This window comes from Lepisosteus platostomus, chromosome 9 (assembly GCF_059453375.1).
Source record: "Lepisosteus platostomus isolate fLepPlt1 chromosome 9, fLepPlt1.hap1, whole genome shotgun sequence".
NCBI lineage: Eukaryota > Metazoa > Chordata > Actinopteri > Semionotiformes > Lepisosteidae > Lepisosteus > Lepisosteus platostomus.
The window spans coordinates 52513963-52928180 of record NC_142619.1 but is presented as its reverse complement, the minus strand read 5'-3'; the positions used below and the strand labels follow the sequence as shown (position 1 = coordinate 52928180).

General features: G+C 36.3%; 4 protein-coding genes across 5 annotated transcripts; 2 read left to right on the top strand and 2 right to left on the bottom strand.

Moving 5' to 3' along the window:
• Window positions 1-23902: 23902 nt before the first annotated feature.
• LOC148655214 (hepatocyte growth factor-like) lies at window positions 23903-56832 on the top strand. 2 transcript variants are annotated; one of them, XM_088645524.1, is made up of 18 exons: window positions 23903-24075; window positions 27525-27687; window positions 28213-28325; window positions 28734-28848; window positions 30775-30902; window positions 31996-32116; window positions 34426-34544; window positions 36899-37064; window positions 37777-37910; window positions 39594-39690; window positions 41810-41940; window positions 43446-43478; window positions 44186-44291; window positions 44533-44607; window positions 46397-46546; window positions 47286-47392; window positions 48737-48879; window positions 52985-56832. In XM_088645524.1, exons 1-18 carry the CDS (start codon window positions 24027-24029, stop codon window positions 53153-53155), a joined length of 2121 nt encoding a protein of 706 aa, XP_088501650.1. In that variant the 5' UTR covers window positions 23903-24026; the 3' UTR covers window positions 53156-56832. The 2 variants fall into 2 exon arrangements, with proteins under 2 accessions (XP_088501650.1, XP_088501649.1); XM_088645523.1 differs by having other exon boundaries at window positions 30760-30902.
• Window positions 56833-61896: 5064 nt separating this feature from the next.
• Window positions 61897-74044, bottom strand: pax4 (paired box 4). The gene is made up of 10 exons (XM_088646607.1): window positions 73988-74044; window positions 71788-71918; window positions 68769-68984; window positions 68123-68213; window positions 67775-67915; window positions 66106-66188; window positions 65739-65811; window positions 65160-65254; window positions 63665-63779; window positions 61897-63469 (listed from the first exon to the last, which is right to left on the bottom strand). Exons 1-10 carry the CDS (start codon window positions 74004-74006, stop codon window positions 63330-63332), a joined length of 1104 nt encoding a protein of 367 aa, XP_088502733.1. The 5' UTR covers window positions 74007-74044; the 3' UTR covers window positions 61897-63329.
• A 10938-nt stretch (window positions 74045-84982) lies between these two features.
• snd1 (staphylococcal nuclease and tudor domain containing 1) lies at window positions 84983-389660 on the top strand. The gene is made up of 24 exons (XM_088645522.1): window positions 84983-85240; window positions 88495-88644; window positions 90533-90653; window positions 91434-91515; window positions 94946-95106; window positions 95820-95911; window positions 96175-96333; window positions 98781-98887; window positions 99428-99518; window positions 103664-103780; window positions 132896-132997; window positions 144578-144690; window positions 157830-157940; window positions 161973-162045; window positions 171768-171909; window positions 193637-193746; window positions 288227-288415; window positions 325643-325784; window positions 349588-349711; window positions 355988-356057; window positions 359054-359167; window positions 360607-360810; window positions 386516-386560; window positions 388942-389660. Exons 1-24 carry the CDS (start codon window positions 85163-85165, stop codon window positions 389005-389007), a joined length of 2763 nt encoding a protein of 920 aa, XP_088501648.1. The 5' UTR covers window positions 84983-85162; the 3' UTR covers window positions 389008-389660.
• LOC148655212 (leucine-rich repeat-containing protein 4-like) lies at window positions 234051-237976 on the bottom strand. Its single transcript, XM_088645521.1, has one exon. The coding sequence runs from the start codon at window positions 236423-236425 to the stop codon at window positions 234503-234505; it is 1923 nt and encodes a 640-aa protein (XP_088501647.1). The 5' UTR covers window positions 236426-237976; the 3' UTR covers window positions 234051-234502.
• Window positions 389661-414218: the final 24558 nt, after the last annotated feature.

Here is a 414218-nt window from a genome sequence, read left to right as displayed (position 1 = left end):
GTTAGAGAATGGGTGGATATATAAGAAATATATGTAAATGTACACAGAAAATGTTTATTGACCCACATTTAAAATTAGTTTTAATAATAATAATAAACTTCATTTTATATAGCGTCTTTCAAGGTGGCTTCTCAAAGCGCTTTACAGGATGACAACATAAATAAATAAAAAGTATACACAAGATAAAACACAATTACAATATATAGAGGAGACCATGGATGGTGGTGCTAAGAAAAGCAGAGGGGTGAAGAATGGAACCAGTTAAGTTAAGCTTTTCTGATAAATAATTTTAATGTTTTTAATTACAGTGCAAGACTTGCACACTTGTCCAGACTAGAAATGCTCGCAGTTGCACTCTGAAAGTTTCTAATAACACAATGCAACTTTTGGTTTGACCCCTCTTCGAAAAACATCTGAAAACGATGAAAACCCTGTAGTTTTGTAATGCATATCAGAGAATATCTTAGCATTTTTATAGAATTAGGCAATTTAGCAAAGGGAACCTGTACTTGAAACTAGCAATTAGTAAATAGGTATAGTTACCTGTTCAAAAATATAATGGCATCATTTGAAGTAAGAACTTTAACCCACAAACTTCAGCTTTGATTCTTCAAGGCTTTGCTACAACTGTGTTGCCCCAAGGCAACAGGTCAACAACACAAACAACAGGTCAGACTTTCACAGTCATGATATAAACATGCTTAATTACAAGCCAGAATTTGGGTGACCTTGTCTCTTAAATATAAACTGAAACAAAACAGCTTAAATCGTGCATGCAGAAGGGACTAGGTTAGCCTGAATTGTTTTGTTCAGCTAAGCCTCTTTGACTGATATCTACATTTGAAATATCTTTCTGATATAACTTCTTTTCATTTAAGCGCAACATTATGATTGCATTTCAGAGCATAATGTTTCTGGACACTAATAAACTAATGCAAATACTGGATAAAAATACAATTTTACAGCATTTTATTTTATACAGCAACTTATTTCTTAAATTTCAATTGATTTCAGATGTGTACTGCATGTAATAATTTAAACATAAACACTGGATTAAATGAGATTTGAACTTATATTATCAGTGAAATGCAGTTTTTCAAGCCTCTAAACTGAAACTCTACTGGGGGATATTTCTACTTGGCATATTAAACAGCAGTGTGCGTCTCCAGGAGTTCACTTGCGGGTGAAACAATTTTTTGATGTTAGCAACTTCTGCCTGTTCCCAGGAGGACATTCTCCATTAATGACAATTATACAGTATGTGTTACTGGAAGCTCAGACAAGAACTCTTACCATGCCCCTGCAATCAACAGACTTTAGGTTCCAGCCCTTGAAGGTTATGTTTCTGTTCACTGTCACCTTCGAGAAATACTTCACAGGAATCTGGTCTTTCTTTCTTTAGGCACACTTCCACTTACTGTAGGCAGTCAGCAGAATTGCAATGTACAAAACAGAGTATCGGCAGTACGTTTCACAGTGGTTAGCATTAGTGCCTCACAGTGCTGTTGCTCTGTGCTAAATTCTCAGGGAGCTATATGCATGGTGTTTGTATGCTCTCCTTGTGTTCAGATGGGTTTCCTCCAGCTGCTCCAGTTTCTTCCCCCTGAACTGGTACTGTAGGTGAATTGGCTTCTGGGAAATTCTGATTCTGGGTGTGAGTGTATAAGTGCTTGTATCTGTGTGTGCCCTGCAATGGATTGGCATCATGTCCTGGGTGTATCCTCCCTTGTGCCCATTGCTTTCCAGATAAGGTTCCAGCTTTTCCCGTGACCCTGTAGTGGGTAAGGTGGGATAGAAAGTGGATGGATGGAAAATAGAGGATATTGGACTCTCCATTAGGTTTCATCACTAGACGACTACAGTTAAGCGGGTGAAAGTAAAAGAAAAACTGTAACTAGAGGAAGTAGGGTTCAAATGCCGAATTCAGCAAATGTTTTCCATTAATAAAGTGATAATATCCAAGGCAAAAGTGAAAAATGATTTTAGTTTCATTTGCCAGAGACTGTTTGATTGCCAATTTAGTTGTTAGTCTGTCAGAAACAACTGAAAATACATGATTTCACAGCAAGCAACAGGTACAGTTTATGACATCTGGCTTACCATATCTTTTTTTCTGTAAGCGTAAATTTTATCATGGTATATGAGATAACAAATCCAAGAGAACAGGCAAGCAAATGAGGGCCTAGATATTTATTTTTACATTTATATTTACTTCATTTTTTATTTAGCTGGCCCGTGCTCCAAAGATCACTAATTAGCTATCAATAAACTTTTCTGGTCAACATTACGGACAACAACTTCCCATAAGGCATTATGACTGCTAGGAAACAGATATGTTCTTGTCATTAAGATAGATTTCCAACATCCTTTGTTTATTCAGGCCTACAGGAACATTGAGTTCATGTCAAAGGCAAACTTTTTTTTCAGGAACTGAAGAATGCCCAAAAAAGTACTGGTTCTGATCCATTTCTTTCAAGTACAATCATGTATTGAGAGCTAAAAGGAATCTATTTCTTACATAATGCAGTTACATAGAGCAAAGTGATTAATCTGTAACAATGCTGAAGCCAGATCTTGCAGATCTGATGTGTACTATAAATTCTATGCAGTTGAAAAATAGAGGGTACTGTATAGGAGCTCAACATTACACTGTAGACAATGTTTCTGATCACACACCCCAGTAATACACCTTTAATAATAATGTACTTTTTAATTAATGCTTTCATAATTTATGTAATAAAAAATATGGCAATACATTTCTAGGAGGTATATGCTGTAGATATAGCACATAAAGTGACATTACAGCAGCTCTGGATATTTTTCCATTGAAAAAATCAGCTTCAGACAAACTGGTATTTTCAGAGAAGATCATTCCTTCAGGACAAGATACCAATTCATGCTTACAGTAATTGTGCATTATTTATTTTAAACAAATCAAACAGATTGTGTGCCCCGTGATGGCACACAACGCACACAGACTCACCCTTTAAAAAAGCTGTTTATGCTTTCAGAGTCTTTTGCATGTCATATTTTCTTTGGGTCAGTAAATAAGGTTTGTGGGGGTCGGTAACAAGCTATGCAGCAATGTTGCCGAAGCTGTTACCCTGGCTTCTTACAGGAAACTGCTGGCTGAGATCCTGGATCTATTAACTACAAACTACTAAATGGGCTAGATGAGTCAAATGACCTCCTTCATTTTTAATCTTTCTTATATTATGTTCTTATTCCTAAAATTATTCCGTAAGAGCATAAATTATATCAAATATATGATTTATCTGAAAACAATCCTATTGGAATATGTTTTTATGATGTAATGACCAACATAAGTCACAAGTAACAATGTTGCACAGGGATCCTCTCTGATTTCCACATAGTTCAGTTTCCATGCCTGGATCACTCTTGTTCTTCTGCCTCAAAACTCTGTAGGTTCCATTTTTTGTCTCGTTCTTCATTATTTTCATTTTTTTTCTAACATCAAAAGCTGATCATATTTCTCAAAGCTTTAAATTATACAATATTTCTCTGAAACCTATCCACAAACATCATTTCCTATAGCTACTGTACATAAACTGCATTTCCTCACATTCAGCCTGCAAAATTTCCAGGATCTCTGCAATAAATTAACTAGATATACAATTTATCTACAGTTTTCTTATACTTTAACAGAGAAATCTTTCAACATGAGCTGTTTCTTTACTCTATAGAACTAACTGATTTATTTAAAAATACCCTTTTTATGCAGATAATATCTGCTTATAATATACTGTCTATTTTGTCTTGTATAAAGTCAATCTAGTGTTGAATTTTGTCATTCAGCACTAGTTTGTATATTATCAGTGCAAAAAAGTCTTCAAGTAAAAGATATCATAATAAACTTAATAACCACTTTCTTTATTAAATTTAAAACCATAATCTCATAGACAAGCGACAAAGAAAACCTCATGTTTCAGTCATTTTTAGGGCACAGTTCCTATCATTCTTAAGTACAAAGTACAAATATAAGTACATATAAGTATAAGTATAAGTCCTTATACAGTACAAAGGATTAAATACTCTGTTATCAATTCTGTGAACAATTAACTTCAAGTCCTGTATATCTTCAAGTTCTGTATACTGTATGTCTTGGATGAAAATGATGTACTGTATACAGGAGCAAGCTCTCACTCCATCAGAGAAATCAAAACTCCCTAAATAAAGGTTTAAGGATATTTTTCATGTTAAGTATACAAAAAAACTTACTATGAATATAAGAAAACTTCATTCAAGCCACACCTTTCGTACTTTTCATAATGACAGTATGGCACATTTGAATAAACACAGTCGAATTTCTATTTTGGGAGGGACTATACCATGTGGAGAAAAAGCTACAGGCCAATAAAAGTAACAGTTCACTTGGCAAAGAGTGTTGTCACAGACTTTCTCTACAGTTTTCTCTACACCCTGAAGGTAAAAAACCACAGAAGCCCCAACACAATCTCTATCCTCAAAAACAAATTAAATAAATGCTTCTTTCAAGTACTTAATTCTTACCCACAATCACATACAGTACAGGTGTTTAAACAGGAGTCATTGTTTCTGAACACAAACTTTAGCATGCAAACTGCAGCTGCACAGAAAATAGATTTTTTTAGCTGTGTATTTAGTCCCTTGCTTCTGAAGTTATGATTAATCTTTTGGTCATTTAATGCAGTTCACAATCATCACATCAACCTGGTAGCAGCAATTTTCATTTTTTCTTTCAAGTGAATGATTTGCTTTTTTTTTACCCTTTCAAGTTATCCATCAGAAAAGTGAATCACTCGGAAATGGTCATGGAAAACTTTCACAGATGTCCAATGTCCTGGTTCTTGAGAAGGAATCATGTGAACACATTGCCAGAAATGGATGTGGTTTCAATTATAAAAACAAAACGCAAATCTGACTGATGCAGTCGCACACAATCTCTGAGGTCTGGAAAATGAGCAGGGGGGCTCGTCAATTTATACCTCATCAAAGTGCAAGTCAGTTAAATCAAAGTTAAAGTACTAATGTATGTTTTCCTGTTCAATAAGACTTTACATTTAGTAGTTGTGCTCAGCAGCAATTGGCAGATGTTTAGTGCAACACAAAATGTTACACATTTAATGGCCTAATTACCCATTTTAATACTCAAAAAGATTAGAGATACCATAGCTGCAATGGTAAGTGGTGGTAGGGTAAATTAGCAGGTTCTGTACACAACAGAAAACAACTGCCAACAATCGTTTCAGACAGAAACCAGAAATGTTTTCTGTTTTCTAAAACATTTTTGAAACTGTCTGGTGATTTCTGCATAGTTTTCTATGTCCCAAGTGTTGCTCTTCATGAGTGAGAGTAGTGAGATTGTGAGATATGAAATTAAAACAGAAATTGCTACACCACACTCTTCTCTTTGTTTTACAGAGAAAACAAAAGGTAACAGTTTGTGTGTATATAGATATACAGTATACTGTACATTTAATGGAGGATAGGTGGTTGTATTTAACTTGTTTTTAAAAGCACAATCCTGCACATTTAGGGTCAAATGTACTGTGCATATCCTCTCATAAATTTTTAACAAGAAAAATCTTTAAGAGCAAGCTGAAGAGGAAACAGTAGTAAATGTTTGAAATGGAGTGAAGAAACTCTCTATTCAATAATATGACCATTCTTTAACTGATGAAACTAAATCTGTGACACAGCTGGTGACCAGTTTCACAACACTGGTATTTTTTTTTTCTCTCTGACGTATTGTAAGTACACTTACAAATATGCATGATGTAAACAAATTTAGACTGATAAACACATTAACAATGAGAACAGGCGGATCGTAACCTTTATTTCAGATATGTTTGACCCTGACAAATTCTTACGTCAACATATAAGGAAGATAATTATTTTTAGCCATGTAATATTATGTGAATAATTCCTGTTGAAATTATTTGGAATATCATGGCTTCCAGATGTGTATATGACCTTTCTAAAAATGTGCAGAGCTCAGGAACAACAGCCCTGCAGTGTTTTCATAATACACAATTCATTCTGTTAAGGTAGCCTTTATCCATCCATCCATTTCCTAACCACTTTATCCAGTACAGGGCCACAAGGAAACCTGGAACCTAATCTGGAAAACGAAGGGCACAAGGGACCTGGAGGAAACCCATGCAAACACGGGAAGAACATGCAAACTCCACAAGAAAGTAGTGCAATTTGTTGTTAAACACTCAGTAGTGTGTGAATACACCACTCTTACAAGGTGGATCTGCTCTAACAGTACTTACAGCAGATCTGTTGATGTGGAGTTTTACTTTAAATATCTCATAATTCATAGTATTCTTATATTAATTGTATATTTAACGATGATACGATTTGTAAAATTAGGGGTCCTTACTGAGAGTGACTTCTTGAAAACAAGTTTGCAACAAAGAAACCGGTGCTCCTGACTTATATTAACTATTTCTACAGGCTCTGAATAAGGAAAACATCAGTTAATCTTGACTGAAATCATATTCCTTTTGAAAAGCAATTAGATTAATAAAGATTTTCAGTCTGCTATTTTGTTTTGAAATATTCTAGACATTTCAAATTATTGAATCAGGTTGCTTGCATATCTAGTTAAGATCAGAACAGCTCTTGACTTAATCTCCTCTTTTTATAAGGTAAGCAGTTATCCAGACACAAAGGGATGCACATAATGCATGTACTGTAGTTTAGAAAATGTTTCTGTATGCTGATGATATATTATTTCCTTCAGTCTTTAATTGTCCTGCTCAAAGTACTTATCTCAGCTTTAATTTTTATTGCAATAAGGTACAGGCTATGACACTGAGTGATTTTGGCATCCCAGCTGCTTTAATCAAAATGCATTTTGATCCAGGTGTCAGAGGAGTGAAGGATAAGTTAGACTGATGCATGGATCTTTCGGATACGGGAGAAAAACTGTTATCAAAATGAATGTACTTTCAATATATTGTTTCATACAGATTGTTCCCTTATTTTTTCACAGGAAAGGTGGTGACAGATTTAAAGAGCCACTTTTCCAAATGTATTTGGCACAGAAGGAAACGCAGACTTAAATCCAAAAGCTGGAGCTGCCATTTGAAAGTGTTAGGTTGGCCCTAGTAAATCTAAACTTTTATAACTGGGCTTTCCATGGCCACATTATTTGAAAGTAGATCCATAACGATGCAGAGTAACACATGGGTTGGGTTATACACATGGTGCTGCTCATCATTGTCAGGGCTTAGTTTCCTAACTTGTACTGGGGACCTAATCATGCCTGAAATCCTCTAGTACATAACATACTGTAGCTAAAGTCTGAAGGTGCACAAGCAAATCTATTGGTAGAAAAAGCTTCCCCTCAGTACTGGTACCTCTAATAAAAAACAGGTCTTTCCCCTAGATGTAAGACATAGTACGTTCCGCTACTAGCATAATAAGGGTAATGAGCTGATTTCTGACCTTTATGACAGTGTAAACATTAATCTTTCTAACAGATTAAATCAAAATTTGACAGTTCAAATAAACACGGTTTGGATTCCTGAGAATAGGGCATTTCATCCAGTCTAATGTTTCATTCCCTGCTAATCTTGGATTGATAATGTTGTGAGTTCTGGTCTTTTAAAAACAGCTATAATAATTGGCTAAACAATGTTTAAGAAAGGAGCCTCCACCAGCCCAAGAATCCAAGTTTGTCAGGGGTCACTGGATGGGCATTGAGCTACGGACACTGGGCAAGTGGTAGGTGGCTGGGAAAAAAGCATAGATACTGTAGGTGGGATTGCATGTCAGATGACATTTGGATTGCAATATACCCTGTAAGAATGGAAAACTCCAGAAAGATCTAGCAAAGACTAATCCATACTTTAACCATGTACTTAGGATGTCGCAATACAGTATGAGTAACAGGAAAGGATCAAAAGGAATTGGTGAACTAGATGGCAGGAGACAGGACCAAGAGATCTATAGCCAAACATCCAAGGTTCTCCCTTGATGGTTAACCTAAACCTGTGAGCTACAGTACATACTGTAGCACTGAAGAGACTTCTAAATTTAGGGAAAGGAGCTTTCAGATCTGTGGAGCTATTCCTGTTTTCATTCGTAATTCAAGGCAGATTTTGGCATATTTTGATAGTCTTGTTTATTTGAATTTAATTTTGGTTAGGAGCCAAAGGTTATCTCTTTGTTTAGTATCTCCTTGTATTCATTTAGAACACAGTCTCACTTGTGACAAATCATTTAGTTTGTGGAATCAGGTCTGTTTACTAAACTGAAGATTTATATCTACTTCAGAGTGCATTAGCACAACCTAGGATAATGATTTATTGGTTAAAGCTGGATATGTGATATGCTGGACTCAGTCCTGTTGTATTGTTACAATTATTGTAAATAGTTCTAAATGGTAGTTGTTTTTTTATTCTTGTTTTGTGTGTAATAAATATTTGTTTTCAAATTAGCTCCTGTTCATTTCTCCACCACCAGATTATCTACTCTTGTTGTTACCTGACAAGTGGGATGTGTTATTGTTTAAATTTAGATTTGCTTGTACTCAAGCTGGTCTTAATTACTACAACATTAAATACATTCTTACACCAACAATACAACTATTGTTTTTCAATTACTTTCTATTACAGACTAGGATTTAAAAATAATTTATAACAGCTTTTTTCTCTAGTTTACTCAAAAATTACAAGCAATATTAACACTGTCCTGAAATAATCTAGGGAGAGTGACCTGTAGATATCTCCTGGGAAGAACTCATGTCTCATTGTCTGGGAAGACCCAATATAACATTTTCTTCATAAAATGAATAAAGAGATCTCATCTACCTGTTCTGCAAATAAAAAAATGGAACATACCGTATGTCCACTTATTTTTGACGTGCCCTTCTATAACAGATTTCTCAATTATGATAAAACAGGAACTGCAAAGAATGAAAAAATGTAGACTAAATGTGACCGTCACAGTTCCGCGCGGGCTTGTGCTCTCCGCCACCCGTTCCATCCTGCAGCACCTGGGGGGCGAACCCGGGTCACCAGCATAACGCAACAGAGAACCAGCCGCATGAGCTAAAGGAGACCTCCCTCAGCCCAGGCAGCTGAGGTCCCTGCTACGTGCAGTGAGGGCGCTGAGGTCACCATATCTGAACTAGCTATAAACAAGACTATAACAAAGTTACAAATAAGATTAGGCCATCTGGCCACATGACAACACTAGTTCTCAATATATTGTACCCTCACCTCATGAGACTCACACTAGTCATGTCACATTACTTTTCTGCATTTTTAGTGGTCTGGAACTACAAAACTATTATGCTTGGACCCCACCTCTGGTATTTTAAATCTAAAACCAGACTTAAATACAATTTCAAATTCAAATTATTTTTTGTTTGTTTTTCTTGTCTCATATCCATAACACTTTCAACTCATCACACTCTCTTGTTGCTTTGGTTTTCTCACAAACCATATTTCATGCTAGGCCCAAGAGTTTTCATTTCGTGTTGTGGCACACAGCTCTTTCTCAATTTCTCTTCTCTAAAAATAGTCATAAAGTATTCCTCATGGTTCACTCCCTGAGGCCTACACTTTTTTTTCGCAGCTCTTCTCTCGTACTTTTTTCTCCAGGTTTTCCAACCTCCCTCTCTCTGCTCTTTCATTCACAGTCTTCCTCTGCCTCACTCAGGCCGCCCATCATTTTGCTCATTGTGTTCATTGTGACATAATCTGTGGTGTCTCTCTCTATCGCTCTTGGTCTAAACCATTTATTGCTCTGTTGTATGTACAGTAGTAAGAAGGTTCTGCCTTAGGAGTTGAAATAGGTAGATGTGTCAGCATGCGTAAGCTGCAAAGGAACAAGTAAAGGTTTATTCCATGCTGAAAAGAGGAGAAAAGTAACAATGTTTCAGCTGTAGAGCCTTCCTCGGGTGTCAAACCTCTACTGATGTCTCCTGTCTCCCTGATACAACAAGTTTCTTCTCTTCCTCGGCAGTGTATATTCTATATTGGACTTGGCAAATGAGCTACAACACAACACCTCTGTCCAGTACTTCTGGCATCCCTCTTTAGCTATATCTTCCTGTCAGGCTGACTTGTAGCACATTGAGGCCCACAGACCTATTAGCCAGGCCAATCCAGCGCTAGCAAGAATCAAAGTATTTGGAGGGTTCACTGCCTCTCCTTCCTAGCTAATCCTGTTTGGTCTAGGTCACTCCTTCATAATCATCACTAATGTCCCTGACACAGCAGTCATCAGCTGATGTCCATACCCTGCTTGTAACGATCGGCGGCCAAGATTTAAGTAGTCCCTAAGCGGTATTCGATCAGTAGTGTAACACAAGTTATAGAAAAAGTCGATTGTACTTAGCCAAAATGCTGAATTCAAAATCCTAGTAAAAACAAAATGAGAGTCAGAAAGCCAGTGTTTTGGAGAACTGTAGATAGAATGCAAGCGAGGAGTTTCGAAGAACGGAGCTGCAGTGGGAAACCCAATACTGAGCATTGGAATAGGATAATGAATTTAAGCACCGTTGTCTGCGGGATTTGGAAGACGCTTGACTGAGATTACTGGGAGGTGTATCGATCTGACGCCGGCGTTTGTTTTGATTACCGCAGACCGTGACACTGCGGGAGTCAGACCAAGCACGTCTGAGTCCCTTTTTTCAGACTGCTGTCTTAGAAGCCACTTGATCGACAACCGACATGTGGCTAATTCCCCAGAGTGACTATACCAATCTCTCCATCCTCTCCTTTTTATCCCGCCCATGTGTGTCTTATTCTGCAGTTTTTCTTCAATTACTCACCAGATGTCTCTCTTCAAGACCACCCCAGTCACATGCAGCCACCTCTCATTCCATCACCGGCTGTCTAGCTTGCTTAATTGCTATTAACTAATTGATCTGAGATTCTCATAGAATTTCTTCATAGAAGCCTGAGTATCGGCTTCACCATGATAGTGGTCTGTAGCATTTACAACCATACTGGGAGAACACAATCATTTTCTTTTTTTTTTTCATTTTCATTGCTATTTTTGTAGTGTTTCTGCAAGAGGGCTGCCTCAGAAGCCTGAGGACTTGGCCCCAGCCCACCAATTCCAGCAGACTCACTTCCCATTTTCCCCCTTCTGTCATAAATGGGGGACCCTTTTCCCCCTCTTGCTAGTCTCATGCCAATCAAGAGCAGTTGGCTCTGTACGATTTCCTGCTTTTGCGACCTACCTTTCTGTTCCAAGAGAGTAGCACACCTCTATAGTATTATGGGCAATAATTTAGTGACCTCCAGTTCCAGTCTCCTGCCTCTCTTTTTTCCCTGCTGTCCACTGCGCAGAGGAAAATTTAGGGAGGACCACAACATTTTCCCTCATTGATTTTTCATCGTTTTCATTTTCATCATTTACATTACCACATCATTTATAAGCTTTGGTACTTAAAAAAACATGCAGTAAATGTATGTTTCATTATTACTATCCAGGCACATTATTTCTACTGTAGCATGCTTGCTTATGGATGAGTTTAAAACATACTCTGTCTGTGTGGCATTATGCTTTGTTAGGAGTGTTTGAAGATATTTTTAAGTACTAGTATTTTCTGTTGGCAGCATTGACTAATAAAACAGAGGATGTAAGTAGGAAGCTCAATACTTATTTTCTCAAAGATTTCTTTACACGATAGCTTTGTTTATGATGTCTGAAACCATTACCACAGAACAACCAACAGCTGTTTGTTTTAGCATTGAAAATGTTCCCGTTTCTTGTCACTTACTGACTCATCTTGATTTGATCTTCTTTCTTCTTTCAATTGCTCCCTAAACGTAAGCTTTCTTGGCTTTCCCTCCAGACGCTCTCCGGGGGGAGGTCAGACTGAGGTCCAGGTAATTTGCTAAAGAAGAAACCTAACACCGCTTTGAGGACTTGCATGACAAATCCCTTCAAAGCAGCAGGAAATCTATTAGCGCCCCGAGGGCTTCCCTCTCCTGACATTAGACTTAACAACACCGAAAAAAAGTGAATTACAGTGCTACCCTGCTGCGACTTTACTCTAGGGAGGGAACAACAATTTACTCGCTGTATTCTGTCACAGATGTTGTGAGTTAATAAGCTATAAGGGTGTCAAGTCGGACTACAGCCGTGACACTAAAACTATTGTCGGGGGTTTATTATACACACACCGTCTACATCTTGGAAAGACTGACAAATTCTTGACAGGCCAATATCCAATACAAAGTTTTGTACTGCAATGTATAGGAATGCAGTCCTGATCTTGTCTCATTAAATTACCCCTACCTTTTGTCAAAATGTAGACTAATGCAGACGTACAGTGCAGTATAGTGTTAATATTTTCAACCTTGTAATTCCTGAGAATGCTGACCTTACTAACTTGAAACCAGACTTAACACATAGAAAAACAAACTTTGAAATAATATGGAATGATTTAATGGAAAATACCAATGTGTATCAGTTAGAGCAAGCGTGCATCTGGTTTTATAAACTCCGCATGTAATGATTCCCGTTAAATTAGTCATTATTTCAATGTAAACTTTACTATAGTATTCACACTTATGTGTAGCACCATTTTGAAATTAAGCTTTGAAATGCTGCAACATCTGTTTTCCATTATTCATTGAATAATATCTGACACAAAGTGAGGCTGGCATTATTTTCACTTATTCTTCTCATTTTGAATTGGGAACAATCTACTGCTGCAGCTGGACAATTTATATCTCATTAATATGTGTGTATGCCCAGTATATTCATATTGGTTTCATTATTTTCATTGCATCACTTGAACATTTTCACACTTGAATAAATGTATAAAGTGCCCTGCAGATTTATTCATGACCCTATGAAATAGCGAATAAAAATATATCATATAAAAGAATGGGTTACAGATCAGATAATATAATATGTCACGCTTAAAACAATCTCAACATGATCCACTGTAATAGTAGCATTGCACAAAGAAATATGTTTTTCAAAAAGAAGAATTCCATCCATCCTGTAACTACTTCATCCAATAGATGCAAGTCGGGATACACAATGGACAGGACACAAGTCCTTCACAGGGTACACACAGACATACACTCACTCACTGGGCCACTTTTCCTAACAGTATGTTTTTGTATTGTGGAAGGAAACCAGAAACACCTAGTGGAAACCCAGAAATCAGGAAGATCACATGTATTCACAATTCTACTGCAAGTATTCTTTTAAAAACAATCCAATAAATACAAATCTACAATGGCATTCTGCTGTTTGGTAGGGCACTGGGAGCCTCTTAAACTATATGTGCCTCCAAAGTTTTCCTCTCTCGCTGAGGTTTAAAAGTAGGTAACTCAAGGAAGAAATGAGGTAGAAACGTATTATCATGGTTAAGCTCTCTGAAGACTGCAATGTACAGGTGAGTCCACATTGACCTCCACAAGTTAGGTATGGCTATAATAATACACACATGCTGAATCTTCCACTTTGCTAGTCAGTCCAGTGCCAATTATTAAGGCATGTAAGACTACTGTTTGGTTGCAACTGTGCCAGGAAGAGTACACAAGTGTAACTCAACACCATTGGCTGTGAGACAAATAGTTCACAAGACGGCTCTAAATCCAAAGGCCACAGTTGCATCTGTCATCTTCCTGATATTAAAGTGTTGACAATCGTTCAGTCACCTGCCTGGATGTGGTATGTGGCAAAGATGAGGCTTCTTCCGTAACAGGCAAAAATAACAGGCTCCTTGAATTTTCTGAACTCCATCTGAATGACAACTGGAACATTGGATCTTATGGTCAGGTGCAATGAACAAGAGTAACATGCTCATGGCATTGACTCAGCCATCAGCATTATGTTTGGCATAAAGAGGTGAATTTGAGTGAGAAAACACTCACGGGCACTGTGAAATAAATCTTGAGTCTGTTATGATTTGGAGTTGTTTTACATTTATGGGTCTTGGAGCCCTTGTAAAGATAGGTCTCAAAGTCTCATATTGAATGTCTTTTTCTTCGTAACAGAACTGCAAGAGCCTTATTTTTGCAAGTTAGGCAAATATGACCTAACAGAAGATCAACCCCTGGGGCCGTATTCTACATGGATGCGCCCTTTATGTTTAATTGAGAAGTCTGTAGGAAACATTTACACAGTCAGAGAGAATAGGACTAGGTAAGAAAAACAGGAAACTGTGTTTTATTGTTGTATTGCTGCCTGAATGTCACATGTCTCCTGGCTCATCTTTGTACTTCTGAGCAAATTATGAATCGTGGTGGAGGTAATGTCATGGCCCGGACATGCACGATTGCCTCTGGAACTGGCTCTCCTGTCTATATTGATGATTTTAGTAGGGATAGCAGCAGCAGAATGATTTCTGAAGCCTGCAGGAACATTTTGTCCGCTCATTTAGAGGAAAATGCTTCCATACTTAGTGATGTAGCATCACAGTGACCAAAAACATATGACCAATGCAACTGAGGAAATTGCGTAAAAAGTGGAAAACTTCCACTCCACATTTAATCCAATCGAGCACATGTTTTGAATTGTGAACAACAAACAGCAATCTCAAACCCTTACAAATAGAACAACCTCAAAGAAGTTTCATTATTTGTTGAGCTTTATGTGCTGCTGACTCAATTTATTTATGGCCTTAAGGGGATGAAACTACAGTAAATACTGACATTTACACAAATATACAGCACTTAAAGTCCCAGTACTTATGGTCACTTGAAATCAAAGTACTGTGTGCTTTTGTGCTAATAAGATCCATTGTGTATACCAATTGGAATTACCAAAAATGAAAACTTAATTGCAATAATCATTTTTATTAATAAAAGCAAATTGTTTGACTGTAAAGCAAAACCATGAATTTTAACTTTGTTGTCCCCATACTTATGAATAGCACTAGTTAAAAAGTGTATACAGTATATGATATAGAAATATTATAGATAATAAACATTGTGGAGTGGCATGGTGAAACAGTGGTGAGCACTGTTGCTTAGCAGGCTCAAATCTTAGAGCGCTATCTAGGATATCTTAGGGAAGGGGACTTTGTGTGTTTGCTTCTCCAGTTTCCCCCCTACAGTCCAAAGACATGCAAGTAGGTTAATTGGCTTCTAAAAACTTTGGTCACATTGTGAATGTGTGTCTATGTGTCCCTATGATGGATGTGATGCACTCATTACTTACCAGGTTAGGCTCTGGCTATCCTACAATCCTCAATTGGATGAAGTGGTTAGAAAGTGGATGGATGAAGTTAGTGGTACAGTGGATCTAACCAGTGGTGTCAAATGAAAGACTTTTGAGAACTGGGTACAAAAGTAAAGCATGGAGTTGGGCTGTCAAGAGTAATTTAGAAAGCCTGTGTAAAATTTAGAAATCTTCCCCTTGTGTTTTCTTCAAACAAATAACATATAGCCACAAATACACAAAAGGACTAAGGATCAACTGTTAATGTACATACAAAATGGCAACTAAATCCAGTAATGACTATATGTTAGTTATGTGCACTTTAACTTATATTTAAAATAATTGTTAGTGTGCACATTTTAGCCATACAAAACATCAAACCTTTTCAGATTGCACAAAAAAGCACTGACAAATATACTGTACAGTTCAAGAAGTTTAAGAATAAATGCTTAATTTCCGCATCATTCTATTTTATTGATTTTGAAAATGTTAGAATGGTGCACAGTCTTTTAAAGAGGTTGAATGCAGAATCACTATCCAATGTTAACCTACAATAGAATGATTTTGTCTGATTCCTCATGAATTTATTGTGCATCCAAGCAGTTTTACATACACAGACACTTACAAAAACATATAAACAGTACCTAGAAACATTTAATTAAAAATAAATATATTAATACATTGTGTAATATGCATTACACAAAAGACATCAACCCATATATAGTCTTTACACACTACTCCTACACATACATGTACTGGAATCCACACAGCTTAGCCCACAATCATCCTAAACCTCTATAATTACCCCTTCATTTTTGCACATAACTACTTATTGCACTTACCCATAAATCAATACTCCTTTTTTGTGAACTCATTTATTGAGTAGTTTGATGGAATGTAGGATAAAGTAATTTATCATTTTGTGACATCTGCATTGAGGTACTCTAAAATGTCTGTTTGAAGGTGCCAGTTGGTATTCTTCTTGCAGAACATGTAAGGGATCGGAGGAAATACTTACAGCTAGTGTCAACACACTCTTAGAACATCCTCAAGAGTCTGGACATTGCATTTCCATATTTTACCATAAAATGCACTAGAGATGAAAGCACTGTAGAAACAAAAAGTATTGTTAGTATATTTTTAGTAACTGGGCTGACTAAGGGAACAGAAACCTTGCCATATGGACACTTTCGTGAGGAATAAGCCAGGGAGCTGCTTCACAAGTAGAAGGGGTAGAAGGATGGATGCAACAAAAATGAGCAAAAAGGTTACCAGGAGGTGAGATTTGTATACACAGGAGAAGACAAATGGGCGAGATCAGAATTTGACATTCTCCCCAACTTCTGTTTTAAAAACCACCATCCACCATTTCAGTAGTTCAGGAAATGTGACCTAGAGACTAAATGTGTTAGGTGTTTGTTTGGCCCAACTCAACTGGCTGAGGGAACAACGGTCTGGCTCTATGGACTGGGCTGACAGAACCCCCAAAAGAGAAAAGAAACGTCAGTCAGTTCAGAGAGGCAGGCTCTTTGAAGACTACCAGCTTAGTGTTTTGATAGTAGGATTGGTATTCAACATTGGCTTGTGGAAAACACTGTGCCGATTCTGAAGGTGTGGCTGGAATAGTGATCAATGCTGAAGCTGGCTTTGGTTAGGAGGAGGTGTACAGTAGGTACCAGTGGCAAGTAACACCCTTCATTTCCTTGCTCCAGAATGGCAATCACTGTCCTCTTGTCGACTTGACCCTGAAAGCATTATTTCTTTTGGTCATGTTCAGATTTCACTGAAGCACTGAATTTCCAGACTTACTTTTCACCCTCATCTTCCTCCTTGTTTGTCAGGCCTTTGCATTTTTTCTGTAATGATACAATCACTTTCCACCTCAAAAGGAAGCAAAACTGACCAGTCAGGTTGAGGCATTTCCATGCATTACGCCAAGCTCAATTCTGCTATCAGCACTTACAAGTCTCCAATAAGTTTGCCTCTTACTCCTTTTGCTAATTCCAATTGATCACCGATGAGGATCAGCAAGGATTTTGATGACAATAGACAGACATTTAGGTGATAAAAGTAAATCCACTTTTATGGAGTCCTTTAAGGAGGAAAATGTATATGGTTTATCGTAGAACAATCCAGTTAGGAGTCTGGAAGAACTGAAGACCAGATAAGAATATAATTTTGGTTAAGAGGGCGGCATGGTAGCACAGTGGTTAACATTGCTGCATCACAGTTCTGGGTTTCTTTCAGGTGCTCCAGTTTCCTCCCAAAGTCCAAAGACATGCTGGTAGGTTAATTGCCTTCTGGTAAAATTGGCTCTGGGATTGGTGTGTGTTTATGCAATGAACTGGTGTCCCCCCAGGGTGTGCCCTGCCTTGTGATTGCCAGGATATGCTCTGTCTTGGTTTTGGATAAATTGGAAATGAATGGAAAACTTTTGGTATAATGAGGAAAGGATATATAAAGGTGCAACATATTGGAGGTTGACCTTGGGAAAGGGAATATTAAAAGTGCAGGCAGCTATACTCTGGAGAATAATATTCTGATATATTGAGATGAAGGGGTACAAAGGATGATTCATGGGACTATGGTCTCTGAATAGGGGTGAATCAGGATTGGTGTTATGTCTTCATCTGGAGTTAAGGTCCTGAATTTCTTAAATCAAAAATATTGATCAATATTGATCAAAAGTATGGTTTGAGCATCCAGCATGAATTATGAACTGGTGCTGTAAAGATACCCAGGTGAGATACTTTACTGAGCCCATGATATGGAGGAGGGAGAGAGTCTTTATTATCCCTGAGGGGGCAATTTGTTATTTTAATTTTGAGCACCCTTTATTTATGAGGTAAACCACGGACAGGGCTCCAAGTGGAACTTCCAAAAGGGCACCTAAAATGATGGGATACAATTCATAAAGTACAACACAGGAGTCCGAAATACAAAGCTGAGAGATTTCACGGGGCCAAGGACGTGCTAACCATTTTCCCATATAATAGACCCCGAAAGCCTGAAGACCAAGTAATGTCAGTAAAAAACTGAAGATCTTTTAAAGAGTGCATTATATTATTTTGTGACAAAGAACCATGGTATTGCCCTTGTCACACCACCTCTGTGGCCTTGTGTTTTGTATTTTAATTGTTTATTGATGTGTTTTGTGTTTAAACGGGGACAGGGACACTATACTGTAAACAGGCGCCTTCTTTCGGATGAGACGTAAAACCGAGGTCCTGACTCTCTGTGGTCATTAAAAATCCCAGGGCGTTTCTTGAAAAGAGTAGGGGTATAACACCGGCATCCTGACCAAATTTCCCATTGGCCCTTACCAATCATGGCCTCTTAATAATCCCCATCTATGAATTGGCTTCATTACTCTGCTCTCCTCCCCACTGAGAGCTGGTGTGTGGTGAGCATTCTGGTGCACTATGGCTGCCGTCGCATCATCCAGGTGGGGCTGCACATTGGTGGTGGTGGAGGAGAGTCCCCATTACCTGTAAAATGCTTTGAGTGGAGTGTCCAGAAAAGCGCTATATAAGTGTAAGCAATTATTATTATTATTATTATTATTATTATTATTATTATTATTAAATATGACCTATTTTGGATCCACAGTGGATCCACTTATCTTGTGTTGTCTGTTCCACCATCTTGAAACAGTTACACTGCGCCTGGGAGAGGCTCACATCCCGGCATGGCCATTGACAACCAGCGCATTCGCATGAGATCTCACTTAAGATCTGAACCCATGTAAATGCACTCGGGATGCATTTCCAGGCCGCCATCATTTTTTTAAATCAGATGACCAATAATTCCATTGTTAGCTCCAGGAGCAAACATTTTAAGGCTTTCTCTTTGGTCATCTAACTTCTCCAACTCTGAAAGAGTAGGCATTTTTCTTTTCACCTGCAGCTTTTTTATGCTAAACTCTTTTCCTCTCTAGTATATAAGCTCGACCTCTTGAGACCACCTAATCAGTATCCGCTCAACAGCTCCCTCTGCTGCCTCCAGCGAGACAGTTATTCTCCACTGGGCAAACCATTTAACTTTCTTTTAAGTGCTGTCTTCAGACCACTTTTCTACCCACCCTGCCCACTGCTAAAAATCATTTTTGGTTACCTGTTTACTTCTATAGTCCTTATTAGAACTATACCTGTTTACTTCTATAGTCCTTATTAGAACTATACCTGTTTACTTCTATAGTCCACCTAACCTGAACATATTCTCTCATTTGCCTTATTAACCCTTGCTGCTTTCGAGGTTCCCGATTCAGCTCAGAGACACAGAGCCTGGAGCTCAGCTAGCTTGCCACGACACTGATTCTTTGGGACAGGTTACAGAACCTGCAGCCTTACTTAAGATCTGAACCCGTGTAAATGCATTCAATCAGACGGCCAATAATTCCATTGTTAGCTCCAGGAGCAAACATTTTAAGGCATTTTAAGGTGGGGCGGTGGCTCTGTGGCTAAGGATCTGTGCCTGTGGCTAGAAGGTTGCTGGTTCAAATCCTGCAGCCAGCAGGAATCCTACTCCGGTGGGCCCCTAAGCAAGGCCCTTAACCCCAACTGCTCCGGGGGTGCTGTACAATGGCCGACCCTGTGCTCTGACCCCAAGCTTCTCTCCCTGTCTGTGTGTCTCATGGAGAGCAAGCTGGGGTATGTGAAAAGATGAATTCCTAATGCAAGAAATTGTATAGGGCTAATAAATCAACATTACTGTTAAATGGTTTTCACCTGTCAGTCAAATAGGACCTGGGTTGGGGCTTTGAGTATTTACTCTTTTCTAAGCTGTAGGAGAAAGAGTATTTTTTGTTTTTCTTGTTTGATGTATCATTTGAATCACCCTGCTGCACTGTATTGTTTTGGTTAAAAAAGTTTTACACTAGTTTAACCTTGTCCTTGGCATTCCATTATCTGATTGGCCACCCTTGTTGGTGGTCAAGTCACAGATTTTAACAGAACATCCTTTGTTGTAAATTCCGCACTTTTTCACGCATACTGCAGCCTCATTTTATGTCTACAGTGTCAGGGTCGCAGAGCACCGACTGGAGGTTATTCCAAAAGGCTGGGGATGAGGGAAGGGAGGCAATCTGAAGAGGAGGCCGTCTGAGAGGAAATGAACAAAGGAGGGGTTACAATGCAGAGAGAATTCGGAAGCTAGAGCTGAAGTGGTTATGGGTGTGTAGAGGAAATGTAATAGTCATGTTATTGAAGAAAATGTTTTATCTTTTTGTCTTTGCATTGGTTGCTGTGTAAAAGACAGGAGTGTTTGCTTGTTAATAAACAATCTTTTACAGCAATAGGAAACTCTGAAAGAGGCAAAGAGTTACTGCAGAAGGCTGTAGAGAGCACAGAGTATATACTGTACAGTACATGGCAACAGTGTAATGCCATACATTACCAACAGTTTGATACACTGTTGTCAATTGTTTCCTTTCGCTGAGTTTATCTGGCCCATTCACAAAACGTAGAATACAACTGTAGCTATGTATCCTTCTTTCTTCTGTAATTCAGAGTTGGACAGTTACCAGGTTTGATAATCGCAGAGTAAAGCTTGTGGGATGAAATCCAGCTGAGCAGCCTCTACAACAGCTGCAGTAAATAAAAGATATAATTTTTCCGTATTTCCGCGTCATGGGTGACTTTCACCAGAACAGCCTCAAAGCCTCCACTATGCATGATATAAAACAGCAAACCCCACTCTTGGTCCAGACCATCTCAGCTGGTTCCCCTCTACCCAGGGAAGTTGTTACTCTACTCTGAAGATTTCTCTTGCGGATAATCTCCTCATCCTGGTGTGGAAAGTAGGCCCAGTTACTTTATGAAGGAATGTCATTCCTTCCATTAGTATCCAGGGATCTTGTCCTTTTGGTTATTACCCCAAGTTCATGACCCTAGGTGGGAAAAGGAATGTAGACAAACCTGTAAAATGAGAATTTCACCCAAAATTCAGCTTTCACTGGAATGCCATGAAACTGCACACCCAGAATACTGCTAATGCATCACTAGTCTAAAAAAGACTAATCAAAGACTATCATTCTTCAACAAGACCCAGAGGTGCTTGTAGTCCTCATACTGTAAATATATATATATAATATTCATAAAAAGAGCAGCTCCACTGAGCACTCAGTTTCACTCCTACAAAAACATTTCCTCCTTCTCTGTGAACTTACAGACTTGGAAGCCTGCTTGTGACTGAAGATACTAAACTAAATCAAGTGTCTGGGATTTATCTCAGCCTATGGTTTCTCAGCTGCCCAAGGGAACATTTATAAATCTTCCTAATAGCAAAAGTGTGTGTAGATTCCTGCAAAATAATCATCCAATTCACTGTCCCAGGGGTCCTTGTATAACCTCAAGAACACTTAGTAAAACAAAGGCCACAGGCTTGTACCTAAATTGGATTGAATCCAACACATTTAGCACGAATTCTGTGATTTCTTATTTCATTCAACTACCACACTAAATGAAATCATATTGAGAGGGGAAAAACACTGAATTGTCACATAATACCTCTTGGTATCAACCCAAAAACCACAACAAGAATAGTTTTACTAATCTTTAAGCCTATATGAATGTGTGGTTTTTAGATATAACAATATACATTTTGCCAGCAATTCTGATACTATAAGACTTCTTAAATAAATACTGTTCAAAATTTGTATAGTGTACTGTACTCTTTATAACGCATAATAACTTTATGTTGTCTTTGGTGAAAAAGCTAGATTTATATTAAGTGTTAAGTACTGTATCACTGACTAACATTATATAAACATCAAGTCATAAGAACATAAGAAAGTTTACAAGTCAAATAAGGCTATTAGGCCCATCTGTTCCATTTAGTAGTTAGTAGTTAATTTATCCAGGGATTTAATCCTTCATTTTAAAATTCTTTGTTTTTTGAAAGAAGCCAGGATATAAGCTTCAACAACATGGCTGTGTAGCTTGTTCCATAGTTTCACAATTCTTTGGTAAAGAAGTGAATTAAATTAATTAACTTTTATTTCCCATAAAATAATTTGTTTTGCACATCAAGAGCATATAAACATATAACATATACAACAATAATACAATACAACAACAGTACAATACCATGATACAAAACAAGAGTCAACCACATCACTCAATCAGAACTCCTCCAGTACCATAAGATTAAAAAATAGGCAATGCGCTTGAAAAGACACTAAAAATTACAATAATAATAATTTCAGATTTGACGTGAGGCATGTTATTGAATCCAATGATGTGCCAGTAATCTAAACCAGTCCTGATTACTTTGTAATAAATAAAACTCTTGTCAGCATTGTGCTTCCTCTTGTAGTCTTTTCGGTTCAAGACCACAAAGTTAATTTCCTTCAAACTTTCTGTCAGAACATTCCCTTAAGCTCCAGATTGCATCTGCTTATTCTTCTTTGCTCTGATTCCAGAGCACCGATATCTTTTCCATAAAGCGGTGACCAAAATTGTACACAATAGGCTAAATGAGGACTTAATAGTGCATTATACCATTTTAAAATAATGACCTTGGCTGAAACTAAGATTTTTTGTATATATAGCCTAAGATTTTCCTTTCCTTTTCTGTTGCTTCCCCGCATTTTCGACAAATTTCTAACTCAGCATTTCCCGATTTGTATCTATACTTTTTGCATTTTTACTATCTGCAGTAAAACATGCACATCATCTGTCAGATATTTGCCCAGTCTCTAAATCTATCTACATCTTTTTTTTCTTTTTTACTATCTAAAACTTTTTGTTCAACTTCATCTGCTACTTTAACATACAAGCACTGGGCACAAGGTAAGACTGTACCATGGACAGTATGCCAGTCTGTCACAGAGAACACATATAGTGAAGGGGGTCAAATTTAGAGGTGCCATGCTGGACAGTGTGTCTTTGGGTTTTGGTGGAGAAACCACATCAAAAAAGAACACCCACTTAGACATCGTGAGAACTTTACAAATTCCATACACAAGCCCTGAATTTGATGTAGGAATCAAGAGATGTGAGCTAATCACTGTGTCACTGTGATGCACTGTGTATTTACCAATATGCTCTATCATTGTACCTATAATATTTCACATAACTCGAATTAATACTACTTTTAGAAATGTATCATTTGTCAACCCAGATTACTGCTGGTTTTGTCTTGAGTAAATGTTGAGCTGCGCATCTCTTAAACTTTCAAAAAAGACCTTTCCTTTCACATACTGTATACCTATTCTCCTGAAGGGCAATTACAAAGGCAAAATCATGATTTACCACCTTCACTCACATATAATCCACTCCTCTGTCGCTGCCTTTAAAACTTGTCGACGTATTGTACAGCCCCGTTTGAGAACGATCTGAAAGATGCATTCGGCCATCTGACTGACGAAAGTGGATTCCAACATTGGAGCAAAGATTTCCTGGAGAAAAAAAAAAGATGAGGTAAAAAACGTAACCACTTTATTTTATTTTCAAATGGATATTACATATTTGCATGAACTGGTATCTTAACCGAGGAATACTGTAGAAATGTACATTAATTAGCGTACTTATATTTAGGCATAATACATCTGTTGCAGTGTATCACACAACGTTACCACGGACACAGTGGTAAATTTAAGGTTTGGCGATGGAAGAATTCTTGGGGTAGAGTTCCCTTTAAATGTTTCTCACAGAGGGGGAGGGGTAACGGTGTGATACTGTCATGATGGGGGTTGAACAGAGGACGGATCCCTTCCAGTAAGAGGGTATCTTTGCCTTGGTAAGGATTTTCCTGTTAATCATACAGGCTGATTGTGAGATCAGACAATAAAAACAGGCAGCACGCTGCTGTAACCTCAGTCATTAGTAAACCGCGGAATTACTCTCCCGGTAACAGATACTGCGAGAATCATGTGGGCACAGTGGGTTCTGCTCTGCGCGGTGCTCGTAGTTAACTCAGGTAAGTTTGCAGAAGAAGTGGTGTTTGATGTACCGTCACTGGGGGGGGGAACAAAACGCCAGCTCAACTTTGTTAGAGTTTAAGACTGTTTGAATACAGATGCCTTTACTGGACTAAGAAACTAATTGCAATACCGGAAACTAATTAATTACATACATTAATTGTTGTATGATGTACTGTACCTTAACAGCAGTCACTAAAAATAATGCTAAACTGCTCGTGTGTGATGAGATATTTCTAGTGAAAAGTACAGTCTCCGAAACAATGTATCCTAACGCCTTTGATGAGGAAATATAAAGTTAAGGAATTTTAACCATTGCATTTTATTGGTTAGCCAAGAAGTTATTGCGCAATTCACTATCAAGGTTGAGTATCTTAAATACAAAATTCCCTCGCGATTCACGAGTTAACTGCTCTTAACTAGATTCAGGTGTTTTACATCCTAACGTAGAAAAGTTGCAGTTCTCTAAATAGAAAATATTTTTTATTTTAAATTACCTGACGAAATGTCCAAAAATTCGTTGTTTTTACATTTTCTTGTAGAATGGTATAATTCTTTGGAACATTGTGACAGCAAATATAGACTTCACAAGTGGTGTAGTTCCTTATCATGATAAAGATTTTTTAAATAAATGTGTATAGTGCTAATGGTACAGCAAAATAACGATAGTCCTTGAAGAGGCTGAAACATTCCTTTAACATTTCTTTATCAATTAAAGTGTAAATTCCTGTTTCTGACCCTGTCCTCCCCTTGGGTTTTTAGTCTTAATATGAAACCGTTTATGAAGTTAGGATCCAATAAACTTCTGTAGAAACGTAAGGGGACTCAGATGGAATTGTGTAAACATAGACTCAGTATTGCTCATGAGAACCGAACAGATGTACGTTGATGTGTTTGAAATGAATCCCGTATTATATGCGTATCAATAAGCCATACTTTTGTTAAGAACTGCAACCTTTTAAACAAAAATACAAAAAACTATAATGGATTGAATTCTAATATTTTTTGGCTTGTGTACATACGTTTATGTTAATACAAAAATAATTTTACTAGGTTACTTACAAAAGTGCTTCCAATGCTTGTATAAATTGATTCAATGTATCATTGTGTTGTTTTGTTTACTTTTAAAATAATTATAAAGTGTCTCAACCAATATTATATGCATATTAAAGTCACAGGTATTTGTGAGTAGAAAAAAAAGGAAAGCATGATAAATTCAGTTAAGAGCAATATTAGAGGACAAAGTGTATTTTCTGCATGTGCGATGATGAAGATGACTGGTCTTGTTGCTTGTTCACAAGGCCATTGTCAATCACTGAACCTATGCTGTGTCGACGTTGCAAGATCTCAAGATGTGATATCACAATTTATAGAGGAACAAGTAATAGGTTTATTCCATGCTGAAAAGAGAAAGAAAACGCAACGTTTCGGCTGTGGAGGCTTTGGGTGTGAGCAAGAAGAACCATCACTTTTCAACATGGAATAAACCTACAGTATTACTTGTTCCTTTGCAGCCTACGCATGCTGACGCGCTACCCACCTAAACAATTTATAGAGCCGAACTCAACCTGAAATTTCAGTAAAATATGTAGTAGGTCTGGTCACTAGGGGTCGCTGTGACTTGAAGACACAATTTAGCGGTAGCTGAATGACCAAGTAAGACTTCAATAGAAATTTCCTAGGGTTATGCTAGTTGAACCACCAGGCTTAGTGCAGTCTGGTTTGTGAAGACATTTTCAATGCTGCCTTCTTTAATATACGGAGTTAATGCACATAGAGTGTTATAGAGTTGTAATTTAATCGTATTTATTTGAATTTTGGAGCACTTCAAACCAGTCATGTTGGCAAGTTTAGTGCTTTTTACCATAAATTTGGTGCATAAATTAAAATTAGACCCAAGCATAGTAATGGTTGCATAAAGAAGTGATTTTACTCAAGAAAGGAAGCTTAATCTGGACAAAAATAGGAAAACTTGCAATGAATACTGCCAGAAGTAAGCCAGTTTACCCTTGATTTAGAGGAATAATGTGAATGGGCAATATAAGTAAGATTGAGGAAGTAGAACATTGCCTTCCCAAGCAATATAATAATAAGACAATAAAAAATGTGTGATCATCCCTGTAATTAAAAAAGGCTGGATAATAAAACACAGAGGAGAGTCTGTGAAGCCTCACAGAAAGTAGCTGTTCAAATTTTTGGATGTGTTACAGTGACAACTTTAAGCAAAAAAAGCAGGAGTGAGGCAGAAGACATTCAATTTTGAAAACATGAGATTTCTAAATTGATTGCACTGTTATATGGATTAAAAAGTCCTGCTGATGCTGACAAAAGTCTTCCTCAGAGCTGTGTAAATCTCTGCTTGGAGATTAGAGCAGAAGATAAAAGTGCTGTATGAGTCAATAGGTCCTGGGTTCTAATCCCTCTGCAGTTGCTGACTCACTGTGTTGCTGGAAAATGAAATGTTCTACCTTGTTGCCTTTAAGATGTCTATAGTAATGAGGTCAGAACCCCAGTGGAACTTTTGCCTCAATGTACTGTTTTGGGTGAATCACTCATGAATACTAATGCATTGATGGATGCAGTTAATTGCATTTCTAATTAAATACACCTCAGACTTCCCTGCTTGTGTTATGCTGTTGCATTTCAAGTAGCTCACTAGCTGTTCTGAGAAGTGTTCTGTGATATGCTAAAGTATCTTTTCCATTCTGTTTCCTTTAAAAGGTGTATTTAGGTTTTGTAGAATAGTATTATGTTTGCAGATACTGTCAAAAGAAGTATAATGCATTAGCACAAATATATTCTTTAGAATAAAATGAACTTGTGATTTTTACATTTAAGCCTCAGCCAAGGCTAACAGGTTTGACTTATTGGAATATAGACAATATGTCAATATGTTGTGCCGTGTCCACTACAGATAACGTACCCAAATGTATAAAGGTTTTTGATTACTTAGGCACAATCAGGACTAGCACTATATGTTATGAGCATCAATATTTGACTTAAGCCTGCAGTACTACAATTTAACAACTCTTTAAAAATATTCATAGATACCTTGGGTTTTTGTGATCAAAATCTTCAGCTTGACCACAACAACCAAGAAAACTATACATAAGCAGCCAAAATGAAGTGTACAGTAGTAGTACCTCATACCATACATTTACCAGTCAAATCTGAGTAATTAATTCCTCATTTTTTACATTTGTCCTCTCTCTCTACACTTTTAAAGCTACAAGGCTACTTTTACAGATCATTCACGATTAAGTTCAATTTACTAAAAGTTCAGTAGAAGATTACCACAGAACTGTTTCTGCATAAAATAAGATTGAAACAGTCAGTGAAAAGACCAATGTAAAACCCATTTGCCCAGTTGTGTATCCTGTATATAGTATGAGGCATAGTGTGTGTGTCCCATACGATGCTCACTGAGTAAGACCTGAACATTTTACAGAAAGCAAGCATCCAAGGAGAAACAGTCTTCATGACTATCGGAAGAGTGATGGAATCCACTTGTTCAAAACTGACAGCTCCCTCCTGACCAAAAGTAAATCTCTTAGCGAAGTGAAGTGTGCCAGAAGATGCAGTAGAAATAAGGGATTATCTTTTATTTGCAGGTAAGATCCACTAAAGGATAATAATTCTCTTGTTGTGTCTTTTATTTTTCCCAGTTTTGCAGACGATACATGCAGAGTTTCTAAAATCTAATAACAATCCGATAATTATGTGCATGTGTATTACAGCAATTTTGTTTTGCGTGTGTGTTAGCTTGGTATATTTACTTTCCAATGTGAAATTATTTCAGTCTCTTTATTAGGATTACTTTATGTGGAGTCAAATGCATGACTTGTTGTCTTTTTCCAAGCAGTGTTAGGGCTTTGTTCTTTTGTTGGTTGTCGGGAATTTCTGGCTGTAAGATTCAGAGGTCTGGATCAGATTTTCCTTCCCCTGTTAAGGAAACTCTCATGTTTACTTTAAAATGTGTTAGTTTAGCTGTAAAACAGACCCCTCTTCGTAATAGTTTGTATCTCCACCCATGCTGGCAGATAGAGTTAAGGATGACCTTGTGCCGATTTATATTATATTGAAAATCACATGTACAGTACAGTACCTGCATCTGTGTGTTATTTGTGCCTTTACAGGGCTTTCCACTTTGACCAGAAAACAAGGAAATGCCATTGGCTGTCATTTGACAGCAATACTCCAGGTGTTAAAAAAGAGCAAGATTTTAGCTTTGATCTTTACGAGAAAAAAGGTAAATCTGTCTTATGCTGAACCTTGGCTGAACCTATTATGTTTTCTTACAGTTGTTTTCTCCTTCCTAATTAGTTACATGATAACAGTCTGATTAAAAAAAACTGTATTTCTGTTTTTAGTACGGTTGAACTATTATTAATAATCTTTGACTAAGTATACTGCTGCACTGATTGGCCTACTCTGGCCTAAACACAAGATGTAAGAATCCCAATGGAATCCTTTAGCAGCTTGATGGATTTACAACTGATTGATGATCTATATATTTAAGCATTAACAGAGTTTAAAAATCAATCTTAATGTAATTTGTTCATTGTTTTTTTTTAAAGATGTGTTCCACATTTTGTGTGTCTATCTGCAATTTACTGTGCTTGGTGCTGAACAGCTTTCTGTAATCACTTACTTATAGATTATACAAGAGAATGTATCATTGGCGAAGGATCAAGTTATAAAGGAATGAAATCTGTTACAAAAACTGGCCTGAAGTGTCAAGCCTGGGCTTCATCTGTGCCACATGATCACAAGTAAGGGAAGAATGTGTGTGTGTTTATGTTTTGTTGCACCTGAAGATTTTACTATGTGTTCACCTTCAGAAATCTAGACCAGAGCAGACATGTAGCATAAGCAAGTAAAAAAAAATACACTTACTAATTTCTCACCAAGATAAAATGTTTTTGCAGTGAATGTCTGTATCATGGGTGCCTGTTGGTTTAAATAACAAGTCTTCAGATTGCTTAAAACATTATTCTTATTTCCTCCCTGTGAGTACCTTGTCGGTTTCCCTGAACTTGTCCTCCTCTTTGAAGTGATTTAGGACCTTGTTAAAAACAAGTCATGTTTGTGTTCTTCCTCTGTGTAGTCGCGTTTTAAAACAGCAAAATCATTTGAATAAAGAAAATGAATTTGCTCCAGATAAACCATTCTTTGTACCAGTCTTTTGGTAGTGAAAATGTTGACTTCAGATTTTCATTATGGACTATGTGTACATTTTTCAGACATTGTCTCTTTGCACACTATTTCAGAAATGTGAAATTTTTAAGTTCCTAGGCAAGTACAGTAGGTTAGCTCACAAAATGTTACTTTGATATGCCAGCAGGTAGTTAGGGAAGGGGCTACATAGTTTAGGAGTAGTTTGGATGGAGAACAGTCTATAAAACTCTCATGGTTTATAAGTGTGTGGGTTGAGGTTAGCGATCTTTTATTTGTCAGGTTTCTGGGAATGCTTTTGTTCTTGACAGGTTATATCTTTGGTCTTAAAGTTAACGTATAACAGTCATCGTGAGTGTTTGTTTTTGCTTGACATTAAGCATTTGTTTGACAGCTTTTTTAAATACATGCACAATGCCAAAAAAGTACAAAGTAAACATTTAGTGAGTAAATTGTCTATGCTAAAAAATGAAATGGGGTGTCTCCTTTTCCTAGTTCCACCACGCAAACAAAAATAGTTTAAAAAATGTGAATGGATCTGTTGTAAAATTACAGACGTCTTCAGTCCATAGGTTCAGCTGAAACAAGATGTTGTTACAAACATCTGTTAGGACTTTATAATATTAACATGACTTCATCAAAAAGCTGGGGAAGGCATGCTAGGGGGTGTGTTTTCCAGAGTTTCCCAGATTAATACTAAGAGGAAGTTTCTTTATTATTGTTCTCTATTAAAAATAAAAACAGTGTTTTAATGGCTGTTATGTGTATACACCAGCAAACTACAGCACAGTTTTCTTCTGTAAAGGAAAAAGCTTCAATGTGTCAATTTTAAGAGAAAACCTTTTCAATTGTTCATCTTCCATGTTTGTTTTGATTTTCAACCTAATTTTGTATGAAGTAAAAGATATAAACTGAATTATGCTCAGGGGTTGCAGCTCTGTTTCTGGCTTTGGTTAGCAGAGATGGTGAAAAACCTGAAAAACCCGAATGGAGTGTTCACAAAACTATGAAGTGGAACAGGAATAATGGCAGTTAACTCACAACAAAGGCACAAAGAGGTTTATGCAAATAACTTGTAAACGCTTTGTTCTCCCAACATTGCGACTAGGCTAATGAAAACTCCGGTTTTGGAAACACAGTTGTAACAGGAAGTGAACATTTAAGTGTTTGGATTATTATTATTATATTACAAAATGTACAATAATACATAAAAATGCAAAAAGGAAACCACTCAAGTACAGTTAAATACATGAAAATGTCAAGGACAAAAAAAAAAACAAACTGGGTCGTGAACATTTTTGAAAGAGCAATGTCTGTGCAATTCAAACAATGTCCATTGAACAGTAAAGGGTGTATACATCAGGAAACCTTGATAATAGTATAGAAAGAATGCCATTGAACAGTGCAGTCTGAGCTGGGGGTAGAAGCTCACAGCAGTGTGAAAGAGTTCACAGGTGCTGACTGGCATGCATGGTCTTACACTAAACTGATTGTCATTTTAAAACTAGCTTTTTGCCTTCGAGATTCAAGAGAAAGGACCTAAAGGAGAATTACTGCAGGAATCCAAATAATGAGACGTCAGGACCATGGTGTTATACCACAGACCCTGATATCCGCCATCAGTCTTGTGAAATCCCGCAGTGTTCAGAAGGTAGTTTTATTTTTTTATTTGATTCACACATAACAGACACAAAAGCGCCTCAGTGGACAAACAGGTTAATATTGCAACCCCCTGAAAACAATAACACATTTTTATGAAGCCATACAGAGTGTACTAAACAGGTGTGTGATGGAAGTGTATTACAGATTTGCCGCTTGAGCTACATAGCTCTGCACATAAGAAATATAAAAAAAAGAATCTGGCCTAAGATGAAAAAACAATAAGGCACTGAACAATACATGAAAATAGCGAGGACATCAAAGTGCCCTGACTTTTCTCATTCAGCTTTCCCTTAAAAAAACTAACTTCACTTGGCAAGTGTGATCATAAATTGTCTTAATCAGAAACATAAGCTGAAGTAAATCATGAGAAAAGTTGGCTTTATAAACATCTGTTTTCAATTTTTGGGGGGTTTGCATTATTCTATTATTCTAGAGGTCAGGTTTGGTTGTAAAATGGAAAGCTATACAGAATAGAGCCTGGTGTACAGTTACTGTACATTTTTTAGGAACATGTCTTTTAGAAAACTGTCAGCAATTAGAAACAGTAGTATCATTTGTGGTATCTGCTCTATTTTGTGATGAATTAAAAATGTCTTAGTCAATTCCAAAACTTTTTTTCATTTACTTGTAAACATGAGTAACCTCCTGTTACTGTCACATAGTGTATCATAAAGTTAATTTCCATTGTGGTTTGTGTAGAAATATAATGTATGCCTGGAATTAATGTGCATACAGTAGTATTCTAAATCCACTCAATTGTATTTGTATAATGCAGTAAATACTTTCACATGACAATCATCTACTCTAACTTTTAGTCTGGATTTGATTAAAATACTATAATACTAAAATAATATCTACTGTATGCTGCTGTCTGAACATAGTTTAAGATAATGTGGTAAAAGTGGTCAAGATTGTGGTCATGATTAAAGTACAGTATATAGGGCATGAGACAGAACTGTAGATGTGAAGTCCTGACATTAAAGAATAAATTATTTTTAAATAGAGTATGTAAGTAGAGTATGCATATTTTAGTATTTTGTCTTTTATTTAACTTTATTTTCACCATTATCCTTTATTTCCAGTTGAGTGTATGACATGCAATGGAGAAAATTACAGGGGTCCTATGGATCACACAGAAACTGGGAAAGAATGTCAGCGCTGGGATTTGACAAGGCCTCACAAACACACATTCCATCCAAAAAGGTAAGAAAAACTGTGAAGGTTGAAGTTATTAAAATATGGGTACCGGACTTCCAAATTCCTTAATGAAGGAGTGTCAAATTCCAGTCCATTAGCAATGTATGGTATTCTGATTTTGTCCTACTGTGCATGGGTTATCAGTGATCTAATTCAACTAGTCCTTGCTAAGCTGAGCATATGAACATTTTCAGACCTTGCCCTGTGATCTGTCCATTTCTGCCTAATTGTTTTAGTTGTGCACCTTCTATCCCTTGTTAAAAAGGTTAAACTTTTTCTTTTCAGTGTTCAGTGAGGAACTAACTAACCTCTTCATGTTCAGTTGCAGATACTGTACCCTGGTAACGTGGTTCCATACTCTAACCTCTTCAAAGTATTTAAACTTTATTCACAGGTCCTGTGCAGCTTTTTTCACTTTTCCAATTTTAAAGCTAAGTGTTTTATTGGAGAAATATTTAAAGATAATGTTCAGTATGGAGTCGCAGCACAAGAAAGTCATATACTGTATATGAAGACTGCAGTCTGTTGCTCTGAAGAGGACAGAAGGTTGATACCTTCTTGTTGATGTATTCATGCACTGCCCAGTTGGGAAGCAGGTTCTGTATATCACCATGCCTGGTATTGCAGTATAACAAACAGTACAAAACTCAATAAGCCACTTTGGGGTACATACAGTAATAGTTTATTGAGTAGTTTATTGACGCCATTAACAGATGTACGTAATGACGCATCAGCAGCACTATTCCCAAGAGTATGCTGTCAGAGTTCCATGAAGTTGCTGTGTCACTGAGATTTCAAAAGAGAACCCTGTTTGACTAATTCCACTGTAATGACCCAGGCTCGAATCCTTGATCATAGAGCACAACCAGTGCTTGTGTGAGCACTTGTACTCGTTAGGCCTCTCGGGGGGCCCTAAATTACGTCATAATGGAAGTACAAAAAAATATCATTGTCAGCTGCGTGTGCTTTGAAGTACTACTTGCGCACAGCTCTCAGCTTGGTTAGAGTACACTCTTTATGCAGCTTCTGTGTTAATACTGTTTCTTCTAGGCTTCTGGTTCTTTTCTTCTCAGTCCCGAGTAGTATTTGTTGGGATAATCAGTGCTTAGGTGAATGGTGTAGCCAGATTCTGGGCTTATTTATTAATAGAAAATATCATCTGTCTCTTCTGATGATGCTTAGTAGATGGACTTAATCATTTGTAACTCTTTGCAATGATTTGTCTTTGACTTAATTGAAAATGATTTTTGTTTACATAACATCACGACTGCAGTCGCATATTACATGTGCTGTGAATTGATTGTTATATGCCCCCATGCAGTGTTTGCTTTTTAATTTAGAAATGCAGGCTTTCACTGGGATTCAGATGCTTCCCTGTAATTGACATCCAACACTGTCAACTTTATTTTCCTTTTGCCCCAAGGATGCTGATGCTTGGTTACATAGTAAATTACAGTGGTCTTTAATAGTTTGGTTAAAAGTGATTCTCTGTGAAACCCATTTGTAAGCTTATATTATAATATTGTTTACTGAGCTTACTTAGTTTACTGACTTAACTCGAAACAGACTCATTAAATAAATTAAACAGACTTTTTAATAAATAAATCAATTCATTTTTTTCTTCTGATAGCTCATTTTAAGATGGATTTACATTTTCCTGTATTGAGCAAAGAAGGTTATTCAAGCAAATTTCTCAAGTTAAGGATTTTATTTTCAAGACTTTGTTCCATCTTCAGATAGTTTTCTGATTGTTGTCTCTTGGAGCAAAACATTTTTTTTTACACAAAGTTGTCAAAAGTACTTTAGAAAAATGAATTTTTCTAACATTTCCAAAAATATACAGCAAGATAAAATATTGCTACTTGTTTCAAAGCATGTAAAACAAAAAGCTGATGTTTTCTACTCATGACTTTCGGTAGATTCCAGTCTGTTCTCCTTGTTGGCCTGTTTAGATAAGCTTGTCCATAACATACATGCACAGGTGGAAACAGTGACAGTGCATTTAAAACTAAGTACAGGAGACACTTCACTACCCCAAGTGTTGTGGGAGTATGGAACAAGTTACCCAGTCATGTGGTTAACGTCTGATAGCCTGGATCCTTTCAAGCAACAGCTGGATGAGATCCTTAGATCAGTTCACTTCTAACTACCAAATGGGTTGGATGCGCTAAATAGCCTTCTCTCTGTAGCTGTTAATAATGACTTTATTTCCAGATTAAAACCAATTTTAGCACTTTTCCTGCTTTGACAGAAGCTGTTCATTTTTAAGTTTTTTTTATTTATTTATTAATGGAATACACTGTAAACCATTGCAGGTATCCTGATAAGGGACTCAATGATAATTATTGCCGCAATCCCGACAACCGTCTTCGTCCATGGTGCTTCACTCTGGACCCCCAAGCCCCCTGGGAGTACTGCAACATTAAAGTCTGTGGTGAGTCCATGTTAAATTTACTGCTTCCATTTCCTGTCCTGGAAGACCTTCCAATTACTCCTGTATTTTATTAGCAAACCACTGAGGAATGTTGTTTGTAGAATCAGTGTTTGTGACTTTATATGATATCATACTTTTAATAAAAATTAATAAATTCAGATTTTCTAAAATTCTGAACTAAAAATGGTGAATCTTCTCTTGCATATAACTGTGCAAATTAACTCTTGATGCTTTGCAAAGACAAAACGCTCATAAGTTTGGAACTGTTTTTAAAGCAATTATAGACCTTGTATTAGCATTAGTTTGTGCATGGTTTTATTTCAGGCAGGTTAAAGGCTGTAAGATCTGTTACTACAATGCCATAAAGAACAAACTCAACTCAAACCAAGTGTGAAAAACCCGTCTTTCCCAAATAGTATATACTTTGTAGAACAAAACTTCTTTTACCAAACACTTGAATGTTAAAGACTAATTAGTTACTTTTATTATTTTATGCCCTAAGTACCGTTGAATTTCAACACAGTTAGTGGACCTTATCAAACAACACAACCTTATTGAGGACATGAGGATGTGTTGTACTTTGCGAGGGCAAAGAATCTTTTTGTTTAAACTTCATAGTTTAATAGACGTGTTGGCGTCTAAAGCCATATCTCTACTTGCACTAAGGGCACTGAAACGCGCCTCATGCAGCTCTCGTACATAAAAGACGCATGGGGCCTCCCCGCCTGAGCCTCCAGTGTGGGGCTGTGTTGCCTGGGATGTGTTAAAAGATGAATGGCTTAAAGGTGGGCGAGTCGCAGGAGTCCTCCTACACACCTCCTTCTTCTCTGTGTGAGGTTGTGGGATTCATTGCAGTGTGCAGAGATGTGAAAATACCCACATGATTTGGAACAGGAAACTGTGTATGAACAAATCCTTGACAAAATTAAAAACATGCACAGTTAATAGTGCACTTGATTGAGTGAACTGTTAATTGTAGTTGCTTTATCTTTGCTCTCGTACTGTATGTTTGAACTTAGATTAAATTCACAGTTGTTTTCTCCTTGTATCTTTTACGCATCACAAAAATGCCCGTGTTTTGACAATGGAAAACACGGTCAGAAACAAAAAGGAATTTAAGTATTGTACATAAACTGACAACTATATGTGGAGAATTATGGATAGACATAAGTGTACTTAACTGAACTGATTGAGGTTATTGTTGGGATTCAGATGTCTGGGAGAGGTTAAAACAGTGCTGCTTTTTAATGCTGGTATAAATAGAATATAGGGTGCAATAGGCTGTATTATATTATATTATATTATATTATCTAATATATTGACAACAGCTATATCATCCTGTAACTTATAAATGGTAACCCACTGGAGCTCAACAGGTGTGAGTCTGGCCAGTACATAGCTGGCAGACCTCCTGGGAAAGCTGATGTTGCTGCTGGAAGAAGTGTTATTGGGACCAGTAGGGAGAACTCATCCTGCGGTCTGTGTGGGTCCTAATAGATGAGAAAGTAAACTCAAGATCTGCCTCTCTGTGGTCATTAAAACTCACAGGGTGTTTCTCAAAAAGATTAGAGGTGTAATCCCAGTGTCCTGGCCAAATTTTCCTCTGGCCTCTACCAGTTGTGGCTTCCTAATAATCCCCATCTATGAACTGGCTTCATCACTCTGTTCTCCTCCCCACTATTGGCTGGTGAGTGGTGAGCGTTAAGGCACGTTCTGGCTGCTGGTGCATCATCCAGGTGGGGCTTCACACTGGTGGTGGTGGAGGGGAGTCCCTATTACCTGAAAAGAGCTTTGAGTGGAGTGTCCAGAAAGCGCTATAAATTATTATAAAATATTATATATATTATGCTTTAATGTTTTGGTTCTTCATCTTAATGGAATGATGAACTCCTTGCCTGCAAGAAATTTAGATTTACAAAATGTTTTTATTTTCCCTGTAAACATAGTCACAAGGATCAAATTTGTAGATTTTCTCATCTAAATCTCCTTTTAATGCTTTATCAGTCTCTTCAGTGCATTACTTTTAAAGAACACAGTATTTGTAAATCTTGTTTGGATCTGTGGGCACTTTTTGTTCTTGAAACAATTTATAGTGAACCAGGTCGCTCATACCTAATAGATGAGTCCTGTGAGAGGTGACATCTTATTTTAGAGGGTGATGGTTTGATTACAGTATGTTCTTATCGGATATATCATGATATGATATGTGTTATAAGATATCAGAACTGGAAGAGCAATAGTTAGTAAGGAGAAATGCATAGCAGTGAAACATGAATATGTTATATGAGTTTCCATTCTGGCCAGTATGTTGCAGTAGCAGTTTAAATGCACTGTTCTTTTCTTTTTCCTGTTAGATGTGAATGCCAAAACTGATATAGACACGACTACAAAATGTTTCAGAGGCCAGGGGGAACAATATAGAGGGACAGTTGCCGTTACACCGGATGGAGTGCAGTGCCAACGCTGGGACTCGCAGTTTCCCCACAACCATTCTTACACTCCCGAGAACTACAAATGCCAGTGAGTGCGTCACGACTGATACATCCTATATGCCACAAGTTAGAATTTGATTTCAAAAATAACTTAAAACTGTGGTAACAACAAGTGTTTTCTGCCTAAACATTTAGACGTTATTTTAATGGTGTCATGCTGACAATGAGTTATTTTTAAATTATTATTTTCAGTACTTACTGTCATACTTCTAGTACAAAATCTTCACTCAATCAAATTCAGCCTGAAAGGAAAAATACCGGAGACCTAGATCAGCTTTTAGATTATTCAATTACAGTGTGGCATAGTATGAGTTAGATATTCATGTTAACAGAAACGTATAAATACTGTATAAGTTTGAAGGACACAGTTCCTTGCTTACGTATTCCCTCCTTTTCAAAGATATCTCATCGAGTTGAGTTACCAGTGATGCTAACCCATTTTTCTAAAGTGAATGTTATTTTTTTATCCAACCTTGAAAGCCTTTATGGGTTAAAGAAATTAAATGTCATCACAAACTGCTTTATTTTCTTTATTGGGACCTACCTCTATATACAGTAGATTACCAAATCCATTAAACATGCAAGACACTTTCAGAGAGTATTTTCATGTACAGTATTTAATTCCTAGTTTAATTAAAATACAGCTTTGTGTTTTTTTTTCAATGAAAATAGTCGGCCGCCATTCAGTAAGTAATGATTTCTGTGACTTAACAGTTTGTGCTGTATGTTTCTCATACCAGAGATCTGAGAGAAAATTACTGCAGGAATCCGGATGGGGCTGAGCTGCCATGGTGTTTCACAGTGGACACCAAAGTGCGAACTGCCTTTTGTACCAATATTCCCAGGTGTGATACAGAGCCGCCTGCTACAGAAGGTACAGATCTTTCACTCCTATCAAAACAAATCTTCATTGACCATTAAGCATAATATAATCATTGACCACAGAGCAAAGTCTAATTTTTTTTTTTTAAGTAAGTTTTCAGAAATGGGACTAGTGTCACGAAGGACTCCTCTGGCTTCCAGCAGTAACACAGTTGAGTGACTTGCCACTAGTGGTTATTTGGGCCACTAAGCTTTGTAAATAGGTTCACGTGTGGCGTGTTGAAGAATTGGGTAGATGATGAAGGGCCGAGAGTCTTATGTAGGGGGATCCCTTTGCTATGTAAAGAGATTCACAGTGATCCCTGGTGTTGGGTTGTTAGAGGGGGTGTTTCTTGTGTTTATACACTCATGAGCTGCCTGAGGAGAGGTGGGTCTGTCACACTTGGGGACTTGGCCAGGATCACTCTTGGGATTTGTTTTGATGACTAAAAATCAAAGAAACACCACCTGTCACTGTGAATCCCTTTATATACCTAACATAGGCTAAAATAAACCAATGTGAGAATGTGACTCTCGCACTTTACAAACTATCTAAATTGATTAACTAATTTACTACATGTAAAACCATTTAGGCACCAAATGACCTGTTGTGGCAAGTCAGCTGAAATCACTGGGCGATATTACTGCTGGCCACAACTGCATTGTGTTTTGAACTTTTAACAAATATTATAATGTATTCTTCAACACCTATAAAATAAGGGGAGTTTTTGTATTTTGTCTACTTCAAGAAAAGCAGTATGCAATTATGTATGTGTGAGCAGTTGTACTCAGTATTGTGGTGAAACACAAGCAGCCTGTCGCCCTATTTTTGTGTGTGGTTTTGTTTGTGTCATAGGAAAAAATGAAGCTAGGTGCTTATTAAAATCAATGAAAGTGAACGAAAACTAAGATAATTTGTTGTTCAATTTCAGCCATTGAATTGGTCTTAAAATGTATACATTAGAGTTCTGATTTTTGCTGGTTCTGTTTTCAGAACTTTCTTGAAATGGAGCTCGGATGTCAGAATTGTTTACAGCAACTTTTTGAGGGGTTTGCCACACTCCTCTACCATATAATAAAGTGTTTGTAGTTGTCTTTAAAACATGCTTCTTATCATAAACATATGTAATCAGTATATAACAGTGTTCACTCTGTTTTCCCTCTCTAAGGAAAATATTATTCAATATTGCAGGGAAAATTATAATTTTATTTTGCAGGTTCAATCTGTATTCATCTGAGAATTATTCCTGCAGAGTCGTTAAGTTAAGCTGTCAGCAACATCCTTGATGTTTTGGGGAGTAATATAATTTTATTCCTGTTCTGCTGAAGTAGTTGAAATCTTCATGGATTTAGAAAGCTGGAATTTCCTCTCTGCTCCAGAAGCTTCTTTGGGAAATACCAACCAGCTTTAGTCCCCTAAGGAAATTTTATCATACCAAGCATTATTTCTGTGTACTTCAGTCAGTTTGCTTAGAGTCTTATTTATTTTAGGAATAGATTGATATGGGAATTACATTCACAGCCTCAAAATCTTATTCTTCACAGAATGTTTCATTGTTTTGCTTCAGGTTCCAACCCAAAGGGTTTGTGTTTGGCAAAAAAAATGTAATTTTTTTAAATAATTGTTTTCGGTGGCAGTAATCACATAATGTATACTGTGTTTTGAGATCCAGTTTCCCTTTATTTTGTGTTCTAGAGTGCTTTGAAGGCAATGGTGAAGAATATAGAGGACATTTGTCAAAGACCAGGTCTGGTGTTCCCTGTGCCATGTGGGAAGACAATCTTGACAGAAGGTGCATTACCAATTCAGCTTTATGAATTTTTTTTTGCCACTTTGGATGTACAAAACCCTTAAACCCTTGTTTTGGGAATTAAAAAAAGCTATACATTTACATACATCTAATCAGTTTCCATGGAAACATGGCCAGATCCAGCAGTTACTACCTCTGCAATGCAGCCTTCTTTTGAAGGTTTTCAAGGACAAACCGGTATTCAAAGTTACAAAAACAGCTTTCTTTTTTTATAGCAGTGAGCATTCAAAAGGAAATGTCAAGGTTATTGTTTTGTCAGTCAGAGCTGGCATGCTGTATTAACCTATACCTAATTTCAGTTTCTCTTTATTTTCAGATGTCACATACCTTGCCAAATACTTCTAAGGTTGATCATGATTGATGATACTTAAGACCTCTGCCATTTCTCCTTTCCCTTCTCCTTTATCTGTCTGTCTCAAAATTTACATTTTAGATAAGCTAATTAAAATTACAAAGGCAGCTCAGAATGGGCCTGGATGACACATCACAAAAATGCCCAGTTCACTTACTGGTATATCATGGAGGGTTATGTTAAAAAAAACGGAAAAGCCTTCAAGTAGTATAAGCCTCATCGACACCACAGGAAAACTGTTTTGTATTATATTTTGTAATATTAAGTTGAAAATCATAATGTCTACATGTAAGCCACGGTAATACAGAGGAACATATGTGTGATACAGTTAAATTTGTGGTTTTCAACAATTGAAAAATAGAAGACAAGAAAAATATAGCTACAGAAAAATGTACTTTTGGGTCAGACGCTTTAGCATGAGTAAAAGAAGTGCCACAGTTTCCTCCAGACATGGTGTGACAGCATATTATATTGTTCTTATCATTCATATGCTTCACACGTGAATGATATGTAATAACATGAGCAATGTTATACACTTCCATGCATGCATTATACCATCAATAAAAATGAGTGAGTGAGCTGCAGAGGTAACCCTGCAAGCCCAGGCTATGACATTACCTCCACCTTTCAGAATTTGCTAGGAAGTGCAGAGATGAGTCGGGAGACATGTGACTTTCTGTCAGCCAAGCAACAATAAAACACAGATTCCTGTGTCTTTAACTAGAGCAGTTCTCTCTGACTGTGTAAATGTTTCCTACAGACTCTTCAATTAAGCTTCAAGGGCACGTGGATGTAGAATAGAGCCCCAAGGGTTGATCTTCTGTTAGGTCATATTTGCCTAACTTGCAAGAATAACGCTCCAAGCAGTTCTGATACAAAGAAAAAAACATTCAATCTGGGACATTTTGAGACCTTTAATAGACATCCAAACGTGAACTGGTTTACAAAGAAATTGAAGGCGGTGATAACACACCAGGACGTGTATATTAAAGAAGTCACCTTTAACCCATGGAAGTTGCTGTGCAGTCCCTCTGTAAAGTGGGATCAGAGTCAATCAGCCCCTTTATTTGGCTTAGGTCCAGCATCTGAGCCTTTAGAGGACAAAGTTCAATGCAGAAATACTTCAGGCAACTGGTTTGTATTCGCAAGAGACTTCCAATTCTGACTGATTCGCATTGACCTAGGGGCTCGCCCTAAGGTTCTAAGGCAGTAATTGAGCTATTTTAGACTTCTTTTTTTAACAAAGTTTGTTCTTACCTCAATAATTCTTTTGGCAAAAAATGACATTTTACAGGATTAAAATGTGGGAGTTATGAATCATGGTGGGCATACGATGGGAAACATGCATAAGTACATAGTTTTGTATTCCCCTGAGCTGGAATCACGCAGAAAATTTGTCTAGGCCATTTATGGAATTTTGTACAGTAACTACAAAATCACTGTAGAAATATTATATGGCTTTAACTTCAGATTAAGCCACATTTTCACAAATTGACAGAGATTATCACATAATCACATCACTTTCAATAACCGCTTATGTAATTCTGTAGTTTCAGGCTCTAACACAGTTAGAACATGCAAACTCCTCACAGATTGACCTCAAAGAATTGAGCAGCACCTAGCTGCTCTCCAAAGATGATCATTTTCCTTGTATATAAACTATAAACCTTTACAACTTTTAAAGCATACTAGAGTAAACTATATTTTTTTATGTTAGTTAACTTTATATTGTTCATGTTTTTTTCTTAGCTCGGCTACAAATTCAGAAATTGCAAGCCTGAAAACCAATTTCTGTCGGAACCCTGATAAAGACAAACACGGTCCCTGGTGCTACACAAACAACTCTTCAGTTCCTTGGGATTACTGTATGATTAAGCCTTGTAAGTACCCTTTTTGAACAAGCTGTTCCTGACATGTACCAAGAAGGACATTTCAATGATTTCCAGGACCATTTTGTCTTTCTTTTTAAAGCTCTAGTAGGCTGTAGAAACATATTTCCTGTTCATTGAGAACTTCAAAGGGTTACCGATCACTGTAGCCTTGCAACTCTAGTGTGTATGAAGAAAACATGTTATTTGGTTATTATGTTTCTGTGTTTGCAAATTCCTAATGATGCAGACAACTGAAAGTTCTTATATAATGTGCAGTTTGGGTTTGAAGACAAGTCTGTAGTTGTAAAATTAAACATTTTTAAAAAGGCATAACCAATTACATCAATTCATTGTGGCCAAACAGCTTTGTAAGTTGATTAACCACAAATGATCTTTTAAATGTTTCCATGTGACAGTGACACTTGTGGAGTGTAGATTTCAAGTCTGTTTAAAGTCTGCTTTGTGTTAATACTACATTAATGACTGCAGTGTGGCCTGAGTTTTACATAGCTGCTAATAGTGAACAGCACATAACTGTTTAGAATCTCACAACTGTAATTTCTCAAGGGGTTTACAGGCATTGCTGGGAACGTCCTTGTTCTATTGGTGCTGCTTCCTCAATTTCTCTTTGTGTTTTAAATTCTAAAAATGCAGTTTTGTATAAGTAACATCAGGCTCCTATTTGATTAATGAGCAACAGTTGTGCTGTACAAGCTGTACATTTTGTAGCTAGTTTGCCAGCATTTACATCCCATATTCATTCCATCTCTTACTCTAATTACATTCGTCTTCCAGTAACTACAGCTATGTAACTAACATACATACAAACCATAAGTGACGTAAAGTTTGTATCTTTTAAAGTAATGAAATATAAAGGTGTTTGTATTTCAAATAGTGGAATAGCATTTAAAACTGAGAACAGGAGGTAATTGTTTACCCAGTGGGTTAACCTGGCAGGTTTGAATAGGTAGAGTACTGAGAACACCATCACCTGTTTGGCCAGGAGACCACATGACAGTGGTGATACCCAACACTAGTTTAAAGATTGTGTGAAGAGCACAAGACTACATTCAGAACCATCTTATGGTAATGGTATTCTGTCACCTGCCTGACCAGATGATTTCAATCTCTTTGGTCCCTTAAAGAAGCACCTTTTTAATCAGTTGACAGAACTGTTGCCCAGTACCTCACAACCAATAGCGCTGTGAACATATAAGGGTGTGATTGCTAAAGTATAGTATATGAACGTCTGCATCGTATCCTGTCAGAAGCTCCTGTGTGCTTCTTTAAGGGAACCAAGGTGCACATGGGCGACCAAATTGCACAGCAGTTTTTAATGGAGAAAATGACTATTTAATAGTCTCTATTTACTCTATTTAAAAAAAAGAATAACCAAAAGTTATTCTCTTGGGGCTTTTTTTAGATGTTTAAATTACTGTTGGAGAGATTATTTGTTTATTTGCTAACTGTCTTGAACTGTCTTCACTCAAGTGCTTCTTTGTCTTTTTATATAGGTAAGCCTTTATCCAATGTGATCCCTACAAAGAGTAAGTTGACAACTATGAAAGCTTTGGAGCTTCTGTCCCCTCTGGATTTAAACACTAATTGTGAAGCAGAGTTTAATCTTATTATAACCAGCAAATCCTAAATACTCTGTAATGTGTCAATTTCCCTGATAAAAAAGAAAACTTGAATAACAGGATTCAGCTTTTACCTAAAATCCTTAATGTATTATATAGCATATTTTAAACTGATTTGTATGAGCTATAAATACAATTCCTGTTCTAATCCCATTCCAAGCATAAGTGGTTTAAAGAAATGAACATTTTAAGAGTATAAAATCAAAATGACAGTAATAATACTAAAACTTAATTCCATTCTTTATGAACATTAACAAATAAGAACATCTTGAATTATTGTGATATTTTAGATGTGCTTATAGGAAAAAACCTTTGCTTTTACAGGTTGTATTGGAATTTAATTATTGTTTGTCTGGAATGTTCCTGTTTGAGTGGGGAATAGGGAAAAAGCAGTATTACACACTGAAATAAAACTTTGATGCTATAATATATTCTATTAAGTTAAATAATCTGGTTGATGGATTAACCTGTCTAGCTTAATTACTGTTTCCTAAATATTGGACTGCGTCTGTTTGGTAATAAATGGTCCTGTTGATTTTTTAGTTATTAACTAAATTCTTGTTTTTTTTTCCCCGACTGTTTATATTAAACCATGCATATTGCTTTTGTTCAAGGTGATCCATCACAGATTTCCTGTTTTCGTCATAAAAGAATTAGAATTGTTGGAGGAGCACCAGTAAAGATTAAGGAAGCAAGCTGGATGGTTAGCATACAGAAAGGGTAATTTACAGATTGTTTTCATCTGCTTCATATAGTTTAGAGATTGTGTGTGCTGGCTGCTACTCTAACTGTACTTGTTGAGGAGAAATACAGTCACTACCAGATTGGTAGGCCAATATTTTTTTTAAATTAAATTCCACAAACGTTTTTGTTTTTCAAGTTTTCGTGTTTTGTGAATGTTTAAAAATGTGTAACAAATTCTGAAAGGTGGAGGTAACATGGATTTTTGTTTTGTCAACAGCAATTCTCACTGGTGTGGTGGATCATTGGTGAGAGAGGATTGGGTCCTTACAGATAAGCAGTGTTTCTCTTCCTGGTAAGTTTAATTTCTGTTCGTTCGGAAATTCCGCAAAAGGAGGATATAGATAAATAAACCTGGATATCAAAAAGATACCCATTAAGAAAACTGCTTATTCCGGATGCCTGGTAATTTTAAAAAACATAATTTAGACAAATGCTCATTTATGAAGTAGTGTAAAAATTTAGGTTTAATTTTTCAAGTTACAGAATTTCCCTTTGACATATTTGTTAACTAGCTTATTTGTCTAGTAGCTAGAATAACTACTGTATTTCGGAAGGTTATATGCAAAGAGTACAGTATGATTACAGCAGAGTATGAGTTGGCAAGCAGGTTTCCTTGTTTTTCATGGCATCGCTCATCTTAATTATTTTATTAAACTATTTTATTAAACTTCATCAATTTCCCTACGGGATCAATCAAGTCCTATCTATCTTAACAATTTCCTAAGATAAAAAGAAGCCAATTATTTTTATGTCTTGAACTTATGCCAAGTTCACTCTCATATCAGCTTAGTTGTAATAATTCCTGATATCCGCTATATCACCTTGCAACTCACACCTGGCAGCCGACTGAAGCTTAATGGGAGTGAGCCTGGCCAGTACCAGGATGGGAGACCTTCTGGGAAAGCTAAGGTTGCTGCTGGAAGAGATGTTAGTGGGGCCAGTAGGGGGCACTCATCTCACGGTTTGTTTGGGCCCTAATGCCCCAGTACAGTGATGCGGCATCATACTGTGAAAAGGCACCGTTCTTTGGATGAGATGTGAAACCGAGCTCCTGAGTAGGAGTGTCACTCCAGCGTCCTGGCCAAATTTCCTATTGGCCTTTACCAGTCTTGGCCTCCTAATAATCCCCATCTACAGTATAAACTGGCTTCATCACTCTGTTCTCCTCCCCACTGAGAGCTGATGTGTGGGGAGCGTACTGGTGCACTATAGCTGCCGTCGCATCATCCAGGCGGATGCTGCACATTGGTTGTGGTGGAGGGGAGTCCCAATTACCTGTGAAACTTTAGTGGAGTTTTCATAAAAGGGCTATGTAAGTGTAAGGAATGTATTATTATTATTATTATTATTATTATTATTATTATTATTAAATATTTAAAAAATGCATGCAAAAACTATAAATGTCAAGACTAAGACCGTTCTCCTTTACACCCCTCCTCGACACCATCTGTACCTTTTCAGCTGTCTCTCGGTTCACTCCTCACTCTGCAGGAGGTCCTGTCTTCCTTGTCCTACAGCATGGGGAGCTGGCCCCTAGCCACGTGGGTTAAGCCAGATCTTGCTGTAACTAAGCACTCAATAAACATTTTCAATGCGCTTAATTATCGGGTGTCGTTATTCTTTGGGACCAATCAGTTGCTGTAACTGTATATCCTGCTGGATCCTGGCTGTTTAAGACTGGAGTTGCCCATCTGTGCTTTAGAGACAAGCAGTTAAGGAGCAGCTAGAAAAATAAAACTACACTTCTTGGTTTACTTATTTATTCTGTGTGGGTGTGTATGTCTGTCTTTATCCTTGCAAATAGTGTGCAATCTGTTGTTGGTGCCGTTATAATGTTTAATACCAGTCGTCTCATTAAATTATGTTTGGACTCACAGAAAATATCAATGCAATGTCTGTGAGTTTTACATCTACGGATTCATTTTATAAGTTTAGACGATACTGTAAGGGGTCCAAGTTTGCAAAAGTGAAATTTGCAGCAGGTGTTAATGACTGCATTTGCTTTGTGCAGTGTTTCTCTTCTAAAGATCCCACAGAAGTTTTGAATTGCCACGATAATTCACTAAAGCTGTTCTTTACAGTGTGCCTGATTTGGCAGAATACAGTGTCTGGATGGGTTTCCTCCACCTCAACGATACAGGACGGGAAGAGTCAGAAAAACAGGTTCTGAAGATCTCCCATGTGGTCTGTGGACCTGAAGGCTCAAATCTCGCTTTGCTGAAATTATCTGGGTAAATTTTAAAAACCGTTTCACCAAAGACATGCTGAAAGAGCATGATTAATTTCTTAGACTGGTGTGGTCAGACATGCCAGACAAGTTACAATTGCTAAGCAGTGGCTGTACTGGCAATATTAAAGGGTAAAGACTGTCTTTGACTTCTGCTTTTTTAGAACAAAACTGTGCCTTGATATATTAAGTTAATTATTCTGGGCATTGAATAAAATGTATCAGGAAATATTTGTCTCTCCTTCATGGAGGCTCTCTTTGAATGTCAATGGTTTTGGATAGCACTCCATAATAATATAATAATGTCTTTCTGTAATTTGTTTATTACTGACCCTGAGACATCTCAGTACTGCTTTTAACTAAGTTCATCCGCTGGGTAGCTCTTAGTTTATAGGCTCATATTTCATGTCTAAGTGAACACGTACTGTAACTGCTGATAAGGTTGCATGCTCTACTGCTCTTTTTCTCTTCCAAGTGTCTGAATTAAGTTTTTTCATCTTCCAGAAAAATCATTGTACAGTTTACTTCTGTGTTAAACAGATGGAAAGTGCTTGTAGATAAAACAACAGTGCCAGATTACAGAAGTGATAAAAAGTGGGAAGTTAAACGTTTTGGACACCATTGGTTTTTTTTGGGAGCAGTAGACATTAGCTGTATACGCTGCTTGATGTTTATGAGAAGTTAAAAGAAACTCAATATCAGGTTGTCACAGAATGTTTGATATTTTATTCTTTTACAAATAGGGCTGCTTTGCAAACTGAAAACGTTCGTACAATTCCGCTCCCCGTCACAGGATGTGCTATTCCGGAACACACCAATTGCACTATGTATGGATGGGGAGAGACCAAAGGTACTATTTTTTCTTCTCTATTTTTGCAAATTTTCTTAATTAATCCTTTGTTTAACCAGAACAATAAACTGAGCACAATTTCTCTGTTACAATGATGATCTGCGACGTTCCCATTTCAACAACGGGGGTTTTCAGTACAGAGAATTCCTTTGCTCAATGGTACAATAGCAGTGTCCCACAACCTTCCATTAAAATTCCAGAACCCCTCATGTCCAGTCCACACTGCTGTCTCAAAGTTTCCACAGAACTGCGCACATGTTCTTACTCCTGACTTATGGACATATATAGTTTATGTTGAGTGGTTTATAGAAATTATTTTCATAGGTTAATATCCATTCAGTCCTGGACTGTGTTAGTAGAATTGCTACCGTGGTAGGGCAGTGTTGAGCTAGCTAGGGGTACAGCATCGTCGCATCCAGTGAGTGCTAATTCTGCCTTTGGGCAGTCTCAAGCTCACAGCAGGTAAAACAACAAGGAGTTTGACCATCCTCATGTTGGAAGAGAGCATTCACTATCCTTGTTTCCCCATTTCTGGAAAAGGGGTTGTAGCAGTTCACAGGAGTTGGAGAATGGCATATTAGGAAGGCATCAAAAAGAGCAATAATTGTAAATTTAAAAGAGAAATTTGAATTCGGCAGCTACCGTACATAGAGATGCAACTACAAAAGGTCAGTTCTGTGTATACAGTACTACTGATTTAGGTAAACTTTTCTAAGAAGTGTTAAAATAAAATGCAACACAGGACAAGCCTCAAAGGCATTGTAGAGCTTGATCTGTGCAAGGTTTAGTTCTAAACCGTGTACATGCTGAGAACCAATGATAGACACCAGTTGTGGGGAGTGTTTGCAGAGAGTGTATGTGACATTTCAGATCAACTGAAGGCGCAGATAAGTGTTGTCCAAAATACTGTTGTGCTATGTATGGCAATCTTTATATGGGTTAGAATCTTTCTCTTTTGTAAACTACAGTAAAACAAGAGCTTATCTAGGGCTGTACTCAAGATGATAAAAACCCTCTGTGAATGATTGAATGCAGTGCAGCATACACTTTTGAGTGTTCCTTTGATTGTTCTCCAGAAGTTGCCTTTTTGTAAAGGATAAAAGCCCCTTTTATGTCTTCACTGAACTGCACTGCGACTTATTTCAGCCTTACGGCATATTACTGGGAAACCCACACTCAGCAGTACATAGCCATCTTATATATTCATCTTCAGTACTCATTTTCTCTTCCATGTCAGGCTCATACATTACCCTTTCTGTATGGTCAAGGCAGGAGTGTACTTTGAAGATTTTTTTTTTTTAGAGTCGTTTAGATTTGGCTCATTTTCCCTTTTTCTTCTTTCAGGAACTGGACATGATGGCATCATGAAAGTAGTGCAGTTGCCAATTGTTAGCAATGAAAGGTGCAATGCATACCATAGAGGGAGTCTCCCAATTACCGAGTCTAGACTTTGTGCTGGAGGAAAGAGGGATGAAGGAGTTTGTGAGGTGAGTGCCCATTGGTGATCATTCTGAAGATTTCATTGAGACAGAAGAAGGTTACAGATGACAGGGGGCCATTTGGCCTATCTTGCCCATTAAGTAGTTTTGTAGTTACTTGATCCAAGGATCTCATCCAGCCTTTTCTTGAAGGATACCACGGTTTCCAGTGGAAAGCATGTTCCATACACCCACAACTCCTTGGGTAATGAAGTGCCTCCTGTTCTCAGTTTTAAATGTGTTTCCACAGAGTTGATTCAGAAGAAGTCTGCTGGGTGGACTTTGTCGGTGCCTTTGAGAAATCCGAGCACTTGTATCAGTTCCTCCAACCTGTCAGGATAGGATCAGACTTGATAAATTACTTAATAAGCACGATTCATTTTATTTTTACCACCCTGTTTATTACAGTCTTCTGTAGACGCATCACACTTGAAGGGTTTTTAAAATGTTGAGTTTTTTTGCTTTAAGTTTATTTTTTGAGTGCTTGCTTCTTAAAAAAATCAGTGTTCCTCAATTCTCCTTTCAGAAAAAAAATGTGAATTGGCTAGAAAACATAATTTAGCTGTTTCTTGAAAAAGTCTTTTAACTTCTACAGTATTTTGGGATAGCCTATTCTATACACTCATGACAATTTTTGTAAAGAATCTTTCAGTCATAAATGTACATTCATCATTTCCACTTGTGTCCCTGGTCCTTGTGTCTACTGTTATGTTTGATTGGTGAGGACCATGTTTTTAGTGTGACAAAAAAATTCTATTTGTTCAGATTTGAACCTTTGCTTGTCCAGTTTCTCACAATAACTGATGTAATAAAAAACAAATTCACCTTCTTCAAATTTGTCATTATGAAGCACGTCATGGTTTTTGTTATCTTTTATAAAAAGCAGTCAAGCATCAAGAAGATCTGTTGTAATAGCCCTTCATTTTGCAACATGAAAATAAACCACCCCACTCACCAAGTCACTCTTACAGTAAAACTAATTTTCAGTCACTTCTGAAACATTTCTCTTAATAAAATGAGTTAAAGTAAGTTTAGAAAGACAATGCATTCCTCTGCATAATTACAAAATTATCATTTCAATTGTAACAAATAAGAGGACCAAAAAAGAGTTGTTGATGCCAATTCTGTGGGGTCTTTTAAGAAATGCTTGAATGAAATCTTTGGATCATCAGGCTTCGTATGTCCCTTTATTAATTTTGCTCTTATTTAGCAATCGGGTGTCATTTAATTAATCCTGTTTTTTTTAATCTTGTGTTTCCCCACTTACTCAGGGTGTTCCACATGGCTATGTGCTGGGAACTCTCCTAATGAAGATTTACAATTTCCCTGTTGGGCTTTGGTTAACAAATTCAAAACACTCTGGCTTACAGACAAACCAGATTATATACAGTACTACTACTCTCTGCAATTTACAGTTGTCTGTCTGATATTAAGATTTGAATGCAACAGAAATTAAAATATTGTTGTCAACACTAGAGAAATCAAGCTCTTGATGGATGTAAGAAACTTTGATGCTAAGGTTTGCCCCGTGTTATCTGAAACGTGTGTTAAGAATGTCATAAGTACCTTTTTTCTGTTTGTTTTTAATTGCACAGTTGACAATTGCCATTACTCTCTGCTGAAATATAAGACTGCTGTAACACCATATACAGTCATATGAAAAAGAAAGTACATCCTCTTTCAATTCTATGGTTTTGCATATCAGGACATAAATAATAGTCGTCTGGTCCTCACCAACTTCTATAATCTCACTGTCATTATTTATTCAACAAAACTTAAGCCAAAATGCAGAAACCATGTGGGAAAAATTAAGTACACCCTTACTTGCTACCACAGGAAGAGGGTAATTAGCTGCCAGGTGCCGCTGATCAGATGCACTTGATTAGCTGATCATCCGGAAGTGTGACCAGCTCTAAAAGCCAACCTTTTGGCAGCTTGGTGGTCTGGAGCATTCAGGTGTGTGTTAACACCATGAAAGGAGAAAAGACATCAGCAATTAACTCAGAGAAGCAATTGTTGCTGCTCATCTGGGAAGGGTTATAAGGCCATTTCCAAACAGTTTGAAATCCATTATTCTGCATTGAGAAGGATTATTTACAAATGGAGAACATTCAAGACGGTTGCCAATCTTCCCAGGAGTGGGTGTCCCAGCAAATTCACCCCAAGGTCAGACCGTACAGTATAATGCTCAGAGAAATCGCAAAGAACCCAAGAGCTACATCTAGGGATCTACAGTACAGGCCTTGGTTAACATGTTAAATGTTAAAGTTCATGACGGTACGATCAGACAAAAGACTGGACAAGTATGGCTTTCATGGAAGGGTAGCCAGGAGAAAGCCCTCTTCTCTCCAAAACGAACATGGCAGCACAGCTTAGGTTTGCAAAATTACATCTGAATAAACCACAAGATTTGTGGAACAGTGTCCTTTTGACAGGCGAGACCAAAGTAGAGATGTTTGATCATTATGCACAACGGCATGTTTGGTAAAAAGCAAACTCAGCGTATCACCACAAACACCTCATACCAACCATCCAGCATGGTGGTGGAGGGTTGACGGTTTGGGCTTGTTTTGCAGCCACGGGACCTGGGCACCTTGCAGTCATTGAGTTGAACATGAACACCTCTTTATACCAAAGTATTCTAGAGACAAATGTGAGACCATCTGTCCAACGGCTAAAGCTTGGCTGAAATTGGGTCATGCAACATAACAATGATCCCAAGCACACCAGCAAATCTGTAACTGAATAGCTGAAAAAAAAAGAATCAAGGTGTTGGAATGGCCAAGTCAAAGTCCAGACTTCAACCCCATTGAGATGCTGTGGCAGGACCTTAAGAGAGCTGTGCATGAACGAATGTCCTCAAACATCAATGAACTGAAACAATGTTGTAAAGAAGAGTGGGCCAAAATTCCTCCAAAACATTATGAGATGTGTTCAAGTTATCGCTGCTAAAAGTGGCTCTAAAAGCTACTGAATCATGGGGTGTACTTAGTTTTTCCACACAGGGCTTCTGCATGTCGGCTTTATTTTTGTTCAATAATGACATCGTGGAATCTGTTGTGTGTTTCAGGTGGGTAGCTGCGTCAGGCTGCAAAGGAACAAGTAATAGGTTTATTCCATGCTGAAAAGAGAAGAAAGAAAATGCAACGTTTGGGCCATGGAGCCAACCTGAAGAAGGCCGAAATGTTTTCTTTCTTCTCTTTACAGCATGGAATAATTACTTGTTCCTCTGTTATGCGTTTATCGCCTGAGATAGATTTCCTAATTTTAGGAACTGGTAAGGACCAGATTATTTTTTTAAATCCTGGTATATAAAATTGTATAATTGAAAGAGGGTGTACTTTCTTTTTCACATGACTGTGTGCTTGGGTATCTTCTAAGGTACCAAATAGGCTTGAGTATGTCCAGGATTCTGTGGTTCATGTGCTAACTAAACTCATCTGGACATAACCTCTGTCTTTTGGAAATTGCACTGATGTCCTGTGTTATTTACAATAAACATCCACATTTAAGGCAATGAATGATGTAGCTCCAGGTTATATATTGGACTTATTGCAGGTGTATAGTCCAATGCTGTGTTGTATTCTGTGTTGAGCTACAGTATTTTAGCTCCCTGGAAAGTACTCTGTAGTTTCTTTATGTTAGAGGGGCCAGCATAAATTTGTTAATATGATGGTTATTCACTCATCTGTAAAAGTGAATATAATATTTTATAGCTCTACAGTGAGAATGACGAGTTTAGCATTTATGAAAATAAGGCTATTAATTGTGCTCATAAATTAAAAAAATATTTACATGTCTTTCACTAGAGAGTATAAATCTCCAGCTGCCAAGTTAATATCTATAAATAATGCTTGCTGGCACCTCTGGGGCAAAATGAAACCTTTAAAATGTGGCAGAAACTAACAGTAATGTATGAATTAAATGAATAATTCATCAATCCATTATGAAAATATTAAATGCCGGAACATGAATTTACTGGAGTTTCGGGATATCCTGGTGTTAGGCTGATTGATCCTGCGAGCTGTCAATAATTTGCCGTTCTCCCGGTACCGGGGATTACTGCCAAGGAAATGACTCGTTAGTTTACCTGCCTTCTGCTTCCCTTTTACAGAAAGACTATGGAGGCTCGTTGGTGTGTGAAGAAGGAGATTTCAAAGTAGTAGTTGGCGTGAGTGTTCACGGCAGAGGATGCGCTCGTTCCAACCGCCCTGCAATCTTCGTCAATGTTCCGTACTACGCCGAGTGGATACATAAAGTCTTCAAATATTATTCGAACCTCTAAAATAATCCACGAGATTTTGAGCCTTTTCATAGGCGTTGCTTTAAATTATAAATTTAAATGACATCTGTGATGTTTTGAGTCTGTTTTAATGTGTTGTAGTGGTGACAAAATCCTAATTTGGGGTTTTATTACCATTTATTCCTTATTTTGTTTTCCAGTGGAGCAGAATCAGTATTAGAACACCAGGGATGTCTTGAGGGGTTAATTCTGAATTGCAAGACAATAAAGCAGTAAAATATTGTTTCTAAAGGCAGGAGGAAAACAAGTGTATGTAGCCAGTGTTCTGGCTACCGATGCCTGTAGGTCTTTTGATAAAATGTTTTTTTTATTCATGGTCTATATTCTAGAATTGACTGTTGCTTCACAAATCATAGCACTCAACCTGCAAGTTATGAAAAAGTGACATAAAGATCAACATTCAAAACTGTGTAGTGAGTCTGAAACTGGTCATGTGTTTTTAATAATTCTAAATGATAATAGTGATAGTAGTGTTTTTGTTTGTAATGGCAGTATTATCTCCTGAAAGTACTTGAATATATGCAAGACCAAAAATCTGACATTTTCCTTCTTTTGGAATTTCATGTGATATTTTAATTTACTTTGCAATTAGTAGTATCAACTGTACTGTTAATACTAGAAAGTAAATTATGCTTAAACAGGATGTAAATAATGTGCTTGTAATTTGGTTTGTCACAGACAATGCATTGTAGGTCTTATAGATCTCAAGATGTATTTAGGAAAATGTTGATCATTTACAAGTATTTTACAATTTAATTTTTTCTTTTTCTACTCCTATTTTTAAGATAACATGTAACATTATGATAATATACTTCCCTACATAAGGAGTTTTTTGAAGTAACTGGTTTACAGTTCATTTTTTAATGCACTGAATTTTGCAGGAGCTTTATTTAATGTGTGATACCTTTTCTTCTGGCCAAATAAAGTAGTGTCAAAATCCTGGTAGCATTTATGTGTTAAAGATTAACATACCTAATTTTAAAGATGGAACATTTGATTTAACACTGATTTAATACCTTTTCATGATTGTACTAAATACTACTACAGTACTACTTTAGATAATGCTTTCAATGTTTTGATTCCAGCTTCTTCTGGAGATGGTAAAAGTAGCTGGACAGGGGACAGCTGAGTGCATTGGAGAGCAGCACCAGATTAAATGCTTTAGCTGGTCTGTGACAAGAATGCCCTCCTTGCACTGGTGATGGTGGGGTATATACTGTGCACTGTGTGGGTTATATACTGTCCATAATACCAAGGGTTGGTGTGTTGCATCCAAGGGAGAGTAATGGTGACAATAGGCAGCCCTGCACTGTGCAGTGGATCCCGGTCATGCTCCAGAAGAGGCATTCTTTCATCCGTTTTTTGTCCCAGACATTCTTACAGTAAATCACGGACCAATTGAATTCAGTTTTCAGTTTGGGCCATAATTGTAGATTTTCAACTTTCAACTCCTAAGATGCCCAGTGGGTTTTGTAATTGGTATAAACCCTGTGCCAGTTCTGTGTTTTAGTCACGTCCTCTTTCAGGTGTGTTGCCTGCAATGTAGCCAATTGGACCTCTGGAGAAGGAACCAGATGCTCATTACGGGAGTATCTGATACAGTGTCATTCCCAATAGTGTCTCTGCATCATCAGTTGATCAACGAGTAATAGCTATTTTGTCAGAACTAATAGCCAGAAAGTCGAGGAGATTCTGTGTGCTGAAATTGTTGGAAACTGTACTCTTGAAGTAGGGTATTTTTGACACTAGGGACTGCGTAACTGAAGAAACAAGTAAAATAAACATCTAAACAACAAAGCTGGGATAAAATTGTATAAACCATTCTTGTTCCTCTGTAACCTGGATGTTCCTGTGTCTCCACTATATTAGTATTTAACTGACAGTGATTATAAATTGAATTTAATGCACTTGTCTGTATGCTTAGATGGCTTCAAACCAGAACAAAAGTCCCTTGAATCTGTATGGTGTTTGAGAGGTATTTTGTGTATTCCCTAAAAATAAATATTGAAAAGCAACAAGCCATGATACTACCATTAAGAATGTTTTTTTCTGAATGTACCTGCAATGAAAGTACTTGTGTGCTTGCTCAGACATGTAGTGTAGCTGCTAGAATTAGACTACGCTACTAAGGATTAATAAAGCTTTTGATGATGTTTTCTGCTGGACAGAATATAGAGTGTTTGTGCATAATACCTGTTCTAATTGTTCCTAACAGGCAGAGCCTAGGATTTGCAGTGACATTGTGGTGAAAAGTTAGTGGTCATTTATTATTAGTATAGAAGAGGTTTTTTGTAAGATTTTTTTTCAGTGGTGTTCTGTTGTGCTTTCAATTTCTGCATTCTTTATGCTTAGACCTCAGCGTTGGCAGCCTCCCAACAAGATCTGCTTGGGAACTCCATCATTAAACCACTGTCAATTTAAATATAACAAAGCAAATATGAGTAGAATGACTTTTAAAATGTATTTGAATTAGAAGTGACCCTTCTCTGATGGTACAGTATATACCTACTGTGTGGGAAAAAGTTATGTTTTAAAGCTTTCCTTTTAATTTCTAATTTTGTTTTATATAATCCTGTACCTATACACTGTAGATTACTGTTGCATTTGGAGTATGAATAAAAAGACAAAGTAGTCTGTTGTTCAAAGTGTGCTGTTGTTCATGGTGGACAGTGCTCTGAATAAATTATCACAGCTTGAACTTAAATATAAAAAAACTGAGGAAATGTGACGTGCAAATTTAAGGAAAGGAGCAAAATGTGCTGGGAGTTTCATTAAAATATGAAATGTGAACACATGTAAGATGCATAGTAGGCTTATATTCAAAATACACTTTCCATCATGCTGAATTAAAGATGCTTTTGTTCCTTGTAAGGGGAAAAAAAAACAAAAGCAAGCTTGGAAAGTAATGCATATCTTTCAGGACAGTAATTTAAAAAAACATGATGCTTTATAATATTAAGAATTTGTGTTTTCTATTTAGCAAAACTGGGTGTTTTGAAAGTTAATGTGTTATGAATATGCCCATGGACATGTCCACTTGGAAGGTAACCTAAAATGTTACCTGACACACTAAAGATTTTATACTTTTGAATCATTTTAAGTCACTGGCAAATGGGTCATCCAATATGTAGTAAAGGAAATGTGCATAAAATAATGTTTAGTCCTGTTATGTGTTGATTGCAATACACAAACCTTTTAAGATTATATGTGACCAGCAATGATCCTGGGTGGTTGCAAACTATCCTGAATTTGCTGCATATGAAGTCGAATTTAATTAACAACTGGCCGGCTTACACAGTCGAGCAATCCATGATGAACAGTGATCTCAGAAAACCGGCTGGATGTTTTCCCTAGGTTAAGTCATGCTTGCAGTAACTTTAGGCATGATCTCTAGTCCTTGTTCCAGAAAGCAATATTGTTCTTTATTTTATGATTGTTCTTCCAGATGAACTCTTGTTACTTCATTAGACCTATAATTGTTCGAAATGTCATGTAGAATTTGTAGGACTCGGCCTGTTCAGAACCAGGGTTTGAGATCACTGCCAAACAATGTCTGGGAGAACTCTTTGTATGATCATATATTTTGTAAATTGTCTTGGCTTGTAATGTAATCTTTGAAGAACAAAAATCAAAATTAAAGATATATTTTACACAATAAAGGATTTTCAACTTACTGCTTAGTGTTTGGGTTTTTATCTCATGTACTGTATTTGTAAAAGCTGCTACTTAAAGATTTTTGTCAAGTTTATGGTGTCCAGAAGCCTTTGAGTTATGTTGTTTTTACTTCATCACAATGATTTCTTTTTGTCTGTATTATTTAGATTGGCATTCTGATCTAAATAATTTGTAAAATAAGAAAAAGTATCTGCATTCTTTAGTTAATCAGGTGGGTAGCTGCGTCAGCATGCGTAGGCTGCAAAGGAACAAGTAATAGGTTTATTCCATGCTGAAAAAAGAAGAAAGAAAACACATTTCGGCCGTGGAGCCTTCTTCAGGTGTAAAATAGAAAAATAATAATAATTGCTTACACTTATGTAGCGCTTTTCTGGACACTCCACTCAAAGCACTTTACAGGTAATGGGGACTCCCCTCCACCACCACCAATGTGCAGCCCCACCTGGATGATGTGACGGCAGCCATAGTGCGCCAGAATGCTCACCAAAGATACAATAGAAATGATCTTTCTATTGTAGCTATGATGCTCCACTTTGCTGTAAGTTTTTGAAAGAGCATAATTGGCAATGACATGCTCATCACAGGATAGTGCAATTCAGCTAACTGTAAAAACAAACATAAAGCCAGTGACCCAACATGTTTCATCTGAAAGGCTAGATGTCTAAACTATACAACGTATACAATTTATTTTGCAGCCTGGTTGCTCAAGTGTCATGAAAGGACAGCAGGCTCACGTGGTCATCTTTCATTTCTCTTCCACCCCTGATACAACTCTGGTACACCTTTAATTTGAATCCTCACAGACTTTAGATTGTCTCCAAGGACACACAGTCATTTGTATATATGAATGTGAATGAGGGCTTTGTCAGGAAGCAGAGGGACCCTACTTGTGTGGTAAACACATTTTGAAGAGCATTTCACCAGGAGAAACCTCATGAAATGATCACACTGTTCAAATATCACAAATGTGTCTTTAAAACCAAATATCTTTAATCGTTTAAATTAAAAACCAGTTCCAGCAACGTGTGGCGATGAGTGAGTATCACTGTGCTTTTCAGGACTTTGCTACTTGTTTTAGAACATTTAAGCTCAGCTGGAAAGCAAACTTCCTATGCTTCTAAAGGAGTGGAGCTGGCAATCTCTATATTTCACGTGCCAAAAGGAATGTATTTTGCTGAACTTTAATTATTTTAATGACTTTTTATTTCCAGTGTCTGATTTGGGAGTGATCTGGCAGGGCACTACAGTGAAACTTAAATGAACTAAAGGCACAGCTGTTGATCTCAGTTCTCTGCACAATTAGGAACTGGAAAGGGGTATAACTTTTTCTTTTTTGATGAATAGATCACATTTTCAGACCTCTATTTTGCATCTGGTTTTAATTTGCTTTAGAAAAAAACAAATTCACTATTGTAAGAATGACTGGAACGGAAAGACTTAAGCTTTGTATGTCTAAGGGTTCGGTGTTAGCTATGGGAGCAGCAGTTAAGAGAATGGGTTTGTGGTGAGTGAGCCCCAAAAGGTTCCCACAAAGCTGGCAAAGAGAGGCCAAACAAAGGAAAGATGCTAGTCTTCTACATAGCTAAATGAGAGCCATTTTTACACTTGTTGCGCTATACGTTTTAATTGAAATATGAATATTTTAAAAGTATGAAAGCATACAGTACATGACCAAAGTGACTAGTGAAAATTAAATTTTTGTTTACAGATCAGTATCACAGATGAAACTATCAATTGTTTCTTTGTATATTTCTTTACAGTCCATGGTCAGATACCTACACTACATTTTATTATTTTACTGTTGGAGTTTGTAACAAAGTTGAATCGTCTCTAGTGCTGCCAGGCAGCTTTGCTACAGTATGTATACTACAGGAATAATGGGACCTGTAAATGATTTGGGGTTTTGGAGCAAGAACACCACATCTTGAAAAAATACATGTAATATTATAATATAATATTCTCTAAGTACTGTATGGATAGAGAAGGTTTTTAGATACCAGAGGAGCTAATGGGCGAAGTGTTTTACAGGGAATGAGAGTGCCAGTTTGTCTGTCTTTGAGAACCTTTGGAAAAGCCTTTTTTACATACTGCAAGTCACGGACATTTTTTAGTATTGTAAACTTCAGGACGCTTTCCTTCCCAGCATGCTCCCTGTAACAGCCCCTTCACTCGTCCCCTTTGGGGGCTGGACCACCTCATCTAAATGGACCCGCACTCTAGCCAAGTGGGTTAAAGCCAGACCAGATTAATGAACAGTTGCTAACAAATCCATCCAGCCATCTATTTTCCAGCCACTTTATCACTCACACCAGAGCCAATTAAGCCAGCAGTATATCTTTGGACTGTGGGAGGAAACCAGAGAACCCAGAAAAAAATCCACACAAACACTGAGGGGAACATAGAAAGTCCACACAGACAGCACCCCAGGTCCAGAATTGAACCCAGGGTCCCCACACTGCAAGGCAGCAATGTTAACCACTGTTCCGCCATGCTGCCCTTGTTGGCAAACCTTCCACCAGAAATTTAAAACCTGTTGTAGTTACAATTAAAATTGTCTAATTGCTCATTTTCAAATTGAAAGTAACATCTGGGGTTCAATTTAAAAAACAAATGTCAGCAAAGTGGGGACCTACAGTGAACTAGGTGAGCTCACCTAATTCCTGATGGCTAGCTACAGTACAAGTCATAACTCTGTTTAAAATACCAGTTAGTTCTTCTGAATTGAATTTCTGTGAATCAAGTTTAATGCTGTATCTCCTGAATAATTTTTTTATTATAAAAATGGATGTTTGCCCGTTATACCTTCCAGCATATAGGGCAGGAACATCCTGTTGCTGTTTCCATAATATTCGTTTTTTAAGGGACAGTATTTAGCCTTGTGTCCAACCTCCAACATGGAGGACCTGACACCCGACATGGGACACGAACCCACTCTCCTGAGATTATGTCTCACATGCTTTATCAACAGAGCTAGTCGGGGCTGTTATGAAAAAAAAAGCTATGATTAAAATTGAAAAGTTCTGATATTTGGGCATTGATTCAGAGTGATTTTGGACTTTCCTGTTACTTGTCAGTTTACTTAGGGGTTCTGTATTTTATGCAAAATTGTAAATAAGATAGGTCTTAATATATGCCAGTTTTTAAAATACCAGCCTTTCATTTTCTTGAAAAGTCAGATTCTGAAACTTAAAACAACAGTTTCAAGAAACAATTTCAAAATTTAAAAAACAGGCATATAATGCAAACTTGTGTGACATTAGTCATAAACATAATAAAAAATATTGTTACTGAATACTGAACTTATACAGTGCAGAAGATAATCTGTGCAGTCAGTACTTTGTTGGGTGTTAGGCTTTACTGCATATCACCTCCATAAATATAATCAAGGCATTACCACAATTGATGTCCATTTGTTTACTGTATATTGCACTGCTGCTGAATTAAGCTATGCATGGCATTTGCAAAAACTACACTAAATTGTCAGAAAAGCCATTTTCAATGTTTAAGCAGTCAATTGGGAGCTATATAGCTCTTTAACTGGTGAATTATTCATAACCTAGATGAAATAGGAGCAAAACACATAACAAAGATTTATGGATTGGATAATGTGCCCTGATTAAAAAATTATAAAGACATTAAACTGTAATCTTAATAGCATCGCACCGAACATAGACATATTTCTCATTAAAAAAATGAAATCCAGAAAGTACAAGGATCACATGTATTCACATCCCTGCAGATAGTACTTTGTAAATATTCCTCTGGCATGGATTACACTGTCAAGAAGTTTAGTGCAGCTTTTTATGACGTTCTGGTACTTTCGTGTGGGGATTTTTGACCATTCCTCCAGGCATAAATACTGTATTCTATGTCATTCAGGCCCTGTAGTTTCCACTGGTGAACTGTTTCTCAAGTTTGAACCATAACTGTTTAATTGGATTGAGGTCTGGAGATGCCAGTTGAGAACATTTCTTTCGTGTGCAGTTAATCACTTCTTTGTTGATCCAGATGTACAGTATGCTTTGGATGTCATGATGGAGTCTGTTTTCAGCCAAGCTTGACAGGGGGAATGAAGTGTTTGGCCAAAATGCCCTGGTACGTGTTGTTCATTCCCCTTTATCAGGGGCTCCATAGATGCAAAACATAACAGACCCCCTCACGATAATTTACAGGGGGCATAGGTTTTCTCAACACAAGCTTCACCTCTCTTACATCAAATGTAAAATGTACAAGCACTTTAAAAGAGTTAGAATGTTATTGTAACTCCTTCTCCATGTAGATCATATCCAGCTCCTCTAGGCTGACAGGCAGAGGTTGTGATCTGCTTTCTTCAGTTCATTTTTTAAACATTCTGTTGGAGACTGCAACTGCCAATCACAAGTTATATGCTCCCTTAACATTTTGGTTTTAGAATTTAATTTGTGTATCAGATCATTCAATGTCCATCTGGACAGCTCATTTTGCAGCCAAGCTTGAGCACCTTGACAGAAATCACCACTTATTTTGTTTTGACATATATTTCCTAGTGAACAGGCATGCCAGGACTGTAGGGAGCAAAACAGTCATAAATCCAAACAGATCCATCTCCATGACACTCAGAGGTGATGACACTCTTCTCAGAGTAGCACTATATAGTCTCTGGATCTAAAACCCATCAGACAATGTGCAACATGTCAGAATGAATGCATTAAGGTGTAGAAGAAAAAGGATTTGCTTTGTCTGTTGTAAATGCAATATTATAAAAGCTTTAACATTTGAGTATTAGAAATCATATGAACCCCCCTTATGCAACACAATGTATCACCTGGCATATATTGTATATGTAAAGGGTTTTGCTGCCCTCTACTGACAGGCATCTCAAATTAAAACTGGGGCAAATAGAGCTCATATTGAGCAATGAATCCCGGACACTGTATATACACATAAAATACAGCGGGATAATATCATGATGCTTTAATGATCTTGCTATACAAAGGACATCAACCCCAAAAAAGAAAACTGTGGCAAACCATTTAATGACATTTCTGGGACAGAATATGCTGTATTTGAAGAGTACAGACCCATGAACTCAATCAAGAAAGTTTGCTCAGGCTCAGCCTCATGGTTCGTAGCAAACCTGATGTTCACCACTCTGCCACATGTTATGTCTCTAAACAACAAATTATAAAAAAGCAAGCCTGCAAAGCTATGGTATACAAACATTATACTTATAATAACATATATAATGGAACATCTTCATAATGCTTTGCACTATTGATATGTTAAATCATTTTCAAAAGCTAAGTTTAAAATATTTAAAAATGAACAAAATGAAAGCTTGAATGAAAGCTTTTAGCCTGTTAGCTTTTTTTTTTTAGCTTTCACCAAGAAACACATATGGGTTATGATGTTTGTAATACGATAAATTGAAGAGTGTGTTCTAAGGCCCAGAATTTTCAGGAAATATTCATATTTGGCCAGGATACTAAATTAAAAGTACCCCACCCTTGTGCTGTGATATTCATAGATTAAAAAGAAGTATAAAAATACAAGGCAATGATGAAATTAGGAACAAAAGGGAACTCACTCAAACTTGTAAAAGAAAGAATATGAATCTGAAGATATTGCAATTAGGTTTGTAGTTCAGTAGAAGTGCTATCTGCTAAACAGTAATCTGCTGGGCTGTGTAAAATGAGTTCTATTATTCTGTAGGAAGGCTTCTGATTCCTCCACAGCCACTTGTATTGTGCTCTTCATTCTTCACAAATACAATAGTAGGGCATCTCTGCTTGCATATACAGATGCAGCATTTCAAAATGCACGGTACAAACCCGTACCGCACGCAATTATCCACAGGTCACTGCGTTGCACCGCAGTACGTGATTGGCTGGCCAAAAAGACCGACAGGGGCACTCGTGGTGCATTGGTCGTGAGTGAAAAGATTTAATCATTTAATCTCTTTACTGTGCATGTTTTAATCCATTTAGTATTGAATATTTACTGTATATGGAATTTTACAACTAAAGGGTGACAACTAAACTACAGATTAAGGATTGGTAACTAAAGATGACCAATTAAAAGATTGGTACCAACTAAAGATTGGTACATGGTTCCCCAGGTAGGTATGTAAGTATATTTTGTATATGCTGTAAAGGTGTAACGTAAGTTTAAACCCTCTGATCTGTGTTAAATAGAGCTATAGTGTTGCATTTTCTCCTTTTACCTTGACATAAGGTGAAGAACAGAAACAACTGTTATCAGCAGAGTTCTCACACAGTCTGAGCATACAGTGACTGAAAAGACCATACAAGACCAGGACCTTTAGGGCATATTGAGAAGTAGCGTAGTTAATGCATTCCTTTACACAGCACTTGGCATTAAAGGCACTTAGAATTTATTTGATAACACTTGATACAACTTTCTTTTGTGAACATGGTTATTGTTACCTGTGGTATGGATTGCTGATTTTATCTTTCATATTTTGCTGTAGGAGGTTTTGACGTTATGAATTAGGAAAAAGCAATGGTGCATATGGCCCAGGAAGGACTGGTACTGATCCTCTGTCTGCAGTGGAGTATGACAGCAGAGGCCACTGTGAGCCAGAAAATGATGAACCACTTCCTGCAGTGCTGTGCAACACACCTGAAATAAAGGCCACATAATCTGTAGAAAATACCTTTTACATTTTCTTCCATTCTTACCTGTGAGCAGTTATCCCACATGGTTTTGAGTGAATTTGTTTATTTCTATGATAATAGGAACATAATCATTATTTAATACATAAAAATAAAATTTCCAAATGATATGAGACCCGAACTAAAACAATTGCAGTCTTACCTTGATTAAAATTTTCAGCCATCAAAAGAGAACTGATATTTTCATAAGCATTTGCAGCACTATTTGGGTTGTACTCCTGAGCTCGATTTAGCATCGATGCATTTGTACTGGGGTCCTAATGTGAGAAAAAAAAAATCACAGTCTGTTAATTTTACATTTTAAATAGCAAATTTGACAGAAAAAAGAATTGTCCAGTGTGATGTACATCTGATAAAGTTTTTCACCAAAATGTAAAATCTCAATACTTCTAAAATTCACCAGTATATCTTTGTTACGAACAATACGGTAGTTAACAACAGGATACTTACTGGAAACACACACCACCTACTGGATATTTGAAGCAATGCAAATATTTCTTTGCATAAATCCATCCATTCATTATCTGAAAACTGCTGAACACTCTGAGTGTCAGAGCAAGTTTGAGTCTATCTCAGCCGGTCCATGCGATTATCAGAGCATGTCTGAGTAATTCATACCAGTAGAGGGCGCAAGAGGGTAATGAGAACACAAACCTCTGCCGCTCAAAGCAACTCAAAAGGACCCAGAGAAAGGTACATTTCAGAGTGGCTAACCCACACCAAAGAACTCAGTGCAAGCCTACATGAACACCTGAGCCCTGAGTCTTAAATCATAGCTGTGAGGTAACAGTGCTTGCCACCTTTCTGTGACACATACTGAAAATATGTATGAATCCTAGAAAACATAAAAGATAAATTATTGTGCAGTACTAGTATCATATTTTAAAATACTCAACTGGTATTTAATACATATGCAATATATCCTTGCTTGAACAGATTTCACTTTAATGGACTGCAGATATAATAGACAAATATTAATTGCAATTAACAATATCTTTATTTGAGTATCAAAATAATTTTGATTTTGCTAAGGAGCATGAATAACACTGCAGTACAGTAAAGTATTTAGAGTCTGCGCTTTATGAAATTGTGAATGTACACAGTACAAGTATATTGTTAAATACAGTATGTTATTTTCCATACTGTATTTATTTTATATAATACAATGTAATACACAACACTATATCATTTTTATATACAGCACATACATATACATACAGTATATATTCAGTAAGCAAATATACAGTATATACAATTTTCATATACCAGATAACCCTTTCTTCCTATAAATCCAGTAAAGTGAGGAAATAGTGTATTTTAATATTAATTTACTGAACTGTTGCTTTTATACAAAGCAAGTTACTTTATGCACCCATTAAGCATCCTGAGATACCATTCTACCCAAATAGAAAAGCAGCTCCACACTTGGGATTTAAACCTTCCACCTAACAGCCCAGAGTCCTCACAGCTGTGTGTCTTATGCAGGAAGGAAAGCAAAGTGTCAGTATTTCTAGACCCTCTGTAGATTGGTTTGAAATGTGACTACATGCTCTCCTACAAAATGACATGTGGAAAAGAACTATTTGTATTAGACTTAATGTAAAGGATATTTGCAATACCATTTTAGTATACAGCACCTGTAGAATATGTCTGTCAGTCTTAGTTGAATGCCATGCTGCAAACCCTTGTGCTGTTGTTCTTAAGAAGTTTGGATTTCCTGTGCATAGGCTATCTGTGGAAAAAGTAAAAGAAATATTTAGACAATTGCTTATGCTAAGAATTCTAAGAAAGATACATGTAGCTAAATTATATATTTTTTCAAAACTGTTGAAAATTGTATGTTTTAATAGACACTATTTCTTCATAAACTCAATTATTACATAATGAACATAATGTCAAAGACAGAAAGAGGCCATTGAGCTGATTTAACTCATTTGGATTCTGCATTAACATTGCTGAATGAACTAAATAGTTTTGGTCTTTACATTTTGGATTCAAACCAAATGTTTAATTCAAAATCATGTCTTGATGACCACAGCAGGGCCTTGCTTTTTCAATTGAAGCAAAGACCTAGGGTCATTTTAAATGAGATTGTGTTCCATCCCATGACATAGACAGCAACCAGAGCAACACTTTCTTACAGCTAACATCCATCAGAATCAAACTGAGTTTTATTTTTGTTCTGAAAAGCGCGTACACAGAACAACACAACTCACTCTCCGTACGATAGATTCCGCATTTCAACTTTTCCTCTCGCCTCCATTTTGCTCTTCTATTTGAAAACCAGACCTTTGGGAGGAAACTTAGATTAACATCAAGACAATTCAAAATCCGAGCACTTACGTATAGCACCTCTTAAACGCCTTTACAAGCCAGAAATATATTCTATCAAGTCTTATCTTACTATTGTCCAGCATGACTGTGGAATAAAAATAAATTGTGTGAACTGTGCCTTAGTGTAACAAAAAAAACTGTAAAGGATGCACTGGGAATATTAAGTTGGTTACAACAAAAAAGGAACTTTACATCACAGTAAAGTGCAAACTTTTACCTACAATAGCTTGCAAAATATAGATTCTTTACCCTTATTGTTCCTTCAGGAAGGTTGATTTCTGCAGCTAATTTCTCTCGAGTGAAGATATCTGGATACTGAGTCCTTATGAATTCTGTATCCAGAACAAAAACAACAAGAGGGAAGAGCAAACATTTTAAAAAGCTATATTTGTGGATTCTGATATTTGTTTAGTTGGGCACTCCACATCCTCACCTGCATATAGGAACAGACTGTAAAAGAACATACAAGGATATAAGATGATACAAATAAGAGGACGCCTAATTTTAGTACAATAGCTAAGAGAAAGTACAATTTCATCCCACTGTCTCTCAGAGTTTGGGACCAACCACTTGGCTAGGAAGCCTGTGCAAGACATCCTCAATTCCTTGTGTAAAGAAGCATTCATGAAGCTCTTCTCCATCCTAAATGAATTTTCTTTTAGTTTCCAGTTCTCTTTTAGTTTGAGGATCCTTTGTCCTTCTTTTGATTTTGAGTGTGAAATAGTTCCCTGGGTTCTCCCTATCTCTGCCCTTAAGGATTTTGTATACTTTAACCAATTTTTTATTTTCTTTCAATCTCTGTTGTTCTAGACTGAAAACATTTACCTCCCATAATGTATACAGGGAGTCTAATTTACTGTGCATCTGATACGTTTAGATTTAACATACAGTGCTTAAGCTTTACTTGTAAGAGACATAAAAGTGATCTATAGTTTCCTGTTTCAGAAGAAGAAGGATGATGCTGGAGCTGGTGGTGAGGTTGTACATTTGCATAATAAACTCATACAAACGTAATGATCCAACGTCGTGTTTCAAAACATCTTCCATTGTTAGGTTTTCAGCTTTCTATGGCTTTAGCTTCATAATTTGAACTGAACACAGTATCTAGTTGCTACCAATATCTCCTGACCATAACAATCACATTCTATTGACAAGAACTTTACTTTAGATTAGTCATTTACTCAAAATCCCCAAACTTTATTCTATGTTGCATGGTTTCTTATGGACATTTCCAATCCCAAGACTCATCAGGTTTTCTTGACGTATAACATACCCTATTGGTAAAGACAGCAGGCACACCCCACAACACAGAGCATTTCAAATCAGGTGATTTCTCCACAAGTACCACGACTCATCAGATTGTCATATGTCTATCTTGAGAGTCCTTACAAGGATTTTTCATTCTTTTTTCTCTTTGTTCAGGAAGGTTAATCCCAGGATCATATTTCCTCCCAGGCAAGTACATGATGAGGATGATAATGAATCTCAGTTTTCAGGTAGAATGACAGAGAGGAGTTTTCTTGGCATTCTGTGTGATATTCAGAAATTGCTCTGAAGAACAAAGTAGAGTACAAGTGCTGTCAACTCTACTGTTATCTCTAGGTGCTATTTTTCCTGTTTTCAAGAAGGATGGCTACTTTTAGCTGACTTTCTCTTTATTTCTAAGGTACAAATAGCCAAGTAATCATGAAGTAGGCAAGAGGAATCCATTTGAAAGGGTTTGAAGTCCTTTTAGTTTTTACTTTCTGCTTTAAGACTAAATAGTTTAATTGAACTATGTGTACAGTAATTAGCAAAATCACCTGTTTTCTTAGATGTTAATGTGTTTCCTGTTGGGAAAGTACTTCTAAAACCCACAGGAGCCCAGCACTCGCAGTAATCAAGAGCTGGGATTGCCCACACCTGCCATGCAGCGTACCTTGCTCTAAAGCCACCGATTGCTCTTGAGTGAAAACTGTCCTGTTCCGGTGCTGGCTGCTTTTGACCAAGATCTTCTGCAAATCACACTCATTTCCCCTTACAGCATTCATTCCATCTGTTGCTTTCTTTTTGATTGTTTCTATAATACAAAAATAAAGAAAGATATTTAAAAAGATCTTCAATTGCACTAGGGCACTAAAGCACTTAGAAGAACTACAGAAAAACAAGTAATGGAACTATGAATATATACTTGGGTGGCATTAAAATATCTACAATATTACAAAGTACATTACACTTTGATACATCATCTAATAGTTTCCTTTATTTAGACACATTAAATTCTGACCTGAGCTCCATTGGTATGGCACAGATTCCTCAAACTGCAGATGACCTGGGTCCAGCTGTATATTCCTTAAAATCCGATTTACAGAGGAAACCTAGGTTTGAAAGAAAAGAATGCCATTGGCGTTGTTTACTCAAAAGAAGAGTTTTGTGTTTTCTGCAAAATAAATGTTCCACACACAAGGAACTCTCTCATTTACAAGCAGCCTTAAGGCATATCTTTCTGTATTATTGACTAGTATTTTTCAATAATGTAAAACGTGCTTTGAGCACACATTATAGGTATTTTGTCATTTCAAAAGTTAATATCATTATTAAACACTCTTTTAACTTTTCTTTAGATAGATAGATTGACCAGTCATTTGTTTCTGGACAAATATGGACAAAAGTCTCAACTTTTAAACAGCTGAAGAAGTATTTTTGTCCAATACAGTATGTCATCATTTAAATTTTGTGTACAACTTAAGACTTCCATTTTCAGCCATTTATTCATGGACTGTAGTTCAACCTACACTAAAACCTACATAGAAAGAAAATTATATATTCCCTTTTCTTTTCTCTTGTTAAAATGCTGCAACACTCAGCATTACTTTTTTTTTTAATTGTTAAAAAGTTAGGATATGTGTTATGTAATTTTGTAATTCACCTACACTTGGGATTTTGTCTGGTTTACAGACCCTTGCTGCCAAAAGCTTCCCCTGAATTTCCCAGGCAAAAAGCGATGGGTTTTCCCATTTATACTGGATGATTTTACCAATCACTTCAGGTGTAAGGAGACGAGGCTTGCTCCCTCCGATTGTTTTTGGGCACAAAAGACCAGTCTGCTGGTATCTGTACAATATCTTACTGACGCAGCCATTTGATACCTGGAAAAATTAAACATTCCACTACGTTAAAATTTCAATATAATATGAAGCAGCATTTATACTATATATAGTATACATATATATCCCATACTGTATATGGGAACACAATGTGGGTGCATGGAACAAGCTACCCAGCCATGATGTTGAAGTCAATACCCTGATTTCTTTCAAGTAATGGCTAAATGAGACTCTTGTGTCAATGAGCTACTAACTACCAAACAGGCTTGATGCACTGAATGGCTTCCTCCCACTTGTAAAACTTCTTAGCTTCTTAGGTGTATCACTCCATGTGGGATACAAAGCATAACATTTCACATCGCAGCCACATGAAAACAATTAGAGCTGATGGGAAATCACCGGCAGGCAAATACCAGATCTCATTTGAATGCCAGGTTTTGTTTTTTACACTTTGTTTTTTACAACGAGCAATCACAACATTCAGAGTGAGGGGACAGCAGTGTAATGTGTTCCACTGGCTGGATGCTTCTCTTCCTATATGTGTCATTACTGCTTGATGGGATTTGTGTCAATGTGCACGCTGAAAAAGCACAAGTGCAGGTCAACGCCATGCTGTGAAGCAGAAATAAAAACACAGCATTCAGTTGTTGAGGCTTCTCTATGAAAAGGGAGTTTTTCAAATGCTGCTTCAAAAGGAGTGAATTGTCATTTGTGTTATTCCATGTTCAAGAAATATAATTGTTTACACATCTTGGATTTGTATCCTGGCATGCTGCCTATTATTGTACAGGAATGACTGGTTTTCTTTCCTTTATTAGCACATTAATTATTCACCTGACTAAGCATGTACTGAACTATCCACTTCTTTTTTTCAATGATCTGTTTTTTATGTCAGTCACAGCATATATGGCTGTGATGTTTTAAATTTGTCGGTTTAGAATTATTTTCTTATGGAAAACATTTTTGTGTAACAAAAAAACCCTGGAAGGTTTCCAAAATACAAAGTAAAAACATCTCACACTTTGTGAAAACACTTTCTTTTTTGCTCTCTAGTTTTCCTGGAAATAATGTACAGTAGACATACAGCTCTGTTAAAAAGTTTGGAAACACTGTATTTTGAGAGACGAGGGGAGAGAAAAATATTGATCATTCTTCTTTACAGTAATCTGCTAATACGTTTGGTGTCCTCTCATGATGTGCTGCACAGACACATGCACATTGTACACGTGGCTGTCCACTAGATATTTATTTTCTGAGAAAGATTGTATAGAGTGTGTTTTTCTGTCTCACAGGAAGCTTTGTCAGAGAGGTCTTAAATACATTTTTAAGTTTTCTCTGGATTTTCTCCAGATGCTCCAGTTTCCTCCGACAATGCACATATACTGGTAGGTTAATTGGCTTGTGGGAGAATTGGTGTGAGTGTGTGTCTGTGTCTCTGTCTGTGTGTGCCACTGGCATCCTGTCCAGGGTGTATCCTGTCCTGAACTGGATGAAGCGATTAGAAAATGGATCGATGGACAATAAATTGTCAAATGAATGGGATGATGCCGTATTAGAAATTCAGGGATCAGAGTGAACAAGAGACACTGATAACATCTGTTAATCAGAACCAGGAAGCAACCATTCTTCAGGGAATATAATCCATACATCATACGAGAGAAGCTGAAACTGATTGTTTCAGGAAACAGACATACATTTCCAGATGTACTGCTATCCTTATAAATGGAGAACACGCTGAGCCATCATATGAGTATCTCCCAGAGATTATAGTGAAGAAGAATGGTAACTAATCACCCTCACCCCCATTTTCTTGTACATGGCCTTTATAGCTTTTAAATGGTACTACATATACACATACAGAGGCTCAACAAAGAAAAATAGCCATTCCGATCACAAGATATAAACATGACAGAACATGTGCATTTATTATGAATATGACAGATAGAAACACAGCAGAACATGTGCAATTATTCTTTGAACTGGAGATCAAATAACCCCTTTGACCAAGGGGTTCATAGTGACTGAGTTGAAATGGGACTAGCAAACGGATAAGGAGTTTTTGATAGAAATGTTAAAAAGCGCACTGAGCAGGTCATGATCAAAGTGATCTTTTTAGAACAATATAAAAGCACAACTGCTTTGGTGTATCCTAAATGGCCACATTTAACAGATTGAATACTGTCTCGTAAAAATACAAGTCCATCTGACTCTGATAATCGGTTGCACATACAGCAGAATACCTGTGAGTGTCTATGGATAAAAAACAGAAAAAATAAAAAAGTAGAGCAAAAGGGTGCAAAGAAAGCACAGTGTGAGTTTGAGCCTCAATAGGCAACACAGGCATGGTTCTGTTTATGTGTGCAACAGCATCCAAAACATGTACTTTGAATCACCTTAATGCTGAAAAAACAATTCTGACATGGAGTGGAGAGCTGTCAATTAACAATGACGTCTCCCTTGCATATCAAGTGTTCAAAATGAACAGCCTTTCTTTCTATGCCGATTTTTCTCTCTTTCTGAAGAAGATGGCACCCTACCTCAATCAGAAGCACACATGGGCTACGCTTAACCATTTTCTTCAAAGCATCTAAGTAAACAGACTTCTTTTGGAGGCTACAGTGACTCTACCCAAACTGGTCTGGGATCCCTTAAGCAGGGTTTGTTGAGTTTTTTCACACAATACCCCAGTACAGTATTGCCTTGCATACAGTAAGACTACTTACACAATGCTACACATGCTTGTTACTTCGCACTTATTACCTTTTCAGAATCACAGGAGATAGACTATATATATAATGCAATATATAAAGTCATGTTTAACATAAAAACCAGTTATTTTAAGTACCTGTAAAATCCTGGAAATTTCACACGGTCTCATTCCACCCGATGCCAGTTCAATTATTCTTTTTCTTGTGCACGTGGGAAGGGGTCGTCCATTTACAAACACCCCCCCAAGTTGATTTACACAAACAATTCCTTAAAACAAAATATATATATATAACAATTAAGCAATGTCATGTACAAAACTGAGAAAAAAATTACATTTGGCATCCCACATGGCAGCTTCGGTTTCAAAATCAGGTAATGATGATGTGTATGCAAATCAAAGATTAAAATGCCATGTCATGTCATTTACCAAACCCCTTTATACCATACGGTGTCACAGAGTCTCCCCGGCAACAACGAGCGCAAGGCAGAGTACACCCTGGACGGGACACCAGTCCATCGCAGGGCAAGTGCAAGCCAATCATATATGGGGACAATTTGGAGGCCATGGTAAAGGCTAAGGGGAAATTTGGCCTGGACACTCCCTACTCTTATTGAGAAATGCCCAAGATCTCAAATGGCCAATGAGAGTCAGGACCTCGGTTTAACGTCTCATCCGAAAGACAGCGCCCAGTATAGTGTCCCCGCCACTTTACTGGGGCATTAGGACCCACACAGATCACAGGGTGGGCGACCCCCGCTGGTCCCACTAACACCACTTCCAGCAGCGACCATAGCTTCCCAGGAGGTCTCCCTTCCAGGTACTGACCAGGCTCAACCCTACTTAGCTGCAGGGTGATATAGCTGCTGGCCAAAGTTAAAATATTATGTCAATATTCATTGTTTTAGAAGAAAGGAGGCATTGTAATAATTATAATCACTGGTATTTCTATAGTATTTTTATCTCAAGGATCCTAAAACACTTTGCATATAGAAGGAGCCCCACTTTATACTCCATTGAATTGGCTGATGCATATTAGTCAGATAAAGTGTACTCATATTCGGAAAATAAATCGTGCCAAATGGCATTATTTATGTACCTGTATAAAAAGTTATTATATCACTTTAAGAAACAGAAATGAACAACTCAGTAAAATGTCCTTTGCTTTGTGTTCTGAGAAAGTTTGGGAATGTTTTTATAAATTGAGCATTATTTTTTAATGATCCTTAGCTCTTTTTTCATTATATTTCTTCCCCAGTGCTTAAGTGCTGGTGCGTACAACAGCACAGAGAGAATCCAGACAAACATTACAACATCCACAAGCCTGGCCTTTTGTTCCATCCTGCACTCATGCATAAAGAGGATATTTATTTCTAGGGTGTTATGGGAATAACAGGCATTTACAGAATGGTTTGGCTATTTTAATATGGAATGGATGTGTGCACTATTAAACATTTAGTGCTACTTTACCTATTTTCCTGTTGCTCTCTGTCTTTTCTAGTCCTTCTGTGGTAGAACCAGCTACTGTACCTGTAGTGTACCATAGTGTACCAGGATGACCCCATCTCAACTCACGTTTTCACACTGCTCCTGGGATTCCTATGCCCTATCCACCCTGTTATCATCAGCACTGCCTTGCTTAATCAATATCTAAAACACAGGCACCTTCATGTTTTCACCATGGGAGTTTTAAGCCATGGATAAGGTTAGTGTTTCTCTTTTCACTTTATCATTTCAATTTGCTGTTTATCGGTTTTAGTACTTGTTGTCTGCCTTGCATGGTACTGTACTGTATGTCGTATTTCATGTTGTAGCTTCAGAAGATTACTATTTTAACATTACAAGGTTTACAATGAAGGCTAGAGCCTAGGAAGGTAGATCTAATTTCTTGTAAATTGAGCATCAAGTTTCATTGAAAGAAGTCTTCAGTATCTATTTGATTTCTATTATAATACATCATACATTATAGTTCAGGACTTCCCAAATCCAATTAATCAGGTTGATATTCCAGATGGCTTGCTAGGCCTCTTTTGATGATTGTCAACTTAAGACCTGTAGAAGAAGGTTAATGTATTATAGTTAAGTCTTGATGGATTAAATCCATTTAACTTCTCTTGAGGAGTAACTTTGTTTATACCTTAAAACTTATGTGGAAAAGCTACTTGATTTCTCTTTTATAAAAACAAACCAATCAGAACAAAAATGTTATATTTGGTCATTTGAATTACTTATTTATAATAACTAATGTATAACTGCACCCACTCCACACATAAATACAATGAGAACGGATGGAATAAAATGTCACAATTGTAAGTTTCAGTAAATGAATCTGACTAACCCTCATTTGCCATTTGCATCCTGTATTACAGCATCTTCCTTCTGAAATTCTTCATGGATCCTTTATTCAAAATAATTTTTAAAAAATAATTACAGGTACACAAAAGCAGGTGTTTAAAGCAACTCATTTAAGCAGATTTTTAAGTATTGATCTGGAAAGTTGAAATTGTTGATTGTTCGATTAAAGTCTACTTTCTTATCGTAGAATCTAGGAGAGATACGGTACTTTTCTCCTCCTAAATAGCAATAACAATACTGGAAAACCAGTATAGGAAGTTTACAAATACACAAAGATTTAGTGCCTGGTTAAAAACATTCTGTCTTCAAAAAAAATAATTCAGTTTTTTTTTCTCCTACGGAGAAAGCCTTTTCTCCGATTTAATTAGTTGCGTCTGAAAAGACTATTTTATGACAACACAAGAATGACATCTTAAAGCTGTAAAAACAAGACAAAGATTAGGTGTAGGCAATACGTTATAAACTGATTTTGCCGGTCACTTACCTGAGAAATAATCAATTGAGCGTTTTAGTACTGCTGAGTTTCAGGGTAGGGTAAGAGTAAAGTATGTTGCGAATATCGATTGAACTCCTGCGCAGATTTATCACTCTGCATTCGCTTTGCAGCATAGACTGACTTCAGACATGATAGCACTGATATATACAGACCTATCCGGATTACGTCATGATCAATGATGGGGAATTTGAATATTGCAGCCCATTGTAAAAAAGAATTATGTGACCAATTCCCTCCCCTTCTACAGTAGCTAACATCCACGCAAACTATATGCATTCCACACGCAACAAACGCGTGATATCTCTTTGAAAGTTACCCTTATTCATTTGTAATTTGGGTACCTAATGTTAAAACCATACATACTCACGTTTTAGAAACAGAACGGAATGAACGTAACATTGATGTCATTGATGTTTTATCATTAAGATCCATTAGTTAATATTAGCCTTCACACCGTAAATTAACCACCATAATATAATGTTAAGATACCCCACTTATTAAGATAAACATAAATAAGCTTAATTTCAACCTCAGAGAGAAATAACCGAATAAAATAATATTGATGCTTTAATATTATTATTTCAGTACTTAAAACAGTAGTGACTACCATCATAGAATGGAAATACGAAAATATATTTTCCATACCTCTTGACGTCTCTTTAAAATGTCGGTTTAAGTATTAATCCTTTCTCAAATATCCAGATATTTGAATGCCCACGTTTGACTAATATCAAACCTTTGTGTCGTGTTGTGTAAAATTGAATGTGCTATGTAGTTTCATGCAGATACAGAAACGCAAATAGAAATAATACGCACACTTTCCCATGCTTCATTGGCTCTAATTTTGATCACAAATATAATCACACCCATCGAGGTATTTAGTGGGTACAATACAAAACCATTTTGTTTTACTGATATGTAAACTATATAAACTAGATGAGCTTATTGCTTATGTGAAGCCAAATCCCAAAGCAAGGAAATTGATATTGAAGGATCTTGAAGCTGGCTTTTGAATGGAAAGCAGATTTCAGCACCAAAACTAACTGGACAGCATCCGTGCTATACCGGTTACAAAAACACAATGAAAAACAATAACTCCTGTATGAGAGGAAATTTGATTTAGATGTTACCTACTGGTTTCTTCATCTTATACTATCCCGTTTATAAATTATGTTTTACCTAAATGTGTTGAACCTACTGCACACAGAAAGGCCTTCTCCAGTCACGTGACTTGAGCATCCTCACTTTTAACATAAGTGTAACCCGTAAGCCTGAGTACTGTTTTTTAAAACAAACATAAAAACTGTTTCAAACCCGCCTGCCATATGGTAAAGTGCATTTGATAAATCATAAATCCATCCTATATACTGTTTTATTATATTTTTTTCAGTCATGAACAAATAGAGTTAGATATGGTAAATGTGGATGACCAATTGAGGTTTGTATTTATAAAATACGGAGCAGAAGAACTTTCACAGATGTCTCTCGTCTGGCCTACAGATAAAATATGTTGTAAACGTTTCAAAGGAAATATTTGAAGAGCAAATATTAGCGAATGAAAATCTATACAAGCCTCGTCGTTTGGTCTGTTTAATGACTAATTGGGCATCATTAGCAAAACCCACACAGATCTTAACACTCCAGAAAAAAGGATAGCATTTTAAAATACCATATGTTCCAAATTATACATTAACCACACGTTACCTTACAATAATATTTTCGGGACTGGAAGAATCACCTGTTTAGATTTTTTTTTAAGTCTTTGCACACCAATATCACCTTGTGAACAGAAGAAAGTGCAAATCAAATTACATTCAACGATCAGACATCAAACTACATTTGCTTTTATTAACTGAATTTTCCACTCTCTTATAAAAGCAAAGCAAACTAATAGATACTAAAGATCTGAACGTAACAAAAAAGATAAACACCACATGCGTAATTTTGTCCAACGCACAAAGATGTCCACTATAAAACCAGGTGGCTCTTACAAGTTATTGTATTTATTGACAATGTCTCAGATAAAATGCTATCACATACTAAATGGGATTCACATTCACCATTATTGTCTATTTATTGCGTTTAACACAGCGCCCAATGAGACAAATCCCTGTGATCTAACTCCTTTTTTAAAGGTAAGGAGGTCAAAGCCTTTCCAAAGCGCACACTGTTGCACGTGTAGATATATTAAGCGCCGAAGCTTGTGATAAGCACCCAGGTCGTCCACAGGCAAATTATGTTAACATGTAATTTCAAACAGTTAATATGTGTCACAGTCGCTGTCGTAGATGTACTGTATCCCCTATGCAGACAACCAGCTTTGACTTTGCTGTTTTAGATTTTTTCCAGTGTACCTTAATTGGCTGACGTGAGATGTTTGGATAAATCTTGGAATATTTTGGATGAATCGCGTATCCCCGTGTAACTGTATTTATGGCACTCATTTAAATTAAGATTTTATATACGTCAAGCATTGATTTATATGAAGACATGAGTTATAGTATGATGCCCCAGTGAATGAGGGGTAATGGAATCATTTTACAAAATTACAGGAAAGCCAACCTTGACTGACGTTTGGAAAACTGCGCTTTGTGTCCAACGTCTTTTACGCGTTGTATTTCCTCACTCTGTAAAATGTTATGCTAAGGCAAACGCCAACTGGTTGTAATCGGATTTGAAATGCGACATAAAACCACAATAAGTGGATATTTCTGTACAAACAAAAAGGAAATTGTTTTTAGTTATCACAATTACATAGATGCCCCGGTCCCGAGTCGAAAGTGCGAAATAAATTGTACATCTTTTACAATTGGAAAAATAACGTTTCACACAGATCCTTCAAATACAGTGAATAAAAGCAAATTCCAACTAACTCCTTGTTATACTGGAACCTGACACTCATAATGTGAGGTGTCGCCCAATTCTGTTTGTAATTCGCCTTTACATTTTGGGGGGGGGGATTTTGGGAAGCATCTAAGTTTCCAGGTGCTTCTTATTGCACCCTAGCATCTCCTGCAGAATCATTACGAAGGGATCCTGTATTTCTTTCGGAAGGATTGCTTAAGGGTAGTCAGCTTGTTCCCAGTGAAGATAATGTCAGGAGACGTCTCAGACAAGTCATGCGGATTTTCCATAATATGTCATTCTTTCTTTCTTTCTTTTATTGGCGCAGAGTGATCTAAGGAAATATTGCAACATCTGTCCGTTACATTAAAGTCCTACATTTGGCATCTCTAAACATCAGAACCAATGGTTATACAGCATGTTCAAATACACATTTCTTTCGGTGGAATATTGTCTCCTAGAATAGAGTACCATGGAAAGAAAATTATAGTAGAAAACATAAGTCTGTCGTGAATGACTGGTAATCAGATACTAATAACATTATAATAGTCTCTTTGCATTCCAAGTTCTCAAGAATTCACTTAAAAAAGATCTTATTTCAGACACTAAAATAAGTAAAGGGTAATGGAACACCACTCATCAGAGTTATAGATCTGGCTCAAAATGTGTAAGTGTTTTGCTCTGTTAAATGGTAATACACCATAATTAAATTCAAATATATTTTCCCAGAGCAATGTGTGATTAACTAAGTAATGCACAGTTTCTGCAGTTAAGAATTCGTATTACTGAATGAAGACTTGTAAATATCTACACATTTCAGTTGTCTTCAAGCATGCTGCAAGCAGCTTACACTGAAATAGAAAATCATAAATGTGATAAAAAAAATATAAAGCTAAAAACTGTAGGCATATGTATCATAGGTAAACCCCAAGCAGGTAATCTGTAAAATGGATTGAAACATCTAAAATTAATTAAAAATTAATTTATTCTCAATACACGTGTGATGAATTCAGCCATCGAAATATGGGATATCAATTGAAGAAAAATATTTTATTAAAAATGCAGACATCTATAAATAATACACTGATGAGAATGATTATAACTTGCTCATGAAAACAGTCTACAAAGTTAAATTAACCATTTTGTCTGTATATTTTTTTATTTTAGAAAAGCCCTGGGCACACCAATACCTTATTGTGATATAATCCTGAGGGCAATGTAATTCTGAAAACCTCAACTATATTGTTTGGGCAAGTGGCATTGGACAGTAGAGTATGACAAGCTATTCCACACTGCATAAGTATACGAAAAAATCTAGTCTTCTCTCAGCTGCCTTCAGGGTGCAATTTGGAGCTGCTGGTAGAGAATATGTAAGTGAAGTTGGAGATCTGAAGACAGTATCTGGAGAGGAACTGGGGGCTGGTTGCCGCAGACACCTTGTACATTGTCCTGGTGTCACAGTCGACATCCCCTCCTCCAGAGGGCGCTCTAATCATCTTTAGACAGTCCTTTTAATTATTAGTTCCTTGTGTGACTAGTTAAGTCGCTTATTTCAGTTTTCTTCCCCCTGCCTTCAGGGCTTAGCTTTGGAAAATGGTTGCCTCATGGCTCGCCTACCACCAGGCTTCACGTAGTGAGGGCATAGGCCAGTAGTAGTCACCCTGACCTTCTGGGCCCGGGGCCTGGGACGAAGCCCCATATTCCTGGTTCTTTTTTTTCTTGTGTCTATTCCTGTTTTGTCTCCAGAAATATCTTAATAATGGACATGTGGACTGTTTCCTGATTCTCCTGTGGACCTCCCTGGATTTGTTGCAATGGATACCTACTGTACCCTTCTCTTCTGCACAGACGTCCCTATCATCACTGAGAGCACCAACATACCTTGTGTGTCTTCCCTCAACTCTGTTCCCTATTCCTTTCCAGATTTGCCGCCTTGCATAGGTTCTTAAAATACTCTTTCAATGGGAGCCTATGCAGATCTTGCATTCCAAGCATTCTGATGCCTGCTTACCTCTGAGGAGCTCTGGTGCCATATCTGTGTCCCAGAAACAAGCCCTCTTAGTGATGAGGACAGAGCCTATGTCACTGACCTGAGCAGAAGCCTTACAAGATGACTTGTGCAGTCCATCACAGTATAATTATTAATAATTATTATTTACACTTATATGGCACTTTTCTGGACACTCCACTCAAAGCATTTTACAGGTAATGGGGACTGCCCTCCACCACCACCACCACCAATGTGCAGCCCCCATCTGGATGATGCAATTGCAGCCATAGTGCACCAGTACACTCACCATACATCAGCTATCAGTGGGGAGAACAGAGTGATGAAATGCGATACTCTGAATTTTGGAATTTCAGTTCTGTGATATGCTGGTCTGGCCCCTGTCCTGATTCCTGTCTAATCTGGACCCCAACTCATTTTGTGTACAGATACCAGCAATATTGAATGCAGTGCAATGTCTGGAGTGTCTGCAGAGAAGGAGCAGATATTGTCTTCAGCTGACCTCTCAGCAGTGCAGAACAGAACCACTGTGCAACATGGCAGAAGCTCCAGGTTATCCCCCACTGTTGAATCTACCTCTGTGTTGTGCCTGGTTTCTTCAGCAGCCAGACCACACCTCACTCTCCTGAGTCCACAGGACACCAGGGGGACCCTGGACCCTATTGAACCAGGGGGACAGATGGCATACTTACCAGAGGTCCTACAGTGTTACAACTTCCACAAGAAGCACCAGGCAGGGAAGAGATGCATGAATGTAGACATTCTGTCATGTTATCCTTGCTATTTGAAGGATTGCAGTGCTGCAGGACCTTATCCAGGATGAAGAAAAGAGTACTATGTGTTGCATGGACTAATAGGAAAGCTTGTACAGCATGGTGGGACTGTTGGAGGAGGACCTGGGGAAACTGACTTGCAAAGACACAAAGAACTGAGAGATTGGGCTGCTCTTTCACTTGAGGGTCAAAGACCTCAGGGGATTTTCATTCCCCGATCTGTAAGTCAACAATGCACTCTGCACTGCAGGACAGGTCCATTTCAGACAATTCTACTGTCCCCAGAGGCATCACAGGTTCATGTCAATGTGGAACACTAGATCTGGACCTAAGGACTTGTACCTGGCCAAAAAGGGCCCCCTGGATCACCCCTGGTCCTGACTTTAGTGGCATAAGATGAGTGCAGAGTCAAGAACTGAGCAGGGGAAAGCTGATATGACTCCACATTAAAGCGGAGCCAGCAACAATATGTCCTGGTGACCATAGAATATTTCACCAGGTGGCTCAAAACATATGTCCTGGCGGACTAGAGCTGCACCACAATTTCCAATGTCCTAGTAGCTTTTCACTTTTTGAAATGATTTGTCAGAATTGCCAGTACCTTGCATTGCCTTGTACAGATGAAATGTGCCAGGGGTTTTGTCTGGTTGAAGATATGTGGCAATATATGGTGGTGCTCTGCAAGGACCAGTCGACAGCATACCAGTTCAGAGAAAATCACAAATTAGGTACTGTAACTGGGAACTGAATCCGTGAAGCGGGACTGTCTGTCCCTCAACAGAGGGGTGACCACAGATAGGGGGTTCCAGTGTGTAACATTCATCCCAGTCATTGAGGACCACATGACAACAGAGGTCACCTCCACAGCTGGAGGACTTTGAAAGCAAGTGTAATGCTCTACTTTACACTCGTTCTGCATCACATTCTGTGTTTTAACGCCATTTCAAGCAGATGCAATACCATGTGTTTGAATGAACACAACGTTTGCTCTTTGTAGCTTCCAGCTACTGTAGTTCTTGCAAGCACCCTGCAACAGTCTGAGCAGACTGTCATGATTATGTTGGTGAAACCCTTTACACTGTTGTTTGTTACATCTCAGAAGGCTAAACTGCAGAAGAAAACGAGCACATTGCTCCACTCTTTTAAAAAGATTACTGTCATGGAAGCCGGAAAGAGACCGGCGAGACGGGAAAACCCTATGCGAAGCGGCAGGAACGGAGCAAACAAGGGGGTTCGCTCCGGGCTCAAGGTATCGGGTGGAGTCGGGGACGAGACATAAGCCTTCAGGTAGCAGAGCAAACTGGTAAGGCAAACCTCTCGACAACCAATCCCAATACCGAGCGAGGAGGAAAGGACAATAAATAGTAAACCTCCACCAGACGCACCTGACGCACCGGAAGCACATAAATAGGCGCAGGGAAGCAAGGAACCGGACAGAAAGGTGGAGCGCCCTCTAGGGCTAGGAAGAGGTGCGTGACAATTACCTTGCCCCAGGAAATTTGAAGTTTGTTAAACGATGCATCTATGTGTCGTTATCTCAATTGGCTTGTTAAACATTGCATGAACCATGGTTAAATATATACAAGTAATGGACTACCGTGTAGCGCCATTTCGAAATTAATAATTATTTTTTTTTAAACCATAAAAACTGTTACAGGTGAGAGGAGAACATTTGGCTCAACTAGTTGAGTTGACTTTAAGGATTTTGAAAATTTGTATCAGGTGTTTTGTTTTTAAACTACAAAATATTTATGGGACTCTCTCATTGTTTTCAGTGAAATAATTTACTTCATTTTCATAAAAACAATAGTAGACCACAACAGTTCCTTGTTCAAATGACTGGCTTTAAGCTATGAATTGTCCTTGTATCCGTTACAGCTGATCTCCATGTAAACGTATTGGGGTCCACCGAATTAGAAGATTAGAGACTAAAAATCTATGCTGCTCCGGGGTGGTAACAAGCAAATAAAGGACTTTGCAAGAGGAGGAACATAATGGAGGTCCCAATTATTTAAGACGGCTTTGGCACGTGTCAGTAGCATGAAGACTTGATTTAAGTTGCACCTTACACATCTTTACAACAAAATTGGTGAGCTGGGTGTCTGCAGAGACTCTGAGTGCAAAGAAGGTGGCACCTATCATTTCAACAGTCTACAGAGAATGTTTTGGCAGCTTTTGCTGCTGTTTTTCCAAGTATGACAATTGATTACCTAGAAATTCAAATTAGGTTTCTTCTATTCTTAAAAAAATGGATCTATGCAATGGATCTATAATGTCACACTGCCAATTACAGAACTGTGTTTCCTATCATTTACCTCTGGAAACCTCAGGAGGAATAGAATCTCTTCCTCCACATTGGTTTGTAATTTAATTTTTATTTTGAAAATACACATATATCTTAGAGTCCACGACTCTGCCAGACTTTTTACAGAATTCAAAGCTCACTCCAATTAGAATTTCCCATGACTTAATTCAGGGGTGATGTTTTATGTACAGTACAGACACCTTAAATTTAATTTAGAATTAAACCGCTTCTCTCAGTGACCTCTGATGGAGTGGTGTTGCATCCTGTCTTGTATCTGTTGTTAGCTGGAATAGTTTCTGGTTCTGTTGAAACCCTGTATTAGATAATGGATGTTTGCCCGTTATGCCTTCTGGCATGTACAGAAGGGGCACCAAAATCCTGTTGCTGTTTCCATGACATTAGTTTTTAATGGGACAGGGTTGTTAGCCTTGTGCCCAACCTTCAATATGGAGAACCTGGCACCTGACATGGGACACGAACCCACTACCCTGAGATCAGGGGGGCTCATGCTCTACCAACAGAGGTAGTCGGGGCCACCGAATTGGATAAGGCAGTTAGAAAATGGATGGATGTTTTTCTTGGAAAACTAGTTGTTTGAAAGCTGTAGGTTTTGTTTGATCCTAAATCCAAAATTAACACGTATATTTGTTTGTTGAGCATTACCATTTTTGGCTTATGTAAAGCAAGAAATAAACTTGATGGCTTGTACACATAAAGCTTTATTTCATTATTTGGTCTTACAATAAATAGTGTATTTTGTTGCCCAGGGTTGAATTGGAATCCTGTGATTTTACAGGTATGTTTTAAAGAGTGACTGTGATAAAAAGGTAATTTGACTTTTAGCCAAAAAATTTGCTCAGTTAAAAGGTCAGAAGTGACTTGAAAAATAATAGATTAACCTGCAGCCTGAAATGACCCTTTCATGCCTTGGATCCACCATTTCAAATACAGTATTATAGTATAATGTATTGAATATATATGTACTATATATTCACATACATTTACTATATACTTTACTATACAGGAATCTAGGTTGTATCCCAGTTTATTTTAACAATGTACATATAAAAAGAAAGGAACTTTTTACCATTCATAGAGTGAACTTACAACAGGATATTTTAAGTTTATTAAATCCACTACTTCAAAAAGCAATGGAACAAATCTTACAACAATTGCTCAAGATAAGGGTAGTACTCATGGGCTGGAAAATTGCTAATTCAGTGTCCATCCATAAAAAGGGTGACAGTATTGAACCATGTTCAGTAATTATAAAATTAGTCATTGTGACTAATTTTACATATAACATTAACTAAATAGTAGTTAGATTTAAGCTACATGATCATCAATATGGAAATAAGATGGGTAGAGGGTACTCAATATAGATATAGAAAAAGTAAAGCATACTTAATTATCTTGTTCTTTGAGCAAGCAAATATAATTTGGATATAATTTGGTATACTTAGTGGTAAATTCTCTTTGAAAAAAGATTAACTGTTCAGATAAAATTCAAGAGTGGGGAAATAAATGGTAGATGATGTTTCATGCAGACAAGTGCATTTGTAGTGTAGACAAATATCTATGTTCAAAATTGGAAATGCTTAGCTTAGAGGCTTCATATAAAACACATGTTTTTTGACAATTTCGATCTTCTAGGAAATGTTGAGAAATGTTCGATATACATAGCAATAAATAACTGCTCTGGAATCAATAAGCTGATATCAACCAGGAGGGTTAGATGGTCAAATGGCCACCTCAGATCTCAGATTTGTAAATATTCTCGTTTTTATATCTATCTTTTATACCTGCATTCCACGTTAAGGTATTTTTTAAGTTTCTCTTTTTAGTTTTGCAATGGGCCGTGAGAGCACAATACACAATACACAATATTAAGTTACTTGTCTGCAAAGATGTCTTTACAGTTACTCGATGCAAGGGAAAGGATAGGATTTGTGAGTCGAGACGCACGGATAAACGGAGCGCATTTAAACACACACCCTTAAACATACGCGCACCCAACAACAAATCGATAAAAAAGTATGAACATTAAGATGTTACGTCCCTGGTGCGAGAGTGTTGCTTTTTTTTGTTAATTATACACTTCGGTATCCGGAAACATCATTTTCGAAACCTGAATCGGCACTAACACGCATGCACATACACACGCAATAGCCTACTGTGTATGAATGAAATTTTCAGATAGCCAAGACGAGCCTATCAATAAACGTAATTCGAATCAAAACGTTAGTAAACATTTTCAGTTATAATGAAAGTAAAATGAAACTGTTTTACAATTGATTTAAAAAAATACATAGATCTAGGCAGGGAAACATGCCTCTTGAACACCATAATACAACAGCCGCGCGAAAACCCAGCATTATGAACATCCAGGCAGCTGTAAACTCCAGTATAGCGGAGATTGATGCTGACGTGTCGTTCCCCCTCGGAACCCGGAAGCTGTCTTCTTTTCAGAATGACGTAGCTCTGGAATTGGCCTATTGCTACAATGTCTTGCCTTGACTGGTAGCCCGGAAAAGGTAACAATTTGACGTGTATATCCCATGCATGCTGGGGTTGCATGGCTCCGTGTGTTTCCGGTGTAGTGAATGTGTAGAGTAGCATTCAAGTCTGTCTCTCTTCTTGGGCTGCAGGTCTCGGCAGAACAGTTACTCAGACTCTCGCTTCTTCTTATCCTGAATCCCACGGACTGTGCGTGAGACTTTAAACCAACGAGCATGGCATCTTCGTCGTCCTCCCAGGCTCAGGCTAACACTGCTCCGAGTTTGCCGCTGCAGAGGGGAATAGTAAAGATGGTAAGAACAAAATACCCAGCAGTAGGAAGCTCGGGATTGAAGTTCTTCCGAACTGATCCAGGAGACTTCTTTAAGGTTCATAAATTGCATGCAGTGATAATGCCATGATTGTTAGCGGACTTAGGCGTATGGTAGCATTTTACAGTCAGCACAGGTGGAACTTCAAAGTAGAGCTGCAACAAAGGTGGCTGTTTCAGGTATAGTTTCTTGCCTGGAAAAAAAAAGTGTGTTCGAAAGTATGTAAATGTATAATTAGAAAGCGTGTAGTTACTTTTAATGGTCACATGAACGATGTTCTTGATCAGCTTAAAAGGTTTGTTTGCACAGGCTTCGATTGTTTTGAAGAAATAAATATTTTTTACTCTTTATCATTCAACTACACGTGTAACGGGGAAGACCATCGTCAGGAATGTATTGACGCCTTGGAAGGCATGTTAAGCCGTGCATTGACTGAGATATACTGTGTAATTAGTATTGAACGAGTCATCTCTCTGATTTACCCAATATCCACGCTTTTAAGCTCTGTAGTAGTAGAGAGTGAAACGTATGTCGTGGCTTGTTTGGGGGGAGGGGGAGATCAGATAAAATAGTTTTGGGAAAGGTCAGGTCATTCTTTAAACTAGATCAACCTTTAACCTAAAATCACGCTTACTTTAACCTATATTTGGAGGGCACCATGGCGGGAACAAGTGTTTATAATGCTCTCTGTAAAAAAGAAAAGATTGCCCAAGCTTATCAAGACCGGTAAACTTCAGCATGATATAGGTGACCAAAACTTGGGGAAGTCTGAATAGTTATCTGTCACGCGGAGATAAAAGTTTAATAACTCCTGGATATTTGTAAAAGCAAGGACTGTGTCCAGTTGTATGTGGAGAAACTGACACGTAGCTCTGAAAGTCTCCCAAGTGTGCTACGCTTTCGCTGCAGCGGAAACTGAATTGGCTTGCGTTTTCGGAAATGTAGGGTATTTTGTTTTTTTCGTGAAAAGTTAAGCAAGCTGCAATGATTTTGTCACTGGTTACCGTAAGCAGTTGGGCCCGTTGGTTTTAAATCCAAAAACTGCATGTGTTCGGCTGGAATGGCGGTCGGACCCAAAGCACATTTGTTTAAAAATCGATGTTGGCAGAGACTTGGAATAACGTGCTCTTTTTGCGAAACGGCTTTTCCCCCTGTGATTTTATAATGACTGATTTCCTCTTTTTTGAGGAATTAAGCGTTTTGATTCTATAGTTTCATTTTTAAAGAAAAGCTTGTTAAATAACCTCTTTGGAGGTATTAAAATGTTTGCTAATGCGTCTGCAACGTTTTCGCGTAGTGATATTTTTTTTCTTTCGGTGGTTTAGAAAATATGAAGTATTTAACTTCATTTATTTTGACTTAAAATGTAATATAAACAATAACCCATACAGGCGACTAATAAAACAACTCAACGTGGCTCCATTGAAACCCAATGACAATTGCATTGGATATATGTGTATTTTAATCATGGGGTTTTAATTTAACCTTTTATTTGCCTCTAAGATTTATTTTTATTGGGTTTATGAATGTAAATAATTGATCAACTGTACAGCTTTTCTGCTCCCTAAAATTGTTTTGTGGTAAAATGGGTAGAGCTTCAGATGCATTGAAATGACAATAAATAAGAGTGGAGAAGGGAAAATGATTATTCTTCACAAATGCATGCTTGATCCTAGGCCAAACAGCTCCTTGTCACAAACAGCCTATCTTCTAAGTGTAATGTAAATGAAAATTTAAGCCTCGAGGCCACTGCCGCTTGTTGTCCTTTGAAAAGTTTACACTTTGGATAAGTTCAGTTGAAAGTTTAACTGGTATCAGTTGTGAAATGATATAATGGTTAAAAGACTTCCAAGGGCGTTTCACTCCCTTTAATGTTCACGATTTAAAAACATGCAAACAAAAAGTTAGGAAATTGCTTGTCATATTAAGTAAGAAGTAAATAACGAGTCTCTCTTGGACTTTTTAATGGTTTGTCCACAACCATTTTATTTGTCCATGTGTTAGTGACAGTATTCTGTTTTACTGGCAGGAGTTATTAGGCATGGTGGTTTATACTTAAATTATCCGCATCCATATTTAGGGTCAGCTATTCCAAATGTCTTCTAGTGCTCCTTAATGTTTCGGCTGTGAAGCCTTCTTCAGGTGTCACACCTGAAGAAGACTACATAGTCGTAACGTTGTCTCTTCTCTTTTTCTTTCAGCATGGAATAAACCTTTACCTGTTCCTTTGCAGCCTATGCATGCTGACACAGATACTTACTAGAGCTTCATTAATTGTTTTTCCGTGCTATAAACTAGTCCTTCAGTTGAGGAATCTTCTTTGAATGGGAGCATTTTTTCAGAAAAAGTTTTAAATGATTCCCTGGAAATGTTTCTGTGGAATTTTGTTTTTCCCATACATCTTGAAAGGCTTTTACCATAAATGAAAAAAGGTGCTATAATTGTCTTTTCAGTGATTTATTGAATTTTCACAACAGTCACCTACAAATGTGAAAAATAAGGTTAAGAGTGAAGGCTGTTGGGAGTCTTCACATCAAGCTGCTGCTGGTCATTTCCTCCTGGAAAACTGCTTTGCTAACTTAAAAGTTTGTTAAAATATTGCAAATACGTATGGAAATAACCACCTTTACAGTTATAGCAGTTTTCTTAATTGTAGGGTAAATGTGTACTTACATTTAAAATGCTGAGCTCTGGTGAAAGCTGTAGGCTGTTGAGCAAAGTAGGTGCTAATCAATGCTAAACAGCATTATCCTTCAGGTGTTATTCAGAATGTGCTTAAAAGTAACTGCACTGAGGTTAAAGTGCGAGGATGCTGATATACTTCTCTTAGGAAATGCACAACAAATTTATCACTTCTTAATTAAAACATGAGCCAATGTAGCAAATTCTTCACAATTTGATGTATTCATTCCAAGTATTGGAAGTATTCATTGGTAACACTATAAATTGCCATTAATTGCATGCATTCTCTTTAATATACTGTCAGTATGGTTTCTAAATGTGGTTGCTCTGCACCGTCATTTAATGTGTTTTAATTTAATAAGGTAAATGTTTTGTTAATTATTTTTCTGCTTTGGCAACACTGTAATTTGGAATTAAAGCTCTTTGAATCTGAATTAAAACCACAGACCTACCCACCCCAACTTAAGGTGAATTTAAGTTGGCTGTCGTGTGTTTCCGCGACCTGCTCACACAATTGCAGGCCTCTCAGACGCGGGTTGATTTTCTCGTGCCAGGTGCTGTCGGGATGTGCCATCATCGTCCGGGGACAGCCACGAGGCGGCCCCCCCCCGGAGAGACAGATCAACCTGAGCAACATCCGTGCTGGCGCTCTGGCCCGAAGAGCTGCTCAAAACCAGCCCGACACAAAGGACACCCCTGATGAGGTGAGAGCACAAGTGGCAAAGTCCACTTAAGTCATACTGCTGTTGTCTGCCATTTTTCTTCCCTGTGTTGAAATAGTGTCTTCTGTGAATATGGTTTGATACAATCATACAACTATATCACTCCAAAGCTATGAACACATTTTTAATCCTACTGATCCTGTGGCATTCGGTTTAGTTTCTGGAAGGCCCTGATCCAGGAACTGATCTGGCAGGTTTCCCTAAAATACCTATTAAGTTCAGCAAAAATCAATGTATACTATGTATATTGAGGATGATAAATTAATGGTTATCTATAAATACTGTTGGTTCTTCTGGACAAGGAGAACTAAGCCAATAGAAACCCAAGCACCTTAGCTTATTTCATTAGCTAAGAAAGATTTGTGCAGGCGCGTACTGATATGTTTTATGCTTGATCTAAAATACGCTCTTTTTTCTGGGAAATATTTACATAATCAACAGTTGATGCACCTGGAAATTAAATTTAATGACAGTAGACCTATAAACGTGCCACATAAAAGATATGTAGGGCAGACATGATCTAATAGTTTTAAGATTTACAGTCTTATTGTAAGATCTTCTTATTGAGACAATCTTATTGTCAATGTAATTTTTAATTATTTTTTACAAGAAGTAAAGATGCACTTAAAATACAGCAACTGTAGAATGGTCATGATTGCTAAATAGTATTGAGAGAGATATTGTGATTATCTAGTCTTGTTTTCTGTACTCCAATTTCACAAGAACTTAACTGTTCATGATATGGGGCTATAGCTCCTTTACAGCCAGATGAGAGAGAGTTTGATAAACCTGTAGATAGTGTAATTTGATCATTGCACACCTTGGTGGAAATTGAAGAATTGCAGGATTGTCCAGTTGCATCAAATAATTCTTAAATCTTTCTTGGTCAGCTGTACAATAAATATTTGTACAGAAGTGTCTCAACATTTTCTGCTCTGAACCCTTGTGAATATGCTAATTTGGCTATAACTTAGTCCACCCCAGAGACATAGGTAACATTCCCTTATATGATAGTTTAAGTAATAATGCATCGCTTTAAAGTTAACTTAAGTAACATTGATCAACGAAAAGAAACAACAGTAATCACACATCTTTAGTAATCAACTAAAACAAACATAAATCCCTGGTCTGTATTCAGTCTGCACTTTCTCCCTCTGCCTCTGTGATTATCATGCCGCACTGCAACGAAATGGGCAATAATATTGTCAGAGATCCTGTAAAGTCGTCTCCAGTCTATCATTCCCCACACCGTTGAAACGGAACTTGGAGTTTTTGTTACAAGATGAAAACCAGACCAGGTTGAGATGTAGTGGGTACCTGGGCAGGTGGCAGGGGGGAGCTCACTTGTTAGGTAGATTCAACCCATGATCCTAGTGTTTTGCCACTACTTTGAAAGGTGTTGTGAGCAACCTTCAACTTATGAAGGCTGAAAATCTGGCTGAAAACGCCTGTTTTTTTTCCCCATCTAAGACCCTGTCGGCCAGACTGAATTGCGAGTTGGTGAATTTACGAATCTTAAATTTGCAGATGTAAAGACTCTACTATACCGCAAGCATGTTGGTAAATATCCAACGTGAGTGAACTGACATGAAGATATCCGTGCCTTTTCTTTATATTGAATTAAGATGCACAGTTTGGAAGCATTAAAGCTATGTTAATAAAGCTGTCGAGTTATAATTTAGGTGCTTTATCAAAAGCAGTGGGATTAAAATCTCAAACCTCAGCTGTGTCCCAAAGAGTTGATCCAAGCTGGTTGATGGTAACGGCGCTTGTATGGTGTGCTCCAAAAAATGAATGAGTTAAAAGAATGTGTTGTGTTACTTATGTGTGAGATGCCAGAATAATCAAATTGTCAATGCCTTCATTGTAGCCATGGGCCTGGCCAGCCCGCGAGTTCCTTCGTAAGAAGATGATTGGGAAGGAGGTCTGCTTTACTGTGGAAAACAAGACTCCTCAAGGAAGAGAGTATGGAATGGTGTACCTCGGTAAAGGTATGGCTGTTTTTACAGAAAGAAGCCTTGAAATACAGATACCTGTTTTGAAATGTAATTTTTTTTTCTGAAAGCCTTGTTATCCTTTTTTTTAGCACTGTTAATGACATTACTAAGAATAATATGAGACTTTTAAGTGTTGTCCGTCTGGTGAAAATGGACAAGTCCCCCTCCTGGGAATCGTCTTATCTTTTTAATACAGCAGCTTAGTTACAAATCAAATTAGAAAAATCAGACTTGTCATTGATTAAATAACCAAATGTGTAGATAGCTACTGATGTAAATTAACAGCTGCAGCATTGGTTTACTTTGTGCTTCTAAAGATCAAGTATTAATTTTCTTGTCATCTTGTCTGGTTCTGTAATTTTACTATTCCTCTACTATGTTTTGCTGTTGTTGGTCATTTTAATTCAGAGCCACATGAAATGATATGCTGTATCTAAAACAGCCTAATTAAAAGATTTTATACATTCAGTTTGTTTTGGTGACAGTTAACCATTATCTTAGAGAAGCTGAATTATTTGGTTTTGCATTGCTTTATCCCATCAGGCAGACTAGAGATGTACAACACGGGGAAAGTGCTTATGACTGTTAAAACATAGGGGAATGAAAATATATAGCTCTACCTTTCCCCTTCAGTGCAGTGTGTAGTTAACCTCACCCCCAAAATCAGTTTTTCTTATAGTACAATGCAGCACTGAGCCTCACAAGTATCTCATTGACATCTTGAGACTGTGTGATTAACAGATTAACATTCAGGTAATTTCTCTCTGTTCACAGATACTTCTGGAGAGAACATTGCAGAGTCTCTTGTATCAGAGGGTCTGGCCACAGTCCGACGAGAAGGGATAAGAGGAAACAAGTAAGCATTCTAGCCAAGCCTTCTGATTTTTGTATTTAATCAATAAATATATTAAATACGTCCTGTGTAGGGAGAAAGAAAAATATTTTTTCCCAGTCAACGCTGAGAAAAATGATCAGAAAGGATTATTTTTTAGTGCTGTTCCTTTTCCAGTGCACTTTTGAAGGTGACTGTTCTGGTGGCACAATTGGTAGCATTGCTGCGTTGCAGTGTTGGGCCCCTGGGTTCAATTCCTGGGGTGCTGTGTGTGTGGAGTTTGTATGTTCTCTCAGTGTCCATGTGGGTTTCGTCAGGGTGCTCCGGTTTCCTCCCACCTACAGTCTAAAGTCATGCCGCTAGGCTAATTGGGTTCAGGGAAAGTTGATCCCGGTGTTATAGTATGGTTGTGTTCATGTGTGCCCCGTAATGGACTGGCGTCCTGTACACAGCGTATCCCGCCTTGTCGCCCGTGGCCTGCTGGGATAGGCCCTTACTTCCTTGCGATCTTGAATCGGATAAAGCAGTTAGAAAGTGGATGTAAGTTCTTGATCTCCCTGCCTGTGTGGAGTATATTTAACTGGTTCCCAGAAGCTCTGATCTTTTAATTTTTAAACATTACAAAGCTCTTAATAAAGTGGCCAAAATGTCTACAAACTCTCCTCAAAACAACCATTGAATTGAGAATACATTTTTAGAATTTAATCATATTAGTCACGCATGCCCTAAACATTTGTAATTTTTTTTAGCATTCTGTTTGAATTGTGAAAAGTTCATGTGGTCCAGACTCTTGCGTGAAATAGAATGAGCTAAACAAATATCAATGAACTGCTGGGACAATATTAATGTCATCCAATATCATATTTTATTTTCATTTTATTTAAACATAAGACTGCTCTTTTTAAATGAGCTTGAACAGAGTCAAGCTTGTATAGAAGTAATAAGGGCAGAAAATATCTCCGTTCCTGTCTAGTGGGGATTTTTTTTTTTAGGTGAAAGTGGGCACAAGATTACAAGTAACCCTGTAATAATCATGGTCCAATTGTTAGGTGTGAGTAGGGTGTAACTTGTAACATGTACAAGTTGTTGGTCAAAGCTGTCCTTTTCAGGGGATGAGTGGCCCAACTAACTGTTGTAATGCACAGGCTCCATGATGGTCCCTTTATTAAGGTGATGGGTTCCAGTCCCCAGTGAAACAAGAACAAGAAGAAACCTAGCTCATCTTGGGCATAACTGAACTGTATGATAAGAACGTGCTTGTGCTGTGTCGACAGCCGAGCTGTATCAGCTCAGGTCCCTGGGGGACTGTAATGGAGAAAGTAAAGGGCAGAGCGTGAACTTTACCAGGAAACCTGACTGTTGAGGACAGGTGGGCAGGAACAGTGCTAGAAACCCCCATATATGTGAGGGCAGACAGGAGAAGTGAGGGTTCCACCATGTGAAGTACTTTGGGGAGAACTAGAAGAATGGGAAGATGAGAGAAGCAGCACGTGTTGAGTGAGAGTCTGTAACATGAGACATTTGAGATAAATATACAGAGGGAAAGCTACATCGGATAGGCTCACACTCGGTTTGCTGTGGGAATGCTACTGCTGACACAAGTTTTGAAACCTCCTCAAAGTAACTTTTCTTTCCGATTATGTCCGTGTAGTTTTGATGTTATTTGATAGGTACTTGACTCATTACCGGACTAGGTTCAGTAGTCTAGTCCATAGTTACAGGTATTTGCTTATGTTTATGCCATTTGATGTGTTCATGAGGGATTCCATATTGCTCATTTTACTATTGCTCGACTTGTATCTGGAGTATAAATGTTGAATGGCATCTGTGGAGAATGAGCAGTGCTGGATAGTCAAGATTTAAATGGTATCACATTACTATTATGGATTATGTTCCACACAACCATACATAAGATGAAATTTCCATAGGTTAGAATGCACTCTTAAGCTGCACATTCACACTTAGAACGTATTACAATACCTTAATATAAATTTACATTGTTACTATATTACTGTACTTTAATAAAACTAACTCAAGCATAGAACATCGCAAACGCTTAAGTAACAGAATTTCACTTACCTCCTGATGCTGGCTTGCTTTTCAGACTTAAAGGGTAACACTGCAAACGTGGTAGAAATTATTCCACTCCATTATTCCATGAGACACTGCACTCATAAGAGTAGATACAAGGCAATGTGCGACAAGACTCAGGCTGCATGTAGAATGTTGGATTGTCTAAATATAGGTAAAATATATAGATGAATATATAGATAAAACTAGGCAAAGATGATACACAAGGTCTGCGCTGTGCTTATTTTTATAGTAATTGAGTACACCTAAAGCCTGGAGCTGGTAGGCCGGACTATACAAGCCTGAACTGGTTTTAGCCAGGACACTAGGTTACCACCCTTGTGCTCTTACAAATAGTGCACCAGTTCCTGTATGCTAAGGTCCTTACTACTTGGTTCTTAGTCTCCTCCAAATGACATCTCCCAACATCACAATATTGCATCGTTGGTTGAGAAGTTCTGGACTAGAGGGAAATGTGCCATCTACTGGTCAAACACTCTCATATACAGCAGCAAACTGGTTTTTCAACCTTGGAGGCTGCCCATCCCCGTACTAACCAGTTCCAGCCTGGTTTAGCTTCTGATTTAATGATGATGATACTTTTATCTTCTATAGAATTACGTTTATCTTCCCAAAGAGGAAAATAAGGTTAAAAGAAAATAGTAACATAGAGAGGAGATGACAAAATTAGCACAAAGAAATGCAAGGGATTAGAACTGTACTAAAAGTGCCTGAGCAGTCACAGCTGCCAATTAAATAAAACGCCTTACAACGTAGCCTGCTGGATAGCCCACTTCTCTAACAAAAGTCAGCTTATGATGTTGAACTTATCAAAACTGAAGGTTTGACACATTACTTGTGAAATTGATTTAATACTAATAACTTGCATGAGAAATATTTCAAGCTAAAGTGTTCAAGTTTATTTCTGAGAAAGAATAGTCTTAGTATTAATACACCAGTGAGGCATGTCATGTTTTTAAGAACATGTGCTGTAGACTACCACTTGCTGAGTTTTTCCTTTCCGATTTGACACGTGAAAGGAGAGGTGTGTGTAGTGTCTTTTCAGAAATATCCCATAAATTGAAAAAGCCACAGTTGGACTGCAGCAAAGCAATAGCTTTTAGATCTATTGGTTCTTATGCCAAATTGTCTGAACAGATCTCCACTGGAACAAAAAAGTTTTGTAGAAGATAATGTAGGCCAAAAATATTTCAGTTTTGTTCTTAAAATGTCCTCTTTTTGCATACGGGTATTTATTTTTCGGTGTGGGATCAAAAATCTGTAGCGAACACATCTGTGTCGCATTAATTCTGCAATGCATCTAATTTAGCTATACACTTTTCCTGTTAATGTGTTTAACCAATGCAATTCTGATTTATCCTAGTCCTGATCAAGTCAGGCTCTGTGATCTTGAGGATCAAGCAAAAGGTGCAAAGAAAGGGATCTGGAGCGATGGCAGTGGGTCCCACTCCATCCGTGACTTGAAGTACACCATCGAGAACCCTCGGCACTTTGTCGACTCCCTGCATCAGAAACCTGTAAATGGTAAGCGCTGGTCAAGTTGGAACCTTTTTTCTGTATTAATTCTTGTTAAGACTTATCCCCAGTGCCGGGTTCGGGGGCTGACTCGGTCCAGGGATTGACAACGCTGCCGCAGTTTCATGGCACTCACCCGTGAAATATGGTTTCTTAACTACAAAATGGTAGCAGAGACTCGTGTCTCTCTCTCTTGGGCCTTACGATAAGTTATGCGCTTTTCCTCTTTTGTTGTAGCTCAGTGTTTGGTGAGCTGCTTAACAAAAGTAGCTGCACGGTGATTAGCTATTACCAACTGAATGTGCTCGATGGGCTGAATGACTTCCTGTCAGTTGTAAACTGTCTTATCCACTTTAAGCATCTGAAATATATTTAACAAGCCTAATCTTCCCCCTTTGTTAAATGCTTGCCTAATCTTACCGCCTTAGTTTGTTTTCTCCCCCTCTTGCTTTTAATTCCATGCGTGTTGTGTTCAGACACTAGAGGTTAACACCAAGTTCGTTTGTGGAGTTAATTGAATACAAATTTCTTGAATCTTGAAAGCCACGGAGGCATGCAAGACATTCAAATTGGATATGTTCCAGTTTAAGCTCTTATTGTACACTCTCTTTAGTTTTCAGTGTAGCATCAATTGAGTATCAGTTTATCAGAGGATCAGTTTAGCTGTGGATTCAGAAACGTGTTCTCTGTTCTGGTGATTCTTTTGTGTCCTTTTCCTTCAGCCATCATTGAGCACGTGCGTGATGGGAGCGTGGTCCGTGCTCTCCTTCTTCCAGACTATTACCTGGTTACGGTGATGCTGTCAGGTGTCAAGGTATGTTCATGTTTTACGCTACATGTCGTCAGGCCCTGCAAATTTCTCGCTCATCCGCCCATCCAAGCAGAATATTTTGTGGTGAAATTTTTTATTATTATTATTATTATTAGATATTCATTAAACAATGTAGTAATGGTTGAAAGCAGGCAATCCCTCTTCAGAATTCTGTTTTGGGAGCTTGAAAAGAAAGCCTTTGGTCAAAAGGTCATGTGGCCTCTAGAGATTTTAGGAAACCTCATTCCTTCCAAAATTCGTTTCAGTGCCCAACTTTTAAACGGGAGCCAGATGGCACGGAAACGCCTGAGTCTTTTGCTGCGGAAGCCAAGTTTTTCACAGAGTCCCGCTTGCTGCAGAGAGATGTGCAAATCATCCTGGAGAGCTGTCCAAACCAGGTCATTCTCGGGACCATCCTTCACCCGGTAAGCGGCCGAGAAATGGAACACATGGGCTCAGTCCAATATTTGTTTTCTGTGCTTGCCAGCCTGCATGGCAGGTGGCACCAATTCCAGCAGTTTTTGTGGTTAATTTTGGGGTTCCTTAATATTGCCTGGGGGCTGCACAATAAATAAGGGCGAAACATGCACAAGTTGAATGTAAAGTGATACATTTTCATGAAATCGATTTGAATTATTCTGGGAATGTGTTCATGTACCTCATTAGCTGCAAAGGTTGCTTTACTTAAAATAACGTGTTTAATAAACTAAAATTAACCTTGGCCATTATTAGTTTAATCCGAAACAACAAATCTGTGCATTTGCTACAGACGGTCCTTCAGAAGGAGACATTAAACCAGTGTTCTCAAACTCTGTTCCTCGAGTCAATTTAACAGTTAAGCTAATTGTTTTTAGACATAGGATTTTCTTCTCTGGTTGATTATAGAAAACTAATTTTTTTAAGGCATAGTTAACTGTAAAACACCTTTTGTCCTGGTTAAAAGTATTACAGATGGAGGGGGGAAGCAGAAAACAGTAGGTCCACCATGAATTGTTTGAGATCTCTGCCTCCTGATTACCTGGTCTGTAAAGATTCCGTGGCACTGTTTGTACGAATGTTGGTGTGAAACTCGGTGTCTGGGCTACATTCCTTTCTGGTTCTGTACAGTCTGATCTCCCTAAAGATACACCTTAATTCAACTGGTAACAAAATTTCTCACTCCTACACCTGCTGTGTGTCTAGATCAAGGTGATACGTAATGGCTGTAACATGTTATCCAGGTGGGTTCTGCACTTCATTGTAGGTTTAAGCGGGTCCCCTCAAATACAATGCCTTGCACAAGTACTCGCCTCTAGTTGTGCTGAATTATAAATGATGTATTAACATTTAAGGTGAATATTTTTAATCAATTTGAATGTTCAGACTGAATCCTTTAATGGGTGAAAAATGTAAAAGGTAAAATAAATCCATAAAAAGAAAAAATACAAACTAAAATATGTTGATTGCATAAGTATACATAGTGGAAGCACTTTTTCCTCTAGTATTTGCCTGGTCTTTACTCTATCCTCTTTCTTCTCATTTTTGACAAGCTTGTCAGGTCCCTGCTGATAAATAGCAGGCCCATAATGCTGAGAGCACAATTTTTCACAGTAGGTGTTGACTGGGTTATGTGCTGTGTTTTAGTTTGGCACACAGATGTAGTGCTTTGCATTTAGGCCAAAAAGTTCCAATCTCAAGCCCTTTTACCACCTGTTTGCAGTATCGCTTATGTGCTTGGTTGCAAACTTAAAGCAGGATCTGAGATGTTTTTCTTCCAGTAATGCTTTCCTTACTGCCACTCAGCCATGTAGGCCTTATGATCTCATAGTGGCTCTCTACGTTCCCCGTTTTGCTGTTGGTTGGGACAGCCTGATCTACGCAGTGTCTGGGCGGTACACTGCATCTTCCACTTCTTAATGATTGACTGCTCAGAGGAAGCCTCTATGCCTTTCTCTGGCTCTGTGCCTTTCTACAACTCAGTTGATTTGAAAACTAGGTCTTTTTGGTTGAATTAAATAAAATGTGTTAAGAGCTACCTCAGCTTCCTGCAGAAGGATCTGGTGAGCTGTTTGTGAAATTGCATAAGGTATTAGAAAATTAAAAATTGTTTTAGTTCTATGGTTTATTTTTCTTTACAATGTTTGCTAACATTTATTTTCTTGCACCCATAAAAAAATTTAGTTTTAAAAAACTAAATTGAAAAATATTCACTTCAATCGTGTATGCATCATTTGTAATTCCAAAAAGAGAAATCATTGGAAGGGGTGGATACTTTTCCAAGGCATTGCATGTAAACATTTGTGGGATCCTGGGATCTGAGCTATATATATAGGGACGGTGTAGTGGCTCTGTGTCTCAGGATCTGCGCCCATGGCTGGAAGGTTGCTGGTCCGTATCCTGCGTCCGGCAGAGGAATCCTACTCCACTGGGCCCCTGAGCAAGGCCCTTAACCCCCATCTGCTCCAGGGGTGCCGTATAAATGGCTGACTCTGTGCTCTGACCCCAAGTTTGCTCTCCATGAGAGCCACAGACAAGGAGAGAAGTTGGGGTATGCGAAAAGACTAATTCCTAATACAAGAAATTGTATATGGCCGATAAAGTGATCTAATCTTATATTCAATTAATTCCACCTATAGCTCTTTCATTGGTAAAGTGCATCACCCCCACCTACAGTGTAATAAAATGTAGTTGGCCAAATATTTTGTAGAAAATAAGTTTGGAAGACGAGATTTGAAGTTTAATTTTTTTGTTTAACGTTACTTGATTAACATTAGAGCAGTCTGAAAAAATCAACGTAACGTGCTTAAAAAGCATTTAGTTCTAGAGTTGGCTTCTAGTGTTCATTTCTCATAAGAATGTTTCATTACACAGTGGGTGATTTTGTTTTCTCCAGAACGGCAACATTACTGAACTGCTTCTGAAAGAAGGCTTCGCCCGTTGTGTAGACTGGTCAATGGCAGTGTATACCCAGGGAGGTGAAAAACTGAGAGCTGCAGAAAGGTGAGAAGATGATTTCTTGATGAAGCTGTACAGTGTCTTCCTTTTGGAAAATATTGAATGTAATGGTGACTAAAGTGGAATATTCCACTTTTTTATAGTTCCATTGTGATTTTGGTGACATTTCAAACTGGATTAAAGCAAAACATTATGCAAGTTTAAAGTACAGATTCAAGTGGGGAGCTGTGAGTTAACTGCAAAATAAGAGTAAACCATTTCAGTTGTGGAGCTCCCACTGTTACATTTTAAATCAATTTAAATAAGTTTTGGGTGGCTGTGTCTTTTAAATTAAAGGGCTGAATTTGTGGAAAAATTAATTGTAACTGATTAATTGTTAAAATGTGATGCTCAATTTTGAAAACCTTATGTTATTATAACATACAAAAGTTCTTGCTGAGTGCACATGCTTGGGGCTGAGCTCCGTTTGCCATTTTAATCTTAAACTTGAGTGTTCTGATTTCAATCCCAAAATATGTAGTGAGAATTCTTTGCTGCGGAAGTTTCCTCTCCTGAAGTGTTATTTCATTATTTGTTTTTGGACAGGTCAGCCAAAGAACGGAAAGTAAGAATCTGGAAGGATTATGTGGCTCCCACTGCTAACCTTGATCAGAAAGATAAACAGTTTGTAGCAAAGGTAAGCTTTATTAGAAATTCTCAAATGCCTTGTGAAAAATGTGTGGACAGCATGGCCTGCGTTGTGCTGCAGTAAATGACTTAGTAAATGCTCTTGGCGTGTAAAGGAGATGTGCAGCTTAATCATTATACAGATCATTTACATTCTTACTGGGGAATAAGCCTACCCACTTAGGAGTATAAACCTAACTGTGAATTAGCCTTTTGAGGTTGAGTGTCATTTATTTAATCCTGGCTTGGGTTCAATATGCTTAATGTTGGACAGTCCCTTGCTAGATATTTGGGATAGCTTGCATTGCTGCTGGGTGAGTTTTAATGGATAGTTTGAAATTTCTAATAGTATTTTAAGTTATTTTGTACTCTAGTTCATTAATGTCAGCGGTTGAGGGGAGGGAGACTTACAAATATTTTTGATAGTGAAGGTGACATTAAATTGTGCAGTGTCCATGTAGCTGTCATATTTTGAGGATGAAGGGATATTTACACCTAGAAGGAGCTTTTAACAAGCTGTGTGTATGTGACAAAAGCCTTATCGCCTAAAAAAGTGTTTCAGTAGCTGGATCTTTGTTTTGCTGATTGGCTAAAAGCAAGACATTATAGGAAAGCAATGTTCAAATTGTTGCTTTGGGACAGTGTCACTACAACAGTGTGGTGATTCTAAAAGTAACTTTTGCTCCTGTTAATTGTATACTGAGAAAGCAGGCTATAATAAAGTGTTTATGCCAAAAATATGGTCCTTTTAATTTGTTGTATTTTTATATGCACCCAGTTTTTTTCCCCATTTTGTAATGGAAACTCTTGTAATCATATTTTTTCTGTAACTTAAAATTTAACTCAACTAGAGGTGTTCTACTAACTTCCATTTTCATATAAAGCTTAAATGTCTATTTTGCTTTTCATTTTCTGTTCCACTTGAGCAATTAAAATGTTTCTTAACTGTAGAATAAAGTGTATGTGCAAGAGTGGTTTTGTCACACAGTTTTCTATACTTGTTAGTCTTTTTATGCTTGCATTTTGCTGACATCTCAGGTTTTTTAGCAACCTAAATGAGCAAATCAAATATTATTTGGGTTTTTGCCCTTTTTCATGGTTCATAAAATTTATATCTAATGGTTCCTTAATGATAAAAATACAAGGTTCAGTACATACATATTTTCTGTATTGCATGCTGTAAATTGCATTGTTTTGAATCCTTAAGATGGCATCATGCTTTTCTTGGAATAACAAAGCAATAGACATTTAATGGCCCATGAAATCAGTTTGGTAAATTTTATTATACTGTATACACAGTACTCAAGTATGGTAATGAGTGTTTTATTTTATTTTGGAAATAGCTATTAAAGAGCTGAAGAGTTTTAATAGCTAATTGTGGGAATGATATAAATTCTACAATGTCTTAAGATTCAGTGTTTGCTCAATCAAATTTTACTATTGGAGACCATTGTGTTTCTGTAATAAGCTTTGCATGCTAATGATTTGTAATCCTAGTGACTTCTCATTCAAATACTGACAGGATTCTTGAAAAACACTCCCTTCATAAGCTCATACTGTGTAGCATATAATTAATCTTTCATGACCTTTTTAATAGAGATTGTTTTTTATTTCATTGGTAGATGCTTATAATAGAATATTAGTTTAGTTTAACCTTTATGGGGATAAAAAAAATCACAGTACCTTTTCACCATGTTCTTTAAAATGAAATCGCGATATGGTTAGAGGCTTTAAAGGATGGAGAGCTGGTGGGTAAATACACACTAGGTGGTGCAATTGTTGTTCTTCTGCTCTTCTCTGGAAAATCAGGTTATAAAAATGCTTTGCATTAATTTCTTGGCTGGATTCATCAAAATGTTCTGCATATACAGCTGTTCATTAGCTGGGAATTTACATCCTTAGTATCACAGATATGCATTTGTGGTATATTTTTGCATCAAGAAAATATTGTGAAAGAATAGTTATTATGAATGTAAATAGTAAAATGAGAAGCAAATTCATGAAAGGCTTTTAAGAGGAATTTTGGACAGTTAATTCATCATTCTATTTTTTTTTCACTGTAAATATTCTTAATTAGGCAGATATCATAGGCTTCATATGAAATGTTATGGCCATAGGCAGCTTATGGAATATCATTTGTGCCATAGAATACCAGAGATATTAATATGCCAAATGATTATGACAAAGATTGGGGCTTTCAGTTAAACATAAAAGTGAGAACCAGTATTATGCATTTGCTAGAGCTTCCATCTTTTTGTTTTACTTGGGTTCACTGTAACTTTAAATCCTGTTCTAAAAATTTACTTGCACCATCATTTGAAGTGACTTTGAGTTTAATTGAACTGAGTAAAGGTGCTTGTATAAGACAAAAATTGTAGTGAGGGCTTTTAAGAGTTTTCATAAGGCTTACTGTTAAAACATTTTACAAATACTAAGGAAGCTGTGTCATACTGAAGATAATATAGTAAGCAAATTGTTGTGGTATTCTCCATTTGTCTTTGTTTTAGTACCTGCTGGTTATTTCAAATCGATGCTTGATGTTTCCAGCCTACGTAATGACAGCAGTACAACCTTTCATGAATGAAAGGCGGTGTAACTTATTTTGTAGACGAGTGACGAACATAAATTTTGATTGAGAATTATCAGATCCAATTGAAGTGGAACCCTTTCCTTATTTCACACTTATGTTTTCGCAATTAAGACAGAAGGCAGGGATATCTAAAATGAGATTAGACATTGCTGATCTAGTTAGGGTTTAGCTCGTTCTAAAAGCTTTTTAATGTTAGACTATTAAGAGGTGTTATTGGGCTGCAGCATGTATAAACCTTCATATATTTAATGAATGTGAGGGCCTCATTAGATGCTAAGGGTAATATATTGGACCTACTAGGATAGGATTTTCCTTAGGAGGCCAGCCTGTGGAAGTTGAAATGGATTTTCGTCTCCCTGTGGTTTAATTTCTGCTGTGTCAAAAGGCAGTAGGTCAGCGCAGACAGGTGGATGATAAAACTGCTAATTCTCTCTCTAGAGGTAAGCTCAAAGCTGATGCACACCCGCCTTTTGCTTAAGAATCGAGCGCTTAGCTAAACACTTTTCTGGGGGAGCTGGTTGTGTTGATGGTAAATGCGAAATGTCCTTTTAAAAAAATAGGACCAGCACCATCAAGATTTCTTTTCCCGGGGGAGGGGCAGGGCAGGGGTATGTGGAGGGGTCAGAAGATGGTGAGGTTACATTCACTGGTAGTAATGGCTCTTCCCAAGATCTGCCTTTGCTCCTTTGAATAGACCCTCAGTTTTTTTGTGAGTATAAAAAATAACTACTTCGTTTGCTTCTGCCTGACACTCATTCACCTGAATTTTGTTTGCTAGACCACATAATTTTTTTTGCCGAGTAGAGTGTTTGCCATCTGTTTTCAGAACCCGTCTGAGTTTGGATAATGAGTTTAGCAAGTTGGCTACTTGGAATTAAGCTGCAAATGACTTTTGAAAAGCAGTAATTGAAAAGCAGTTGTTTTTTGATGGTTTGGTTGTATTCTTCAATTCAAACAATCTTGTTTTTCCTAAATTCAGCAAATAGAACTTCTTGTTTAAGGAAGGAATGAACTGGGGCTGAAAAACTTTGAAATGGCTATCAACTGTTAAAACATTTAAGCATAATTACGCCTATTATATATATATATTTGGTTAATATTTTCCATTTTCTCACTGTGCACATTTTCCTAGTAATTGTATATGATATTCTGTGGAATATTCTTTCATTACCTCTGTGTACAACTTGAAACAGAGATCGTTCAAATACAGATATGTTGGTACCTGTTCTAGGTCTGATAATGTGCATGGGTGGTAGGATTTATTTTTGGTGTAGGAGAGTAAACTATGTGGATTTTGGAAGTCACTGTGTACATCTTTGAGCATGATTATACCATTGTCCTATAGCTTGGCTTCAATTTCACAGCAGTTTGTTTCTGTAAAGGGAGTGTTCCCTCAGCAATTTCTTATGTTCCCAAGTGTTTTTTAGGTGTCAATTCTAAAGAGCTTGCTTTTTCACCTTCCTATAACTAGTAAAATGCTTTAAGTTTGCAATGTGTTTTAGTAATACAGAGATTCTGTTCGATTTGAAAGTTAAATACTCATTCATGTTTGTTTTTTTAAATAGGTAATGCAGATTGTAAATGCGGACGCCATCGTGGTGAAGCTGAACTCTGGAGAACACAAGACGATCCATCTTTCCAGTATCAGGCCTCCAAGAATTGAGGGAGAATCTAATCAGCAGGTAGGGGTTATTGTTAACTTGTGAATTCCTGATGCTTTTTTATTCCACACTCTAATGTAAAGTTCAGAAAAAAGAGAAAAATATGCTGAGCTGGTATTGTTCCTTAAAGCGCATAATATAGCTAAAAAGGCTTTGGTTGCCATTTCAGTATTGTTTCTTAGGGACCTCTGAGTTGCTGATCAGAAAGGTTTTCTTGAGCTGTTTACATGAGTTAGTAACTTACTTTTATCGTACTGAAGAATTGTGACTGGAAAGATTGTTTTACAGCTATCGGGAGAGTTGCATTTGGATTTGTTTTCAGCCTTGCCTAACTAGATTTGTCATCAAGAGAATCTCTGACATGCAATAGCAGCAGAACTGGCCACACAGTGGTGCTCCTGTAATAAGAATATTGGAGCAGGAGCTTTGCAGTGAATGGGTTTGACTGCCAATTCGCCACATGGCTCCCTTACTGCAAAGCCTCTTTTGGTTGTTCCAGCCTTTATCTGTTACTTCTAGCAAGCCATTCAGTGATTTGTGCATATAATCACCTGAAAGATTCTGTCATTGAAAAAAATACGCTAAGTGCGATTTGTAAAAGCCTTCTGTGATTTTTTTTTTCTAAAACTGAACTGCTTTTTAATCATGCATGGATGAAATTAAGCCTTGTGCCATCATTTTGAAATGCTTCTTGATGCAGAATTCATTGATGTATTAAGAAGCTATCACATAGGCTAAATGTATTCAAGGTATGCTCTGAGAAGAGGAATTAGTTGCGGTTGATCTGTACCCTTATATTTTTGTACTTTAAATCTTTTAGTTCTCTTGATTTAGTCTACTGATACCTGTGGTCTTTTGGGAAAATTCCATCCCAATGCAGTTGTAGACAATTGGGAACTGACCATAGTCTTTTATGGTCTGATTCTTGTTAGATAAAATCCAGCGCATCTCTGTATGAAAGGTTTCACCCCTCAGGGATAACCACCCTTGTGAAATAGCTGAGAAGACGGGGCCTCAAGCCAGCATGATCAAGATCCAAAAGCCATCTTTTTCTGTTACAAGTGCAATTCCCTGCTGAGATCTCAGAAAGCAGAGGGCTGAGGCAAGCCTAAAGTGTGTGGTGACGCAGCTCATGCTGGGATCAGGATTTTCCCGATGACAGATCTGCAAAATCTCTGCCGTTAGGACCAAGATTTGTGATATAATCCTCATTGTTTCCAAATCATCTTTCCAAATCATTAGAAATTATGCCAGCTGTTTCTAATGGTAGCCACAGCATGTTTCACTGCTCGGTACGCCACAGAAAGAAACATTATGTTGAAAGTGTTGCCAGGCACTCAGCTGCTGTCGGTCAGGATGAGCAGCAGGTGGATATTGAGCTACAGGGAAAACCCAAGTTGTAATTAAAACAAAGCTTGGATGGAACTGCAATAGTAAAACTGTAAACTAGCATTACATTGGAGCTGATTAGAGAAAGAAATCGGGATGGTTGAAAGCAGTTCACTTAGAAATCCCCAATGACAGACAGCATTTATAAAAGAGTAGAAGCTCACATTGAATGGGTTATTGGCCAGTGCCCATGCTACATACCATATACAAAGAGAAACAACTCAATATAAAGAAGAAATGAGTCATTCTGCTGTAATTAGGACGCCAAGTTTTGGTTTTAGATTCTGTTTTGCACACACATTTGTCTGAAGCTTCTAGGCTGTAACTAAGAACCTATTCTTGTGGATTTAAGCATAGTCATAACTAGGATGTATTCTGTTACTTCTGTGTAAGTACAGTATATTTTCCCCCTGATTGAATAGTTAAATTATGCCTTCATGGTTGCAAATAAATATTATCTTTGTGAAATAAACATCTGTTTTTCAGGGCCTTCAGAACTTAACAGGATTCTAGAAAGAGGAACCATCCGCTTGATAAAATTCTGAAGCTGACTGGCTTTAGGCAGATGTAATACATTTTTGTTCAGGCACAGGTTAATTAGACATCTGCTTGCAAAATTGTGTTGCTCATGCAAAAAGGAAAGTTTTTTTTCATGCAAAAATGTGGTAATTTGAAGTTACTAATAGTCTGATCTGAAATAACATTTATAGTTAAGTTATATGCCATTAGGGGAGTTACCAGTTATATGAAATCACCTCTTATTTCAGTGGTCATTCAATGACATGAGTATTTTCCTAATATTGTGGGATGAACCAGTACTGCAGGGCATTTTTAAATCAAATATTCTTAAAGATGTGTAATATATTTTGAAAGCCTTTGATATTTTTCTTGCCCAGTTCTAATTTAAATTTTTCATTTTGAAGGGATTTAGTCAATGCAATGCGATCTACAATTTTTTTGGGTGACTAACCTGTAACAGTTATGAATTAACTTCTCCATGGTGGTACAATTAAACAGCCCTAAATCTGATCAGTTTTGTATTCTGTTTCGGGCGTGGTCACCCCTGATCCTAGAGCCACAGTTCTGAAGGCTTTATATTTTCATCATCAGTTTGTTGCCTTTGAATGTGATCTATAATTGGTTGTTTTAAGTCGGGAAATCCGACTGTGGTTCTTAAGAGCTACAGGGTGTTGGCATTTTCATTTCAGGTGCTCTCTAACTAAAATCACCTGCTTCGGTAAAAAGATAGATATGATCCCTCTGTTAGCCATATACAATTTTTTGAATTGGGAATTTCTTTTCGCGTACCCCAGCTTGCTCTCCATGAGGCACACAGACGGGGAGAGAGAAGCTTGGGGTCAGAGCACAGGGTCAACCATTTATATAGCGCCCTTGGACCAGCTGGGGTTAAGGGCCTTGCTCAGGGGCCAAATGGAGTAGGATTCCTCTGCCAGCCGCAGTATTTGAACCGGCAACCTTCCAGTCACAGGTGCAGATCCTTAGCCACAGTGCCACCGCTCCGCCCTAATGCAAGCAGTTTTCAAGAGTTTTAGGAATTGAATTTAATGGTGTTGGTAAAAACTTGCTAGATTGTGGTTATATTGTCGCTTTGCATTAAAAGATTCACATCATTCTAGTTCTTGTGTAACTTAATTAGCACAGATGCTAATTATCATTAAATGCACATTGAGTATGATCTCATCACCTGCAGTCAGATGGCAGATAGGGATTGCATAATCTGACTGTGCAATTACCATAATTTGGATTGCATGCTCACACGTGTAATTTAGCTTGATTCTTATCTTCTTGCAATTGGATGTGATCACCAAGGACAGCCATTCAATCAGTAAACAAGGGGGTGTAAAAGATGCTATCAGTGATGGGGCTTGACACGTATCAAGAAGGCAATTGCCTGCTGCAAACTGCTACTGTACCCTTATACTTTTATATGCATTCTATGAATGTAAACACGAGCACAGTTTTTTGTATAGTGCCTTTCATATTGTTGGACAATATCATTCAAATTCATATTGTTTTCTGTGCTGCTTTGTATTTAGGAAATTACTTTAATGGAACAAAGCAAAAAAGAGCTTTCTCCAGATTTTCTGAGCTGAATTTGTCCTTCATGGCAAAGTCACATTGGAGATCAATGAGCTCCATCTGTAACTCTTCGGGGGCTTTCAGATAGTCAAATGACAATGGGCACAATATGAGCTTCACTGTCTCTGAATTTGTCAATTCTCTGACTGTCTAATAACTTTGCTGTACTTGTCTGCCTCCTTCAGCTTCACTTCCAAGGATTTGAGCATTGGAAAATGAGCAAAACAAATGTAATGCTGTTCCTACAAATACTACAATGCTGTTTGACTTGAAAGTTTTGCTCTTTTACCTTAGTTACTTCTTGAACAGCTGCTTGTCTCCCAAAAATATGCTGAGCTTTTTAGTTGGAAACAAGCTCCTTGACTTTCCTTCTTTCCTTGATTGTTCAATACTGACATAATTATAATGCCTGTGGTAAAGTGGGGATTTATGTTATATTTTTGGAATACTGCAACATTTTCCTGAAAAATCTATCCCTACAGCCTTTGTATTCACATTTGTGAAGCAAATGTTTTGGTGGCAATTTCTGCTTTTCTGTGGCAGTGCTCATTTTGATCACATGCAGGTAAATCAGATATCGGCTATCAGCTGAGGTTTCACAAAATTGCAAGTATTTGACGTGTCAATATACATATTAGCATTTTATGAGTTGTGCTCTATGTAGAAAAGTGCAACATGTTTGGAATTGATTGTAATATTTCTGAAGATAGATCAAATTAATGTTTTTATCTTGGTAATTGGGTATTTGAATAACTGTTATGATTCGGAATAAATTGTGGAAGTGTGAGTGCTGTCATCGTGAATTGCTTTTGGTCAGAAATATAGCACTCAAGCCCAAAAAAAGAGCAACCCCAGATATATTAATGTGCTGTAGGTCTCTAAGTGATTTAAGAGGATTACATGATTTAATGTCAAAGGCAGCTGTACGGTCAACCAGAACAAGCACAGGGTGGATTGAACCTATGTGGACATCAGTCACTTTCACCATGGCTGTTTTAGTCTTATGGAACAGTTGGAAGGCTGACTGAAAAGCTTCAAAGAGTACTGACACCTAGATTTGTCTGCCTCAGTCTGCACATAAATCGGAGTGTCCTTACTGTAATGGTGCATGTTAACATGGTGACGGATGATCAGGCCTGATGGTTACTTAAAAATAAACAAAAGGCAAAATTTTAAAACAACCCAGAAAGGAAAATTATTTAATACTCAGAACATGGAAACTTGATTAGAGCCCAAAAATATTTCGTCTTTCACACTGTGGTAAAGTGTTGAATTATGATGCCAAAATGTAATATACAAGCTAGTTTTCTCGCATAAGTAAAAATACTTGCTTAGTTTACATTATACCAAACAGTCCTGCACAGAAATGTTGATTGCTCTAGAACAGTGCTTCTCAAACTTTTTGGACCAAGTACCACCCCTGAACAAACCAAAGCATGCAAATACCACCTAAAAGTCATCTTCTCATAGGAACCCCAGAAATTCTCAATGACCAACATGAGCGTGCACACTCACACTCACGTACACATATAATAAATATTATAATTAACTTTATTTGGTATAGCGCCTTAAAAGGTGGCTTCTCAAAGTGCTTCACAGAAAAAAAACAGAAAACAACAACAATTAAACATAAACAATATTAAAGCACCATTTCAGTGAGAGGGGTGAGCCTGTTTAGTTGAACAAAGCAGATGTAAATTTTTCAAGCATTGATACAGTTCACAACGGAGTCTAACAGATTTTAAATCCTCAGGCATTTTCTTGACGGCAAAGGTCTCGCGGTGGATGTTGCAATGCGTCCATTAATTTCTGGAGCAGCCTCTCTAATTCGTGCAACTACACCGCTGTGTCGGCTTGTCATTGCTCTATCACCGTCTGTACAAACTCCAATGCATTTTTTCCAGTTGATGCCATTCTCTTTGATAAGTTCATCCAGAAGCTGAAATATGTGCTCTCTGCTAGCGGCTTACAGAACAGAAAGTCCTCATGGGACATACCCTCAAACAAATTCCTGTAGAATTACATTGTAGCTCTGTGTCCACTCAGGTAGTAGCGCGAGGTGTATTGTAGTACGTGGGCTGTGTATTCGACGCATATTAAAATAGAAAATATGAAAACCCATCCCGATTTTTCAGTGCACACAACAAAGATCCTGCGTCATATGGCTTACCACCTGGCGGCGCGAGTGGTACGCGTACCATAGTTTGAGAATCACTGCTCTAGAAGTACTCTCATGTATATCCTATGTTTTTAAACGATTGAAGATTCAGGGCCTACTCCGGGGTCCAGCCTATTGTTGCAGTGTCATGACAATGTATTCTTTGACCGGAGTTGAATTGACCAGTAATTGCAGTTACAGCAATTACTGGTGCATGCTACTCCTGCCATAGCATTCGTTGCTTGCATTGTCAGTGACTGTCAGCCATTATAGGTATGCATGTATTGATATTTTCACTACATTCTATATCCACATCCTTTATTTTCTGCTTCCAAGCCCCCTGTGTAGTGCATGCACTCGCGCTGCACCCTGTTACATGGTATTCACTTTTTGCTCTCAATAGTTTGCATGCAGTACAGTTACATGGAAATTGCACAGGGTATTGATCCGAAATAAGGTGATTGGGAGTGATGTATGTAAGGGTAAGAGTAAAAATCGAATTGCTCAGATACCAGTTTAAGGTATCTGATAATTCAACCCCTAACATCATGAATGTGACCTATTTTTTTATGGCCAGCAGAGTTATGGACTAATAAAGTCATTGAACATAGAGGCAAAATAATATTTACAGCTGTCATATAAACTGCTGTTTACGGATTTGTATAAGCAGGAAGACCCTGAAATGGGGCCTGCTATAGTGCTGGGCGATAATTCGATAACTATAATTATCGCGATATAATTTTCCTCGATATAATTTTAATAAATGTTCGATATATGTGTTTATGCTGCAAGCGCACAAAATACTGCGCGAATGCGCGTGTGTGTTGCAGACCGGGCAGCTAACATGGTGTTTACCCACACGGTGGTGGCTGACAGGATTGTAGTTAAGAGTGGAGAAAAGAGCGACACTGAAGCAAATGTAGTGCTGCCAACGGCCAGCTCGAAGGACGATGACATCGTCGACAGAAAAGGTCATTCAGCTTTGGAGATATTTTGGCTTTTTCCGATCAGACATAAAACAGAGCACTTTAAACTTTGCAGTCTGAGCCATCTTCTATGTGTGTTTTATCACACTGCAGTATTTAATTTTTCTATTAAGATTTATTTTGTAAATTTTACTCATGCATATTTAGACATAAAGACTTGAATACTCTCTACCTCAGATTTGTTTAATGTTTCTGCTGTTTGGCAAGTGTTTGTGTTCTTAAAATAAAGAGTTGTTTAATTTACCAATTAACTGTCTGGTTTCTTCAACTTTAACTCAGGAGAAAAAATCTGCCTTTAAACTTGAAAGAAATAATGATTTGACATTTATCGTGATCATTATCTATATCGACTGATATGACATTTTTTATCGTGATAATGTTTTTGGCCATATCGCCCAGCCCTACCCTGCTACCATTCAAAGTAACCCTTACCTTTGGCAGGTGGGTCAGATGTGCAACAGCTTAAAGAAACGTGGCAGCTTAAGGAGAGTGCTGGTTTCCACACAACAAACGACTTTTCAAAGGAAACCTGCTCTTTCAAACTGGTGCACACTTTCAGGAAGAATTTCTCAAACACAATTGCGCATTACTAAGAAATGAACTTTGCCTCGCAAATGCTAATAAAAATTTTCCTCACCTGCGAAAAGAAATCTAGCCCTTTTGCCACTAAATTTTAGTTCAGTCTTTTCAGTGGTCAGGTATGCTGTACCTGTACTGTTCTGGTCCTCTTAAGAACTCTTTAGGCAGACTTGAACACAAAACAGGAAGAGACTGGATTGACCCTATTACGTATATTGCAAGGTGAGCAACATCATTGTGATACAAATTTGAAGTAAATTTATTGCTGGATCTTTTTAAATGTGAAAATGTTTGATAGTTTGTTCTGTTTATTTGTGTGATGTTTTGTTGAAAGTGTATATTCTAGCAGAAGTAAAAGCTAGAAAAGGGACAATGAACTTAACATAATTAGATGCAGATTTAGCTTTAGCACATTTAACTTATGTATAATAAGATGGGTATTAAGATTTATGGCAATATATAGCAATGAATGTGCAGGCTTCTTTTCTCCATGTGAATTTGAATAAGCTATTTTTTTACAAGTATAATCTTAAGTGAATTCTCATTTTAAACCAACTTTTTATTTTGAACCTTTAATGGTAGGAAGGATTCATAAATCCCCCTTAAAATTGTTAGACAGCATGGCCAATGAAGCATGAATACTCAGTTTATAAAAGCTTTCTGGTATGAAGTGTGGAGATTCGCTAATGTGAGAAGCAGTTTACCTCCTGCTGGAAATGTGCAACCTAGAACATTTTTAAATTGTTCTATAGCAGTCCAGGTTTTTAAAAAAATCTAATTTAGAAATAACTAATCTACCTATTTTCCTGTTAAGATAGACAACAATTGCAATCACTGTTTGAAAATGTTATGATTTTACTGACTTTGACAATTGGTTGTGTTCCTCTTTTATTTTAGATTTACCACACGGCACTACAGTATGGGCTGGCAGACTTCCTAATGTCTTACAAATTCCTGTATTCCTATTAAACGTTCAGTTTATGGTTAGGTTTAAAGGCTAGTATATTTGTGTTCACTTGTATAAATTACAAGATGGATTAATTTTTATGTCATCGGTTGGATATTGCCAATGTAAAACATAGAATCCTTAATAGCTATATTTGGTCGACACAATACATAGATTTTAAAGCTGATGTTGGAGCTTAAAGATTAAATAATGTCTTTAAAAGATGAGATTTGAAACAATACCTGCAGGCAAGTAACTCACCACATAAGTATGATTTTAATATTCTATTTCCTGACCCTACTAGGCTTTAAGAACCAGCATTGCTGCTTTGTGACACAAGTAACCTGAAAGACTCAGTCATAGCGTATTCTGCCTTTGTTCTCAAGATTGCTTTGCCAGACTTAGCAGGTGCCTGCACTTGTAATGTAGACCAGCTGCCCGCAAACAAACCAGGAACAACTTCTGAGTTATATAAAGTGTTTATCAACCTGCACATACTATAGTTCAAGCAAGGCAGTTGAGATTGGGGGGGAACAATTTCTAGAAATGTAATGCAGCATGTCTGTTTCACAAGCTGTAATGTTAAGCTCTACTTGTTTTGGGCAACAGTGATATTTTCACTTTAGGGGGAGTCAAGTAACACAGGTAGCCATGGGTTTGGCCAAGTATGTTGAGTCATTTGGTTATGATCGGATCTACTGTACATCTGCGAGTATTGCACTCACAATTGAGTGTGCTTTCTTTTTTAAACTGTCGGTCAGATTTAAAATGATATCAACTCATCTAACGGCAGGAACAGGATTTACCGTTCTACCTCTTGTGTTCTTGACTTTTAGCCTATGGACAGCCTCTGGTCTGAGAAGTAACCTGTTCTTTTCCTTAGCAGTTTTGCATATGACTTCCACTGAGGCAAAGGAAACAGAATTTGAGGTCTGCTGTGAGGGTTTTGTGATGTAATATTGTGCTGGCTGTTACTGGAAAAAGCTCACTGATAGATGTCTAAACTAGTCAGTTTTGTTTTTTTATTTTTCATTTTTCTTTTGGTTCAAACTGGGAAAAAACATTCTAAATGAATAAGCAGAGGTAATTGCTTTGTCTATTTTCAAAGGCACTTTCATTCTTTGGAAAAGTAGTGGGTGCTTTTTTTAGGTGTCATAATTCATCCTTCTGTCATTGGTGAAAATGACCCCAATAGTTACACAACTATACTTGTTTTTCTGTGAATGTCATTTAAAGAATATTTAGTGTCTTGTATCGTACAGATTTTTGTTGAAATTCAATGCTGAATGTCTTATGTGAAATTAGTTAAAATCAAATGCATTTCTTGACGGCAGTGCTGTGCTGTTAAAGAAGTTCTACAAAGGGATATCTTCAATTTTTTATGGATTTCAAGTCTTCTGAAAATTCATTTACATTAAGTTGCTTTCTTGTGTGTTGAAATGTAGCCTTGCCATTTAGATCTTTTATGGCACAGTGAGCTAATTCACTTTTTTGCATAATATTTGTGATTTGTTTCATTTTAATTGATTTGATTCAAGAGGTTTCAAAGTCAACATCTGAACCTATTGGCTATTAGTTCACTTGTCATAAACTGGCACTTCTTAGCAGCCATTTCACTATTGGATGAGCAGGGAGTGAAAGGGGTGAATGAGAGAGCATTTTTCCCCCCAAGAGTACATTAGCTGGCCTTGCTTTCTCAGGATTTGATGCTGCAGTCTAATGGTTTCAGTAATCTTGTTCTGGGTCAGTGAACAGCTCTAAGTTTGTTTCATCAGTAAATACCTATTGAGGAGACCTTGCTATTGGCTTTCTCCTTTAAAATACAATTTTCATTTCTTGACTAGGCCAAATACATGGTGATAATGCTAACTATAGAGGTTTTTTTGTCCTTGTACTTTTTTAAATTTTACATCGGGGGCAATTTAGGGCTAGATTTTGTGAAATCTGTAATGCAATTTGAGTGACTACAGTGTAAAAAACACAACTGAAGCTTTTACTGTACCTGTAACATCTGATAATTGAGTGTTAGTTTTCGGTCTCTGATCTGTTTAAAGTTTATCAATTTAACAATTTTTGTACTTTTGAATGAAAGGTAATGTAGACTGCATTTTCAATAATGTATGTGTCTGTTACAATGCCACATGAGGAGTAAATGCACAAATATATTGTAGATGGACATGTTGGATAATTAGATTTTAAGAAAGTGCTAACCATTTGGACAAGAACCTGAAAATACATCACTCATTGTATTTGGCAGAAATGTAACTAAGGCTCCCTCTTGTTTCCTTCCAAAGCAAGATATTGGTGTTCATGCATGTACATCTGGTGATGTTTGCATGGCATTGGTTTTGTTATTGCTGGTCATTTCCAGTTTATACTGCAAATTATATTTGGTTTACCTTTGAAAGGTTTTAATGCCATACCAGACTGGGTAGACAAATCCAAATAGCTGGGCTGCCGTGGTTTACTGCTGCAATATGCCATATGTTTTATTTGGTCAGAATTGTCATCGATATATATTCATTTAAGTACACATCCTCAGGAAAGTCACAAGCTTTGTGGTATCTTAGACATGCTGTTGGCAGGCATCTCTGCATGCAGATACCCATTGTGACAGCTCAGAGACAATTGCATAGCATACTCTGGTGACGACCTATGAAGACTAGTTCTGGATTTATTATTTTCTGTTATTGCTTGTTGAGTTGAGTACTGGAGTACAGGAGCTTTGCTATTGCTGTGTGTATGAATAGGTGCCGATATAAAACTCTGTGTAGTTAATTACTGAATGGCCTATATTTTACCTTTTTAAATATTGAGATTTTATACCTTGCAGTACTGTATACTTATCCACATGTTCAGTCATGCACACCCACCCTGTAGCTTACTGTTCATAAAGTAATAAGTATCAGACTTTTTTGCAATTGAATAAATGGAACTGTGCAGCAGCAGATCATTTTTGGCTGTGATTTCTGCCGTGATTTCAAGATTCTTGTATTCATGGCATGTAGTATTCTCTCAAATGGTGTTGCAGTCAACCTCAGGATCACCTGCATAACCAAGCTCACCTTTCTCTCAGTCTGTAGAGCATCACAGACTTTATCTGCTGTCAAGAGTCCCACCTATTATGCTGCGCTGTTTCTTTATCGGGAATCTTTTGTTGTAACTTGTCTCCATCTTTTTTTGGAAGCTTAGGACTGCGTGCTTACATTTCGTCAAAAGAGTTGGTTGTCTTTGAGACTGTCAGTATTCACCTAAGGTAATATTTTAGAAAAGTCTCACTTGCTGACAGCTTTTCTAAAATAAGGTGAACAGCTTACAAGCTTACCTTTATTTGGTATGTGATCCCTTTAGCTGTGGCCTGATAGTCACTAGTATTCAACTTTTTATTAAATGTGCAGCACCTTGTGGTAACGAGAGGTTAAAATGTGTGAAGTGACAGGATATTTGCATTTCTGAATAAATGTGTAACTTTTGGTCACATACCCATTTTGTAGCTAACTGAATTGTCTGTTACTTGTTTGCGGATGTTGTGTATTATCAAGCTCATTACCATTTAAGAACGCTGTTGGCTTTTATGAAATGTAAAGCTTGTAATGAGAGAACAATGACTTTTCTGTGAGCTCTTACAAAGCTAGCTGATGAAATGCAAATCACTTTAAAATGGTCGACTTCCAATTATGTGGATCCAGTGAGGAGTCAGTTTTGATAATGAAAGTGATTAAGAAGAGTTGCTTTTTTACAAGTGTTGGGTTGCAGCAGCTTGATTCATCCTTTTTAATTGGGATTTGCTAATGAGATTCTAATAACTCTAGGTTTCCAATAATGATTCTAATAAATGTTTGTTGAAGATTGTTCCCTTTATATAATCAGTGCGAGGATGCCATGTTGTTATAATACTTTCTTCCACTTTATCTTCAATTAAAATGATGAGTGATGGGTTTGGTTACAAAAATGTACGAGCATAGCAAGTGATTTGCCCATGTCATCATCCTGCATGCTTTTTTGTATCTCTGCGTTTTTACAGCTGTACTGTAACCATAGTTAATGCCTTTTTGAAATAATAAACACTCAAATTGAAAACCAAAAGTCTTCAGTAGTTAATGCCAATCGATTTAAGAGTGAATTAATGCAGAGAAAGTAAGAAGTGATGATGAGGTCCTCCAGTAGGGTTCAGATAATTGGTGGAGTGCCCCAGGGATCAGACAGGGACCCACTGCTCTTCCTGATCTGTATCCATAATCTATTTAACTGTATACATTTCTCACATAAGTCAGATAATAAATTGATAGTTATATTTAACTGGATCATTATATCCTTTATATGTAACCTTAAGCCTCTTTGCTGGAAGAGCCTCAGGGCTAGAACGTTGGTTGTTGCGCAGTTCATCTTTACAAATTTGTAGGGAATACCTTTTACTATTGTAGCAGAAAGGCAATGGTGACAACTTTAGATTGTTAATGGCTGGCCAGCCGTCTGGCGATTTTGGGCAGTCTTTGAGGAGGATCAGGTATTTAGATCGATTCATATTAATTAATATGAGAATAGGGAAGCAATAAAAATGGGCACAATGCTGAACTAAATCAAGTGATTTTTAGATTAAGAATTTATAATTAAATTTTGGGCACAAAATAACATTTTGGAAAAGAAAGATGGGCAAACCAGTTAGCTTCTGCTCTCAAAAGAAAGAACCTTTGAAGGTAAATGAAACCAATTTCTTTATTCTTGAAAAATAAGAGATTGAAAGAATTTTGTTCTGGTGTTCTGCTTTCCAGGTTTCTACGAAGGGCAGTGTCAAAGCCTACTGCACATGATAAGTTAAGATTTGGATTCAGCATTGGTAATTGTGAAAAAGTATACAGAACTGAATAGTTATTTTTCCCATGTTGAATGCAGCTTTCTGGGGTCTTTTAGGATGTGAAAATAAAACCCAGGGTATGATTAGCTAACAGCAACCAAATGAGTGAAATGAACTGAATGACCTTTTCTCATTTGCCTCCTTGTAATCTTTATTGATGTTCTGAATGAATTTTCCCATTTGCTAAGACATTTCTGAGGTAATAATGTAGCTTTGGGTTTTTATTTTTTCATCTTGTGAGGCATTTATTCTGTCAGAAGTGCGAAAAAGTAGTATACCAAGTATACCTTTTCTACTCACTGTTTTTTTGTCTTAATCTCATTATTAGAAAGCTTTCAATTAGTGGGAAGTAGCATGCATATTTAATTTTTAGGTTGGTTTTACTAGTGGTGTCTTGATGGACATTTTGACGTTCCAGATTTGAAACTCAGGTTACCGATTTTGATTTGCCTGTGAAATTTACAGGGCTGTAGTCATGATGCAAATGTCAGAGCTTCAGTCTCTGCAGTGTGACTAAAAGGGTTTGGATCAATAAGTGCTATAACAGTCACCACTGTGATCACTCTTGTGATATCGATCATTTATTCATTCATTCAAGATATTGGCAGTGAAAGCTGGGGCATTGTTTACATGTTGTGTTTATAGTACAACAGTTTTTGTGTCTGGCGTACGGCAAGTGTAGTGCGCAAACATCTTTCTCCCTTTCAGCAATATGTAATTACTTTTGATGAACTGTGGTTAAAGTCTACATTGTCAGCTGTAAGATTCTTCATGTCCTATGGCTTTGTCAGCATAAAACAGTCCTTTTCTCCAACTCCGCATTTTAGATTTTCTGTAATGTTTAGCATTAGATTTATATTTGGCCAATTAATGAACCTCCTGTGGTTACTGCTGAATTATCAAACGGGTTTTTTGCCAACTTTCCAGCAGTGCAGAGCATGTGTAACGTCACCCTTTTCTCTTTCCTCCTGTTGTCCCTGTGGGTTTGGGCATATGTTTACGCAACAGCAATGGGTAAAGAAAAACCTCTTCTGTGATGTTGTCAAATAAAGGAATCTTTATGATTTGGATGTTTATGCCAGTTGTATCAGGTAGATCACATTACAGTTTGCTGTGTTTTGCTGGTTGTGTTTTTGTTAATTTTATTCTTCAACTCCTTAAACTGACACGAAATATGTTTATATTAACAAATCATTTTTGTTGAATTATTTTGTTCAGAAAGCACTGTGGCACTATGAATTAAAAGTTCACTGCACATCTTAATTAGAAAAATGTCTTTGCTAATCATTGAGCTAGAGTTTGTTTGAGGCTCAACGGTGTCCACTGAGATACAGATCAAGGTACTTTATGTGCTTATGATTAATGAAATTGTATCCCCCTTTTGAACAAATGAAATTCAGCTTTAGTAAACTTGATCGGTACATAGATTTATTAACATCATCCTGCCACAATCTGTGAACTGTATGCTCCCTTCACCTCTGATTTCTTTATACTTTTAAATAGAAGTTTGGCAATTTTGACACATGACTTCCATTTTAAATATAATTTAGAACATAGTATCAGTAGACATAGAAACTTATAGCAAAAATAATATATAGTTATATTCATTCTGCCTTTTTGTGTACTCTAAATATGGGCAGATTATAAGTTTGCAAAAATTGCTCACTGATTATGGTCCTATGTTTTGTTTCCAAAAAATGGGGGATTGCATACAGGACACAACATGCATACACTATATAAACATTGAAGGTTGTAAATGGTCTAAAAGCAACGTAATTTCAAGCAACATCTTTGTGTCCATAGATGTAGTTCAAAATTGACCATTTAAAATTACAATTTTGCCCCATGTATTTCATCTTGATGTTCTTAAGTAGCTATTTTTCTACTTGCTCTTCAAAGTTTTTTTTTCCCAAATTCTGTTCAAACCATAAAACTTGGACCTAGTCAACAGATCATTACCTGGGCACATAGACACACCTAGAGTCAAAGTGTTTGTTTTATAATTAAACGGTGAAAAGTAACTTGGTTTAACTAAAAGACTGGGCAGCTACCCTGTTGCCAATTTGTTCAGTAATGCTTTTTTTGCTTGAAATATGAAACATTTCTTGAAATGAGGGTTCTCTGTGCTCACAGTCTGTTGGGCTTGATGTTTGTTTTGCATTTAATTTCATACATTTGTCCTTAGCTCCAGCTATTAAAATTTCTCCTATAGTCTTAGGTCTGTACCATTTCTGAAGCAATCCCATGATATCCTCTGTTATAGCAGTCTTCTCTAACCCTGCACTTCTTCCCAACACTTTCTTTACTGGCTTGGTAGTGGATTTTATATAGGCTGGAACGGTGCACAGCTGTTCCCTGCTCCAGTAATCAGTGGCTGATGCCATTTTGAATGCTGACATTCTCTCATGACCATTTAGTGGCTTATGGGTAAATCTGTTAGCAAATGTATGATGCTTCATAGCTAGTGTCCTTCTAGGACAACACCCCTTGAGTCATTGCAATATGTACATGGAGAGTTTTAATTCAAAACCCCGAATTTTAGGTTGTTAACTAGTACATTGGTTAAATATCTGAAAAGGATGAAAATAATGGAAGATGCAGGATTTCTGTACTTATTTTTGGGCTAAGACATTTTGTAACCTGATAGCTCTTAGGTACGAGATTCAGAAGTGAAAGTGAACATTTCTATAGGTGTGCCTAATGAGTGTTCTTCTAGTCAGTTTTGACTTTTTGGAATTTTCTGTCCAAGGATTATATTTTAAAACCTAACACTCCAAAAATTTTATTTCACACTGCATCTGAATTAAACTTTTACAATAAAGAACGCTGTGGAGAGCTTCAAAAGACAACATAAGGAATTTACAAATTTAGCTTCTACATTAGTGTCCCTGTACTTAAATTTATTTTCCCAATCCTACTTTTTTCTGTTTGGATTTTACACATTTGTAGAATGACAAGTCTTCATCCATACAATGTATTTTGTAAAATAAACAAAGAAGCTGGCTAAATGCTACAGCTTGCCTATTGAGAGATGTTTTAATATTCCAGTGGATGTTTGTCCTCTGTGAACGTGCTTGTTGTTGCAAAGTATGTAGATTCAGTCTTAATGTGCGATATCCAATTCTGCTTTCTATTTGGAGACAAGTGCCATTCATTCCGAGGTATTCCCTAGCTGTAAGAGATGTCAAGCTAGTTTTGTATCCCTCAAATCCATCGGGGAATTCCCTTTTTTCCTGTTGTAATGTCACATTTCCTTTCCAGTCTGTAACTTGAGTTTGCAGCTTATATCCCATGGCAAACAGTTCCCTTAATATAGTTAGGATTGTGTTTTTCTAGCAGTTTAAATAAGTTATTCACCAAGGTAGATTATTCCTATTTCTGTCTGAACCTGTTTATTCATCCAAGCAGTTTTGTTAGCTTTGCTATATTCCAGTGTCCCTTAACTGAGATTTAAAAATGAAATGAAATATTCATTTCTGTCCTTGTGCACCTTCAAACCACGTCCTTGTTTTACAGTATTAAATGTATAAGAAAAATGCTGTTTTTCCATCAGACAGTTAAGATTGTTGTAGTTCTTATGACTGTATGAGGTTCTGCTTTCTCATGGACTGCAAGTCATTTGCTTAGAAAACTATCTGAACTGTCTGAAACTATCTGAAAACTTTTTGTCAGCCTGCGTCCTATAGCTTATTTTGTAATAATGGCAGTGAATTTAAGTTGCATAAAATGAGGTTAGGCCAATTTATGAAGAATCCTATCCAAGACGTTATGCTCAACTGTATACTTGAATTTAAAATTAAATATTTAATAAAAGGAGTTCAAATTTAATTACATCTGACTGAAAGGTGAAAAAATTGAGTTATTCCATTAAGCAGGAAAACACGGGTCAGGCAGCCAAATCTGCATATCCGCTTAATCAATTCCATTTAGACGTTTTAGGTATTAGTTGGATTCCAAAGTATAGCTTTTTTAGAATGTTTAAGAGAAAAGCTTTCCTTATGTTAACCTTGTTTCAGAATGGAGCTGCTGGCTGGCCTCAAGCCATGACTAAAAGCTATGGAGTCTGTTAATGTGTTTGGTGCTGCTTTGGGACATCAGCCTGAGTTGACATGAGGAAACAAGAGTTTGACTGTCTGAGGGTGAATTCATTATGCACTTTCCTGTGTCTGAGCACAATTTTGTAAGAATCCACCATGAATGAGGCTTGAGTAAAGCTTGGACAAGATGTAATGTAGTAATTACATATTCAATGATTGAATATGTAATTGCCATCTATTTTTGAGAGGCGACTATGAAACGTATTTAAAAATAATGCTGTATGGACAAGTGTGTTTGCCTTTCTGTGCCCTTCTTGCAGTGACCACGTGGCCTTAAAAAACTCAGTGTTTTGGCTCTTTTCCTGCCCACTGGGAGCTTTGCTGCTGTCTGTGGAGTATTTTTATACATTGCTGTTCAAGCTTTCTCTTGCAGGAGAAACTGGAATAGAGGCGACAGGGGTGAATCAGTGTGTATACATAAGTAGTTATGTAACTGTCTCTAGAAGCTTTGGCATCTAAAAGGATACATTAGTGTGCTAGTTATTCCCTTGTATACGTTTCTTTGTTTTAAGGCATCTAACTTGAGATTTAAAGCAGTCTTATTTGAACTAAGTTGTTAAAGACCATGATTCAGTCCCTCCATGATTTTAATGAGCTGAAGCAATGCCAGGCTGAATTCTCAAATGAAATTTGTCTGTAGTGATTTTTTACAGTAATTCTTACTTAAGGCTATCAAATTAAATAGGAAGGTTCAAGTGAAAAGTGTGTAATTGCTTTACAAAAGGTGATTACCTGGTAAGTCCAATTTACTGCTTTAAAGGCTCTGTAATAAGAAAGGTATTTTCTCAGTTTTGTAACAGATGAAAGAAATCCGAACTTTGCTTGTAAGTTAGGAACTTTGACCTCGGATTAGATACCTGCCTTTGTAATTTTCTTCCTGAAATTTGTCTTGGAGTACAAATGGGTTATGAATGTCTCAGGTTGTTCTTTAATGGTAGGATAGTGTATCCCTTCCAAAGTTTGTCACTCATGATTTTCAGAGTAACTAATGAAAGGGCTCAAAATGCTCAATGTGGACAACAAGGCCTAATTCAGTAATCACAAGTGTCACTTTAAGGGCAAACTAAAATATATTGCTTGATTGACACTTTAGGTCATGGCTTTAATTCATCTGTAAAGTATTTTTATTCATAATGCAACTTTCAAAGATGAGGAATCCTTTTTATGTATTTTTCATCTAGACGGTATGGTGAATTTATTAAATTAAAATGGTTTTAAAATATTTAATAAGATGGTTATCTATTGCATGTGCCATTTCATAGGCTTTTAACATTTTCCTTGTCAGTCCAATGCTGTATCTTGGCAAATGTGGATCTCAAAGGAGCTGATCTTCAGGCTTTAATTTCAAGGTGACCTTTGTGTAAGTAAAAAGATTCTATCCATGTATTCTCAAAAGAAATCTCCTGTTTTTCACAGGATTTCAAACAGCTGCTTGTGCTTCTCTCTAAGGGCGGCATTTTCCTACTGGGATAAACAGTAGATAAGCTTACCTAGTGAAATGCATATTGGCGATTGCCTGCCTATTCAAGTGTATGGGTTTACAACGACATTGGGGTGAGTGAGAAACATTTGCTAATTTGGTCATAGTTTTCCTATTGGTTCTTCAGAGTCACTTTGTTGTAGCTCTGCAGCCCCTAAGTACACAAGGCTTAAGTAGTTTAAAGTTAAATGGCACTACTGCCACTTTTCTTGGTAAATTTCTGTTTAAAGATTTAAGGCGACTGTAGTATATAAAAAAAAGAAAAACAATCTCTTGTTTTCACCCGGAGTGACTTTACTTGAGCTGAAAGCTAATGGAACTCATCTGGTTGTCTGCTGCAACACCAGTCTGCAGTCCAGCGGGCTCTTGAGGCAAGCAAGTCTGACCCTACCTGTGATGTAAATCTTTTTCTGTGATTTGTGAGTCATAATGCCTGGTATAGACGTAACTCAAAAAACAACATTTTGCAGATGTCATATATACATTTTCATTTTCCTCTTGTAAAAAAAAAAAAAAAAAAAAATGAAGGGGGAATGGTTTGCTGCCTTTAAAAATCCTGTCTCTAGCTTTAGGTCTTGGAAACTTTCCAAGCCAGATGCGTTGACCAATACAGAAATTAACTTTGACAGCTGCTGCCTAACCTCTCTAATTCTTCTATCTCCTTCAGCCTTTTCAGAGCACAGGGGACTTATTAGATATGAACAATTTTACCCTGCTGGGGACAGAAGCTCCCCGTGATTGACAGGGCATGGGCCAATAGCACTTGCTGCAGTGCAATGTGACATCATTAGCAAACCTGCCTTTGCGGTTAAGTTGCAAAAGAGGGGGGAAAAATGGATAATAGCCTTTTTAATTTTCACATGCTATTTGCATTTTAATAACTGGTTTAATAACTAAATTGTTAGATATACTTCAGTTATGGCAAAAGCTTTATATTGTGGCATCACTGTCCCATGTTGGTTCCTAATAATCATGTGAAGGCTATATCTGGTCTTTTGTCTGGCTATATCTGGTGATTTATGTAACCAAAATCTTAACTGGAAAATTCTTTGCTTGGTTTCTGTTGTACGTCTCTTGTTCAGTGTGATCTAATTCTGTGCCTCCTGGTGTAAAATTCATGTGTAACCCTGCATCAGTGTACTGACCCTGTGAGGGGGTCACTGAGCGTTTTCGTGACTCATCTCTTGCAGGATTGGGGAGTAATCTGCAAACATCAATGTAGTATGCTTCAGGTATATCCCAGTGATTACAGCCTTTTCTTCAGTTGTTGTGTAATTGTAAGTCTTTAGCCTCTGCCATGTGTTGCGGTACCTCCTTATAATATCTTATTCAGTTTCTAATGTTATTCCTCCAGGAGTGTTTGGTTCCCCCTCTATTAGCATTTCCTGCCTAATGAATCCAATCACCTGATGCTGCGGAGCTACTGAACCCTGAATGTGGTACAGTATTTCTCTTGTGAGGGATCACTGGATGCCAAGTTAATTAGCATTCGTGGAAAAAATAAAAACAACCACAACCTAAGTATAAAACCTTTTATTAACATTACGAAGGTGCCTCTCACCCAAGAGTTGCAGATAGGAATATTGAAATGGTTAAACTTTCATATTGTACATTCTTAAAGGGCGTCTTATTTTTGGAAGTCCTTTTTGGATTGGGTTAATGTGGCTGTTGGGGACAGCATGCTGCAGTTATCGATGCACATCTTTCTGTCCTGCTTTTTTTCCTCTCGTCCTGAACATGTGCAATTTTACTTATTCGAACAGAGCTCCTGGCATTGCTAGGAAAAAAGATGGCTTTGTCGAGTCTTCGCTCCACCATGGCGTGTATGCCTTTTGGATTGTGAGTCATTAAAAATGCTTCAAATAACCATTAAAATATCAGTAACTATGCAACAGTTTCTCTCAGGCTATCGTGCTTTGCTCATGATTGCTTTAAATGCTAACATTATTTTGCTAGCTCATTAAGGATGCAATTTTAAGGCAGGAAAATTAGAAGAGTGATTGTAACTGTATTTAGAAAATGTTCCTAAATTTCCACTATTGTAACTGTCCCTATCATTTCTAAATATTTTTACTTGCCATGTATTTTTTTAACCTAGCTCAGTTTGAAATGCTAAAATTGAAATTAGTTTTAAAATCTACAAGGGTAATGGTTTGTTTTTATAATAGTCAATGGGTATTTTTAATTTGCCATCAGCTATAGTCAGTTTTTAAAATAAATTGATGGGAGCTTGTAGTCTTTTGAATGTTTACTTCTAAACTCACTAAGCTTCTTGCAGTTTAATGAGTCAAGCTCATTAAAGTAAGTCATTTTATTGTATCTATTCAAGTGTGTGTATAAAATTCAGTGAAGTGCTGGTTTCTATAATTTCTGCAGCATTTTCTTTTGATTAATTATGAATACAAACGTCTAGCCTTTATCTAGAGCTAGTTAATTTTGGTATAGTGTAAATTAATAGCTTTGTAAAAGTTGAACAGGCTAATTAGTTCTATGCTAAACAAATTGCCTATGTTCTTCACTTTTTTAAATTTGGGGGTTTTATATTAAGGATGATTGTATCTCAGATGCATCCATTAAATGCACAGTAAGCAGGGCAAAAGTTAGTTTTTCAGTGGATGCATTATTAAAAATCCAGCTTTTCAATAGTGCAAAAATAAAGGTCACTCCTGTCACAATTTATTTTTCTTATTTAGAGCTGGTGTTGATCAGGATAAATATGTAGTCTTTCATTTTGTCACAGCTGCTTTAATTAATTACTTCACCTGACATGTTCCTCTTGTATAAATGGTAATTTCTTATAATTCCAAGTAGCTTGTGTTATGTGAAGTTTGTATCATTCCTTTCACTCATTTTTGTTTGACAACTGTGGGGGGGGGGGGGATAAACCTTTGCCAAAATAGACAAATGTCTGTGTGCAAAAGAAGCAAATGAAAATACTCAACATTTTTCCTTGATAGATTTCAGTGTGCAAGACATTGCTCTTGGTAAAATACAACACATAGGAATGTGCTCGAGTATGTCAGTTTGATTGCCTGTGAACCATCCACTGATTTATATTGCTGGATACATTCCCTGGAAGAAAGGTGAAGTCAGAATATATCATTTAAGTGCTTCGCTTCTATAAACTGTGGTTAGTCAATTAACAATATTGATGATTATACTGCTGCTGTTTTAAATCTTTGTTTCACGTTGCTGCTGCAGCACAGTACACATCAGTTTGAAGGTTTAAAATGTACTGATTGAAACAAGGCAAGGCAAGCATGTTGTGCTGTGCTATTGTGCTACTTTGAAAACATTGAACAGCTGACTGAAAGCAGGTCATTGTGATAACTAGTGAGATCATAAATTTTAATCTACAACATGGCCCTAACAGTGTGTCAGATTTGAGTAATTTAATGGAAATGTTACCTTCCTGTGATTTGTTTTAAATAGTCGGTTTATCTGAAGAGCTTGCGTTTTAATTAGTTGTCCTTCTGTTTTTCTTTGGTTGTTTGTGTTTTAGTCTGTCAGTTAAGAATTCTTGTAAGATGCATACAAGAGGGGGCCATATTTGAACATACCAGTCAGTTTGGTAGTTATTAGCCAAATGATCAAAGGGTCTCATCCAGACATTTCTTGACAGAAGCTGGGTAGAATACAGGAGCCAACCTTGTCCATCACCCTCAAGGGTGGGTTGCTGTTTGGTGGAGTACTGGTATACGAGAGCTGCGCGCAGATCAGTGGGGAAGGGAGACAAAATAGCCTCACAAGGGGAATTTACAGGGAATATTAAGCAGGACGTATTGCTCAAATAGTGGAATTTGTCTAGGATGCTCCCTCGTGGACACTGCCTTGGGGGTTTTTAATGTCCAAGTAGTCAGGACCTTGATTTAACATCTTATCGGAAGGAGAACACCACCTGTGGCACAGCGGCCCCTGTCACCATACTGGGCAACACCGCTTACAGCATGCTGGTTTTCCTTGGTTGTCTGCCTGCCAGCACTGACCAGGCCCAGCTTTTCTTGGCTCTGAGGGCAGACAAAACTACTTTGAAACATCCTTTTGATTTTTTTTACTGTAGTGAATCATTATCATGAATTGTCCAAAGTGTGGAATTATTTTTTTACATGAGTTCATGAAACAAATGTTACATAAGAAAATGAGAGATGGCTGTTTGACCCATCTAACCCAATATCTCCCTGTATGAGTATCAAACCTGCCTGCTGCATTATGAGCAGGGACTCACAATTCTGTACTGACATTTTCAATGCAGAATATTTTCAGAAACTATTTACCAAAACCCATCCTGTTACTTTGTCAAATAAACATTAGCCTAGTAACTAGCCGTTTAATGTAAGCAACAGCTTCTACAGTACTGTCTAGTTTAACTGCTGGGCTCTAAAGTCTATGATACAGTAGTTGCTGGCGGCAGTACACCACAATCTGATTTTAAAGGAAAGCTCTCCACTCACTGCTTCAATGTCACATTTAGCCTAGTGCCATTAATCACCAGCAGATAACGAGGTTGCTTAACGACAACCCTTTTTACAGTGGTTGAGAGTTCAGGAGCCACACAATGATTTTAGATTGTTCTCTTCATTAACAGGATTTTTAGTTTCTAAAGCAAATCAACACTCTGCTTGCATTACTGATATTGTGAAACCCATTTTAGGCAGAAAGCTAAAAATAAAATAGTTGACCTCTCTCTTTTGCAGAATCAGCAAATTCTATGTATTTACAGGCACTTGACTCAATACAAAGAAATGATTGGTTTTGGTGTGAGGTTTATATTTTTCCCCCCCAATCACACTACAGCAAAGTAAGTTGTTGTGATTGTGTGGAAAACCAGCCTGACTTAAAAGCAGAAACCTTTGTCGTATATTCTGTCAGAAAGGGTCTTTTATTAGCTTATTGTTTATATGTAAAGCCTTCTTGGCAATATGCAAGATGCATCTTTTTATTATTTTGAGATTTAAGGATAATTGAATGAGTGATACCAATTTTATATGGCATTGGTAGTTCTACATTTGGTGTGCCTAATGTTTCCATTGAAATACAATTTTCACAGTGATATTGGTAGTTCTGTTACTGGATTGAGTTACCTCCCATCACTTCGCTTTAACAACCATCTCCAGTTTATCCTGTTAAATGCATTTCTGTTCACATTATATTTTTCACAAAAACGGCGGTACAAGCAGTGACCCCACAGTGAGTAACATAGAATCATCCTCGTCCTCGTGCACGCTCCTCTGCAGAAAAAAATTGCCATGGATATTTATAGTTGGAATGTAAATGGAACGTCCTCTGCCAACAACATTTCATACTTTCTCTTCATAGGGTACTACATTTGTTATTCCTAATTTCTGTGACATTCTTAGGCGTTCAGCTTTGGGGAGATTTGAAAACTACGATTGTGTGGGTGATATGGAGTGTGACTCAGTCTTGCAGTCTTTCTCATTAGAGTGCTTTTGCCAGTTTCTGTGATTTATGTGACTCCATTGAAGGAGTTACCAATGCACTAAAGAGAAACTGAAATAAGGCTATGGTACTTTGATATGACAGCCTAAACTCTGAAGAACAAAACAAAAACAGCATGTTGTAGAATACTTTTTATCCATTTATTTTAAATATTATCAATTGCATCCAAAACAAAACAGTGCTTTTAACCCCTAAATTTGTTTCAATATCTTTTCCTAAAAAAACATTTGATCTTTCTAGGGGATTAGTCGTATGGATTTCACTTGTCTCAGAGACCTTAGACTTCTATTTGTGTTTGATAGTAGATAGTGTCTTTTGGGCTTGGGTCAGAGGTCAGTTGCACGTGCACTTGCATTTAAATGTAAACTTTGTAATTATTTGCTTATTCCAAGCTGAAGGTATTTGCGTGATTGTTTTAAAATCACAGAACAGGTTTGAAAGGGTATTAAATACTGTTCAGTAATGAGCGAAGTTTGCATTCACCTCCATGTAACCCCCATTCATCAAGATGAGATCTGCAGTTCACACCTCCAAGAACTGCCATGAATTCAACTCAATCACTCTCACCTGTTGACCTCTCAGCCCGTGATGTGGCACAGTGTGGCTGACAAAGGCAAGTCGTTTCAGTGATTCGGTTGCTGTTTACTGGATGCTTTGTTCTTTTGAGTAGACCACCAGCTGCAGGTGTTAATGACTATAAATACCCTCTGCAGATGATTGACTATGAATGGCTAACACACTCCAGCAAGACTTTGTAGTATTAGCCTTTAACGAGCTTCCTGTACTGCTACACCAATACCAGAAATTACATGAATACAGGTTTTATTGAATAAATGTACTCCTTCTACATCACCTTTGACAAAGGCTACTACTTAATGATAATATTGTTTTAGAGAAAAACTCTTGTTTCTGGAATAATAGTGCACTTAAAATGTTTAGTTCTGGCACCTTTCTCATTTGTATTAAGTTATGTTAGTAAATGTATAAATAAACATATGCGCAAATTTACATATTGCATGGAATCTTTTGTAGTTAATTACATTTTTTCCCCATGTCTTTGTTTCTGAAATTGTATAGTCTCCCCCAAATTTGCAGAGACTATTTTATCTTAAGGGCAAAGGATAAATGTTGAGCTGTAACCTTTGTTCTTATTTAACCACAGACAATTGAGAGATCTTCCTTGTTTGGTAGTTGAATAGCTAACTGAAACTAAATTTTAATCACACCATGTATTGAAAGTGCAGAGTTTTGTTTTCAGCCACCCGGCAGGGAAGCATGTTGCAGATCACCCGACACTTTTTATAAGCGTATTGCTTGTCACAAATTATTTCAATATTATTTTTTGAATGTGTTTTTTCCATTATTTTTAATTTAAATTGTCAGCTCTAAATTGCTGGATAGACCGGCAAGAGGCCCAAAACGGATGTCTGTGGCACACCACTGCTATATCCTTTCAATCTGGAGGACACCATTTATCATGTATATACATTACCTTGCATTCCATTGTTTCTTAATCTGAGAATCAGCCTTTTATAAAGAACTTTATTTAAGGCTTGTTGGAAGTTTAAATGTATAACGTGTACTGTGGTTTTATCTGCTGTCCTTGTTGCTCATTCAGAGCAAGTTACTTACACAAGATCTTACCTTTCATTAAATTTATTTTTCTGCCTTTTTGTTTTCTTAGTATTCTTCTAGTTTAGCAGTATCATTTCCAAAACATTACTAGTAAAACTATTTGGTCTATAGCTTCCTTGTTCTGTCTCCCTTTATAAATGTCTTAGTTGAAATATACTAGCTATGCGACTATGAACAGCATTACTCATTTCCTTGAGTATGACTGGAAAAATACCATTAGGACTTAATTTGAGTTTTAGCTGCCCTTGCCCCTGCTGAACCTTAATGTCAGCTATTAAAATTATGCAATACAAAAGAAGCTTTTTCTATAACATGAGGTCCATTATTAACGTCTTCCATAGTAAAAACCTCTGTGAAATATTTACTTGGCACATTTATTGTCTGTGTTGTTATTAAACCTTTTTATCTCAAACTTCCTGCATTTACAGTTCTAACTGTTGTAGTAAAGACAAAAAGTCTTTACATAATTTTTTATTTCAGAATAAATACCTTTTCATCTTCCACTTGGCTATTCTGATTTTTTTCTCAGCAGCGCCTGAAGCACAATATGGTCGTTTTTTGGTTATTGGGTCTTGGGTAGTTTTATGCAGTCTGTGAAGGTTTCACTTCTTTTTGAAATCTCCTGTGACGATAGTCACTGAGACAGTCAAGGAACATTACGAAGAAAACGGGCTTTCATACAATGGACTCTCCTGAATCTGAGATCCCACTGTTATTGAAGTGTCCATCGGTCACTGCCACCATACCGAGCATTAGGGTAAAGGAGGATGAGCAAGACTGGCATCAACCACCACACAAATGACACTTTACATAAATGCAAATCCCTGATTAAAAATACTCTGATTATAGTACCAGTGTATTTGGAGTTTTGTCTTGTTACCTTTAGGATCCTGATCCAGGAGTATAAGTGAACCATTTTTTCTTTGTTTTAGCAATGTTCAGGACCTCCTGTGATTTCATGTTTAATTAGCAAGGCCTGATTGTGTCATTGGGTATGCCATAACAAGGAGTCTGTGGCCTGTGTTTGGGAGTTTGTCAAGAGAGTTGGGGGTAATTTGTGGAGTAAAAATAGTTTTTGAGAGCCAGTGTGTTTTGTAAGCAGAGTGGTACAATTGTAAAGTGTCCTACTGTGTCTCCTTATTTATTCCTCTCTAGTGTTGAAGCCTGGAAGTGGTGGGAACGCCACAAGCTCTGGTGTTGCTGCCTGTGTGCAGCATCTGCTTCCCGGTAGCCTTGTCCATCACCCAGTTATGCCTCCCTCTGCGGTCTGGAAGTTTGTTGGCTCATGGTGTGCGTCTAACCATTCTATCGGATGTGTCAACCTGATTCCAGCAACTTTAAGTGTATGTTACAACAGAGTTTAGGAAACTGCATGTTAAGCTCAGGGGTATAGCACTCAAGGTGCACAACAAGTTAACTGCATTTACACATTAATTCCCCATGGGACATCTGTCCAGAAGGCTGATCATCCTGCAGACCACACTCCTCAGTGACCTGTAGAAAGCATAATTATTTTACTTGTTTGCTTGTTTCCTAGATTGCAGACATAATTTGGATAATGCATCTTAACCTCGCCTTGTTTTTACCAGGTTTGATTCCATTTCATGCCTACATTAAGGTCATTAAAGTTTGGAAGCAATACTAATGCAAGCCAAAAAAGGTTCAATTTAAAATTAATTGGCTTTCGTGCTCTTTAACATTTGAACTTTTGGCAGTAATGAAAAGGGCAGGACATTAGAGAAGCATTTTGCCAATTGGCAGTAAACACAAAACGAGGGTTTCTGTGTTTGAATCCGAATTGTCAAACTGCACATGTAATAGCTTGGCATTGTTTTGTCAGTGGGTCATTGTGAAACGATTTCCTGCAGTAACTGCATTGTGCGATAAAAGACTGGTTCAGCAGTGGTAGTCCTCAAAAACTGAAAAGAAAAAGGGATGTTGGACAAGAGCATTTTTGAGTGCTGCACTGTAAGATTTATGACTAACTCATGTTTATTGTCTTGTAAAGCCTAGATATATTTCAACCACTTAATTAAATAGATTATTAAAAATTGCTCTTTTCATAGTGCAGAAAGAAAAGGTAACTCTCAATATGCCTACATTCTGCATGCGGGACGCCGCCTTTTTATGTGGAATACATTTTTCAGAGCTATTAATTTGATTCCTATTGAAATGATCATTTTTTGTACTGTAGTAACTTGTATTGAAAGACATTTTAGAGTTCTAAAGAGCAGGGCTTATTTCTGCCCATTCATATGCCTCATTGTTCTGCATGTAGGGTTTGTCTAAAATTGATCTGCCCTTTACAGTGAGTTGAGCAAATGAACCTGAAACAAATGAGCTTTCAAAATAAAATCCTCCTTTAGAATACAAATGTATGAATTGTTTGTTTCTTGACACACATTGACACGCGTCATATTTTGAAGAGGGTTTAGTATTGTATATTGACTTAATGCTTTAATTATTGAATGTTGGATTTTCTTTTAGTCACAAGATCTACATATGTTGCAGCTTGAAAATAATAGTTCATTTCTTCTGGATGTTCCCTTTGTCGGCTCCTTCGGCATTCTTGCAGATGTCCAAAACTATACAGTTTAATGTATAGAATTCTTAGGCAATAGTAAAAATGGGAATGGAAAATGTTTTTATATGAGAAAAAAAGTCCCTTTGTCTTTTTCGAAATGTAGGTCAATGTCTCAGACTTCTAGGTTCTATTAGTGTCAAATTGTACATTTTATTTCTTCTAAATTGTTAAAAGCGAGCTTTTAAAATGGTTGTAGACCTTTAAAACACCATGTGAATATGCTGTGGAGTTTATAAAAGAGATCTGGGAGAAAGACGGACAAATCCTAATCATAGACAATTACCAGCTTTAAAGTATAAATTGACCTTTAGACTTATTTGTGATGATAACATGCTTTCAATATCCCAGTCATCACTATCAGTGCAACAGCCTTCTGCATTATCGGAGAAGTATCAGTTTCCTTGTTCATGAGGCCAGTTTCCTGTCCCTCCAACCAAGGGGGGTTAAAGACATACATATCAATAAATATTGTACTGTCCTATTATTGAGGTTCATCAGTATCGTCTGAGATGAGTTTTAAGAAGGGTGCTTATATATTAAAATGTACTTGTTAGTGTGGTAAAAGGCAGTATGATTCAAAGCTTTGAAAGAATGGGGTTTCCAAGATAAACTCACCTTACACAGATGACTACTCACATTGTTTATTGACAGTCCTAATGCTGGTGCACTCAAGGGGAAAATTTTGTAATGAGATTGAAAAAGCAGAAAAGTTTAGAGATGGAGCTCTCTAAAATAAGGACAGCACTATTAGGATAGAAATTTGACAGCTACATGTGCATGTTAAGGAATCGAAGGTTTTAAAAGTAGCAATGATATGGATGTGTTTTAGAGTTTGCGGTCTTGACTGTTTTCTCTTTTTTTCCACCTTAGGAAAAGAACAAGGACAAAGACAAGAGATTCCGTCCCCTTTATGATATTCCATACATGTTTGAGGCCAGAGAGTTCTTGAGGAAGAAGCTCATTGGGAAAAAGGTAAAGGCTAATTTTTCCTTCCTGTATCTTTTAAATACTCCTGGAGAAATTATATGAGCTGACAATTCTTGTTTACATCATTTATCAAGTAATGTTAGTTGCATTGAGTACAGTGGAACTCATAGGTAACATTGATTTGAGCTCCTTATTTAACTTAACATACAGGACCTTTGATATTTGTGAATTTAGATCATTCTGATGGACTACAGGGTGATAAGTCATTTGATGAAATTACATTTAAAAATCTCTTGTGCCAACAGAAAATGTCATCATTTGTCAAAAAGTAGTATAATCTTAGAAAATCAGTTCTGGATTTTATTTTTCTGATACTGAAGAGAATAAGACACCTTAGAATTCTTAATTGTCATTTGCATGCCCACAGTGACACTGTAATGAAAAAAAATAATATTAACCATGCTAATTTTAAAGTACTTAATTATGTAAATGGTTTCCTAATTTGGACGCTTGGAAATGTTTTTGATGAAACAATGTGAAAATTGTGAAAACATTCTATCTGCTATTCTGAACGATTCTATTGTAGTCAATTTATATTAAAGTAAGGCACTTAACATGCCACAGTGTTGGTAATGAAAATGTTTGATTTGTAATTTTAATTCATCAGTCATAATAAACGGTAAAGTAAAAGGGTATTGTCACTTAATAAAGTTTAAAGTGTACCATTACAAAAAAAATAAGAGGATTTTTACAAGAGACTGAAATAAAGTTCGGTTCTTTGAGGGGGTATTTATCATTTTATGGATCTGTGGTTTTAAGCATGTCTGTACCAGTTAAAGATAAGAAAAGGACACCAGGTAGAAATGTAGTGAGGTTTTGAGTTCAGCCTTTTGACATTTTTCTTTGCTTGTTCTGGGACTTTCGTATTGTCTCACTGTTTGGTGAAAATGGAACATTTTAAATGAGCTTTTTTGAAGGCTTCAGTTTTTCCAGGATTTTCCATTCAAAAATGGCAAGGGTCAGTATGGCAGTCAAAGTTCCTACTCGGTGGCAGGAGTAGCGTCAATCCTTGTGGAAATCTTTTGTGAACAAGTTTGTATTATTCAGACAACATGGTACAGTAACATCATGTTGAGATGGTGATTTATAACCCTTTTCAGCTGTGACAGAGAATATAAAGACTTATGAAAGTTATACAGAATTATTCAGATTTTTAAATTTGCCATGGGGGTGCTTATTAGCTTTTAAAGCTTTTTGATAAGAGTTTTACCTTCCAACAGAACACTCTTGAGTACTGTACAAGGTGTAATATTTTTAAGCTTAGGAATACCATTTTATTCTGTACTTCAGTTTTGCATCAACCAGTACAGAGGGTAGGACGACTATATGCACACTGCCCTGAATATGCTTTTATGGACCTGTCAAGGTTTGCTATTCTTTCTACAGGGCATTGCAATAGAATGATCAATCCTCCAATCCATACTATGGCTTTTATGGTAATCGTGGCAACAGAGGTGTCCACTTGAAGAAATCTAGACGTATCTGGCCAGTGCTGTAGCCTGTACTCAGATGATGGTGAACTTTTGGGTTCACCCTGAATAACAGATGCTTGCCTTAGCTGGTTGTGACTTGCTCATCCCTAGGGACAACTTGGTCAGAAATTGCCCTACCTTTGACTATTGTTGACCTTCAGCTCAAAGGCATGCACCTTTTTTAAAAATATTGATTTAAGGATTCCTCTTGAGATTCTCTCTCCCTAAAGGTTAATTTAATGACCCCTTATACATATTTAAATAGTTTTGAGCATCTTCAATATCCATTTTAATCAGTGCTTCACACTTATCAGTTTCAGAAAAGGAGTAATATATGTGGAGGCTAACTAATAACCTTTACCTGTGAAATTCTTTGATTGTTTAAGTGCAAGATGCTCTATTGAAATGTAAGGTTATTAATCCCACTTATGGTGCATTTGGATAGTGAAAAATGCTAAACTGTGTAACTGGATCAAGCCTCAAATTTTTTTGCACGTATTATTTTCAAGTTTGACTGCATTTTTGTCATTCCAATGTGTGATTGAAAACACAGTGTGGGGTACTTTAAAGTGTACTGTACTTGATCCATTTTCTTTACGTAATATAGGCTGTATTTACGTAATATACACTATAAAAGATGATTGTAGCATGCCTTTTTAAAGACTAAAGAACATTAGAACCTCTTCCTATAGAGTGAATCCTCCCTGGACTGCAATGCCATTTTTCTTCACTCTTGAGTTCTAGAGAAAAAATAAACTGATCATTAATCACTAAATGTGTTTTGCTTGCCTTTTCTTCTGGAACTTCACCAGGGACAATGTGAGGTATATTTGTCTAAAATTATTAAACATAAAAAAACTGAAATGATGTGCTTTTTGTGAAATGTTGCTCTGCGGGGTTTAGGTTAAATTTATTTTATAAATAGGTGTATAATCCAGTTTGTTATTGTTGGGAATGGAAATATCAAGGACAAGCATGCCTACTAAACAGAAGAACAGATCTGCCATGATGGATGGCGTTAAAAAAAAAACTTTTGTACCCAACCCAATGTGCCGATCTGACTGAGTTCCTCTGATCTAGATTTTAGTGTAGTTAGTAGGAATAGTCTAGTTTGGAGATTATATCAAAATGGAAGGATTTGCAAACACTATAGAAGCAGCCCAGGAAATTCAAAATGGGCAAATGCTTGAGAGATGACTTTTAACAACAGACAGTTATATGCAGATATCAAAAACAAAATGAGAAATGCTGAGCCTGAAGAAGCTGCTTCAGAAAGTTATTTATGTTAATATACCATTTACATATTCTCAACAATGTGGAGAAGCAATAAAAAGGCATATATTAGGAGTTATAGTTGGAGGCAAAAATTTGAAATTGAGGGATATTGCTTAAATTGTACAGTGCACTATTGAGGCTTCATTAACAATATTGTGCTAATGTTCAGTCACCACATTATACAAAATTATTGCAGCCCTTGGAATCAGTTCAGGGAAGAACCATCATATACATTTTGGGGCTTAGAGGAGTGTCCTATGCTGACATGTTTAAATAACAGTCCTTGCAGTTCAAAACTAAAAAAATGTTCAGTGATGACCTAATAAAAGTTTTGGAAGTTTCCACTTCCAGTGGACTTTCATGTTTCACTTTTTATACCGAAAGTCACAAGTAGAAATGATACGGGAGAGAAGTGAAATCGGAGAGCGGTAGTCACTTCTTTATGCAAAGGTGAGTGGGAGTATGGATCAAGCTGAAACCCTGGCTTCTTTCAGTACATGCCCGAGTGAGATCCTTGGGACCATATAGTTAACTACCCAATGGGCTAGTAAAGAGAAACTGCGTTTCAGCTCTGGAGCCTTCTTTGGGTTTCGAAGTCTCTGAATGCTTTTCTGGGTGGTATCCGAGCCAAAGGAAAAGGTGTTGAATTTAAGACGCAATCCTTTCAGAAGGATATTGTGATGATGGCATCTCAGTTTCATGTCCCTGATTGCATACAGGCCGTTTAATCCTTCCTTTACCTTAATGAACACTTGATAGTCTTCCTGGTCATCCCTCACTACACAGTTAGCTATCTTCATGGCTTATGTAGTGCTCCTAGCCAAGCTGTTATACTGCATCTAAGCAGTTTCATACCCAAGAATGGGTATATTCTTGATATACTGTAACTGTGCCAGTACATTGTTTTGGGATTTTAGCAGTTGAATTTATATAGTGCTTTTCATCTCCAGACACCCCAAAGTGCTTTGCTTTTTGGTGACATTGTTCATTCATAGCTAAAGTGCAGCACTAACAGTTATACGCTAGCAGCTCCACTGCAAGATTGGACAGAGAAGTTGGAAAATATTTGCCCCCAGTTCAGGTTGAAATTTTGGGTAGGCCAGAATGCATAAACTGTAGAATTTAATTAAATAGGATGCCAGGCCGAACATATGTATTCTTATCCAGGGATAATCCCTATTGGTCTCTATTGAGTGCCACCAGATCTTTAACAACCCAGAAGTCAGGACCTTGTTTTAATGATGGCACCCCCTTGTCTGTATGTCCTTAATAGTGTTGTAAACCGCTGGAGCACAGGGGCTGCTATACATCACTCAGGTGGGTGCTGTCTTTCGGTATTGAATAAAGTGAGTCCCTTCCTTTGTCTAAAGTGTTTGGGAATAAAAAGCTCTATACGATTGCATGACATTACAGTAAAAGCTCTTATCTGGCATCCATGGGGAATGGGGGTGCCAGTTAATCAAATAGGCCAGTTATATGAGCGTTACACTTATGGTTACTTGTCTCATAATTTCTCACAAACTGGAGTCACTCAGGCTGATCTATAACATTAAGGCACAGAAGACAGTTGAATTCCTACATTACCCTGTTTCAGTTTTCTCCTTTCTCCAAGCACTTAATTATTTCCAGTTGTTACTTTTTCAGGGTGGTAAAGTGCTAGATGATACAGTGAAAGCTGCGTTATTGATTATGGAGAAATAAAACCTCTGTTTGGGTTAGATTTGTTTAAGTACTCAGTTATGTATTATAGTCCAAGTACATTTAAAATAGCACAAGGTCACAATTATTTCATACGTCTACATTTTATTTCTTCTTTGGGAATTAAAATCAAAACATAATAGAACCACATTTCAATCCATATAAAACTAAATGAGGCCATTCAGCCCAAGATACTTGTTTAGTAGGTTCTACTTAATTGATCTGAGTATCTTATCCAGTCATTTCTTGAAAGAAGCCAGGGTTTCATCTTCAAAACCATGGCTGGGTAGCTTGTTCCAGACTCCAACAGCCTTTTGAGTAAAAGGGTGCCTCCTGTCCTTGGTTTTGAATACGTTATGTCTCTGTGTCTATACTGCTTGTCACTGTATATATTTCCCTATTGAATAATTAATCATTAGAATTCGATTTGGAAAATATCCTCAATATAGTTATATATATCTAGTTAACTGATTACACGTGGAAATTAAGTTACAAAAGAAACAAATTAAAATATTTTAAAACAATTGTTGCGGTCAATGTGGAAATTAAATTACATTATTTTTGTCCACTGAAAAGACTTTGAATTCCCTTGATAGTTTTATTAAATTGCATTCTTAAGTATTGTTATTGCTTTTAAAGGCACTATATGACTAAAATTCATGATCTGTATTTTGCACAATAATATGGGTCATCCTTGTGGATGTAAATATCATACATGGTAGAGGGTTACAAAAAATGTCGCCTGAAATTAAATATTTATTTGGTTTTCAGCACTAATACTTAGAACTAACTTTAGAGGAGCTTTACATGATATTGGTAGTATTCTGCAGATGTGTGCTTGTAAAGTCAGGAAATCTGGGAGACCATTTTGCATTTTATATTCTTTAAGAGGTGAAGTGATGTTTATTTAGGCATAATTTTTCAGTGTCGAGGTAGACTCCTCTATTGTCTTTGTACAACTGCTAATCATTTTTACAGTTATGTAAATGATATTGTAAAATGAAAAAATATTCTAACAATTGTTTTCAATGTGGAGAACTAACAGCCTGAAAGTAATTGCCAAATAATTACTTTTAATGTGGTTACAATTTTCTCAAATTCCAAGTGAGATTCAAAACACCGTCTTTCCTGGAATTTGAGGTCAGTCTCTTGGCTTCTAATGCTGATACTTCTAACAATAATGTACTTTGACAGCTATGGATCTTGCCCTTGTGACAAAGTTTATAACAGTTGTCTGTGTGTATCACTGGTGAAGAAAATACTTTTTTAAGCTGTACATAATTTGCAGCTATTTTGCCATCTGTTGAATCTTTAGACTAGTGTGCTTATGCTTCCGTTTTGTCATGTTAAATTCTGTGCATGTGACAACTGTGCATACAGTTGTCAGAAACTTCAAAGACTAGGTTTCGGCAAAAGGATTTTGTTTGCATCTTGGTTCATCAAACACTGTAGCTAGATGTCTCCTCAGTGTGTATTGTGTTTGAATCAGTGCATGTTACTAGGCAGAGGCTTTCATTTTTAAACAATGCCATCATAGTAGGTTTGCTGCAGTTTTTTTTTAATCAAAATATATTTTGGAGAAACAACAACTCACACTCAAGATTTTACAAGTCATGGGTTTAGCATCTACAAAACATTCATCTATTGAAGTATTTGAAGTGGGAAGTTTACTTGTGGTGGGTAATTAGGCAGTTCTATAGCCAAGTTTATTCCCCTTTTGCAGCTGAAATACTGTTCACTCAGACATAATCCAGTGAAGATTTGGCTAACTGTATAAGTAGGGCTTCTGTAATGTCTCCCAACCTCCGAAAGTCAAATGGAATATCTTACTAATCCACTTATCAGGAAAGTGCACATTCAGATAATCCTGAATTATAAAACTGCCTCCTTTTATACATGACTGTAGTGCCGTCTGTTGATTTGTGTCCCAAAGCACAGGCCTGTGATGGAGATGCATGGGGGGGGAAAAAAGGTAGACTTTTGACGGCTATAATAATTTATCATAAAATTGACATACCATGAAATTTAGATGGTCTACCTATAAAATTAAAATCTGAACCTTTTCTGGTTTTGACTGGAAAGAGTTCCTTTGCATAAGTGCGCAGTTAGCTCAGGTGTATTTCCGGATATCCTAATATTTACGTTTACCCCAAAATGTAGTTTTTTATACATCACGTCTCATTTTCAGCACCCTTTGTTTTCTAAATTGGATTCACTCAAGCATCTTTGCTACTTGTTCAACTAGGTTTAGTTACATGATGCATCATAGCAATTATTAATTTAACAAAATTATATTTAATTAACAGTTTCCCAATTCAGGGTGCTAAGTTTTTTTTGTAACTACGTATTTTCTGAATTACTTATGCCTATAAAGTGTTTTTGTACTGGAATATTTGAACAAATTTGCACTTTCAAAAGGGGAAGGTTTTTTTGTGTTCAAGAGCATGAGAACATTTGACCAAATTGCCTGCTTTGATTTGCAATCCAGCTCATTTGGTTTGTGCTTGTGACTGGCAGTTTACTTACATGAGTTTACTGCAGGTGTCCTTGCTGCTTAAAAAAACAGAAAAAAAGTCAACATGAAGGCACACAATTACCCCTTTTATATCAAATCAATCCATTTAAGTAGTGTACAGAGCCGGGCCTGTGCTGGGGAGAACAACTAGCATTAGGATGGTTGTAAGTCTGGAGCCAGCAATCCAGCCACATTGTTGAAGCCGATACCCTGGTTTCCTTATAGAAGCCTTCTAGTCTTCAGCTAGATGAAGCCACAAACAAGCTAGATGGACTAAATGACCTTCTCTTATTTGAGAGAAAGCAATGTTTTGTCTGTGGTTTTTTCCTCTTCTCAGTGTGGAATCTACCTCTCTTGCATCCCTTTCAGTTCTGTTTAAGCCTGTTCTCTTTATTTAAAACTGTTCTTATGATCCCTCATCACTACGCCCACTATCTGTTCTGGAAATATCTTCACCTGTTAGTCACACAATGGTGTTGATTGGTTACTTTATGATCTGATCTGTGTGCAATCATGTGCAGTGTGTAGGCTGTATGGTTTATCGGTGTCGCCATCGGATAAACGTTTTGGTATCATCAGTATACATTCAGACCAGCAACAGGGAGATACTGTAACTATAATGGAGAGAAATAAAAGATGGAGTGGAGGGCTGACAAAATTAAGATGACTTGTTGTGAACTAAAATAGGGCTTAGATATTGAATTATGAAATCCCCTGATTGTTGCTGCTTGTCCTGCTGGTTTCAGGAACTGTAGTGCTAGTGTAGTGTAATGCATGGTTTTCCCTCAGTGTCTCTGTACTAATTCATGACTATCTCTTGTCCACTAGTAGTGGAATTGTCACCTTGAATATCCTCCAAAATACCTAATTTTTACCTGATGATTCAACATCTTGGTTAATTTATTATTTGTCTGTTTTGGAAACAATTTCCAACAGTATACTATAAACTAATTGTAAACAGTGCAGGCAGCTGGTCTGTTTGCTGGAAGTCTAGCAGTCTAGCCAATATGTTACAGAAGAAATTACATCTATTAAGTGCATGGGAAATGTTCAAAATCTAAAAGTAGTCAGTAGCCTACTGTAATACACAGTGTAAAAGTATGGGTTCTTATTTTAAGGACAGTAGCCTGTTTGAATCCCGTTTTTCTTTCTGCACAATGAAGACTTAATTTTCTCTTGAGCAAATATTTGAAGAAACATTTTAAATTGATGCTATAGTAACCTGGTTTGGCACAATGGAGTGAAAATATTTGGTCTATTTCTAGAATTGTTTGAACTTATGCTGAATATCAGTGTGTGTGTATATATATATATTGGCATCTTATTTAGGGATTTGTTTGCCAAATATTTGAATTTTGGGGGGAAAAATCTACAGGTGTAAATTTGTACATAGTCAACATTGTTGACTAAATCTTAGGAGTTTGTGGTGCATTTGACTGGTATTTTATCCTAATTTGTTATTGGATGATGTAACTATTTAATACCACCAGTCTTTTTGCTTGGGAAATAATGGGTTTATTTTCCTCAGGTTAGTAGCAGTAGTATGTGATGTTTGAAGGGCAGTTATTCATCTTTAGCATAAGGTAGAAACCCCTATTTTTATGTTGTACACAAGTCTGTTTTTCCCTAACAAGGCAAACATTTAATCCCTTTTCCTTTAGATGTCCATCCTGTATGTACATTGTGTAAATCTGTGTAGTTACTATGGTTATTCAGTAGTATTACTGCAATTATTCAAAGCCCCTTTGAGTGAAGATTAAAACAAGTGTTCTTAATATCTGTGAGATCACGTTTCTTTTCTAATTATTTTGTCTGCATTAATTTTAGTCTTCTGGGTATCTGAGTGTGACATTTGAGCTTGCCCTCTTAAAATATTAGTTTCCTTTTTATTTAAATAGAGTGTTTCAGAATACTAATTTGGAAATGATCTCATTTTCTGCACTACCTAATCTACAATCTGAAACAGTGAAGGTCATTTATTTCCTTTTAATTTAATATTACATGATCACATGTTAATAACACACCAGATTTTTCTTTAAACTTTTTATTTAGATTGTAAGGGCATTCCTGTGCTCCCTCTGAAGGAGGTTGAAATTGTCATGTTTATAAGAGTATTTGTGAATTTATAAAGACTGTCAAGTAAAATATGTAGTGTTATCAACAAGAAAATATATAGGCAAAGATGATGGATTCTGTTATTTGTAGCGCTTGTACCTTTTTAGTAACTTACAAAATGGGGGGCACAAAACTGTAGGGGGCAGTTCTAGTCTCTGTGGTTGCACAAAAAACATTTTAAAATGAGAAAGTGGTGTTGATTAAGACTTGTATATGCTGAAAGGAGAGCCCGACACATGTTGAACTATGGCTGTGATCGCTTAAAAGTTACCTTTGTGATGTTCTTGGACAGCGAGATATTAGAATATGCATTCTGTGACTGGTGCTTAAAATATTCCTCATTCCATGTACTGTGTGCCGTTTTACATTCAGTTTATATAATCTGTCTTTATTGTAGTCTTGAGATTCATGCATTCGTTGACCAGGTCTGTGTTTGGATTCTAAAAGGCCTTCAAAATAATTTTTTTGCGACACAGTAGACCTTGAGTTTTTTTCTTCTCTCTAGATGACCATCTGAATAAACTTCAAAATTGTACTGAGTTGCATTAGGACTAGTGCTGGGCGATAATTCGATAACGATAATTATCGCGATATAATTGTCCTCGATATAATTTTAACCAAAGTTCAATAAATGTTCGATATATGTTTATGCTTTGCGCATGATATGCGCATGCGTACAAAATACTGCGCGAGTGCACATGCGTGTTGCAGACTTCTATCTGTGTTTTATCACACTGCAGTTTTTAATTTTTCTATTAAGATATTTGTTTTGTAAATTTTACTCATGCATATTTTGACATAAAAAAGACTTGAATACTCTCTACCTCAGATTTGTTGAATGTTTCTGCTGTTTGGCAAGTGTTTGTTGTGTTAAAATAGTTGTTTAATTTACCAATTAACTGTCTGGTTTCTCCAACTTTAACTCAGGAGAAAAAATCTGCCTTTAAACTTGAAAGAAATAATGATTTGACATTTATCGTGATAATTATCGATATCGACTGATATGAAAATTATCGTGATGTTTTTGGCCATATCGCCCAGCCCTAATTAGGACATCTTACAAATGTGTAGCATGAAGCATTTGATATACTTTTAATGTCTGAAGCTTTATCAGAGACTGCTTTGAGTGGCTTGGAAGTAGTAAATTCTTATGATGTTCTGTCAATAGTGCAAACATCACCTGCGAGGCAATTGAAGAAACAGACAAATACAATTTTAGGTTCCAGAGCTGCTGAAATGCCATACAAGCAGTGAGAGCAGAATGGCTGCCTCCTTTTTGCAGCCTTTATGCTCTTATTTTCCTTCACTAAAGAAAAAAAAAGATTAAGATAAAAGCAGAGAAAGCACAAAAAAAATCTTCAGTACTCTTTAAAAGCTACAATTTGAATATAATTTATGAGTTTTTGACTCAATCCATTTTTAAGGTATCTTTTTGACAGGTACATGGCACATTAAAATATTTGCTATGAATGCAGCATTTTTCCTAAATGAAATTGAATGTCCATTAAGGCAAAATGTAAATTATCTCATCATTTAGGTCTGAAGTGCTTATTGTAGTGTTGGATTGAAATCTACTAAAATGAGACATAAAAAATTGACGTTCAGCTTTCAGTGTCATTGATGATTAGGTTATACTTTAGTTGCAACCTTGATAGATTGGACATTACAGTTACACTGGGTAAATTCACATTTGGCAGGGGAAAAAAAGATTTTCTCCTAATGACCTTTGCAGGTTGCAACTTCTAGTTTCTTGTTAATTTAATTTTTACAGATAAGCTTTGGGCCTCATATGCTGTATAGTAGGGGCTGGCAAGTCCTTTAATGAATAATGTAAATAGCATCTAGTTTTAAAATTAAACAGGATCATTTTCCTTTTCTGCTCCAGATTCCTTTGAGATTGGGAGAGGTGGTGAGAGCAACAAGGGTGACATTGAGTGTGCTTGCTGTACAAAGTCATAAACAATCTCCATGTTGTGGCATTCTTCTTGTGGACGTATCTCCTCTAGGGAGACCCACCGTTAGACTGATTTGATTCACACTGACTGCCAGTGACCTTGGAAACTTGCCTATAGATAAAAACTCACTTAGAGACAGATGTAGTCCAATATGAAGCTCTGGATTTAAACTGTGTTTTTTAGCAGCATCTCGCCCTTTTGTCTTGATTGTCTTTGCGTACACTGGTGGTTTGTATTTTGGGGATACCCAGGAATCCTACTGAAATCATGCAAAGGCAAACTGTCCTAGGGTATGAAAGGACTATTGTACATTTCATAAGAAAACATTGATGAATGCTGGATTAAATAAAGTCTGAGATTAGAATGTTTCCCCACAGTTTCCTCTCCTTGAAAAGCTTCACCTGTCACCTTTGCACTTTAAAACCTCAGACTCAGACTCAATTTGAGTAAAGCTTGTAGTCTCTTAGACTTGCATCTGTCCTTTTTTTAATATTTGATTTTTTTTTCCCCTCAATTTTTATTCCTTTAATTTTAGGTCAATGTCACAGTAGATTACATCAGAGCAGCTACCACTGGCGCAGACCTGGGCACCGGCACTGGTCCAAGTTTTCCAGAGCGCACCTGTTCTACTGTCACTATTGGAGGAATGTGAGTTTTTCTTCTACTTGTTTTCAGAGACAATCGCCTATTTCAGTATATTCGGTTTTATGTGATAACGTGACATTAATGGGTCTCAGATGTAATTTCTCTACCTGTTTTTGCAATTCTGACTCTTCATACTTGTGAGCCGAGCATTCTGCATGACTCAACCAGCAAGTAAATTACTGGAAGTAAAGTGGTCCATGAGTGGGGAAAAAACCTTACGTTTTGGGTCTGTTATGTGGCTTTCTTACTGGAAAATGGGTGGCCAACCTGGTCCTAAAGAGCCATATTTGTTTGGGTTTTATGAGTCACAACAATTTCTAAATGTAAAGCAATTGTTTAAACCCCTGAAACAGATGATGAGTTAAATCTGGAATTAAATACCCAGATATAAATAAATCTGGATCTAGAATTAAAATACCAGTGCCTTGCACCTTTTAAAGGACCAAAGAAGGCCAGTCATGACTTTTGACATTCCTGGTTAAGGGTTTCATTTTGCCGTCTTAAACCAGAGCTGACTACCTTTGTACTCGCCGAGTATGAATATAAGGCATTTGTATTACATTTCATTTTGATTTTTTGTTGTTGCTTCGCCGCCTTCAAGTAGATCTATGACCTAAATTTAGGAGAGAAGACAAGACCTATATCAGGGGTTCTCACGCCATCTAAGGATCCAAATGGGGGCATGAGAGCTTTTTATATACAACAATTTCAAAATACATACTGAATTTTTCCAATTACGTGGCAATTGTTTACAACAATTCATAAATAGAAATATAAACAGAAAGTATGATCTAATCACAGTAATTTAATAGTAAAGACCATTAATTAAACCTGTCAACTGCCTGAGACATCTTCCATCAGTTAACTTTAGAGAATATTTGGCATAAATGCTTTCCTGTCTACCCCAAAACAGGGCGAGCGAACTCTGTGGATCCTTGTCCCATTTTCATCCACCTGTTTTCAGGAGACTAGTTTTTTTGCACTCTCGATCATCAAGAATAAGTCCTTTATATTAAAACTAACTTCCGTTGTCCTCTTTCTTCCACGGAGGAGAGAATTTAAAAAACCGTGGCAAATATGCAGCGTCAGAGCTCACTCTGAATGTTTGAGGTGAACTCTTACATAATACCTATCAATCTGTTTTCCTGTTTATATATTAACGTTTTTCCTTGATGTTACATAAGGTTCACAAATTTAGAAAATGACAGTAAATCTAGAAAAAAGCTTAAATCAAATTATTAGCCCATACAACAAGGAGGAGCGCGGTTTTTGCGTTAACCAAGGCGTCAGGGAATTGTTTGAAAAAGGTTGAGAACCACTGTGCTTTAACATTTCAGAGTATAAACAGGGCTCATAAGTGACCCTTTCCTGCACTGTACCCCTACCTCCTCCCCATTATTGCCATTAAAGCAGCTCATCGGCTCATTCTGTTTAAGGAGGGTTCAGTTATCCTAATTTTCACAGACAGGCTGTCGTTCCTTCAGCCAAGCAAGTCAGTGGCTCACTCACCAGATCACCCAAGTGCTAAAATGACAGTAAGTCTGTTCCAGATTTGTGTTCATTCTATAAACTGTACACTTTACCTTTAAAGTTATGCAATGTGTTGAAAAGAGTTTGCTGTTTGCTTACATCAATTTTTTATATTTTAGTTAGCTGTTTAATGAGCTTTTGTGGCACCGGAAATTGTACTTTTTCAGAAATATTTTGTACTACCAAATTTAAAAGAGGAAACACGGAGAGGTCCGCATATAGTAAAATTAAATTGAGTGTGCCATTTTAAGATGATTCAAAATCACATAATCTTACCTGTAAGGTATCAGTTATGAGCTATAAGTTATTCATTAGTTTAATCTGTCAAGGCAAAGTTAATAAATCCCATCAATCTAACAGTCCCCCTTTTCACACTCGTCTTTAGTAATTGTCTGAAAAAGTTCAGACTTTCAGTGCTTGTGTTCTGAATGATTTTGGCATTTTTCTGAACATTTACTTTTAACCAACAATAACTACCATTATTTTAGAACGTTTTAATTGCAATGAGCTTGCACACATCTAGCAGTGTGTTAAGGTATTTTTTGGCTTTACTCTTAGGAGTTTTTGTTGTAGTTGTATAGCTTGTACCTACATAACATGTCGTAAGGAAAATGACTCTTTTGCATAACTACATGCAGCATTTATTCAATATGGAAATCCTCCATTGATATTCAACTCTGGTTTGTCCAGCGCCATCTGTAATCTTGCAGTAGTTTACATTTGTACCTTCCTGTAAACATCTATACTTTCCCATAAACACCCTGCATGTGCTCATCTGCTTACATTTCCCAGAGGCATATTCCATGAATGCAAATGCCATTTTGAATTAGGTGCAGTTCCTGGACAGTATAGATTTTCCCCAGAGAGGGGAAAAATACCATTAGTCTGGAGAACTGACATTGGAAGATAACTTTTTTTGTGCTCAAAAAAGATATGCTGAACAAACTGATGGATTATTTAAGATCGGAGAAACCAATGGATTCTGATCTTTTAAGGGCTGCTAAACTGTACATCAGTACAATTCAATTAAATAATTTCTCTGCATCTTAGTCATGAAATGTTAATGTTCTGTCATTTTAAATATTTTTCAAAATGAACATGCATGCTACAGAAAGGCTTGCATTAATTCCTGAAAAAAAAAAACACTTTAAGAGCATCTTTATTTTTATAGTTATAGAAATAAATAAGGAATAGGTTTTACCTACATGTATTGGATAATTTAATATATCGATTTCTGTACTGTACTTAAATCTTACCTTTTAAAACATGGCTGTTTTTTTTGCTTTTGTTCATTTTGCAAGTAATTTTGATCGTCTCTCAGCGAATCTTTACTTGGTATTCTGATCTTTCAGTCAGTGTCCTCGTGGTTTAAATACTTCAATATAAAAGATTTCAATCCAGCTACAGTAACACAATTGAATAAATATTGAATTATACCATTGAATAAATAGAATAAATCTCCTGTATATCATTCAGTATAACCTGATGGCTCATTCATTTACATTAGATCATATAGATTTTGAAACAGTTTTGGAGCTTTGTTTCTAACTGATGCGGTTAGGTGAACATGCTGCTAAGATGAAAGTTATTTGCTTTCATCCTGCTGGACTTTTTCAGTGCTGAATGGGGGAATGCAATCTTGAATGAAGTGGGTTGTCCTTTTTACTTAGCGATGACATAATATTGATAGAATGAGCTATTTCTGATGAAAATTCAGAATTTTAGTATTTCAGTTTGTTACACCAATAGTTTTTGGACTTTTGGACTTTGGACACTGGGACTTTTCTACTTCAACAGCCAGTGACTGCAGCAGTGATTTGAATTATATTTTACAAATTCACAATCCTAAAAATAAACTGCATTCCTATGCTAATTTAAAAATCAAAGATAACCAGATGTACTAGTATGTTACCTAACTTTTTAATGCATTTGTTCATACATATGACATGAACAGTTCTTTTAATAACTTTTGATTATTTCCTAATTTGTGTAAATAAGCTGGGGGGAGCCTTTTAAGACCTTGAAACCCTGTTAGCTATTTTATTTCATCTTGAAGTTACCAAGGGTAGAAACTTGGATAATTGACTCTTTCACAATTATAGGATAATTGCTCAAGAGAACAACATGAAGCTTTGAATGATTAATCTTGACAATACACATATTTAACAAAGAACTTATCATACACTTGATTTCAAGTGAAATTGTTTCTGCTCAAGATGGTTAATTTTAGGTATCTGTATGGTCTGTACCTGTCTGATCATGATATCTACATTAACTCTTTTTTCAAATATATTATGTACAATGTATTTACACATTTTATGACTAAATTCAATTAGAAGCAGAGCTTCTTCAGAGATAAGAAGTGAATGTAATAGATATGAAATCTGTGGAGAATGCATGGCACGTTTAATGATATTTCTCTTGAAGAGCAGAACAGATTTATCTAGTCAAAGACTAGAAAGCAGTAGCCCGAATAGTAAAATCAATTAAGGAAAAAAACAAGGAGAAAGGAACCACTTAATAAAATTATTTAAAAGAAATGGGATTCAGTTACAGAAAAACAAGGTAAACATTGCAAACACAGGAAAAAGGCATATAAGATTGGCCAAGACAAAGTAGGGACAGTAATAGTTCCTTTCAATATTTTAGTAGCAAAACTAATACACATACTAGTACCACTTAAGCTAAATATCCAATATATTAATATATTCTGCCAATTATACTCAGAGAAACAAGATACTGTTCATAGGTCATTAAACAAAACTCTTTGTGCAAGACAGGGGTAGTATCTGTAGACTTGAAAATTGCTCTTGTAGTGCCCATCCATCAAAATGATGACAAAACTGAACCAAGTAATTACGAATCAGTAGGCTTTACTTCTACTACTTGCAAGGTTAAAGGCATAAGATTCTAAGGGATAGCACAAAAATAGATTCTAAAACATTTTTTTAAAAAGGTAGGGGTGTTCGGCTAAAATGACTAAAATGTAGAGGTTTCTGAACAACCAGCAACAAACAAAAGGCTTCTAATAATCTTCCTTATAAAAGTAATACTCAAGTTGCTGGCAGTGTGTATTCAAGGTAATATGTGTGCAAATACTCAGAACTAGTTTATGGACCAAAAACTGTACAGATAAATTAAATAATCTGATTAGGGTGAGTACCATACAGATTTGTATGAGGACCACTGCTCTTTCTAATTTAGAGTGCCCTTCAGATTTTATTCATACTCTATTGAAATTGGAACAAACAATCAACAACAAAATTCAATGTAAAAATTACTTGTTCAAAGAATTGTTCATTGTTCAAAATTCAGTGAATAAAAAACATTGCTAAAAAAATACGTTATTTTTAGTACTATCATAAGTCCCAGGGATATTTGTCTTTATTCATTTACGCTTCATCTTTTTTGTCCAAAAGCTCCCATTTTGTTTCATCTGACTGTTAAACATGGTTCTCCAGTTGTCATTAATATGTAGTCTATCCAATTTAAGTTGCCTCTTTTTGTGGTTTGTCCAAAGTAGAGGCATCTTCCTTGTATGCTAGCTTTGAATGCCACATTCATGTTGGTGATGTTTAAAGGTAGTTTTTGACATTTTGTATTCTGAAAATACCAGTTTGTGTGGGAGCTCTTCAGCTGTTGCCTTGAGATTTACAGTTGATTCCCAAACCACTTGTTTCACAGTCTGTGGTGATGTGATACATTTGCTTCCTTTTCCTAGTAGGCTTTTTCTGGCGGAAAGCTGTAGTGGAAGTCAGTTCTTTGTGGATACATTTATAGCTATCTCCCGAAGTGTAGAGATCAATGACCATTTGCTTGCAGTCTTCAGAGAGCATGGTGTTGCATGCCAATAATGAGGTCTTCTGGGTGTACCTCCATTTCTTCCCTAAGAAAAGAGACTTAAGAGGCTTCTAAGTCTGAGAGTCCCAGAAAATTCCACTACTCTTCCAAATTCTCGTATGTTATGGTACATTTGTTGCCTTTTATTTAAAGGTATGCTTAGAGCTGTAAATAGATTACTCTTCTTTTTTCTGGAATTTAATTTACATCAAATGACTTTTTTCTGTACAGTGCTATTGCTATTAATGTACAACTTTTAGATTTGTATTAAACAAGGCAGATTATGCAATCTGTAGTGCTGATTGTTTTCTTTTTATCATAGAGTATATGGAAAAAATCTGAAAGGCACTTTATATTCATATTCTGAAATCTTGTATAGTTCGTAAAACTAGTCAAGTATGCAGATGATACACAAATAGACTAGAAAGCAGCAAATTTTAACGAGTTAAAATTCATGTGTAGGTAAAAAAAAACTTGCAGCTGACATTGTAGGCAAGGGCTTGAAGCGATCTTTAGTTACAAAATGGAAAACATTGAACTTGAAGAAACTAATATAAGGGAACATAGTAGCTGATGTTGCCACATTAATTACATCTTCTATGTAAGGTATGGAAGCAAAAAAGGCAAATAGAATAATAGTAGGTAAGTAGAGGATATATCGGTAAAACCTTCATAGTAACACCTTTAAAAAATTGTGTGCAATAGGGAATCAGTCCTGAGAGTAAAAACTAGATGCAATTCAAGCCTTAAAGGAATGTTCTACACTGACAGGCTGAAAGACGTAAACCCCTTACTCTTGAATCATAAGGTAGAAGACCATTAGTATAAGCACAATACTCAAAGTTAATCCTATGGACTCATCAGTAAAAACCATTCAGGAGACACAAGTGGAAAGTACATGGAAATACATTTAACACCTAGAACAGGGTGCTTCCCAGCCATGTTGTAGCATCTGCAAATTCTGCCTTTTTTTAAGGAGTGGCTTGACGAGGTCCTTGGAGAGATGGAAGAGATGCTTTATTTATTTATATAGATGCTTATTCTGCAGCAAAATATTTTTTCAGCTATGTTTAATCTTTTACCGCGGATCATAATTGTATATCAAAGTATATAATTCTTGTAACTTACCGTCTTTATATAAAATGCATGCTCTAAAAAGACTGGCAATAAGATTCAACTACAGCCACAACTGAGTTGTAAGTATGAATTGCATACATGAAGTGTTTATTCAAATTCCTCTCCCTGTTTTGCAAAACATAGTTATCCTGCATCTCTGACTTGTGTGCTTTGAGGATGGATAAATCTAATTATGACTTGGTCCAAATATTTTTTTAAATTAGTGCCAAATGAGTGTTGAAATGAAAGAAAAAACAGATCTGCAAGTTGGATTTTTATTTTTTTTCAGCGGTCAATCTGTGAAAATTGTGGCTGAGTAATTCACTGCACTAAATTTTTAGTGAGTTTAATTCCACACACAAGTCAGGTACTATTACATGCTTTTGTTTGTGTGGGGTTGCTTTGTTACCTTGCAGTGAATGGAGATGGATAGGATGCTTGGCATTCTGTTCACATAGGGGAGGCAAGACAAAATCACCCTCAACAACATTTCTTGTGTGTGCAACTCCAAATTCAAAGTGGCAATACTTGAAGTGTTTTTTCTTGGTAGCAGTTATTTCATTAGTTGGTCTGACTTCCAAATTGGAAAGTAGTGTCTTGCCTCATAGTTTTGCACAAGCTCGGTTTTTTTTCACCCGTTGAAGGAATGTAATTTTCTGGGAGGGGGATATTCTGTCCTCTCCCATTTTCCCTGTTGTGGAGAGAAAAAACATTTCCAACTTTTTTAGCACACTGTAGATCTTCAGTGTTGGTCAATCAGTAAGTCCTGAAACCTACTGAATTTAAGTTCAAACAGACTTGAATATTAACCATCTCCATATATACTGTGTCCTCTCTTTGGTTCTACTAACATCTTTCCACCTAATTAAAAATGTATGTTATCTGTAAAACCACTGCAGACAAGTACCTAATGCTGTCTATGTGATAGTATGTATCCTGGTCTTTAATGTGATTTGTGCAGAGAATGGTACTGAATGTGCAATGATTACTGCAGAAACTAGTGTAGAGTTATGTGATATATAAAAATATCTTGTATACTGAACTCAAATTGTTCAGAGATTTCTTCTGAACTAAACTTTATATGAATTTCCTGCTAATATAGGAATTACAGACATTTCAAAATTTTCAGACTTTATTTTTAACTTTATTTGCAATTCATTACTGTCAGTGAAAGGTTGCTAAACTATTTTTATTGTCAGTTCATGCTCTGAATGAAACATACAGAGTATTTGCTGATCCGTTTTATTAAGTTTTTTTTCTATACCCTAAAGCAACAGGAGCTTAATATTGGGAAATTTGACCTGCCGCAAAATGTATTACTGGCATACATATTTTAAAAACATTTAGTATTTTATAAATGTAAATTGAAAGCTGCCATTTAAAATAGCATGGATGTTATTAAAAAGGAGGCATGGGAAAACCTGTACTTGCGAAACAGTGGTTTTATATCTATCATTAATAGGGGATGACTGAATTGTACTCCTAGTGCCCTTTAGAGAAAACACTGTGCAATGCAATTTGTTTATCTTGAAGCACTCTCTTGTCTGTATCTCTCTACACTAGCTTAAGTGTTTGAATATATGTGGCTGATTTTTAAAACCAGTAAACAGATTAGTATGTAAAAATGAAAGCAATTACATCAGATGTGCACTCTAGCATGAGACATCTTTTCAAATTAATAATTCTGATTTTCAGTGTCATTTTATATATAAATGACACTCCTTGCAGGGATGTACACCCCCAGCAATTTGGAAATGACTAAGCAGTATTTGACTATTGCAAATGTATATGCTTGATTGTAAGTACTAATGGACCTATTAGTTTGGTCAGCCTTACTGAAAGTCTTATGCAAGACCTGTTAAATTACAGATTATTGAAGCAGTGTGATGCTCTTTGTTACATCTCGGTATCTGATTGCAGACCATTTCTTTTCTTGTAGTGTCAGACGTTTCCTCATCTGTGCTTTCAAAGCCAGAATCATAGTTTTTACCACAGCTTGATCGCGTTTATTTTATTCTATGTTTATGAGTTAAGCATTTTGAAAGCATAAAACAAAAAATAGTTTAAAAAGAGTTTCAATAGAGCTGTTACATGTGGATGTTCTGACAAATTCTCTCAGCTACAATAAAGATTTAGTTATTTTATCGGTACTGGCAGTGTTCAAGATTTATGATACTGGACATAGCCCTCTTCATGCAATTCATTAGCTGTTATTCCATGTCTATTTTCCATTACACTTTGAAAAACCAAAACATCTGAACACCTTCAAATGCATGAAACCCCCAAATTATAAAGCATCTTTCTGAGGCAATGCTACAATCACCATTGCATCTTGCATTCACTACCATTATCAAACATTGAATAGTTTGACTGCGTTATACAACATTGTTAGGTCCTCTGAACTGTGTAGCACTTGAGAGAACATGCTGAGTGTCTTTTTCCTCACGTTCTCTATGGTATAATGATGAAGTGCATTCCATAAAGTCTGTAGGTAATCAGTTTGAATACAGTTGGAAATAACTAGATTATCTGTGTTCTGTGAGGCCTGGAAACAGCATCAGTCATAATACAAGGCTGCTTTATGCGATGTTAGAAATGCATATTGCTCCAAACTGATTGGTGCTGAATACCATAATCCAGGACATGATTTTAATGTGTTCAATAGTTTTTGTCAGCCTCCCTCTGTTCCTCCTTTTGCCTCTTAAGCAGAGACTGAAATGTGCAATGTCTTGTTTTTTTTTTTTTCGGGATAATTCTTTCCTTTAGGTCAAACGCTTCTGTTTTCTAGGTTAGGGTGCTTACATACTGCTCCCTCTAAACATATTGGGACAAGCTGTATTCATGATGAGGCTATCAAAAGTGATAAGTACAATGTTTTATGTTTGTGTAATTCCATTTCTACATTTGATTACAACAGAAACATACAATACCTCATGGTCCACCCAGTGATTTCAAGTGACCATAAGTGTTGGGAGACCTTCACTGTGTAAACTGATTATTTTAAAAGTCATTATTTGTTTGCATATCCCTTTGAAGAAATATGGGCACAATTTAAAATGCATACTCACTGTAGAGTGATTTGGTTAGTTTGATTTTCCACCTTTTCTCCAAATGAATTGCTTCTTGCATTGACTGTTTTGAGTTGTGCTGTATGATGACATGCCACCCTATTTACTACTGCAAAAGTGGACAGTGTTTAACTTAAGAATTAATTCTTCCGCTGCCATTTTTAGTAATATCAGTAAGAACAAGTGAGCAAGACCCAGAGATGACCATGCATGCCCAGGTCATGACTTTACCTCCACTATACTTCAGAATTTTCTCTGAATCACAGAGGTGAACCCGCCATGTTAAACCAAGATAAATTTTGTCCAAAGTATGGATAGATTAAAGTGTGAAGAAAAGGGGATTACAAGTCTTTCAAGGGACATCACATCTGTGAAGTATGGTGGATGTAATGTCATGCAGGGCTGCCTCTGGACCTGGCTCACTTGCCTTTATTGGTGATTGATTGTGATTGAACACAAATATAAATTATTTACTGAAAATCTAAAATATATCGGGGCAGTAAAGTCAAAGCCTTTTTGGAGGTCACTGTTGTGTTCAAAATTAAGCCAAAATGTCTTTGTTCTAGAGCTGTCACCCTTTCTTTCCAGTCTTGTTAATATTTTTTGTGTTCTGCTGTGGTTCCTTTTTCCTATAGGCAGCTTTTAAGACCATTGCTGAAAATTCCTCATGCTGAAGAGCATTGGCCCTCTATTTCAAAATTGTATAATGCTGTTTTGGTATAATGTGGTATTTATTAGCTGAAAATGTGAAAAGGGGTAAAGTATCTTTAAGTGGGAGTTTCCACAATAAGGTAGAGGTGAGCTCTGCTGGGGGAGTTCTCTTGTGGGTTCCAGGGAGGAAGGTGCTCTAGTCCTTTTGTAATGGGCACTGTAGGAATGCAGTTTGGTCTTTTGTTGCAACTGTCTGCTGCCTTATAAACGAGGACTCTTTTTTTGTATCTTTCTGATGGTGAATTGGTTTAATTTGGCACCTATTGAGAACTGAACCCTGGTGACTGTGCTGGGGAAGGGCGAGCCTGTGACAATCTGGTGTGTAATGAGTTGTCATATTTCAATCCATATCCTGTCCGAAGCACAGCACAGAAATGATCTTATTTAGGGTTTCAGATACTATAATGGTTATGTATTCTGGATCCTAGGCCATGCTTGTGTTTTCTGTTCCACATGTTGCCTTCGCCGGCTGATTAGAAATCTTCTTAAATGCCAGAAAGGTTCAGTTGAAATTACTGACACCAGTTTCTGCTAGTTGGAATCTTATTTGTGGGATTGGATCAAGTTAGTGTCATCATCCTCTAATGTACTGAAAAGAATTTACAAATGTATACTACCTACTTTCATACCTTGTTCAGTAGATAATAGTTAGCCGTTGTGCCACAAACCAGGTTGGGATCTGTGTAACAAAGCTGTGGATTTCTTCTCCTGTATTAGTACAAATCTCCTTAGTATTTTAAAAACGTAACAAATTATTTTTTTATGCATAATCAGTTAAAAGAATCTGATTTATTGTAAATGTATTTCATATTTACAAATGTAAGGCATGTCTTTTTCTGCTTTAGCTTTTCAGTTCTGTTATATTTTATGGAGCTGGTGCTTTGCTTTTTAGATCTGACTAGGAAAGTTGTTGGTTAATGCTGTTCTGGATTTGGAATTTTGTCGTTCATCACTTATATAAGTAGATGTTGGATCTCTTTTATAGATTTGCAGTTTTAACAGGGTTGTTTGCTGTTCTTTGCCGACACCTCTGGAAAACGTATTGCCAATTAAAAAAAAAAATTCAACACTTGGCATGTTATTAAAGGCTCAAGTTAAATCTTCAGTGGTGAAATTAGAATGTTTTTTCGTGAGTCTTCAGTTTTTAAAGCTGTTTACGTTTTCATTTTAGTCCATATGGCAGTTCTTAAAACTGCCTTATGGAATATCGTTCTCATTTACTCATCAAATGTGAATCTTAACTTTGGATTATTTAGTTCCCAATCAGTGAAGTTCATTTTCTGAATATAATGCAGATATTGCGGAAGTCTGGTACAAGACAAAGTTATGTAGCCATATTGTTGAAGCACATACACTTAGCTACCAGCAACCTAATAGTATGGATAGGCTGAATGAACTCATTTGTAACATATGGAACCTCTTATTTCTTATCCCCTGTCCACATTGTACCTCTGCTACCTTAATCACTGATAGTGACAAAGTTGTTGTGATTTCATCACCTTGCAAAATATTTTTGGTTCAAGAATTGCTTTATTTTGGGTATAATTGCTCTGAATATGTAGATGTATTACAGCAGTCTTTACAATTCTGACAATTTAATGATTTAGAAATGTTTTACAGCAAAATATGCTATCTAAAGTTAAAATGACAACACTTTGTTGGCCTTGGGGTTTAAGTGCTTCTCATCATTGTCATACAATTTTTCTTTTCTCTAAAAATTAATTCTAATAGTGGCGCTCAGTAGCCATTTTATATTCTTTCTGTTGTGAGCAGAGTGTGTTAAGAAATCTGAAATTTAAAATGCAGTGCTCAGTTTCTTAATGCAGTGAATGCTGCTATTGACAGGGCCTCACTGCAGCGAACAAAACCTTACTGAACACCTCATTGCTTCCTATGTTTTTGCTTTTCATTTTTGCACTTTGAACTGAATTTCTAAGACGTTTTAAGTAGTGGATAGTTAAAGAGGTAAATAAAAGTAACAGTAATCTGACCTTTGAGGGCTGGATTTGCTAGTATACATAAAAAAAATCAAATACGAATTCCTGAATGCAGCACTGTATTTTGCAGCATGTCCTGGGAGCTGTTCTAGAAAATTAAGGAATTTAATTTGTGCGTTACTCAGCATGGCTAATATTCAGGGCTTTGTTTCCTAAATTAGAATTGCTTAAGTGTTTTCTTCATTACTTTTCGGTTTCATTTTTTTCCCCCCACAGAAATAAGACATTTTATCCTAACTGCAGGTGAAGACTTTCAGTTTAAAGTTAGTTTTATTCAGTATGTAGTGGAATATAAAATCCATTTTTTACTTGACCATTGGCTAAACCAGAACCTAAGACAGCGGAGACTGGATGGTTAAACACTGTTCCCCGAGCTGTGGGGGCATCACACAATGAATGTGGAATTGCATCCATGGAGTGAAAATAAGGACTGTTGTAAAATAACTAGTATTGAGGTGGTGGTTGTCTGCTTGGTTTTTTAGTTTCAACTTTTTTTGTTGGAACGTAAAATTCAATCACACTCAATGACTGTGAAAATATGATTCTTGGAGAAGAGCACCTTTTTCCCCCCTTTCTGTTGTGCCATGATTGAGGCTACAGTATGTGATCGTAAAGTTGATAACCCTGTTCCAATAGACCCACTGAGCAAGTAATGGGTTATGAGGCTTGTACTTGTTGGCATTGTTCTCATCTGCTATTATAAAACAGTCATTGGAATTCCCGGTTGTGACCATATGATAGAGCTGGGATGTCCCAGGCTATATAATATATGTAAATTTATATGCTATAAAGACCAAAACTGCCAGAACCACCAATTTTGGGTGGTGTCGAGATTTTTTTTTGTCTTGTGCTCCATTGTTTTTATCTGCTTTATTTGCAGTAACATTGCAGAGGCTCTTGTTAGTAAAGGACTGGCTACAGTGATCCGCTATCGTCAAGATGATGATCAGAGGTCATCGCACTACGATGAACTGCTTGCTGCAGAGGCAAGGTAAGAACCTATACTGCCTTGACAGAAAATTGAACTCATTGCGCTGCCACAGATGACAGAAACTGCTTGTGTGAAATGAAACGGCTTTCTTCTGGGTTTAAATCTGGACTGAATTGCGGTAGTGCTGGATCCATCAACAACCAGCTTATTTTGTGTGTTGTTAATTAACAGATTTCCTTAATGCCACTGTACTTTTTCTTTTTAAGAGACTGATATAAACTTAAGATTTAAAGTACTGTATAAAAGTTTCACCAAGATGCTGTGGGATAGAATGGTGTTGTTCATTCTGTTAAATCATTTGATTCATTGATCTTTCAAGATCAATGAATTGTGATACTGTACATACGTTCCCTGTATTTTATACATTTCCTTTCCCCAGATCTCAGTTTTTTTAATATAAGACATTTTACTGTTACAGTTATGTACATTCATGTATAGGACAGAGTATAACAAGCTGTTGCATTTCTAATTTAAAAAAATCCACTTTTCAGCTGACTTTTTTGGGGTGATTGTTAACTATGTAAATTAACAAGTAGTGTAGATTTTTGATACTACTGTAGATCTTTACAGTTTCTGTAATAATTCTTCCCCACAACTTTAATGCTGTCTCCACATGTTATGATGACCCTGTGCAAACTGGCGGATTTCTTTGTCTCAAATCTCGCATTCTCACACCACCCTTATGTGGGAATGCAAATTAAATTAGAGGTTCATAGTTAAGCACTGTTAATGATATTGATATGAAACTTTTACATGTTTCAGCAATGTTAGCTGTAATATATGCTTGATAAGATAATTATTTCTAAACTAAGTAACAGTCTCTCTGAAGATGTTCATTGTGAATTCTTAACACTTTGTATCGCTAAGTCAACTAGTTGCAAGCTTTATATTAAGGTTTGTGCTAGATGTATTTTAAAAATCAGATATTTTGGAATCCTTTTTTTGTGCACAATGCACAAGGTTGGGCTTTTAATCAAAGTACTATGATCAATATGAAGTGCTGAATGTTTGGGGCTGATGCATATTGCTGTACTGTCAAATCCCTAATTATTATTTGCTTGTTTCAATATAATTGTTTGGGGCTGGGATATGCCTGTAGTAAATGTTAAGACTCTTGTCTTCTTTTTGCACCTCTGCTCCCTGAGTGGGAATTTCCAAAGGGTGAAGAGAAGTGTTTGTACAGGCAAAAGTGATGTGCACATGCATGAAAGACAAAAGGTTCCCTGCTTTTAATCACGTCACCATGATACTATTTCTCATAGAGGTCACGTGCCCTGAGTGTTGCAGCGAGAGGGCACTCAGCTTGACTGTACAAGCACTGTCTGACAGGATAAATCTGCGATTGGTCCAGAACTGGTTCACTACATGACAAGATCATCAGATTCAGTGAGCTAACGAAGGGAACCCTTGACCATGGGTGATGACAGAATTGGGCACCAAGGAAAATCCATAAACCGAATCACAAGCCCATCAGGCTTCTCTACAGTTGTAGCCTGATGTCTCCAGCTGGCATGACTGCTGATTTTGCATAGACATTGACTATAACCTCCTGGGTAATTAGCAAAATGTTATTAATCCTGCTTCTCTATTTCTTGAAAAGTAGAGAGCTGGAGCATACAGAAGCAACCATGAAAGGTTTTCTGAAGTCTGTAAAAACATCATTGCTTTAATGGTGGTATTGTAATGGTGTTAAGGGCCTTTTGATAGCGGTTTCAGTAGAAGGCTTCTTGTAAATGATCTCACTGCACAATATAACGCATTATGAAGTCCACATTCCAGTTTTATGGTTCAAAACATTAGTGTATAGGTCTTACGCAGGTTTTGACGAAGAATGCTTCGTTTTCTAACTTTTAAGTTGCAAAATAGATCTTGAAAGTACTTGAAAATTGAAGTTTTATTGAAGTTGTTTGAAAGTAATTGAATTTGTGATTATGTGTAACAATCTGTTGAAGGTTTTTGGAAATTATAACTTCTTTAACTCATTCCCTGCTTGCTGGTGAATTTTCCACCTATCATTAGCAATGATTCTGTAGATTAATGCAATTAACTGCTTTCCTAGGTCTTAGTACTAGACCTTCTGCTATTCAGTGTTTACATGTTTCTTGTTGGTCAGAAATTAGTCTGAATTAATATTTCTATGAAGGTAGCTGTTTTGGTTCTTATTCTTATTATTCTTATTGCTTTTTGGGTATATATCCTGGGTATATTTGGGTATATATATACAGGGTTATATTAAATCATTTTTTGTATACCTTAATTGTGCGTTAATTTGTTATTATTGGATTATTGGCTCATTATTATTTCCCTCAGATTGATTTAATACAATCAATGTTGTAACCAGTACCGTCAACTAATAAGGTGTTTTGATCAGAAATGAAGAATGGGAGTAATATTGCCAGACTGTCCTTTGTTTGTGACTGGACTGAAAAATGTGAACCCATTCATGTATTTTTAAGTGATATTGGATTTGCCTGCCTTCATTTCCTGTGACTCTTGAACTTTGTCAAATGTCCCGAATGCTAAAATGTTGTCGTAGCCAAAACATAGCTAAGGAAACCAATCTTTATTTCATCTTTTGAATCAAGTATAGAATTTAATTTTGTGTTGTAGTGTGAATATTGAATGTTAGCTTTCCAAGCAGAAAAGCACAGGATCTGTGAAGGCAGTCAGGCACCTCTGTTAACCCAAAATTCTCTTTAAATATAGCAAGGACATTTAAATGTTAAATTTCATTATATAGTGATTTTATTTTTTCAAAGATGTGCATGGCATTCTTCGCAAATGTAAGATAAAGGTCTCTGTAATCCAATACACAGTACCTTTTAATATATAATGCATTTTTCCACTTTAATGAAAAACAATTTTCTTCCTACACTTCTTGCTAATGAGTTTAAAAAATATTGTTCATGATCTGAGTAATGTTTCTGCTATAAAGTGTGCAATAGATATTATCACTGCTTACCCTTCAGATGTCATATGCATGTAATAAGACCCTGGGGGCAGTCTAAATTTCACAGTGATTGGACAGGGCAAAATGCAGATTGCCTCATTAATTTGTAAAAATGTAGGGCAAGCATGCAAGTCAGCCATTGGGTCGAACTATGTTATGTGGCTTGTCATTGTGTTATTGATTGTTTGAGAATGCTGCATTATAAAAGTGTAAGTGGGTAATAGTCTCTATGTAGAATGAGGCCATGTAAATGTCTCTGTAATTCTAACATAATGACAGCTGGATGAGTACCTCTCAACAATTTTCATTAGTCAGACCAACTGACTCTTGTGTTAATCAGGTCGACTTACTTTGTTAAATAGCCTGCTTACGTTTTCGGAGACTTCTAACGATTTATTTTAATCTTTTAGTAAACTTATTTTTGCATATGTGATGAGGCTGTGTCTCTGGGGGGGGGGAGCTTGTCACAGAAGAGTCCAGGTTAATATGAAGCAGACAGACCATAGAAAGCTGACATTTTCCTGAATCTGATGTAAATGGTTTTGAATTTGTCCACGTGATACATCAGTTAAACTTTATTTTTCTTGGCTTAAAGTATTAGGTTTGGCTTCAATATTAAGGGGGCATTCTGATATGTTTTTAAGTGTTTGAAGTTTTATAAGCCTGGGCTTTAATTACACTTCTGGAAACAGGCTCATCAGATGTACTGATGTACTAGTTGATGTAATATTGCTTATCTTGCATAAATTAATGGGTTGCATACTGTCCTAAATATTCTTTAATATGAATAGTGATATGAACATATTTGTGAAGACACCTTGATTAACTGCTCTTTGCCACAGGCCTCTATTGCAGTTGGGATGTGTTCCTTGTTAATAACAGATTAACATCTTAAACCCGGATCCTGTTTTTTCTTCATGGCATGATTCGCAGATAACCTGGTATCACTTAGCATTATACGGCATTATGCAAATGTTTTGAACTTTTGCCTACACATCCTCTAATACCCATTGTCCTTTTTGTTTGGTCAAAGTGAATATTGAAAAACTGGTATGATGAACGCGTTTCCTTTCCTTTTTTAGAGCCATTAAGAATGGGAAAGGTTTGCACAGCAAAAAGGAGGTTCCAATCCACCGTGTTGCAGATATTTCTGGGGTAAGGTTCAAATTTCTTTTAGGTACCATTTACAAGCTTAGATTGTCTGCTTAGATTAGGCCTCTGTACATCATGATTTTGGCCTGTGAACATTTCCCTGATATCAGCCCTTTTGAGTATGTCTGATGCTTCTAGAGGAAACCACGCCTCCTAGTCATGCTTTCTGTACTGCAATAATTCTTAGAAAGGTGCTCCCATTTTTCTGATTTGTAATTTGTAAATTTGCGTGTTGGGTGGAGGGACTTAAATCGGGAAAGAGAACAAAAGTGAACTTGCTCTGCCAAAACTTTTTATTAAACAATGAAAACATTTACAACTACAGTATATTCAATACAAAGTAAAATTTTCAGCTTTCATCTTTCATTTTTTTACATAATGAACTATTCACATTATGCTGGCATGGATGGGAGATTACAACAAAAAATGCAATCGGCAAAAACACAACAAATAGCCAAAAATCTAGACAACACAGTTTCATCCTCTTTCACAGAACACATTTGGGTCTCAATGGGGCCACAAACCCAATCCAGGCATGCCAGCATTTGAGAAAAGGTGATCTTTTCCATTATATAAATCTCCTTCACAACATTGATCTGTTGTTCCAGTGTTGGGGGATCTTTAGTATACCAGCATTTTCTCATGATAGTTTTCTTATTAACATCTAAAATAATTCCTAGTATATACAATATCTATCGTTTAGTTCCATGTTGTCAAAAATAAAATTACCCAAATACAGAACAGAGGATTTAAGTGGTATGTCTATGCTTGCTATATTATTAAACGCAAAATATACTGTATGAATTTCCAATATTATTGTATTTTTGGACATGACCAGAATATTTGTGAATGAGTTGCTATTCGTTCTCCACGTGACCTCCAAGATTGTGAACTGCTTCCTTTATGTTTTGCTTGAATTTTGGGAGGAGTCATGTTTTTTCCCCAACAGAAATTTCTCCGAACTTGTGAACTGGTGGGGCTTTTATCATTTTCTTTTTCCCACTTTAATGTGTTCTGTTGAACCTTTTTTTCATACCTTCAATGTTATTATATAGTGTCTCTGCTGGTACGAAGCTATAAAATATAGAGCATAATAAACTCCTTCAACATGTGGTTGTTTTCCCCAACTATGTAACCAAAACTTTATTTTTCAGATTAATACCAATTGTGGACTTAATGATAATGAACCTATACACAGATAGTCTAAACCTTGTATACTTGATTTCAGTCAACAGCAGCAGGATTTAAGCTTACTGGACTTTACTGATTTCTGGCCTTGAAACAACTGAAGTGTTATGGAATGATCTTCAGAGTGGGGTGATAAAAGAGCCAACCTAAAGCTGTTCTAAAGATTCTTAGTATCTTAGATACTAAAGCTCTCTGACAATATGACAACTATATGTGCATGAGGAAATGTTTAATTAAAGTGCTTACAATGGATATGTAACATATCTTCTGACAGTTTCTTATTACGTAAATTGTTCATCTTATTAGATAAATTGTTCAACATATCTATACTCGTGACTGTAACAGTTTGTATGGAGAATGCGAGTTGAGCAGTATGTGTGGTAATTGTTGTCACCCAAGAAAACGAGCACTAATGTTGAACTAGCACTGCTCTGTCTCACCAATTTGAAATCAGTATATTCTTAACATTGCAGTGCTGTCCTTGCAACACAGTGGCTATATCTGTTAAAAATAGTCACCCATGTATTTATATAAATCTCCTGCGATCTTTGAGAGTCGGGTATGAAGTTTTATCTAGCCTCTGATTTAAATGCAAACGGCAAAATGTGAATACAATTTTGAAATGACCAAACATTGAATAAAGCACTCAAGTTATAGAAAAGTGATGCTCAAGTATTAAAATCTTCTTTACTCAGTAATGAGAATCTCAAGAAAATTAAAAATAGAATTGATGAAACCTGGAAAGAGGATTTCTACATGAATTTCTTGCTAATGTTGTGTTTAATTTTTTACAGTGGAAAAAACATAACTCCAGAAATCTTCCATTAAAATAAACTGCTTTGTTTTATACATAAATCTATTTTATGATTTCTGAAAGTGATTTTTTGTAAAAAAAAAACAATCCATACAATGCATTAAGTACATGAATTATTTTATGAAAATAAAATTGTTCTGCAATTATATTAATATCTGCAAGTATGTCTTCTGCAATTTTTATTATGGTTGATATATCAAATATTAATCATGGTAGGGCTGCGTACCAAAATGATTATTAGCAGTGTTATTATCAGGGTGAAAGCTAGGCTTGAATGTAAAGTGTGAAATTGACATTTTAACACACTATTATATTCTCTCATTTTAACACTTCAGTTTTATTTATTCATGTTTTTGAGGGAGCCTTTCTTTTTTTAATATACAGCAGCTTTACCACCTTATAGCCTGATCTTGTCTGATCTCAGAACGAAAGCAAGGCTGGGCCTGGTCGGTACTGCAATTGGACGCCTGAGTTAAAATCAGATTTCTGATGTGAGTGATGTTGGAGGTCTAGTAGGGTCACTCTTCCATCTGGGCCAGAATTTCCAAGCCAGTGCTAAAGTATGGTGACAAGGGGTCATTAAAGATCCCATGGCACTATTTGGATGTCCTGGAAAACTTCCATTGTGGGCCTGTCTATCTGCTGTCCCTATGTTAAGTCAGCTGGTAGTTTCTTTCTTCTCCACTCAATCTTCTGTGTAATGAGAATGCTTATGCATAATTACCACTGAGCATCACCTGATTAGGTCGGCATTTCAGTGGTGGATGAAGTTGATGTTCACCTATATATAAGATGCTTTAGTACATTTCGGATGAAAAACACTATACGAATTAAATCAATCATTTATAGTATTTAGTGGATACCATCTTTTCCAATATAAAGAGTTCATAAACTTTCTCAGCACCTTAGGATTTTTCAAAAAATTAATACCTAAAATGTTTTTACGTCTTAATAATTGATAGTCAGCCTAATGGCACACAAAGGGTACTCTGTCCACATTTATTCTCAAAAGATGCAACATTCACTATCCCATAGAATCAGTCATTTGCAACACTGACTGCAACTAAATGTTTCCTGTACCTGTTAATTAGACTTTCAAATTGGTTTTGAGGAATTGTGGCCCATTCTTCCTTACAGAACTCCTTTGAGGGCTGCCTTTCCTGCCACAACATTTCAATGGGGTTTCAGTCTTGACTTTGACTAGGCCAGTGTAAAAACTTAGTTTCTTATTCTGCAATCATGTCCCGCTATAGGACATACTTTTGGTTCTGGTTGTCAATGTCCAGGTCCTGAGACAGCAAAGTGGACCCTCAGTGCCGTATTCTAATTGTACATTGTCCAGTGACTCATTTCAGTGATGTTTATTTTTGATTAAAACGTTTTTGTCACTTATCAGTTTTGGCTATTAGACATATGTATATGTGGGCACGTTGATATGCTGGAGCTTCGTCCAGTTATTTAGACCGATTTAAAATAAGTCCTTTCCCCAGACCGACCAATCAGATCTGTGGTCTGTGTTGCCTGTATGTAACCTGTAACCTTCAGTATGTTGGATATGACATAGTAGGAGTGCCATTCAGTTTCAGACTATTTTTGTATTTAAATCTGTATTTTAAGCCAGTTTCCTATTGGGTCTTATTTAGTTCTCAATATGAAATACATTAGCTTCTTTCAGTTTCTAGCACATCACTGAACATGGATATTATATAGTTTTCTCCTTATTTCAAATCATGATATTTACGGTGTACTGCATCAGTTCTATAAAATTTTAAAGCCTTATTGTTTATGAAAAATTTATTCAGATTCTCTAGTCAAGTATCTCTCTTATTCTTAAAATAAGACCAAACTTTCTTGTTCTATTATACTGTTTGTCACTAGAATAATTGAAACATACAGTATTCTCAGACAGTATATTGAAGATGTAATAGATTTGTGTAAGGGAAGGTGGACCATATTTGTCTGAAACTTTGAGGAGTATAAATTACCTGTCCTGTTTTCTTGTCTGCTTGTATTGATTCTTTTTTGTTGTAGCAGGAACTAACCTCCAGGGTACATGTAGGATGGATAATTTGGAAATTCTAACCATACTTAATTGAATCATTTGAGAAATGGAAAAATGGACAGACACTTTGGATATCACTAAGCATGACATCAGAAAAATCAGCATTATGCCTTCGCTTTTATCCTGTCCTAATCTATGAATGCTGCTGTCAGACAATTTTACCCCATCACAAACTCTCTTGGCATTTCTCATATTTGTCTTGTCATTTCAGATTTTTGGGCTGGAGCACTTAGAAATATGATGATCATTTCATAACATTCTTTTGTTTTATCTCATTGAAGTGCTGAAAGCACAGTATGTGGCTGTGGTCCCCTCCACTTTCACTGACCTTTGCCACTGTACTTGGATTGCATCATCCTGCTGTATTCCCATATACTCTTGACACTTTTTTCTAAAAGCCGTTTGTAGTTAAAGTTTAAAAATTTGATTCATACTTTTATCTAAAGCGACTTAACATTTTTACACATTTTATAAAGTTGTACATTTTACCAAAGCAATCTTGAGTGAAGTACTTTAATCAAGGGTACAATAACAGTGCCCCAGATAAGATTTGAACCTACAGCCTTCCAGCTATGGGTCCAAATCCCTTATCACTATTAGTCAATCTATTAGTCTATAATGAAATGAGTAACATAACACTGTTAGTCACTCCTTGTAATGCTTGAATTTATAATTCAATTTTGCTGACCTTGTTAAGATCAGCATTTTAGTCATGAACATTATTGTAGTAATTTAATCAATATTAAACCCTTGCATATCTGCTAATTTGTAATTTATTTGGAATTATTGTGGTTACCTAATGATTACTGCCTTTGTCCTTTTCTTTTTACTAAAAAAGGAAGTGTAATTCAGATTGTGCTGCAGATGAGGCTGTTAGCTCACAGATCTGGCAGTTCGTTCTCTGAAGTATGCATGTGAAGAAAATGTCCCCTGCTTTTGTTATGCAGTTGCAAGTGCACCATTTTGTAAAGCATCCTTTTACAAATATTTAAGATTGCAACTGTACACTCAGCATCTCATTCATAATCAAATCTTTATTCACCAGAATGACTTGCATCCTTCCTAAGTGGAAAATCAAATTTTGAATTTTGGAAATCTAGCAAGGTTGCCCTTTTAGTGCTTTTAAGTGAATGATGCAGCAAGCCTACTATCATTGAGTTTTGTTAACTAGAGCATCCTCTGTGTATTAAATCCACAAACATATTACAGACTTACCTCACATGTGCCACTTTAGAAATCTCTCTCTGGGGTTCTGTAACACTCTTAACTAAAACATTCTTCTCACTCCTGGAAGTCAGAAGGATAAGTGACTGAAATGCATGCTAAGGGAATTGCTCATTCTTCCCATGGGGGAGCCCAGACACTTCAGACAGAGCACTGTGCTGTTAAGTCTACTTTAAATAACTGTTAAGTAAAATTTCTTATTTTTGTGGTTTTATTTAATTAACATTGAATGGATTTCTTGAAATACTTTTAAGAGCATTTTAGCTGTTGCTTGTAGAAGATATGGTGTGGTTGATCAAATGATAACATTATGCAGAGAAGCAAAAGAAACTGTAAGGGATCACTGAATTTTTTTGTAGTAGGGTGTCTTAATATTTTATTGAACATCAATGATATAGTAAATTCATTATGCTGGTTAACTTAGATCATGAACAGAGGGTGTATCGTGAATGTTGCTGGCTGGTTGCATGTTTGGCCACTGTTAGAACTAGTTTGCAGGAGTTTGCAACATTCCCCCCATGGAGACTGGCTAGGCAAGAGTGTCTTGGAACCTCCTTTCAAATGAATATTTCCTTACACTTATATAGCCCTTTTCTGGACACTCCACTTAATGCTCTTTACAAGTAATGGAGACTCCCCTCCACCACCACCAGTGTGCAGCCCCCACCTGGATGATGTGATGGCCATAGCGCACCAGTATGCTCACCTCACACCAGCCAGTTCACAGATGGGGATTAATATTAGGCCATGACTGGTAAAGGCCAACAGGAACTTTGGCCAGGACACTGGGGTGAAACCCCTATTCTTTACAAGAAACACCCTGGGGTTTTTAATGACCACAGAGTCAGGACCTGGGTTTTATGTCTCATCTGAATCCGAAGGACGGCACCTTTTCACACTATAGTTTCCCACTACTGGCCCCACTAACACCACTTCCAGCAGCAGCCTTAGTTTTTCCCAGGAGTCTCTCATCCAGGTCCTGACCAGGGTCACACCTGCTTAGCTTCAGTGAGTTGTCAGTTGCGAGCTGCAGGGTGATATGGTTGCTGGCTCACTCATCCTTGTGCTGCTCATTTAAAAACGTCCTTCTTGTGAGACGAGGATGAGGCCTTTATAGGGTACTCCCTACTCTTCACACCTGAGCCCCACTGAACATTTGTCACATGAACCTAAATGATGTCAGGCACCTAAAGCTCCGAGACTAGTAAACAGACGCTCCAAGAGGAATGAAACAGAATCTATGAAGACAGTATTATACTATTCCTGATCATTATCTGCATTTATTACAGTTGTAATTGACTTTTCTATTGATGCTTGCAATTCCATCATTCTTGCGATTTTTAATCTGCTTTGTTTTATCGATCTATCAAAAATGAATTTAACCTGTGTTTTCTGAAAATGTTTGCTTCGGAATACTTTAAAAACATTTGAATCATTACCCTCCTGTCCTCTTAGTAGCATTTTTTATTATTGACTTGAAGTCTCAATTCAAATGCAACATTACTGGCGTTGAACTTGTTAACAGTCACCAAAGATCAGCGAGCAGTCTCTAATCCAGTTGACTTCTCTGTGCCTCTTTTTAAGCTTTTGACACTTATCAGCTGCTATTGCCATGCTGCTGAACCCAGAAAGGTTGGAGTTAAGCTTGGCTACGTCTGCTTGGCTTCCTTGGGTATCTTCTCAATAAACATTGCTGTGAAAAGAGTAAATAATCCCTAGATGAATGAGTAATATACAGGGGGATCCACAAATCTACATAGTCTGTCAGCTGAAAGCTTTGCTTTTTCAAGCAAGTAACATAGGTCTGTTTTTATTTCCTACTCTGATTGTGCCACTTAAATGTAATTAGCTCCCTATGAGTGATGGTTGTAAACAGCCAGTAGATGTCCTGCTCTCTCAGTACTCCAAAATGAGTCTGTAAAACAGTTTTTGTAATGGTTTCCCCTGGAATTTATAGTGTTTGCATATTCCATTGACCACAGCAAAGACTTCTAGTGAAAAATACTTTGAATTTGCAAAAAGTTCAAATACACAGGTCCTTCAGGACAGTGCAGCAGCTGTAGAATATTTACACCCTACACATGCATTTATAACCCCTCAGCTTCTTGTTGAGCGTATGCAACTTTTACTGCACATTATGATTTCTAGAGGAGCATTTCATAACCAAGTGTGTGCCCCTGATCCTATACTGGGCCTCATTCATTAGTGAATGGGGGATAGATAAAAGGCCTTTTGACAAGGTAGGGGTGGTTTAGTCTGTGCCGCAGAATATGATTATGGATTAGCTGTGCTGAGGTGATGCTTACTCTTATCCCTGTTTGTAGTTGAAAATCTATATGTCCTTGATTTCTGCTCTTTGTGGTGGCACATGCTCCCACGCTAATCATGTTTGTACTCAGAAATACCATTGTCAGTGTAAACAATGAATGCTCATGTCCTTCACACGAGGGGATTGTGAATGATGCCCTTGTCCAGGGTGTAAAGGATTTATTTTTCTAAACCCATTACAAGGTAGGGGGTAATTTTTTTCCTTTCCTGTAGCCCATTGAGTGCATTTAAACAAACATTCTAAGTTCCATTGATTTAAGCCTGACAAATGTTTAAAGAAAATAACTGTAGTGGATGTGGGACATTAACCATGCACTGTACAGGGTTAATCGTAAGCATGTTTGAAGTTGAGGAAACCCCAAAATGGCAAAGTGTTTTTTTTTATAAGAGTGATCACTTTATTGGCCATATGCAGTTTCTTATATTAGGAATTTATCTTTTTGCATACCACAACTTGCTCTCTGTGAGAGACGCGGACAGGGAGAGAAGCTTGGGGTCAGAGCGCAGGGTCAGCCATTTATGCATCGCCCGTGGAGCAGCTGGAGTTAAGGGCTTTGCTCAGGGGCCCAACGGAGTAGGATTCCTCTTCCGGCCGCAGGATACAAACCAGCAACCTTCCAGCCACAGGCGCAGATCCTGAGCCACAGAGCCACCGCTCCGCCCCTTTTATTAGCAGATTTAATAGAAATGCAATAAGCATGTTTCATATATTCAGAAGATCTGGACAACTATGTCCATTCTACATATTCCATAAATATTTGTGAAATACGGACTTTTATATAACTTTTATTACTTTGGTATTCATTGGTCAGGGAGCCTACGATGTCATGATTTTGTGATATGAATGTTTAGTATTATACAGTAGAGTTTCAATATCTGCAAATTTAACATTTGCAAATTTGCTTATGCACGTGTCTCCTGCCCCCCTGCCCAAGTGTCCACTGCCCAGCATCTGCATTTCAACGCAGTCTTGTTTTTATATTGTAACGAATGTTATGCAACATTATTCGCTGGACTTAGTTATATGGGAATTTGGCTATTTGCAACAGTACTCTGCACTGTTTTAGAGACCAAAGCTAAAATCTACTGTCCAAGTAATGTATTTTTTATGGTACATTTCAAAGGTATCATTGTAGATCCATCCCATGTTCCTCGAAGGTTTTTTAAAAATAGTTTTTCTACGAAACTCATCCTTAATTGAAGAAGGTTGCAAAACCAATTTCATCTTAATTTTTCTGGTTAAACTTAGCCAGGAGGTACTTTATTTTTTGTTTCCAAAATTATATGCACTGTGATACAATTCTAACATAACAAATCTCCTTAAAATGGGACATTGTTTTTCCAATTGGTGCTAACTTCGGAAAACAATGCCATCAAGGAGATCTGCCTCTTTTCTATCCTTCGGATGAGACGTAAAACCGAGGTCCTGACTCTCTGTGGTCATTGAAAATCCCAGGGTGTTTCTCTAAAAGAGTGGGGGTGTAACCCCGGCGTCCTGGCCAAATTTCCCATTGGCCCTCATCAGTCATGGCCTCCTAATAATCCCCATCTATCAATTGGCTTCATTACTCTGCTCTCCTCCCCACTGAGAGCTGGTGTGTAGGGAGTGTACTGGTGCACTATGGTTGCCGTCTATCATCCAGGTGGGGGCTGCACACTGGTGGTAGAGGGGAGACCCCATTACCTGTAAAGCGCTTTGAGTGGAGTGTCCAGAAAAGTGCTATATAAGTGTAAGAAATTAATAATTATAATACTACTACTTATTATTATTGTTGTTGTTGTTATTATTAAATACCGGGGAGGATGATTTTTGTACCTCTGTGCTAATATTGGAGAAAAAAAGTTCTTAAGTGTTCTCTTTTAATAATCTTAAAAGTCACCACAGCCTTTTTTTGTGACAGCTGCCATAGTTGGTCTTCTGAGTTTGTGTCCTGGCTTTTTGAACCCAATTAATTTGTCAGTTTGGAAAAATGGTGGCCTGTATCAATTGAAAAGTTTCTAATTAAATAATTTCAGCTGTTTGTTGGTAGCTATGCCTTATCAATTTAGTACTTGCCTGCGTTACCTTCAGCTAATATGTTAACACAACAATTTCTTTTTTTTCTGCAGGAAACTCAGAAAGCAAAGCAGTTCTTACCATTCTTGCAACGTGCTGGACGTTCTGAGGCAGTGGTTGAGTACGTCTTCAGTGGCTCTCGTCTAAAACTTTACATGCCAAAGGAGACCTGTTTGATAACCTTTTTGCTAGCTGGTAAGTTGTTGATTTTTGCTCATAACTGCAATCGTTCCTGGACTTGTTCATTAGATTCTGAGTTCTAGATATTTTTTTCCTCTTACAGGTGCCACCTTATGGCATTAAAACAATCTTCCATATAAATAGTTATCACTAAATGGCAGTGATTCATAGAATCTCTAATCCTTTAGCACGTTATAAAAAAGTATTTTTTAGTGTAGACTTTGATAGTTGATTTACTTTTGCAATGTAAAAGGCATAATTGTGCATGGAAATTAATAAACATGAAAGTGATTTCTTGTAGCTTTTTTTAGTGTAAAATAAGAACACTGTACAAAAAAAATAAGATATTTGTCTAGGGCCAGCAGATGAACATCATGGTACACTAGTAAGAACACTTTGCTGTTTATCATCTTCAAAAACATTTTTCTCCCCATGGCAGTAACCTGCTTCTCCTTTGGGAAATGGGAATGACAAAAACTAGTACTGTAGTTACATCCTACCCTCAATCATAAGATGGGCTGAGTCTGTGTTTCATAACTCACTAGTACTCCTTGTAGTACAAGGTGGCATGGAAGGCTTCCAGGTACTGGAGAGTAAACCGTGCCTTGTACTAATTGAGGAAAACATTTTTTTTATTTCCTGCTGGGCTGATGTGTTGAATAGGCCTTTGAAGTGGCAGAGGGAGATACTATTCAGTACTAGCTTACCATTTTCTTGTTTTCAGTGTGGGAGAAGTTCTGCCTCTAGTTCTGAAACATGCCTTTCCTACGTGGGAGTTGCCACAATCCTGCCACCAGAAACCAAAAGACATTTGTGCACCAGTATCCCCAGGCAAAATAGGTGCTTGCCCTTTTGACTCAAATCTCTGGGTGGCAGTCAGAAACAAAATTGATTGAACATGTAGAAGTGTAGGACACCCAAGGTCATGCTAAGTGTATCTGTCCTAAGATCTGGGAGTCAGTCATGCTGTTGATGTTGCTGATATCTGACAGGTGTCATTGGGAAAAAAAGGGTAGACTCACACGTTCATTACGGTTGCTACTGTATATGCTGCTGAATAGATGTTATCTTATCAAAAGGAAGAAACTGAACTCTCAAATCATGTTGAATACTAGGTCTGGGGAGGTGCCACTTTGTAGGACAGGGTTTTACTGTTGATATAACAGACAGAGAAGCATATTTTTAATCAATATTGTCCATATTAAGGCAGGATTTATAACTTAAGCAGCTAAAGCTGTAAGATTTATTTCTAACCACGATCTCAGTAGTCTATACAATTATCCAAACTAAATGAACAAATTGGAATAAAAAAGGGTTATATAATCTGATTATTCAGATTATATTAATTTTTTCATAGAACATATGCTTTGGTATAGCTTGATTAAAATGGCATTAGACAAAATTATTTTTGTGTATAACTGATTGTGGTTATGTAATGAAGTCAGTGTGAACTCGGCTGGTTAAAAGAACATTTGGAAGAAGATGGTTTAGATGCCGTAGGTCTGTATCCCTTGTGCTGGAGAGCTACGTTTCTTCAGGTTTTAATTCTAGCTGAGCTCCAAAGGACTTAATTGGACTAATCAGTTGCTTCATTAGAAGATATTACCATCCTGTCCAGGTCTCTCCTCATTGACTGTGAAAAATCGAACTAAAAAACCTGCAGGTCAGCAGCTCTCTAAGATCAAGAGACACCTGCACTAAGAGCCCCGGGGGTCCCATTCCTCTCTCCCCGCCTCACTTTCCCATTTTGTGTATATAGCAGGGGTGGCCAAGTTTTACTGGATGGCAAGAATGTTTGGCAAAAGATAAATGGGCTATTTGACTATTTACTTTATTCGATAGCCTAAAAAATCATTCAGATCTGTGCATGTAATGTCATATATTTTACTGCCCTTGTGTGTGTTTAACCCTTGTCAAATGGGTTGTAAAAGTCTCTTCCCCGAGTGCTGGCTGACACTGTTGGGGGGGCTACAGGAGCTCCGTAAATAGTTGTCTGTGCTACCCAAAACGTTCTCTTGGTTATTGCGGTGCGAACCCGACATTCGCTACAGTGCATCATGGCGCGAAACAGACTGTCCATGACAAATTCACCAACAGTTTGATAGTTTGATTGCCTATAGAACAGCATTTCAAAACTTTACTCAAAACGAGTATGATGTGGACTTTCCAACTAAAAGTGGAAAAATTTAATTCTCAACTAGCAGCAGTTGGTTTTCTAATACAAGAGGGAAAGCGGCAATCATTGCATCATTCTGTGTGAGCCACGTCCTGGCTAAACACAGACAATCAGGGATCAAGAAGTAATATAAAAAAGTGCTTGCTGTTTAAAAAAATCAAAAACTTTTTTGGCAAGGTTCAGACAGCTGTTTCCTGAAATCAAAGAGTTTCTCAAGTCGTCTAAACATGGTGAATATGCCCAATTAGAGGATGACCAGTGGCTTCTGGATTTAGCAGTCCTCACAGACTTGACTGAACTTCTGAATGAGTCATCAACATGATCAGTCGTGTCAACACGTTAAAAAATAAAATTACAAATGTTCTCAAGTAAGCTTCTCAGTGCCAATGCTCACATTAAGGTATGCTATTCTTTTTTCTAAAATTGTGAACATTACTTGTTCACTGTAGCATGAGTCACTTGCTTTTTTTTTTGCTGTCATTTTAGTGATGAGTATCGTTATTCTATTGATGTGCCCATAGTCCGTTTTTCCTATATCAGAGCTTCAAATTCACACAGGTAGGTCATGCTGGACTGGCAAATGAAAAAGTAGATCTTATATTAAAAAAGGTTGGCATCCCCAATCTATAGTATGCATCCTCACAACTGATATCTCATGCTTTGATCTGTATAATTACTGATAGTGGACAAAAAATGGAAACACCTGGGTTAATTAGGGACACCAAATATATTCAACGCAAGGGCTTCCACACTGTTATGACCCATGTCTTACTTAAGCAAATAACATCCCAGTAAGCTTATGTTCATGTATAAAAATGGTAGACAGGCCTCGTTACCTATAATTATGGGTAGCATGGCTGCATGAGGGTACCTCTGATATTAAAAGAAAGGTGATTGTTGGGAGTGAGCTTGGCATGAGCTTCTGAGAGGCAGGAGCTGAACCTCCTGATGTTTGAGTATCATTCCATGATGTCAGTGGAAACCTGAGGAAATGACATCAGCCAAGAGCAAGAGTGGGCAGAAGCGCATACTCCAGGATTTTGATGTCTGTGTTAATTCTAATGCATGACAAGAGCAGATCAATTGACTCTGCATTTCAGCCTGGGATGTGGGTTTAATTGAAAATGGCCTGCCAAGTACTCCACAGAGCAGGGTAACGTAGTCAGGTTGCACTGCACACACTGGTTGTCACATTCACCCCAAGTTGAACCATTCCTTTCCTGCCAATGGGGATGTCTTCTTGTATGACAATGCCACCATCCACAGAGCATGTGTGGATGCCGAGTGGTTCGATTACCATGACACTGATGTTGTCCTTGTCGCAGCCTTCTTAGTCACAAGATCTTAACCCACTTGAGCATTTATGGGGTTTTCTGGAGCAACACTTGACAATGTTTTCCACCTCCACCAAACAAGCACGAGTTGAGTTTTTCAGGGAAGGATAGTGCTTCATCACTGCATCTGAAAGATGTTGCATGCAGTTCATACAGGCTGCAAGATGTGGCTCAACACTGGATGATGTGACTTTACACTGGTGTTTCCATTTGTTTTTGTCCATTACCAATCACTCTTTTTCTATCATTTATTTAAAATAATTTTTTTTTCCTGCAATTAATTTTAAACAAGTATTTGTACAATATGTATGATCTGGATATTGTTAGCTGTACGTAGTTAACAAAGGAATTCTAGTGATTGCATATTCTAGTCTAAGGGCCTCACAGTTGAGACTATTACACTAGATATAAGTACAACCATGCATGGAGAATCTTTACGACAATGAATAACATTAAGAAGTTAAAAATTGATTCTGACAAGACAAGAATGTTTTCAATGAAGAAATGATCATTTTTCCCAGTGTACCAGCAAGTTAAATTTATGACAATTTAGTTGCAATGGATTTTATCTTTTTCCTAATGTTATAGTCCCGCGTTTGGTGGTTAAAGTCAGGGCTTTCAAATTGACAATTCAGAAGCACTTACCAAATTAGTCTTCTGCTCGTTTTCAATATTCTGTTCAAGGATGTATTTTGTCTATCTGCTGGGGTGACAAATTGATTTTTTTCTGTTGGCAATTAGTTAATTTCTAGTCATTCTTGGCACCTTCCCTAATTATACTTTCATGGTTCTATAATAAACATGATGAGATTTTTCTCTTTTTTTTCATACATCAATTATTTTGGCTCGATGGAAACCTTTTCCTATAATAAAAGCAAAATGCAAATTTATCAAACAGATGTAGAAGAAAATGATGCAAAGAATTTTGGTAGTTTTAATACAGCGTATTGTAAATGCGATTTTAATTGTGATGTTCAGTACAGTGTCTTGTACTGGTTGATTTGTTTATCAGCTAGATAGCAAATGCAGTTTATTTCATGACTATTGATGTGCACATGAGAAGTGAGCCTTAACAGTAAATTATGGACTGGTATCTGAGCGTTCTAAGTTGAGGTGAGCTGAAAATGCTTTTGGATTTTTGACTGCCAGAGCCTTAGTTGATTTGTAATACTGAGAATCAGTTTTGTGTGTTAATTGTCTTGAACAGTTAAAGGGAATTAAAGCAGATTATCAGGCCCCAGCTCCATACTATGTACTATATATTGGCACTCTCTTAAATGTACCCGTTCCTTACCATGAATGCTTTTGAAGTTATTCTTGTTGTAATTTGCTTTTTATTTTAAAGCACTTTGGACTGACAGATGAAATGGTGTTCCCAATTTGGTCCTCATTCACATTTTCTTATGGCGTTGCTAAGTACTGTCTTTGCTATTGCCATTCTTTGATGCACATCCTTTTATAAGTATTTAATTTATTATGATTATTAATGCACCTGTAATCCATTACTTCAGACGCCAGCTGGTATTTTGATCATCTCCCTACTTGACAGCTTTCTTGAAGAATTCTTGGGCCAAAAGTGTTGAAAAACAAAAGTACTTAAAGAAATTGGACACTTTTTTGGCTTCAGTAAATGACTGTTATAATGAATGACCTTGTTTTTAATCTCCCATTTCTTCTATTAGATCTATAACAGCTTGCCCATGACACCTTTCCTGATGAGGACTGGTGCTATCAAGTAGAAAAAGCTTCTTGTCATAAGTGTCTCATTTAAAGAGCTCTAGAGAAAATAGCAATACACCTTCCTTGACCTGTAAACATGACACTGGTCAAATTATTAATGCATTCAGTCAAGACCCGTGTTAAAATATGCACAGCATTATCCATTTGTTTTGGCCAAACAGATGGCTTACATGTGTATCGGCTTTGATGCCTTCTTTTAGAAATTGTTTTCGATGTCATCTGAGCATTACTTTCCTCCTTTTGACTTTTTCTCCCTCCCCAAGTAAAAAAAGTCACAAAGCTTCAATGCTTAAAAGAGAGTGGTGCCAGCACCCACTCAGTATTATGGTCTCTTATGGTTGTTGCCATGGAGGAATCAATTCTTAGCACACTAAGCTAAAGGTCAGTGTATTAGAAAACTTAAATCAGCAGTCTTAAAGGTACAATATTTGTCCTGGACATTCAGATTTTGGATTTTGAGTATGGTGCTCTCAGAACAGAAAATTAAGTGGCTTTGTATGTGTGGTGTTATCCTTATTTTACATCTTTAGAAATCATCAGTGAGCCAAAATATACCATACATTTACTCCACTATAAGCAGTTTTTTCTGTTTAATGGTAGGGATTATACATTGAAAATGTTATGCATTTGTTAACTGATTAAAATGTTTCCTGGTGGCATGCAGAGCATTTCTGACTAGAGGTCTGCATTGACGCTTTCTACTGCAGGGGGGGGGGGGGGCTGCCATTACTTGCATCGAACTTTGAACCTGTTTCCGTGGTAACCAATATTTCTGCAAATTAGCACCAGCTTAAAGATGCAAGTCTTATACTTGCGGAGCCTTAGTCTTTGTGAAGGAACTAGATGAAATACGAATTCAAAAGCAGAGAACATAGGTGAAGCTTTCCTCCGAGCCGCAAAGTATTATCATGTCAGGCTGTGAGAAAGAGATGAGTCATCTTTAAGTATAGTTTTCAAAATTGAATAATGGTAAAATTGCATTGTCAAATTAGTTCAAAGCTGATCTTTGTTGTATTATGGGTATTTTAATAGTTTTATAAAACATAAGCCTCTCCTACATTACCAGCCTATAAATAGGCAGCAGTTGATCTGATCACATCCATTAGAGAAGTACAGTTTGCTTCTGGTCTGTGATTTTTGTCAGTGTCCCTGCAGGAGGTCAGCTTTTTGTCAAGCCATGTGTTATGTTACAAGGCAATGCAATTTCCAGCTCCTATAGATTTGATAGAGAAACACTTTTTCTTAGTTAGTTCTTTTTGAATTGTTGAAGTTGTTGCCAGATTGCAGATCATGTGTAGCCTTTCACAAATTGCAGTTACCCATTCATGTATCAAGGTTCTGTTTTGTTTGTGAATTCTGTTATTTGTGAAGTTCCTACTTGTTTGTAACTGGAACACTGAACACTTAATAGCAATTTTGGAAGACAGGTAAGGAAAAATGTAGTATGAGCTCCTTTGTGTACATCTTACATTTGTTACAGAACTGTGCAAAACATACAGGTTAAATGAAGATTTTTCTGGAAACGATGAAATACAATGAAAATATTTCTACCACTTCATGAAATGTTGTAGGTTGATTGTAGTTTAACATGTTGGCCTTGGACTTTTAAAACTAATTTCCAGTAAATACTGTAGTTACTATTATCACTTAAAAGCTTTTTCATTCTGGGGGAAACATTTTTAAATAAAGGAAATGAATAGATTTAATTTCAGCTGCCTGTAGCATAAAAGTAAAAAAAAAACAACTGAGAGGTATCGAACATTGAGAGTCCTGTTTAATGCAGAACAGAATCAAATGTGAGTGTGGAATTTTGTCATCCATAAAAGATTGTTGAATTCCAGCATGTTTTATTAAAGTGATTTTCCTGCAGCAAGAAGTAAATTTAATTTTCTTTTTTTGATTACTTACATTATTTGTTCACTATAAATGTATTAGCGGCCTTTGTGGTAATATCCTTAACTGCTATAACTAATATCCTTTCTGTAATAAGAGAAATTACCCTTTTCTCATATAGTTATTTAAGGAACCCTTTTGATTGATGGTGAGGCCTTAGGTTATGAAGAAAATTATCTGAATAACTTAGTGTTTAAACTCCACTGCTCTATAAATACAATTCTAGTTTATCTTTGTTAGAAAACAAAGACCTCTGTGGTGGATATGGCAGTGTTAAGTTGCAGATTGGAACTGAAATACTGATTAAGAACTCAGGTCTAAGTTTTAAGAATACTTACCAGGTGGGTATACGCTTGTTTTATTTGCTACAGCACATTAAGTGAATCTGTCAGTATAGAAATCTAAAGGGTAATAGAGGGAACGAGTGTTCACAAGAGGAATTGTTCTGGAAGTGTATCCCCATGAGATTTAGATGTAAGTGAGTCTTAGCCACTAAACATGTGGAATGAGTATAACCTGGAAAAAGCTTCTGTGTGTAATTAAAATGGGTGTCCTGTCCTGGTAAGGGGAGATGCTGACGAGTAACAAAATAAGTTTTTCACAGTGCTACGGTACAGGTAGCTTAAAGGCAGATCATACTGCTTGGATTCAGACATATAAAATCCCTTAGATTGTGTTGTACATGTGAACACATTTTTCAGGTTTGCTTAGTGTTGAAGTCTGCGATGAAGAAGATGTAACACTTTGTTCTGTGGTGTTTGCATTCTTTTGTTAAAGTCTGATTTGCATATGACTGCTATTTGTCAGCGGTTTCAAATATTGCACAGGCATTGGTGAAATTTACAGTTTTGTGAATCTTCCATTTCTTCCATCTCAGGATTTTCTTAAAGATCCCTGGGGCATTCTCTAAAATTTCAAGTTGTTTTTTTCAATCCATGTAGGTTGGCAAAGAGTTTATTACAACTCATGTAGGTTGTAATTTGCTTTGCGTTATTGAAAAAAGTGCCAGACTTTCTAAAAAAAAAAATTAATGAATCATACAAAATATAAATTACGATAAATATCAAGATAGAGGACTTATCAAGCATGGATAAGAAGTGGTATGTGCAATGAAACTGTTTTCATTCTCACCCACCTTAGCAAATGGATTCAGTCTTTACTTCATTATTCCTTAATACTATATGTATTAATTTATTGAGAAATAGCCCTTGTATTGTGGATTGGTATTTGGCCTCTGATTGGCCAACAATCATAAATGCAGCTAGAAGTACAGATTATTCAATAACCTGTTATTACATGAATTGAATAAAAACTTAAACATTTTAAAACATTTAGACCTGGAATAAAAAAAAAACCCTATAAAATTCAGATCTTATAGGATCCCCGTGGAAGCAGGGACTTATCTTGCTAGTGTTTGGTGAAAGTATTACCAACTCTGCTTGCTACTCTTAATTTTGGACATTCTGAGATTAATATGCATGCAAAAAATTAGGTGAAATACAACTCAGTGTATACACCCACTGTGCCACAAAATTGATAGTGTAATTCTTTAAAGTTATAAAGTTACATATATATTTAATGCCTTTTTTATTGTGCATTGTATGTTTTGTTTTACAGTACAATAAACAAGATATTCTTCCACTTTGGTTGTGACCTCAAACAAGCAAGTGTCCCTTCAGGAGCCCTCCAGTAGCAAAATAGTCAATTGTTGAGTTTGTCAATATAGCGCTTTGAGTGATTAATAATAAATAAGCCGAGGTAAAAAGACCTTTAGAAGTAAATGTTTTTAAGATTGAGCATATCTATGCACTGAGTTTTCTAAGCCATTTCTTTTGAGACCCCCTGCTGAGGTTTAGTATTTCCTTCTGCCTCAATGCTGCTGTTTGTAGGTGCCTGCCACAATTTGTGCAGTAGTGAAATTGAAAACGGATACAATGGTTAAGGCTCAGTAAGTCTAATAGGTTTACAACAGCTTGCAACCTATTTCTGTTTGCCCCCCGCTTGCCAGTTTCCTAGAAGAGCCCAGCCCTGAGATAATGCAGTCTTTCAGATTATTCTTTTTAATACTAACATCACCTGATCTTCCCCACTGGCGGCAATAGTGGCCAGTGCGGCTGCCTCGCACCTCATCTCTCTGGGGTGCGATTCCCTCCCCCCCACCATGAAGAGCAGGAGAGAGTCTACTTCATTACTCCACAGGCTTGCAGTGGGAAAGTTTCATTTAAATTGTGTGTGAATTTGAAAATCGATGCACATGTAACGCAAGCCCAGGAAATGGGTACAAAAAAAAACAATTATAGCATGCAGCATTTGTGCTGTATTGTGCACAGCGTGTATGGTTTTTGTTAGTTTTTCATAGACAAATTAAATTTGCAGTTAAACTGGGCAATAAAGGGGTTATTCAGCATTACACACTTGCTGCTTTGTGTGACAGTGCTGCATTTGTCTGCATTTCTGACTCATTCTCCCGACTGCTACAGACCTTTCAGTCAGCAATGCACTTGCCCCCATTTTGGGGGGTGATTTGAAGCTCGCTTATATAATAAAGCTATAAAAGAAATTCCTGTTTTCTCTGAGTTCAGACTTTTTTTTTTAATATGTTCGTTTAAAAGAACATTCTGAGGTGAATGTTATAGCTGTAGGGTTTTCTAAGGAAATAATGCTTGCTGTTAAATTAAGTGGCTTTTAAATATTCACAATAGTCTTCTCTCCTCAGCGCCCTCTTTTAACATGTCTTCTTTGAAATTAGTTATGATTTTTTATTAAAAAATAACCTATGAACCGTTTCAAAGCCACACATTTTTTTACATGCCGGCTTTGATGCATATATTTAAACAAATGGATTATAAAGGATGTCTTTGAACATTTTTGCATAGTTCGCCTAACTGAATTAAAAGACAAGGCTTTCTAGATGTCCAGCAAGATGGTGAGTTCCTGCAAAGTGCCTCTTGGACAGCTTTTTTGAAGAAGGCAAATCCAATATTGAAACAATAGTGCTTGTCATTAGAGGTAAGGGAAAATGGACCTTAATATAGTTTCATTCTCAATAAAGGGAATTTATTGTACATCAGGCTCACTTTTATTAGAGCAGCATTAAAAGTCAGCTTTCCTAGCCAGAAGTTGGGAAAACTAAACCTGTTTTAGTCATTATTCTTTAAATCCCACTTTGAGTTAATTTTAAAAAATTCAATCTCCAATTTATTTCCCACCAAATCTTACACAATTTGTGTTTACACATCTCATCTTACAATGATGAAACCCTTGACCACATATGGAGAGAATGAAGCAGTTGTAGAAACACCCCAGATTCCAGCCGGTTGTCTTTTAACACATACTGTAGGCTCTGCAGCACAATGTGGTAGTTATTGACTGGCGAAGAGGTGCACCTCTCAAAGTCAGCAGTGCAAGCTTGCATGTGCCTTGGAAATTTCAGGGATTGCTGTGCCCCCATAATTGCATACTGTCCCCATTTGTGCTCTGTCTTCACAGTCGTGCCCTGTCTCCACAATTGCACAAGTTCACACTTTTACACTGCCATTTTTTCCACTTGGGGAACCCGGGTCACTGTTGGCTAGTGACATGACTCTGGCTTGAATTGCAGTGGTGCTTAATCTTGCTTCAGCAGGCACTTATCAGTTGAGCCACTCGGGATACTGGATACCATCATCCAGTATTTTTAAATGGGATGTCAAACTATACATTTGGCAGGAGGGTTTATGCTTTGGAAAGGCCATAGCTAAAATGCAGGACTAATTCATGATAATATATGGGTGGTGTTCATTTATTTATGAGAATTTTACGTGTGGTTTTTTTTTAGTTTTCAGAGAACCGGTGAGATAAAATTGTAACCTGCTAAATGCTTTGGCAGTTTTTCATGTTTACCTGGTTACTGAAGTTGTAATCTGTACTCTCAGATTAGGAACACGCAATAGGAAGAGCTTGAGTCATTTTTTTTTGTCATTGCCTTAAATATGATTTGACAGTGAGCGTTTTTATCCATTTTGTCCATTACTCTTACAACAGAGAACAAGCTACTCGCTACCTGTAAATACATCAGTGTTTATGGTGAGCTCAGGCAGTTTTTTTTTAAGGCTTTATATTTGCAGCAACACTTGGATGCATACAGTATATCACCATCTAACTGTAAATTGAAGCAGATTTGTGACATGTTGTTTTTTACCACCCCCTACATAAATGCATTAATCTTCCTGCTTAATGCTATTATACTTGAAATGTTTGTTTTCAACAACAGAAAAGATCTGCTTATTTTGTTCTTTCATTTGACTAGTTCAGGCTTGTTTTATGTACATATGCATTTATACCACAGATTAGGTTTCCTCTTTTTTGGATAGGTACCACCCTTCCAACATATGACATACCTCAGGAAAAAGGAACTGTTCCAATGAGAATGTTGACTGACTAAACTATTGTCTAATGAATTATATTTGTATCATAAATTAGTCACCTACGTCAGTAGCTGATGGAAGCACCTTTGGCTACAGTTAGTACACTTATTCTTTTTCAATTGGTTTGTTAGCTTATTCTAGTAGGGCGATGTCATTTTTGCTCATCGATTCTGGCAATATGTCTCTAATTTTAAGTTTGTTGGGAATCTTTGATGGACAGCAGAGTACTGGCCATACATTTTGGGTTGTATCCTGATAACATGGTGCTCCCACCACCATCCTTAATATCTGAGATGGAGCAGATTAGGGGATGTGCTCTGTTGGAGTTAGACATAACACTGTGCACTAAGAGCTAGAAGTTCAAGTTTTGTCTTGTTACCATCAAGCCTATTCCAGTTTTTTTTCAGCAATGCCTTTCTTCTTGCCACTTGCCTTTACACAACATGTTTGTTTAAGGTTCGGGGTATTGTAGATGTATGAACGCTAACTCTCATTTAAGACATAGAACCACTTTCCTGCTTTGCTTTCTGCTCAGAGTGAAAGGGCAGCCAGATGTAGATGATCTGTAAAATTCTCCTGACCCGTGCCTGTTTAAGACTAGATAATTTGCTTCAAGTTTGTTGGTCTTTATGACGTGATGTTGGTTGTGGTGAAAATGATTGATGTAATGCAGTGTATCTTTGAGGATCATTGTGGCTTTTGGCTTGAAATTCAAGATCTGAGGGAACTTACAAATACAGATGTATTAAGCCTGAAGTCGTGTTAGTTTTAATTAAAACAAATAGCATAATACATATTTTTGTTCTTTCAAAGTATTGTTTTTCACCTGAACAGATCTGGGTGGCTATAGTCCAGAGGTTAAATAACTTCAGTTTTCGTTGATGTAGTTTCTAAAGTATCTGCATTTTTTTTGGCAGTTTAACGTAGATTGTGTAGGGTCTCAAGTGTCATGATTGATCAGATGACAAAATAATTGAAACTTTCCTGGGGGGTGAATAATTTTTCAGTGTATAGTTGGAAAATTATTCCATTCCAAATGCTTTTCTTTGGCCTGCAAACCATATATCTTGCTCACAAGCTGCATTACATCGATAGTTGGAATCATTAATTTATTGGTAATTGTAAAATCAAGCCTTTAAGAAATTATACAATAAAAATGAATTTGCCAGACATGGTGGGCTTTTTTTCTCAGTACACTTAGATATGAAGTAAGGATATTTGTTACGGCTTTAGCGTGTACACCTGATCATAGTGATATACTGAGAAATGTTTTTGCCTTAATATATCCTTATAGAGTGCAAGCAATTAAAAAAAAATGTTCAACAAATTGTAAGTCTGACTTCTTAATAGCTTAGACCTGAGAGGGATTATTCAGTGTTGAATTATAGGTCAAAAGGTTGTACTTAGTTCTTTCAGTGAGAGATGGGCAGCCCACACCAGTACACGTATAGATACCACAGATCAGGAACAAATAATCAAATTACAAGAATAAAAGATGCATGTGTATTCAAGGTGAACATATTTTGAAAATGGTTGATGTAATGCATTGTATTTTAAAGAATTTTGCAGAAAATAAACCTCAAAACTGCTTCTTAATTGAAAAGAAGCAATCGCAGAATAATGACCTTGAGTGTCCCTTTCCTACTCAAGACTGAAGACTTAGTCAGAGAGAAAAAGAAATGTAGAAAACATTTTAACAGATTGCATTCATTTTCCTCATGTCTTAACAGTGTATGTTGTATAAGTCAATAAAGGGGCAGCTTTTATATCCGGATACAGAAAATAAATACAATACTTAGGTGTGTTTATTCGAGTTTAAATGTTATAAATTCACAGAAATGCAAAAAGGGAGGCATCTCTGAGAATCTTGGTATGTTTTCAGTATGAAACGTGACCCTTTCCAAATGAAATATTCCAAAGGTATCCGTTAAAACATTCTTGAATATCAACTCAATCCTGGCAGTGTTGTTGCAGAGACCTGATCAGCTTGGCTGTTCCTTTCCCTTTCTGCAGAAGATTTGTTCCACGGACACACCATGTCCCTTCGATGAAGAGGACTTTGCACCACTTTACTTGTGCCACTTCGTTGTGTTGGTTTGAGAAACATTGAGCACCAGACCTGTTTGTGGTGGCCTGGCCTGCAAGTGATGGCTGATTAGCTGCCTGCTGATGCACAGATTGTTGCATTCTGCTGTTGCAAGTTGAACTGGCACCAAAAACACCCATCACAAAGAGAACCGCGATGATGTGTTGTTTTTGTTGAAGTATTGTGACTCGTCGTCTTCCAGATCATGGTCTTTTGTTAATGGACTGTGATTCTTTGTAATGTCTTGCCCAGCTAGGAACACAGTATGTGGTAGTGAACACTCCAACGACAGACGAAAGTGTCCCGGACATACAGTACTGGCTTTTTCCTCTTTGATTTTCACATTCAACTGCTTAAATCACCTCATCATGTGTGCACAATCGCCTCACTGACGAGGTGGTTTAGTGCTTATATAACAAACTCACTCAAGTGTGTCTGGTGAGTCATGATGAATTAAAATAATACCAAAAATATTTTATCTGTATTAGAAGGGTATATTTTTTCTACGAAACCTACAACTATTGCACGTATGTTTCTTTGGCTGCTCAGTGGATTTAACTCTCCACATTGTATCCACTGTTTTAAATGATTTTGGACCTTCTCTTTCAAAAGTTTCGGTATTTCTTTTGCGGCAGCCCTCGAGGCTGTTCCCATTCTGAAACCTGAATACCCAACAATAGTGGCCTCCCCCTGGGAGGTTAAAGGCTATCACCGTGGAAACGAAGAGAAGGACTTTAATAAAGCAACCGAAGAGTGACATGTCAGAAGAGCTGCCTGTGTGTTTTAGGAGTGTTTTCTGTAGCTGGTAATGTGCATTAAAAATAAATTTTCCAGTAATGCGTTACAGCCATTGGAATTAAGAGATCATTTGTGTTAGAATCTTTACAACTGCAGAAAAGGTTACTCATATCTTCATCCCTAATATTGTAATTTTTTTAACTCTACACTTAGAACACACTGTACTCACATTGGTTTTTCTCTATTTGGGCGGACCTCCCATTGACTTCCATTATATTTTTATTTTATTATGGTTCACCCAGATGAAATGGGATGAAAGTAGACCCAAAATTATTCTGAAGTTTTGTCATTTGTCTTTGAAGATTCATTTTATCAAATGTTTTCACACATACTGTATATAAAGTGTCTTCCACAAATATGCACAAGAGATTGAATTTTTTTAATGCTTAAACGCTTGGGGTAGTTTTAATCATATGGTTAGTATGTTTTAAAGTCTTATTTTATGGAGAGAATATTGTTAATGTAGTCCTAATTAATTCCTAGACATGTCAGACGTGTAAAAAGGCATGCTTTGCTGACTATGGGTTTCGTGAAGAACCGTTCATAGTCATATGAGACAGAACATGACACAGAGATTGTCATTTCTGTACATAAAATTCTAAGTATAACACAAAGGATTCAAAACTTGCACACATTGGTTTGTATTGATTTTTGTCTATATGGTTAGGTTATATTATGCAGACACCGAGCATAATAACAGCAGGAGAGACTTATTTTCCTCTTATTATAATTAGACTGAAAACTGAAGCGATTGTGAATGCTTGTGTAATTAACATCCTCTCTATATCTCCCCAATTATTTTCAACTAGATCTGCAGTGTGTTCATAGTATTAAACACTTTTATATTAATCGTTTAAATCTCTCTATACTGTCAGTATGGTTAAAATTAGACAATTTTGAGGGCTTCATTTGTATGAGGAATCAAGATTTTATATATAAATTATGAATTGCATTTACATTTGTAAAGGTTAGGCAATGCATGATTTGTGCTATATACCTCAATGTATATGACAATTGTATTACTCTGTAAATACAAATCAGGCTGAATTTCACTATTAATGCAGTAAATACATAATTTAATTGGCTTTATGATTACGTTAAGATTACATTAATGAAAGAAATACAAATAATTCTCTGAGTGGCTTTTAATGGATTGTCCTTTCCGCAATTTACATATTTCATATAAAAGCTCCAATTTATTTTTCCATCAGTTCATGTGCAATACTTCAGTACATGCATTATTTTCTCTGTTCCCTATGTTCCCTTTTGCTTTTAGACTATAGTGACATTTTCCATGAAATGGTATTGCAGATCTTGAGTTTTACGGTCTTTCTGAGAAGGATGTTGCACTTGTTTTCTTATTTCTTCTGTCATCTTAAGTTACCGGCTATGCCAAGAGCACATGTATTGCAAAAAACATTACACTCTCAGTACACAAACGGTTGAAAAATGTAATGAGTTGCAAGGGCTCAAGCAAATTGACTAATTGACAATAAAAATGTGACAGCTCTGCAAGATTATACACTTGATCCATGTACCCAAAAATGTAAATAGCCCTTCAGATAGATTGTTTTGTCAAAGATGTAATATTTCAAGAGCAGAGACGCATCTGCCTTTTGATTCTGACATTTAGCAACAATGATATGGAAGCAGGCTACAGCAGAAAAAGAAGTATCCTGCAGTCAAAAATTATAAACTGCTACATTTGTCCAAGGAATTTTCCTCACTACACAACTTTTGAGTGTCTAACTTTTGTTTTATTTTCTTAACTCGAAAGACTTGGTATGGCTGTTACTTTGAGCTGTAAAGTTAAATGTTACTGCTGAGTGATGCAGTTTTGAGTTGAGACCTCTTGAGAAGAAGGTATATTTGCTATGGATTTTCATTTGTCAGTCTAAGCTTATTGGCTTCTGAAGTATTAACTGCATCCGAGATTGATATTGTCTAAAAGTTTGCTAGATTTATGGAATTCTGGCACCTTGGGTCTCTGCACCATGTGTGTTGAATGGAGTGATTTGTAACTGAGTTATGTCAGGGCATGAGAGGAAGAGAAGCAAGCACAGCCAAACACTGCAGTACTTGAGCTTGCTTGCTCATTGACACACTAAAATGTTACAGCATCTTCCAGAGCATTTAGAGACTGTTATAAGCTGAACTTTTGATGAGCTGTGAGTGAAATAACATGGAAGGAGCTGTCATTTGACGAGGCAAGATCTGAGCTGTAATTCTGTCTGCACTGCTATGAATTTGATAGCCATTTTGAAGAGAATTGGTGTGTTGAACTTAATTTCATGTTTTTTTTTTCATTATACACACATACACACACACAGTGTTGAATATCTTCATTAAATTCTTGGAGAGAAATGGAAAATTAGCAGCATGTCTTTCCTTTTGGTAAATAATGCCCACACATACATTCTGTGATATCTGGCAATGTCTTGCCATTTCTGTAATTGCTGTTGCATTATGCTCATCAATTATTCCCACCTATCCCTTCATTATGGCCTAATGAGGAGGCAGAGATGTGTAAATTGGAGCTGTCAAACTAGAGAATAAGAAACATCAATGAAAATCACAGGTCATTAGCAAAAATTAGATTATCATGCAACATATTTGCAGCACATTGCACTCTTCTGTTCCTGTTTTTGAACATGCGCATTAGAAATTCAAAAGAGGAATGCTTATAAGCAGAATAGGCTCGAGCACAGACATCAAAGCAAGAGACAAAGTAGCATTTTAGTACAATCTTACAAATGCAGAAAATGTATCACATGTACCAAAGGGTTTTTTAGTGTGCTAATACTGATAATTTTCTGACATTTAACAGCATCTTTTTCATCATGCAGTTTTTTCTTATTTTTAGTAGATGGGTTTATTTCAGTCTTTCCAATTTAAGTTTGTAATTTAAGGATTGTATTGACTAGTTCATCTCAATAAATATTTCTGCAAAAATAAAAAAAACACATTTCATAGGTTTTGAAAGTATATTAGAATTGGTTTTGGTTGATTAGTTTAGTCTCCACAACTTAAGAACTTTCTGTAAAGTTCACATAAGTACCAGTATTTTATTTTTCCAGACTTTTTAAAAACAAATATGCACAGATCAAGCAAGGCAAAAGACATCTAATTGAACTATATGGATTAGAGAAGTTAGTAACACGCACCTTACTACACTAGCTTCTATACTTGCTATACATAAAGCACAAAAAGAGGTTTTAAAGTCAAAGTAATTAGTGAGTATGTTTTATGGGGTCACAAAAATAAACAAACAACCCCAAAATGGTATTATCACAGTCCTGTCATAATGACCGTGCAGCAGACCGCTTTATAAAGCAGGTCATGCACCCGGAGACCATGCTTATAGTGTGCTGTGAAATTCATTGGCCCTTCGAAATGTTTTTTTTCTTCTTCTTTTCAACATAATTAATGACACGGGGCTTCAGGATGGGGCCTGGTGTGCCTCCTGTCCATTTGTCCAGCACTGTGGCAGATGTTGTGATTTAGTTTGCAAGGCAATGTTAAGGGGCTGCTTAATGGCGCACACCCACTTTGATAGAGCGTGTGTTAATGTGCAGTCACTGTGACGGCAGCCGTCTACCTGGCATGGAGCCTCCGATTCCTTGCTTTTGACCTTCCTTTATCCCCGCGGGACGTTCGGCTGCAGCCATTGGCACAAGAAAGGTGCGCTTTTAAACACAGCCTCTTGAAAGTAAGCCCTTTTTGCTTTGGTTAGTTAAATGCTAAGCCTGGCCCTGCAGCGATCAGTTATTTTTTGTTAGTCTCTGTGTGAAACCCCATGAATGTGAATTTGGTTGTCTCAGAAAGCACATCCATGTAATTGAAGTTTTGGAAGTAATCGTGTGCCGAAAACTTTTAGCAATCTTAATGCTAATTCCTGGTCTTTGCAAAGAGTCTGCACACTGTTCTGAACTAATTTCCAAATTATATTTGTCTCTTAGCAACATCTTCTATTTGGAAGTATTCATTTGAACAGAGGAAAGCAAAACAGATGGGAGAATCTTTTTTTATATGAAAAAAAAACTATTTTCATAATGCACATCTAACAAGAATGTAAAACTTAAAAAAAGACGTAGGATTAAACAGTGGAGGACATAAGACCAGATGAGACAAGACAGGAGGACATAAGGAGGAATTCATGGTTAAATTCAGTATAATTTACTTATTACATACACAGCAGGGGTAATCAAAACAATAGTAAAAGTAGCAGGAATGCAGGAATGCCCTCAGGATAAAAAAAAGGCAATGTGGGATATGGTGGTAATGTGCGATACGTGTTGTGTAAGTGTACATGTGTATGTGTCTTTGTATATGTGAGTGTGCACTAAAAATGTTAGATGGCCAATAAATAGAGCCCAAATTTCTTCATACCTTATAGTTCGATTTTTAATATAGGCTGTCATTTTGGTAACATATTAATAGTAGCCACAGGCACATATCCCTTTTCCTGTATAAATCTGTTTTTCTTTAAATGAGACCTAGATTTTTTTCCCAAAAAAACTTCGGGAATGTTTATTTTTTTCTTTGAAACAAGTGTAGGTGTAAAATGTTTTGTGCTGGGCACAGAATGGCCACCCTAGCCTTTCCAATGAAGTGTGTAGAAAATTATACTGTGGAATGTAAGACTTTGCTGATGAATATGAATTATGACTCGGCACAATGATAAAAGACCTTGGTTAAACATCCTTCTAATCAGATGTCAGTAGCCCCACATTTTTGTTTCTTGAAGTGATGAAAGAGAGAAGTGAACACATTACTCCTGATGTTAATTCATTAAAATGGTTTAAATAAAAACCTATTGCCCACAAAACAAACCATTAAATCAATACCTGCATGCATGCATCTGTACCTGTCAGATTGTTCCATAGAAGCTCAGGGGATGGTAGTGCAGAGAGGGGGAGAGACTAGACTAACCAGGATTAATAAGGATGTGCAGTTTGATTAATGGGTTAAGGATTTCCAACACAAATCAGCAGTTTTATTTAAAGAAGCAGAACCTCTAAGTGTGCAGCCATGACATGAAGGCTGAGCTTTCAGTCTCAGGGAGAAATGCAAATAGTTTGGGGGAAAAAAAGTGTACATACCGACGGTGACAAATTGGGCATCGGTGTTAAAAAATCAGGAGTAGTCTTCTTCACATGGTAGCTTTGAGGCTAATGTGCACGGGAAACATATCTGTCAGTGCTGTTTTTGTGAGGCAAAGTTTGGCTACCAGACAATTGTTCATTATAAAGAAGCAGTAATTTTTCTCAGTTCTGAAGGGCGTAAGAAGTGCTTAAATATACAGTAAAGTAATTACTGAGAACAAGAGGTTACTGAAAATCACATACTCAAGAGTTGTTCATGTCTCACAGTTGCCTCTGAGGATATAACTAGTTAAGTAATTTCACACAAAGGACTCTGGGAGTCTGTAATTAACTATACAGCCATTGACTCCCTGATTTCTTTCACAAAAAAAAGTTGAGATCCTTGGAACAGTTATCGACTATCGACCATTTTACATTTGGCAAACAAGACCCAAGATGTTTACAAGCATAAACGGTACAAGTGGCTAGTGTTAGTCATTTGTGCAAATATATGGATGTAAATATGTTTTATTTTTCATATACCTGTAGCTCAGTACAAGCGTTACACCAGTAGAAATGTGGCGGAAATAGAAATTAAACTGCAGTCTGAAGGGTATAAGTATGAAGAAGACATTGTGGTTTGCAAGTGCAAATTGGCTAACATGTTAAAACACACAGGAGTACGGACCTTATGGTGTAGTGTTCCTTGGTTGCTAAGGAAAGTGCTGTAAAAGTAAGGATTTATGTGGAGAGAAGCATGTAGCAAACTGTTACTCTTGCTAATAGTGAATCCAGTATATATGTGTTCAAACATAAGGGTTCTGTATATACAGTACAATGTAATTGCATTTTCAGTCATGGAATTAGCACGATGTACAGTATATTATGACTTGTTGAAGTGGCTGATTTATGTTTGTGTTAAGGTCTTTGCTGCACATTCGCAAATGTGCGCTATTAAAAAGATGCTTATTTTTACAATGACATGCTGCAAATTTAATTAACATTCATTGTGCTTAAAATCTGCTGTCATTTTATTTAAATTGAAGACAAATCACAGTATAATTACATAAAAGGTTAGCAGGTATTAGTTAAGATCATATTTCACATGAAACATTGCTCACAGATACATTCATGGTGTTGCAGAGTTTTTAAATTATATAGGAGGGAAATTACTTACACTACATTTTTTTCTAACATACTTTTCTAGAGGATTTTACCACATGCTGCATGAGGCAGTACTGTAAGTGGATTACAGTTGTTTATGAAAACGTTATACTAGATTTAGATGGGTTGTGTGATTGACAGATACACACCCAGATATTGGTTTCAGTAAACAAACCTGCAATAATATCATTTTGAAAATGTGTAGAATAATTGGTAAATGTGGTTTTAAAGCTTTGTAATAAATGAAAACTTCAAAAATATAACGTGTTAACCTTTTCAGAAGACAAAAGGTCAATGCATTTTGACATGCCTGATCTATGAGATGGAAGTGTAAAAATCTTAGGTGCAATTCAGCACATGAACAGAATCGGTTAAATGGAATAAATATCTACCACTATTTTATGTATTAGTCTTACTGCACTTAATCAGCCATGATTTTTTTTTAAATTGGTGCAGGATATCTACCATTCAAACAAGGAACAAAGTAACAGAGCCACAGTAATCTTGGTTTGAGTTAGGCTATGTGAGGTTAAAATCTGTACTGTTCTTCCAAAAACATAGTTTAAAATGTTTTAATGGTTGCGTTCTTCTCTTAAGCAATATAATGTAAATGATTAAATGATCATATGTTAAAATGTGTAAATAGTAGTTAATGGTTGCAAAGGGTAACCTTAATTTCCTTTAGATTCTATTTCTGAAAGCATATACATTTTAAGCAAGTCAATGTTACTGGTGTCAATTTTGAAAGTTTAAATAGTGGCAATTAAGTGGTGTGGTCCTGGACTGTCTTTAACTGTTCACACATGATTTGTTGACAATAAACATGCCACCGTCAGAATTCCTTTGAGGTGTTTTAAAGCATCCTGAAGGATTAAGTGGATATTTTTAAGAGAGGTCAACGTTAATAATAGGAGTGTTTGTTTTTTAAATCACATTTCTCTTTTGCTTAATTGGTCTTTTTCAAAATGACATTTAGAGACCTGATGTTTTGCTTGCAAGTTCTCCGCTGTGGTTGGCTATTCTACATATAGACCATTGTATTTCTGTAATGTGTTTTGTAGGTATTGAATGCCCACGTGGGTCCAGGAATACTCCCGGAGGTGTACAGGAAGCAGAGCCGTTCAGCGATGAGGCAACACTTTTTACGAAGGAGCTGGTGCTTCAGCGAGAGGTAGGGGAGTGTTTCAATCTTTTTTTGGGACTGCCAAATAACATCACCGTTTTCTTAAAAGTTTTTATTTTTTTCTCTAGTTCTGACCACTTGCCTAGTGACTTTCCACAGTGGTAAAAAATCCACTCTTGATCAGATCATAGAACCTCTTTTAAAGCCTTCAGGAGGCTACTAATTAAATTATTGATTTCAGTAGAGCATCTTGAGCTGCTGCTACCCCCACTCCCACACACAAAAAAAGACTATGCTGCAAACAAGGGCAATCTCATCATAATTTTTTTATATCAAGCGTCATCGTTGTCTAACACTGGTATTGTTCTGATTCTTTTTGGATACATATAACGGATTCATGATGTTCAAGGTTATGTGCACACTTCTGTGGAGATTGAATGTTCTTAGTTGCCTGCTAAACATAAATGCCTTTTCAGATCAAATGGCTCTTTTGCATGCAGATGGCCTACAGAGACTGAAAAATTAAACAGCTGAAAGAATTGAACTCTAATTCAAGGGCAGTCATTTTTTTAGGGGGTGGATTGTGTGTGTGTGGATATTTGTCCTCTTTGCCCTAATGTTCATTTAAATGTGCACATCAGCTGGAGGTTCTGATAAACGTGAGCTAAAAGCTAGCTATAGGGAAACCTACTGGTGTGCTCCCTGAAAAGCACTTGAAATGATATTGGAGCAGTGATAAACATTAGCAACTGCCAGTCCATTTTGTCAGGATGTTGTAGGGCTCCTCGATGCATGTGCTCTTAACTAAGTCAATGTCAGCAATTTTGCATTTGCCTTCCCAAGTTATTAGCTTTTAACATGGATTTAATCAAATATAACTGCTTTTAAAGCAGAACTTTCAGCTTTAACTGACCTTGATAGGGTTGCTTTTAAACCCCTTTGAAAAATTCTCTTCTCATTCAGATACTGAATAGGCGAGTGGACACTTAGTCTTTTCATTGGAAGCGAGATAATTGATTTAATTATCTTTTTTTAGGTAACTTCAAATCTATATTTCTTTTTTAGGATATTGACTTTATTTCAAATTTATTTTTCATATCAAAGCATCCTTTAGGGTCCCAATGGTAATTTTGAGGTATTTTAAGAGCTGATTTATCATGCAAATCATGTCTTATATTCAGTATTTCATTATTCTGCATATACAAAGAATATTTTTCAAAAATGTTGAATGCATTTCTAATTGCCGATTGTTCATCTTAATTCCTTAGAAGTATTTTACCACCACTCACTGATTACCACTAGGAGGCATTTTCTTTTATTTCTATTTCTATATTTTCTTTTGGTTTGTAAATTTCTAATGAGGGATATCAGACAGCAAACCTAGTTCTCCTCCTGGTTTTGTGTCCAGATTTTAAGTCTGCTGATGATTTAACTGTTCTACTAGACTGATTCATTTTTATACTCTCATGGCTAAATTATTTTGCTTGATTCATGCATTATGTTATCATATTATAACATATGTGATCAGGCCTGAACTTCTTGACAGGAGACATTCATATTTTGGCTTAAATTCTTTATTTTAAAAGTAACATTCATGGGTCTGTAATCCATCTGGCTCATAGTTCTTACTGGGGCAGAAGGGACCAGTGGATGCAAAACAGCTCTAAAACAGAAAATATCAATTTCCATTCTTCACTAAAGGGATATAAGTCTTTTTCTACATTAGCTTCACCTTTCTGTGTTAATCCTACAGCTGGTAAGAGTCTCCAAAAACTGTGTATATCACTTGACTAGGGAGTCCATTTTTTAATTGGCAAATTAAGTTATTTTTCTGTTACCATGGAGCTCTACTTCAGACTCCAGATTTATAACATTAATTTTAGAAACATTGGTATCCTGGTGAAGCTCTAACTCTAAGTGTGAGTTAGCTTCCCAAACCACTTCTATGACCACACATTTGGGTAAACTTTCTTTTTTCCCTCTGGAGTATTTGTCCTTCCCATTAGCCTTGGGCATTCTGAAGATGGACACTATAGCCCCCCCAAAAATATGGATTTTTTTTAGCTGTCACTGGAGTTGTAGAGATCGATATTTTATTTGGGCAATTGACTGTGTTGGATTTGTCTTTGGTCAGCCTCTTTTAAATGTCTTTAATGGTCACCACGTGATAATTATTGTTGGGCCTATTCAAATACCTCTTCTTGTAGTAGACTCTAGAGTAGTGTTACACCTTGATGAAGTTTTATCTCTGCTGATATTTGCTGTTTTCCCTCTTTTCAAGGTTAGGAAACTTTCTTTTACTCAGAAGGTAGTGCCATTACTCATATTCATCACAGAATCAACCGGGCGCACGGACACTCTCTGGACTCCAAAATAATTTATTTATTAACACTTGTCACAGTTTTGGCAAGCACAAGTCTTCAGCAGAACAAACATCTTCAGATAAAAGCATAATTCTTTAAGCATAATTTTTGTTTCCGGTGTTTAAAATTAGTCTGCCTTTAGATGAAGCTTCTGTTGTTCTGCTGTAAGCAGAGTGGCATCTCAATGGACAGTGGTTTGATACAAACATTGAAGGAACTGCAGTGTGTTGTCATGCTGTACACTGAAGCCTGAAGGCCCTTGCTTTCTGAAATGATAAATTCCTTATGTTGCCTTAATAGTAGTTTTGAAGGTTCAGTTCTCCATGCCACACTGCCTTCTTGAATTATTCTTTTTATTTCTTAAATTATGATTTGAAATTAGAAGTTGAGTACAAGTGCCATTTTCTAATTCATTCAGTATTTTTTTTACACCTTCTATGGTGATTACCTTATTTGGCACAGTTTTTTTTTTGTTCTCTTCACTGTAGTCTGCAGTTTTACAATTCTACATTTTTCAGACATTTACAAAGAAAAAAAGACTGAAGGCGATTGTAATTGGACAACTATTAGACAATGGAGTTTTGAATGTTTGTACCGGTATTAACATCTGAGCTAAACCACAAGAGATATTGCTGAAGAGAATTGATTTGCAGCAAATCTATTCTAGAGCACAACTATGCTTAATATATATATATATTTAATTGACTAGTTTAATTTGGATAATATAGGAGATTGTTCTTCGGTCTAAATGTGTATTAGAAACCAGCTGATCTGAAATGGAAGATTCCTTTAAATTCTCTTCTGTTACTCTTTTCATAGTTTCAGAACATTGGGTGATCATATAGTATGATCTGAACTCATGCTAGTGTTGCAGATGATATATCATAACACTGAAGACCATGCCTGGAACAGTTCTCAAAGAGCATGTGCTTGAACTCTTAAGAGATGTGGTTTAGTGTGATTCAATTAGAGAAAATAAAGCCCCAAAGGCAGCACCGCAGTTTACTACTTTAGATGATGAAAATCGGCTTTAACTACTTGATTGCTTTGCAAGGAGAGCTAGCGCTGCCTCTCTGAGCCTAATGAGCTGTGTAGTCGCATGTTGAAAGCAATGTTATCAACCATGCTCTAACCTTTCATGGGACTGATAGCTCTGTGAACCTTGTTTTTCTATCCATTTGCTTCCCTGGGCTCTTAGGTAGCTTACTTTGAGGCTTTTACTTGGATATTTCATAAGGTTGTACATTTAGGGGAGTAAAAGGTCTTATAACACCAGTTATATTTTATTAGCATTTTTATACTTACCTTAAAGTCTCAGAAGTTATGCTTATGAATAGAGAATATGGACACCTGTATGATTTAAGACATATTAAAAGAATGTGTTCTTCAAAGTTGATATCTATTTTCTTATCTGTTTTATTTAACTTGTATTAATATAACATTAATGTATTGAGTTATTTAATATGCATTTTTGTTTATTAACTTATTATTATATTATTTCATACTATAATGGTTATCTATCCATTGTGGGTATTTATACATCTGGAGGCTGCTATATGTGTGTATATGGTTCAAGACAAGTCCGTTTAATGCTGCAAGCATCCAGTAACTGTAAATTTTATTCTAAGTATTTTATTTGGTGGTACTTTTTAGTATGACAAATCCAATGTAATTATACAAATTCTGCTACAGAAAATTGTATATAGCCGTAAACCTCCTGTAATTACTTGGAACAGTGCAGGGGGAAAGAAAAAGACGAATGATTTCACTGCCATTCTTGATCAAGCACATGCAATTAGACATTAGAAGTGAACACCAGAGCCCCTGCTGTCCCTACACACTGTCGGCTTTTGCACAACAGACTGCAGGAGGAGGGGAAACCACACAAATACTTTGAAAATATTGTGTGGCAACATTAGTATTATTACTAAGAACTTTAAGTAAATTCCTCAAAAGAAAATGTTTTGCGGGGTATTCTCTAACAATGTAGATTCACAGGGCAGAGGAGAATAGAATATTGTTTTAAGAACAAGTAATAGGTTTATTCCATGTTGTAAAAAGAAAGAAAACACAACGTTTTGGCTGTGGAGCCTTCTTCGGGTGTGAGAAAGACAGGGCAGTAAGCAAAGGTAATGTAGCGGGAGAACAAAAGCTGGGAGAGAGGAGGAGCGAGGGGTGGGAGCAGGGGACAGAAACAGAGGCCAATCACTAGGTGTGAAGTCAGGATAGGTGAAGAGAGGTGTTAAATGAAACCTGCAATGAATAGAGAGAATTTAGAAGAAAAGTAGTCTGTTGTTAAGAGAAGGTGGAAGGTGTGATCCTAGCTGCAGGATAATTTTGGTTTCTGATGTATGAGTTCAGAAAACCGTCTTTGAGAATGCAAATGGAAAGATTAGAGGTGAAATGAGAGACAGTGGGCTTGGAGAGATCCTGAATCTTCGCAGCCCTAGCATGTTCTCTGAAGCGGTCTCTAAGTTTCCTTCCTGTTTCTCCAATGTAGATGGCTGGGCATTTACTGCAAGAGATACAGTAAATAAGGTTGCTGGAGGTACAAGATGCCATCTGGGTGATCCGGAATTGTCCTGAGGGGCCTTGAATGAGTGTGGTGTTAGATGTGTACTTGCAGGTGATACAGCGAGCTCTGTTGCAAGGAAAGTGCCTGGGTGGTTGCTGAGGGCGTTCAAGAGAGCTGTGAACAAGAAGGTTACACAGATTAGGTGGTTGGCAATGTGAGATGATGGGGCGGTCAGAAAAGAGGGCCCCAATGGAGGGATCATCCTGTAGGATTGAAAAGTTGTCGTTAATAGTCCTGGGGATAGGAGTGGTAGGGAAAGCACCAAAGGAATGCGGTTGTTATGGCGGGAGTTCTTGATTGACTTGGTCTGAAGGGTGTTTTTGGCCTGGGCAAGGGCCCTGTGAATAACACTGCTGGGGTATCCTCTGTTGATGAGAAAGGAGTACATTTTGAGGGCTTGGTTCTGGAAGTCGATGTCGTCGCTACATAATCGTCTTAGCCGAAGGAACTGTGAAAAAGGGAGAGAGTTTTTAGTGTGTTTGGGGTGAAATGAGCTATACAGGAGATACAAGTAATAGGTTTATTCCATGCTGAAAAAAAAAGAAGAAAGAAGAAAGAGAACACAACGTTTCGGCCGTGGAGCCTTCTTCAGGTGTGTCAGTGTATACAGGAGATAGCTGTGTGAATCCATTGGTTTGTAATAGACTGAAGTGGAAAGTCGGGGGTAGTTGATGGAGAAAGTTGATGTCTGGAAACGGCAGAGTAGTGGGAGATATGTTAACTGTATATTTGAGGGATGGTGGAAGTTGGTGAAATGATGCAGAAAGAGCTCAAGCTGGTCGTTAGAGCATGTGGCGGCATCAATGTATCGCTTGTAGAGGTCAGGGACATAGACAGAGTAGGAAGCGAGGAAGCATTCTTCTACCCAGACGACAAAAATATTGGCATAGCTGGGTCCCATTCTGGTGCCCATGGCAACTCCACTCACCTGTTGGTAAAAAAGGTTATTAAATGAGAATGCATTCAATGTGAGAACCAATTCCGCAAGGCGTACCAGGGTGTGGGTGGGTGGATCAAGCACTGTGATCAAGCATTGTTTTAAGAAGTCTTTAATAAAAATACACCAAATCACACAGAGAGCTAATGCATTATAATGACCTCTCCCCCATCCAAGATCACGATATTGGTATTTGTATCATGTTCTGCTGGTACCAAAAACTAACAATCAATATGGTTTACATTTTTTCTCCATTTTGTGCTTAGTATTTTATCACATCTCTCTTTAAGCCACGTTTTCCCATTTTAAGGTCATTTCATGCCTAGTTTATTTTTGAAGGTCGGATTCAGCTGAATACAGATTTACAGGCAAACATTTTACCCTGCCTTGCGCCCGTTGCTTGCTGGGATAGGCTCCGGCTCCCCTGCCACCCTGAATTGGAGGAAGCGGTTGGAAAATGGATGGATGGATGTATTTTTTCTGATGGGTTTCACCCAAGAAACCTTCAAATTAAACTGCAGTTTGTTTCCCAAGTCAGGCGAAGTTCACTTTTATTAAGTCTTTCACAGCTGAAATTGCATCAGAATACATTTGCATCTATACTGCAGGTCTTTTTTTTAAAGTATCATTTTGAGCATTCCAGACAGTCAGGTTCAAACAGGTGTAAAATGCAGTCGGCTTTTGTGATGTGTATCAAATGTCTGGCTTGCCGTCACTAGAGTAATCTAATTTATTTCCCCTTAGCCATTTATAAAATAACAGTATTAAAGGAGGGTAAAAAGAAATATTTTGAAAAAGGTTTTCCTTCTAAATTGTACAAGATGAATACATTTTCAAAGATAATGAATGATGTTTGGCTTGCATGAAGTGCTTTGGCTTGCAGAGGAATGTCCAGACAGAGACGCTGTCCCTATGCGTCTGTTTAGCAGTTTATCAGTTTTTTCATTCAGCAGCCATTTTAGCTTACATTTGTATAAAGACTTAATGCACGATGGTTGAAGGGCTTTGTTACATTTATGTTTTTGTATTTGCTTCTGTTTGCCCAGCAGTTCAGATATAAGAATCAATGGTCTGTTTCTTTATTTTTAGGATACTGGACATTGTATGCTCAGTATACTAGTATACCCACTGGGGCAGTGCGGTGCTGGAAGGTTGCTGGTTCGTATTCCACAGCTGGCAGGGGAATCCTACTCCGTTGGGGTTAAGGGCCTTGCTCGGGGGCCCATCTGCTCCTGGGGCGGCGTATAAATGCCTGACCCTGCGGCTTCTCTCCATGTCTGTGTGTCTCATGGAGAGCAAGTTGGCGTATGCGAAAAGACAAATTCCTAATGCAAGAAATTGTATATGGCCAATAAAGTGATCTTATCTTCTCCTATCTAAAAAAAAAAACATGCTGAAAAGAGAAAAGAAACACAAAGTTTTGGAGCCTTCTTTGGATGACTCACATGAGAAGAAGGCTCCACAGCTGAAACTTTGTGTTTCTTTTCTTCTCTTTTCAGCAAGGAATAAAGCTTCACTTGTTCCTTTTCAGCCTACGCATGTTGACGCAGCTACCTACTTGATCTAAAAAAAATATACCTCCAGGTAAATTAATTATTCTGTCTGGGCAGAGGTGATTAACTGAAGTGGCCTACTGTAAGGCTTTTACACAGGCTTATAGTGTGTGTGTGTGTGTTCGCTGCTAGAAGTAATACAAGCTGTATATCTGCTGTACATGCTTTGCATTTGCAACAGATTGGTCAGTTGTAGACAACAATTAACATACTGTTCCGCACGCTGAGCCACACTCAATGACAAAAAAACTCAACACAAAAACTTAATTCACCACTAAAGAGGACTTGGCTCCAGTGCTGGCCAGTCCACCTGACGTATTGCTCACGCCACCTCATTCTCTTGCACAGAACAGCTTTTGGCTCCAGTGTGGTCTTTTGCCCTACAAATGAAAACTTGCACTGTATCCTCACAGTTGTAAATGCTGATCTGTGGGCTGCTCCAGCCTAGCTTGACCGGTGCAGTGGAACTGCCAGTCTTGATCTTGGCGATGTGTTGTGACTCCTGGTCCACCATGTTGTGGCCTGTTTAGTTGTAAACGTACTTAATGAAAGATATTGATGGGTCCTGGCTTCAGTCTTCTGTGTAGAAGTGGCAACCCTAAACTATATCTGCAGCAAGCAGGGCACAGACTAGACTGAAGCTCTCCAATGGGAAACTGGCCAGATCAGACTGTGAAATGTAATGGCTGTAGGCATATTCACAAGTTTAAGGAAGGTATACACGAGTACACTTCTGTCTTGATGTAAATATCTACGTTAGCTGCTTACATGTAAAGTTGCAGCTGCCACACTGCATCAGCCATATGTCCAGCTTGAGGACCTGAATGCTGATTGTTTATGATATACATTAATCCATCAGTACATAATGCCACGTGTAGAGTCATGCCCATAAGATCTAAATGCTTGTAATGAACAGCCCTGGTTGAATGTCATATGGTGCATTCACTGTGAGTGATAAAAGGTCAGTGAAACTTTCTGTAATCAGAGGAATGTAATGTATTATTGAACATAAATCAAGAAGACAAATGTAAATTATTTTTTAATCCATGGATGAAAAATGACAAATGAGCATTTTACAACATAGTTGTAAACTAAATACACACACTTATCAATGTATATATATATAGTGCCGTAATGAATGGAGAACGGAAATTGAACTGTACACATTATAGAATTATTTTTTTTCTTGTGATGAGTATATTATTTATACCTATGGAGCACGTTCTTGAATAGATGTATGTTTGGAATATTATGGAATGTTACCTAAACCTAATTTCCAACCAGCCGTTTTTCATAGTACCCAATCTACACAACGTATTAATTGATAACTTTGCTTTACTACAGCCACAATTCACACTAGGCTTTCTCGGCTCCAACAGAAGCTGCTGTATTGCCTACATCTGCATTCCAACAGCTTGCACATACATGCTTACACTAACCACTTCAAGATCTTATGATTGTCCAGTAATCTCATTTATTGTACTTTTTGTAGACCAGTGTCTTACCGTTTACATCAGGGAAACTGCAGGAAGATTGACTATTTCAGAGACCTCTGTTAGCCGATAGTCTTCAATTGTACCACTCCCAAATGTGATTTCACTGACCTCACTATGTCCTTTCACTCTCTCTGCTAGAAAGACTTCCATTTTTTTAGTCCAGTCCTTTTTCAAATTAAATTTGATAATAAATTGTTCAGACTTTTGTTTTTTGTTGTATACAGAAATAACTGTTATGACCGACTAGTTTCATGCTTTTTTTCATAGGCATCCCCTTCTTTCCTGAATGTGGCAGCTTACTGCCTCAGAATTTCAATAGCATTAGTAGTTAGTGGATGTGCTGAATTCATACACTTCATACTGTGCAGTTGCTGTGTATTATAAAGGGTTTCCCAGTTTGGTAGGTGGTAGAGAAGAGTGCTATGTGTTTGTGAGGAAAGCTGTTGGAGTGTTGCTATGAATTGCAATAATGGTAAAGGGACACAGGTCTCCTTCAATCAATTGCAGCTCTCTTAGAGCCAGTTTTATTAAAGGCAACTGAACCAGTGTGAAAGCTCCTTTGTCCTTTGGTTTGAGGTATTCTTTCAAACTATAGATAACACATTTAGAGAAGTTCTCCCTTCCTTTCGTACTGAAATTGTAATTTTGGAATGCTGAAGTAAAGAACTTTGTGCCGAAAAATATATTTTTCAAGTTCACACTATCCATATTAATGGTTAATCTTTTAAATTAATTTGACTATGCACAATTGCCTTTGAAGTCCTAAAACTTTAAAGTTATGGTATTAAATGGTTTGCAGCTAGGATGACAGCTCTGGCTGTCATTATATTTGTTGTTAAGTATAATCAACTGAGCCATGAATCACACACACATACCCGATTACTGATGCTGCAGTTCTGATATATTATAGAGTGCAAATGACCTTTATGTTCAAATGATTTGCAGTAATTTTAAGGCTGTCTTCCAGCATGAGACCCCGCTCTGATCCTAGATATGCTTGAAGGTATGTGTAGATGGGCTTGTGTTTATAAAAGTGCTGTGTGTACATGCTACAGTGCCCTCCAGATTTATTCATTCCCCCTAGTGAAATGGGAATAAAAAATCATACAATGAGTTACAGATTAGAAAGTTCAGAAAACACATTATTCACATCATTGCATTTAGTATTTTATAAATCCTCCTCTGTTCCATTGATATGCCATCTCCTCTAATGTGCTGTGAGGTTCTGACACTTCATCTGAGGGGGTTCTGGGGGAGTTATGATCCTGTCCAGGCAGAATTGCTCTGGGTCTTTCAGATCCTCAGGACTTCATTGAGTTTGAACCATGAATGTTAGATGAGGTTGAAGTTTAAAGATTGAAATGGTAAAATGTAAACTAACATCTATATGGTTGTAGGAATCACTCAATGATCAGGTTCTTGAAGTGAGCAGGTAAGCAAACCTTTATGTCTGCATACAGGAGCACAGTACAGAATATAGTTCTGAATGTGGCTCAAATTGAATACAGCAGTGTTCCCATTTTATACAGTGAGAGTCACACCAATTTAGTCATATACTGCAAGAGGAAGCCAAACCAATAGCAGGTATTCCAGCAGAAAAACATCCAGAAGATATTTTCTTAGGTAGTTTCAATTTTGTGTACCAAGAGAACATTTAGTTTCGAAATGGAATGTCTGTTACCTGATAAAAGAGAGTCATGAGCGATTGTAGCGAACAGTCAGCTACTCACCAAGGCTAATTGAGAACAGGGTCCATTGTTCTTATCTTAGAGCACAAAATTTTTAACCCTTTAGATTCCTTCATGGGTAACCATTTCTTTGTCTGGCATGCCAATACAGTCTATCCATTTTGGACAAGCTGGAGCTTCCTGCCAGAGGGAAACAGGTGTTTGGTCAAAACTGGTCATGATTCCAGCTCTAGAACACAGACTCCAAACTCCCAACCATATTTCAGCATTTTCTCAGCGTGAACAATATCTTTTTATGTCAAACATAATGCTGTTGAGCATCTCCAAAAGCTCAATTTGTCTCATCTGAACATGAGGTAAGGTTCCAATCGCTGTTTTTGCTGTGCCTTTCAGATTTCTTTGTTTTGCATCTGGACAATGAATCCCACATTCCTCAGATGACAATTAATGGTATTATGAAATTTTTAGATTTTCTTTTCTCCAGGAACAGTTTTAAATTGCAAATAATTCTGGAGGGCGCTGTATATAGATAGTAAGCTACCAAACTTCTGAGCATAATCTTAATCGAAGCTTGACTACAGTTTAGAAAGGTCTGGCATAGTGTTGGTTACAATGAAGAGTGAACAGATGTATTCCTAGGTTTAAAGGAATCTCTGTGGCACCATGAAAGAACTGAATGTTTCTAGTCTTAGAACAAAACTGAGGGTACCCCATTCCACTTTTCAGAATCTATAAGGGCAGTAGCAAAGTCAGCCCATTGAACTTTGTGAGGCCTAGACCTATAAGTTGATTTCCTTTCTCAGTGTTAAACATTACAGATGCCCCTACAACTCTGACCAGGTTTGTGTCTGCCTTGCTAGCAGTCTATCTGGTGCTATTGTGTGAATGTTGCCTGCATTAAAAAAGGATGAAATATGTATTGCGTTCTTAATTCTGATTTGCTTCAAAAGAAAAAAAAACTAGAAAAGTATAGATGAATAAATGCTGGATCCATTTTTTGCTTTGAGTCAGATGTACAGTAGGAAAGTGCATGGTAAGATAAATTTCCTTTGCTTTGCTTATTAATTTTTCCAGTCATATACTGTACTACTCTTATTTTATTTCCACCTCCTGTGTTTTATGAAAATGAATAGTCTGATATGCAGTATTGATTTTGTATATGTTTTAATTATTTTTTAATGTATTACATTGAACAAATGGGCTCTGCGGTTATTCATGCATCAACAAAAGAAAGCTTGTGGTCTGTATCACGTCAGTGTTAGATTTAATAATTGATGATGTGCTTTATGGGTAGCAAATCTTTAGGACAAAGAGGCCCTTGGGACTGCTTGTGTGAAAATGTAGATAAATTGGTGAAGTGTAATGGTATATAATATTACATTGTAACATAAATATATTATGAACCATGACTCTGGTTGGGAAGGCCAGTCCTTGCACATGTGAAAAGTGATATTTATGAGTCACTTGTGGTTTTACTGCATGAGAAATAAGATGGGAGACTGAAAATGTTCCTGGAAAGACCGTGATTGGGCAATGTTTTTAAGAAAGGGACATACAGTTGTGAGAGTTTGTGAACCCCTTTTATTATTCATAATAAAGATAGTCTTATTTAACAAACAACACACACAAGATTTTATGGCTTAGAGATCAGATCACATTTTAGGAGCCATTCATGCAGAAATCCATGTAATTCCTAAGGATTCACAAGCTTTTTCTCACAACTGCACCTGTGGCACACAGTACAGGGAAATGCCAATTGACTAGAGAATCACTAATGGAGAGCCCTTAATAAAAAGAACGGCAAAATTGAGCCAAGTAATTACAGAGCAGTAACTCTTCTACTACAGTACATCTATGGGAATGGAGACAATTAGATCTGAACTAGAGGGTCATCTTTATCGAAATGTGATTGTAGGGATTAGTTAACAGATTTAGACAAGGCTGGTTTTTAACTTGTCAAGAATTCTCTGAACAAGCAAGAACAGTAATCATTACAGTGTATTATATGATATATTTAGACTTGCAGACTACTTTTGAAAGCTCATCAGATTAATTCTTGAATTGCTTGTTGCTTGTTGTAATTGCACAGCAAGCACTGTAAAAGTAGCAAATGATTTAAAAAAGATTTAGAACAAAATCAGACTGGTAAAAAAACAGTAGATGACAATGTACTGTATACAAGTACAGAGTGTTGCATGCAAGTAAAAGAAAACAAACTGTGCTTGAAGAGGCTGTTTTTGAGAGTCTTAAGCATTTATGTAGATGCATTTTGGGGAAGCAATAAAAAGGGCAGACAGAATGTTAGGCTATATAATAAAAGTGCTCATCTTAAATCAATGAACATTATGTAAAGATTCTGCAATGCACCAGTAATTTCTAATCTAGAATATTGTGTATTGTGTGCTAATCAAGATACAAGAAAGGTAATCCTGCTCTGGAATTTGTCCAGAGAAGACCAGCCAGATGCATTTCAGGGCTCAAAGGAAGGTCCTACTCTGACAGGCTAGATTAATTAAACCTTTTTAGTCTTAAACAGAGAAGACGACGTGGGGACCCAATTCCAGTACTCTGAATCCCCTGGGGTTTTTGATAATGTCAACTTAGTGGACTGCTTCGGTAAAGGGGAGACATGAGAACAAGGGGCAGTTCCTTGCAGAAATGGTAGTGGGAATTTAGAACAAGCTGCCTTGCCATATCGTCAATGCTGAGCCCCTGGCTTCCTTCACAACAGCTAGAGAAGATCCTCAGTTCAATTAGCTTCTAGAAACTCAAATGAGGTAGAAGATTGAATGTGTTCCTCTCATTTATAATGTGTCTTAATTAAGGAAACAATATATTTTCTAACTATATATTTAGTCACCTGCAAGTTTATAAAAATTCTTAATTAATCAGAATGATGCACATGATAAACTATGAATGACCCAGTCAAATTCAGGTTAGGTTTGACAACTTATATTTTGTAGGTTACAGTTGTGATTGTTTCTGTGCCTATAAATTAACCAAAAACAAATTGAAAGAAAAATTAATATGCAATACAGTATGATTAAATAATTCCTGAACATTCTTTAATTAGTTTAAATTATAAAATTGACAATATACAGTAGAAACAATATATTGCAAAGGAATAAGTAATTGGTTTATTCCCTGCTGAAAAGAGAAGAAAAAAAACAACGTTTCGGCTGTGGAGCCTTGTGACACACCTGAAGAAGGCTCCGCAGCTGAAACGTTGTTTTCTTTCTTCTCTTTTCAGCAGGGAATAAACCTATTACTTGTTTCTTTGCAGCCTACGCATGCTGACGCAGCTCCCCACCGAAACAATAAATTGTTTAACAATAAATCATGAAAAAATACATTGGGTTTGTTTGCCCAGTCCCTGACATTTAAAAAAAAAATCCTTTAAAGCTTCCAGGTACTTGAGTATCTTTAATCTACAGAGGTGGAGAATATTTAGATACAATTCAGAACATAAGAAAATTTGCAAATGGGAAATTTATACATTGCCTATTTTGCTTAATTATTTTAAATATCTATTTCGATGTTTTTTGTCTCAGCCAGATCACTTCTTATTTTATGTTGGTGTATTTTCATGGGCTGGGGGAGTTAAATACTGTGCATGAGTAGACTGAATGGATCCTTTCCGGTCATTTGATATTTTTATGTTTCTTTATGATTAACAATTGAGCACAAGAATGTAATGATGCAGACAGCTACAGGTCTAAATTACCCAGTAAGTAATACTTCTCCTGTCATGGTTCAGTTTTAAAAATGGAAATAAACTTTCCTGAGTGTGTATGATGTTTGATTCTTCTTTCTACATTGTTCATTTGGGAAGTTGTTCACTGCTGTAAATGTGCGGCATGGGAAAAATGATTTCCCAGCAAAAGACTGAGTAACGGACATCCATATTGAAAATGTCTGCTGTATTTCTCCATGGTCAGTAATTCTTGTATTGTTTGCTTCAATTCAGTTCACGGTTACTGTGGTGACGTATATTTTTCTTTTTTTTCCCTTTATACATTCACAATAAGTGTATTTTCAATGTTTCAAATTATAGTACTGTTAAAATAAATTCAGTTAAACTGCATATGATTCCATATAATTTCTTGAAATAATGCCTTTCTTGTGCTGCAGTTTCATTGCAGTATAACACTCATAAATACACAGATGAAAACACTGAAGAGACAGTGCTGTCTATTGACTATTTATGGGTGTCACTGCTTAAATAGAAATCCTTTCACTTGAGAGATGACCCTCATGACTCATCATTAATATAGGCAGACTGTGCTTTTTCTGACAGACTGAAATTTGGGAAACAAAATAGGGAGATATAAAAGCTGACAGTCATAGGTTAAGAGCTGAGTGTTCTTATAACTAGATTGATACATATATTCAGAGTGACAATAGTAAATAACCATTTTGAGACATTGTCATGTCATATACAACTGTTAGCTTCAGTATATAGTGGTTTATTTTTATTTTTACCATCTGTAGTCATAGATATACAGATTTTTACCCTCCTTGCACAAACTATTATTAATTAATTTATGAAAAGTTATTCTAATATACTAATTAAACCCACTTATCTCCTCTAGGTTTACTGGATAGTCATTCATCCTGTCAGTGGTAGTTAAGATTTCAAGTGAATTTAAGACACACCAAGTCTACATGTTCCTATACTTTATACATCCTGAAGTCTATAGCAGTATGGCAGTGGGATACTACCAGCATGCAGTTGAGCTGGATATATGGTGAGTTTCCCCTCTTGGAAACCCAGAATGTGTGGTATGATTTATAAACCACTGTATGTTATTAGGGGATATCTAAGATGAATGGTAGAGTATTATATGGCCTAGCTGGAAATGTAGGTATTGACTCCAATCTTACTGTGCTTTTAAGAGTTTTTTGCACCCTACTTTAAATATAAAATCAATTTCTCTCATCTTCACACCCGGTTACATTTTGTCTAGACTGCTGTTCACTTGTCTTGATGTAGTACCAATACAATTAGTTTGTATTTCAGGCATACTAAGCAGAGTGGCATCGGAATGTACTGGTTTAGCAAAATGAATAAACTACTCTATATTTCAAACATGCATTACATACAGTAATGTATAGGTTATAGATTACTTTTTTAAACTCAATAATATATAAATAGCTACAAACTGTAGATATAATTTTAAATAGCTGCAATACAGTAAGACCTGCATGAACTTGAATGAAAGTCCTGCCCCCCCCCCACCTCAAACAATGGGGAAAGAAATAACTATCAGCACTGACTTTTTGATCCTTATGATTTCTGCATACCCATTTGGCTACTGTTTAAGAGGATATGTATGCTAACATTGTGAACAGTCAGTTTTCATTGATAGATGCAAATGGTGGGTGGCCAATTCCTCGAAAGTACTTTCAGATTGCACAGCATGTGCTGTCAAGGAGGCTGGTGCAGTACTTTGTAATTTATGTTTATCTGACAGTGAAAGAAAGCAATAAGTCCGTTTTCCTGCAGCTTATTTACAATCTGAAGGAAACAAGGTTGTGGGATGTAAAGGAAACATTTCAGTTGATTGTATGAGCATTCTTTAATATAAACAAGGTTTCCACAGCAGTGTTGTTGCAAAAAGATATGCTAGCATCTTTACTGTGTAAAGATTTATTGTAATGAACAAATGTTTAATGGGGCTTCACTGTTTATAAAATACACGTACATATACAAAAGTAAACAGCTACAATGAAAATAACCTATTTTTATTCAGGAATGGCAAACAGAACAGAGAAAGCAGCAGATTAGGTAACTACATTTTGTAATACGGAAGGAAGAAATGTCTTGAAGTCTTACAGATGAGTTCAGAAATGATATTTTGTGGGCCTGATGCCCACTTGTTGCACAGAATCAATAATACTTTTTTCTAAGTTGCCCTGGGAAACAAGTGAAGTAGTATAAATTCGTAGGGCTTGTTCTAGGATATCTTACACATCTGTCAGGTTCAACTTTTATCTCTATCCAGATGATGCTCTCATTCCTTTTGCAGTGCCACAGTGATTTGAGCCTGGGCACGATCTTCCTTCATAAAACTTTTTTGGCAATATGATTGTTAGTGTGGAAAGAGCTCCTTCTGTAAGGATCTTGATGTATTAGACAGAAGCTTTAAAGTACAAGGTAGATTTTAGAGGTCCCCCAGTTGCTATGTGAGTGCAAGCTGAGTTCTATGAAATAGGAATTGCTAGTCATTCCCAAGGTTGTGCCACACAATTAGTAGGGTACCGTCGGATAGACTTGAGTTTTGCTGGGCAGGATCCTCTTTCCTTTCCAATAAATGCGGGGTCTTGTAACTTTGTGAGCGCCTGCAGGTGTTCAGAGACATAAAAAAGAGAGACTTGCTACACCTGCAGTTGGCACTGATTCTGCTGTCGGGTGCTGTTGAGCTCTCTGTGGGTCAATGACAACTCTCTGCAGGTGGGCGTGTTAGGGAAGCATTTACATATGTGCCTTTTCATTTTCACAATGGAGAGGAAAAATATGCATAAAAATTGGTATCTTGAGATTTTTGGAAAATATATTATTGCTTTCTCCATTTTTGTATAAAGAATACATTTTAGACTAGCTTGTAGCTTAGTCTTCTAATCATGAAATGCCATTTTGTACATAAGTACAGTGTACACGCATTCAACAAGCCCTTTACTTATGAATAGGTGCTAAAATTGGAGAGATATGTACCTACTTTTGTTAGACAAGTTAACTTCCCCAGCATATATAAGTATTATGGGTATTATAGCAGCTATGGTCCAGAATAATATTTGGAATAGAAAATTTGTAAAAATATAATTTTGTCGCTTATTTAAGCATTTTATTCAATGAAATGTTTTATTTTGAGTATACACAATGTGAATGCACAGTAGCGATATCACTCAGCTTAATGCTATATCTTTTACGGTTATGGGTTTTGCTTCATAATGCATTTAAACATACAGCTTACATAAAATAGTGCTGGGAAATTCTGCTTGTTGTAATATATACATTTATGTAGCCCAAATATATTACAAAGGTAAATTAACTTAGTCTAGTTGCAAGCTATTGGAATTAATCAAGAATTTTACATGTATTTTAATGACAATTTAGTGTTGCTTTTATGTGTTTTCACCTACAACACCTGCAGAAATATTGGGACCAATATTGCTCATATAGCAAGGGATGAGTGTACTGTTGCAACATTCAGTTACTTTCATGTAACTTTGTCTTCTGAGTAAAATCCCTTGCTTTTGTTTCTCTGCTGAATTCTAATATATACAAATGTTTAAGGATATTTCTGGGAGAGAGAAACTAGTTGTATGCTATGGGTTTAAGTCACTTTGGAGTAGTTTTGCTTAGCTTCATTTCATTCACTGGTTTATTGAAGGCTAACAGTTAAGGAAAGGGTTCTGTTACAAAGGGGGACCCATTTCAAGCCCTGGCTTGATGTACTTTAAGGTGATATAAGCCTAGTGTCTTCATGTAATAATGAGTTGTAAATCAACGGACCACACACACACACACACACACACACACACACACACACACACACACACAAGTTGAGCACTGTGATCCAGACGTGATGACTCTGAACCTGGAACATGTTACTAGTTGCCTGTGCCCAGGATTGTGACCCAAGAGCCAAAGCACAAACACCCACCCACCCCCAGCACACCTGCAGGCTTGTGGTGATGTTGGTGAGAGACTTGCCTCTTCTCCAGTGGGTGCTGAACCTCCTGTACATCACTGCCAAGTGTGGAGCGTTTTAAAAGATGAATGACTCAATGGGTGGGCGAGATCCCAAGTGTTGTCTGCACTTTGTCATTCAACCTGTGTGGATCCGAGGGGTCAGTACTGTGGGCTGAGACTGTCACGATAGACAGTTCCAGATTGGGTGTGTAATGAAAACAATTAGTTTTTGGTAAATGTTCATATTCACCTTTTTCTTTTTGATTAAAGACGTTTTCTGTTAAATAAACATTTGTTTGTCTTAACATGTATTTAAGGATTTAATTAACCTGTTGAGTTAGAGATGGTGTTCCATAATTTGCTTAGAAAAAAATCAGATTTTCTATTCTATTGTAAATTTAGTCAAAGCACTGGTTTAGGAAAGTGAATTTTCTTGCTGTATCAGCCAGTTATCCATAATCCTGTTTTTCTAGAGTTCCTATATGGTAAATGACACAATGACCTTGAAGATATCTGTTGGAATACTTATGGCTGCAATAATAACTAATCTTTTTACTTTCTGCAGATGAAATTTTTCTGTTGCTCTTAGGTTAACAGATACACATTTTCTTGTTAAATTAAACCACTTTAATGCCAGTTCAGCAGTCTTTTCAGTTATGCATTTGAATAGAAAAGTAGAAATTGTATGATAAGGTGCCCTAGATGTCACTATGGATGGGCCGGTGTAAGTCAGAGGTTCTGCTAATAAGCGGCGAATGTGGTGCTTTTTGAGTGCAGAGGGTGATGAGATTTCTGCCTGCCTGTTGGGCTGTGTGACTTTTGCTGCTGTGAGCAGGCAATCTGAGTCTTTTGCAGAAGGCAATGTTTTCCACACTAGAGTAATTTCTGTATGTATAATCTGTTGAGCAAATAAAAAGTGAACCTGTCTTTCCATGTTTGTGTTTAAAGAAAGGCTTGATCCTGATTCACTTTTTCGGTGAAACATAAAACAATAAATAACAGAATCCAGTCAAAGAAAAGCAGTTAATTAAATTGCAAATAAGGTTAAGGCCAAGACAAAGAAATATCATAAAGTTCTTCCTGTACTACAACAATAACTAAAAAATTAAATAAAATATTGCTCATCCCATTGAGGGTCTTCCTCTCAAATGGTTGGGGGCTGTTTTTTTCTCATGGAGTTTGCAGAATTGTGCTACAGTAAAGATAATGCCTCTGTTACTTATCTGAATTAAGGCCTGGAGTAAATCAAAATTTCAACCCACCAGCTCATCACAAATTTCAAATCCAATGTTGATATGGTGGCTTTCACTAGGTTGCAGCAAGAAGCCTCTGGTAAAAAAATGAATGTCAGGTTTTGATTTCCCCCTATAGGGACACCAGGAGGGATTTTAATACTGTCATTATGTCAAATACACTAACAGAAAGCACTTCAAGTTATCTGCAGCCATCTATGGACCACAGACGAGCATCTGTTTTTGTGAAATCCGCAAACTGCTCGCACAACAGCTAGATGTAGGATTGCATAGAGCAGACCCTCTCCAGACTCATGAGAGAGACCTCCACAGGGACCAGCTGTCCCTCTCCATCTGGGACTCTGTCTACAATAGATAAAGTACTGTACTACCCAAAGGTGAATCTTACCATCTTGAGGTGTCTGTAGTGGTACATTTACAGTCCTGTATAACAAAGGATTATCGACGGTCTCCATTTTGAGTTATCTGCCTGATGATCTGTATGCTGTTCCAAAGTCAACCCATGCTTCAATTATAAAAAAATGTTGTATGATATCATGTATTAATATTTGACAACTTTTTGCCTTTTGCCATAGTCTCTCAGGAGAGAGGTTTGTACTCTGTTTTAAGTTCTTAGTCTACCCTTCTACTTCGTGAGCACCTTTTAATGCAGCGCGGTGGCTCTGTGACTAAAGATCCGTGCCTGTGGCTGGAAGGTTGCCGGTTCGTATCCCGCGGCCGGCAAAGGAGTCCTACTCCATTGGGCCCCTGAGCAAGGCCCTTAACACCAGCTGCTCCAGGGGCGCTGTATAAATGGGTGACCCTGCGCTTTGATCCCAAGCTTCTCTCCCTGTCTGTGTCTCTCGTGGAGAGCAAGTTGGGGTATGCCAAAAGACAAATTCCTAATACAAGATATTGTATATGGCCAATAAAGTGATCTTATCTTAATACTCATTGACTGTAAGCTAATAGCTTATTATTATGCTTTTATATATGTTCCAAAACTTTATTTTTGAGCACTGAATACAAACTATCGTGGGAGGACTGCTGACTATAGATTTCAAATACTCTTACAAAGTGTAAGTTCTAGCAATCAATTGCTGCTCCTGGTGCATGGTTCTGATGGGTACTAGTTGTTATAGTGTTTTGTTGACATCCTGGATGATTGTAGCGACTGTTTGTCAGGATCTTGCTTCGTTAGCAACCCACAGTTTCCCTTGGCAGATTTGGTGTTTGCTGTCAGTATAAAGAGGAACCTGAATGTACTGTCCATCTCAGAACTGCAGTAGTTTTTGCTTTTCTTAGGGCTCCATAACATCTGCACTCTCTTCCTGACAAAGATGGTCTCTGTGACAGATTTGTCTTTGAGGTTATACTCTGACTTTATGGATTGAGAAGACACTACTGAAACACTGTTCCCCTGAGGCATTTTTGGCAGACCAGTATACATAGATGTATATATGTTGGTGCATAACAGATGATTATATGAGTGATGTATGATGCTTTGTGTCAAGGTGTGTTAAACATTTTTCTGTAGTCAGCAACTAAAGAATGTAAGGTTTCTTAATTAATCCATTTAACTGTTATGTTTCTTTACAATACCTAGAATCTGCATTGTTAAATGGTGGGATAGAAATCAAATGATTAGAATAAGCGATATTAATGAGCTAGACTTTGCATTTTAGTGTGAGTTTTAAACCAACCATATTAGTCTTTTAATTGCATCATCAACAGTGTATGATTCATTAGAATCAGTTAACCATGACAGCTTGTCAGTGAATAATCCTTTGGTAGCTTACACCAGCATAAAGATTGACCTTTCCAAACAGCTAGGACACACAAACACATGATATACTGGTAATCTAAGCAGCACAGCTCATATGAGGTCAGCAAATTTTTCTAACCACTTTTAAGCATTTTAAGCCCATCTGGAATTAAGAAAAAGTGCCGAAAAAGAATCAGCTAGGAGGCAAATTCCTTTAAATGGCAACTATCAATCACTGTTTTGAATTGCTTTGATAAATGTTGTACTGGATTTAAAGCATAGATGACTGTCAAAGCCTTTTATTGCTTGACTATAGGCCTTTATGTATTCATTTTATATTTTTTGTCTAGTTAAATGTATCTTTTATTTTAACTATATGATTTGTGTAGTGTCTCAGAGTGATGTTTGTGGAATCAATAGCAATTCACCCTTTCCATTATTGAATGTGATGACTGAGATAAATAGAAAGTCAGGGAATCGTATTATAAAATATTTTGCTGTGCTCAAGAGATGCATTTATGCCAGGATTTTAAAAAGAATTGACTGTCCATGTCACTCCAAATTGTCTTAACCTCCAAATGTCCTAATTCTTAGAACCTTTTTAGGTATTAAGAGTGGGAAACCTTTTTGAGGCCTATTCCAGCTTTAAAAATGGTTGAATACTGTTGTGTGTTTGACCATGTGAACTGTTTGTATCTGTGTGTTAAAGTCAGTGGATTGTAATAAGAATGATAGAATCAGCTGTGTAAATACGTGGTGTTATCCCAGGTAGGCTTGCCCGTCTTACTTGCACACATTTGAAGTTCAGAATGCTACGGCTGTTTTCATGTTCACTCTCTGGAAGAGCTGTTTCCTTTGGGGAGTAAATCCTCTAAAGACATACTCCTGTAAGACATTTTCAGAAGAAACTGCTTTTCTCTGCCATCTTGCAGAACATCTGCTAAACATTTCAGGCATCAAGGTGGGCTGTAAGAACTATAAAAAACATAAATGAAAATGTTTTTCATTGTGTGCATACTGTACATACTGTACTGCACACTCTGTCAATGTGATTTATAGGGGAAACCTGTTAATGTTTCTGACACCCCACCAGATATGGCAAACTGTACATTAAATGTTGGATTTATCTATTTCAAAAGAGTTGGTTTTGTGGAACTCATCATCTGACTCCTGCTTCTCTTCCACCATACATGGCCTTACTAAGTCCTGGCCAAGAAAACCTTTTTGATATCTGGAAAAAGTTTTAAAACAACTATAATAGCTTAGTAACCTATCAATACTGAAGAAAGATGTGAAGACGGGGGTTTGAATTTAATCTTTTCTGTAGGGGGTTTAGACTTCCAAGTCACAAGCTGGGGTTTATGGCAGGAAAGGGGGTTAACTGATAAGGATTGCAGATGCCAGCTAGGAACCCCCCTGGGTGTAATGTTAAACTGACCATTTGCCCAGAACATCGTAAACTGGCCAAATACCATGAACCCCCCTCTTTACCATCAGACCGAGTGACGTCAGAAACGGAGAAGAAAACTGTATATAACCCAAAAGTTTGTAACAGTACGGGGAACAATACTTCGGTTTTGTTGTTTCTTGCGGGAAACAAGACTTCGGCTTTATTGTTCCTTGCATGCAATAAACTCATCTGTTTTACTTCATCTCGGGATCAAGAACCTTATTTCTTCTGTTACAACAATACTAACAAGAGTCCATCTTTTATAGAAATTGTTAAATTTGTTAAAGGGCTACTGGTTAATGTCCCATACAACTTTAAAATTTGACATTAACCTTCTCCATATTAGAATTAATATGTAGTAAGTGCAATTTTCTAATGTTTTATGATCTGGTAATTAGAAGCTTTGTTAATTCTTATTTCAGTGCCACTTGGAGGATGAATGTGTTCAATAAACATTGTCTTGTTTTTTTTCAAAATAACTTAAACGTGTAAAAGTACTTAAAGTTGACGCTTGCAAAATAATGTTGCTGAGTTAGGATGTCTGTCCTATTTCTGTCTATATCTGGTGATCTATAGTAGATATATTGTAAGTAGTAAAAGTCTAATAAGCTTCTTTCATGTTTACTAGATAACATTGAGACTGCTTTAATTTTAAAGAACTCATCATAATGTACCTATATTTCTCGAAAAACCTTTACTACTACACTTGTCCTGGGTTAAAAATGCTCTTTTACATTTTTATGAGTCATCACGCCTTTTCATCAATCTCCAGAATGCTTCAGTTAGTTGGGAAATCGTAGAATTCAATTTCTTCATTAAGACTCTGCACTGGGGGTTGTAATTAGTCTAGCAATATAGCTGTGCCTTTAAGCAGAATAATCGCTCAGATTTATGGGTAGATGGGGGTTGGAGTGTTGGATGGTCATTGAATTAAGGAATTTTTTTTCAGTTTTAAACATGGGATGTTGCAGATTAAGAGAACTCTAACTTTTGTTATGTCCTTGATGGAGGAAAAATAGTTTGGCAGACTCGGCTAGGTCATTACCCACATCATTTTTATGATCTTATATTTTATTTTCATATATAAGGACTAAATAAAGTTCTCATGCTGCAGATTTATTGTAGCTTTCATTTCAGTAGTTTTGTGCTTCCTGCTGCTTTCTTATAGGCTGTTGCTCAGTACGGTGGATGGCTATTGTTAAATGTGTTCTAGACAGCTTTATAAAAGATGAAATGCTGCAACTGCAAAGAAAAATCTAACTAGATTCTCCTTCACCCAGCACAGTGTAAATTATATCAGTCTTAAATGGAGTTAATCAAGGCAGTTAGATATATAAAGGTATATTACTGAAGATTGTAAAGCATTTATGGCCTCATGTTATCAGCCAGTATCTTGTTTTTAGCCCATGGGGATATTGCCATATTTTTTTTTGTCAGGTCTTCTGTCAGTTTGTGTGGGGACCTTATTTTCCAGATCAGCTGTACTTTACAAAGCTCTAGAGATCAGCAGAGACTTGATGTAGGATTTTAGAGTCTCATTTTTCTTAAGATAAGAACTACATCCCTGTAAACATAGACATTATTTTGACCTGTCAGGTGCTGTTAAAGTATGTTTTTGGAATATTTTATGGAAATCAACTTATGTTTTGAGGAGCTCTGTTTACTGTTTCATTCTTATACTGTTTCTAGTTTAAGTGCAGTATCGTGTGCTTTGTGTACTTGAGGTTAGATATATTTACATGCATTGACAATACTTTTTATTAATCTCTGCAATGTGTTTAATATTCCTAACTCTAACATACAGTACAACAGGACCATTTCTAGAGTTACATATTGAGCAGTGAAGTAGAGCTACATTACTTTAGACATCTGGGTTACTGATTTGATGCTTCAAGATAATGGGAGATCAAATTAGTCATTCTTTCATAGAGGATTTGTTCAAAGTTGTTGTGAGTCATGATTCTAGAATATATATACTAAATGGTTAAATAGTTTAGCTAAGCATTCCTTTTCAAGACAGTCATCTACTTGACTGACACATTCCGATTCTTAGGTTAATGGTAATGCCCTTAGAGTTAATAGTTGGGTGACTGTTGACTGTTGACTTTAGGGCAATTAGATATATTGAATGGCTATTTTTTGATTTGGTTTTGTCACTTTATTTCCAAAGTAAGAACATTTAAAAATAAATTTTACAGTGTTAGGTGTTAAAATGGACCATGCTGCGAAGAGGAGTTGCATATTACATGAAAGTGGAGACAGAAAAAAGGAACATTAACTTCCTTTTATAAGTCAAGTGTATCGGTGTTTGCAAGAGAAAAATGGGTGTCTTGCAAATATCTTTATTCATTTATAATTGGAGGAAGAGGGGTTTCATCACCACATTTGATCATTTGTATATATCTTAAATTTAATGTATTTTGTTTTGTTTCAAATTTGAAAATAAATACTAGCAGATAAGGTTTCGTGAGGGATGAAGCAGGCATTTTGGAGGAATGCCAAGGTGCTGCGAAGTCCTTGGTTTCTTGTACATTCCAACAGCAGCTAGAATTAGAATCAGCTAACATTTTCCGAAGTGAAAAGGGAATAAGGCATGTTTGTTATTAAGTTGTAGTTTGGAAACCTGCAGTAAGGGCGAGATGCCAAACAGTAACTTAGTAACAATGCACTCTTTACTGGTATTCAGCTGAAGAAAATCCCTGGGCGTCCAGGCTTCTGTCTCTCCTGTGTACTGTGCAGACCTTTCAGAGGCAACAGCCGAGTATTCCAAATTAATCTTCCAGAGTGTTTGGTTGTCATCGGCAAAGATGCAGCACAGGTGGCTACACCGTTGGATTACATTAAGTGGGGGAAAGTTTCTGGAGATTAAAAAGCAAAGGCTGTAAACATTGCTCAGGGCAGACCTACAAATTAGGTTGAATGCTCTGATAGATCGGAGCTCGCTGAAGTGTATGCTGTGCCAGACAGACCAGTGTATTCATTGAGAGGATTGCATGGTCAGTGGTGTCGAAAGCTGGTGTTGGTTCCAGAATACACAAACAAAGAGGGTGCTGCTGTCAGGGCTGAGCAACCAAATCGCTGCTAATATTCTCAGGTACATAGTAATCCAAATATTTTCCCCTAGCAGCTGAGAGGCTGACAGTAGAAATTAAAATGGTCCTAATCTTTTAAGAATTAAAATCTTGTTAAAAGCTTTTGAAGCTAATAACATTTATACATTTGTCTTGAGTTAAATAGAATTCCAGATTGCACCTAGAATATTTTGTGGTTTGACTCTACACACTACACACTGATTCTCCATGGAGCTGTAAACTCTTTTTTGTGGTATTGTACAGGAACAGTGCATTTTCAGGGCTTTGTGCATGATCTACAGAGCAACAGAATAAAATGACTGAAGGAGAAAGCAGGATCATTTTTTCCCCAAGATTACATCAAAGAGGCAGCAGCAATGTGATGATAAAAAAGTGGTCTGATTGAGCCATGTTGAAAATAAACTTACCAGTTTCTTTTCTGGTATAATAGCAAAATGGCCTCTGGGACAAAAGCATCCAGATGTTCTGGGTGCATATCTGCAGTGATTCTGCAGTGCAGATGTGCACACGACTTGAGACAGCTTTGTGTGGGAGAGAAAGCTGAATTAAAACATTTTAAATATGATGCAATCTGAAAGCACAGCAATTGTAAACACATTAACATGAAACACTTCGAAAGCACGAGAACAAAATTGATCTTAGTTTTGTGGAATGTAGGATGGAGCACTTAAAAGGTCTAAATATGATTTCTTTGCTTAGCATATGCTTTTAATATAAAAAGACTAACTTAGTTTTGCAGTGAATATTTTTCATAGGTAAATAAAAGTGAAGACAAAGGATGTTATTAGCAGATAGCTCTTACATTAAAAGCTCTGCAAATTAAGATTCAGAATGCTCAGGTGACAGGTTTCTGTTTTACTGTATACATATGGGCTAAATGGGTTTATTCACATACTAGTTCTCACAAATATCAGACCCTCAATTGAAGAAGCTTTCTTTGTCTAACAAGTTAACTGGGAATAACCAGTGATTTCATAATTGAAATACATGCAAGATAAATATGTAATTGAGACTGCTGTAAAATTCCAAATGACCATTTTTCTGATTTTTTGTGTGATTGTGAATCAATGATGACAATGCCACTGAATTTAGAAAGAGAACCACAACCATATTAATCAAACTTTATGAAAAAAACTTTACCAAAAACATATAAAGTAATTTGTAATTATGTTTAATTTCTTTCCAACGGTTATTTTAATGGCCTTCCAGGATTAGGTTAATGGTCAAAACCTTTAATTTAGCCCTTGTGTGTGCGAGAGGAAATATCAGAGGCAAATGTGAAGAAACTAAACATAGTACTGAAAATTAATTCCGTGAAAAAAAAGCTATCCTTTTGAGAATCAAATCCCCCCAAAATTGTAAGGAATGTTTTTTTTCTTCATATAGGGTCACTTGCTTCTGAAGATACATCTCACCAAACTCTTATCTGGTTCCTCGAACAAATTTGTATAAATGTGTCAGGAGCCTCCTGAGAGGCTTAGCTGGCAAAGGCACAAAAGTCGAGCTCTGTGATCACTAGTTCTAACACAGGTCTTGTAGCTATTTGCTCGTGATGTCGATTTCACAACTGGTGGCGAACGGCTGTCTGAACGTCGCTGTGGGCTCCGTCAGATGGAGACTCCCGCAGGCTCCTGGGCGGTGCTGTATGTGAGGGGTGTACCTCTCCTCCACTCCGGCCTGACCCGCTGGTACAACGTGGCGCTACCTGTAATGCGTTCACACCCGTGTCGCTAAGTTGGTTGGAGGAGTCGGCCTACGCTTTGTCACTCTGCCTCGCGTGCAGTTGCGGCGGAGGGCCGAGATGTGAAAAACAAACAACTGCCTACTGTTCCAGATCTAGTCGGTATAACAAAATAATTGATGATTTTACATTAAAAATGTGTTGCATTGCTTCACACCAGTCTTCCATAACATTTCAAGCTTTTCTTTCTGCCACCTTGGTTTATAATGGTATTTCATTATAATGGAACTTGCTTGGATGCCGTCAGAACTCCTTGCAGTTTTGCACATTCATTCTCAAGTCTCATGACTAAGTGATCTCCTGTGCCTGTCGAATTTCTATGAAGTAAGAACTTTTTTTGATTGTCTGAGGTCAGATTTATGATTAACTGCTGCCTTTTCATTTTTAATTCATTGGATTACAGTCTTTTTTCTTTTGAATCAGTGACCATGGATTCTAACCTATTCATTGTGGAATACCTTGTTTATACTGTTAGATTTTGAACAAACCACTATATTCTGCACTATTTTATACTAAATATGTAGTGCTGGTTTCTATCCTAATTTTTAATGAAAGATATATAATTAAATACTCTGAAATGGTTTTATAGAGAAATACTACGTTGCTGAATTGTTTCCAGCTTAAATGTTTTTAGTCTCTAAGGCTAATGTAGAAGAATGTTAAATCATAAAATGGTGAAACCACGTCTTGTTATAAGGGTAGTAAAACGCAAGTGAAAAATTACCTTTCATGTCGAACCTTTTTTAATCAATATTCAGTTGTATAAACAATGGAAATGGTAAAAGACCTGATACAGCAAGAACACTGCTGGCCCAATTTTTTCTTTGACACTGCTGTTTTAATGTGTTTACCATTGTTTCACCAAATCTAGCATGGCTTCAAAACTTGTCTGCTAGTTTTTACATCACCCTCTGGGTCAATTCAGTTCAACATGCAAACTAAGCAACCGAAACAAAATGCTGCTCCATTATGAGACCTTACATTCTTGTTCCTCTGATTTGCTTTTAAAGTTTTCCCAGTTATATTCCATTAAATTTGCAGTGTACTGAGTTGAAGAACAGTCTGCTGCCCTTACTGTACCTTACACTGGCTCTGGTAAATTGCACATGTGTAATAAAGCTTAATTCTGGTAGCACCTATCACTCGGGATAGTTAAAGCTCTGTAAATGCAGAGAAAATGAAAAAAAGTCTCAGTATCTGAACACCACCATTACACCATGTACCAAAAATGATAAAAATAAGGGTAATATATAGTTGTTATTAAAAGGAATAATCTGCTTATTTTAATGAATGACCCCTGAAAAATAAGCATGATTACGCAACATAAAATTTAAAATTCCTTTTAATAGGTTAAGCATGCAATAGAATCATATTTAACGGCTATACTATAAAGGTATATAGTCTAGAGTTTACAAATCGCAACTAGGAGAACATTTCTAATAAAAGTGGGTAGAGTTGCATATCCTCAGAGCATTATTACAGAATGCAGCTTCACCTGTTCTTTTAATGTTATGTTTAGGAATGCATTAAAGCTGAGCTTTAGTTCCCTGAGTGTTCATATAGGCTGATAAGTTAAAATTCCATACTCCTCAAATATACAATCCTATCAGACTCTACGTGCTTTAAATGTTTAACACATGGGTTATGTTCACCTTTTTATACTAGCAAATAGTATCTTGATTGTATTCATCAGAAAGCTGTACTTGTTACAATGATGTTTAAGACCAGAAAATAAAGCTTTAACCTCCAACCTGTATAAAAGCAAGAACTCTTCTCAGAATCATTGTTAAAATTACACATTTTCATTCTCTGTTTCAAAGTTTAGTATTTAGTAAATATTAAGTAGATCAGAACAAAATAAAACTGATCTTACTATTTTAGATTTGTGATTAGACACACAGATTATTTTTTACCTCTGGCTGCTGCTGAGAGGCTAGCAACTTCTGTCTCATCTAAGTTCAAGTTTTAGTATTAACAAGGCACTTGATTAAAGAGAGTGATAATCCAGTGAGTTTCTTGACACATAATCTTAAATTGTATTATTGTTCTTCAACAGGGTTTACAGAGATGTTCAGTTTTATGACATTCATACTGTATAATGATGAAGGTTCATTCTATGTTTATGTATAGCTGCATATAGTGGCAAAATGTATAATGATAATAGCACTGGTCCAAAAATGGAGCCCTGAGAATATGGCAGTTTCAAACTTCCCTTTTTACTTTTTGGATAGTCATAATCTAAACTAAATCAGATCAGCAGTTTTCATCCTTTTTAAATTGATGAGTTAAAATACTTTGATTCTTGGCACACTTTAACAGAACCAGAATGGATATTTGAATCTGCATTCATGAGGCAATCATTCTTCATTGTTGCCAGAAGAGCATCTGTGCTGCGATTGTTGAACTTATATTGGGGAAAAAAAACCTGTTGGTATGGGATCTAAAGAACAAGTATTGAGATTTTTTTTTTCTCAACTGGAATGGAATCCTGATTGAAATGTCTCAGCGATATTACTACTGAGAAGCATATTGGTTTGATTCAGCACTACTTTTACAAGGACCTTAGCCAAAAACTGGTGTTTTGAAATTGGTCTATAAATAATCTAAGCTAAAGTGTCCGGGATAGGCTTTTTTAGCAAGGCTTTAACAAGGGTAATTTTAAAGGCACCTGAAAATGTTACCAATGACAAAGCTGTTTTTATAGTGAGGAGAGCATTGCACAGATAACAAAAGATCTTTTAAAATATATTTTGGATAAAATAAAAGTGATGAATAGAAAATGTTTATCACCAATTCAATCATTCCATTGGCATCATTGAAGTTAGTGTCCTGCCTTGGAGGCTGGTCTCTGATTAATCTTGGTTTGAAAATAATTCTACTCTTGATTAGTAGATGAAATTAGTGTTAATAACCATACATAAGAGTTTTCTTAATCTGTCAATTGTTGATTGATTGTTAATAAGCTATGGATTACCCACAGTAATGTTTGAAAAAATAGTCAATCTTGTTACATTATGCTTTATTTTGATGTTTCAAACTGTTAATGATTTGGAGAAAATTAAAACTAGGGACACAGTATCAAGAGTGCTTTCCAAAAAGCAGTTACATTGTTCAACTAATTCAGTAGATCGAGTTTAGTAGGTTGTGGTTTAGTAATTCAGAAAACAAATCCATTGAAATGAGAGCTTTTACAAGTATGTGCCACACTCTCATTTAGTAAAAGCAAAGTAGCCACATATATAATGCAAAAGTTATGATAAACATGATGGCCTACAAAGGAAAACGCAAACACCTAGATCTGAAAACATGACTAAAGTGTCTCAAATATGAGTAGGTCCTGCCAAAATTGGAACATAATGCAGACATTGTCTGAAATGTCTGAAGAGGTTTTGATGGACAATAAATAATTGCAAGAATTTCAGGCTATTGACTTAAATTAAAATGAGGAAAAAAAACATTAATATTTTTGTTTACAGCTGTAACATTAATGAAGTCCACCTTTTCACCTCACTGAATGTACCATCTAGAAAAATGTATAATATGTAGGACAAGCCTCAGTCAGAGAAAAATCTGCACTAAGCCAGTTTCAATTAGGAATTAAAAAAGAAACCTTATAAAGGCTATAATCTGTGATGAAATCATTAAATAAAGCTTCTTTATTTAATAAATACTGCATTGACAAAGGTTAGATGCAAATTATTGCATTCTGTAAAAGACTAAGTGAACTGGAAATGATACAAAATAGGATTTTAACAAGATTAATTTCTATGGTTTTTATACATGAGTTAACGTTTTGGACTTCCAATAGGGCAGTTTTTTCCATACAGTAAAATTTCAAATTAAGATGTTAGGTTATTTGCTGATAGTATGGAATCTGAACTTAATTCAGCACTTTTAGACTTGCTGCAAATAGACATGAACCCCTTTTGTTTTGGTCAACGTCAGTATTTCCTAAATCTAGATCTTGTACTATACAATTGTAAAACAATAGCTGTTTAACCTGGTGTTTTAAAAGTGTGAGTCAGTATTTGGTTTCATACCACTCAGATGCAGTAACTAAAGTATGTGACTCAGTGAGCATCAAACTATTTGGTCAGAGATATACATACAAGCCCAGACCAAGTCCTTACATCGATCAGGCCTTAGTTTGCTAAGAAGTACAAAGACTAGCCAGGAGACATTTAGAGCAACATTTTAAGGACAAATAAGGTAAAGATAAACCAGTGATAGGTTAACACATCTGTGAAGCATGGCCCAGCCTTGTTTTCTCTGGATGATGTGAATAATGATGGCAGCAGAATGATTCCTGGAATTTACGGACACATTTTGTTTACTTACGTAGAAGAAAATACTTCTGTACTCATTGGGTAGCATTTACTGTGCAGCAAGGCAGTGACACAAAACATAGCCCATGCACAAAGGAATTCATCAGGAAAAGATCTGAAACTGGCCAAGTCAACCTCTAGATTTAAATTTAGCTGAATTTTCCATGCTAAAGAAACAGAAAAGAGCAAGAGCACCTTAAGAATAAGCAAGAATTAAAAGTACCTGCAGCGAAGCATCTTAAATGATTATACAAAGTTTGGTGAGCTCAGTGGGTTGCAGACGTCATGCAGTTTTTACCTCAAAGGGATATGCAACCAAATACTGACTTTTACACTCTTAAGTATAACAATAACAAAATAAAAATAACATTTGCTTATCAGTTACCTTTGGAGGTAAGTGTAGCTCGTATATGCTAAAGTAAAGAAATAAACTTTTGATATGTTAATTTGCTAGACTTGTTGAAATCCCTGTTATCTTTTATTGTAACATTGGAAAGCATATCTTTTATGCCAGCTTTCATAAATATAACTCTCCATTCTCCGAGTGAAAGTAAAGCTCGTCACCTGTTCTCCCTGCCTTCTCTCTGGAAAAACCAACATCTCATTAAATCAATTTAAATTTTAATATGAGACTAGGTCAACATTGAGTCATTAAAGTAATTAATTCTTCATAGTAATTATGAAATTAATGTCTCATGACATTTACAATTAATCTTTTCTGCACTTTTGTAATGCTAAAGTTTTACAAAAATACTGCTTTTGATATTTGTTTAAATATTTCACAAACAAGTATGAATACAGTATACAGAAGCCTTTTTCCATAACTTTAACAGTCGGTGCTAGCAATACATGCCCATATACTTGAGAAATCGCCCATCTTTCATGTTTTTAAGACTGTATCGGGTCGCTGCATATTGTAATTTTCAGTCTAACTGTAGGCGTAAGGGTTGACATCTAGCAATAACCAAGTATTTGTGTAATATCCTCAGGATAATTTCGCTCTTTCCATAGTGTTTCAAATACGTAGCACAGGAAATTTTTTTAGAAGGCCTTAAATACAACTGTGGCAAAACAGTGTGTTGACAGTCCAACACAGCATTTAAATATGAGCACTCCTGCTTCAATCCTGTTAAGAGCTGCTGTATATTTTGCTAAAACCATGCCCTGAAAGTGGCTCTACGGGAATTGCGCAGAAAAGGTTGTGCTGAAAATGCCACTAATGATTTTAACTGTACATGTTTTTTTGCTTTACAGATTTGGAATTTAGTGCTGCACTGTACATTTACAAAAAATACACTGTCAAAAAGATAAATGCTAATAGTTAAGATACATGGGTGTTTTACTGATGCTTGAGAATCTGTCTCAAGAAAAGGCCTCTTGTGGACAGTTATTGGGGAGAGTTGCATTTAAGCTTATCTTTATGTATGGTAAAATGTATCTATCTATTAATAATGTATTAATATATCTTCATTGCTGTATATTCGGAAAATGAGAAGTGATGTACTCTACAGTTTTCTTTGAACCTGTGTGTTGTAAGCCAGGCTCTTGTTTTCAAAGACCTGTCTTAGTAACATTAGACAATCCTTTTCCTGTTGCTTGCTCAGATCTTATGCCTTTATTTAAAAATCATAAAACTCCAGTTTCTTTAGCTATAATGTTGGGGATGAGATGGAAGATTTGACCTCTTATTACAAACATGTTTTGCAAAAATATCTGTGACAAAAACTCTTGTTAGGAACTGTACAAATTTGTGCTTTTATATCCTTTCCTATAGGCAATTCTGGGTGGTTGCGTGTAACTAAAAAACTGTTCAAATGTCTCGTTTTGCTTTCATGTACCGTTAACAATTTTTTTTCTTCTCTTTTTATAGTGTTTGTCACTGAACATTCTGTTACTGTTAATTTTTTTTTAGTTTTTCAGTTTCCTTAATAAATCTGTATACTTCAATACTTTAGAGCCAAACTTTTATCATTATTGATTGATTATTACCAGGATTCTGCTGATGGTGCTGACCTTTTAGAGCATACACATTTTTATCTGTCTTAATATAGGGCAAAAATATTTTGTCTTCTCATCCTGTGTTCAAGGTTATGTCTTCCAGATAGAATGTCATATACAAAATCCTTGATATTAGGTATGCGATGAAAGGCACTTATATTCTGAAGTGCTCCTTAAGTGTTACCTTGCATGCTGTTTAAATATGGAGTGGTCTCAGCAGTTGGATATAAGGGGGTCTAACTTAATCTATTGTGCTCTAAAATAATTTATCAGCTTTATTCCTAGTCTCATGGGAGGAAAAAAAATAACCTATAGTATCTTTTTTGGGGAGATATAGTGTTTTTTGAAAAACAATTATTTTTGTTTAGACCCTTGACAGCAGATCAGAATTTTTAATGCTGATATTTAAAGGGTTTGACAACTTCATCAACTGATTTCATCAGTGTAGCTTGTAGAGTATGTCATTCTGTGGTGTTTTAGTATTTTTATTTTCTGTTAACAAAAAATGAGTACAAAAACAGAAGTTATGTAAAGCTACCATTACATCTTAGATTTGATGCATTTGAATACTTTTATAAACCATTGCCCTTTAGAAAAGATGCACCAGATATGAAGTTTGTCAAAGCCTAGTCCAAAGAATTAAAACGATTTAAAAAATATTTTGATTCCAAGGTAAAGATACACTCTGGATTTCATTGCGGTATTTTCTTATTTGGAAGAAAGCACCATTATTTGAAATTAATTAAATAACTTAAAAGTATTATATTGTCTTTTAGGCCTGAAAATTTGTAATTAATTTATTAAGTAAAAAGTATTATATTGTCTTTTAGGCCTGAAAATGAGGAAACAAGCCTTCCAGGGTGAATATAAAATCTTAGTGAATTTCTTTTTAACCCTTATTACCGTTCTATCCATTTCAGTTATATTCAGTTATATTAAAGCTGAAATACTGTCTGTCATTGTGGTATCAATGGACGACAACCTAAGAAGTTTGCGATTTGCATGTGGTATTTACTGTAGTAATTCAGCAATAGCACAGCATCCATACTGTTTGTACTGTATTCGGTTTAAAACAAATGTTGGCTGAAGTACATAGTTTTGCTTTTAAAATTTACTTGAAAAACTTGTTTATGGTTTGAGCACCACATGGTTTGCCTGAAGAATTTTCACAAAAAATATCTTTAAAAATGGGTGAAAGAAAGAAAGATATCTTTAAACAAAGGATACCTGTTCCAATTGCAGGTGTATTAAGTAAAAATTAAATCAGCAACGGTCCTGGGGAAACGTTTGTGATACAGTGAGCGAAAGAAATTAATTTGTAACCCTAAACAATACTAATGGTTAAAGAAGCTGCTGAGAACTAAGTTTAGAAGGAATCTATGTACATCTTGTAGTAACTTAAATTTTATTTCATTTTTGTTATATGCAATTGGAAAACTTAAAAATCTAAGTGTAAGAAGATATTTAAAAGCTGCTTAAATGATCAGGTCTATCTCCACTGTCATCTTAAACAACAGTCATTGGGAAGGATGTGCTGTGCATCAGTGTTTTAAAACCAATTATTTGCAGGAACGTAGGACAACCAATTTTATAATAAATTATCCAAGGTGTTGCTTTTCAATGTACAGTATTTCTGGACACCAATGAATATGTCCCAGTTTGCTTTAACAAATATCTTGAACTTACCCCTTTAGATTTAACAGTGTTAATACATGTCAAGGTAATTTTTTCCAGCTTGAGAAAAATTGACCACATAATGTGAATTGAAAAATGGTACTTGAAGGGCTTACTGGGTTATCGACAAAATAAAAGCAATTTGTTCTTGAAAAACTGCATTTTAGCAATTCTGCCATAACAATTTTGCATGTACTTCAAACATTAAAATACTTTGACATCCACATATTTCCTTTGTTTGCATTTGCATACAAGGAAAATAATTCAGTAGCAGCCTTAGGTTGCAATCTTTGTGTTTCTTTGTGTATTTTGTGATCTGTGTCAAAAGTTCAATATTAATGTCTCTTGATTAGATCGGGTGCTTAACACGAGATGTTACATTCATTCATCACAAGCCCCTCATTTCTAGTAATTAGCAGTATTTAAATGGAGAGCGCGATGCATGTAAGAGCTTATAATATTTAAACAAGGCTTCTGATTTGAATTATTCACTTATTGATCTTTTTCTTTGAGCTATATTTTTTGAGGAATTTCTAATGCATTAGTGTGATTTCAGTCAGAAAATATGCAGTTGTGGAAATAATTGTGAACAACTACTTAACATGCTCTTTCCTCCTTTAGACAGTAGAGAATGGATTTTGTGATGTTTGTTTCTGCTTTCTTCTTCCATCCTCTTTAAACTGTTGAACTATTTTTCAGACTTTCAAGAGAACAGACTAAAGCTCTTTAAGTCAAACAGCAAATATGCTTTAACTTCCAAAGAACTTATACCTTAGGCAATGGGTGATATAATATGCTAGGATATGTGGTTTAGATTTAAAAAAACGAGAAACACTTGTTTCAGGACATTATAGTTAAAAACAACAACAAAGGCAACGACAGTATTTCCAAATTTAAGTCAATTCTAGAGCATCATGTTTTAATGTCCCAGTTTAGAGGTTATTGAGCTAAACTGGTTATATTACAGTGTTGTAATGTAAAGGGGTGTTGTACTTAAGTGTAATTATTAATGTGTACAAATTAGTTCTTAAATGTATATGTAATTATTCTTTGCTTCATGTTTAAAATGTACACAATCCTCTTTTTGTAATTTAAGGCCTGCAGTAGAACATGAAAACATTTTATGGTGTATGGATTGAATGACAAATTTTTTACATAGAATCTGATTTGACAAAATATTTTGAGTTTATTTGGGAATGTAGGGATAATACAGAGGGGAAGAGAAATTCACCTTCTTACAATGCTTTTTTAAAGCTTTACCTTATTCCGTAAAAGCTATTAGGTGAAGATAGTCCCTTCAAAATGTGCCATACTGTATTACTGTTGCAGATTTCAAGGTTTAAAAAAATCTTTTAAACATTTAAAGCAAATATGCCTTTTTAATTATAATTAAAATCTGTTGTATTTAAAATGTATTAACAGTAATACAACAGAATATTGTGTGCTTTGCAGGGATTTTACTAATCTGGACATTGAAACCTTTTATTTTAATTGTGCATATTTTCTTTTAGATTGGCCTAACAAAAATCTAACAGCCCGTTGTCTCTTTCCACATATTTCATTTTCTTTTGCAGACAACCCTAAATGTTGTGAAAACATTGAATAAATCATTTGAAAATGTGAAGCCTGTGTTTTTTGCATAAACAATGAAACAGCTTGTATTTTAAATATTAAACTATAAGCTTGAGGTTAAATAAAAACCAGTGCTGCAGTTAAGTGTTGAAGTCAGTTGTGTTTGTTTTTTTTTTTACTTTAAGTATCCACTGTTTTTTTTAACATAACACTTACATGAAATGTAAGTGAAATGGAGGTCTTATTTAAAAAGCCAGTTATGTTAGGCCTGTGGATCTTTTTGTACAGTGGGCATAATTGTACAAATCTAGCTATCGGCAGGAAGAACTGTTGCAGAAGCACTGCAAAATTTCATTAATTGATAAAAATCTTGAATGCCTGACTCATAAATTGAGTGGGGCCTTTATTTGTTCAGTGTATATTAATTGGCAAAATGGTAGCAAATCACTTAGCCACCCACCCTCCTTAAAACTGTCAACAGTCACAGTGCTACTGATAAGTCTCTGAGAAGTTCATCAGATTTAACATGTATATCTTGAAAATCAGTAATACATTGTCTCTAAACATTTCTTTCAGTACATTTTTTTCCAGCTCTGAAAGTAAATCATGGGGCCACAGCCTTTAAAATACATCTTATGAAACAAATTTGTTTCAGGGATCACAAATGTATGATTTCTGACTTCATTTTGGATTTACTGTTTTAAATTCAAGAAAGGACTTTGACAAATCTGAAAGTAATATCTATGATATATACACCATTGAGCACTTATGTATATGTTCCCAAATGTGAATGAACCAGGTTGCTGGTTAACATAATTGTTCTGGCAAGGCCATAAATGGGCAGTCACTCCTAATAGTCTTTATGTTCTAAAGGCCCTAGAGGCAAACAAACTCTCCCAAAATAAATTTCCTTTTATATTAAAACCAAAAAAGAGATGCAAATGGAAATTTCATTTTAAAATGTGTGACCTTGTCATTATATGTTGCTACCTTTTGAGATATTGAAGCTTTTGCATTCCTTTTCAGTATTATACATTCTTAATAATAATTAATTAATGAAGTGGCCCAGGACATTTGTGTACACAAAGTTTTGACGTGTTACCATTTATACTTTCTGTTGATTAAAAGTTTTTTACTAAATGTCAACTAATTTGCTCACGGCATGCCGTAAACTCTGCATAATCTCTATTTTGGGAGGAAAAAAACAGCATGAGATTTTGCCCCTTTATCTGTTAACACAATACACAGCCTATTTAAATTCCAGATTCAAAGAGTTCTCTAATAGTTAATGAACTGCATGCAAGAGTTTCAGACAGAATATCTTTACTGTTACCCTATTGAGCCTCTTTCACTGCACTGACTGATGAGAGTTGCAAATTGATGCCTATTAGCTTTTATAGGAAGGTTGATGGTCTTTTAGCTTTGCAATTTGACGTTTCATGCATCTAAAGGCTTCCCCTCTTTTCCTTCTGCAGTGAAATTGCTGCAGAAACCATTACTATTGCCCATTAGAAACACGGACTGTCTTTAAATCTACCTGCTCCCGAACAGTTTATCTTATAAGGAAAACAATGTACAAGCCCTTAAGGTGCAGACAGCAAGAATCTTACCAATCGTTATTAAAAACCAAGTGCAAATATCCATCATTTGTTAAATACATTTTGCTATATGTACGATATTGGTTATTTTCTACTGTTTTACAACATATACGGTTTTAGACCTCAGATTAATTTGTTGGGATTAATGATTGGTCGCTATTATTAGAATAGTTTTTTTAATGTTTTACTTAATTAAAAGGAACACTTGTTCCTGTAGGAAACAGAAATAAAATACTGTGCCATTTATTTCAAATACATTGAAGACAGACATATAGACTACCTTAGTCTCCTGTCATACCCTTTTCATGTGGAGTGGGTGGAGACTTTTGATTGCAATGCATCAGGACATTTTCAAGTCGTCTCTAATTTAGCTTACACTTTCTGTGATGCACAAATATCTAAGTGTTCCTCAAGTTTTGATGAAAGCCAAAAGAGAAAAAAAAAATTGGAACCAGCCATAATTTTATAAGGGGTTTTTATATATAATAGTTTTAATTGCAATTTGATGTTTTAGGATTCTAATCACTATTTTCCTCTTTTATAAAAGCATTTTTATATTGAAGATATACATCTTCCCCTTCCATTTATCCACACAATATTTTCTTCAGAAGGAAATTGCTGAATGTTGTATCATAAAAAGGATTCTTAAAAATTAATGAAAAAGGGTAAAATACGTGTCGATTCTCAGATTTCCGTCAGTGTTTGAGCTGTTCAGTTGCAGACTGATTTGGTGCCAGAAGGAAATGCTAATGATTTTATATAATCCTGTTTCAGTGTGTTATATGGAAGAAACCAATCTTTGTCTGTTTACACACGAAGCACCCATTTAAAAATTGAAACTTTTATGTAAGGTAAATATATATTAGTTAGTATTGACAAAGCCTTAAATTCCATCAATTTTCAAATGAAATTACATGACCATTTGAAGATTAAGCTCTGATTAGAACGATACAGTAGGTAGGATTTTAATTTAGTGAGATTTCATCTTGTCGTCAGTAAAGGTACTTCACGGTACATTGTTTGAATGAATAAGAAATGTCAAAGTATAATACAGACTCAAACCTATCCATTAACTAATCCTCACACTTTTAAAATAAAAAATAACCACAAATAAAGTACAGAAAACCAAAAATTCTAATTATTTCAATAAAAAAATAATTCCGTCAAATTAATTTGAACTTTTTCATTCAAGCTTTGATGTATCTTTCCCCTTATTATATAACATCTTACAGCTTTTTCAGATGGAGGGTGTTCAAAATTATCATGGCATAAACAAAACTCTTCTTCAGTTGTCTGCATTTAAAGTGCAAGTAACACAATAAGACTTATCTAGAAACAAAACTCTGGATTTAATTTTGGCGTTCATCTAAGCATTTTCTGTTCAGCCCAGTGGAAATACTGAAACAGTTGCTTTCACCCTGAATGCAGAGTCTTAGCCTTTCCCCAGATTCATGGAACTAAATCCATTTCAACAACTGGCAAGCAGTGAGTTAAATAATAGCTGCAGAAATATGGTGCAGTCTGAAACCATTTGGCTGATAGCTACAGCACGCCAGTTTCTAGGCTTTTTTACGTATAACACTGTGAAAAGATAGGGTTATATCTATGTTTTTTTTTCTTCCAAAAATCCTTTATTGCATTTATAACATTTGGCACAGTACAAATTCTTGGTGCTTTTACAAGATAAACCTGTAAAGATTGATTTTGGGCTTTTTAGAAAGACTTCTCAGTATAAATGGGTATTTACTGCATCCTATGTATCGTCGTCTAAAAATTTACAGAATGCCCTTTTAAACAGGTTTACCCTCATTTCTCAAAGTCACAATAGCATCTTAACACCTTTCTTTTTTTTAAATAGAAGTTACAAGTTAGAAAATAGTTTTAATTTATTTAATATAATCTGCTTCTCTTACCAGCCCATAGTAGATTTATTTTTATATATAAGCATATACAAGAAAAACAGTCTTAATTTTGCACTCTGTACAAAAAAGTTACTGTCTTTTTTGTGCATTCTATTGCATTTTATAATGAGGAAAGGATAGGGGAATGTTAAATCTGTGTCTCCTGTACCTTCTCCTTTGTGTGAGATTGTATTATATAGGGCTCAGGGATAGCGGTGATGGCCATGGTATGATGAAGAGAGTTGCCAATGCTGTTCTCTGTCCAGGTGGCCCCATGTGCTGGTTTGTAGTTATAGTTCATGTGGTCACGGATTGTGGGCATAGCAACGCCTTCTTCTGGTATACTTGTTCCCATTGACGCTGTAGGTACATCCTCATCAATTGGTATAATCTCTATAGTCCTAGTAGCTGCGACTGTGCTCCTCTGCTGGTGGCGCTTGCGCAGTTTATAAAATACTATCAACATTACTGCTGCTAGTAGGGTGACCGCCACAAAGCAGCCAATGATGATTTTGGTGGTCTTCATGACCTCATCCAAGCTAGTAAGTGGTTTTTCTGTGCCGTTTGAAGTTGGTACTGACACCTGCTTTGGTGTCTTGGTGTTCTGCAGCAGAACGGTTGGAGTCGATATAAATACAGGTTGGAACACTGAAGGAGATGCCGTCACCGTCTTGGGCTTCGTGATTTCCTCGGATGTTGGCTCTACAATCTCCACGGTGACGGTCGTGAAATAACTCAGGTTGGACGTGTTAAGCTCAGCATTGCTCACGTTGAGATAGGCCGAAGCGTTGGAATTTCCCGCCACATTGGTGACCATGCATGTATAAATCCCAGTGTCTGTTGGCAGCACGTGAGAGAAGTTGAGAGTTCCATCGTTGAGAACGGATATTCGCGGGTGGTTTGACCCATGACTTAGTATTGTTCCATTGGGAAGTAACCACCTAACAGATGACATGGAGGCTGTGCGGCACTTGAGCTCAGCTACGCGTTCCGCTGAAATGTTTACATCCCTAGGTGCGTCCACTATAAAAGGAGCTGAGCACTGAAAAGTGCTTTGGTCAACTTCCACTAAATATTTCCCCCTCATGTGGGGGGGAGAATGGCAGCGGCCGCAGCATGTTGAGTTGGTGGGGATGTATTCACGCAGCCACCATGAGAGCCACACTATGTCACAGTCACAATTCCAGGGGTTGTGATGCAGATGTAACTCCACTAGGTACCTCAAAGGTGCAAAAAGGTCATGGGGCAAAGAGGTCAGGTTATTATGGGCTAGGTTCAATTCAACCAATGCTGTGAGGTCATCAAAAGCATTCCGTTCGATCAGGTTAATCTGTGAGTTCATAATCCATAGTTTTTTCAGGGATTTCAGTCCCTGGAAGGATCCAGGTTTGATTTCTGGAAAATGGTTCTCAGAAATTTCTAGTTCCTCCAGCCCAACCAATGGGGTGAGGATTGGCATGTCTCTTATGTTACACATTCCAAGATTAAGGTATTTCAAGTTGTATAATCCTTCAAAAGCACCATCCGAAATATACTCCAGTTTTTTTAGCTCCCCCAAATCCAGGCGCATCAAAGAGGGCACCCTATTGAAAGCGTAAGAAGGTATGCTTTCAATGGGGTTATTCCTGAGCCATAACTCCCGCAGTTTTGACAGGTACTCAAACGCTCCGCTTGGAATTACAGTCAACCTGTTATCAAACAGCTCCAAGGTATTTAAACTGGTCAAACCATTAAAAGCACCGACCTCTATCTGGCGGATTGAGTTCCTCCCCAGCTGCAGCACTTCCAGGTGGTGGAGATGTCGGAAAGTATCTGCCTGGATCATTTCAATGCTGTTCTCCATCAGATTGAGGTACCGGGTGTTTGAGGGGATCCCTTCAGGGACCCTTGTGAGGCCGCGACGTGTGCAGACCACTTTACTGAACTGGTTACTGCAAGAGCAGACTACAGGGCAACTCTGGGGTCCTGCAGAAGCTGCACACAGACTCCACGTTCGTACCATGAGGTAGACTACAAAAAGCAGGGCGGCATTCCAGGTACGGTGCACAGTTACCTGCCACAAGAGACTCATGATGTGGCACGTTCATAATTCAACATCGTCTGGGATTTGGCACGGAATGGAGAACTGGCCCTACCCCGGTTTAAGCAAGACTCTGGTTCTTTTTTCCATCTACAGTGCAGGATGGTGCTGTTCTCAGACAGAGTATGAGAGAGAAAAGGCAGAGAAAGGATTGAATTGATGGAAAGTGGGGTGGGAACACTGAGCACCTACCTCTTGAGTTTTGAGAAGTCCTTTGCGGTCATAAAGTACGTCTAATGCTTAATTCATATTCCCCACATGAACTGTTGCCTTTTTTGAAAGACAAGTAAAAATGTGTAGTAAAAGAATCTGGCAAAATGGCTCCTAGTAAATCCAGAAACAGCAGCATTAAAAGATGTTTTTTTTTTTAGAGGTAAGGCCCAATAAACTAAACAGGTGCATGCATCCAGTCTGCTCCAAAGAGTAATGCCTTCATCTCTCCCAGTGATTGTCCTTGGAAGCCAGCGCTGGGTACTGTAGAGTGCTTTCTGCGATGCTCCATTGCTGAACTAGACATTTAGCCAAGAAAGAAGGAAAACAAAATTCACTAGTCCTTAGTTTTTCCTCCTCTTTGGAAAAGCTCTCTTCAATTTGCTGTTAGCTTCCCTCTGCCTTTTTCCACTTGATTTGCCGTGTTTAGGTGGATTGTAAAGGCTAAAAGCTGCACATTGCCGTCATTAGATTTTTTTCTTTTTAACTAGCTTAGCTCTCTAGCCAGTAGATGCAGCAGCTGCAGCCTGCCTCCTGCACAGTTAGCAATAATCCGTCAATTTCTCCAAAGGGGGGGGGGGGGGGGGGTCAGGGGGATGGGGGGAGCGCAGCAATGTTGAGGAGGTTTGCGCGAGAGTGCTCTCTCACTCCCTTGTAACAGAAAAACACGTTCTTCAGTGGTGTGCCCTTGGTTTGAAAAGGATCCGTGCAAGACAACCGGTGGAGAGCTGCTCAGGTTTACCTCCTGTAGCTCCTGGTGTATCCCCTTTTGTTTTGAGGTAGTGAGTTGTAGCGTTAGCCTTTTGTTGCAGTTAACGTCTTTCTAGCCGGCGGACTGCAGCGGTAGCCAGAGTTGTAATAGAAGCAAAAACAGGAGAGACGTGGGAAAAGCCAGTCCACAGCCACATTTTTTAACCCCCCTTGTTTATCCTTCTGTCTCCTTTTTCTTTATGTGTTGGTGTTGCAGGCAGCCAAGACAGGCTGCTCTCTCTCCTCCTTTTGTCCTTCAGTTGAAACGTGAATGTACTGCTGACGCATACCGTTCTGAGCAGTACATTGGTTTGATGCAGTGTTCTTGTGTATTAACACATCCAACCCCCCCCTTCTCTCTATCCCCTCTAGGGGTTAATGCAGAACGCTTCCAGCTAGGTTGCGTTGATTTGCTCTAAAGATTTTTTTTCCTTTTTTTCTGTTCTGAGGGGAGGAGGCAGGCTCAGAGCAGTCTGTCAAGTCCAAACCCTTGGAGCATTTAGAACTATTTTGGTCCCCTGTTGAGGAAGATGCAAGGTGGCAGCAGATAGGCCACTGTATGGGAGAGGGTTGCAGTGATTTAAGTGATGTATACTGTCTCACTGATATATATTTTTTTTCTCTCACTCCCCTCCCTATTTGGGATAAACACAAATTGATGTTTCAGCTGCCAGGGGCAGAAGAGCAGGGATTGGTCAGATAGCTGCCAGTGTGACGTCATTAACTTTTGAGTGCTGACTTGGCTTCTCTTTGACGACTGGGCAGTCTTTTGGGAGACTGGGATGAAAAGACTCATGCACAGCAATGCACCTTGTGAAAGAAAAATTGTTACGAGGGAGTAAAATGTAGTGCTCATTTCAACAGATCAGGTGACATTAAAATGCAAAAGCAGGAGTTTGCTTGCTTTTCTTAACTACCTTTTCACTTATTTCCATAAGATTAAAGTACGATACTTGTTGTGAGGCAAGGAGACCTTTTCAGTTCAGTGGAAGATCATAACACATGCATTTAAACATGAGCTTCACATGGTCAGGGGTGGCAAGTTGCAAACGTTTGTGAAATAGTTATTTAATAGCTTCTGAAATGGTACTCAATGCAGCAATTTAAACTTTTCTCTTATCCTTGAAATTTATGTTTCCTTATTCTTACAAATACTTTTTTTAAGCAAATACTTTTAATTACATTCTTTAATTGTGAGAATACATTGTGTTGAAAAAAGACAGTGCTACACACACAACGGTTAAAGGGGTCATGCCTTTGGTAATTTTCTAGTCTGCAGTTATTTTTTTTAAGGTCTTTATGTTCTTAAAGCATTTTTTCAGGGATAAAACATTATAGACATTTGTAAACTAAAGTTTGAATATGCATGATGTGTTATTGATTTTTTTTATTCCTCTGGCTCAATATTAAATGAGCATATATTTTCTCAGATTTTGAAAATTTTTTTGTTAAAGTATTGGAATGTAACCAATCAGAAAACATCTAAAACAAATAACTTGAAAACAACACCTGTCTAGCAAGGTATTTTGGGAAATATTTCCAATTTGATCATTAGAATGTTGAGCGAATTCATTTATTAGTCACAGTTTATTGAGCCTGCCCATAATCGTGAGAGAACACTTAATGCACTATGGACACATCTGTATGTGTACACTCGCATACATCAGTATTACCAAAAGCTATTATCTAACATTATGCATTTGTATGTTTAACAGAGGCAGTTTCTTTAATGCTCACATAAAAATGTGCTCTAACCTTTTTCTACCTTAGTGAATGATGTGTGTTGATGGCTGGGATGCTGCCTTTGTATCTGCTCATCTGTATTTGTGCCGTGTGTTGGTGAATGGTGACATTTCCCTGGGGTTGTACTGAGATCCCAGAGGGTGGGATTATACTGCAGGATCCTGCTTAATAAGATGCCCTGCTGCCTTTTTTAAATTCTGTGGAACACTAGGCTTTTTTCTTTCTTTTTTAGTGACTTTTGTAACATTTATTTTTTAATGCGTTTCCTACCTATTCTTAGGGGTTGGAAAAAAAACACTTAATACTAATTTCCATCTTTCCATTTGTCAGCCAGTCTTTTCTAATATTTCAAGTCGGTATTTCAGTACTTGAAATTGAACTTAAATTAAAGGGAATTTAAGTTACAGGGGAAAGAATACTCAAAAGGACACAAAACAGAACTCATTATTGCTTTAAGTAGCTGAATTGTTCAAGGTGGAAGCCATTTCTTTTTTCAATAGCTTTTAATTTTATTTTTAAAAATGGGAACTTAGGTGTGAGGGGTCCTTAGTGGAAACGAGGACAATAGCTGCCACATCTTGTCAAGGGGGTTAGTGAACAAAAACAAATCCTTTATTAAAAGAAAATTGGCAATCCATATAATGCTTTCCATTTCTGTCTTGGTAAGTGCTTTAAACTAAGTACTTGCAAGTTGAAAAGAACTTATCCATTGTATCCTTGTGACTTTGAATTTGCCTTTATTTAACAACAAAGTACACTGTTAAATTGATGGTTTTGGCTTTATCTTCACTATTTGAACTTTTAAGAGTTTGTCAGCACCACAAAAAAGACTAAAAGATGATATACCCCAATTAAGGCTTGTTTTTATGCACCAGTGAATTCCACAAACAATTCTTGATTTGTATATTTGGAAAAAAGGAGAAAGATTTGTAAGTTTTACTTAATTAAAAAAACATCTTTTGCTTTGTCAGATGCTTAATGCTTTTATTAAACTCAATAAACCATCCAGTAATTATGAAATGTAATTGTGTGCAGGGTGTTCTGGTACAGCATTCCTACATTAGTGGGATTTTTGGTGAGCCAGCCATTCCATTTATAGAACATGTACAGTGTCTACAAGTAAAGACACTCTATAGCAGGTTCAAAGATTCAAATCAAATAATGATATAACAAGACTTGTAAGTGTGCTTATTATGGAAAATGTACACAGTCTACCATGTACATATACGATACATGGTCTGTCTTGTTCATTTATTTCAAGTAACATGTCTAGTAACATTTTTTTCATTAGTCCTTCAAAATTGTTCTATAAAGAATTTGTAGATAAACTTGAAATTTCACTCCCAATACCTACGTTTGCTGAGGGATAGCTTCTGACTATTAAAATGTTGAGGAAAACTGTAGGTTTTTTTTTTCAAATTTAAATATACTGTACATGTGTCCTTTTGGTAAAAATTGTGGATTTTTTTTCCTCCCTATTGATTGTACACTTCAGCATTGTCACAAGTTGAAACTCAGGATGCCTGGCTGTGGGACCATCCAGTGTCCCTGATTCCTTTTCCCTTTATGGGGAACTTACACCGCATGAAGAACATTTCAGTAATTTGTGTTACATGTGTGATCGTATTCAGAGGCATCATGCATACATGTCCTACATCACAAAATACAAGAAAGCAATTATACATGACCTTTTAGGGATGCAGTGTAGTCTTACAGCTTTACAGCTTTCTGCTTTATATTGTCATAGTTTAAGCACAAACATTTTATGAACAATTGTTCTGTAAACAAATACTTGAAATTTTAGAATAAGTCTTCTTACCATTTTAATGGAAAATGTTGACAATAGAGTCTTAAGTGTCCAGATCAAATCTATTTTAAGATTGTATAGGTTCAGCTGCTAGGTTTATTTTAGCTAGATCTAATTTGAGCAACTTACTTTATAAGCCACTATGCACAGAACACCTTGAAATGTTTTCATGATACATTTTGTTTCCTGCATTCCGTCTTCAAGTATGCACTTTCAGGACCTAAACGCTTAACAGGTTCTTTTTGTATTAGATCAAGACAAAGTAAACACAATGGAGAGAACAGTGTTCATAATGTGTTTTTTTGCTTTGATATTATGTCTTTATTTGGTTGTACAGCAAAACCTTAATCTATTGCGATCATATGGTTACAGATCACGTATGACTTTTGTTTTCTTGGTAACTAAATTTGTTGTTTTTCATCCAGTTTTGTATAAATTTTTTATTAATTCAAAGTGTTTTTTTTACCTTGGTTAAAGTATAAAAGCTGAGAGAAAATAATGCAAACAAATGACTTGCAACAGCAAATAAAGCACTCCCTTAAAGCATTGCGCTGTGAGATGTGCATCTGAGGGAAATCACTTCAGCATTTTCGACGCAATCAAAGAAGAAATGCCTCCAATTTGTTTTTTCTGTCTATGGAGAGATTCTCTTTTGCGTATCAAGTCCCCTGCTGCATCAGAACCAGCAGGGGTTGATGAGTTTGGGTGACTGTTGTTCCGTGGTGTTTGTCTTTGTGAAGAGTGCACAACTAGGTTTGTTTGCCATTTTTCAGACTTTTGTTTTCAGTTATGAATATCCTGAAAGACATTTTCAAATCCCGTCAGAATTTATGGTACTGCAAACTGCATCCCTGTACAATCCACTTAAAATAATTTTTGTAGATTATTTCTGCTACTTTTATTACTCTGACTGTAAGTAAAACTCCCAAATGCATTGAAAACATCGCATTTTAAAGTGCTTAACATACTGTGCAGAGTGGGGTCCAATATGATTTGGCCAGTAGGATCTTAATCAGCCTTTTAGGCATTAGGTTATTGTGCAGGTATCTGTTAAACACAACATCATATAAATGTATTATATAATTTAATATTCAAGAGGGCCTGTTTAAAACTACAATAAGAATTTCTTCCACTCATCTTTTTATCTGATTGTAAGCATGGTAACTATAGTTATAAAATTAAAATGTGTGGGAATTGGGGGGAAAAACTACAATACTATATATAAAGAGTCATATTCAGAACAGTTGCATGGGGAAGCAAGTCTGCAAGTCATTACAGCTGCATTTTCAGTATAAAAATGTTCTGAACTGAAAGCCTGAACGTTTCTGCTTTTTTGGTTTTGTACAGATTGTACAATGGAGTTTGCCAAAACCACTTGTTTTTAAAATCAAAATTAAATACAGCATTTATCTTTAAACATTGAAATTAATTTTATTATTCTTCTCCAAGGTGCGTATAACCATGAAACATGGTTCTTGTTCATCTGTTTGTAATTTCACTGAAAATCTTTGCTTTGTTAAAGACTAGTTGGAAAGGAGAAATAGATTAGTTGTCTTTTGTGAGAGAAAACACTTATTACTTATTATATGTACTTTTCTAGTATGATGTGATTGATTCAATATCTTAAAGTATAAGTGCATGAATGTGTTTTATAGGAATTTTATAGGAAACTAAAGTTTGATATTGTTACTTGAATTATTGGATCTCTTTCCAACTCTTTCTTAGTTATAAGGCTGTCAGCAACACAGCTAAATGTTAAGGTACTGAAAAGTACAATATAAAAAGGAATGTTGACCCTAGTGTTTTATTTTCAGATTCATTGACAGTATAAATATATCCTTTTAGCAAATTAAGATTTTTTTTTCCTCAGCGAATGAAAATGAAACGTTACATCAAGAGACCTCTTCATGAATTAGGATGCTGAAAAGTTTGGTTTCTGTTTGAGTGCCCTTTCCTCACTCCTTCTCTTACCACGATAAGACGATATTCCTGAACGTAAGAGCCCTGTGTTCTCATATCCGGAGGAAATTCTGCTCCACCAAACAGGCCCCCTATTTTAGGTGGTTTTATTCTCGTATGCAAATGTGATTTGTTTATGCTGCAATTTGATTAGCCCGGTGCGATTAACATTCAGGAAACGTGTGTTTTCATTATCACAGTGTCGCTGTGCCAACAGACAGCTCTAAAAAGGGACTTTGTGAGTGTTTGATGTTTTGTAAAGGGATAGTGATTCGAGCTCCAAAGGACACTAAATCTCCCTGACTTCTAACTGATGTAGAAATGTGATTGGAGTCGGGTTTCCACGGACATGTGGGTTAGGGACTTGGCTAAATTATCTTTCCAGACAAGTGATAATGTGCAATTTTGAGAGCTTTTGCAGTTGGCAACTTTTTAACTCCTGCAGTAGTTCATTTGAAGAACTGCTGGTCACTTTTCTTGTAAAATTCAGTGCTGATGCAATGAACAGAACAGAAAAAGATGCTGAATTGATGATGTGTATGTGCAGATATTTCAGTATACTGTGCAAATAGCAGTTATAGAGTAGAATATATATAATTATCCTTTTTTAAAGGGTGGTATAGAAGTCTTTAAAACTGCTTTGACTGATAAAAGCAAGCTCTAAACCTTGAAAACCAGGTGGCTGCTGTAAGTGGTGTTGCTGGACCAGTAGGTGGCACTGGTCATGCTACACCAGACTGCCTGTGCTCTGGTAGGTGTTGTCTTTCAGATGTTAAACTGAGGTCCCAACTACTTGGTTATTAAGCCAACAACACTGTTACTGGATGGGGTCTTAACTCTGACATCGTAATGGCGAATGCTTTAAATTCCTTTGAAAAATCCCTGTCAGTTCGTTTTTATTTTTTTTGTGGTGAGAGTACCCCTATATCAGAGCTTTATAAAAATACATTAGATGTTCACTGAGAAGTGAACTCCCTCAGATAGAAAAAGTCAGTTCAGTTCACCGCCAATGAACAGGAATGATATTGTTTTATACCAAGTCAGTGATGCTCTATTCCTTTCATTGAAAGCGAAAACTTTTTTTGAATATCCATACCACTATTCACTCTGCTTTGTGGTATTCCTGAACATATCTGGAATAATTTAAGTTGTTTGTATATTTACATTTCCTGGCAATTTGCAAATGTCAGATGAGAAATTAATGTATAGCTCTGGAGCCTGAAGTCTACTTGGTGATCCCTGTGATTTTATCCATACTGAATTGTTTAGGGTGCCTTGTAGTTTTTAGCTTGCCTCTTCAGACAACTGAAGTGTCATGAAAAGTGTTCACCATGGTGCATTTAACTTTGTTTTTACACATACAAAGAAGTTTATCATACTTCATATTTCTGTTATAACTATATATAAAAAAATCTACTAACATGGTATTAGAGATGTTATGTTGTTTCCCTAGCCATAAAGTTAAAAATGTGGTTCAGCTATGCTCAGAATTAAATTAAGAACCCCCTTAATCTAAAGTATAACCAATGGGTTCAAGACAAACATTTAAGCATAAACCATAGCACACACTAGAGGGTGCCAACTTCACCAGTGTCCACCACAGGTCACACAATGTGTGCCTTGTAGCTTATATAAAATCACCAGTACACCTAGCAGTTTTAGGCTTGTGCAATGTACTTCTGAGTCGGTGCCCTGAAGAATTACAGCAGTGCATGTGGTAAAATAACTTTTTAATCAATAGCTCTGTACCTTGGATTAAGACAAAAGATATTGAATCAGATTATTGTAATTGATGTCATACTGATCCCACTTTTAAGCTTACCTACACTAAAGTATTAGTAGGAGAATATACTGAATGTTCACAGTGGGGTCAGTTTTTGTTCTATGTGTTAATTACAGAAAGTGTCTTTTTGTCATCTTTCCTTTTTTAGAATATGGTAGGGTGAGTCAGTATCTTTTAAATTACTTTCAGGGTAGCAGCTAAGTGGCTCTTTGAACATAGTCGTATTTGACCTTGACCTCACTTAGTTAAACATAAAACAGTAATGTCATTAGCAACAAAGAGTGCTAACCCATTTTATTTTATTCATAATTTGTAAATGAACTTCTGTCCTTGCAACATAGAAACAGATCTTATTTCATACAATATCATCCCAACTGTATAAAATATCATACATCCCTCTACTGCTAATTACTTAAACTATTAATATAAATCAGACGGTCAAGATGTGTTACAACATTTTCTGCAACTAATACTAAAGACAGCAACAGAACTAGAATAAACTCTCATCCTCATAATTCCAGATACAACTGCATACCAATTTAGCTGCCTATGTGTTTAGCTGAAGGGCCTTAGCAGGGTTCATATCTTTTGGCTGGGAAGTTATGTCACTTTCAATGTATCACTTGCTCCACAGTGTCTAATATATGAACTGTAAACATGAAGTTCTATAGTGAAGTTTCTATTTAATTAAAAGTGCTGCAATAAAAATGCTTAACCGCAGTCTGAATTCATAGAGAAGCTATATTAGTGTAAATTATATCTGTTCACAAAAAAGCAATGACAATATAACCAAAAGAGACAGGTTGTGAAACATCAGAATGAACTGATTGTATATTATGGGAAGACATGGTTAAATTTTAAATGTGATTGCCATTACACTGTGTCATCTGTTTTAAATTTAGGATACGTTGCAGATAGACTTTTGTTGTAGTTAATCTATCTTGTATTGTATAATACATGCAAGTATCCAATAAAAAAAAGGAAAAGAAAAGTAAAAAAATATTTCCTTAAGACTGGCTAACTCAGTGACTTACCCTTTATTATGCTCAGTTATGTGACATCAGTAAATTATGTAGACTGCATCATCTGTGCCTAGAGTTGCAGAGAACATCAGATGTTTATAATAAATGGTTTAAAGCAGAGGATACACTTTAAGTTACTTAGGCATAAATAAACCATATCATGATTTATGAAACATGCTTTAGGTGTGTTTATCAGAAGTAGGTATCATTAAATCCTGATAAGGAGTCCTGATGTTTCAGAGAGGAATGTGAGTATGTCAGACTCCGTTTAACTGTGATAAACGAATTATGATTTTGCTATATTGAGTATAGACATTTACAGGTGTACTGTACCAAATCAACAATGTTTACTTACTGTGGTGTAGAACTTAACAAGCTTTGAGAAAGAGGAAGAGCTGAGTATCTTTGGAGTGTTTTAGACATAAACATGAATGTAATTTTTTCCTCGATTTTAAACTGTGTATTTGTCTTCTTTAAAAGTTATCCCACTATTTTTGAGGGAAGAGAGATAGTAATAGATTTACCACCTGGTACTTTAAGTCACATGGTATTTATTATACAAGACCACTCAAACGTATTACAGAATGGTATTTTCACAATTATACTAATTAAGGAACGTGTTACAGTTTATACAATGTTTAAATGACCATGTTCTCAAGTACTGTATTTGTGAAGTCATGGGCAGTGCGTTTTGATTTTGATGTGACATGGATATTTGACACAGATGAATGGCTAATAGCACTTATAACAGAAGTGCCAGAACTGATTTCAGATTAAGATTTCTAGAGTTCTAAATGTCACTATTAAACCAGGCAGATATAGAATATAATATAGTGGTATGAGGTTATAGCCAAGTTCCAAACATTTGTGTTTTTATATACAGGGTAAAATTTTTCTGCTTTTTGAGTCCAGCTGTTAGATTAGTGACCAGCAGCCTTTTTTTTCTCAGCAGCTGTGGTGACATTCAAGTTAGATGTGTGCATGCTGAAACAGAAATTGCAAATCTGAGCAACTAAGCACTTTTCATTGTAGTGTATAGCTGCACATTTGAACTAATCTGTGTACCACATGGAATTTAGCATGTGCTGCTTTAACAAGTACTCTCCCATCCATCCATCCATCCATTTTCTAACTACTTTATCCAATCCAGGGTAATATAAACTTAATACTTAATGCAGAAAATTTGTGCATTTTTATTTTTAGCTACAAATACCAGCCATATATAGTATGCATTATATGTTTGTATTCCTAAATTAATATTATTTATGATGTTCATAGACATTATACTTTATTTTTATTTTAAGCTACCACAATTTCCCTTTAGTTACAAAATTCCATATTAATATACCATCTTAAGTGGATGTAAAAATGATCAGCAGCGGGGAAGCAACCGTTTCACTAACATGAACTCAACACAAGTGCCGCCTATTTGATCGTGAATCTCATAACGTAACGCGTTAGGAAGAAACGACGCACTTTCTGAGTGGCTGCATCTGTACTCTCGTTCCTTGATTTTTAGTTTCCTCTTTGAGATCTGGGACATTTAACTGTGATCATTTAATCAGATGAGGTGCTAAGTAACTTACACATCATTTGGGGCTAAAATCAGAATACATTTCAGCCTTGAGATCACACTACTTGATTGATTCATTAATAGTGTCCAGGTTTTCCCAATCTTAAACAAATAGATGATTTATGGTGGTGTATAAGACCTAATGGAGGCCTTTCCAGGACCCAGTGATATTCATTGTAGGTCTGAAAAAAATGAAATATGTATTTCAAACTTTTTTTAAAAGTCTTGTCCTTTATTACCAGTGAAAAATATACAGTATTTGAATCAGAATGTGTTAGTTCATTCTGAGAATCATTCAATTTATGGTGTGGTTTGGCAAGCAGAACTGTTTTGGAGCAGGAAATGTAAAGAAACAACTGTGCTAAATTGATGCACATATTTCATAAATATGCATACATTTATGTGTATACATTTATTTTTATATATAAATCATTTTGTTTCTGCAATTTAAGTAGTTTTTTTACATTACATGCTTTCACAGGATAACATACAAGAATAATCAAGCTTTTATGCTTAAATGCTTTGACTGTATAATATTTTTTCTGTTGTTGTGCAGTTTTCTCCATAGTTTTTTTTCTCCATACTAATTTCTCCATAGTGCTTAGAGTTTCCAGAATGATAAACCTACAACTTGATTAATTCAGAAGTTCAGAAGTTACAGGCAGTGAAGAACTAGGATAGAATGTGTCTTGCACATGATGACCTGCAATGATAACTGACCAGTTGTGCTTAAAAACATGTAACGAATAATTCATTTTAAAATCCTGCTAATGCAAACTGATTTATTACAAACCCTATTTTCCAAATCCCTTTCATATGTTAGCATTTTCCATGGATTACAGGATTAAAACAGATTGCATGGTCTGCATGGGTCCTTTTTAGAAATGCATGAGCACAAATGCTACCCTTAATGAACCTTAAACATTTCCTTGTCATAAAAGTATGAGATGTATTGTGTGTTATGAAGACTTGCTTACTAAGAATTTGCGGCATTCCTCTACCTGAATATTTTGTTTCCTACATATACAGAATTATTCATTGTAAAGATTTAAATTGTAAAGAATTTAGGGAAATTAGTACTGCACTGATTGGGTTTTTTAGCATGGCAGCCTTAAATTACCATCTGGACTGTACTTTTCAGTCATTACGTCTTAAGGGAATGTTCCAGTCCTTGGGGATTCTTCTAATATCTCGTTTATGTCACCACATGGCAGCCAATACATTGAAGGATAAGCATAGCCTGCACTTTTTTTTTTCCCTTTAACACCAGAGCGTGGATATGAAAGCACTGTGGTCTTGCAGCTGGTCTCAGAGGAGGACAACTGCTGTATGTAAATGCTGCTAGGATGGAACTGTTGTCAGTGCTGAAGTGCATCTGTTTCAAAGTGATACCAGTTTCCAAAGCTAGAACACTTGTGAAGAAGGCAATGGATGAAGAGAAAGAAATATTCAGTGACTAGGATTTGGGATTCAGTTTGAGAAATGGCCCAATATGCACTTAGTTATTTGTAAAAACTGAATTCTTCCTCATGTCATTTCATCTTACTGAAATGTGAAATGTTTAGTAAGAAATAATTTCTGCAGGGGCACTTATTTCTACTAGTATGTAATATGAGGAGCAACAACAACAGAGTGTAATGCATTATGCAAATTGTGTACATTTACTGTGCTTTTTGTTTTGTATTATGTGGTATGGAGGACCTATAGTGTCCTATTGGTAGGAAGAAATGAGAAACTTTCATCTCCTATTTGTAAATCAATAAAAAACTGTGGGTTTTCTTAAAATATGCAACTCACTCAAGATCTGAAAACCATATTAAGCTATAATGATATTTTGGCAGGAACTTTAATTTGATAGACTTTAATACCTAATTGTTAGCACAAGGTGAATTATGCAGCCTCAGAGTTTGATAATGGATTACATCAGTTCATAAGAAAGTTTAATTTCACATTTGTCACATTAATTGCTGCAAGAAAATTGTTTTGAATCTAAAATCCTACAAGTTTTAGTCTTCTTAATGACTTTTTACAAAGAAACTTTTATATTTTATTCTCATGGGAAGATAATTGTGCTTCAATCCTAATGACTTGTTTAAGCTTTTAATAATTAAATTATATATAGGGGGGTGAATGGTATTTAAATCTCAGAATAAATATATCAGAAATGTGTTTTATATAGTCTGTTAGACAACATTTTGAATTACATAGTAGTGAAATGGCACACTTAATAGTATGTACAGTGTCTTCCAAAAGTATTAAGATGTTTGCTCAGATTTCATATTTTGTTGCTTTAGAGTTTACAGTCATGCCGCTTTGAAGTACAAAGAATAAGACAATAGGAGGAAAAGCCTTAATTGCAGAAGTATTCAAACCTTTTGCTGTGGCGAACTAAAATTAATTAATGTACACAAAATTGCCTTAACAAGCCACACAATTGTGTGACCTCTGTGTGCATTAATAGTGGTTCACATGATTTCAGAAAAAATATGCCTGTTTCTGTAAGGTCCCTCAGTCAGGTGGTGAACTTCAACTGCAAGGATTCAACTATAAGACCAAGAGCTTTCAAAACAACCAAGTGATAAACGTTGTATAAAAACAAAAAAAACAGGGGAAGGGCATGAATACATTTCAAAGACTCTTGATAGATCTTTGGGCATGGTGAATTTGATCTTAAGGAAATGGAAGGCACTCAGACTCTTTATCATGCTAACCCTCCAAACTGAGAAGCCAGGCAAAAGGGAAACTTGTTAGGGAAGCTGCTTGAAAGAGCTTAGGCAAAACTGCCGAGAAGAATAATCAGAAATTGCGTCAAGCAAGTGCGCAGTGTTGGTAAAAACTTTCCCCAAAAGACATGAAGCTCTAACTGGTTCCAGAGGGGCTTCCACCAAACATATTTTGAAGACATTTATTACAAAGCATCTTTCCCTTCAGTTAATCTTGAGTTTAATGTTCAGATTTTGAATAAATTAATATAACAATGTATGCAACACTTTTTTTGTACTTTCACAAATCGGACACAACAGAGGGTCTGAATAGTTTTGCAAGGCACATTATTTCTCAACTAAAAATTGTATCTTTTCACTCTTGTAATTAAAATTACATGATATTTTATCCCAGTTCATCGTAAACTGTTCTGTGTAGTTTACTGTACAATAAATCAGTGTTTAAATGCCTAACTTTGATATTTAAATATGAAAAATGTGTTGATCTTTGATAAGTTTAATCTCATTTTCAACAAATGCCAAGGATGAAGATTGAATATGAGGGATTTGAATAAAGCTGAATAGTGTAAAACCGTTTATTAAAACCTTACTAATTTCTACAGAATCCTTTATATTTTAACCTGTATGTGCACTTTCGTGAGCATTCAGGCATAAGATTTCCCAGACTCATCTTTGCATTAATTCCACAGTAATACAAAGTATCTCAAAAACACTTTATCAACTGCAGTTTTACTGAAGACAAACCAAAAAAATTGCCCTTTCCTCTCTAACAGAAGGTGGTCTTTGAAAGTTAGGATTGACATTTGCAAGGCTGCCTAGTTGAGGACTGGCACTGTGCCCACTCATCTTTTGATGAGCCTGTTGTGAAATACATGGCTTAAGGCTTTTGTGTTCCCTCCCATCTCTTCCCTTCAACTGGCAGAGATTTAACTGAAATTGCCCTGCAGAGAACAGATCTGGCGAGGGCATTGCACTCATATAGACTATTGCCCTGGAGCAGTCAAGATGCTTTCACTTGCTTTAAGCGCCTTGGGGCAACCTCGTTGTGAAAGGTGCTATATAAAAATGAATTGAATTGAAGATGACTGCAGTGTTTTTTGGGCACTTGAGTTGCACCAATATACAGTATGTAGAGATTCCACATAATATAAAGGTTGTAGGTGACATGCCTTTTTGGTTAGTGTTCTGTCCTTAATAATGTAGTCATATATATGTTTAGTACTTTACAGACTTGCAGCTTAATGGTCTCTGAGTAAAGAAATAACACTGATTTCTGCTGATAATATATATAATAATAAGAGTTCTATATAATAATTAACTGAAGCCCAGTTGTTTGGTCCAGTTATAACACAACAGTCATGGGGCACATCTGCTTGTAACTTCTTCCATAAAATGGCAGCAGTGCTGTATGAGGATTGTTTTAACCAAATGTTTTTTTGTTAGCAGCGATAGAATCCTCGATTGTTTTTCTGGCTATGTGTGGTTTCTGTGTAGGTATTTGATTGTTTTGTTTGGGGAGAAATTGAATTTAAAGCTCTGAGATGTTTTTCCATCTGAGTAACCAATGTGATGGGCCCATGAGTCCTAGTGTCTGGATGATAAATGCTCAGTTGTCATAAGGCCTAGCCTTTCTGAGCACTATTTAGTGAGTTAAAGATTGCCTTTGACAGGATGTATTCCTTGTCATGCCTTGTCCTGTGTGCCAGCACCCACATTACTGAGCAACTTCTTAACACAATTACTGCATAATAAAACTCTCCTTATTTTCATTAGAACTAATTTACATTGATTAATGAGCCTTGCTTTCCCCTATAGCATTAAGTGTCAAATGAAATGAGAACTAAGCTAGTGCACCATGTTACCACTCCAGACCTGCCAGTTCAAATGCTTGCAGATATGATCACTGTGTCAGTCTATATACGATATATAACTAAAAATGCATTTCACAAAGTTGAAATTCTTGGTGTACCTGGATTTATTTGGAGAAATACCACTGGGAATTGAAGTAAACACAAAATATTTTACTAATATGTATAAACCTAAATAAAATCAATCAATCTACAAAGTTCTGTCATTTCTGAAAATTTAGCAACCTTTTGCAAGCTAAATACAGCACAGGAAGATGTCAGGAAGGAATTAGCCTTGGCCTTTCAAATCGATTTTTTTAAAACAGTAGGTCATATTTTAGTTATTTGCTCTTTGTGTTTTGTGTGTCACTGTTTACAAACTTTTTTAGATCTGTTGAATATCATCTTTACTTTTTTGTGCACAACATTCCCTGTAATGTACAGAGTGTGATAGTTCATGCTGCAAATATATGGCACTACTGGACAAATCAAGATATCCGTTAACAGTTTCTCACTGATGATTTTCATATTTCACTTTATTTGCTTTTCACCAAACAACTTCTATTTGATCCATACCATTGGTGCAGAACTATTTGGATTAGAAAAATGTATGCCATAATAAATGTAGACAATGTACTCTAGCATAAGAGCTTAAGTATAAGATATGGAAAGCACAAGATCTTGACACAATAGATTGTCTAAATCTTATGCTTTCCATAAGATCTAGATAATTACGATATAGGAAATTTGATTTCAGCTTAAGCACTGTGCTTCAAACTGGTAGCTCAAATTGCTCAAAGTGCATTGCACTCATGCAGTAGCATTGGCGAGACTATTGTGAAGGTATATATTTAAAAAAATCATGTGATGATAGTCCATCTCCTTGCAAATAAGAGGAGGTATACAATGCCCACATATGTCTATTTGTACTTACATTTTATTGTTAATACTGTCAAGACTGATCATAAACTGCATAAGGAAAGAAAATCACACTTTTTTAACAGTACACCAACAGTTGCTTCACCTTTCAGTTTTCATATTAACCCCTAGATATAAGGCATGATAGTTAAGGAATGAGCTTTAACTTGAAGCAGCCATTTTGGTCGATCTAGTCATGAAAAAACTGAAATACAGGTTTAATTAGCAGAGTAAATGGATTGGTAACTGATTGTAAATCTGGTTCTGTTCTCTGGCAAATATTTTCCATGCTTCAGCTGTCCAGTTCTGGTCTACAATATGAACATTATTCTACATTGGAACAAGTAATAGGTTTATTCCATGCTGAAAAGAGAAGAAAGAAAACAATGTTTTGGCTGTGAAGCCTTCTTCGGGTGTGAACCGAAAAAAGCTTCACAGCCAAAACATTGTGTTTTCTTTCTTCTCTTTTTAGCAAGGAATAAACCTATTACTTGTTCCTTTGCAGCCTACACAGCTACCCACCTGAACATTATTCTACAGTACATTTGTATTTTTTTAACAATTGCATTTCACTGTTGATTTTGTAATACTCCTATACAGTTAACACTAGCTACAAATTGGAATAAAAGATGCTTCTTATTCCTATACGGTGGTTTGGGTGAGATAGGATTCAGTAATTTTTGTTCTGCAGAGTTGAAGTGGTAGATGATTTTGCTGATGACTTTTCTGTCCCATTTTATTTAGAATGTCAATGGATGTTCTATTCATGGATACTGAATGTATTTCAAAGGAACACTGATACACTTGTGAATCAATAGATGGTTTCATTTAAGCTATGATGTATGAGCAGCTGTTAAGAATGTTTGATTTCTCTGTATAATTTATTATGCAGTAAGACAGATACCCAGCCTAGTGCAGTGCACTCAACAGTAGTGGGTCTAAATGTGCAGGTGGTTTATTTTGGTTTCCCGATTCTTTTTATGCAAACTATGATCATTTTTGATAGGATTAAAAGTTTGTCCCTTTTTTCTCTGCCTTTGTCGACTCCCCCACCCACCCACCCCGAAGAATAAATGTTTGCGTGCCTTGTTTCTATGGCAACTCCTAGCTGGTTCTGCAATACCTTCCTCATTGTTTGATTGATGAATCATAAGTCCTTGCACCCCTGCTGCTATCTGAAATAGTCAGTTTGAAAGAAAATTGTTTAAGTTCCAGACTAAAGAAAAGGTAATAGATGTTTGGGACCTTTTAAATCAGTTATCCGAAGTGAGAAAAATTTGGAGTATTTTTTAGACTCTTGGAAGTTGACAAGGTTCATTTAAAATGCTGTGCACAAATGATTGACGGCATTTGGTAAATTGCTCTTAAAATGGGGAACTCTTTGTCCCTGAAAGCCAACCTTCAAAAGCACTGGCTTTACAAAAACCACCGACTGTAAATTCAGGGTGTCTGGAACAACTAGCATAAATAAAGGCTAGTCAATTTAGAGACACCAGAGGTTTCCCAGACAACAGAAGTCTTAGTTTATTTACAAATCTGCCAAGTTTTTAGAAAATTGAAGGCTATAAATCAAAAACCATGGCAATGTAAGAATTAAAATAAGGTTGTCCCCAGGAAGGCTATTTGTATAGTGAAGATGTGGTCTTCTAAGCAGGCTTCACAATCAGTCAGTGATGTTATAAATTAAATGGGTTAACATGCACCCAATACAAATAACCACTTTCCTCATAAGCTCCAAAATATTTTATTATATTCCTCTCACTTCATGAAGCAGATACCATAGTGATGGTAACTGCTCTATTTGTATCGTACCTCTTCATTTTAACATGGCAGTTTTATATTGCAGTAACAATCTTAAACAAATACAAGACTAACAAGAAGTTTTGAAGTTGAGGAGAGTGTCTCCAGTCCTTTGCATTAAACCAGTTATGTTATTGGATAAGATTTACAGGAGACTGAAAAAGTAGAGTGAATCCAAAAATAGATGCTGATATAAAATACCGTAATCTTGAACATCTTTAATTTGAATGCCTTGGGCGTGCGGAGCTGAGATTGAGGTTTATTTTCACAATGAAATGTAACGTCTTGTGTTTTTTTTCCCCAAATGTCACATTTCTTTATGTGAATTAAAAGTTTACATTGTTTTTTTTCCTTTATTTAAGCAAGACTGACGCTATAATGTTGACCAGTATTGCTGTACGCCACCCCCTCCTTTTGAGAACTAGATATGTATGCTATCTGATACAATAATTATTATGCAGTAAGGAAGTTAATCTAAAAAATTATTTGCGATTGAACAATTTTCTGGGTTTAGTCTCTGTGAAAAGGCAAGATGTATTGACTGGTAATTATGTGCTGTACTTGTGGTGAAGACTTCTGTAGGGTTGTTAGTATGATTAGAGCTGTTTAAAATGTCGCCAAACTGTGGTATGTGATGTCTATGTCCTGCAGCTATCTCTAAATTAGTATAATGGGGCAACTGCTGTCAACATTTTTATAGTAAAACCACAGATGAGAACATGATACTCATCAGTCTTTAGACTAATTGACTTGTGATGGGAAGGAGACAATGTTTTACTGTGCTTTTCAAAATGAATCATGTAACCAGTTTGGCAATCATAGCTTCGGTATACTAAACTAGCTTCTCCCTTAATTTCTTTGAAACTTTGGATATAGTTTTCATACCGGATTTTCTTAGTTCGTTTCCAAAAAAACAGTTTGTGTTAACCATGTAAAGGAAAAAGGTGAACATCAGACACCTTTTTTGAAGTTAATTGTCAGTGTAGGATTTGGTTTAAGTCAACGGCAGTACCAAATATTTGATCTTGGGTCATCAAGCGAATATGCTTGTTAACCCTGCAGGGAATTTTAGAGAACATTTGTCACCTTGTTAAAGTGCCTGGAAGTGCCCAGTCACCATTTTCAAATATTTGAGTCTTGGAGTGTTTGGATGACCCTCAGGATATATCGCACAACCTTTAATCTATTGTGGCAGTCAACTGCCCCAGAGCTCTGTTTCTTGCTTGCAAATTGCTGAGTGCAGTAGCTCACAAATGTGTTACATTCTTTTCCCCAAAGGAAAACTGAGACGCATACAAAATGCTGACAGGCAGTGACTATCTCAGATATTGAAGAAAAATTCATACTTCAAGCTTCCTGCCTTTTTACATTCTTTATTTTTAACTTTCTTTGCTTGATTGATGATTTTGACGCTGATATGGTAGAAACCCCCTGCTGATAGTATTTTGAGCTGGTCAGCAGCAGTACCTTGAGACGTTGTATAGTTGGCAGCAAAGTAAATTCAGTGCTTCTGTGCAAAAGATTTAATGCCTTTGTTTCTCCTAGTTTCAAATAGAGCATGGTTAAGTACTTTGCATTGCCTTTAGAAGTAGACAGTGCAGGATAATTCAAGAACATAAAATCTCCCTTTTTTATATGAGCTCAGCACTTCTAGGGGACCAGTAGTAAGGTTCCCAATTGCATTGTTTCCTTAGGAAACACTGTGGCCCATTTTTATTGTACAGCGAGTACTGGAAGCAGTTCTGTTATGCACTCGAATATCCATCAAACTTATCTTTGAGAATGAGTGACAGATGAACATGATGTAAATGTCAGATTTGTATATTGCATTTAAAAAAATGAAAGTGCCTTTCCAATCCTAGATGACTTCTGAAATGAAATGATTTTAAATGCTGATCAGTTGCCATTGCTAACTACCTCCCAATTATTGCAATCACTTGGGCTTTAAGAATCACAATTACTTTGTTCCCCCAGGACAAAATAATATTGCATTTTAAGGGGTCATTGATTGGATACTACTGCATTGATTCCATTCATCTGAAATCCAAAGAGTGAAAAGAAGTTTGCTGTTGCTTTGAAAAGAAAGAATAAAGAGGGCCGTCAATTGATTAAGCACTGGTGTATACAACACAGACAGGTAGTAAATCATAATTTCTTACAACTGTCTCAAGTATTTCAGGTAAATATAGAAGGTTTGATGTTTAAAGCTTCCCATACACCCTTGTTTTCATTTAAAATAAACCATCACATTTCCGAATTCAGATTTTGGCTTCACCAAAGTGCCGTTTATATAAAAGCAACAGTATAAATGCCACATTGTTTAAGTGCCCCTGACGCTGCTCACTTTCAGACTTCAGTGTCATTTTATTTTCACATTAAAAGGCAATTTAATAAAGCCATCTTATTTGAACTTAATTGGTATGTCAGAGAGGTGGCTGTTGGAGATGAAATTTGACCTGATGGTGGTTATCTGTATTGTTAATTTTCAGCTTTGGTACATGAATGTGTTGCCTGACAGGTTGTTGCAATAGAGCAGTGTTTAAAGCCCTTTAAGATGATTCTTTCATGTAAATAACTTCTGCCATTTTTATGTTTCACTTTTGTGTTTTCTTTCACTTGTTTTTATTATTTCACTTTTTTTACACTGGTGGCACAGCAAACTGAATACAGGTGAATGTTCCTAGTTGGATGCTGAAAATTTCAGATTGAAAGGTTTAGTTGTTAATTTGATGTGCATGTAAAAAGAGAGACAACAACAAATGAGAGTTGGAACCTATAGCATGTTTTTAATACCTCTCACAATATTGACCTATTGATAGTACTATTGACTTTTAAAATACTACTTTGCTAAATTGCATGGTTTTGCTGTAATGTTTTTGTGAAAACAATGCTCTATTGTGTCACAAATTAACATGTTTTACTGAGACAGTGCTGAGATTAGTTTCCATTTTCTCTATCATCTATCACTGCACCTATCATACTGTCTTTGCTGAGGCTGCAGTTTAGCTGTGCCTCACTTATTTATTTTCTGTTTTCCAAATTGCAAGATGCATTATTGTACAGGCAGCCTGCATTTCATTTGGGTGATTAGCAGCATCTGTGGGTGTTGTAGCTTCAGAAAAGTACCTAATTAATTCCCCTTTCCCTTGTATAAAAAGTGCAGTACTTTACAGTACAGTTTTGTTTCTTTCTACCACTGATTCTTATGTAATCATTGTTTCCAAAAAAATTAAAAAGGTCAGATTTTGAGATTCAGCCCATTCAGCCAGCAGGTTGCTTGCACCTGCCTGTTTATCTTAGTTCATCCCACAAATGTTCAGTGGGACACAAGTGTTGGGAGTTAGGCAGCCGCAGCCCAATGGTCACTTTCTGATATAGCAAGAAAGCCACTGTTACATTAGCAGCATGAGGAGGCGCTTTGTCCTGCTGGAGTATTGCTGGCTGAGAGATGAGTGGCACTGAATCCTACAAGAGTGCATCTGCATCCTGGTGCACATGATGCATCTCAGATGTTGCATTGCTTCCAGCAGTGGACACACATGCTGCTAGCCTAAGACTTTCATGCTAGATCCCCTGTTGATTCAACCCCGTAGATGGTAGTCTAATCAGCATAATAGTTACCTATGCCATGTCTGTTAGATAAAATCAGTGCACCTCCTACAAAGTCTTTTTGATTAATTGTAAATGTTGCACTTTATGCATTGTTGCATAATAATAATATAATCAACTTTTTTATATAGTGCCTTTTAAAGGTGGCTTCTCAAAATGCTTTACAGAATGACAACAATAAATAAAAATAATACACAAGATAAAACACAATTAAAATATACAGAGGAGACTGTGGATGGTGGTACTAAGAAAAGCAGAGGGGTGAAGAATGGAACCAGTTAAGTAAAGGCTTTTCTTAAGAAGGTTTTGAGTCTGGATTTGAAGGAGTTCAGAGAAGGTGACTCTCTGATATCCTTGGGCAGAGAGTTCCAGAGCTTGGGGGTATAACAGGAGAAGGCCCTGTCACCCATACAATGTAGACGGTCTTGGACACAGTTAGGAGACCAGAATTAAAATATCGTGGGTTGCCAGTTGGAGAGCAGGGCAATAATACTTCAGACAGATACTGAGGTGCCAAGCCATACAGAGCCTTATAGGTGAGCATGAGGATTCCACACGGAATTTGACAGGAAGCAAGCGCAAGGACTCCAGGATAGGAGTAATGTGATCACTTGCACTAGACCTGGTCAGGATTCAGGCTGCTGAATTTTGGTCATACTGCAGTTTGTTCATTCAAGTAAATTTAGATACCCCAGTGAGTATAGCATTACAGAAGTCAATTCGAGAGAACACAAATGTGTTGATTAACTTTTCAGCCACAGTTAGTGATAGCATAGGGTGTAGTCTAGTGATATTTCTGAGGTGAAAAAAAAACGTTTTGACAATATCCTGCACATGTGGGTCAAATGTTAAGCCAGAATCGAATGTCACCCCAAGGTTTTTCAATTTAGACTGAAGCTCAAGTACAGAACCATCTACAGCTAAGGTTACAGGATTGGCTTTACGAAGTTGATGGGGGTGCCAATAAGCATGACATCACAATTACAATGAAGGAAATTTTGAGTCATCCAAGTTTTTATGTCAGAGATGCAATTAGATAGATAAGAGACAGCCACATCAGTGTCAGGTTTGGTATTGATGTATATTTAAGTATCATCAGCATAGAAATGATAGCTGAGGCCATGTGATTTTAAAAGCTGACCAAGTGGAAACATGGTGAATTCTGATGAGCAAGGGGCCCAGTATTGAGCCCTGAGGAACACCAGACTTAACAAGACCAATTTCAGATGTATACCCATTAAAAAAGACAAAGTGACAGTGATCAGTGAGGTAAGACTTGAACCATTTAAGAGCAGTGTCACAAACTCCAAACACAGTCTCAAGACGAGAAAGTAAGATGTCATGGTCAACAGTATCAAAAGCAGCACTGAAATCAAGAAGGATGAGTATAGAAAGAGAACCAGAATCAGAAGCTATTAGAAGATTGTTAGTGACTTTGATCAGGGCAGTTTCTGTGCTGTGGCAGCAGTTTTGAGGACCGTTGGTACAACACCAGCACTCAAGGATTCATTTATAATATTGAGGACAATGGGACAGAGAGAAGAGAAACGGAACTGAAGTAAAGTGGTGGGAATGGGATCTAAAATAGATGTGGTGGATTTGATATGTGTAACAAGTTTATTGAGGGATGCTGAGTCAAGAAGAGAGAAGCTGGAGAGAAGGGAACCAGAAAAGTTTAAGGAGGGAGGAGATATGAAAATGATATGCGTAGTGGAGAGAATGTGATGCCGAATATTGTTGATTTTGGAACTAAAGAAATCTAAGAATGGGTTGCAAAGTTGTGATGAGGCAGGTAATGTTGTGGGGCAGTTTGGCAAGCTGTTTATGGTGGAGAAAAGATGTCTGGGGTTGTTATGGTGATTTTCAATGATGTGAGAGAAGCAGTAGGTGGATCTAGCAAACTATTGTTATCTAATAAGTGATTAAGTGTATTTTGATGATGAGTATCAGTATTAAATGTGTGTATGGTATTAAAGCTATAGCTAACAATGTTTGGGGTTTGGAAATGAGAGGGAGGGCATATTGGCTTGATTAGCATCTAGCATAATTTGGTTTTTGGAAGCAAATTGATCAAAAGATCTCATCTAGACATTTGAAAACAAGATACCTAACATACATACAGCATACCTAAAATTCAATATAGGCTGTATGCATTTATATTACTTATTGCTACTCATGGTGTGATAAAGAAAAGACTGCATTCTCTATGTGCAAAACTGCTAGGCTTTATAAAAAAATGTTGGACTGAATTCATTTTTATATTTCGGTTAACATTTGATTTCCTTCTTCATGTAGTGTTAAAAATTAGAATAATTTGGAAGACTAAATTGTTAGTCAGTAGCCCATCTTAGGTCTGCTTTATGTAGCATTGCATGTAAATGTAATTATAAACATTTTAGTATATCCCAAAAATACCTTTCTATTAAGATATCTTTAGAATTGTACAGTCTTTTCTGTCAATGTCTTGTCAGTCCTTTTTCTTGAATTTTTCAGTATATCTCAGCACTTTCACAGGGGAGTCCATCTTGTAGACTGACGTATGCCTAGCAACAGATAACACCTGACATGAAAGGGCATACTGATCACTTCAGGAATTTTCTTCTCTATCACCAGAAAACGGCAGAGTGGTGGATAGAAACTTCCCTTTAATTTACATTTGTTGCTGTGTCAATATGTATCTAAAATACTGTCCATCTTTACTTCTTTGAGAATCTATGTAGAACACAATTTCTAACACTTTAAAATAGTTACAAATTTATGATGTATTATGAAATGATAGTTATTCTTGTTTTTTTCCTTTATGTTTTCTGTAAATTCTTCAGCAGTTTTTACTCATGGTGAAGGTACTTGATGTATTATATTTCTTATCTTTATCAAAGCATTTGTTATTTGTGGTCTTAGTAGTAGTATTTCGCAATAATACAATTGTATTGCGTCTCTCTGTGTAGGACTCTTGATCAAATGGATAAAGACTTGGTGTTGGCAAGATGATCAACATTAAAATTTAAAGGATGTCACTTTTTTCAGGTGTTATCTTAAAACTTAATTTTTGAATTTAGCAGCCCTTGAAGTTTGACTAAATGTGACAACTACTCAAAAAGACTCAAATGGAAGATATACACATTTAACTTGTCTGTTAAAATAGAAAATATAAAGAAAAGCCAGTGTACCATATTGCCAGATCTGTAGGATAATCTTTTCCCTAGATTGCAGTATTTTTGTTTGTTTAGAAAATGCATATTGATAATCAAACCTTTTGTTTATTGGTTTTGTGTGATTTGAATCTAATGCTTTATCAAGGTTTGAAGACTTTAAATCTGTAGACTGTAGACAGCTACTTTGGAGACTCCTGATCTTTTCTTCCTGCATTAATCACATTTTCCCAGTGTCATCAGAACAATCCCAGCCTCAAATCTGCAGAGATTTTCAACTAAGTTACTGTCACTAAGATCTGTCTAGGGACCTAGCACTTGTAATTAAACTGATTAGCTTAGGATTTCCTCTGTATGAGACTATTAAAATGGAATTTAAAATATTGAGAGAAATATCACATTCTGTTCTTCAACAAAAAAAGGTTTAAGAAAAGGCTTTTGTGTTACATTCATGATGGCCATGGGTTAGTTAAATCACATCGTTTCTTTCATACGGTATATTGAACCATTTTTGTAGACTAGAAAGAAGCTAATCATTAAGTTCTGAATAGCAGTTAAACTGATCTTTTGAAAGACTATCGGAAGAAAATACAGTAATGTTGATTCGGTTAGTTGGCCTTATGAGTTTCATTAATCCATAAAGTATGAATATTCACCTTTGTCTTGTTAAAATAGGGGAAAATATTGTTGCATGTCACATGAGCCACAATATATAATTACAGTAGATGAAGTCAGGTATTGGTTGTTCTTATTCTGTGTATAGATTCCAGTGTTCTATAAGTTATACTGTATATTTACTCTACCAGCAGGACTTTAGCCATAGGTCTGTTAAACGCATTGCTACTCATCAAGACCTCAGAGTCCACTCCTAAGTAAACAGTATAAAATGGTACACAATGGCATTAGGATAAAAGTTTTCTAAGAATCATGACACCATACTTTTAAGCTCTATTTATTATAAATTCTCTGTTGTACGTTTTGTCATTAAGACTGCTCTGCACAGCAAAAATGGGGAAAACTAAATTTTGTTTGTTCAGGATACCTACATCATATATAAATTTTGTTTGTTCAGAATACCTCCTGTATATCATGTATACTTGCTAAAAAATTAACAAGCTACAACTGTCTAACTGCAGTGCAAACTGAATAGTTTGTAAAATATATTTTTAAGTGATTTTTGTCTCTGAGTTATTTTATCAAATTAATTCATATATATGTTGGTTAAAATAAATCTTTTTGAGATATCTTTACCTATTATTAAAAAAGAAGGTGAGATGAAGACATTGTCAATTGTAGAGAAATAGTGAACATTCTGAATCATTTGTGAAAAAGTGGTTTGGTTTTATTTCTGTTTGCCTTAAACATTCAACTTGTAATTACTGTACCTTTAAAAGTGCAGAGATGAAAAGGGGATTATTTGTTATTAGTTTGTAATGAATTACACTTAAGACTGTCTTTGTCTCGTCAGATACTAATTATGACAGTAACAGTACAGTTCTTGAATTTAGTAGCATTTTACGTTCAAACAAATACATAAGCAGAAATCAAGTCTTTACAATGTATGTATGTCATAATTCGTTTAATTGTTCACTTTTTATAAGTAGATACATTCTATAAGGTGTTACATTGACTTTTCTTTCTAAATCTGAATCTTCTTCCTTGAAAATAGGAATTATGTGCAGTATTAGGACTGTAATTTGATATCCATTGATGGAGTTGAGTCACACTGGGGGAAAAAAAAGGATTGTAGTTATTGTTATTGATTTTAATAACTAAGCTGTTACAGTTCATTCAGGTTACACTCAATTCACCAGTGCACTGAAATAAGCATTCCAAAGCATGAGTGGTTTTGAAACTATTGAAAAACTGTTTAGCTAAACTTTTTTTTAACCATTATTATATTATATGGAATGATTTTAATACTTTGCCCCAAACGTATCTTCTGTTCACGTTCTACTGGTATATAGAGTGCCTTGCAAAGCTATTCACACCCACTCAATTTCCCTTTTTTGTTGAAATACAGATGGTATGCCCACGTTTTTAAAGGGAATATTTTCAATTAAAACTTGAATGTGAACACTTTTATGGATGAAAGAAGTTAAATGTCAGCATAAAGGGCAAAGAAAAATAAAAAAACTGAAATGTTGAATGCGTACGTATTCAGTCCTGTGTCTAAACTTGGTTGACGTACAAATTACTGCAGTGAGGCTTTTGGGTAGAATGTGCAGTTTTTATCCATTCTTCCTTGCTCATGCTCTTTCAGATTGGTTGGAGTTCGTTGACAAAAAGATACCTTTCAGAGTTCAGATGACTGGTCTGTTGAAAGTGCTGGGATGTCCTTCTCTCTCCCTCTGTTTAGTCTTTTTATCATGTCTTCATGCTTATGAATGCTCTAAGACTGTTTACAGAAATAATTTAGAAAAAAAAATCTATATTAAATAATATTTCACCGTTTTAAAATGGGGTGCTCTTGCTGGGAAATTTAAACATTTGTATAAACCTGAGGTGTTCAACAATCCTGGCAGTGTTAGATATGAAACACTGTTTCATGTAAGGCAATTCAGCCTATTTGCCTGTTTGGTTGCTAATCGGCAAGGATCACATCTTGCCATGTCTTTAAGATACCATCTTAACAATATAGTGGGGAATTTGCTGTATATTTCCACAGTGCTTTACCTAAAGAGGTACCCCCTGTGATGACTCTTGTATTTTCTGCTTGTGTCCTTTTGTTCATGTTTCACTATTAATTCTGAAGAAGTGCACTGCATTGACTTTTTCAATGCTTTTGAGTTGTCTTGTAGTCTTCTCTGTTGAAGACTAAAAAATGAAGTTGATGTAGACAGATGATGCCAATAGACTAAGATGCCAATAGATGTACGTTTGGTGCTACTAATTCCTTACTGTTAAAACAGTTTAATATCACAGCATACTTTATGCTTCAGTATGATGCAGTATTTTTGTGCTGTGATGACAGAATAGTATGTCATTAGTTTTCATTTTTGATCTGGGCAGTGTGGTAAAATTAATTGAGCTTTTCTTAGGAAACAGAAATTTCTTGTAATAAGGATGAATGACCTTTCATTCTCAATAAAACTGTCACACTTATGCTATCATGTATCCCTGTTAACTTCTCACAAAAAGGAAATGGGCTAAGTAAAGAATTAATAATATATTGCATGTTAAATTAAGTTGTACTTAATATTATCAACGTTTGTTTAATGCATAGTTGCATGAAATCTCTTAAACTACTTAGGTATACAACAGAATTAAATTATATTTGAAGTGCATTAAAACTTCATAAATACATAAAATGTTTTGACTCTCACTGCAAATCAAAACACAGTGGAAAAGTTTATACATAGTTTTACAAATAACATTTTTCATATTATTGTAGTTAAAATGTTGAATGTTAAATTGCATAAAAATGTGCTGAAAATAATTTAATAAATTCAGAATATTTTTTGAGACCGTTTCCATGAAAACTATATATCTGTGGCCCCATGCCTATGTATAATTACTCATGATTAAAGAACTATTAAAAAGTAGCTAGTCAGTTTAAATGTAGCAACTCTTGTTACTCAGTGAAGCGTAGGTGATTTTGGCCTAAATAGAACATTGTACCAAAATGTTTTTAACAATAGAGTGCCATGCAATTTAAAAGATATTGTTCACTAAATAGAATAATATTTAAACCACATTAATTCTCAATTTCTCCTTAGTGTTTTTTTTATAGGGCTGATCATTACCTTCAATCCTTCAATGCAATTATTATTTTTTCAAATTGGCCAAGATTACTTCTGATAATAGGATATAAATCTACAGAAGCACAGCTCATTGTGATATTACAGTGGTCAATTTAGTAAGGTTTTGCACTTGCAAATGTTTGTTTCACAGCTGAGAGAAGTGATTTTTTAGCATTTCAAAGCAAACAAAAACTAAAAGGGTTGATGGCCAAAAACAATTGAAAAAAAAAACTGTCTGTTTTGATGGCTCACAGCCTTGACCATTTCAAAATTTAACTTCTTTGAGTCAAACAAAATGCCTCACTTTCCTCTGAGATTTCTTAATTTACTTAATTAAAAAACTGTAAAGTAACACTCAGATAAAAATCTAATAACTTATCTTGACATTAACATAATGACCATAATACTTGACTATGAATTGCCCAATAGCTTCCTCAGCATTAAAGTGTCCTTATTAGGGTAAGAATTGAACATTTTTTCACATTTCCTGTGGAAACAGTTGATTATATCAGCTTACTACCGAAATAAGGAAATAAAGCCTTGAGTTTTGTTTGAGTGAACCTTCTTGATGAAAGTTCAAGATTTTTGTCAATGTATTGCTTTATATTCAGATAAAAAATCTTAGTTCTTCAAGTTCATTTTTTTTTGCTAGCTAAGTTTTTTTAATTGCTTATTCAAGCAATGTTTGTTAAGCTTAAATATTGGATAACAAAACATGGAGAGGAATTCAAGGGTTTAGATAAATGAAAGGCTTATTCATTTTGTTTGGCAGCTTGAAAATATAAATAACTTTTGAAATCAAACAGCTTTTCTAAGCATTCCTTCTTTCTCAAAAACATGGAGTTTTTTTTCTTTCTTAGTAAAGCCCTGAAGATTAAGATAAGCAGACTCCATATACATGTTTGCTGCACAGCACAAAGCACACAAATGAGAAGACAGAGTAGTTGCAGGTACCCAATACAGACAGACAGCCCTGAGGAAGGCTGCTACTTATATGATAGGCATGGACGTACTGTATCGTGACGTAAAAGGAAAATGACACAGGAATCCTCATTATAAAATGAGAGGAGGCCTTTCAGCCCATCTAGCCTGTTTGGTAGCTAATAGATCCAAGAATCTCTTCCAACCTTTTCTTGAAAGAAGCCAGGGTATTGGCATCAACAACATGGCTGGGTATTTTGTTACATACTCCCACAACCCATTGAGTAAAGAAATAAAAAAGTTTATTTTTTAAGACTAGGGCTCTACTGGCTGCTTTTCGCTGTACATTTTCCAAATGAGCAATAAGTTTAGTAAGCTGGGGAGTACAATTGTATCACAGTACAATAGTGCTATTCTAAATGAGGTTTTACTAGTACATTGTTATATTTTAACATAATTGAAATCAAGGGATGTTATGCTTTTAACAATACAGTATATAGCATTTTATTTGCCTTTTTTATTGTTTGCCCAAAGATGCAGACGTATCAACATAAACACCTATTGTAATTGTTTCATTAGGAGCCTCTTCAAGCTCTGCATGTCTCATTTTGCATTTATGGTTTGTTTTTGCTACCTGTATGTACTGTATATGTAATATTCCCCGTGTCAACATTAAATATTATTTGTCATATGTTTAGCCAGGCCTGAATTTTCTCTTAATCTTTTTTTCAATTTAATTAAATGATTCTATACATCTCTCTATATATGGTGTATGTTATTCTATTTGTTTGTAAATTGTTTTATTGTCTGCAAACATAACTCTTTCACAAGCTATACCAGAATCTCAATTCTTGAAATATAAATTAGCATGAGCGGTGATCCTAGTACAGATCCCTGTGGTACTGCACTTGGGTGCATCGCCCCAATTTGTGGATTCACCCCTTATTGCACTCTGTTTTCTGTTAATCAATTCTCCATTCAAATATACATTTCCCTGAATGCCTACCGTATGTTATTTGATCATTAATTTTTTATGAGGAACTTTGGCAAAAGCCTTCTAGAAATCTAAATACACCATATTGTATGCTCTTGGTGTGCCTGATTGTTAAATTGTGTTCCTAAACTAGTTTAGCAAGCCCTGCATTTTGAAAATTCCCTTTGACTGTCCCTTAGGGTCCTATTTTCATATAAATGGTGATCTATAAGTCTTTAAAGACCAGTATCGAAACCTCAACATCATTGAATTTGTTTTCAAATCTTATTTTTAAAAAGAATCTGCCTTTATTCTACAAATCTTTTCCAAGTGTTTAAATAATTCAAACAGGAGCCATTTACAATTTAGATGAGTAGTGAAAGTCGTTTTTGTTTTGCAGTCTGTGCTCTGGTTGTTGGTTTAAGCTTTAATTACAGCCATAAAGATGTATTTTCTGCAAGGGTGAATATTAAATGATTTTTGTAACCAAGTTTGCAAACATGAATACTTTGTTTACTTTGCTACTCAATCATTGGCTCATGAAGTGAAAATGGTGAAACAGTGTGGCAATAGTTCATTTTCCATTTGTGCTAAAAAAAGCTTTGTGCAAAGTCATATAGTAATAACTTATACTCCCTGGCAATTGCCATTACCAGAAGAGATTTTCACATTCGTCACCTGGGCACGTGTGAATTAGGGCCATCTATGTGCAACCCAGATCAATACTGAATCACACATCAAATATAACCCTAGCTTATGTTTTTTTCAGTACAAAGTTTTTTTTTAGAAAAATCTACATTTTTACAGAGCTTTTTTTAAAGGACCAAAACATCAACGTAAAAGGATTTTTTTAAAACCTTACTGTTTCTGTATGCTTTTCATTTTACATATATTGACTTCAGAGGGTGATTGCTTCTCTTTGAAAGTTGATACAGTACTTGTAGTAGACTCATAAACCACAGAATTTGTACTCCTAAGATTTGGAATTGCGTGTTTCTTTTTATTTGACTTCCAGAACTCAAAAATCGCCTTTACTTTTTTTTTTACTTTTTTCTAACATCTAGATGTGAGTGTTCTGCTTCAGGGCACGCTGAAGCTGAATGTGAAAACTTCACAGCTACAGATCTGGGTTGGTAATTTAAAAACAAAAAGTTGTAACAGCAGGTTAAACCTCAGGTGATGCCAAGAATGAATGACTTGAAGAACAGAATTTAAAAACTACATTAATCAGGATTTCAAAACTTTCTTCTCGTTCACAAATAACCTTTTTAAGACAGAAGGCAGTATATGGAGCTCAGTGGGTGGGCAAAGAGTGTTAAAGTCATCTATCCCTTTTTAATATTGCATGAATCTGAGAGTCAGACTGTGGAAATTATATAAAAAAGAAAAGGATAAAAGCCAGCAGCCATATCACCCTGCAACTCACAACTGGCAACCCACTGAAGCTAAGCAGGTGTAGCCTGTTTAGTACCTGGATGGGAGACCTCCTGGGAAAAACTAAGGCTGCTGCTGGAAGAGGTGTTAGTGGAGCCAGCAGGGGGCACTCACCCTGTGGTCCATGTGGGTCCTAATGCCCCAGTATAGGGACGGGGACACTATACTGTAAACAGGCGCCGTCCTTCAGATGAGACGTAAAACCGAGGTCCTGACTCTCTGTGGTCATTAAAAATCCCAGGGCATTTCTCTAAAAGAGTAGGGGTGTAACCCCAGCATCCTGGCCAAATTTCCCATTGGCCCTCATAAATCATGGCCTCCTAATAATCCCCATCTATGAATTGGCTTCATTACTCCGCTCTCCTCCCCACTAATAGCTGATGTGTGGTGAGCGTTCATCCAGGTGGATGCTACACATTGGTGGTGGAGGGGAGTCCCCATTACCTGTAAAGCGCTTTGAGTGTAGTGTCCAGAAAAGCACTATATAAGTGTAAGCAATTATTATTATTAATTATTATAATTAAATGGCCTTGCTTCTTTTTGTTTCACATTTAAATTTTATCAACACCAACAGTGCATCTGAGATACAGAGCTGTAATTAGATGAAAGCAAAAGGTGGAGGGTTAAGCTGTGATACTACTAGGGTAACTATAAAATGAAAAACATTCTCCTAGTGGCAAATATTTAATTTGAAATCATTTATCATGCTGAACTCCAGTATGCAAAAATGCTTTCCAGACCAGAACTCAAAAAGCCATTAAGGTTGTAACAGATGGCAGTTGTTCTTTCTTGTGTACAAAAACATCATACATTACAAAATTAATATGCATAAAGTATGATCTATTTAAAATTAGTATTTTCACTCATACATAAAAAGATGTAGGATATGTTGTAAAAGAAAGTGAAAAGAATTCCTCATGAGTTTCCCTAGTTTAAAAGATTAGTTTAAACATCCACAACAGCATAAAAAAATAGATTTTTCCAGAAAACTATACTATTTGTATATCTCATTTTATAATGTAAATGTTGTGTATATAATTACTCCGTTTACTGCATCCTGTAAGATTAGTACTCATTGAAACACTGAATTCTGTGATATCAAGAGACAACTGAAGATGTTTACATAGATCCTTGTGAAAGCAAGTTTCACCTGTGATGTGCTACAGGTTTGCTTTTTTTCAGTTTCCTACATTTTATGTAAATCCTGATCAAACCAGAACAAGCATCCTTTTCCGAACAGTCAGAGTCTTGAGCTGCCATTGGCAACTGAATATAGGAGCAAATAAGTTTAAGTACAGAATGAAAGTGGTGTATGCCCGTATTTTGGATATTTACAGTACTTTGCATTGTAGCACTCTGATTTCTGTACTTTATATCCAGTGGGTTTTTTAATTGCTAAACTGTCACCTTGGTTTTTTCTTAAAAGACGTCAGCAAGTGAGTTCAATTTTGAGACAATATCCTTTATCCATTCTGAGGCCCTGGGAATAGTTTCATCAATGTAATCAATCCCGCCTTGTACTTGATCAAACATAATACCTTACCATCTTATAGTCCCAGAGTCCCTGTAGAAGAGTTTCTGATACAGTAGATAATTCTTTTCAGATCAAATAGCTGAAAGATTTTAGATGCTTCAGAAATAGAGAGTGGCAAACCAAATCAATGTTAATTGTTCCTTTTGGAGTAGGTTCCAATGTGCAGTTTCTTTAAAAAGAAGGAGGTATCAATACTTAACCCAAGGGAACAAAGGCAATAACATAGCTTTTTTTGGAAGACTGCTTTGGGACATTAGTGAGTAATCTGCCAGTGTTAGATATGTGGTTGTAGTGTTAATTTAATGAAAGTTAAACAGCAGCTGGAGCATGGTAGCTGAATTCCCTTGAAAAATGCTATTAACATTGTAGGTTTTTACATTAAGAGGAAATTTAATTCATTCTTGCAGTTACTGTTTCCTTGTTATGTTTGCTTTTGATGCTTATTCAGCCAGTAGTTATTTTTAAGACCATTTATATGAAGTAGTGTAATAATTGCTTACACTTAAATAGCGCTTTTCTGGATACTCCACTCAAAGTGCTTTACAGGTAATGGGGGCCCCCATACCACCAATGTGCAGCCTCCACCTGGATGATGATACGGTAGGCATTGTGCGCCAGTACGCTCATCACACATCAGCTATCAGTGAGGAGGAGTGTACACACAGACAATAAAATATTCAAAGACTATAAATGCATTAAAAGTTGGCTCTTTGGCCCTTCTAGCCCTTTGTATATACTACCCTTCAGTACTGTTCAAGGAAGAATGTCCTTGTTGATTTGTAAGTAGCTAATTAACACCTAATCTGCCTATCTATTTCTTGTAACAGTCAAGGGTATTGACCCCAGCAACGCAGCTAGGTCATTTGTTCCATATTTTGACCACTCTAATTTCCTGTTCTCTGTTTTAAATACTCTTGTTCTCTGGTTCTAGTTTGTATTGCACTGTTGATTCTGAAAATGTCTGCTAGGTTTACTTTGTCTGTCTTTTTGAGGATTTTGAATACATGAATGGGGTCTCTCCTTCTCCTAGTCTTCTCTTTTCAGAACTATAAAGGTTCAGTTGTTATAGTTCCATCTGTACTTTATAGATGGGAATGCTTTTTTACAAAGATTAAACACCTTTAGGAAAATTGCTGGAATACCTGTACCTTTATACAATGTTTATAAGTAAGGACCAGCATTGCTGGAGTAATCCCTAAAGGTGTTGTTCCTTATGGGAACAAGGGTACCATAACCCTAAACCTAACCCTTTGCCATCAACAGTTTAATCAGTGGGACTGCATTCTTATAATAATTTGTATGCTTGAACACTGTATTCTGTATTAAGAATGTATCTTTAAAAAAGTTTCAGAAATTAGTTGTGTTTTTTCTTTGAGATAAACCTCATGCAAAACACCTTTCTCAGGCTTTGAACAAGTTTCCATCGTATAAATAATTCACAAAATCAGTACAGTGTTATTTTAAGAATCTGCATAATGGTGGGCTTTGTCAAACATTTTTTTAGATTACCTGATAATTCCTCAAGAGTCATTTCTGTTAAAATCTTTGAAATTCAGCACTAAATTACCTTCATTCAGAACTCTTCATTCTTTTGCTTGCGAAAATAAAAGATAATCATTTTTTTTCTTTTTCCTTTTTGAAGAACAGATTGTTTTAGTTTGTAAACTCCATTACCCCTCGGTAAAGTGCGTCGTCAGCAGGATTTGTAATACCGGCAGCCGTTGCTGATCTGCCTGAGTGTGTGCTTGGGTGTCTGAGAGCACCAAGTTGTTCCAGCTCACTGGGGGAAGACGGGGACAAGGAAAAACAGATGCCATACCAACCGTCAAGATAGAAGTATCAGCCAGGGGGAGGGGGAGGAAAGCTTTTGAATTCTTATTGTTTCCAAGCCTTTTTCAATGATCAGTAAGAAGGGTGATGTGAAGTATGGTTTCAGTTTGTTGGGTTGTGCTGCTGGCATCATTGAATGACATCTGTTATGTTTGCACTGAGATGTTTATTGCATCATGGATCTAAATACAGGAATTTTGGTTATGACCATTTCCTGCAATTTGTCAGGTTTTGTATTGAAAAATCTGACAATATACCTGTTTTTAACTGCAATTCAAGTATTGTATTGAAATACATTGCAGTTAAAAACAGGTTAAAATGATATTGTTACATGATTTGCACGTTTTGTATATTGGACTTTATTTCATTTTACCTGGAATTATTCACTTTTTTTTAGACAAACAGTTGTAGTCAGTCACAATATCAAATATTCAAAAACATTCTTTAAGCTGCTGCTTTCTTTTAGCATTAGTACTCTGTTACTAGAAATAAATTGCTTTTGATTAGATTTGTTATGGGTATTCATACATACAATATAGTTACAGTGTATAAACCTTGACATCTGTCTTTCTGTAAGTCCATGCTCTTGCTGTAAGTGGACCATACTGTAACATTTGAAGTTGTTCTGGAAAATAGTCACAAAGATTTCAAATACAGTATTGTGTTCAAAAAAGTTTCATGTTTTCCTTTGTTCTGCCTAATTGCTTTGTGACAAAGAAAAAATGCATTTCTTTGACCTCTCCCTTTTTAGTTCAGGATTTAATTTAATGATATGCTTTAAGAGAAACCTGAGCATTCAGGAGCTATCAGACATCTGTTAGTGACACGCAGTAAGGAGATGTGCAATACGTCATCATTATGTCAGTGTGTTGTCGATGTCCTGTCTTCTTTCAGGCTAGTCAAATCTGAACTGAAAATTGTGCACGTCTCAGGTGACTCTGAACCTATTAACAGTCTCTCACTGGTACAACTCTCTAACCTTTTACTTTAAAGGTATCTAGATTTAACAATATTCCAACAAGTCTTAATTATTCTGATGGCAATAGGCCCTTTATCATGTAAGTGCCATAGACTAAAACTTGTTCCAGTTCCAAACATAACATCTTTCTGTGTCACTCTTAGCTCTAGTCCAGGGTTGTCTTTTAAAAAGTAATTAGCTCAGTACATGAAATTCGGCAGTCATTTTCTACCAGTGTTGTGTAACAGTTTGTCTTGAGTAAATTTAGCTATGATTACAGTGGAGATGGGGGTGACTTGATTAGAAAAGTATGCAGCAAAACGTCAGCAAACCATACTTTTTTTCCCCCATAGAGAATTCACATTTTTGTATTATTCATCTTTTTTTTCTGTTGGATTCGTTTACGTTTCAGTAGCTTTTTTATTTGCTAATTGTATTTCTGCTTTGTCACTATGGGTTTTCATTCATTCCTCAAGGCCAGATTGTTTCACAAGGATAATTTGTTGGTTTTTTTTAAAAAGCATTATTGTATTTTTTAATACTTTTTTCATCAATGTTATGTTTTCACCGTTTGATAGCTTAAGGGAGAAATTGAAGGGCAGTGCTTGCTTTTTAGGGAAGAAAAATTATTATAGTACATTCAGAATTTTAAAATAGTCTCTGGAAGACAAATAGATTTTTCTAGATATACAGATTCGATAAGCTGCAATGGCATTTTTATGGAACACTAAACTGCACTGAATCAGCATTTGTCTCCCCTGGACATCTTTGCTCAGTCTTTTGAAATACGTTGCACACCTAACGACTTAATATTACTTTTCTGCAGAAGTAATCTTTTAAACTGTTTGGTGGATATTTTAAGTATTTCTTTTGTCTATAAGGCAAGGAAGCTGTTGTCATATTTTTGTTTACTGATTGACCAACATGTCTTACTTGAAATACCACATGTGCAAAAATCAAGTAAATAGAAAAAAACAAGTAAATAGAAGGCGAAGAAACATTTTTGTGATTACTTTTCTGTTGGCTTTCTTCAATAATGAGGGTTCAGATTGCAGATGTAACTACAGCAAAATTTGGCACAGCTCAGCAGTCATTTCTCAGAAAAATTATAAGTGTGCTCACAATTCAAGTCTCCTTTCATAGTTGATTATGTACTCATGTTAATTGAAAGGTTACAAATCTGAAGACCAAAAATGCTGTTGAATAAAACTAAGCAAACACACTTGAAAGTGCAATGTCATCATTAAAACTCTTCACTTAATGGTCTTTACATACAGCCAACAGTAAAATGTCTCAGAAACCCTGTTTTTTCAGCACTGTGTAACTCATCTACAATGGTAAAGGAATGACTGGAATTACAAGTGTTATTGGTTTTCTGATTTGGCTTGTACCTGTAGTATTGCCTTTGATGTGGAAAGGCAATTATCATAAATTTTCTAGCTAGTGGTTTATCTGTACTACAAACAGCACTATCTGCTGTATTCTTCATTCATTTTTCCCAGGTACACTAGAGTCCCAAGGATCACACTCTGTCAGTGCCAATCTAAATAGGTCAGCTGAGATCACTTGTCGCTTGGAGCTTAAGAGCTTGGTTATGCCATACCTCAGTTCCCCAGTAGTTTTGCCCCCTTAGTCTTTATATGTCCCAAGTTTGACAAATGGTTAATTCCAACAGATGGGCTTGGGGCAGGACTTAACAAGGACATTCTTCCTTGAACAGTATATACTGAGGGGTAAGATCCCTGATGAATCCATTTACCTTTCGCAGCACAGGTCCTCTTAATACTTTTGACTTTGTTAAAAACATTGATAAATGCATTTGTGTTGCTGCAGTTCATTTACATTTGAATCGTAACTAATAAAATAATGCTAATTAACACATTGCACCCTTATTCAGCCAAGGCATGCTATAGTCAATCAATACAAAGCTATTTAAAGTGATATTGCTTAAACTGCTTAATTTGTGAGAGGTATACTATTAGAAATGCTGTTGGTGGAACAAAAATGCTATTTTTTATTTATACTGCTAAAGCATTACATATCTCCCAAGAGAAAACAAAATCAATACAAGATTGCATTAAATAACTAACGGGAAATTTGTGAAAATGGTTACACAATGCCAACTGATAGCATAAAAGTAATGAACTATTTTAGTTTTTTTTACAACTGAATATATTTAGGTTTTACAGGACTGAACTATTATTGGTTAATTGTATATATGTTGTGCATGACTTTTGTGGTGTATGTACTGTGTGGCTGCTGTTTTTTTACCTGCAGTGTCTACTTTTCATGCAGATTTAATGAGCACTGCATGTGCATGCTGTCTTATTATTTGGATGCTGCTGTTGCATCCTATTCTATATCTAAATCTAAAGTACTGTTCCTGATAATATCATACCTGACTCTATACAATATGTAGTGAAATCTAGCAAATAGTCATGTTAACACCTGATTTTTTCCTAATCATCTCATCTTAATTTGATACTATCAATGTCCTGAGGTGAACCTTATTCACGTACAGTAAATGCAAATATAAAATAGGCCTTAAGTGTAACATTTATGCTAAAACACAGCATTTTGTAATAAATAGTGCTTTTCAAAATTAAAGTGCTGAGGACTTTCCTCCTTGTTTTCCTGAGTCATGAGTATTATGAATGTGTAAACATATATACTGTATCTACTACCTGAATATATCTATAAAAAGGTCTGGAATGAAAATGTTTTGAACTATACTTTCTCTGCTCTTTGTGCCTTTATAAGGCACTTATTTTATTCAAGGCCTTCTTGGCAGCAACAAATTTCTACACAAATTACTGAGGCTAATGTGTGTGAAATGTACATTTTACAAAGCAACATTTTAAAAATAGTCTCCATTAACTTTGTCAGCATTGAATCCTTGAAATCCTGGAAATTAAAACAAAAAAGATGTTTACTGAAGCATTTAGTTTTCAGCTGTCAGGTGTCATGTTGAAATACAGTACAATAAGAAAGGGACTTCACTCCTTAGGACAAGATTATTTCAGGAAATTCTCTTCCTTTGCATAATTAACTTTACGTCCACCGCTAACACTTAACAGAATAGTCCTAAGATGGGCATTTGATTTCCAATCATGTTTTTCCTAATATTTTAATACCAATTTAGTGTTAGAGACACCATTTTATATTAATGTACGTAATTGGGGGCGGGGGTAGTTCTTGTGTAGTTTGGTTAATGGCTGAACCATTCTCTAAATCCAAGTAAAATGCAAGCCCTCAACTCTTAGTGGTTAATATGTGCTGAAATGTACTGTTATGTATTTCAGAAAAGGGAATTCGCTTTTTAGCATGATTTTAGGGGATCAATACAATGGCAGCCCAGCACTTGTTTGTATACACAAACAAACATTGTCAATGTCAGTTAACCTTGCATGAAATTTCTAACTTGTAGGACTACATTGAATCTACAGTGTAACAACAAGTTGGCTATTTTTTATATCCGTAACCTTCATAAGGGGGCTCTATATTGCCAGCAATTTAGTGTAATTTCTGAAATGGAAGCTTAGGACTTCTATTATTTTAGCATATAACCCCGGTGGTTCATATGAAAGTTAGCAGAGGACTTGTCCCTTTTGAAAACCCCCCACCGATCAATAGATTCCCATTAAATTGAACTGAAATTCAAAATTCTTTCAGTGTTGCTTTCATCCCAAGGGCAGCTTGTCTACTGATGTGATTAAGACAATCTTTCTTGTGGTTTCACTTCACAAGCTTGAATTAATTCATTCTGCTTAATTAAAAAAATAACAAACTTGTTACATTGGTATTAATTTAGGAAATAACCCATAGAAATCTAATTGAATGGTTATTAATGTGTAATTAGGGGGGAGGAAAATGCAAAGCCTCTCTTTTTGGTGTTTAGTACAATGGCAAGGCATTTCTCTGATGAACAGGCTCCAGACGGTCTGCAAAAGCTATGAATATACTTGTATACAGCCTGCATTCCAGGACTGTGCTGATGTGAAGGCACATAAAAGAAGTTCTGCCAAAAGGCACTATTTTAATCTACTGTATATTGCACTTAACATGCTTTGGCTATCTGAACAAATTTGTTTAAAAATAAATAAACTTGTTTTTCAGTGTAGTCAAAAGATAGTTCAGGTGGGTAGCTGCGTCAGCATGCGTAGGCTGCAAAGGAACAAGTTATAGGTTTATTCCATGCTGAAAAAAAGAAGAAAGAGAACACAACGTTTCGGCCGTGGAGCCTTCTTCAGGTGTGAGAGAGACAGGGCAGTAGGCAAAGGTAAAGTAGCTGGAGAACAAAGGTTGGGAGGGAGGAGGAGTGAGAGGCGGAAGCAGGGGACAGAAAGAGAGGCCAATCAAGAGGTGTGAAGTCAGAATGGGTGCAGAGAGGTGTGAAATGAAACTTCCAATGAATGGAGAAAATTTAAAAGAACAGTAGTCTGTCGTTAAGGGAAGGGAGAATGTGTGATCCTAGCTGCAGAATAATTTTAGTTTCGGTGGTCTTTCTGATGTATGAGTTTGGAAAACCGTCTTTGAGAACACAGACGGAAAGATTAGAATGGTCGTGGCCGTCAGAGGTGAAATGAGAAACAATGGGCTTGGAGAGATCTTTAATCTTCACAGCCCTGACGTGTTCTCTGAAGCGGTCCCCAAGTCTCCTTCCTGTTTCAAATAGTAGTCAAAAGATGTTCTTGTTAACAGTCACATTGCAGAATTCTAAAATATAAAAAAAAATAAAAATGGCTTAAACAGGTGATTGTATCTTGCCAGCATCTGCAGATCATCAAGGTGCTGAATTCATTGCTTTGATCTTAATGTCTTCACTTTTGGGCTTGTTTTTTCTCATTTCTGAGTATTTTAGCTGGCTATGTTCCCATTGATGAAGGCATTTTTAAATGATTTTAAACTTCGCAACATATGTGAGGAGTCTTAATCTACTGTGCAAGGAAGTAAAATCTGTTCCAAGTGGCATCTCTGCATTTTAATGCTACAGTGAGCAATGCTAACATCACAAATACACTCTGGAAATGTACACTCCGAATGCAATGTCCATATTTCATGGTTTCCCTTCACAGGTGATGGACCCTGGTTATGGGGAGCCACAGTCCAGCAGGTTCAATAGGTCACCCTATTTCATTTTGACCAATTATGCAGGAGCTTTGCTCAGTTGAGTTGTTTAGATATAATTTGAAATGAAAGTCCCTTACTTGCTAAATTGATTAATATTTAAATACTCGAATAGCGAGTATTGATCAAATAAAGGTGACCTATAAGGTCTACTGTATTGTGGCTTAACAGCACACGAGTTAGCCACCTAATCTGGATGATCCAGATGGTACAAAAAGACACAAGAAATAGGTACTTACTGATTAATATAGAAGAATTTGGTAAGAATAGCAAAGTTTCGGTGGTTACGATTTGTCAGGTACCACCTTTTCCTTGATGTGTTGAATGCTGCTCGCCCAGCGAACTCACGTCTTCTGCATTATATCTAGCTGTTACTGGAAAAACGCTGTATAATGATGTTAATAATATCACCCCTGGATAGTGTAAATTATAACACAGGATGGTGTAGCAAATATTATGCTGAATCTGCTGTTAAGCAGAAGGCAGAACAGTGCTAAATTTCATATCCTTTAAATGCAGTGTAGTTAAGAATGCATCAGCAAGGATGGCCTTTGTCATTAGGCCATAGCTTAGATGTTTAAAATAGAGCCCCCTGTGTCTTTTGGTTTTCTTTCCAGCTGAGGTCTTAATTACTTAAGCTAATTTGAAACCTTTAATTGAGCTATTTTCTTGATTAAATCTTTAACTCTTCAGCTCTTAAAGTCAGAAAGGGTTGGACATTTTCATTTTCCCCATTAGATGTGATAGGTCTCAGGAACTCCAACTGTATCATTTAAGTGCATAGTTTTTTCAATGAATACAGTAAGTGGCACATGAAGAACTAACACCTACATTACTAATTGGAAATTGGAAGTTTTTTAAACATCTGTAGAGGAGCAAGAATTAAACTTGACTAAATTAATAGTCATTCTGGCTGTGTTTTTTAAGACCTATACACCTAGCGAAGGATTTCTGAAACCAGGGACTGAGCGATAGATGTCAATTAAACTTAGTCGGTTTTACAGTATGTTTCTGTATAGGGTTTGTATAAATAAGAGATAATTAGCATCAAAACTGTAAGAAACAGATTGTATTTCACCAGTTCTATACTCGTAAGCCATGATAGAAGCAGCATGGCCTGATGCAGATGGCTTTGTCTAGATTTTGATAAAGCCTAAGAAATGAAAGATCATCTATACCTACAGCTTATGGTGGCATGCCATATATACATGTACATAGATGAAAACTATTGGAAACTACAGCTTACTGCTTCTCCCTGCAGCACATCATTTTTTTGACTGAAAAAAAATAGCTGAAGTATTCTTTGACAGAAATATTAAACCAGATAAACCCCAAAGGTGTATATTTGGTCTCTTCTCACAAACTAAGATAAATTCTTGAACAACTCTTTATGTTGGGCTGCAGGGTAACTGTTCTGTTCCGCTAAGGTAAAAGCCATTGAAAACAAATGCCTGTCAATGTAGTGCATTATCGATCTCATTCTCTTATCTTGAATTTGTTTGGATTTTCTTTGTTTTTTTTAATAGTATTAGTATAACATCCTTATATGTTTGCCTTTTTTACGTGCATCATTAAAACTGGGCCTTATCTGCCATTTCCTAACCCTAGCTTTAGCCTGTAGAAGTTCATGATATTTTTTCTCTAGTATGACCCGTTTCTTTTTTCATGTTCTACACCTTTTGTTAAGTAGCAAATTCTTGCTTCACCATGGTGCTGTGACTCTGTGGCTGAGGATCTGCGCCTGTGGCTGGAAGGTTGCCGGTTCGTATCCTATGGCCGGCAGAGGAATCCTACTCCGTTGGGCCCCTGAGCAAGGCGCTTAACCCCAGCTGCTCCAGGGGCATATAAATGGCTGACCCTGCGCTCTGACCCCAAGTTTCTCTCCCTGTCTGTCTCTCAAATTCCCAATACAAGAAATGTATATAGCCAATTAAGTGATCTTTTGTAGGTGCATGTCTATATAGCTGTCTTCTGAGGTTATACATCTTCAGATAAACAATTTAAACTAATTGGCTTCTATATAATGATTTTCTTCATCGCTTTTGGTCAAATTTAAATCATGTTCATATGCAAACATCTAAAGTTCAGATTGAACTAATAAAATAATTGTCTGAGGTAGTCTTAAACATTATATGTAGTATTAATTCTTATGCTATGCAGATTTCCTTGTATAATGTTATCTTTGCTGAATAACCAGCATTTTTTACATAGCATATTAACTGAATATTAATATCTTAGTAATTTGTATGTTACCTGGAACTTTAATAGGCAACAAATTAAGATTTCAGATTGTCAACTGAAAGTGTAGATACAAGATATTTGATATTAATAACCTTTTAAGCTATACAATTATACAAATGACCTTCTTTGAGCAGATGTAATTTAATTTGTAAAGATTTAAGTGAATTTGTAAAAATGTAATTACACTGTCAATAGCATGTATAGTCACAATTGGAAGCGCTAGAAGTTAGGCCTCTGCCGTTAGACATACTGTTTTGTGGGATTGTGTAACATTATTTTCAAAGATAAATAAGCTTTTTTTAATGATCTTTGAACCCTAGAGTACCACACGATGTCCCACAATATCTCACAAATGTTTACTGTAGTTCAGGTCTTGTACACAGGGAATCCCATAGCATGACAAGGAAACCGTTGTTAAATGAGCAACGTAAAGATGTCTGTTGTCCTGCTGGAGTTTTGTCATGTCAGGTGGAGCCCACATGAAGGGTAACAAAATAGGTCCTGGCACTTGATCAATGTAGCGCCGTGCAGCTAGGTCACCATCAATCACTACAAGTGGAGTTCTTAAGCGACCAGACACTCATGGCTAGACCATCACACTTGGACCTCCCCATCAATCTTGCTGAGGTGTCATGACTTGTGGTCTCCCAGATCATGTCCTATCATTGATAGACTGTGTTTGGCTGTAATGTCTTGCCAGGTTAGAAATTGCTGGCTGTGAACACCCCACACAACAAGCGACAGTGTGCTGATTTAGGTAAATTCATTATGCTGATTCACATTTGTTAATCAGCACATAGTACACTGACTTAGTCCCGAGGCCAATATACTGGAGGAATGAAGGCATTATTCTCTTGATAAGCATATTGGTTCTTATTTTAGTTTTTTTTTCTTGAGCTAATTTATCCTGTTGCTCTCAGTGAAAATGGTGAAAAGTCATTACTTGTGCCTAATCAAATCTCTCACTAATGAGGTATCTACCTTAAGTTCTCATGTGTGTTAGTAACCTCAGTTTATCACCTATGAACAATTTATTAATGAATATTATTCAATTATCCTAAACCCATCTGATTTATTTTTTAAAAGTTTGCATGTTTTAAATAATGTTGTTTCTTTTGCTGTACAGTGCACATTTTATTGTTACAATATGTAATCATAATGTATTCAGTTGGGATTTTTTTGCTGTTGATCAATAATGTCAAAGTGAAAAAAAAAATTGATGCAGTAGTTCTTCCTAAATTAATTATAAATATAAAATGGAAAATTACTGATTGCATGAGTATTTACCCCCCTTGAGTCAGTATTTGATAGAGGCACCTTTGGCAGAAATTACAATCACAAATCTCTACCAGGTTTGCACATCTGAACACTGCTATTTTTGCCCAGTCTTCTTTGCTATATATATATATTACTATTAACACTGTAATTAATAGAATATGTAGTTAAATAATGTTGTTACATAACTGTAGGTTTCAGAAAGCTGTTACTGATGAATCGTATAAAAAAAGGAGTCCCCCATCACATGACAGAGCACCTTCTGAAAGATTTGTGTGTTGAAAATATTAATAAAATGCAAACGTCTTCTACATCAACTACATCAAAGAAGATAGTCATAAAATATTTTTCTTGTCCTGATTTCATTAAGACTTCTGTTTATCCAGTCTCCTAAGACTGTAAGCTAAATTGCAAGCGTTCTAGTAGCTTGCTGAACCAGGATAGTTTGTCCTCCCAAAAGAGACAATTACGCAGCTATCCCTTGACAGGTTAATTCAATTTTTTGTGTTCCAAGCAGATCCTGTGTTAATATTTGTATTGCTCTTAGGTACTTTCAGAATGGAAGTAGAAAAGCATCTTTGTCCTATTTCCCTTCCAAGAGTAAAGTTATACATTGTGGTAAGAGGAAAACATACTGTGAAGTTTTTGACTTGTATATACTGTAGAAAGATCGAGATAACTTAACAGTGTAGAAAGCAGGAAGAGGCTTCACTCAAAAGTACACATTGGCATGTAGTATGGTATTTAAGTAGTCACTGTTTTTTTAATTTATCTTATATGGGTGCCCTGCCTCAATTAAAAAAAAAGGATCTTCTCCGTTGTCTGAATGTTTTTTTGCCATGTTACTTCTATAAGAAAGCTTATAAAATCTCAAATTACAAAAAAGCCATCAAATTGACAAGCCAGAAAATTATTTTATATATGTAATAGTGTTGTTAATGGATACCTTATTCAGCAGATTATATCACATTTTTAAATGTCTTTAAAATTATATAGAGGCTCCTGAATTATAAGAAAATATTTCATCTTGGCTTTCAGGTATATTTAAGAAAAAACTTGAGCCTTTACTCTTTTTGGTATCTAATAACCTGGAAACCCTCTGTATAAAACTGTCTATATATATATACAGTAACACAGTGCTAATATGCATCTTTTCCTTAATTGTACATTTAAGTAGTCCAGTTGCAAAGCCAAGGAAAGGTCTTAAGAAAATGTATGTGATAGATTGAGCTTTTTGGTGTGCACATAACAGACATGACATTATGGCAAAGTCATAATGACTTTTTAATTACTAGTACTGTGACCATGGACCCATAATGGTTTGGTGCTCTGTTTATTATAAATGATTGTATTACATTTGTAAGAAAGGTGAATGCATTCTCAAGTTTTGTGTTCAGTGGCAATGAATTGTCAGAAGTTGTGCCCAGTGCAATATAAATAACAGCTGCTTTAATTGCAACAAAATGCATACAATGTTTTTTTGTTTCCTAATCAATAGGTTGACGGTTTTATTAGATGTTTTGGTTTCAAGTGGGCAGTGAAATGTTTTGTTTTTATTCACCACATGTATTTATTGCACATGCACTATTCAGAGAAAGCAAGTGGATCTCTGCAGGAGGAGAGGGAGGCAGACGGAAGCACATTAGAAATCAATACAAGGCTTATTCCTAATAGAGTTCTAGAATGTGTAGGTGTTTGTGGGGGAGGGGAACGCCGTGATCACACATCTTCTTTCTGCTTTGTTTTTCATCCCTGTATATGGACAGGGTGCTTCCAGCACTTTAGTCTTTCCATCTCTCAGAGAAGTTATGGACTTCTAGTTTCTACAAAAACTACATTAACATAGATCCTCATAAAAGCACAATAAAGATCATGGATCAAACAGATTGTTTTAGTGCATTTAAAATTGCCCTTGGTTTTGCTAACTAGAGAGGATTTGTTGGTGTGGAGAATCTCAATTATAGACAAAAATGCCTTCACCATTGGACCTCAGTGCTGTAAAGTACGATGCCTTGCGAATGATTAGAAAAGCTTTTTATTGAGATTGTAAATTTTTTAAATAGAAGCAGTAGGCTGTCATGGGGGTTAAAAGACTTATGCATTTCATCAATACTGCATGGTGTTAATATCCTTGTAGTGTTGTGCAGCTTCTGAGTCAGGCCTCCACTTTGTCCTGTTTTTTTTAATTCCCTTTTCATTCCATCCTGTTTTGTACTTGTCACTTTGAAAATAATATATAGCTTTTTGGCAGTTTCTACAGTTTCTCTTTCATTTTTGGTAAAATTTAGAAAAGGAAATGAAGAAGATTAACATTAAGCTTTTTATACTTAAGGGGAATTGTAAATGCTTAATCTTTCAAAATCTTAAAACCAAGAATAACATTTTTGTAACTTCTAAAGCAGGGGGACCTCTAAGAGAAACTACTATTTGAATTTGAGCATCTTTGGACTTTACACTTGAGTTTTACACAGCGACTTTTAAAAGAATTGTGCCCAGTCATTTTTATTTAATTACAAAACTGCTTCAATAGCACTATTTCTCTTTTATCATTTTATCTCTCTGGCAACCCCATTCTGTAAATTATTTAATCCACAGCTTTAGTATTCTTTTAAGAGTCCATAAAAATGCAGGCTAATAATCCAGATATCCATCGCTTTATATGCAAAATAGCAAGATGCACAGCTGAAATGCAGCTACTACCCTTTTGCTTCTTCAGTTGACATTTGGGTGCTTAGAGTGTTAGAGAGCTGAGTGACTTGGATTGCTGGGTTATATAACTTCAAGGGCACTCAGAGAGGGAGAGAAGGCGCCGGAAGCTTGTAGCATACACTGTCTCTGTTCCATTGTCAGATCCCAAATAAAAATAATGGCATTCCCCTTTTTCGCAGAACTGGAAGACCAAGCAGAAGCACATAAACAAACATCAGCCTTTAAGCATGTCAGCACAAATTGTACAAAGGGGGTTTGTAAATTTGCAGATTTTGCAAAACAGATTTTGTTACCTAAAAAAAGGACTTTCTAATCAGAATATTCAGTGACAATTCCAGGCATAGAGAAAAGATGTGCCATTCTCGGACAGACAGCAGTAATGTGCTGAAGAGAAATTTTAAAGGGCTATGCTGTGGGGATGAGTGCTGATAGCAAGCAGGTGAAGAGCTAATTAGTTTTGCCTGGAGCACCAGCTAACCTAAATGAGATAAAAACATGACATATTACAACTATCTCAGTTTTATGCGTAGTATATCATGCATTCTGTTTGCAGATGACTATCTAGAGAGGATTTTTCCGTGGACTCAAGATAATTGCAATTTCTCTATACATAGTGTCCTAATGCTCAACTGAGGTGGAGAATGTTAATTTCAGATTGCTTACCTTAAAGTGGACAGATAACAGAATCAGTAAATCGTGTTAGATAGGGGTTTCCGGAAGATTTTAGCCACATGGCAGCCATGATGTCTAGGATTTGATTTGTATTTCAGCACCTATCTCCTCACAACAACAAAAAATCAATATCAAATATTTTCATTTAGGATACAAAATTTTGTAATGAGTAAATAATTGGTTAGTGTAAGCAGTTTCAGTCTCGCAAATCCCTACAGTGAGCCCTTTTTTAATTTTTTTTTATAACTGCTGTGATGTCAGCAGGTTTAATTAAATTCATTAAAACTCGAGTTATTTCCCTTGCAGATTGCACTGGGTTTTGCTTGTGTAAGACCAAGCAATCTTGTTTGTAGCAAAAGAAAGGTCACTGGGGGAGAAGTGTGATTACTTTTTCCTTCCCAGGCGGAAAAGGGATATAGCAAGGTATTCCAATGTGGATTATTAAGGGTACAGCAAGACATTGGCATATGATGTATGCTGTTGTCGTACATGTACTGTACAGAGAATAAAATTATGCTTATCCCCCTGAGTATTTGTTTTTTGAAAACTAATGTATAAAGAAACTGGATGCTGACCAAACATATTTGGTGTCATTATCTTTGATTAACTGATCATTCATGAGTCAACGTGGTATACCTGTGTGACTTTGACTTTTGCATAAGTGCTAAATCACATCATTAGCTAATGGGAGCATCTAACATGTTGACCGTCATGCCTGGTCAAAACTGAAATAGAAAAACACAAGTAGTAGCCAATGTGCTCTGCATATGAAGAGAACAGCACCTTTGTGACATCAGTATGTCAGAGGCTCGATTAAGTCCATAATGTCTATCCCATCTGGTGTGCTCAGGGACATAAATTTATAACCTGGCACGGTACTGCAGCCAAAGAGTTCATCAGTAATAGGTCCCAATCTGAGAAACCACACATCAAAAAGCCTCACCAAGATCAAAATCATCATGCTCCATCTTTGATCATTTAGCATTACCAATAGCATATAATTGAACATGTCAGGTTACAAGAACTGTATGGAAACAGGTAAATGGTCATAGTTTGCTGGGCAGACAACCCCATCACCACCATCCCAACACAATGAAATGTGAGCAGTCCCTAAGGTTGTGCCCAAGGTGGAATAATGTCCTCTTTAGTGACGGGTCAAGGTTTTGTCTATACCACCTTCATCAACATCAGTGAGCATGACACAGTGCTATACAAGAGCAAAACTGCTGTTTGTTTATTTTTATTGATTTTTCCTTGTTTTGCTTTCTGTGCTTCAATGCATTTTTTTTCCAAGGGATGTTAAAACAGAACAGGTGGAGTCATTTAAGGATAGTTTATGTAATTCATTCCAGATGAGTGCAACTTCAGGTTATCATAGATTGTACTTTTAAGATCTTAATTCCTTGCCTCATGCATCCTTGATGCTTAATTGTCATGTAATAATACTGTATATAGTAGTGTAATTTATCCATGAGTGTTTTGGCTGTTTTATTTTCTTTCGTATTAATTTATTTGACCGCCACTTTTATCAAAACTTACCTGTGCCCATTTACAGTACACTGTATAACTGGGCATTGTTATACAGAAGAAAGCAAGTGAAGTACCTTGTACAACACTCCAAAGCCATTGTCCCCAGTCCTCCACTTTAGTCCTAACCACTAATCCACACTTGCCTTTGATTTTTAGAAAACTGGATTTAAAATGTTTAGATTTATAATGTTATTCTTTAGTTTTCTTGGCATTTTAATTTCTTAATATTGAATGTACACAGCAGATTTTATGACAGTGCTTTATTATATCGTTTAACAATGTTAATTGTATATCAGTCCTGTTGACACAGGCATCAGTGTCTTAAAGGCTTGATTCATTGATGCTTTGGTTATACAGCTGGGATTCATCATTTCAAATCCTAACCTGGTTTTCAGAGTTAAGAATTGATTCATCTGACTTCAAAATCTTGATGTTGCAGTGAAAGTGCTTTAGGGAAACTTCAGCAGCTAAAGGTTCAGATTTCCCAGTAATGAAGTTAAAGAAGGACATCCTAGAGGAAGCTAGGCTTTATAACTTATAATACTAATACACTTACTGTAGATATGGAAAATGTTTACTATAAAAATGTATTTGTTTTTTTTTTTTGCTGTGTAACTGTATATTTGTACTGCAAAAAAACCTGCACATGCAGTTTCCATATGGTGTTATTTCCTTTGATCTGCCTTTTATGTTTCTTTGACTCCCTAGAAAGCGCACTTTGTGGTGATGTGGCTAATATAATTCTGTATCGGTCAACTGCTCTTGAGATGAGCCTTTTAGAGTGATTTATTTCAAATAGGTGCTTATTGATTTTTGAGTGCAAGGGACCAGCCACAGGGACTGGCACATGTCACTGATACACAGAATTAACTCCTCTGATGGGTTTTTGCCTCAAGTTTTTGAAGAAGAGTTCTTGCTGTTCCTGCATGACTAAAAAAAAACCTGTTTTGTCTGTATGAAAGTTGTGCAATAATTGAAATTATATTAATGCAAAATGCTTTTCACATTGAAAACATTTTAGCATTTTAATATTTTGCATTTTTACATGCTGTCTCATAGTAAATTAAAATAATAAATCATTCCCCAAGTCATGAATATCCATATTTTAAGTCTGCATCCATTAGTCAGTTTTCAGTTTCTGATTTCCAATTGATGTTTTTTGGTCTTTCTGAATATTTCATTTACAGCTAGTCATGGTATTTATTGTGAGGTATAAATATAGGCTTAATAAAAGGAGTCACGTCTAAACTTTCTTAAAGCTATGAAATTCCAACATTGTCTAGTTTTCAGAGGTCATTGCTCAGATTATGCTAGGTATTATCAGTAAATTTGTAAAGTATTCTTAAGGTGTTAAAATAAAGAGATAATACATTAAATGCATCCAGTAGATGCATTAACCCTACCATACACCACCCTAAGCCCAGTGCACACGCCTTCATGTAATATTTAATTTATTTAAAAAATAAAAATTCCTGTTTAAACAGCTCAGCTTCATGACACATTTCAACCTCCGGACAATGATCGCTAAGTGTCTTTATAAGTTGAATGACAAAGATGAATAAAATTCCATTAAAAGAGAAGCATTTAAAAAGAGAGCATTTCAGCCAGCAGCTGTTCTCAGATTTGTGCTGTGGATAATTTTTAAAATCGATATAATGCCTATAATGTCAGATAAGTGTCATTTTTCATTTGTTTTCCAGCAAGCAGTGAATATCTTTGAGAGTCAGTTCAGTTTCCTGCACTACAGTATAAGATTGGAAGACATTGCGTTTATGATTTAAATTGCCGTGATAAACTAAAAATAAACCTATTGCTTTAACCAGTTCACATGATTTGATCTTTTTTTTTTTAACGCTTTTGGGGGTACTCACTCCTGTGTGAAGTAGTACTTGATGCCAAGCACATCTGTGGCGAACATGCTGATGGTATTTCCTTTTCCCTTTCCCTAGGTGGAAGTGGAGGTTGAAAGCATGGACAAGGCTGGGAATTTCATTGGCTGGCTTCACATCGATGGGGTGAATCTGTCAGTGGCCCTAGTGGAGCATGCTCTGTCCAAGGTCCACTTCACTGCTGAGAGGAGCTCCTACTACAAAACCCTGCTGTCTGGAGAGGACTCTGCCAGGCAGAAGAAAGAGAAGGTAAGAATTTGATTCAGCTGACCTGCATTAACCCAAAGCAAATGTTCAGTGCTTTGTCTGAGATCAGAGCCTGCCCTCTCTCTATTGTTTCACCATAGCACATTTGCTTGTCCTTTTTTTAAAATTCCACAAGGAAATTGAAATATGTTAGAGACTCATTAAGTGTAAGCGAAAAAGAGAATTTAAAAAGCTCCTACACATTTAAGAACAATACACAGTCATGCTTCAGTTTAATTCACAGACGGAGGTACAGTAATGGACCATTTTCAATTCCACTGGAATCACAGATATATCTATTCAAATCAGTTTGTTCACGTAAGGTGTGAAAAACAATAGTAAACATTTGTCGTCTTTCAAATGTAAATCCATTTACTGTGAATGTTCTTTGATTTGCCTTTTTTAATTGTGAATTTATAATTATTTATTTTTGGAATAGCCAACTTAATAAACTTGTATCACTACTGCATCCCTTGAACCAGCTAAGAAGACGTAAAGGTCACATGCATTCTACGTAGCCTTGGGTTTCTTTTCCCACTGCAAGCACAAACAGCAGAGTTGAGTTTTGATGGAGGACAGGCAGCAAGAGCAATGTTGTCCACCAATTCATAGAAAACCGATTAACTGAAATCGCTTCACCCTACACTTGTACCCTCACAGCCCTCTAATGATTTTAGATACTGATTTTAAGTTATAGGGCTCAGTTTGCCTCTTCAATGCAAGTGGAGACCTTTATTTAGTGCCTTCGGGAGGTATTCTGAAAGGTGGACATTTTATTTTGTTATTTTGTTATTTGTTCACTTTTATGTGTGTGTGTGGTCATAAAGAATGCCTGTGCAAGCCACTGTATATAATGAGGCAATCGAATTTGGTGTTGTCGACAGCAGCCTGAATCCAAGATCAAGGATCAATGCGGAGTTAATATACAAAGAGTATTTATTTCAACTACCTACCTCTACGCTTATTCAGGTAACAGTGTGAGTTTTGGTTTCAGGCTGTATTTCATCAGGCTTAATGAAGTCTGAAAATTCAGCTTCATTTGTGGTCGAACACGATAATTCGGAGTGATTTAGAAAGCAATTTAATACTTCTGTATTTAACCAGATGATTCATTTAAAAACAAAGTCCCATTTGCAATGATGACCTAGCCAAGAGGCATATACCATTTTGTCCAAACATGACAGAGCAGTCAGATAAAACTAGAACGATAGTTAAAAAGTAACAGAACATTACTATAACAGGGTGTGGAAGTGTTAACAACTGCAAGAGTCAGGTAGTAAAGATTTAATCATTCAACAAAAAACAATGTTGCCTTTAGTTTTTTAAATGACTATTTATACATTAAGCCACTTAATATTCCATTCATATGTTGATAAAACACTGCAACAATCAAATGATTTTTCATGCCCAGATTACGGAACACTAACTGATTAACCTTTTTAATTGTGAAATTAGAAGAGGTTTCGCTTTATCTGTTGAAAATGTTCAGCCTTGCATCTGCTTTGCATTAATTACTTCCATGAGTATAAAATACCCAACATTGTGCAAAAACATACATAGTTATACAGTTCTATGCTTGTGAATTTCTTTGTGAATATTTTTTTTTTACAACCACATACAGATGCAGCCAATTAAAACAAGCGGGCGATACCGCATTATTTTGCGGTGCGCTTTACGAAGTCTACCGCGAGTTACCGTAAATTATATAGTACCGCAAGTAAAATAATCGTATCCGGAATTTCCGCAAGGTGGAGCTAATAAAGCTCAACCTCTCATGTTTGAGCTGTCGCCATCAAAGTCTTTAACAAAGATATTACTAATAGTATTAATAATGAATGACCTTGGACAAGCTGTAAACTCAAAGTATTGCCCTGGTCCACATTCTTTTTTTCATTGACTGTCTTTGTAAAAGTAACACCACAGCATTTCACAATCACGCATTTGTTTCCAATCATGCAAAGTACAGTAATTTTTGAGAATCTCCGATTCACCATGCCTTTCACATGCTCATAAAAGAGATTGATTTAGGAACATAAACATATTACTGTATGCGAACTGTACTGTATACAGTATGTATATGTATATTTAGTGTCTTTACTGTGCCCATTTAAGTATTGAATATTTATATGGAATTTTACCACTGAAGGGAAATCTTAGTAGCTGAGCATAAAAAGAATAGGAGTATACTGTAACGCGTGTGAAGGCCATAAACGATATTAATTTTGGAACATAAACATACAGTATATGGCTGGTCTCGGTACTTTAAAGAAAACATACACACCAGTATTCCATTTCTCCCTAAACATTTTAGGCATCGAAGTCTTTAACTAACGTGTTACCGACAAGTCAACAAGCATAGTTTTAGAATTTGATTCGAATCCCGCTGGAGCCATTACTTTTTTTTTTAACAAACATGTCTTTGAAAAAATAAAACGTTTCCCTGGCTCAGAGATTAAATAAAACTTCACTCGCACCAAACAAATTTATATTTTTAAATATCACAACATGATCGAATTTAAGTCATTTTAATAACAATGAATAGTCACCTATGCGTTACAATATAAACATTTATATTGATTTAAATCGCGTTTAAATAGCCTTTATTTAAAACCCATAAATAAAGCTGATACTGTTTAGACTTTTAATTATTTAGATATAGATACTTTATTGATCCCGTGAGGGAAATTGCAATTGCATTTAAAACTGTATTACAGCAGCACAATGCAACGTAAATCGCTATCTTTGTCTTCTGCGTAATAATGTTCACCTCTCTCACCTCACCTCTTCCGGCTTAGACATTAATGAAGAGTATAACACGTGGGTGGCGTAGCGGTCGGCTCTGGCTTTCCCATCTACTGTATACTGATACACTGCAAGTACAACCCCCCTCTCTGCGGGAGTGCTGGCTGTGACGAATTAAACCGGTTTCACAGGTATTTTCAAAGTAGAAGGGGGCGAGATTTCTAGCGAAAGACACCTCCCCCCCTCCAAAACCAAGTAAGTACAGTACTTACTAGTTAAGAAAGCTAGGCTCCTCAATGAAATCGCTTTAACATGCTAATGCTTTGGTGTAACAGTCCGGGCGTGGCAAGCTTAAGATTTTTATAATACATGACTTTGCTAAAATTTATTTGAAGATAAAAACGATTACAAACGCCAGCAGAGAGAGAGAACAGGGGAGGGGAGTTGGTTTTGCATAAGGGGCGGGGCTATTGAAATTAGGTCTATTTGGGAATGTGGAGTAACGTTCTGGCTGTTTGTGAATTATCGTTGTTGAGTATGGAGTGTTGAGGTATTGATTTTGTGTAATGCTTTATGTTGAAAATTGAGGTGGATTTTGTTTATGATAAAGAGGATAAACTGGGATGGGAGGAGGGTTTGGTTTTGCATAAGGGACGGGATAATGATAATTGGAGGAATTTGAGAGAGTTTAATGGTTTGATATATTTGATTTTGTATCGTGGTTATTATCTGTTTTTGGTTGGTATTATGCTTATATGGTTGTTTTTGTTGGTTGGTCGTTATTATGTTTATTGTGTCATTTTCGATTATTGGATGTAATAATCAAAAAGAGAGAGAGAGTGAGCGCCTTCTTTTTACTATTGTAGCCAAAGGGCCTTGCAGATCAGATTCCCTTCCCCCTACGGAAAGACAGACACATGTTTTCACAGTTTAGAAGCCGCTCTTCAGACGCAGACGAGCGAGCAGCCCCTAGATAAAACATCAACTTTATTTAAACTCCCAACTTTTAAAATACACATTTCGAATAGAAAGAAATCCTCTTCCTGGTACAGTATGTATAGCAGACCAGCACGTCTTTTTTCTCCAATCAGAGGGGTGTCAGCTGGTGTCAGCCAATCACCATTCTGAAGCCCTACCGTAATCTCTGATATAGGGAGACCCCAGAATTCTGTCCCATAGTTTAGATAGATGATAGATACTTTTATTGATCCCGTGAGGGAAATAAAGTAAATCATTTTCATTTTAGGAACTTATTAAACGCCCAGTTAAAAGCAAAGGAGATTGTCTGTTATAGTGGACATAAAAACAAGAGTTTGCTGCAGCGTTATTGGAAACCCAAATTTAACAAAAAATCGCTGGCATTATATCCTAGAAGACACAGACCGCGCCAGACCGGGAGAATGCCCGCAGCATAAAAGAAAATGCCTGATGAACTAGGGATTGGACAGTTTCCAAGTGCTTGTACAATCGATGGAAATGTTCAGATAAATGTGCAAAAGAAATAAACAAAATAATCATTTATTTCATTAGCATATTGGCTAGCTAATGTCCTCTCTTTGCTAGTTAGTGGCTGTGTTTATGCGTTGGGTAGCAACGGGTGACTGTTCTCAGGCGGAAGATGTAAACAGCTTAATTTTCGTGTTAATTTTTTTTTTTCAATTAAAATTCATTCTATACAGCAATCGCATATTTGGGTACTGTTTCATAAAACTTTCATGCTTAAAATGTTTAGGGAGAAATGGAAGACTGGTGTGTATTTTTTCTTTTATCTACCAAGACCAGCCATACACAGTACAGTTTACATACAGCAATGTTTATGTTCCTAAATTAATATAGTTTATGACCTTCAGATGTGTTATGCTCCTCTTCTTTTTATGCTCAGCTACTAAAATTTCCCTTTAGTGGTAAAATTCCATATAAATATTCAATACTAAGTGGTATGCACCACGAGTGCCCCTGTCGGTCATTTTGGCCAGCCAATCACTTACCGCGGTGCCCTGCGGTGGCTTGTGGGTAGTTTACCATACCGCGGGTTTGTACCGTGCATTTTGAATGGCTGCATCTGTACCTGTAAGACACACAGGACCTCTAGTTTTAATAGTTTTAATCCCATTGCATTTATGACCATGGTTCTCTGAAAGCGAAGAGGAGCCTTTCCCAAGAATGTTGCTGACAGGAACATCACAATATGAAGTTACCTAGGTTTTAAGAGTCTATTGCTGGACTCCTGCAGACCTAGTAATAGACAGGAAGTACCAGTCATTGACCCACTCAAGGTCAGATGTATGCAACACTTCTGCACAGAAACAGCTGTGTCTGTTAACACAACTGGACATCCTGTAAAACCTATTAACCGAACTGTAGTCATCAGAGAGACTTTAGCTATGCTTGATGAATAATTGCTTACACTTATATAGGGCTTTTCTGGACACTCCACTCAAAGCACTTTGCAGGTAATGGGGATCCCCTCCACCACCACCAATGCGCAGCCCCACATGGATGATGCAACAGCAGCCATAGTGCGCCAGAACGCTCACCATACATCAGCTATCAGTGGGGAGGAGAGCAGATTAATGAAGCCAATTCATAGATAGGGATTATTAGGAGGCCATGATTTCTATGGGCCAATGGGAAATTTGGCCAGGATGACGGGGTTACACCCATACTCTTTTCGAGAAACGCCCTGGGATTTTTAATGACCACAGAGAGTCAGGACCTCAGTTTTATGTCTCACCTGAAGAAGGGTGCCTGTGTACAGTTTAGTGTCCCTGTTACTATACTGGGGCATTAGGACCCACATGGACCGCAGGGTGAGCGCCCCCTGCTGGCTCCACTAACACCTCTTCCAGCAGCAACCTTAGTTTTTCCCAGGAGGTCTCCTGACCAGGCTCACACCTGCTTACCTTCAGTGGGCTGCCAGTTGTGAGTTGCATAGTAATAATGTTCATCCTTAACTGGCAAGGGTTGCCCATGACTCAATCTAGAGTTAGTGAAATGCACAGGCCTAGTGGATAACCAGATTGAAACCTTGGGGGTAGTTGGGAAGATGCTGGATGCCTTTCTCAATCACCATCAGATAATACTGTAATAGTGCTAATTTAGAAGTTCATTTACAGATAGAATGGTGGAACATCTCCATGGGTCAAGCTGTCTGCCAGTCTGTGGCACAACACATTTCACTTGCATTCAAGACACATATGGACACAGATGGTATTGATCTCTTATGTAGAAGTGTGTGATTTCAGTGCATCCATGTGACGCATATATGTATATCAGAAGCTTCAAATTTATCTATCAAAATCTGAATCTGGGATTGCATTTCTGAACCATTGGAGCTTGACATCGTTTAGCTCCAGTTTCTGTTTTGGTCCTCTTATCCTCTCATTCCACATTATACAGTTATGAAACAGACATTGTTTTTTTATTTTTGTGGCTGCTGTTTGTTTCTGTTTATTAAAGGAAGAGGACCAAGGAGCTGAACTCACTGTATTTATGGGAAAAAAAGCCCTGGATGACAGTAAGGGGATTGGGGATACAACGAATCAGGACTGTTCATGGAAGTGGGGTTATTCTCACTCTGGCAGCAGACAGATTTGTAAATCTTACAGCCATAGGGTTTCGGACATAATTAACCCATTGGGACCTGTAATAAAAGCTGAGAGCCTTGCTTTTCTTTTGAAGTATCAGCCCTCATTTTATTGCCCCCTTGGCAGTGTGTATGCGAACACACAAGTTGCAGTGTCAGGCTTTCCATTAAGGCGAGTTTTAAAGTAATATACTGGACTCTGTGGGTTTAAAAACTCCTCATTAAAATTTACTTAGGGAGCAAGTTGTACTTGCGTTTGTTCAAAACAAAATAACTGCTTACCTCTGCACAGTCTGCCAAGCTTTGCAACTCTACAGTTTTAAACGAGTGAAGAATGCTTTATATTTTTAATTTTGATGTTATCAAAGGCATCAATGGAAGCACTGTATGTTGCATTTATAAGCATAAATATTTGTTGAAAAGATGTGGTCAGTTACCTATGAACTACAAGAAAATTTCTATAATTTAAAGCACAATATTATATTTAAAGCACAGAAATTCTTTTTATTACAGAAATACTCTGCAATTGATCTTTTTGGCAATGCAGTAATGTTCTATATGACTGACGCTTTGCAATATCCTTCTGATATGTTGTATATGATATGACATATTCAAAATATTTAATATTTTAAAATGAAAAACAGTACATCAACGCAGGAGTACAGCAAAGAGAAAAACAATATTCAAATAGGAGGGGAGCACATTTTTAAATAAAAATTTTAAACCAAATTTTCTAAGATATTCAAAATTTAGAATTTTAGAACAGTATTTTATCTAAGGTTTGTTATTTTTTTGTGATTCTTATTATTAACGCATTTCAGATTGCATTAATATACACTTTGATGGCTTCTTTGTTTCCTTAGATGCAGGTCTCAGGTTACTTATGTGGGAAGAGTACACTGATGCCATTATTACTCAAGAGTCAGGCATATACTTTACATAAATATAAGGCCAAGGTGTATGAGTTAATAGTTTTCAAGAAATGTGTAAGCCATGTGTATGACCAGAAACAATGCACTAAAAGGCTGTGACATTTTAAGACTCATAAACCTGTCAAAAATTTGAGGAAATTGTCAGGGTACACTATGTACCAAACAAATGCCATGATATGTACTGTATGGTGTTTCCGTTATTTTTTTGTGGAAGTAATTTGTCTGATATGTATTCAAAAATATTCAAGGCCCTCAAAGGGCACAACAGACATCGTCAGACTAAATAGTGAAATATATATCACAGGACACAAATGGAAAATGTGAGGAAGTGCAAAGTGGGAATTAACATTTGCTCTAAGTGTGTTGGATGTTTAAAGTGTAACACAACTTTGGGCTGTAGTATGTTGGCACTGTGACTGGCCTTTCTTTAGGGCGTTAAGGCCAAAGTGAACCAGAAATTAGAAGTTACCATTTGTAGGTTTGGAGTCCATTTCAAAGACAAAACTTGTTCTTATGTAGTCTTTGAAGTATTTCATCAACTAGAGGCAAGAATCCACATTCATTGAGGTACATGTATTTTGATCAGAAAATAACATTTTGATGCCCTTGCTGTTTTTTATCTGTATTCAGCTAGATTCATTGTAAATCCTCTCTTCTTTCTGACACAAAGGGGTCAGGTAGGCTGAATGCTCTTCTCTCTTATGTAAGTTATGGCACAGTGTTCTCATTTTGCAAATCAAGGAACTTCATATTTTTTTCCTGTTTTTGAAAAATCTGTAAAATTAATAATAATCCATGTTGAAATTGCCTCTTATTTGTCCAGATTACCCATTAGGTAAACAGTGAGTGGAAAACACTCAGCATTGTAATCTTGGATGGAAGTTATTTCTAGAGTATTAAAACTTAAAACAGAACAAATTGAAAATGAAATGTATAAATAAATCACTTAAGCAACTAATTATTAATAAGATAGACCTTAATCATTGATTTTATGCCTGCTGCAGTTAATATCTTGCTTTTTAAAACGTTCTGCAGAAATAAGTTGTACTGCATGTCAGCACATGTCAGTCAAGATCTAGGTATAAACTGTTTTTTGTAGAAAATTGAGCAAACTAAGGACAAATTCTAAAGGATCAATTCTAAAAAACAATATTAAACACCAATTTAGTTTGAATGTTGCAGGTACACTCTTTGTATTGCACCATTCAGTGGTACAATAAAATTGCAGTCACCTCCCACTATTCTGATTATGTACATCAATGATAATTTCACAAATGTCAATGCATTATCCTATTGATAGATGTTAAAAGTATAGTAGTGTCTTTGCCAACTGGTTAGTGTACTGCTGTAACTTAAAGATACAAAACAGGAAAAATGAGTTCTTAGATTAGCCGATGTCTCCTGTTGAGCTAAATAAATCATACAAAATATACTTAAGAAACTGAAGAAAAAAGTATTTGATACTGTACGCCTGTCTCAAAAGTAGCCTTTTCACAGTATTAGATAATCAAATATGGCTAATTCTCAGTAAATTATAACACTGCAACAAGTGTTTGGCTCATGTTTTTGTCATAAGTAGGTTGTTATGCTTTTTTTTTGTCTAAGTTCTCTAAAGTTTCAAGGTCCAATTTTTCTCAGGAATTCTATTTTATTTTAAAAAATGGGTTTAAAATGAGCCACGAGTTTTTGAAGAGCTTTGTTCATTGTTGTTGAAAAGTAAAATATTGTAATTTTTCAAAAGAGGCAGTGTTTATTCTTTTTTTGTGTCTGGATTGGAACTATTTTTAGGTGAAGTCTGATTCTTGTTCACCAGATATGTTTTTGTAAACACTGCTTCTTAGAAAATAAATGTTCTTCATTTTCTCCTTACCACATTTTCTTTGGAAAAAATGCAATTGCACTGAATCATCCATATCATGATGCGATTTGGATTAGTGTGCTATCAGTTCCATGCTGAGACTTCAATAGGCTGAAAATGTTGGAGTCATTTACTGCAAAGATTTTTATCTGAATCGGAAATTTAGTTTCTGACATTTCATTCACTTTTTATTTTAAAAAGTCATTCCTGGAGAATGTTAGTATTTTTTAATTAAATTACACCACCATAAGTCATTTTGTGATTAAAGCTATTATTTAGAAGTGGAAGATGTAGTAATATGAAAGGATATCGTCATTTCAGAATATACGAGAATTCTGCTGTGGTAGTTGAAGGTCTATTTGGAAAGATACAAAACAAGAAAGACTGAATGCTCAAAATCAGGAGGTCCTGTTGAGCTATTGCATTCAAACCCAATTTAAAATAATATATTTATATTACATATCGCTGATATAATATTAATGTATATATTATAATATTACTGATGAACATTTATTGCAAGAAGAAAGAACAACTTTGATTGATTGAACAGTCCCTGAATTATCTCACAATAACTTTTTCATGGGCTGAGATTTGACAATTCTGTAACTTTTTCCGAAGGATCCCTGTGCGTGATTCATTGCAATTACTTTTTAAATGTAAAATGTTTAAAACTTTGAATCAGTTCTAAATCCTTCTTTTATAAATCTCCATTTAATATCCCCGTGTTCTTCTTGATGAACCACGTTATGATGTACTGCTACTAGTTATGATGTAACACTAGACTTGTTAATTACAAGTGCCATAGGGAAGAAAAAGAAATGTACTGTTCCACAATAGTGTTTTTGCTGTGTGAACTTATGCCCCTGCCCCCAGTCAGTTGTGACTGTTATTACTTTATTATCTTGTTCCACATGTGCTTGATGTTACAATACAGATATCTGTTATTTTAAGGTGGGAACCCACTGGCTAACCTTCAGTGTTTTAACGTATTATTTTTAATAAAAGCATTGTAATTATTGGAATTTGTTCTGTCCAGTTTGGAATTGCAGTTCATTTAGAAACCTGCCTTACCTCCGTGGTGCCTGGTATCACATTGGGAGACTGTGAAGATACTCTTCTGACACGGCAAACCAAGATAACTAAAGCCGCTTAAGGCTCACCTAATCCCCAGCAGCCAACTGAGTGTCATTGCTTGGAGAATTCCTTCACAGTCTGCTAATAACGTGCCCCGTGCTTAAATCAGTAATGTTAGGGCTATAGGGCTCAATGTGTTTTCCAAGCAATTGTATTCAGTAGTCACTCAAAAGCCTAACCCTCATTTGTTCTTATCCATGAAGTTGCTACATGTAGGCTTGATGGCTCACTTAATGTGAGCAAAATTAATTTTTGAAGTATTTTCTTTGCTTGCTTTCCTTTCTTCATAGAGCTGTTTGTTGTGTCACACCCAAAGATCTGAAATTTCGAATTCATTCTGAAATTATCATGTCTGGACTGCTCGTTATCTGGATGCCGATTTTATTCTGTTTTCCCCACGTTCTGTGAACTTTGATATATTTATTTTTCGGATGTTGGTGAGATTTAGGAATATATTTGTATCACTGCTTTCAACAGTTTTCAACTGATGTTCTAAATAAGGCGGCCTTAGGATATCAGCACAAACTGTGCTATGGCTGTCTTTTAAACCTTTTAAACCATTTTTAACAACTGCAATGAATGAAGACCATCTAAATTTGGAAACTTCGTTTGAATGTGGGCCTTAACTGAAGGAGTATTATGTTTTCTATCATTGTGTTTTTAAGCCATAGTTTGGCTCTTTGTGATATTACATTTTTGTTCACTTCTAAATGAGAAAATACTGGTGCTGGATGCTTACATGTTTTTCGAAAATAGCGGATGTCTGTCCAAACTATTGCCAGCACTTCATGTGGTTTTTCTTGTGGAACCCTGTCAAGTATTTCTAAGTGTACCAAGTGAAACCTGAAGTGTGCTCTACAGGTCTGACAGTCCTCTCCAAATTCATTGAATCCCTGATAAAACAGGAACAACAAAAGAGTAACAGAACGTTCGACAAACTGAAAAATGTTTCGCTGAAATTCTACAAATGCTATACTGTAATCATAACAGCATTATGCAGAGCAAAGTCATGTTTGTCATAATTAACATCCAGAATACACAAGAGCCACATTTATTTACACTGCAGAACTATTTTATTAAACCTTTTCGGGCAAGACGTCTTCTGTAGTGTTTCTGTGAGGTACACTTAGTACTATTTCTTTCCTAGTTTTGCCATATGCCACATTATTTGATGACATGCCATTGTAGCGTCCATTTTCATCCAAGCTTAAGTATCTTGAAAAAGGAGGCCAAGTTTTTAGCTAAAATCCTGAAATACTGTATGTTGGAGTTCATTATTTCCCATGTTTGAAAAGGGCATAAGGCAAGTTACGTGAATGTGAAATATAACTGTCCCACCCCCACCCCTGTGCCATGTTACACATTGGACATGTGTAAGGTTTTCACTACACAAGCTTCTTTCTTTTTTTGCTCCAAAAATACATTTTTTTGAAGAATGGTTATAAGAATTGGTTTACATTTTCATTCAGATGTCTGGATGTTAGTCCTGAAATCAGAAGAGGACTTTTCCTTGCATCCAGGTTATTCATACCACACCCATGCAGGCGATGTCAGATGGTATTTTTTTTAACTCTGTAAATGTTTTTACTTTGTATGGTACCATTTTATGTTGATCTCCCATCGTTACGAATGTGCAATATTTTCTATTAATACACTTTGTTTCGATAATACCAAAATGTGTTTCTGTCAAGTTTAAAAATAAATTATGGACATAAAAGAGCGAAAACAGATTTTACATAAAATTAGTTTAAATGTGTGGTGAATCAATAAGTAAAACAGGCGCTGAAATAATCAGAATATTTTAGTTCATAATGTCAAAGCTGCTTTCAAAGCAGTTTTTTGAAGTCAAGCTGTTTTTTAGCCTTTGGTTCTATGGTTTTTTCCCAGACAATATGTCCCACCCAAGTAATAAACCTATTACTTGTTCCTTTGCAGCCTATGCATGCTGATGCAGCTACTCACCTGAACTATGTCCCACTGCCCATGGTGGCACAGTGCGCCTGCTTCTATTTTGTGGTACCTGTAGGTACTAGTACCTTTAAATTTCTTAGCTGTGGAAAGCAGTGGATTTGTTTTTTGGGTTTCTTTTGTAGCCATCCTGAATTTGTGGAGATCGACTACCTGCAGGCTTTGAAGAGCTCTCTGAGCTTTAACCATGAAGATACATACCCTAGGAAACACAAAACCTTCAGAAGCCTCTTGTATAGTTGTGCAGGTTTCCATTTCAAATGCACAATCTTACTCTAGATGTTTTTTTGCAGGGATATGTAGAGCTGGGGATAAATCTCATGTTTTGTAGCACTCTCATGTAGGATCCTCATGTGTTCTGGAACTCAGTTACTTATTTTAGGAGCATGCCTTTGCTTTGTGCAATAGTATTACAATTATATTGTCATATCTTTAGAGTTTTTATGCATGACAGACTGTAACATATGGTAATATGGTGTTTTCTGGTTGTGTTTCATTGGAGGTATAAATGAATCTGGCTATGAGTGTTTTCTCTCGTTTCTGTCATGTTATTCAAAGCTGTTCTGTTATATTTAATTGTTATCTCTGTGTAAAGGAGAGATATCTTAGCTTCTACCATAAAATATCTCACAGCAGCACAAGACTTGTCCAGCACGTAACAATCACTTTGGTAATCCCAACATTAGGTCCCTGTGCCCAAGAACTCTTCAGAGCCATCACTGCAGACATCAGCTGCTTATTGTTCTGTTATCTATTTCCTCACACATTGCAAAGCTGTTTGAATGCCTTCCTTGCTTTTTTTAATTCACACATCGATTTCTTCAGTGATTGATCAGTCCTTTGATAATGTGTTGCCCAGGTATTAAGTCGCTTGGTTATACCTAGCTCTTTTTGTTCTGTATCACAGACATCACTGTCTCTCCTCGTCACACACCAATTTCCTGCTGTGTGAGTCCTTTTATCTGGCTAGTTCTCCTTTTTCATCTCACAAGTTTCTTCTTTTTTTTCTGTGCCCTAGGTTTGCTACCGTTTTATCATTGAGAATCATTTCATACATTCAACAACTAGTGCTTTATAGCCAAGTCTGGTTAACAGCAATATTGAATATAAATTCTACACACATAATATATAGTTTTGAAGAAAAAGTATGTACAAATATTGTATGTTTTACATCCAACCGTGGTTTAAAAAAACAACTAAACTTTAACAGTTCTCTAGTAGGTTTTTCTCAGCTGTCCTACTTTAACTTCAGATTTGCTTACCTCTACTAAGAATTCTAGACAGTTCAGTTTTACTATTCACTCTCCAAATCAGTCAAAAAGTAACAGAAAATCCTGCTTTCTAACTTGGAAGCTAGGTTCCCATTAGTAAATGACAATATATATCAAAGTGCATGTGTGTCCTTAAATAATTTGGTCTTGAATTTAATCTTTTTACTTATTAACATTATCAAAGTTTTTTTTCTTGGCCAGAACAGGGAGGTCTGCATTTACAGTATTGCATTAGATATAGGGTTTTTTTTTCCTAGTGATTGATGTTTTCTTAAATATGGCAATATGGAAGTTGAACACCTTCCTGTGCTTTTAAGGTTTTTTTGTTAAGAGGTGGGGCTGACCATTTAGGAATTATATTAAACCTGGGGCTAAAAGCTGTTAATAACTGACATTGTTTTGTACTGTATATGTTTGTATGTATGCATGAAAGATGTAAAGTTATTCTAAGTCGAAATGTTTGAATTGGTGTCTTCTGACACCACTGTACATAGGATTATGCAGAATTTCCTGTGAAATCTCATACTGTTGTATGCATAATAAATTAAAATGACATGTCTGCCGATTTTAAAATATTTTACTGTTCATTGGCACATGGAATGGTCACTTTATAATTGTCCAAAAGCAAAGTGTCCTTTTCATCTGTTTTTTTCCTGTTTATTTTAAAGTAATCCCCTATGTGGTCTGTGTTAAAGCTGATTAGTAAAGGACCTATTTGCTACATGTTGCAGTTCAGATAATCTAATGCACAAAAGTATACAAGTAGGTTGCAGAGATTGCTTCTGTATCACAGCTTGTATTATTTGGGGACTTGACTTGATTCTGTGAATAAATCTAAAAATGTTTTTTTTCCCCCTTTCCAAAATGAAAGAAAACAGTGGGATTCTGGGAAGTCCATATTGTGCCAGCATGGAAGCACAAGAACAGTGGTCTTTTATTATTCAATACAAAGCTGTCCTTGGGTATAAAAATGACTAAATAAAAGCATTTAATACTGCCTTCCTTCCCTTGAAGGGTTGTGCAAACAGAAACATTTCTATGGTAATTTTGCAATATGTTTTAATATATAAGTTCATTCCCCCCCCCCAAAAGAAAAAAAAACATTAAATAAATGAGTAAATGATGAAGAAATTAAGTATTTGAAAAGAATCGCTTAAATTTTAGGTTTTGTTTTCAGTTTAGCACATGCCAGTAAAGTATTATTTAAGCAAGTCATCTTGCACTTTTGAGACTGAAACATGACTGTCTCCTGTCCTGTCTTGTTGGTCACAATATTCCTTTAAACTTCAGACATTATGAATTAATTTGTTAAAGTCTCCTTTTTATCACCTTAGGTGAATAGTTTCCCTTATAAATTAACTAGTGGAGGGTAGAAACACTGGAAAAAAATAGGTATAATCTCATTAATCTCAAACACCACATTTAAAATAAAGTAAATCCCTACAGTACATACTGTTGAGCTTGGTACATAAGAAAACATTTTTATAGATAAGTTGAGAATGAGTGCTGTTGAAGCTTCTCAGCAGTGGAAATTCCTCTGGAGCAAAACCAGTTTCAAAAGGAAAAAATGTGCAGCAGAGCAGTGACAGTCCCCTAAGACATTAAAACTAGAGAATTTTGAATGCCTTATTAAAGGATCTGGTAGTGTTGTGTATTTGCTCCATTTTAGGGTTTTCAGACAGTAAAAAAAATTCTTGTCAAAAAAAAAGTTAGATCACCAGTTTTGCCAGTGGCTTGGGTCTTTACTAGTTTTAATTTAAATTAAGCTAAAAATGAAAGGTTAATTTAAATTCTTCTTGACAGTTCACATGCAGGAATTGTCCACTCTACAGTTGGGTGCACATTTTGCTATTGGCGAGACTATGGCCAATAAATTTAGTGCCCTGCAGGTGCTGAACCTGACATAGTATTGATAGATGAAGCTAATTTGGAAGATGTGTGTCCTAAAGTAAGCATTTACGTGTTCTTCCTGTTTAGTAAAATGATATATTCCCGCTGCTCTAACAGTGCAGGAATATATCATTTTTTACTGCCATTAAGGACTTGTACAGTATATGGGCTTTTTAATACAGAAAAATCTCACTTAACAGGTGTTTCTTGCTATTGTCGTAACAGATCAAAACATTAACTGCAGTTTCTTTGGTTTACCATTTCTGTTAAGTACTTGGAATTAAAGTAAATGGTCCTCACAAAGTTTGTTATATAGGAACTATAGATGACTAAAATGCTGTATGTAATGTGGCAAAGTACCTTTATTTTTTAAACAAGTTTTCCATTTGTCCATTTTAGGTGTTTCAGAGGTAAAAGGAAGACCTTAACCACATAACCCTGGTGTGACTGGATAACAATTTTAATTTGATGCATTATTGCATCTTTTTATTTGGACCAAACAGAATAGTCAATCTTGCAATCCATGTAGAAAAAAAACAGAATATTCTTGAATACTTTCAGAATACATCAAATTGGTAAAGGAAGATTGTTTTTTTGTTTTTTTTATTGAGGCATGACACTTAGAAATATGAAAAAGCTCTTTAATCTTTTTGTAACCCTAGTACACAAATGACAGTTTGAAGGTCTGTCCATTGATGTTTCACATCTAGCTTAATTTAATTGTACATTCTACTGGCCATATATCAAAAATAGAAAGGTTTTTGTACTTTTTCTTTAACTGTTAAACTGGAAAACAATATATGTACATTTATTTTGTCACTATTGGAACTGTTTTATTAAAGAAAATACGTTTTGTCAAGTCATTAGAAATTTAGACTTTTACTACATATCAATTAAATTCAACAAATATTGTGAATCACTCAGTAAGAGAGCTCAAAGGGATAATGTTTGTGGTTTTATGCTGTTAAAATATGGACTACAGCTATATTATAATACAGGTTAGATATTTCATATTGATTTTTAACAGATATATTTTAAAATTAATAATAATGTAATTTAAGTCCTAGTCAGGCCTTTGGAAGCTAGGGACTTTCCATTTTCTCTCCAACATCTGTAGGTAGGAGAACTATTACATTCTAGTGTGATCTCAAGGTAATAAAAATACATTGAGATCATTTTAGCCATGCTAGTACAATAGCCCCAATCTACTTAATCTGCACAATAAAGTCTCAAATTATTTTAATTTATTTCCTCTCATTGGTAACCTTTCTTAATGTTCTTTTACAGGTTTGAACTGTCCAATCTTGGCGTTGTGCTCTATAAAGAGGAATGGGCAGTTATGGCTCTTTCTGTGGTATTTGTTCTTCTTCCCATTCTTTTTATCTGGGACTCAGATAAGCAGAACTTCACATTTTATCTTGCTTCTTACATTCAGGGACAGACAAGATATTTGCCTGCAAAATGTACATTTACAAAAGTTTAAACCTCAGTTACATCCCATAACCCTTTTATACAGTTATAAGTGAAATTATGCTGTTCTAACTGCGTTGTATTCTATTTGTTATTATCGAAAGACCTTAAACTATTGTTACTTTTTCTAGCAAGTAATAAATGGCTGAAAAATCTCAAGAACCTGACAGAGTGCTGACAGTGTTTTCCCAGAATGGTTAAAAATCGTAGAAGTATTTGCATCAGCCTATTCTGCTGTTCATATCCGACCAGTGAAAGAAAAGAAATTCTCTCTTACAGGGATACAATAATGGTCCCTTGAGGTTATGGAGGAGCTATTAAAAAGTTGTAGAAAACCTGTGCCACCTCCCTCAAATTGTGCAGTGCATTGAATCTAGAATTATGTAATCTATTAGATGTACGGAATTGTTATTGTCAGCCTTGAGCAATTGTGTTTTGAACTATTCATTTTATATCTAGTACTCTGCAGCAAAGAGGATTTGCAAACAGCCAAGGGCTCTCATAGTTCATGCACACAGGGTTGTGAATCTCTGTCTTTTTAAAGTCTTTTTTCGCATCGAGACTCCTGACGTTTTATTTAGATCTGTGAGAAAAAAAAATCCAAAAATATATTTTTTGCATGTTCGTGGATATGTACATATGATCCTCTAGACAAAGCTGCATTTTTGTATTCCACTTGGTGTGTGGATTAAGCTGCCCTAGAGCAGTAGTTCACCCTCTACCAGTCATCTATGGGATTCCATTAAGCTCTGGCTAAAAGTCCTAGGGGTGGAGTTTACAGTTCTCCTTGTTCTACAGACCTCGCATGTGTATACATGACTCCAGTATTGCACTAGTATCCTTCTGGGGGGTGATTGCAGCAGTGATGGTAATGAGATGTGGCATCATGAATTGCATTACTGCTAATTAATACATGCCTCAATACGCACGCTATAACGAGAACACAAATGACTGCTGCCTGCTCTTGGGAGTTTTCTCCTTTTCTCCCTCCCTCTCCCTGGGAGCACTATAATGCAAGTGGTTCCCTTCTTCAGACTCCTCTTTTCCCTTGTGGTGTGGTTTAAGTAGTAGTTTTCCCACACCATATGAATGACAGTAGGAATTCATTTGCAAGTGTCCAGATAAGCCTGCCTTTCTTGGAAGAGTTATCAATAGATGAGCAGAATACAACTGAAGGCATTCAAATATCTGACAGCTGTTAGATGAAGGTTCTGCTCATGTGTACATTTGTGATGAAAACAGTGACTGGTGATTTTTTTAAGTAATAGTTTGAACAAATTAAATTTAAACCTCCATCCATCTCCCACTTAAGACAGGGTATAAAAAAGTAACTATAAATTACAGCTTTGCCCATGTTTATACCTTAATCAAGAACTCCTTGCTTATCTGTATTACAGGTCACAATCTGTTAGTCCTATATGGCTCAAGCACTTCTTAAGTTAATAAAGAACACAGTGATGGCATTTCATAGTGACATTTGGCATTTCTGAATGTGGATCTTATCCTCCTAGGAGCACACCATGTCTTCTTACGTATCCTGCTTAAGACATCTATTCCTAAAAAATCTAATTGCCAATCAATTACAATAGAAAACTGTTGCACACATCACTAACATTTTTGAAGTCATTCACTTGGAGCTGTACCTTTGCTCTCATTTATACAAAATCTTATTAAAATCACCCTAATTATAATGCGAACCTCATTATAACATGCTAAATATTTGCTATCTCAAGGGCAGTGATAATGAGGAGTAGTGTATCTACATTGAGCCTCTATTATTCCCTGTTTTATTCTTTGTAACTGACATTGTCACTGTTATGGCAGTATCTTTATTTAAATTATAAATTTAGGTTTTTATGTTTTATATCCAGAGTTCACCACTAAAGGGCTTCCATGTCTTTTGACACCTTCAGTCCTCAAACTGATCAGTTATTCTTGCTGCATAATCTGTGGTTGGTCTGAACACCCACTCACTGTGCCAAAATGTAAAGGAACTCAATTTTCAGAATGCATAAGCAGTCTTCAAAGACTGGGTGTTTCAACTGCCCTGCTGCATTAACTGCACTGGTTCTTAAAACTAAATAACAGAACTTGCATGTGGATGCAACAGTCTAAACTGTGATGAGTTGGCATTAACTGTTTAACTTTCTGGAGCGGGAATATCATTAAATGCTTATTTTGTTGTAGGAGTATGTGAACAGTGGCAGATGGGCTGTGTGGATTATTGCATTTAATTTTTTCTAATTGCTGTAACATCTCATCTGAAGGGATATGAACATAAGGAAGGTTACCAAATGATCTTGCTAATTCATCCCGTTCTTGATTGGACATTTTTGAAAGAAGTGGTGGTATCAGCATTTGATGACAGAATGCCTGGGTCGCTTGTTTTAGACTGGCACATCCTCTTGGGGAAAGCCTCCTGTTTTCAGTATTTAAATACATTTCCCCTTAGTTTCCACTTGTGTCCTCAAATTCATGTTTCACTGTTTGTTCAGAAAATGTCTACTGGATTGCTTGGTCAGTGACCTTGAGGATTTTGAAAATGTGAATCGGTCCCTTTGTGGTCTTTATTCAAGACAAAAAGAGCATTAAAAAAGAAACATGTAGTGATATGCAATGTTTCTGTGACTTTCCATAATTGCTTGCCATCTTTTTCATTTTATTATGCTTCCACTGATGTTTGAAGATGGCAAAGATTATCAGTGCATCTATATGCAGCACATTTGACAGATTTCAGAAAAAGTGGAATAATAGTAAAATATTTGCCATCTTAGGTTTTGAAATGCTTCTGTATACTATGTCCATACCAATTTGTTTTCCTACTTTTCGCTAAGCCTTTTATTTAATGCCTTTCTCCTTTTAAAGTCAAATTTATTAAAATCCATCGTTCTGTTTTGTTTCAGATAGCACTGTTTGTCATTTTCAAGAGGTTTTATCGAATATGCCGGAAAATTTATGCCTGTGTCTCATGCACCAGGGAGACACACTTGACAGTTTTGCCTTATGCCTGTCCACTCATGCTCTTCCAGAAATGCTGTAGAATTAGAGAGACATTTTTCCCCACCAGAGTTGTATTAAAATGCATCATTCATGGACTCAGGGAACCAAAAATAAAAATGTATACCTATTAGAACTGCTTGTCTTGCACGCCATGGTTTATACTATTGCTTAGATATCTAGCCTAAGTTAACAGGAGTTAAGGAAATATAAATACATTTCTTTTTTTTTCTTTCAGTGGTTGAAAAATAAACACTGGTGGAAAAACAGTAGTTTCCTCAACATATAACAGAATGATAAAGTGTAATGAGAGCACAAAGACTAGAAATAACATATGTTGAAAGTTGTATCTTAAAGTAATTGCACTGATGCATTACCTTAAAGTGCATTAACCTACTAGCATAACAATACATATGTGTTTCTTTTAAAAAGTCAATCTGATTATGTACTCGAGGGAAATGTACTTCATGTCATTGCCACCTTCGGCAACAAAAGCAGAAGTATTCATCAAAGAGAAATGTCATGCAAGTGAGCTAAAAGAATTCAAATGTGTGTAAATATGTTTACTTTAAGGCAACGTAGTGTCTGATTTTATTTACTGAAAATTCAGGGCTCTAAATAGGTGTTTTTTAAATAGAATTAATAGTGAGAGAGAAATAAGAAATGCAAAAAGGTTGAAAATGTTTGTTTTATACAGTACATATATTTTGGTCAAAAGCTTTGGACTTCCCAAGAGACAAGTTATAATTAAATTACCAGTCACAGAGTACAGCTTTTATACCTGTGTCCAAGATCAGCTGATATGGAATTGTGCCTGACATTTAAAGTGCACCATTCTCATTCTGCTTTAGAAGTCTGTCTCTTTACTGTTGTTTTATTACAGCACCGTTTGTTGATTCATGTATGATTTGCAGGTCTGGATAGTCCTTTTTTTCACTATGCCTTTTTGACTATATGACTATTTAGAATGAAAATATAATCTGGAACACTACTGTAGTACTACTGTACTACTTTCAGTTATTTGGAAAGAACATTTGTCTTACAGTATTTTGTTACGATGAGACTGCAGTTTGTAGTTGAACAGACTGTGACATTCAGGACGGACGGAAAAGGGGTATATTTTGTGGTGACTTGTTTTTAATGGGTTTTGTTCCTGGAGCCTTATTCTTTTAGTCAGTACATCTAGTGTTTCTTACAAAAACCAGGATACACTACAGGATTTATTTATTTTTTGTACAACCCACACAATCAAAACGCACACCCAAGCCCCACCCAGAAAATATATGCTGAAATGGTTCAGTTTTTTCCTTCAAGCTCCTGTTCTTTGCTTTTATGTACTATTTTGTTACTTATACAAAAATATAAGTAACAAAAAATGCAGGATGTTATCACCAACCTATTTGCTTACGTCATTTCAAAAGACCCTTTTCAATGGTGCGGACAGTATTTTGTTACTCTTGGATGTATTATTTGTTCTTTACATTTACAGTTTTTATGGTCAGTCATCTTGTCTTTTCTGTATGTTGGACACAAGGATATATGTGAATGTTTAAACTCTGTTATCTAACTTTAAAACAGATCATATTCCTGATTTTTGGTTTTTTACATGGTGTTCCTTTTACCATCACTTTTTGCACTTGCTCTTTCTCCTTCTGTCCTTTGTAAAAATTCAGCAAACCCTTCTACAACCTATTGATTTAATATTTTGTGGTGCAAAATCTGTCTCAAAATATATACAGTAAACCCGTGCTCAGTTTAACTCAAATGGCTGTTTTGCTGCAGGAGTTTGCACCCACATGCTTAAGTTATGCTTTGTCAGCTGGTTTGTGTGCCGTGCTGCAGTCAGACATCATTCATGCATGATTTCTGCTCAGGCAACACAAGCTGAAGTACAAGGCAGAGCCAAGGAGTTTTACGGCTGTGTAAGCACTGAAAATTTTAAATATGGAAGTTGTTTGCTTGTGTATTACATGTAAATATTTGCGCCATAATAAACACCACAATGAGAATGAACAATTAAGAAAAGCATGGGTGGCATTGCTGCCTCACAGCACTGGGCCCTTGTGGAGTGTATACGTTTTCCCCATGTTTGCAGGGTTTTCCTGTGGGTGCTCTGGTTTTCTCCCACAGTCCAAAGACACAATAGTACAGCAGGTTAATTGGCTTCTGGGAAAATTGGCCCTGCTATAGGTGAGATTCTGTGTGTGCCCTGTGATGTGTCCTGCCCAGAGTGTATCCAACAACAAAATCCATTTTATCATTGCTTGCCAAGGTAGGCTTTGGCTCCCCCATGACCCTGTATTGAATAAATTGGTTAGAAAATGGATAGATGGATATAGTATCTGTCATTAACTTCTCACGGTGTAAAAATGTAGTGGAAATATTTTTATATGTAATATGTGTGATTTCCCATGGGTTTTCTTGTAATTATTGCTAAGTACTGTATGTCTACAAAGGGAACTGCAGAGGGTTGAAAAGCACTTGTACATTCCGCTAATCAGACATAGTACACATTGCTGCTGGAGCAGGGCCCGTTCTGTGATGGCTTTCCCAGTGCAGCCCAGCATGAAGTGAAAACTGTTTGAAAAGGCTTGCTAACTTTATTAACCACCTGTGTGTATGTGTACTATAAATACATATTTTAAACATTTATATTGACCATTCCACCAGTTACATTAACTCCTTATTTGAAGACTTGAAGAATACATGCAAACAAAATCTAAATGTGCTGTTATGTAATAGCTATGGTCTGGAGTCACAGATGTCCACATGGCCTGTGGCTCTTACTGTTCACTGCTAATGTATGTATGTTCTCATGGTACTCCCACTTCTTAAGCAGTTATTCCAGCATCAAATAAATACCCTGCTGTAGCTGTCTTAAAGATTGATCTGGACTGTAGTCCGACAATTAAATACCAATCTGTTTTAATTCATAGAAAGACAAGCCCTGTTAAACATAACATGTACTATAGCATATCTTTATATTTGAGGAGAGAACAGGCCGATACTCATTACTGCTTTCAGAACAGAAGATGGGGTATACATAATTAAAAATAGCTACACTTGCTTTGAATTTGTTGAACACATGCAGTGTTAACATTGAGAAATGAAGCTTCTGCCTCCTATTTACTAAAGAGCCTGATAGGTTTAGAGTTAAGAGTTAAGGTGCTGAAGTGCCACTGCAAGCAATTCAAATCTCTCATCGGCTGATTTTATTTCATTGTTTCTTTGGGAGTTTATTCTTAGATGTGGTATCCAGTCCATATCTAAGAATAAATATGGCAGTACATGTACTGTAGTCTTTTTTTTTTGTCAATGCAAGGATAACAGGAGAGCAGTATTTAAAAAATTAAAGAATGAACTGCTGTTTTTTTTAGTCAAAAAGTCACTAGGATGCTCTGTATCTGTAAGATGTTAGGAAAGAATACTATGAAGGTATTTTTTTCCAGTTGGAATCATTTGTAAACAAAAGATTCTGGGTACACAAAGCAAAACTGAATTTCTGTGCTAATGGAGTTTGTTCTAAAATCATGGGAATAACTGTTACTGCACACTTAGGTCATTCAGCTAGCTCTATGACTTGTTAAAGTTATTTTGTATATCTGAGCTAATACTTTGTCATTTGCAGTCCGTGCAGTCATTTTAGTTTCCACCCTTGAATGCTCAAAATGAAAACTTTAAAAATTGAGTCAAAAATTCACTGCATATAATTTGTAATTCAGCAAGATGGCATTTCACTGGAAGGTGTAAATGCTTTTGTGTTGCACTGTATATGACGAGATAAAAGAATTGACGGTTTAAGCCATTGAAGCTAAGGAGAAATGTCATTGTCCCGTGTGCTTTGACATTTTGCTTTCCATAAACTTGAATTGGATTATCAGCCATTTTTCTGCACTGTTTCTGTACTGCAGAAGATTGTTTATATCATCTTCTACTTTATATTGAAGAAACAGTTTTTGAAGGTAATGTTAATGAAATTATTAAACAATCCATGGGTATACTAAAACTGTTTTCTTCTGATTCATAAGTAATTATGGAACAAAAGAAATGTTTATGTGCATTACATTTATGTGCATTGACCTTTACACTATTTTTAAAATGAATTTATCATGCTTACCCAAGGTACAGCTTGTCTCAGTTAAGTGTGAAATAAACATGCTATAATTATCAAATCCCTATATAGTCTGCTCTGTTTTGTTTTACAAGTACATTTTCTGCAGACGTCTTGAAGGCCTTTAAGTTAAACCTTCACTGCATCAATCATGTGATGCTTTAACATTTTTAAAACCCATCAGTCTTGGCCACTACTGACCCACGTGGACGTGAAAGTTTTATATGTTGTTGTAAATCACTAGGTTCTGTAGAGTTACCTTAAGGTGAGAGGGTGGAAAGGAAAGGTCAGTACCAGAAGAAAGATTGCATTGAGGGCCTTAAACTTTAAAGGAGAGCCTTTCTCTGTTCTTCTTCATATCCGATATAGTGCTATACCTATTTAATGGCTAGACGTTTCATTTACACAGCAGCTCCAAAGCAGTTATTTTACATATTGGCTTTAGCATTTGAATTGCAGATAGCATTCCTCCTATGTTCATTTGAATGCAGCACTAATGCTGTGTTCAATTAGTAGGTATTGATGATATGGGCAGTAAACAATGAAGGATCAGCATCAGTGCAATTAATGCCTGTTTGCTCACAGCAAAACACTACAACATCGTATTTGTGAGCGCAATGAGAGTTTAGACATTCAAATTTGCATTCAAGACAAGTTGTTCAACCTTTTTTTTCTGGAATTGTAATACCTCTCTGAGTCCAAGAACGCCTTACGATACCATATATTATGTCTGAGTATTCTGCAAGACTCTGCTTTTTACTTTTTTTTTCCATTAATGGCCAAATGCAGTTTTTGCCAGCTTAATTATAATATACCTAGAGACCAACACTGGAATTGTTTCTTGGCTTACATTCCTATGCTGTTTATTGTTTTAAAGTGCTTTATGTTTTAAGAAATCATTTGCTAATTTGTCAAAATCATCCCCATCCCCATGTAGTGGTGAAATGTCTCTAGTTGTTGGACTATAACAAAATGAGGAAGCATGTGTTTAATGTAATTTGGCAATGATATGCATACAGAATATCCAGATAAAATGGGGTTTGGCATTTGTGAAAACCCAATGTTATCATATCCTGCTACATAAAGTAGCCTAAATAATGTGCAAAATTAATCATTAGGAAAAGCGTGTGAATTCTTATGAATAAATTGATATAAAATGGTCTAAAACCTCTTGTACAGGCACTTGTTGAATTCAAAATAACATATGAAGAACTGCTTAGTTAAAGTGGTTTTAAAGTAGTGCCATAAATCTTAGAGTTCTGTGAGGATGGTAAGAATCAGTTGCCTTGTGCCAACTCTTTTCCATCTGTGACATGGTCTGCATCTGCTGTTACAGCAAAGGATAGTTGGTTAAAACACCATATAAACGGGGGATCCACATTAAATATGAACACTATGTTTTCCTTCCTGTCACTATTCACATTAAATATTAACATCTAAATGTGTGTTTTTTTCTTGGCTGACGACGGGGAAAAAAAAGTGTTTTTCTATCAAATGCATAGAAAGAGTGTTGCTTGTCTTTAACGTTACTGCCCCACTGCCTGGGGCTGATCTAATCAGTTCTATTCCCTGTGAGTATTACCTGCTACTTCTCGCTTTCCTCTTGATTGATACAATATTAAAATAAAGGCCTGCTGATTTTTTTAAATGTTCAATAGTTTTATTTAACTCTTGAGTGTCAATGCATAAGGGTTGAAGGTTAAATTGTACAGTTTGTATCCCTTTAAACTTCAGAAGTTTATTCATTCAGATAATTCTCAAAGAAACTCCAAAATACCTCTGAGGAGTTTTTTTTATTTTTTTTCCTGCAGTGTAGGTTGTATTCTGTAATTTATTTTTCAAATTACGTGTTTTGTCAGACAAAGGATCTATTATTTTTTACAAAATCAGATAAAAAAGTGATCATAGATTCAGATACATTTCAGGAGCCAATGTGTTGAAAATAAAACTGGGAAATGTTATTATACAAGTGAGCAGCAGTAAGAATTGTATTGAATATTGTAAAGGGTGTTATCCTTAAAGTAGAAGAGGAAAATTGAGGGGTTTTTGCATTCAGAAAGGTACTTTGCTAAACGTCATGGCAAGAATAGACAATATGTTTCAGAATGACAGTTCCTTTGAGGTTTTTATTACCCTATAAGCAGTGCTTAATTTGTAAATCAGGAGGTGCTGCTGCTCAATGTGAACTGCAGAGAACGTATGAGTAATGGAAATAGATTGCTTAATCATGACATGCGCGTAGCAATGTAAATCGTTGTCAACTCATTTTCAAGCCAACACATTCAGTAACATGCTAACAAGGAAAGATAAAAATAAAGCACTTTTTAATTCATGATTTTAAGTAAGATGAATATGTTATTAAGCCTACTCTATTTTTGAAACATTTCGACTCCAATGGAACTGTAATTAGTAAGGTTTCATAGTCTGACTACGTGATCTCCCACCAGCCTATACCGTACACATACAGTACAGTATATGTAGCAGAGCTTATTGTAGTGAGTGTGTTATCAGAATGACGCCCTTGAAACCTAGACAGTGTAAAATTCTGCTATTGCTGATGATCAGGTCTTTTGACTTAGCAGAGTTTGTCACTGTCTAGAGAGTGGTACTGTGTCCTCTGAGTCCGCCTGCAAGCAGGCATGATCAACTCCCGGCAAAGGCAGAGCAGAGCTCCACGCATCGCATATAGAACAGATGGATAACCAAACATTTATTTTATCAGGGTAAAATTGTTCTTTTTCCTCAGTTTCACTGATCTAAACACATTTGTTAAAACAAAAGGTACAAGCAGGTATGTAACGTGATCCAGGCACTTTTTTTTTTGTTTAAACAAGTATCCTCATCTATTATTCGATGAGGTACTTTACCATCTTCTCTAACAGTTTTTCACCTCGTTTCTAAAGCAAAGACTGTGTTTTTGAGCGTGCAGTATTAGAATGCAAAGTCCATCCCATATCAATCCCATTCCGTGCCTTACACAGTGGTGTTCAAACCCATAAGTGGGTGTATGACCTTTAGCCTCTTCCTGAGCAAGAAACCTAGGCTGCACATCTCATGTTAATGACCATATTATTCATTGATGGCGGTCTGCACACAGGTGTCCCCTTTAGCTTTCTCCAAAAGACTACTATATATACAGTAAAATGTCTTGGTTTGCACACATTTCACAACCTTTCCCCAGAGCACCTTTTGGTTTTCCTTTATATCCGCAGAAGAAGGGGCCGCAGGGCAGGTTACTACACCTCGCTCCAGACCGTGAGGCTCCATGTCCAGCTCTGTTTTTTAAATCCGTCAAGGTCTGTTTTAAGGTCTTTTAAACTGAAAATGCGCACATCATTAAAGTGATGCTGGAGCTGAACGTAAAATCAAAGGTTCAGAGGTTTTAGCAGGTTTTAGAATCACTGCCTGTTGCTGTGAACTGTTGGAGAAACTAAAAATACTTTTTTTTAATTTGTGAAAGTGTAATTAGTTCATTACTTTTTTTTCATGGAGGTGTTCATTATTATAACAGCACCGCCATTAATCTTTTTTTGTCTTTAATTGTACTTGATGCTGAATAGAACAACATTATTGGCACTGTTTCATACTTCCTAACATTTTTGCATTTTTAGGAACAATTACTATGGAAAATCTCATTACTGCTTAAGACATCACACAAAGTTCTCCCTAGGGAATGAAGTTATATGTAAATATTTTGTATGTCTTCCTTCATTTGTTTTCTCTCAGTAATATGACTCAGCTGATACTAGTTATAATTATGACTTACTAACCAAACCGTTACTTAATGTTAATTATTAGAATAAAGGCTTGACCTGATTTTTTATTTAATATTATTTTCAAAAATGAAAATTGGGCTTTCATTTCAGAAGAAGCTCACAGAAATTGCTTCTCACAGTGTGTGCCAACCATCTGGTCTATGATTTAGCACAGCATACCCAAACTTTGTGAATATGTGAAATTTCTTGGCTGGGAACCTTTGAAGATGCCTTTTATTCCATACAAAAAGTCCTTCAGCTCAAAATGAATTTAATGTCATTGAAAGGTAAATTGAAGTACAAGTCCTTAATTTCAGATTCCAGCATAAAGGCATCCAATGGAAAAATAAGCTCTTCCTTGTAAATTCAGTTTGTTTTTGCGTAGTAGTCTACATGCCATCCCAAAGTACCTATTCACTCCTCCGTAGTTTACAGAGCAGTGCTGTACTGCACATTTACACACTGCTTTGTTCCATAACACTGTTTTGTTTTTGGCTGTTTTGGTAATTTAGGACAAGTGTTTGGGTTTGCGGTACTATATTAATAAGTATGATAACATCTTCAGGTTTTGTCCTTTTAATGATGATGGTGATAGCCAGATAACTTGGCTTATGAATAAATTGTTTCTTCCTTATGCCTAGTTAGAATATTGCTTTGGTAGTCTGAGAATGCAGGGATGCCATAAAATATTAAGTATTTGAAGGATTTTCTACGTAAAACATCCCTTAAGTATGCACCCACCTGCTTTGATCCCTCGTCACCAGTGGTACTGCAGTGCACACTTTTAATATATGCATATCCCTCTGTACTCAGATGTTGTTTTTTTTATAATTCATATGATCTGACTTGAAGGTTTCATTTATGGCTACCCACAAACATTTGATTCAGGAGCCTGAACTGAAGTGCTTATTAAACTCTACACTAATGGGCATAGCATAACAGCCAGCTGAGTAGTGCTGAGTGCTTGACCTTTCAAGGCTGAGTATTCAGATTTTCAATGCTGTATGTGAAGGGAAATTAATAATTGCATACGTAATCAGTTTGGTTGATAGTTTAATTTCTTTTTGTTGAGACTTCTGGGTTTTCTTCCCTATCCTCAACACATTTGCAATTACGCTCAAATATTGTTAATTTTGGGAGAAAAAATCTGGAGGTTGTTCGGAATTTGTTCAAGAAAATATCTTCAGTATAGAGGATGTAATTTTTTTTGTTCCTACAAAATCCTGTATTTTTAGTAACCATGTTTGGATTGTCTACTAATTGAGATATGTCTCATACACTGCTGTCTCATTTAAATAATCAGTCAATAACTTGCTGTAACATGCGGTAAGAATGAAAGGTAACAAATGCCTGCATTTCCACACACACAATCATTCAGGGATAAAACAAGTGAAGATTTCTCAATTTCTCATTGTGTGTACAATTTTTGGTTCTAATCCAATTCCCTACCCCCTGTTTAGTTTTATTTTTGTGTTTTTTCTGATGAAAAAGCAGTAAGGGAATAATGCATCCACATGTGATTTCTATTCTGGTTCCAATTATCACGTTGTTCTGCACCTGCACTCAGATATTTGATGACTCATCTGTTTGCAGGGACAAATTTCACATTAATCATGATTTAGTTTTGCTGCTTTACCCTTTCTTTCTGGATTCAAGTGTAAACCTTGACCCTTTTAAATCTAAATGTTCCTTTCACAACCAGTGTTTACAAGGCACAAAAGCATTTTATTAAAGGTAACCACTAATACTTTGCCTATGTATGTGTACAAGCAAGTTTGTGTCTTGCAATTTCTTACTGGGACTGAATCTTATTGACAATATCTTTCTCTTGTAATATGAGGTTAATGTGCTGTGTATAGACAAGCATTTCAATATACAGTATGTATTCAAAATGCTCTTTGGTGTTTCAGACTTGTTTTGAAATTGGTCAGTGCATTGGACTGTGCGCAGCACTTGGGAAGCAGGAGTAAGCGAGTAGTGAGGTGTACTTGGCTGCTCATACTTCTCATCTGTGAAACCGATCACCATAATCTCAGCATGAAAAAATAACCTAAGATCCCAGAGGGTAAACCCCTTTCTTAGCATTCCAAGTACTGTATCTTCCGTGATGCACACTGACTCACTACCCATTCAGTCGACTCCTTGCAATTCATTTCTAATGAGGGACCATCTTTCTTAGCCTTTCTTGCCTGCAATATCACTTTCTAACCAATAAAAATTAAATTAAGCTTTACTGATAGCTGTAAGCAAAGCAATGGGAATTCATGGGCTTTTTGAGTCTTAAGATATAATCTACTAAGAGGATTTTGTTTTTAACCAGGAATAGACATGCAGTAACAAATATGCAACAGAATGAAATAATATTCATTTTTAGTCTTTGTTACCTTTATAGATTTACAGATGCTGGAAAGTATTAGATTACATTTTTAGAAAACTCAATGAAGTAGCATGCTTATGCTAGATATTTTTACCATAGCACGGTAAGAATACTGTATATACTGTAGCATAAGTATGATCTTCAGAAGAGATGCTGTAGAAATTACACCAAGAAAAAGTTTATACTGTAGGAAGTGATGATAAAAAGTAATGTCTATCTTTACCTATTTCTACATATTTTAGTTTAATTGAAGAGGTGGGGACTGGTGTCAGTGTGCGTTGGCTACAAAGGAAGAAGTAAAAGTGAATTCCATGCTGAAAAGTAGAGAGAGGAAATGCAACGTTTCTGCTCATTATAACTTGGAAAGCTCAGCAGCCGAAACATTTTTTTCTTTCTACTTTTCACCGTAGCATTCACTTTTATTGGTCCATTTCAGTTTACTGCAAATCTAAATGTGAAAACTAGTCTTTAAAAGGATTGAATTTAATGCATTATTTGTTTACATAAATCGGAAACATTAATTTTGTTTTGTAATGGAAATGAACTTGTTGCAAAATGTCTTTGTTCCATGCCATGAACAGAAGAGTTTAACCATTATGCAATTATATTCAAGTTTATTTCATGTTTTGGAGTTCTCAGTGCTCCACAATACACTGCTTGTCCATTGTGTTAATCATTACACCCTCTTAATTGTTAAATCAATATGAGAAGGAACATTGAGCTCGAAAATCCCGGATCAAGTACTGCGTGATTGAACTAGCCAATGAGCCTGTTATCCTCCATTAGTTGGACACTGGAAAAAACTTTGTAGTATATGATAAAATGCTATATGTTTTTTAAAAGCTTTTTAGACCCCAACGAAATCCTTTCGATTTGCTATTTTTTTGTATTGTACTTTCAATCATATGAAGTGACCTTCCTACAGTTTTTGTTCCCTTAGTTATGCTATATATTGTATTGATTATGATTAAATATTATATGATTATCTATTCATACATTACCACCATGCATAGTAACCCAAGGTATGTCACACTGGGCTGTCCTGGAATACAAAAAAAAAATATTCTAAAGTCATGTGTTTAGTAAATGAAAAACAAATGTTTTAATTGATTCAAAAAGCAAAAGTGGGCTATATAAAATTCAGATCTTTAATCGTGGTAACGGCATTAAAATCCAGAAAAATCTGATACATTAAAATGCTCATTGAAAGAGACAGTGCTAAAAGCAGCAGAGAAACAACCCTACATTAAGGCATTCAACTCCTGAATGAAAGTGTATTAAGCTGAGGGGAGGCTTCTCTATTAATATAATGAAAGCTTTGGTTAATAGAGTGATTGTGAGCTGAATTGAAAGGTGCCATGCAGTAATGTAAATGCTGTTTTTATTTCAAAGAAGATTTTTTTTTTAATTTAAGTGTAAAGCCAAGACCTTTGTTTATAACAAATAAGAAAATAAACTCCTCCTTTCCGTGTTTGTGTCATGGGTCGTACATGTTGACCTTTGAGATATGACAGGACGTGACAGACAGGTTTCCCTCAATGAAGTACTGAATGTGATGAAGTATTCCAGATGATGTTGAATCTGTTTAAGTGAGTAAAACTGGTTATACGGTGGAAGACCTGGGTAATTTCGCACTGCAGCTTGTTATACAGCAGAGTTTGCGCGTTGTCAGAAATAGCTGTTAGTCCTCAGCTAGACGCAGAATTACTGCTGTTTGCTCTGTAGGATAGCCGGGAAAGAACAGACAGGTTTGTTCTTCATGTCTCACAGAGGAGTGGGCTGAATGGTTGTTGACAAATTTAAATGTGCAAAAATGTAAGTAAAAAACTATAAAAAAGTTTAAAAATTGACATGATTTACATATAAATTGTTATGAAGAAGACATCAGAAAGGTGAAAATGTTTTTTTTGAAATTGCAGTCCCCTGTGACTTTTCTTTAAGGAGGGTCATACTGTAAATGCCTGTAATGTACAGGGTGAAGAGCTGTGCACATAGATGCTTTTCTTTTGGATAGAACCAGTCCACCCTGGCTTTTCATCTGTGCCGCAGGAAGATTTTGTCATTTTTTGTTACCCTTATTAGCCCTGTGCTTTGCAGCTCTACTTTAGTCTCTTAGCACTCTCAGTCTTTTAGGTATGCTGTCATTCATGCGCACAGTAGCTGTCATTGCGGGCTCTTTCTCTTATCACAGGCAAATGCAGCAGCAGGAAGAACAAGTCTCTCAGCAGCTTTTTATTTACCAGGTCTCCCTTCTTTCTCCTGTTTCCCCTTCTCTCCCTATCATTGATGTTCTCAGCAGGTATTTGTATCACATTGGGAAGCTGGGGGGAGGGGGATCGCCTACATCACACAATATTATTCTGTTTGTGTATCGATTGGGTGGAGTGTGTTAAACACTGTAGGATCTGTTTGTCTCGGTGGAGATCTCTGCAGTCTCTCCGCTGGCTTCACCTTGCACTATCTCGTTGTTACCGCCAAATTACTTTGGAGTGGGGGGTGGGAAGAAGAAAGAAGAACTCGATAATTTTGCATTCATTGAGACTTTTCAAGCCTTCGCCTTTGGTATCTCTGCACTTGACTAATATAACCAATCAATAACAGTTTAAAACACAAAGAATACATAGTCTGCATAAAAGTATTACATTCAGTCTTAATACGTAGTATACATGTATCCATTTAATTTGTCATTGGTAAACCATTCAAATTATGTACCTATGACTAACCAAGTTTTAATTTATCTCTCTCAGGAACAGATGGTCTCCAAGAAATATTAAGTAAAACAAGGGAATGCAGCTTATTTCTTTTTCAAAGGTTCTCTTTTCAGTGTCTGTTGTTCCCGAGATAGCTTCAGTTTGCATTTTTATCCCTTTTTCGGATGCTTGTTCCAAATTCCTGTTAAATCGGCATCCTTAGGGATGGTGAGATGTAACACCATGATTACACATGCTATAAAAGTAGTTTCCCTTCTACCATGTGAAGGACCTGAAGTTCAGAGTGACCTCGAAAATGACATAATGGCTGGTTGATTGCTGTATCGGCTTATGGCAGTGGGAGCTTTACAGTGTATGTCTAAGTCACTGAGTTATTGTTCTCAAGACTTTTGAAGCTTGTGCCGTTTGAATTTTAGGTCTTAAATTTTTTTTTTAAATCAACATATTTTTTCTATTTCAATTTGTTTACTCTTTATTCCTGTATCAATTTATTGTATCAATCATTTCTTCATTGAAATATCATTTCATTTTGTCAGTGTTCAAAAATATTGACACGTTCAAGTGTTTGGCACGTGTGTGTGTAATTTGTCCTCTTATCGCACTCTGGGGAGGATTATTATTATTAGCCTGAATAATTACAAATTCTGATTTGAATGGAAAAGTTAAGGGTTGCATGCAGCCAGGGGATATGGTGATTGTTTTTTTCTCATTTAGATTTCATCTGAAGTATCCAGCCATTTTATGTTGACAAAGGTCAACATAAGTCAAAGCATAATAATGCTAAAACATCACCAGCTTTTTTTTCCCTACAGTTCTTTTCAGCTGTGCTTTGTCTTAAAGGATAGAGTTGTGGCGTTTCATGTTAATCGGGAGCTCGCATCTGACAATATATACATGTCAACATTAAGCTCGTTTAGGAGTCTAAAATTCATGACAGCTGCTTATATCAAGACACTGAAGTGCTGCTTGCTCCCTGTTATAATTTACAACTCACATAATTTTTTCTATGACCCTACAAGGTATTGGATTCAGATTAATGTGACAGGAAGCAGTCTCCTCAGGAAGGGCAATTGTATTGTTTTTGGTTGTTTTTTTTTTTCTTCCCCCCTAACTCTGCTGAAAACTGGCATTGTGTTCTGGGCGCAGACAGCATTCTCTGCTTGTTTAGCTTCCTGGGGTTTGTATTGGAATTGACACGCTGTCACGTTTAATCAGTGTTTAGGAGTGTGTCTGACATCTTCTTTGCGCAGGGGCATTGTGCATTGGTGACGTTGTGACTCTGAAGATTTATGAATGTAGTGCTGCGGTACAGTTGTTCAAGGGAAGGTCAGGACCTGAATTTCACATTTACAGTTGGTACTAAAACACTAGGAAAGTGTAAAGATATTTGGCATTCCTAATTAGTGGCCGGATGAGTTATATGGCATAGAAACTATATTGTGCGTTTAAGACTGGTATAAACCAATAGAGTGAATTCTAGATTACTCAGCAGTCTTCCCCATTGATGTTTTAAGGAACTCAACTTTGTACTTCTTGTAGAGTTTGGTCTTCTATGTTAGACTCAGCTACCTTAATCAGTGCGAGAAGCTTGAAACTCTTGAATTTGTACAAAAGCCAGTTTCTTCATTAGTTTTATATCCTAGATATCATTTATTAGAAACTTGGCATTGAGAAGCTACACTTAATGTCAATACCAGTCACAAATAACAAAATGATTCATGTTGCTTTAATGGCTTTTCTCCTATTCCACCTCACACACAAGTGCCACCAGTCATCACAAGGGGAGTAGCAGCTGTGGCTGGGAGGTGATGTAGGCGGGCTTCATTTCATTTGAAACTCTGCCCACCCGTTGACAGGGGCAGTGTATATTGTAGTGTTTTGTCAATTCGTGCAGAGGTGAAGGGACCAAGCAAGACAGGCTAAATGCAGAAGTCGTCCTACAGAAAAGTAACCTGATATGCAATGGAAAATCTTTTCTTAATATCTGAAGAACTAGTCAGCCGGACTCCGTTGTCCACTTCTGTTCACTCGTGGCACCTGAAATGCAACAGGAGCAAGTACCGTTCTTTTGGCTTCTTAGGTTTTTGAGATAAAAAAGCATTAAATGAAAATGCAAGCCGTTGCTATTATTGTAACAGTAATAACCTGTCACAGTAGACATTTGCATGGACACAACACACCCAGTCCTCTCAAGAAAAAGCTGCAAAGATTTGATTGACTGTCGCAAGGTCAGCACCTTGTCAAGTAGCCTGATTGGCTTGATGTTTATTCATATTCTGTAGATTCTTGTCACTCTGCTATGTGAAAAGGCTAAAAAAGGGAAATAGCTGATGTTCAATGCCCAATGCATTTTAAACTGCAAAAATCTATGATATGTGTAATGCCATGTGTGGGTTTTGAATGTAATGTGATGGTTATTTTTAATATAATGCTTAATTGTATTTTTTATTAAGTTTTTTGTAATTCACACTGGGCATAAAGCATAGGTACTTAGGTGCAAAACAAAGTTCTGAGAAGTCAGGCGATAAAATATTGTCATAAATAGTCAAAATATTGCTAATACATCTTATGTGGTAATAGGAAAGGTTCTCTTGTGGACAGTATGCCCTGAAGGGCGTATGTAGTTGATAAGGCACATACTGTATAAAGCCTGGGAAGTACCATATCATTGTTGTTTCTTCAGTCAAAAATGACTGAAAACATTTTCATTTTGTAGTACCAGTGTTATCGATGTTAATTTCAGTCCTGTTTTCAGAAGTACTGGGTTTAATGTACCCAGAATGTCCCTCCAATCTGACATCAGCAGCTGCCCAGTTTCTTCTTGCACTGTAGCAACACAAAGTGCTCAACAACAAGCTGTCGAAACAAACAGTAGCAAAGAATTAGAATAGTAGTCCACAGAAGGTTATGTGCTTTGGGTGTGTGTTTTTTAGCGTTTTCCATTTGCCCTTGTTGGTCTAAAATATATAGTCTGGTATGAAAGTATGTTGTGTGTGTATGTAATAAGTGTTTATATTCTCCTTCATAAATAGAGTATCTGCGTGGTATTTTTATCCTTTTAATTCAAATGCTTTTTTTAATGTTAAAAGTTGTTCCGCAGTGGTACTACAGTGGAATTTGGATATGATAACAGGAAATCATAGCTTCTTTATTATTTAAATCAGCAATACTTTTAAAGACATGATATTGTAAGTTGATTTATGATGCTCAAGATGCTTTTTAAAACTGTATGCACATTTATACTCTGTATATTGGTCTTAACTTTTTTTTTAATCCACCAATATATGGAAATCTAATTAAGAGGATTTAAATATTTGCATCCAATCTGTTCAGAAAAGTAACCAGAATGGGTAAAAGAAAACTGTATTTTCTGTCAAGAATGGCTTTTAAACTGCTTTTACAAAATTACAACACAAAACAGGCAGTGTACACAGCTTTGTTTCAGTTTGAGTTTGTTTCAGTGAATCAGCTGGTGGTGTTAATTAAACCATATATACAGTTTTATTTTGTAACCAAAAGCATAATCAGTTTCCTTACTCTGAATGAGCCCTTAATTTGCATTGCATGAGCTATAAATTCCATAGTATTAGACTGCCTCTCAAGCTTTCAAAAAATATAATATGTAGAAAAATAACTTTGTACCTCAAGTAGTTGATTATGAAAGGAACTTTCTTTTGTATATTCTACCTTTCTAACCTTCTTTGATGGGAAAAATGCACACCTATTCAACTGTGAAATAGGTGTAAAAATATCTGCAAACAATTAAATTACAATATTAAATCTGCACCATTTTATCTACAAAAGAATGGATAACTTTAATGCCTTTGTAATGAATACTAATTTGCCATGTCGAACAAAAATACAACTGGTAATTTGTCTCAAATTAAAAGTGCAATGTTTTACTTTCACGCATTAACAATTTGGAGAGCAAAGCATTACTACTGTGGTATCATGAAATTTCCGATCTGTAGGATAGTTACCCAGTACCATGGAAGTTTTATTTTAGGTGACTCCCCAACACAAATCACAAAAGGCCCAGTACTACGTAAGTGTAATGTAATGAAACCTAAAATAATTATTAAAAGAGAAAAAAAACATGGAACTGCCATAAAACACCTATACAGTTTGCAATATGTTTTAATAAGTAGGATTTATGTAAAATAAGCCTTCTTGCATATGACCTAATAATACTGGTTTCACAGTTGGAAAGGCTGAAATGTATTAATATTAATATTCACTTTAAAAATTGTGCATATAAAAATTTTATTGTACTATAAAGAATTTACCAAATCATGCCTTTTGTGCAAAAAAGCAAATGATACAATATTTTCGTATGCATACTGAATTGCTATATTTGAGGAGGGGGAAAAATACTGCTTATGTTAGAACTAAAAAAATTGATTATTTTGTTCTTTGATTATTTGACAGATCTGGGCCAATTATGAAGAGCAACCTGCAGAAGAGGTAGTCCAAATGACTGAGGAGAAGGAGCGAATTGCCAACTACAAGCCAGTTTATGTGACAGAAATCACAGATGAGCTCCATATGTATGTCCAGGATGTAGGAACTGGTGAGTACTATGTTTTAGCTACAGAACATTTCTATCTTTACAGATTGCCATACATTACCGGACATCTTGCTTCAGATTTTGGTTTTGATGGACATACCTGAAAATTGCATATGGAGTACAGTGAATTATCTGAAGTACTTTTGAGAGATAATGATGAGCATAGCTACCCATACTCTTTGTAAGACAAATATCGACAGAACATTGACTATTTTTCTTCAGTTCAGTGCTGAATTGTTTGTTCTTACATCTGATTGAAATTCTACATGTCTAAATGGGATGTAAACAGAAGGGTATTATTTTATTGCTTGTGTTGTAATGCTTGTGTTTATGCTGTGTTGATCAAGCTTGGGTTTGGATAGTCCATCTTCTCTAAACCCTAACAGTCCTGTTAATATAGTGAAGTTCTGCCAGTGATACCCTCATATTAATTTTAAGTCTTACCTGCATTAACATGAATTTTTCATTTTATGTCAAACGAGACTGTGAATTTGAAGCTTTACGAAATAGACAATTTTATTATATACTATAGTGATGGAGTAATTATACTGCTTCTAAGTATTGCATTTGGCACAAAGAAGATGATGTTTGAAGTAGTTCCCCAGTGTTCAATGCAGTGCATTCAGAGTGGCGAGTTTCCTTGAATCCATGGGTGCTTTGAAATGCATCACAGCTTTTCCATCAGTTTCCAGCACAGTATATATATTTTGTTAGAAGTTCTGTTGTTGCTTTAGCTGTTTTGATAGTTGTTCAACTGTGTGTAATCAGTCATGCATCTTGTTACCTTGTTGATTTTTATGGTTCATTCATTTATGATAAGGTTTCCAAATAATGCAGAAAGCAGGCATGCCTAAGCCATGTCATAAATGCCACGTTGCTTGGGAATGGACTCAACAGACCTTAAATATGTTGTCATTTATTAAGTTTTCTTGAGAAATTAAAAAAACAGGCTTGTGTACATTGTCTTTCCGGTGTGAAAATGTTGTACTTGGTGTGCTGGATTATGCTAGGGTTCTAAACGTGTTGCTGCTAATACGTGATATTGCTCTACATGTGGTGAACATTTGTTACAGTCTTTGCGTAACTTTTATGATTGTCTAACCTTTAGTGTTTTAAAATGTGCATCATTTGATAATTCATCCCTGGTTGAAAAGTACTGGCAATGTTTATGCCTTGGAAACAAGCAGTTATAGATTCCCTCGTTATAGCATTGTAAATTGAATAGTCAATGGCTTGTATCACAGATTATATTGTTTATACTGTATATCCATAGCTTCTGATATAATCCAGGCCATTGTTTCTGCACTTAAGAAAGAATGTGTTGTATTGCTATTTTCTATTTTAATACAAAAATTAATTTGACCTAATAAACTGATAAATGCAGCCAAAAGTAATCTGAAGCCATTATTCTGTTTCAATGAACGTACAGTAGTGTTTGAAACACTAAAGCCATTACTTGGCTGTCTGCATTACTGTCTTTAGGCCTTGCATTAATCATGTGACTGTGGATGTCGAAGGGTCCTCTGAAATTGTGTGCGTTTGTTGACTAATTAGCTGACCTCCCCATTGCTGTAGAGTGACATACGGTAGAGGTGGTATAGCTGCCAACCAGTCATGCTGATAAAGTGCTCTGACTAGCCAGCCATGTAATTGGTGGTAACAGATTCATTGCTATTCAAAAACAACTTTAACACACGTGTCTTTATGATTTTGCATCTCCAGTCAGTAAAAGGAGTGTGCAGGGCCTGTTTGGATTAATCATCTCTACATTGTTTTTCTGTGATTGTTGTTAGTTTGAAAAATATTAATGGTTTTTGTGTGGGGGAAAAACATGTACTGTATAAATGAATGGCTCTTGGCTGCTTATTTGATAGTGACCTACATTGATACAGTTTGTGTGATTCCTCTGAAAAATGAAGCATGGCTGTTTGTGTGCTTTAAACACTTTTTTGAGTTCCCTGGCATCCACTATAGTCTAAGACAGATAAACGTTGTCAATGATTGTTTGCAGACAATCAGGAAGTACTGCATTATTGCATTAAAAATGTAAATACACAAAACAGTATTGATCTTTTACAGAGATCAACTATTTACTGTAGATGTTTAATTTTAATTCTGCAAGTTCGTATTGATAAGTCTTTATCTGTTATATATGAGTTGTTGGAAGCAGTCTATTTTTGTACCCCTTCTTCAGATCTGGCAAGCATATTTTTAAAAGCACAGTGGAAAGTATGAGTTCCAGTGTGTCTTTAAACCTTCCTCATAAACTTGATATAACCCTTCTCATGGCTGCATTTATCTCAGACATTTCTGTCATTGATTTTGCTATGAAATATGATGCTGACCTTCTGTCTTATTTTTTCATCGTAGAGTCTAATGTTTGGTTGTTGCGGGAATATACCTGTTTTATATTTCTACAGCTCACCTATTAGCCATGCTGTCGGCAAACGGCTGTTTTCCTCTCTTTTGCTGCAATTTGGAGGTTATAGAGCAGTCAGGCACTGACACATCTCTGTTGATGTGCAAACCTGAGTTTCCACCGCTGCAAGGCCTGGGGTCTGCCACCCCAGTGCAGCATAACCACCCTTTGGTTGTTTGGTCTCTCCTGCCATAGACTTCCAGCTAGAGACTTCTCGCTGTTTATCCTTTTGTACATAGCCACTTCAAGAGGACCTACCGCATTATGTATAAATATAGATATTACATGGCAGCAGCTCAGTTCTGGTGCAGTGCTTAATATTATCCTTTTCCTCTGAACCATGGGAACATAAGAGGCTGTGACTGGTAACTGTGTTCTTACTGCCCCAGTTACTTTCATTCCATTTGCAAATGCATCCTTAGGCTTTTGGGAAGTGCTAGAGCAGCTCAGCAAATGTGTGCAAGATTGGCGTTCAGATTCACTGTCTTTGGATTAAAAGTGACTGTCTTTCAGTTAAAACCCAATTGATGTAAACGTTTTTGTGTAAGATTTGTAGGTATGTTCCAGTAGGTATTGTTCCTTTGCTGCCTATGCATACTGACACACCTAAAGGTTTATTCCATGCTGAAAAGAGAAGAAAAGAAACAATGTTTCCACAGCCATAATGTTGTAAGAATATATGGTCAGTGATACTTAAAAGTACTGTACATTGGTGAGCCAGTTGCTGGTACTGAAGCTGCTCAGAGATAGTAGTTTTGACATGATAAAAATGCATAATGTGCTATAACCCAGAGGTCTCCATCCCTGATCCTGGATTTTTATATGACAGGTGATTTAAAGTGACCTGTAAAAAAAATTGGAATGGAGACCCCTGTTATCCTTTTCAGGTACATGACACTAGATATTTGTGTAGAGCTGTCACCGTACAGAGTTGTGTGCTTGTTTGACTGATTTACGCCTTATTCTTTATTATGATAGTGGTGAAAATCACATTTCCACTAAATAAAGCATTTGATACATACTGTAGTTGTATTGGGGCGGAGCAGTGACTCTGTGGCTAAGGATCTGCACCTGTGGCTGGAGAGTTGCCGATTCAAATCCCGCGGCCGGCAGAGGAATCCTACTCCGTTGGGCCCCTGAGCAAGGCCCTTAACCCCAGCATCTCATGTGGCTGACCCTGCAGTCTGACCCCAAGCTTCTCTCTCCCAATTTGTGTGCCTGTGTGTCTCATGAAGAGCAAGCTGGGGTATGCGAAAAGACAAATTACTAATGCAAGAAATTGTATGTGGCCAATAAAGTCATCTTGTGGCTCCAAAGCTGAGCGTCTCCTCTAAGCCAACTGAAGTTATGGAACTGTAGTTCATAATCTACTACTTCTTACAGGATACAAGTGATGTATTTACCTGTCTTGAGTCTCTTCTCTTGTAGTTTGATGATAACACTTTTAGTTAAAGGGGAACTGCAAAAAAATAGAAAAAAATTTTTAGAATTAAACAAAACCATGAACTTTGTGAAAGTACTGTAAGTCGCCATGTTAAATGCAACTGGCATTTGAGTTCCCACGCCTTGCCATGTGATGTGGCCATTCCTGCTCACTAGTCTCCGTAATGAATAACATAATGGGATGTACAAGGGTAGACATAGAGCTTGTGCAGCAGACATTTCAGCATACATATATTTAACGTGATCAGAGTTAACAAGTAATTATTATTTGTTGGTAAAATTGTAAAATCGAAATCAAAACCAGTATTTCTTTTGGATTAAAAGAGACATATTCACAAGCCTGGTTGTTTACAGTGTCATAGGGTCACACACATCAAGGGCGTTTTGTTGTCCCATTATGAATAGCAGAACATGGCACAGCGCAGACCTGGAAATTCCATCAATTTTGTGATGTAAATTGGGGCTTTTAAGCTTTACTGCGTTACGCTTTACTGGTATTGCAGTTTGAAATGCACTCATCAATGCTGATTCTTTCTAACCCTGAAATATGAAAATAGTGCTGCAGTTCCCCTTTAACGTTGAAATTGATTGCACACTTAATTTCCCTAGTTATAACACAGTGGCTGTAACTCCACTCTACTGCTGTTACAACAGCAGATAACCATACAGCCAGGTAAAAAAAAAAAAACAGAACAAATAGTCAAATAATGCAAGTCCAATAAATTAATTTAATGTGAAGTCATAGAAAAAAAAATGAATAGTAATATGTAGGATTTTTTATAGAATAAACCATTCACACAAGGCCACCCTCAAACATCTTACAGATACAGAAAATGAAAATAATTAAATTATTTTCACTTCATAGCAACAGTACAACAAACTCTAGAATGTAAAATGGTATCATGGCATTAAACCTTATAGTTATTCACAAATAAAGAAGCGACTTGGAAAAAAGGTAGTTAAGGGTTTGTGACTCATGCACATACAAAATCATGGCAAGGAGAGAGTCGCTCACACTAGTTTATTGCTGAGCCTACCCATTACTGTTTTTACCTCAGGGGAAAAGCATGAAAAATTGAACATTACCATGAGTAAATCAGTCAAATACGTAAGAAACCACTCAGGAAAATGTGCTCGCAATCAAAAATGGAGGGAAAATAATTAATAGTTGTGGAAAAAGAATAAGAACCATATAGGAGTCCTGATCAAGAATATTTACAGTGATTCTAGAAATTTCTGTCATCAAATCCAGTACATATGGCCCACGTCCCCAGAAGCTGATGATTTAGTTTACTGTCGGCAGAGATCATAGATTTCAAACAGGACATTGGATCTGCTTGATCATGGTTATTAAGTCTTCTTTCTCTGCCCTTTTATCACAGGTTTCCTGTTATCCATTTTCCAGTACCTCACAGCACCTCATTCAGTTCGAATTTCCTGGGCACTGAGTCTTAGGCGGTTTTTTTCCCCTCTTTTATCCAAATCTACTTCTTCATTCCTCTCACTTCAAGGCTCTCCCTATCTTGCTCCTCGTGTCAGTCCTGACTATGTGTAAGGATACATGAAGTCTCAACACAGTTTAGTTGTGAGAGATGTGTTTTGCAAAAGGTCTTCCTAAGAGTTGAGCAGAGAGACACAGTCGTTCTCTCAGAGATCAACTCTCAAAGCACAGGCCATATCTACGTGTTTTAATAACTCAGATGCAGCATGAGCAGCCTCCGCTGTTAATATGAATGTCACATTAAGGAAAAGACACATTCGGAATACATTTTGTGGCACTTTTAAAAAAAACAAAGCAAGCATTCCTTATCTTAAATGCCAATGTCATTGCCAGTCTCCACAACAGGTGTGTGGCTTGTCCACAAAAGGGCTTAACCTAACCGAATTCTACGCATCTCCGGCACATATTATTGATTTACAGTTCCAAGCAGGTGCAGTGGCTCAGTAAACTAAACATTTTACAGAAGTGACCTCACCCACTTGAAACCTAGACAGTGTAGAGTTCTCTCACTTCAGAAGTCTTGGTCCTTTGGTACAGCAGAGTTCACCACTTCAAGCAATAGCTATCGTATCCAAGCAAGGGCAGAGCAGAGCTGCACTCATCACGTGGTCAGTGCACTGAGCATGTTACACAGACAGGGCTGGGCTTTCAACCATCAGAGGTTTGCAGAGCTCAGCCTCAGGTAAAGGGATCTGAAACAGTAAGGTTACATGTTAACTTAGATATTGTTAAATCTGTATTTTCCCCCATTCATTACTCTTGATATCACTGATCTCATTAGGAGAGCACTTTCAAACAGCTTCTAAAAATCACTATGATTTGCAGTAACTACATAAATGTGACACCTATAAAGGGTCAAAACAGATTTTGCTTGCAGCTACCTGCTGCTTCTAAAATAAATTGATATTCTCAGCTATTATGCATGGTAAAAATGTTTTATCTGTTAACATTTCTGAAAGAGCAGGTGTCATCTTCTTTACAACCTTCAAATTCAGTACAAAGAATTGCAAGAAGATAAAATATATACATATAAATATCTGAAAAATTGTTGTAGACTCTATTAAAATAAACCCCACCTCGTTTGGTGATTTATGTGAACTGATAGTAATATTGAATGTAATATTTAAGCAACCCCTGTGAACCTTGCATGAACAAGTCTTAGGTAATTTTATATTCTCTTCATTGCCCTCATAATATAAAAAGTAAGTTTCTGATTATTTCCATCCCTAACAAGAACAGGAATACATTATTTCTTTCTAATTATGTTTGCAGTAATGAAAGAGATGTTGTAAGTTTAATATTGTTGTTGTTTCTCTGCCATTATCGCCAAAGCTTGCTTTAGACGAGTCCAGTCTGAGTTATCATTAGGCATTTAACTTCATGGTCCATAAACTATGACTTTCTGTAAAGACCACAGGAACAATTAAGTGTCTTTGTCCCAATTCTTCCATTATGAATTCAAGATTGGAATCTATTTATCACCATTGAACCAAAAGTTATTAGGATGAGTTTTTAGAGTCCCTAATCCTACAAAATCTGGTCATTTGTGTTTAAAAGTGTTTGTAAAAAATAATGGAATTATATATTTAAAGTATGGATTATAGCATAGATCAGTACTTATTTAGTCATATGTGTACTCTCTCAATGTCTTTTTTTTTAATCACAGGCTTGAATTGTGACACAAAAGTAGTGAATTGTAATACTGAATCCAAGTTTAGGTATATGATTATACCATACGTTTTAAATCCATTCTCATATGGAGTTTTCAGATAATATAGATGGTGATGGTATAAAAAGAGCTTATTCGTTACTTTTTAAAAGTCATTAGAGTACTGATTGTTTCAGAGAATATAATTTACACTGCCGGCTTTATGAAATTGTTCAGTGACATACAAAAATTGTAAGACAGACTGTGAAGAGAGAGAAAAAGGGCAGGTTTGCTGCATTTTTTATTTGCTTAAGGTCGATAAAGTTCAATAACCTGGCCACCCGTGTAATGAGGTCCTTTACCCAAATTAATAATCCATTATGTGATCCATGAACTGCTCTTAGCAACATGAATATCACAAAACGCTTGTCTTTTATAGGTAAAAAAAATATACTCCATTTTTTTTAGAAATGAAATAAATTGCATCAGAATATTCTAGCTGGAGGGCCAGGTAGCTCAGTCAGTTTCATGGTGATGTTAAAAATACTAATGCTGAGGGTTCAGTTCCACATGTGCTCCCAAGGCAATAGGTTGGCATCACATTACCCAGCCACCACATCTATGACATCAGTGATATGATTACCTTATGCAGGAATGACTCCAGAGAGAAACAGAAGTAACATTTATGATCTACTATGTATGTATTATCTCTGTTAGTATGCATTATTTCACAGCTTAATCATTATTATAAATACTGTGCTTATTTCAGAATTGTGGTACTGGAGTTTCTTGTTAAAATAGGGAAAAGTCATAGTAAGTACATGGGAAACAATCTACTTTTCTCCATCAGGCTTGAAATTCTTTCTTATCTTGAAATATCTGTAAGTGTAATTCCACCTAAAAGAAGCAACAGAGAAACCTGTCAGTGAAGGAAGTTTCATCTGGAATGTGGATGAGTTTGTACTGTGGTGTCTTTGTTTCTGATTTTTTTTCTGAACTTTTTTTATTTTTATGAATATCACTACTCTAGCTTTTGTCATCTAACAAGAAAAAAACATTTTCTTATTTTTATGCCTGTGTCTTTTCTGGAATATTTTGATTTCCTTGTATTTAACTTGTCTAAATTTGCATATGATGTATTATTTCATGTATCCTTTGGAATTTCAAAGTAGAATTTTAATATTCAGGTTATATGAGAAATCAGAATTAATTTTCCATGGCCTGATAGTATCTTCCCAGTTGTACTCAAGGAAACAAGAAATGTTATTCATAAGCCATTGACATAACATTTCCAACAACAGTCATTCAAGACAAGTGTAATGGTATGTTAATGTATGCTGTTGCATTGAAAGTTGGTTAATAGAAAACAGTTTAAATACGGTGTGAATGTTCATATTAGGGTAATTAGTGGAGTACCACAGGGATCTCTACTAGGGCTACTACTCTATTTAATTTCAATGATCTTGACTCTGGTGTATTTTGAGAAGTTTGCACCTATCAGATAAACATTTAATATATACAAGAGCGGGGTATTGTATGCAAGTAGTTAAAAACGAATCCACAATTAAGAAATGGAAACAACTAGAAGACTGCATTCATAGACAAAAGTGGTGTTTACACATTGTATATCTTCCAGATAATGAAGGGAAGCAATAAAAAGGCAGCAAAATGTTATACTCAAAAGGGTAGAACCCAGTCTAGGGATGCTATGTTAAAACATACTAGAATAGTGTGTACAATTTTGGTCACCACACCCCAGAAAAAATATTGTTGCCCTGGAATCAATTCAGAGAACCAGAGGACACATGTGCAAACTAATTGGAAGTGCATTTAAAACAGAACAAAAAGCACTCCATTACCAAAATATTTGTGGGAGTGTGGAACCTACGCATCCATGTTGTAGAAGCCAATACCCTAGTCTCCTTTAAGAGAAATTATGTTCTTTGGTTTAAGAAAAAGCCTGAAGAGATCTTTGGATCAATAAGTAAGCAACTACAGTACCTATCAAGCCATGTTCTAAGCCTGATGAAGAGAGGTCAGTTTTGTTCAACGTTTTACCATACTCTGTTGTTTGGCACTACCGATCCATGGAAGATCACAGATGCGCTATTAATATTTATTATTGTAGTCATCCGCAAGCAGTCACAACGAAATAAAAAGTGTTTAATACTTCACACTTTTCATAGTGTCGGACTTGCCGACACATAACATACAGTATTGAATTTACAATGGCTTGAGGTATTTCAGAAAGAGAAATAGCAGCTTGAATTTTACGGTTTTGTGTATTATTGAGCAGCACGGTGGCACGATGATTAGTACTACTGCCCCACAGCCGCAGAGTTCTGGATTCGATTTCAGCTTCAGGGGTTACATGTTCTTCCCATGCTTGCATGGCTTTTTGCTGGGTACTCCATTTTCCTTCCACCTTCCAAAGCTGTACAGGTGAGGCTTGACTGGCAGGACTACATTTTATTTTTTCAATCAGGGGTTTCAAGGGAATATTATCCCTGGAGGGGTGGGGTTACTTGCAGTACAGAGAATACTGTCTGTTTTGACTGAGGAAATACTTAACCAAATGGGTAGACTGAGACAAATGGCCTCTTCTCTATTGTGGTATTTCTGATGTACTGTAGATCAGAAAAATACATCTGAATAAAACTGGCCTTATCCTATTTAAAACTATTTTTTTAAATCCTGTATGTTGAAAACATACCTGCTTTAGAAGCATGTACAGAAGAAACAAATATATAATAATAAATATACTTTGTCTGTTTTTTTTTTGCATTTGAATCCATATACAATTGGCATGAAAAAATAAATCCTGGCTGCTTCTTAGGTCTTATGTTTAACATTAAAGTTTACTGTTGAACACTGAAACTAAGAAAGTAGGCACACATTACCAAATGTGGATGATAGACCAGTAAACTGCATGCAAGCAATTTGTGCTTAATAAAATAATACATTTCTGATAATGGAATGAATAAACTCCAGACGCTCAGTCTTCAGATTTAATTAATTCATTTGGAATTCAACAAAGCATACTGTTGATTTCATTTTCCTCCAGCAATGTAAGCAGTGTTAAAGTTAGGCTGAATGCTAATGTGTATTTCTGTTTTTTTTATTTCTATTCAAACAAGTTTCATACTTGCTTAAATATGAATGTGACGCCCACCTTCTGGGATCAGTTTCCCAGAGTCTCCCCCAATCCACTCTCTGGATCAATGTGTAATTGCATAGTCCTCAATAGCCTCATTGTTCATATTTGGCATGCGCAATGGAATCTGGAGTGTAATAAATGTAAATATGGTTAATCTTTTTAATTCCTTTGTGTTTTTTCTCTTTAGGGATAAAACAGCCCCTTGTTTTAGATTTTTTATTAATTTAGAGTTTTTTAATTGTATTTTGTTTACAAACTGCAAAGTTTCAGAATTGCTTTGTGAATGTAAAAACAAGTAATCCAAATTAAGGGAGATACATGTTATGTATGTGATGTAGCACAACATTTTGATCTGTTTTTCAACTGAGCACTACTGTAAATCATTGTTTATATAGTGTGCAATATCAATTGGATTTTTGTGCTTTAAAGAAATTACACTTTTTGACAAATTGTGAAAATTGAATTGCTGCAACTAAAATAATTGTCACAAAGGGATTACCATATTTTAACAGTAAAAGAGAAATTATGTTCTTTGGCATAACTGGAAATCCTAAAATGGCTAGGCAAAGGCTTTAAGTATTCAAAAACTCTACCTGTGTTGCTTAGGGAATCATCAATTTGTGATCTTGCATATGCATTTGAACTCCTTTCCTGAGGTTTAAATGTTTTTAATCCCTTGATTTGTTTTGGGAAGTAACTTCAATTGAAGTCGCATCAAAAATCTAATAGAGGTGTTTCCAAATTAATATCATTCAGTTTGAGAATTGAAAACAAGGTTAATTTGTGTGTGTGTAGCAGCATAATTTCTGACTTCAACTAAAAAGTTATGTCTTAGCATCTATGAGCTATGCAATTGGAATCTAGGCTATTTTCACAAAGATGACATGTTCAATTTAAATGAGAACACAATACAACACATCAAGGTCAGAATCACTATATGGATGTTTGATGTAACCAGGAATTATGAAAATATTTTGCTTTATTCTGTACCTGTGAATTGGCATAGTAGCCATTTTGTTTTGTTTTTTTTTAAAGGTTTTTAATTTACTATATTTTGTTCAGAACAGAAGATAGGTTCTACATGTAATCATAAGAGTGCTATGTGTGCCTTTTAAAGTCAGGAAATAAGAATATTTTTCGTCTGAATCAAAACTTAGGCTGATTATTCTGAAAGTGATTTATATAATTATAAAAACATCTAAGACTTTCAATATATAGATTATTCAGTTAGATATTACAGGTAATTATTTCTAGCTTGCGTAGACAGATGTCAGCTAAGAGAATGACCTTCTGTATGCGATCAAGCACAGTGTAGTTCGAACATCTAAGGCAGAGCCTTAAGTAGAACATGGTGGAGTTTTTGAGACTGTTGCACAGGTTTTGGGCAACTCTTTTGCTGCCAGTTATGTGCAGACAAGCTACAAAACAATGTTTTTAAGAAATTGCAGCAAGGTAAGCCTGTCATAAATATGAATTATGAACTCAGTAGGTATGGTTATTAATGGGATAGTTATGTCTCCAAGTTTAGGAGTTTCACTAACACTTCTCATTAATTTGTTTTATGTTTTCACAGGGCCGTACAAGAAAGAGAAACAGACATTTAGTGAGTGGCTAGTGCAAAGTGTGATTCTAGGAGTAGAAAGGTTCAGCATTGAGCTCTGACTGGAATACTAACATATTTCCAGTGCAATAAACAGATATATTTTAAAAAAAATCTTAAACCTTAAAATACAGTTTGTCAGGAAAGTAACAGTCTCATTTACTGTCAGGAAAGAAATAGGTCAGTTATCCTGCAATATCTAATTCTGCATTATACCTGCAATTAATCTGGTAATTTATTGCAGGTATATGAGCACTGTCTTTTCTGTATAATCTGAAGTCACACAAGATTATTATAACTTTTTTTTTATTCCTAGTATTGAGTTTTTAGTTCACTACATAAAATCCCTTCATTATAAAGTCACTTTTGTCTGTCAGTTCCACAATATCAAAAGGGCCCAAGAGGAAAAATTGAAGTTTAATTGAGGAATAATCCTTCATATGTAGTTGGAATGGCATGACTATCCTGCTTCTGATAGTGGGCTGACATATTGCTGTTGTTATATGCATTATGTCACGTGACCATACTATATGACATAATTACTCTGTTTTAATATTTAAGAATGCCTTCACTTACAGTACTTCCTTCAAACTGAATCAATCTAAGCATAAATCATTGTAGTTTGTTTGCAGCATTAGATAAACTGAATGCTTCCTAGTTCTCTGAAGTAATATATAATACTTATTAGGACCCTATTAAATTGCATGTACTACTAATTGTGGCACCAGAGAACTCAGAAGAGTAGATAGGATTTTTTTTCTTTAGTCAGTCAAGTTTAATTACCAATATGATAATTTCTGGGATGGAGTCAAGTTACTCTGTGGTTGGTCTGGTTTGAACATGAAGTCTCAGGCACAGAACTCTTTAAATAGTCTCCTGGAGCAGAAAAAAACTGGAGATCTTAAAGAAGACCTATATTAATGTGTAATAATCCAGGCAAGACTAAATCCTGAACTGAATACATTTTAACAGGAGTATTCATTAGCCGACATCTGTTAGTCCATGTTCCTTTTCATGTTTGTTTCAATTTCTTCTTAAAGGGTAAACTGTTTTTTTTTAATGAAATCTGTACTTTGTTTCAGACTCAGTGTATTTTCCAGCAGTCATTTTCATGGATTTTGAATAATCAGTTGTTTTTATTACATCATTTATTAATATCTTACTTAATTTATTAGGTATTATTATATATAAAACATGAGCTGTTTAAGACCATTGTCCTTCAATTAGCCTTATACATCCTTCAGAACTATAAAAATGTTTCAGGGTATTATTGGCAGGGTAACAGAATAGGTCAGTAAAAAATGTCAGTCATTTATTTTTAATCTTCTTGAATTATTTCAGGTTTTTTTTTTAATATGACCAATTTAACAACAACTCCCAGCTCTTCAGATGATGGTGCTTTAAAACCCTAGTGATGGTCTAGAAAACCTGTAGACACCAGCCCCCCAGAACCAGGATAACATACCATGGGTGTAGCCTGATCTCCAAAATCTAAGCAAGATTGGACTTGGTCAATACTAGGTTGGGAGAGCTCTAAAGAAAACCTAATTGCTCGTTCAAGTGAGATGTTAAACTGGGGTCCTGTTTACTAAACCAGTAAAGATCCCATGACTCTGATCGTACGTGCAGGGATGAGAATCCTGTTGTCATTCCACTCTGGGTTTGTATAGTCTGGCCAGCATAAAGTTCTCTTTTAATTCAGTTGGTGAAACAATAACTGCAGAGGGTGGTGATGTCAGCACAGCTCATTACCGGCTGTGAGCTACCAAACATCCAGGATATCTACTCAGCTAGATGTCTGAAGAAGGCCAGGTCCATTCTCAAGGACCCCAGTCATCCCAGTCACAAACTGTTTTCCCTCCTACCGTCTGGTAAACGGTACCGAAGCATTCGGACCAAGTCCAACAGACTACGGAACAGCTTCTACCTCCAGGCAATGAGACTGCTAAATAGCCAACCTGGAGCTCCTTTAGCAAATCACCTGTAATGGCTACATGGACACACAGTTTTCACTGTATTCAGCATAACATGCAGTACTTCCATATATTGCATACCCCATGTACACATAGCAGCTCTACTCATATTGAGCTTTATTCAATTTCTATTACATCTTTTATTATGTAACCTTATTTTCATAACCTCAATTTTGTGATTTTTGTGTTTTGTGATTCTTGTGATTTTTGTGAGCTCGCAGAAAAGACATTTCATTGCCAGCAACTACTGCTGCACGCTGTATTGTTGTGCATTTGATAAATAAACTTTGATTTGATTTAACTTCTCTATCTGATCTGTAATATATTGGGGCTGCTGGCACATTGACTGCTGTACATATATCTCCCAGGGCATGGTGGGCTTGTGAAAGTAGGTGCCCTCTTTTATGTAAATTACTTTAGGATGCTGTTGTTGTTGGAAACTGTTGTTTTAAATTAACACAATTACTTGTAGATTTTAAACAATAGTTTTGAGAAATGTCTTTTTTAACTTTATTACAAGGACTGCATATTTTTTGCATATTATAATTGACAAAAATAATTTGCTTTCTCTCGTTGATTTAAGAGTTTGCTGGCATTCAAAGGTCAGGTAACATGGCACTAAATCTGGTGGCTTGCAAGAACAATAAATGACTGTGTCAACCATATACATCTGGACTTAGGTAGCTGTGCATACAGATGGCAGGTCATTTGTGTGCCTAATAAAGTAGACCTTAGTATCAAATCCAGAGAGATCCTTTATCCATCTGGCAAACATTCTGAAAGAGGTTGTTCAGTGTCCTTTTTACTTTACTCTAGGACTGCCTGGCCCCATTAAAGAAATTCTGATAGCTTTAGTCTTAATGATCATGGATTAACCCTCAGGAGGAACCTGTCACATAAGACAACATGGATGCTTTTTCTTTATCTAGCATTCTACACAGATCACAGATAGAGCATCAGTCCTCTCTTACAGCTCCAGCAGTCTAAGCATCAATATATCATATTGCATGCAACAAGTGTAGGTAGTCCCCCATGCACTGCACAACACATCTAGAGAAAAAGCTCTTTACACCAGCTACTGGATATTTTTGAAGTGTGCCTTTACTTTGAAGGGGAAATTCTAGTAACAGATACTGTATTGTGATTGGTTTTCCATTTTATTTTCATTTCAAAATCAATTTAGCCTAGCTAGACTAATTAAAAGTATTATCTGATTTCCAATATAGTCTTACTTTTAGTTGCTTCTAATTTTACAGTTGGGAATAAGGCCTAAAGAGCTAAAGTAAATTGCCTAAGGTTATGTTGATGACTCAGAAGAGCTGAGCTAGTTTTAATACAGGATTCATTTAGTGCTGTGCTATTAGAATTGAGAAATTGCCAAAGAGAGAGAGATTTGGGCAGAGAATCTGTGAGATATTTGTGTTCAAGACGTGTATAAAGATATTTTCTTGCTAAGCACCTGCGTCCTTAGAATAATATTCCTTTGTTAATGGCACTGCCTTCTAAATAATGTTCGCTTGAGATCCCATAAAACTCACAGTTATGATCAAGAGTGTGGTTTCACAAGAGAAAGAGAATGGAGAAATCTGCTCTTTCATGGACTCCAGAAATGTGGATATTATTATACTTTTTATATTTTAGAGTGCAGACTAGAGGTCTGGCGTTTTTGCACTTTAGAATGTTAGTTGTGTTCTAAACTACTTAAGGGTATACAGTTGTATGCAAGAGTTTGGGCACCCCTGGCCAAATTACATGTTTTGTTGATTTTCTAAATGAAAAGTTAACACAACCTCTGCAGCGAACAAACTTGACTTGACATATCTCTGCAAATTGTAATGCACAGTTACTATTTATTTGCTGAATTTAACAGATTGAAAAAAAAAGTAAATGTGGCATGTGCAAAAGTTTCAGTCGGTACTTTGTAACACGCTTTGGCAGAAATCAAAATATTCTTAAGTCATTTCGGATGCACTGCATGTTTGAGATCTACCCACAAATTTTCAATAATATACAAGTCTGGGGACTTTGAAGGCTGTTCCAGAACCTTAATCCTTTATTTTTTGAAGTACTTCGTGGTTGATTTTGAGGTACGTTTTGGGTCCTTGTCTTGTTGTAATCTCTAACCTCTTTTCAGCTTCAGTTTCTTCACTGACTGTGGGACATTAGCTTCCAGGATTTGTTGATACTTAGTAGAATCTATTCTTCCCTCTACCTACAATATTTCCTGTGCCACTGGCTGCCACACAACCCCAAAGCATAACAGATCCACCTCCATGCTTAACAGTTGGCAAAGTGTTCTTTTCTTCAAATGCTTCTTCTTTTTTTCTCCAAACATACCTTTGGTGATTGTAGCCAAAGAGTTCAATTTTTACTTCATCTGACCACAGAACTTTGTTATAAAACACCTCTGCCTTATCTAAGTGTTGTGTTGCATACTTCAGATGTTGACTTTTGTGATGAGATCGCAGGTAAGGTTTCCTTCTGATGACTCTTCCATGCAGATCTTGTTTGTGCAAGCAACGCTGCACAGTAGACCGGTGTACCATTACTGCTGTGCCAGCTAAACCTTCCTGCAGACTTTTGCACATGGCAGTCTGTTTTTTTAATCTGTTAAATTTAGCAAATAAACAGTATCTGCATTAATATTTGCAGAAATATGTCAAGTCAAGTTTGTTCGCTGCAGAGGTTGTTTTAACTTCTTTCCACTTTGAAAATCAACAAAACGTGTAATTTGCCATGGGGTGCCCGAACGTTTTCATAAAACTGTATATCTGAAGGGTTAATGCAATGTTACTGTAACATGCCCTGACATCTCTGTCGATGGCTCCTGCCTAGATAAAGCATCTAGCAACCAGAGTGTCTTGATGAGTTATTGCACACAATCTTGACCCTCATAGTATTTTTTTGGAAAGACATAAAGGGGGCAGGAGCTCAAATTGACAGGTTGGTATATCATTGTTGGTATGCAGATTGTTGTCATTCGATAAGATTTACAATGAGTCATTAGACCTGTAGAAAGGAACAGCATGTAAATCTGAAAATGGTTCATTGGTAAGTCTGGAATATATCCCTTCATGCACTTGTGTATATTCACCAGTGTGATAGGCTTATTTGCTCTTTGGTTTTCAAGCCCAGTTAATTTAAGAAGATTATTAAGAAAATTAATTACAAATATACTATTTTTAAAAAGAATTATTTGCAGTTGTGAAGATCACAAGTGTTTATTACATATAGTTATTAAAAACATCCACACTGTTTAATTGAGGTAGAAATATTAATGTCTTATTTACGGTTCTTTATTAACGGTTCTTATTTACTATTTTGTTTTCATGTGCATGGTTTTGTTTAAAGTAGGATGGAAACAGTTTAATCCCAGTCAAATAAAAGTGCAATCCATTTTATTTCTTTTATGATTCAAGTAGGTAGGTGCTGTGTTTTTCAGCCTTTTTACTTTTTTTATGTGTACATGTTTATATAATTGTAAAGTTCGCAATCACATTTATAATTAATGTACAATAAGGCTCTTATGCTTTAGGATGCATCTTATCCTTCCATGGGTTTTATTATTGGTGAACCTTCTTGCATTAAACCTTTTTAGTGAATGAAATGAAACTTTGTGATTTGAAAGTGTTGGAAAGGTATGCCATGGTGTAGCGAGCCCCCTGGGGTCCAATTCCCGAGTTGCGATCACAAGGAGTTTGTTCTCCCTGTGTTAGCATGGGTTTCCTCCAGGCACCCCCCAGGTTTCCATCCACAATCCAAACACATGGTGTGGTAGGTTAATTGGCTTCTGGGAAAAATGGAAAAATGGTCCTGGTATGTGTGGTTTACAGTATGTCAGTGTTTATATCTGTGTCTGCATCTGCCCTGTGATAGACTGGCGTTCCATCCAGGGTGTATCCTGCCTCGCACCCAGTGCTTGCCAGGATAGGCTTCGGCTCCCCCAACACCCTAAATTAGATGAAGCAGTTAGAAAATGAAAGGATGGTTGGAGGTATTCTAATAATTAAGGTTATCATCTGAAAATACCCAAAAAAAATGTGAACAGGAAATGTTTTCATGAAAATACTACCCAGTTTTATATTTTTTTCTTGTCATAAGAATATTTTAACACCCTAATTTAAACAGCAGTTTCTAACAAGTAAGCCCAAAACCTGTCTTCAGATCACATGGGCACATCAACATTGAAATGCCTCATTGATTTCAATAAGGTGATTCTGGTCAGTCATCGTTTGAAATATTGACTGACACATTGTCAAGTTGCTTTGTTTTAATGGAAATTAAAAACTAAATTGTACCAATTGGGAAATGAAACACATGTATATATGCATATATATGAGTGTGTTTGGTTGATTGATTGATTGATTTTCTCATTCAATGGAGTGGCTTTTTTCAGTTTTACCAGATAGCTGTTTTCAATTACTGGAAAGAGTTGAAGAGTTGACAGTTTTTTTACTGAATGATTATTATGCTGAGAGAATGCTATGAAGGCGATATGAATGTAATGCATTTTGGAAGAAGCGGATACTATGACTTAATTACACAGCTGCAGTGGATCACTTTTTGGAATTGCATGCAGCAGACAGTGCAGAGGAATGTGTGTTCAGACAAGTGGATCATTTATAGCAGTTGTTTATTGAATGAATCATGGACATAATACGTAGTATAAGCATATAGTATGAGCATCCAGACTGTTGTGCCTAAAGCAAAATTTACATTTAAAAAGACATGCAATATTTTTCACCACAAGGGCATACCAGTTTGCCATCTTTCAGTGGAAAAGAAAGTATGAAACTTGGTTGTGTGTGACGATAAAAGGCTTAGAGTACAGTACTGTAACTGAAAAAGACAACCATTAGTTAAACGTAAATTTCATTTGTAGACTCAAATGTACACAGAAAGCAAGATCCTTGACATTTTTATTTTTTAAAGTACTGTACACAGAACGTTTTTAATGTTAGTATTTGAATTATTATTAAAAATTCAAAGTTGTACCATGTGACATTCAAGTCATTTTGTAGTACACATTTTAAAAATAAGAGACGACATTAGCTGAGGTTCCTGAATACTGTCCTGGTAAAGTCGCTCATCTGAGCTCAGTTTGAGCTCTGTGATCATGGGTTCGAGCCTGGGTCATGTCACTAGCTGACTGCGACTGAAGTTCCCCAGTGCCGCCAAGGACAGAGTAGGGAAGTTTTAGTCAGCCAAGGCACACCTAACTGCAAGAACAAGCCTCCCGGCTGCTCCCAGCTTCCAAAGCTGTCAGTGAAGGATATGCCTCTTCACCAGTTAGCACTAAACTTCTGGTATGGAGCAGTTGCCTATGACATTCAAAAAATGAGTGAAATGAGTGGGGGAAAAGGAGTCACTGCACTTCCTCATTCTACTTTGTATGTGGTCGTAGTCACATGGTCGTAGTAACACCTGAAGAAGGCTCCACAGCCTCTTATCTTTTCACCTCGGAATAAGCCTTTACCTGTTCCATAGTCGCATAGTGCAGAGCTGCATGTTGTGATGTGAAACCAATTGGTGATTTTAAGTGAGGTGACAGTAATAAATATCTTTGTATCATTGGCTAATCTGTTTTTAATAAACTTCAAAAATAATGTATTTTTATGTTTTTAAATGAGAAATTAATTGAGCTGTTTTTGGCACTCTGGCCTGATAACTCGCTGTAGATCCCGTATGGACTAAAGTCATACTGTTTTTGATCCATTGGTTTAAGCTGAACAAACCATGAACATTTTAATACCTGTCTAATGCATTTTGAATTCAGAATTCAGTCTTTCTCAAAATACATTTCAAGACAGCAAAAGGTGGTTGTTCTTACAGCCCAAATTGTTCTTTTGTAGGCTAAGCGCAGTTGTCAGTCTATCACATAATTTGTGTATTGGAACCCCTCATTGATGCTTTGCGTTTGCAGATTTTTGCTTCTGTTTCTCAATACAAAATGTATATTGTTCCCAAAGAGGCCTTTAATCTTCTTTCATATATAAATGATTTGTCACCAAAATTCTGCGATGCTTTAATCATCAGGCTTGAAGCTTGCAGAAGGTTCTTTTTAAATCAGAATACATTTTGTGGATGTGTTCTGTCGACAATGTAATTATGCAGTGTCACCTGAAACAGACTGTGATCCAAAAATGTATTACACTACTTGCACTCTCTGGAGATGATACTAGCCAAAGACCCATAAATATGTAATGACTTAAAACATTTGGGGAATTAGCTGTCTTCTGTACAGTAACCTTGTGATTTTGTGCATGTTGTTTTTTAATTGTTTTTTATAGTGAAAAGGGATATAGACCCAAAACTCAGAACTGTTGAAATGTTTAACTTTATCAGTTCAGGCCCACCTTTATGTATAATAAAAATAATAAAATACTGGGATGTGTCAGGCTATACAATAATTAAGATGGCCTTCTGTGTCTGAAGTACACTCCAATTAACCTTATCTCCTGTCTGTTCATTTTGTGAAACACCCACATGCCACCCACAAATCCACCCACCTGTTTCTCCAAGGGTTCTGTGCATTCAGTAAATTATCAGAATGGGGGACAGTAATAAATATAATACTAACATATAAAGCTTGTAAAAAAATCTTAATTTTTTAAATGTGCATTTGTCGTAGGGAAAAGTCCGCAATGCTGTGAATTTATAGCTCATTCTAATGTGACTGCTCTGTAGTAATTAAAATTTTGATCCAGGGGTTATGCTGTAATGATTTATGGGCACTTTGTTGAAAATTGAAATGTAGCTAAGCTAAAATGCTGTAAAGCGACGTTTAAGGGGAAATCAAGGTATCGCTTTTGGCAACACATTCAATTGTAAATTTTATCAGAATCAACAACTTGCAGTACTGCATTTCATTCCTCGGATGATAAAAGTAAACAATGTTTTTGTTGTCTGGAGGGCAGAAATTTTGTTCTCTGCCTGTTTTTGTAGAGGTACCCCATTAAATCCCAATTGAATTTTTGAAATTTCAGCTTCTGATATCAGTAAGATGTAGCTTTTTACAACATTAACTGGATGGCTTTTTATTCGGAAAGTTTAAGTTAATAGTATGTCTGTTTGCTCCTTCATTCCTAATGTATAATGAGAAGGTTTGATATTAATTGGGTTAAATGAAGTGTTTCCATTCAGCTCGTGCAATTACAGCATTCAAAGGACTCATTTACCACTTTCATTATTTAATAAGATCTCTGTGGACTAAAAGTAGATGAGTACAAAGCACTTTGCATTCAAACTGAGATTCAAACTTTCTTAATTAGATTAATAAATTAGCAACACTGAACACTGATGGTCAAATAGTCTTTCTTTCAATACACATTAACATTATGAACAGAAAGTGAGATTTTATTGCACTGTTTCCGAGTACTCTAAAATTTCGTGTGGTTTTATTAAAGGGAACGATTAGGTCTCATGTGTGCTAATAACTTCATCAGCATTCATGATCTTAGCAGGTGGCCTTTGAAATTTAAGGACATCAGGCATTGCCCTTAAATCTCTCAACGGTCCTATGGGTACTTCTTAATACATTTCATCTTTGCTATTCTGTATCCTGCAGTTGTCCCAATAAGTGTTCCAGTTTTGACTTCCCTGTAGGCCTTTCTGCACAGTATTTTATTTAGTGTTGACATGATGCTAATTAAGGTAGCAAGTTTAAAAAATGCATGCCATTGGCTTACTTTGTTCACAGCACATAACTTGCTTAAAAAGCAGTATTCTGCTTTTGCAAATGTGGGTTGATGAGGTGGTGGGGTGGGGGGCTAGGGGGGGGTCTGTGGTCTACCCATTGTGTAACGTGTTCAAGCTACTTGCCTAAAGGGTCTTTCATTTTGCGAATCGAAAATGTTGGGTTTTTTTTTACTCCTGAAACAATGCTGTTTTGATGTCACTGTGAATTTATTCCTTGATGTTTTAAAACTACATATAGTGTTGCTGACAAATGGCAAGCAGAGATTTGTGTAAGACTTGCATCTTTAAAAGACAAATTAATCCTAAACTAAAATGTTGGCACTCCAGTTACAGATCCAAATAGAAGTCTATGTTAAAATAAGTATTGATAATATGTATTATTGCACATCAGTACAAACACACTTTTGGCACCCTTCCACTAATAGCATGGGATACATACGGATATGATTATCATGGCCGTGATCACTCAGCATCCACTACCTACTGTACTTAACAGGTGATGTTGCTGCAGTACACTCATTGCTGTTGTTCTACTGGCAGAAATAAACACAAGACTGTCTTTGTTAGATTTGTTCACGGAAATCAAAACCTGATTGTGAATTTCTCTTTTTTTAGCTGTGACAATACTGTGATAATTTTACATGTTTACCATGGCAACATCTTTTCCTTATCTTTATTTTTGTAACATTGCTCTAAGTGTTTTTTTTTTTTGTTCATTTCCTTACGGTGTTTTATTTTTTGTAATCTAACCAAGGCAGGCACAATTAAAATGAAAAATGTTTGGTTTTCTGAACTAAGCAATTTAAGTTGAAGTTTAATTGAGGAACATCATGACCAGCTGCAGCTTTTCATTCTGAAAATCTCTCACTTAAAAAATGTAGTTTGTCTGGTCAAATCATTATTAGGCTTCTATCCCAAGTTTTGAAGTTTGCATCTAATGGAAAAATCAATGTAATTAAATAGCCATTTGTTGACATTGTATTTTCACATTGACTTATTGCCATGTTAGCTACAGTGCATGTTGGTGACACCCTAGGAAAGTCAAAAGTCTACTGGAAATGAGCATTGAATACATAATTCACACCAGAATCCTTTTGCTTGAGGCCTCACTACAGACATTCCAGTATTTGCCAGAAATTTACTTTTTAATAAGAAATGCAAATATAATTTTTGTATACACTTTTATCATTAAGAAAAAGAATGATTGATTTAGTAATCAGTAGAACAAACTCTAATGCTTTTTGTGACATAGATACTTTAGCAAAACATTGTTTGATCCTTGTGTTTAGGAGCAGAATTATTGTTTCTACCTGCAGCTTAACAAAATATTTTAATTTCATTAAATCATTAATGCTTAATTATATGATTATATGGTACTAATCATATATAATATGCTGGACAATTAGTAAAGTAAATTAATACAGTAAATTAATTTGCAAACTAAATGTTTTGGTGTTATGCAGTAACTAAAATGTGGAACTAAACTAAAAAGTGTTTCATGCCATCTTTCTATTCATAAGATAAATTACAAAAATCTAATTATCATGAGAAATAAAATCTCCTTTTTAAGTCACTAAAAAGTAAAACAATAATTCTAGTGACTTTTGTAAATGGTTTATTCAGAAATCAACAGAATAATGGATAGATTATTATGAATCTACTGTAATACTTACAGATCTTTGAAACCTAGCACAATTTAGCAAGCGGATAACAAGTCCAGTTTTAGTCGAAACATAAATCTGTACATCATAGAAAAGAATCCAGTCTCTCTACCCGAACTGTTGGCAGTGGCAGGTGAGAATTTAAAAAGTATCATTGAAATGTCAGTCCTTGTAATGTTACTCACTTTAAGAGTTTGTTCAAGAACCAAAACATGTGACAACCAAGACAAGTTTTCTTATTAGCGATTCAGTTCCATAACAGCTAAGAGCAAACCTAAGGAATATGTTTAAATTGTTTTTTTCTCTCACTAGTTAAACAAGTATACTCCTCTCTCCAGGTCAAAAGTTGTAGATTTAATATGCACAGCAGACCAATTATAGGTGACAACTTTAATCCTCTGTTTTTTTTTCATCGCCATTCATTTGTTCCCACGATCGTGTTTGTCAGTTGTAGAGCAAGCTTTCACAATCGTAGATAAAGACGAAGTGACAACCTCTCCGTCTGTGTTTTATATAGTAATGAAAATGGGCATATGATAAACCTGCTAACAAGCTAAAAGAGTGTCAAGTTCTTTTGAAGGTTATCTGCATTAGCTATCCTCTCTTTGCTGTGGTATTGTTGCCATGTGTGTTGACAGGGTACTAATTAAGATAGCAGTGTGACAATGCAGACCTCATTATCCTTTTGGCCTTGTGTCTCTTGTAGGCACCCAGCTGGAGAAGCTGATGGAAACCATGAGGAGTGAGATTGCTGCCCACCCGCCTGTCGAGGGTTCCTACTCGCCGCGCCGTGGAGACTACTGCATCTCCAAATTTGCAGATGGGGAATGGTGAGCATCAAGGCAGTGAAGGTCACTGAATGAAAAAAAAAAAATGCCTGAGACTACAAAGCGCCCCCCTCTTTGTGCTAAATTAGTTACATTTATTTGCTTTTTCTCCTACAGACACAAGTACATCAAATCACAAGTAAATCATATTTGTGGTCACCTTTGAATGTTTCACTGGGAGATTTTATCTTTATGGCATATTAACAAGTATGGGCTAGTGGCATTGTTAGACAATGTTCATTTTTAGCCTTAGCGTATTAGGTAATAAGAACCAGTCTTTGTATTTGTACATTTATACTGATTAACAAAAGTTCCGGACACCCTTGGAATAACCATGATTTGTCTCAATGAGAATTGTTGTACTCTTTTGCAGCTGCTAGTGTTGACAAAAAGTATATCGGAATGCTGTTTTTATACTGTTTTGCTGTTTTATATATGTAATGCATAGAGTTTACTTCATTAATTTAAAGGTGAAACTTAATCTAACTCTGACGTAGATTACAAATCTATTACAAATATGCTAGTTCTATCTTTTTAGAGACTTCTAACTTCATTCCTGCCATGAGCATAAAATGTTTACAGTATTTTCTCCTTTAGTAGGTGATTTTGCTTTTTTTATTCTATGTCGATATTTTTAAATATGTAACGGTTTATTTGTGCAGTAAATTTATCTTTTTGCTAAATCCATTTTGCACCTCTACACGTTTTATCCACAAAGAATATTTTTTAAGGACAATGCAAAGGTCTTTTATGTGTGGCTCATGTTTTCTCACTCACCACTTTTTAAGATGTTTTTTTTAAGCTGAAGGAAATTGTTTCATAAATGTTTTCAATTTGAGACATGGCCCATATACCATATATGAACATGATAGGTTAAAGGGCCCATCTTAAGGACAATAAAAAGGTTTGTTTATGTCAGCTTCATAGCTATGGTATTTGTCAGTGATGTTTCCAAGATAAAAACAGTGCGGGATATTCAAGTTTACAAATTGTTTAGTAACGATTGGAAGTCTCCATAATTAATTGCTTCATATAGTTAGATGACATTGAATTAATATTTAACAGCAACTGAGAAAACTAGTACAATAGTTCAGAAATGGTAGTCACAAGCCACCTTTAGGGTTTCTTTTTAATGTTTTAATTTAAATGAAACGAAAAAAATAATAGTGTAGAAATTTTAATAAGGACACAATTTAAAGTGCAGAATTTTGATTTGGTCACTTTATTTTCAATGTACTTCTCATTAGAGATGTTCCCTGGGGAAATAGCTACTTAATTTCGCTGAATTCTATGCTTAACACTGTAAAGATATGTGCAAGTCCTTAGTTGTTCACTGGAATTATCCTATAAATCCTGCATTTTACAAAATCTGTGAAAAACTTTTTCTTGAGACATGTCACCTGCTATGTGTGTATGACCACAAGTCTTAATTCACTACATTATAGTATTGAGCATCAGTTATACTGATAACAAATGGGTTTCATTGTGATAATTAAGACATTACTGATATATGTAAATTACACCTGGTATTTGCCTTTGGATATAAAAAAAATAGCAGCCAGACCTTCTCCAGCAGCCTTCTCTAAGGACTCCAGTGAGAAAGGGTTGTAGTGGAATTCTAGAGGGGAAAAATGTCCTGATATAGGCTCGGTTTGCCTTGATAGATAGATACTTCATTGATCCCGTGAGGGAAATTGCAGTGCAACAGCAGCTTTACACAGGCAACACAGCATACGGAGAGTATTTTCTGTGTAAATAGGTTTCTTTTTCTGTTTTCACTTTGGTGAATCCCAGCTTAATGTTCTCCTCTAGCTTCAATATGTGAGTGCTTGTTATGCTAAGTAAACACTTTCAAACAGCTTATATCTGTTGGGAAACAATAGACTAAACATAAATGTTCTGGCTGGTGGCTAATTTCTAAGTGGCCATTGTCAGTGGATAATTCATCTGGGGACAGGATTGGAAAATAGCTGCCCCAAGATCATTCCATTCCATTGTATCCATGTTACTCTTGTAAACTTTCAGTTTTATCTCTCCACCTTCCTTTGAGCCTCACTGTTTGCAAACTCAATTTCATCTTTTCATTTTCAGTTCGAGATGTTTGTCTACTGTTTTCCCAAGTAGAATTTAATTTGCCCTGTGTTGATCCAGTCTTTTTTTTGTGCCAATGCCATTTTAGTTTCTATAGTCTTTGAAATATGTCACATACTCTTTGTTTATTGTCCTTAAAGTACATCTTTCAATTTTCTTTCTCCAGTCCTTTTATCTCAGAACATACAGTACCTTTTCATGATGTTTTGCAAGCGCCATATTTAAAAATACATAGATATTTCTAGGCAGATTTTGGACCACCTTATTGCAGTTTAAATCCAACACAATGACTTTAAAGCATCCAAAAGTTCAAGCACAACCAGAGTTGGCCTTGGGCCTACTCAGAGCTGTCCTCTAACTGAAGCGTAAATGCAAACTGACCTTAGGTTACCTCATGCAATGTTAAAAAGGCAATAACGTTGCTGTACTGGTACAGTACACTCCCAATAGCGCAATAGAAAAAAAAGCAAAGTAAGTCTTAAAACTAGCACAAACATGTTGTCCATTATTCTTTACTTTTCCAAATTTGCTAACATTTTGCATCCCGGAAAAGTTAACACTTCATCTACACAGTTTTATTAATGGGAAATACTGTATGCAGCACAATATTTTCTTGCTGGATCTGATGATCTGATTAGTTTTGAAGGGGCTTTCTTTGGACACACAAGACAGAATGTATTTGCTCTATTATTATTATTATGATTATAAAAAATGTTTTATTTATATATATATATGGATTATTTCATTATATAGCCATATATAGTATGGTAATATATCATTTATATAGTATATTGCATCAATCTGCAAGCAGTTCTCTTTTTTTTCCCCCACAAGGTTTCCAAAAGACAAATCAATTACTGTGTAGTATCAGTGCCAGACATACTGCTCCCTTTGAATTTGTGGAGCTTTTGCTAATTTTCCTAAAACTAATTAGAGTTTTGTTTCTTTCATGCCTGGCGCTGAAGATGTTTCTTTAACAAAGGCTGTCTATCTGGATTTTTCATAACGTTATGCCTTGCTGTGTGTTGACAGGATAGCCAAGCTCACCTTCAAAAGAAAAAAAAACTAAATCCAACAGCTGTTTATCTAAATTAATGAGACTTAATGTTTTTGTGTCCCTTTATAGATATTTATTATGTTGCCCGATGTTGGAATTTCAGGTTATTAGCTTGGCTTTCTGCCACACTCCTTCTACCAGGAGTGATGCTCACTACATATATTTGTTCTCTGTAACATGCTCAGACCATATGTTTCTTTTCACTCTGCTAGTGCTTTGCTCACACTGCAATGTTAAGGCGTCAAGAAGGGGCTTATTAAGGCCTCCCTGATGACACTGCAAGCGCATAGGCTCCCATCATGCAGCATGCCAAGGAAATTCTGGCCCACTTTGTGCCTTCCCAGCTACGGCAGCATTCAGCCAATCACACGCCACATCTTAGAACATAAGCTACTGAAAAACAGGCACTTCGAGTTTCTGACGATCATGCCCATTTGATCGTTGAGTCTTGGCGCTTTCTCAATAATAATTTTACCAGAAGCTCAGAAGCCCCCACATCACATATTTTAATGAATGTTTAAACGTCCTTGCTAGAATCTTTATTAACATCATAGCACACTTCTCTGATTTATCTAACAGTATAACATAATCCAACTTCTGTGCAAGCAATAAAAGCAAAAAAGATCTTTGAATCTGTAAAGGTAATTGAACGGTGTAGGACAAATTCATTTATGTTCTCATTTGCTAAGTATCAATTATTAATTTGTTTGTCTGACACTTTTATCCAAAGCAACGTGCTTCAGTAGTCTTAGTGAAGTGCCACAAGAACGTGAGAAAGGTTACTAACAGGAGGAAGTCATATGGCCCATGTAGCCTATTTAGTAGTTAGTAGTTAATTGATCTGAGGAAATCATCCAGTGGTTTCTTGAAAGAAGCTAGTGCTTAACAAGCTTGAATAAGAGGGCTGGTTCAATCGTGTTGCTCCTAAAAACTGGAAGGTTATGGGTTCAAATACCATTTGGATCACTTGCTGTCTTGAGCAGGCGTATTTAAGTGTTCCATGCTCCAGCATCCCTTACAGACCCCTGCTAAAAAAAACAAGTAATCCAGCATGGATATGAACCATAGTGCCATGAAAAGGTATTTGCCCCCTTCCTGATTTCCCCTATTATTGTAAATATTTGACACTGAATGTTTCCAGGTCTTCAACCAAAATCTAATTAGATAAAGGAAACCTGATTGAACAAATAACCTGTTTTCATTTTTTTAATGAAAAAAGTTATCCAGCACCAACTGGCACTGTGTGAAAAAGTATCTGCCCCCTAGTTAAAACAACCCAATTAAAAGGATAGAGTCAACTGATTGAACACAGGCAGCCCTGCTCAATATAAACCTCACTTACTGTTTTTTTACCCTTACCATAAGTTAAGTTAAGAGTTAAGTTGATATCTATCAGTCTGGAAAAGGTTACAACTCCATTTCTAAGGCTGTGGGACTCCACCGAACCACAGTGATAGCCATACTCTCTGAATGGAGAACACTTGGTATACCAGTGGATCTTTCCAGGAGTGGGCGGCCTGCCAAAATTTCTCCAAGGGCGCAGTGTAAAATCATCATCAGAACTGCAGGCTTCTCTTGCTTCAGCTACGGTCTGTGTTCATGACTCCACAATCAGAAAGAGACAGGCAAAAATGGGTTTCATAGCGGACACCACTGCTAACCAAGAAGAACATAAATCCTCATCTCTCATTTGCCAAGAAGCACCTGGATGATCCCCAAGCCTTTTTGGAGAATGTTCTTTGGACGGATGAGTCAAAATTGTAACTTTTTGGACGACATGGGTCCCATTATGTCTGGCGTAAAGCAAACACTGCATTCCATAGTAAGAACATCATACCAACAGTCAAACATGGTGGTGGACCTACATGACTTGCCATAATTGAAGGAACCATGAATTCTGCTCTGTATCAGAAAATTCTTTAGGAGAATGTCCAGTCCTGTCCGTGAGCTGAAGCTGAAGCGTAGTTGCATCACGTCCACGTCAGAATGGCTGAAAAGAAGAAAAATTTAAGTTTTTGAGTGGCCTAGTCAAAGTCCAGACATTTACTTTTTTACACAGGGGATATGGGTGTTGGATAACTTTGTTTATTAAATAAATGAAATAATAATTACATAGTGTTAATTGTTCACTCAGGTTCCCTTTATCTAATATTGGATTTTGTCTAAAGATCTGAAAACATCCAATGTGACAAATATGCAATAATTTGTTTTGAACACCTAAACTAGTATTGGAAGTAGGAAGAGGTGCACATTTATGCCACATGGAATGGGTGACTTTTAACAGTGCTGTATTCTGAATATTTAACTTAAGCCCAGGTTGCAAAATTCCAAAGAGCAAGAAAAGATATTGCATCAAGATATGCTTGAGTTCAGTTTATATGGAGATGCTCAACCGTTTAAAAGAAACATGAAATGTTTTCCCCTTGAAAACTCAAATATATACTTTCATCCACCTTGCAAGGATTGCTTGGTGAAGGATAAGAGCAAAGAGTTTTGTGCGACATCTTATAAATATAAAAGGGGCCTCTTTCACACACTGCTTTGAAGCTGAACTGGTGTTTAGGAAAAGAGAAGCAAAACAGATTTTGGTTTATGAATCTTTAATGAGCACAGGCTTGCATGGGGATCTGTTGTTCTGGCATGCACAATGAAGAAGCTTCCTTGTATCTTATTGAGCCTTTAAGGGTATGGGGCCTATATGAATGCAGTCAGGTACTTACAATAGGTCTCAACCCATTCTCTTGCACTTAGGTATAGAAAAGACTACATTACGTTTTGAGAAGGGAGGAAGGACAAAAAACACTCAAACTGAAGCGACTGAAGAGGATTATTTATTTATTAATACAGCAAATGGTACATTGAAGTGTTTTAACATAACTCGAGGGTTTGAAATAATATGCTCATGGAGGTTGGAAGGTTCTGACAGCACTCCAATTTAATTTTTGAAATATGAACAACTGTGTCCTAAAATTACAAAAAAAGATTTACCCTCATTGCATCAGTCCGTTGTGTGACCTGCCCTTTTTTGGATTCGATCAAAGAAGGTGGGTCTGCCGAGCTACAAAACCCCCATGTAAAGATGAATGTAATGATTTATTCTGTTTTTTTTAATCCAAATAATTGCCTTAAAGGTACAGAGCTCGAGTGGAGAAGGTGGAATCCCCAGCAAAAGTTCACGTGTTTTACATTGATTATGGCAATGTAAGTATTTTTCATGTAAACCTACAGAACTACATGGAATTGTCTCGGTATTGTTTGAAAAGATTTTGTGAAACAACCTTTTAGGAATGCTTGAAGGGGAGGGTTAACGGATGGATCCTCATCAATAAAATGTAGTTTTTTGCAGACGAGTTCTGTTACTGAAATACAGATTCCAAATAATAAGTCATAGTAGGATAACACATAAGAACTGAAATACAGGCATATTTGCCCTCTAACCTCTCTTTATTTTTACAAGAGTCTTAAACGCCTAAGCAGTTTATGCACACCTTCTCGCCAATGAACACTGACAAACTTTTATGTAATATGCATTTCACTTTATTTTGCATGCACAGCAGTGATATTTAGAGAGCAGTGCAGAAGTGGCCCAACTGCTTTCCCTGAGGCATGTAGCATGTTGAGTTAGTTAAAATCTGCATCTCCAAAGTGGCAGCTGAAATCACATTTTTACAGTGGCTTACTCACTCTGCTCTGCCTTGCCTTCTTAAACATGGAAGAGATCAGGTCTACGTCATAAATGATTTGATGTGAATCTAAAATTGAGTCCTTGCTGTATCTAACCATAAGTTGGTGTGCTTTATCACAACAGCATGTTTTTAACTAAACCCCAAATGGTCGAGGAATTGTTGGAATATGATAGCAGACATACTAGATCTTTACAAAATACTGCAGTCTGGAGGGTGGTTACCTCATATTTTGTGACTGAAGTGTTTACCACAGATGGAATGTGACTTGCAGTTTGTCGTCTTGCTGTGAAAAAACTGAAGCCATCACTGAATTTCTTGCTGCTTGTTTTCTGTCAAGTGTTAAAGTCTTAACAAATTAATAATGATCAACCATGAATGTGAGTGAATGGAGGGAATTGGATTTTTTAAAACAACTTTTTAAATACAACTTTAATTTTAAACATTTTAAAATGTCTTTATAAGATGCCAGTCTTTTATGTCTGTAATCATAAATATACTTCAAATGTTTGGAAATCCCAAGTAAAAAGGAGTTGAACAACATTCCTACATTTCTTACACTCATTTGCAGTCCTGAAGAGGTCTTTGTCTGAGTGAAGGGGTTACCCAAGTCTCCCTTTTATTAGTAGTGCTTAGAAATATTTCCAGTGAGGAAAGATGTGCATCACCTGGTGTACCATCCTGGGTTACTTGCTAATTGAAGACAAATTTATGTTCTGTTTATTCTAAAGGTTTCAAAATTATTTCCAATATGTATGCAGCTGTTTAAATATGCACCCTAAAGTGACTAATCAGGCAACACACACTCCCTCCTCCCTTGCACAACTTTCCTTTAATGATGAGGACATATTTGCCTGCCAAACCTAAGCTTTAAATTCACATCCAATTCAGGGTCACTGGGGAGCCAGAGCCTATCCCAGCAAGCAATGGGTGCAAGGCAGGATACACCCAGGATGGGATTTCAGGGCACACACAGACACAGACATGAAAACACTCACACCTGATTAACCTGCCAGTATGTTTTTGGACTGTGGGAGGAACTGGAGCAATTGGCAAAAGCCCACGTGCATTTGTAATCAATGATTCGTTTTTCAAGAGGCTAATCATGGAACCAAACACATTAGTATTACAGGTAACAGAGGTGATAATGTCCCCAGTCTTTTAGGTTATTATGCACTTCTACAGCAATAAGGACATGTCTTTTCATTAGTGATTTATTAAGAAACACGCACTCTCCCCAATTGTTCGGCTCTCCTTGTAGGGCACACTGTAGGGCACACTGGGCTGCTATCACACTTGGGAAATTTCGTGTTTAAAATTGCAAAGATATTGCTGAATATAGAGATTACGTTGAAAAAGAATGAATACTATGGCCTCTCAACAACACCACCAACCCATTCATTCAGTACACAGCAATTCCATGTACTTTAGAAGATCTTGTCTATATCTTTATATCGAAAGAGTTAATAGAACTACAGTCGTTTTTTGTTTTGCCAGTTTATTTGCTTGCAGCTGCCACTTCTGCTTTAAAAACAATCTCAGGATCACAAATGCACACAAACGTGCTTTCACTTTGATGTGGGTATTTGAAATAATTGTAGTCCATTGTCCTAAATCTGCAACTGTTGGCAATAAGGCGTGCAGACCTTTGTGTGTTTCTAAATTTAGGAGTTATTACAGTATGCTGTTACCATTATTGTCCCATTTTTTAATATTCTTAAGTGTGACAGTTTTTGTTTAGCATATTTAAAAGCACTTACAATAAAATAAACGAGAAAGCTGGAAGAACAGATGTGGGTGATAAAACAATCACAGAAAACTTTCTAAAAGATTTATAGTCCTCTGAATTAAGATTTCCTCATTTATCATTACATTTCTTTATTTTCTGCAATGTGCAGTTCACAAAGCTTTGCTTTTCTCATGGCTATAGGCCTTTCTAATAGTTTTTTAATGTTATCCTGTACTTTGTAAAGTTAAAACGCACCTATAGTATGTCATTTAGACATTAAGTTGAAAATTAGGAAGTCTGAAAAGTCACTCTGTAATTCTGAATATATTGCTATTAAATAAATACCAGTGTATCCCCTGTACATTCCAGTTCTGCTCGTAGAAATTCAGTGGAAAAAAATCTCTGGATGTCGACTAACTTCCAGCACTTTTCAAATGAGATTTCTGAGTAATTTCCTGAAATTGTAGCATAAATTGTGAAGGCCACAAAGTCTCTGGCTTTCAGATGGAACATTATCACATTTTTAGAATATTGGCAGGTCAGTACGTAAAATGAAACTAATGTGCAAAATCAGACGTATACATTTGATTAATCATGTATACGGTGCTAGTCTCTATGTTGTATATTTGATTACATGTCATAATTCAAATTGGTTAGTTTCCAAAGCAGTCCCAATATATCGTTATATTTGAAAAATACAATCTCTGTGCGTTATTAGAAAACTACCTAGAAGAAAAGGAGGATTGAGCTGTCTTTGCTAATGAACCCTTTTTATTCAATTCTAGAGAGAGACTGTACCTTCTACCCGTCTTGCAGCTCTTCCACCAGCTTTCAACATCCGGACCCTGCCCGCACAAGCTACGGAATATGCTTTCGCCTTCATTCAGGTTCCACAGGATGTATGTGTTGCAACTCAGCTACCTCTTCTTATAGTAATGCAGAATGGTTTCTTACTTAGAGACTGTTTCAGACATTCTTGAGTTAATGAACCATATTGTATCCGTGCTTTTTGGAGTTTTATTTTTCTCTTAAAAAGGTTACTAGCTTGCTTCCTTTATGCATGATAAGTTTCTTTATCCTAAGGTATAATGAGAATGGATTCTTGCTGCCCTACCAATTTAAATGGCCGTACTCACTTCATGAAACATAAGCATTTGTATTGTCGTCAATATTGAAGCTTCTGCCAAGAGAGCACTTAAACTCAGCCCCCTTTCAGATCACTCACATACGTCGTCCTAGTGTGTTGAACTCGCATTCACATTGTATGCACTTTCAACAATTATTGCTTTTGGCTGATACTGCACTTTTTTTTTTTGTCACAATGTCATCTATTTTGACACTGTTCTTTAAGTGTATGAAATGTCTGTTGCCTTGGGTATGGATTAAATGCTAATAATGCACCTTTTAAAAGCTTTGTGTCAAGGAATCCCCAGTCTGTGTTGCCTGTTACTGTGACATGTACAGTACTTACTGCAGAATGGTTAAAATGTTGTGTGTTGGCAAAGCCTGCAGTGAATTTAAAACTGTTTTGGGTTTCCCGATCATATTGCAAAAATGTTTTAGAAAAACAAAAGCACAGGCAAAATGCATCTCAAAATAAAAATTATAGCATTCAAAGATTTTTAGAGATAAAAGAAAAGTTCATGTGTTACAGCACAGAAGGATTTCCTTGATAGTGTGTTTAGTAACCTTTGGTATGACTGCAAATAGGAGATACTTGATTGTTCCTACCATGAGCTCCCTTGTTATAAGTGCTTCATGCTGACCAGAAAGAAACTTTTCAAGGAATAATTTAAAATGCTTTAGTTGTCTTCATCTCTCTGAGGACAACCACTTATTTGGTAGCTATGGAGACAGGTCTAGATGTGTTGTGCACATAAGAATGATAGACTTGGGCAGACTACTGATGATCAGTAAAGCATTATTTCAGTCAGATGTTACTTTCTGATTTACACAGTTATATATTGTTGTTCTTCTTAAAAGGTGGATGAAACTCATTAGATGTGTGTGGTAGCTTTTGATGATTAAGAAATGTTCATACAGTAACTTATTTTATGTAAATAAATACTGTGCTTGAGTAAATGTTGTTTTTTCGTGTTGGCTACATCAAACCCTTTAGTCTTGCAGGTGATGTGGGTAGTAGTTTTCTATGATAATGCAGAAGCAAGAATTATGCTGGAAATTATTTGATGTTTCCACTTTTTTTGTCAGCCAAAAAGAGAAAAAAAATTAGAACAGCCCTCCAGAAAATACTATTTAGTGCCAAGGGATAGACAATGCTATCATCATGCATTTTATAATTCCAGACCCTTCAAAATAACACTGTTTTAAACCTTAGGAGGATGCCCGTGCAGATGTGGTGGACAGTGTTGTGCGAGATATCCAGAACACCCAGTGTCTGCTTAATCTGGAGTATATGGTGGGCAGCTGTCCCCATGTCACACTGCAGTTCTCTGACTCCAAGGACGATGTTGGACTTGGACTCGTCAAAGAGGGCATGGTTATGGTTGATGTGCGGAAAGAAAAGCACCTGCAGAAAATGGTAAGTTATTTTTTGCACGTTCTTCTTAGAGATACAAGATCCATCATGCTTCAGTTTTTAGTTGGGCTAGTATGTCTGACCCTACATAAGACTAAGCCAAAGTTACAAAAGCATACTGACGCGTTTCTCTGGGCCACATATTTTGCTGGAAAGACATTCCTTTCTAATGTTCTTAACATTCAGTGCTTTCTAATATTTAGTACTTTCCAATTTGAAACTCAATTAGTAATTCGGAAATAACACGTTGTTGAATAGTTTTTCTATGTCTTACACTGTTAGAATACTATAATTTAGAATTATTAGTCTAGTTAATTGATCGTGAACACAAAGTGGAAACAAAGAATTATGTCCCATCTCTTCTCAATATTCTCAAAAGCAAGATTTTAGTACATACTTCTGAATATATATTTAAGTAATTATCAAGGATGTAAATTTGGGAATTGTCTTGTCCTTAGACAGTTAATAAAATGACAGTAACTATGGCCTTTCGGAGGGATCTTTATTTACTCTCGAGTTCAGCAGCACAAAAATGTGATGATTTTCAGAAATTATTGTATTGAATTTGCTTTTGCAATAAATTGTTAGTATAATTTTAGGAACTGAAACATAACATAATTAATTGTAAATTGCTTTAGGCCTAATACAGTTTCACATTCACCACCTCTCATTTTAAATGGCATATATCTTAATGTTGGACTTTGTTCTTTCTATAAAAGGGAGAAATACGGTGTGCTTCCCTTAAATTATTATAGTGCAAATGGAGGAAGTGTTTGTTTTGTCATAAACTTCTATCTGGGTTAACATTTTTCCATTTTTTGAGGGAGAGCGAGTTTGTCAAACCTACATATACTGTAGCATCTTTCAAACTGAGACAGCACTCAGTTGTGCAGTAATGGATTGTTCCCAAAGAATAAAGCCTCCAGCGAAGCTCTGGGTTATTCTAATTTTGGATTTGTGTTTACTTAATGTGGGGTACTTTGCTTTTTTATTGATTCATGAAGACTCCGTCACTAAGGCCTTCTGAGTTGTTTTTTTTTTGCCCAGCTTCCAAAATATCTGTGGAAAGATATTGTTAATTGTAGAAGCTGCAGCACAAAGCTGGAGCTAAATCAATACAGCTGAGCTTGGTGCCTCTGTCTAAAAGGTCTGAACATTTATGAGTTTAAAGGCATAATTCATGCCTTTAACAGCACATTTGAAGCAGAAAAACATCTGTGTTGTGGACGGGACTTTAGTTTTAAAAGACGTTGTGATGCAGTCATATTTCCTCTAATTTCCCTTGATTCATAATTTCACAATGTATTCTTTATGTAGCCTGAAATAAAAATGCACAGTGTGCTGCAAAGACAGAGATTAATTTAGATAGCATTTCTGTAGGTTGAAAATGCGGCTCTGTAGAGCATCTAAGCAGGGACATGATTTATATTTCTGTTGCGGAAATAAGCATTACTTATTCCTCATTCTGTAGGGTTGTTGCAGCATCATTATCGGGGAGGAATTCATTGAAATCTTAGAAGGCATATTATCATATTACCTTCGGAGGTATATTATCTCAGCAGCCCCCATGGCTTCCAGCTTTCTGGATCACCCTTTTCACATGGCAGCTCCCAGTTGAGGTGTTACTGCAGCACCTGTGATTTATGGCGAAGGGAGAGCAAGGACAGCATAAATACAGCTGGGTTTGACTCGGTTTTTCTGATTTATAATTCCCAACAATTCAAATGCTTGTACGCTATCTGGCACTAAGGTGATGGCAATGCATCGAGCGTTTCACACCATTTACTTAATGAGGAGCCCTGCTTTCAGACCTTAGCTGTTTCATTTTTAAATAGTGGGCCTAGTGCTCTGCGTTTCGTATGCATTGGGTGAGGGGTGATGTCACGTGTGCCAAAATTGCCATGGTCCTGTAAACATCTTGTATTTTTTCACTTCTTATTTAAACTGCAGAAATAACATTTTAGAAGTATCAGGACTTGGTTTCTCCAATAGTAGCATGAATATTATAATGAAACAGTAATTACACTCTCTGTATAGTGTTATAAGTCCAGCCTTTTTTGTTCCCATTCTTTTCTCGAAGGTAATAGGTGAGTTTCAGTTGAAAACTCATTTAAACTGACCAACACTACTGCTATTATAGACTAACAGTACTATAGTGAAGTTATGCCTGTGAAATTCACTGGTGCGGAAGTAACTTGTTGTGTTATCCACTCTCTGTTAGAAATGATAGAATACATTCCCAAATTTGTTGTATCTGGCTATTTGGCACTGTTTTGAAAAGACGCTGTAAGTGACAATTTCTGCCATTACTCCCTGCTTAGTTCCACACTCATTCAATTTAAAATTGTATAAATTGGTGTATCCATATAGTGACTAAGTATTCATCAGTCAGTGGAGGACTAGCTTTTATTTGTGCTCTGTTTTGCATTATTAACATGGTGTTGAATGTTCACCTCTGCAGTGTACTGCAGACGCAGTGGTAATTTTATTGAGAATGTTTAAAAGATTTTCTTTTAGTTTTGTGGAAGCAAATGTTTATGGGTGTGCAGTATATCATATTTCCTTATTAATGCGTTTAATATTTTTTAAAGCAATTGTCAACCAGTATCAAAACTACACTATCTGGAAGACTTTAATCTTTGGTAAATCAAAACAAATCATATTTCAATGTATAGATCTATGCAAGTTATGTTATAAGAGAAATTAATCTGAGCTTCCAGAATTAAAATGCATTTGTTTAGTGCATCTTGAATATATTGTGAAATGCACTTTATAATAGATGTATTGATCAGTACATTACAAATGCAGGGTAATGTCATTTGCTTATATTTAGATTTAGTGAGATTAAGTTCAATTTGAATACTCAAGGCATACAGATATAACCTAGTTATCAGGTGCAAGACGTGAATGCTTGACTTGGTAAGGTGGAATTCCCTTGTGCTTTTCTGTACACATCAGTGACATGATAAATGTATACCCTGTGGGTGTTTCTTTTTGAGAGTTCAGAAAATTAAGAAAGGGCAGGAATAAGAAATTGTATGAGCATTAACTTTATAGCAAAATTAATTCCTAACTTCTAAAACTGAAAGTGTCAGTCAAAATAAGATATACATTATCTGTGAACCGTGAACTGTGTTATAACCAAGCCAACTCATTCAATGCTATAAAAGATAGTGTAGTCATAGTATATTTTCTAATTACAGGTAGGCACTTCTGTTACTACTTCAAAAAATAGATTTTTGTTCCCTTCTGTGTAAAAGCATCAGTTCACATTCCTTTTGGAATAAATGTCATATAACATGACATGCTGTTCTTAATTGTAAAGATTTAACTTGATAGTATCAACAGTATTTATTTCTGGCAAAAAGTATTCTGTACTCTCCAGGACGTATTAAACCAATAGTCAGGTAGAGATCAGGTTGGAAGACTCTGTAGTGTCACTATAAACGTTATGAATAAAATATTGATTCTCTCCTTTACAGTTATTAAAATACTGATGAATAGCTCTTGCAGAAAATGTGCTATTGAATTAACTGATCCAACTTGTAATGTAAATTCACGTACTTCCTGATCAAAGGGATGAGATATGGATCCATCTGTATGATATTAATTACAAAAAAACATATCCTTTTTTGATTTTGAAGGAAAAAAAAATCTTTGTATGTTTGTGAGAAATGTCCACACTGTAAATATTAGGACTGGGTGACATGGGCTTCATGAGATACAGCACATCAAAGGTGGTCCATTTTTGATGACCACTAAACTCCTTGAGGTCAGTTTCTGTTGATATAGTTGGTCTGTGTCAGGAGGTGTGATGGATGAGTAGCTTCATACAAGAAGAGCAATTTTGGACCAAATATAAAGTGTAGCTTTTGGTGGTGATTGATGTTTAAGGTGTGACATTTAGTGCATTACTTCTTTTAACACTTTTAGTGTTCACAGCAAGCTCTAAAGCCTTTAATGCAAAGAAGACATTGGAAGTTTATTTTTAATACAAACACTGCAATACACTGTAAGAATTTCAGCATCAAACATTTAATATTATGAATGTTAAACTAATAACTGCAATCTATAAAAGAAGGAGTACCATGTTCAAGGAGAAATCTTAAAAGTTCTGTTTTTTTTATTTTCCTATTTTTGCAGAGTACAGTTTAGTGTTTGATTTGTATATAATTCAACAGTCCTATACTTCAATCACTGTGTGCTATACATCACTTTACTGGAGCTGCAGTGTAACAGAACACTATAGTGAAAGCCAAATTAATCACGACATATTGCATTAGATGGGTAATATCACTAAAAAGGTTCACCTGACAAACTTTTGTTTTTTTAACTAATTGTGTTGGAAAGGTGCCTTGCTTAAATCTTCATATCCAAGCAGCTGTTAATCATTCAGTAATTCACAGCAGCTCCAGTCTTAACAGGAGAGTATACTCGATTCTAAATATTTGTAATTGTATGCAAACTGTAGTAGCTTCACTCAGAAGATTCCCTGAATTAGAAGAGCGAAGGTTGCGAGGTGGGGAGTAGAGCGATAATATTTCAGACAGGTACTGAGGTGCCAAGCCATGCAGAGCCTTATAGGTAAGCATGGGGATTTTAAAGTCTACACGGTATTTGACCGGAAGCCAGTGCAAGGACTCCAGGATAGGAGTAATGTGAACACTTGCACTAGATCTGGTCAGGATTCTGGCTGCTGAATTTTGGACATACTGCAGTTTGTTCAGAGTAGATTTAGATACCCCAGCGAGTAGAGCATTACAGTAGTCAATTCGAGAGAACACAAATGTGTTGACCAGCTTTTCAGCCACAGTTAATGATAGCATAGGGCGTAGTCTAGCGATATTTCTAAGGTGAAAAAAATATGTTTTGACAGTATGCTGCACATGTGGGTCGAATGTGAAGCCAGAATCAAATATAACCCCAAGGTTTTTCAATTTGGATTGAAGCTCAAGTACAGAACCATCTACAGATAGGGTTACAGGACTGGCTTTACGAACTTGATGGGGGGTGCCAATAAGCATGACTTCAGTCTTGTCGCAGTTAAGATGAAGGATGTTTTGAGTCATCCAAGTTTTTATGTCAGAGATGCAATTAGAATAGAGACAGCCACATCAGTGTCAGGTTTGGTATGGATGTATATGTGAGTATCGTAAACTTGTGGTTTCTAAGCACTGTAAAGTCCTTCAGATTAAGGTCCCCGATTCATTGGTCATTAAATATCCCAAGACACTGTTTTTAGGAGAAGGAGTGCTAATTCTGATGTCTGGCTAAACTCCAGCTTCATCTTTTACAATCTGGCCTACCAAATATTCCCCCCCAATTCACATTATTCACATAAGAGCTGCCACTTCACTCAGGTGGGTGCTATACTTCAGTAATTTATAACGTTGGGCATCCTTCGGGATGGAAAATAAATTATAAACGGAAGGAATTAGTGTTGTTATTATATGACAATATGACCTGATATTTAGATAGTAGGAAAACTAAAAATCACAAAAACATAACAAATTGGCAAAACTGGGGTCAGTGGGGAAAAAAATTCCAGTCAGTTTTAGAGTTGTACAGTCATTGTGATTGCTACAATAATATTGGAATTTGCTTTTGTGTTTTTATTAAACTAACTGCAAAACACTAGTTATAACCTTTGAAAATGTGGAATTGTGATTATTCAGAAACAAATGGAAGAGTTAAAAATAAACATCTCTATTAGCCATTTCATAAGGAAGCTTAGTTGCAATATTTTTTGCATTTAAACAAGATTATATTGCATTTAACGAGATAATTTTGCATTTTAACAAGATACAGTAAATGAGATGCAACTAAGTGCATTACTCTGTTGGCTGTGGTTTGTGTGCAGTCCTGGAACTGTTTTTGATTTTCGTTGGTTGGCATATCTTTTTATATTCATGTTTGTGCAAACCAATACAAAAATACAGTTTCTTCTCCCTTCACATGACACATTCCAAATTCATGTGTTTTTAATGTAAGTATAGGCTTAAACCTTTTGAGTTTTTTGTGCTTAAAAATTCAATGATCAACCAGCAATAACAGTAGCAGTAAACCAACAGTATGGATCTTCCTGTTAAGTCACTGAAAATATATTCTGTTCAATGTTTAAAGATTAGGGGAAAAAAGCTATGTACAGTACATGTTTCACATGAATTAAATACATTTGTAAAGGCACGTCATTTCTGCTTTTCACAGAAATGGTGAAAAGGGTACGCTTTTAACCCAGGAATGCTTAATTACAGGGTGTTGTACTTCATGTATACAAAATACATGACACATGCTCCTTTAGATTAGTTAATTTGCACAGAGAGGACTGTGACAATATTCTTGTGTTGTTAATGTTACCTTGCATGGGACAATATCATTGCATATACAGTATATTGTTATATATTAGGCAATATTGTTCACAAAATAATTGTTTTAATGCAATAGTATCTTATTTAAATGCAAACATTTTTTTTCTCCATGGCGCTAATAGGTTTCCATAGTTTCATATGCAAAGAAAAGTTAATTTTAAGAAGTCTAATTTAACTCTAGTCATGTCATTGGCCTTATTTTGTGACATTCAGATTCTTGCAAAAGGATGTTAGAGATTGAAATACATTTCTCCACAGGTCACATCTAATAGCAATAAGCAGATAAGAAAATGTGTCAATACTTGTCTCACCTCATTATAATGGGAAATGAATTCAAGTCACAGTATATAATTCTGTATAATACTTTCTGGTGGACAATAGGCGATGACTCACATAAAATTCGTCATGGATCTTCCGAGCATGGAGTCTTAAATTTTCTGTATCATTTTAAAAACTTAATGGAAACTTTTTTCTTAGTCAGCTGAATGAGTTATTCTAATGACATTTTTTATATCTTTAGTGCAACACAGTCAATTTGCAACAAACAGAACTGAAATCAAATTATTTAGAATATTTTTTTCTAAATTTAATTTAACTGATTATGTGATATGCTTTTCATTTAGTAAATTTGAAATCTTAGGTGGTTGTAGTAACAAGAGTTGTAGGTTAAAGCAGAAACCTAAAGATGACTTTCTGCATTATCCGAGCATGCCCCAGAAATCTATCAGACTGATTTTTCCCTAGGTTTATGATACCATTATGTTAACATTTATTAAATGCGCATCATGTTTATCAGAATTGCAGATATCATTTTCATAGCTAGAAATTAAAGGTGACCCTGTAAACACATCTGCAGCACCAAACTAAATTGAATTCATTAATTATTTAAAAGGCATCCAATTAAATTCTGAGTCAGGCATTGTTGAAACCTGCCTACTGTATTGTACATGGTTAGATTGCTCATACAGCCAGTTAGTGAGCTACATTCTTCTAATGACATTTTATAGAAGATTGTTCAGTGCTTGGCATTAGAGCTCTTGCTTTTTGATAGAAAAGTATGAAGTGTAATGCTTGCCCTATGCATCACTATAATAAGCTGATTTAATTCTGCTGCTAAACATTGTATTTGCTTATGTCAAATAAGATACTACTTTTTCACAGATCCAGTGCATTTAAAATCAGATCTAAGTCTTTGGGAGACCTGAAATTTGTAACATTATAATCCAGCTCTTGCTTGTGCTTTCACATTATGCAAATTGTGCAGGGCACTCAAAAGCCATGTTATAAATTGTGCAGAGATAAAGGAGATGGGCTATTTGTACAATAATTACTCCCATTACACCGTGACATTCTTTCAAACCATTATTTACTCTCACCAGAGCTGTGTGGTTCAGAGATGAAATTTTAATTTGGGAATGGGTTCTTGTGCCTGGGAAATAAGTTTTAGTTGTCAGTACTTAATGTAGGCTGGATTCTTGTTAAAAGTACCACTTCATTTTTTGTTTTCATTGCATTTGTTGCTTCTGCACATAGAAGAAAATATATCAGCTGATTGTTTTAATGTCTAATTAAATTTTCTTAAGCTTGCAGAAAGGATTTTTGAAGGAAAGAATTAGGAGTTGATAACTCTCCTCTTGTAACCCTTTGTTATAATCATAGTGACAGTGATGGCAAATCTGAACAACTGAGATGTGTGGTAAAGCTGGCTTGGCACATTAAAGTGACTAATTTTACTAGTATCAATGCAGTAGTTAAACAAAACCATTCAGTGAGAAAACAAGTGAAGCTCCCCCATGGTTAACAGTTGGTTAACCTCTGTTCTTTCCAGTCTGTATTAATGGCCAGTATACAATTTGCAAACTACAAAACTAAGTAGCACAATACAGCTGTGTAATACAGCAGCAAAGGTAACTGAAATTAATTTAAACCAAAGAGAGATGGCACAGTGGTGCAGTGGACAGCATTGCTGTCAAACTGGAGCTGGGGCCTTGGGCTCAATTCTGGTCCTTGGGTGCCACCTGCATGGGATTTGTATGTTCTCCCCATGTTCAAGTGGGTTTCGTCCGGGTGCTCTGGTTTCCTCTGACAGTCTAAAAAGATACGGTAGGTTAATTGGGTTCTGGGATTTTTTTATTTAAATGCTGACAAAATGTAATCATGCAAAGGAACAAGTTTTATTCCATGCTGAAATAAAGAAGAAAGAAAACACGTTTCGGCCGTGGAGCCTTCTTCAGGTGTGATCATGTCTGATTGCAGCAAGGTCCAAATATCACACCACAATAAAAGTAATCTGTTGATCTTTGCTAGAATTCTAAAGAGTTATCTACAGGATAGTGCATTGAATGTCCATATTAAACCTCAGAACTCAAATGTAATATCATGGAAGCTGTAGAGCCCTGTTTGGACGAAGGAAAGTAAATGAAGAATTCCAGCAGCTTAGGTGATCTCTTGAAGATCTTGCAGTAAGCGTGAAATACTATTTTCTGTTTCTAAAGATGTATTAACCATAAAGTTAGTTTCCTGAAACATATCATTCTGAGAAACATTGTAACCTATTGATGTCAAAGTTTTTTTGAAGATTCTCTGTTGTTGCTCTTGGGTGTGATTTATCTTCCCCGAACACTATTTGATAACTATATTTGTGTTAAACCTTCTTGCCTACTCTTCCTGGTGGCTTAGTCCCATCCCATTATCATCATTAGCCTTGAGCTTCTTAATGATAGACACCAGTGTCAAAACTGGGATGTCTTATGGATTTTTACGGTTTTCACTATTTCTCTGATTTTCTCCATGATGACACAGTACTGAGTATTTGACTTTTCTGTTCAGTCTCCTAAATACCCAGGATGTTGAAAGTGACTTCCAAAAGCTCCTATAAACTTTATAGAGATAAAGTAAAGAAGCACATGACTAAAGACTGTACAGGTTTACAGTATTTCTGTCATTTACAAGATATGAATAAAGTTGTACATTATTTAGAAATTTGTAAAGGTATCATTTTCGTTAGTGCTATTTATCTTTAGTACTCCCTTTCACACATTAAAAAATGAATATAACTGCATTTTGGATGTGATTTATTAGTTAAACAGTATTCTAATATGTATTCTAGCTTCCTTTTATCCAGAGGGCAACAAAAAATGCTAATTGTTTTTTTCAATCTAAAAATACCAACAAACTTCATGGCATGACCAGTCTGAACCAATAGAACACAAAGTAAGACTTTTACAGAAACAGTTGTATAGCTTCATCATACAACTTCATAATAATGTTAATGTATCTGTTTTCACACCAGATCCCATATTCACCTATTTTGTATGTGCATTACTATCTGTGCTGCTTTCCAAAAGTTTCAGACAATTTGTATTGTGCTACTCTTTTCATTCACTTTTACTTTTATACGAAACACATTTTGATGGTGGTTGCTGGAATCTTAGCTATTTTAAGGTAACAGTTTATCCTGAAGCGTCCGTATTTTGTTATCCAAAGCATAGTCTTTTAGAATTGTAAGTGTGAAGCTGTAGAGGAGCAACTAAAATTTCATTCCACACTGAAAAGAAAAGAGAACGTTTCACCTATGAAGAAGACAAAGGAAGCATTGTGTTTTTCTTTTTTAATTTTCAGCATGGAAGTAACCCCTACCTATTCCTTTTAGCTTTATGGATATGTAAAGAGGAACTAAATGACGTTAACGATGTGGAACACCTGACAATGAGTCAGTTAGTTTTGATAAGTAAATGTGATGGATTGGTTCCTACAATGCTTTATATTTGCTTCTTGTGGACAGTTTATCTTGAGCTGTTATCATCATGTGTTATTGAAGATACGATTCGATTTTTAAGTAAGCTTTTTTTCCTGTATTAATAAAAATGGGGGACTTTTAGAAAACACCATTGAATAAATTAGTGATGCTCACAACATACAGTATTATAACTCCTGATTGTATGGAATACCCAAGACATTTTCACAGAGATGTAAATGTGTATATCTTGTAGACTTGTGGTAACACTTGACACTGTAGATACAATCATTAAATTAAGTACTCCAGACCTTTGAATGTGTAATTATGTGGTCTTTTGAATTAGATTAATTATTAAATGGTTCAAGATGTTGACTCCTCTTGTCAGAGAGAACTATTAATTGATTTTAGGTCTTGCTCGCCTGGTTTGCCATTGTAGGATATATGCATCTTATTTCATATGTACTTAATTGCATGACCTTAGTACATCAGTGTAACTAAACATCGCTTCTTTGTTCTGTTCTTTAAATGATATATCTTTAGGTATTTTAACCCCCGCTTTAGTAGCATAATTTTCTTGAATTTAATTGAAGCTATTTACATCGAAAGTGATTTGCATTTGTCAGCATCCATTACTTTATCCAGATAACAAATAGATTTGTATTTCAGCCAATTTTGTTGTCTGGTGAGATCATTAAAGAGATTTTGTCGCTTTAAAAAGTGGTTTATTCTAAAATTAAAGCTTTTAGAGCAACAAAATTAATAATGAAGTCCTCATCTCAGCACAAAGGATGTGCCACACGTGCATGAGCATTAGAGGGTGTCTTCCTAAATGTGCATCCATTTAAATTTCTTTGAAAGTGCCATAATAAATCCTGATCTCTAGAATTAACCAAATGCATTGAATCAAGCCTTTCATATTTTAAATGAGATATTTAAAATAGTTAAAAGCATTATTTATGCCGCCCTTGTGAAAATCATGTTCTCTAGATTTCCTTTCAGCTTAGCAGTTTTATCATTCAACTTTAGTGTTTGAACAGATGCCAGAGTACTAGATAGCAGTCCATTAAATTATCAATCAATTCACTGTGTTTTATTGTGCTTTTTGCATAAATAATCAAACAAGGGTTATTCAACACATAAATTATAAACATAGAGGGACAGAGACAAATGTATAAAAAATATGGAGAAAAGTTGAGATGTCCAGTCCTGTATTATGAATATTCTAGAGTGTGATACTAGATCTAATCGTTCACTGGTTTTAATCATTGCAAAAAAAGATATTAAGTGAAATGTAGGATCCATTGTTCAAACTTGTAAAACAGCAAGAGGGCATTATTAGAAATACAAGTAAAAATGCTTCCAATGGATACCAGACTTAACACCACTTTCAAATTGAAAATAATCATCTTGACCACTGTCATAATGCGTTTGTAGAATCTGGATCAATAAAAGTGTATTAGGCATGAATCAATGTTTAATTTTCAATGTTTTTAGTTTAATAAGCACAATAATTTAATAATAACAATAATAACACAGATCTTACAGTAACAATGTGCTCATTCATTATGTATATACCTTCTACTCCTGTACCTGTTCCAAGACTTCACATACAGCCATAAGAGAATGCTAATTAATTTACTTTGTAGACCATTGAGGTCATCTCTTAATGTACAGGACCTCACCCCAAGTAAACATTTTCCAGAGCAAAACTCTAGACGTACTGCTGCAGCCTTAGTACCTGATTACCACCGATGCAGTATTTAATGTTTGTGCTTTGGAACGTGGCACAATTATTTGTACCCTGAGGTATCACAGAGCTTTGTTGAGCTCAGTGCATTTATCAAAAGACTAAACCCTAACCGTTCCTTCTTGATTGTGATTGTCCAATTCTGTATTAAATTGCATTACACAGCTAGCTTTATTTCTCGTATTTCTGGCTTTTCAAAAGCTTTTGCTTTCTTTGAAGCTTCAGACAGCGAACTCAAGCCAAATTCTTTGATTTAAGGGAGATGATGTTTTTGAAGACGTTCTATCTTTTATCTGTAATCTCTGGTTATACCTTTTCTTTACCTGGAGAAGGCTAGTGAATGGCTTGTGGTCTTTGATCTGCATAATCTGGCTACGTTTTGAAACTTTGAATTGGAGTCAATTCACGTTAAGAGTTTTTAAAAGGGAGCAAAATGCTGTGCATGCTAGCGACCAATATTGAAAGTTCCCTTGAAACTTTTATTTAATACTAGATTCTATCATCTTTTTGCTATCGCAAAAAAGAATGCATGCAACAATCACTCTCATCCCCACATGTTCTTAGACATTGTATTACATTCAACTCAGCCTTAACTGTCTCCCAGATCACATTTATGCTCATTGCAATCTTCCTCTTGTCTATCCAGTTATCCAGTTTACCTGTAATACTGGAGAGCTACTACTTTCAATTAAAACCTGTGTTCTAATTTCTGATGTAAGTAAGGTTAACAGCTTATAAGATCATAATAAATGATCATTTGAATAGACTATTCATGCCATCAGTGCTTGTCATTTTGCTGTAGATTAAGTGATTCTATCACAGCATCAAGTTTAGTTTTGACAGATTCAAGCATCTCTGCCTACATAACACATTTTGGTAAGCTATTTCACGCATTGATAATTATCTGTGTAAGACGTACCAGTGTGAAATTGGCTTTTAACAAGTTTTCAGATATGTTCTTATGTTCTGTTCATTGAATTTAATTTGCACTAACTACTGGGGTCAACCTTATTTATTCCCTTTAAAGTCCTTTTAACTATCTTTTATGCAGACTGAAAAGATTAATTCCCTTCACTCTGTCCTTATAACTCATCTTGTTAAACCCTGATTTTCCTGGGTTATAGTACTCTAGGGGTGGTTGCTTGGTAGCATTGTGCATAACATTTTATATGCTGTACTTTCAACATAATATTTTTTGGCTTGAATTAATTAGCAAACTGATTTTATTTAAAGAATAAAATCTTTAATCTGTCTGTTTCAGACAAAAAATCTATATTAATTTCTTCTTTCTGGCTCACAATAAAGCTTGGTTTATGAAACTATCAGTTCCATTAACTGGTAGGATTTGGTTAGGATACCATAACTTAGTCTTGAGGAATTTTAATGTGAAACTGATTAGTCTTTCCTTTGGAGTAAAGAGTAAAAATAATTGTGGTATTGTATTTTTATCTTCTTTCTTGAAGTAATGGTAACTGACTTAACTTGTGTTCTTCCTCAACCTAGTTGTTTTTCTTTCTCAAAGCTGTTTTATGTCATGTAGTCCAGTTTCTGTTTGTTATCTTTTAATAGAGTGGGAAATGTATCCTTTGCAAAGGATAACATTCTCATGGGAGTAACTGAAGAAAAACTAGCGTTTTTAATTGCATATATGAGTTGCAAAGTGCAATAGTTTTACATGTAGTTATTCTTTTTTTAAGTACTTTGTGAGTTTTACAATATCCTGCTGTGTATGTATATGTATTCTACTCATCTTTTATTGAGGATTGCTATTCAGGTCAAGACACAATCTTACCACTTTTTTCAAAACGTTTTTGTCTATGAATGATACAAGATCTATTTTTTACCTCTGGCCATTGAATTGTTTAGAATCTAGTGGTACTTTTAAAGAGGTTCAATCTGTCTCATCTGTCATGACATAATCTAATAAAGATGCTGTTTCAGTGATCTTGTTGAAATAGAGCTCAACAGATTTATGTGGACTAAATGATGAGTTTTCTTACAGTCGTGATTACATAAAGAAATTTTCAAAGCAGTTTGGATGTGAAAGGTAATCACATTTATTTTAATGTTTTAATGGTATTTTATTTTAATACTAGCATTTTCACAGTCAAATAAGTGACATCTAAACTGAATTTTTTTCTGAACTGAAATATTTTAGTTTTATTTGTTATTCAAAGAATCAGTGTAATTCCATCTAGTCTGGATGATATCTAGTGTAAAATCATTTGCAGTTTACAGTAAGGCAAGGACTTAAACACATGTAGCACCTCTGTGCAAGATTTGTGCTGTTGTATTCAATGCAAAGATGAAAATTGTTGTCCAAGTATTCATCCTTACAATAAGTAAATGAGGTCAATTTAAAATGGCATGCATCACTCTGTACCTCTGAAGGCCAAAACCAAAACATTAAAGGCAAGAATACGAAAATGTACATGTTCAGCACTTAATACAATTCTGTCCTGTGAAATATTGTGGGTCGGTTCTTTCCCCATTTCCTAATGCAAACAAAAAAGTATAAAGGAATCAAGTATATACAATACAGTTGCTCCCTCTTATTAATGTACAGTATGAAAATAGAAAACAAGCAGCATTTAAGGTATTCTTCATCTGAGAAAGTATATTATAATACAATACATACCTGACAAAATCTGTTCTCCTAAAAGCACAACACTGGGAGTCTAAAGCCCTAGTACTGCATTTTACCAGACTTCTTGGAAAGCCTTTTTTATCAGAGGTTTGTCTAACGAGGTGCTTATGCAGAATATGCGTAAAACCATCTGGAGAAATGCTGTTTCAACATCTTCTCATTTCCCCACTTGAATCTAACGTCTTCTCAAGGTTTGCCTAACCTGATAATAGTCTAGCTCCATATACCAATTTTCCACTCACTCGTGTCAAGATACTTTATTATGTTTCAGCTTCATCTCCTATTACTCTTATTCTTGAGGAAGTCTGGGATGAGATTGTAAATGGATTTAGAGTAAATGAGACGGTAGCTTCTGAAAACTAGATATATGGCTGTTAATATACAATACAGATATATTTGGTAAGGTCGTAAAGTTTAGGCTTCTTCTCACTTTTTTTCCTCCAGAAATGAAGATGAGGAGCTGAATTTATTTAACTAGTTCCGTTAGTCTAAGGTTTTAACAAAAACACTAAGCATTCAGTATTCCAATATTTGTATTATTTATCATGACTAATTTTTGCAAAATTGTATTACCCCTAAAATGACCTACAATGTTAAAAATAGTTATGGTGACAGAAGTTTTGTTTTGTATCTAAATCTATAACTTCCTTGGTAATTAATGGGTCAAAGTCACCTGGTCTGTTCCTCTGTCTCTATGGGATTAATGAGCTCAGTCAGTTTAATGAAAATGTTAATTACACCACACTTTTACTGAAACTTTTCTGCTTGGATTGTGTTGTCAGCCATTGTGCTGTGTTTTGCAGTTTGAGGAAGACAAAAGAGTTAGGTAACTGCCCTTTAAAATTTTGAATCAAACTCATGTGGGATGCTGGGCAGTCAGTCTAGTTCATGAGTTGTTAATGGGTACTTTCAAGCTAAGTTCATCCAAATCAATACTGAATAGGTTAGAAGCAAGGCAGTAACTTTGCCTGGATCAAAGAAAATGTGGGTCCTTGTGTTTGGTCTCCATCACATTTTTTTCCCCAATGTTTTCTGTCAGGTCAAATTATGCTGCCCAGAGCTCTCTAAACCGTGAACTGTGCTACTTTTCAATTATAGCTCAATACCTAATTAACAAGTAGAGTTTGCAAGCGAGTTTTAATTGAGATTTCGTATTCCTGCTATTGACTTAATATCCTGCCCTTAGGAAAGCTGTCTAGGCCACTAAAATGCCCTGGGTAACTTGTGCCATTCCACCATTCTGTTTGTGCTCTGCAGTTCCTATGAGGATCCACAGAACATTCAATAAGAGAGAGGCGCCAGGGTATTCAGTGGCATGTGCAGGCTTTTTTCATCTCCCTTTCAGTTTGTTTGACTGAAATGGACATTACAGTTATTACTCAGGAACTTCTAAGGGCAAATGGAATAGAAGGCCTTAGCAAGGTCGTCTGAAATAGGCTATTCTTTTGAGCTCATATGAGCATGTCTGTTAAAGGGATCATTTGGGAGCATGTGAAACAGGGGTATCCTTTTAAAACAAAATATCTTTCAAATTAGTTTATCTTAATCCTTTGATGCACCTGTGGCATCTAAATGTGAAGATATTTTATCACCTGGCTGTTTAGTAAGCAAATCACCTGACAAAAAACTGACCTAAATCTTGTTTGCTAAACCTTTAGTTGGCTGCAAATTTATGTCTGTCTCCCATACAAGAATATACTTGGTACAGAAGGCAAATGGCTTTTTCATGGTTTCTCAAAGTTTCCATCTCTGCCTGATCCCATTAGATTGGAGCCCTGTGTTAGGTACAAGATTTCCTGTGTGTTGGTTTCTCTTCTAGTATTTGAGTCAATTGCTGGTCACACCACTTGATTCCTCTGCCAGAATCAAGTTTATGTGCAGATAAGTCCCAGTCCTGCACATTGATGTCAGTCCCCTGGGTGGATGTGTCCTTCTTTTAACAAAAACTATTAATAGAATGTTTTATTTAGCAAACAAACACCAATTAGGGCTAATAATCATGAATTGCTGTTAGTCACATTTCTTATTATTTCAAATTACAGATTTCTGAACAGGAAACCAAAAACGAAGACCCTTCTTCTGAACACATTAGCCTTCCCCACAGCTTCTCCTAATAACAGAGCTCCTAAAGGATCAACCAGTGGGACTAAGCACCCCACTGAGAATGTAAATGCTAACTGGAGTCGTATCGGATGTCTTCCTGCCAAAAAACCGTTCAGTGGGATTGACATCACTGTCTGTCCAAAATCACAAATGCTGTAATTCCAGGAGGGTAGATAACTGGACATTAAACTGAAGGAGATAACACTTTATATTGTCTAGAGGAAATCAACACTAGATTTAAGCACCGGAATGCAGTTATACATGGGAGCACAGTAGGGTAACATGCTGAATTTATACAACATGATTAATTTGAGACATATTTTTACCCCTGGAACTATTTAGATTGCTTTGTATCATATGTAATGTTTATGCTTACGTAATCTTAATAATAGAGAACTTAGTTTCTTATTTTGTAAACAAGTATGTTCTCCATCAGTCAGGCTCTCGTCTTGAAATCTCATATTATCTGATACTTAAACACTATGAGCACTATAAAAAATCATAGGTGCTTAAATCCCCATCAGAATTAATGTGAGTTTTTTATTTTAACATAAGGCAATATATTAACATTAAGGTAATAAAGCTGGTACAATAGATTGGGCTAAAAGATCTGGATAATAGGAATCAATGCACTTGTGTTATGAGTGGCTCTGTAATAGTCATCTCTACCATGAAGTTTGTTGGGTCAAAAGCCCGGTGGTTTATTTTGTGCTTTGAAAGGAGCACGTTTTAAATTTAGGCCCTACAGTGTGCTTGGGCGTACGAACATTGTAGTTGTATATGAAACAGTGGGGAACAGTAGATGCTCTTTGTGAGTGTATTATAAGAGTAAGCAATTTAGATTTTGCAAGAGTAAAGAGAAGAAAAACATTATTGATCTATCAGTGCCACTGTTATTTATTTCACAGAGTAAATGCACAGATAAAGATGGGGGGATCTTTTTTATCCTGATATCAAAAGCTGTTGCAGACATTACAATATCAAAGTGTCACAAACAAGCAAAACGCATCAGGAAATGACAACTAAAAGAGGATTAATCCTCACCAGGAGCACTGCTTCAGTGGTTATGCCCTCCTACTGGCCAAAGATGCATTTTGTTTGGCAGATTACATTCCATTTTAGGAAGTAAACTCTATGACTGTTCAGCCATCAGTTTAATAAGCTTTAAACAAAATATTTATGACTGGCAGAAAACAGATTGTTTCACCCTTGATATGCCAGTACCCTGTGGTATTACATCAGGTCATGCCCACTTTTTTTGGGTTCATCTGACTAACATATGGCATGGAGAACAATCCTACAGCTGGTTAGCAGCGTGAAGTTCATTCATGCGAGTGTAAAGGAGTTTCAAAATGATGCAGCTTCTAATCCCGAAAACAACTGCGGTCATTCTGTTAATAAAAAGAGAGTGCCAGAAAAACAGATACAAAAAAAGGTCCTAAAGATGTATTTATATTTCTGCAAGAGTAGTGAAATACAGATAAGCGCAGTGAAAGTTTTCTGTGAATCAAAGGTTCAAAAGCTTTTGAGTAAGGAGTATAGAGCAAGTTACTCGACCATGTTGTTGAAACCGTTACCCTGGCTTCTTTCATTAAATGGCCGAATGAGATCTTTGGATCAATTAACTTCTAATTATCTCAGAAATCAACTTATGTACCATAGACTTAGAAAACATTAGAATTTACTAATACCAAGGAAGTAGTGTTGTATTGTTCTATTGCTCCAAAAGAGATGTGAATTTGATCAAATTTAGTACACAGAGAATTGCTGTGATTTGGACCCAGATGACACCGGATACCAGGGTTTGTATTACCCCTCATATTTCCTGTGTGACCCAAAAGCCACACTATTTTTTCACACTTATGAGACAAAATGACAGTGTTATGAATTACTGTTGCAATGAGTGTTTTGTCACAAAAAAGGCAGAGACTTGTGGTTACAAAGGTCAGACATCTTGTTTCCTGAGAGATAATTGATTTGGAAAGGCCATTGGGAAGCTATCACAGAATTATAATTGCCAACCACATTCCTAATCAAAAGACCTGAGAGATTATAGTTATGCTGTATCATGCATATTTCCTACTGGTATCAAGGACAGGTTATCATTATTAAACCAAGTTATGATCAACTAGCAAAGTACATAGAAGTAACATGGCTAGAGAATTTTGATAAGATTGCTTTATATATATTCTATATATACTTTATATATTTCAACCGAAATATACAAAAAAAACAAATGTTTGTGTAATGAATATTTATATGCTTAATGCAAAAAATCTGATACCATAATGTATGAGACTTATTGGTGTTGCTCAGTATTAAAATAAATACTGAATTATGAACTTCATTTAAATGCATGTTTTTAATATTATGTGCCTTTATCTATTGCTGATTGATGTGGAATGTGGTTAAAATATGCCGTTTGCATACCTGAAATTTGAGCTGGCAAAAGATGCACGTGCATGTTATACCCAAATGATCTTCACTTATGCCATTGAGAGAGCTGGGTATGCAAGGCAAATACAGAGTGTTTTTTCACAGGTCCAGAGGTATCTAGGAAGTGCTGAAAAGAATAGAAATTGTTTTTACACTGCTGAAGGTAGCTGTTAGAGTTCGTTCCACAGATCAGCTGCGATGTAGAAACTAATCCAGACATGGTCACGCACAAGGGATGTTGCATGACAAGATGATACTCTTGTCCGCCCTGTCATAGAATAATATCCTGTTAGTCTCTGCTACACCTCTAAGATCACTGATACACCACAGGCTACAGTTTTTATAAAACTACTGGACAGTATGTGGCAATTACTGCCATCACTTCCGATGTATTTCACATTATGTTGTAGGGTCCCACCTTTGGCGATGTTGAATACTGCTGATTGCCTTTTCAGACTGATAGATAAGGATGTAGTAAGATGTAATAGCCCAGCATTACTTAGATAAGTTCCATGATTTGTAGTTGTGCTTTCTGGCTGGTGTAAATTTTATTGCTTTTCTGCATGATAATGAAAAAAACATGCACTACAAGTATGACTAGTATCCAGAATACAGATATCTCAGATAATGCTGACCAGTCTCAAAATTGTCATGTTTGCCTTTTTTTAGGCACATCTTTCTTTTTGGGGTTCAATTGCTAGTAAATATAGATTCACCGTTTCTTTATCTTAGAAGGAAATTGATTTTAGTGTGGTTATAGTAATTAGACTACAAACTTTTGTAGTACCCACTACAAACATTTAAAACAGTTGTACAAACCTTTATTGACAATGATAAATCAGTGGACTTTAAGAATGCACTTATATTTTTATAAGTGCAATTTCTCAAGGGTTGTATTGTTCTTTTGCAAATTAGAGATTTGACAATTGTAGAGAAGGAAAATCCTCAGTGATCTGAGCTTATTCACGGGTTACTTTTTTACTTCTATTCAGACTTATATTTAAAGCTTTGCTTTTAGAGTTTGTCATTTACATTTTGAGTTGCCAACCAAATTCATAGATGAACTCAGAAAAGATTTTTATATCTGTAATGTTGTAGGTGGTGTTTTGGGTTGTGCATTGGCTCCTTCTGCCTGGTCTCTTGTTGTGGCAGTTGACACCTCTTCAGAATGTTGTAAATCTTGAGACTGTTTTGTTAGGTTACATGTTAAAGAAGTCCATTCTTGCTGCACATTGAAGATGGGACACAACGAATTATCCTGGGTATCTCTTTAGAGTAGTGCCCTTGAAAAAAAGATTAGCCATCTGTTCAAGAATTTTTCCTGTAGGTTTTTTGTTTAAGTTCATCTTCAGGTCATTGTTTTTGAGATTCTAGAGTATGGTTCAGAGCCTCACCAATTAGTTAAAGTTCTGTAAGTTACTGTAACCAAACCCGTGAATATAAACGTCTGATATATCCCATTTAACTATTGCACTTCCTTGGGAATTTGGACTACGTTGAAGTGTTTGGTGGTGATTTCTCCACACTGTAGGGAGAAACGGGGTACTGTAAACTCGTTTCTGCATTTCATCATTGAGATTAATATATGGCAATGTGTGCAGTGTGATTGACCAGTGTTCCATCCAATTTGTATCCTGCCCATTACTACATGTTTTTCAGTTTAACTTAATATTACACCTGTTTATTATCTTCAAAGATTATATACATTTCTTACTATTTTTTGTGATTTTTTCCTTAGTATCAGTATTTCATCAAACTGTGAAGTAGGTAAGCAATTAAGTATCAGGAAAAACAGCCTTTGCTTTTTTTTTCATTTCTGGCAACCTATATCAGAATGTTAATTTATTTCCTGTACTGTCATTTGTTCTTAATAGGAGTTATGAAACATGTAGTTCTTTTACTATGGATTCTTCCTCCTGAACCCATTTATCACATTGTCAGCCTATCTCCTTTACTGAAAGTTGAAAAGATTAAACTTACTGTGTGTCATATTGATGCATACCTAATACAGAAAATCCTTGATTACATAAAAGCTTCTGTTTTTTATTAAAGCTTCTTTTTGTGTGGAGATGGGGTACTGCATAGCTTTAGGGCTTTGTAGAAATATAAACAGGGATTATTAAAATATTTTCACTCTCAATATGTAACATGCTTATATAATGTAACTACACATGCAGTGCCCTTCAGGTTTATTAATACACCTGATGCAATAGGAACTAAAACATAACACAAAATTTATGGATTGGATAATGTATCTAGATGAAACAATAAAACAAAAATGTCATACTGCATCGCATCGCATTGCATATAGCATTGTACAGAGCAAAGTCATATTTGTCATAATTCATTTGAGTCCAGAAAACATAATGTGTAAAACACATTTATTCACACCTAAGTAGTTAGTATTTTATAAATCCTCCTCTGGCAAGACACGTCCTGTACTCTACTGTGAATTTCTGGCACTTCATTTGTCAACTGCCTTCTTGCGTTTAGACCACAAATGTTGGATTGGATGTAGGTCTGAAGATTGAGATGGCATATCAAGAACATTTCGTTTGTGTGGGGCTATCCATTTCGTTGATTTGTACGTATGTGTTAGATCATTGTCATCCTGGAAGGTCTGTTTTAAGGTCTATTTTCAGCCAAGCTTGAAGCATCTTAACAGACAGAATCAGGTATTTGGACTAAATGCCCTGGTACACGTTGGTTCATACTTCCTCTGATCTTAACAAAGACTGCATAACACAGATGCAAAACAAGCCCAAAACATAATAGAACCTCAAACTTTGTTTTACTTCACAAAAGTAGGAATGTTTTCTCAATATGAGCATCAGTCTTTTTATGCCAAACATAACACTGATGAGCACTCCAAAAAGTTTAACTTTTGATCTTGATATATTGTTTCAACTGTCATTCCAACACATTTGAGCTGTGTTAGCTGTTTACTCTCAGGTGATGGTAGATAGTATTTTTTACACTTCATATCCTGAAGATTTTGTGTTGGAGATCTACAGCTCTGCCTTTGGAATTATGGTCCCATGCTAGTTTCCTCACAGCCCGTGGTGGCAAGTTACACTTGTGTCCTCTTTTTGGCTTGATTGACACTGTAGCCTTATTTTTTTTAACAATGGCTACTACAGAGGAAAGTGGTAGATTTCAGCATTGTGTGGATGATTTTATAGTCATTGCTCACCTTGTGAAGGTCAATGACCATTTGCCTGCAGTCTTCAGAGAGACCCTTGACCTTAACAATGATTATATACACTCTTATGTCTTTCATGTGTGAAACAGGAAATATAAAGCAAAAACAAGCAAAACTTCAAAAGCTTCTGTATAGTTCTGGGGTCTTCCGTTGTGCTTCCAAGGAGCCGAATATTATTATAAATTTGTGTTTCTTGCAGTTTATTCGAATAAATGTGATCCTTGTAGTTCTTGGAATTTAATTATTTGTGACAGACAGCTTTAGCTCCCCGCATTGCTATTAGAATTACAGTATAACATTTCAGAAATGTTTTAAGATAGAAATATTTGTAATTTTTCTCGTATGATGTTTTTTTGTTCTATTTCATCAAAGGTATGAATAAGATACGTTGGCAGTAAAAGATCTTCTAAAGTACTTTCTAGAAAGTTAAGTAGGCTACTCCCCTGTGGTCTACACTAAGGGAATTTTTTTTTTCATAAAGAGTTATTATTTGCAAAAGTATTATGTACAAATTGAATGACTGCTTCTATCCATCGTGGAAACTGAATGTCTTTCATTTAACGATATATCTACCCACAAACAAATATTCTAATTTGTATGTAAGGTTCCTGCACTTTTGACACTAGGTTTTTCAGGATTCATTCACAAAATTATTATCCTGATACATCTGTAACTGCAAATGTGATGGTGTTTAACATGAGTCCTTTCAAGCTTTTTTAAAGCTTATCAGAGAGATGCATCAAAAAGTAGGGGTGTTAACACTACTATCCTGGTTGATTTCTGCTCTGGGCTTGTACAGCGGGGCATACTCAAAAGTCCCCCCTTAAATCAATTGGTAGAGCAATGTCTCACTTCTCTGCTTGATCTGCTGGGTAGTGAGGCTAGTGTTATGTAATGGCTGCAGTAATTAACCTTAGAGTGTGCTGCATTTTGTTTGTGCATTATATATAATTGTAAAGAACTATGAGAACTTTTGAGATCAAAATGCTATGGACATGCAAAGATTTAATGCTAAGAATTAACGTAAAATTACCTGGTTTTGCAAGGCAGGACAGAGCTCACAGAAGCTATTATCTGTATGTTTATGATTAAAATACGAACGACCATTGAAATGAAAACTCACAAAAATTGTCAAATTAAGTTTCCTACAGTACCACTTTGGCTGTGGTACAATAATCACCTTACACAGCAATGAATGGCACACAACACCATGTTAATATACCAGATGTGTTTATCACTGTTCCATAATGTGCTTATGTTTTCTTGTAGTTGTTCTGTTTCTGTGCCAAGCTTTTTGATATGTCAGTACTTTGTATTGCTTATTCATTTGATATTTTGGGTTGGATATGATTTGTGAAAGTTCCAAAAATGTATTTAGAGCAGGTAGTTTATTGGATTGATATGCTGGAGTTATTGTAATTCCTTAAGGTTTATTTTAAAATCTTTAATTTAAAATTTAGGAAATCATAAAGGGCCATTTTGTACCTGGCATACCAGTTGCTTTGTGTTTGTAGCTGAAGATTTTTGGTTGTTTTAGAATATAGCATTTTTGCTTTGTTCTATCAATCGATTTTATTCTTATGTAGTGCCTTTCAAATAGATTCTCACGGTGCTTTAATATAACTCATACTGTACATAGAAAAGAAGAATTTGGTAGAAGCAAAACAGGAATAATACAAAAATGTATATATTTTTTCAATTAAAATAATTGTTAGGCATTAGTGTAATGTTCTAGCAGTAATGTTCTAGCATTTGTGATACAACAGGAATAAAAATCATTCAGCTTGACATTTGAGATCTGCATGACCATTGAAATAGAACATAAAATTGTTAAACATACTCGCATACATGTATAGAGTATACAGTATATTCTAACATTATTACTGTTACAATTGAAAATGCTTTCAGCAAAATCGTTTTTTGTGCTGTCACTGTTCATAACATAAGAACGTTTTCAATTGAGAAGACCATGTAGTCTATCTAGCTTGTGTTTACATTAACTTTAGTAAACCTAGCTAATTTAGTTTTTACTACATCCGGTATAAATGCTGTAAAAAGGGGCAGAAAATGGCCTTTAGGTCTACAACATGTTTTGTCATTTTCTTTACTTTTGGCACATTTGGCACTGTGAAGCCTCTGCATTTCATAAGCCACACACAGAGTCTTTCCATCTTGCAATGTGTCAGACTTTCACTTTGTGACTCGTCACGACTGTTTGTGCTCTGCTTAATTAGTTTTCTCTTAGGCACAGATGACATTTTCACAGCAAGTATGCATGGTTTTTATTTCTAAATTAAATCACTTCACTTTTATTCTTTACCAAGTATAAATATAAATGTATTGCACTATTGATGGACAAAATATTTGGGTCTAATGTTTTTCTTTATGATATTAAGAAATACAGTATAATAAGTAAACTCCTTAGCAAGGTTGAGTAAAGTGAAATCTGGCAAATCATCTGCTACATAACTACAATACAACTTAAGTGAACTATAGCAGGTACATAATTTTATAATAGTGTGAGCTTTACATGTATTTAACATAGCGTCTTCATAACTTAATGTAAAAACATTTGAATTTGTTAAAGCCCTCTTCAGGATTGTTTAAAGACAGTTTAAATTGTCTGTGTTTCATAGATTACCAGGTTTCAATTCCTACTGCTATCAGTCTTGTTGTTCCACTATAATAATCCTTATCTCAAGCAAGACCTTTCACAATTTTGATTGGATATGTTCAAGGTTAATGTACTGTATGGTGATGTTTTAACTGACGAGATATACAAAGTATTCTACTGTTTCCTAAACTTTTATGATTCTATTTGCACCCTTAGAAGATGGATTATTGATGTCTCAATTCCAGATTACATTAAACACTAGGCAGACTCACAAATGCGGTGCTGTGAAGTGTTTTTGATCAGACATGTCTTACAGTATGTGTTCTAAAAGGTTTTTCATTTTAATATGTTTCCTTTTGGGAAAGTTGGTCAAATAAGCTGCCAGACCTGCTTACCTGTATAAAGGACTTTTCTACCCTATTCTAGGCCTTTGGGATAGTAACTGCTGTCAGATTAAGAGCAGGGTCTGTTTTCTGATGATAAACCTTTGTATAAGTGTTGCTCATAAATGTGGACTGAACCTGCTAGTTTTAGATTGTAAATGTTCTATTTCTAAAATAATTGGCACATATTTGAATGTTAAAGAAAATGACAAAAGTCTAGGCAAAAGTCTAAATCTAAATCTATTCTAAAAATGTAATATTCTTCCATTAATCATTGTAAGAACAGTGTTATTTACAGCAATCGGTAAAACTCTGTGTATTATTGTTTTAAATGTTGAAAATCAAACATACATAGCTTCACACCTTTCTGTATCTTGTTGTGTAAGTGTAGGACTCTGAATATGTGGGCATATTTTTCTCCTGGCTGTCAACCATCTGGTCTACCCTGCTGTGTTTTTCTATTTTGTAGATCACTGAATACCTGAATGCGCAGGAGTCTGCCAAGTCTGCCAGGGTAAGTTTTCTAGGAATCCATTTTCTGTGTTTTTCAGTGGTATAAGCACAAGACATGTCCAGGACTAAATGAGAGCTGACTTTAATAACTATAAACTCTACAGAAACAATTAAATCCCAGAAAAGGGGGGGTTATTGTGACTTCTAAAGGGGGCAATAATTTTGAATGTTGCTAATTTTAGTTCAGTAAACATTTAGACTTAAGAAGAAGGATTTGCATTTCTTCTTTACTTCTAACAATGCCAAAGCCAAAGATAGATTATTTCCATTGTAAGAACAGTCGTACGATTAAAGGGGTAAAAGCTTTCAAAATAAAGTTTCCTACTAGTTTCACAAACTCACATTTGGCTTGAATATCGGTAATTAAGCAAATGACAGTAAAACTGAAATTGTCTCTCCACCCTTTTTTAAAAAAAGGCTTCACTGATTATAATTATTCATTTGAGTATAGCTGCCTATCTTGTAAATGGATCTAGGAGTACCCCTCTTAGCCCTGTACACACTAGGTTCCCTAAACACTCTTGAAATGTATTTATTTTGATCCAGAAGCTTTGTCTGTAGGCAAATTAATCCAAATGTTAGTACAAAACTCCAAATGTATGTGTTGTTTAATGTACAAAACAGAATAACTGTATCATTTTTATCTATGTTTTTTGTTCAACACCTTATAAAGAATGACATTATTTATTGTATTTTAAATATCTCTCTTAAGGATGTGCTTTGCATAGATTTTTATTTCTTACTCAAATACAGTATGTATCCAAACATTTTACTAAATTAATTACATATAAAAAACAAAATGAATGCATAAGTATTCACCCCCCCCCCCCCCCCCTAATACTTAATACTTAATACCAAGTTAATACTTGGTAGGACCACCTTTGGCAGCAGTTACAGCTTAGAGTCTCTTTGGGTAAGTCTCTATCAGTGTGGCTTTTGCTGTATGTTTTGGGTCATTGTCCTATTGGAAGATTAATCGTTTTCCTCCAGGATTTTTCTGTACTTGGCTCCATCCATTTTTCCATCCCTGATGCAGAGAAGTATCCCCAAAACATGATACTGCCACCATGCTTCACTGTAGGGATGGTGTTCTCAGTGTGATGTGCTGTGTGTTAGGTGTGCGCCAAACATAGCGCTTAGCATTGAGGCCCAAAAGTTCAATCTTAGTCTCATAAAACCATAGAATCTTCCTCCAAATTGTTGGTTCTCGCACATGTCTTTGGGAAAACTCCAGCCGAGATGTGATATGAATTATTTTTTCCCAACAAAGGCTTGCTTCTTGCCACCCTTCCATACAAGCCAGATTTATGACGTGTGCATGTTATTATTGTCTCATGCACAGTTTCTCCTATCTCTGTCATGGAGGATTTGCCCTAGGCCTTTTGGTGGCCTCCCTTAATATGGCTCTTCTTGCCTGGACACTCAGTTTTAGAGGAGGCCAGTTCAGGGCAGAACTGGAACACTTGTTCCATATTTTCTCACTTTTTTTAATGATGGACTTCACTGTGCTTCGAGGTATATTCAATGCCTTGAAACTTTTTCTTATGTCCTTGCCCTGACTGGTATTTTTCAAGAACGTTGTCTCAGATCTGTTTGGAATTTTCTTTGGTCTTCATGGTGTAGTGTTTCCTTGGAAATGCACTAAGTGGGGAAGCTCCCAGACACATGTGTATTTATTCTGAAATCATGTGAAACACCTCAGCTGCACACAGCTGGACTCCAATTATGTGACTTGGAGAAGAGATTTGGTTACTTCAGAGGTAATTTAGGTGTGTCAAAGCAAGGGGGTGAATACTTATGCATTCAATTATTTTCTGTTTTTTATTTTTAATTAATTGTGGGTTTTTTTAATATGACATTATAGAGTACTTTGTGTTGATGAGTGGCAAAAACTCTGTTAAATACATCATGGTTCCATGCTGTAACACAATAAAATTTGAAAAGGGGGGTGAATACTTTTTATAGGCACTGTATATAAGATTGTTATATTTCAAGTAGGTAGCTGCATCAGCATGTGTAGGCTGCAAAGGAACAAGTTAAGGTTTATTCCATGCTAAAAAGAGAAGAAAAGAAACAACGTTGTGGCTGTAGAATCTTCTTTGGGTGCCACCAGAAGGCTCCAAAGCCGAAACGTTTCTTTTCTTCTCTTTTCAGCATGGAATAAACCTTAACTTGTTCCTATATGATTGTTTCCCCTTTCCATTCAAAATAACTAGTTTACCATGATTGCTAACCAGGAACTTCTAGAAAGGTCTAATATTGATCAATAAATGCAAAAAGAAGCATTCTTTTTGAAAACCACTTTTCTGAAACAACTAATGGTAACCCCTGTTGTCATGGGTAGATGTTTACAAGAACTTGTTGTTTTTTTTTCTTTTTCAGCTGAACATATGGCGTTATGGAGACTTCCGTGCCGATGATGCTGATGAATTTGGCTACAGACGCTAAAAATGCCATTGCAAAGAACTCACTGAAGACATACTTACACTAAAACATCAACCTTTTCCTTCTTTGGCATTCATTTCTTACGTCTTTCTTCCTCTTTGTGTTTCTTCCTGTACCTCAGTGACTTCTTGCTCCCTCTGGAAACACTTAACACCGCTCTTCTACCTAAATAGCTGTGGAAGCCACAGGCTGTATTCTTTATTATGTGCTTATTGCAGTTTTAATTAGAGGACAGAGGGAGAAGATGCATGGAAGAACTATAAACCCACCAGCTTGCTTTTGCAGAGAAAATGCTTCCTAAATGAAAATAAAATACATGTGAATTTATAAAAAAAAAATCTAACTTTATTGGTAAGCCTGCAAACACAGATTTAATGAGTCTACTTTTTGTTTTTATTTCCTTTTTTAATGTGTATCTGAATGTTTAATGGAATAATGAACCTTAGTGTTGATGCAGGGAGGCTTTTTCTCTGGTGGGAAGAAGCTGCAGACGCCTTGAATAATACATACTTTCTCTCTTCTGTGTTGTTTACAGGTTTACAGTAATTCCTTTCTCTCTACTCTGTAGCGAACAGTATTTGATTTTGTTTTCCCAGGTTGAGCCTTGTCATTGTATTTAAATCTTTCACAGCTTAATAAAATTAGCAAAATATGAATGAATGCTTGTCTCATTAAAGTGTAAGTTGTTGAATGCTAATTTGGCTGTTGGAGGTCCAAATAACTGAGTCTTCCTTTGGTTATTACTATTTCTACTGTTTATTTTCTAGCAAGGTTGCATTTAGTAAGGAATTATGCAAAGAATATAGCATTCACTGCATTTGTTTCTACGTGTTAAGGGTATTTTATACTTATACATTTTTATGTGTTGATCGGTAGTTCCTTGCTACATATTCCTGTCAGATTATATTCAGTCCTGTACACTGTGATGGTAATCTACAAAAGAGTCTAAAAAGATAGGTAGAGAAGTAGGAGACTAGAATTGTAAAAGTAGTCTTTTTTTAGAACACACTGTATAATACACTGTATAATACAGAACCCTCATCTCCAACACTTTCTTTTTACTTTTTTTAAAAAAAGTTTGTTTTACTTTTGTTTTACTTTTGCATTGATCCGTGTTCTGTACATGATTCTGAATGTAAGATCTAAGTACCAAAGTTTGGCGTCTGAACAGGTAAATTATCCAAATACAGCATGGGAATATGGTAGTAGCTCCTCCTTCTAAATGCACAGGTCATGAAGCTACATGAAGACTGAATTATGAGGAAGCTAGATTCTGCCATGGCTTTCTGCAGTGTCCTGAACGTTTTAAGTTTAATGAGCCTGAGGGCTGCTTAAGCTTTCGGGATTCAGGAAGTGTACTCAATGCAACTTCGAAAGATGTAGTTTTAAACATAAACATGTAGGCTATTCATAAAGCCCTCTAGGATCTCTTAAGCAGAACTCAGAAGTTACTGATCTTATCACCTGCAGCACTTGGGAAACCTGCTTTGAGTGATCTCAGCAAAGATACAGAAAACATTTTCAAAACACTTCAACTCGCCTTTAGGAGGTACATTATTATTGGAGTTTAGAAACTAATTTTCAAAGATCTGAAAGCCCCACTGTTTTCAGCTCATGCTCTCAACATCCTTTTTTTAATTACATTATTTTCAACTGTTTATTGAAATGCATTACGTGGTGATGGGCTAGTGAATCATTCTCATTTCTTATCGCATATGCAGTAAGCAATGGTTTGTGGAGCTTTTTAAGTAATAGATTGATGAGAGCTGCTGATCTGTCTTAAAAGGAAAAACACACATAAGTTTGAGTTATTTGCATCTAAATCATTCTTGTGAGCACCACATACAATAACATTGTAGAACTAATTGCTGCATGTTTTTACTGATTGCTAATGTATTTTTTATATTCTCACTTTAGTACACCAAATTTCTGTTCTAAAACCAGCAGGCTTTGATTTTTTTTCACAGTACCACAGTACCGCAGCAGGCATGAATTTTGAAGTTCTGGAAAAAGGAGTTCCATTTAAGGTTATTATAGATGATTTAGTCATGTTTCAGGGATGTTAGAGGAAAATTATTTTCAATCAACATAAGAAATGGTGGAAGATCTGCTTAGATTCATGAGTATGGTGTTTATAGGCTCCTCAAGTTATTCATTTTTCAGAATATGATGGATATAAGATCAGTATGATACATTAAAAATAGATCAGGCATTAAAATTACTTGTTGGTGTTGGGAAACCACCCCGTAATAATTAAAACACAGACAGCCAACGCAAGTCCTACATTCAGAATACTATACATACGTTTGTATTAAAAAAATGACACCTTGTCCTCCATTTACCTTCCCTAGGCCTTGTGCTAAAACCCCTCAGCTGTTCTCTATGCATTCCTTCTCTACAGGCAATTTGATAGTTTTTTTTAAGTACCATCTGTGTGTCAGTGAAAAGAAGGCATTTGCTTTGTTTAGCCAATTCCTGTCTTCTCAGGATGGAACCTACTGTCACACACAGACAGCTGTGCCACTCTTATCTAGTAACCTGCGCTGGTCATTACTAATGAAAAGTTTTATTTTTCTTTGTTTAGAAGATGCCTTTATCCAAAGGGACTTAGAATATATACAACTCTAGGATTATCAGATAGTGTCATGATAACACCTGCAGGTAGTAAATCTGAAATTTGGGTTGCAGGGGTATAAAGAGATTTGTTTCTTTACCGACATTAAGACCCAAAAGCTCAAGCTAGCTCCTTACCAGATCACTGCCTTCACACCTGGGCTCACAGAAACAAACCTTGAACTGCAAAAATGTAGGCAGATACCTCTGACCTGTTCACCTTCAAGCCTGTCATCCTTTAAATTGTCACAAGCAGCACCACAAATGGCCTGGAAAGCTGTAGAACTTGCTGTTTCACTGGTATCTGAGAGAGCCTTCATCAAGGCTCAGTGTTCATTGACATTGGGGGAGAGGCACTTCTCTCACCACCAGAAGCACTTACGTATACTTCCTTCCTTGCCCCAGACAGGGAAATTTGCTTTGCAGGCAGGTAACACAATACAGGATACATTTAACACAACACGTGAAAAATCCATGCATAAGGTGAGAAAAACAAGTCAGCAGCTTTAGGAAATCCTCACAATTTAGAAAGACTAAATAAAGAAGCTGGGAGAGATGCATGATGAAAAAATAAAGTAAAATAATCGGTTGTCCACTCCAAATTAAGAAGGTTAAACAATAAAAATGGTGACAACACAGGAAGCACCTGGTACGCCATATGGTTTTCTGTGTCACTGTATCTGAGAGACCAACTAATCCCACCCTAACCTTGGCTGTTCTCAGCCATTTGTGCACCAGCGCTTGGAGAGTTCAGCTTGCAAAACGTTGATGATGCAACCCATGCTTCAGCTCTCAATGCCTGAACCATACAGGTCAACTTGCACTCGGGCAAGCACCTTAGCCTGAAGGTGCAATCCACATTTGTTTTCTTTTTTCACTACAAAACAGTATTTAGCCATTTATCCCTTGTGATTGTGGCTTTCCAAGCGCCAAACCCCTTTTAAAATGTGTCTTGACTGCTTTTTGTTTTTTATTAAAATCTTACTGATTACAATGCTGAAAGGCACCTAACCTGATGAATTTGGTTTACACCAAAAGATCATCCCCATAGTGTACGTAAGTCTTTACACCCAGCATCCACCATCTACTGTTACAAGTCCTGATGATTTCATGAATCATTGCCAAAGACATTTCCTTTAGGTGTTTTTTGGATGCAGTAATTTTGGTGCCTGTTTTCCAGTAGATTAACCTCACCCTTATTTTGAGATACAGTATAAAAAAATACTGTACAGTATTCTACTTCGTATTTGGTATGTACATATGTAGTATGTAGATTTTTACTATTGTATTTTGGGGCTTCTGTTGCATTAAACTTTGATATAAGCTTTGTTTTAATTAGATAAATTGGTTTTCAAAATTCTGAAGTTACCTGGAAGTCTTGATATTCGACTGATATTTGACCATAATATAAACCTATACTCTAGTACTGATTTAAGCAATATGTCTATTTGAAAAGAGCCTACAAAGGTGAATATGTATTCCTAGCATCTGACCTCATTTACTCTCATGAAACTCACCTCATGAGGTATGTTTTCAACTCCATCTTTGAGCTGAACGCTGAAGTTTAACTAATTGAGACAAGAGAAGTGAAAGTTTAGGGTATTCCAAGAGCTGGGTTATCTGCTGTCAGCTTGCTTCAACGGGGAGCCTCAATGAGAGGAGAGGAGAGGGAGAGTACATGGTAATTGAGTTGCCATGCCTGGAAGGAAAGTAATAAAATATGGTCTACTTTATCCCTAATTAACCTTCACAAGGAAGTGTATCCTGTGATGGAAATTCTTAGAACAGCCAATGTTTGACATCATTGAGTGCAAACCATAATTAGCTGATAAAGAAAAGCTGATGATAATATAAAAAGGAGGATCCAAAGAAAAAAGAAAACTAAAAGAGATGGGAGACTGAATCTGAACTAGGATAGATGCAGCTCTAAAACCTTTGTTCAGATGAAGACACCATCAAATCCATTTAGAATAGTCCTGTAATTTTGTTTGTATTATAAATGTTTTATTTAATGTTTTCTAAAAATGTTAGTCAAACCATACTACTTAATCCACTACAAAATATGTTTTGTAGTAAGATCAAAAGTGTATGCATGCTGCATTTTTCAGACCAACTATCTCCACCAGCATGAAAAGAGAAAAAAAAATAAGTCTTCATTTTATCTGGTTTGGTGCTAGCATGAAGTGCAAAAATCCATTTTTTATGAGGACTAACAAAATCCCTTGTGATTAACTTGGAAAGAAAAATGAAACCCTCTTAATAATTCAGGACTTTAAAAAGTGTTTCAAACTAGATTTTATTTTGTAATAATGTTATTTCACTTCAGCTGACTGAAGTTCTGGTAGAAGTGTTCCAAATATAATGTACTGTAGCTCAATGTTAAGAAAAAAGATATTGCTTTAAACATACAATCATAAACATTTTTAAGGTATAAACTAAAATTGCACAGCTTTTTACTACTGATCCAGTGAGATTCCAGTTCAAGGTTGAAATATGAAAAATCTCCAAAGGAGGGGTGTTAATAAACGCAGACACAAGATGTACTCAACAACAAATTCAGTAGAGACTTTTACTAAAAAATTATGTATCCTCCCTATCTTAGACTGATGAGTTCTTTTGCTGTTGCTGAAGTTTGTGAAATGAAGCCCTGTAGAAACCATGCTGAATAAGTTCTGGGATCAATTCATTACTAGAATGGAGATTAGTGTCAGTGGTTTGTGCCTGCCTCCTCCTTGACTTCGTCTTTATGATCTAAGATGTTTCAATGATCCCAAGTCACTGGCATCACAACCATAGAAAGATGTTTTATTCTCAGAATGTCTCCCATACTAATGATGTACATGTACTATACGTGCTGGTTTTGCAATAGTTACCACAAAACAAATAATCATTAACACGGTTTAAAATTATTTCGATTAGGTTTAATTTAAAAATCAATATTAAATTGAATAATTTAATTGTATAAGTCATTAAAATGATAATGTTAATATACAGTAGAAGCAGTGAGAACTAATTGATTTAACCACAAAATCACTCATTTTGTTGAAATGTTGTGTCATATAGTTCTATATTCTGCACATTATTAGTCATATATTCAATATTAAAAACAAGAATAATACCATGGTGTATTATAAATCTGTTATATGTTTGTAATAAATAAGTATTGTATTTATACCACAACACAAGCTTATTTGAGTTTATAGATGATATATAATAACATTTTTAATCTGTTTTAACTTTCTTACATCCTTAAGGAACCTCACTATTGGATATTCTCAACTTGCATTGAATAAAGAATTTCACAAATCTTTATTAATGTAATATCAAATATTAATATTCATTTATTGTTTAAATGTGATATTCCTAGGAAGTACGGGTAGGTAGGATTTCCTAGTAGGAAATAATATTTTCATACATTAAATTCTACCATTGAAAGTTATTTGAATTTCCACTCCATAAAAAGACGCATAATGCAGCATTTGATAAAGGTTTTCATTGACATCTGGCACCATAAAAAAGTAAATGGTTTGAAATACAATTTTTGTTCAACATACAGAATATACATTTTGAAACGACATATGATAAATAAGGTTGGCTTTATTCATCTTTTCCCATTCTGTGAAGCAGTGGTAATGCTTTTGTTCATCTGTATTATACTGGAAGTTGAATCAAGTGTGTAAATGTCAGTCTAACATCATTATTTTCATAGAGGATACAAAAAAATACAGATGGTGTCATGCAACTCACTTTCCCTTAGCAGCCCCTTCCCTGACAGCACAGATAAAATGGGGAAATTTCAATTGCAATGCAGATTTGTAATAATAGAAAATAGTGCCTGCTTTTGAGGTTGGGCCCAGATGAAAGCAGATGCCAGTTTATATGGGAATATCAAAGGACATCAAAACAAAAATAACAACAGATGCTCAGACAGTCTATTAATCAGGAATGAGGTTGAGCCTAAAATAATAGCCCTCTATTTAATCTCCCTGGACTTTCAGCTAAGGGCCTGATCTCTCATGTTGTGTAGCCTACTGGAATGATAATATACCTTTTTTACCCCATCTTTATTTCACAGATAATGAACCAAGGATGTGAGACTGAATGCATGATATAACATATCACCTGAAAAATGCGTATCTCACAATATAAATACACCTCATGCTTAGAAACACAGTAACAAACCAGTTCTTATTTGCATTATAGTTCGACCTGGCAAGTTTGCACGAATATTTTTTATACCGTTTACCAATATGATAAAATAATGGACAATATTCATAAAAAAACATTTATAACACCTACACACATAAGCATCCAAGCTATTGGTTAATGACTGCTTTCCTGCTCAGTTTACTGGAGAACCCTGCAAGAAGAAATGCTTCTATCTATTCCACAATCAAGACTGTGTAAGACAGACAAAAGTAGGTAAACTATTAGGTAACTGTCATCACAACATGGTGTGTTTTGAGTTGGAGTTCAAATAAAATTTCAGGAAAGCAGACTTTGAAGGAATTTAAAACAAGTTGAATGGGATAGGATAGATATTAGTGGTGAATGGTTGGCACCAGGTTTTTATAAAGATTCTGCTTAAAGCACTAAAGAGATTTATCACAAACTTGAATGAATCAATGGCTAAATAACAGTATCCAAAATGGTTTAACAAATTAAATAGGAAAATAAAAGGAAAATGAGAGCACATTATAAAATTATTAAATTATAATGATTAATAGTGCAGGATTTGGTTTAAAGAGGTACAGTGAATTGCAAGCAAATGTAAAGAGGGATGCTAGAAAAAGGACAAAGGACAAAGGAATATTGCAATGAATATTAAATAAAAGGATCTTTTGGCATTACTACAGCAAAAGAACAGTAAACAAACAAGTAAACAAGTAAAATTGTATCTGAAACCATGAAGCAAAACTTCTAGGCACTGAAAAGGGGATGGTTCATGAACCAAAGGAATATTTCACTAAGGTGCTCGCTAAGGAAGATGTTTCACTAGGAATAACAACTTCAACAAGAGTGACCAAGGGGTAGCTGCAGAGGTGGAGGTGGGATGCAAAAGACGTACACAAAATTGAGAAGGGGATCATGTACTGTAGGTATTTATAGTGTTTTAGGAAAGGAAATTACATTGAGATTGATTACTAATTAATGACAGCTGGGTCTGATTGAACTTGGTTGTTGTCATCCCTCCCAAACGTTCCTCACAAACTCTATTAATTAATGTCTAAAGCAGCAGAAGGATGAAGTTTTAGATTAATAGTATTAGCATAGGAGAGGCAACAGTGTTATGGGTAACTTAATTCAACTTATTTTGTTAAATTATATCAAACATCTCCTCATTCCAACTTTTATACACACAGTGCCTGGCAAAAATATTCACCTCACTCTCTAAGATGCCATATTTTATTGCTCTCGGAGCTTGCAGTCACAACCCTTTCAAATAGAATTTATATTGAGAATCTACATAATTAATTTACTCCATACTGATAAAGCTGAAAAAAAATGAATTAGAAGATTCTCAAAAGTGCTTAAGCTGGACAATAGAGCTCCTGATTCTTTCAAGAGTTCATAAACTATCCCCAACTGTTTTTTCAGAACTGTAGTGATTTTGCTTTGATTCAGAGGAAGAATGGACAAGATTCTACAATCTCATTGCGCAAAACTGGTGGAAATGTATCTATAAATACTAACGGCAGTACCTGCTGATCGAGGTGTGTCTGTCGAGTACTGACTGAGGGTCTGAATATTTGTTCAATCAGTCACTTTCACCTTGTATAACATTGCAGATTTTGCTGACATTCAACTTCCTTCCCATACAACAGTGTTTATTTAAATGAATAAAAACTGATCATTTGAAATAATGTATCTAATACTTACAATTCATCAAAATGCAATATTATTGGCAGGGGTGAAGACTTTTGCAAGGCGATGTACAGTAGATCCCATATATGGTCCAGTATAAAGCAGATATTTGGAAATGTTATACCTAAAAAAAATCAATATGTTTGTAATGTGTTGTTTTTTTTCTTGTGAACTGTTAGTAAATGGTGAATTTATAAGCTGCACCAAAAATTCTCATTAATGTAAAGCTGTCATTTTTGTCATTTATTTACAAAATTGTTTTTGGACTACTATAAATTAATTTTGACAAGAATAGTCAAACATTAAAAGTGTACTGGACGCAATTATTAAAGAAAGATTAAAAAGGGCCTCCTGTGTGAGATACTATTGCATATACTGTATAAATAAATTAAAGTATATTAATAAATAAAAACAAATAACAGTCCACATTTTATCAACACGTGCTATAATAATAATAATTAATAATTGCTTACACTTATATAGCGCTTTTCTGGACACTCCACTCAAAGCGCTTTACAGGTAATGGGGACTCCCCTCCACCACCACCAATGTGCAGCATCCACCTGGATGATGCGACGGCAGCCATAGTGCGCCAGAACGCTCACCACACATCAGCTATCAGTGGGGAGGAGAGCAGAGTAATGTAGCCAATTCATAGAGGGGGATTATTAGGAGGCCATGATTAGTAAGGACCAATTGGAAATTTGGCCAGGACACCGGGGTACACCCCTACTCTTTTCGAGAAGAGCCCTGGGATTTTTAATGACCACAGAGAGTCAGGACCTCGGTTTGACGTCTCATCCGAAGGACGGCGCCTGTTTACAGTATAGTGTCCCCATCACTATACTGGGGCATTAGGACCCACATGGACCACAGGGTGAGCGCCCCCTGCTGGCCCCACTAACACCTCTTCCAGCAGCAACCTTAGTGTTTCCCAGGAGGTCTCCCATCCAGGTACTGACCAGGCTCACACCTGCTTAGAAGCACATCCTTCGTAATTAATTAAGAAGCATTATGCTTTCTGGAATAATTCACAATAAAAAAACACCACTTGTGACTAGAATTTATAAATCTTACTATAGCTCCAGTGCCAATATAATATTCTCTGAACTTCTAGTGGCTTACATCTGTGAAAACTTCATAACTGGTTTGCAAAATTTAAAAACTTTGGAATGAATACTGCAGCCAGGCAGAGTGTATAAACAAGCCTCATGCCACAGGTAATCTTTAGCAAGTTACGACTTACAGTACAGCAGATAAATGGTCCTGAATGGCCTTCTCTTGTTTGTAGCCTTTCTTATGATCTTTTTCTCATATCTGTATAGGAATTTCTCCAGCTTGCTTTACTTGTTTTTTTTTTTACAAATTATTCCATATCAATCCCTATTTCTGTTTAATCTTGATCTTTAATCTAAATGAAACATACAGAATGTAATATGTAAATTGTGAAGAGGAGGGGGGCTTGTGAGCACTGGTTTAAGCGCAAGTTGAAGACTAAGATCCAGTTGAGGGCTTGATCATGGGTCATGTCTGTAGTCAACTGTGACTGGAATTCCGTGATCAGCTGAGCATTGCCAACGCTAGGGTGGCATTGGTGGACCAGTGTTCTCCTGGCTCTCAGTGACACAGCAACCCATGCAGCGCCTGGGCACATATACAGTAGGTATGCTGCTGGTGAGGGACATGCCTCCTCCTAAGCTTTAAAGAATTTGGATTTTGTTTTCTTATCTTATCATTGATAAATTACAACATGGCTTCCCGATTCACAACTGCAACTGTATAATTACAGTAGGTAGCCAAGGATCGAAAAAGGGGAAAACCTCAGATCCCCATCGGAAACCTTCTGAGTTTAACTTCCATGAGCTTCCAAAAAGGGTTTAGGGTGCCAGTGACGTGTTAAAAAACAAGAGGTACAAAGGTTGTCTGGGTGGAGTGCTCTGCTCACACTGCCGCTAATTCTTCTGTGTGTGGTCAGGAAGTCTATAGCTGTGAGCCAAGGTGTGAAAAACACACAGTTAGTGTCCTGAAGAAAGAAAATCAGGTGGGTGTAACCAAAACAATAATTGGCAATTCGATATTTTAAAAAATTAAGATGAAAGAAATTATCATTTAGGTTTGAATGAAAAGGTGTGAGCCTGGTCAGTACCTGGAGGGGAGACCTCTTGGGAAAGTTAAGGTTGCTGCCGGAAGAGATGTTTGTGGGGCCAGTAGGGGGCTCTCACCCTGGGGTCTGTGTGGGTCCTAATGCCCCAGTATAGTGATTTGGAAACTATGCACTTAAAAAGCACAGTCCTTCGGATGAGATATAAAACCAAGGTCCTGCCTGTCTGTGGTCATTCAAAATCCAGGGGTGTTTCTTAAAAAGAGTAGGGGTGTTACCCTGGTCTCCAGGCCAAATCTCAGCATGCCCTTCTTGTAACAGAATTGATTTTCCCCCATATTAAGAAATACAGTAGATACTATATGTATGTACACTTTTTGAAGTTTACATGTAAAGTTTTGGCACTTTTGTAAATGTATGTTTATGATTCTAATGAATGGTTTATACTGTATACTGTATGTGTAAGGTGTAGCTGTGCATTTATCTCTGACATGAAATATACATTAATCTGACATTTTTATTTTTTGCTTTATGCACTGATTAAAAACATTTTTAAATTAATGCTGTTATACTCTTTTTAAAATTATTTTAAACTTGTAATTCAGAATGACTTCAGTCTTATTGAAAGCTTAGGCCTAAAACTGAGGTCTGCTGTTGAAAAGCTGTTCCCCATGCTTTCTGCATGGAATCACATTGACCAAGAAATGCCCCGCAGTCTGAGAAAAGCTGTATCTTGATGTGTAAACCGAATTGTCTTTAGTCTGGGGATGTCTCTGCATGAAAGAGCATAAGAAGATTATAACATGATACTACATTTTGTCACTGGGAAGGCATTTTCTATTGTGCCTCCTTAGTCGAAATTTTGTTTTGGTTTAATTCAAAGGGCTTTATTGAGAAAATAATTGAAAAAAAACAACACAATGCCGAAAGTGACACTTGCAGCTCTTTGTTTTTGGCAACATTAAGTCAGTATTTATTCTCCAGCTATGTCAGCATTGAAAGCAACCAATTAACAGCAATAGATTTGACAAAAGAAGACTGTATTTATGGTACTTGACATTGTCTTGTAACCTGCTGTGTGTAGCATAGATTACACATTCATATCACCTCAACAAAAGAAATTATAATTGTGTGTGTTGTTAAGTGTTTTCCAAACTGTTACAGCAAATGTTATCCTACTATTGATAAAGCAATGCAATTCATTATGGTATCAGCTTTATGAGGTCCTGTGTTTGAATGGTCAATGAGGCTCTACTTCTATCTTTGTTCATATTTCTAATGTGGGAAGCAAACTCCTTCTGTTATAAAACCTATTGTGTTATTTCAGTTTTGATTAGTTTTGTTGTTGAGTCTTGTTTTGTTGAGTCCAGACAATGAAAACCCGTTAAATCTCGAATTGGGTTTGTTTTTTTACTGATATTGATTAGACATACCTGGTTAAAAAACAGAGAATACAGAAGCAATAAAGATACTGTATATAGATAGAATGCTGAAACAAGACACTCTATTGTCTATGATTCTTATCATGTAGGCAATACCTATGCCAGTGAGAAATTCCATGATATTAAATATAGTCAATGTTGATCTTCATAGAAGAAAAAACAACAATCCATTATCGGTTCTATGTAATATTATATTAAGGTTTCTCTTCTTTTTGAGCTGCTTTAGATACACTGGGATTCGTAAAGATGCTGTAGGCATTTTCACTCTTATGACCAATCTGTTGCCTAGCTACACTACAGCAGGTTTGCCTCTAGGTCTCTGTAAATCCTCCTCTATATGTTTGTCAAAGCTACCTTTGTATCAAGTTTTGCAGCTTCTGGCTCTCATTTCCTAGATACCGATCTTTCCAGTTGACTGGAACACAATTCACTTCACAGTCCAGAAATACTTCTTCTACACAAACACAGGGGTGCAGTGATAGAGTGCACCGCGTAGAGTTATAGTGTACCAACTTTACATCAAACATCTGATTTCAAATATTTATCATTGTGTATTTGTTTCACTGTAATATGTATTTTTACTGCATGGTGTGCCAATTACTTCATGCTTTTCATTCTCATTGAAATATCTGAACAAAAACGTAATTTGAAATGTGTATATCTGAAAGTAAATTGGAGTCATTATATACACTCTATATTACATTAACATATACTATATACAAAAGATTCTATAAAAAACAGCCAGGTCGGTTCACATATTAGTATTAATTATATGATTAATATTTTTGAAAATTTGTAGTAGAATAGTCCTTTTTTATATATAGTGTGTTGGGAAATATGAGTTCTACCAATATGCATAATGAATTTGCTATTTTAAATTTAGAACTACAGTGCCTTGCGAAAGTATTCGGCCCCCTTGAACTTTTCAACCTTTTGCCACATTTCAGGCTTCAAACATAAAGATATAATTTTTTTATTTTATGTGAAGAATCACCAACAAGTGGGACACAATTGTGAAGTGGAACGAAATCTATTGGATTTTTGAAACTTTTTTAACGAATAAAAAAATGAAAAGTGGGGCGTGCAAAATTATTCGGCCCCCTTGCGTTAATACTTTGTAGAGCCACCTTTTGCTGCGATTACAGCTGCAAGTCGCTTGGGGTATGTCTCTATCAGTTTTGCACATCGAGAGACTGAAATTCTTGCCCATTCTTCCTTGCAAAACAGCTCGAGCTCAGTGAGGTTGGATGGAGAGCGTTTGTGAACAGCAGTTTTCAGCTCTTTCCACAGATTCTCGATTGGATTCAGGTCTGGACTTTGACTTGGCCATTCAAAAACCTGGATACGTTTATTTGTGAACCATTCCTTTGTAGATTTTGCTGTATGTTTGGGATCATTGTCTTGTTGGAAGATAAATCTCCGTCCCAGTTTCAGGTCTTTTGCAGACTCCAACAGGTTTTCATCCAGAATGGTCCTGTATTTGGCTGCATCCATCTTCCCCTCAATTTTAACCATCTTCCCTGTCCCTGCTGAAGAAAAGCACGCCCAAACCATGATGCTGCCACCACCATGTTTGACAGTGGGGATGGTGTGTTGAGGGTGATGAGCTGTGTTGCTTTTACGCCAAACATATCGTTTTGCATTGTGGCCAAAAAGTTCGATTTTGGTTTCATCTGACCAGAGCACCTTCTTCCACATGTTTGGGGTGTCTCCCAGGTGGCTTGTGGCAAACTTTAGACGAGACTTTTTATGGATATCTTTGAGAAATGGCTTTCTTCTTGCCACTCTTCCATAAAGGCCAGATTTGTGCAGTGTAAGACTGATTGTTGTCCTATGGACAGACTCTCCCACCTCAGCTGTAGTTCTCTGCAGTTCATCCAGAGTGATCATGGGCCTCTTGGCTGCATCTCTGATCAGTCTTCTCCTTGTCTGAGCTGAAAGTTTAGAGGGACGGCCAGGTCTTGGTAGATTTGCAGTGGTCTGATACTCCTTCCATTTCAAGATGATCGCTTGCACAGTGCCCCTTGGGATGTTTGAAGCTTGGGAAATCTTTTTGTTTCCAAATCCGGCTTTAACCTTCTCCACAACAGTATTACGGACCTGCCTGGTGTGTTCCTTGGTCTTCATGATGCTCTCTGCGCTTTCAACAGAACCTTGAGACTATCACAGAGCAGGTGCATTTATACAGAGACTTGATTACACACAGGTGGATTCTATTTATCACCATCAGTCATTTAGGACAACATTGGATCATTCAGAGATCCTCGCTGAACTTCTGGAGTGAGTTTGCTGCACTGAAAGTAAAGGGGCCGAATAATTTTGCACGCCCCACTTTTCATTTTTTTATTAGTTAAAAAAGTTTCAAAAATCCAATAGATTTCGTTCCACTTCACAATTGTGTCCCACTTGTTGGTGATTCTTCACATAAAATAAAAAATTTATATCTTTATGTTTGAAGCCTGAAATGTGGCAAAAGGTTGAAAAGTTCAAGGGGGCCGAATACTTTCGCAAGGCACTGTATATAGCCAATATACAGTAGGTCAGAAAACATTGAGGGCACTCAGATGGGTCTCTCAGGCAGGCTACTGAATGACTCTCTTCTACAGTACATGCCTGAAGAGTATTGCAAATTGCAGAGCCCCAATCAGGCTTCAACTATTCACCAACAGAAAATCTCTTACTAAGCCAGACCTGGGCCTTGGGGTGTTCCAAGGGTTCACATGTGCTGAATGTCTGGTGTCATCTGTCCCTGGTCACATATTTTGAACCTCTTCTCTTGAAGGGGGAGGTATGATTATGTAGAGTCATCTGTGAAAGATGTCCAATAAAGTAAGGGAAACTTTAGCTAAGCTAGGAGAGCAATTACTGGTCGAGAAAGAAGATCATCTATACTATATCAGACTATTATTCTTGTTCTGCTCAGTTTTTTTTTAAATTGTCCATAACAGAAGAAGCGAAAAACTGTGAAGTGGCTTCCATCTGCATAAGCAATCAAAGCACCAAAAGTTTGGTCTCCACCATATAGAATGTAACTCAGAAAGTACGTAAAACGACTTGGATGCACTATTTGGTTTAGAGAAACTGATCTCTCAATTGTGCATCAGTTTTAGAGAGTAGGCTGTCCTTGTGAAGATCATGTTCGTCTTTAGAAACCAACTGTAAGGTTAGCCCATCCTTGACCAGACATGTGAGAGCATCTTTGCAAAAGTAGACAGCAGAAGGCCTCGGCTCGGGGTTTTTCTGTCTTCATAAATTATACTTTATTTAGTCTTGTATTAAGCGTAAACAAATATTTGTTTTTCTGTAAAGATTGTGTCTCCTCATTGCTTTGGCATCTCTGCTGGCTAAACAAAGAAACCTCATGAGTTGCTAGTGGTTTCATTTGACACACATTCTTAGAAAATGACAAAATACTAGTTTCTAGGTGTCTGTTCTATACGCTGTATGTACAGTATAATCACCTTCAGTTTTGCTTCTTCTATTTATCAATACAACTTTGCCACAAGCCATATCTCCTTAACGTCTTCTGTAGAAAGAGACCAAATGGACTTCTGCTTCTCCTCTATGATGTACAAAATTTAGTCTTAAATAAAGTTTCCCTTCTTCAAAATCTTTGATAGGGTTTCCAGGATACCTCACAAACTTTACATGCACTAGGTAGACTGTAGTGTAGAGTAGCAAATTGGGCTGTGGGAGTATAAGACAAAGTACCCAGGCCTATTGTTGAAGTCAATACCCTGATTTCTTGAAAGAAATGCCTACATGAGGTCCTTGGATCAATTAACTAATAAACAGTAGTTCAGGTGGGTAGCTGCGTCAGCATGCGTAGGCTGCAAAGGAACAAGTCATAGGTTTATTCCATGCTGAAAAAAAGAAGAAAGAGAACACAACGTTTCGGCCGTGGAGCCTTCTGCACACCTGAAGAAGGCTCCACGGCCGAAACGTTGTGTTCTCTTTCTTCTTTTTTTCAGCATGGAATAAACCTATGACTTGTCTCTTTGCAACTAATAAACAGGTCATTTATGATCACATTATCATGTTCTTTGTTTTAGATGTATCATCTAATCCTAATGTAGCCATGAAAAAAGGTATCTTATGACACATTACTAGCATCATGATAAAGACAAATAATATTATACCAAAGATGGTTATTTTAGTATAAAGTAATCCAAAAATATGCTTTTATGCATGCTTGTTTTTAGATTTGTAAAAGTAATTTTCAGTATTTTAGGCATTTAAAGTCCATGTAATGGTACATTCGTTTGATAAACGGAGCAAGATGTAAAGTATAAAAGGTTATGCTAGACACATTATAATAAAGGAAAATTCAAAATAGCCATCAGGGACAGGCAGGATATTCTCAGTGGACACAGAATGATTGTACCTTGCCCTGAATTCTGACCTTGAAACCATTTAATCTTGCAGGCTCATTATTGCCTTACTTGATACTACCATTCCAAAGTGGCAATTTCAGGACCTACAGTTATCCTCATTTCATGCCTCAATATCGAATACATTTGTAAGTCTTTAGTTTTAAAATGCCAGAACTTTTTTTTCAGCAGCACAAAGCTTCATTCTCTTAAGATATCTCTTAAGATAAGACATTTCTTTTTTTTTACTATCATCATTGGCCTCAGCTCAGTGAAATGAGTATGTAGCCTGCTGTAATCAACACGGTTATCTGCATTTAAGCATGTGTCCTTAATAATTCTTCCTCTTCCTCAAGGGGTAAAGGGGCAGGAAAAAAGAAGAGGATCTGCTGTTAGAAATAAATTCTCCTCAAGAATCCTTTCTTTCACATAAATTCTTAAAGAAAACAAAGTTCACGCATCATTACCAATCAAATCTCAGAATCCTTTATATGATTTTAAGGGTCTGAGTTTCTTGAGATTTCCCCATGTGGACCTGATCCTGATCAGAGGAGTCAGCACTAAATGACAGCAGTTCAAAGAATCATTAAATCTGTCCTAGAAGAAAAACAGCCAGCTGAATGTTGTACACGGCATCTGTCATTTACAATTTTAAATGCAAATTGAAATGTCAGATGCCAAAATACAGATTCTCAGTAGGGAAAACAAAGCTAACCAAAAAAATAACAACAATCTTATCCTCTTTAGTAAAAAGATTTTCCATTACATATTTTATATTGGTGAATATAGTAATTATTATTGTTGTTGTTGTTGTTAAAAAATTGAAGTGCACAACAATAACTTTTTCTTCAAACATCCAGCGTGATCATCAAGTGAAGAAGCATTTATTTCAAACACCTTTAGTTTGTCCACTTTACTAATGGATTTCAAGCGTGACAGAAAAGGCACTAAATGCCTGAACATGGAATGATAACTGATTTTTATGTCCTCCATCCTGTTATTTTTTTAATACTGCAGTTTAAACCCATATGTTAAAAGTGCAATTGCCAGTATTTAAGCAGCTAAATTCTTTAGGCAATCGATGTTTGTTCACAAATAAACATTTTATACTTGCGATAAACTCTCATTAGCATACACAAATGAGGTCAATATGTTTGCACAGCAGTGAAAGTTGAATCATTTAAAATAGAAGCAATTAAACGGGATTAGCAAAAAAATAGTTTAGCTTTTGACAGGCTTCACAACAGACAGAAATTGTGAAAGCATAGGACCCATCACAATGACCTGACCTGAATTATGTGAGGAATGGTGACAAAAAACTTACCAAATAGATGTCTTTCTCCAATCTTGCATCAAAGAAAAGGAGAGTGACAAAGTCGATTTGACAAAGTCTAACATCTCATGATCTCATTGTAAAGTACAAAACATATGTATGCTGTAATAAGGCGATCACAGTAAAAGTATTTAAGGAATATAATAGCCTTTTCTGTTTCCTTGTATTTTTGTTGAATATATACATCCTTGCACACAATATATAAAATATACAGTATATAAAAGTAAATAGTATTGGGCATAATTAATGTTACAGGACAAAGTGCATTTATAACACAAATCTTTTCAATACATATGGTGCAGTTAATGTGTTCAATTACTTTAGGTCCCCTAACTATGTATAAAAAGGGCTGTGATTCCTATATGGTTCAGCCAATATAGACGTAAATACCCTGGAAGTAAAGCTGATATTATGCACTTTAACCTCATAGTCATTGTATTCATATCAAATACAATGTGCTGGAGTACAGAACCAAAACAACAAAAATCGTGTCACGGTCCAAATACTTATGGAATGCACTCTAGGTCTGTGTCACTGGTGAATGTTAGTTATGCCATGCTTACGAGTCTTATAAAGGATGAGACAGCTATCCATGACTGCTAACGTTCACTTTATGCACAAAAAGACAGCTTCAGAATTCAGTTCTGTCTCCTTTAGGGTTGTGATTGGATGAAGACATAATAAATGTAATATAGATTCCCATAATTCATAGTAAAAGTAGTGGGTTGCCGGGAGGCGTGGTGCAGCACAAGGGATGTGATTGGGTAATTAGGTTGTGTGTCGGTGTCCGTGGGAAGTCGTAGGAGCTTGTGTCTGATTATCAAGATCAGTAACACTTCCAGGAACTTAGTTAAGTTTAGGTTATGTTTCCCCTGTTAGCCCTTTTTCAAATCTTGTTTTCCATAGGGTTGCCTTGTGGAATTTCACATTGGGGTGATGCCATTAACGGAGTCCCACAGACATCTGTATTAAAACTCTTAGTAATTCATGTAAATGATATAAATTCTGATTTAGTAAACTAAACATGTTTGCAAATGATACCAAAATAGGAGGATTAACAGACACTGTGGAAGCAGCAATGAAATTACTTTACTAAATGACTTAGTATTACATACCCACTTTGTGCTTTGATTCCAGTACTATATGTGTGTATCCTGTATATACTGTACGCAGTGTTGGGAGGGTCACTTTTAATTTTTCAGTCTGTTGCAAATTACAGGGATCGTTAAACTAATCCTTCACATAACTCATCTTAAGCAAGACAAAAGATACCATTTGGATTACTTCGGCTTCCATTTTTAAGTTTTTTTTTTTATTGTGAAGTCACTGACACCGTGATTCAGACGTTTGAATGAGAAATGGCGCTTTTATTTTTTGGACTAACGTCCGGCACATCAAGCACAACCACAGCGCCCGCACGCGAGCAGAGAGAGAGAAAAAGAGTGCGAGTGCAACACTGGGGTCTATTCGGGTACAGTTACACAGCGATAGGGTGGCAATTGGGTACAAGTATAACAGGGGTGCGAAACCAGGGAACTGTTTACAAGAATCCAGGCGATCTCACCACTCTGTACATTCGTTTTACAATGCGTCAGCTGCACTGGTCAGCGGCTTTCCTAGTCCCCGCCCTGACCGCTACTACTCCCGCCTGCCCCTCGCCGTGTACCCCAGCGAGGCGCTCTTCGGCCATGGCGCCAGGCGAAGGCGCTACACTATGAACACATACATAAGTAATGGTGACTACTGCATGTGCTTATCTTATTTACCCTTTATTAAAAAGCATTTAAATATCTACTGGAACATTATGAGGAATTGCTTTTTTGTGTGTGAGTGATCTTTTAAAAAATGAATCAATAATAACCATGTTTACTTAAGTAAACAGTTCATGTTTAAAGCATTAGTTTTGCTTTAGTTTTTTTTTAGCTAAATGAAAAAGAACATTGCCTAGATCCAAATGATACTGACTCAAATTGTAAAAATCTGATAGCTAAATTTAATAAAATATTTTGAAAAGGCATTACTGTATATCAAGATAGAATAAATCTATTGTACTGTAACTCTTGCTATTTACAGCTCTTTAAAGATATTTTACAACTGTCCAGAACAGACATATCAATCTATGCCCTACTGCAAACAAAAAACAACCCTACCAAAACTGTCCAAAATTTATCTATAGCACAAAATAAAGAGTATTTGCTGAAAGATGTTAGTGTCTTACAATGTCTTATAATGATTACAGATTTAATGATCTGTAATGATCAGGTTTATTTCTGTTAAAATGGATACAGCTCTAGAATTGTACTTGAACTGGCAGTAGCGTGTTAGTCATTATTCAATATCAGTATATAATACTCACAAACACATATATTGTATAGACTGCAATACTCCAAATGTACAGTATCTAGACTTAACAAATTAAAACATTTTTATTTATCCAAGAACTAATTCTTTATTCAGTTCTGTAATTTCATTAACATCTTATGATCAGTTAATTCATGACTCATACAACAATTACCAGATTAAATAGTATACAAGATATGTTCAAATTGTTTTTTTAACAGCTCTGTTCTTTTTAGCCATAACGATATACTGTACAGTATCTGTAGTGGGAAAAGGGTTTATACACCTCTTCTGTGAGATCAAAAGCAAAATAATCTAAAACAAAAAATCCCACCTTTCTGTCTGGAAACCACCAGGTTTTCTAGGTCTACTGAAATCATCAAGAGCCTTAGGTTGTGGATAAAGAATAAATTGGTCCAGTTAAGCCTTAATTAGATTAATTTAACCCTTTTCCCAGATGTAGAGCTGTTTGTACTGTATATTAAAAAGATGTAGAAATCCTGCTGGATTGTGAACCCTGAGGACATGAATGATGAATACCCCATCTAAAGTCTACAGTATGCTTTACTGTTTGATGACAGAGCTAACCACCTTGTTTATTCCAGCTGTAATTCTGTACAACACTCAAAAATTGCATTAGAGGTTTCAATAGTTATTTTCATTGTTTACAACAACACAATTCTTCATACAAAAGATTTTTACTGGTGGGAATTATTTCCAATATTAATTGGTTTTGGAGGACGTTTCCTTTGGGGTATGTAAACTGCAATGTACTGAAATTAGTTCTGCCAGCATCCCTTCAACCATCACTTCCAGTGTATAGTACTTCCTGAGACCAGGACAACTGAAATATATTATACCATTGGAGAATCTAGTGGCCTTGGCTTCTCGGCCTCCCAGATACCAAAAATTCTATGTGAAGTAATATGATTGAATAAGCGATTGCATAATCCATTTGAGGCTTTGAGATCAAGTTGAATAATGCATTTGTCACTGCAGTTCTTTGCCTACCTTTTTGAAACAATATGAAATTTTAATGACTGGATAGACTACAACCCCTCAAGGTATCCATGTATCACTGAGTGTTCACTACTAAGTGTGAATTCATACAGTATATACCTATCGTACATGAACTGCAGGTCAGAATTGTGGGGATACCTTTAAAAGCAACTACAATGCCACTTACAGAATCAGCACATATATTTTATTTTTATGGAAATGCACTCTAAAAATGTAGCACACAAAATATTTTGCATTACAGCAGGCATTTCCCTTGTTAGTACTCACAGCTAAACAATAGCACTCAACATTCAGTGCTATTTAGTAACCTGTGGGTGAAGGGTTTGATTTTCAGTATGATAGTTACCTAAATAAGATACAAGATTACCAGCTTTTTTACAGTAAGTCAAAAATACAATAATAGGTTTTGAGACTGTCGCTGCCAGTCTCCTGACACTGAATCTAGGCCTTCTGAAAACATATAAGATAAACTACACGTAAATGTTAAAATCTTACATGTTCATTAAGCAAAAGCGTGATCATATAATATTGCAAAAGCAACTGAGATTTCTGAAGAATAACTGAATAGATTTGGATGAGAAATGTTCTTAGCAAGCAAGACATCTCTAATGTTACATTTTCAAGAAGGTTAATATTTCTCATATACTTTAAGTACTTTGTGCTATTTTAATGTTCCTTTATGTATTTCAGTACCTATTGTGCCTGTGATTTCAGTCATATTATGTCTTCCTGATTTTGACAATTTTCCTATGCTTATGTCAGTGCATTGCTGCACATGAGAGAATAGATAGATTGGTGTCCATTTAAGAACGACACATAAACATTATTTAAAAAATATAACTTGCTTTCAGAGGTACAATTGTAGAAAAACATTTTCCTGCTATGCTTCCTATATGAATGAGAACATTGGCCTCCTTTATGTTTATTGTATATCCTAAATCATATGAAATGCAACATATCAATTGGCTTTGAAATTTGCCATTTGCCATTTTGTGTCTTGGGCAACTTGTTTTCATCTGTCTTTCCTTCATTAAATGTTTCTTTTGCCCAATGTTATTGTTTCTGCCTTCTCTTGACAGCTTGCTGCCCTTCGGTATTCATTTACTGTGTACAGCCAAATATTCTTTTGGAAGTTTTCACACATCCATAAGGCAGGCAGTTAAGGTCACTAACCTCTTACTGTGGCCAGTCCAAAGCCATAACCCACATCGAGAAATGGGCAAAGAGTTGCGTTTATAGGATTAATATAAAATGATCTTTAAGGGGATAGCCTGTGTTACATCTACTTAAAATCAACAGGATAAATGCCTTTCTTGCTGTCCACATGGAGTGTGTAGAATCACTATATTTTATCTTGCATTTGTACCTGTTTAACTTGTATGATTTTATAACATATTCAAACTAAAATATATTAGCACTTACATTGTTTCATTTGTAAGTTTATCATTAGTTTCAAGTTTTATTTTTCAGATGCATTTTTGTTGATACATTAAAACAATTTCATTTTAAAAATTAAGAAACAAATAAATAGTTCAAGTTCAACTTTTCTCAGTATTGTGCTGGACTTTTTGGAAACCATGTACCCTGCCTTTTAAAAGTATTCAGACCCTTACACAGTTTTTACATTTTGTTCCTTTAAAGCTTGCAGTTATGGCTCCTTGAAATAGCAATAAATATGTATATACGGTACACAACCTGCTCCATTCATTCAAAGCAAAAACAAAAAGAAGGAAGTAAATAATGAATATAAAAGTAAAATGGAAAACCCATGACTGCACAACTATTCAAACCCTTTGGTACAGCAAACATTAATTTTGGAGCCAAAAATTAACAAGCCAGATAATGAGCTGTGTTTGCCATTATCCATGACAAGAGGTTTGCAACAAAGTAGTCTGGTGATACTGTATTAAAAGGTTTTGTGGTCGGACAAGACAAAATTGGAACATTGTTATCTAAATGCAAAGTGTTACATCTGATGTAAATCCAACATACAGTAGTGCATCACTCAGGCAACACCAACCCCATTATTAAGCATGGCGGTAGCAGCGTTAGGTCATAACTCTGCTTCTCATCAGCAGGGATTGGGAAGCTTGTCAAGACCGATGGGAATATAGATGGAGCAAAATACTGACAAATCTTAGAGGAAAAACCTACATCAGACCTGGGTAAAAAATTCTCCTTTTTGCTGGACAATGACCCAAAGCACAAGGCCAGAGCTACACTGGAGTGGCTTAAGAATAAGAAAGTAAATGTCTTTAAGTGGCCATGTCAAAGTCTTCACTTGAATTCAGTTGAGAATTTGCAGAAAGACATGAAAACTTCTATAAATAAGTGATCCCCAAGCAACTTTGGAGAGCTCGAGCAAATCTGCCAAGAAGAACGATCAAAAATTGCTTCAATCAGTGTGCAGAGTTGGTTGAGACTTTCCCAGAAAGACTTGTGTCTGTAATTGCTTCCAGAGGTGGTTCCACCAAATATTGAGTTCAGGGGTCTTAATACTTTTGCAATCAACATATTTCAGTTTTTTTATCTTTTTTTGCTGACATTTACGGTATCTCCTTTTTGTCTCAGACCCTTTATAAAGAAGTTTTTAAAAAGTGCATGTGTCATTTTTTTTTAACTTCTCAAAATGGGGCCCAGCAGGAACTGTATGAGAAGTTTTGAAAGGTACTGTATTTTTATTGCCAGTTGCATGTGGTTTCAAACAGCAAAGCATTTTTTTAAGATTCCTTTTTTATTTAAGATTTATTTAAGATTTGCTCACCACACCACACCAGCTTTCAGTGTGTGGGGGGGGAGCAGAGTGATTAAGCCAATTTATAGATGGACATTATTGGAAGGCCATGACTGGTAAAGCCCAATGGAAAATTTGGCATGGATACAGGGGTAACACCCCTACTCCTTTGGAGAAACACCCAGGGATTTTTAATGACAACAGAGTATTTATTTGTATTAATCCCTCAGTCTTTTTTAGTGCAGTGCTAATGTACTGTAGTGTCCGGTTAATGAATATCCATTACCTCACAAAAAGAGGGGTAGGCTCCATAACTAAAATAAAATATTTAATACCAGTGTACACTTCAAAGTAAAATATGTCTTGTTTGGATTTAATCAGCCCATTTCCCTCGGCTCAAAATTTCATGCAAGACCTCATCCATCCATTATCAGTACTCTGCTATGCAAAGCCCTAAACACATTTAAACCACAGAGAAGTGACTGCAAATGTACTGCAGGCATGTCAGATGCTTGGTCACCTTCCGTTAGTTACTGCTCATGCTCGAATGTGAGTTGTGACCTTCATGTAGGACTGCTGAATTATTAACAACCTTATTTAAAAGTGGTCACTTTCCTGTGTACACTATGTAGACTAAGAATTTCACTGGGTAATATGTCAAAGCCCCATTCTTTAATTTAATGTATCAATATAATAATACATCTTTGTAACTCATCTCACATAATTGAAGAAAGATATAAGATGTGAAAAGGGGGTTAACTCATTTCTTTCTGCACAAAGACTTCTTGGAAAGAAGAAAGATACTGTATAGGATGTGAAAAAGTGGTTAATTGATTTCTTTCTGCACAAAGACGTCTTGTAACACAAGACATTCCATGCTTAGGCACCTTTGAGTTATGGTAGGGATGAGAGTTAACAAGACATCCCATACTTAGAGACCTTTGAGTTATGGCAGGGATGGGAGCTAATTGATATGAAATTCCAACTGCAAGATAAAGACCCCCCTAACTAAGGAAAGATAAAACCGAGCATTACAAGTGTTCAAGGTCTTGGGAATGTCCAAACACAGGTGGCCCCCCATTACAATGGTAACAATTTGCGTCAGAAGCGGCTGAAATGTCCTATATAAACTGGAAGTTTTGTACCTATATTTCGAACGATACTTTGGTCTTATTGTTCCTTGCATGCAAGAAACTCAATTACTTAAACGTCATCTCAGGTTCCAGAACTTATTTGTCTGTTACTACATAATGTTATAACAAGATTACTGGTACATGCACTAGAATTATTTCTGTTAATACCCTCTGTTGCGTGTCCAAATATATATTTTCTTTAATTAGGTCTAATTCTAATTAAATTAATTCAACTTGTGCTTGAGCATATGGCAGCCTGACTG

What these genes read in the sequence shown, in the direction of transcription:
- LOC148655214 (XM_088645523.1), top strand. Translation starts at nt 24,027, where the DNA reads ATGTGGGCACAGTGGGTTCTGCTCTGCGCGGTGCTCGTAGTTAACTCA. An exon ending in GGTGCTCGTAGTTAACTCAG is followed by an intron (nt 24,076 to 27,524) that starts GTAAGTTTGCAG and finishes AACATTTTACAG; the next exon opens with AAAGCAAGCATCCAAGGAGA. An exon ending in AAGCAGTGTTTCTCTTCCTG is followed by an intron (nt 44,608 to 46,396) that starts GTAAGTTTAATT and finishes TGTTCTTTACAG; the next exon opens with TGTGCCTGATTTGGCAGAAT.
- pax4 (XM_088646607.1), bottom strand. An exon ending in AAATTTCCAGGATTTTACAG is followed by an intron (nt 68,985 to 71,787) that starts GTACTTAAAATA and finishes TAATTTTTCCAG; the next exon opens with GTATCAAATGGCTGCGTCAG. An exon ending in GCCATACCAATGGAGCTCAG is followed by an intron (nt 67,916 to 68,122) that starts GTCAGAATTTAA and finishes TTTGTATTATAG; the next exon opens with AAACAATCAAAAAGAAAGCA.
- snd1 (XM_088645522.1), top strand. Translation starts at nt 85,163, where the DNA reads ATGGCATCTTCGTCGTCCTCCCAGGCTCAGGCTAACACTGCTCCGAGT. An exon ending in AGCTGGTGCTTCAGCGAGAG is followed by an intron (nt 193,747 to 288,226) that starts GTAGGGGAGTGT and finishes CCCTTTCCCTAG; the next exon opens with GTGGAAGTGGAGGTTGAAAG. An exon ending in CCAGGCAGAAGAAAGAGAAG is followed by an intron (nt 288,416 to 325,642) that starts GTAAGAATTTGA and finishes ATTATTTGACAG; the next exon opens with ATCTGGGCCAATTATGAAGA.
- LOC148655212 (XM_088645521.1), bottom strand. Translation starts at nt 236,425, where the DNA reads ATGAGTCTCTTGTGGCAGGTAACTGTGCACCGTACCTGGAATGCCGCC.